Below are 551,739 nucleotides of genomic sequence, written 5' to 3'. Positions count from 1 at the left end.
TCGAGGTCTTTCTGGTTCACTTCACCATTAGCTGACACAAGCTTGAATGTTATTGGGCAATTAAAGGTAATGAAATGCTACGAAGTATTATGAAACTGTCTGAGCTGGGAGTACCACTCCTTCTTCTGATTGGGAAATAAATATTAATGCACACAGCAAAGTACTAGCAGCTGGTACCCAGTTTTCTAACAGCATACACATTGTTTGACTCAGTGTTTTGTCCATTATGTGACTGCCTGTTGGCCTTGAATGGAGCCATTAAACCTGTATTTGACTACTCTCGAATGAATTCACTTGGCTTTAACTAGTCGTGTTTTTTTCACCCCAGTTCATAGAATTGCAGAAATTCTGAGGGATATAGGCCATAGTTTTCACCACCTCCCCATGGCATGTTCATCATCACTCAATTTTAAACGCAAACATGCCCCAGAGCTAGCTGGTTGACAACCACGCCTCTCAGGCTGCCCCGCAGTCACCCACCCATTTCACCCAAGTTACAAATTAGCAGCAGTTTACCTCAGCAGACTGCCATGATAAGTAAACAGTGATATATTCCTCCTGGAGTGAAGTATATTGATTCTTTAGACTGCAAAGCAAGATTATCTTTCAAATAATAGAGATGACCTCATTTCAGCAGAACAGACATGTCCAGGCATGTATGACCTCACTGTTATAGGACAGTATGGACACACCTAAAACTGTCAAATCCCTGACTGACTGAAGCTGTTGTTGTGGTGATTTTCCAGTTGGAGGTGATTGGCACATCAGTTTGTCACCTTTGTACTTCTTTGCATCTGAATTGTGTTTGTCATAAAGCATTTCATGACGGCAGTTAACCTCATTTTAGAAATTTATTAGGTGTATGATGAGGCACTCAATCGATCAGTCAATCAACAGAAAATGGACAGAAATCTTTATTTTCAGCTTTTCTCTATTTCAAATCATTAAAAACTGAATCCCTTTGGGTGTTTCACTGTTTGTTCAGACAAAATAAGCAATTGGATTACATAACCATGGGCTCTGGGAACTTGCAATTGGCATTTGCCCTTATTTTTCTGACATTTTGCAGACTAAACAAGTAATTACAACCAATCCACAAAAGCTGTGAACTCGTTCACAAGTCTCTCATTTTCCAAATGAAAATGAGAGACTTGTGAACATCATTCTCAATAAGTGGACATGATTTGTGGCACGCTTTAGCTGCACATTTATCTTTAAGTATCTTCCTCTGCAGTCATACCAGAACATGATTATGACTGTCTGCGACTGTATCCCCACCCATGCCTTCCTCCTTTCCCTCTGCAACCTCAGGTCATTAAGCTGATGATCTCATTTTCATCTTATGTTGATTGACACCTCAGGGACCCTGAGCTCTGTAGCATATGTCTGTCAGGGAGAAGAGGAGAATGTGGCTGTCAAATGTGGCCCGCCTAATCTCCAGCATCCAGTGCCAACACCCTCCTGGGGGCCTGATTTGTACAAAGTTTGCAACTAAATCCAAGACAATTTGAAATATGTCAATGAGTTGCATCTGTTTTGAGATATATGAAAAACTACAATTTAGAGTGTCATTCATTTTTTTTCATCCTATATGCTGAAATGAAGTGAAATCTAACATAGACAGACATTTTTAGAAATGAGGCCCCTTGAGATCGTTCTACATCTTTGCTGAGTACACACACGCTGCCGCGGTGAGTCTCTGTGCAGACATTCATATACCTTTTTATGTCATCTATTTGGGTTAGGCTCCTCTTACACGGCAAACACACTGCTTCTCTTGTATCGCACCTGCATTTACCCACCTTAACAACTGCCAGCTGTGTGTTACCTTGAACTTTCATCTCTGCTCATTTGGCTCTTCCTGTTTGACAGGAAACAGCGTGTCAGCTGACCAGACAACGCACACCTGCAGCTCTAAATGCACCGCTATCCATGGAAACATGCGCTTGTTTTGACAGCAGCCAGTTATTTGTCCCCCGCCCTTCTGTGTGTGGAGCACTGGTCCATGTGGAGGCTGCTTTCTCTTACTCGCCAAGCCACATGGTTTCCCCACATTTCATCACTCTCCTTCCCTTGTGGGCAGCAGTGCCAACAGCACTCTGTGGCGTGGGAGGGGTCTGAAACTTCAGAACTTGCCGGGTTTAGAGCCGAGGCCTGAATTTCCTCCCTCTCTTGCCCCCAACCCCACCCCATTCCTCCCTCAGTCTTTACAAGCAATCTGAGATGTGTCTCAGTTACTACACAGAGCAGTCTGTACTCCGCTAACATGGTCACAGTCGTCACAGGCCCCTCCAGGGACACGACCCCTGCTCCACTGCCCACAAAAGCCTCAGAGGCCTGGCTCCCCAGACACAAAGCATGACCTTGTGATGTCATACTCAAGCGTGTGCGTATGTATAATCCCAGCGAAAGGGTGGTCGTATGTCACGACGCAGTGTAAACCAACTGTCCCAGTCCACAAAAAGTCTGAAGGCTTACAGCTGACCTCAATTTTAAAGCTGCCTGTCTCTGTTGGGGCTCTTTCCTGTGAAGGTGTCCAGCTGCCTTTTGTAAAAAGCCAAACTATTCAGTTTGAGCGCTCACACCACAGATCCCACAATTCCCTGTCTTGAAGGGACACCTCCTGGACTGAACTCAAACAAATGTTGACAACTATTTAATGTGAGCAGTCTTGTACAGCATTGATGCATCTCTTCCTTGTGGGTGCAGGCTTTTGCTGCTCAGTCATAACACTGATTGCACTTTAAAAAGTCGGTTGTACCTCACACACAGTTTGTGGTTTGGTCTTGCTTGAATCCAAAGCATGTGGGTGAGATTCAACACAGCAAGTACCTGAAAATACAATACGGTGTGGTGATTCAATGCATATGGATGATTTTTGGTTTTGATTCCATTTGGAGCACAAGGTAAAAAAGTGTGTTTTCAGTATTCAGCTCCTGAGGTTTTATTAGCAAAGCTTCACACAACACTTGCTCAACTGGAAATGTTTTGTGGCCGGGTGGTACTGCTAAGTTGTCTTTCAACCCGACCACATAAGAAGTGCCAAGCGGGTGTAGGCACCAAACCCAAGAACTAGCGTCAACATTCAGTTTCATGTCCTGTGCTGTTTTTGTATTTGAAATGTTCCACTACTTAAAAAAAAAACAAAAAAAACAGAAATTCAATTTTTTGTTTGCTCTGTTTTATGGAGTTTTTGTTTTGTTTTGTTTTTTAGGGAAATGTAGAGGTAATTTTATAAAATGTGGAATGGAGTGTTGATGTTACAATAAATTCAATGAACTACATGTGATATTTGAATATTGTATATAACTTTTTAACTGTTGTCATGTGGAGGAAAACTACTAAAGTAACCTTGTCGTGACAGGAAAAGCAAATAAATGTTTCAGACACCAAGAATATACCTGAAACACTTCTCACAAAACTCCCATGAGTACTGTGGGACATCTGTTACCTAGAAACTAAATGAAGTGCGATGTGAACTATGATTAGAGTAGATAAGACCCTGCATAACCCCCAAAGACAGTTCAAGAGTGACCACCACCCTGTTGGTGGGGGTTGTAGACCAACACGCTGCAGAACATTGGCACGGCACGCCCCTCCTGTTGTGCTCCTATCTTCTCCCAGAACACAGCCTCCTTTCACTTCTGTCACTCACTGATTAAAGGCTGGGGGCCCTCTGTGTCTCAGTCTGCCGCACAGCACGTTTACAAGGGTTCTGTTTACCCATTTCCTTCTCGACTCATTACCCGAAAAGGGCTTTATCGGTGAAAAGAAGTGGCCTGCCTGTACCACAGGCAGCTTTGTGACAGTGTAAATATGACCTCACTGTGCAAGCATACAGATTCCCATGCAGCAGCATAATAATCCAATCCATTACAAGAAAATGCATTAGCCTTGTAGGCGAGTTTATTCCCACAGTTATGCTTTGTGTGGTATTTGAGCTTGGAGTATAGCATGTCAAGCACTCTTCAAATTACTTGGTCACTCTTTAATGAGGTGACTTTCTTCCCTCAGTGACACCTTACGCTTTCAAAGAATGCCAAGCATTGTCACAAACATGCAGAAGTGGTATGCAGTTGCGCTGGAGCAGTGAATCAAAAAGTTGACAGTATAATTCTGGTGGTTTGCTCAGGCACCAGAGTTGGGGAGGGGAAACAGACAAACCGAGCAGCAGCAGCAGCAGCAGCAGCCCTGACACATGGCCCACATTCACAGCCGCCTCCCACGTCACTGTGCTCCTCAGAGAAAAAGCCCCTTTTGTTTCCCAGCACGGGGAGGGAGGGAGGTCTCTGGGGTGAACCGCCGCTCAGCTCCACCACTCCACCCGCCGTCAAAAAAAAAAAAAAAAAGAAGAAGGAACCGGACTTCCCACTCCCTCCCTGGCGTCCTCCCTACTCACTCCCCGCTTCAGCACACAAACACAGGCTCATCAGTAGTACCACTACTACGGTTGTGATTGTCTTTTCCTGCCACTTAATTGGGTCAGTCTTCATTGTTGCATTAAAGACGTCTTCAACAATGACCTTGCTGTTAATGTATGTGCACTGCTAATGCCAGTGTGGGAAGACTTATTCAGATCATTTGCATGTAAAGAAAAAAAGTAAAAGTAGCAATATGACAATGTAAAAATACACCATTAAGTATTTTACTTTAAGTTCAATTATCAAAATTAAAGTACTTGTTATGCAGAATTGCTCAGTTAGAGATAATGTTGTTACAGCTGTGTTAAAATGTAATGTTGTAGGTGCTAATTTAAAGTCCTTTATACAATGTTGGACATTTATATCTAGTGTATAACAATGCATTATATTTTATAAGATTTTGTATGTAAAAATTTGTATCTGCAAACTATAGCTGTCAAATAAAAGTAGTGGATAATATTTCCTTCTGAAAACACTTCATGTTCACAGGATTTGTAGTGTATGTAGTTCTCAAAAATGCCCACCCTGTACAGTTAATATCCAGCCACCATCTTCAATTTTGTGAGTAAAGACACTGAAATAAAGTGATTACAAATGACACATTTAAAACTGTGTTTATTTGTATAGAAATATGCTCATGTTTTACATAACTTTGTAGTTACAAATCGTAAAATATTAATGCTATTAGCATCACAAAGTTTCGCTCAAACAAACGGGAGCATAGATCTCAGAGAGAAGCCCGATGTTACTGTGTGAAATGTTAAGCTCTTCAATATACTTTACAGGTTGTGTGTGCGTGCAGCTCAGTTGCTCAGTTAAGAGTGAAAGGGGCTTTGCTAACAGTAGCTCTCAAAGTAGTCTCCATTTCTGTCCATCATGTACCCATGTACTGTTGAAGAATGTCAGAGGAACGGACACTTTCTAAGTGCAGAGAATTTATACAAACCTGCTGTGAATTCTCTCCAAATGTAGTACAATAAAGGTAATCAGGGTTACAGAGAAATGTTAAAGACCCCTGGTCTCTGAGCCAACATTAATATATCACTTATATATTTATCAGTTATCCCCACCTGAATCCGTCCTCCTGACTTGCTTGTTCTCCTGAGACACAGTTGAGATACCACATATTGGGGAATAGCTTCTGACTACACAAAATCCCCAAAAATGGGCCCATAAGCTCCTACTCAATCTCTCCTTGAGAAAAAAGGCAATTGGATCGCTTCCTGCATTAGCTTATCCACTTGCTTTGTCCTTAAGACTATCGGTACTGTTTACTGCACCACCTGGTGATAAACATTCAGTCCCCTAAATTAGCTTCCTCAGAGAGGAAGGCAGTCCAGCTCAGTTCCTCTCAATTTGCTCAATGTCAAGCTCGCCTCCAAGCTGATACACGTCCTTCCTCATGCTACACAGCCCTGCCCACAGAGGTGTGTTGTCCTTCCCGTTGGTTGTCCCTGGTGTCACCTCACCGCAATCTGTGGAGTTCCAGTCCGCCTCCTCGATGGCGGGGTCCGACGGCACATTTCTGGTGATCTCGCCCTCTTTGGTCCGAGGCTGAACGTCCTCCAAGCTTCGTTCATTCAAAGATGAGTCGTCAGTGTCGCACTGAGTGGTGCTCCTGAGAGTCGGGAGGGTCTGGCTAGACTCATAGTTATCTTCGCCTGTGATTCCAGGGCAGCTAAGGCTGTGGAAATTCCGAAGTTTCTGTGGAGGGACAGAAAAGACGAAGCATAAAAATAATGTTCAAACAACAGCCACTCTAAAATTTAGGTGCTCAAGGAGTATATACTTTAATACATATGGCAAATCTTTCGACTGGTAGGGGTCCATATTCTCCATGGTGATGGCATATTTGGTGTGGAAATCAAAAACATTTCCCTCATCACAGACTATGATCAATGTCCCTACTAGGATACAAACATAACTAAAGGCATACAACCGTCTTATGAAAACAATCCGTCTACTGTACTTATACAGTATGTGGGTGAATCAGCGAGGTCAGAGCTGGACACTAGAAAACAACCACGAGACTATAAAAATGTAGCAAGACTTAAAGGGTATAAATTTAGCCTGCATTACATACTGAAGCAACTGGTAGTTGGACCAATGAGGCCATGCGATCTGAGGTCCAGCGGGAACCCAGGCAGCAAGTGGCCAGATACCCAGAGGGCAGGCATCACTCATGTCAGCCTTTTGACTGTGCAGGCCTTTCACTGGCATTGCACAATGAACACATACATATGGGAAACCAAGAAACTTCCTTAGGCAAATCCACATGTGCCAGTGCTGCTGCAGGCAAGTCCTCTGACAGCTGTGCACGCTGGAGTGGGAAGCTTTATGACAGGGGCTTATCCAATCTGTACTACTAATGTGGAGAAGGCAGGACAGCTGCCTCATGCCTGACCGCTACAGTGTTCGGCCAGAAGGACACAGGAGAATAGGGCCTCTGTGAAACCTCCTGTCAGTTGTGTGCTTATGTAATACTAAACAAGCATGGGACTGTTGGGGTTGCAGCTCACAGCCAAGTGTATGAACTATGGCTGCTACTAATCAATGGATTAAAGATTAATCTATACTTTTTTTTAAAAATGCTTTGATGAGTTAAGTCTAAAAAATGTCAGAAAATCAGCACAAATACCCATCTCCAATAACAAAATCCCAAGATGTCGTCTTCAAATTGCTTATTTAGTCTGAACAATAATTAAGAAGCCCAAAAGGATTCAGCTTATAATGAAATGAGATACAGAAAAGCTGCAAATCCTAACATTAGAGAGGGTAAAATCTTCAAATGTTTGGCATTTTTACTTAATACATAACAATTAATCAGTTATGAACATTGTTGCCAATAATCTGCTGTCAGTCAACTATGAAAAAAAACCTTAATACCACAACACAGAATAGTGTCTCCTAATTAATATAGTAGTTTTTTCCCGAATAATTATGGCCCTATCTTTTTATGTTCGTATGTATGTACCAACAAAAATTTGAGATGACTAAGAGTCTCCAGCCATACTATCAACTCTGTGGGGCTCTACAGTGCTTTGAGCTCAATGTTAAAGTCAGCATGCTAACATGCTCACAATGCTAATGTACTAATGTTTAGCAAGTGTAAAGTTTACCATGTTCACCATCTTAGTTTAACGTGTTTGTATTTGTTTTGCAGTTATTTGGTAGTAAACCGAAACATTGGACAAATTTTGACCTAATAGGAAAAGTCATCAAATTCATTAGGATCCATCGTCCATGAAATCCATCTAGTAGATATTGGGATATTTCACTCAAGAAGTAGAGAATTTGACCTGCTAGTGGTACTAGAGAAAAAGTCAGGGGGTCACCAAAGTGGTCAAGACTCCCTGTGGGAACCATAAATGTCTGTACAAAATTTCAGGGAAATCCAACCAATAGTTCCTGAGATATTTCAGTCCAGACCAAAGTGGTGGACCAACAGACCACCATTACCATCCATGAGGCCATTCCACTACAGCGGCTAAAACCTAAAAAAAAAAAAAAGTCTTGCATTTTTACTTTGGGAGAGCTACAGTCCATAAATGTTTGGGATTTTTTTTTTTTTGATGAATTGCTCAAATCACAAAATTGTGACAGCCCACTAATCATTTCAGCTCTGTTAAGACATATTTACACATTCAGGATCTATCACCAATTAAAGTCTCAGTTTTACAAATACAGAGACCAAGATGGTTAGAGCTGTGACTAAGGTTTGAAGAGAAGAAAGGGTGAAACAGAAAGTTATGATACACATTTTAGGCCCACCGGCAGTGAGAAAGGCGAATGTACAGTAGATCAAAAGGGGCCCTGCTGTTTTACTTGGCTCTGGTCTAGCGGGTACATTTGTCAGCACCGGGCCAGTGTCACATAGCCGCCTTGTACATTAGCACTTCAGTCTCAACAGCCAGACTTGTGGCCTAGCCCATGAGACCAAACTGATAAGGTTATGAGTGTCTGGGCTTTAGCAAAACCGCATCATCAACATTAAGTAATCCAAGAATAGCCCTAACTTTGTTACTCTGAGAACAAAACTGTTCTGCAGAGGAAGAGTTTCAGGCAGAGAAAATCTTTTTTGACAGTCTCCTCACACAATTTACTGCACCAATGAGGGTCATAAGTGCTGCCGGTGTCCAGTTTGCCCCCCCCCTCTTCAAATGAAATGGAGAGGAGCGCAGAAAGTCTCCTCATCCATACTGACCTTGACTCTCCGTCAATAAAAGCTGATCAATAGCTCATGAGGCCTGTTTGTGGCAGCCATCCACCCACTGAGCTGAATTTACAGAAATCAATATCTCTTTACCCAACACGCTTCTCCCCTGCACGACGATCTATAACCTCTGCCACAGCTGCTCTACTTCCTGACATTCACGGAGCCGCAGTGAGCCACGCAGAGGGTAGCGGTTTCTCCCTGAGTAAACTACACCGCTGTGGCGTGTGGATGAGAGGACACTTTAGAGACACACTCAGCACTGTGACCAAAAGGTGACTTTGAATACTGGTTGGAGTGACGTGTGTGAAAGCGCAAAAAAAAAAAAAAAGTCCTTGAGTTGAGTGCCAAGCAAGTTTAGCCTATGATCGAAAGGAAACATCTTTTCCACAGAAGTTTCCAGAATATTCACGGCTACAGATTTCTAGTTTTAGACAATTAGTCCAGACTCGAATGCTCCACGTCACAGTAACTTTATAGAGCAGATGAAAACTGAATTCCTGGGAAGTGCTGCAACTAATGATTATTTTAACTCAAGATGGATCTGTTGGACATTTTCCAACCTATCAAATTATCATTCAGTATATAAAATGTCAGAATTGTGAAAAATGCACAATTGCAAACATGCAATCCAAAGATATATATTCAACTTAGAATCATATGAAACAGCAAATTACCACATTTGAGAAGCTGGAATAGACAAATGTTTGGCATTTTTGCTTGTAAATAACTTCAGTTGATTTTTTCTGTTGAGCAACTTATCAGCACTACCCATGGGTTTAGTTGCATAACTTGGCTGAAATGCCTCTAAGTCATTTTCTCCAGGACTTGCCTCCAAACCAGACATTTGGGAGAGTTGTTTTTTAAAAAAACCTATAAAGCAAAGCTGATTATTTAATATGAGGCTTAAAAAATTTCTTGTGGTTACAAAGGCTTCATTCCTTCTACTTGAGCTGACAACCACTGTCACAGCAGCCCCTTCTTAATAGTGGAACAGAGAACAATGCACTGACAGCAGGAAAGATCCAATGCTAACAATCTCAGCACCCTGACGATTCACTGTAAAAACTATTGTTGGTTGTCTCGCCTAAAGTTCGTTTCTCTACGCTGACCTCGTCCCTGTTTGGAGCGTGTGTGGCGTCTGCTTGTCGTGTCACAGCAGCGCTGTTGTTAAGACTTGCTGAACTCTGGTTGACTTTCTCAGAGGGGCCAAGTCCAGCCCCGTGTTTATGATCCAGCCGGTGTACGTGTGAAACATTACTGTGACTGTCTGTGTGCTTGTGGGGCAAAGAGACAAACGCCTACCAGGACATGCAGATAAAACAGATTGTTAAAACACGGTCGAACTTCCTTCTGAGGTGAATCAGCTCAAGCTAGTGGTTTCATAAGATCATTCCTCTTATAAATACAAACTCATCTGATCCACTGACTGACCTCTTAATTCCTGCTTTGATCAAACCGTACTTTGCTTCATGCTCTCCATTTCTGCAAGTGCTAATACACGCCTGCATGGTGGAATGTGACCCAGAACAAGCCTGCATGAATGAACGGTCGCCTTCATTTGAAGACAATGCCTGCAGAAACACTTTGAGGTGTGCTGAGGGAGAACAGACACAATGGCATGACCTCAGTTGGAAGTGTTTGTTTATCCAACACGGAAGGAGCACATTGCTGCAACTACAGAGTATAACTAGCTAATGTTAGTGAGACTGATGGATCTAGCAGAGCTTCTAGCTGACATGACCGTTTCTTGAGGGTCTTGTCTCAAAACATGGACGGTGATCTTTTGGAGCAAATACTAGGGCTGTGACATTTTCAAAACCAATAATTAATATCACCACAAATAGCTTCCGAAATACTGTTGGGCATCAAGTGATGTTGAACAGGACACATACTCTTTATACTGAAAACAAACTGGCAGTATTTAATCAGTATATTGCCCTGATTAAATATGATATAAAGCAGTTTCTTGCTGTGTGATCTGTTTTATGTGACACTTCTAAATACCAACCTGGGTCATCTTGGCCAGATCCAAAGAAGGCCTCTGTTTGTGTGTGTCAGCTGGTCTCCTGCGCTTCACGCCAATCTTCTTATCATTGAGGACGCACGGCTGTGAGCGGCTACGGGCGAGACCTCCCTGTCCGCCGCGGCGCTTAAGCTCTGGAGTGGAGTCGGGGGAGCTGGATGGAGAGGGTCCATGAGGCTCAGGGTGGCAGATTTGTTCATGAGAGAGGTAGAGGGGCTGCGCTGAGGGCTCTGAGGACAGGGGCATGGACGAGGAGGGTGTCAGACCGGTGAAGGTGGAGGGGTAAGGGAGACGCTGGGCGAAGCAGGGCAGCTCCAGGGTGTTGCAGCGAGCGGGCAGGCTGAAGCTGGAGCTGCGTTGCATGGCCGGGAAGCCGAGATAAGCACCGCCGGCGCCGCCACGCTGGACGCTACCTCCACTGTGGCACCTCCTCTTCTCCACTGTTGTCCACACGCGGGAGCCCTGAGGACGCCAGGTAGAGCGGCAACCCCCGAGCTCGTCTGAGCAAGACAGGGACCGGCACTGACGTTTGCTGGGGGGTGCAGTGGAGTGCGAAGAAGCGGCCTCAGTCAGGCTGAGGTCCTGCAACAAGCTGGTGATTGTGCTCGAAGTGGAGCCAACATCCCAACCCCAGTGAGCAGAACTCTTGTGCACCTCAGGCAGGACGTCCCACAGGCTCTCCAGGCTGGTCCCAACTGGCCTCTGCTGTATGGCACAGCTGTGACCCACCTCACACCACCGACTTGTCTCTGCAACAAAAGACCAGATCCATTTTTAATTAAAATATAAAATATGCAAAATAATTTATGAGCTTATTTCCACAACTTTTTGCACACCAAGACCCTAAATTTAGTTTAAAAAAATAAATACGGCCTCATGTTTAATCTATGAAGTTTACATATCAACACTGAATTTGTCATATGTCACATACTGAATGGTTTTTGGAACAGTAATTTCCTTTTCTGTGTTTTTTTGGTTCTGACAAAAAGGTGATCTCTATTCATGAATGAACTTTACATGTATGGGAAACAGGTGAAACAGGGTTTCTATGAGGCAATATGCAATGTAGCCATGTAAGTTGTGTGTGTTGTCTATCATACTACCAGCTGCTGTTCAGGATCAACTAAATCCTTCTTTATATGTGCTTCCATCACTTTTATTAATGGATCAAACTTTGCTCTCCCAACATCAGATAATAAATCTTGTGACTCCGCAGCTCCATTATTAGCTTGTAAAATTCTCCCTGCTGTACTATACTTTATTTCTCATTAGCAGTAAGAGAATCATTACTGCTTGAGGCCTGCATTTTATTTCATAGTGTCAATTTTCCACTAGGGGAAAAAAAAAAAAGCATCAGCAGACTCTGGTTGCTGGTTTGCAAACTCCTTCAAAGGAACAGAACACACTATGAGAATCATTTTAGGCATGAACCTCTGTCAACCAATTGTCATAAATTTACTCTAAACCACAGTCACTTGAAAGAAAAAGTTCTTTAGAAACACAAGCTTTTTGTCTAAGGTTCTACATTTATGAGAGGTTAAGTTTGGCAACCTCAACGTGGACGACATCCACGACACTGCTCCAGTCTGGGTCAGAGCAACAGTCCCAGCATGTGTACTTTGCACTGACACAACTCACTGCTTTGTGTAATTGGCCCTAAAAATAAATCCTGTCCTCAAGGCACTGCTTTAGTGTCACAGTCTGTATGCACAGCTGATTGGGAAAGGGAAGAGAGCTCAATGTCTAACTCAAACAAAGCTTGATAAAGTGTCAATAACCCATCAAGCCTATCCTCTCGTTTTTCTTGAGATCTACTGTGGGGTGAATTACAGAAGGAGAGTTCGGTATCATCAGACCAGCTCTCCATCTGACGTCACGGATCAACTCTTCACCAGCCCCTCAGCTATCATGCCAGGAAAGCACCTGTTGTTGCCACAACACAAACTCTCTGGAAACGTTGAATGGGTCAGCCAACTGAACTGGTCAGTCAACTCTGAGTCATACACTAAATGATGAAGCCACTGCCCACTCCTGGTATGCAGAAGGTCTATTCTTCTCTAAAAAGATAAAATCCCCGAAATACCATCTACAGTAAAGGGGCAGGAGGAAGAACAAAGGGCAGTGTTAACAACACCTACTGGTATTGCTGGGTTCTATGCCAGGACTTTGCCAGTCGTACACACTCAATGCCAAGTTTCTGCAAGGACAAAATACCAATAATCTAACAATACAAAGACTGTAACTCCTAGGCTGTTGATCCTACTGCTAGGTAAATTAAGGATATTGGCCTTTGTAGGCATAACCAAACTTTCAACTTAAGGCCATGTCCACAGCTTTAAAGCATGCAGGAGTGCCATGAGATCCCTGCTAATGATAAGTTACTAACAAGCAGTCATTAACGTACATTCATCTAGACAGAAACACCTGTAAGAGATGTTTGACGTAATGCTGTGTGACCATCAACCAGATGCAGAATAGACTGGCTTGCTGATGAGGACCGTCTTAAGTTAAATAATTACAGATCATGTAAAATTTGTGATGGTAATGACTGACAAGAGATCGAAAGGGGAAATATGGGGTAGGGATGAAAGAAATGACAAAATACTCAGTGAAACCATAGAAAATGTTCAACCCTTAGAAATAATCCTATACCGTATGATTTATATGGAGATAACAATTCATTTAATATCGCCAGTGCTATTAGGCCATAATGGACAATATTGCAAATCAATTAACAGGACTCCTTTATGGCAATATTTTATTTAGAGGATTTTTGCATCAATGTGATGAAGTGCATTGTATTGTTAGGTATCTAAGACTTTTTCCTAACTACAGTTCTAAAGAATTTAAGTATTATTTTGTTATTTATTACTAAAATTTCATTTTATCCATGTTGCCACTACATGTGTCAATGTGTTTATTTATGAGAAAGATGGCAGACTCTTACCCATGAGTCCACAGGAGAAAAGTGCAGTCCCCTGGCTCATGGTCTGTGCCTGGAACTGTGGAAATGCAGGAAAGACTCAACATTAGCCAAAAATAGGTTTGAATACAGTGCACAGCAGGTTCTAGCATTAACAAGTTAATAAATCAACAAATAAAACCAAAACCTACTGGAAAGTCACATTTTTGTATCTATAACTAGCCCCGGGAGTGTATGTCGTAGTACATTATTTGCTGCTGAGAGATGAGAATAATAACCCATCAACAGAGAGAGAGAGAGAGAGAGAGAGAGGGAGAGAGAGAGAGAGGGCTCTGCCATAAATGCCTCTGATTGACGCTCAGCCCCAGAGCATGATGACTTCATTTCACGTGGCTGAGAGGGCAAACTCGCTCCACATTAGTGAGGGAATTTTCTCACTCTGTGCTGGCAGAAAGAACGTTTACACTGCATGGATGCTGATTATAAAACGAGTCAGGGTTGCTCAGCCTAGTGGAACTAAAATACTCCATTGTCATTTGGAGTTAAGTAAATGGAACATGGAGGATTCAAACCCAAAGGACAAACAATCTGGTGATAACAGTTGGCAGCTATTATAATGCAATTATCAGTAACTGTAACAAAAACATCCCTTACTCCAAAACATTAACATCCAAATAGTTCTTTTGACGGGCCTTCCTGAGATTCAGTATGGCAACAAATTTGACTCAGAGGAAGTTCAGTGTCAAATTTAAGCTGCGATTAAAGTTGACAAAATAGGAAAATATAATGTAGAGCCATGAAACTGCTACAGTGGCTGGCAGCAGTTTCCTTATTTAGAGTAGCACCTTGTTGTCTTCCCTCTTGACAAACTCAGTTGAGGCCTGTTGGCAAAACTATATATAAACATTGCAATGACACATTTCACACAAAAAAAGCTTACACAAGTAGAAAATATCCTCTCACCGAGCCCAAATCTGTACTTTTGGATGTTACATCATCGGCACCCTTCTTTTCCAGTGTTTTCTTGTAGATGATCACCATGGCAACACACATCCTTGTCCCAAGCCATTCCAGTGAGGGCAAGTAAAGCTGGAGGCCATCTTGACGGGCATGGTGTGAGCAGGCTGGTTTCTCATAAGCTTAAAAGACAGCAGCCCTCAACTCCTCCAGGAATGTGCTTCACTCCTCGGCCCAATCCTGAGCAGACACACAAAGATGAGCACAGGATTAGACTGCAGTACATTTCTGACATTCTGTCGACCATATAAGCAGAGAACAATCCAGCTGGATTGAGGGGAACAGATCCCCTGGGTAGAGGCGCTTAAATACACTGTCAATGGAGGGCAAATCCAATGCTTTCTTAAAGGAATACTCCACTGAAAATGTACCAAATACTCACCACCTGTTGACTTGAAAGGTCATTCTGAAATATTATGTAGAGAACGGCAGCTGGATTCACATCTGTCACAATGGATTCCAATGGAGACCAAGTGTTGTAGCAAATAAATGTGAGGCTGTGCTTAGACACAGTGGTGCTTTAAGCTGAATTCTAACGTCAGCATGCTAACACGCGGATGTTTACCATGTTCATCATCTTAATTTAGTTTGTTAGCATGCTAACATTTGCTAAATTGTGTTTGCTACTAAGTATAGCTGAGGATGACAGGAATGTCACTGGTTTTGTCACACTATTGCCTCATCATGGTTTGAAGCTTTGCCGCAATAAGGGTATCTAGCGATTTATTGGCAAAGCAAGAAGTTTTTATGAACATTTTGATATGTGCAAAAAATCCCAGGCTCCACTTGGTTCCCTTTCAAAAAATAACTTCCCTCTACATCATTTTTTTCAACGAGTCATTATGGTCTTAATCGCTAAATTTGGGGCCCTCCAAAGAGTGTGCTGGTGGTCATTTTGGAAATGTTAATAACATCTGAAGACTTCTAGTAGCTTTGATGTCCTGACCAAACCAGCTGCGATGAAAACCAACGGGTGACGTCACACCTCGCTACATCCATCTTCATATGCAGTCTATGGTTTTGACAGGGTTGCCATTAGAATCCATTGTAAATGCTGTGAGCTTTTCAGAGCCACCTTTCAAGCCTATGGATGAGAATATGATACTGAAAAAACAGCTAGCCTTACACACCCGGCCTTCAACCTTTTTTTGAACCTCTTGTCACTTTCCACATGAGCAACCTGTTCAACATCTACGAGACTGGAAGACGGAAAGTGGAAATTCAAGGAAGGTCAGTGGTTTGACAAGCTCCTTTAATTCTCAAGTGAGCGAGCAAACATTTCCAGCAAACACTCGCTTTGATTTGCAAGGCGTCTCTTATGTTGCCATATGGGAGACTACAAAGTTGAAATGACTGCGTTTTCACTTCCACATGGTCCCTCCACCGTGTCACCAAAAGTGGAACTCTATACCTTGTTTTGTTCTTGCCTGTCTATGTGGAGGATTATCAGTCATCTGAGAGAGTGAGTTTCCTCAAAGTGTTCCACAGTGGAGTACACAGAGAGGAATATAGCAAAGTCAAAGTTGTGTAATTGAATCCTCAGGGGCTGGCTGGGAATAGCTGACCTTGCGGTTATCAAAACAACCCTCTTCACATTAGTGCTGCACCACGATTGCAGTAAAACAGCTGATTAGCCAAAGATGTAAATCTATATCATAATCACAGAGGATTTTAACTATCAGTTCCACTTGAGGCTATGTCAGGTAGGGAAAGTGTAGTGGACACAAGATGGTCGTATGATGCCTGCAAGGTCAGAGAGTGTCTGTTTGAATGACAGAACAACTGCAGGCAGAAAAAAAAAAGGAAAAATGAAAGAGACGGTGTATGTGAAACAAAAGAGCGCTCTGTGCAGAAGATGAGACACCGTGGGAAACAAAAGAGGCGACATCAGAGGTTGTGGGTGGTGGGGTGGTGGGGTGGAGGGTGTGTGCGTGTGTGAGTGAGTGTGCAAGGGAGGGGACAGCATCACAAGACCCTGAGGGAGCTGACATACTGGAGGTGGTGTTTGCATTCAGCATATGATTTCCATTACTAACACTTTATCACATCAGGAAAACAACTTAAATGCAAGGATGTTTTTAGCAGAGTTCTACAAGAGCAACATGGCTCAGGGACGTCTGGCAGCTTTAACTTGTGGCCTTTGTGAATAGTAAAAGAAAAGATCAAAGCTCGGAGCTGGACTAGGTCAGGCCAGCTTATACTGTGCGTGACCATAACTACACAGATCTGTTCTCTGGAGCAGAGATAACTAGGGACGTGCTGGAGTAGAGGAAACAGTTGTTTATATATTACCCTTAATGGTTCCGTGATGGATGCAGATGGCATTGACACAAAGAAAAAGCCTTGCACAAAGAAATCACACTGGTAAAGATGAAAACAGCACTTTAACATGACACTTAAAGAACAGTAAAGGATGTTTTCCTTCCTTAGATAAATGGAAAAAAAGTCTAACTCTTGCCTGACACTCCGGACTCTGAAACTGTAAACAACTATTTATCATCTTTCTCATGGTCAGGGCATTACGTTTTTTTTTCCCATAAATCTGAGCCGAGTGCTTTAAATGGGCGAGGTTTATAACATAATTATAAACATTCCTCGGCTCCATGACATAAGTTGAACACACAATTAGAAAAGCCTAACCTAGCCCCACAGCCTTTGAAACCTATTCAAACTTGTGACTGTTTGTGAATAGAAAACATTTTGAGAAGTGCTGGCAAAGGGCAGCTTTTTCTTGTGCAGACAAACCTGTAAGAGCATTCCCAAGGCATCGTTGCCAATGCACTCGACTCATACTGCATTGCATTGCTGTGTTCAAAGATGCAGATAAAACTATGATCTGTTAAATGAGGTATGTCGTATTTAGAATTTCTGCCAAAGGGGGTGCCACTCCCTTCTGACGTCAAGGCCAACTCACCTCCATAGTACGGCTGCCATTATCAGGAATCAGTGGTAGTCTTTACACATCTGCAGCTAGATAGCTGTTTATCTGGGCTGAGGCAGCAACCACCGTGACAACTGAGTAGTCTAATCTCTGAGAAGGGGAAGAACAGTGCAGGACGTTCTTCAGACGTGGTTTTCCATCACATGCAAACAGGCTGCTGACTAACTGCAACCAACTCTGCAGTGACAGCGGCCTTCCAAAAAGACAACAATGCCACCAAGGACGAGCTGATCGGACTCCACACTTCCTTTGTGGTTGGAAAAAGCCTTTAAACCCATCGCTACTTTGGGGTGTTAGAAATTGCAAGCTATCACATGGCCTAAATGAGCGCTAGATAGGACAAGAGAGGAAACCACACAGTCGATTGGGTCGAAGCGGAGGCCTGCTTCAGAGTCGGCTCATCTTTCAAAAGTCTCTGCTCTATTTTTTATATGTCTGAACTCAGACATATTGTAAATGACACTTTTCTAAAACTAATAAATTGTGGTTAAGTCGAAAAAGAGTACAGATTGTCAGCTTAGCCACTACAAAAGGCATCTAAACTACGGCCCCCAAAGCTCTGTTTCCCAATTAGAGTAGCTTTTCCATACATTGCTCAGACTGTAATCCCAAGGGTTAGGCCAACATTACAAAAGGATTTGGCAGCTTTGTGTCTGACTGACAATTAGAGCTATTACTAATCCATTTTATAGCACTTGGACAGCTGGTGGAAAACAACACTGTTTGATATCGATGTTGCACCTTGTACAGGCTACCGAGAAGCATCATTTGTTAAGTACTTATAAGACCATATCCATTTACTATTTTTAATGTTATCACAAGATTTTTATCAAAGCTTTCATCTGTGTAAACTGATACAAAACTCAACATAAAAGTTTAAATGTTAAATTGAATTTCCAGACATTCTCCTTTGACATTCCTGCATGCATAACAGTCGGGTCTGTGTCCTGCTCACAACAATCCCAGGATTGTGGCCGTCTCAGTAATCCGAGCATCTGCTGAGCACCTGAGACAGCCCGACTTGAAACCGAACTGAAGGATTTGTGCTGCTCTTTATCACTGTACCACTTGTGAAAGGAATGCTGGGTAAAAGTCATGTTTAGCTGTCCTGTTCCACAGAGAGATTCCCTGGGAGAAAATATGCATGCTCCTAAAAAGCTTGTTTCCCAGAGCTATTGGCTCTGCTGGCCTACTTCTTTGAGTTGCATGGCTTGAGCGGAATCCATATTTGGACTCTCTCGGTATCATAATGGCGGGTGTGTTGACAGCGTGTCATAAAAAAGCAGACAGACATGCGAGGAAAGTGAAGCCGGGCTAATTGAATGACAAAATGGCAAAATAGTTCTGCTTTTTCTGCAGCAATGTGCACCATTTTCACTGTGAAATTTGAGTTTTTTTTAAAAGCTGAAAACCTTCTTTGTTAGTGTTATTAATTAGCAGCCACAAAGGGCAGGTGCCACTGAGTTTCGCCACGCATGACTGACTAAAAAGAAATTTATGAAACACATTGTAGGCTGTGAGCTAGCCCACAGCTGCCTGCATGTTCACAGACATTAGGCTATGTCAAACAGGAGGCACACTCTACATTTAAAGCAGTGAGTGAATAGTCAGAAATGAGCATGGCTGGGAGGCTTCAATTGTAGTTATCAGGCTCAGTTGAGGGCCTGGGGTACAGCCAAGGTCTCACAAGCATGCAGCTGCCCACTTACCATAAACACAAAGGCTCAGCATGGCTATGCATGGCAGCCAAGGAGGCCTACGTTTTAAAGCAGGCCTGCTGTTTAATTATCTCATACATAATCACTTGCACTGTATACATTTGTCCAGAACAAGAGCTTCGTTGAGCTCTGTAATCAAGGCTTCCAACAAACCTGTCCAAGTTGGAGAGAAATGTTGTCCACTTGAATGTTAACCTAACAAAGTCTCTTAATTACAAATGGTTGAAGACACAACATCCCTTCTACTTCCACAGCAGAATAACATTGCATCTTAATGGATCCAAATAAGAATAAGTCACATCCACTGGACACAGCCCTTTTATCTTTCAATGAAAATTAAGAATGGAGGGAGAAGAGGAAAGACTCTTGAGTTTTACATGCAGGAATTCATCCTTCCCCCCACGCTGCACTTCCACTGACCATATATACACACACACACACAAGCATAAAAAAAACATGAGAAAGTCAAGAACTATTTTCTTTTCCAAATAAGTGGTTGAACAATGTCATGACAATGGCATTACAATACACAGGCTATTAGAGAACCTCGAAAACTCGCCTAAATATTTCTTCTGTGATGTGGGAAAGGAAAGAGAAATCATCTGCAAGCTCTGATAGGCGGACTCTTTTATACTTGAGCTAAAACTGTTCAACAGTTTTTCAGATGAGCTTGCCAGCCCTCTAGGTGGATGCCTCTCAGTTTCAGAAGAAAGGCCCCTGAAAACTGAGCTTGTCTAAGTAACCAGCACAAACAGTCCCTTAAACCCCTTTTCCAAAATCCCTCATGAAAGGGAAATGAGTTTGGCAAAGAAATTGGTGTGACGGGAGCTCACAGAATGTTACACGCAGGCTACAGAGCAAACAGGATTTTGAACTCGAGAGAAAGGCCACAAGCTACTCATGATAAAATATGAAATGTACCTGCAAGTAAAGAAAAAAAAATGACATCTGCATCTTGACTTTAAGTATAATATTTTCACCACGTAACTTCATATAATTTATATATGTTGAAGCCACTTATGAACTCTAGTAGTCATAATCATAGCCATGGGACACCGAGGAGTTCAGGTTTAACAAGCTCCCGTGTTTATGATCCCACTGAGCACTTAAATTGCAGAATCTGGTGGATTGTATGTCAGCCAGTCCTGTCTTCATACCTGAGAGGAAGGTTGGCTAGATGGAGATAAGACAACAGCATTCCACTGCAACAGCACAAAACTTTTAACATACAAGACAGAGAGGGTCGGGGAAACAGACAAATGAATGTCCCAAATGACACGGCGTCAGGTATGAAGGCATGCACACGACAGCTGCTAAAAATGTGTTAAAAAGCTGTTATATGCGTGCCTTCAAACCACACACTGACCTATCTTGCCATGTGTGCCATGCATGAGCGAAAATCCAGTTTGAGATCAGACTGTTTGCACTTCAAAGCTGGCCAATTCACATAAAATGCTTTTCATCCATACTTCATGGAACACTTGATCACTCTGTCAACTAATATATCAAAGTTATACAGTTGTTGTCAGATGTCAAACAAGCAAAGTAGATGAATGGATGTTCCTGACATATACCGAGGATCATTTTAAGTCTCTGAATGGGTCTGAACATGTTCCAGATGTTCTTCAGATAAACTTATTGACACCAGGTTTTATTAACCTTTCACATAACCTTGCATCACACTGTCCCTTTATTTATCTATGCAAATGTAAAACAGAGATAATAAAGAGCAGATAAATATCAGTTCAGGCAACATTCATGTAAGAAATAGCACACACAAGACAAAAGGGACATAGCTAAGGCAGTAGACATGAGGCAAAGTTAAGCTAAGCTAACTAATTAAAGCTAAGTTTAGTTTCCACAAAGAAGTTATTGGTCACTTAATTTGACGTATAATAGTATTCACCATTCATGCGAATCACACACTTTCAAAACACCACCAGCATCACACTTCTCACTTTATGACCTAGCTACAGTTCCTCAGCTAGCTAGCACACAAACTATTGTTTACTTTTATTTGACCAAAAAAACACAACTCACAAGCATCACGGTGAGTGCCTCGGATCTTCCTAAAAATGCCGGGCAGTTGGTTAGTTTCGCTTGACCATGCTTCTTTTTTGCAAAAAGGTAGTTTAAGGCGTCGGGCAGGAAGCAAGGCGAGCAGTAAACTTCACGTCCTGCTCCAGACTGCTCCTACAAACTACAACATTACCCCACTGCACTACTGTCCACGCTAATGAGCCTGTGACAACATACACGAGCACGTACTATTTCTGACAGGGGAGGGGGTGTCCGGTAACTTATTTCTGCCACTAAATCTTTCACTTTTACTTGCTTTATTTGTAATACGTGACTCTTTACAACTTTTTATGCAGTGTGACCGCAGTTTTAGCCGTATGAAGCAAAATATGAATCTCTGTAAGACTTTTGTATAACACTTGCCACCCCCGCTCCCACAACTAGTGGTCTGATCCACCCTGCAGTAATGAAAAGTAATCACAGTTTTTGAGCTGTGCATATAGACAAGGCACTTTCACAATATACAGTGGTGTAACATGATAACCTGGCAGTTGTGTGTGACTTAGAGAGAAAAAGAGAGGGATGTGTGTTATATACACACTGCCAGCTACCCTTCACAAAATTAGCTCCAGTAGAATAAGGGTTAGTCCTGAATAAATACATTTATTACAAACAGATGTTTCCTTTTCCAGGAAGTGAATTCTGGCTTTATCATGATCTACATCGCTATGTGATATGCTATTATTGAACTGCCTCGGTTTAGTTGTCTATATATACACACATTGTGCATTGGGTGTATGGACAAAATATTATTATCAATGCAGCCAGTGGGTTCAAACTATTTTACAGCCTTACCACTTAAAATCTATTCACCAAAGAGAGATTTGTCCTTGTAAACTTCAGATTTGTTTTTTCATTTGAATACTTTTTTTGCAAGCCTCCAGACAGAAAAGCATGCATTGGAGATTTTTTGTTCTTCTTTTCGATCCTGTTAATGATTTGCAACTCCTCTAGTTCCTCAGGTTAGGAACCAATGCGATATAATTTCAATACAGATTGTTCATGTAAAATAGCATTGCATTTGCTTAACTTTCCATAAGTTTAGACACTGCATGAATGTACATTGTGCACCACTGGCAACCGCAGTCAAAATGCTTCTGTGTGTGAGTTTGTGAGCTTAGATGCCAAATGATTATAATTTAAACTCTGAAGATTGATATAAACCAATTATATCCATGACAATTACTGCACAAAAGTAACTTGATTTTTTTTTTTCTTACATCCCAGAAGTTGTCCCAGTAAAAAGATCAACAAAAATATCCATTTAAAATTCCTGTCACATAATGTACAGTATGTATACATTTATTTTTAGGGGCCTGAAGTTAACACACTAGGCCTCAGAAGGGTGGGGAGCTGAGGCTCACCCCTGGCAGACACTATTGTTAATCAAGGAGTAACATCTGTTGTGTGCCACTAATCTCCCCCAGACTGTCAGACTGTCCTCCTCGGTTTTAGACTGTCTGTCTTTTGTGTTAAAGGGCACCAAGGATTTGTCTCTTCTACTATGTGGGCTACAGCGTGGGGGTGACCAAGTTGTTTTAACCAAAACCTTTCCAGCAGTCTGAAAAGTGAGTGATTTGGCAAACAGATACAGAATACATGGCACGGCAGACTTTGCATGCTGTTTTGTAGTCCTAAAAGGCAGGATTTACTCTTTATGAGGCAGATTATCAAAACAACTGGAACTACAGGAGTCTTGCAATTCAACAGGTTTGGCAGTGTGTGTTGTGACTGTCAAAACCATAGGGGGCAGTATCTACCAATCATGAGGCGCAATGAAAAGGCTGTAAGACTGAATTGAAGTTCAATAGCTTCTTTATGTTTGAAGAATAATAATAAGCCTTGATTTAGTTGTTTTTGGTTATATCTCTTTGACTTTGTTAATGTAGCCAGCATATGGTTAACAGTAAAAAGGAAGTGAGCTTCCAAATCCCAGTACTGAGACCCCATGCAGAATGCTGTATGCCATCTGTGGTTCACACTGGCCTCTGACAGATGGCTAAAGGATTCCTGTTACAGGAGCTATCCCTTCTCAACTTTAATTAACAGTTAATCCTCCCCATCCCTAACAAAATCCAAAATTTTACAAGATGTTTTCATTCATAATTTTAAAGTAATGTGGTTAAAACATTTGACTCCGGTCACACAGTACCACAAATTAGTTGCAAGGCTGAATAAAGATTACATCTACAGTACTGTACAGTACTTTATTCTATATGCAGTTTTCAAGTTTGTTTGTCATCCCTATAATTCAGAAGATCTCTGTCATAAACCAAATATACAGTCAACTCTTGAAAAGTTTAGTTTGGCCAAGAGGGTGACACTTGAGGAAAAGAAAAACACTGACACCATTTGTCAAAATGCAGAAGTACAGGCATTTACAAATTAACATGCTGCAGCTTGTAGTTGAAATTATCCTCTGATGTGACTCAATGGGATACAGTAACTACAGTCAGCACATAAAAAAAGGAGCATATGGCTTTCATGGAACTCCATCTAAATTTCACTGCCTCTCATCTATCCCACTAATCCTTGCCTATAATGTTTATAGCCAAGTTAATTGAACTGGCACATCTCTGTGGGTTTGGAGATCCCTTCTAAGAAGCTCTAAAGCCATGTTTTTGCCAAAGCCTGCACATTGCTAAAACCTCCACAGCATCTGAGATGCAGCTGTTCTTCTAGTAACGGTTCATGAGTGACTGTATGAGGGAGTTATTTAGAAAAGGGGGCAGCTGAGCTCAGAACAATTTTTTTTTTCCAGTAATAATGATGTCTGTATGAAAAAGTAAACTAATAATCATAAACCTTTCATAAATTAAATACTGCAGGGCTGAAATGTCTGAGTTAGAGGTAAAGTGGTCAATGCTCCTTACTACTACTACTACCTTTGTTTTTTTTTATATATATATGGACACTTACAGAGGTGGAAGACGTATACACATCTGTTTATTGAAAAGTAGCAACACAATGTAAAATGTACAATGTAAACATGGTCCCTTTACAACTCCTGCATTCAAAATTTACTTAAGTACAGAGGTGTACAGAGGTGTTATGTTATGTAAATTATTAAAAATACTAAGTTTATATGCAGTGTACCTACATATTATACTGTTGGAAAATGATTACAGATGCTTTAACATGTAAGCAGCCTATCAATGTTGCAGTGGCTCAAGCCTGAGATAGCCGGAGCAATCCAATACATGACAAAGTCCTGTATTCATAATCATGCAGAATTCAAAAAAGGTTCAAAATGTAGTTTCAAAATTGAAAGTACTCATCATGAAGAAGAATATCCCATATGAATGGTAAATTATTATATTACACGTTATATCATGCTGGGTAGTTTAATCTATACAAGGCATCAAAGTTTAGGGGATGATTATATATTTTTGTGTGTAAAATCAGAATTTGCGATTACTGTAGTTGTCAAATAATTGTAGTGAAATAAAAAAATGAGGAAAAAAAAATCCCTCTGAAATTTAATGGAGAAGAAATACAAAGTAGCATGAAATGTAAATACTCAATAAAAGTACCAACATTGCCTTGCATTAGTAAATTACATCTCTGGCCACTAACAATGTTTACCCAAGATGACCTAAGATATTTCAAGAACTCTTAGTCTGAGGTTTGGCCCACCCACATTCAGTGCAGTAATTGGTTTTCACGGTCTACTGTGAATAACAGATTTATTGAGGAACAGTTGCTCCGGAGTCAGTTGGTTGTAACAGTTTGCTTTGACACAGTGAAAACAAAGACATTCTTACAATTTTACAGCAAGTGTCTGTTTGTTGTAACATTTCAAGTGCAGTGTGAAACATCTGTTTTTGTAACACTTTCTTCTCAGTGCAGTTTTATATCTTTAATCTGTTCAGTCATGTTAGAAGTTAAATATTAATACAATGTATAATTTGTACTATGTTTGTTCGCAGTGCAACAAGCTTGAGATTTACCATTAAATCCACTAATGAACTGGAAAGCACTTACTGAAAACTCCATAAATATTTAACATCTTTTTTCACATTTGACATAATTTTCCCTGATAAGAGCTCTCACGTTGATATATAAATAAATTTAACAAAATAACCTCACAGTACACTGGTTAAAAATGTTTGGAGTGGCTACTACTGAGCGGTTTTCACAGTTTTTGGTGGATCCTCTCCTTGAGAATCGGAGTTTTCATTCTCCATGTACGCCTGCACAGACCTCCACAGCGCTTTGATGTTCCCCTCGCCGAAGCCTGTCGCCCCTCTTCGCTCTATCAGCTCCAGGAAAAAAGTGTCCTCTGCAAAGATGGGCTTGGTGAACACCTGGAGAAGGTATCTAGAAACAGAAAATAACATGGTGAGGACACTTGGTTGGTCTTACATGACTCACATCATTTCCAGGTTAGACTTGTGGAATATGTTGTTGAATGCTAACTTAAACAAATTAGTTTTATCTTTGTTAACATGGGCACGAGACTCTCTCTCCTCTTGCCTCTCACCTTCTTTTTTCACTGGATGCCGTTTGCGATAAGGGATCTTGGTTCAGGTCTGTGTCCAGGAGAATGCCATGCTGCGCCAGCATCTGGGGGTTGTGTCCCGCCTCCTCAATCTCCTGCTGTTTTCCAACCTGTCACAGCACAGAGGATAGGTAAAAGTAATGTTAACCCTGGTAGAACAAATGAAAACCATATATCATATCTTGTTAGCCAGCAGTGAGGGGAGTGTTCAGATCCCAATATTAAAAAAATGCTCAATTACAAGTAACAAGTGCTGGAGTGAAAATGCTACTAAAGTAAAAGTATGTAAGTCTTATTAGCAAAACATGCTTAAAGTCTCAAAGTAAAAATACTTATAATTTATGAAAATGGCCTGTGTGAGTGTATATTATTATATATTACATTATTGGATTATTATTACTACAGTAGTTGGTTGATGTGGAGCTAATTTAAACTATTTTTTTTTCTCTTTTGTTGTTTTACTGTTTCAATTTTAACAATTCGTCATTTTCTATAAACTCAGCATATTTTTTGTATGTAAAATCTTAATCTGTAAATTAGGCTTTAAAGTAGTTGTCAGATAAATAATTTGTTATTACTTTGAAATTATTCACTATAAATTGGGCTTTGTGTATATATATTTAAATGGTGAGGTCACAAATTGAAATGCCAGTGCAGCTCTACAATTTTACTATTTACAGAGAATCCTGATATTATTTTGTGTAATGAGCATTTCATTACACACTACAATATCTTTTATGATTTGTTGAATAAAATGTGGGCCATTTCTTTAATTAGTCGAGTCATGATTGGAGTCTTTGAAATGGCAAAAGAGTCGTTGTGCAGTTATGTAAGAGTCAATCAAACCTCAGTGTAGTAGGCTGGAGGAGGCGAGAAAAACTGGACACCAGCTTCAGTCATGGTATGTGCTGTAGAGACAATGTTTTTTGTGTACAGCCCAATGTGCTGGATCCCAGGGGCCCTGTGCTGCTCCAAGAAGGTGTCAACCTGGTTCCTGCCTGAAACAAGTGCAGGTGCACAATGAGTCAGGAGTTGTAAAATCATAAATTGAGGCAGAAATAAAAGAAAAATGGAGTGGATGCGGTTACCTTGTCTTGGCAGTGACTCTGCAATGACAAACTTGCAGTCGGGCTCTTTTTTGTCCACAAAGGGAAGTGCAATGCCTGCTTTGCTGCATTTCCAATACTCCATAGCGGTAAGACGTAGTCCAATGCCTTCCTGGTTTATGACAAAACCTTCCTCTATATCTTCATTACTACTCACAAGAACAAACAATCAACTTTATTAATGCATTGAAGTTAAACAGAACAGAGAATATGTAAATATATTGAAATGTCAATTTAACAGTTTCTCACCTATCAATGAAAAACCTCTGAAACCCAAAGAGCTGCTCATACCACCTCATGACCTGGTGGGTGGTTTTTCTGGGACAGGCATAAGTTATGTGATCAAAATGAGTGACTGGACAAGAGAGGTCCTCATCTTCCAAGCTGCAGTCCTTTTCAATGACATTAAACCCAGGCAAGAAGCTTCCCTCGTACTTTGACCTGTCAATTAGTGTGTGGCACACATTTCCCACTATGGATTTAAGCACCGAGTAGGTAACAACACCCTTCTCGTCCTGGACAGTCGTGGGAGGAGTGAGGAAGTTGCAGCCCAGATGGCGAAGAGCATTGAATGACCTTTCCACATCCTCCACCTCGAAACACACGTTGTTTACGGTATCCACAGAGTAATGTGGGCTGACATCGTAAAGACACTTCAAAGAATTACCCTGGTTGTATTTCCCCACGTTGACCCGGTGTGGAACAGGTGAATATATGTCAGTGACACCTTCATTCAATCTCACACCACTCTGGTTTGGGCTCTCATTTACGACGAAAATAGCCGCTCCCTTCCTGAAAGCCAGTTGCTTGGACCCGTCGGTTAGTCTGGTAGCAAATAAATTAAACTTGAATTTCGATATAAGGTCGTTAGCTATTTTCTCCACGTTAGAAACGTGGAGCGAAATGTGGTGGAGCCGACTCAAGAAAGCTGCCATGTTTTGGATGTGACGTTTTGACAGGAGGCGTGTCCTAAAATCAAGAAACCCTTACCAAATAACTAATAACTAACAACTCTAACTTATATTTTGTTCACTATGATGTCCATATACAATTCATTTAACTTATAATAATATAAATTTGTGTGTGATATCAAATAAACTTTTGTTCCAACATGTTTCAGTGATGTAAGAAGCTAAGGGTCAATGAATGGTGATTCAAAACCCTACAAAAATCCTACGTAATGTTACAACCCCTTTAAACCCCGTTACTATGTATGTCCTCAAATATTCTCTATAAATTTTAGTATGCACAAAAGAAGTTTGCAAACAAAGTAGGGCTCACATATTTACTATCGTTGTCATATTTTCTGCAAATTAAGTGGCGCATGAGACTAGTTTAGATTAATTTGCTGTTTACAACATTGGTGTAGGTAATGTTTTATTTATAAAATCAAATGATAACATATCCCACAATCACACTGACTTTTTGTATAAGCTCGCATTCTCCTGAATATGGTAAATATTGGAAAATAGGTTAAGTAGTAAGTAGGAAATACGATGTACAGTAAACTTAAATTAACAAAATACACATAATTATTATTATATATTTGATGCGACATGAAATCTCCCAGTGCTTGTGAACCTCTCATAAAATAGTTGTGATATTTCCGATAGTAGTGAAGGCAGCACAGTACTTTCCTTTTATCCAATCGCGTTGAGCGCTGAGCCAGATGATTGGTGACGAAGGCAGCGTTTATTTTGGCCCTGCTACTCATTTGTCTCAGTGTCGCCGCCATTAAACAACACGGAGGCAATGTAAACCATGGAGTATCGCGGATTTATGCCATGATTCGAGGCGCACAGAGGCTTTGCCAAGCTGTGGTTTACTCTGCGAGGGGTTAATGTGTCCACAAAGGTAAACATGTGAGAGACCAAAGGGGTCGAAATAACTCGGATTGGGAAAGGTTTGATAGAGCAGGAGGAGGGGGGACTGGACGAGAAGGGTTTGTTGTGGTTTTTCAGCAGCACTCGAGAAACGAGCGCAGCCGCGAAACGGTAAGAGTTTGACATATTTTTCTTTAAATATTATATTCTTTACGACTTGTCCCGTGGCTGTGTGTTTTGTGAAATGTTTCGTCAACTGTTGAAGCTGGCGATAGCTATGTGTGCTAGCTGGGTTAGCTCAACAGCTACCAAGCTAACACTAAAGACTGAAATATTGTTGTAATACAATAAAGCCACTCATCCTGTGATTCAGGCTGTTGATCACGCTCAGTACTGTTTCTGGTAATAAACAGCCGGCAGATAATTTTTAGTTTTTCAATCACAGCTCAATCTCAGGCTGCCAATGTCATTGAAGATGTCTGCCTAGTTTACAAACTGTTGTCCGCATACTCAGGAGCACCCCATAACATTTCTTCATTTGGTTTGTGTATATAAAAAATACAACACTAGTTTATCATTTGTATTGACCCTCTAGATGATTCACAAATCTTTTGTTTATGGCGTACATCTAGGTGGATCTATCACCACAGTTTGACCAAACAAAGTGATCCACAATGACAGAACAGAAGGAAAAATGGTCCTGTGACTACTGCACCTATGAAAACTGGCCATCTGCAATCAAGTGCACGATGTGCCGTGCACCGAGGTCGAGGGGTCCCATCATTACAGAGGAACCTTACAAGATAGGCACTGATCTGGATCCCAGTCTGGAGTGGGACCCTCCCAGAACTGAGAGTGGCAGCAGCCTCCTCATCTGCCCTGACTCGAGTGCCAGGCCCAGGGTCAGGTCAGCCTGCATGTCCGAGATTGCTAATAAGTGGTCCTGCCAGATGTGCACCTACCTGAACTGGCCCCGGGCCATCCGCTGCACACAGTGTCTGTGTCAGCGTCCGAGGACCTGCAGCCCCACCGAGTCCCCCCAGACTTCAGGCTCCAACGCAGGCTGCCGTCCTGCTCTCCACTCCCCTGTGGACACCTGTGAGGAGTACAATGACAGAAATAGACTCAACACCCACCAGCAGCACTGGACATGCACAGCTTGCACTTACCAGAACTGGCCCAAAACTACAAAGTGTGTGGTGTGTGACCACCCCAAGCCCAACAGCCAGGAAGCCATAGAGCTGGGTGAGTCTGCAGAACCCTCACCTATGATAAATGAGCAGGACAGGGCAAGGTGGAGGAGCGGTTGCAGTGGAGGCCAGGGCCAGAGGAGATCCCCTCCTTTGCCCAAGAGGGAAGACAATGTCAAAATGGACTTCCAGAGGATAGAGCTTGCAGCCGGAGCCATGAGCAGCAAAGATGAGCAAGAGATCGACTTCAAGAAGCTAAAGCAGATAAGAAACAGAATGAGGAAAACAGACTGGCTGTTTCTCAATGCATGTGCTGGTGAGTTCTTTTTATACTTGTCCAACCAGTGCTGAAATGATTAAGGGAAAATTAACCAACAACTGCTTTTCTCTGTTTTATATTATTGTAAATTATATATATTTATCAGGTTTTGGACTGTTTGTCGAACAAAACAAGCAATTTGAAGACATTACCTTGGACTCTGGGAATTTTTGTTGTCATTTTTAACAATTTCTTGGCATATTTTAGATTAAAATATCCGTTATTATTTGAAAAAATAATAAATAGATTACCCAGTAATGAGAATAATAAACAGATACAGCTTTAATTTGCATTCCATAATAATAACAAACAGTCAAAGTATTTATTGGGCTTTGAATGTGTGTGAGAATACTTTTGCCTTCATTTCCCTCCATGGTCCACCTGAATGGTCTTGTTGGCACAAAGAATCCATACTCATTTTTCCTTGTAACAACACTTCTATTGTGTGCCAACTTTTTTTCCCCCTTCAATGATGTAATGCTTACTGATGACAAAGCGAGGCACTCCAGTCAGAGGCGACTGTTTGATTGTTTTTGTTCCAATGACACAATATGTAGTTCCTTGTAAGTTCTTTTTTTTGTTACAGTGCAGATGGTGCTTTACCCCGTGAAGGCCACGGTTGTACAATAGCGTGATCTACTTGGTGTTTTATTAATGAACGACAACATACTCTGTTGTTTAGACTACAAACATTAGAGTACAATAGGAATTTTGCAAGACACGGTGCTCGTCATGCCCCGTGAGAAGGGTTTTATTTCACAAGGTGGTGCTCTCAAGTGGAAACCGTCTGCTGTAGTGAGAAGCAACACATTACGGTGAATGGCAGCATAATAAAGATGTGCAACTAAATGGCTAGTAGCAATTAGATCCAACTCATCACTGAACCCCTAGCTGCCCTTGCTGTGCTACTGAGAGTGTCTTTGAGAAACTGAGAGGGTGTGAGTGCTTCCCAGCTGGTGGGGATGAATGGGCAGTCTGGGCAGCACTGCAAGAGTGGAGCCCGTGGACCAGAGAAGCCCCTGGCTCGCAGTCAACAGACCCTGTAAACAGTGGTGCTTATGTGCTGAGCAGGGGCCCCCAGGAGGCAAAAATAGCCTTGACAAGACATGAACACCAGTCAACAAAAAAAGCAGAAAAAAAAGCATGTAGGCAGCACATGATCGGCATCCTCCTGACCTTTGCACTGATTGCCCTCTCCAGCTTGTTGTTGTGGAATAGAAACATCAGTGAGGTCACATTGAGACAGTCCCACTCCCCTCCCTCCCTCCTCCCCCCGTGATATAGACACTTTTAGGCCTTTAACTGCCTTTTGGCTTAATTCTTAATACTGTCATGCTTTTTTATTCATGCTGTGTCACCTGACTTTTTTTTTCAGTTATGTTGCTGTTGGGTTCTTCAAAGTGTTTTGTTGGCGGAGGAAGTGCCTGAGTCGAACAGCACATTACGGCCAAGCCGAGCACTTCCTCAAGTCTAACATTTGATCTCACTTCGCTCTTCTGTTTCCCCACATTTCAAGTCAGATGTTTTCTCAGCACTCTGTATTTGGGCCAAAATCGGATGATCCCATTGATTCTGCTTTCCCACAAAAGGAAGCAGACTCTGTTTGTGTAATATTGTTCTTTTGTTTCATTGAAAGACTGTAACTGGCAAGTCTTGCTGGTGCAGATAATCAGTCTGTGTAAACATATTTTGCTCTTAGTTTTACAGTGATGTTGTGTATAGTTTGTGATTCTAAAACTATGTGGAGGAGTTCTGGTTTTTTTCGCCTTCAAGCACCAAAATGATCTTGTTGATCAGCTGAATTCTTATCTGATAGGCAAAAAAAAAAAAAGTCAGCCACACATGACCACAACATTCTTCTTAAAATGATAATATCAGTTTGTAGAAATTATGATAAGATATATTATTAAGTCCGCTGATATTAATATACTAGCTTTTATACAGGAACTTGGCCTGTAAAGTTGTTTGGTCACATGGGGCGTCAAGATTACACAATATTAATGTCTTTCTAGATAGTCACTGTGTCGGACTAGATGTTGATGGTGTTGCCATGACTTTGCAGACTGCTCGTTGAACCCTGACCAATCATAGCTAGCGGGCTTTACAACCTACATGGTGTTCAAAGGTGATTGGATAGGAGGGGTCAGAGGCTTCTTGAGTCAGGGATGGTGTCATAGATGTTGTCTAACTAGATGAGAGAAAGTGAAACATTCTGATGTTTGTCTGTCAGGGTGTCATGAGGCATCCTAGTTGCAGAATTGGTCATCCTCTTTTATTACACATTACACAAGACACTTCTTTTTGGTCCAGATGCCCTGTGTCTGTCAGATCGGGCCATTTTTAGGGCTGATATCATAAAGTCTGATCCAAGAATAAGTGGCAGCACAGCCTCGACCAAACAACTTCTTTGGATAAACAAAGAAAGAAAGCGAACTGTTCCATGAATGTAATTCATTTTTGTTATCCACTATCCACAAATTGCTTTAATTATTGTTTTTTAGTTCTGAATAATTCCATATATGTCATGCATTGTACTGTGAGAAGGCAGACTCAACACTATACTTAATGTTGACATTCAAAGGTTGCATACAGTATGTGGAATTGAGATACAGATTGCATCTTAATAACTTTGACCCAAAGCAAGCTAGTTAAATGTTTGTTTTTTTCTCACACTATCTATATTCATACACCTGCAAAACAGGTCATCACATTCTTTATTTTCCATGAGATCTCCAACATGGCCAGTAGATCTTTTTCAGCCACAATCGTTTGGCATCTATTTACGGATCTGTGTTTGCAAAATATCACCCAGCATGTGTAAAAGGAAACCCGGCCGTTTTTTTGGCACGTTCCAGGCCAGGTTACCTCAAGGTAATTTGTAACTGTCCTCTGCATTGCCAGAGAACATCCTCTCACAAGGCAGTGTCTGTTAAAATTAGCCAGCGTACTTCAGCGTTAACTGTGCTGTGTACCTAGCTGCCCGCTCAGTTCACTCATAACAGATGTTGAGACTACTAGCTCCTCTGGAGTGGGGGGGGGGGGGAGGACGCTAATCTGCACAGACTGTCCTCTGTCTGACATAGCTCTCTGATAGCTTGTCATTATGAGCTACATACTGTAGCCCTGTCTGTTGTGCTGTGTAGTAGCCTGACAGTGTGATAACTGTTCTCACACTGGGTTAGCTAGTGGCTACATCTAGAGGTCATCTGAGCTGCGGATTGACGTCAAGGGCAAGAGAGCCTGAATTCTTTTTGCATATATCTCTTTTCTCCTGCTTGAATTTGTTACGAAAATTCCTCCCACATTTGAATATTAATTGGTAGTGACTAGGAACAGTACAGTCAGTTTGATGGATATTTCTGTAGTGCTTTCATTGAACATGGCAAGCTGTCGGTTAAATCTTTGCTCGTATTACAAGCAGGGACGCGGCTGCTCCAAAAGTCAGTCTTGTCCATTTACAAAGCATAGGCCTGTTTTTTAAAAAGGGATTCCCATCGTTCTTTCTACATCAATTTATATTTTGCAGACGTATATGGCCTGGTAGATTAGATCACATGCATTCAGTTGTCAGTTCATATTAGCTCAAACTAATGTCGTCTAATATAACAGCCCTGCAATAAATCCTATCTGCATGAAGGTTTTAAATTAATTAGGCCTACTGAATTCAAAATTCATGGTCATTTTTAGGTTGTAGTTTGTAGTGCTGTTGAAGTGTATTGTGAGGTGTGTTTTTATATTTAATCTAAACATACTTACATAAATGGGGTACCTAATAAGCTGGTAACTGAGTGCATTTGCTTTATGATGACAGCAGTGTTTTGTGTAGAAGCTGCCATTTGAATAGTGACAGCTGCTGAATTTGAATTGTTTGAATATGAGCTGTCCTTGTTCCTTAAACATATATTGAAAACAATGTAGTTGTGTGTGTCTCTCTCCACCCAAAGTTCAGTAGCCTGTGTGTGTGTGTGTGTGTGTGTGTGTGTGTGTGTGTGTGTGTGTGTGTGAATTCCTGGAAAAGCGACCATTTTCTAGTTTCAGTGCCAACATCGGTTTCCTATTTTCTGACCTTCCTTCCTCCCTCCTTTTGTAACTAACATTACACTCCTGCAAGGCCTTCATCTTATGACATACTGTGAGTGCCAATTATTACCATTTCCTAAGTAACTCAACTGATGACATTCATTGCACACTGACATCTCTTATTAAAATAGTAACTAACAATAGACCAAAGTCCAGTAACAAGCAAATAAGAAAAATCTACTAGCTGTCTCGTACACACCAAGCCTTCTCTGTCTGACCCTGCTAAAACTTCTTCTCCTTGCACTCTGAAACTTGCACTGCTTAAAGTTAGATCTCTAGATAAAAAGACTTTCATTGTTTATGACATCATTACTGCTCACAAACCAGATTATATCCTCTTGACAGAAACCTTGCTTGATCAAACTCCTAATAAGGAGCTGAATGAAACATCAACAGCTAACTACAATTTTCTACATTGCACTCAGACTAAAAGGAAGGGCGGGGGGTTGCTGTGGGATATAATAATATTTTTAGCTGTAAATCTGTGTCTTTTGGCAATCAACTAACTTTTGAATATTTAGGTCTAGTTATTGAATATGTATATCCTGCTGTACTCCCTCTTACTGTCGTATCATCCTCCTAAACTGAGAGAGAGTTTTCTGGAAGAATTTGGTGAGCTGTTATCTAAAATCACAATTGATTTTGACAGTATTATCATATTGGGTGCTTTCATTATTCATGTTGATAATAGTAACAACTCTGATACAAAACAATCAGTTTATTAGAATCATCAAAAAGGGTCACACACTTAACCTTGTCTTTTCTAAAGGTCTTGATATTGTAGAAACAGCTGTTCTAGATGTTGCAGCTTCCAACCACTATTGCTAAGTTTTTTTTTATATAATACACTTCCTTGAACAGATAAATATTGATAGATTCATTAACAAACGTTACATTAATGATGTTATGTCCCAGATCATTTGATCATGTTGCTGTCGGAAAGCTGAACGGAAATGGAGGAAAAAAAACAAATGAATCTATAAAAATGCACTTTACTGTTATAAGAAAAAGATGAAATCTGCCAGACAGGCGTACATTTCTCAATTGATTAAAAAATAATCAGAATAATGCCTCATTCTCATTCCCTTCAATTGACAAACTGATTAATCCCACCAGATCTAGCCCTCATTTGCCGTTTTCTTTCAGGAAAAAGTCTCTCATATTAGAGATAATGTATCAATTTCTTGCAGCAATAAATCTGGCCTCCTGTCAGCCTTACACCAATTTACTGCGATGAGCTCAATGTCTACATTCTCACCTGTTAAATCCAGAGGATGTAATTTAGTGCCTAAAGTTTTGCCTCTTGATTCCATCCCCACCAAATTGTTCAAAACTGTCTTTTTCATTGCTTTATAAATAACATAGTAAATATTATTAATAGCTCCCTGCAGACTGGCATTTTTCCAGCTTCTCTCAAGCCTGCTGTCATCTCACCTCTGCTGAAGAAAAACAACCTAGATCCATCCATTTAATTAATAATTACACACCAATCTCCAACCTCCCTTTTCTAAGCAAACACTTGAAATAGTTGTATACAAGCAACTGGATGAATATCTTTCAATTCACAATATATATATAATACATACCAGTCAGGTTTCAGAGCAAAGCATGGCACCAAAACAGCCCTCATAAGAGTAATCAGTGACCTTAAGATCAACAGTGACTCACAGACTATTTCCATTTTAGTATTACTTGATCTCACTGCTGCCTCTGACATTGTTGATCATGACATTTTAATTCAATGGCTTCATGATTCATATGGCTTAGTGGGTCCTGTTCTTAACCGGTTTTCATCCTACTTAAAGGGCAGGAGCTTTTATGTTTCACTTAGTAGTTTTTAAATCCGCAGAAGCAAATATTTTCTCTGGGGTTCCACAGGGGTCAGTCCTCGGGCCACTGCTCTTTAATTTATGCATGCTCCCGCTTGGTATCATCATAAATAAACATAATATATCTTAATGTTTATATGAAGATGACACACAGTTGTACATTTCACTTTCCTCTGGTGATCTCAGTCCTGTTAACAAACTAGTAAACTGTATTGATGATATTAAATACTGAATGTCCAGAAACCTTTTTAAAGCTGAATACAGACCAGACTGAGATACTCAGTCCTAGAATTCAGAGACAGGAAATTTATTCACACTTGGCATCGCTGTCTCCGAAATACAGTGAGCAAGTGAGAAACCTTGGCATTATTTTGGATACTCAGTTTTGAAAATCACATTACCAATATGTTGTGTTGATGTTTTTGGGTTTGTAATTGCTGTGTGGGATATTTAATGTACGTTTGGTGTATGCTTCATGCTTATATTCTTATAATTATATTGCATATGTTATGTTACCCATGTTCTTATGTTTAAGCCTGTATTTTTATATTTTGTTTTTCAATGTAAAGCACACATTGAGCTTACTTGTAATGAAATGTGCTATGTAAATAAAATTGCCAATTGCCATTTTCCTTCTGCCGTAGGTGTGGTGGAGGGAGACCTGGCGGCGATAGAAGCCTACAAGTCATCCGGCGGTGACATCGCCAGGCAGCTCACTGCAGACGAGGTGCAGCTTCTCAGCCGGTCTTCGGCGTTTGACGTAGGCTTTACGCTGGTTCATCTGGCCATTCGCTTTCAGAGGCAGGACATGCTAGCCATCCTGCTCACAGAGGTTAGTGTACTTATAGATTTGTCTTCACCGCCACAATAAACTTTAGCCAGGTTTGATTAAACCCTTTAACACACATCGCATTTATATACACAAACACACTGACAACTCAGCGGCCTCTAAGAAGGCTTGTATGCAGTGATATAAGAAATTATAGGTAATTACTGGTGATTTTGTGACTTCATTTATAGGAGTGCATCGTTGTGCTCGAGTAAGTTGAAAGCCGTTAAAAGTGAAACTGTCATGTTAGATAGGGGGAAGTCAGAAGTGCTTCTGTAATTTGGAGGCTATTCTATATTCTCTTCTCGTCAACCACGTCAGTCTATAATTGTTCTGCGCCATAGTAGACGATAGCAGATGCCTGTAATGCCTATAATTACAGTGGAAGTGCACTTTGAGGATTAGGTGGAGGATTAGCCTGGCTGCAGTCCTGTCAGTGCTTCCTAATGGACGTGATGCCACAGAGCTGATGTGGTTTGCAAGGAGGGCAAGCAATGATTCGGAACAGCACGGAGGGCTGCACAGTGAAGAAAAGCAATGAGATTGGAAGAGAAAAGACGGCACAGATATTGCACATAAAATATTCAGACTTTTGTTACTGTGGTCCTGCTCTCTGGAACGAGCTGCCTGCTGACCTGAGGTCCATCACAACTGTGTCTACATTCAAAAGCAAACTCAAGAACTTTCCTATTCTCCCAGGCTTATAGTTAATTACTGTGTGTGCGCGTGTGCATTTTTCATTGGGACCTTTTCCGCTATAAACACAGAGTTTTATAAATTAAAGATTTTCTTGTATATGAACCACTTTAAAGACTCAGTGGAACAAATGAGTTAATTTTTAAAGATAGGGTCAATTTCCATAACTTAGGTAAATATAAAATATTTATAATAAGATTATGCTTTGATAATTATTCAGATTCATGTCAATGTTTAGCCACCCCTAATATATCTGACCTAATGTTGTGACACCTCTTTATGTCTCTTGTTTTAAGACTGAAAATAATCACTATCATTTTCTAAATTTAACTGAAACAGTAACATTTTTTTATGCTTTACATGTGTCTCAAGTATCTGATCATGCCCATATTGGTTTATTTATCTTCCTGTATTCAATCTGTGTGTTTGTCTCTTAGGTGAACCAGCAGGCAGCTAAGTGCATCCCCTCCATGGTATGTCCCGAGCTGACGGAGCAGATCCGTCGGGAGATTGCCGCCTCACTACATCAACGCAAGGGAGACTTCGCCTGTTACTTCCTCACTGACCTGGTCACCTTCACCCTGCCTGCAGGTACCCCACTATATTGTGCAACTCACATCATTTCGCTTATTGGACTTCTTTGCAAATGTGTAATATAACACCACTGTTTATCCTTACATAAATTAAGCTTCATTAGCCTGTGTTGCCAGAATTTTATTTTCCCCTGTAGCCTCAATAAACACCTCAACAACCAGTCTGAACATTTGTCTTTTTGAGGCTTTTGGATAAAGTTTGACATGGGATATTAAAAGCTACACATACTCTGCCAGGGAATAAAAGGAAAAAAATAATAGTGTGATTTTGGGGATTGCTCTCCTCTCACGTAAATATACAGCATTTCAATGTGTGATGTTTTTCCCCACTCACTGGAGAATTGGAAGAATGATGGCCAGCCTTCTTGTGCAGAGAAACAGCAGCTCAGTGTCCCATCCCTGTGGCATAATGTCTTTACTGATATGACATGCACTTTGCTTTTCAGAGCCACCAGTTGTATTCTGCTGCCACTGCCGCTGGGATGAAAGATTATGCAGGCTTCACTGATAGATTAGAATTTTTTTTTTGTGTTATGCCAAGTATTTCTTTGCAGACAGAATTTGGCCCCAGGCCAGCTGCAGGGCTCTCTCGTTCTCTGTTTCTGTCTCTCTCTCTTTCAGACAAAGCCAGTGCCATTCACTATTGAGCCAGAGAATAGCCACCAGTGTTCTGGCTTTGTGTGTGCACAGTTCAATACACACAGAAACACAACATGCTGTACAGAGCTTGTGTTTACAGTGTGCCATTGACAAAATGTCAGCCAATGAATGGAATTGCGAAGAACATCCCCTCTGTGTGTCATTACTGTAGCGTTTTTGTGGCCCTCGGTGCAGTGTACCATTAGGTTATAATGAGAGTGAAAACAGAATATATTTCACCATGTGTCTCTGCAGATATAGAAGACCTACCGCCTGCTGTCCAGGAGAAGCTGTTTGATGAGGTTTTGGATCGAGATGTGCAAAAAGGTATCCAAGAGTTATTCATGTTCATATCTAATGTCTGCCCGTATCCAGTCACATGTATTCAGTCATGATGGGTTTTGGTTACCTGTGATTCATCCGGCCGTGCTGTCGTCCAGTGTGCGCATCAGCCATCAGCCACAAGAGGAAAGGACTTGTCTGGTCTTGTGCTCTTCTGTCTCCAAACAGCTCACCACTTCCTGCTTCATCTTCTGTCCCCTCTGTAATTAGCCTAATTGAGCTCACTGGTTTCCTTCCTGCACACTTAGCACATGACACATTCACAGGACTGCACTCTGTGTGTCTGTGTGTGTGAGTGTGTGAGTGTGAAAGCTTCTGAACATGCATGTGCATTTTTGTATTGCACTGAAGGTATCAGAGGAGTCTTGTGGCCTATTTAAGCCTTCATAAACTGGGTTAATGGGGAGAGGTGCTCTGGGTTTTTGGTTTTTCCCATAGAAAGAAGCTGAGGAATCAGTAAATATCTGCAGCTAAGGAATCAGTAGAGGTATGTTTTAATGGTATTTCAGGTGGACAGGAAAATGCTGAAAAGCAGGTTCTGCATAGCACAATTCATCTCCATAACTTCTGGCTGCAGCAGTTGCATATTTGAAACTCAACACAGCAGCTAAGCTCCCATGTGGAGTTATGTCTGTCAGGTTTTAAGTCAGTGCAAAATTGTGGTTGTTCTTATAAATCCAGTGTTATTTGTTCACTGGTCAGCTGAGGTAAAAAAAAAAAAAAATGCAATCACCGTCACATTCTCTCACCTAAAAAGTTTAATTTCACTCAAGAAATTATCCCCCTTGTTGCTTTTACTGAGGTTTGGCAAAAACAGATTGGCATGAACATGACTTTATGGAACCTGTTCTCCTATTAGTGCCCTTACCTCCATGCATTTATCTCTCTGTCTGTCTATATACAGAGTTGGAAGAGGAATCTCCTGTCATCAACTGGTCTCTGGAGCTGGGCACACGTCTGGACAGTCGTCTGTACGCCTTGTGGAACCGCACTGCTGGAGACTGTCTGCTGGACTCAGTTCTGCAGGCCACGTGGGGCATCTACGACAAGGACTCTGTCCTCCGCAAGACCCTTCATGACAGCCTGCACGACTGCTCTCATTGGTGAGGCACCCAACCTTACACTCCAGTCCCTATAGTCATTAACATCCAGGAAATCTTTCTGTTTTTTTTAGTACTTGAAATACTGTAATTTGCAATGCAAAATGAAACATATCTTTTTGAAATATAAATTTGACACAATAAGACACGTCTGGCTTTCAGTATTCCTAATTATTATGGAAAACTAACTTGAACTATGAAGCTTGACATCAGACAACAGTTCTGTGTGTCATCAATATGAAAATCAAGTGCAACATTTGCAATCAATCAATTGCAACATTTATGTACATTTTTGAATAAATAAATACCTAAATACTTAAGACCCAAGTCAAAGTTACAAATGTTACATTTAAGTAACTGAACATTGGTTAATGACATACAGTATACAAAACTGAGTACACCCCTACTCATTAAATCATTAAAATGTTAAATGATTCAACATTGTATCATCTTACAATAACTGTAGTATTTTTAGGGTGGAATGTAGGGTATTTGATCTTATTTGTGACCACCGAAACAAAAATGATTATACCTGTGACTTCCAATTAAGACTAATTGCCTGAACAAGGGTAGTAATAATAATAATAATAATAATGATAATAATAATAAATTTATTTGTACAGTACCTTGCATACAAAAAAATGCAGCTCAAAGTGGTTTACAACAAAATAAATAATATGCACCAAGTGCTTCACATCAAAAAAGACATAAAATGAACATAAAAACATAAATGTACATAAGATGGAAATAAAACCCACTTGGTAATATTAATAAACACAAGATAAAATAAAGTGAAAATACAATGCATAGAATGGGTACTTCAGTGGTGGTAATTGAGTCAGTGTTTCACCCTTGTGTACACAATCTGTAAATCAGCACTTAGGCCATATAAAAGAACCTGTGAACACCCCGACTTTCTCACTTTTGGCCAGGGTTGTGTCTAATGCAACATGGCTCCACATGGTGAGGAATTGCTTGAACAAGCAAGAAACCAGATTGTGAGACTTCATAAAGATGGGAGGGGGTACAGGATCATCAGTAGGCTACTGAACAGAAGCCAAAACACAGTTGCAGCAGTGGTTAGGAGGTACAGGAGGATACTACCAATAACAGAAGGCAGTGGCTGTCCTTGAAAAATGACGACATGCACAATTCGCTATTTATGCAACCTTGCATCGAAAAACAGACGGGTAACTGCTTCTGACTTGGCACAAGGATTATCTGTGGAAATTGGTGTTTCAGTGACTGCTCAGACAGTGTGAAGGACATTGCATGAAGTCAACCTCTATGGATGAGGTTCAAAAAGAAATCCATTGCTTACAAAACGGCACAAAACTGCAAGATTAAACTTTGCTTAAGACCATGAAAAGATGCCTGAAGCCTGGCGGCACATTGTTTGGTCAGATGAAACCAAAATAAATTTGTTTGGATCGGATGGGGTTCAGCATGGTTGGCATGGACCTGGCCAGGACTACCACAGTGACTGCATAGTACTGACTGTGACACATGGAGGTGGGAGTGTGCAGATGTGGGGCTGCATGAGTGCAAATGGTGAAGGGGAGATGACCTTTATAGATAGCATTATGAATGCAAGTTTGTATACCCAAATACTGAATGAAATGACTACCAGTCTCAAGAAGGATGACAGGAGAGGGATTTTCCAACATGACGATGATCTCAAACACACTGCAAAAATTGCATAAGAGTATTTAAAGAAGGAAAAAGTGAAATCTATGATCTGCCCAAGTATGTTCCCCGAATTGAACCCAGTAGAACACCTTTAGAGTATCTTAAAGAGGAAGGTAAAGCAACAAAAACCCCTCCAGCAAAGAGAAGCTGAAAACAATGACAGAACATCTCTCCACAGATTTGGGCAAGACTGGTATCATCCCTGCCCAGGAGGATCCAATCTGTCATCAAAAACAAAAGCAGGCATACAAAATAATAAGAAATAAAAGAATGGAGTCTCACTAATGAAGGGTGTGCTTACAATTGTTGCAGTTCGTTCTTAAATACGAACTTTTAACTAGTCAAACATTCTGTTTTTCAAGTGAATTGGCTTAATTTTTCTTGGGTTTTGCCTGAGAGGTTATTCCACTTCATAGACATGTTATAACTAATGGTGTGTTAAAGGTTTTCCTGGTTGTCTGCAGCCAGTGGACTGCTGTTGCCGTCATGTCTCGCTGGCATTTGGCAGTGGTTTTAATAATTTGACTTACAGGCTCGCTGTAGATGCATTACCTCAGGATATTTACATACTTCCCTTAGCACAGTCAAATACAGGATGATTGATTGCTTAATAAAGGTAATGAATGAAAGCGATGTTCTAATGTGTATTGCAGTAGTTATGAGGATTTTGTTCATCCATGACTGTGTGTCTTCTTATTATGAACCACCTAAATTTAGCATTTTTAAAGGTCTTGGATGTGGTTATTCTCAGTCATTTGAGGCTGACAGGAGATACTGTTTCATCAATGTTTGTTCTCTGTGCACTACTTTCAGTCGGAAAAATGTCACCCTGCTATGTAAGCAGGATGACATTTGATACCTAAATTTGATTAAAGTGAACTTTAAAACAAGTGTAACCAAATGTAAAACATGCTTTGATTTTTTTTAATAGGTTTTACACACGCTGGAAGGAGTGGGAGTCGTGGTACTCGCAGAGCTTCGGTTTGCATTTCTCCCTGAGAGAGGAGCAGTGGCAGGAAGACTGGGCGTTCATTTTGTCTCTGGCCAGCCAGGTAATTACGAGGTTCCTCCTGGTTTACTCACATCCTTTAATTCACAACCGAACGAAAGACAGAAAACAGCTCAGTACGGTGGTGTAGATGTTAAGGACAGGGGAATAATACCTGGAAAAAATCAAAAGGATGCATTTTCATAGGCAGAATGGCAGGTTTATGATCATCATATTAGAAATTCAAATGTCATGTAATAGTAGAAGTGACACCAAATTAATTATGGCTATGATCTGTTTTAGAAGATGATTAAACTGCCTGTCACACATTTAATAAATGCAGGAAGTTCACCTCTCATTTATACAAAAAGAGCAAACTGTATTCTGTCTCCTTGTTTTTTTTTTATTCATATTTTTGCTGTTGGAGAAAAATAAGGTAAACAAGAAAATCTTTCTTCTCCTGTGTAAAGGCACCCTGTGGATTTTTCTTGTAAACAAGCGCGCTTCTATTTACATTCAGTGTTTCTCACCAAAACGCATTGTGTATGAATCCTTTAGGCGTAACACACATGTTTGAATGCAATTCCTTCCTCATGAAACATTTATAAAGCAGATATTTCTTTAAATTGCGATAAGTCCACAGCGGAGGTGGTTCATGTCTTGGTTTTCAATTTTGGTGTTTATTTACGTCTCATCACACGACTCTTGAGAGCCGCTGTCTTATAGTGGCCAGGAAGTCAGACAGAACTCCAGTTGCATCAGTCTGTGTCCATGTGTGCACAGTACTGTACTTGACAGCGCCTTTGAGGAACCATGAAATTACATTTTTTTATTGATAAAAACAAATTAAAATACTAAAGCCCTTAGAGGAAGACAGAGAGACAAAAGTCTAAATATTGAAACCAGGATCAACATGCTGATAGACACAAACTCATAAACTCACAAAAAAGATGAAAGCAATTTAATACTCCTACATATGAGCACAGTGTCATCTTAATGCCTTTTGGAGTGTTGCTTATTAACTTTCACACCACAAAAGCTGATTGACCTGGATTGATCCGAATGGGGGAAACACAATTGGATGAGAAGCACAAGGGGGGAAGGTGGTTCGTGTGTGTGTGTGAATGACAGGAAGGACATAAGCAATTATCGTAGATCCCCTCAGATGGAGTTGTAGATGGACTGACAGACAGCTCATCTGCTAGGCTGGCACGCCCGCTGAAGCAGCACTCCTTCCCTAACATGTGACCACGGGATTACAGGCATTTAGCTCCCGAGAGCCACTCCACCGGCAGTATAAACAAACACAGCAAGAGCTACCATGTGATAACCTCGTCTAAAGGCTTTGACAGTGACGGAGAGATGAGATCCAAAAAGATAAGATCAGCCTTTATAATCTCTCTTAAGTATGGATGACTTTGAAGCCCCCCTTTTTAACATGAAATGCCATTGTGGCTGTAGTATATTTAACAGCACAGCAGTTATGTAATCTGCTTTCTGCTTATTCAGATAGTACAACTGAGAGATGAGGAGGAGCGATAGGGTGGCACGCAGACCTACTCAGACCTGCTGTGTTGCAGGTTCACAGTGTGCCGGACACTCTGAGTATCGCAATACGATCGCAGTTCTTGGCAGCGACTACTTCTCACCCTCCGTCACTATTTTTAGTTGTGTTGATATTGAATGTACAATTGGGGAAGTGTATATGATTACATCTACTGTATGACTGTACATGTCTTCTGTTTGTTTCTCCTTTTTCCTCCACACAGCCCGGGGCCAGCCTGGAGCAGACACACATTTTTGTTCTCGCACACATTCTTCGCAGACCGATCATAGTCTACGGAGTGAAATACTACAAAAGTTTCCGTGGGGAAACGTTAGGCTACACTCGTTTTCAAGGTGAGGCAGGATTTGAATAAACTTGAGAGATTTTAAATACTCATTTATATTGTGAAACTGTGCTGATATTTAACGTTTTAGTCAAGCATGGGTTCACCCAAATTACAAAGACTTTCACTTATCTCTTGTGGTATCTAACCATGCAGGGGTTTTTTTTGCTGTTCACAAGCTGGGAACAGTTTTGATAAGAACCCATAGTCCCCTTAAAACTGTTGACAGGCAATGCATTTTAGTAATTTTCCATAAATAGAACCCCATTCACCGCTATTGTATTGGAGTGAATGCAGAAGAGATGGATATCTCAAAACCTGGCCAAATAAAACCAGATGACCTGGCTTTACTGTATTCCACAAGAGGTAACTGAGAAAATGTTTATTTTAGAGGGGATAGATCATGCTTTTTGTGATATATATATATATTTTTTTTAATACTGTGATGATGTCTGATGTCATGTCATGTTAAACATGGTCGAAGTTCCAAAATTTGAGGGAAATGTGTGTAAAAACGCCCCCTGTGGGTCAAAGGTCAGGGCTTCAGCCTGCTCTGAACACTCCATTTGCAATGTTACCTCTACATCCTCCTCGTGATGACATCAGATTGCTCGTGCATGCCCAAAAATTCCCGTCTGCTTCCGTAGTCTTTGTTGCTAAGATTGTTCTATGGGTTGTGAGCATTGTCCACTCATTTTGGATCGGATTCGAACTTGAACATGTTCAGATGTGTTTGAGCGGTTTCCATTTTGAGTAAAGAAGAAGAAAAAGAAGTAAAATCCCACTACTACTGTTTGTTGACAAAGCCTCTGCAGAGATGCAACTTCTGGAAGCTAACCAATCAGAACAGATTATCATTAGGAGGATGGCCTTAAAGAGAAAGCTGCTAAAAAAACCCTGTTTCAGACAGAGGCTGAACTGAGGGGTTACATAAAGGACCAGTGTAAGATAAATAAGGAGTTTTTAAACTGTGAAAGATATACCAGTAAAGCCCCAGAATAAAAAAATATAGACCTGGAAATGTGCATATATGTCCCCTTTAATATGGGATGAACTGACCCCTTAGGTTCACTCAATGAACTGACTATGTATTTCTAAAGGCCCTGAATTTTATCATGGAGTTTGGCTTTGAATTCGAACTCTGCACACCAGCAACAGAGCATGAAATAAGGTCCTTGAGTCTTGCTTAAAGCCATTTTTATAACTTGTGAGGAATGAGCAGGAGTTTTACAGTATATGGAAACTAAGGAGAGGACAGCTGGGGAGTACAGTCACTCAGTAGCGCATCATATCTTTACCTCAGTTAGTCTTTTGTACTGCCTTTCATTTGGATAAAGAAAATAACCTCTGATGATTCATATACATTCAAATCAGTGTGCAGTGTGGTAGGTCATTGAACAGCATTAAATACTAACCAGAGAGAAGTGGAGTCGATGTAGAACTGGTGACATGGCTTCAGCCTACATTGCACACTAATTGTGTGGTGATTGGTAGTGTGTGTTTGACCTGGCAGAAGCCAGAGAGAGAGAGAGGAGGGAGGGTGAAGCAGGGCACCAGGGTGCGCCACAGAGCAGTTCTGTGCCCACAATGGGTCAGTTGTCTCTACTCAGCTGAAACGCAGCCACTTCTGATGTCAGGTCAGATCTGAGACGGTGCTTGGCCCCGAGTGACATTCACACACACAGCGGAATCCGAATATACAGCCGCAGAGCGTCGTGGCGAGCTCCCAGCTGGTCTGACTCGCTTTGTGTGTGTGTGTGTGTTTGTTGTGCTTCCTCAGGTGTGTACCTGCCTCTGTTATGGGAGCAGAGTTTCTGCTGGAAGAGCCCCATCGCTCTGGGCTACACGCGGGGCCACTTCTCTGCCCTAGTGGCCATGGAGAATGACGGCTATGACAATCGCGGTGCGGGTGCCAACCTCAATACTGATGATGATGTCACGGTCACTTTCTTGCCACTGGTGGACAGCGAGAGGAAGCTGCTGCACATTCACTTCCTGTCTGCACAAGAGGTAGGGACTGATACTAACATATGTAAAGCTAGAGCTCTTTTTTTTTTAATAATGAAAACATTTTGAATTTGAAAGGACCAAGAAATCCTGCATACCGTCGATCACTTGTACTCACTTAATTAAGATCGAACACTTCCTGATGAAGGTCTGAGAATTGAAACGTCATTAATAAAGTGAGTACATGTGATTAACAGTGTGCCGAATATCTTGGCCCTTACACAGTCACAATTTATGATCTGAAGCACCTGCTCACAAGATTTTCTGGAGTGTAAGAACTTTGTATGTTACCTGCTAAAACCATTTTAAATTAAAAAATAAAAGTTGAAATAGAATTTTAAAAGCATCATTTACATCGTAAAAATTCCACAGTTTTACCAAATATTTCCTTGCAGCAAAAACCACAACAAAATAAACAAAAATAACTTAAAAGATATGCTCCCTTTTTGGTGAAAATTGGTTTAAAAAAACCCCTTTTGTACAGCTGATGGTGTCAGATTACAATAAAGCGTACTGCTGTGAAGTGGCTGTCTAGGTTTGCGATACAAGAATGCGGCTGCCAGTTGTTTCATGCCTTAAACGTTCCCCCCCGTTTTGTTTCCGTGACGCCTTGTTTGTCTCGCGACTCAGATGGGCAACGAGGAGCAGCAGGAGAAGCTGTTGAGGGAATGGCTGGACTGCTGCGTGACAGAAGGCGGCATGCTGGCAGCAATGCAGAAGAGCTCTCGCCGCCGTAACCACCCCCTGGTCACCCAGATGGTGGAGAAGTGGTTGGACAGATACCGCCAGATCCGCCCATGTGCCTCTCTCTCTGACGGCGAGGAAGAGGAGGACGAAGACGAGTGAGTGAGGGGGGATGTAGAGGGGGGGAGGGGGGGGAGAGAAAAAAAAAGAAAGAACTGGACACTGGCTGCAGCTTGCAGGCTCTGGGAGAGTAACTTACTATCTACATTTCTTTCTTTTTCTTTTTTTTTTTTTCTCCAAAATGTAAATCTTTAACTTGTAATAATGCATGTGTTCTGTGAGCTCTGTGATAGAAAAGATACCAGCACCAACAAACTGAATCCTGATTACTGCTCCTATGAAAGCACATCAAGTCCACTTAGTTTGCCTTCCTATACTCCGATTTTTGTTATCAAAGTAATTATCTCGTATTACTCCACCTGAGAGAAATACTAGTACATATAGGAAAATATACTGTTCGTATTTAAGGAAATCCCGAAACTGCACTAGATGAGAAATTTCTTTTTTTTTTTTTTTCAATTGCCTGACAGAAATTTTGCTTATAACTGAGAGAGGAAGTTAATCCTTGTTTGTTTGTCAAGGTTTAAAGAGCACCTGTTTTCCTGATTGCTGATCCCTCTGCATCCCCTTCTGATGTTGGATTGTATTTATTTGTTTAGGAGAGTTAAGGTGCTGAGGTGATACCTTCTTTTTTTTTTTTTTTTTTTTTTTTTTTTGTTTTGCCCCGTTTTATCTGTGTTCCGTTTGATCCATTCAGTCTTGAAGTATTTCATTTTGCACAGATAATACCTACATTCTGTGAGGGGAGGGAGGGGAAGGGGAGGGGGTGGGGAGGGCCGAAAAAAATGATGTACAAGTTTACTGACATTTTTACGTGTGATTTAGTAGCTCATGTTGATGTTAGAGTGGGTGGTGGTGACGCTGGCGGCGGGGGGCGGGGGGGAAGAGAAAACCAAACACTCTGCCTCTTTCTATGGAGTGCATTAATATTAAATATGACTCACTTGCATCCTCTTTGTTCTCTCGTTATTGTGAATTTAATGTGACTGTTTGTGTTTGTTTCCTCTCACAACAGCTGAAATTACAGTTTGTAAAAAAAAAAAAAATCACTTGGTGACGGAGGGTGAGAATGTTTCTAAGTGTAATTTGTCAGGCTGAAGAGCAAAGTTGTAATTAGAGTTTTTAGAGGAACTGAGCCAAAATCTGATCTTTTAACGTCTTGTGAGCAGCCTATGAATCAAAACATCAACACAGAATTACTCTTCACTGTAACTAATATATTATGTTCAACAGGATCTCTATAGTAGAATGGAGAAACAAAAGCATGAGATGAGGAAATCCAGACAATTTACTAGACAATAAGGGTTGAATTACTACAAATACAGTGAACTTTCTATCATCAATAAATGGTTTAATAGTTTATTTAATTATAGGGTTAGTAAGTATTGTTGGTGTCAATTTTTTTGTCTTTTTCATGAGTCATTGCTCGCCCATGCAGCATTTTAGTATCCACTATGAGAACCTGTTGATACTCTAGCGCCCCCTTGTGACTGAGGATGAAACAATACAAAAGGAAGGTGTCAATCAGAAAAATATAATCCAAACATACTGTGCTAATTATGCAACGTACAAAAAGTCGATCATCATAATCAAACAGTCGGTACAGACAGCTGGTTCTCAGAATCGTATCTTTTATTTGAACTGCACTGAATGCTAAATGTTCACCTTGTACAAGAAACAAATACAAATACTCACACTAAAAACAAAAACATACTGCTGGCTGCCTCGTCTGCTATTGTTGGGACACTAAGTAGGAGTTTCTGCTATTGCTCTTACAGAGTACAGGATGCCCCAAAGAACCTGGCCTTCAATAGAAGAAAATATAAGAAAGAGAGAAGAGATAGGGTGGATCACATAGGACTATGGTTATAGGAACATTTAACTAGGCAATACAAATCTAACAGGACTCTTCAAAACTCTTTAACACCAAAAACGTGGGATGCGCCTTGTATATAAAAATACCACAATGGAGAGGATGAGGGAAGAGAAAATATCCAGACTAACCAGATTAGTCATATCTTTTTTTTTTTTTTCCTCAAAGACAAAATTCTGGGAATAAACAATATCTGCAAAAAAGTGTTTTCCTGAGTCATTAAGAAAAGTTTGCTTTAACCCTTTCCTGTCTTCAAGAGTGTGAACTGTGCTCAAAGAACGGAGGGAGTCGCAGTTTGTCCGCCGCTGCTGCCGCCGCCGCCGCTGAAATAGATGAGATCGGACGTCCGGTGGCTGTCAGTCATCTTCAGAAATGTCAGTTTGTCGGCACAGATGCAGTCACACCGACCTCCTCAAGTTTTTTTTTATGATTATGGAAAATGTTCTCTTCAGTCACACAACTCTTAATAACTAAAAGGAAAAAGTTAAATATTTAGCTGGCGCCTCCCTCTAAGTTCATCAAACTTCAGCTGCAATCAAGTGTATAAAGTTTTGTTTAGTGTTACCTGCTGATTGCCTCAGAAAATAATCTCAACAGTTGATATATTGGAGCAAATTTATGCCCTCTAGTGGTGAAAAACTGTAACTGATAGCTGTCATTTGTATTATTATTGCCAGGAAAGGGTTAAAACCCACTCTAGATTACTATAACTGATGAGCAATCTTTTCTTTTTGTTTGACGAATGATAAATATATATAAGTTGATAATCCATTTTAAGTCATTCACACTGAAGATCAAAAGGAAAAAAAATAATTCTCTTCTGAGGCATAATGAGGGGCCTAAACAACACACATTAGTTACATAAGGAGGGTCGGAGCTGGGTGGAGGAGAGGTGGGGAGGATCAGAGAGGGGAGGGGTCAGGGGCGGGGCGGAGGGGGTAAATAAGGTCCAGTAGCACATGATGCCAAAGTTTTTTTTTCTCTTGTTCTCCCGTTGGTGTGTCGAGATGCAGGCCTACGTCTCCCATGAGCTCTGAGGTGTAAAGGGTCGGGACAGAGTCTCATCGCGTGGCTGGGTAATCCCGGAGTGCTAAAAACACTGGACTCTGTGTCCACAATCATAGGCGTGTCCCGAAGAAAACAAACAAAGAAAAAAAACATCATCATCAAAGAGTAAAGTCGGTACTGAACCCAAAGAGACAGAGAGAGTAAAAACTAAAACGTTAAAAGTACAAATTCCCCGGAACACTTCTTTTGTTCCCAGTTGCCGACTGATTGACAGGCAGCCGCTTGAGTCGTTTCACTGTCTCTTGGTCCCAGTTGGTCAGTTGCTTTGTGATTGGTTGGTTCTGAGTGTCGACGGGTTGGAGATGAGATGTTACCGTTTTTTTGAATCCCTTCTGCTGCTATTGCTCGGTGAGGTGCTCTCTGGTCTCGCCATGTTTGGAGGGCTGGTTGGGCGACGGGGCCTGGGAGGGGTGTGTACCAGAGGGCAGGGTGTGGGCGATGGGCACCCCACCTGGCACCATGCCCTCTAACGCCCCCGGGATGCCACCTGGAGCCACTCCAACCACACCTGGCGGGTATCTGGTGAAGGGGGGGGAAGGGTTAGAGATTAGTGTTGAAGATGGAGAGACTAGCGGAGTGTAAGTGGACTCACGGGTTGATCAGTCTACATTCCCAACAACGCAAAAGAACCAACTACTACTGATACTACTGACTCTTTTCCATCTCGGGAACCTTTTTTAAAAAATGTGGGAATTTTTGCTGCATTTCTGTTACCTGCTTCTGACAAAGCAGTTGATGTGTGAACAAAGTGACAGTTTAGTCTGGAAAAAAAGCAAGATGAAGAGGTAGAGAACAAGTTTGCTGTTTCAAAGCGGTTAGTACTAAAGCAGTAATATATCCAGAAAATACTAGATTCTATCTAGCAATTACAGTGTTTTCTGTCTGCATGTGTCTTTTTTAACACACACACACACAGTCACGTAATGTGAACACCATGTGGAAAAAATTGTATGGCTGCAACTGCTTATTTTCATTTTATGATTGTTTAGTCTATAAAATGTCAGAAAACATTTGTTTACAAGTTCTGAGAGCCCGAGTTGACGTTTCCAAATAGCTTGTTGTGTCTGACCAACAGTTTAAAATCCAAACATATTAAATTTTATAAAGATATAAAAGAGTGAAAAGAAGCAAATGGCTGTTTTTGAGAAGGTAAGAAGCTTCATAAATCAATTTATCAATTAGTAAAACTGTTAATTATCTTTTTCTTTCATTGTTTCACCTCTAAAAAAATTGCATCTTAAGCAAAAATGTTATCTTTTGGATCCTTAATTTGCCAGTGGAAACAAACCTAAAAGGGTCTTTCAGTTCCTGATTTAGTTCCTGATGGAAAAGAGCCATTATATTACAATATTCTAGCAGACTTTCACTGAGGGAAATACATTCAACCAGTGAGGGGGAAAAGTATAAGACGTTAAATCCACCAGAAGTTGCCCAAAACCCCCTAAGAAGGAAACCACGAAGCATGACTCCATCCATGAAACTGCATCTGAATGGCTTCATCTCATGCTTACTGGGATACTCCAAAAACCCAACATTCGCTGCCATCCATCTCTACTCTGTGCTCAGTCAAACAGGTGAGTACTGGGATGATTAAAGAGGGGGACACACATCAGGTGAGCTCAGGTGAGAGGGGTCTCTATCCGGGACCTCCAGACAGAAGGCTGTCGGCCCGGATGGTCGTATTTACCTGCTCCTGATCTAGGCATTAATTTTGTCTTGGGGGATGCCGGTCGTTACGGCCGGAAGAGTTTGGTTCAGCTGGCTGCGTGAGAGAAGCACATGGAGGCGGACATGCTGAGATCAGGAAAGGGCCCACAGTGGGACATAGTGGACAGAGAGTTACCTTTCTATTACTACAGAGGACAGTTAGTGAGTGGGCAGGGCATCAGGATCTATAGCAGAGTGCTGAGTTCATGGATGCATTTACTGTTGCCAAGTTTAATCAAATATATATTTTAAAACAATCAATGTAGAAGAGCAGATCAAGGAAAACTGAATTAACATAGTAAGATGGAAAAATAATTGCAATAAAAACTAATCCTATAAATAATCCACCAAACAGATCTCTCATTTAGTCCAGTTTATGACTTGCTAACCTTTGTTTTCTTTCCAAAGAAATACATTAAAACAAGCAGCTCACAGGGTTATAAATAATCAGTTAATTTACTACTGATAAATTAGGAGAAAATCCTAAAAAAAAAAAAAAGCAGGGCAGCTTTAATCATGAGCAGTCTGCATGTTCAGTCCCTACCTGTAGGCAGCGCCGTTGAGCTCAGGGTGAACGCCTGGTTGATCCATAACTGCCCACGGTGCCGTGGTGACAAAGAACTCCTTGTTGACGCAGTTTCTTAGGCTGTCAGGGATACGGCCTGTCATATGAGCAGAACCCCAACACACACACGCACACACACATACACACACAGAGTTAAAAAGCAGCAGATCACACCAGCATAAATCACACACGCTAAAAGGCCATAACTTGTTACAGGGGGATGAGCGGCCAGACGACGCCAAAGTGTTAATGAGTTCAGACTGACAAACATATCAGGCCTGGATACACAAATGCAAATTAAGACCATTTAACAATCTGGATGTTTTCTGGGAGGCCAGCCCTCAGGCTCTGCTCTGCTGTGCATCAGGAAGCTAATGATGACATCTATTAAGAGGCCCAGATTTAATAAAGGCTGCCCAGGGCCTATTGATGTGGAAATGTGACATCTGGGAAAGAAAGACGTGCAACAGGTCACATAGTAGACTGTGGGGTGGCGTGAGGGCCTTGGTAAAAAAAAAAAAAAGGAGAATTTAATGTTGTGTTTGTCAGGAGCTGTAACAAGAACGGGTTTTAAAATGTGTTTACGTGACTACGTACCGGTGATGGCTCTTCGGATCTCGGTGGCGGCTGCCTCCCTCATCTCCAGAGAGGCCTGCTCACTGTACCAGGCTGTGTGTGGTGTGCAGATCAAGTTGGGAGCGTCTTTCAGTGGGCCCTGAGCAAAACTACACACACACACACACACACACAGGAGGGGAAAAACAGAAAGACAAAATTACAAAAATATATTTCATAAAAGAGGCTGTGAGAAGGCAAAAAAAAAGCATTAGACCATTACAAAATCCTAAACAGGCTTTTAAAAGTTTTAAACTCACAGGATGTGTAAACTATCACAAAGATATTGTGTAATGAAAAGCAATCAAAGTGTGCTTTTAAAAAGACATTACACTGGTTTAGCACAGACAACAGCTGAATACTGACAAGGAATATTCAGAAATGCAGTAACTAAAACCTCCCAGCAACACTTGCTGTCACATCTTATATTTGATGAGTGGCCAAAAGTTGATGCATTAAAATATTACCCAGGGAATTTCTTTTTTTTTTTTCTATCTAGTTTTAGGTGAAAGTATCTAATAAGGCAGACATTAAAACTCCTACTTTTCTTGTGTTTTTTAGGGACAGTAAAGCAGCTCATTAATGTTCTAGTTTTTGCAAAACTTAAAATATTTGTGTTTAATCTGCATGACAATTGTCTGGAAATACGGCTACAGGGAGAAAATGTCAAATCCTGTTATTCACAAATGCCACCATTTTTCTCCTCTTTCTCCACAGCTTCCTTTCTCTCATCTCCTCCTTTCATGTGACACTGAAAAACAAATCTCCCCCCTCCTCCTCCTCCTCCTCTTCGTCTATCCTCGTAACACCTCGCCTGACTGTGTGTATGTGTGTAACGCCTCGACGGCGCCCTGAATCAGTGTCGTGTCGCGTGGGATGCAGGGCCAAAGTTATGAAACACTCCCTTGCTGACATATTGGGTCAGTGGAGCATTAATGCGGTGCAGCCAGCTCTATCGGGCAGAGTTTCAGTCTTCTCAAGCAGCCAGTCAGCTGAGCAGCCGGCCAGAAACAAGTGGCCTCCAAACTCCCTAACTGCCCCTGATGCGTGAACAACACATCAACACCCGTTACCCTCTGAGATGGGAAACATGGTTCTTAGAAAGGTGGAAAACTAGGAGGCGTGTCAGGCTGTTTGCCCTCTGGTGAGAGCAGGAGCGGAAACTGAAGCGGAGTTATTGTAGCTCAAAGCTACAATACAGTGATGGAGCAGCAATATGAGGAAGGAAAACACGCCAAGATTTGGGGGATTTGTTCAGAATTAAATGTGAAAACGGTTTAATCTTTTTTTTTTTTTTATTATTATTTCATTTTTCTAAATGTAGATACTACAGTGCCACCATCAGGATGTCATTGCCACAATTATGGTCTGCAGCATTTGGAATTTTTGAATTAGACTGCACCGTTGTGTTAAGTTTTTGAAATAAATTATGATAATTTATCACAAGATCAGGATTGGAGAAACAAATCTGACAAAAAAAAAAAAATTACAGACGTGTCACATGTAAAATTGTTGTAAAATTGTTTTTCTTTTCTTTATCATGCGTACTCATCTATTAGGAAATAACTAATGCATCATTAATCAATAAATTGATTTGTCAAAACTCTACAGAAACGGGTTGAATTTGCCACAAATTGTAGATCATGACCACATAAATTAGATAAATATTGACTAAATGTTTTTAGTAGAATTTCCATTGTGGCTTGTTGATTGATGTTAGAACAAACAGAATAATGACTTTGTTAATTACAAGGCGCAAAGATGATCTACAGTCATCTTGGTAAAATTATAAACAACAACAAACTAGTGTAGAGTTGAAAGTTTTTCTTAGATTTCAAATAAAAAGATAGAATGGAGTCATTTCTACAAGGTTGTAGTGTACAAATGAATAACTGTCATCAGTTAAGGTCATATTTTAAAGAAAGTTGCGGTGTTGAAACATGTGTGACTGATTCTCAATAGAGCTGAACGGCTAAAAAAAGGAGAGGATAGACTCTCTGTTGAACCTCACAGCATTCACCATCCAGCAGCTTCTTTAACAGTATTTTATTTCCTCTGACAGGAATAAATTAAGCTCTCCTCCTGAATTCCATTACTTGCGGGGCTCTGAAGGAGCCTCTTAGAAGAGCATGAGGTGTCTTTAACTCGTCATATGTCTGCCATTGTTTCTGCCTGCCTGTCTTTCTCTTTAGCTGTTTAAGGTTTTTCTGTCTCTCTTTCTTTGTGCGTGATTTGTTTCTTTCCTTTCTTGCACACCCATCTATTTCCCTGTCTGTATCTGTCTCTCTAAGTGAAGCGTTTATCTGTCTGTTTTTTCTTCCTGTTCAGAAGAATTGTGTGTGTGTGTGTGTGTGTGTGCACTTACGTGAAGGGCTCCGTCTCATGGACGTCCAAGGCGGCTCCACGTATCCTGCCCTCCTTCAACGCCTGGGCCAGGGCCTTCTCATCCACCAGGCCTCCCCGCGCGGTATTGACCAGGAACGCACCCTGACGCATCTGAGACACACAATAAAAACAAATCAACCCAGAAAAACAGAGATTTAGCCAGAATTTTTTAGGGATAAAAGAACAGATGTCTGTGTTTTTATGTGTCCGTCAGCCTGGCATCTGTTTGATCTAAAGCGGGAACATAAATCTGGATTGAATGTCTACATTTAAGGGTCTTAAAAATTAAGAAGAAGAAAAAAAAAAAAAAAATTGGTGACACCTTTGTTGCGTCTGACACCTGAGAGATCTGGGAGACAGACAGCACCTGGGAAAAATACTGTCAGATGTGGGATAGAGAACAGTCTTTATCCAAAACTGAGAGATGAAATGAAGGATGAGGGATGAGCTGAATGATGAGGCAGCACCACCCCTTGCTGCTTGTGGAGAAAAAAAAAAAAAAAAAAACGCACAACAAAAGTGTAAGAGGGAGGAAGAGGGAAAAAAAAAAGCAAATGAATATGCTCAGAAGAAAGTAATCCCTTAATCTTGACAAAAGCTGAAATCCAGGGGCATGAAAAGCCTTTACGCTGGCAGGCAGTCTTTTATTAGGCCTTGGATGATTTGACACACACAGAAACACACAAACATGTGCACACACGTTTTCACTTTAGAAGCTGAAAGCGACTGCCAAGATTTTTTGGTGAGGAAAGAGACGAAAGTGTTCTTTCACAGCGGCACTTAAGAGGCAGCTCAGAATCTTAAGCTTTGTAAAAAGACACAGAGTTAACTAGGTTAGGCTATTACCCTGCGCCCACTTTTTCTGTTTGTCTCTTCGCATTACTCTGCAAATGGAGCGCGGACAGAGGAGGCACATGAGAGACAGAGAACGAGAGAGTGGCGACATGGGGAGATATTGACAGAGAGGAGATGCGTCTGCAGCCGGTGCAGTTCCGCCGCTTCCCTGCAGGTGTCACCCCAGGAAGCGCCTCGGAGTGCAGTTATTGACTCAGAGAACAGCGTTTTCCCCCTTGCAGTACTCTCAGCCCCCTGCTGTGCGGCCTAGTCGATATATTTGCTGTAGCCGTGGGCTGGCGCTAATTGCATTTGACAGAGCAAAAGAATGAATTTGTGTCCAGCTTTGGTGGAGCTTAAGATAAAGAGCAGGGAATATGCAGGCAGGAAGGCTGCTGCTGTTTCCTCTCCACTCTTCCCCCCCCCCCCCTCCTTTCTACCGACTGTAATGCTCTTTAGGACAACCTCCAGGCTGACAGAGTAATAATACACCAGCAGCTCTGCTTGTCTACCTGCTAGATAGCACTGCATTAAGCCCAGGTCAGGTCACAGCTGCTCATTGGGATGTTCGGCTCTGTCGGGATGACGTGTCTGCTGTGTTTGTGTGCGTGCTTGTGTTTAACTGAGTGTACCTGTTTGATGGTGAAGTCGTTGATGAGGTGGTGGTTGTGTTCGTTCAGGTTGCAGTGCAGGGAGACGCAGTCGCTCTGGTAGAGCAGGTCCTGCAGGGTGTAGACGCGCTGGACGCCCAGCGAGCGCTCCAGGCCGTCCTGCAGGTAAGGGTCGTAGAAGATGACGTTGAAGCCGAAAACCTTGGCCCGCACCGCCACCGCCTGGCCCGAACGACCTGAGGAGACAGAGGCGGAAGATGTCCGGTCAAACACAGGAGCAGAGATGATTAGCTATTAGCTAGTGTGGCTTTGTTGTTGACAGAAAGAAACTGATTAATGAAGGATGAGTGGTGGGTTTCATGTTGGAGAACTTAGCAGAGGACAATGTGAGGTAAACTAGGTTCTACTTGAGGCTGTGCGAGAGTGAGTCAGAAACTGAATCTGAGGTGTATGAGCCTCTCTCTCTCTCTCTCTCGCTGCCGTTTGTTGTATAGGCTTTGAGCCGCTGCTCTGTTGTTGGAGATGCCCGTTCCTTCTCGGCAGCGGCCGAGAGAGTGATGAGAGAGTTGGGATGTTGTTGCTGGTGAAAAGAATTGATAAGGTTCTTAACACTCTCAAGGTCCTCTCTTTGTGACGGAGCATTATGCCCTGCTCTTAGGCTCCACAGCCGAGGAGAATCTATCTCTCTTTTTTTTTTTTCCCCCTCCTTCAATCACGGCCAATAGAGACAGCAGTGTAAAGACTCAGTGACAAAAGCCTTGTAATACTTAGTTAGGCTGGTCATGGTGAATACTCTTCAGTGTGAGAAAATGAGTTTCAGTAATCACACAGCTGCAACAAAAGATTATTTTCCATCAGCAATTAATCTGTATCCAATATTCTTTGATTCAATTAGAAATCAACACACCCAAAGTGATTGAGTGATTTTACTTTTTTGGTGTATGTATTGTTCCTCAAATCAGTCCTGTGCTGTTATGTGATTCCCCCAGAAAACCTTTTGATAGCACAAAGAGCACAGGCATGAACTTGTTGCATTCAGATGCTGGTTAGAAGTGCAGGTTGGAAGAAGCGATACCGACAGCAGCAGCAGCAGCAGCAGCAGCAGCAGCAGCAGGGGAATGAGTTTTTCCAGTTGGTTTGAAACACACCAGGTCGCCTTGTGGCTGCGGTGAAATCTGATTTACTGAAGCTGCCGGGATGGGAGGGGGGGTGGAGTCGAAATTGGCATCTCTGCCACTTCTGCAACGATTTTCTGCCCGTGTGATTGTTGGAAAATTGGTGTAAAGTGGTGAGTTTAAAGAGGAGCGGTATCACTTTGATTTTGAGGGACTGAGAATAAAATCAAATATTTACAGTTGATGTTTCTAGGCATCTGAAAATATCTCTATTAATTCCTAATTTGACTGTAGCTGCACTGGAAACACTGGTAAGAGGTTTTGTGTGGATTTCTCTTTAAATATGGAGTTACACAAGAGTCAAAACCAGTTTCTGTCTCCTTTTCTTTCACCCTCCCTTCTCACACCGATCAATTCCACTAACAGACAGCATATACTGTAACCAGAGGGTCTAACACACACATACACACACTCACACACACTCACACACACTCACACACACTCAGGTTGATCTGAGTGTTTCAGTCTTTTGCAGCCCACTCTCGGTAACAGATTTTTGCTTTGTGTAGCTCATTTATCTACAGTCAAAGGGCGAGGACTGCACTAAATTGCGAGGCCAGAACAGAGATTTGTGAGAAAAAAAAAAAAAAAAAAACTCTTTCCATGCCGGCTGTGCTGTGGCAGATGTGGTGGTGAATGGTCAAGGCTGACATGAAGGAAAGAATGCAGAGTCTCTCTCTCTCTCTTTTTTTTTTTTAAAGAATGTTTTCGTGAAACTGTCAATCCAGCATTAATGTGTACAGCAGCCAGTCAATAGATAGTTGGCTAAAATCCTGTTCTATTTAATTGGATTATGTGTCTGTGTGGTGCCTCGCTATCAAACTACCAGAGCTGGGTGATATGTTTGCATTGCATGTAAAGATATATTGCATTTAAAAACAAATATAACAATAAAAAGAAAATACGGTGAGTCATTATATCTGCTATTACATTGTTATTTCATTTCTAAATAATAATCCAACTGACTCCCTGACTGTTCTTTTGGCTACTGGAGAGTTGCTTATCTACACTTCCAGTAGTGTTTCTGGTCTGCTGATGAATATAAGTAAATTATTCACTCTTCCATTAGCTCTGTTTAAGTCTCCATCTCCTGAGGAAAATATCTGGCTGTTAAGCAGCTAAATGCTCCACTATGTTCACCAGCCAGTTGCAAAATTTGTCTGCTGTTTATTGCAGTCGTTTTTCAGAGCTTTTTCACTGAAAACAGCTGCCTGCTGCGTCTGGAAATAACGCTAATGAGAGCGGTGAGACTGAATCAAAACAGTTAAGTTGTGGGCGGGAAAATCAAAACAATGAGCTGAAAGACACTAAAAGGCTCTGTAGAGCTGAGGGGGACTACAGAGGCGGACGACGACTATCTGTGGGTTCATCGCCACGCGCCACCACTTTCACGTTACACATTTGATCCTTTGTTAATAAAAAGATATTAATTATAGCAGCTTTAACTGGTTTTCATCATAAGTAGGAATCATCCTTTAAGCTGACAAATAACGGAGACGGAGAAGATGACTTGTCCAGGGTAAAATTATTCCCAAAATCCCAAATCAATTTGACCAAATCAAGTAAAGCTCTGACAAGAGTACTGTAGATTATTTAAGATCATTCACACTGGAGAGAGATTCAATTTATCCTTCTTTCTGAAGCTAAGAGTGATTGATGGTCCCATTTTTGGGGTGTAAAACTAATCCAGGGAGTGATAACTAAATCAATACTATTACATCTGAAATAAAAAAATGATGAATTAATGTTTAAATGAGCCCAACACTGATTTTAAGAGAGTAGAGGCCCCAAAAGGCTGGCATGGCTGGTGCTTGAAGTTCTCCCTTCTGAGTGTATTGTTGCCCCAGAGCCAGAGGTTTTTTTTCATTCTGTGTGTTTGCAGCCTGCAGAGTTGTGCAGCTGGCTGTATGTGCAGAGTTCTACAAACAAACACCAGGAGGCCCTCGCTCTCCCCAACCTCCCGCTGACAATGGACATTGTTTTGTTTTGAAGACGGCCTGAGCCAGAAAGACCGAGAGACGAAGGCTGGAGGTGGGAGGATTGGGTGAGAAAGAGAGAGATTGAGGGGGGGCATTCTCGCTGCCAGGACCTGCTGTTTGGGCACAGTAAGTCTAGGCAGCTGTCTGGGACCTGCGGGAGGGAGGAGGTTGTGTTTATGTGTGTGTGTGTGTGTGTGTGTGTGTGTGTGTGTGTGTGTGTGTGTGTGGGGAGTGTATGTGGACACAGAGATAAGGTGGCACTCTGGAAAGGCTTGTGAGAAGACAGAGCATCTGTCAGCTCAGTGATGTTGAGACAGGGCAGAATGACGCACAAACACACACAATCAGCAGTAAAACAGGTGCAGAGAGGGAAACACACTGTAACACACAAACAGGCAGAATCCAGTCTACCATGAGGGGCCCGATTATGGCAGGGCAAGACGGCGAGGGACCACAGTGACAGAGAAGGAGAGTCGGAAAAAGAAGAGAGAGAATAATGGAGATATAATGGCGAGCATTAGAGCGGTTGGGGATGAGAGAACAGTGTGGCAGAGAAAAGGAAGCCAGCCTGGAGGGAGGCGAAACAGACAACCTTGAGATAATCTGTGGGACGGGCAGAGGGAGAAAAATAACCTTATCAGGGAAGGGAAACAGAAGGCACAATGAGCAGCAAAAGGATATGAAAACGCAGACGGGAGAGCGAGGAAAGGTAGCAAAAAAACAAACAAACAAAAAAAAACACGATAAAAATAAGAGGAATAGTAAAATCCAGGCGGAGATGGGAACTAAAAACAAACAGCAGTAGATAACTGCGTAGCTAATATTCACCGAAACCGATGAGTCCCAGGGTTTCACCGCGGATGCGGGCGGCGCCGGACGCCACTTCACGGATCTGCTCCACGCTCTGGACCCGCGTGCCCTCCCGGAGAGCCTGGTAAAGCCAGGTGTTTCGCCGGTAGAGGTTGAGGATGTGGCACAAGGTGGAGTCCGCTGTTTCCTCCACAGCTGCCGAGGGAATGTTACACACAGCGATGCCTGGAGAGACGGAGACAAAAGGGCAAAGAAATCAATACCGTGATTTTAATAAGAACGTTCTTCTGAAATCAATTAGAGCTTGACAATATATGACCTAAGATTTACTATCTGATTTACCTTGATAGTGAAAAATGTAACACTAATTACTTATTTTAACATCACTGCATGCATGGCTCACTTATGATATGTTTAACCTGTTTAAATACAGTATGACCAATTAATACTGGGCTGTTGTCTGATTGGTTGGTTGAACTTCTGATTACCTCAGGTTACATCAGGTTATATCAGTAACAGATTCATAACATTCATAATTTGATCAATTCTGTTTATTGTCCAGCCTTGATACTGATACAGTATATCACAACATGGCAAATTTATGCAAAAATTACATGTGAAATCATAAAACTGATGTTCAATGTAGGGAACTGTGATCCACTGTTAAGCATTACATCAGACAAAACTTGCAATGAATATAAACAAAAGCTGTCATAACTAATTTTGTTAGTTTTTAATTACAATTAGCCTAAAATTACTAATTTAGACATCTGCAAACAATATCACAATGTAATCATGATACAAAGCCACTGAAAGCTGATAGACAATATATTCTATATAATCTATCTGCACTTACAAGCACATACATAATGAAACCTCCTGTCAACATCTCCTGCAGCAGCGTGCTCATAATTTTGTCGCCTTCAGGGGAATTCAATCCCCTGACCTCATGGTATTACCTTGCCTATCATCCAACAACACAAGAATATTTTTTTTTTTGGTAACACTTAAACACTTCTGCCTGCCCTCGCTCTCCTCTAATGTCCTCATCCCACTCTGTATCTCTCAGTAACAGCACAGCCGTCTCTGGACAGCAAAAAATAGCCAGAGCCTGCTCAATCAATGGCCCCTTTTCTTCTCCCAGAGAACAGCCGTCATATCAGCACCACCTTCTCCAGGCACGATAGCTTTTGACTCCTGCGTTGCGAGGCAGAGCGCCGTCGGTGAGTGGGTGGCAGTTAGACACAGTATCTCATATTGGCAGGGAAATGGCAGCTTTGTCAACTGTAAGGGCTGTTTGAGCCACCAGCCTGCTGATATAAGCTTAGGTGGTGGTTCAGAGGCAAGACTGGAACTCTACTCTCTGTGTGTGTCTTTCTTTTTCTGTCTCTTTGAACATTCTGGCTCACAGTGGGATGCCCACCATTCATCTGACTCTTTAATTCAGTCTTTGATACCGTTGTGAAAATCTATACCGCAAAAAAACAACAACGAGGAAACGGTAAACAAGAAGCCCCCCTTTAGGCAAAATCACTATCAAGTGTGTGATCTTGTTTGACCTCTAAATTCAGCGCCCCCTCTGCACTTTTTAGACATACCACAACAGAGTGGCGTGATGAATCATCCCCTCAAGTTTCACCCAAATCTCATTGGCGGCGCCCGAGGTATCGCATGTGATTAATAGACAAACAATCAAACAAGCGAAAAAGCAGATGCCAATCCACACTCTTCCCTTGAAGAAATCAATACAACATGGGATGAGGTAAACTTCAAAGCACCGCGAGTCTACTAAGATCTCAGCCGTTCTCTGAAATGAAGAAACAAAATGGAAAACGCACACACAATATAAATTTTTATCCATATGTGACTCACATATGACAGGCATGTTTGTACTCTATATTCTTTCTTATACACAACAGCACTACAGACATATACATTGCGGGATATGATTTAAAAATCGTTATATTTCAGCAGGAGCTGATGACAGAGTCCATACCAAGCTCTCCAGCAGCCTTGATGTCGATGTTGTCATAGCCGCTGCCGATGCGGATGATGATGCGTAGAGCTTTGAACTTTTCCAGGTCCTCTCTGGTCAAAGTGATGGTGTGGTACATCATAGCTCCCACTGCCTCGTTGAGCACCTGCAGACACACACATTCATTATATTTTGAGTGATAACTTCATAATCTGTGAATGAAATAAAACACAAGTGGGTTTTTTTTCTCTTAACAGCAGTATTTCATTCATTCATTCATTTATGTCTTTACTCATTTCATTGTTTAGTCCATTCATTCATGAGGTCCACACAACATGGCTATTATATATAGTCCATCTTAATTCATAAGAACCCATGACAATCACAAGATCACATTCCTTCCAGAGGAGCCATGAAAATCACATGTCTGGCATGACTTTGGACATTCAAGATAACGTTTAAGATTTCACAGTGAGGGGGAACTACAGACATCACATGGTCACCAACAGCAGTGACACAGTGTCCTTTTACAGACCTGCGCTGAAGTGGAACAAGTCATTATATTGTCTCGTAGGAACTGCAGTTCTGCATGGTCATCAAAATTATACTCAGACCCCGTGGGTGTTTATGGACAAAGGATCTAGCTAATTGATTGGACAGAGAGGTCAGAGCAGCCGCTGATCCCAGAATAAACCTTAAGACAGGGTCAGCAATTAGGTTCCACCATGGGCCAGTTTTTTTTCAGGATTTTTCATTGTGGGGCCATTAACCAATGGAACTGCCTTTCCACTGCATGTTTTGTTTTATTTCTTTTAATTCATTCAAGAATAATATAGATTGATAACACTGTTAAGGACTGTATCTTAGGGGGGAAAAATGGCATCAATTCATTTCTGTTCGACTGCCAACCATTTGTGTTCCTGAAGAATAAATCTGTTACGGTTAAATAGACTGAAGTTGTGGAATTCACATATTAAACTTTAATTTCTGGTAGGTTTATTAGACTTATTTTCAGCACTATTCACTGTTCAAATGCTATTACATATCTGTCCATCATGGAAGAGGGATCCCTCTGTTGCACAATTTTTCTCATGTTTTTGTCCTAATAATGTGTTTTTCCTTATTCGATTTGAGCCTTTTCAAATAAGATTTACTCAACTTGATAGGCATGTTTGCACTCTGTGTTTTTATGTCATCGCACATTGGATATATTTGGGTTTTGGAGTGTTGAATGTAAAAAACAAGCTATTTAAAGAAGTCAATTTGAGCTCTCAGATCTCGTGATAATCACCATTTTTTGACATTTTTATATACTATTCACCAAAACAAAATGCTGATAGATCATTTGCTTACGTAAATAATCATTAGTTGCAGCCCTGATCTTGACACCACAATATGCATTGTGGCTACAAATTAGCAAAGCAGCAATAGAAATAGTTTCTCCAAACCAAATGTAGAATTAAGTGCTCTCCCCAAAAATGTACCCGCAAACACAAACAACACATAATTCTGTTTTAAACTGAACTCATATCCAACTAGTTCAATCCATTTAGTTAGAAATAGACATTATACAGATGGATCTATCTTGAACCAATCTAGAGATAAAAAAAAATGTTTACATAGCTCAAGAATTATATGTCAAAATGTGTCATAAATAACCACATGGTGGCGCTGTTGAACCCAGAGCCACTACAATCAAAATCAAATGACTTATTCATTGGCCATGAACTAGCTTCCCTCCAAATATCATTAAAATCTGTTGATACATTTTTGAGATCAAACAAACATGATTTGGTGTAAGAAGTATTTCTAACAAAATGTAAGTTAGTAAAACATTTGCCTCAGGGTCAAAAAAAATTCTGAATTAATTCACCACAGGGACGTCACTGTGAAAACGCTACTCCTCTGTCACTTGAAATGGACAAGGTGACCTGGCCTGTGATTCAGTCTAATGGTGATCTAAAGTATTCTCCCTCCATATCAGCCACAGCCCCTGTCCGCACCTAAATAACAGCTCTGCATTCACCTCCAGCCAAACTGCATTAGCTTTACTGTGATTAGCAGATTAGCTCTGAATTTCCATACTGCTTTTATTAGAGCCATGTCCCGGCCAGGACTTCAAGATACTAGTTCAAGGTTAAAATGCTCACACACACACCCACACACGCGCGCGCACACACACACACCCTCTTCTTCCTCTGGGCCAAGCCTGAAGGTCTAGTGCTGTTTTTGAACTGGAGAGGGAGTCTTTTTTGCATGGGCAATTAAGCTTTTTTTTTTTTTTTTTTTTTTTTTGAGGGGAAATCCACTCTAAATGCAGTTTATTTTAATGGAAACTCTGACCTAATCTATATTCCCTTCTCCACTGTAACCAAAGCCTTGCTGGTTTTAACATTATCATTTGTGATGATGCCTGAGCTTTTCTGATACAGCGACGAGGCCTCCCGTTTTTGGCCGGGCTGAGCGTGAGAGAGAGAGAGTATACTATGGTGAAGGAGTTTTGATTTGGTGATAGACGTACTTTACAGTCTGTATGTGTGTGTGTGTGTGCGTGTGTTTGACTCCGCGGCTTACTGGGGAGGGATTTTATGGCTATGAGGTCATCCCACTAGAGAGCAGGGTGGATGTAGTGGCAATGAGAGCTGGTTGTAACACTGAAAACAGACTCCACCTGGCAAGGGAAGATGTCAAAATGTTGCTTCTTAGCACTATTTAACACTTCTTGAAGGGTGACACGGTCAGTATTAAGCAACACGGCAAAAGCATTAAACACTGCAGAGCGACACCACAAAATACTGTGGAGTATGTTGTCAAGAGAAAGATATGATCTTTTATTGATTGCACCCTTTTGAATCCACTTCAGCAATGAAGCAGTGATGCAAGTAAAAGGGAGGACAGTTTTTAAAAAATGAGATTCTTTGTGAGAATGAGGCTGACATGGCAAATTAAAGCTTAAATTATAAAAAAAAACAATGTTACATGCCAATATGGAGCTGTAATCTTAACTACTGCAGTGCTGAAACACTTAGTTAACTGTATCTTTGATTTGTTGTTTAAGTCATTTTTATGCCAAAAACATTCTCTGCTTACAGCTTTTGAAATGATAATTTGCTGTTTTTTAATGACTGTAAATTGAATATCTTTGGATTTTGGAGTGTTAGTTGGACAAAACAATTAATTTAAAGATGTCAGCTTGATCTCTCGGATCTTGTAATTGTTATCAATTTCTGATATTTTTATAGACTATATAATTACTGTACACATTGCTTACGTAAATGGTCATTAGGTGCAGCCCTGATCTTACTGCCACAATTGGATGAACAGTCAGGCAGTGTTAAATGTGATAGGCCAATCTTGTCTCTATGCCACATGGGCTATCATCCAACCTTTACAAGCTGCATGTGACTATGAGACACGATGACTGCGAGAGAGAGAGACGAGGGATCGTCGACCTTGGACGATGATGTTGGAGCGCAGGTGCTATGTGCAGGATTTGGTCTCCCTAAAGTGGTGCTGTAACTTGATCTTGATCAGTATTCGCCTGTGTGTTTCATCATGCCCCTATCACCCGAGAAATACGGGATTACCGGGTAGAGGACCTGACATAACCTCAGGCCACTTTCATATTCCACCCTTGACCACCCTTTGCGATGACTTTCTGTGTTGTCTGGCGAGGATGGAGGCGAGTGCGGCAGCTGGTGTCTGGCCTGACAACATCATACTGAAACTCTCTGAGTTATCAGCACTGCATCTCCGTATACACGCCGCAGAAAGAAGAGATTGGACATTTTCAATCTACACCGCCCCTCTGGGTATCTAGACTGCAAGTTATTACGGTGAACTGCTGAATATGCTGGAGAGGTGAACATTACAATCATGTTTTTCCTGATAAGGCAGCGTTAAAACAAACAAAAAGCTACCCGCTCCCCCTCTTCTCCTCACCGCCCAAGGTCTTTGATTGAATTGATCTCTATGCAAATGCCTCTTTTTTAATATGTCCCATTTTCATAAAAACAGCGAGAGGAAAGATGTAGCAGCCCTCACTCCGTCTGCAGATGGAGAGATAGCACTTCGGTGATACCCATCTCCATGGCCATATATTGTTTTGCAGCCACGGTGCTGCATAAAAAGCAATAAAGAGCCTCTACAAGCCAATGTAATTACATTGCATCCCCGCCATACAAGACTCACTATTAGAACAATGGCACTGATGTAGGCATCACACTCTGTGCCACAAAGTGATATTAAATCATAATGAAGCCACTATATTTTAACTGGCGAGTGCGTATGGGGCCAATATAACACACTACACATATCAGCACTGTGATAGGAAAAGAGAGACGCAGACATGATTGAGTGGCAGACTCTATTTCTCCATCAACTTTCTGCTGCTCTGATGTTGAGCAGAGTGAAAGTGAAGTGCACTATGTGTGTGTGTGTGTGTGTGTGTGTGTGTGTGTCAACTTGTGTGTGTGTGTGTGTGTGTGTGTTTTCTACCTTCTCGTGGATCTCCTGTGTTGACTGAGCGTCACAGAAGGCGACAGTCGCCAAGTCTTTAAGGATGGGCATCTCCACGGTGCAGTCGCGCCCGTCCAGCAGCGCCACCAGGGGGCGCGGATGCATTGGCCCGTTCATGATTTGGGGCCGAATACCTGAAGAGACAGGTGGAGAGAGAGAAGGGAAGGTTAATTTCGGGGCAAGAGGGTATTTGTTTCATCGACTGTTGACCCTTGACACTCATAGAGGCTGCTTGTGATCTTAGTCATCACTGAGCTTTAAGTTGGATCACCCAAATTACAAAAAGAACTACTTTCGACAGAAGAAATAGTCCCTATGAAAACTGTTTACATATCTTTGGATTATTCTGACACACTCCCGTTGAGTTTGTCAAATGTCAGATTTTCGTTGTACTGCAGTTGCGACACAAGTGGATATCTCAAAACCCTGGCACATAAAACAAAAACAAGCTGCATGGCTAGACACCTCTAACTTTGAGTGATAAAATATATTGTTTTATAATCTTTATCTTGCTGCATTCATGAAACAGTAAAGTTGAGATAATAGTAGAGAGATAATCATGAAGGGCATTAAAAACAGATGACACACAAATAAAATACATAATGAAAACACAAAAATGCCAAAGTTCTACTGAAGAAACACCACATTTACAGAGAATAAAATGACAATACTGAAGTCAAATTATTAGTCTAACAATCACCGTGTGACACTCTCCTGCCAGCTGGAGTCAATTCAACGCTGTTTACTTGAATAATAAAAGACTCAGATGATAACTACCTGCTGTGCGAGCGCGTGTGTGTGCACATGCGTTCGCTTGTGTGTGCACATGTGCTGATTAGGATATAGTAGGAAGCAGGGCTTCTCCGAACTAACAAGCGTTGCTCAATAAATCAATGCACCTACTCAAGACTGGATTAGACCACAGCTTCACTCGCAGAAATCCTCTTCGGTATCATGACTCCCAAACACTTAGATCACATACACAAATCTACACATACACAGATACGTGAATGCAGGCAGACGAGAATATACAACACGCCGTATGCAGGTGCACTCACACAGGCACTCTATCATACCAAGAGGAACATATTCCCTTGTGTGTACATATGACAACTGCACTCTAACGCACACACGCTGTAGTTCTTCTCATTTCTCAGTTCAAAGAAGAGGATCCTACATTTTCATGATATGAGTGGAACCAGCAGCTGTGGAATAGAAGAAGAAGAAGAAAAAAAAAAAAAACTGCACGCTACACCTTTAGAAATGAGTTTTGCTGCTGCCCTGCCTCAAAAGAGCCATGTATCATTGAAGGGGGGGAGAGCATCAGAGAAAACGCTACATGCCTGAAACAAACCCACAACCAACTCACATTCGCACTTCAGCGCACTTGACAAAGTGCGTGTCGCAATTCTGGTTTTGTCTCCGCTCGTCTCTTTCTCATTCCCTCTCGCCGCTTTCCTCACTTTAAGTGAAGAGAGCCGAGCTCCCCGGCGGGCCGACCTTCTCACACATCCCACTGAAGAAGACGTGTCGCGCTGAGAAGACAGACAATTACGAGCTCTGCTTCATACAATGTTAACAAGTGAGAGGCATCAATATTCATGCTGCTGAGCGGCGTGCGGCTCAGAAGCCAGCCAGTGGATGGATAGACCTTAGAAGGAAAGCAACTGTTCCCCGTTGAGTACCAGCACCCCAACACTGCACAGGTCATGATCCTCACTCACAGTCAGCGGCTATGGATTTGTCCAAGCTGACAAAACAGGCCAAAAGTCACTCCAGACAAGACCTACAACAGCAAGATCCCCTGTGGATGTTGCTGTGTGATGTCATGACATCAATTTCTTATCTGGTATTTTCTTGCTCTCCTCTGGTTTGCTGCTAAGATCTGTATCTGGATGCTTAGGTGTGACCTCATTCTGTGCGTGTGTGAGTGAGCGTGCATGCAGGTGTGTGCATCTGTGTGCTCTTATCCTGAAGATTACGATGACGTCAGACTCCGGGATCGAGATAAGGAGCAGGGTGGAGGAAGGGAAAAAGGAGAGTAGAGGAGAGGAGAGGAGAGGTGGGACGTGCTCTGTGGGATTACAGCAGCAGAGGAGGCTGATTAGGGGGGGATAAAGTTGAGATTAGGAGATTTAAGATTGAGAAAGTTTTGTGTGTGTGTGTGTGTGTGTGTGGCCGTAGCACAAACAGGCTAAAACACACAGCAGGAAGACAAACAGGTGGGAGGGGGAGGGAGAAAAAAACAGTGAGACAGAGGAGAGTGAAATTAACACGTAAAACGAGCACGCATGAAAACACACTAAACACTGCCTGTTAGCCTAAAGAGCTCCCGTGAGACTTATCAGAGAAGAAGAAGAAGAGGAGGAAGATGAAAGGAGGAAAAGAGAGCACACATAAACGACAGGAGAGACGCGGAGAAAGCCCAGCTGACAGAAAGTGAGCAGTCCAGCAGCGCAGTCTCTCAGGGCAGGGGGAGGATCGGCGCGGAGGTGTCATCTCCCCGTGCCTTCCGCCTGTTGTCATGGTGATCACTTAACAGGCTTTGGCTGCCAGTTTTAATGCACTTTATTTTTGGCACCGCTGGCATCTGCACCGAGAGTTGAGGTCGGAGGCGCAAACGCCCGTATCCTCCTCGCACTCGCGGTGCAAAGGGCGGAGGAGATGTTTTCTCTCCTGACAGACAGACAGACAGCCGCCCCCCCCTCCTCCTCCTCCTCCTCCTCCTCCTCCTCACCCATCACCACCATCACGTCCCTTCCATGCCCACTTATCACACTCCCTGTTCAAGACGGGTGACATGACGGCTGGAAAGGTGAGGCGTGGCGACTCGGCTGTCTGGGCCACATCTGCAACTGACAGCACGTTGAATATTAATGGAGGCAGCTGGTAAAGACTGGGTGGTGATGACCGAGACCATTACAGCAAACTGATGAGAGCGTGTGAGAGAACTCCTGCATTTAGCACCTGACAGCATCTATAAATATAGTGGTGCTGAAAAGAGTACAGAAATTTAATTATCAGCAATTTTGATAATGAACATGTTTTTAAATAATTAACGAAGGAAAAATGCAAAACAAATGTGAACTGCAGCTTGTCTTTGTTTTAAATCGCTGTAAATTGAATATCTTTGAATATCATTAGGTCGACATGTGGATTTGTGTAAGATGACATTTGACGTAACGCAGCTCAGATCTGCTAAGTTTAAATCTCCAGGTCACGATTTCGCGTGTAAGATCAAAAACTCTTGACTCGGGAGGAAAACAAGGAATCTTGAACACTGTCCATCACTTGTCCGCGCTATATCAACAATGTTTCAGTCCTCACACCTTCATCAGGTAACAGTCATGACAAAAACACCACTGATCTTTACATGATGAGAATAAGTGATGGACGCTGTGAAGGATACTTTGCTTTCTTTACAAATTTAAAGCTGCACTACTCGATTCCTGACCACTAGGGGGCAGAAAAAAAACATTTAACTGACATAAACAGCTCTGAACCGATATTATTATGACTAACATGTTATCCAACAGTTGCCAACATCCAGAGCAACATTAGCACTCATTTGGAGTCATGTTTAAGTCCACCTGATGAATGTTCACTCTCCTTTTAGCTCTGTTTTGGTCTCCTCCTGCTCTTGAGAAAAAATATCTGGCTCTTTAGCTAGCTTTAGTTAGATGTTCGAATTCCCACACCAGCTAGTTGCTACCTTTGTCAGTTGTTGCTGGGCAGATAATGTGCATTGTTGGCTCAGACTTGATCGTAAATGTGCAATAAAACCAGAACAATGAGCTAAAAAGCTCAGTGGAGATGCAGAGTTGAGTGATTGCAGCGCTACGAGCAACCCCTTTCACATCACAGTCATCTGATTAATATAAAAAATATCGATTCCTGCAGGTTTTGCGGCAAGCAGGGCTCTCCTTGCCTCGCAGAAAAGACCTTAACACCTGTAACCTTCTCCCTGCTTCATCTAACCAGTAGTTACTTGTAGCTAACAGATTATAGACAGCAGTGGGTGTGCAGGTGAGAGAATGATGCAGCAGAGGAGAGGAGCGACTGGCAGGCTGCTGTGAACCCTCAGGCAGAAGTTAGACAGGCTGAACTCCATGAATCATCCACTAGGTTTCTCTTTCTCTCTCTGACCTTTCAGTCTCTTCCCCTTTCAATCTCCCTCTCACCGTCTCTTCCTCCGTTACATTTCACCATATCGTCTGTGGTGTGTTGTATTCTCCCGGATCTCTCCCTGTATGATAGCATCTTCTGACAGCTTCTCTTTTCTGCTGATGTCTACCTCTGTATCTCTGTTTGCTCAACATATATCTGCTTCTCCTTCCTTTATCTCGCTTTCCACGTAAATTTCTTCCTCACCTCGGTTATCATTCCTCAGCTGTCTTCCAGTAATCACTGCCCCTCCTTTCTCTGTCGTCCTTTCCTCTCAACTGTCATTCTTTCTCATCCCTTTTTTTTTTGTTTTTTATCATTTTCACTCACTATTTATCAAAATCTCCCCTTTCCCTCTTGTTCTCTCTTTCTTTATCTCTGTCTTGCTAGGAGCCAGAGTATGTATTTGTGTGTGTGTGTCTCTTCCTGTGTGACAGATTGATTCTCACTCTGCTGATTTTGATGGAGAGGAGATAATGTATTCGGGCAGGGGAAGCAGGGAGGTGACAGGCAACAATCCACCTGTGGTAAACTGACAGCATGTACATCAAACCAGTCGCAACCAGAACCTCTGGGTCTGGCACCTGCATAATACCTCCACACCCGGTTCTGATAAGTGACGCATTTATGACAATCCTCTCAGCACCTTTTCCTTTCAGCATGCGTGTGATTCTTGAATAGTCTCTAATATACAATACTCTAGTAATAACGTGCTGAATATGATCATCTAGATTATTAAATATACAGTACAATTATTTTTTTTAACTGTGTTACATAAAACATCTAGAAATCATAGTTAATAAACTGCAATAGCTTGTATAAATATCATAAACATATGATATTGTAAGTCGATTACTAACCTGGCAGGTCTGTTAGATTTTTGGCATTACTGGAGATGATAACATCAGTTGGGAGTGATATTCTTTAGGCCTTTTACTCATTTCACTGACAATTTGCAGGTTAAAAAAAGGGTTAAAACTGGGCTAAATCTGGTTCTTTCAGATATTCAGGTTACATGTAATCATTGTTTCAACAGCATTTAAATGACTATATATTTCAGTGTGATGCAGGTCGTAACTACACGTTGAAATATAATATTTCTAAAAAAGGAAAGCAATATGTCTTTTTTGTATTTTTTCAAATTGTGGTTGAAAAGAGTGAAAAACTTAAATAATAACACTCCCAACCAATGTTATCACCTTAAAGGGGATGTATCATGCACATTTCCTGGTCTGTATTTATATTCTGGGGCTCTACTAGAATATCTTTGCATGATTTATAGTTCAAAAAACTTCTTATTTATCTTATACTGGTCTTTTATGCAGTCCCTCAGTTCAGCCTCTGTCTGAAACAGGCTGTTATAGCTCCTGTCTCTTTAAGGCCTTTCTCTCGATGAACCCACTCTGTTCTGATTGGCTAGCAGACTACGTAAACAAACAGTAGTACTAGGATTTCACTTCTTTTTCTTGTTCTTTACTTGAAATGCAGACTTCTCAAATACATCCATACATGTTCATGGCCGAATCCCATCGGAAATACGCGAGTGGACATTGCCAACAACCCATGGAACAACCTTAGTGACAAAAGTTATGGAACTGACAGTCGTTTGTGGACACGTGCAAACAATCTGAGGAGGATGCAGAGGTAACATTGCAAAAGCAGCGTTCAGGGCAGGCTGAAGCCCTGGCTTTTGACTTGCAGGGGGCATTTTACATACGTTAACCTCATGTTTTGGACCTTTGACCATCCAACAGCAACATATAACAGCATAAAAATAACAGAAAAATCACAAAAGCATGGTACGTCCCCTCTAAGGAAAGGCAAAGTATTCAGCAGAAACTGTTGTTTGAGTTTTAGCTACTGCATCTTTAAATGTGTTTACCTTTTATCTCAGTGATTTTAACTCTATCTGCATGGTTCCAATCTCACAGGTCTTTCAACAAAGCACAGAAATGAATAAATATCAAAAACACATTCGTACTGCATGGAAATAAGCTTTCACCCCCACCGTGACAAACGCTGTCTCAGCTCTCTTGTTTTAACGGTGTTGTAACAGCTCATTCAGGGGGAATAGGCAGAAATAAAACAGGGTGTTCAGCAGGGCTGCCATTGTTCCCTGCAAGCTCCTGTGCTGCCGCCTGGTCTACAGCAGCCGCTGGCCGCCTGACTGAGAACAGCCGGAGATTCAAAACTGAGCCATGTAGCGAGCAGAGACAAGAGCAGGACGTATACTCACATACGGTGCATCAAATGTCAACAAATGTTATCACCGAGGGTAGGGGTGGGGTTTGTGGAGTGTTGGGGGTCATGTCGGAACTACGGGAGGCAAAGTGCTCTTAATTTCACTCCTCCATTAATTAATGCCTCTCATTTCCTTTCGTCTGTGTTCTCGCTTCCTCTGCTTGTTGCTAAACTGTTGCCAGGCCAGTGTGTGTGTGTGTGTGTGTGTGTGTGTGTGTGTGTGTGTGTGTGTGTGTGTGTGTGTGTGTGATTTGGGAAGAGTAAATTTTCACGGAGGGAGGCAGCTGTCGTGGAATAAATGCATGTAACACACATTCACACACATACACCACCCGCTGCTGTATCTTGTTCTGTGTAATGATATACCAGGGTTTGACATTCACTTTTTGAGGAACTAAATTTACCTTTCACTTGTCCAAACACACAAAAGTCACTTGTCCTGGTAGAAATGAAACATTACAGAAGCTAAAGACACGCTAACTTCAGTTTCACTTGGACTCTAATGCTGGTTTTCAACATCTGTGATGTGAAAACCTCACATTTCCACACAGTTAGAGAAGTAAAATGCGTGCGTCCTGGTATTAGTCCAGCTATAAAATATAAGCGCATCATGCAGCGTTTCTCCTGCCAGGCTGCTGACAGCACTGTCAGCTGAAGAGTCAAGCACACTGGGCGGTAGAGGAGGTTGTACAAGTGTCTGGTTCAAAGGTAGTTTGGCCAACTTTGCTATTTTATTATTATATAACTGTTAGTCATTCACATTTACATTGATCAAGGTTAAACATGAAATATAAATGTGATAATATTACAGTGAGTAGGTTCTACTGATAAATGTGTGCCAGACTCACTGACAGTTACAATGACTGGAGGAATTAATGCAGTGTAGCGGTGCTGAGCAAAACTCAGGAGAGACTCAGCAGCCAAACATTTTCTCCGTTTTCTATTTAGGAGCAGCTGAGATTGTCACTAAAATGAGAATAGGTGGTCCACCTTAAAGATCAGTCCACCTTAAGTGAGCCTGGTCAGATTAGGCTAACCCATCATCATACTCTCTGCTCCGGTCACCAGCCTCACCATCACTACACACTCTCTCTCTCTCTGCAAATTCACTACACAACCTACGCACTGAGCTATCCCATTCTGAGTTGGACATATTGTGAGGAAAAAATGCATTCGTTTCAAATCGGTATTAACTTTATTCATTTAACCCTGATATATTCCCACGTTTCTGTCAGATCTAGGGCTGCTACTAATGATTCTCTTCGTTAGCGATTAATCAGCTTTTCTCTTCATCAATTCGTTGATTGGTCTCAAAACATTTTTTAAAAATAATGACAAATCCCTGTCACAAGTTGTCAGAGCTCAAGGTGACGTTTGCTTAATTAGTCTGACCAATAATCCAAAAGTGTTCAATTTACGGATGACATGATGATCAGTGATTATAATTCTCTACTGACCGATTAATCAGTAAATTCAATAATCGTTTCGGCCTAAAATCAGCCACATCTCACCGATCTCTCTGTACTTGACACTAATTATTACACTCCTAACGACATAACAGAACATCTCCCCTTTCTAATATGTTTGTTCTATAGACTTAATATATGTATCATCTTTAGCAACACAAGTACGCCTTTAAATCATACTGGTATGATAGCTATGTTGTAGAAGAATAAAAGTACCAAATGGTAATTTCTAAAGGAACCTTCTCTACTTCCTAAAAGCTTAGAGAGGTTTATCAGGTGGGTTTCATGAAGAAAAAAGGCCTTGAAATTATTCAACAAAATGAGTATCTTGGCAAGTGCTAGCCATTATGTTACTAAAATCTTTTCAAGTCCCTGTAATAAAAGGTGTTGAGCTCAGTTAGCAGTCTAAAAACAGCCCATTTTTCTCAATCAGAACGCACAACAGTCGTCAAAAATGGGAACTGGGTCACAAAGAAAATTATTTTGGAAATCTAGGTCTCCAGTGAAAAGGCTTATAACCACTTGATGTAGATTACTAGCTTTTATGAGATCATACTTCTCTTGCCCAATCTCTCTCTCTCAGTCATCAGTACTTTAATTCTAATCATTCCTGTAGACAAATACTTGTGGAACCCGAACTCAGCCTGGGCTGGAGGCTGCAGTGCCTGAGCCAGCAACACTTAGTCAGAGTCTGGCAGCGGGACGCAGCAGAGTGGCGCACCGGGAGATGAGGCCAGAGTTTCCATTATGTGGTGAAGGGAGCTGGGACTCTCTTCCTACCGCTGGCCTCTGCTGCTGGTGTTATGTTGCCTCCATGAGGGGAAGAGGGACCAGAAAGGAAGAGAGTAACGCAGTTGTGTTGTGGTCACAAAAGGAGGAAAAAGAAAAAAAAACACAGAAGAAAAGAGCGAAGACAAGAGAGAAGAGAAGTCCACTTTAGCGGTAATGGGAGACCAGACAAGCTCTCCATCATACTATCATCATCTGCTACCACTGGTTACCTAGCAACCCCAAGCCGCTGTTTGCAGGTGGCTCCTTCTTGACAACAAGGTTGGGTGGGGGTTGCTGCTGCTGACCGCCAACAGTTGCGGCCATTTACTGTGCCACCCTGAGCAGCACTGTGCTGAAACATAATCCACAGGCCCTCCCTGGCTGACAAAGGCAGCCCATCAAAACAGAAGGAGGCTGTGTGCGGATGGAGGAGCATGCCTATGAAGGGCTAGTGGGGTTATGATATGGCCTGTGCATTGTGTGTAGGGATGAGTTTGGATCTGGTCTCAGATTGACAAAATAGCTGAATTCACTAACAAATTTCTAATAGAATTAAAGAACATTGTACAAAACATTCAAGTGCCAGGTCTCTCATATTTAACCGGCGCTGAACGCCATTTTTTGCAGTCGCTGGCAGTAGATGATATCAGCTATAGCTAATTAACGATAATTCTCCAAGTAACTTGCCCAAAGGCCAAACTACAACTTGGCTTGCTCTCTGAAAAAAAAACATTCACTCTACATATGCAAGTAAATTATGTGATGTTGCAGTTCAGCAGTACAATAAGTGGTGGCTTTTCTCTAGTCATCTCGCTGATTGCGTCATTATGTCAGTGTCAGTAGTCTCAATTTACCAGGTAAACCATCAACATCAGAAATTTCAGCTCATCAACTTAACAGCGCTGAATCGTGGCCTCCAGTATTGAGAAAAAGTAGCCTGAGAAAAAGAGAGTGTGCAAAAGTATGTAGGGCTGCACCAAAAACTACATAGGTTCAATACAGGATTTAAAAGGATTCTGATTCACAAAGCAGATTGGATACTGGATTCAGATTTGATAAAAATGCTTTCAAAGCTCAGTCTGTTTACAAAGTGTGTGTGTGTGTGTGTGCAAACTGTGCTCAGGCACAAGTTGCAAAAGCAAAGTCAGATCTGCACTAAAACATGGACAAAACAGGAATGCACTTGCATGGATGTGGCAACAAATGAATAGAAACCCACACACACAACCTTGGATGACTGCCAGGAGCTTGACTGTGGAGTAACGGAGAAGCTTGGCATAATGCACAGATGTGCAGTTGGGTCAAACAACACTTTGTTTCCCTTGCTGGAGTTTCCTCCCTTCTCATATGGAACTTTGCCAGAGTCTGTACTTCTGGTTTACTGACGCTGAATTACTCATTTACTACTTTCCTCCCTCTCACACACAACCTGCCATAAACACACACACGGACCCTTCATCTGCCTGTGACAGCGCGAGGTCACTGCATGAGTTCTAGTGGGTGAAGAGAGGGGGTGAAGGAGGTGGTGGTGGTGGAGGGGGTGGGTGGGTATAAGCACCCTTTGTTGGCAGCCTTCTCCCTGCCCTTCCCTCCGTTCACTTCCCCAAAAGTAGCACACAAAGGCCACTTGTCCTGCGCTGCCAGTGCCCCACCCCTGTCACCACCCGGCTGCCCGCCACACCAATCCATCCCCTGCCAAGAAAATGAGCGCACGCCTGTTTTAAATGGTACCCTCTGTGTGACTGGGTGGGCCGGGCCCACACCCCACCGTGGGACAAAAGCGGGTGTCAACAGCATCCATGGCACAACCATGCTGGAGCTCCTGTCCCCTCCCCTCTCTCTCTCTCTCTCTCCCTCTCTCTTTTTCCCGCTCTTTTATTCTTCGGTGTTGCCCTGAGCTACGGAGCTGCGCTCGGAGCCCGAAACCACAGAGGAAGCGAAAACATGAAGCAAAGTGCAGCGGCACAGGACGGGCGGACCTCGAAATGACAACACTGTTGGACTACTTGCCTGCCTTTACTGACCGCACAACACACACATGCAACACACCCACACACACACACACACACGCTCTCCTTCTCCCCTCCTCTTATCCACACCCCCCCCTCCCCACCCCTCCATCTCCATCCCTCCCCATCCAGCTACCTCCCTCCCACCTCCCACATGCCAGACTTTATTAGACATCCAGAAAAGAAAACGGGAAACATGCTGCTTGCCTGGAAAATGTTGTCTCCACATTCTTCGGCTTAAAAACTACACATCGCAGCAAAAACAGAAGGCGAGCGGAGAGGGAAAAATAGCAAAAAAACACAAAAAAGGGAAGTGGAAAACCTTCCGCAATAATCCAAGGAGGGTACCCCCCCTCTTCTTCTTCTTCTCCTCCTCCTCCTCCTCCTCCTCCTTCACTCCTTCAACCCCCCCTTCCCCCCTCCCCCGGAGTTGCTCGTCTTGGTCTGGCCCTGTTGGCGAGGGGAAGGGGTTTTTGCAGAGCGCGCTCTAACTAAGCCCCCGGCTGCATCATCTTCAGTCCATGCCTTTGAGGGCTGGGAGAAAAAGCACCATAGACCCGCGGCGTCCTTATGTGCACACACGCACACACGCGCGCACACACACGCACACAGCGATGTGCAGGCTGGTGATCGGATGGTAGCGGGTTGGAGAAGGCGGGGGAAGACGCTTTTGTCCTTTTTTTTTTTAATCTCCCAGGAAGAAAAGGCTGCGGTCTGGGAGCGCGATGGCTGGAAACTCTCTCTGCCGCTTCCTCTGCTGTCAGCTGCGCAACATCTATTCACTGTGCATTTCTCTCTCTCTCTCTCTCTCTATGTCTCTCTCTCTCTCTCTCTCTCTTTAGCTCTTTTCTCCTGCCTTTGTCTTAGCTGATAATAAACCAGGAGGGGCAGAAAAAAGATCTCGCGGCAGGAAAAAAAAAAAAATCTGTCTAAATCAAAAGTGCCAGCTCGAACATGCGGAGCTGAGCTCTCTGGGCTCGCACAATTTACTCCCCGGCTGCGATCACTTCATAGGATCCGCACACATAACACACTCGAGCACAATCCCTCCTCCCTTTTTTCCCTCCTCCTCCTTTTTCTTCTCCCCTTTTTTATGTTTTATTTCTGATCTGGACTCCACTGTGTTTTAAGAACGCCTGCCCCCTTTTTTCCCCCCTCACTCACACTCACACACACACACACACACACACACACACACACACTCTCTCTTGCTTTCGTTTGCTCATACTCTCACCTCCCTCTCCCTCCCGATTATTTGGTTTCCTCTGCTTTTCCACTTTCATCTAGACCTCAACAACCTCCCCCCCCCCCCTCCTCACCTCGAATCACCACACACACACACACACACACACACACACACACACACACACTAAATCACAACCTCACCCCACCCTGGCATTTTTGCGGGTTACCGGGAAGAGACTGGAATAGTGACATACAGACTCACACTCCCCTCCCCACACTCAGAATATCCAATACACACACTGAAACACATATGCACACACACGCACTTTAAACCAGAAGAACAATGCAACATTCAAGTCACTCCAGTAATAACATTACAGCTGTAGAGTTGGCTGTTTTTCGCACCATCAGGGAAGTCATCAGAGCTGAGTGTGTTAAGTTCACAGTTTGGTCCCTGGAGGGAAGAGGAGGGAGGGGAGCGAACTGACAGATCGCTCTGCTGAATGACTGTGAGGACGAGCGGCTGAAAACACCCTGTTTAGAATAACAATGTAACCGGAGCCTCCCTGCAACTCTGCAGCGTTGCCAGAGCACAGCGACGCACATACACATAAATGCACACACACACATGCACACACCTCACCGGCTGCATGACAGGCGCGACCAAAAGACAAAGAGCCCGGCACGGTCACACGCCAAAACCGATTATCACTGACAGTAAAGCGGAAAGGTGGAACGGCCCGAGCAGTTTTTGGCTCAGAGGGTGGGTGGATGTGTCCATCCCAGTGTGAAGCCACTTTTCTTCTTTGTGCAGAATAATTGTGTGTATCTACTTCATGTGTGTGTGTTTTTTGTGTGTGTGTGTGTGTGTGTGTGTGTGTGTTTAGGTGACTATCAGGGCTGTTGTTTCTCAGCAGTGAAAGCCCAACAAGCGGAGACACGGTGTGTCAGCCGAGCCGCCGTCTGTAGCAATGACACATCTGAGGGAGTGTGACCATCAAAGGCAGCAGCCCCCACTTCCTGCCAGCCGGCCAGACACACACACACACACACACACACACACACACTCTTGATGGAGTGTGGGGATACGGCTGCCCCTCTGATCTTTCTCTCTTCAATAACATTAGAGGATGTGTGTGTGGGGGGGGGGGGGGGGGGGGGAGGCTGACTTACAGCAATATGTTAATATGGAACGTGGCAGATCACAGCTTCTCAAAAGACAGAGCCACTCTGCGAGGTTGGGGATATATTAAGAAGAAAAAGAAAGGCAGGGTGTATCGGAGAACACCAGAGCTTTCATGAATGGACACTGATGACTGCCAACTCCACAGGTCAAAAGGCCAAATAGTATTGAGCTCCGACGTAAGCTCTTAAAGATTATATCTGATCACAGCAGCTCGGTCCACAGGTATCATTTTGAAAGTTTTTTTGGGTTTTACTGCAGCCCAAAATCAGTGTTTCCCCTATATTCACTCTGCAGCAGAATTATGAGCACCGCTGCTAAAATTTCACACCATCATTAATATCAATGGGCTACTAATGATTTCCCCTCGCACACTGTGTGAGCATGATAACACCCTACGTTATCGTGGAAATGTCTTGAGTCATTAACCGATGCATCAAATCCCGGAATCCTCCCTCTCTTCATTCTTCAAAGGACACCTATGTGAAAAGTACTGTTAGCATAGCTGCTTTAAGGAACAGGGAAGTGAGCAATATGTGTGTGTAGCGAGTGTGAGAGCAGCGAGAGGCAGAAAAGTGACAGTGACTGCGAGCGGAGCAGAGGAACAGGTTAGCAATAAGTTGTCAATCTGGCAGTAAAGGTACAATACAGGCTGCTGTGTGTCAGTTAATAAATGCTGCAGCTTCTCAAGACAAAGAAAAGTCTCATCTGTTGTTTCTCCAATTACTGGAAAAGTGAAGGGGGTTACCCAGAAGTTAGCGACTGACCTTTAAGGTAGACAAGCTATTCTCAATTTAGTGTCAATCTCAGCCGTTCCTAAACAGAACGGAGAAATGTCTGGCTGCTGAGTCTCTCCCAAGTTTTGCTCCCGCCCCAAAGCACTCAACCTAGGGGAAACACTATTAATGTGTTATTTTGCAATACATCAAGGTAAAATAATTGTAAAATCTTGCAAATTTTGTGAGGTTAGGTTTCATTTGCACCAATTCTTGTGATAGCAAGGCTGCAGATTACTGGGGGGGACTGATAGTGTCCAGAAAGATGCAGGTCTCAGTGGGAGACGTAGTTGGATGGAGGGGATACGTTTTGTGCAGCCACAGGCCTGGTGCAAACAGACAGCATTACGTTCCTGACTCCAGCAGTTGACGGGCATGTCATTACACGTTTGAAGGGGGTGAGTAAACACTAATGAGAACTGATTGGCACAGCAGGTCCTCCCCCCCACCTCCCACCCACCCCCACGCACAAACACACACTTCCTCTTTCAGATGGGGGAGCAGCCAGACTTTGTTCTAAACCAGCGCTGAAGGCTACATCTGTTCGCCCCCCAGCCACTGTTGCTATAAAGCAAAGCCACAACCTCACCTTTGAGCATGTGTATTTGCGCCCGCACAACCTGATGCACAAACCAGTGCACGCATATATACCTGCAATAAGACAAGATTATAGTCTCCACATTTGTTTTCTCCTGTCTTCTTTTTCTCATTGCATCAAGATTCACTGAGCTGTCATCATTTACTGTAAATGACAGTGGTCAAACTTTTCTTATAGCAAAAAATGATATTTGGGTGCTTTAGGGTGCATGAGAGCATAAAATATATTTACACCTACTGTATCTGCTCTTTTTAAGCAAAATATTTTTCTTCACAAAAAAGTAAAAATCTGTAAGAATTAAAAAATTATGAGGCCTGACACTACCACAGATCCAGATTTATAGGCAAAAGAGACAAAGTGAAGTTTTTCTTCTTTCTAAGAATAATTAACATTTTTAATTTCAAATTCAGAGTTAAAGAATCCAGAGTTCACTTCCAACGCCTTCCCGCTGCATGACTCCTTAAAGCCCTGACCTTTAGCACAGTGAGCCACATCAAGAGCAGTGGTCACGCTCTAGAAGACCCAACAAATGGCCCGAGCCTGCTTACAGTCTGTGTGGATTTACCGTTGAGAGGGAGCCCTCTTCTTTAACCAACCTAATTATACTGTAAGCGTCCTTTTCCTGTAAGCACTGACTCTTGGCTGCTGAGAGGAGGCTGGATGTAGAGGTCTGTTAAATCCCGCTAAAGCACTTAAAGGGATTTTAAGAAAGCGAATGGTAGAGCTGGCCAACCTGCCCGCCTGAGGACGAGCCTTCAGCTGACACCACATTATGACCAGAGGTTCAGGGGTCCGTTACAGATGCTGGACTCGGGTCAGCGGGGGGTCCAGCTGTGCCCTAGAGAATACCCCTGTCAGCTTTAACAGACTCAAATCACATTTTCTCATTTACCTTGGTGGTATTTTCCATATATATGCAGATAGTTTTGGTTTGATCTGCTCTGACTTTAAGTTATCTGTCTCGTAAAAGTGTTGACAGACTTTATAGTGAATAGTTTTCATTGGAACTCACTTCTACTGAGAACCAGTAGCTCCTGTATGAGTACTGCTGACACTGTCTTTTGTGGAGTAACCTCCATAGTATTGGGGTGGGGGCAGAAGTTTACAGCTGCAACAACAAAGTCAATTAATCGATCAACAGAAAACTTATCATTATCTATTTTGACAATCGATTAATCGTTTTGAGTCTTTTTTTTTTTTTAATTCTCTGGTTCCAGCTTCTTACATGTGAACACTTTCTTTCTAAGACCAAACAACTAATCGTTTAATTGAAAAAATAATTAATTAATCAATCATTTAAAAAATAATTGCAGCCCTAAAGAAGTAACAGGAGCAGATATCTGCATGACTACATATAAATAGGAGAAAATGAGAAAATGTGTATTTTTTTTGTAATTTGGGTGAAACAACCCTTTAATTTAAAGGCAAAAAACCCCTTCAAACATCCTTATTTTTTTGTTGTTATTAAAACAGACACGCACTTAGATGTTAATAAGACAGCCAACAATTTCTACCCACTCCACACCTCATGCGCAGGGAATGAATGATGCAATGTAATCATAGCCAAAGGTCATGTTTGTTTGCTCAGCAACTTAGTCTGAGAGCTAAAACCTCCGAGGGAACAAACTGCGAGTGTATCCCACCGAAATATCAGGGGAGTTGCTCCTCTTAACATACAGTGTCTGTATAACATAGATACACACAGATAACAGGTTCATCCCCTTTCTCTCCATAAAAAACAGCCATAAATCCTCTGAGATTATTCTTGTCCTTTGTACTCAGTGACACTTCTTTTTGGGATTTGGGAGCAAGATGGCTGATCCTCAGTGGACTGGAGGGACATTCTCTGTATGAGAAGAGGCGGGAAAGAGAGAGGGAGGAAAAGAGAGCGGTAGTAATGTAGTTTTTGGTGACGCCAAGTTAATTTCCCCGTGGTGAATATTTATTTAGGAGGCCCAGGTTTATCCACTGAGACGCACCTGCCGTGGCTGCAGCAGCCAGGATAAATAACCCCCCCCCCACCCCAGCCTCCAGACATGCACGCAGACACACACACACACACACACACAAGAGCCCCCACCCCCTTAACAGCGGTCCAGATAACAACCCTGAGTCAACACTGCCTCTCTGCTTTTGTTTTCTCTGCCTCCCCGCCTCTCTTCCTCTCGCACGATCCATTCCCTGCGGAACCGCAAGGACCAGGGCTGAAAAGATGTAGGGATGAGGGACAGAGAGATAGTGAAAGAGAAAGCGAGAGAGAGAGAGAGAGAGAGAGAGAGAGAGGAGGGCTAAATTATAGCATGGGAATGCAAATGAGTGTATTTTATTTGGGGGGAGCCAAGGAGGGCAGGCAGGCTTTATTTTCTAGGCAGGAACAGCCCCCCTGTGGCCTCTGGATCAGTTGCAGCAACAGCGAGGGGAAGAAAAGCGAACATTCTCACTGCCTTTTTACTTGGGGAGGAATAAAAAAAGAAATATAACAAATACAAAAGCCACAAATGTCTGAGGCTGGTGCAGTCATAAAATAAAATGATATTTTGCTACGCTTTCATGCCACCGCTGCCTCCTCCTCCCATCCCTCTTTCACTCACTCCCTCCTGTGCCTCCTCCTCCTCCCACAACAGAGACACGCTAAAGTTGCTGAAATATGGGCACAAATCAGAGCCTGACCAAACACGCCACTGCCACCGCCTCCACCTCCACCTCCTCCCCCCTTTTTTTGGAAAAACAGATTGAGAGAGTGAACGTGTGCAAGAGGGGAAGGGACGAGGATGGAGGAAGCGGGTTGAGCCAGCTGCAGGTGGTCTCCAGATGTGGTGGCTCTGGGGACGGGCCACTCTGGCGCTGTTAAGGGCGACTCGTAACTCCCTCCTTCTCCCCCCCTTTTTCCTTCCATCGCTCCTCCTCCTCTTTCAGTGACAGGAGCCATCTGGCCTGGCAGAGAGAGAGTGGAGATGCAGCAGAGAGAGTCCCACCCTCCCAAGTGTGGCCCCTGCTTGCACGAGTAAATAAAACGCACACCATACACACACACACAAAATACCTCCTGCTTTTCCCCCCCTGAAGCTGTCACATGGCTATTAACCCATCAAAGCTGTAGCCCAGCTGTGCTCCATTACGATAAATACACCAGGGTCGCGAGGTCTTGTCAACCAGGAGTCAGCCATCAGATACTATAAGGTGTCCACTTACAGCCTTTTAAAGCTCACTTTGCTTAAGAGTTACAGCCATTTTCATCATCAAAAATCCCCCCCCCCTCGTCTCTTCATCTCCCTCACCCTCTGGAAACTCCCACACACCTCTCGCATCCACCTCTCTACACCGCGGCAGATGATATTTCACACTTCCTCCGGTAGCAAAGACCCCTTCCCGATGACTCATCATACCCCCCCTTCCCTCCGAAACTCACTGTAACCGGTCACACGATACGACACCTGGGACACCTGACACCTCCGAGCTACACCGTCGCCGCCCCGCTTCCTGTATGTCATCGGCCGATGCGTTTCACTAAAGCTGAAGTGCAATTACCTTCATGTAACAGGATGTTCTCAAATAAGCGAAAAAGGAATGCAGACCTTAAAAAAAGACGTTTCCTGGAAGACAAATAATTCGACTTGTTTTATTCATAGGAAAATAAAATAGCACTCCCAACTCCAATTGTCAGTCATTACGACTCTGTTAAGAATAGTTTTGGAAAAGGTTAGCCAGTTAAACCCCTGGCTGCTTCCTGCAGGCGCATTTGGTCTTTGTACGGCTTGGGAATACTCTTAAAAGGATTCCTGGGTAATTGTCTATGCTGCAGTAGAAATTGGGAATGGAGGAAAATGGACTGTAATGACTGAAAAGGGTACAGGGTAGTGGTAACATAATGGCCGATGAGTGCGACGCAGGGTCAGCGCTGTGCTGTTCTCTTAGATATTATTGAATGAATAAAACACTCCATGTCCTATTAGCATGTACAACATACAACACAGAGGAGGAGGGGGCTCGCCTCTTGAGTAGTTTTTATTTATTTTATTAATATCTTAGCATGTGCTCTCTGGCATACAGGAGGCTCTTTTAAGTATTTGTCCTTCAAGGAAACTGCATTCAGATAGCTTGTTAGGTAAATAAAAACACTAATGCTAGCAAATGGTGGAGGCAGAAATATTCCAATCATGGCAAAAATGTCCTTAAGATGTAATAAAACAAAAAAAAAAGAGCTCAGCAGCATCAAGAATTTCTCCCCTTTATCCCTGCTGCTCATTTTATATGTTTTCACATGGGACATGTTCTGAGAGTCCCCGCTGTGTTTGTTGGCTGCTGAGCTGAATGAATGGCAACCAGTAGCATTGATTTGCAGTGCGAGCCGCAGATCAAACCGCAGGACAAAAGACTAGGCAGGAGGACAATGGACGAACACAGTGGGCCTCATGTGAGGGGGGGGGTGGGGGGCAACCGGTCGATCGGGACGACCGCAACCGACCACAGGCGCACTCGTTCCAGGGAGGAACAAGCCTCACAACGCACGAAAAGAAAGGTTAGCGAATCAGCTGCTGCAGAGGTAGCCCACTGTGGTGGTCAGAGGAACAAGTTCATCCAGGAGAAAAATATCCACAGGAACAAAGATGACTGTTCCACTTTCTTTTCATCTCCTCTCTTCTTCAATCTTTTTTTTTCTTCATCCTCTCTGTTTTCCCCGTCTCCCTCCACCCGCCCCCTCTTTCGCTGGCCACAGACCATGAAGAAAGTAAATATGTGCGTGAGGTAAAGTAATCGGTTAACCTTTGAAATACCCTGGCAATGAGATCTGCCGCTCTTTACTCTTTTCAGCGGCAAAAAAAAAAAAAAAAAAAAGAAGAAGAGAAAGAAAGAAAGAAAAAAAAAAAAAACACAAGGTTGGCCACCACTTCAGAAGGGATATTCAATATCCATGAGCTTTTTCATTTCACACTGATGAATAATTCAGGGTGACCTGCCCACCACTGAGTGAGAGAGAAAGAGGGGGAGGGAGACAAAAAAAAAAAAAAAAAAGCCAGACTGGGGAGGTGTGCTGAGGTAGTTGTCTGTTTTAGTGGATGCAGCTGTTGCCGTTCGATATGCACAAAACCAATCTCCTCCCCAGCTGCCGCGGAGAGAGGAATAATATACAGCAGAATTGACGACAGATAATTGGGGAGATTATATCAAAGTGCTGCCATTCTTTCGGCGTAAGCAGTGAACACACATCGTACCAATCCTGTAAACAAAACAGCCAAGGGATGGGGAGAATGGTAGAATAAACATGATAATGCAATCTCCCCCGAAATAGCCGGGAGATTCTTCTCACAACTCATAATATGTCTCACACACACACTCACTCAGGCACGTAAACACACAAACACACACACACACACACACTTCTCATCTCCCCGTTAGCGCTTAGCAGTGACCTTTAGGCCTGTGGAGGAGCATGCGGGGACCAGTGTGACGGCAGCTAAATTCCAATCAGCTGGCCTCCAGTCATCACTATGCAATCTGAAATATTTGACTAAAAAATTCATAAGTAGCAGCTCCTTCCTTCAATTTGAATTTAAGATTTTTTTTTTCCAGTGCATTTTGGGGCTGTTTCAAATCTCAAATTCAAAAAAAAAAAAAGTTAAATTATGTTTCAGATCCTTCAGTGTGAATCTAGATTTATGAAATAAAATCATTTTAAGGATCTGCACTTACCAGTTCTTCAGAATTTTTAGGTTCACAAAAGTTGTCCATAGCAAACTAATGGAAACTTGCTTATGATATGACCCACAAATAATTAAAAACCTATATGATTGAATGAAAAGTCAAGACCCACTGACAGTATCAATCAATATTAGACAATAGCAGCTGCTACAGTAGCTGAGAGTAAAATGTCTAGGTCCAGACTTTAGGCCCGATTTTGGACGGGGGAACGGTACTTCTGACCCTGCGCAGAGGTCAGCTGCCACTAACGTGCACACACACAAACTCAAACACTCAAGCTGTCACAAGCAGGGGGAGACCAGCTGTTCCTCATTCGCTCGAAGGCTCCGTTCCCTCCATGGGTTGGCTGGCTTCGCAGAAACCATTAATCCCTCTGTGAACGCAACCGATGGTTTGGAAAGATCAACCATGAGAAAAGAGCAAGGGAGGGGTGAGGGGTGGCGAGTGAGAGGCGATGGGGCTCGACAACACTTTTTTTTTTTTTCTCTTTCACTTGTTTTTTTTTTTTTTTTTTTTTCTGAGAAAAAACTACTGCAGTGGAAAAAAATATTTTCCTGGCCATATTTCCCCAGGGACACAAACAATACAGAGGCTGAGTGGAGATGGAGCAGCAGATAGTTCATGTAATATTTACCAGGTTCTCGGGAAACTGGAGACACATGACAGAAGGACTGTGCACAGATAAGACTGAGAGAATCTAGAGGTGAATAGTGACCATTTAACAGCACCGTCTTTACAGAGGAGGAAGAAAGTTTTTCATAGTTTTGGATTTACGCACATTGCACACAACTCTTCTTTAATTTGAAGAGTGTTTACGCACACATGGTGCAAACATACCCATGGTATTTTTTTGGACAATGCACCAGAACAATGACCCTAAACATACAGACAAGGCGTCCATTAAGTTTTTTTTTTAATGGCCACACAGTGGAGTGACAGACCAAGACAGTCTCATGATCTCATCTTAGCTGATAATTTGTTTCACTTGCTGAAGACCAGACTGAGGGCACAAAAAACCCGCAACAAGGGAACTGAGTGTTTGCTGATATCTGTGGTTCAGAGATTTCAAAACAGTCACTGACAGCAAAACCGAGACCAAATATTAAATATGATGCGAGTTTTTGTTAACTTGTCTGATCATATTCTGTCCTCTAAACCTGGGGGCTATGTAAACGAAGGGCTACGATTCTTACGCTGCTCATCTGCATGCACACACACAATATTAATACAAGAGCAGCGGAGACTGACTATTATACAGTTACATTCCCTGTAATAACGCCCGGCCGATAACATGTGAGCCAAAACCTCCTGTCTGTCTCCACTCATTCATATCAGTGGGATTAGTGAGGATGACACAGACTCCCACTGACACGTGATGCCTGTATAGTAACATCCGCACACACAAACACACACATATCCATGCTAGCAGTCACACACACACACACACACACAGATGGCCAGTAGGATTTCCCCCACTTTAATTCTCAGCCTATTCCCAGGCAGGTAACATAAGCCTTTGGCCCTCTACAATAACCCATTACTGCATCAACAACAACAAGTAAGGAAGGGATCAATATACAGCGCAGTCAGGAAGTATTAAGATAGTGATACATTGTGTGTTGTGTTGGCTCTGTACTCCAGCACATTGGATTTTAGATTAAAAAAATGACTGTTAAAGTGCTGACTTTCAGCTTTTTTATGGGAGCGTTTATATCCATATCAGATGAACTGTGTAGGACCTGTAGCCATTTTTTATATACAATCCAACGATTTTAGGTGACAAAAGATAATTGGGGAAGTTTAAAGTCATCATAATTGACATTTGATAAGAAGTCAATGACTGTCTGAAGTCTATAACCCACTGTCAGAAACACATGATCAGTTGGATTGAGGTCAGATAACTTTTGAGGTCAGATAATGGACTCTCTGGCCATTAAAAACTCCTTAGTTGCATTGTCTTTATGTTCAGGATCATTGTCCTGCCACATTGTTCTAAAATTGGGGGAATATATATATAACAAAGGCCATGAGTCCTACACTGTTCACCCACTATTGAAGTGAAAACACCCTTCGAGCTGAGAGTCAGCATTTAAAACTCTTACTCATGGTTTAATTTCAAATCCTATGTGCTGGAGAAGAGTCAAACCAATGACATTCAGGATACAAACAACATAAAGGGGCAGTTCAAAGGAAGAAAGAGACAGATAAAGGAAACTTAAGGTCTTGTCCTCATGTCCTGCTGTCAGCTCTGTCACATCCAGCTGGCCTCAGATGAACACAAACACTTCCTGCTGCTGAGAGAGGGACATGACATCTGGGGTCTGTGTGTATGTGTGATAGTATAGTGGGGAGGGGGGGGGGGCAGCAGCAGTCATTGTGAATCATCCATATATTAAAAGACACAAAAACTTTGGAGATGTGTCCTAAATTGAAGCACTTTGCCCTCACACAATCAAAACTGCACAGGAAGAAGGACGCTGCCTTGTCTCTGATACACACACACAAAAAATACAGGCGAGTCCAGAAACAAAGTCTAAGGCCACACCGACACACAGGGAATGTTTTCTTTCCGATTAGCCAGTGGAAAACAGGCAGAAGTGCACACTGAAATCAATGTCAGACACCTGAACAAAGCAGTTTAGCCAAGGACAGCTGAGAGCACATTAGGCATGCATCCTCGTGGATGTCCTTCCAAATTCAGGCAGGGAAATTAAAATCCCATTCAGGCCCCCACGGGAGCCATGCACTGGAAGGTTACATAACTGTCAGCCGCAACAGTGATGGCTTCCTGTCAAAGAGAGGGAAAAAAAAAAAAAAAAAAAAAAAAGGATCTGCCATGTTTTGCCTAACCTCTCAGGAAGCAACGAATACAACCTGGGCAGTGTCACCATGAGAACAGACTTATACAGGTGAATATGTCAACTGACATATCCCATATGGCTACAAGGGACTGTTGCCAATTTCTGTTCCCCCTCCATTGTGTAAGCTACAAGCCCCTCCCCCCCCCAAACACATCACCACCATCCCCACACAGCCTTCCTAATTCTCCAGCCTAGAAAAGTACAGCTGAAGATGTTCTGTGGATTATCTCCACAAGGAAACCACGTGCCGGCGTGTGTTGCAACATGCAAATGTCCACCTTAGTTAATCTACTGAGCACGCACACAATGCAGGCTACAAGCCAATTACGTCTCTAGTAGCAAGCAGGGTGGCTATCCCGCTTCACGTGACATTGAAGTTTGGTTTACCCACCTGTGCCGCTCTGTGGGATGCCACTGACAGACAACTCCATGGCCAATGCGAGCGCTGCAAGGAGCTCTCCCTACTTTGGTTGGAAGGGGAACTGTTGCAACTAAGCTCGACTCAACCGTTTAATGCCATTATTAACACTACTTACGGCTTTAGCCAACCAACACAGCGCCCAGCGGAGAGGAGTACACCAGCAGGGCCCTCCCACCTGCACCTTTTTACATTTACACCTTCACGTCTTTGCTTTCAAAACTCTGCTTTGAGAATAAATAAGAATTCAACAACATGGAAATGTGGACGCCTTCGACGACTATGCGCAAATATACACTTTGATGTAAGATGATAAAAAGAAGACTGGTTTGTATTGGAAGAGCTACCAATTTATTCAGTACGTGCAAAAGGAATAGCGTGTCAACCTTTCATCAATATGCATGTTTGAACATAAAACACCATGCATGCAATAAGAGAGGCTCTTCACTAGTGTACAAGAGCCTTTGCACAAAAAAATGAGAAGCAATCTCTTGAGATGTACACTGCTCAGAAAAAGAGAGAGAGAGAGAGAGAGGGAAAGTAAGTAAGAGAAATGTTTTCATTAAGTGCCCAGCAACATCTTATTATTTTCACTCAATTTTCTCCAGCTCCAAACTGCAAATGGGTACTCAAAAAAAAGGGTAATAAGTGCACAAAATAAATGTGCAACACCGCATGCAGGGCTTCACTTTTCCCCTTTCCTTAAATGTGAAGATTATCTATCTCTGATTACCACCGAAACCTACGTTGCCTAGCAACACACAATTAAGAAGTATGCGATCGTCAGCAAGGGCTGCCCATTATCAGATGAAGTTACTGAAGCAACAAATGTCAGCTACATGCAAATTAGTTTGTTGTGCTAAAAGTGTATTTGTGGGAGGGGGGTGGGGGGGGGGGGCAAATGGCTATTGTGACTTTCGAAAACAGTGTATATTTGCATCAAGCTTGAAAAAGGGACTTCCCACCCCTGCTTCCCCCATAGCTCCTTCCCCCCTCCTCTGGATCTCGCACCTCGCTTCTTATTTCCTTGACAACACATGGGAAGCCACTTCATAAAAGTCATTACTCTATAACAAGTGCAGCAGCCCACAGACCCATTAGAGAGGCAGGCAGGATACAGGGTTACTGGCTGAAAGCAAGGTTAAAAGATGTAATTCTTCCCTAAGCTCATCAGCTCTCATCAGCAGGGAAATATATCAACTTGTTAAAAGGAGGAATGAAGTCCTTTATGTACAAAAATAAGCCGCGATGATACCACTCTGGAGAATTCATGGTAAACAGAACATAAAAAGCTGCCACACTACTTGTATTAACCTCGTATGAGACAAACAAGTTCCGCAAAAAAAAAAATCTACATAATTATGTGTTCTGCGAGGTCACTGAAGATGAACAACAAATATATTCACAGGAATATGTGGTTAATATGAAAACAACATTGTAGAAAACAAACAAAAAAAAAGACAAGTTTGGTCTTGTCATAGTTGTTTACAGCAGCACATTTACAAGACCTTCAAAGGTGAAGCACATAATTTCTTTCATGGCTCTCTCTATAAATGTGTAAGTTGATTGTTCATCATCTTCATCTCCCATTTACTGCTTCAACCGCGGGATTTTTGGAAAATTTTGGCAAGCAAGTGAAAACAGCACAGAGAAGAGGACATTTACTTTCAAATAACCTTTTAGTTTGAACAAGTAGAGAGGAAATTTCTGTTCCACGTACCTACTGTCTGATATATAGATATGGCGAACAAACAAATAAATGAACAACTTTACAGCTTTACTGTAATGCAACCAGAATTACAAACAGACAACAGGGTGTCTATAAAAACATTTACCTATTATAGTCTATACAACAATATATCCAATTAGTGTAATTGGATTTGAGGCAGTTAAGCCCCTGATTAAGAGAGAGTACAGTGTAAAATAGAATGACAGCAACTCTGCATCAAGGAAATATATTTTTTATGTACAAGAGACAAGCCGGATGTTTATGTGTGTTTGACATTTACTAACTCAGTCATGTATAAAAATGTTAAACATATACATACCATCCCGTACTTGACAAGGGGTTTTTGTCAAATTGTTTGCAGTGCTCGCCAATGTTTATTACTAAATATCCACCACAACTAGTGAACAAACCAAGAACAAGACAACGTGAAATATCAAGGTGGAGCTCCAAAAACAAACTCAAAACCACACTTCAAAACGACTGACCAATAAACTACAGTAAGTGAAAGAAAAAGACCGAAAAATGTTGACCTCGATAACTGGAGTGCTGCTCATAAGAAATGTTTCAAGTTGGTGATGAGACAGGATTCCCTCCGGCAAATGACACAACTCTGTTGCAATACATGTATAAATAGTTGCGTAATTTAAAAAAAAAAAAAAAAAGACCTCTCAGAGCAAAGCTGCTTAACTTGTCAGATGCATCATACATGCTACTCCTCCATTCAAAAAGACTGTCTGATCTTTTTAACTATGCCAAAAATAAATCTTATATTTCATCTGAATAAAACTGACTACAGAATTAAATCTCACTATGCATTTAATCTATTACAAAACATATTTAGGAAACAAGATTACTATCAATACCTTTAGAACACAAATTGACAGCACTCATTAGAAAGGTTTGAGTGACACAAGGACAGAGAATAAAGGGAGAGGGGTTGAAGAAATGAGTGAGAAAGGTGAGGTTTAACTTTACTTGTGTCAGGTGTGGTGGCCATGGTTGAGACTATGACAGGTGGACCAGTGCGGCGTCCTACCATCTTGGTGTTGTTAAGGTTCTGCGCTTGGAGAGTGGAGGAAGAAGAGACGGGAACAATGGTACTCTCAGGAGCAGCATTGATCCCTTTCCGGAGAAGTTGAGGGCTGTGTAGGGGGCTTGATGCCGCTACTGGCGATGCTGGGGGAAGGTTGGGGGCTCTCTTCATCAGCTCCATGGGGGAGTAGGAACCAGAGAAGGTTTTGGGCGCCGCTCCAGGGGTGCCTGGGGCTGGTGGAGGCTGTTGTCCAAGAGCAGACATGGCAAGGCCGGTGTGGGCATTGTACAAGGAGAAGGGTCTTCCCTGAGTCACAGCATTGCTATATCCTCCAGGGCTGACTGGGAAAGCTCCAGTTGCCAGGGGCCGTGCTCCTGGATAGGTAGTGGTCTCCAAAAGGTGTTGGGATGGTGCGCTGCTGGGTCTTCTTCCAAGAAACTCGCCCATCCTGGGTGACACAGTTTGGATGGTGGTAGGGGGTTGCTGCATCAGGTTGGGGTCCATGCTCAAGCCCTGTGGCTGCATGTAGAGGTCATTGCGATGAGTGAAGCTGTTGGATCGGGTACGTGGTGCTGTCCCACCTGTCTTGCAACCAAGCACCACACGTGACAGGACACGGGCCTGGGCCAAGTTAGGAGCCACAGAGCGGACATCGTGGTCCTCCATCATCCCCAGCATGGCGGAGGAGTCAAAGCCATGTTGCAGCAGGAGCGTGATAGTGCTCTCAGCCAAGCCCTCAGCTCGCAAGAAAGCCAAGAAGGCAGGGTCCACCATCCTTTTGGGGTCTGCAGCACTGGGATGGTGAGGAGGCAGGTTGGAGGTCATTCCAGCTGTGGCAGCCACCATGGCTGAGCTGGGGTCATAGTTTGGGTCATAAGGCAGCCTCTGGGAAGCAACAGCTCCATACGCCCTTGGGAGAGCTCCGTCCATTCCCTGAGAAGCTGGGTCCACCACTGAACTGGTGGCAGCTGGCTGGCGGGGGTCCAGGGACAAGCTGTTGATATTATTATAAGCTTGGCGAGCAGAGAGAGATGGTGGCTCGGTAGCGTAAATAGGAAGAGGGGGCTGAACCCCGTACACGGCAGGACAAGGAGAGCTGCCACCAATACGCTGGACGTCTGGGATCATCTTAGATCCCAGAGTTTCCTTGTACAAACGGCTCAGCTCATGAACGGGAGGGGGAGGAGGTGGCGGAGGAGGCGGGGGAGGAGGGGGAGGGGGAGGAGGCGGAAGGGTAGGTGTAGAAACAGAGGCAAACACAGAAGGTGTGGCCCTGGCTTGTCCTTGATCCCATGTAGGCCTCCCCCCCCCAGCGCTGGGCCCATAATGCGAGGCTGATCTGGTGAGCAGGTGCTGGTTATCCCTATAAAACCTAGACTCTTCAGGTGGCTGACTAGATAGGGGAGCATCAGCCTGGTAATAATCCTGAAGTGGTGCAGAGGCCCGGCCTGCCATCACTTGCCTGAGGTAGAGGTTGCTGCTCAAATCGGGCACAGAGTTCTTCCTCAGTAGCTGCTGCCCATGTTGCTGGATCTGCCTGTACAGGGAGGACTGGGGGACTGGATCCTGTTTCTCACCAAGATCTGGGTGATGGTGAAACCACACTTCACCGTCTCCCCCGCCCAGCGCCAAAGAATTCCTACGTGTCGCAATGACGCCACAGTAGTGACAGCGACTCGCGGCACCGTCGTTCTGGCCTTCAGTCCATTCAGGACCACGCTGGCCCAGAGAGCCACCGAAATGCGACTGCTCACTTGAGTTAGGCATCGGTGAAGACAATAAAGGGGACAGCTATAAAAGTGTAAAATAGACCTGGGTGTTGTGTTTCGACTCTCCAGTTACACTCACCCCCATCAAAGAGGGAGGAGTAAAGAGGAGAGGGGAAAAGGTGAAGCACCCTTTACCTGATCTGCAGTTGAAGAGCCCCCCTCCCCTGCCCTTTAAGTTTGTGCTATCATGTAGCTCCCTGCTGGCAGCCATCTAAATAATTCAGCCCTGGAAACATTAGAAATCCATGGAGAGAGAGGCACAACATGGTAAACACATAGAAAGAATACACACACACACACACACACACACACACATGCAGAGAGAAAAAAAAACACACCTTTAGGACGAGGCTCTACTCCACTCAACAGCAGGGTTCATGCTTGTGCTGGGCATCAGGCTTACTTTCCAAACTAAGACTGAGGTTCAAGAAATCGGGGTAAAAACACATGCCGGACAATGCCGGCAGAATGGAGGAGGGGACGAGACGCACTAATCCAATGGGGTTGATGTACGCCATTGGCAGGGACAGTCCTCTCGTCCACAGTGTTCACCACAAGGGGATTAGCGTCAAACTAAAACCTACTTAAATCCACTGCCCCCTGTGACATCACTTGAACCAGATAGTGTACACAGCCAGCACACTACTGATGCCTCTGGATGTGTTCACAGAGTGTAAAGCTACAGTGTTTACTGTGCTTAGTGGTTATTGCTAACTCTCCACTGGCCTGCAGCCTGCATCCCTCTGGGCGTGAATGGATCCTCCCCTGAGGGATTTGGGAGGTTGGGGACTGCTTGCTGTAACGTGTCCCTGGAGAGAAGAGGAGGGGGGGGGGGTTGTGAAGGCTGGACACAGATGTACTACTGAGGGGTTAACCCAGTAGCTACTAGAGGGAGGCCAGGAGATGCTCCAGTTGAAGCGTGGAGAACGCACAGCCTCCTCTACTGGGGAAGTACAGATTCACATATATGCATACACTCATACAACAGCAAGTCCTCATATTTGAGAAGCTGGAAGCAGCTAATGTTTAGAATTGTTGCTTGATAGATAAAATGAAATAAAATGAAATGAAATAAATAACAAATTGTCAGTATTGTTGTTGATTAATCTCCTGTTAATCAATTAATCAACTTACTGTTTTGTTTCAAATCAGAGTTTGCTTTAGAAAACTTGAATCATCATGAACTGCACCTTTACCAGTTGAGTCTTATTTCCCCTCACGGAGCTTGCACTTTGCAACTACATACACCAGATGTACAACAGAGCAGATGTGGCTTATCTGAGATGTTGCCATCAGAGAGATAACTGCTGGTGTTTACTTGCCGTGACAAGAGCAATGTAAACAAAACAAAAAAAAAAAAACAGCGGCAGGAGGAGAAGAAAAGGGAGCTTTGATAAGTGTGCGATGGGAAAAAAGCTGATAAGGCAGAAGGCTGGCAGCTTTGACTTCACCTTTAAGACAGACAGCGTGGGATAGGACGAGACAGGGGATTTGATTGGACTGCACTGGACTGTGACATCTAGATGGCTACCAGCCTGTTTCTATTCTCTACTTTATTTCTCTTTGAAATAGGCAACAGGGGTTTAAAAGGAGAGCTTGTGCGGCAAGTTGCCAGGGACATCATCTGGATGCTCCTGAAGCTGAGACACAGAGACAGCGTGACAGAGATGGGCTAAATTTATTTAGGAGTGACAGAGACTGCTATAGTACTGTGTCTCTTTATGTTGTCCCACTACCTGTCAAGTCAGAGAGGAAAATGCTATAACCAGCTTGTTTTCATTTTAGAGCTTTAGTGATGCAATCATGATATAATATGATAGAATATAAAAAACAACAGATTGGAATGATTTGGAGAAGATTAAGTAGGTCAAAACCAACAAGGAAAAAAATACAAAAGTTTCATTTTCCCTACGGCCCTTAGCGGTCCAGGATGATGCACATCTGAAGGATGTTTTTTTTTTTTTCGTTAGAGGTAGAGCATACCTAGCAATTTCTTTGCAGTGATTTCTCAGTGCTGTCCTCCCAGGTCTGAGTCCCCCTGCGCTTTTTTGTCAGCTGTAAAACACACCATTAATCACTGTGTTGTATCTCTCTCCAGCTATCGCAGACAATAACTTCTTTTAATAAGCCCCTTCCAGGGCCGTGTGTCACTCAGATCCCCGCTTCCTGACAAAATATTAATAACAATAATAAACATCTCAAGTATGGTCGGGCTAGTGTTGCTAAAACCGCAACACGGATATGGTATATCATATCTCCTGCCATGCAAATTGCTACATTCCCCACAATTCATAAGCAACAGAAACCAGGGTACCAAATTCATCTTGTCTGCATCCTCTGATATGCCTCTCATGAGAGCTGCTCCATAATTAAGTGAGCATGCTATATTACACTCATCATGCAACAGGGACCCTGTACTTGCTAGCATGAATAATACAATACAGGAAAAGAAACCCCAAACTTACACAGTGGATATTTGGTCAACAGCATCAGAACTGATGCCAATACTCGGCTTTCTAGCTCACAGCCAATTGTGCGGCTCTGCGAAAGACCTCTAGGTACAATGTGTTGAACAGACGTCCAGCAACAGTCATGCCTTTGGAGCAATCTGGCCATCTTTCTAGGGCACAGGACGCTAACGGCAGGACTTGGCAGGCAGCACAGGCAGAGATAGCTGCAGAATGATTTAGATAGCTGCGACTCTACAACTGCTGATCCATTAAACTTTCATAGGGACTTCATAAATTAAAACCATGACTGGAAGAACTTGAAAATTCTACTCAATTACTGTGATTGTACAGTATATTAAAGTTTTAACGAGCCTCTGGGCCTTTTCTTGTTCTAACACAAGTACAGAGAGGAAGGAGGGGCGATGAGGAGAGAAAAACACATGGTACCAATTCTGGTCCAATGGCTTTCGGAGGGTTCACATCTGCTGTGTTATCAAAATGCGGTCCTCCGCCTCTTTACCACCTCGCATCTCTGTGGTGTATGGCGCAGCATGTCACACATTTGCATGGGTGGGAGGATCGTGGGGCAGAGCGTGAGCCGCTACTGCGAACCTTATATCATCAGGGCGAGACCTCTGGTAGACTTGGTTGAGGCAACTGATTAGAGTTTTTGTCTTCCATTTTAGCGGTGGGTGGAACGTGGGGCAGAGCATGAGCCGCTACTGCAAACCTTTTATCATCGGGGCGAGACCTCTGGTAGAGTTGGTGAGGCAACTGATTAGAGTTTTTGTCTTCCATTTTAGCGGGTTGGTTTGTTCCCTCTTTGCTTCGTGCGCAGCCCCACGCTCCGCCTGCCTATCATTATCAAGCCAGTGGCCCATACTGCATCACAGATGGGGCAGACAGAAGGGAGAGACGACAGCCCGCTTGCTTTTTGGAGAGACTAAGAGTCTGCAGCTGAGTGAGAGAAGAGGGAGGGAAGAAGAGTGACAGAGAGAGAGAGAGAGAGAGAGAGAGAGAGAGAGAAGAAAGGATGGAACAGAAAATGCAATTTGCCTCCACGTCACTGATGAAAAGACTGTCGTTAAACGAAAGAACACTTTTAGAATATTTTACGACTGTGTTGCAGAGGTTTAGTGGAGAGTAAACGTACCCACACACTGAACTCTAAAAATCTAATACGGCGCTTAAGTACATCCCCTGTGGTGTTAATGGTTTACAAAGGCTGGTATGTCCTCTCTCACTTTTTCTTTTACAGAACCTGGAGACTGTGCTGCCTCTTTTTCATCGAAAAACTAAGTCCAACCTCTAATTCATCACTGTTTAATGTTAACTCAAGTACATAATCCTTATAAAATACTAAAATAAAATACTGTTTAAAATTCTTGCGCTTGAGGATGACCAAGGGTTTGATGTCACCGTTCCTCACATAACAGCTTTCAATGCTATGGATGCATTGCAGTCAGTAATTTATTTCAATTCTAGGCTTGATACCCAGCCTTTATTTTTCACATGAGCACAAATCATTAACTCACCACTCACTTGTGCTAGGCACAAAAAATAAACAAACCCTGCTCAAAGCATAGACAGACGAGACATGGGCAGAACAATGGACACCTGACTATTTAAAGAGAGCTTTATCAAATCTGATAAATTAAAAAAAAAAAAAAAAAACCCACAGTATATAGCTCTCAGTCATCATGCGGCACCAGAATTTTCCTTATCTGTGTAATTAGATTCTCCTTTTCTCTCAGTTCTGACCAAGTAAGCTGGTAAGAATAGCCTAACAGCTGGTTGCATGTTTAGATATTTGTTCAGTCAATCAACATTAAGTCATATTGTTTATCCTCAACGTATCACTCATAAGCAAACATTAGCATCACTAGAAAGAAAACAATCGGCAGCTGAACTACTTTTGTGTTTTGTTCTGCAACTAACACGGCTAAATTATATTTCTAATTATGCAACCATAAAGTGGCATCATGTAACACAACATTAATAAAATGCAGATGTTGATTAAAACATTATCTAACTAGATTAGAGCGGCTCTAATCTAACCCAGAGGGGAAAACGGTACTGCAGTCTACAAGCAACTGTCCTCCCTCCCAGCCACTCGGCCCAGTTGCTGCAGAATGATAAACATTGGTTCAGCTCAAATTAAGCTGAGAACATGAAAGGACCTGAGGCTGGGAGAAACATGGGCCACGGCAGATCACTCCTCATCTCTTCAGATGACAGAAATGAATCTCTTCGCCCCTGAGAGAGACAGAACGAGAGAAAGAGTGAGAGAGAGAGCGAGAGAGAAAGCTCCTCTCTATTCCTAATAACACTGAATTAAAGCTGATGCTTCCCAGCAGCTGCTTTGATTGAGCTAACTAGCAGCTTTTGATAAAAACAGTCGCAACCAGCTCCCTGCCTCCTTATTTGCAGACAGGGCAGATTATGCTAAATACATATCAAGCACTTTAATGGCTTAATCAGCCTTGTCATCTAGCCACCGGGTTTCCTTAGATACTGCATTTCAGATCCAAATGTAAAACATGCATCCCAGAATGGACAATCTGGGCAATGGTTTATTATGAAAAAAAACTACAATTTACACCTTGCATAATGTTGGAAACTGTTTTGGACGGGACGAGAGTTGTTTTTCAGTGTCAGCAAAACAATAGAAACAAAAGGTGAAGGCTCTGTTGGACAATGCAGAAAGAGTGTGGTCTCAGCAGACGTTTTTTTTTAAAAAAGGGAACGCTCCAGATTTTCTCTTCAAAGAGATTGAGAAGAGACGGCGCGAATCACGGCTTCATCTGGTCTGTATCTGTTTGCCAACTGCAGGCCTGGTTGAAGTGTGAACCTGGATTAAGATGAGTTACTTCTGACAGTAGCCAAATGGGCCTTGTGAGGATTTTACCTGCGTGTGAGGGAAAAAAAAAAAAAAAACAGAGCTTTGCTTCATGTGTGTTTTCTCCTTGCGCGGAGACAATCGCCATGGCAGCCTTATCACGCTGCTACATGCAATCAGTGGGACAACTTTGCCTGGTCATTGGCTCATGAACAAATCACAAATCACAAGCTGTTTTTTTTTTTTTTGTTTTTTTTTTTTCTATACGCCCTCACAATGGCCGCCAGAGGACTGATTCACTGATCCTGTATGATGGCCATCTGGAGAGCCAGCGTATGAGAGAGCGCGTGTGTGTGTGTGTGCGTATGTGCGCGTACGTGCGTGTGTGTGTGAGAGAAGGAACGTCAGCAGGTACGCTCTCCATGAAGTAGCTCTGCATGCATCACAGCAACACCTGTTACCGTCTCTCTGTGCGTCTCTTGTGGGCTTTGAGCTCATGCCCAGCAGAGCAGACTAACTGTTGTTCCCTCAGGAATGACTAACTACCTCAGCTGTCTGATTCACACGAATGCAACAGCTGGATGTAGACGGCAGCTCTAATCAGGAAGGATTTCCACCAATGAACGATTCCACCTGTGCTATGAAATATGACTGCTTTTATGATTCTCCTCTAGGGCTGAGCGATTATTCAATATCGTTAATCGACTTTCAGTGGAATCATATTATGATGATATGTTCTAGTTCTGTTGTCCTGATTCTATATAAATTGTGATAACAGAGTCATTTATGTTTTTGTATTGAACATGTGAAGAGTTTTGTAATGTAGTGCACACCAGTGGAGCACAATGACTAGTGTTAAACATTAATTGTGCATACATTTATTATAAGATGATATGGACACATTTCTTCTGTATTTATGGGAATTATGGGGGTTTAATACCCTGATGAGAAGTTTACATTCTACAATTACACATATATTCCACATGTGGGGCTTTTTAAGGCTGAATATAATGTTTTTTAGGCTATAATTTGTCTGTTTTAGGCAAAAGAATATGAATTGAAGTTAAGTTAGAGCTGCAGTGATTAGTCGATTAACCGAATATTTGGAGGTTCCAGCTTCTCAAAAGGTGAAGATTGGCTGTTTTTCCTCATTTATATATGACAGTTAATTGAATATCTCAACATTTTAGACTGTTAGACAAAACAAGCCATTTTAAGACATCGACTAATTGAGAAAATTGGACAGATTAATGGAAAATGAAAATAATAGTTAGTTGCAGCTCTAAATTAAATGAATTTAGTATTCACCACCAGGATTACATACATATAAAACAGCATTATGCCATCGTGATTGAAAGAATTTGCACAAGATATGATTGAAAAGTGAAAAGATTTTTTAAAATGTGGGAAAAGAAATACCCAAAGACTTTTTTTTTTTGTGGCTAGCTTTTGGACTCTATTTTTAAAATCCTTGTTACAGCTTATTGCTGAATAATAAAGTGTGTTTTTTTTAAAAACTCACACTCTGTGGTTAAATTCAAAGCCAAATTTCATCCACAGAGAACAATTAGTTACAATTTTACTGCATTGTATTCTCCTAATGCAAAAGCTTTAAAAAATCACCTTCTTTGGATGAAAAATTGAACGCAATCACTTTTCTACAGCAGTAGAAAGGATAAAAAAAAAAACCCTCAGATTTGGTTTCTTTGGCCTAACTACGGGCTGTCACAGGATGCTCGGCATATGTCCTTCATTTCATGCGCACAACGCTGAGGTGCTTACATCATGCTGCAAAACAAATATGCTGGCACTGGGGGTAATGGTGCGTCTAGCTTCATTTTCCAGCACTGCAGTCATGTCTGCCTCTCCCTGCGCTGGCTCCAGGAGGGCCCAGCAGCTTAACAAGCCTCTCGGGGACACAGACAGCCGAGAGGAAATGATTTTACCTCAGGACACAGTCTGACAGACACACACAAACACACACTTACACACACACACACACACCGGGCAAAGTCAAACAAGTGGGTTTAAAAATGCACATCCACAAGGCTTCAGACACAGTTTATACACCCACACGAAGACTTATATTCCTGGTTGCCTGGGCTGACTTTGCAGCTATGTGTGCAGTAGGGGGCTCCTGTTCTATGTTCAGACCCTTCAGTACAACACCAGCGCTCTCTAATCCACAACCTAAAAGTCTAATAATCACCGCAGTTCATGGTGTAAAATTGTCTGCTTCCAAACAGGCGTGACAGGATAGAGAGCGTTCAATCCCCTCTGGTAATCTAACTTGAGATGTTTATAGAGATTCTTCATAACCATAAGTCACACAGCAGACACTCCTACACAAACAAACAGCGGCTCACAGAGAGGCCACAGTAAAGCAGTAATCTCATTTACATCCGCCAGATGACTGTTTGCTGCTGAGGTCAACATTTATACACTGGTTACTGTGGTATCTGACATGTGCTGTGTGCCAGGAGAAAATTATAGCAATCAATAAGTATTGATCATCAATAGGTCTCAGGGTTGTGCTAATAACAATAAGGATGGTTGGCTGGCTGGACATATTGCTCCTGAGTAATGTCGATAAGGGGAAATAAAAGAACAAAGCAAGAATAGTGAGGATTTATTTTGCAATATCAAGCTAAATGAAGCTTGTTTGTACAGTTACAGTAAGCATGGTTTTGGTCTGGATTAAAACTGAATTTGGTGGAAAAACTGAACATTTTGTAGACGTGAAGGTTACATAAACACTGTTGTTTCAATACCACTTCAGTGACTATATATTGACAGACATTTTATAGACTGTAGTCATTGAAACGCTGTTGAAACAACAGTTATATGTAACTTAGAAGGTCTGAGGCCAGTTTAAACCTACAGTACATATTTAGTTGCCTGCAAATCACCAAATCGGTGCATAACTGGTTTCCTGTTTTCTCAGTCTTTGCAAACAAAATAGCTTTACTGACAAAAAAACACTTTACAATTTAAAAAAGTTGCTTCAAATGGACAACCCTTAAAATCTTTCACAACAACAAGCACAACTACAACAATTATTCCTTTTAATCCTCATAATAATCCCACATTTTATTTCTAAAGTTTATCAGACAACTTACATGTGAAGAGATAACTCTTGATTTGATGCACTGGAGCTCAAAACACAAGCATCAATATCAAGTTTAATTAACTATGAAATCCAACATCATGATTGAAAAAAATTATAAGATCAACTGTGGAGCCCTTCTTGTGTACATAATGGAAAATACACTTGCTGTATTGCGAGAATGAGTGATAGATAAAAAAAGTTTAGGACAGACTCACACATTCTTTTACCTTCACAGATGCGGTCCAGCCGCTGTCTCTTCACTTTGTGTTTGTCAGTCAGGGACATGGCGTCAAACACAGCACGGCGCAGGACGGCACGGCACGGCTTGGCACGTCAGGGGACCTCTCCTCCTCAGCCACAAATACTGACAAGGTTCAGACTCCTAGTGCACTGTCGGCACTATTCCCCGGGGCATACCGCCTCGGCACATACACCTGCGAGAAAGACACACAAGCGCAGAACAACCTGGTTGAACACAATGCTGACACACACATGCACACATATATATTTTATATATATATATACTGTATACACATTATTGATGTACAAGCACAAAAAAACTCTGACACGGGAAGGCATTAAAGAGTCCTTGACTACAAAGTCACTCAGCCTCTCGCTCACAAAGAGCCTGGGAAGCTGCAGGCAATAGATATACAGAAAATCAGTGACTCTCTCACACACACACACACACACACACACACATACAAACACACTGTTGGTGACAAAGTGCCCCATTTGCTCCAAAAGTGACAAAGCTTCCATGCTCTAAAAGCTCCACTTTTCTCCTGTTTTAAGTGTGTTTTCTTTCACTGACAAGCACTCATCTGCAGCTCCATCTAAGTTGTCACTACTCACATTTCTTATTGATCGCAGTGACATTTGAGTTATCTTGACTCAGACAAATGGCAATCTACGTTTTCCCTCCCTCCCTCCCCACCTCTTCCCTCTCCCCTCAAAGCCATTCAAAACAAAGCAAGCATGGCAATACTTATTCATCTGACAAAAGTGGATCTGAGCGAATGAAAAAGAAGCTTAAAAGAACTTGTGAGGGGATGATTTATCATCTGACAAAACTGAGCTCTTGAGCTGATGTGCTGCACCTGAAGGTTGACCGGCTGTCATGTAATGACACATTCAAGCCAATAGAGGGTAGTTAAAATCTACTCAGAGAGGAGCACACTATCTCACTTGTACCTTTATACAATATAGTGTCAATTCATCACATCCCTCTTTCTCCTCTGAGCTCAGGATATTCCGACTGCAAAAATGAATTTCTAACTGTGCAATTTATAACCCCCATCCTTGCTCACCTGCTCTGCCCCTGCATCTCAAGAAACCTTATTTTAACCACATTTATGACTGTACACTTCCTATTTCAGATTTCACCAGTTTTAGAGAAGTTTAAAAATTTGAGCAGGCTAAAAATGTTACTCGACAAAGCCTTCAATTCAGTATCACTCGTAGACACGCAGGCAATTATATGTACAAATGCATCTTTGTTAGAGAGAAAACAGAGCACCGAGCTCTGTATGCATTTCTTCACTGGCAGTGCACAGAGTACAGCAAAGATCAGCATCTCAGTGAATCAGAGTATAATTATTGCAACACAACAGGGATTAAATGTGGCACTGAAAACTCAAATGCCACATCATGCTCGTCCAAAACTAGAGCCAGAGGCGCCTTTCCTCTCAGAAAGTGCTGAGACCACAGAGACGTTTCTTTCTGCCAGAAACCATCAGGACAAAATCATTACTTGAAGTCTTCATCAGTTCATTGTAGTCGGAATATAGAAGAAAAAAAAAAAGGAGGGGAGGCTAGAAGGTTAAGAGTTTAAAGTGGATGTGAGTCGGCCTTATCCTCAGCAGTCAGTGTAATCTGTCAGAATTGGCTGGTTAGGTCTGGAGCTCAGGGCCACAGTGTGGGTATTTGCAAAATGTGACATTATCAGGACATCTTTTCCACATATGGGACCATACAGATCCATCACAGTGGGAAAATACACGAACCAGTTTACAGCACCTTAAGGTAAAACCCTCAAAAACTGTCTGAGTAATATCTGTTGTATGTTAGACATCAGCTGTTCAGTCATTCTTGTCTCAATCCGTGTTGTCCATTTCACTTCATTTAATGACTTTTGACAGTGATGGGGAGTGACGTTGTTGCCTCGGGTGAAAGGTAGGTGGACATGCGCATACTGGGAAGGACATGTCTATGATTGAAAAACATTTTGTACCGTCAACATTCAGAGTACAGCAGGCAGAGCGTGCACCCCACAACCTAAGACCAAAGTTAGACATTCCAGACAAGCATTTAAGGTCTAAGACAAATGTTCATACCGGGCCATCATTGAAGCTTGTTAAATGAGCAGAAATGCTAGAAATGTGGTCTGATATGGGCTATGTTATCAAGACAATTAATTTGCGTCAAGCCAAAATATTTTATCAGACTGCCAAAACCCTGTCGAGCAATGTTTTTACGAGCAGGTCCCTATTTTGTTGGACGCGCACGCGAGTGCGCGAGGGTGATGAAATACACGTTCCTGTTGCCAGGTTCACGTTATTCTGCTGTTTAACAGTTGGTGGCGGTAGCGCGCACAAAAGGCAGAGGAAGGAGAAGACTGCGAGCTAGCAAACACAGATGTAAACAATGAAATAAAATGTCTTTTCAAATGTTTTATGAGAAAGGCAATGCATAGACCTCAAGGATAAACACAACACGTTTTGGTGAGAAACACTGAATATGAAAAATAACTAGTTTGTTTACAAGAAAAACCCCACAGGGCACCTTTAACTGCGTTTTTATAAGAAATCTCTGTATTTACAGTGTTTTCTGTACTCAGAGAAGATTTTTTTTGCATGAGGAGGCCACACACACACAACGGGTCACCTCCAGGGTTTCTTTCCAAGGCAGCAGTCTGGCTCCAGTATGTTGACTGGCTGCTGGAAGGCCTCTCCCCATTTCTTGAATTATTTCAGTTCTTCTTTCCGTCCCTCCTCCTCTCTTTTCATCTGTCCATCTCTCTGTAGTACTGCTGCCTCTGAGGTCTCTCTCACAGAGTCATCAATCACCGGGCTCTCTTCCAGGGCCGACCACTTGTGTGTGTGTGCGTGTGCATGTGTGTGTGGCATAGAGAGTGAGAGTGACAGAGAGGGAGGGAAGTGGGGGAAAAAAAAGAGCACCCACAGAGGCTAACGAGATCCACACAGAGGCCAAACCATCCCCGATTCTTATACCCCTTTTTCTCTCTTTTCCCCCGCTTTTTCTCCTGCACTCGTTTCCTCAGCCAACTACAAGCAGAGTAGTCCCAAACATAAGAAAAAACCTCCCTCTGTGACTTTTTAAAAATACAGCCAAGCATGAACCCCCCATCCTTTTCTTAAAAATGTATGAAACTGGGCACTATTTCTCTGCAAAAGAAAAACTGAAACAATGCCGGCAGTGAAGCCAGTGAAGGGTCTGAAAGAGTATTTAGGCAGGGATTTTGCAATCTCAATCCAAACACAAAGGTCTTATACATGAATCTTAATATTTAAGAGGCATTAAAAGTCAGATGATCGATAAAACTCCCTGTCTGCGGGGCCACAGCTCATTGAAAGAGAAACATTTGTGCGTGAGAGGCCGAGACATTAAATGTAGGAATCCATATCTGTGACGGCCGGCTCTGTCTCCCAAGGACGGCTCCACTGTGAGCACAATCACAGTCCACAAACTCTCCTCAATGTCAGCAACACACAAAGATCACTGTCCGAGTACTGTCCGCTTAGGTGGGGGAAGGGTAGTCGACCAGTGGGGGAATTTGAGTACAAGCACCGTGGATAGAGACAAATACACACAAAGGAGTGGTTTCAGTTAGCGTTTAAATGATTAGCCGACTCGTTACTAGATACATGGGTTAGTGACAGAAAATGCTCGACTCAACAAATTGGTAATTATTATTGTTCAAGGAATATTTTCAACATTTTGGGAAATACTTTAATCTGCTTTCCTGCTGAGAGTTAGAGGAAGAGACTGATGGATTCTAGAGACGCTTAGCTTAAAGGCTAAGGCTTAGCTAAGGCTAGGAGTAACAAAATAGAAGAAATAGTCCAGCGCATGACTGCTCGTAAAACCACAACTTATCGTTTTTACACTTCGCTTTTTGTACATATTTAACAAACAAGATATAGCGTGTTAATTACTACATTGTAGAGCTGCTGGTAGGCAGATATTTTTACTTTTGGCTATCTGTTTCCCCCTGCTTAGTATTTATGCTAAGCTAAGCTAATCAAAGAACATCATCTTGGGCTTTGGAAACTTGTGAGGGACATTTTACTTTGTATTTTGAGCTTTTATTGACTGAACAAATTATTGATTCATCTGAAAAGTAACCTGTAGAATAATCAATTATAAAAATCATCTCTACCCAACACTTAACACATTAAACATTACACAAGCAAACGCAATTAACATTAGCACGAGAGAAAGTGAAAACCTCAAAGTCAAATTGAGTTAATTTGCAACAGCATCTTCTTGTAACACAATGAAATTTAATGATGACACCGCAGTTATTGCAATCCATCTTCCTACTGAGAGACAAAGGGCTAACAGAATCACCTCCGATGTGATTAATTGACTTTGCCGAAATAAGAAAATAATTTGGTTTGGTAAACAGATACGAGCACCGCCCCTGACAGGCTCTCATTAGACAGAAGTGATTACTTACTTTATTAGACACTTGGGGGGGGGGGGGGGGGCTCCTGATCTGAGGCAATCTCGCACTGTTCAAAGAGTCATTACAGTTACAGTTTCACGTCATGTGTTCATACAGATCAGTGTGAGTCTTAAAGGGAAACTCAACCTGGATCCTATTTTCCCATCATTTAAGGTCTACGTGACTAATGGGGACAACATTTTCTTAAAATAGATATAGTATTGAGCGGGAGCGCTTCAACCGGCAGCCACGAAACAGGCTGCAATGTAATCCGAGCGGGCAATAGCACACCGTCAATGTACATCCTCTAAAAGCGCCTGTTTTTGCCATCGACATACTCAGAAAAACGTTTTATTTCTCTGTAGGGATCCTTTTCATAATGTTGTCAGACAGTTATAATAACAATCTGAGCATGTCAGTGGCAAAAACAAGCACTTTCAGAGGAAGTTCATTGACGGGGCGATATTGCCCCAAAGGATTACATCGCAGCCCGTCTGTGACTGCCGGCTGAAGCACTTCTGCTCAATATTGGACCAATTTCAAAAATTGCTGTCTCCATTAGTCACTTAAATCCAAGGTTGAAAAATACCTAAGTTTCCCTTTAAGAAAAGAAAAGAGAAGCTGTTTCCTTTTTTCAGACAGACAGAAATATGTTTGGACAGAAGGTGGATTGTTAAAAAGCCAAACTGGAGACAGAGAAGAGAGCCGGCTATGAGAGCGTCCGTGGATGAGTTTGAGAGATTGAATAATTAAAAAGGTCAGGCTACCTGCCTGCTGCGTGTCGCTTCACACATTCAGACAAGCACATACACACACACACACACACACACACACACACACACACAGTTCTGAGAGAGGCACAATGCACACTGGGGCAAAGACTGAAGAGACAAGTCATTTGGGGGACTGATCATTTTCCCTCGAACACAGTGTAGTTTGTGAACTAATTGGGTGAATCCATAATTAATTTGCTGACATTAAGCCTTGGGGTCCGCTCCAATAAGACTCTACTTTCTAAGGATGTGAAGAAGTGCTAGTGAAGCCTCGGGCTCACTGCTGAAGGGGAGACTCTTGTTCTGACGCTTCAGAGTGCAGGTTCTGACATTTAGGGGAGATACCTAACAGCAATACGTTTCCACACTTGTCAGTTAACTGTCAATACTGTTGGGGGTTAGTTTCATGCAGGCTGAGATTTTTTTTTCTCAATAAAACCTTTAGATAAATCCAGAAAATCCATACTGAACATGTTTCCTATCCACATTAAAACCATAACAAGGCTAGGTTGTATTTCTCACCCGACTGTTGTAATATCCACAAGCAAGAAAAAACATCAATGCATCAGAGCTAAGAGAGAAGGAGGGTTCCCACTGCCTTAGTTTATGGTGCTGATAACGTCTTTTGGACTTAAAAGCAGAGTAACCATTCAGAATATGCAGACATTTGCAGCTGAAGTGCGTTGCAAACTGTAAATCAAAGCATTCAACCATCACAGAATTTTTCTTTAATTTCAAAAACACATAATTTTGTTCTGAAGAAACACAGCAAAGTTATATTTTTTCAGTGCAAACAGTGACACAAGTCAAAGCAGCTGAATTTTCTAATTTCAAATAGGAATCTCTGATGGTTGATGCTTTGACTCACAGCCTCTGTGGTGTTTGGTAAAAATGCGGTTTACATAACAATAACTAGCATTTGCCATTTTTGAAACACTGAATATTTTTCCTTTGAGTTATACCTCGAACCCAGCAGGTTCTGTTTTCAGCCTGTTTCTAACTCAGCAACTTATGTCAAAAAAAAATGTGTTGCAAGGTAACCAGTGTTTAGTTTTTGGTGCAGATACAAGAACTTCTTTGTTAAGAAACCATTTTTGCTATTTTGTCATGAGCTACTGCTCAGTTAGAGAAACAATGCCACATGTATCCCACGACTAATTATCACTATGTTTAATTTCATGCAGATCCAGAAGAAGATTACACATTTCTGATCATTCTCAAATTGAATTTATCGAATTGTGCAGCTTTGTTGGAGGTATACACTCTGTGTGTGCTTTCTAGTTTCTGAGTTAATTTCAATATTTGTCAAGAAATTATGATGAAAAATCTGAACAGTTGTTTAACTAACACTAGAACAATATGAACCGTAGTATAAAAGCTCCAAAGATTAAAACGAGGGAGGATTAGATGGGAATAGTCTTTCAACGTAGATCTGTTTGAATTGTATTATGCAACCATAAATGCTTACTGTACCACAACAATCTTTTTGCAGCCAATATAACCACATTTTCAGTATGTGGCAAAAATACAGAAACCACATGGAAACCACAGGGATTTAATCAATCATCAGATGGAATGAACTCCAAAAATACTTGGACAGTGTAGCATCTTTTTTGGAAAAACAGTGCTTAAACTCATTGTGCTGAGTGATGAAATGATGACTGAGTTTTTCAGTTTAAGTACAGGCAGTCCCAGGCAGGATATTTTTATCTGTATTGGATGGACAGTTAGGAAGATTAAGATTATCTAACTGGTTATTTTTAGTAAGCTGCCAAATTATATCTCATTCTGGGGAGCTTTAGATGAAATCTTTCAATGAGTTGTCAAATGCACTGCAGCTCTGGAGTCTCTGTTTATCTTCGTTTCTTTCCCAGCTGATGCTACAACCTCTTTGAATGTCAATGTCATGTCTCAATGTGAGTTCTGTGGTAATCCTTGCCAAGACTGTTAAAACATGAAGCACTTGCTTTAAGATAGAGTTGGATAACTTCAGCAGTTACTTCTCCTGACTTAATTTCCCACTGGAGTTTGACAGGAAAATTGTGAGGAGAGACAACTGTTAAAGTTATCTGACAGCGTGCAGCAGGAAAAACGCACAGCAATATCCATCCCTCTTACAGCTGATTCCTATCAAAAGCCTCTTCGGAGACTCCGAAATGAGAACCTCCTCAAAGCAAGTAAAACTTCTCTCTGAGATTTTTTACGTTTTCACCCAAAGAGGCACACTTCTCTAGGGAAAAAATACCCCTATTCTCTCAATTTCTCTTAGAAATAACAAACACAAGTCTCAATGACAAGGCTGTTTATACTATTGATATTGCAATCCATTATTACCCCCTTGTTATTTTCTTCAAAAAGCCTCTGTTTTCTTTCCACTAGAGCCCCATTTGAACAATGGAGCCCATTTTTCCCTTTCAGATGCTGGAGTTCCTCCAGAGGTAAATCTGTCAGCACAGGGCCAAAACAAAGAAAGAGAAAACAGGAAGGTGTGGACACCCTGCTGCACCAGCCCGGCTCTACTATTAATATCAACTTACATGCCCATATCCTCAGCACCTCAGGCAGGGGAGAGTGTGATTTCCATGAACTAAGCAAGGCCTGCGACAGCGTAGGCAGGTGACAGCTTGACACAATTATATTTAGCTTGATAATCACGGCAGACTGAATGCTTTCAAAGTGCAGAATTGTTAAACCAGTGCCATCGGTGATGATAATTTAGTCTTGAAATATACAAACAAGGCAGTCCTTGAAATCCAAGATACTGTAGCCCACCTTGTGCTATTTACATCCAATCAATAAACTCTTGTTTCTCAAAGTTCCAGAGGCTGAGGTTATCAGTGCAAGCCACAGCTGAAGCCAAAGCTGAAAACACTTCCCTGTACAGGAAAAACGCCTGCAGCGTGCCAACCTGGTGAGCAGAGGGAAGGCGTGGCCAGCCTTTTGCGAGGGTGAGGTAAGAACTGCACTCGCCACCAGCTTGGTGTCAGCGAGAGGCCAGGCTCCGGCTCAGACAGCCTGCCTGAGTCCAGCCAGCTCAGCTCTGCTCCCTCTGGGTCCTTCCAGGAAGAGCCAGCGTGATTCAGAGCTTCCTGGTCCAGGAGAATGAGGTGCTTCCACTCCCCCCGGAATGTGCCCACGAACACACACACACACACACACACACACACACATGCACACGAACACGCATACATCACTCAGCCCACTCCCTGTGGACGGTGAGACAGCCAACTCCGTGCTGTACTTGGGCTTACATTGGGAGGAGGCCAAGTCAAACAATGTGTTGATAAAGTCCAGAGCAGAGTGGTGAGAGGAACACAGAGAAAGAGCACGAGGGCCGTGCTGCACAACACGAGGACGGCGATTCACACAGCCAGGAACACTTAAAGGATAATTCCAGTTCATTACAACTTTGTTTTTATTCCCATAGTTTTGGCCAGCGTCTCTATCTGTAATAATAACAACATTGTATTCAAGTTAATTGCTGAGATCTCAGAAAGTCAATCAGGGCAACGAACACAGTCAGACATGTTTTAAACAAACGTCCAGGTGAGCCAAACACATTTGGAAGAGAGCATGAAAAAAAAAATGATGCGCCAAACTGTTGTAAACACCGATCACAGTATACGCACTGACTTTTTTTGACCTGCCGTTCTAGTTGTACTTCAAAGTCAGGTGGTTTATATAAACTGGATAAACCGTCGGCCCCTTTATAACCAGTCTGATCCGTCTGATCATTTCTGTCTTTTCGTCCCTTTGGACTTCGTTGTAGCCATGTCGACACGTTCCCAGATCTAAGCAATTACTCTGGCAAGCCCAGTGTCATCATAACTGATATAATGATAGCCAAAACAACAAAAAAAAACCCCCAAAACACTACATTGTAATAAACCAGAATTTTCCTTTTAATGCACGTAGCAGTACAGCATCGGCTATGTGGTTTTTCTGCTCCCTGAGCACAGTTTAACTGGCCGTATTTTAGAGAGCCGGAGCCAATAACTGACTTTACAGGAGAGCTTTTTATCCCGAGCCCCCTCTGATGGGCTCACAACACAGGGTTGGCCTCTCTCTCTCTCTCTCTCTCTTTACCACATCCTATCATCTCAGGCTCTACTAATGCACCATGCTTCAAGGGACCAGGACTGACACACACACACACACATATATATATATACACACACACACGAACAGCTCAGTCAATTAGTCCTGGCCCAACCTTGCAGCTGAGAGATAAATGGTGTGGAGTCTCAGCAGGCTTTTGTGCGAAGCTGTGCTCCTTGTTCGCCGTATGTAGAACAGCTCTCTGGAGGGCAGCTAGCCCCTCCACCGCGAAGAGACGTGGCGAGCGCGAAGCTGAGGAGGGGCTCGAAAGTGCTCAGGCTTGTATTAAAATATGACCGCAAGGACCCCCAATTCCCTAATCAGAGCTGGCCTGAGAAGCCAGAGGAGGAGAAGGAAGAAGAAGAGGTGGGGAGGTTCTGCCGGGGTGTAAAGGTGCGTACAGAATTTCAAGTCAATCCACATACGCCTCATTAACCGTTTGTTTGTGCAGTCGAGCTGTAACACGTCTACTGAAAGAGATCTAATACAGACTGCCAGATGTTTCCTGAGGAAAAAAAAAAAACAAACTTAAATGCGGCCACTCAGATTGCGTCCACACAAAGACGGCTAGAAACGCTGCTTAAATGCGTCCACACTTCCCTTCTCAGGTACTTTTTTAAGTTCTATGTCCACACTAAAACACCTGAACAATAGCAAAAAGGGTAAATCTCATCTTGTTTGTCCTCTTTAGGTTGGCAAAATTTGTAAAGCCAAAGCTCGGTTACTCTACTGAGTCTCAGCTAGTCGCATTTTTGATGCTGCTCTCCATGATATGATGTGTTTCAGTACAGCTGAACTCACAATATTATTGTTTTGATTTGCAAATTTTTCGATTTCAGTCATCACACAACTTAAGCATAAAATAACGAGTGGATTGTTGTCCATAAATGCTACTTTTTAACAGCAGTTCCTGCATTGCATTGTTTAAAGGAATATTTTATGATTTTATGACTGTAATCTTACAAAATAAATATCAGCTTAATGGCAACACCAGTATTGTGTGATTTAGTAATCACAGTGAAAGTTAAGGTTATGACTGCCACACAGCAGGTGTGCGTTATCAGTTTACAGAAGTTCTGTTTTCCCCAACCACACTAAAACGTGAGTCCGCCATTTTCAATTTTTTTTCCAATCGGCATGGCATTTTCAAAAAGCTCAATTTTTACATGTGAAAAAATGGCCGGCTCAATGTGGACGGAAGGTCCAAAACACTGAGAAAAGAATGTCTTTTCAGTTTCACCCTGCTTAGCGTGGATGTGGTGTCAGCAGGGGGGGAGGGTCCGACCGGAAAGCCTCACCTCCATCGGTGTAGTAAATCAAGTGGCTAAGCTGCATTATCTGCAACAACATGACAATCCTTTTAACACCTGACACACCCCGGTAACAAGCGTCTCCCCCCCCCACACGGAGCCTGTTGACATGTTATATATGGCTCCCACTCCTTACTAACTTTTCACGAGATGTCAATCCTATCGGTGCACACACACACACACACACACCTTTAAATCAACCTCCAATGCCAGCAGGGCGGGGCGGATGCAGGTGTTTGTGTTTATGAGTGCAAGAGCCTTTCCATTGACAAGAGGGGAAAACACACACACATACACACACATATACACACACATACACAAACACAATCACACAGCAAGGTGAAAAATTACAGTGGGGGGAAGTGGCCTGGTGGATTAACTGCGGAATAAAAGTGCTGATGGGCAACAAAAGAGAAAAAACAGCTATTCATCACCCTGGCACAGGATCAAACTCACACACTTCTCAAATGCCCTCCTTGAGTTATTGTGCAGCGCGGCTCTGGTGGCAGCTCCACAGATAATGCTGCCCTACCTGAATTGATTAGAGTGCGGATGTATCCTCTCTTTCCAGAGATGGAGCGCATCCCTGCATCTCCTCAATGCCGTAGAAGAAATCTTTTAATATGTATTTAACAACTACACTGAGTTTTTTTCCCCCCTCTTTATGAGTGTTTTTTGGGAGATAATCAAGCATGCAGCCGGGGAGCGGTAATTTTCTCAAACAAATGCGATCTCAGTGCTGTCTCCCGTTTCTGCTGCTGCTGCATTTCTTTGAACCTGAGGGAAACAAATTGGGGGCATCTGTGTGAAACTTAAATCACTTTTTACACTATTAGCTCTCTGCTGCTATTACACTTGATACTCTGGCACACATGTCTAATTTTTTTGTTTTTTTTCTTATTTATGCAGCAACTGGAGTCATACAAAGAGATGGGGAAAAGACTGTAGGAAAAAACAACCAGGTAGAAAGTGCTGTCAGATACATTGCTCCAAAATCACTCACAGCTGTTCAATCAGGTTCAGAGCTGCAAAGATAATTTGATTAATCGAGTAGTTGCCAACTATTTAATTAATTGATTAAGCTTTTTGAGTCATTTTTAAAAGAAGAAATTCCCAAATACTCTATAAGCTTCTCAAATGTGAATATTTTCTGGTTTCTATGACAGTAAACTAAACATCTTTGGGTTGTGGACTGTTGGTCAGAACAAAACAAGACGCTGGAGGACGTCACCTTTGTCTTTGGGAAACAGTGATGGACATTTTTCACCATTTTATGAACCAAACAACTAATCGATTAATCGAGAAAACAACTGACTGATTGATCGATTAGCTGCGGTCCTGATCAGATTCAGATCTGGTGATAGAAGAGCTTCATCATATGATTAAGTCACTGCCATCTTGATCCAAAATTGAGGTTAACTGGGTCCGCTCAGTATTTTCATACACATCACAGAGCATGAAAGGATGTTAGTCGCTCTGTTGTATTATGCAGAACACTTGTATGACAGCATTTGCATTTGTTATGTTTTTTTTCCACTAATTTACTCATATTTTTCCTTTAATTTGTCACCTGTCTTGTACGTCAATTTATCATTTATTCAGTGTCAGAAAACAGTGAAAAATGTGCATCACAAGAGTGAAAAGGGACGTTTTCAAGTTGCTTGTTTCATCTGAACAGTCCAAGCCCCAAATATGTTCATCTTACTATGCTATAAAACACAGAAAAGCAGCAAATCCTCACATTTGAGAAGCTGGAACCACTGAATATTTGGCTTTATTTTTTTTTCTTGATAAATGACAATCTTTGCTCTACAAGCTGCCATCTGTTACAGTTTAGTGTCTTTTTCTCAAACACCAATCAAAGCACCATTTTATCAACAATCTCAACATCAAAAGGAGGCTAATAAAAACCATTAATATGAATATAATGTCATCAGCTTTATCTGCTGTTACTGATGTATAATATCAGTGCTCCGCTAGATAGGCCATTTAAATGCATCAAGTCCGTAGTTGTGTCATATGTAAAGATGTGTGTATGTGTGTATGTGTGTGTGTGTGTGTGTGTGTGTGTGTGTGTGCGCGTGCCCTGGCAGTACATAGCCCTACACAACATGGGGAGGAAATGCCACGAAAAAGGGTGAATCATGGGATTGTATCCACACTGAAGACACACTGACCGCCTCGGGGTTTAGGTCAGTTGTGTTGTCTGAGCGGTAGTGACTGATGCTCCCGACATAGACGCCACACACACAAACATACAAAACCACAATTTCTACACTTTCTTAAAAAAAATCAAGATATTCTCCTCCTGTTTTTGTTTTTTTTTTTGTTTTCCATAATAAAAATAGTTGCTGTCAGAGAGCTTCCCCCCCCTCCATCGGGGCATGAGAAGAGGCGGTGGCCTCCATTTCAACTCGCCGGGTCACGGGGGTCGCCACGCCTTTTAAAGAAGAGAAAAGCCCTTGTCACAACGCTAGGTTTCTCTCCTGCCTGCCACAAAATGTCTCCTGACACAAAGCCCTCGCAGTCGTATCAGTGCACTCCCACTGCACCGCCAACAAATGTGACCTCCTTTTTTCCTCACTGCTAAAATAATAATAATAAAAAAAAACTTTACTCACCTCTACCTTGCCAACTGAAATGAAATAAATAAATGAAAACAATGTGTTCTGCAACTCTGCCAGACCACAAACACGAGTAATTTTTTTTTTTTCTTTTCTTTCTTTGCTAACTTCTGCTTGAGATAGTTTCCATGTTAGAATTAAGGTGACGGCTTCAACTTTATACTGAGTTGTGTTCAAGGCCTGGGGGAAAATGCTTTTCACTGTTTATCTTTGGCTGGTCTGTGCCAAGGTCTATGAAACACTGCAGAAACTTAATGCTGCTGATGCTCAAACCTGCAGGAAAAAGGCAGCACTCTCAAAGTCATGCCAGGTCTTTGAACACTAAGCTATAAATTGTCAAAACCAGAGTTACTGTACCACAATGAGGTTAATTATACCTTTCTGCTTGAACTACACTTGTAATTCCAGATGACTTAATGGAATTTTCAGGGCCAAATGTCTGTAACCACAGATCTGTTTTTCATTTTTATACACTCATAATCAAATAATTCTAGTAATACAGAAACTATTAGTCCATTAATCGATCGACAGAGGATTAATAAACAATGATTTAGGTAAAAGGTTAATCGTTTAAGTAATTTATGAAGCAACAATGCCAAATATTCACTGGTTCCAACTTGTCAAATGTGTGGATTTGCTGCTTTTTTCTGTTTTAAATCATTGTAGATGAAATATCTTTGGGTTTTTATCCGTTGGAGAAAAAAAAAAAAAAGCAAGTTGAGGTCATCACCTTGATCTCTGCAAGCCTCTGTTGGATATACTTGACCTGAATTGGAAAATAACTGACAGACTAATCAATAATGTAAATAATCATTAGTTGCGGCACTAGATTTCAGTCAGTTTTGTGAACGCTATGGGGTATAATATGCTAACAGAACTCATAATGTCTCCTGAGGTGTGACCCCTTCCATCTGCTCCCACAAGAATACAACAATCACAGAACACACACACACACACACACACACACACACACACACCACCCCCACTCACCACACACAGAGGTCTGTCCGGATTAAATCAAGTGCGTGGAGAGCAGGGCCCCATTACCCTGCAGAAGCCACTTCAATAGCTGCTTTACTAGCCAGCGTTTCCCCCAATTATAAAAGCACAAGGCTTAAGTCAGCAGGGAGGTTGGGGGCCCCTTGCAGGGATGACCTTCGTGAACTTGGGGATGGGGGTGAGGGCAAGACGTGACCGCAGGGCCAGGAGGTGAGAGTCCAGTTAAAGGGGTGCGGAGAAAAAAAATGGAGGACTCGTGTATAGATTTGGACGTTGTCGTGTCGTGTTTTTTTTTTTATTGCTAAAGAGAAGAATATAAACCTGAAGTTGCAGGAAATACTGCTGAGAGTAGACACACTTTTAGCCAAATTAACTTCCAAACTAAGTAATGGAAAAAAAAGAAGGTGGAGGAGGGCAGGGAGGAAGAGAGGAGGATGGAGGATTAGGGGGTGGGGACAGTGACTGGAGTGGGTGACACAGGCGGGACAGAGAGGTGTGTGTGTGTGTGTGTGTGTGTGTGTGTGTGTGTGTGTGTGTGTGTGTGTGTGTGTGTGTGGGGAGGGAGGCTACAATCTCTGCGCAGAAAATTAACAATTCCACACCGTGCTGTGTCTGCACAACATTAAATGCATGAAACGCATGAATTATTGCGCGGAGCAAGCTGAATTAACTCTATATATCAAGCTGAGTCCAAATAGTTCAGGGGTGAGGGGCTGTGTGCCTCAGCTGATGAGGTGGAAGGGGATAGCATGGGGAGGAAGAGGGAAAAATAAAGTAACTCAACATTTCTATCTCCTCCCATTAAAGTTAACCACTTCTCTCTCTCCAGAACCATAAAGCTGTCAAACAGACCTCTGATTTATTCTGCCCTTGCCCAGGCTCCTGTCCTAACTATCGCATGCCTCCAATTAATTTTTTTTTGTTGCTCTCCATCCCTTCCCTGTAAATGTAATGAGATTGCAGCACTGAAAACTGCTGACTCCCGTTAATGCACAATTCCTTAATAATTCCGAAAGCTGGCTGCAAAAGCTGAGGGAAGATGCATGCTCGCCCCAATAATAGCGTTTTAAAGGCGCGCCGGTTTTGTCGGAGATGTCATTAACATTATTCATTGCAACGTTTTTCTCACATTTGCACATTACAGACTGACCAAAGCTCAAACATGGGTTGAGTAAACACTGACTGTAATGTATGATAGACTCTTTGTGACGAATACAATCCTCAGATGCGATCGGTTGCTGCGTCCATTTGTCCACCTACTCTTCACACCACTCAGCCGTTCCCTTCAATAGAGACAGAGGTTGATCTCAATTGTAACATTGAGGAAGATGTATGGAAAGACATAGTAACAAATACAGGATGGTCCATTTGGGCTTGATACAGACCAACTTGTGTCGAAGCAGGTACCTTCTTACGCTAATTGTGGGAATGTTCTTTCATTTTTTCCTTTCTGGAAAGAGGTTACTGGTAAATTGGGTGAATGGCTTGAGAAATCCTTACCAGAACCTCCCCATATTTGTCTACTGGGAGATAAATAAGAGTTACTACCAGGAATATCTAAAGCAGAATATGAATTAGCACTGACAGACTTCATCACCGCATCTAGAATTATTATTCACCACTGGAAGAGTCAAACTCGACCAGAATTTACTGACTGGATTAAGCTGATGACTGATAACGCCTCCTTTGAGTTGATGATAGCTAAGTTAAATGACAACAAAGGGAAAATTTTACCAAGCCTGAGATAATTTTTTTAATTATATAAAAGATGGAAATAGATGACTGTGACATGTAAGGGGAGGAAGACTATTATTCTATTTAACACTCTTCATAGTTGAGGATATATGGGATACATTGTACATGTTTCTTTAACATAGTGGTATTGTTTATAGAGGTGTTTGTTCCTTTTTTAATATGACATTTGACTAACCCAAAATTTAAATAAAAAAAAAAAAAGAGACAGAAATTGTTTTGACAAAGATGTGAGCTGCCGTGAAGAGAAGAGGAGGTCCAGAGAAAAGACTTTTCAGTATTTACAACAGCACACGCTCATCAGTCGCGGAGGCGATCAGATAGGAGAAAATGGCTGCAGTAATTGCATTTGGAAGATACAGCATCCTAACATACAAACAAGGTCAACAATGTGGGGCTAATTGAGTCAAGATTTTAATTACCACAATCATATCTTTCAGAAGTGTCCAGAAGACAGAATAAGACACTGCCTATTGGCTGTGTTGATGGTGTGATTGAGTTGTGCGCTGACCGTTACGGGTGGGCTGCAGGTGCACGGTGGGAGGTATTAAATAGACTGTTTTGGTCAAAAGCTGAGCACAGCTGGCAGGTGTTGGTGTGGAGGGACTTTATTACCCTATAAACTATCTAAGACAATTTACTAATACCGTCTTCTGTGGGCAGCAAAAGCCCCGATTCAATTACTGCTGAAACTCAACATGGAGAGCCCTCGGAGACCGGAGAGGCTCGACTCATTGTTCTTCATGTCACCTTCCTAAGCAGAAAGTACAACGGCTAATGTTCTCACACTGCTGGAGCAAAATGAAAGGAAACTGCCAGTTGTTGATGTAACCTAATACATGAGCGTAATACCCGGCAATCTGAAAATTGATATGTTCTCATGGGCAACTAATAACTCTTGTCAGAGGAGAAAGTGGATTCAAGCAAGCTTTGGTGATTGATTGACATGTTTGGGACAATTAGAAGCTCAAGGAAGCGAATGTTTCCTGCTTGTTTTGTTGTCCTTTGTTTGTGTACATGGAGAAGATTCATTAGGCCTCTGCATGGAGGATTTGAGGTCTGCGGAGCGAGAGGGACCCAGCCCAAGTGAAGCATGTCAAATTAGGAGGGAAAAATCAAACCGCTGCTACTGGGACTCATTAGAACCTCAACAAACACAGCATTTTGTTGTGTATGTGTGTGTCTGTCTCTGCGTGCATGTACTAATAAAACAGAGGAGTAGCGTTGGGTTGTGTGGTTTTAAGTTATTTTCATCATAGCAGTTTGTTTTATGAGGCACCGAAGCTGAGAGACTCTGCAAACAACTTTAATGAAAGTGAGGATCCAGCAGCCTCATGGGAACAAAAGTGCTAAGCTGATGTATCAGGTGACTTTAGGAAAATACCCAAGTTTCCCAGCTTATAAAACCAACAAGGACACACGGTGTCAATTGATGCAAAGCACCTCTTTGTGTATGTGATGATTTCTACAACTGAGCAGGGGTTATGGTGAAATGTTGGGCTGATTGAATATTAAATTTCACACACACACACACACACACACAGTATTCAGACCAGTCTGTAAGAAAAAAGTAAAATGTTCTCTTTTGACAGATGTTTAGCACACATTATGCTTGGGGTTCAACTGGTTTAAGACATATTAACGTGGTTGCTAGGCGATCAACAACAAAAAAATGAATGTTGTTTATTAGTTTGCCATTCAAAAATCATGATTGTTGAATTGCTATGTAGCACAGATGTTCAACAATCCACAGCAGAGATAAAGACCCAAGTCATCCAACTACAATTCACCAATCTAATGACTTTCAGTCGGCTTGTACAAAACAGTGCAACAATTAGCCAGTCAATTAACAAAGGATTTTGTTTTCTGCCATCACAGTGCAACACATACAAAGTTATCCTTCATGTGTACACACACTTAATGGCAGCAAACGAACATGTATTTGTGCTACTGGTTCATTGCAATATCCTTGATGATGGTGAATGCAATCTGCAACCTCCTAAATGTGAGATTTTGAATTTTTGAGTAGGTAAAGTGGTTACAAGCCATTTCCGTGGACAGATACAGTCTGAATATGAAATGAATTATACAGAGGTTTCAAACTACCAAACAGACAAAGGAAGGCTTCCAAATACATTAGACATCTCAAGATTTAATGCAACCGTGACTAATCATTGAGCACAGTAGACGGTAAAGAAAACAGAATGGCTGTAAGGAGGAGAAATACTTAAATATCCAGTGGAGAGAGTGAGAGAGTGATTTCTTGCCTCAGCTGGCAACATGCTCTTTACATGGGCCACCAAGAATGGGAGAGCCAGTGAGATATGGGATTTATGTCCCTCCTGCAATGAAAAAGGGGAAGCCCAATATGTCATTGGAGTGGGGAAGACACATCTGTCGCCGCATTCATCCCTGGGTAACCCTTCCTTTTACGGTCCCCTAATTACTAAGTATTTACCCAGTAAATATAAGGTAGATTATAGTATATTACTGAGTAATTACCACTGAAAATAAGTAGGTAAATACAGCTGAAATTCTAAGAAACATACTTCCTAGGAAGGTAAGGGAACCAATTCTTCCAAACACCTCCTCTATTACCCATCAATTCAAGTTACAATTCTAGTTATCCAAGGTTTATGCTGGCAACAGCCCAAGTTTAATTATGTTCCATCAAGAAATTCAGATGGTACTTTCCAATAAATATTTTTTCTTATATAGTTATAGTTCATGACTACACCCATTTATAAAGAGTTTATTAGATTTATCTTATACTTACCTGGTAAAAACCTCCACAGGAACAGTTCTTCTAGTGTCATGGTACATCTTCTTAAATACTGGGTACATTCTTGCAGATGTTTTTACAATTCACTCAGTAAGTAAGCTGAAAGTGTACTGTAAAAGGAAGCCTTGTTTGTTTCCATTGTATTATCATGTTCTTACCATATCCTTTTAATAATTATTCCATTGTCTGTGCTGTTAACAGGAACTTGTACCATATATGTTCCACAACATTACTAGTACTAGTACTGAGTAAGCTGAAACAGAAGAACTGTCAAAGAGAGTCACGCTTAATGACATGATAGTTATATTGTACTAAAAAAAAGTGTGTTTGTGATGTAAGGATCATAAAATAAACATGATAATACAATGTAACAATATGTACCAATGTAACCACTGCTTCAGTTTATTATAAAATAATTACTGAGACTCTATAACTGTAACGACTCAGGAGAATCTTTTTAGGGTCTGGCAGGAGTTTACTACCTATATCCAGTTATTTGTATGAATTGCTGGACTGGAGCATAGCTATCCTCATTATACTTCGGATAATCACAGAGTACTTTTATCCTACTTCCTTACATACCTTATATACAAGAAATTAAAGGAAACTTACACCTCCATTAAAACAAAATGGATAAGTGTACATGCAAAATAAATTGAACCTTGGTTTGGTAACAAATCAGTCCCTTTAAATAATTGGCTTAATACATTAACAATTACAGTTCAACCTGGAATGTACTGTGTCCCCCCTAAATTTAAGGAGTCCTTTCTGAGTCCATGGACTCGTAGAACCAAAATAGTCTTCAATTGAAGGGGAAAAAAAACCAAAAAGTGTCTCTTTTAGTAGGAATCCAAAGGGGTCCTTTGTCTTTAATTGGGAAATTAAATACCAAAAGTTTTCCAGGAGGCTGTGAAGCAGCAGCCGTCAGTTCGTCTCCAATAGCCACAGGGAGCAATACGAAGTCCACCTCAAAGCTAACAGGGGAATATCACATAAGCAGGTGATGTGAGGCCAGTGAGTGCAGAGAGAGAGCAACTGGCTCTCACAGGCTTAGAGCCCTTTTTTAGCTCTATAATAAACAGAACTGTGCTCTAGGTTTAATACACAATACAAACTATAACTCATTGTATATTACATGCAAAACACACATTACTCCCTAATATAAGGAGTAAAACTATGCCATCTAAAGCAACGTATTCCTTTGGCATTTAGCTTAAAACAGCATAAACCATGTGAGTTTACATTCTGGACACAGAGGCAACTTGTACTAACTTAATTTAGCAACTGGCTCTCACAGGCTAACTCTGTCACAGCTACAACCAACTGAACCTGCTTTGGCTTTTCCTCCTACCAGCGTGTTTGTACACAAACTCACCATCGTAAAGCGGTCTGAAAGTAGTACTGTTGTACACTTAAAGACTCTTACATATCGGTTGACAGTGATAATATAATGACGCAAACTGACTAAAATTACAGCTGGGTTACACCAACACAGAGCTTAAATTGTTGTTAGCATGCAAATACATAACTATTATACACTTAATAGAAACTAGGCTCTCAGAGACAACTCCCTACCATAGAAAACAAAAATACAGAACCCTTCAAAATATTGCACTTTGCCTTTGTAGGGCAGCATAATTGAATTCATATTTCAAACGTATTTTGAAGGGTTCTGTGTTAATGGTGGTGTAACCTACAGAAAAGTATATGGGCACTAGAGGGTTAACTCAGAGCCAGACGGTTTTGACCCTTGGCGCATCCCCTCAGCTCACCCAGTGAGAGAGTGCGCCCCTGTTAGCGCCAGATTCCACCGATCGAGAGAGAAAGGGAAGCGTGTGAAACTGCAGAGTTGCAGCGTGATAGCTTTCCAGAGTTGTAAAAAATCCAGTTTGTGAGTATTACAAACTACTGTGCAGTGTTTTTCTGATCAGCCTTTAAATGCAATAATCTGTTACTCCAACCGGACCTGCTGGATCGTATTTTATTGTCTCACCGGCGCTTTAAACAACACACCCACACCAACACAGCCTCTATTGTTTTACACAGGGCTGTTTTCAGTCTGAATGCAGCTGAGGAGTTCCTGTATGCTGCTGAACAACAAGAAAAAGTCGAAAAAGGAAAGCAACAGCTTAATGACAACGGGAATACAGTACATGCATACACGGTGTGTTGTAGCTAGGTATCCCTGGCTAGCGCTGGCTGATGACACACTTGGGCTAGGACACCGCAAGACATCAAACACTGGACATTCTTTTAGATCGAGACCATGCTGCCTTAAATGTTTGGTCAAATTTGATGCAATTCAACTTTACTTACAGCTAATTAGCTTCCCACACGCATTGTACTTTGCCTTGTTCTTTTCTTTACTAAAGTCAAGCCAAACTTCTGAGTATTTACCGCAGTCCATCTTTCACTACTGTGTGACGTTAGCCATGCATGCCTGTATCTACACAAATCGACATGCTGTAGCATTGATGCATGACGTAGACAGGTCCTGACAGCCACATCCTTTGTAGCCTTTGTTTGCGATAATTAAGGGTTATTGTGTTCAGGAACCGATAAGCAGAAGCGAAATTCAATTTTTTGAATGGGTACCCGGTTCTTGGCACTTTGGAGTCGGTCCTAATTTGGAACCGGTTTTCAGTTCCCAAGCCTGCACGCCACAGCCTCGAAACAGCTCCCTTTACCACGCAGCCACCGCCACACAACAACCCCCTCCACCTTAGTAATCATCCGAAAAGCTTAACTCTGCAAACTTCCCCCTTCGCCACCCCACTCCTCTCCCTCTGCTCCTCTCTGTCTCCTCTCTCTGCATGTATAGCTGTGATGTCTCCCCTCAACAGGCAGGGAGGCGTGGCGTTTCCTGTCCCTGTCTCTCTTACTTCCCCCTGCCCCTCCCTCACCTCCCTCTCTCTCTCATTCCTCAGATCATTTCAAAGGGCCCTGGAGATCAAAGCTGGCCCTTCTTTCAAAATGGACAGGAATGGGGATGTATTTAGTTAATCATTTATTTGAAAAAGAAAAAAAAAAAAAAAAAGACCCCACCCCTCCTCTCGCCTCCACTTTCTGTCTTGCAACTCTTCTTTTTTTTTCCCCCAGCTATCCCCATCCTCCTGAGGCACTACCTGCTGCCTCTCAAGGCAGTTTTTAATATGCAGAGAAAATAAGCTGGTCGTCCTCTTCAGGCGATGAATGGGCAAGAAAGGCCTAGGGAATACGGTTCGGCTACACAAGAACACTTGCTTCTGATGGATTAACCCCTCCTGTACCGAGATATGAAGTGGTTCCTGAACACCGCATCTCTGAGAGTGTATGTGAATCTTAAAATGACAGACAAATCAGTAGACTTGATTCAGGTGGTTTGGTGAGCTATGCTTAAAAGGATATACTTACTGATTTTACTGCTTAGCAGCGGAGCACACAATTAATCCATCGTCTTGATCTGCACATCGTCTGAGAGATATTACGACAACAGACAATGTGGTACAGCGCAAATTATATATACTGAGAGATTATAATACATAACACAGCTCACATCCTGTTCTAAATCATGATTAGTGTCAAATACATTCTCTGAGTGTGAGGTGAACGCTGTCTCTCTCTCCCGTCACACACACACACACACACACACACACCTCTCAGCTGACCGACCCCTCCAGCAGGAGGGGTGACCCTGTGAAAGGGCTCCGTCACACTCCCTGCCCAGCAAATGGACTGAGGCCTGGGGCAGCTAATGGCATAATGAGCCCACGGCAGCCTGGAGTGACATTTTTGGCCACAGGCGCAGGGAAGGCCCAGGATGGAGTCACACACACACACACACACACAAACGTACACACACACAAAGGATGACGATGATGTTTCTATAGGCTCCATCATTCTGACACTGCCTCCTAGTTATCCAGTGATGTGTGTGAGCTGAGTGTGAGCTGCCTGCTAATGCCATCTTCAGGCATTAAGTTTTTACAATATTTTTTTTTATGATACCTGAGTATTAGCCATGATAGCAAAAAAACATTTCATGTAACTCTGCTGAGTAGAAAAATGTTTTTCTGTTAAACCTTTCACTGCATTTACTAAAAAAAGCCAAACTTCTCAAATGCACCAGCGTATAGTCTTGTCTAAAGTAAAATAGTTTGACATTTTGGGAAATACACATAGTTGCTTTCTTGCCCAGAGTTAGGCTTGATGAGAAGGTCGGTACCACTCTCTAAGATAAATATGAAGCTATAGCCAGGAGCCGGTCAGCTTAGCTTAACATAAAGACTGGAAACATGTAGGCAACCATACGGTTATGATATGATTAACTAAACTAAAAGTCACTCTTTCTGTCTAACAAAAGTCTGGCACATACAGTAACCTGTTAAATAAATAGCTTTAGAAATGCTGGTTGGCAGATTTTGTTGTTATTGTTCAAATAGAGTCAAGCTAGCTGTTTCCAGTCTTTCTGCTAAGCTAACTGCTAGCTGTAGCCTTATATTGAACAGACAGATATGAGAGTTGTGTCAATCTTCTCATCTAACTCTGCAAGAAAGTGAACAGGCACATGTCCAAACATGTTGAACAATTCCTTTGACACAAAAAAAAGCTGTCAAAGTCTTTTTCATGCATCAAATACAGTAAAAAATTGACATAATAATGAATTAAATCATGCACTAACTGATCAAAGAATAAGTAAGCATGCCTATTAGTCAGATCAAGCATTCAACTTTCATTACTTGACGGTATTTATCAGTCAGAGTTACAGGCATAATTTTGTCAGTACTCAAAAAAAGTACTGAAGTTCAATACCCAGTCTAACCAATCATTTCCAAAAATCCAGGCAGCGAGAGCCTGACATGTAGCCAACAAATGTTGCTTTGCTCAATATGGTCTGTCAAACTGAGACTCGCTTCGCTCTCGACACAGCTGTACAAGAGATGATTGACAAGCGCTCTCCTTCGCTGAGACATCAACATGAACGCTTCCTACACCTGATCAGATGAGCGCACTTCTCCCCCGAGTTGTCAGTGGTGTAAGCTTCCGATTTTCAAACGGGCGAACCAATTTTGTTTTGTGAATAAATTTTTGCGACATGAAATACTCCAGGAAATGCCATTCCAGGACAAAGTCCATTCATTTCAAAAACAACATATTTTAATTTGCTGACCTCTTCTTCTGTTTAATTTACTTCTGTCGCTCTGTGTTTCCAGCAAATCACCACAAACATCTGTATTTATTTCTCACTTCATTATAACCCACATTTATTTGATCAGTACTTTTTCAGATTTTCTAGTTGGCTCAAACGGTTGGTGAGATTTATGCTGGCATCGCTAACTGACGTTTGATAGTGTGTATTCTCTCAAGTACTCTGCAAGACTGTTGCAATCACCATCTTTGGCAATGTGTGAGAATGCATTTAAAAACAAAAGGCTGAAAGTTTTGACAACCTTCCTACATGTCAAGCTTAATCTATCATCTGTGACTGCGTTTTAGTTATAGATGAGAGGGGAGTGGGGGACCATATTGGCTAGCGCAGGTCTCAGAGCCCCTGCAGCCTGTGAAAACAGAGCTGCCATGATGTAGGCTTAAGGTTTCCCTTTCTTCTCTTTTCACTCTCTGACCTAGATGTGTATGTGTGCGTGCACTGGTGTGGATATGAGCTGTATGTGTGTGTGTGTGTGTGTGTGTGAATGTGCGCTGGGTGGTCCTGTCTGATTCGTGGTAGGAGCTGGCTGTGAGCCAATACCTTCTGCCTGATTCACCTGGGACGTTCTACATCTTTGCGAGCTTTGGTTGTTCTGTTCTCTCTGTTGAGGAGAGACGTGAGAACTGGACCCCACACAGGGGAGAGAGAGAAAGAGAGAAAGAGAGAGAGAGAGAGAGAGAGAGAGAGTGAGTGTGTGTAGGAGAGAGAGAGCAAATTAAACACAAAGAGACAAGCGGGAAGAGCCCAGATGAGCCGTAGAGTCTAGTCGGTCAGGCAGAAGTGGGCCAAGCTGGTGTTGTACTCAGGAGATGACACACATACAGGCTACTCCAACTGACTGGAGACAAGCCTTGCAGTCTCTCTCTCTCTCTCTCTGTCTCTTTCACACAAACACACACACATACACACACACACACACACACACACACACACAACACCCCGAGTCCCCTGGGTCCTGGTTTTCCAATGCTGCATGCTGATGTTGTGAAAAATACAGCTCAAACATCAAGCTGACTAAACAAGAAGAAGACGGCTTAATTTCGGCGGGATGGGAGGAGGTAGGGCATGAGGGAGACGCCACGAAATTACATGTCCTTACCTGACAAAGCTAACCTGACAGTCGTTCCACCTCAAGTTCAAAGTGGTGAACTAAACTGCATGTGTGCAGCTGCTCTCCTATGATTCTCCATCAGCTGAGCGAAATGTAGTGACCAATTTTCAGCGATGTTTTCTTTTACATCTAATTGTTTAATTGCGTGTATATAAAAACTGTCCGTTGCAATGTCCCCGAGCCCAAAGTGACATCTTCATATTCCCTTTTTTCCCTCTGACCAAAAGCCCAAAAGTCAAAGATATTCAATCTACAATAATATAAAACAGAAAAAGTAGCAAAGCCTAACATTTAAGAAGTTGGAACCAGTGAATGAAACAATTAACCCCATTGTGTTTGATTAATTTCATGTGGATGAATTGTGTCAGCACAATCAGTAAGCATGAGAAGATAAGGATTTTTTTTTTTTTATTTCAAAGCCCCTGATGTTATTTACTTTCATGTATAATTTGGTATCATCTCATATTTGCTAAAAAAAAAGATCTCTGTCAACACAAAATGCCGATGGGTTTGTTTGTCTTCAAGCCATTAAAGCTCTCTGTGAGAGAGGGAAATATGTGAGGTATTGTGGTCGCTTAGTGCGGGTCATGGGAGCCAGAGGACAATGGCCGCCTCTTAGGCTCAGGTTAATGAAGCCTTTCAGAGGGCGCCCGTTTTGGGCTTCTGCAGGTTAATTACAGAGCAACATACTGACAGGCAGTAATGTTGATTTTATACAAAGCAGACAGGTTAGAAAACTCATGCATAGTTGTTAGCCTGCACATTTCCATGGAAGCAGCTATATTCTCCACACAGGTCATAGTATCTACGTATCTAAACCAGGGCTCATAACCTTTGACAGATTTCATCTCTGCATTTTTGCCTCTGGTCGACTGCTTTGCCCTGGCGGTTGCTATCTCTACGTGTCACCTCGTCTCACTCTGATAAACAGAATGCCGATTTGGGCAAAAGGTGCATTGCTAACTGCACCCTTTGTGTTTGTCCTTATCATTACGGGAGGCCACCAAGCTGACATTTATCCATTTTTCATGAACAGAGCCTTGCATGTGTACCCAAGAACAACAACAAAAAAATAATCTATTTCCCTGAGGTAAATTGCTAAGGAGAAACAATAACAATTAGCAAGATAGGTACCTGAAGCAGCATGAGAGGATTAATTGCAGATGCAATGGAAACTTGAAGTGAAAAGCATAAATTAGCATGTCCACATCACACACTCTGAGGTCATACAGTACATGACAAATGCCAAAAAGTCTGCAAACTGCACAAATTCAAAAACCAATCCCTTAAATACCATTGTCAGATAGTGTTTCCCCTGTATTCATTCTGCAGGGGCGGTGTGCTGCTGCAGAATTACTAGCACCGCTGCTAAAATTTCACATGATCATTAATATCAATGGGCTACTAATGATTTTCACTCGCACACTGTGCAAGCACGATAACACCCTACATTACTGTGGGATAATTTTGAGTCATCCTCCCTCTCCTCATTCTTCAAAGGACATATATGTGAGGGGTACTGTTATAAGAGTAGCGTAGCTGCTTTAAGGAACAGAGCAGTGCGTAACGTGTGTGCATTGTGAGTGTGTGGTTGAACGAGTGCAGAGAGCAAGTGGCAGAAAAGTGATGGTGAATGTGAGCGGAGCAGAGGAAAAGGTTAGCAGTAAATTGTCAATCTGGCAGTAAATGTACAATAAAGGCTACAGTGTGTCAGTTAATAAATGCTGCAGCTTCTCAAGACCAAGAAAAGTCTCATCTGTTGTTTCCCCAATTGCTGGGAAAGTGAAGGGGGTTAGCCCCAAAGTTAGCGACAATAGGTTAGCCTAACCTGACCAGGCTCACTTAAGGTGCACTAACCTTTAAGGTGGACCAGCTATTCTCATTTTAGTATCAATCTCAGCCGCTCCTGAACAGAGAAATATCTGGCTGCTGAGTCTCTCCCGAGGTTTGGTAACCCCACCCCACCCCGCTCCACCGCCGCAAAGCAGTCAACCTCGGGGAAACACTGTCAGATTAGCTAAACCTTTCTCAGAGACATGACATTTGTTTGAGACAACATTAGAATTCTGATTATATTTCTAGATAAACTCCATCTCCCTCATCTAAAGTCCACTTCACAGTCATAAATCTCTCAAAGCTGCAGCATTTTGGCCGCAGTGGGATGCAAAAGTGGTCACATGATGGCTTAAGGTGATACTACACCAAAAATATATCTTATATATCTAACACTCACCCCCTGCAGACATGACAGGTGGCTTTAAAAAGTTTGTAGCTTGCTCAGGGAGGTTACAATGGACTCCCAGTGGAGTATCCATAGATACTTCATAAACCACTTCTGCATAATCCACCTCCCCTCTATCCTCATGTATGCTTGATGCATTCCACACAGCTTGCATTTCAATCTGCATGTACAACCATATCAAACTCACAAGCACTCAGATGCACTGGTGTATGTGTTAGAGCTCCAGCCTTATTCTCTTCCATTGGTCAGGAGAGCTGTATTGTGATAGCTCACTTATTGGCTAGCCCGATAACGCTTCTTTTAAGCATTAGGGGGTCCGGCTTTGTGTGAAAACTAGGACAGAGGCAGGAGAGTGTCCAGAGAGGAACTCAAATGTGAAATACATCAGATGAGGTTGTGGATTCTGTCAGATTTTTAGTAACAGAAGAGACTGAAATGAAACACAATGTGCAGAGGTATAACAGCGTGCTGCATTGGCAATTGCATAATCCACTGCTATCTAACATGTCAAATTTGTTCAATGTACAGTGTGAGCTTGTGAGAGAACCTGGTAAACAAGGCTGCGATACCACAACAACAAGGCAGCGTGGCCGCATTCCCAACAGTCGTACAAACGGGGCATCAGACTCTCCTCCCTCTAACCAATCCCTGGAGATCAGCTCCTGGGTGGTACAGCCAAGGATTGGGCCGTTTGGTCTCCAACAGCACCCGGTCCAGGCCCTAATGGAGCTGACTGATCACATTTCACAGCAGGGCCAATGCAGTCAGCAGAGCAGAACAAGGCAGAGCTGGTGGCCCAGGGCCCAGAGGCCCACTATAAAGCCCATAGCCTGCTGTGCTGTAGGCATCTGGGAGAGCAGGCAGAGCAAGGAGGAACCTTCACTACAGACATCTTTCCAATGTACAACCAAGCTTCAAAAATCTGTTAAAGTAATGATTTTTAAACATAAGTTTCCATTACAGATATGTTCTATAAAAACCTGACGGAGCTGCAATGCTAACATTTAGCATCAAGGAAGCTAGAGGGAATGCTTTTTTCCTTTTCACTGCAGTGGCAGAACTGCTGCAGAATTCATTTTGTATGACATTTGGATGTTAAAGATTTAGAGAGGTAGACTGAAGATGATGATGATTAATGTGGTTTTCTAAGAGTTTTTTTTGTCTTTAATTGAAAGTGTAGAGCGAGAGAGACAGGAAACATGGATAGTATAGCGTGCAACAAAGATCCGCAGCTGGAATCAAACTGGACGTTGTGTGGTTATGTGGTATGCGTCTACATCCGTAGGCTACTGGGGGAGCCCCTTTACAAGTGTTTTTAAACCTCTTTTACCCTGCACTGTGAGAGGATAAAAATATCAATGAAAGTACATTTTTATAGACTCATCTGACACGAGTAGAATTTCCTGAACAAATTAAATGGCTCATAATCACAGCATTTCATAGTTTATTAAAATGATTTTTATTTCCTTGTGAATAAGTAATGATAAATGACAAATTTATTACAGTGCTCTAAAGAAGGCAGAATAAGATGCCCATTAAATATCTCTCCGACTGTGTATTTAACCTTGTGCATGCTGTAGTCTTTCAACGTTCAATTTAGATTTGAGCTGTGAGCATGAAGCTGAAATTTACATTTCTATAATAGAGTGCATACCTGAAGGGGGCAACACACACAAGGACACACACACACACACACACACAGAGAAAATAAGAAAATAGCCAACAGATGCTTGGATGGACTCGCACCTAACATGTACAGTAAACAAACTAACAAAAGTCATCATAAAAAGAAAAAAAAACAACTCATAATGTTTCAGCTCTTTGCATTTCGAAGCAGAATTATAAAGACTGCTGCCAGGCTCTACCTGGAGAGAATTCACGCCTTTCTAACACAAACTTTTACTGCTTTATTTGAAACTAAAAATGCTTTTTTTTTTTTTTTGCTTTTCACTTGTAACAATTCTCATAAAACGCGCTGACAAATTTATTTACAAGCTTTAAAATGCTGATGTACTTTTTTCCTTTTCGACGGGTAGCACAACCAGTACACCTCTCTCTTAAAGTAGACAAACACTGTTACCTGGAGAAAGCATGGAGAGAGATTTCACACTACAGGAGGAAGACAATTTTCTATCAGAGATAAGCAGATTAAGTGTCCCCAGCTGGAAGTTGGCAGTCTAGCTGGTTTGTTTACCTAAGAAAATGGACTCACACACTGAACTTCAAATGAACCACATCTAATGGAGACACATCTGCAGAGAGCTTAAAACAGACACTGTGGGCTGAAAAATAATGGATGTCAATCATCTCAGCTAAATAGGTCCGGTGCACATTAGACTAACGGACGTTATTGTTGCACAGAGAGCTGCAATGACATAAAGAGATATTCTGTAATTCACATACATAACACCTTGTATATATTGCACTTAGGGGGGAAAAAATCTCCTGAGAAACCTGTTTATTCTTGTATGTGTAACTGGGGCATGAAGACAACATTTTGTAAACATGAGCCCAATTAAAACTTGTTTTTGCAATTAACTCTTGTTCTCCAGAGATGCCGTATAAACATTCATGAATTCACACAAGAATATACAGTAGATGTTTTTAGCAGCATTTTTTTTTTTTTTTGTCATCAAACAAGATAAACTGTGATATAACTGTGTACTTCAAGACAGGTGGTGATAAAGTCTGAGGTGTTAGGTGACCTCAGCAACCACCATCTGTCTCAGTCCATAAAGAATGAAAAGCACAGTATATAAATCAGACCGTACTGCAAAACAAGAAAGAGTGGAGAAAGGATAACACTAATGCTTGCTCTTTAATCTTCCATATCATTGTTTGTACATACATATGGCAGACTGTGAACATGGGTGCACATGTAAGTGGCGAGTTGCATCCACGAATCACGACCATCATACAGCGAGTGACAGAATAATGAGAGAATAGTTGGCAGACTAAGCAAAGTCACAGGAACTGTACGCTATTTAGCCAAGTTAATTAGTGATTTCACCCATTTATCTTTAGCCATCTTAACTTCTAGCCTCTGCCTTTTTCCCCTTCTCCCACAAGTCGAATACAATAGGCTGACAATGCCAGAGCAAAGCAAACTTTACAGTGCCAGTATTATATTTTTAGCCTCGCTAGCAGCATGGCTCAATGTTCCAGCATCTGTAAGTGCACCACTTTGGTCCAGACTGAGATATCTCAACATCCTTTGGCTGTATTTTCATGACACTCAGTACAAACATCCACTTTCCTTTTAGGACTTTGGTGATCCTCTGTTTTTTTTCCTATAGCTGCACTATGAGGTTAACATTTGTGGTTCAGAGTACAGACATTGCAGGTCACTAGAGGATCAAACTTAATAACTTGGGTCATCTCTGACTTTCAATCTAGCACCATCAGCAGGTCAAAATTTCAACTTTCTCAGTACTTTATTTTATCATCAAATCCCTGCTAAACCAATGACATTCCCATCAGCCTCTGCTGTACCTCGTGTTTAGTGCTAATTTGCAAATATTAGCATGCTAAGAGACTAAACTAAGACAGCAGGCTGGTGTTAGCATTTAGCTAAAAGCACAGCTGTGCCTAAAAACAGTCTCACAGATCCGCTAACATGGCTGTAGACTCTTGGTATGAGTCATAATCTACAGTTTTATTACAAGTATATGATAAGACAGTTTAATCAGATCTAATCAGATCCATGATTGTTTTGTTTATCTACTTTTGATTTTTTTTGCATTAGGAACACAGACTAGCAATTTCCTGTTAGATGCACAGTTCTCGTCTGCAGTAAGCTGTCAGTTGTAGTCTTTGTGAAGCGTTCAAGTACAAATTTAAACCAAAAGACCAAAGATGCCACGTGAGGTACCACATGAGTTGATCTCTGTTGGCACTAGATCTTTGAGGTCAGTTTGGAGTGTCAGCGCCCTGAGAGAAAATTTAACCTGTCTAAACTCAACTAATCAACAGAATTATTTACTACGGACGTCAGATCTGTACCAAAACAAACCTGCGGTGTAAAAAGCTAGCCTGAGGTAACTGTTAGCAATGAAGCCCCTGAGAACTATGAGTGGGATTAAACTGTCTAAAATATTTTGGTTTTAGCATTATTCAACCACAAGCGATAATGGTTATGAAGAATCTGACATGAGTGGCACGCTGACTCTTCCTCCTGAACATCATTTTAAAAAAATGTCTCGTCTTGGGTAAATACAATAATGCTGTAGATGAGAGTTGAGTGAAAGACCTGTCAAACACTCAAGGGAAGCTTTCTTTTACTAAAAAAGGAGGCTGTCACAACAACAGATCACAAACTGTGAGATAATCAGCAGCATCCGATAATCAAAATCACAACAGATACAAAAACATAATGAACAAAAAGCACAGACTGCGGTTCATGTGCAGGAAGTGTTTTTTTTTCTCTTCACCTGCACAGCAAGCATTTTGTTTGTGTGTTATGCTGTTGGAGCTGAGAGTATGTAAGCTGTATGTAAAAATCAAACTGAGCACAGGAAAGACCAGATGCCAGTTACAACACCAGACGTGCTGCTGGAGTGCATCATGTAGATGTACTGGCAAGATTATTTTTAAATCATGTGGGAAAATATATACTGACATGTACGACATACTGTACTATACTATACTATGCTATACTGTAGGCATCTTCTTGTTGGAGCCCCTTTCACACAATAAAATGTTGAATAATTCATGTTTTTTTTTGTATCAGTATAAGACTTATCTACATGTTTATCTACAAATGTAATGTAACACCAACCTGCTTCTTTACTACTTTCTACTCAACCTTTGCGTTTGCTTTCATTCCACATATTTTATATTTAACAAGGTCATGTGAAAACAGTAAGATTAAACCTGTAAAATAGTGTCAATCTTACAGTCCATGTTTTCTCCAAGAAGATATTGCAATATGAGCGCCGTCTGGTAACTGTGTAACTTTTGAAAGGAGAAATGGTACATTTTTCTTCTTACAAATGTGAAGTTGAATTTATAGGTACACTGCGTCCTCGCCCGACTCAATACACTCAGAGGTTTTGACGTTACAGTCGCACTCGGTCTGGTATGACCGGTAGCTAATGTTAGGTAATGTTAGCAAACTTGAGATAGGCAAGTTTTGTTGTATAACTGACATTCATAAGTAGTTTGCTGATTTATGACTCTTCTCTAATTGTGCCACTGATACACTATGTTTCAGCATTTATCCTGTAGTTGCCACTTGTGGCCACAGTGGCCGGCAAAAGTTACATAGTCTAGCTTTAAAAAACAAATTCATCATTTGGTATAACAGCAGAATTGGCCGATGTCACCATCCAGTTAAACACAACACCAGCTAGTGCTGAAACAATTTATTCAATCGACAGAATCGCCAACAAACGACAAAAACAGTGAATATTTGTGCAGAGCTGGCAGTCAGACAGAACAAGCTATTTGAAGACATCACTGTGGGCTTGCAGAACTTTCGATGGACGTCTTTTGCACTTTTTTTGAACATTTGAAAACAGCCTGAACAGTGATTTAATTAATTGAAAAACTAATACATAGATTAAACAATACTTAAAGTAATCATTAGTGTCAAGTTGATGTTTATGCTAAAACATTCAAGTGGTATTTTGCGAGAGCTAAGACTGTGCAGAAGATATGCACTAATACCTGACATCTGCTACACAACAAGTCCAGGAACATCTTCGCAAATAGACAAGAATGTAAACAAGAAATTATATTATTGCTTTAAAGCCAGTCATGGTTTTGGCCAAGAAGATTATGAGAGAGCTCAGTCGCCAGCTGTCTTTATGTTGTCTTTTTGCCTTCTTAATCGCATACTTTATGTTCCCATCAGAAAATTACATAAAACACTAATTCAGATTTGTATGGTCTTTAGTATTTCATAGCAGGAGATCCTCAAATCTACGACATCCAGTCTTAGTGGGAACAGTAGGAGGCGTTCTTTCTGCAACAGCGAGCAATGACCCGTGATAGTGGAACTGCCACTCTCTGCAGGAAGTCACACATTTCTTTTTCCTCTTTTAGCCTTACCTCCTAGTGATTAGAGGAACATCTGCAAACACAGAAGCTGTGTCCCAATTCAGGGGCCGCATCCTTCGAAGGACGCGGTCTACAAAAGGCGCGTCCTTCGTAGATCGCAAAGGCCAAATCGAGAGTTGTTAAATGAGATGGTCTGGTCTATGGAGGATTTCCTATTTGCGTCACCAGCTGTTCCCGCCCTTACCCTTGCGTCACAAAGTGCCGCTCCTGTCACCTAGCAACCTTGATAGCTGCAGTTGACAGTCGAGACACAGCTAACAGAAATGGAGCCAGAAATTTTTATGTTATTATTGTGGAGGCCCATCCAGGTCTAGCAGCACCACCAGGGACTCTCTGCACCACCAGGGACATTTTGTCAGGCCTAATAATTATAAAATTGAATTGAGACTTTTTAAAGGTCCTGCAGACACCCTTCTTATGTACTTTATTTATGTTGTAAATTGTTGTAAAGACCACTGTAAAATGAAATAAACAATGTTTATTTTTCAACTAATCTCTCGAGTAGAGAAAAGAGCCTCTCTCTCTCTCTCTCTCTCTCTCTGGCTTCTGAGGACAAGAGGACGCAGGTCATTCTGCAATTGGAACAGCAGTGTACTTGCTGACAGCAGCAGCTCATCTTGAACACAACTACCTGACTGTACTGTGACCAAAAAAATCTCAACTCAAAGCTCCAATAACACTTTTTTCCTCACAAAAAAAAATAACCTCTCTGACAGAGAGATACAGTAATTTGAGTTATTCAGCCTTATTCAGGATGACAAATCCAAACTATTTGTAATACATTTACATGTATTGAAATGTGGTATCTGTACACGTAGAGCCCCAGAGGCAGCGCTGTTGTTCTGTCCAATAAAAACACGAAGCTTCACTTTACATTCAGACAAACTAATGTGGCAGCTACAATTGTTAGATTTCTCCTGTGAGACCCAACATTTCTCTTCCAAAAGGAATTACATCATATATCAAAATGCTACACAGACATTAGAGCCGGTGATAAATTACCAAAGAGCAGCGCAGATCGGTTCATCGGATCATGTTTTCCCCGGGATGACGACATGTTGACCGGCCGATAATCTCAGGAGTTGGGCTGCTAGCGGCTGAGTTTAGCAGCTGACATCTGGCCAGCGGCTCCAAAAAACATCAGAGCAGATTTCCAGACAAGCGTTATTTGGATAAACTGGCCACATATTGGGAATCTGAATGGTTACTTTCCTTCCTTAAAACAATATTAACACTTAATTAACATATTAATAGTTGTATAAAGAAAATGACATCAGCTTTAGCTTGGCTCAAAATCTCCCACCACTGCTGCCGCCGGTTGGTGCGAAATGCATTCTGGGATAGGTTGGGCCGCGAAGGATTGGTCCTTTGGCTCCTCCAAATTCGGGGAGAAGAAGGCTGCATTTCTCTGCCGCATTTGAAGGAACTTTCGAAATGGGACAGCCTTGGTTGCGCCGCTGTGACGGCTCTTCAAACGCAGCCTTTTGAAGGATGCGGCCCCCGAATTGAGACACAGCTAAACAGTCCTCTCGGCTTCCCTTTTCATATTTACACAAGCAAACTCCAGGAATCATTACCCAACATGAGCTCATCATTAGCACATTCATAATTCAGTGTAATGGATTATGTAATTGCTCCATTAATCAGGGGAGCCACCCCAGCATACTCTCCTATGCATTAGTTTAATTATGGGAAATGCCTCTGTTAAAATAGATGCTCTGTTTGCAGTAGCAGAGTTTAAAAGTCTCCCATTTGGCACTGTGGGGGACTTCAGCGGGCTGAACTTTAGAAGCGGTTCGGCGATGTAAAGCCTCGAGTCCTTGTGGCACACTAGCAGACAGCTCTTCAATAAAATGTGTCATGGCAGTAGGGCGAAATGAAGAAGTAGGCAAAAGGGCAAATGCCTTTCAGGAAGCTAGTTGTCAAGCTCAGGAGTCACTTAAGTCCCATAATTTATTGACATTTGTAGGCAGCGTCTGCGTGATGAATATTCCACTAATATACGAATCTGGAAGTGTCTGAAACAGATTAAGACACCTAGACATGGGAGTACTTGTCATTTGATTCCAGCAGCTGGCATGACTTGTGAGGACTTAATCCAACAGTGTCATCAGCTATTTGTCAAGGAAAGAGATAGAGGGCTCTACACCTCCTCCTCCTTACTATTGTTGGAAGCTCAGTATGGGGAGTCTGGCTGCAATCTTTTAGTATGAGTGACATTTGACTACCATCACCGAGAGACACTGAGTGTATTTTGGTCTTCTCATCCTTGTTAAAAAGGTCAGTGACAGGCAAAGCCCCCCTATGTGCACATAAGTGCATTGAGTGCTGACAAGAAATAACAGTGTTTGTTGAAAAAAAAAAAAAAAAAAAAGAACTTGTTACATAAGAGAAATCACTCCAGATGTACAGAAATGGCAGCACACTTATCAGTTATTTTCCTTGTTTTCTTTCCTCCCCCAGATTGTACTTAAGGCGATTTCTTTCTTACTTTTGCCTTGTTCCTGCACTTGGAGAGAGAGAGAGAGTGGGAGAGCCTGAAAATTAATATGTATTTTATACTGCTGCATATATAGTCCAACATAAAACCTCAAATCCAAATGGGACCTGAGTGATTGGTCCTTCAGTCACAACCTACACAAAACAAACAACTAAATGGTTTGTGGTTACTGTCAAGATGTTGGCAAAGCTTCACAAGGTTTAGAGCCTGCTGCCAATAACGCAGACCGAGCCAAACAAAAAGACAGAGAGAGAGAGACACGCACAGAATAAAAGATGGCAAGAAATGTTTTTCCATTGTGAGAAATGCCCATGTAATGCTTGAAAAAAAAAAAAAAGAAGAGCTTACGCATTCACCTCGTCGAAGTGACATTTAAATAAGCAGGAGCCATTTTCTTCCTCAATCCCTCCTTCCCTCCCCTTTCTCCCGGTCCCTCTGTGCCACTATAATTTGAAGCTGTCACAAACAAATCCTCCTCACAGACCTTTCCAAATGTCAGGTTCCGTCAAGCAGGATGACGGCCTCCAAAAATCAGACCCTTGGAAACTTTTGTCAGGAAAACAGAGGAGTTTGAGCACGCATGCATATTTATGGGCATTCGCCATTCATTCCTCGAACAGTTGTTGGAGTAGTAAAGGGACAGGCTGAGCTACTGATCTGACAGAGTCACTTGACTCCAAATTTTTTTACGGATATGGCTCAACATTCATACATGTTTATTTTTCTACTCAATCCTTTTGCTTCTAGTTGGAAAAATACTGGTGGAATTGGGGCAGGTCCATAACAGGAATCAGTCCATAACTGATCCTAATGGCTTAAAATGATCTTGGATATACACTACCTAATACTGCCTAAACATGTTGTGCCCTAAATCAAACCAGTTCTGCCACCAGTGCTGGGATGGCTTTGGAAAAACGCTGTTCTGCAATGCACAAACATGTCCTGTATGCCAACTGATTTCTTCACATTAGCTTCATAAATTGTTGTAAAAATCAGTACAGACAGGTGAAGAACTTGCAATTTCTAAAACCAAATGAATGAAAGTCTTACTTCTGATCATTTTAATTAAGTGGCAAAACAAGGTTAACCCAGAAAAATGGATGCTAAAACCCACATAAAAATAAGAACAACAAAAATATGATATCATTTTTTTTTGTTTGCAACTTTCAGCCAACATTCAAGCCTTGTAAACTGAAGGGATACACAGGAGGTAACTGGACAAGATAGAAATGCTGGACAATGATCATAAAGCCTGCAGTTTCCTCAGGGTCAAAAAACATTCATAGGAAAAGAAAAAACTAGTATCTCTTAAAACACATTTCTCTCTCCAATACAGACAGGCGCTGCACAGGAATCTTGGCATAGAAAGTCAGAGACAACAATTCAGTGATTTTGCATTCAAGCTCGACATAATTTTAATAACCTCTGGCACAAAGAAAGTTAACAAGGAACTGTTCTCGAGAGTCATTTTGCTGCCCTGAGTGTGAGGGAATGAGATGAGGGAGAGCAAGAGGAGCTAATCAACTCTTACTCCTCAGTGGCATTTCATGCACTGTCTGCCACTAGTTCACGGTGCTCAAAGGGCACCGAGCATCAATAAGTCAACACGCTGCTGCTGCTGCTGCTGCTGGAGCAGGAGTGGATCCAGACTCCTCAGCCACGAAAAAAAAAAGAGACGCACATCTTATACAGAGTGCAAATTAAATTAAATTAATTTAATCTTGCAGATGAACTGCTGGAGGGATAAAGAGTGTGTTAAGTTAAAATGGTAGAGCGTAAAGAAAAGTTGAATGTAGACAGAAAATCTGACCCCTCGCAACACGATGTGGTATGGATTGAGCTGCTAAATCTGCATTTCTTAAGACATAGCTCCTGAGTACAAAAAAAGCTGTCCTCTCGCTGCACCTTGTATAAGCTGAGCCTATATGCTGAGCCAGGAGAGTGGTGGGCGGGGAGAGGGAGGTAGAGAGGTTAGAAGAGAGACAGGGAAAGAAAAAAAAAAAAAAAAAGCCTCTTTTCTGCCTTTTTCATTTTGAAGAAGTTTATACTGCCATCTTCTTATCTGTGCCATCGCAGCTGCACATCGTGTCACTATGTCCAGAAGGCCAGACTGATTTGGGGCTTTTTTTAGTTTTTTTTTTTCCCCCCTCCTCCCCTTCTCTCCTCCTCATTGCTTGCATCAGGCACAGGATCTGAGGCTTTAATATGGCTGCCAGTGAGGCAACAGCCATTTAATAACAATGCAATAGTTCCTCACAGCAGCAGTCCAGTGTCGCTCATACACCCTGCCGTGTGCAGATGGTACATTGTCTGTGGTTTCCGAAAACGTTCTCCTTTCCGAGATGTTGTGCCTTTCTCCCCCCAAAAACATACACTGGCCTTTTTTTGTCAGCAATATTTAACTTTTCTTCTTGATAGAAACAACATACAATTGTGCTGCAGCCCATACGGTCTTCTTTCGTAACAGGTCAGCTGAAGTGCCCCCCCCTGAGGTGATCTGAGTGTGTGTGTGTGTGTGTGTGTGTGTGTGGTTGGCGGTAAGCCTCTCGCATGAGCCTCTCCGCCTCCCGCAGTGGGGGACATCTGGAGGAGGCGTTACCGTGTACACAGAGAAAAGAAGAAGAGTTCAGGCCTGAAATATCATCCTCCAAGGACATAACTTGCTTTCATTAACATACAAAAGGGGGGAAATATGGCAGTGGAGATTCATTCAAATCAACATGGCTAATGTTGCCATAAGCCAGTCACCTTGCCAAGTTACCCTAAAACTCATTCTCTCTATCAGTGGCCCTTCTCCCCCACTTGCCGCTGAGAGCAATTAGGGCACATTTTGATGAAAATGACCTGTAATTCAGTGTAAGGAAAAAGCTTCCGAACAACCATTTCACAAGGTAGATGTTCATTACGCGCCAGCAGGGAAGAGCCTCTCCTTAATAGAGTGCCAGCCATAAACATCCCTCATCATCACCGGGCCTGCCATTTGATCTCACCTCTGGGGGTTCTGCGCTGGGCATCTTCATTCATTTCTTCTGTGTTTCACTGTCTGTTTACTCAGTAATGGACTCTGCCCAGAGAGTTGTTAAAGGGGAACAAAGTGAAAGTGCCCGACAGTCTGCTGTGGCGGTGATTAACGATTGAATTAGAAAACAACTCCAGGTCACCTTCTTTAACATCGTGATGGATGATCTAATGCGAGAATCTGATAGCCTTTTGTTATAGGTGAGCTAGAGCTTGGATCACAGGTGGAGCAACAGCGACGGTGCATTTACATTATGTATCAACTTTTCCGCGCATCTGCAATCGATAAACGACGCTGCTGTAATTAACAACCAAAAACAATGTAGTGAGAAGCAAACAGAGATGCTTTATGGCTTTGGTAAGCATCTCACTGATGAGTGTGCATGCAACTGTGTCCACCACTGTCTGTAAAGCCTTAGTTAGCGTTGCCCTAGTTCAGCTGCGTATGTGCCATCTCTCCTGTCACAGGCAGTTTACAAGGCCGGGAATGAGGGTTGCCATCTGTCCCACCTCTATGGGGTGCACAGAGGGACGTTTTGCACAGTTCTGGCATGCCTGACTTCCCCTAATGCTGCACAAATGTTTAGAGACATTACATACTAAATTACATGTATTGTTTTGTCTGCCTCACTATGTGTAAAGCGTCCTTGGGTCCCTTGAAAGGCACTATACAAATTAAAGTTATTGTTATTATTATTACATAAGCAATGAGACCTTCACTAGGATGGAGAGGGAATGGAGTTGGATATATGCGGACGAGGAGGAGAGAAAGCAAGTGGGGAAGACGGATTAGAAAGGGTGAGAGAGTAGCCCTAGTCCTTTCTCTTGACTATCGGTGTATTCAGGCCAACAATAGCACCACAGGTCTGCATTAGTGCTGGTGTATTGCTATAGGGTACAGGTAAAGGATAAAATACGGGCCAAGAAGTCCAGTTTGAAGGCCTTTCAAATGACAAGTTGCCACATGGGGTGTACACATTTGAGACAGGATTGTATTACTTTTTCAGAGCTGATATAATGCTTGGTTGAAAAATTTAGCACAGTACTACAGGGTACATGGTATTCTACCTTGTAAGCGAGCTGGAATGTATTGTATTTGATAACTCATAGTGCATTTCTGAACACCTATTCAGTTCATTGCCACAAAAGTAGAAGCAGGAACAGATATTTTGCCAGACTACCCTTATATATATATCATGGCTTCAAAACGCCGCCAACCTTCAGAAATGTTAGCCTATATTGCAACAAAGAAACATTTTGCTTGTCATTCCCATTTCATAATTGGTGCCTCATCATAATGACAAGGCACCAATGCAGTGGTATCACTGAAATAAATGACAAAGCCACTTGTTGCTCTAAACACGGCCTAACAAATGGCCAAAGTTGGAAGACAGTAGGTGTATCAAATTTAAAGTCCCCCTCCACTTAAAAATGGGTTTTGCTTCTTGTTACTTCACTTTGATGTTTGAGCTTCAATGCGCAGAATGATGTATGTTTTCACATTCATCTGCTGAAGGTAGAAAATTTGTTTGTGCTTAACTGAAATCTGATTTTAAGACATGTACATACAAGCATGATGTGTGACATCACAACCAGTTTGGAAGCCAATCACCAATATGCAATTTACACAAGTGTGATGCGGAAACTTGAGACCTCCAGCACACATTTACTCAGTGAAGTAGGAGACATCTTGCATCTAGCAGTTTAACATTTGAAATGTAACATTTTTGCATATTGGATTTTTCATCGAGGGAGTATTTTTCAAGAATTTTTAACAAGGTAATTTAACTTTTTTTTGTGGAAAAACCTAATTAGATGTAATTTATTATTCAAAGCAGAGTATTTTTATATATCTTAAACATGTCTGGAGGGGATCTTTAACATCAGCTCTGCATCATACTTGCAGCTGCATTGAAAGTAATGACAATATGAAAATCTAGAAGAGAGTTCCCTCACTGCATGGAAAGGTGATACTGAGCTCAATGAAATATAGCTTTTGCTGGAAACCAGAAAGAAAAGGAGCAGCAACTTGATGCACTGAGTACTGAGTGCACCACAGTGTCGCAAGTGTATATGCATGTAAAAGGGGGGAGGGTCATCCCCAGCAGAGTACACAGTGAATGTCCTGAGAGAGGTTTAAAATACTACGACATGCTGCAACGGACACCTGGAACAGCATTTATATGCAATTCTCTACTTGCTCCTTTCACAGGGGAACAAGATGAGGTTTCACTGGAAAACTAAAGCAGTCACCGTGACACAGACAGGGCATGCAAACAGAAAACAGAAGAGGGGGTAAATTCCATTCCTACACATATTCACTATCCTGACACAACAGCAACATATAAAGCAAAAGTGGAAAACCAATTTTCAAGCATGCATACGTTTGCTTAGCCCACTAGAGCAGTCATAGTGTGAGAATTTTCACAACTGTGCTAGCTGGTCTGTAACACTGATGATACAGACAAGTGCTCGCTTTCAAGGACCAACACTTGAATGTCTTTTCAAAAGGGGAAGGTGGAAGGAAAAAAAAAACAGTCACATAAACGCGATTTTTACCCTCTTTAATTCTGAAGCCAAAAATAGCTTTTTGTAATAACGTTAGTTAATAACGAACAAAAGAGGCAGAACTATACTGCGTAGGACAGTGCACCAAGCCGGACAGTGAACAGCACACCCCTGCTAGAGTTATCTTGTCGTTCATCTTCAAAATTGCAAGTGTTTTAGTGCATTTTGGATTTAATAACTAGACAAGAAAAACTTTGTACCTCATCACCCAGATACTAACACTGGCAGAGCACCAGCACTTACAAATGACAGTGGCTGTACAACACACACTGCAGCACTTTACAAAACTTCAGTCAATGCTAATTTTAGAAAAATATCCACCTAATGTACCTGTAAGTGTGAACCTGCCACTCTGTCCTTCCGCCACCTGACTACCTTCATCTCTCGGCAGTCATTTGAATTAAATGACTACCTGTCACTTTGTCTCCTGTTGGTACTGACATGAGTGTATGTCACATGGTCAGGTTATATTAAATTTGATCCCTTCCACTTGCAGCTGCTAATTATTTTGTTGTCAGTTTTAGAGTTGAACAACATTTTGATTCAATAGTGAATTGACACTGTGTGTGTTATGGACATATTTGAAATGAGCATTAGACCAGAGAGGTGATTTTTACTTTCTGGCTACAAATATAAGCTTACAGTCACTGAACACTGACCAGCTAGTTCTTTAGAAACTGAGTAATTACCCAGTTGGGCACACAGGTTGTAAAGAGGCAAACCCCCACCTACCACCTTAGAGACCCAGGTTGATCTTGCATTCTAACAAATTTTGGCAATTTTTTCAGATAGGAAACAAGTGGGGAATCATGTCCTTGGTCCTACTGGTTGGTTCGGTGCCCGTACAACAGGATCTGGAGGTAAGGGGTGTTCAGGTGACATCAGACAGCAATCTGTCAGGTGAAAAGATGTAGCTGTCACATGGGCTTACGGCAGACGTCACCCTCCCCAGGCCGTCAGTAGATTTAGCAGCAACGACGACTGCAGTATGGGTGAATTGGCCGTACCAAATTAGGGGGCAGAAATTACTCAATCCGGGAAGGGATTAGCTAAAATTAAAGTCACAAAAGCATGTAGTAATGGTAAGAATTTGAACTGTCATGGTGTAGTCAGGCTGTTCTTTAGGCACTGTTATATCACCTGAGATGAAGCCACAATATAGCAAAACAGGTGAATTTGCATATATTTTAAATTTTAACTTTATGCCTTTACTTCACTTAATAGTAGACTTTTCTCAGGATTATAAACTGCAGGTCAAACTGCTGGAACTTAGTGTAAACAGGATGATTGAACTGTATCTATGTCCACGTGCCCCATGATGTTCTGAAACATTCAGAGCAATTCCATCATTATCTGTATTATATAAAACTGAAATTTCACATTATATTCTATTATTATATTCACATTATATTGGTCCAAATGGAGTTCCCTACCAGCTGTATAAGAACACTTCAGGTGTCCTGAGGTTTCTGTGGAGGCTAATGAAGGTGGTGTAGAAGAAGAAAAATATCCCAAAAGCATAGCGAAGAGCAGCGGGAGTATTAATCCCCAAGGTGAATAATGCCTTGAATATTGTTCAATTCCAGCAAATAAATCTTTTGAATGTTGAAGGGAAATTTTTCTTCGGCATTGTTAGACAAAGGGTGGCAACCTACCTGAAAAAACAACAACTTGATTGACACCTCGGTACAGAAAGTCAGTATATCAGGTTTCTCTGGATGCTTAGAATATTCAACCATGGTTCAGAATGCCAAAAAGATAAAAAAGATATCTTCATGTTACATTCCTCAACTTGGCCAATGCTTTTGGATCTATCTCACATACAATCCTCTGGACAGCCTTTGAGTACTTCTATGTTCCAGTGACCATCACAAAACTGGTCAGAAACTATTTTCAAGATCTGCAGTTTTGCCTCACAATATCAGAGTACACCATGTCTTGGCAATCTCTGGAAATAGGAATAATGGCAGGATGCACCCTCTCCCCACTAGCCTTTACCATTACCAAGGAACTGATTGTCAGAGGATCCAAATGGGTGGTAGAAGGAGAATGCCTGCAGTCCCGACAACGACAACCTCCCATCCGTGCCTATACGGATGACATGACCACTCTGACCACAACCACTGAATGTACAAAGCAACTCCTGGAAAAACTCCATTCCAACATAACATGGACACGGATGACATTTAAGCTCAGCAAGTCCAGGACCATCTCCGTTATCAAAGGAAAGCTCAAAGACCAGAGATACCACGTTGACGGAACACCCATACCAACGGTATCAGACATGACAAGGCACAAATAGACCCACATGGCACAGAGCAACACCTGCCCAGAAGACAAGGCTGTTGGTAAAAGAGATATGGCAGCAGGAGGAGGCAGAATGATGTGCAAAGGCAGTCTCACAGGCATAACAGAGCCAATGGACAAGATGGGAAAACCTTGAAGCTTGCCTGGAAGGATCTTTGGGACATGGAAGGAGGCAGACTTTGCTTCATCATCATCAGAGCCATCTACGATGTTCTTCCCAGTCCCAAGAACGTGAGCCAGTGGCATTAGGAAGACCTATCATGACCCCTTTGCAAAACACCAGCAACCCCATGGCACATACCAGCTGCAAGCCAGCCTCACCCGGAGCAGAGGAAAAGGTTAGCAGTGAGTTGTCAATCTGGCAGTAAATGTACAGTATAGGCTACAGTGTGTCAGTTAATAAATGCTGCAGCTTCTCTAGACAAAGAAAAGTACGTCTGTTGTTTCCCCAACTGCTGGAAAAGTAAAGGGAGTTAGCTGCAAAGTTAGCAACAATAGGTTAGCCCGAGTTTTGCTCAGCACATCTCCCCACCCCCGACCGAGGCCACCACCACCCCAAAGCAGTCAACCTAGGGGAAACACAGAACACCATGGCCTTTGTACTAGCAGGAAAGGTACCAAAGAGGTCAATTACAAAAAAAGAATCAAGCCTACTGGATACAGCCCAGGATTGGAAGATGAAGAACAATCTAGACCAGAAGCTCACCTTCCCACCAGAGATCATTGCAACCAGTCTCAGGCCGGATCTGATCCTGTGGTCAGCTTCACAAAAAGGCCCTGTTCATCATAGAACTAATGGTGCCATGAGAGGATGCATTTGGTGAAGCGTATGAACGCAAAAATCCGAAGTACTCCGATCTAGCAACTTAAGCGTAGCAAAAGGGCTGGAAAAACACAGGTGCTCCTTGTGAAGGTCGGCTGTAGGGGTTTTGTGGCCATGTCAACCACCAGGCTGCTAAAAGGGATGAGAGTCCAAGGACAGGACCTCGGACAGGCTATCAAATCACATTTTTGGGAATTCATAATGTGCATGCTGAAACTGAGCAGTGTATTTTAAATACTAATGGTGTTGCATATCAGCAGAGAGATTTGCTGAAAGTGACTTGTTAAAATGACAATAGGCACAACGGGACAAAATGCTATCAGTGATACCACCCCCCCCTCAAAAAGCCTACAGCCCATCCACTCACTACCTGTGTTGACCTAAATCACTGATTTCATCACTTCCTCATATAGCAGTGACACACCATGTGGTTTTCTCATGCATGTCCAAATGTATCCATGTTAATGCTGTTATATGAAATGTACGCATATCTATGAGGACATTTGTTTTGCACCAAATGTGCCACAAAATGAGACAACACAACATCTTCATTAACTAGACTGATAGGCAGATAGGCGAGGATAAGCTGCAGATACTGTGTGATAAAGTGTTGCGTACAGCAGGCTTCTTAGGCCGACTGTGCAGCGAGGGATCTTGCTGCTGTTACCATGGTGGTCTTTCTCCCTCCTTCATAGCCTGCCCTGCAATTAATGATGCACAGTGATTTTCCTGGAACCACCCCCCATCCTGTGTTTGTGCGTTTGTATGTATTTATGTATGTGAGTGTGTTTGTGCATGCTTGCATGTATGAGAAAAGGCTAATTTTCTCTACTGTGTACCAGAAGGATAACCACTGAATTTGTATTCAATAATGAGACATGGGTCTGGGAATGATGGTGAATTTGTAAGCATGCACCATCTCCCATAATTCCATTTAGTAGTCCTGTAAACACTTATAAATGCAGGCGGTAGTTACGGCAGCCCCCCTGCCCTCAGCTCTCATCAGGCTCGCACATCTCCAAAGAAACCAAGGGCAGGGGAGGAGGAGATATTGCAAATCACATTATGGGACATGAAATTAATCCACCCTCCCCAAACATTTGGCCGTCACACAGTTTAACCTTGAAACTGCTTTTTACTCCCTTGTATGAGGACTTCATAAACCCCCCTCCATCAAATCCAAAAGAACGAGTGTGACATTACAACAATGGCTCTGCCGAGGTAATTATTCAATAGGATCCTTCACCGTGCTGATGATACGTTGTAATTTCATTTCACTTACGTCTGTTTCATAATGTAATACACAATTGAGCAGGGGCACTTACGTCCCAAAAGACCACTTCCTCCTTAAGATAATAAAAGCCTTTTGTGCTTGCCTTTGAGAAATCCTTGGTGGATTATGTGAGTGCGGATTCAGGAGCACATCAATTAATATGCATTAAATGAAAGAGTATTAAGTTGTAAGAAAATAATTAATAACTAATTGCTGTGCCGCTGCATTGCCCAACGACATCATACCTTGGTGCTAACAGGACTGTCTCTGACATTGCCTACAGGGGCCAAAGTACAAGCGTTACTTGACCTTTTACATGGCTGAAAGACAAAGCACTTCCACTTTATTACATGGCCACCTTACTCTCCCCTGATACTAATGTGGAGTGGTACAAGATAAAAGCACAGAGTGACTGTTACATCCAATCCAATATCAGCAGAAAAATTCCTATCTGCTAGCCAACACTGGAACCACATGAGGTACAGCTCTACTGGTTTCAACCAGAATAAAATACATCTGTTTGTGTTAGAGAATACTGTAGATCTCTTATGCAAGCCCTATCGCTGGATCTTGTCCCTTTGTATGGTACAGAGAATAGCGCTGGCACAGGGTTCCACTTTCCCCCCTTACCATGTAAAAGACATCCATGGCTCCAATTATCCTTTACCCCTGTGTGGCTCCAGAAAACACAATCGCTGCCACTGTCAATGAAATTATAGAAATGGTGGAGTAAGCGATGACAAGAGGAAAATCTGATAGCCCCCCCCCACAAACACACACACACACACACTTCCTCTCAGTGATGTGCTGAAAAATGAAGATGCAAAAATGCCTAAGAAGAACAGAGAAGAAAAGAAATAGGAATGACAAATAAATGTTTCTTTGAGATATCTTTCCAATATACCATTTCTAAAGGTTAGAGGAGTTTTGAAGCCATGAGAGAGTGGCTACGGCTGAGTGATGGCACCTTTAGTTGCAGTGAGTAAGGAAGATACTGAGTACTTTCTACTGCAGCGCACCGTTTTAAACTTATTCACTTTGACCGAGAGGGATCCACGGCAAGAATTACTGTCTTGATCAGTTTACAGTTCTACCTCCATGTTTTTTTCAAAAATTACCTCGGCTTTCAGCTAAATCAATCTTGCCTTTGGTTGGAGATAATGAGCATGTTCGCCGGGCTTCAAATGAACACCGTTGCTCCCGGGCTCCTCAGCTCAACACAGTCACATCATGCAGACACTTTTGAGGAAGGCAGAAAAGAGAAGTCTTAGCCTTCAGAGACCAATTAAAAACACATATTCAAATTGACCTAAAAGAAGCACAGTAGGGCATTCATTTACAGTGCTGCCCCATCCCTGTAGCTTTGCTCCCAATCAGAATCATCCCAATTGTTTTCAACTCTGACAAACAAACAATCTCGGCAGAGTGGAAAGACTCTGAAAAAAAAAAAAAAAAAAGAATCCATCTCATCTTTGCAGGATCAAAGACAGTATCGAGAGGTAGTGAGCACACACAGATACACTAATTTTCACACAACATGCGCTCACTCACATTCAAAGGACATAGATTTACCAGCTCAGTAGCACAGTATGCATACATTATATGATCCTTATTAAATACCACGGTGAATATCAATCAAGTTTATTTGTCACATGTAATCATATAAGGCACAATCACAGTGAAATGTAAAATATTAGATCATTATCGTCACCATCTCTGCTTTGAGAAAGACTTGCTTCTGTACAAAGGAAATAACTTCACAGAAGGTAGAGAGGTATTTTCTTTCTCTGTTACCTTCGTAATGCTGTAAATATTGGAATTCACTTGTGTATCAGGATCTCTAAAATGTAAATGTGTAGTTACATAACTGTAATATGCCTTCACCTACTGCTTGTTATGTACACATTTATTTACACTTTTACAAGTGTGCCGAGTTTACATCATAAAAACAAATATAATTAAAACGAATAAATGAAAAAAGGTCAAAGTTAGAAAAACAAGTTAAAAGAAGGTCGTAATACAGATTTAAGTATTAATCCAAGCATCAACTAATATTAATCATGCCCTTAATGAGTTCTCTGAAAGTACTCAGGGACACTTGATTAGGCAAAATTAGGGCTGCAAAAAGTTAAACACTTTGGAAAATATGCCTATTTGTTTTCGTATGGAGAGTTAGATGAGAAGATTGATACCACTCTCGTGTCTGTACAGTTAATATGACCAGCAGTCAAACAACTTTGCCTAGCATAAAGACTGGAAACAGGGGGGAAACAGCTCGCCTTGTAAAGTTCACTTACTAGCACATTGTATCTTGTTTGTTTAGACCGTACATTAAACGATTCTGTTAGCTTTGGACAGGTCAGTTTCACTGTTTCCACTATTTATGCTAAGCTAGGTTAGCCGGCTGTTGGCTGGCAGTAGCTTCATACTTAGCGTGCAGAGCTCATCCAACTCTCAGCATGAAAGCAAACAAACGTGCTTCCCCAAATCTCTATATTTTCCTTTAACTAGTAATTGAGCAATTATTTATCCAAGAAAATGTCAAAAATTTGTGAAAAAATACCCATCACGACTTCCCAAAGCCTCAGATCACAGATCTTCAAATTGCTTGTTTTATCTGACCAACAGTCCAAAACCAAAAAGTATTTATTTTACAGTCAAATAAAACAGGGAATTTGAAGCTGAAACCAGCTATTGTTGACTTTAAAAATGAATCAATTACCAACATTGTAGATTAATTTTCTACCAGTCTAATATTTGAGCACAAAAATCTATTACGAAGAAATACTCAAAATGGAAAAGAGAAGGACAGGCAGCTCTTCTACCCGTGCAGCACAAGTCAGAATTTTATCCATGACATATTTGAGACCGCAGCCCAGCGGGTATGCAGTGACTCCGAAACATGCTCCGTCTCGCTTCCAAAGCACTTCCAGGGAAGCTGCTCCCATAAATCCCTTCTAATGGTCGCTGGCGAGGGAACTTTTTAACACAGAACTTAGCAGCCACTGTTATTCACCCGTAGAGTGAGAGTCTCCGGATGATGGATGGTAATAAATATTGCACGGGGCTAACAGAGGTCCCCTCAGAGACGTTCAATTGCCTTGAGTGATAGGGTGCTGCTCGGCAACACAGGAGAGGATGGCAGAGGGCAGGCTCTTCCAGGGGTCGACTAACTGAGTCTGTTCAATTTCCTCTCTGGAAACACGACAGTCCCCATTCTAAACGATAACACTATGTCACAATGGAAGGTAAGTGGGGGGAAAAAAAGAGGGTTTCTGTGAAATTATGCTGCTATCTCAACTTATGTATGACAAGTTTGTGGGGTATGAATAGGGAATTGATCATCCCAAGGAAAAAAAAAAAAAAGAAAGCCACTGTGGGCCAGTAATGATTGTGAATGTACCTGGCATGTGAGGACGAGGAACACTGTTCAGTGTTATGAGCACTTTCCTGCTGCACTTATGACTGGAGCAGTTTAATGGAGCTTTCTGACAAGGGAGCTCTGTTGTGCTGAGCTGCCCACCATCTTAACTGCTTCCTTGACAATGGCCGACAACAGAGCAGATGTCCGAGCTGCACACATCTGTAGTGGCCTTATATTCCTCCAGGCACACACACACGCCCCCTTTCCTAATTCAATATGTACACATGGGCACCCATGAGACAGACAAAGAGCTGTTTTACCAAGGTCATTCCCTAGTCAGCTTTCAGCCATTGAAAACTAATTCTCTGATTGTAAACTTCACTATAATTTGACTAACGTAAAACAATCAAATTTCTTATTAGTAATTCATACAGGATTCATGTTGGTAACTTTTGCTGTTCAACACCCTGAGGTGTACAGCGCCAGGAGGATAAAAATCATCTTTGTTGACAAGAACAAATGGCTGACACTGATGTTTTTAATGATGAGTGATAAGATGTGAAGATAACTCTTGTTCTTCATTAAGCAAACATGTGTCCTGTTGTCATATTTTCACTGTAATCAGCGAATTAATTAGCCCAATAAATGTGTAAGAATAGAATGTGTAATTAACAAGTTAACACAAGGCAATTAGCAGCTCATTCATAAACTGATGGCACCCAACAGTGGCAGTAAACATAAGATGCATTTTCCTGACCGATTTTTAAGTTCACACAGTCAGCTACGGTGCTAAATCCTAACTGAAAATATCTTCTTTTTTTTTAAAAAAAACTATAAACAAGATAAATATGCCTGAGTGGGAGTGGGAACTACAAAAAGCAGTCCCCTTTTTCCCTTATCCAGTGGTTTTCAAAGTCATGTCCTGGAGCCTCTAGGGGATCATGACAGCGGCATCCCCAGAAACATGAGGGCTGGCTCCGTTTCGCTTGCATGTCACTCACTTAACAACAAGAGACTGCAAAAGCATGACTATTTTGTACACAAGTTTCTACCGTATCTTTATTTACCCACCTACAGATATGTAACAAAACCAAGAACCCTTTTCAGGTGGGATTTCTAGGAGCAATATGTCATCAGATGAAGATGTTTTATCCACTAGTTTTATCATTTTTGGGTCCCTTGGAGGAAAAAAAAAAAAGTTTAGGGAGCCCCTAGTCCTCTCTAAGTATGCATGACAGCTTCTGCAAAGTACAAAAACTCCTCCAGGGAAGCCTTAAAATTGTGCTAAAATACACTCATGTGAAAGGTCAATTGCATGGTGATGCAGCTTGGCCAGCAGATGTGCTCCATTATGACTTAAGTGGGAAAAAAGAGAGGAGGCTGTAGCAGCAGATTACACAGGATGGCGTCTTTCACAACACTATTTTGCTTACAATAACTCAGTCAGCCGGGTCAAGTGTGAGGCATTAGAGGATTTATGAGCAAACAGGCTCACTGGAAAGCACACGATAGATAGACACGCACACACACACACACACACACACACACCTCCAAAACCGCACACACACTCTCTCATAAATGCACTTCCTATTTTCTTTTAACCGACACACACTCCTGTACGGGGTCTCGTGAGCAAAAAAAAAAAAAAAAAAACACAATATAAGCTAGTCTCCGCGTCCCTTGCAATGTAAAAGGTGATGGACACTAATGGCAGCACTGGAGGGAAAACGCGGGCTTCTTCCGTGTCCACATTTGACAGTTAGACCTGGTTTTCCGTGGTCAGAAATAATGTCCCTCTGGTGTTACAACCCACCCGACCATTCCCCCATCTTCATGGCGCAGTAAGGTGGACACACATGGTCAGAGCCGTCAGAGCTGCGGACCCGACGGCAGCCCAGTCGTGGCTAACTCTCATAATGCTTGGAAAAGACTCTCAACTGAATTAAATGTGAAAAGCGGTGCTGTTGTTGCCATCTGTAATGCAGTCTTACCTGGATGAATGATGTCTAATCGCAAGTTGAGAAGCCGACTTTTTAGGCACACGTCGGCGGCGGCGGCAGCATCATCCGCTTCGGGGGGGAGAAATGTTTCTTGTAAAGATTTGGAGTAATTCAGATTCCACCTTATTAATCCTCCGTGCGCAACAAAAGCGGCTCCTTTTTTTTTTTTTTTTTTTTTTTTTGCAGATGAGGAAGAAACGACCGGATTGAGAGGAGTGATAACCTAGCAGAGAGCAGGCTACAATGTGTTGATACGCGTCCTTGTTTATTAAGCCCGAGTGTAGACGCCGAGTAGGTGTCTGTCTAACTGTTTCACTGCTTTATTTTTTTTTTCCCTCTCTCTCCCTATCTCTCCCCTTCTCTCTTTGGCTGTAGTCACACTAACTCTTCTTTTTTTATCAAGGCGGGGTCTTGGGTCGTTTAAACCAATGACATAAACCAAGAAGAAGAAGAAGCCCCCTCCTCCTCCTCCTCCTCCTCCTCCTCCTCCCCCTCCACCTCCACCTCCTCCTCCTCCTTCACCACCACCACACACATACATACACACACACACACACACACACACCTTCTGCTCACATGGTTAGCAAAAAAAAAATGTGGTCAGATGGGAAATCTGAATTTATTCTCAAGCATAAACATATCTCTTTTTTTTGTAGGTGAGAAGATCTCCTTAAAGGGTCAGTTCACCCAAATCACTACATATATCACCCCTTAAGCAACCCCCCATATAGCCACATGCTGATAGTTTTGGTTTTATTTGCTAAGGCTTTAATAGCTATTTGAGATTTCTGCTGGCAACACAATATAGAAGTTGAATGGATTTTTATGTGTGGTGTTGGCACAACACTGAAAAAGGACATCTGAGAAACTATGCAGCAGCAGAAACAATGTGCCACTTTCTCTGCATAATCCACAAATTTCAGTGTTTCGGAACTACTTTTTTTCATTGGAACTACTTTTTTTGATCAAAGGCCTTGCTGTGAGGTCTGTGGATTATCCAGAGTAACTGAGACACTTTGTCTTGGAAGACATGTTGAGTTTTAAAGCCGCACTCATTTATATTTGTATATCAACAGTGAGTCAATTATTATGTGTAATGTGACAGGTGTCGCTCCAACAAATACTCAATTATCACCTGACTCTGGAGATCCCTTCAGCTCTATGGAGCATTTTAGCATATTTTAGCTCTTTTTTTATCAGATAGGTCACAACAGAGATGCACACAAGAAATGGCAAAGGAGAGAGAAAGGTATATGACGTGCACCCAAAGTTATCCACCACAATAGATCCCTGGACATTGACATCACAGTGATGATATTCATTTTAATTATTAGGCCGAATGTCAGCCCAACTCAGCCTTTTCAGTTCACTCTCACCACTCTTGTCAGCATTGTTTCCAGACACAGTAAAGAGCTGTTTTCAGCAAAAAAAAAAAAGCTCTACTGTACACTATCTGCACCAAATGGTGCATAGACAGAGTTAGCTACTAGTTGGTGAACTTGAAAAATAAGTTAATGCTGGTTTAGGAAATCACTGTAATCTCTCTCTAAACTTAGGCACATAAAACCCAAAACTACCGTATCTTCATGGACAGACACCACTAGCGGTAAGTGGAAAAATAGGCCACTTTGTAATTTGGGTGAATTGACTGTCTAACTAATCCAGATGACAACAACTCACATGCAAAAAGTAAACAAAATTTCACTCAGTCACCTCCATTGTACCGTGTGATGGCAGTAGTTTTAGAGAAGGATATCTCAAAACCTTGGCAAATAGAGCCAAAACTGTCAGCATGACTAGATACAAGTGTTAGAAATAATGCTTTTTTGTGTGTGAGATTTGGCTGAACAGACACTTTAATAAGCTTATAATGTCCCCACATAGACTTATGTGTCAGTGGTGCTCAGTAGTCGGTACACTGCAGTGAATTTATAATTTATGATGTTGCTTTAACATAATACTCAGATGTTACAGGGACTTGTACAAGCCTGTGATATTTGTGTTTCACCCCTTTAAATTGTACATATAATTAATAGTTCTCGTCTGAATTGATCACAGATGGTGATACTGCTGACTGAAAGCTCATAAAATAACACAGCCAAGTGAATAAGGTGAGTGTGGGCCTTGTATTTGTATTTGTGTTGGCTGTACTTACATCTTTTATGTTTGGTAAGTTCATGTACAGGGGGCTTTTCTCACAGCATGTGGGATGTATGACTCTCAAATATTAGTGGTTACATTAAAAGTTCCTTTGATTTCTATACAGTGATTATTTCTGCTAGTAACACTGTGGCTTCTGTACTGGCAGACAATTTAATTTAGTAATACTAAATGTAGATTGACTCTGTTTGTACATACTGGGACTCAACCATGCACAATTGATTTGACAAGACTAGCAAAGCACGTGACCCCCAGTGCTTTGTGAATGCATAGGGTCAGGGATGACATCACATGATTGATTTTTACAGTCCTTTTTTTGGAACTTGTTGCACAAAGTACTAGCATTGATCCACATCATGTCATTAATCCATAAAGGGTTTGCCCGGGATGTACATTTGGAGGAGTAGCCCTGCTACAGTTTTCAAGTAATCACAGTGGCTTTTTACATTTTCATTTTCAGGCTCAGCTCTGCACTATGTGTTGTCACTCCGTGAGGTCAAGAAAATGGCAGCAGATTGTGTGAAGCACCAATCAGGGAGTTCAATTATCTATATCCTATTTTCCACTTTTCATTTCTATATTCTGCTTGGCCTGCATATGCTGCAGTATTGATCTGTCCATCAATGGCTGTCCACTCTCCTCAGAACACCGGCTATATGTGGGGGTGTGCAGCGTATAACACAAAAAGACAACCCCTCAATGGAATAATTATGCAGAAAATGAATGTGGCGAAATTGTATTCTTGCATAACACACCAATGATTTTATTGACGTGTGGGACTGATTGTATATTGTTTACAAAAAGCAGAATTGGTGATTCAGACATGATGTTCATATTAGCATTCAAGGAACCCCAATCAAAGAAAAAGATAGCTATTATATAAGTACAATAACAGTCGGATGACATATGAAGCATAAGAGGAGGGCTTCTTATGCATTATTATGCAAAAACGATGCACATGTTGAGAAACACAAAAGCAGCTAACGTAATCTATGTGAAGAAAAAAGCATGAAACTCTTCCACTCCCACTGCTCATATGCTGTCTGAGAATATTGTCTGTTTTATTAAGTCACATCTGAAGTTAAATCAAAGCCAGCAATAATACTTCATCTCACTCTCTTATCATGTTTAATTAAACAATTGACCTTTCAACCTGTTTTACTTTAAACTAGATATCATGGAACTGACGAAAGGCATAAAGATTTTTTTTTTTAAACGATATTGTCAGCAAGATGAAGAAGTGCTGTACTCATTTTTCTTAACATGCAAAACCACAGCTGCATGTGATCTGCAGCCTACACTCAATCCCGTGCTGCATCAACATAAAACATCTCAATGGAGATGAAGAGGAGTCTTGGAGTATTGGAGAGATTTGTGTCGTCCTATTTGAAGAGGAGGTGTGGGTTCAATGTATCACCCCATCAGACCCTCTCATGTTGAACTATGACCCCAATCTCCATACTCACAAATTCACAGGCGGAGTTCACAGCGAGTCTCTGCGGAGAGCTGAGCAACATACTATCCATGCTGTGGTCTCAAGAGACGCACATCTATCAATCTGCAGATGAATTATTGAAGGCACGGCACCCCCACCATGTTTCTTACATGGGCTGGAATTAGTGGCTCTTCCAGAGTACAAGGACCATGTTGCATTAGGATTCAAGGGGCGAATTTGTTCGAATTTTGACGTTTTGCTCATACTGTGTGTGTAATCATTTTTTATATTTGTCAATTCCCCTCTTATACCCCGGTTGCTTTCTTTTGGCACTCTGTTCCCACCTTGCTTATCAAAATTATTTCCCTCCATATTCTCTGCTCAGGCACTATTTTCATTTGCTAGCTCATTCGCTTTCTCGGTAAGTTATTACAATTTAGTTTTTTGGTTGAATTAGTGAAAAATAAGGTTACAGAAAAGGGCACAGAAACATGTTAAATCTTTCATTTTTGAATAAAAAATCAGCATCAGATTGCTTCACTGTTGTCACTGCGTACCCCAGGATTGCCCCATACAATGTCGCAGCAATCGGGGTTGTTGAAGAGGTCAGTGTGCTACAATGACTTCATCTCTCCCCGCTCGGAGACTGAAACATGCCCAACATGCATGAATACTGCACACACACACTCACACACACACACGCACACACACACACAAACGGTCTACTCCTTTTTGCTAATGAGGAGACAGGGCCTCACTGTGCAGGGATAAAGAGGGGCGAGCAGCTCAGACCCCCAATGGGTCCGCTTGAACTTGTGAAATAGGATTGGCACCACACTCAAAATGAGTATGTAGTAACAGCAGACTGAAGCCCCCCAGGAGGCTAAGTTGAATCAATTCTCCTAATGATGTTTGTAATTTAGGAGGCTAATGACATGCACTATGAACTGGAAGATTATGTCTAGGAGATGCCTCGCAGAGTCAAGAGTTAGAAGAAATGCCTCTGAGAGAATCACAAACCTACACAGATTGTGGGAAATAAATATTCATATCATGGAGATAGAGTATATGTTTGGGCTTAAATAAAAGTCCCACAAATGTAGTACATTTAGATGTTTAGCAAACAATATAATCATAAGCAATTTTCAAGTCAAGCTGTAAGTCTGCAGCTCTCTAAATGTTGAAATTACATTTTCAACATTACATGGTATTTTTCTCTCCAGTTGACACCTAGTCATTTCAATCCTAATAAATAAATATTTAAGGTGTGTGTCAATGTAAGGCCTTTCTGCAGCTATTTTAGTCATTTTTGTTTTACAAGGTGAAGTCTGCTTTCAGATGTCTAGTCAATTCAAGCCTTTATTCGAGTCTCAAAACAGCTTCAAGTTCAAATCAAGTCTAAATTCCTGTGACTTACAGCAAAATAGTATTGATTTGGTGTCATATTTTCATACATTTCCAATATGGGAGACATTTCAAAGACAACTTAAAGAGAATGGTCAAAATAGAAGCAGCAGAAGCTAAAATATATTGACTTTTTGCCTTTCATATGGGCCAAGCTCCTAAACAGTGTACTTGTCATCATGCAACCAAACTTTAAAAGATTTGATCTCTAAGCTTCACTCGGGTTACTTTCTCAGACATGACAAAGTTCCCTCTGTGATCCTCAAGTGCCACAGAAGACATTACGCAACAGTGTGAGAAATTGTCCCCATGACTTGTAAATTCACTGACATGTAAAATGGGTCCAGTGTCCCTTTAAGCCTGACTCAAGGCTAAACCACAAATCTGTGATTTTTGTATAGAAGAAATTTAGCTACTGTAACTTATTACGGTAACAGACATTTGTTTTAAAGGTTATGATAAATAAATGCTGTGGGATCTAACAGATGTTTTATCCCCCCTAGATTTGGCCCTGTGTTCTCTAGAGCTGCTAATTTTGTATTTACCCTATGGGTGTACTGAAGCCTGCTTCCTGTGGGATGAGGATGTCTCTTATTGTACAAGATGTTAAGTGCTGTGTGTGTATGCACGTGTTTATGCGTGAGCGGGCGTATATGTGCACACACGTGTCCCTGCATGAATGTGCACAAATCTGTCTGGTGTGTGGCAACAATGCCAAACATTTACACAAGAGCAATCACATAGGAGGCATTGCGGCAGTACGCAGCATGATATGCATACGCAACATGTTGATATGATTACTCCACAGGCTGCTCCCTGTGTTTTGGGCTGGTCATTAACTACGTATTTGAAGACTTTGTCAATAGGTGCCAAGACAACAAGAAGCAACATCGCCCCCTCCGTGCTCAACGCCCCCCCTCTCCCCCCCTCCCATCCACTTGCCTTTCTTTTCTCTCATTAATATGGAAATGAGTCGCTCATTGTTGTTAGTTGGGAAGAAAGCTGTCATGTCTTTGGTGACAGGCTCAATGGAAGTGTTTGGATTGCAGGGCTTGCTGTTTTCCAAGAGCATGTCTTATCTTTGTTTAGGCAGCGAATCAAAAATGTAAACATCACTTCATTAGCATCTGTCAGGAAGCTTAATGCTATGATTTTTAATACATGGCTAAACCCTCTGAATAGGCAAAGAGGCCTCGTTATTCTGTCTCTTCTTTTATCTCCACTTTGTGTTGAAGTTAATTTCTCAAAGGGAAACTTACTTAATCCTCTGCGTTTGCTGGCGAATGCCGTGTTGTGTAGTTCTGCTTTCCCCCTCTGCAAGAACATTACTTACCACATTTGCTTTGTTGTACTTTTCCTGCTGGTTGGTGGTCACTCTTGTGTTTTTTCTCCTTTACAGACCAAAAAAAACCTGATTATTTTTTCTGTCAGATGCATCTCCAAAAAGAATATTTGCTGAAGAAAATTCAGAAAATGAATAAAACATAAATTACATGCACTAATCTTAACCTTTGAGAGAGATCAGAGAGACTTGTATTCTAGCCAATCACTGGTGCTATCAGCATCACACTTCATCCACTTCATCAAGGCTTTCTCCACACCCAGCATTTACTTCAAGTATACCTGCACATTGTGGAGTGATATTATAATTACTGGGACATGACCAAAGCAGCCAAGATTAGGTAGATGCAGCTACTTATCTCAATTAAGTGCTTTGTTTATATCCAGGTTTGCCTGGTGCAGAGGCACATGTATGTCAGACAACAGACAAGTCTTATTTTCTGTCTCTCAAAAGGATTTCAACTCATCATAGGCTCTGTAGGCGTCATCATTGGGCTGTTTTTGCAGCTGAGACCTTTTAGAGTTAATCACTAAGCTGGAGCACCTCTGAGATTGGGTCACATTTGGAAACAAATGCTCTCCCGAAAAAACTGAGAGAGAAGCAGTGACAGAGACATACAGAGTGAGTATGTGATAGATTTAAGTGAGTAAATGTCAGCTGCGCCTCAGGGAGGTATGTGGAATAATAGGTTGTGGTTTGAGCTGCACACTTTTGTGTCAAAGTATCGGTTCAATCTGTGAGTTAATCTCGTACAAAGGGGGCAAAGACAAATGATTACATGCTTCTAGGTGAGTGATACAAGTTTCACAGTTGTTGCTGAGCATATTTAGCATTTTCATGGTGATGTATGTGGAAAATACATTGAAAAAGACTGGAGATGAAAGCAATAATTCACAGAGGTGTCATGACATACAAAAGTAATGATGGCTAACATATGAGGTTGACATGATGAACGTGTTCTTTGCCAAATTTGTTATTTTCTGTATCAGGACACCTGCGAGTGTATTATCACGCTTAATATCGCGGCCACTTAAAGGCAAAACAGAAGCTGTGCTTGAATGCTCAGTTGTTTGTCAGTCTAACCCTCGACTATTAGCAAGTAGCAACTGTAGCATGTACTGTTGCTATGGTTACTTGCAGTTTCATATAGAGTTCTAAAGTGGGAGGAGTTACGGGTTCCAGAAGTTAAATTCCCACATTCACCTTCTACAGAGATAATGCTGCTGACTGGCAGTTGGAGCACTTCCAAGCCTTCCAATCCTCAGTGCAAAAGATGAGCAACTGTGTTGGAAAATATGTGGTTCTTGGATAAAACATTTAAAAAAGTCAAAGGTACAATATGAGGAGGGAAGGAAACTACAACGCCCACGAATCGTTTTGGTAAGAAAAATTGGATCACTGAGTTTAACATTCTGTTGTGTATGCCTCTAACGGTGAGCTGGAGCTAATGATTACGCTTTGTTAACAACTTTAGCGAGCTGTAAATTTCTTCATTCATTTTTTAATTTGTATCTCTGACTGGCTTCTTCTCCATGGCAACACCAACTGAGGCTCATGAGTATCGTAGTATTCAAAGCTATTCGCCATACAAAATTGATGAAAATGTTTTCCCTAGGAACGATTTTAAAATGATCCAAAAATAATAGTCATAACATAATCATAATCCTTTTGTACTGATTCATTAATTTAAGTCCCCTTCCGCTCAAATATGTGTTTTTCCTCTTGCTCCTTCAACTGGATGTTTAAGCTTCACTGTGCAGAGTGATGTTTGAGTATAGTTTGAAACTTGAAGGCTGTTTTCACATTCATCTGCTAAAATTGGAAAGTTTCTCTGTGCTCAGTGAAAATCTTATTTTAAGGGGCAGGGCTATGAGCATGATTTGTGACATCACAACTGGTTTGGAGGCCAATCGTGGTCCAGTATGCAGTAAGCCTCGAGTGCACATACACTGAAAATGGACCTTACATTGAAGTAGGAGACATCTTGTGTCCAACAGTTAAACCTTTGAAATGAAATACATTTGCATAGATTCTGCATTTTTTAATGAAGGACATGCCATTTTCAGGATTATAATGTGGCAATTATACATATCAGACAGACATTATTGTTCCATGCAGAGTATTTTTATATGTCTCAATATATGTCTGGTGTGGATCTTTAAAGTGGCAAAGTGGCACCAGTGGATCCCCCAGTTTGGAACTCCATACCTTTACTTTACTTACTACTTTGTAGTATCCTGAAATACAATTGTACTGGACAGCTGACAACAGAAACAGGCATGCTATATTTCATGGCCATGGTAAAAAGATTGATCATAGGTTTTGTTGCCAAGGCAATCAGAAATCCATGGCTTTGTCACTCTTTAACAAAGAATCGAATACTTGGTTCTCACTGATGAGTTGAAGCTGCCATCCTGTGAAGACAATGAAACTCAGATGTAATTATGTACAAGAGTCTTCTCAGATAGCTTTTTCTCTTTTAAATCACTTCAGACTTTTGTTGCATTCCTAATTGTTTATTCAGAAATTGTTCCAATTGCTGAAGTGCCTTTATGTGAAACGGGGGAGAAGGAGGGGAACAGGATGAATATGTGTAATGTTTGCATTTGTATTCCTCTATCCATCTCCCTTTCTGTCAGAAGCGTTTCATTTACATGTCAGTGATTTATGTTCAGAGATAGGAGAGAGCCTGTTAATGGGATGTTTCTTTTGCTCTCCACATGAACAACAACATGTCAAAATAAAGATAAAAACCAAACCCAAATGCTTGCCAGGGGAAGAAATTAGGTCTTGTGGCAATATTGCAAAAAAAAAAAAAAGCGATTTTCCATCAAACCACTCTACACTCATAAACATCCAAGCATCTTGGATTTGATGTGCATCTTCGCATTTGAAAACACTAGGCTGTAATTGAAACGTATGCTTTTTCAATCCAGAATATTTTACATTGGAGACACACTGAACCATTTTCTCTTCAGATGGAATGGCAATATGAAATACTAAGCTATTTTTGGATATAGCCAATAAAATAAACAGCTACACAAAATACAACATATAGTTTGTTTTCCTCTTCCCAAAAATCTTACTAGCAGAGGTCAGTTTAAGATATCAGGGTCCCAATTTAAGGAACTCTTTCTCTCAATTGGTTAAAATAGCATCTTCTTTAAAGCAGGCGCGTAGCCAGTAGTGGGCCTGGGTGGCACTGGCCCACCCACATTACTCGCTGTCCAAGTTTGATCAAAATAAATTTTGTGACAATAAATATAAAAAAATATGTATATGGAAATAAATAAACATAAATTAGATTTATTGTTGTGTGTTTGTGTGTGTGTTGAATTTGTCTTCTGATTACTGTCATGTACTAAAGACCAATCAGCTGTGTGACCACTGAGTCTAGTTTACATTATTAATTTCTAATTGACATTGTGGGTGTATGTGATGTGCCGTTGTGTGTAGCTTTGTATTTTGTATTTTGTATTTTTTATGGTGTGTTTTTGTGTTGTTTTTTTTTGCTTTGTACTGTTTGTTGTTGTGCTGTTGTATGTTTTGATTGTGGGGGACTATGGATGCAAATTAGCTTCGAGCTAACTCCGGTGCAGTGCATCTTTAATATTTAAAACTGCACACTGTCCCAATCAATAAATTAAATCAAATCAAATTAAAACGAAACTGTTGAAACAAGTCGTAGGAAGTCTCTGGAGCGTGATTGGTTGTTCTGGTTCTGACTCACAGACTTTTCCTGAGCTGCATGCAACCAACTAGCTGGCTGGCTGTTCAGACAATGTAACACTAATGCTACAACAATGGCTGAAGAAATATTTTAATGTGTGATTTTAAAAAAGCAAGAATTGAGGAAGAAGATATGCTACTGCCTCCATCGACTGAGTCCACCAGACACATCAGCCCACAATGAGGTTAGCCCGGCTGCTTGCTCCCAGGTGGTATAGTTCTTTCTCCCGGTCAGCCTGATGTGGGCTCACCCACCAATTTATGTGCAATTCATGAACCACCTTCACAGCCAAATTTGTATGTATTTCCCTGCACAGCCAAGAATGGGAAATCAAGGTGCTTCTCATCAAAGTGGTATGGACAGTTTGACCTACCCAAAATACAATTTCTGCCACTGCTTTAAAGTCCTAAATATGTTAAAATATTTCTGTTTTAAAATGCTTTTATATTATTTTCTTTCTTACAAAAGCCACATATTTCTGACTTTGTGAATATTGTCTTAAATCATTTAGGTAGGGATAATATAAATAAGAACGGAATAAGGAAGAACGAGCCTTTCTTGGGCTTCTTTTCATCTCCCTGCACATTATTTTCCATGTCGTGTTTTATTTGATTTTAACTTGTGCAAATAGCTAAAGCTCAAAAGCCTAATTCAAACTAACACTCTATGCAAACGCCAGAGTTGCCACATGCAGTCAAATATATTTTTGAGGTAGTGTGAGTTTATTTTTTTATAAGCCTAAAGAAACCAGCCAGTGCTTCCCCAGCCTGACAGACTTTGAGGTTGCCATGTTTTTTGAAGTTTTCCTGGAGGTGGAGTGGCATGCCTCGGATGCTTGCGGGTGGCGCTGACAGAATTTGAAGTGGGTCGTCCACTAACCTCAGCCCCCTGGAGTACGGTGGGTCTGGTCCAGAGAGCGGAAGGAAGCGGTGTCCTGCTGAGACACCGAGTCTGGTCTGGAGGTAATGGGCAGAAGGGAAAAAGAGCCTTGCCTGTGGCATGGCACAAAATGAATTACTGCCATCTTTCTGCTCCTCTGCCTCACAGTGAGAGTAGAGTCTGGAGGGCCAGATAACAAGGGCACAGAACCACAAACTAAAGCAAAATGGAGAACTGCCCAAGAAAAAAAAAATAATAAAGCTGTCTGGCAGAGTTAATATCATGTCATTTATGATGATTTGGCTGAACGTTTGATGAGGTCATTCTCATTTCAGTGTTAATGTCAGCCCAGACAGTGGAGCAGGGTGGTGGCAATGACTGGAACATTTTCTTTTATTCCTTAGCTCCCACTCTTCTCCTTTAGAGTATCGGGACATGGTATGAATCTTTTTTTCCAGTGGTGTGTTACAACACTCTTGGACTGGAGTGATAAGACTGTCATATGCTAAAAATGCTCCACAAAGCAGACAGAATGGGATGCAGGATGATCATGATTATGATGAAGCCTAGTCGTGAAAGATGTATGACATACACAGACTGCGTGTCATACATCTTTCTCGTGAAGGGGTCTGGAAGCAGATTTATTTTCCTGCCTTTCATACAAGGATGTTCAAGTAAATAAATGACAAAGCCACCAAGTTAAACAATTATTCTGCTACATTCTCTCTTAATGTGTCAAAGGTCTGGAAAAATAGATGCTGCTTTGTTATCCTCACACTGTAAGTACAGATAATAAATCAGCGACTCCTGCAGCAACCTGTCACCTGCAATTTATAGACCGGACTCAATATTTCATATGCATCAGTGTTTTTTCCCTTTCCGCCATGCATGTGCACAAGGGTTTCTACAGCATCTGTGGGGTGATCCAAGTAATTTCCTATAAACATGATTTAAATTTCCTCAGGGATCAATACTCCACCATCATGAATCTTGTGCTCTTTGATGCTCGTTTGGCCTACACGGGTGTAGTCTCCTGCCCACCGGGTTTGTATGTTGTGGTTACCGTGGTCAGGGGGAGGATGTAAGACGATATGTCCAACCTTAAGAGCATCCTGAAGAGGAAGTACTCACTAATATGGCCGATCGATAAAAGAAGGTTCATCTTGCCTTTGCCAAACTCATGGTTAAGCATTTTCGCTTGTAGACTTTTTAATACATACTGCATCTTCCACTAAATTTAATTTACGTCAGCAAAACTACAGAGAACCAGTGAATCAGCAGAGACCTTTTCATCAAATCCAATCTGAATATGTTTAGATGGGACATGACTAGACCATGTAAAAAAAGAAAGCAGAAAAATGGGTGCATAATTAGGTCAAAGCATTAGGAAACTGTTGAGTTGCATTTTGATTCATCTCGCCTTGCCCCGTTTGAACATGTCACCTGCATGCAAATGATTCTCTTTCTTGTCTACCAGAAAGAGGAGAGAAAAAAAAACTACTTGAATTCATTGATGCCATTGTCTGGTATTAGATACAATCAATCTGGTGAGTGGGTGGGGAAGCAGGATGAGGGCCCCGTGGAGATTAAACAGAAGCCTCACCATGGTTGTTCCAAAAACAAAATAAATCCATTCATCCAATTAGGAGCAGTGGAATATTCCAAAAAACAAGTTGGACGAGAGCTTCTCTACTAATTTACGCTCTGCTTCAGTCTGAATATCCTAATAGACTGGACAAAATTACAGGTCACATCAAAGTCTGCAGGACTTAAAAACAAATAAGCCAGAGTGACTGGGTGGCACAGCATATTTAAAGCAAGCTGAAAATATGCAAAACTGGGTACACAGAATCAGCTGCACATGCATAATGAATTCTTGCAACCTGAACCACAGCTCATATAAGAAAACTGGCAGATCGTTCCCACACTTTGCTACAATTATCCATTTATTCATATCTTTACACCATTATGATACAGTATCTCATCATACAGTATTTTGTCAGCCGATAGATTTTTTCTATTCACTCTTTTGTGCGCAAGACTTAAGATGTGGTCTGCTCTGTTTCTCCCCTCCAACCCTTCTTTCTCCAGTTTAGCCGTTCAACTTTGATTAATACCCAGCACTCCCCATCCTGCCGAGCAACTCCGTTTGATGAATCTGGCCCTGTTTGTTTCCCTGCTCTTCCTGGTGTGTGATGCATGACAGCGCTCCCCCTCAAAATACAGCTTTATTCCACACAGGGGGAAAGGAAGCAGAGCAGGGATAGTTGCCCCCCTCCTCACCCCTCCTCTCCTGTTTTCACAAAGCACCTCAAAACCTTGCGGAAAAGAAAGGAAAGCATGGAGGTGAATGCCTTTTTTTTTTTTTGCAGAGGCAGAAAAGTGGTTTGCAGTGGCTTTCCAACTCAGTGCCAATGTGATGCATGCTGGAAAGTAAACAAAAAAAAAGGCATGTGTACTTTGGAGCTCTGGATAAACTCTTAACCCTGCAGGTGACTTGCGTCTAGTGGCCTTGCACACACATGATGTCGCACAATATTAGATTCTGCACTCTGTCTTCTGTGAGCCATTTGATTTTATTTCACCCGTGGTAGGTGTATCTGCCGCTCACCTTCCTGCCAAGACGGTAATGGAAAGTGCTTTGGGATAAACATCTGTTTATACGGGAAACCCTATTGAGACCTCTCGCTCATCAGCAACAGTTTCATGTTTACTGGTATTTTTAAAATCAGATTAAAATGAATTGATGAAAGTACACAATGATAAGGTGAATAAATACTTTGATAACTGTGAGTCATGTTTATTGAATCCAGGAATAATGACAAATAGAGGAATTGCGAGATGCTAACACTAAAAAAAAAACAACAGAGCTGCAAGGATTAGTTGATTGATTGATTAGTGGATTGACAGAAAATTTATTGCCAACTATTTTGATAATTGATTAATTGTTTTGAGTCATTTTTTTAAGATAAAAATGCCAAAATAAGCTGGTTCCTGTTTATTAAATGTAAATATTTTCTGGTTTCTTTAATCCTCTATGATAGTGAATTGAATATATTTGGGTTGTGGACTGTTGGTTGGGACAACAATACATTTTAGGTTGCAAAATGTTGCGTAATCAACATATTTCACCATTTTCTGACGTTTCATAGACCAAACATCTTGATTAATTGAGAAAATAATTGACAGATCAATAATGAATATCATCGTTAGTTGCAGCCCTAAATCACAGTACATATAAAGTAGTCAAATGTAACCAGACACTCTACTTTCACACCTTTTTGAAACTCGTTCGCCATATGTCAGGAAAAAAAGCTTGATACAATGATAAACATCATACAAATATACAGTATATAACAATGACTGTCCTTCTACCCGGAGAGCTAACCGGAGGGGGGTAGCTGTGTGTGTGAGGATGGGGTCTGGGTGCACAATGAGCCCCCTGATGTCATGCTGGTGCTAATTTGTTCTGAAACAAGAGGGGAAATATTGCTGTGCTGTCACTGCAGTGTCAAGCCTCACACTGCAGGACAGATTTCGCTGACATATCATATCCTCTGGAAAAGTCGCAACACAATGCTATACCCAGCAGGGCTCAGACATAGACGGGGGATAACAGGGAGAACACACTTTATGTACATTCGAGCAACAGTCGCTAACTTTTACTCCCTGACATAAGCTGCCACCAGAATACAATAAGGAAATAAGGCAATTAGAAAAAGCTGTGCTGCGTGTCTCTCCAATCAGCAGCCTCCCCACTCCTCTGTAAAGGAGCCAAACAGAGCCACCCTCCAGAAATCAATGAAGTGCTCCTCATAAAGGGATTGTCAAATTCAAGTCTGTGCAATTTGTTTTGTGATAACTCTGCAGGCTCATGCATGGAATCAATATGAGAGCCTGTGGCAAAAAAAAGGAAAGGAAAGGGAGTTGAATTTGTACTGATTTGAACTCAGTAGCAGGAAAGTACAGAATTTTTAAGCATTTACCTTTGATTGCATGTGTGTTTAAATACGTTTTAAGGTTTATTCCACACTGAGGTGGATGCTAATGTATACTACCAAAGAGAAAAAAGAGGATATGGCATTTGGTAGAGTGTTACAATACTGCCATCCACTCATTTGCCCTGCAGCTTGACCTTCTCAGACAACCAGCCTACTGCTTTTTAAAACACATAAATCACAGAATGGACTTGGACATTTGGCCAGTAATTGTGATTAAAAGCATAACCTGCAGAGCTGGCCTTATAAAAGCTGGAAGAACCACCAACAACAACTTTCCAGGCAGGAGGTCATCATCTAAATCTCCTGCTCCACTTATTTCTCCCTTCTCCGGCTGGAATTAAATAATGACCCCCTTGACTTCTTGCATTCATCTGCTAAAATGTTTGGTCGTAAATACCCTTCCAGATTAGAGAATGAATATGTAGTAGGGAATCTTAAGGTTGCATTTGCATTTTTTATATTATTTATTTCCTTCACAGTAACATCTCACATGTTTTGTGGCAAAGCTGCCTTTTGTGCTTATGTCTCATAAAAACATGAGATTCTTGATTACACATTTACACCTTAATATATGGTTATTGCAAAAAATCTGATTGCCATATACACCAGTTGAGTATTGGTTGGCTCCTCTTCGGAGAGTAAAGCAATTTTTTTTCATGCTTACATGGAATGTCAACTGTGAAGGATATAAGTCAATTAACCCATAGGGCACTGTTTTTGCCACCCCCCTCCCCTCGTCACTCCATTTGAAAAAAAAAAAAAAAAATCTGCAATGAGAAATAGCAGCCAGCCGTCCCCTCTGTGGAAAATCATTACACAATCTGAGAGAGAATAGAATATTCTGTGCCCAGGCCTGCCTCCTGTTATTGCACCATTAATAACTTTTGCTGCTGCCAACGAGACAACACCAGGCTTGGTTGGAGAGGAGCCGGCTAATGCAGTCAGTAAATTAAAACCATCGGTGTTCGTTTTCATAAGACAGACCCGTTGTCAGAGGTTGGGCTTTTTTTTTTTTTTTTTTTTTTTTATCCCTCCCATCCTCCTTCACACTGCTGATTTAAACTTGACTGCAGGAACTTTTCTGTACAGATGTTGAAATTATTCTCACAAAACATTATAAAATGCTTCGTTTTAGAAATTAATTAACATCACGCAAACAATCCAACACACATTTATGTCAGAAATTAAAATGAGATGGAAAACAAAAGCCTCAAGACAGTTAATCTTGCCAATCATCTCTGCATACTCATTAGTATACTTGACTTGATCAAATAACCTTTTAAAAAAGTTTTAATGTTGTAATTAAAAGTAAATGCCACATAAGGCCTACATCCCATTAGCTCAGTATGTTCATACGTGCAATTTAATTATGTAGAATCTCCAGCTTCATTATGATGTATGGTTGTTATAGAAACTACACTTGCTGCAATAAGCTCTCTAGAATGAAATAAGCCTGGCTTATAGAAAATATAACCAATATGAAAATGGCTTAAATGGCCTTCATGAAAATTAGGGCATAGATTCAAGAGGGGAAAGGTTAGATTTGAAAAAAACAAACAAACAAACACAGTATACATTATGTATTTTATCTATCTACTTCCCTTATGTTATGTTAGTGCATCAGAATAAAAGCAAAATAAACATTAGAAGTATAACCAAGCTACATTTTGCAGGGATACCACAACTCCTAATCTGTGAAATTGGATGAATTTAAGTTGCCTACCAAATGGGATTAAATTGTATTGGCTGCAGTTTTCTGAGAGGGGGGCATGTGTGAAAGGAATGGATACGGATGTTACAGTATTAAAGAGGCCCCCATATATTTCACCCAGGAAACACAGTGGAGAGCATCCAGTGGGAGTCAATGGGCTCAGGGAGGCTGAAGTGCCAGCTCAAGAGAGAAGGCTTAACAAAGGCTGTGTGGGAGGGCTGCTGTACAGTGTGTGCTCATGAAGTGGAGCATTGTCTCAAGTTTTCCCCCAACTGCCAACCCACACGTGTAGTCACAAACCTACCACCCTAGATACACCTAATCACCATGAAATGGCCTCCCTCCCCCTGCATGTCAGTAAACTATGTAATTTTGCACATGAAGACAGTAAGACAATGTTAACCTTGCTAAGTGCAAGAGGGCCCAAACTAAAGCACTTAAAAAGATGTTTTAAGAGCACAAAGCATTGATATATTATCAATGATTCTGGCCATTTGAGCCACTGTGAGCAGTCTAAGTAATGGCAGAGTTTGGTAGTTCCAAATTTTGTGAGAAGGTGCTAATTTCTGCCTCTGAGATGTTTGCACTTAACCCAGTACAAGAGATCTGAAAACGAAATCATTTGTGCTACTTAAATTGCATTTTAGAAACTCAACAGCAGTTTATTTTTTCAGAGATGATTTCCCGGTTGGTCTGGATAATCCACAAAATATGCTGTCAACACTTTTCAAAAGGACTATTTCTTTATTAGTAAAGTAGCATAGATTATATTAGCATGGAGGCCAATATCTTAGAGACAGATATATGAAAACTCAAACCCAAACTATCTGCATGGAAAGATAGCATGAGGAGTACATGAGACTAATGAATTTGAGTGAACTGGTCCTTTAATCAATCCAGAAGCCTGGCAAATGAAAAAAAAAGTACCTTGACAAAATGAGGACCACACTTGATGTGTTTTTACAAACCATTCATTTCCAAACACTGAAATGATTCAGGCTTTCATTCTGGGAGTAAGCAGCAGCTAATCCGAGCATCATAATTTGTAACACTCCATGCTTATTAGGTGGTATCTCAGGCATTATGGGCTGAAGTAATTAACTTGAGCCACCCAAGGGTAAAGGTGTTCATGGTACATATGAGGGCTAAGCCAGTCAAACTGGGACTAATAATGAAATCAGATACAGTCCCTGTGGTGGGTCACGTGCTGCTCAGCCTGGTCATGGCTTGCATGAAATGCCCGGCTGTCAATTAAAACACCGCAACAAATAGTGAAATAACCCACCAGTAATTGCCCTGCTTTTTAATGACATAAACTGCACAGGATTGTAAAAAGGATCATTTTGTGTAGTTAATTCCGGGAGCTGAAAAGTGAAAATATATAAATCATATTTTCCTCAGTGTAATTTGAAGATGATTATTCTCACAATTAACTAATGGTATTAAGAGATTCAAATCTCAACAAATGGACTTTGTTCCCCTCTTGTGCTGTGTCAAAAAGAACACCGGCATGGGCATTGACTTCCTAAAATAATGAGTTTCTCTCCTGACTTGATAATTGAAGATATAATGAGAGAGAGAGACAAGAGAGAGATGAAGAGAGAGACAGAAAGTGTGTGTGCGTGTGTGTGAGAGTGCCCCATATTTTTTGTCATAGCCCTGGGGGCTGGGCACATACACCCCCAGCATTGCAACCTACTTTTTACACCCCTCCCTGGAAAAAAAAGGTGTCCTGAGCCCAAATCCAATCTGTTTCTTGTGACACCATTGTCATTTCCATTCCGTGGCAGCTCTGAGAGCAGCTCTGCCACTTCCCTAAATGTGCTGCTCTGCGCTGTTTGTCTTCATGTACTAATGTTGACTGTGAGTACATAAATTACTGCTAACTAAACATGTAGACACGAAGCGAAAAAACAGATAACCGAATCATGAAACAAGGGGCAGCTTAGTCATACGGTAGATGCATTTGAAATTTCCTCATCTTTGAGCAGCGTTAGAAATGATTATTTTATGCTACCACATGTATGCTTTAATAATATAGTTGCTGAAGCTGAATGGTTTTTTATTTAATATGAATGTTTTATCAGCTCAGTTCATATGAGGGACATATAAAAGTAAAATTATTTTGTTTATTTTTTTTTTTTTCCTCCTGTGCCTTTCTTGGGGATGAACCTCCATCACACGTATCGCTTCTGCATCTGCATTGTAAATTAAATTGAACAAGGGCACAGCATTAGGATGCAAATTAAAGACCTTCAAAAAGCATTCAAATAATGATAGGGAGTAGAAAACCAAGGGGCGTTTAGAGAAGTATTGAAGTTTTGCTTGGCTGCTTTTATGAGTCCCTCATAACCATATTCTAGGACTTCTGTCAACATGTTGATAAAATGTATTAGTCTCATTTACAAATGTTGTCTTCTGAGAGAAGGTGTTGTTTCCAAGCAAATATTGACTCATTTGAAATAATTGTTTGTGCCACGAGTTGCTAAATTTAATCCACCAGTACACATCAACCCCTCACACAGCGGATGATTTTCTCACATTTTCTCACAAGATGATACTTCCATTGGTCGAACGTCCTGCGGTGTTCATTTCAGACACGACATAAAAACATATATATCATCTCTCATTACGGCTGATGTTTCTCTTTTGTCTAAATGACGATGCATCTGCCAACTTCTCCATTTGATTTCCTCTCTGGCATTAACTAAGTGTTTTCTCACATGTAGATGTACGGATGGATATCTACATCACACTGTGAAGAAGACATATCAGTTTTATGGATTGTTCGCAGGTGTAATCTTCGCATCTAGTCATTGTGCTTGCGCTCTGAAAGCCATCACCTTTAAATATTAGCTTTGCAGAGTTGAGATAATAGGTTTCATGATGTAATGTTGATATGTAATTAAAAATCCAGAACAAATATGAACCCTAAGCTCATTAGAAACAATAAAGCACTCTCAATGAACAGCATCAAACAGTTACAGGCAGAACAGATTCTTTAGTAGCCTTATAGTCTAAGTCTAAACCGCTTTCTCCCTCAAAGATGGTTGTTTTTGAAAGGAAAATACACATTGCATCATGAGAGATCCAGTGGTAATCCAATTCAAATGAGGTTCAGGGCAGCCGGGCTTTTTCTATGAGTTGTGATTTATTGTTTTCAAAAACCCATTCCATGCTCATCTCTCTGTGTACATGCAGCACCTTTTGTTTACTGCAGCTATCATGTTTCTGTCAATCACGCCGGAGCCATGTTACTTTCTGAAAACACAATAAAGCGGGAAGACAGACAGAGTCAGCGAGAGACTAAACATTTCTCTTCTTTCATCTGTTTTCTGTCTCCATCCATACCTCTCGGCATGACGGTAATTGCTGCCAGCAGGTAACACATTCAATTAAACACCTTATTCTTGGATGCAAGCAAAACATGTTTATTTCTTGATAGCGCAGATAGAATTCGGTGCATTTCAATGTTTTGAAAGGCACCACGGTGCATGTTTTCGAACTGGCGTAAGAGCATTCAAACAAGATCCGAGGCTTCATTCCGCAGGAGCTTTACACTGCCTTAACAGTCAAGAGAAGCAATTAAAAGCTGGCAGAGGGTTAACTAACACCCAGTGGAGCAAAATCGATGAGCGGCATCCTGCTTGAACTAATCACAGTACTGAGGGTGAAGCCAGCCAGCAGACATGAAAAGTATAGGAAGCAATGACAGAGCTAATGGTTTGGAAAATGCTGCTGATGAATGAGGAGAAAAGGTTGTGACTCTGTCTTTACCCTCTGTTATTTACCTTGCTTCTAGGCACCATGATGAGTTGCTCCTGGTGCTTAAGTTTTCGTTTGGATAACATCGATGGAAGGAGATGAATAGATAGATGGGTTTACATATCCTTAAGAATGTCAGCTACTTTTACTTTATAGTTATATTCATCACAACCAATGAAAGACTTTCTTCTTCTTACCAGGTAATGCTAAAGTAAACTGGCAGTTGCTTTTGCAGACATTCAGCTCGGCTGTCATTCAGACAAAATGGCTCCGTACCATTTTCTTTAATCTCTTCTGTGTAAATTACTGCTTAGAGCCTGTGAATCGCTTTTTTTTTTCTTCACTCACCCAACAGAATAGCGCCAGCTATCATTTTGGGAGCAATGAGCAAGCTAATGAAACCTCTTAGCATTAACAAATAGGACCTCAGAAGAATGTTCTATTTGCATCAGGTCATTGTTTGATCTGTAAAAGGAAGCAAAAAGATGAAGGTGCAGGAAAGAGAGAAAAAAAAAGTCTTCGTTTCCTATTGAAGACAGCAGTCTTGGCAAAAGAGTAAACAATGCAGCTCTGCATATAGCTTGGAGACTTCATGGAGCCATTGCCATGGCAACCCCATTTTCTAGTCATATCTTTAATGAAAAGGTAATGAGAGAAACATAACAGTCCCAACTTCATTACCGGAGTAAGATTCAGCAATAAAAACTAAATCAGAGCGTCTGTCATTTGAAGGAGCAGCAGCAGGTCTGCTGTATACAACTGTTCCAAAAACAGACTTTGGTCATTGAGCAAAATTAGACATATGCCTGGTCAGCTGTTGATCAGATGGCAGGGGTCTTGATGTCTCAACATAACTTATCAATCACACACATACAATATATATACAGTATAACTCACAGTAGTAATTGTACTGTAACACAATAAAAATCATATGGAAAACAAACAAGTACCTTTACGTAAGGACTATGCTTAAGTGCTACTTTGTGGTATTCTTACCTTACTTGATCCTATGTTACTTTATACATTCAGTCGACCACATTTCGGAAGGAAATGTTGTACTTTTCATGCCACTGTATCTTTATCTAATGGCTATAGTTACTGATTACTTTGCAGATTCAGATTTTCTATAGCACTGTTAGTAGTTAGTTTGCTCCACTTGACAAACTACAACATTAAAATGCCGCTTACATATCAATTCATCAGTGATAATAATCAAATAGTATTATATACAACACAGCTGTTTAATGGTGGGGAGGTAGCTAACGGTGTGTTTGTCATAGGTTGTTTAGTGAAAACAGCTGTTCGATGCTGCTGGAGAACAAGGTTGATGAGAGCAGCGAGACTGAACCAAAACAGTTGTGGCCTTTAAAATAAAACAGTGAACTAAAAGACGCTGAAATTCTCCATAAAGCTGTGGGGAAGTGCTCCCTTTTTAGTGGGATCGTCTCCACAAGCAGGCCCTTTCACATCATTTGACCCATTGTCAATATAATATATTGTAAGTAGGTGCTTTGAATAAAATTCATTGCTGAAACATTAGTTTTATGTATAAGCATTTTTGGATTAAAGGTACACTCCGTGAAACAAAAACACTTAATAAATCTATTAGTCCAGATCACATTACTCTCTCCAGTAATACAGTGTTGAACGTACATCAAATGCGCGGCTGCTATGCAACAGCTAAAGATGTGCTTTTTCTCAGGGCGCTGTGTGTGTTAGCGCTCTTCACAGTCCCATTACATACATATTTGACAAAGAGGATATTACATACGTGAGTGGATGGGGTAAAAATGAGAATTTCAAATGATCAAATCCTCCGGGGCAGTCTTTGCATTTTTACACCAGGCTGGGGACCGGCTCTTTGCATTTTACACAAGGAGGAGAATCCTACATTCATCTTGTTTGTTTAATTGGATATGACCTCTGGAACGGGTCGCCCTGCAGAAAATGAGATATGGCCCCCCTTTTCCAGCCCCCTAAGGTAAATATGCGTCACATTTGAATCCACGTCTCACTGCAGCAGTTTACCTTGTCGTCATCTCCTCATTATCACAGTAACCTTGTGATCTGGCAAATTTTTCAGCCATAATGATGCATGATATTCTGAAAGTAATTTTAATCTGCACCAGGGAGATCCAGCTGCCAGGTATCAAAGTAGTCTTTGGCTGCCTTCAGCGGTGCACTCAAGCCACACAAAGTCCACCACTAGCCAGCCTTTCTCACCTCCTTCCCCCACAGCCCTCAGACATCTTCCATGCATAATTAGGTAGAGCCCACCGAGAATAGCTGAGATGATTTTTTTTTTCACTAAGATGAGGATTTTAAAGCAGCATTGCTTATGATTATGTTTCTTTAAGTGGGCACTGCTGGAGCCAGGCGCTCAGAAAGGTCCAACTGATCTCTGTTATAAGATCACCCAGATTTGGCAATTTATCAAGCAGTGTTGAGACTTTTTCTCACTCTGCTGCAATTTCATTTTAGCAATCTCCCTTTGAGTACAAGCGAGCCGACTGAAAGGCTCAATGTTGTGATATCAGAGTCGGTTGAATGATAAGTCATGGCCAAAATAAAAAGAATGGTAAGAATCATGCCCTGGGCTGCGTCCCAGATCTGCTATGAATACATTCAAAGATAATTGTGTGGAGTGACTGGACTACTGTGTTTACAAAGGCGAATTAACGCCAAAGCCAAGTCAGTCCAAGAAGGAAGAATGTACAGCAGAGCAGCAGAGGGTCCGTCTGTATGAATACATTCTTTCCTCATTGTCCTCTCAGACAGGAGGATCATTACTGGCTGGACACATGCTCTGGCAGCACCAGCCTTCATTATTATGCAGCAGTCGACACAGGTTTAACAAAGAGAAATTTGTCTAGCATTTGTTTATCTGGACGAGCAGAGTCTGGCGCGGCAATGCTGGCAGCGACAGCAGCAGGCTAAGGTGGATAGACACTCAAGTTAGTTGGCCGGCGCTCACAACCCTGCAGCCCCCCACCCCCCCCACCCCCCCACCTCCTGCCCTCCCTCCCTCACAACGTCCCCTCTCTACCACCATCACCCCTCTTATGCTTCCCACAGGTGCACAGCTTTTTCTACCTCACATATCAAAGGGACACCGGCAGAGTGAAAGACTGAAGTGCAGGGTGGCACATATTTTCATCTTCAATTGTATCCTATATTCAAAAGAAGTTGCTGTATTATTCATTTGGACTTTTATTCACAGGTGAAGTATGTGGATTTTGAAGGCCAACCATTTGTCCAAAACAAAATTCAGTCAGCTCAAGTTTGATTGCAACACCAGCCTAAGGCTAATAATTCTGGTGTTAATATTTCTAAAAACATTGAAGAAACTCTGGATACGTGACCAGAAAATTTGAGTTATTCACTTGTTGCACACAAAGTCACCATGGAAAAGCAACATATGAGACTGAGGAGTAGGTGTAGAAGCTTAGTTATTGACACTGTTTTTCTCCTGCTCACAAGCTTTGTTGCAGGAAGAGGGTGGGGCATTGGGCTCGTCCTTGACCTTCCTGTGAACCAAATACATCAGGAGTCTGTTGCTGAGGAGATTAAAATCATGCAACAATGGGACGCCGCAGGCGCGAAAAGGGCCGGGGCTTCCTAAATACATGCAACACCAATCTAAAGCTGTTTGACAGTTTTGTCTGCACACAGTGGTGGTTTAATCTTACCATGCATGTGAGAAGCAGAATCTATGTCTCTGTTGTGACACATTTCCTTGTTCAGTTTCCTGTCATGGCAACAAAGACGGTCAGTGTTGAGTCAGACTTTTTTTGGCTGGACTGGCCACAGACCAGCCAAGGCTATAACCCTGAATTTCTGTCTGTCACTGACTCACTGAGTGATGAAGTTACATCATGATGCAGTCAGCCCAGTATAGGAGTTTCCCCATAGGCCATCGCTCTTTCAAAATGAACTAGTGCAAACAGTTTCAATTATGTCCTCAGAGGGCGTTTACAGCGGATTGCAGCTCGCTCTCAGACCCGCGGACACAAAGGGATGCGATGGATCCATTTCACCAGCCTGCACAGCGGCTAGCAGATAGTTAGCATGGCTAGCATCGTTAGCATAGCTGTGTGTGGCCCATAGACTGTATAAAAATATATTTGTAGCTGCGGTGTCTCCGGTTTAGCAGCACCATGCTGAGCAGGTGACAGGTGTGTTGCCGTGTTTATGAAAGATGTCAAGCCGCGGATATAAAGTCACACAGCTGACAGGCTGTTAGCCTAGCATGCTAATCCTACGTAAACATATGGATGACACCATATGTTTACAGACATCCGCGGATAGAAACAGATGAAAGCAGAGGGAATTAACACAAAATTAGAATATAATTGAAATTAAAAAAAGTTCTCTTTCAAATCACCCCAAGATAAGAGTGGAAAGTAGGCTATTGTTTTTGCAACTGCATTTTTAACCTTTTTTTTTGTGACTCAAACATAGCTTAACCATGTCATGTAATATGCTACTTTAGTACACTTTAACAACAAATATTACTGGGACCACTACAGAAAATAGCATTTAATATCCAGGAATTCACATTACAGACACTACAACTGACTAGCCCTGTAACAAATTGGCCAGAATTTCACACATTGACCGTACACGTTCCAGCCATATACTAGGTTTTGACCTAGTCTTGTTTCATCCTCCCTTGTAGGATTTATGGGGACTCAGGAGGAGATAAGAGATGTGTGTGCACTGTATGTCTTTGAGGCATCATCACAATCAACCGTGCTATCCCATCATACATCCAAGGAGTGCTGTGAGCTGCACCCTTGTCTTATTACAGACAGCAGGTGCAGATGGTTAAAGGCAGGTGCTCTGTGGAAAAAAAGGAAAAGAAGAAGACAGGAAAAAAAGAACAAGCACCTGGTCCCTCGTTGTAGCAGTCTGGGGCTGCTCTCACTATGATTAGCTTTGTTTCTCCAACAGAGCGCAGCGAGGAACAAGACCTACAACTTCATTAGGGCGGAGCACAGCACCCCTTCTTTTGCCTTTGTCCTACACTTGACTGCACTAAGTTAGAGGAGGACGGGGTGTCTGTGAAGATCAGCCTTTTATTAGGAGCCACAGCTCTGTCAGTGGAGTGGTGCCTCTCCACAAGAAAAGAGCTATAATCTGATGCATGTTAGTTCTACCAAGTCACGATGTGCAAGCACTGAAAAAGCACTCGCCTGATTTCACAAAGACTTACGGAGAAAGTGAAAGAAAGACCCCCAGAGCTGACCTGACAAGCAGCAATAATCTAACTCCTGCAAGAGTTTGGCTGGGATTAATCGTAGCGTTGTGACCCCCTCCTAACTTTGTTGTTTGAGCTTGAATGTGCAGGTAGTGTGCCTGAGAGCTCTGCTCAGGCAAACCTTTAAAATCATTAACTCCTGCCTTCAGCGTCTCCTCTCCATTTTTAGAGGATACTGTGGTGTATCTTCAAGGACGAGCAGAGGAAATGAGTGCTAATAGTGTGTTTGTATTGTCAGTGCTCGTATGCCCACAGATTTGCTTTATTCATGGCCTCACTTCATCTGCCAGCCAACCACTGAATAATTGAAGGAATTATCAGGCCAGGGGATCCAAAGCCCCTCAGAAATGTGTCATGCCCCTGAGCAAAGCCTGCAGGAAAAAAAAAGAGAAAGAGGGGCCTCCTAATTCAGTGCTATGTGTGTACAGCCGCGTAACACAACCCAGCTATGGTCCACCCACATACAAAGACATACACACAAAGTTAAAACACAGAGGTTGATGATGCCACAAATGGCAAGCATTGACTGGCAGAATATCAATAGCTCATAACAGCAGGAGCCCATGCATGTCAGATAAATTTATGATTCTCTCCAAATGCTGCTCTCCTATTTTCTCCTGCATCAGAATGGGTGTTTTTGATGTAGCTAGATTTCACCATGCAGTTTGGCTAGTGTCCCTCATACAAAGAATGTGACTGACGCAACATTAATCTCCAAACAAAGAGACTGGCACAACTACTCCGCACAATTTCAGGGCTATGAGGTGGCAACGTCAGTCTCGATTTCTCACTGCTCCTTCACGAGCTGTTCCACTTTCTCCGAATTCTCATTTAGATCAAACAAAACACTCCAGAAAGGAGGTGAAACGGTACCATTTAAATCCGTGACACACATGCACACAGGGGACCTCCTCATTTTCTAAACAGAGAGTCATGGCAAGAACTTTTTAAATTTGCCATAATAAGGTATGACCTACATGAGAAGGAGTCAAAGCCCAAACCCTAGCTCCCAGCAAGATTCCTGCCTACTAAGTATTCCAAAATGTAATGCAAGAACATTACGGAGGAGAGAGCTTCTCCTCTAAAGGCATAATTCTCTCATGGCTGACATACAAAGCTTCCTGGAGTACAGGTTAGAATACATACCACATCCTTCAAGGTGAAAAGCATGCAATATTTATTTTACTGATGCACTGTTTGGTACATGAAAAAAAAACGTTACCAACACCAGCCAGAGGTTGTAACATAATATAATCTCCCTGACACTGACATATGAAATACATTCCTTAGCTGGCATTCATGAATAATGGCAGCCGTTTGGAGAAGAACAACTCTGAGGTCTATTTTCAAATAGGTTTCAGCTGCAAGCTGCAAAACAACTATCCTGCTGTTTGTGTTGAGTGGAGAGATGTCTGGAAATGCATCTTTCATGAATGTGGGATACTGTAACGTATGTTTTACGAAAAACATATAAACATTACAGGAAGGAAGGAAGGAAGGAAGGAAGGAAGAAAGGATTTTTAGATGATTTGGCAACACACTTGTTGGCAAATAAAGGAATGGACACCTCACATTGCAGCACGATTTCGTCATGTATCCCAGGATGGAAATGTTGTACATGATATTTTTTATTGCAGAGCAAATGTGTCAAAATTCTGTAAGGCACCCTGAGAGTAGAATCTCTGGGTGAAAGTAGTAGTCATTCACTGTGTCCACTATGAATGTGAAAGGTTAGCCTATTCTCTGTGTGGACTGGGGGGCCTTGTTAAGGGTGGCATGCCTGGGGAGAGCTCCTGCCGGCATTTCAGAGGGAGCTGAAACCCTCACCAACAGTCTAGAAATGAACCAACAGTTTATCTAAGACACTTGTATTTGGAGGAAAACCAAGACAGAACGTACCAGAAATGTTGCTGATAACGCCTTTCATTGAACAGGAAAACTGTGTGCACGCACAACTACTGTAATTATGGTTTGTCCAAGCTGAACCAGGAAGTCTGTGAACTGTTCTTAGTTTACAAAGGACCGATTGGGTAATAATTTCACTGTTAGTCTTCGTGCTCTCTTCCAAATACATTTAGCTAATCTGAAAGTTTGAGGTTTTAGTGTTTTCTTGGTCCCAGATCTCAGCCCATACTGTTATTACAGAATTATGCTTTCAGTCTTAACCAGGGGAATTTTAGCAGAGATTTACTGCATGATTTAAGGTTGAGTGCGTTATGTGTTGAAAGCTCACAAATGTATGCTGGATCGAAACCACAGGATGCAATAAATAAAATCTTAAAATCAGTTGTGGAAGCCATTGCAAAGAGGCTTATATGAAGGTTATGTTATCTGTCAGTTTTGTTCTGGTTTGCATTCTGGTGGTAGCATTCTGTATGAGTTGAGATGCGAACAGTCTTTAACGCTCAGGCTGGCAAGCGGAAAGTTACAGTTATCAAAAAAACAAACAAACAAAAAAACAGATGTGTACAGTTCATTTTTCACTCATGTGCTAAAGAACCAAATCTTTATCCTTGGAATCCTTTTCTGGTCTTTTTTAACAAACCGTATGTTGATATAATCCCACATATAAATATCTTCTCAAGCTCAAATTTAGTTTGAAAGTGAAACCTGAACACACAGACTGGCATGTAACACAAAGTGTGACACCCTTCCCCCCTGTTAACTAAAGGACTGTTCATACCAAACCACCCACCCACCCCCCTCTCCCCCCCGACTTCAACCCCATCTGTTCCTCTGGAAGAAATGAGAGGAGAGAGGAAGAGGGGGGGAGGAGGACATGGGGGGGTGTGGGGGTGGGGGTAACTGAGGTGAGGAGAGAATCAGGGTGGGATCTGGAGGCAGCCATAGGGGAAGAGATGGAGGGAGAGGAGAAGGACAGCCGATGATGGTGGTAGTGGAGAGTGAGAGGAGGAACAGAGGGAGGAGGGGAAAAACAAACCCAAAAGCTCGACCACTTCATATTATTCCTTGTTTGGTGCACCAGGTGTGTTTCTGAGACTGAGAGGAGAATGAAAGCGCTGCTCATTTTCAGCTAATTTTGTTGACAGGTGGTAACAGCATCGTGCCATATTTTGCGTGAGTGCATGAAGTTGGGACTTGTGATCAGTGTAAAAAGAGACACTTGAAAGTAAATGAAAAGATGCTGTTGCTGCTGCTGTTGCTGATGTACAAATTAATCAAAAGACTCTAGGTGACAGCAGTAGTCCATGACTTCCCTCAGACTGATTAAAGAGCTGGTTCACTCAAATTACAAAAAACACAGTTCTCTAGTTGTATCTAACCATGCAGGTAGTTTGGGGTTTTTTTTGGCCAGGTTTTGAGATATCTGAGACTTCTACCTCCACTGCAATACAATGGAGATGAATGGAATTCAATTTGCTTTGCTAACAATAACTTGTCGAGCATGGCTAGATACCACTAAAGGTAAGAGAGTTTTCTAAATCTTGGTGAACTGAAATACAAGCCAAGTCACCTAAACAGAGGAATAAAACTTGTAGATCGCCCAAGCATTAGATGTTTATTATCTGTCGCAGCCACCAGCCTCATGTCCAGGCTCCTTTTCATTTTTGCTCTCTCCTTGACAAAGCCTGCCACAGCACGTACGTTTCCTGTCCCTTTCCCAGGCTCGGAGTGGAGGTGGCAGCCGGGTAGTCGCTTCTGTGTGGCCATGCGTGGGACAGCCTCGTCCCTCCCCGCTGTGACCTGCAGCTGCCACTCAGACTGACATCACCAGAAAGACCCTTGTTTTGTCTCCCAAACTCTTCCCTAACCAAAGGTCAAGGTTCAGTTTGCGGTGGGTGGGAGAGATTACTTTGCCAAATATGGAGGCAAATTAGTGGGCTGACTGCGTTTATTGAGAGGATTGCTTGTGGTATGACAAACATATCCTTCTCCACACCCACACTGTTTGTTTATCAGGTATTTAGTCAAAACCTAAATGCTGCATAATGCATGAGGCTACACAATATTTAATTACACTTGCATGATTTAGATTCCTCATTCAAATTAGTCTGTTTGATACATGGACTATTCTCAAGAGAAGACATGTAATTACTGTACTATTTCCATTTGGCATAGAGACTCCTGCTTACATGTGTAACCAAGGAGAGATAAAAAATCAGAGATACTTGTTCTGTCATCTAAAAAACTGCTTTTACTGCAGACTTACACAGTTCTCTGTCACACAAAGAGAGTTTCTTCTTCGCCACGGTATAATGACTGCATGAAAGCTCGGGTTTGTGAATTCCAAATCCTATTTACCTCTCCTCAACATTAAAGATCCTTAGTGAGGAGCACTTTGCTCGAAACTATTTGATGATAAAGCTTTTGAAATATTGATTTGAATGTCGTGAAGGCATCAGTCAGTGTTTTTCTCTTTTAATATGAACTTCTTTATCTAGGGGGAAAGAAGAGGAGCAGAAAGGGAGGGAGAGAGAGAAACATGTGGGGGAACATCTGTGTGTGTGTGTGTGTGTGTGTGTGTGTGTGTGTGAGATTCTTATGAGGGTGAAAACATGTATGCATTTACAAATGTGGATGTATGTTTGTGAGTATGCGTGTAACTCTGTGTGTCTCTTGCTGAATGAGCTGAGAGACTGCTTGATTTTTGAACCACTGTAAACAAGCCAGAGCCTTGTTAACTATGCCACTCAGAGTTAATGTGCAAAACAACTTTCAACTCACAATCTGCTTTTCAGGAAAGTCTGAATTCCACGCTTATTACTGTGGAATAAATGCTGATCCGCACTCTACCTTGGTATGGCAGAGGAATCTCTGGCAGCTCCTACAAATTCCCTTTCAAACATAGTGAAACATAGCACGTAGTGTGTGTATACCCAGGTAAATGTATTTCCATAACCTGTCATTTCAGAAAAACACACACACACACGCACACACACACACACATCACACACCTTTCTCCAATAGGCCTCTGACAACGGGGGACATTTATTGTATGTGGAAAGAAACTTCCTTGTTCTTATTATGCTCTTAAAACACACCTGACATGTTCAAGAATGCACAGAAATGCAGCACAATGTGACACCCATGGCGAGCAACAATAGCACAAAAATACACGTTAGCATTCACATTTGTCCAAAGTACTTCATCTGCTCATTTTTTAAAGTAAATTAAAGCGGATATATGCAGAATCAAATACTGTCTAAATCTATCAACATGAGCCCACATAAGTGTTTTTACCCAAAACATGCAATGACATTGAATATATGACTCAACACTTCTGCTTTGACTGACAGCTGCTCATTATCATTTGACAACCTTAGAAGCTACTGTGATTACTGGATCATTAACTGGCAAGAAAACAAGCAACACTGAGAAAATGATATCACTGAGGGACAGAGAACATAGAAACTGACCATTTTAAGTCTATGCAGCCATCAGGGAACTACTTCTATGTGTTGAGGTTGCCCTCTACTGGCCATTTTTTTTCTCAGTAGCATGCAGGAGTACTGTGACAGAAGAGTTTACTTGCTTGAAGGCATAATATTATGTTCAACATTTACATTTTATTACAGCTGACTTCAGAGTAGGTGTAGATGCTAATCTATGGCCTGTCGAAGGTGGTTTGATGAAGATAAAGTGCTGGTGTGTGTGTGTGTGTTTGTGTATGTGTGTGTATAGACAAGTAAGTACTTTGAAAGGTCTATATGGAAGTATGAGAATGTAAAGAGCTCAAAATACATGAACTGTAATATTTTCTCCTGTCCACAGGATATTATCTTTTATATTTACTGAAGGATTATGTTTTAATACTGTATTGTATAAGTGTTTCTCTTATTTGCTTGTTAGTTATTAAATGTAAAAAAAAAAAAATCAATAGTATATTAAGGAGGCCCTCCACCAATTAAACACATAAATGTTCACTTTACTTCACATAGGGAATACTTCTCAACCAGTGCAAACAGTTGTATAAAGTATTTCTAAATTTTGAGAAAATGACCCCTGATGATGCTGTAATGATGCAGATCAGAGTTATCTTGACATGTGCTTGGAGACTCAGGATTTTTAACCGAGAGTCTGCATTAAAACCAGAGTTATGGAGTTTGAAAAATATGCTCTTGAACCAGGTAGGGGGCATCCAACAAAAAGATGCTATTATGTTGCATAATGGGATGTGAGAGAGTGTTTTTGGACCTGGACTCATGTTAGGGACTCAAAGTCAGTCACTTTCTAAAATATGTCCTTCTCATTCCCCCAGCTTTATGTGAGTGTAATATTTAATTGCTGGAGTAACCCTTAAATCAATTGACTGGTCAAACACTCTTTCATTATTAAAAGGTACTGACATACCAACATGTTATTAGTCTATTTGTACAGCACATTACGATCACAGCTTTGAGGTTACATGTCATTCTTACCCATTCTGTTGTTGCTTTTGTGTCAAACATGATCTTCAAACAATTCATTAAAAAAGTGACATAGCTTGAGGTCAAAAGGGTCAAAATACAAGTCAAGTTGAGATTTACCCGACTGTTGTCATATAATGCATCTGAGACTGTGTTAGACCCTTCTGATGACAAGACACCACGAGATTAAGTGGATTTGAATTCAGTTGGTGGGTCATCATAAGGTGGGGGGGTTAAGGCAATATCTAAGTACAGTGGGATGGGGGATTGGGATGCAGGGAGCTGTTCCATCCTCATGAGTCCTCTCCATGGCAGCTGATCAATACTCTTGAAGTAATGGAATTGTTTATTCCTTTTTCTGATGAAGTTACCACTTCACCTGCTCTATTTCTCCAAGGGCAGACACTGTCAGGCAGACAGAGCATGACAGATTTTCACAGCGCTGTGTGAATACTGCGACATGTACAATGAGTAAAATAGAAGAATCTCAACATCTTCAACACAAGCGTGCAATAAAACTGAAACTATACCTGACATCCTTCCCACAAGGTATGACTCACAGAAAAAAAAAAAAGCCATCATTTCTATCGCAAGGGAGATCCTTGGATTGTTTACTGTGTAAATGTTATCTTTCTGTGAACATATTGAAAGTGATATCATCCTTGACTATTAATTCAACCCGAGAGACGGGACAACAAGGAAAGGCTAGATCTCACAGACAAGAATCATAATGCAACACGCCATCTACATGCAGCGGTTTGTTGAACTTATCCCTTGGCGCGCACACACACAAAGACACATTATTGTATGACACTCAGTTGAAAAGATTCTTGGCGAGATTTATTCTTAAATTTTCCATCCGCACAGCTCTGAGATACACTTGAGGCAGTAGCACTGCAAGTTATTTTCACGTCTTGACAGAGTTTAGGGGATTTTTGTTATATGAATGTGCTGAAGGAGTTTTGTCCCATTCTCCTGTTTCTGAAGTTCCTCCCATGTGGATTGCTGTGCCATGACAGGTTTTTGTATCTCTCTGGGGCTGCTGCGGCTCGGGATCCATCGGCATGACTGATCTCATTTATCCTCGTCGCATCCATAGAGGCCCATGGTGTAAGGAAAAGGGAGCTTCAATAGCAGCACTGTTAGTGCAAAAGCACAGATCAATGAGCTGTGCAGTACGGCAGCCAGGGACTCACATGTGTGAATAACAGTTTGCATTTAGGATTCCTCTGTATGAGGAACTCCAGGGTGCAGGAGATGTATGGTGCTTCATAATGGGATAAACAAACAGATCACAAGCCTCCACTGCACTGCATCATCTTATGTACTGGATTCAATATTAGTCTATCAATAAATTCCTGCTGTGATGTCAACCACACAGCAACATACTGCAGCAACAAACATATGGCATATTAGCTACATGAGCTCATTATGAATTACAGAATGTTTATTAGCTCTCTTGGAGTGATAAAATATGCCAGTAAATATTGTAATATCCCTAAATTGCTACATTTTAAGTGGACTTTTACTGAACCAAGAAGCCATAAATGATGCCTGCTATTTATTCACTGAAATCCCAGACATACCATGAAAATTATAAAGCATCACAGATTTTTAGCTTAAGAAAACAAGTACACATCTTCAGCGGGGAATGATGAACAAGGGCATTTATTTGTATGCTGTCAGTGCCTCCACAGAAAGCGAAGCTCATTCTGTAAATGTGAGAGCAGACTCATCATCTCATGAAATCCATCTCTGTAGCTCCTCTTACCCTGACATTTTGTTCCTTTGCTTGTAATTGATTTCTACTTCAATTTATTAATATAGCCTATGGAGCGCCTGGAGCACAACGCTAGTTATCTGGGGCCCACCAGGAGCTTAATCTCCTAAAATGAGCTGAATTAATAAGAGTGTTCAAGTAACATATTGATTACAGAATCGATGTCTGTTTCTTTGCACCATGCTCAAATGATTAGGATAAAATGGAACAGCATTAAGTAATAAGACTAGCACCTTTTTCAATCATTTTGCTTCAATCTAAATTTCAATAGGCTCGTTTTTTGATTGATAGCGTGTAAATCTTTAACCCAACCATTCATAATAAGAAGGAATTCAAAGACACAGATCGCTAAATAGATGTTTTCCACCACCTCCAGGGTTTTATTGACAAAGCTTATACTGTTTTCTTCCAGATCAGCCCCCCAAAAAGCTTGTTGTTCTGCAAGAGATGAATCACAAGGAGTATCATGGTTTTCTGGTCACATGACTATCTTTCCTGCCTGCAGGCAGCTGTGGATTTGAGATTCTGCAAGGTAATTCAGAGGGAAGTGGTAGTTTTCATACATTCAGTGCAAATGTGCTCTCAGATACTCAAGCCAACGAGAAGCAATGGGACCTCGCAATGGGGCAATGAGTGGATCTGGCAATAATGTTATATTCCTCCCAGCAACATATTGTGCAAATAAGAGAGGAACAAAAAACATATCTGAGGAATATGAATGAATCCCTATTTTTAATCTATGGTGTGCAATATTTCTGATGATATGCTGTGCACATCATTATCTAATGTGTCTCTTTCTATACCATTATGTCAAAAGACCAGATGCTTTCAATCTGCAACCACTCTCAGTCTTCTGAATAAATTTCCATTTTTATACATGCATTTTAGTTACTTTTACATGTTTCATATACAGATACAAGTCCAATGTATCTTACATGAGAAGTCACTCCACACTTCATGATACATAAATTGTGACATATGACATTTCATGGTTTTTTTTTTTTTGTATAAACATCTCATTTTCTTTGTAAGTGTGCCTTATGAAAGCAATTCCGTCTGTGCACAGATAAAGCTTTACATAGAGCAACTCAGCACAACACTGATAGGTATCAGCTATATTACATGTATATCAATAGGTCTCTGTATAAAGAACAAGTAAACATTCAATAAATAAGTTTATTCTCACTCATGCTCTAAATATCTTAATCATAAGAGATCCTTTAGGATTGTTTTCATGCCAGAATGCGTTTGGCACCTCTAAGTGATGGACAGGGAAAGATAGAGCAGCTGTCAGATATATAAATAACACACTTTATTGAAAATTAGCCAACAAAATATTTAAATAGTAGTTTTTGTCTATTAGACCTCAAATAAGAGAGCACAGTAATGTCAGTAAAAACGTAGATGATGTATACACATAACACAAACAGTATTTAGATGTGTACACATCATTAAACATCAGTAGGGTTTAATGAATCTCTGCATGAGCACCCTCAGCGGGTTAGTTTGAGTGCAGTGGGATGAACATTGCAGATGTCGAACCAATGCTGATCCACCTCCTTGTGTGGCAGCAGGCCATTTCGTGGCAGAGAGGGCCGGCGCCAGCGATCGCGGCTGCTCACCACCTGCCAGAATTGCGTGCCCTTGAGAAGAAAGATGGCATTGTGGGTGTAGGAGAAGTAGGCAGAGTCAATGTTGCCATCTGGATGATCTCCACTCACCACTGGAGGGAAAACATCTCGGATGTTTTTTGGGAAGCCTCTTGCCAAGCCGTTGGCCTCCACGTCGAATGCATACACCTGTTTGAACAGATAATTGTTTTCCCTCTTGAGAATTTTCTTACCAGCAGAAACCAACCAGTAGTTCTAAACTATATTAATAGTACTTTGGCCTCAGGTTTTCTGTCTGTCAGTTTATAGCAATTTAACACAATTGTATATTGGAATTATTAGATTATTTAAATTTTGTTTTAGTTGATATCCTGGGGCTTGTAACAGTTACTCTCTTTGCCCAGTTGATAATCCCACCTTGATTTTATCCATTAAATTGTCCCCTCATTGGCCTTCTCTCAGATAATCGTCAAATCTACTGTTGTTTTTAACCTAACAAATCTAACAATCCCTATGTGCTTCCTTTGTACCTCCTCATTTCTCATGTGTTAAAGAGAAGATAAGAATTCTTACAAGAGTGCGTTTGAAGAAGTAGATGTAGGAGTCTCTCCTGTCATATATCGCTGTGTCAATGGGGCCGGAGACCCCTGGGAAACCCTCAGAGATTATTCTTGGATAGCGGTGACCTTCTGGATCCTGTATGAACACCTGGTCATTATCACTGTCATACCTCCAGAACTGGGTACCTGTAAGCAAAAACAACCAAATATCTTTTATCTTTATCTCTTTAGAGCCATATTATAAAAACCTATTGGCCACTCACTCTATTTGCACATTATATACAGTATATGTATATCTACCTTTGAAGAAGTAAACTGCATCTCTTTTTCTGGACCACACATGCACATGCGCATCCACTCCATCGACGGGAATGCCACGCCAGCCGATCCGCAGTGCAACTGGGTCTCCAAAGCGTGTTCTGTTATTTCTGTTCTCATACAGCCAGTACCAGCTGTCTCTGATGAAATATGTGTTAAAGCGGACTACTACCTCCCCATAGGGTGTCTTTTCCTTTCTGATCCAATCAAATACAGTGTTGAATCGACCCTTACATCCCCCTGGAGGTAAAAAAAAAAAAGTGAGGTTTTGTGTCAATCTGTCAGTATATCACTCTGGGTCTGTGTGTATAAATGTCCACTAGATGGTGCTAAAATCATATACCATAGAGGTGCTGAATGGCTTTCCTGTCCATCCAGTCCATCTCAAAGCCAGACACATGGGGCAGATAGCTGGGCTGCATTATAGATCCAGGCCTGTAGATGTGGGGCAGACCCAAGACATGGCCGATCTCATGAACTGCCACCTAATAGAGAATTCAAATGAATGAGCTTTAACTGAATCTATTGTTTTCATTATATCTCCTGAGGATTGCTTTAATCAGGCTGTTGCTTACTTTAAGAAGGCTGATGCCACTGCCCGCATTGGGAGCAGTGAAATGTTCATCGTCATCAAAGTGTATATCACCCAGGAACCAGGCGTGGGCAAATTCCTGACCAGTGCCATCAAACCTCTGATTGCATCCCAGATGCCTTCCTGAGTGGCAGAGATTTAAAAAAGATGCTTATTTTTCTATGTGAATTTGGTAAAAACAACATCTACATGCAGTTCAATACATGTTTTATTTCAAACAAGGTTCAAGTTTAGTACAAAATTAAAACATCCAGAGAGATAAGAGGAAAAAAAACCCTTTATTGTACAAAACCAACATATTCCAGCTCTTAAGAACACTGATGACAGCTATTACTGCTGCAGTGGTGGTTCTTAACATTAAAGCTATTCTTGTAGTCTTAATTCTTCTCCAAGAGAGGCCAAATTCAGTTCAATTTTTTTCTCAAGTATGAATTAAAAAATGATGATTTTTATATTATCTGAATATATCAGATTGTGTGGATGAATAACTTAAATACTGTACTTTAACAGGTGTAGTATTCCTATTAATGTATTGCTATAGAGCTTAATGATATGTGGCCATGTGAGCAGATTTTTTTTTAAAACTAAAACAGGAAATGAACCTTCACAGACAAGTGATGTTATATTCAAATCAAGAGCAATAGTAAAATATAATATTTTCACTCATTTTTTTCAAATAAAAAAATGTTGCAATGAGTTCCCTCAGACCTACCTGTGCCAAAGCCCAGCCTGATATCAATATCTTCCAGTGGGGAGCGTGTGTCCTCCACGAACTCCAGCGGAGACACTTCACTCCACATCCTGAAGGCCAGTCTGAAGATGTACCTCTGCTCCTCAATAGACAACTGATTGCTGTAGCCTTCTCCAATCAGCCTCCACTTCAAAACTTTCTTAGAAAAGGCCCTGTAACCTGTTTCACTCAAATCTCTCCTCCGCCTACTCTTGGATACAAGAGTGGCAAGGTGACGTTTCCTAACAAGTGCTGTTTCGTTCTGTCGTATATTCACACTGACATTTACCATTTGACTGTCCATGTTGATGTCTTGTGAGCTGTTTTTTAAAGTGTGATCTGTGTGAATTACATTGGTGTCATTGGAAATGACTTTGAGAACGCTTTCTGTGTCATTAAAATTGAATAAGTCATCCTCAGAGGAGTTACCAGAATCAAAAGAAGTGTCATTGATTAAATTATTTGCTGTGTTGTTACTGTCAGTCTCATTAAAAGAGTCATTTGGACTGTTTTCAATATCTGAGGCACTACTGTTCTCAGGCACTACAGGAGTGTTTAGGTCAAGCTTCTTGTCAGGGACTCCACACCTTGGTTTGTTCATGGCCAACTTGGTGGCCTCATCAAACACACCTGTGATAGGCAGGCCCGATACCTTCTGAAACTCCTCAAGTGCTGAAATAAACGCTCGGCTTTTAGTTGGACTGTTGTGGTCATATTGATCATCATCTTGAGGAGCATCCCTTGAGTGAGGCAGTGAGGTCCCCTCCTGGATCACTGCATGAAGGTCGTCTAGGAAATCATCATGAAAAGAAGTGTCTGAATCTTCAAACTGGATCTCCTCCCAGTTCACTGGTTTAATGAATCCATATCTAGAGAGAAACAACTAAACAAGACATGGGTTCAATTAAATAATGCATCATAAAATAAGGGCATTTTCAAAATTCTAAATAGATGTTGAAATGTAAAAACACAGTAAACAATTGGGAAAAATATGTAAGATTTTTACCTCTGCTGTGTATTTATCTGTAATGAGCTCAGCTTGATGGGAATTAAGAGTCTGCAAATCAGAATGATCCCGGTTATGGAAAAGTTTCTCTGCATCAGCTGAGCTAATGGTTGTCCAAAAAAGGAAAATTATCCGCTGGATAAAAGTCAGCATCGTGGCGTTGGTTTACTCCAAGTGAGATGATGGCAAGCAAGTAAGAAGTCACACTGCTTTATAGGCAAATCCTGAGTTTCTCCACACCCATTTAAAGGTGTGATTCTCTAGAGATATTACACTTTCCTCAGCTATGTGTGAAAAGTAAACATGTCTTTGCTGTCTACAACTCCTGAATTTGAGTGAATTGTATGGATGTTATACGCGCTTCACTGGTTTTAAATGGACTGTTGCTGACCTGTGTGAAGAAGTGAAAACTTTCACTTTCATGTGAACAATAACAGCGGTTTAGGGCAGTCATGACCTCTGCCAACACCTGCTTTGAATAGGACACACAGAAACTAGAGTGTTTTTAAAGTGAATAACCACTGACCCAACTTTTCATATGACCACACTGATTTAAATTTATTTTCAAAAACAAACTCTACATTGAGTTTCTTGAGCAAGCTTAACAATAAATATAACTATATATATACATATATATATATTCACTTAGTCTTTCATGTCTTTTATGGCACAAAAGCTACTTTTTCTCAGTGCAAAATAACTTACAAAACTGGCAAGAGGAGCAGCACACAGACAAATAAAAATACATGAATACAGAAATACAGACTATACAAAGAAAGAAGATAAAGTGGATGGTGAGGGTGAGGGGTGGTTACTGTAGAGCTTTGGCTATCGCTGCTGCCAGGTGTTCAGCTGTTGGCTTCTCTGCAGCACAGCTGACACACAGGCCCTCTGCTGTCATAGCGTCTTGTGTAGTAGGACCTATGGCTGCAAACTGGAAACAAAAAAAGGTCAAAATGACTGAAAGTGTGATAAAGTAGACTGATCAATTTTTCATGTGGAAGCCATACCTTGATTTGACTCAGCTGTTCACCTGACAGCTTCCGCACCACTTTTAGACAAAACTTCACTCCTGATGGACTGAAGAAAGCTATGCTGGCTGGAGCGCCCTGTGCATACAGTCAGAGATGTAGTTAACACACAAAAATACAAACGTACCCTCTAAAATGTAGTAGGAGTAGAGATTTACCTGCTCTGTGAAGTAGTTCTTTAGATTTTTCTCCAGGTCTGGATGTTCAGTTGTTTGATAGACAGTCAGCGTCTCAAGGGGAACTCCTGGAAACAAAGAAACAGATCCCCGCAGTGATAAAGGTAGTTCAATTACTATTTTATAATTAGTGTAACCCCAGTGGGAGTTTTATCACCTTGAGTTTTTAATCGAGAGGCACAACATGGGGGAATGCTTACCATTTTCCCTTAAAGCCGTGGGCAAGACTTCTCTTTTGATTGAGCCACAGGGGAAAAAAAGTGGGGGGATATTTGTGTCCTCTCCTACGATGAGAATCAGATGTAAGGTCATATTTGTTGTCAGATCAATCAATTAAAAAAAAAATTAAACTGTGAAGAATGTGAGAGTATAAAATAATAGCATACGTTCAATAATAACACGTGATAGCACCTCTGCTGTCCCCGTGTCCTCGCCCAAAGGGTTAAGACCAAGATTTCGTACTGTGCAGGATAAAACACAAAAAACATGGGGATTAATATGATATGTAATGTTGATATCATGTCATGGCAGAGCAAATATTTTTAAAACAAGTAACTTTTAGTTTAGATCAGTTTATTTTAACTTCTTCAATAACAAAATAAGTACATAATAAAAACTGACTACAAAGAGATCCAACTGTTGATGTTTACCATGAAGAATGGTGTAAAACAACATCAGGAAGGTGCAGCACCTGCTCGTTCTCTAAAGACCAAATACATTCACTGTGTGTCACAGCAAACTGTCACTTGTGTACAACCTTTTTCCAAATGACTTGGGGTACTAACATCACTTCACACATTTATGTCAGCACCAGGTGCCTGCCACACTCTCCTACACTTAGCATTAATATAGGAAATGTAAACGTATAATAAGCACAATGTACAAAGATGGAGTTTTTTGTGTGACAATAACTTACCTAATGCAGCAGTTGCCTTCCCAACCACATAGATGGACTTGCTGTTCCATTTGTCTTTCACTGAGCTATTCCACTCTGATTTAATAATTTAGGAAAGAGATTTAACATTTAATCAAACTAGAGGAAATCCATTTATAATCTTAATTAGTGGTTAGGATATCCAGTACACAGAATTTATAGACATTTAGCCAAATACACTTCAGGGGATTAAGACCATTATATCAATGAGATACAGGTGCAACCATTACAATATTTTTGAAGTGTATTCTTTGTATTTTCTTACCTTCCCTTCTGTCTTCTGCTTCTAAGCACATCTTCACAGCTTCCACTGCTCTTGGACTAGTAAATATGAGACCTCCGTGTTTTTCTGGCTGGAAAAGCTGATATAGAAAGTCATAGAAATGACTGAGAACACGCAACATGACATAACTGATGGAAATATTAATCTAATTCTGTAACAAGTGCACTTACTTTATCTGTCAAGGTGTTTAATGAGACGAATTTAAAAGACAGCACAGGAATTAGGGTTGCTTTGTGACCATGTGATTCCAACTCCTGGGGAATAGAAATAATAGACTCAAAATTATCAGTCAAATGAAAAGCATTGGTATATGACTACAGCTATATGTGAACTGAGCACTATTAGATGCAAGTTAGGGGCAAATCGCCTTTACCTTGATGTAAGGATCTGGTCCAGAATCTCCATCTCTTGGCTCTTTGAGAAGCAGTACGTGCATCTTGATACAGACCTTAAAACGCTGAATAAATAAAATTGATAAGAATACAATAGAACGACCCAGAGTGGAATATAAACGCTGCTGTCAAAGTAATGTCAGTGTGAAAAATAGCAAAAACACTGAGGACGGAGGGTGGGAATGCACAGCAAGCTAAAGCTACACCCTAAAACTGTCATATGCAGCCTGCTGATAACGATATGTAGAGTCATGATTATTGGACTGTATCTGAGTAGCAAACAAAAGCAGGAAGGATACACTTTTCCTATTGAAAACCAATGAATGAAGCTAAAACATGTCCTCATGTGTTACTGTTTACATTAGCAAGCCACACTGGGAAGTGACAGCTCAAGTTAGCTGTACTATCTGTCAGCTTAGTAGCACCTGTTCATAATGCCTAATGACAATAAGCGACTTATTTGTCTTATTCGTTATTTACAATGCTGCAAAAGATGGTCAGAAAACAATAAAATATAGCAAAATATTGCAATAAATTCATGTACCTTGAGTTGTCCCTACAGCTGAATGCATGACGACTTCAGATACGGTTAAGAAGGGGAGACATAATGCTGTACATTTGACTAACGTCCCCAAAAAATCGAGTTATATGTAACAAGTCATATATTATTGATAGTTTTAAACACTAAAATATTTCTTTATAGCTCAACTACAGATGTATAACGTCAAAATCTTAGTTTAGGCATAGATTAAATAAATGGTCACCCCTTTTTCCAAATTGGTTTATTCCACTTCCCTAACAGTCAACTAGCCGTCATTGCGGCTCCGATGTTGCTACGAGAAGCTGCGTGTCCATTACATTTAGAGCCGTAATGGCGGCTACAGTGTTCCAGTTTCCTCATCTGGCCTCAACTGTAACCTTTTCCCCGCCCACTCAAGTTGACACGAGTGTTGCATGTTTGCAAGCATGGCTTCATCTGCTAAGAGGCGAGCCGTAGGTTTGGGTGAAAATCCCGAGGAAAGTGACAACAGCTCCGATGAAAACCTGGAGGATGATGACGATTCTGGGGAGGACGATAGCGAGGCATCAGAAGAGGAGATAAATGAGGTAAAACAACAAACTATTCTTTCATTGTTGCATGGCCTCGCTAGCTTGCTAGTTAGCCAGCTAACACAGCTGTCGACAAAAAGGTAACAGCAGATTACTGGAAGCCACATGAGGAATATTTACTGATGCTGTTTGGCACGATTAATAAAAGTAACGTTAGATAACTAGACCAGCTGGGATATGATTTTTAAGAAGTGAAGTTACTGTATAACATGAGTTTACTCCATGATAACTTGATAGTAAGTAGGTTAACTGTGCACAACCAGAATTACTGATTCATTCAAAAAGTACATGATATAACTAGCCAATCAAAAAAGTACTTGTATTTAACTACTTTTCACGCAGGTTTCACCTGTTAACTGCTTTTTGCGTTGTTATTGTTTAACTTTCAGGAGGTAATGGTGGACTTCGAAGCCCACAACATTTCTGGCAATGACTTCAATGGCATCAAGAAACTCTTACAACAGGTTTGGGGACAGCATTTATATTTTTGCATTCATCTGATCCTCCTCATGTTATTTGTTAAGTGCCAGCTGTGCTTCATGCTGATGCTACTTCTGGTTTGTTTGTTTGTTTGTTTGTTTGTGTGCAGCTCTTTCTGAAGGCTCATGTAAATACATCAGAGATGACAGATCTCATCATTCAGCAGAATCATATGGGAAGCGTCATCAGGGTGAGTTACTGAATAGGTTAGTCCACTCATCATTTATGAAAGATGACTTTTCAGCAGTTTCACTTCAATGATATACTCGCTTTTCTTTTACTCCAGCAAGCTGAGGTGCCAGAGGACAGCGATGATGACGATCCAGATGAAGTGTTTGGCTTCATCACTATGCTCAACCTTACAGAGAGAAAGGTAACCCCACTGACACGCATCGAATATCAGCCTCACACACTCACTGGGATATACGAAAATGTATACACGTGTTACCAGTTAGTTTTAAGTATCAGAGCATGTTTGTGTCTGCTGTCGTTGGCAGGGTGTGCAGTGTGTGGAGGAGGTGAAGGAGCTGATCATGGATCAGTGTGAGAAGAACTCGTCTCACAGCGCGATGGAACAGCTGGAGCAGATCCTTAATGACACCAGCAAGCCTGTAGGGTTACTGCTGAGTGAGCGCTTCATCAATGTACCTCCACAGATCGCCCTTCCACTGCACAAACAGCTCCAGTGAGTTTAGCCTGCCTTCTTATGCCCTCCTCACTATTTCTTACAAAAGGAGTCAAGAAATGCACCACCATTCTTTTAAAATAAGGTGTTACGTTCATATAGTCTTGCAAATTTAGCATACAGCATATGCATTTTTTTAAATTCCTGATTTACACGAAGAGAATTACTACCACTGCAGCACTTGACCGCAGTTTTGCACGTGATTATAGTGCATGTGTACACTCTAGTTTTGCCATGTTTTTATGAGTTCTCAGTCAAATATGTCGTGACTCTGCATTAAATAATCAGTCCTTATCAGTTTCATCTCAGTACACCTGAGCCGCAGCATACTGGAAGAAAATTCTAGGATTAAAGATTGCTTGTTTGTGAGGGCAGCAGACAGATTGCATTTTTATTTTTCCATTTTTTGTGGTAGTGAGAGGACATTGTCAGTGTGTTATTGGAAAGCAAAAATGTGTTGCCACTGGGGAACATTTGTTTACACATGTTTTTATCACACCATTGCATCCTGGGAGTGACACTGAATGAACATGTCTTCCTACTACCCTTTGTACCTTGTATGAACTGCTCGTTGTTGTTTGAAGCAATATGTGACCTGACAGTGCTTTGTGAAAGAATAAAAATAAATCTTTTGATAATGTAGTATGCAGAAAAATAAACTGAATGGCATTCTGTTCTCCAGGGAAGAAATTGCTGAAGCTCAGAGGACGAATAAGCCGAGTGGGAGATGCCACTACTGTCTGATGATCAGCAAGACCTGCAAAGAGGCAACCAAGAGTATTCCAGCCAGAGGACCTCCCAAAGAGGAATACATGTTTGTCAATGCAGAGGAGGAATTCTTCTACGAGGTAAAGTCAAGTAAATGTCCCAGATGTTACTGAAATGTTCGATAATAATTCAGGGAGCGCCTTACATATTTGGACAGTTGTATTCATGTCCAAAAAATTTGTGCAGTATTAAGTTTTAATCTGTTCTCCTTACAGCAAGCCATCATGAAGTTCCACTACTCAGTCCAGGATGACGCAGACTCCTGTTTGAGTGGAAGGTGGTCGTTCGACGACGTACCCATGAAGCCTTTCAGGACAGTGATGCTGATCCCAGCAGACAGAATGCCTGCCATTATGGACAAACTGAAAGAATACCTAACTGTGTGAACCTCACAATAAACTATGCACTCACTGAAGACCTTCAAGCTCATGGAAATGGTTCAGTACAATTTAGAAGAAAATGTTCATGTACAGTAATGCCAGTATTGTAAACCTGACATATTGTACTTATGTGGTGAGGGTTTCCTTTTTCAGCAACTTTAGAGATGTTGTTTTTACAAAGTTCTGGTTCACTTAAGACACAATGCAGAGGGAAGTAACCACATACTCTGCTAATTATATGTAACTGTTATATCATGTGAATACGATTAGAAAGACGGCACTTAGTCATGTTGTCTATAAGGACTTTTGTGTATAACAAGATTATGAACCAAGACACTTTAGGATTACAGTTCCTTTTGTATTAATGGCCAAAGCTGATTGGTTGAGCTTGTCATCCAGTCTCCACAGATGGAGAGGGGATGAGTGTGTCATCGCTTTTACTGAATAGTAAAGCTCTGTAAACTGAACTACATACAAATGAAATGTACTATTCTGCAGCTGTAGATTTTCCTTGACATCATTTGCTACAAAGTTCAATTTTCACAAATTTAATCTGGATTGTAGTTATAAAATGAAACATACAGAACTCAATATATTTTTTAAACAAAAGCAGATTATTGAACGCAGGATATTTGTGCTAAAGCGCTGTTCTACTAGACTATTTCTAATCAAGGATTTATGTATATCTCTTGGTACTGGTGGTCAATAAATACATTATACATTTTCATGCTTTGACAAGTTTGCTTTCTTAATCTATTTAGTCTCAAATCCAGATCCTTACATAACACGTTAACCTGACGAGCAACACCAAGAGCTCTGAAAAGGACAGCTTTGCATAAAAAATGAGAAGAAAGTAGGTGACAAATGACTTCTTTAGCAGCATGTATATGTATCAAAGGGCTAAACCATCTCTTTGAATCTGCATCATCTTTGTTTTTAGTATCACACATGTATGTTTTTTCTTCCCTTTCACCTAAGGCAGAAGATAACATCCCCTCTGTTGCTCATTACAGTCTAAAAACCTAACTAGCTGTCAGGATACTAGCAATTTCCAGACACACAGTGTTGATGGGGAGAGCAGGAAAACTGAGGGGGCAAAAAAACACATTTTAGTGTGTCTATACAAGGAGTCTATTTACCTGCTAGACAACATTCTCAGCTCATGAAAACATCAGGACATGGTGGAGTCAACCCTCTTTGCTAATATACATGTGACCATCAAACAACTTTTAAGCAATGTAATAAATTAATATTACAGTCTGGTTTTCATTGACTATACACATTTTACAAACATATCAATGTGGCGATAGATTACAGTGTAGGTTTTCACATTTAGAGTTTCCCTTCATTGAATCACACATCTGTCATAAGTCTGCGGCACTGCTGCACAGCTGCTGTTGGCATCACTGCTGTCAGTCGCAGCTCTTTGTTCTTTACAATTTCTTGATCTGTCTGGATCCAGCATGTCTTGCAGTATGTTTTTGCTTTCACTAGGGGGCAGATTGTAGAAGAAATACAGTGGTGCCATTTGAATGAACCTAAAATGACAACAGACACAAAAAAAACAAGTGATATTATGGTTAATATTTTATAAGTAACTCTACATTAAGTCCCCACTATGCCTGACTAGTGTGGAGATTTCAAGAGGATAAAAAAGATTTAAATAAAAAATTCCCCAAATTACTCAGTTTTACTGTAATAACAAAAACAAACATGTTTTTCTCATCAATATGGTACAAAACAACATAAACCCCCAAGAACTCAAATATAATCTGCTTGTACATATGGCATATCTGACAGTGATGTTGACTTACACTTGAGCGGAAATTTCAGAGACTGTTCTCATGCAGTTGTTCTCTGACAGCGTGTACTCGTGGAAAACAACCCACTCTGGCAGTCCCAGCTTGTGAGACTGGGCCCCGTAGCTGGAGAGGGGGTGCACCTGGGCCATGTGCTTGTGTGTCAGAATGAAGTAATTTCCTGATCCGTCCACATCTCGAGCAATCTACAAACAGGAAAATGCAACAGCGAGACAACACGGTGGAATGTTTTTATAAAAAGGGCGCTGGGAAATTGAAAAGAAGTAAAAACCAGGAAATTGCTTCAAATATCTTTCAGATTCTACATACCTGCATGAAGAACCCGGCCAGGAGAGCTCTTTTGATGTTGTGGGTGTTGGTCTTGGTTCCAAAGGACGGTTCGGAGATGGGGAGCTCAATCCTGTTCAGGGTGTCAGTCAACTCTGATCTAATGGCCTCAGCTGTCTTCAGGGCAGAATGATCTAGGTAGTAGTCCTGGCACCACTTTTCAGCACTGAAATCTGCAGAACATAACACATTGCATACAACGAAGCTTTCTCAAAATCAGACATGCCTTAATTTTTTTTTTTAATTAAAAACAACACTACTAATTAACAATATAACAATTTGGTGTTCAGAAATCAAGCCACTGTATGGAAACTACTTAAACTGCACTCTACATCATGTTCAGCTATGATTAGCTCAATGATAATACAATTTAGCCACTTTTCTGTTGATTTAACTTTTAGTCTCTTACTACAGTTAATTGTGAATGGATGGAAGCATAACGGTCTGCAAAATGGTTTGTTTTAACCTACGATGTCAAGCCAAGATACTTCCTTCCACATCACAAGGACTGCTTATGAAAATCAGGAGACATGATGAAGATTTCAGCTTGTGTTAAATTAGTGCTCCTGCTTTATAGCCTTGTCCAGAATAAACCCCATGTTTCAGTTCTTTTTGTTCATGTTATCAGGCTTTCCTCAAAATGTCTACTACTACACTGTAAACACTCTTTTTTTTTAAAGAGATAATGGGAAACACAAATTTTAAAAATCTCTCATATAAATTTGTTGATGATTCTTCTGTGTTTAAATCCTTGTAAAGTGAAATGTAAAGCATTTTGAAACTGCCTCTGTATGTGCACTGTGCTCTGAGTACCTCGGGATGATGATACAAGGCTCTGTGTAACAAAAAACCTAATTTGTTTTGCTGCCACAGTGAAGAATAGATTGAGAAACTGCAGTATGGATGCATCATGGTCTGTGCGTCACACTGTCTTTCAGCATATTTGAAAATGTTCTCTGTGGCTATAGATTGGTTGTGTTCACTGATGAGTCTTACATTGTTCTCTCTGACTTTGTTTGAAGGCATTGTAGATGTTAATGAGGGTGAAGTGATCGCCTTCAGGGTGCTGGAATTTTCTGTGACACTGGACTGCCTCATGTGTCATACCAGCAGGTGGCTCCAGGAAGCAGCTTGGCGCTAAAAGACAAGAACCAACGAGGTCAACATCACTGAGACAAGCCACTCTTACCAAAGACCATCTGGTTCAGTGTCTGAGAGAAACTGCTTTCTACAGATGAGCTGTCCATATGGTGAATCTAAGAACCAATCAAATGATCTGCACTCAACAAATTACTAACTGAAAATGAACACATGGCACAAACATACCTGATAGCATCGCTGCGATCGTCAACATCTCACTCACGCAATCAAATTCGCAGGATGCTAGCAGAGCTTTGGCCATCTGAGGGTCCAGAGGGATTTCAGACATTATGATCCCTATCTCAGACAAATTGCCATCGTCATCTAAAGCTGCGAGGTAATCCAGCTCCTCCAAGGCCTGCATGAGACCCTCTGGATCTGCACCAAGGAACGAACCAACATTAGAGCATGCGTGATTCATAAATTCGACAAATCAAACAAGAATCCATATGGTGCAAATTGGAAAGGCTATCACAATAATTTGAAAGATGCTTTAAAGACATTCAAAGTCCTATACTTAGTGGCTGTTCATATCCCACATAACTTTTCAACTTCTGCAGGAATATAGAGATATTTCAGCGCCTTTAGCTTGTACTTCCTCTTCATTGTACCAGCCTGACGCTGCCCTAATGACACATGTTGTGTAATCGTTAATGAGCTGGCCTCTTTTAGCCTGTTCTGTTCTGTCCATGTTAGGGTGGGTTAAAACTCAGACAATGGTTAGTAGCAGGGTCCTGTCAGCTCAGCTAAATCATGGTTGACTGACCCCAAACAGCTACACAGAGCAAATATTCATCCATACTAACTCTCGCCAAAAAAACCCCCTCAATATACACCTTTCTGGCTGTGTTTTAGGGTGAGAGAGATGCTGTCAGTGGGCATCACTGACCTAAAAATATAAAATGCTTGTAATCATGTTGCAACAGTAACTTGTCCAATTTCCACCAGCAGGCTACTTCACCTGGTCTGTCAATGAAATCACACTGTCCGAGGCCACCTATCTCCATCCTTTTTAGGAAAAGGACTGTTGATGTAATGTTGGACTCCAAAATCTGTGGGGATCTCTCTGCAGGAAGCTGGCTGTCCTCTGGATATAGGCAGAAGCATTTACCTGAGAAATAAAGTGAACTAAAAATCAGGAAAGCAAAAAGCTGATTCACTTAATTGTGGTTGTGCATGAAGTGATTTGATTAACTGATGTTGGAAAGTCATTATTATAATCAAGATTCCTGGATGTTATACCATATCTGACTTTACCATTGACTTTGAAAACATCAGAAAGGAACCTTTTTCAACTGATAGCAGACGTACCTGTTGGTCCAGAGATCTGCTTGCGTACATCTGCCTGGAATTGACTAATGGTCCTCAGCACCTCTGAGTTGGCTCTTATTCTTGGATTGTACACCTACAAAGTCCAAACCACATGCCATTTAAAATCAGCATATTGCTCATTTAAGGTCGATATGTCCTTTTGGAAATAACTCACCATTTTTTTCTGGACTCCTGTGTCGATGACAAAGTTAACAGACTCTGCCGCCCACCACATATCCTCCCCCTGTTGGGTAGAGAGGAAAACCCTCCTTGACCCCCTGGAGCCTGGTTGCTCGGTCAAGCTAGGCAGCAGCCCTCCCTGGCCCGGGCACAGGACCACAGGCACCATCTGGCCAAGCTCTGCTCCCAGCCTGGTGCACTCTCTCTGGAGGATGCTGAGGGCACAATGAACCTCCTGCAGAAGAGATTACAAGCAAAGTAGGAGAAGTAGGAGTTTGTTAAGCCAGCCTCAGACACCAGATTTAGAACTTCAAGTTTTGGTTGGATGAAACCACTTGTGAAAAATGTATTAACAATCTCTCACCTCAGCTGAGGCAAAGAACACAACAATATCTCCATCCTCTTTGGTACGATGGATCTCCAGCACCAGTCTCAGTGCTGAGTAGAAGTAGTCCTTGTTGCCGCTGTTGCTGTGGACCACCTCAGCAGAACATGAGGCCTCCAGACTGATGAGCGGAACGCCGATGTAGTGGCTCAGCAGCTTATCAGTCATGGGCGGGACGGCGAGGACCACCACTCTGAGCTCAGGCCTCTGCAGCAGGATGTCCTTCAGGAGACCCAACAGTATGTCTGTGCTAACTGTCCTCTCGTGGGCCTGGTCGATAATAATGACCCCGTAGTGTTCCAGAAAAGGGTCCGACATCATCTCTCTCAGCAGCATGTCATCAGTGCAGTACCTGAGTGATAAAAGCCATCAGAGGGGTTAACAGTAGAGGTATGAGAAAGCAAGATTTTTTTCTGAACAGCAGCCACAAGGGGTACCTACAGGACAAAAGCTACTTTTCTCAAATTTTCTTGAGCTTTAAAGAGATGATTGGGCAAACAGATTGACTGGAATTGAACCACAATTAGCCCCTGCTGAGGCCTGATATGTTTACCTCTTGTTTTACTTTTGTGATAAAACCATTGAAAGTTGTATCTAAGACATGCTAAAACATAGTGTAACAGTGGCACAAGTAGAGAGACGTCAAAGTCAGCAAACTGACTCAGTGATGTCTGTTACACAGCAACATCTAACTACAGTTTGCTAACATTAGCCACCACAAGCTATTGGTCATACCAGACCAAGTAAAACCCCTGAGTGTATTGAACTGAGAAGGAGTGTGTTTTTTGCATTTAAATGAAGATTATATTACAGTGTTTCTTCTTTCAAAAGTTACACAGGCTCGCTTTAAGTCAAGACCATACTGGGAAAATGCTGTACATATAACATGTCATGACATCATGAGTATGGATGCAGGCATTGTTTACAAAGTGCAATGTGTGAAAGGTGACATTTAAGGCTGATCAATATCAATTAAATGATAGAATGTGTCAGAAATTTGTGAAAAATGTCTACCACAAGTTCCCAGAGCCTAAGTAGTTGTTATCAAGTATGTTGTTTTGTTTGACTAAAAGTCCAAAACCAACCAAATATATCAAATTTATATTATTTATAAATGACATGAAACAGAGAAAAGCAGCAAATTCCCACATTGAAGGCTGGAACAAGCGTATGTTTTGGCTTTTTGGTCAACTTTTAAATAATGAATTATCAAAATTGTTCCCATCTACTTTTCTTACACCTAATAATTTGTCATTACATTATTGAATGTTCATTATCAGAAATGGTAGAATAGTGAAAATGTACGCAATACACCATACAGACTAAGAACTATAAAGTTACAGGATAAAGGATGTGCAATAAAAACACTTCCTTTGTTATTTAAGAATTCACATTCAATCCTAAATGGTGATATTGTGACTCTGGAACAATAAGATTTCAGTTTTTTGATATCAGGCAATGAGCATAATTGCCTTTGGCTTGAAAGTTGCCCATTTTATCTAGACTGAGGCAGAATCCTCACAGGGAGTTTGTGTGTGACATTCACAACACGCCTCAATGGATGAGTTAGAAGCACAGACAAGGAGAAGATTAAGAGTGACAGCGATAGCTTGTGAATGATATTAAAGTGTCATTCAAGTGTGATGCTGCTGGCTGTGAAACAGATGGACTAAGATCTCGTCAACAGACCTCAGAACAGTGTCGGAGGAGCAGCACGTCTCCAGAGTGATGGTGTAACCCACTTCATGGCCTATGTTGACATCCATTTCATCAGCCACACGTAAGGCCAGGTCTACAGCCTGTTGCCTGTTGGTCTGTGTGCACACTACCATGCCGTGCTGGTACTGGGCAGACAGGCAGAACTCTGCACACCACTGCGGGATCTGAAAGAGAATAATCACTGAATGTTGTTCAACTGTTGTTATATGTTTTGACAGTAAAACATACTTCACACTACCAATCCTCCATAAAACATTAAACAACAGATCATCTTCTTTTCACACCAACTTAGTTTTCAATGGGTGAACATGCTTTCAGGATTGTACCAACAGCTTTTGTTTAAGCACACAGTAAAACAAACAGTGACAGGAGATATCCTATGGTATTATCGCTCATAATGCAAAATTGCTTGGGCAGCATGTGGCGGCTCCAGCGGATCAGGGCTTAGCAGCAGGAGGTCCCCTACCCTGCTGGAGCTTTTGTGCAGCCTAACTGTCAGGCGGGCAGGCTGGGGCTCGGCACACAACAGCATCTGCTGAGCTGGGCAGCTAGTTCACATAATGGTGAACACTCACTGCATGAACCACTAGTTCCATTACATGTCAAAGTAAAAATATTCAATAGAAAAGGCTGTATTGTTGGACATGGCAACACAACTCAAAGAATGTACTTCACATTTAAATCAAATCAAGAGGAGCAGACTTCTCAATTTTCTGTTGACTGAATAGATTAAACTGAGCACATGGCAACAGCAACTACAGCTGCAGCAGGTCACACAAATTGGGTTATGCTTTGGTATTTGGATCCAGTCTGAAGGGAGTCAAAATGTCCCTGAACTGAGAAAATTGAAAAGTGTAGGGAAATGCACTATTATTTAGCTCCTAATAGAAGCATATTTATCTATCTATCTATGCAGCTGCATCCAATTGAATTTCACTGACACAAGTTGAATGTGAAATATTCTTTAATAAACTCTGTCTGAAAGATTTGACACTCCTTCTTTCCTAGTCAAGTATTATTTTTGAACTTGTAGACTCACTTGTGTACTCCTCCCAGTCTTTGCTGTCCCAGACACAACAACCAGTTGGTTGTTTACCAGAGCATCCTCAAATTCGCACCTGACCTTCCAGACCGGCAGAGTCTTCCTCTCTTTTAGTAATTTGTAATAACGTGAGGAAAAGGGCAATCCGTCGAACTGATTTAACTCCAACTCATCTCCAAAGACAAGTGCATCTTCCCCGGGACATTCTTCACTTTCAGGGTAAATGTCTGGCTCCGCTGAATTATTTTCCTCCGACATGACATGTATATTTGTTAATCCCAATGAGAGCGCAAATGGTTTCTACTCCACCAGATACGGGTCCATTCGGGTTTTTTTTTTTATCGTAAATAATCAAAAACCGATTAAGCATGCATGTCCATCCAGTCTATACAACATCATATATTCGCGCCCTTGGACGGAGAAGATGATAAATGTACAAAAGCTCTCTGCTCAGCTTCTTAATTGCTAAAACTATATTTATTAAGCGGTTCAAAGTTTGAAGTTGTTCTGTTTGGGGCTGTCTGACGCGCAGTGCGCACCGGTGCGCAATTTCTCCCCAGCATGGCTTCACACGTGTTTTGATTTGCATAGGGCTTTCACATCCACCACTGAGCATGAGCTTGTCATAATCGCTTGATTATCCCAGTGATAACGTGTAAAGTAGTGACGACGCACAAACTCTGAGTGTTATCAGCAGTGCGAATATCTTCAAATATGATCTTTCTTTTTCCATGTCATGTTTTTTTTTTTTTTTTTAAATATGACACATGATATGGGATACTCATAGTTTATGAAACCAAATGTAGTGGATTTTTTTTTCAAGTTTTAATTGTTGACTTTTTGTTGGATGTGAAGCACATGATAGGATTACTTGCACTCACCTCTCAAACACTCACCAAATTCATTCACTTTTAGCAGGCTGCAGCTTCCCCACAGGGGGAGCTGTTCAGCCGTTCAACCAAAAATTCATTTGTCTTAACCTTACTTGAGGTCAATAAAGCTTGTTTAGGCTCTTAACCATCAGGCAATGTCTCAACTCTACTGTCTGTAGAAATTGTCTCTTGTAGTGAGTAAAAACAGACATTTAACTAATTTCAATCACATCCAAGTACAATTCAAATACTGAGCACTTGAGACAAAGATTATCCTGCCTACATTGCTTGTTTCTTTTATTGTTTTTGGCTTTTGCATCCCAACCCCTTCCCTTTTTGTTTTTAGCCAAATATAATCTGCTCAGAACTGCTCTCCTGGCCTCTCCAGACTAGTCTCTATGTTCAGCACAGAATATGTTCCAAACAGCTGAAAAAAACCTGACATTTTGCAGGTTTCATTTGTAAAACATAAAACCTTGACTTACACAGAAACTGCAGCCATGCCTGCAGGTGGTACAAGCATCAAACATGCAACAGCTCTTCACTTTTCCTGCATATGGATGGCACACATCAGCACATGTACATCTGTTACTTTTCTTGCCCGTAAGTGAAACAGTTTGGACTGGTACAGCTGGTCTGAAACTGCTGGAGTTGCAATTCTTTAATTAGATCTCATCAGTGAAACTGTGTGCCCTTGTTTTTGTATGGACTTGCTTCGATTAATCATCAGCAGAGTTTTTCACACTGGTTTTTTAAAGCATCTTTTTGATCTCCTCCCCCAGCTTTCACAGTCTGCAATGCCATAACTAATTGAAGCAGCATTGTCTGGCAAATTGCTTTTAGACAATGGCTCAGACTGTCGAAATTAACTCGGTGCCAAATGGTTAAACCAATTAGAAAACTCAAACGTCTCTAAAAAAAAAAAGGACTGCTGTTAAATGTTAAATTACACTTATTATTGTATTGAGTGTTCAACCTTCTGGTTGCTATTTGGCTCAAACATGAAAGAAATTTGGCTCAAACATGAAAGAAACGTCAGCTGCTCTTTAAAAAAGGGTATTTTTTGTAGATACTCTGAAGTTGTGTTTTTAAAATTTGATACTGTATGAAATATGTCTTTGTATTCTCAAAAAGTAGGACTTCAGGAGGGAAAGCGCTGTTGTCAGTGTGCGCCTGTAGACTGTGCTTTCAATTTTAACATTCAAAAGAGCTTTTACAAATAATAAAGGTTCCTCTCATATAATATTCTTTTTACACAATGCCAGTCTTGCTGAAAACGTGCAAACGTGAGTACCTTGCATCAAAATCAATAACAAAAATGTTCTTCAGTGTTTGAAAAACAGTTTTACTAATACTGCTCGGGTGTTCAAAATACCATGACCAGACACTGACACTTTAAGTGTTTACTTTACATATGACGTATCAAACATTCATCATAAAAAAGCATTCTCCATGAAGATGTGTTCACCTGTAACACAACATACAAGGAACATATGGACATAACGTACAGTCAGGCGGCCAAACACAAATACTGTCTATTAGTACATGGACATACAGCGTTGAAAAAGCAAAGGAAACAAAGCAATTGAATGTAAAACTAGTGCATTATTAAAAATAGAACGGTATCAAAAGTAACAAAAGTCCAAAGTTCAGTACATGTCAGTTTGAAGCCTACATATTTGTGAACGAGAGCTAAAGGAAATGTTGCTCAGTGTGAATGTACATATGCTGCATTGCAATCCAGTAAAACATCTGCAAAAATAATAAAACACCATTCAATTACCACATCTGATTTATGTAGGATTTTGTAGATTGGTTTTAAAATACTAATCTCAATAGCCAAAGTAAAAAGGTACAAAAAATAGAAAATGAATAACTGCTGCACATAACTACACTGTTTTGCATGATTGGTAGCTCAGCACTGAGTAACCACTAGACTACATTTCAGTGGCAGAAAGAAATCTAGAAATGTGTCCTTGAAAAGGAAATATGTACTTTCCCCTCTCAGAAAAACATGCTTGTTGATCCAGAAACCACACAGTGCCTCCATGAAGCCTTTACAGCCACTGCTGGTAAGAATGTCCTTAGTGATGCCATGATTTAATAACAGAGTTTCACACAGAGTCCTTGGTGCAGAAAGGCATAGAGGGAAATACTCAGAAACACACATGACCTTTAGCAGAGCAATCTTTCAGAGTTTATTCTCTCTGAGGGACGAATGCTCCCTTGATCTCGGCTCATTTTAGATCTATGTTGAGTTCATACCTCAGTACTTGGTTGGATCCCTCCAGTGAGTTTCTTGGGTCTTGTTAATGAAAAGGAAATGGCAAATCAGTGACATTTCACAATTTAACCAGTTGCCTTTCCAAAATATAAATGAAGAAGAAACAGACCCGCATTTCAGTTGTCTGTGAAAGACCAGACCCTCTTCCCCAAATATCCAGACAATGCTTCAGTTGTGTAATCATCATTGCAGTAATATCATGGCAGAGTGTTTGTGTTCTTTTTCTGCCTTGTCAGACAGGCTCAAAGCTGCTACAGTGAGCATTACCCTTTAAAAAAAAAAAACTACAAGTGTTCCCGGAGGTTTTATCTGTTCTCATTTGTCATTGCACAGTACTCTTTTTCATCTCCTCCTATAGTATACAGAACAGAATCATAATGTAAAGGGTTCCCTTCATTAAAACACAATTCATTTCATTTCAACATTTTTGCAAATCACAATTTCACAGATTGGCTTAAAAAAAAAAAAAACTCCTGTCACTCTCCTTGACAAAAATCAGCTGATATGACAAAAAACAAATTGTGGAATTGATGAGAACAACTAATTAAAAATTCTAAGTTGCTACCGTGTAGAAAAAGTGTCTGGCACAGTGCACTGCGTGGCAATAAATACAGAATATAAATACTTTACATGTACCTGAGCTCAGACTCGTAGCACCATTCAGAGACAGAGCACCAAAGGGACACGGCAGATCTCCTGATTCAAAAACTCAGAGAAGCCACCATCTTTTTAAGGTTTTCAGAGTTTTCATAGTGCAAATTTTTAGTGTCTTATCACAACAATGTCCCTTGCGGCCAAAGTCTCAGCTGCTGTACTTGACGTTGGCAATTATGCAAGGCTTTGGTAGTGTTGGAGGTTGCTTGGGACTGGGTCTAAATGGGGGAGAAAAGCAAAAATAATGTCTCAGTGAATGATATTAGAATTGAATTTGTTTTAGAATTAATCTGGTGAATGCTAGAGCTCACCTATCCGGGTGTCGGACAGGGCGCGCAGGTCTGGGTACACCAGGTATTGGTGCAGGGCCACAAACAACAGACGACCCTTGGATTACAGTGTGGCCTCGCACTACAGAGGGACTTCGCCCCAGACGAGAGCTCCTTGGATCAGCAGGAAGGGGCTTCTGAGGAGGACTGGGCTTCTCCAACTCCTGACAAAGAACAGATACATCAAAATAATAACTAAGAATCTCCACCAGGTGGCACTCACACGCAGACAATTACAGCCTATACATGCTGGTTGTGTCCTCGTCTTTTCAGGCATCCCCCATGCAACTTGCAATGAGACGAGCTGTCATGTGGTTTTAATCTTCTCTCGAAGACTGAGGTCATGATAAAGGCCTGCTACCTACTCCCCATCTGGTCTCCATTCACTTCCTCCTTGTCTCCTTGGTTGTAGAGAAGCCCCCTCAAACATCACAGAGAGGAAGGGGCCAAAAAGCCGAACCTCAGACTTTACCCATGGAATTGGGTCTGACAATTCAAAACATCACCCCTTTGTCAAAGTCGATGCACTAATCTAATGTTTTCATTGAAAACTAGAATTCTTTATACTGTCAGTGAAGTCTTTATTGCAGGATATGTCTCCCATTTGCATCCATAAGGTCAAGTATCAGCACTGCAACTACTCCATCATGTTGACAGCCAATACTGTCAAGCAATGTGGTCAGCTCGAGCTCCATCCGAAAACATCAGAACAGTTGTATAGTACACTACTAAAGTGAAATGCATAAAAATGAAAAAAGAGCATGTCAAATAAGGTGATTAATAGGCAAAAAGTTTACTGTAGCGTCAGCTTAGAATAAATTGAACCCAAATCTCACAAGTCTGTCTAAAAACCTGCTGGCTCCATCAGGTTAAGCTTACCATAGGACAATGCTTCCATGCCCCCAGCAGAGAGCTTTCACTGTAGGGAGGGGAAAAAAAGCTTTGTCAACGTCTCGGAGCTGCCAAGCAGCTGCTAAAGATACTGGCGGTGATGTCTGCTGCCAACAGGAATCACATTCAGTTTCACACTTTGACTTTAAATAGGAGCAGCTGAGAGGGAAGATGTACTTCCTCACGTCAAAACACCGCCAAGAGCGGCTGCATTTCACCTGTTGTGCGTGTGTGTGAAACCTAGAAGGTCTGTGAAACTGAATCAAGCTGTTTTTTAAATGGCTCTGCAAATTAAAGCAAATAAGATACTTTTTTTTTTGCAACATATTTTCCATTCATGCTCTATTTTGCTTTACGCTCCTTAGTGTTGTTGTCTTCCATTTTTTGTTTGGTTTGGCTAAGCTGTCCACAAACTGCACATAACAAGTAGCGATTTAGCTAAATCTGGCATATTTACATCACAGTGAAGAATAAATAGTGTAAAAATGCTGATATACATATCACACGCTGTCATCACGTTTATTAGCTCCAAGACAAGTGTTGTATTTTAAAGCCAGACCCCTTCTGTGACCCCTCCATTAATCTGGACAAGACTAGAATGTCATTATCTACTGTACGTAACACACCTCTAATTAGCCCGATACTTGTGTAGCATCGATTTGACCTCAGCCCCCCTGTGGTGTCATTTTCATCCCTAAAGGCTGGACTGTGATATAAATGAACTCAAAGATAGTTTCAGGCTTGAAGTGATTGCTGACCTTCAGTTTGTAATGCAAAGTGTCTTTGTGTGTGTTGCGCATATTTGATTCGGCTATTTTGTCCCTTGTATTTATGTGTTTGTTTGCATGTATGGCTGCCACTAATGATAATTTTCATTATAAAAAGGCTTAAAAATAGTACAATAAAAAAACATCAAAATTTTTTCCAGAGGCCAAGGTGATGTCTTCAAATTGCTTATTTAGTACGACCAACAATCCAAAAAAAATTATATTTAGTTAACAATGGAGCGAGCAAATGCTTTCAGTTTCTGCCTTAAAAAATGAATCAATTCTTTTAAACTAATCGACTCTTTCGCTCATTATCTCTAGCCTGCCTCTCTCTGTCTTTTTCTCTTTTCCCCATTTCTCACTCTCTTTGGGTCTCTTTTTTCTCTCCCTTGCCCACAGGTTACAAGTCATACCGGATTAAAGGCAAATAAGAGTCTTTGAGAATCACTGAGTGAGAGGGATTTAACCCCAGGAACCTCTGGCTCTCTCTTCCCCCAACTTTGACAGCCTGCAATGCCATAACTAAACTCCACGGAATAGTAGTGGCAGCGAGTTTACCACCCTGTGATATTTGGACATACTTGCTCACTCTAGCTGCTGTTTCATCTCTCCTCCTCTTCGAAGCTGGCTCCATTTTCATTATTTATGTGGTGGTTTGTATTGTAGAATTGAAGTCTCGCTTGGATGACGCTAGCTCCCGGGTTAACTTCGTAATTTTATGAGACTGTGCATAACTGTCAACATGCATATACTTTTATAGGACACAAAAGAACCATGAAAACGGTTAACATCACAACACGAGTCTGAAGGTGCAATGACAACATCATTTTCCTGGTTAGGTATTAGAGAGTAAAAGCTCCCCAGGCCCAGTGGAGAAATTACAGTGAGGAACATCATCAAATAAAATGTTTCCAAGTGAGGGAACAGAGAACTCACTCACCATGACCATCCTGCAGGAATTATGGCGTGACGCACTGCGAAACGAAGCGCCCCTGGGTGCAACGTGGATGTGAGGTGGAGGGGCTCGGTGAGGAGGAGGCACCGGGGGTCTCGGTTGCCCAGGGCCAGAGGAGAGGGACAGGGTGAGAGACAGAGGGACAGGGTGGCTGAGGTGAACTGGAGGGCACTGGGGCAGTCTGCGCAGGCTGTGGGAGGGGTAGGGGGCCGGTGGGAGCACCGCCTCTGGCCCCCGGTTAGGAGGCTGTAGAGAGATGAAAGACAGAGCCTGAAGAGTCAGTCAGAAGAGAAACCGTCTGCTTCCTATCAGAAACAGTCATGTTAACCTCCTCCTCCTCCTCCACCAATCTTCCTGATGCTGTCAAAGATGTATAAATCAAACGCTCCCACTGACCTGGTCACTATTCCCCAAGACCTCTTCAAGTAACCTATCAAAGAGAGGGGCCAATCTTTGCCACAAGCCCCCGTTGTGCCTCATTCAAAGGTGGACACAGCTAAAGAGCCCACACACACACACACACACACACACACCACTGAGACAAATCAGACCTAGAAAAGGGCCAAAATATGAGTCTGTCTGGTATTTAGACCTGGCCAGATGTGCACAGCTCAAACACACACACAATGTAACACACACACAAAGGCACGCACGTATGCGCTCATGCGGCGGTTTAACACAGCTCCCAACAACTGGAAAATGACCTCACCTGCACTGTGCTTACATCAAACAGCCTTACATCCTTTCTCTTCTTACCACTGAGACCCAATGAAAACCACATGCTACTAACTGGAAACACCACTCTCATGGTAATGCACAACAGCTTGCCTCATTGGTGTGCCACCCTGCAGCACAAATGTCAATTCTGACACAGCTTCTCCTATTTCAGCACTCCTAACTCAATCGATCACGGGTCACTTCCCATTATAAAGCATGTCAAGGCAGTAATGGGGTAGTTAAGGCACACAGATATGTGGGCACACAAGTCATTAGAGTAAAACTCCTGCTCTGTCTTGCAATTATCACTAACAGGATGACTTTATATCTCCAGTAAGCAATCCCATCGACATTCTTCGTGTGAGAAATGCTCAGACAAATAAATTTCTCTTTTAACAGGCAGCTGTTAATGACAAGAAATGTATTCAAGTGTGGTGAACACATTGTTCACCACAGACTCTATTATCAGAACCTCCTCTGCATGTCCACATAGAGAGGGATGATTTAATTGGATTTGAATGAGCTGCCATTTGTGTGAAAACAACACGTCAATCCCGCTGAGAATGATTTGTGGTATCGCAGCAGCTGCAGCATTCTAGGAAGAATATTACAGCACGGATCAACTACTGGTGATTGGATACTGTACAAAAGTCTTGTCTATCTGCAAAACACTTCTATCTGTATGTTTGTAATGGTCCCTGAAAGATATAGTGACCTTGAAGATGGTGGCGCTGTGTGGTAGAGGTGGAGCCGGCCGAGATGGAGATGCTGTGCTCACTGACTGAGGCTGGTTAGGAGTGGATGGTCCGCTGATTGCAGCGCTTACTGATCTGGAATACAAAGAAGAAATTATATACCTCTAATTATAGACTTTATCATATTAATCAAACATCAGTTACAAAGGTAATATATTTCAAATTATACATCGAAACAAATCATACACAGTAATTGGCTTCACAGTGTGACCAATCGCAAAAATAGTCCCACAGAGCATCTGTTTGATGATTTTTCACAAACACTGCTGCATTTAAAACCAAGCATTTTATGATTTGATTATTATGAAAAAGCACCTGAGCTTCTCAATTGGATTCTTTTTACTCGTCAACAGCAGGCCCAGTAGAGTTTTTCTCTTGATGCAGATGATCAAACCAGCTCCCAGGACAGTGAGGAGAGCCACCAGGATGCCAACTGTCAGGCTCCCACTGTCTGCTCAGAAACACACATGGAGATGATAATAAGTCTCCTCTAGCACTGAACCCGACATAGCCCCAGCCTGCATCTGTCAACATTTCTGCACACTTGTCATTCAGTTTTTACTGCTTTGTTGTCTAAAATTCTCTACAAACTTCCTGGACTTCTGAGGATTCTTTAAAGCTTTTAACACCAGCATTTCCTACCATAAAAACTATGGTTTTCTGCAGTTTGCACCAGTGGTATATTACTGTTGAAATGCTCAATCATTCCATGCCTGAGACCTATAACACAGAATGACCTAAACTACAATAAATCAACCATTTGATGTACTGTTGAGTTACCTGATAACCTGATGGGGCCACTGTCCACACTCCCTCCAAAACCTGCCTTGTCACAGAACGGAGGAGCCCAGTGAGCCTCGCAATGACAGTTCTTGTTATTGTTGCATACCTGCAGTATATTAAAAGGACAATTAACTGTTAGATGATCCTGAAATGCAGTCATCAGCATGCCATTTTCATGCTATGTTTGAGCATTTGCCTAACATGCCACCTCTTTATGCAGCAGAGTTTATGACATTGGATTCACTTGAGTGACAACACCAGGGAGGAAACTTGATTATTCCCATTCTTGATTAATAATCAAATAATTAATCTAAAAAAAATAGCACAAAATGTCACAATCACAATTCCAAGGAACAGTCTGTGACCTAAAGATGTTCAGTTCACAATGATATTAAACAGAGAAAAGAAGCAAACTACAAGCCGCCACTGCTAAGGTCCATATGGCAAAGATGTCTGGTATAAAAACCAGAGCAGACTCTTTGCCTTATACCACATTGTTATAATCTCTCTCTCTCTCTCTCTCTCTCTCTCTCTCTCTCTCTCTCTCTCTCTCTTTCTCTCTCTCTCTCTCTCTCTCTCTCTCTCTTTCTCTCTCTCTCTCTCTCTCTCTCGTCTTCCTGCCATGCAGAGTAGAGGAATGAGGATTCCCCAGCAGGATAATATGGAGCAGGTGAGGGCCTCTTTCCAAGGCAACATCTTGATCTAATCTGTGCATGCAGGAGTACCCTCTCTCCTCGAGGAGCAACATCTTTTTATTTTTGCGAGTCAAAGAGTCTTTATAGATACGTCTTAATTGAAGCTAGACAAACAATATGACCGTATAATGACTGGAGATGTTTCACTTTAAGAGGTAGTAAAAACAGTTTCCTCTCTCTGTAGTCTAGATGAAGCAACAACTTTACCAGCTGAAGCCAAAGCTTCAGGGATCTACTAGTGAATTTCAACGTAATACCCCAAAGCCACATATTTCATCTCAAACGGGACCACCCATGGACGTTTGATGGGTGGCATTTAAGAAAAATCTAATATCCATGCACCCCGGCTCAAAGTCAAACTGTGTGTCACTGCTCCCTGGTTTTGGCAAAGTAAAGTCTGGACTTCAGATTTCAGCACAGTTTTTGGGACAAGGACGACCGCCTGAAAATATGATGAATGGCACTAAAAGCTGAACATAAATGAAGCCATTACATCTAATTGACTGAACCTTTCAGCATCCAGAATGATTGATTGCAAGGCATTGTAATGGCTCCCCTACCCGCTGTATGGTGAGCATTTTGAGCATATTACAGCCAAATTGAGCTTCCGCGAGAGGGAGGAATAGAATTTTAAGTAAACAGCTGAACTGGGTGGGCATTGTTTTAGAGATAGACACCTATCACATTGGTACTTCACAACACTGAAATAGGTTGAAAGCTGCTGTACTCACCCCTCGACCGCTGCACTTGGCTGAGCAATCGTGCACACCGAAAACACTGACGTTCTGACACTGACGATTCAGACACATCTGAAGCAGACAAAGACATTAAAAATTGACAGTGTGAGCTCAAAGAGCATTTCAGTAATATCTGAACCCTTTAATCTTTTAAGGGAAAAGACCAACAGATCCAGCTTGTTATTTCTTTTAATTTGCCACTGACAAACCACTTCAGCTATAAAACAGCATAGCATGAAATATAATTATGTTAACACTGGAATTTTTCAAGAATATATTAAGGATGTTTTTTTGAAAGTTACATGGTGTGGAATTTGGGCTCTTTAGAAGCACCCCACCCAAAAATATCCAAACTGGATGCGAAGATGAGCTTGGCAGCAGTGGGCATGGAGAGAGTAAAGCCAGAACCCTTGACAGATGAGGGTCTGAGGCTGGATCCTCCTTAAGGGTGGAGGTTTATGGAGAAGTAAATTAAGTGTAAATGGAGTAACTGTATCATTGAAGAGATCGATGGCTAATATGATGACCACTGGAAGATGCCAAATAGACTGAACAATGGTGAGTCAGTTGAGTGTCTGGTCTGACGAACGTCTAATGTGCCTTTCTCAGGCTCACCAAGACTGAAGTGACAAGAAGACACACCCTGAACAACCTCTTAGTCATTGCTTTTCACTCCACATCACTTTTTCCACTTCTTTTTCCCAGATTTTGGGCAATATTTTTATATTGCATTTTCACACAGTCTTACAGATGGATTAATTCAGATGTTTATTCAAATTCTTTAGTAAAAGTCGTAATACAACAGAAGTCAGTTGTAAATAAAGGTTCTGCATTCAGAATTGTACTAAAAGTAAAGAGGTACTTTAAGTAATAAATGGAATATATGTCAAGGTATAGGTACTATTACTGGTGGCTTAATGTGTAAGAAGCATTTTAATGCTGTGGTTGGTGGTATTCTTAATCAGTTTCCTGTATATACTGAGAAGTATATACAGGATTTTACATATAAATAGCCAGTAAGTATATCTGTCAGATAACTGTAGTGGAGTAAAAAGGACAATATCTCCCTGGAATATATCGTAGAGTAGAAATACAAAGTCACGTAAAGTGGAAATACTTTGGAAATGTACCGCTACCTCAAAACTGTACTTAAATATGAAATAATGTAAATAGTTATTTTGCACCACTACTAATGAGTTCGCTGCGTTGATTTGTGTGTTGCATTTCTATCTATACTGGCTGTATTTAACCATCACAGGCCCCAGATCTCACCATGTCATTTCCACACTTGGTCCCTGTCAGGACCAGGCCGGGGTCGGGCATGTCATCACCCAAGTAGACATGTGTACCGCGGCACAGTATCCTTCCCCCTTCCTGCAGGGGGATGTTTGTTTCTATGGAAACAGCATTGGTGCCAATTACTGGGCGGTTAGCTCCTCCTTGACACTGGATTTTGCCACATTTAGCGTCTCTGAAAACAGAACAAACAACAGGGAGAGTAAAAATGTGATAATTGAATAACATGTCACTCTTTTCCCAAATGTGTATATATGCAATTATTCTTCCTCTCACTCTCGCTCTCCAATTAGAGAAGCTGCAGAACACGCAGCTTGTTTGTGCTGTTTTCAGACCTCATCCTGAGAGATTTTGTAACTTACTGCATTAGACCAAACGACTATGAAACCTTCAGTTAGGACTGCAAATAAAAGATTATTTCCATTGTTTAACGTGTCAATTATTTCATTTATTAATAGTTTAGTCTATAAAATGTCATGAAATTGTGAAAAAATATTTTTTTGACCAACAGTCAAAAAAATATGCAATTTACAATGATATGAAACAGAGAAATGCAGCAAAATCTCACATTTGAAAAGGTGGAACCAAAGAGTGTTTCATCTTCTTCTGATTTAAAAGAATATTTGATGATCAAAAATATTGTTGATTAATTTTAGGGCTGCAACTAGGGCTTCAATTTAATTGATCGAATAATCTTGATTATTTGATCGATTCATTGTTTGGTCTATAAAATGTCCGAAAATGGTGAAAAATATTGATCACCGTTTCCCAAAGCCCAGGATGCAACCTAAAATGTACTGGGGCTGCAACTAAGGATTATTTTCATTATCGATTAATCTTCAGATAATTCTCTTGATTAATCGATTAGTGTCTTGTTTTTCCGAGCAGCGGTCTATAATCCCAAAATACTAAATTTAATATAATGTAAGACAAGGAAAAGCAGTCAATTTTCATCAAATCAGGCATTTTGCTTGAAAAATGACTTAATTAATCGATTATCAGAATAGTTGCTGCTTAATTTTCTGTCAATTGACTAATCAATGAATCCACTGATCATTGCAGCTCTAATTAATTTTCTGACCATCAGTTAATTGATTAATAAACTGATTGTGTCAGCCAATCAACATCCGTTCCAGTTCCTAGCTTTGAAAGCTGTCATTTAAGACAATAAGACCATACAATTAAATGCATTCATTGGTTTCTATGGGAACAGAAGGTCTTACCGTGCTTCACATTTGGCAAAGGAGCCTTTAGAGTCCTTGCCACAGTTGCCATAGGGGTCTCCTGCCGAGTTGACCCTTTCAAAGCAGATGCCCGGGGCTGGCTTGGCTCCTACAACACACAATGAAACACATTGAAAAGCTGGCGACCATTATTGAGCCTTTTGCAGGCAGCGGGAACCAGCAAAGGAGCTTTCCACATACCTTGGCCCCACAGTGTGATACACTGCTGCTCGTGAGTTTGGCAGATGCCGTTATAACAGTAGCCGTCCACGTTGTGGCAGGCGTGGCCGTCATGCAGGTAGACATTGGAGGGGCAGTGAGGACTTGTACCAGTGCAGAACTCGGGTAGATCACAAGAGTTACTGGATTCACGGCATGGAGTGCCTGCTGGCTTCAGCTATACTCAAATACAGCAAGCAACAGATATAAAGACAAAGACATAATGAAGCGTAGACAAATGTGTGGTTAGCCAACAAGAGCTCTGGAAAGAGATATACCAAATGTTCTTAATGTGTTAAATTTTGAGACTGGAGTTAATCTGTCACGATGTCCTGTATCATACCTGACAGTCCTGGCAGCATTGTCCGTGGGCACAGACAGCATCCCCCTTCAGAGTGCAGGTAGTAGCATTGCAGCAGGGATTCATACACTCCTTCAGATGGAAACAAATAGAAAAAAAGGCAACCAGAGAAAGGGAATGTACAGTGAGTGAAGGGGAACAAAAGTAAAGAAAAATGAACTCTGCACAAAGAGATCGTATTTCACCTCAGAGAAAATGCTCAGACTTTGTTATCGGGGGGGTGCAGCCCTAGCAAGGCTGTGTTTCATACCAACTAAACTAAAAACCTGGCAGAACAGAGGAAATAGCAGTTTCTAGTTCTCTAAAAACAATTATGTTTCCATCTAGGAGACCCTACAAGCTCATTCAGATGTCCGGAACCATGAGCTGGAAGGTGGAGAGAATAGCAAATTGAGGAGGGGAAAAGAGAAAGGACACACTGTAAAAATAAACTCTGGAACAACAAACAAAGTGTTCTCTAGACTAGAGTAATCTGTATCAAACAAAACAAAACAAAAAAAAAATCTGCCAATGGGGTAAGCAAATACCAAGAAATATATGAAAACAAGACCCCAATTTTTCTTCTTCTTGACATGAGGGTGAGGAGCATCAGAAGGTTGTAATACACACAATGATTCATACTGTATGGGCAGGAAGGAATAATCAGTGCAGTGACTAATGCAGCCAGGAATTGAACCCATCTTGAAATGAAGCTCACTGAACTAATTTCAAGAATTTCCTTTAAACAAGTGTCATTTTTCTTGATACTAATGTAGCACTCAAATTCAACTTACTTTAGCCATAGTTTTTGATAGTTTGTGAAGCCTTAAACCAACTCTAACTAAGTTAAAAGAAAGGATATTCACAGTGTTGCGTAGATTTAAAATTAGTCTGATTCCTTAACTAAGCAAAGCTGAAAACAACAGAAAACATCCTAAAATAAAATATGAACTTCTTGGACTGCACTTTTGATGTGCACAGAGAGACAGGCAGTATCTCATCTCAACATACCATCCTTGTAATATTTCCCCACTCACCATGGAGGCCCATCTGTTTCATGTTAGCCTTTATCATGAGCCATGCACTGCACCAATCAGCAACTCTGTGCCTTCTGATGGTGATGGAAGGAAGCATTTACAAAGCTCAGCGGATAGGATGTACGCATGTGTGTCTGTCTGTGCTTGTGCATGTATGATCTCACACAGAGGCAGGCTGACTAGAACCTCGAGGTTTAGCTCTCTCCCACTTGCCATTAAGCCAGAGTCTGAACATACTGTACAACCGAGTGCAGTAAGAGTCGGGAGGAAGTAGATGGATGGAGCTGGCAGGGGACACAGCTGACATGATGGGCCTTCCAGAACTTCTTTCAGCCTGAAGACCATTAAGGGCCTTTCCCATGGTCCCCGGGGCCAAAGGAGGCGGAGGAGTCGTGCTGAAAAGAAGTAGCCTGTGATTGTGAGGAATAGGACCCAGGCTTTTTAATGAGGCTTTTTAATGGTGGAGAGAGGTGCTGTTTGAGCACTCTGATCTGGCTTGGGTTGGCATGACGCTGCTCAGCTCTGTGGAGAGCTTTATTATCGCTGCTGGCTCAGGCCTGCAGGGCTTACAGTATGTCAGTTCTTTGTTTTGAAGGACAAGGCCACTTTTCAGTCTGACCCTGGTTGAGGCCTGAATATGTCAACTAGCACACAAAAAAAGACTAACTGGGTATGAAAGTGTAAACAAAAGACAACGTTCTCTCATGTAGGCTATTATATAATTCAAAATATCCTTCCAAATCGTAATAGATGTCTCCCTCATATTTCATAATGCTGTTCTTGTCAGCACCGCCTCTGCTGATTGTCGGATCATGATTAACTGGTTTATCATCCTGCAGTTGAAGCAGTTAGCAACGTGTGTCACCATTACATATGTGCATGCCGATGCGGATCCATTTAAATAATTTACAAGTTGACAGGGTGAAGCTGTCAGCGATGTTTCCTCTCAGCGAATTGTATCACGATCAGACAAGCATCCTCCCAAACACCTCTTCAGTGCACTGAATAAATAAATTCACACACATATCTCTAAGCTCATTTTCTGAAGACTGTGTTTGCATTACGAGAGCTTTCGAAACCGAACAGTTTGCGTTCACTTTGGGAAATGTTGGTTTGTGCCATGTTTCTGTCAGGAAAGCTACAGAAACTCTCACTAGCACTTATGTATATTTCATTTATCAAATGCAGGCAACATAATTTCCAATTATTTATGGTTAGCAGTTCGGAAAGACATTTCAATTTTGGCAGAAAGGGCATAGCACAAGAATGTTGAAGAATTGTAGGAGGTCTGGAGATAAAAAAACGCTTTGTTTACCATGACCTTTAGCACTCTCACCTCCAGTTCTCCACAGTCACACTCCTCTCCCTCCTCCACATAGCCGTTGCCACATTTCTGCCCACCATAGAGCACTTTGACCTCAGGCATGTTGAACAGACACATCCCCACACCTTTTTCAAAGCTGGCAGTCAGATCCTTCTTGCTGCAGCTGCTAAACACTGTGGGAAACGGATACCTGCGAGTGAAAGAAATATTTTGTGAGTGACACAAACAGAGAGAGAGTAGGGAGACAATTGAGATCCTTCACAAGGGCCCTCTTCAGTCTGATGTAATCAGGGCTAATTGCTGCTAATCACAAAATCAATTAACCACTAGAGCTCAGCAACCTTTCCAAAGCTCTATCAGCATGCAAAGAGCTCAGAGCCCCGGTGACTTCTCCCTCCATGGAGAGAGTGGGAGATCTGATAAGATATATTTTATGAGACAGGGGATCATAAAAACTCAAACCAAAAAGTACTTCCTTTGCAAGACTTGCAACACCCATAAATTTGGGAGAAACAGGGAATGGTGTGTTTTTAATATTGTTTTTGGAGCGGACAGAAGGGGTGGTCTGCTCCATGGGGAAAGCACACAGCCCACGGCTCTGTCTGCCAAAAGCTTTGTTACAGACCTCATGCAGTTTTATTGAGCTTTTCTGTGATAATATAGTGCCTTAGATGACAGCGTATGTGTGAAATGTGCATGAATACGTGCTGATTGTATCTTGTGCTCTCTGTGGCTCTTGATAAAGAAGTGTCTTATGAGGTTTTTAATACCTCCACCCACACAATAAATTCAGCACAACAAGGCCAAAATGGGTGACTCGACATAATATTCACACTTGTCTTTGTGTATAAAGATGTGCATGAAACAAGAAATGGATCCAGGTCAACTTAGATGTCCAAATGTTTCTCTCAAGAGGCTCTTGACTTTCTGAAACGCACATTGTGAAGTGTACCACCTCAAATGTACCTTTACACCTCTACTACCTCTGCCACCCACTCTCCTGTTTGGGCCTGTAGACGGTTGATTTTCTTTCCTTTGCATGAGCCAGTTAGACTTTTCCTGTCACAGCAGTGAGAGTGCTAACTCTGATGAAGTGAGGATAATAAACAGACCAAGTATGCACCCAGCAACAGCAGCCACAACCCACCCAACAGCTGGATGTCAGGAGATGCAGACGCAGTCAGACTGCATGCCCAGTTGGCTCGAAAACCTTTGCCGACATTAATTTTAATGATTTGTTGATGATTTGAAAATGTGTCCGTTTTACATTAACTTAAAATTCAGAACAGCGAGAAAAGTCCAAATAAGCAAACTGTCTACAGAGTTGATCAAATACATTCCATATATCCAGTGTATAATGCATTTTCCAAAATGGCAGCAAGGGAAATTGGTTGGTTAGCTTGTGAAGTGTTTCTGGTCAGGAGAGTGACAGTGTTGAAAAGGCAGCAAACATGTCATGGCTGTAGCACAACTGGCAATATCTATAAATCTTTCAATAAGCATATTTTAAGCCTTAATAATGAAAAGAGAAGCTTGTGTGTATAGGGACCAATTAATATGGAACATGAGCTGATGTGGCATCAAGGGGTAACACAGTCTTATAATGGTCCTTGACAGTCCGATAAACGCTGCTCACAAAGGTGTTTATATGAGCAATACATGAGTTTAAATGAGATGGAGATGAAGACTGAGCCTTGAACTCAGATTCATTGGCTGTACTGAAATATAAACCGTAAAATAACCTCTTTTTCATTCCCGAGAAGGAGGCATTTCTATGTAGCTCAATGTCAACAACTCTTTCAAACTGTGTTTTTGTCTGATTGGGTTTCACATCTAATACGGCTCTAAATATGTCATGACACTGTGAATGTTTTGACATGACCTCATTCTCGACTTGCCTTTGATTTCCATCATGTGTGGAGGCGGCTTACTTCAGCTCCTGCTGTTGACCCCCCCTCCCCCAAACACACAGCCTGCTGCTCTCTAACGTCAATACTATCCGGAGGTTGTGTTAGGTGAAAGTGGGGGTACCTCGAAGCTGATCTCTAGATATTCTAAGTATTAAAGAAAAAGATCAGAGTGGATTTGTAATGAAATGTTGAAAGGAAAGAGAAACAAGGAAAGCTGTAATAACAGCCATAATTGCCCCCCCTCTTTTTCCACTCCTCCTCTCTGAGCTCCTCCAGGGATCCTGCTATGATGAACAGCTGTCAAGATTGCTGTTCAACAGGCAGGCTACTTCCTTAGCAACTGCTGTTGTTGATTTCCTCTTTGCCCCCAAAGTCTGGGCCAAAATTGCCAAGATGCAACCCCCCTTTTGCCGCATTCATTCAATTTCCATGAACTCAGCCCTGCTATTCAGTTTCCAGCCCATGCAATGCATGACAAACACTCACATCCCTGGGTTTTTTTATTTTTTTCTGTAACCCTGAGATACATGAGCAGCTCAGGATCCAGCTGTTCTTTATGAGAGGCAATACAGAAATAATTGGTCTACCCTGCAACAGTCGGGGGGTGGGAAGAGGAATAATGGTTGTGAAAAGGCAGACGCCCAGATGAATTACAGTGGATAGCATTTAGCAGCTGCAGTCCCCAGGGCTAGTAAAGCAGTGCCAGGGCCAGTCACGGTGGGCACATTTGGGGCTCGTGGCAGACTAAGGACACTCTAGGCAATCCCTCATCACATGGAAGTCTGGGCCAGCACCTCAAAAGAAAAGACCCAGTGACTCTGACCTTTGAGCTTTTTCTTGTCCCGTTCTGGCTTTACAAAGGATTAGCTGTGTTAAGCTCTACCTGGTCTCTAAGACCTCTTTTTGTTCTGTTCTGTACTGCTGCATTGTTTTCCACCTGGTTGTGCTCCAGTTCCATTACGGGATCAATTCTTCTCTGTTCTCTGTTCTTTTGTTCATTTCTAACCTACACTCGACACAGTGTTTGACAGTTGGCTCCTAAGCTCCAGAGGTACTGCAGTTGATGGTTGGTAGAGAGTACAAAGCAATCATTGCAACTAAGCTGCAGCAATGGCCAAACAAGGCTTTAATGGATCTGTAGGAGGTCTGTTGATAAGGAATCATTCCCAGATCTATTACAGGCCCCTAAAGCCCCACACTGTGATAACACTACAGAGTGGAAGGCTTTCAAACCCAGATGAATTGTGGCAGGTAACCCATATTTTTGTGGAGATGTAGAAAAGGAGTGATCAGTGTAGACAATAACAATGGATTAAGTGGAATCCCTGAAAGTTCATGAACTAAACTGAACACTTTCCTATTAGCTCTGTTGCTTTTCCTCTGTCTCTACTATTCCGTTGACAGAAATTCTTTTTTTTTTCGAGTTTTATAGTTCCTGCATTTCTTGATGTCACTCAAGTACAATTACAGTAAGTGGATAATTAACAAAATTAAACGCATTAGGAGTGTAGCACATGCACATCCAAAACCAAAAAGATCAAAAGGTTGCTCTATTAGGTTAGTTTTATTGGGAGCTCTCAGTGCATTTTGCCTTCAGTGGCGAACAAAATTACACATTTCTTGTTAAAATGTTGCATGGCCCTGGAAGATTGTGTCTTAGATCACTCTAACGGCAAACTATCACATTAAAATACATAGAACCCTTTAACCCAAATTAGCTGGCCAGGGCTCTCTCCTCCTCCTCTGTCTGTCCCTGTGGTTCAGATCACAGAGGAGAACCGGGAAACCCATCCAGCACATCCTGCACAGCCGGTTTATGTCACTCTGACAAATATTTCAAACTTGCTGAAGTAATTCAAAACCACAGTCGCTTCACTACACATTTAATAACAATTTTACGGCTTCCTTTGTGCATGTAGAGCCTGAGCTCTGGGCGATGACATTAGGTGATATGATCTGTTGTGGCCTTTGGTGCCTGGCAGTCTGGCCTACGTTGTAGATACTGAAGAGCATTTTCACATTGATTTCCCAATGGACCCAATTAAAAAAAGGCATACTGGAGAGTTCCTGTTCTTCAGCCGGGCACAGGTCACATTTCCATGGCTTGTCTTGGACTTTGACTCACTTTCTGTGATTCCTGATTATTTTATGACAGGGGAGATACATCAATCTCGGTCTGACAGTAATCCCAAGCTCCAGTCATCATCTTACTCAGAGTCTGACCCATGAGTGAATGAAACCTGCTGAATAAGACATTCTGGAGTCTGGCTGTCAATCACCATCTTAGCTTTCATGAGTGATTTAGATGGCCAGTGACTGTATTTATTTGCATTTAATTAATATGAACATATAGTCCATATGATATACATATCATATATCATAGAACTGATAACAAAAGTATGACTTTATAACTAATTAAACTATTTTGCATTACAAAGTAAGTAATCTTGAAACCTGCTTCATAACATGATTTTGGAAAATAATTTTGAGAGTTTTCACAATGGCAGTTTATCCAAATCCCGGAGCTGTTTTTACATAAAAAAATGTGGTATTATGAAATGTTTTTTCTGACACTCTTGAAACTGAGAAACTGTTCCCAAGTTCAGTTTTAGCTGAATTGTGGATCAATCAGAGTACAATTTTTACCCTGACAGGAAGACAATTCATGTGCACGCCATGAGGAAGAATTGTGCTTTTTTTTTTTTTTTACTTCACTTTGAAACTAGAACTAGTGGTTGGGCTCACATGCCTCTACCCGGCTCATAATATGCACCAATGGTAGTAGACAGCCACACTTTGTTGATGAAAGAACTATGCAAGCGGACCGGGCAAAAATAGCAAATAAAGTTTTAAAGCTGACCATCAAACCAAAAAACAGTACAATGAAAATGAAGAGAAGGTAACCAAGCACAGAACCTGTTTCAGTCTCAGGGAGAGATGGATTTTTCATGTTTGTGCACATGCATGTGTTCCTGTGTCCATTGAGTAGCCACCAGCAGTTCAGTCGCTCTGTCTGTGTGTTTTAAGGAGATATAATCTCAAAGGATGAGAGACACCAGGCTGTTCTCATTTAGAGTTAATGGAGGGATAGAGAGCTGGATGGAGAGGGGGACGCGACAATTGGCCGTGACCAGTGTGAGCAGGAAACAAGCGGTGCTCTGTGCAGATGTGAGGCTGGCACCGGGACAGCTTGCAGTTTTACCGCCCCCCCGCTACCAACCCCAAACCCTTCACCCCGCATAATAATGATGAACTGGATTTCATTATCTCCTCTGCTCTGTTCCTGGCCCCGCAGCAAAGCCAGGAGAGCATGATGGGCATCTGTCTATACATATCAGAAGAAATTTCTGTACTCTATTTGATTAAAACGAACAAAACATGAATCAAACAACAGAAACAAAACGACAGGACTCCTCACTGACTGAGAGTGGGTGAGTTTTGCCAGTACTTTCACTTATTGAATGCAGGGTGCTGGCAATCAGTGGGGCTTTTGTACCAACTCATTCAAGTCCTGGTCCTGTGAAGAGGCTTTCTGTATAATCACATTGCGCTTTGAAAAGAGCTGTTGCTTGCCTAGAAAAACATGGCAGTCAATGCTATAAACAAATAACTATGTAAATATGTAGCTGCCGGGTGATGAACAACATTCAGGTGATTGCAACAGAGCTAATGTGTGTGGCCACATGGCATTTTAAAGCATGGAACTGCAAGGGGCTTGAGCTAGACCCATGGGAGATGCAGCACTGCCTCAGGCTGAGTATATGGTGCTGACCTGGAATTAACTGAGGAAGTAGACTGTGGTAAGATAGAGTTCCTAAACATCCTTATTTAAATACATTGCTTCCCTAATCCTGGATTAAACAACAGAGTAGCAATATGGAGCAATAAGGAGGTGTAGAGGGGATTATATTGAAACCAAGGACTAGATCATTACTTTCTTTTGTCAGCTGGAATGAAAAAAAAACAGTCTCTGAGGAGAGCAGAACAAAAAAAGAAAATATTCATGTCTTATTTTATCTCTCACTAGTCTATGTTTGGTACAAGCATTTTTTCATATTTAGAAAGGTTCGTCTCTGCTCCGTAGGAACGACTTCAGAGTTAGATATTTTAAGGGACAGGTGATAAGTTCTTGCTACATAAAAACTGTATAGTAGTTTTCAGAGGTAGTTAACTATTTATTTGAAGCTGCAGAGAGATTTCCCTACATTAAAGTTGCATATATGTCAAAGAATAGCATCACTCTAACTGGCTGTGAATGTGGAGGAAAAGGAGAGAGTCAGAAAGAAACGGTGTACAAGAAAGATGGGGAGACAAAACTATTTTATTTCTACTTCACCAGAGTTTCTTGGTTTTTTTTTCAATTTTGCTCATTGTGTTGCCATTTTTGGACAAGTCCTTGACCAGGGATACCCTCAGTCAGGGCTAAATATAAATCTACATCTTACTGCTGTGTTGTTTTATGAGTCTATAATCAAGAATAGCATTACCTTGTTTTTCATGGGTCTGATCCAAACTAAATACGGAGGGATGTTTCCAGCATAAACACCACTCTGGGGCTCCCACAGACCACTAGACCTTGGTTAGAAATGATACCCAGTGTTTCCACCCAGAACATCCCTGTCCCACCACTCGGTCTACTAGACAATTTTAGGCATAGTGAGCAATTTACTTCATCCCTGTCTTGATTACTTATTAGTATTAGTAGTCCTTATTATGCAATAAGGTGTACAGACTTAGTTTTTGTTATTATGATACATTCAAGTTTGACAAACATGCAATTACATACTCACACACTCAGGCTACAGCGAGTTTTTGGTCCCACATGTGTAATGCTTTCTGCAAAAAGCCCTTTTGTTAAGTCTTTTAGAGAGCAACTACATTTGGGATATAAGGGAATAAGTAAAACTGTACTGCTTTGGCCGTGCACTGTGACTGAACCATTGGCTTTCCATTCAGAATGAGTCATATTGCCGCAGGGCATCAGCACAGCTGTCGGATCTGCCATAAACCCAACGGCCCAACAGTTCATCGGCATCATTTGCTTACTGCTCAACAGACATTAAATTAGAAATGGTGAGCATGTGGAATAATATTTACATATGATCACAATCTGTGCTTTTTTTGAGCAACACCCATTGTGTTAAACAAGAGACAAAATTAATGCAAAGTTAATGATGGCTTGATATCATGATAATGCATTTTGGATGGTTTTGGAGTTATTTGTAAAGCTGAACCAAAAGGGGCCTCGCTGGAGAGCACTGGAGAGCACTGGAGAGCACTGAAGCAGCGAATTATAGCGATTGTCCTGGGGCTTATGAAAGCCAAATAACTCCCACAGTCTTGGATATGGCGATAAGAAGTAAGGAGTCAGCAATCTTGTAGATCAATTGACTCTTAATAGTCAAGATAAACACTGTGACTCACCCAGTGGAGGGAGTCATGATGCAGCCTCCTCGATCTACTGTCACCCTGCAGCCACACCCCCTTTCTGGTGTGTCATGGTTCATTCCAAAGTTGTGTCCGAGCTCGTGGGCCAGAGTGACTGCGGCACCCAGGGGGTTGTCAGAATGGTCCTAAAGAAAAGATAATTCACGCAGATATTGAACTTTCCATTTCATTTCACCAATACTTAATCCAAGACTTCTTTACTTTATCAGTCTGGTTTCTATCCAGTATATTTCTAGACTAAATACGATGGTAAAAGCAACATCCTACAGTAAAATGTGTTCAGTTTACAGCTCTATTGCAGCAAACAACTGCTAATTATAAACAGACATTTCTGGTCACATACTCAGAGGAAAATAACAAATAATAAAAATTTTTATGCTAGCCAAATTGTTGTTCCCCACAGGACCCACTGGAGAAACATTACTCAAAACAAGTGAGTGTAATTGCATATTGCCAAGATTAAACAAACAATGCTGTTGGATCTGCGCTTATCAGAGCGTTTCCACTGCTCGACGTTGTGGCACTGAAATGAGTAATGAAACAGCAGAATGCAGGCTGTCACCTTCAGCTTGCTCGACAAACTTTAACCGAGCCAGATGTGCCGCTCTATTCTAACAAATATGAGCCTCTTCTGAGCAAAACTCACAAAAAGGTTGAAAGACAGTAGAAAACTCACAAAGCACGGCTTGAGAATCACCCAGCCGATCAGGCAAACATAACAGAAATTAAAAACTGACATTGTTATAGGATGCACTGGGAAGATTAAGCTACAATGACACACAGAGTGAAAGCTGCTGTTGGCTGAGGTACCAAGGTTTCCTGCAACGTGTGTACAACATGAACACATGAAGAGGCCAGATAAATAATGAAGTTGCTGCGGCTATCAGCTTTTCATGGATACATAGCTGTGCGTCAGGGCACCTTGCCTCTAGAGACTTCCGTCACTGTGCATTATTCAGTAGTGCTATGCAACTTGAGCTTAGACTGATGAACTGCCCTGCTGGGGGCTTTTGAAAGTAACAGTCATCAGCTGACAGCACATGCTGCGCTCCAACTGCAAACCCTGGATTTGTGCTAAAAAAAATAAAAAACCCTGATTCTGTTTACTGGAAAAACTGAGACACCTTCACTGACTGATGAGGTTGAGGAGCTCAAGAGGGCACTGCATGCCACTGTCTGTTCTGTTTCACCACACCAATAAAATCAATGTAACATTCAGTGCTGGTAAATGGAGATTCCAGATGGTTTGAGAATGGATGTTTAAGATTTAACTGCCTAGAAAAATAACAATGAGACCCATAGGGGAAGTCACCTAATGAGCTCAAAGATACTCTGTAAATGAAGGGAGACAACTGCGACAACAGGGTCGTGATTTTCCCAGCAGAAGAGTCGACTGAAGACAAATTCTGTATGTCTGTGATGTGATGTATATGTGTGTATATAGAGCTCTATCATAATGACCGAGTCCTCATTTTGGCCATCTGGGAGGGCAAGAGTGAAGAACCATCTGGGGACTAGCTGTAAACCCTACCACCAGCCAACCAGGCCCCAAATCAAACAGCCACTCAGAGACAGAGAGTATAAAATAATGGCATGACTTGCGTTAATACAACATGACTTGTGCACATAGTCTAGAATTGCAGTTCGGTAATGGGTGAACATTTACGACGTGCCCCTGCGTTTTCGTTCAGGCTCCGATATGTTGTGCGTACACCCTTAAATTTACTCATTTGTTGCGCCTCATTAAGAAGTATCGGTTTCCACACATGTAATCGATACACGCTCTGATTTATCAGCAAGCGGAGGGTACTAAGGATACCCTCCAATTGGCCTTGCTGGAAAAAAAAGACTCAATGATGTGTCTGCCCTGAAGTTAATACAATTTAATATCTACCCTGGAATCCTTAGCTCAACCCTTACACAAGAGACTCAGAGGAGAAATATGAGAGTATTATGTCACATAGAAGGGAGGTAGAGACCAAGGAAAAGAGCGGAGGGCAGGAAGAAGTTCTTTGTCCTTTACTTCAGGATGGATTACAGATATTTCAACATGTGTATATTCTTCAGCACAACGTACCATGACGATTCCTCCTGACTGCTCTGCTGTGCACATACTCATGATGGGTGCCATGCCAATGGTGGTGCCCTGGAAATACACCCCACTAAGTGGGAGAAAACAGAGGACATCACATTATTAATATACAGTATGTGTTCACACTTTAACAGTCATTAAAGGCACGCTGGAGAGTTTTTTGACCACTAGCAGTGCTGTAGAGCAACGTTTTGACGACTGCAGAGGGCAGGTAATACAAATGTACGGTGGACACTTGTAATAGGTTGGTATTTCAAAGCTCATGTTTTTAGAATGTTCTTACATCGACTGGAAGCATCTCATTGCTTTGTTTAACATTCAAATGAGTATTTTGTGAGCGTTATTTTGTCAGCTGTCAGCATTTTGTTAGCACCTCATGAGGCTTTCACAACATGCCAATGGCTATGACTGATTCAAAAAATGTTTTGCAAACGTTTTATGAGGTAGGAAATTTAATTTGTTTTGGTGAAACAAAACTGTCTGTTGGTTATTAAAAATCCACACTGCAGGGTACCTCTGAGGGCAGCTCAAGAAGAACAGGAAATAGCAGTCATACTACAAAAACAGCATATTAAATTTTGCTTGGAATAAATAAGACCCAAAGACTGCTCCAATGACTACTATATAATTTTCTCTAATTTTGCGCTCTCAATAATTTTGGAGTAAAATCACACTTTTCAAACAGTGAATATGTCCTTTTTGAACACAACTATGCGCTACAGTAACAGCTCTACCTGATAAGCTGAGCATTGTCATGAGGCTTCTGAGGCAGCAGCTTGACCTTCCTCCAGTCTAGGAACTCATGCAAGGTGGTGAAAGGGTCCTGGGTGATGGGGCACTTGTCTATATCGCTCCACACCTCCAGGCCCACCAGAGCCACACGAATATTCAGAGCCCTGTAGAACTGATAATGCAGAGAAGGAAGGAGGGGGAGGGAGGGATGTGGTTTTACGTTAATGACTCATCTGTCTCCCCTAAATTTTCTTTTACCAATTTTTTTTTCACAGTACATTACCTATTAAAAGACAAATGCTATAAAGTAATCACTTAAAATGTGGCTCTGAACAAATCCTTAAACATTAATCACTGTATGACTTTCTATATGAATAAATCATCTTTGCCTTCTGTTTTATTAAACCGCCACCCACGGCACGTTTTATTACATCTGCCTTTTCACAACATTTCTCTGCCGAGTTATGGAATTGATCATCCATTCATAATCCAATCAGCTTCTGCTCGCAGGTCGGTTAATTCTCACCAGGCTTGATGTGACCTCTAATAAATCACATTCCAACACTACATTCCCTCGGTTGATTTGATTGTTACCTTGTCCACGTAATTGGCGATCTCAGCCAGCCGCTGCTTGACCTTCTCCATGTCCTTCCCTTGCTTCTGAAACTGAACAACACGACCAGGAAGAATAAAGCAAGGGGAGAGAGAGGTGATCCGTGCTCTTGAATGTTTATTATCACCAAAGACATTATTTGGGACATATTAACATTGTGTCAGCTCTAGAAATTTCTTCACAGGGTGTCCTGGAGTTATGCCACTATCACTTTCATGCTAATTCCACTGCCGCTTCTGCTGCAGCTGCTATCATCAAAGAGCTCCTCAGTGGAGCTTAGGCTAAAGAGATAACCTCAACCACCTTGTCTTATACCCAGCATTTATTCTGTCTCTGTGGCTCTCTGGGATTGGCTAAAGCATGTGACATTGACCTATATGTCTCATCTTACTTTCTTCACACTTTCTTCTTTAAGATCTTAAGCGCACATAAAGGAATAGTCTCATTTGTAAGTCAAGTGGTCAAATGCAGTATGCAGAAGGATGTAGCTGGAACTGGGGAGCAAAATGGATGAGCAAGTGAACACATCAGACGCGACAACAAGGCAATGGTGGAGCCATCTTATCTGTGTCTCAACGGGATGGAAGGGCAGCTAAGCATGTGACCTTTGAGACTCTTTCCTGTGGGATTTGATGGAAGAGGGTAAAGAGGTCAAGACTGTGTGACCTCTGCTTACCTCTCTGTTGTCAGCCACGATGATCAGCTCCACGTACTTGGTTGTAGTCTGGATGTGGCGTTTATGCTGCAATGGGAGAACAAAAGGAAGTGGACAGGGGATAGGTGGGTGTAAAGGAGAAAAAATATAGAGGAAAGGTCAAAAGAGTGCAAGAAAGGGCAGTAAATGGGAGAGGGAATGGAGTGTGGAAATGACAAAGTGATAAACCAAGAGATGGAAAGAGATGAGGAGGAGGAGGAGGAGAGAGTGAGAGAGAGAAGAAGAAGGACATTAGGAGGACGCACTTATCCACAGATTTCTGGAAAGAGCAGCCGAAGTTTAGTAGGTGGGCACTCAATACGGCTTTTCACCTGAACTACACTCCACACAAAAGGCGGCAGAAATGAGAATCAGCACAAAGCAATCAGCTGCACTCCACGTCTGACCCAGTAAGAGCCGCTAAGGTCACACGGACCTCCGATAACACTCCACAGGAACCAGCTTATTAACTACTAAATCAGTTTTTGGGCAGCGCTTCCTGCACTGTTAGCAGTACACAGAATAAAATATTTGCACCCCCCTGCTCTTCCTTCCAAAAACAAAGAGTATGTGAAGTATAGATTTATGTGACATCTCTACAGTGGGGGATGGGTTGGTGAGGATATGAAGATGTCCTAATAGAAGGAAACTGGTTTGCACAAAAATCTTTTAAAATACTAATTTTTTGCATATATAGCTCTTCATATAGGGCACTTAGAGCAGATTTCAAAGAAAAATGTGAGCCAGAATATAGACTTTTTTAAAAAACATAGAAGATCAGCGAAAAAATAATAAACAATAATAAAAAATATTAGCAGAAAAGTGAATAACTAATAAGAAAAGTATTTTAAAAATATTCAAAAATGGAGAAAACTAAAATATCTTCATATTAAAAAAAGAGCAAGTATGGAGATTGATGATTCGGGCTACTTCCAAATGTGTGACGAAGATGGCATCTGGCCATGGAGCAGCTCTTGCCAAGCTGCTCTCGTGTTGTGTGTTTGGGCACCAAGTCAGATTTGAAACGACTTTCACAGCATGTGAAACTAGGTTCTGTTTAATGTGCACATACACACATACACACACAGCAATGCACACAAGCTCACTTCATCCAGTCACACACACGCAGATCCTATACTATCCTGCTGGCTAAGTGTTTTGCCTTCACACCATGGCCATCTTTCAACCTGAGCCTCTTTATCCTTGCTGGCTTGGCAGCCTAGGTCCTCTCTGCTCTTATCTGCCTCTCCATAGATAAGCCAGGATGGGCAAGTGTGCTCTAAATGTACCCTATAGTGATTACCAAGTCTCTTGGAGGCCACTGGAGAGGAGATAGACATATGAACTCTATGTTCAGTGAACTTAATGAAGAACATCCCTGTACTTGAATTGAATGAAACGAGTTAGAGCTATAGATGTGAATTTACAACAGACAATTAAATGTTTCATTGTATTCATAAAACCAAAAATACATTTCTTTCTTTCTGTCAAATGGAAAACATTGATTTCTTTGTAAAGAAAAAAAAAAGACAGAATATTCTTCCTCCACTTCTTCCCTCAGGTCCTGTTCTGAACACCACTGCTGCTTCGATATTGGGGAAATTTAGGTGGCAAAGGAGGCCAATGCTTTTCTACAATTTATATGGTGAAGAAAACGTAGGAAAAAAGATCCACTTTCTAGCCTCACAGCTTTCAGCCACATCTCACAGTCAGTCTGCAAATAGAGTTTGCAGAGGTGTGGAAGAAGATGAATTACACTCTCTTCATACATAGTATGAGTGGTATTAAGTACTGTTTCAAAAGATCAAGAACGAACCTACATCCTCAAACAAACTTCACAATTTAGTTTAGGATGGCTGTTTTCAGTTCTTTAAATCCATATTCGCTATAGTCCACTTCAGAAATGATCCACCCCAATATTATGTTCTGCCCCTAAAAATTCTGTTTCAGTCATGGAAGACATTCTCCAATACACCACTTCATGTTGTGTTCAACTCTAACATCCTGGACAGTCATATTTTTGTCTTGTGACAATGGAGATAAGCAGGAACCCATGTTGTTGACGTGCAGTCCCTGTCAGCATCATATCTCTCTACCTTTCTCTACCCCATCTGACTCTCATCATCCAGGGGCACTCTGCCAGCACGCCTCTTTATCTTAAGACCCTCATGCAGGGCACATCACAGCTTATCAAAGCAGCAGCAGTACACCTCGGTGCCCCCGTGTAACATGCTGAAGTGAGCTTGCTTGCATGCCACAAAGTTCAGCAAATCTGACTTTTTATTCTCACTTATGGGGGTACATTCTTTTTGCTCCTGCAAAGCGACAATTTGTTAAAAGCGCTCATGCTACAAGCGACGATTTTTGAAATCATCCTTCTATGTGTTATCACTTTTTAATCACCTGAGGGATTATCATATTCGACCACCTCCCTTGCACGATCCATCTGTCTTCACTTAGTAGAGATGTTTTCCTTTCTAACTCATCTCGTGACATCTCTTGCTGTCTTAGGAGGGGTATGGACTTAGTATCTTAAACAAATGCAAATCACATTTTGATCAGATAAAACATATTAAAATACCTTGAAAAAACTGTAGGAGAATTAAACCATTTTTTAATGCTGGCATAAATCATCAATATGAGCCTTTTTCTTTGTTATTTTATTCTCCCTCTATTACTGTCAGGGGGATAAATGTGCATTGTGCCGTTGTCAGGATTTGTCAGCTTGTGCTGGATCATTGCAGAACTCTTAACACTGAAGGCAAAGGCTGCTATCTAAGCCAGCTCTATAATCATCAACAGGAATCGAACAGTTCAGTAAAACATCAGAGAAGCCCTATTACTGCATGAATAAATGGAAACTAATAATGTGAAAGGACAGGATGGTCGATGTTTTAGCCAGCACAGCCATATGTTTGGCCTTCTTCCCTAAAACACACTCATTATAACCTTAATGATTAAACAATAAAAATAAAAATCTCGGAAAATGGAAAGTCCCTCACATTTGTGTTGCATCACAATTATAAAATGCTTCGCCTGCTTAACCTCCTTTTGAGTACTTGACCATCAGTTTCATATCTTACACCACCCAAATCTCTGTGTCTGTCTGTTGACCTGATGAATCAGCTATGTTCATCCACTCCTGCCATTCTTCACAAGTCAGATAAAGATCACTGGAGTCTGTGTTTTCCACTTATCAGTGTTGATCATCTTTAAAGCCCTATTCTCTCTGAGAATAGAGACTCCCCTAGACCATGCCCCTTATGATTTATCTTTCTGCTCAGTGGGGATGCAAGGAGCATGAGTGTAGAGTGTGGGATGGAGTATGGTTTCTAAAAAAGCAATCAGTTTAATTCTGGATGGATGGGCCCTGCTAAAGGCATGATGTACTGTACAAATCTGCAGTCTGAACTCGCTTCTGAGCAAATGTTGCCACTTAACAGCCAATGTACTTTGCACAGGCGTTTATCAACCCCCACTCTCTACTCTATACACTCCATATCACTAATGGACACTGTTAGATCAGATGGAAAGAATGAGTGAATAATTCAACAAGTAGTAGCCACTTAAACATATAGAAAGCCACTTACCAATATCTACATTGCAAATTATCTTTTATAGAGAGGGTTAAGGTGAGCAATGTTTTACATTCTGTGCTGTAGGAATCCAAATACAGGCTGTCAAAAGTAACATCAACCATATTTTCCAGATTGACAACAAAGTTTCACCTTGGCTGTTTGGTCCAAGATGTTCTGTCTTCACATCCTTTTCAGAGCAGTGTGGTTAAAACGCTTGTGCAAATGTTTGAATGGCAAACATAAAGAGAAGAACCCAAGTGCTCAGTAATTTTCAAATACAATAAATCAAATGAACTTTAAGGTATTCTTGAGTCTAAAAAAAAACTACTCATTGAAAAGAAACATTCTTCAGACACAATAGTTTGGGCAAATAGAAGAGGCATGCTAAAAGCCTTGAGTCAGTCAGGCGTGGTAATTGAATGTTAAAAATGCCGACCTCACAGGGTCTTCAGGGCGGAAATAATGAAAACAAATTGATGACAGCTGGTTCACTATATAGACAATCCTATGGAAAAAAAACAAAATTGCATCACATAATGAAATGATCACAAACAGAGAGGAATACCTTCATTATCCATCCATCCATTACCTATACCTGCTTATTTTCTGCTGTTGCCAGTCTATCACATGGCTGAGGCCCAGACAACCACTTTCACTCTCACATTAATACCTATGGGAAATTAGGACACCCCCAGTTCACCCAAATTGTATGTCTGTGGACTCTGGGAGGAAGCCCATATGGGGTAAATATGACATCTCCACACAAAAAAGCTCGAGCCGGCCAGCCTATCGATTAAAACTTGCTGTGAGGTGACTAGCTACTGCAGCACCCTGTTGACCCATACCATGTCACAATGACATCAAGACAAAGAGTCAGTGGCTCTGTGACGCTATACTCAGGCATAGTTAGCAGGGATAATGCTTACTATGTTCATTATCTTAGTTTGGTGAGTTAGCATGCTAATATTTGCTAATGAGCATAAACACAAAATACAGCTGAGCCTGATGGGAATGTCATTAGTTTTGTATGTATTTAGATGTAAACCAAAGTCCCAGATATGGTACTTATGAAATCACCAAAGTGCTCACAATTGATCCTGAGGGGGCTTTAATGTCTTTATCAGATTTCATGGCTATCCAGCCAACCGTTTAGATATTTCACTAAAAGCCAAAAATGTCAACCTCATGGTGATGGGAAAGGAAAAACCAGTAGGATTCATCCTCTGGAGACCATGAATTTCTGCAAATAATTTCATGGCAATCCATCCAATAGTTGGAGATATAATAGAAATATTTCAGTCTAGACCAAAGTGGTGGATTTACCAACTGACCGACAGAATGGGTTTCCCATTCCTAGAGCTATGCCGCTAGAAGGGCTCAAAACAACAATGAAACAAAGCAGACCATGCAGTATAAAGGGAACTCCATCAATAGATACAGTCATGAACAATGTTTATATAAAAGAGTTTATTGATTTACTTCTGTGAATTGCTTATATAGTAAACCAAGGTTTAATCAATTTGACCTATTGAAGATCTACTGAGGTTGAAAGTGGTCAGCATTTTTGAACATTAAAGATTTAAAAAAAATGAAAGACCCTTCTCTTTGTTCTACCTCAGGGTGCCAGAAGAACATTTCTTCAGAGCGGAAAACTTTGGTGATTTATTAAACAAAACGAAAGACAGCGGATGCTCTGGTAATCCTTACCCTTGTGCTGAAAGCCCTGAATGGGCCGCCGTCTGCTTGTTCAGTGGGGAAGGATATGTTGAAATCATGGCCACAAGTGCCAGAAGCAAGACTGAGGTGTTCAGTTGTGTAGATCCAGTGAGTCCCGCCGGTGTGATCAGCAGATGGTTCCAGTACATAGGATCTGCCTTCAAGAGATATTAAACCCCTGCAGACAGAGGAAGAGATGCATGGAAAGCTCGTTCAGAGGTTTGACAAGATGACATGTCAATTTTTTAATAAATTGAAAATAATCGGATATGCAGCAAATAAAGAAACTACAACGTTCATTTTTGATTTGTCTGAAATGAAAGTGGTCCTGAATTATGTGCGACATCCAAATATTACCAGAAAAGATTATACATCATTAGTGGTGAGCGCACTCATCAGTTAATATAGTGCGGTGCAATAATGGTGGCTACCACTTGAATTAATAGTGCTTAGTAGTAGTGCCTCTTAGTGTTCCCATTGATGTGTTCCCCGTTTCCTCTTTCTTCACTTTTCTCATATTTAAATTCTGTGATTTAAAGTGACATCCTCATGCACTGAGTCTGGATAAACTGCGAGATTCTCACAAACCTTGCACAATATTCACAACCACATGAACTCATACTAAATCCCCCAAAAGCCCCAGCGCTGCCAACCCAAACCAAGAACAATTTGTCTCGGTGAGCAGGCCAAGTAGTGTGTATCTCTCTGTCAAAAAAAAGTTCTGTGCATCTGTCTTTAAGCCGACAGGTTGCAGAAAAACTGATATAAATAAATAAATAAATACATATAAAGCCCAAAGTCAACAGCAAGGGCTTCACAATCAGGAGAATCACTCCGCATAGGGTGTAGACGTTTGGCTGTTTTAAGAAAACATTCCTGACGGCGTCCAGTGATATTACTGCAATCATTACTCCTGTTTGACATCTGCAAACAGAGCGTTTCCAACACTGAAACTCCTCACTTGTCTAAAGCCTCATAATATGTCAACTTTACTGTATTTCAACAGTATATACAAGGTGTCATCTCAGTTTACTGGTAAAGTGAAATTTATTATTTACTGAGTTCAGTTGACATGCCATTCCTCAAGTTTGAGACTTATGACTTGGACTCAAGTCAGACTTAAAGGGAAACTTCGGTACTTTTCAACCTGGACCCTATTTTCCCATGATTTTGTGTCTAAGTGACTAATGGAGACAACAATTTTTGAAATTGGTCCAGTATTGAGCGAGAGCTCTGCAGCCGGCAGCCGTGTAATGTAATCCTTTGGCGCAATAGCGCCCCATCAATGCACGTCCACTAAAAGTGCTTGTATTTGCCACTGATAGGCTCAGATTTTTATTATAAGTGTCTGACAACATCATGGAAAGGACCATACAGAGAAATAAAACGTTTTTCTTTACCTTTCACTTGATCCGGTCTGTTTGTTACTGCATCTAACCAAGTCTTGCTCAAGGAGAAGTCTCGTTCTGAAATCTAATGTTGAGTTGTTGTCGAAATCAGCTAAATATTCAGCCATGACTTCGAGGATCTTTACATAACGCTAAGCTATGCTTTCTGTACTCCAACACAACATACTCCTCCTAGCTCCTTTCTCCAACTCAGTCATGGCTGAATATTTAGCTGATTTCAACAACAACTAAACTCTTGCAAGATTTCAGAACAAGACTTCTCCTTGAGCAAGACTTGTTTAGACACAATACAGACATACATTGCTGGTGCACTATTGCACCGTCAGATTACAGACCGTTTCGCAGCTGCCGGCTGCAGAGCTTTCGCTCAATACTGGATCAATGTCAAAAATTGTTTTCCACATTAGTCACTTAGACACAAAAAAATGGGAAAACGGGGACCAGGTTGAAAAATCCTGAAGTTTCCCTTTAAATGTTTATAACAATTTATTGCAACCTGAGTGAATTTTGTAGTTTTGTCAATCATTTGAATGGTTTCGATAACATTGTGCCACCAAAATAATTGATTAGAGAGGTTGTAAACAAGGCAACAGTTTAGCCAAAATTATCTAAACCCGTTTATTTAGGTTAGATATTCTGGAAGGTAAAACTTGATCCAGGAAGTTGGTCTGTAAATTGTTGTGGATGTTTATAACAGACAGTCTGGTTAGGATTTTTACTGTTCACCTTCATTCTCTGTGCCAAATAACTTTGGCTAAGATAGGGGTTTGTTTAAAACCTGTGAGATTGTCGGACTGCTCCTGTTTCTTGCCCTATGAGACTTCTTTTCAGCAATGTGGACAGTGAGGCAAAATGAGTTGGACTTGACTGCTGTGAAATTTGATTCATTTGAGACCTAAGAGCAATAACCTTGAAGTCTCATGCTCACTCGGTAAAATCCTGGACCAATAAATATAATTAACACAGAAATAGACAAGCCACACACAGTGACTATGTAATTATTAGGCCTAGGCCTTTAAAGAACTGGTGTCAGCTTCTATATCCAAAAAACTCAATCAACAAAGCTTTTAAAGGAAGATGTTCAAATGTGTCATTTTCATGGTCAGCATTCAGAGATCTGAAAGATTTGCAGCTTGACTTCTAATTTGCCGATGGAGACCTGGGACTGGTCCTAAGGGCTTGAGACCTGACTTGAGACTTGGTCTGACAGAGTTGAAACATGATCTAGACTTGACTTGAACTTTCAAGAAACTTAAAAACAGCTCAGTCATTCTCCTAAGACACCAAAGCAGGGAGAGTTGTTAAAGAGACAGCTTGACTTTGGGCTATGGGCTATCTAACTGTTTCTGTAGTGTATCACTAAGACATTAGACCAGAGGCATTGCCATGATAAAAGTGAAACACATTCTAACACACTTACTTAATCCCAGCACAGGTACTGAGGCTGACGTCTGAGTTGGCATGACCCTCCACCTCACCGTGGTAGTAGCAGTTTGCCTAAGGGAGCACAAACAAAAAGACTTCTAGATTTAAACTCCAAGACAGGAAGAATGGAACCAGTGTGAAAAAAAACATGTGTTCAGGTTTAACCACAGTTCAACAACACCAGTCCCAGCGGATAACTTTGAAATATGAGCAAATTAACTCAGGGGGAATAGTCTTTTGCAGGGTTAGCAGGAGACATTCCCACTCATCACCACAGGCTAATGATGGTTGAAATCTGTGCAGTTTCACATTTCCCAGCACAATCTTTACTTGCTGCTGCGTTCCCAGGCATTACCAGGTACCCGGTTTCATGGACCACCTGTCAAGCTGCAGCAGCAAGTAAAGAAAGTGAATTAAACCCATGTTTATTGAAGCAGACCTGGCAGCGAGAGGGTGGGGAGGAAGTGTCTGGTTTATTGTGAAAACAGTCTTTCTGCTACGACTGGATGGCCTTGCTCAGGTGAGGTCTGACCGACAGCCCCTCTGCCACCCTGTTCTGAAAAACAAGGAAATGTGAGTTTTCCACCCCACTTTGACTGCCGCTAAATATAGAGTGCAGGCAGTAAATTTAAATGTCCAGCCTCCCTCAAGGTGGCTAACGTGCAGTGGTTGCTGATTTTGCATGTTCAGTGTCAGAATGGGTTTCTGGTATTTATGGGGATTCTTGCTTAGTCTTGCATGTCAGCATGCCATCACAGTAATTCTGCAATAAAACTGTGATAATCCAATTAACAATTTCTCACTTCTAATGAGCTAGTTCAAACAGCATTGATTATCTTATTATCTGAATCTAGTAGCCTTCAACACAATTTTAAAAGGCAAGTTATGAATAAGTGAAAATTTAAAGCTGAATGAATCAATATTTTTATATTAAAAAATGATCAAATGTTGTACTACTTGTACTACTTGTAATACTTGTAGGAGCATTTTAATGTCTTTCAGCTCATTATTTTGGTTTATGGCCGGCAACTTTACTGTTAGATTCAGTCTCATGTTCCCATCAGCATAGTTTCCAGCCCCAGCAGGTAGCTGTTGTCAGCAAATAGTACACCACCTGCCCAGCACCAAACAGCTAAAAGACAAAACTAGCTGAAGACCAAACCACAGCTAAAAAAAAAAGAGTGAATATTTGACACAGATCCAAATGAATGCTAATGTTGCTCCTGCTCTTGTTTGCTCGATGTCTAATTAGGCAATTGTTTGCTAACACATTCACAATAATGACTTTCTACTATGATAATATTTCACTGTAAGACAGTCAGTGCTACATTACCAACTTGGACCCAGATCCAAAATGGCAACAATGTCTCCTAGAGAGTATTTTTATATACTATTCCAAAATGTATTTGGCAAAACAGTGTATTGCATTTATGTATTGCATTTACAAAATGCAAAACAGTCACAGTGTAAAACGTAATTTCTGGGAGACGGGGTTGAAATGGATTTGGATATCTGTCCCCAACCCTATCCCCAACAACATAATATCTTATTCAGAGGACATTTGAGATGCGGACCCAAAGCCTTGAAAGCCTCCACCTATTTGGCCACTTTCCATATCTCTACCTAGAGGTGTCTGAAAGAGAACAATCCATTATAGCCAAGTAACAAAGTGCAAAGACAGGACAACCCATTAGATGAAATATGAAATTTTAGCATAGTGGGGAGGAGCAGGGCTGGATTTAGTGCACTGAGTTAATGCTATCACCTCATGTTTCTTTGATGAGATCATGACTGTGATGCATTGATATAAGGGATATGAATAGATTTTCTGTTTCTAAGGTTTCTGCAGAAAGAAATGAGGAAGGAAAGTGCTTACGCATTCATATCTGAAATCAGGAAGATTAATAACTAATACCCAGATTATTGTGGGAGGCAACCTCGGGTGTGAACATTACATTGTTTGTCATAACTAGGTATTTATTATTCCAAGTTAACTCTTTAATATCCATGCTAGTGATTCGTATTCCCAATAGATGGCTTTTGTTACAGCACATGGCACTCATTTATTGTATTATACGTGGACTGGGATTGGGTTTAGTGAGAAAGGGAGAGGACATAAAACAGACAGAGGGAACTGAAGGAGGGTTGACTCACGCTTAAGTCACTCACAGCAGTACCTTGCCTTTGACACACAACTGAACCCTATATCCCTTGCCCAGATCACTATATCAGTCTCCTCCCTGCCGGCAGGACAAATAAATTAACTACGGATCAGGCTCACAAGTTCTGGTTGTTTCCAGTAAAAAGACCCTCCCATGAAGAACTGGCTGTAGTCAGAAGAGAGGAATGAGAGCAGAGATGGATTATGAAGGGTATCCTGTTCTCAAGTTGGTAAGACTTTGTGCAGGTACAGTGGGTTACTGTCAGTAAAATTACACAGCTTCCCATCATTGGTCCACCCATCTAGTGCGGAAATGATTTGCAAAAAACATGTTGACAAACATGTTGCAAAAATCCCAAATGTTTGCTAGTTTCAGCTTCTTAAATGTGGGGATTTGCTGCGTATCTCGGTTTCACATGTGTTTAATTTGAATATTCTGGACTGTTTGTCCTTGGGCTCTTGAAAATTGCATTTTTCCTTATTCTCAAACATTTTATAGAGTCAATGACTAATCAGTTAAATAAATTGTATCCATCCATTCATGCCATACCTTAGCTAGCTAAGCTATGGACTCTCACTGTCTCAGAGCCCACCCTGAGCTGACCCAGTCCAGCTCCTTCATTGTCTTCATGCTCTGGAATTGCAGCAAATTCTGATATGCAGGCCGAGCCCAGTCGGTGATGGTCCAGCTCTACTCTCACAGCCGTCTCAAATGGAAAACATTGTTCATCTTACTGTGTGGGTTGGACATTATTGAATTACATTAATCTCCGCTTTTGTGGATTTCAGCTATAAGTAGGCCAAGCGTTTTGTACACAGACCGCACAAGCTGTCTATTATTATGCTTTCTGGTTATATGAACAGAAATTACACGAGTAATTGCTTTCTAAACTATAGATGATCAAATCCCTGAAATCAGGCAAACAGGTGGAAGCTTTTGAGGCATAGAAACTGTTCTAAGTAGACCGGCTACATCATACAAATTCATCATAGTCTTGCTTTTTCTGAACCTGAGAATAAATATCCTTTCATAAAGGGATATTTATGGAATCATTCAAGATAATTGAAAAAATCCACTGTTTTTCAAAGCAGAACCTTTTTTTCTAGGGGAAAACCCAACTGAGCTTAATGAAGATGAGAAATACTTATTCTGAATATTCAGAATCACAACACTGAAGCAAGTCACAAGAAAACGAAAAAAGACGAAAACTCAAACCCAGAAAAAAGAGCCCCGCAAAAACCGGCAGGTGCAAATATAATATCCATTTAATCACATAAGACTAATAACATAAATGCACAACTCTGAGTTAATTTGTGCAAGGTCTCCGTTCTGAAAAACTATTTGCTAGCCATTTTTTCATCGCCTGCTTAAAATTTCTTTCTGCTTCAATGAGTTTCAGCTACACTGGAAGCTTATTACAGTCAATTGAAGACATGTATAAAAAAGGTATTTTTGCCGATTGAACTCTGTCGTGCTGCCTCTTGTTGCATAGTTGTGATTTTCTCTGAAGCGACTGAAGTATTTGGACAGATATTTGGGGATCTCATTAGTCCCAACTTGATTTGTATGACTCTTTTTTCAACTGGCAGACCATTAAGTTGTTGAAAATATGCTGAATCAAGACGAATACAGGGACGTAACTTTAATACAACCCTAATTCACTTGTTTTGGGCAGTCTGAAGTTTATTTTTGATGCGCTGTGGTGTACTATTAAACCAGGAGGTGGCAGTATAGTCAAAGTGACATTGAACTAATACTCCAGCTAACATTTAGGTGTTGAATATTTCAGTCAGTGTGACTTCTACGGTGCACTTAGTTGTTCACTAATTCAATATTTTCTTGCAGACCTGCGTAACAAACTTTTTTTGGGGGGGGATGTTTTTAAGCTTATCTATTATAAAAGACTTGAGCTGTTCCCTAAAACTGAGTCTGTTCACCGACCTCTGTCCACCTTTTATTTCATCAAATATGAATCTGTTAGCCCACGAAGCAGAAAACAAAAATGGGCCCACTCACCTACACGCGCTTCTTTATACGCAAGACTGCTCAATTCCAGGTGGTTTCAAAAGTGGGTCTAATTACAGCATCATTTTTTTCTTGACGTCATCAGTGACCCTAATAGGAACACAATGAAGCAGAACCTGACAAGAAGAAGAGGTTGATGTTGGTGAATGCTGGCCTTTTCCATAAAAGGCCAGCATTCAGGAGCGCCTCGGTAGCCTACTTGTTAAGTGGCATGCCACATTACCGCAATGTCTGTGCTTCGAATCCGGCAGCGGTTCTTTGTTGCATGTCATACCCCACCTCTCTCTCCCTTTGTTTCCTGTCATCTCTTCACTGTCATTATAATAAAGGAATAAATTTCCCCCCCCTCCCCCCCAAAAAAATATACACAGTAAATAAAATATATATATATATATATACATATAAAGGCCAGCAATCAAAAGAGCTATTGGGTAGGTGATTAAGAAGAGAACATCACAGACTCAAGATCATAAGTTTATTGAGTCAGCTTTAATAAAAAAAAGACAGAAAATTAAAAAGTTGTTAAAAACATACCGTGAAGTTGTGAGAGCCTGTGACTGCACTGCCGTCTTCCAGGTAATGGGTTTCTGTATAGTTACTTGCAAACAGCCCCCTAGAAAGGATAAACAAAGACAACAAACACTCAGAAGTGACCCTAAGGGGCTTCATCCAAAAAAAATCAATCACAGTGTCTTAAGCCGTTCCACCACTGCCAGACCTGCATGGAACATAAACAGCCTGATGTGATTTAAAACTTAACCCTGCTTTAGGAGAGCATAAATTGAACTGAGCAGCTGTAGGCATCAAGAAAGAAAATAGATAAAAAAAGGGGCTGCTGTGACGTATTCAATTAAACTGCTTTCACACCACATGCAGGCACCGTGAACAGGCATTCAATATCAATCCATTCTCATTCCCTGTGATGCAGCAGAACAGTAATTAGCTTACATATTTTACTGACAATACTGCAGCAAATAATAAGCAGATGAACATAATAATATAATCTGACAAAAATGGCAATAGTGAGATTGTGTTGACAGGAAAACTATGAAGAAATCATTTTAAGTTACAGATGGGAATCAATAACCCTATAAAGTGACTCTCTGAGGTTACCCAGTGATCCATTTACAGTTTATGTCTAGAGAGGACAATAAATCAACACAGCAAATCTTTGCTGCAGGCTTTCTTCCTCCCTCTGTAATAATTGGTGAAAGTGCAGAATAAATTCAGGGGTCGATACCATGTGGGACTGTGGAGATTACCACAATACCTGAGTAATAAGGTACCTAACCCTTTTTTCCCTCTAATTTCGACCAAGTGCTCACTTATTTCCATCACAGCGAACTCAGTTTTGTCATTACTGCTTCACAATCAAAGCTTTCGACCAGCCAACCACTGTAAGGCTTTTATAGTGAAGCTGCAGCTTCCTGTACTATCAGTTAACATGATGTTAGCGGGTGGGTGCCAACCAAGCAACGACTACCACTGCTTGAGGCTGAAGCCAATGAGAAAGTACCTCAAAGTGCAGTACCACCTACGGCCACTAGATGCTGGGTCCAATTGACTCCTACTCAAAAAAGCATCAACTTCTCTCTAGAAATACTAAGTCAGTCATTTTTTTCACTGTCATTATGGTCTCAATCATTAAATTCAGGCCCTATAATAAGTGGTGATTTTTGGAAATTATTGCTCTGTATAAGATTTGAAGACTTATAGTAGCTTTGATGTCTGCCGTGTGGGTTTTGATTGACAGCTGTGATTGACAGTTCACTCTCCTGCTGCTCTCCCTGGCTCCGGGACTCGCACTTGTTGGACTATTGTTGAAATATTTTGGTAAGTTTATGTTACTTGATTATGATACCTGCCATGTTAGAACAGTTTAGCTAAAGTAGCTAACAATGGCCCAGTGTGCCTAGTAAGGCAGCGTTCTTCGTCCATTTTATATGCAGTCCATGGTGCAAAATATGCCTTTTTGTAATAAAGATGTGGATCTTTGAACGATTCTTGTGTAAAATTTTAAATATTGCAGGGAGAAATTATAAAAGAAGAAGAAACAGCTACAATGAGCTACCAACACATCACCAAGTTAAGCAATACTTTTTACTGTGTTAGTGTTTTATGGAAAACAACTGACATTGTACCCATATCTGGAGATCTGATGACAGTTGTTTGTGGGTGGCTATGGTACATATGTGGGAATTTGTCATGCATGTTAAATACATTTTTTAAAACTTCAGGTATATCTTCGCTGAGGGACATGTATTTTCAACTGTCTCACTGGCAAAGTTTTTTTCACCAATAAATTGGTAAATATGTTTCCTCCTGGGAGCTTCAGAGCTATGAGGAAGAGATTTCAAAACAGAAGTACTGTATTTGGAATGTGTTTGGAAAATACTAAACATACAGATGAACATCAGAGAGGTAGATTGTGCTACAGGAGTAGCTTGAAAAGTTTCAATGGACATTTTGTTGCTTTTCTTTTGTGCTGTGGCTATGGGTCACAATTAGTGACCCATAACCACAGCACATATTATAGCTGTTACTATTGCGAATTCAAGCACACCACAGCTGCCCACCTTCAAGAAGCAGCTAACCACAAAACTTTTAGAGCCTCTTGTAACCTTTTCTGGTGATTATTTGATTTATGATTGAGTACTGTAAATCACATACTCACTGAGCTGTGCTCTCCTATCACCATGGTGTCAAAAAAAATCTATACTGTCACAGCCCCACTACAATGTTGGCTGCCCCTCTTGTCACCCACAAAGGTTATTGAGGATCCATCCTCTTTCTGGCAGAGGGAAGGACACTCAGCTGGAGGATGAACAGCAGACAGAGAGATCACCATATGAGCTGAGATCCAAAAAAGCAATGTGGAACCCTCCTGGGTAGATTATTACAGCATGAGCATGTGTATTTATGTACATGTTTTGTGAGGAAGAGAGTGTCTGTGGCCTATGTGTGTATGTACATACTGTAAAGCGATACTAATGAACACTACAGGACACCAGCAGATGGTTGGCTGGTGCTAATCCACAGCAGAGGAAGAAACCTCAGCAGGCAGCTGGATTCTCTTACTGACCTCACCGCTGACAACTCAGCTGGGAGTGTCAGCTGTAACAACCCGGGGATGGGGCTTATTTTGTTTGGGAGCTGTCAGCGTGAGACACAATGCTTCCCCGCCCTCTACTCCTCTACAGAGCCAAAGAGCTGGTAATAATCATTGGATCAAAGCGAGGCCAAAGAGTAGAGAGAGCCAAATAAAATGATGTGTTTCTTCAGTCTTAATTAGGTCTGTGCTCTCAGTCGGACACACAACCTCAACATCTGCCCACAACAGACAATTTAGAGTGGTGAGTGAGTGTGTGTGTATGTCTCTGCTCACCGCTAACGCTCCAGGAGTGTGCGGGTATGAAAGAAAATGCTGCAGACACCCATGTGTCATCCACATGTTTCATTTAGTGTTTTTTTGTGACTTTCAGTGGGTGAGCACTGGGGTTTAGTGTCTTGCTCAAGGACATTAAGAGGACATTAAATCTTGTTGCATTACAACAAAGGCATTAGTATGCCACCAGACACATTTCCTACTTTCAAGTTAGCCCTCAGTTTCTATTCATTTTAATCGACTCCCTCAAGTGTTAAAGCATTCTCGAATGTAATGTTGCTTGATTACAATACTTGCCCTGTTAGCACAATTTAGCTTAAGTAGCTAACATTAGCTCAAGTAAGCTAGGGTTCACTTTGATCCGAGGCATGTGGGGCATGTCTCCAGAATGTAAAAGGTGACACCCTGCACTCTTTATTTGGAAAGTCTTGGCTCCAAACAGAAAAAGATGCAAACCAGTCTATGATTTAGATATAAATTCATTCCATTTAAGGTATGTTTAACTGCTCATTGATGCCATGTTCTTCCTCCAGCCGGAGAAAATTAAGTTTACCCTTAGAAGGTAAATGGACTCTTTCTATAAGAGGTGACAGCCTTTTCTAGCACACTTCCAGAGCCTGTCCACACTCCCTTTGGATCAATGACTACTCTGACTGTTTGCTATAACCAAATATTTGTACTGGTGTCTTCATAGTGTTTGATGATGTAATCATACTTTATATCTTGTACATTATTCCACTTGATTTGTATGCTTTTGTTTGGATACTGACTTTTCCCCTCAGTTTTTAAATGTGTTTATTTTATTGAAAGGTGTGGTCAGGATAGAGGCGCATTCCTGTTGGGTTAGACCGAGCAAGTCTCACCTCTCTGTAAGTGAACTTTCTCACTGATAGTTTAATTCAAAACAAAGATTGACTGACCTACAAATTGGGTAAGACAAACTTTTTCTGAACCAGGACTGGAACCAAAAAGTTGCCCTGAGATCCATTCTAGTAGAAAACACCGTCCATGTGCATATCATAATATAATAATTGGAATTCTTGCACTGTAAGCAAGAAAACTCACTAGCTAACACAAAGCATGACAGAGGAAGAAAACTGAAAACAGTTCTTTACTTCTTTGCTCCTTGTACATGTATTCCCCATTATTCCTGCAAACTATACTACTGTAGACCAATTCTTTGACTGGTATCCTATATGCCTACAGTGCCAACCCACTGGATATGTAACTGACTTGAATGACTCATCACTAGCATTCCCAGGCTGGTAACTCACATAGTTAGTAGCTTCATAGCATACTACATAATGGGTGCCAAGATTAGATTGACTCCTGGCAACGGTGGTTAACACTTTTACTTTAATGAGGAAAGCATTATGCAAATGTACACTGCAGAGTTAGGGGGAATTCAAGTTCAAACTCAGGTTTGAACTCAAACAAACAAACCCGGAGTGCAATCGGACTGAGATTATGTTCACTGAAATGAATAAAACTACTGGCTGCCTGAAAGGAAGGAAATCCATAAACCGCCAGATATGAGCTTGCATAATGCAAATTGCACTACACACATACACACACACACATAAGCAAGCATAGAGAGGAACACCAGGAGTACCATTTGCAACACAGAGTGAGCAAAATGTGGATACACATGGACAGAAAAGCTCTCACTGCAGGTCACCCAGCCAATAAAACATTATTTCTTTATTTATTTGATAATACTTGAGGGTGAATCCCTTCTTGCCGAGTGATGAACCATCAGCCAACTACATTCTGTGTCTAATTCCACAAGCTACCCACCCCACATGGCAACGGCAGCTCACTGTTTATCAATCAGTGGGAAGTTAATGAGGCATGGGGAAAGAGAGGGGACAGGGGTTCACACCCCCCGTTTAAAATGCATTACCCACGGGACGGGCCTCCAGCAGGGCTCCGACTGAATGACAGTAAAGTCGGCGTTGGGGAGAGGCATCATGAGTCACCAAGAAGATGCCACGTTCTGGCTGTTAATGCCAAAGAACCTGTCCCAAGTGTAGACAGGCTGACAGCCAAACAGCCACAATAACTGCCAGTGTGAGTCAACAAGAAGGAGATATGGCTGAGATTTGTGCCACTGCCGCATGAACTTGTCTTAAAAACTCTGATGGAAAAATATTTAACTTCTCTGCGTCAGTTAGACAGGTACAATACCCATAATTACAGTTATGTTTACATCTTGTCATGCTGTCTCCAGGCTGAACGAGACAAAATACCTTTTTGAAAGAAAATATATTAAGTGAGGGAAAGAGTTAGATTTGCCTGTCAGTAGATTTGACAACACAGACAGAAAGACAATGAAGTCACTTCAAACTAATCCTGAATGCCAGCAACTAAATGCCACTTCTGTTCATTTTGCATTAAATTATCATATTTTTTTTCTGTTGTATCTCTGTTCGATATTGTCAGCCCCTTCTGTCTGTCTTTGTATAGGGAAATAACAGCAGGATTTATGCTATGTCTTATCTAAATGGAATAGATTCACATACAGAATTAAATGTCACAGCTAACCATTCAAACACATTCTCTATCGTGAATGCTCTAATTGAGAAAATACGGCCACGCTAACCTCTGAAAATTAATGTCTTTGGTGATTTATCAGCAAATTCCATCTTTCTTTTACATGTGGTCCCAATTGTTAGTGTTTATTCTGCTTGTATGTAAGGAGAGTAAATGGAGAGGTGTGTGAGATATATTAATTGCAACGGGCTTGATGAATTGGAGTTAGTCTCTAATCAATCAACAGCAAAAGGGAGGTCTCATTTGTAGGTGAGTGCTGACATGACCTAGAAAAGAAATCCCAAAATGTCGAACATTCTACCTGGCAATCATGCTGGAGGAAGTATTTCTCAGCGTTTTATATGTTAACAAACATCGGTTTTCCATTGATTATGACATACGATGGTACATGTAAGTCCTGCACAAATGGTGATGTGATTATGGCAATAACTACACATCAGAGTATACGGACATGAGGCGAGCTAAGCTGAAGTCATGCACGGGTCATAAAAACACATTCTCAATGGGAGAGAGGAGAGTTCAGACTGCTTGGGACACTTTTGATCAACTCTTGGAGGAAAAACAAAGCGCTGAATTGATTATGTGACTGCGAGCCAAGAAAAGAAACGGAAATCTTATTGTGAGAAAGAAAAGCATTCCCTCAAAACTGTTGTCAGGTGGCTTAAAAATGGAGTCGCAACCATGGGGAAAATTACAGGATAGTAGAGCCAATGCGTATCATAGAATATAAAATAGACCATGTTTAAGTCAGTCGTCACAAATGGATTTTCAACTTCACGCTCTGAAAAAATCTCCCTCTTCTCTTGATAAGGTGTCAAACTAGGCTGTAAGTATACTTGAGCAAAAAAAAAAAAGTACACAATCTGTGACAGTAATAGAAGCGCTTTAAAAAGAACATGAACTTCCTTTTTTGGAGAACACAATCTTAATTGACTTGCTATGACCAGTACATTGACACCACAGTCTTCATTACCATTGTTGGAATACAAGTTGGATCAATGTGCAGTGATTTCCCAGTCACAGGCTCCGATATGTCTCATTAAACTCAGACAACCTAATCAGGGACTTCTGGACAAATCCTAGAGTTAACTATGATAAATGAGAAGCTAGGCATTAGGCCTCTGGAGAGCAAGTAGCTCACTAGTGCTTGTAAGCCCTGTTCCATAACGGAAAATTATTCAGAACAGATGTAAATATAAACATTTAGCGCAGATGAAATCATCAAAGAAATACGTTTCTTGTAAAACTTAATCTAGGAGCTCCAATTAGTACATTACATTTCAATGGAGAGACTTGTGAGGCAATGTGGTAGTAATAATGTCCCCCTGCTTTTATGTGGCAAGTGGCAAGAACCCAGCTTCACTTGGAAAAAGCGGGGAGAAAGTGGGATCATGTGCATGAAAACCCTACAATAGTGCAACCCCCCCCCCCAGGCCAAAAAAACCTTGTCTCTGTCTTAGAAACATTTTTTCCAGGAGCGAGGGAAGAGGGCCAGTCTTCCTGGCTGTGATCTGTCTGACATCAGGTACTGTTGCAGGCCAGTGCCAAGTAGAGCAGAGAAGCAGAATTCCCCCTGCTTACCCTGAGCTCAATGCAACTCCCAGTCTTTCACGAAGCATGTCATGAACAGAGCCGTTAGAGCATGCCAGCCAATGATTTCTGCTCAAGGAGGAGGGAGGAAGGGGGGGAAAAAAAGAGCAAAAAAAAAAAAAAAAGTCAAGGCAGATGGTTTTGACTTTATTTATATAAGCTGCCATGTTCAGTTGGGAGCTAACACGCAGCTCAGTGGCGCCCCTGGCTCAATGATCGACTCTCAGTCCAGCAGCAAAGACATCAAGGCAAAAATACAAAAAAATGTGTTTTGTAGCCCGTGTCAAAACAGCCAGTTGTGTTGAACGTGCAAAAATGAGAGCTTCTCATGTTTATTTTACACAGAGAAAGCAGGTCGGGCTTTATCCTGCTTCAAACTCATCATAACAGCCTCATTATGATTCTTTACACCTGCGTGGCATCCCACAGTGGTTAATTGGTCAGTGAGATGGTCAAACAGAGTAGCCATTTGCAGCAGTGGCACGCAATTATTGCAATGACTGTCACTTAGAGATTGATGTGGTTAAGCCCAAGGAATGCCCTGTGAAATCAATAAAGTGTCATCTCTGTGTAATGTCTCTGTGATGGATGAATCCACGGGATCCCAATTACAGAGACGGGATGATGAATTCCACCCCGACAATGGAGAAGATAATTGGAATTAGGGCTGAAATGCAACACTAATCTTTGATAAAATGCTAAGATAATGATGCAGACTATACTGAGATACACATAAGTCTTTTAATAACTATTAAAAAATAGAGTATGTTTTCATTTCATTTAAAGTGTAAAAACAGAGAAGATGCTCCGATAACCAAAATTATTTAGAAATAAAAAACACTTACATCTGATAGAAGAAGTGAGCCATGTTCACTTCTACAACTATGCAGCTAAAAAGACTAAGTTTGTACATCAAAAAAGACAATGTGATCAGTGGACCAAAAAAATAGAGAAAAAACAGATTTGCTGGTTAGCACCCTCCCATCTCCAGGAATCATCTTGTGGGACATACACACAGGAGGTCTGCCCTCACCAGAATAACAACAGCATTGGTCATTTGTTTAAATGCTTAAAAAGACCAATGTTTATGTTTATCCGTCAAGCAAGCTCTAATCGTTGAGAGAATAATGACTCGGTGCAAGTGGCGTGATACTGATACCACCACAAAAGCTCTTAAGCAGGAGGTCGGAGTGAATGTTGCATGACCACGATCTTTCTCTACTCTTAACAAAGTTGTTTCGGTTGCCAAGGCATTAACCAAACCGCAATCACAAAGCAAGCAGATCAGGAAACACTCTTAGATCACTTTTGGAACAGCCATGTGGGTCGTTTTTTGCAAGGCGCATAGAAATTTACATTTAGGTATGAGGACTTGTTTTGCATCCTGTGTCACATTCGGCACATGTGCTGCTGCCTCACCACATTATGGGAACACTTTGTCTCTCATTGCACCACAATGCAGTGTGGAGTGACACATAGTCCAATCATTCCAGTCTGACAAGCACAATGAAACCTTATTAAAATGATAAAAAGCCATGTTTGTTTGACATTTCATTGGTTGGCTGATTCTACGACTCATTTCTAGACACGGGCTCTTTTGTAAGAATCGCAAAAGCATGACTTCAAACTGTCTTAACACAGGATAACTAAAAGAAAACTTTGACTCAGATAGTAGACTGCTGCCTTTACTCATAATTGTCAGTTCCCTCTTTTGTCTCTTTGCCTGTTGTCATTTGTCGACATTGTAACATCACATCTGGCTCTCATGTGTTTTGCTTACACCACAGAGTCTGTCACCCCAAGGCATGCATGTACACACCAAATGGGACGAATGGTGTCTATGACAACCATCACCCTACAAGTCGCTCGTTCATGGGTTACAGCAGGGCAAGTCTCTCTTACTTCTTCTAAAAAGACATTTATTGTCATTTTATTGCCCATGATATCACCGATCCCCAAGGGTTCGGGGAAAAGTAATCACATGTGACTAATCAAAGACAGTTGATGGGCACAGTTGGAACTCTAAAATGCTCCACTTCAGGTCAAGTGGAATATGAAGCTTACATTCCTTATGCTTGTAATTAAGCAAGTGATTGTGACTAAATTTAAGCTGAAGGAAAACAAATAAAACAGATAAATCCTGGCAGTTTGTCTAAGGTGGATGTTTTTTTTCCCCCTCTTTCTTTTTCGTGGCATGGCCCAGTGACACTGTTATCTGAAACTAATTATTCCGGGTGCCAAAGCAGCAGTTTCTCAAATCGCCTTTGTTGCTGTGGATCACTGGAGGGGAGATCCTTCATCCTGCTTTCTACTCCTATCTGCCCCCGGGGCTTCTGTTCCTCTGTGGCAGAGAGCGTGCCTCTGCTCTGCCTCTTCATCTCCCTCAGGACAAGCTCCGGTTGTGTGTGTGTGTGTGTGTGTGGGGGTGTGTGGGAGAGATGGAAGGAGAGAGTGCGTCCCTGCTCGTATGTAGGAATGACTACATGTGATAGTACCTCGGCATAATTTATGCTTGTCTGCGTGGGTGTGTATGTACGCATGTATGTGTGTGCTTGTACACACACAGGCATAGCTGCCTGTGCTGTTTCCACAATGCAGATTGTGTTTGTGTTCCACACACAGCAGCTCACAGCTTATAATATACCATGCAACACATTCTTTTCTTTCAACACCATCAGCAAACCACAACACTCCCTGGCTGATTTCCAGTCAACTTATTCAACTCTCAGTGCACCCTACATTGGAAAGTCAGTAAGGCATTATAGAACTGTAATGCCTTCCTGGAGTATTTAGCAAATTCTGAAACAAAATTTTAAGTGTTGGTTTACCAGTAGTTCCTTTTTCACTGGAACTAATTTCTACTAAAAACAGTCTTTAAAAAATCTGCTGACAGTGAGGTCTGTGGGTTTTCCAGAGTAACAAGGACACTGTGTCAGGCAAGAGATGCTGAATTTAAATAATTTTTTTATATTACTGTGGGCACCACAAACAAAATCTAACTTACCTCCATTCTATTGAAGCGGAGATTGAAGGATAGATACCTCAGACCCTGGGCAAATAAAACTATCTGCATGGCAAGATAGAAGCAAATGAGAAAATCTATTTTTTGTAGTGTGGGTGAACCAACCCTTTTAGACACATTTTGATATTCATGTCCTCTAGCCTGTAGCAAAATCAGGGAATACTGAAAGCCTACAGATGGAAATTGACTAGATTTATATTCCCTTCTGTGGATACATTCCAAGTGGAAACAATAATCTTTATGTGCAGCTTCAAAACAATTAATTGCATCACAACTTCTCTGTCTGTTTTTCTACATCTTTTTTTAATCATTATGTGGGTTAAGGCTGAGAATGGGAGGAGGGACTGAGGAAGGGGTGAATGCAAAGTCATTTTCAGAACGGGTCATGCTAATGCAACAGCTTTGAGCTTTCCTATTAATTCAAATGCTTTGCAAAGAACTGGCCCAAGGCCCAAAGCTCATGCATCTATATTCATTGCAACCTAGTGCTTGAACTAATGAGCGACTAGGGAACTTCAAACAATCAAGCCTATCATTCTTTTCACAAGGTAAACGTGCACACAAAAAAGCAGCATTTCAATTAATTAAACCTGTCTGTACTTATACGCCCTCCCCCCCTTTTTTTTTCCTGTCCTTCTCCCCGCCTTGCATGCCTTCGGGGAAATCAAACAATTAAGAACTGAATACAAATTTACTCTCCCTCCCTTCATGTCTTTCACTCCTCTGATTGTGTCAGTGAGGGAGATGTCCTCCTTCTTTCTAATAAAAGTGTGATTTTGATGTATTAGGTGGGTTTGGTTGTGCACCCTGACCCAGCGTTCTCTTAGGAGATGATTGACAGCTGAGAATGTGCAGACAACACCGAGAGAGGAGGGCTACAAGATCAGAGTTGGAGGAGACAGAACGAAAACAACTCAATTATTTAAAGAGAAATTAATCTTGCAAGGTTAGAATCCACATGCGTTTGCAGCAGGTGTTGTCTGTACTACGACGAGGAATTAAATGTCCAATTTATTAAGCAACACAATACGTTTATCAACTGCTGTGCATTCATAAATTGCTACCAGCGTTCATTAAAACTGACTTCCGCAGTGAATGCTGACAAAAGACTGTGTTATGTTATGCTTCTTATGCATCATATCACCGTTTCTAAAGTTGGTGATTGATTTCCCAATAGCGTTCTGGTTGCTCGTCGATCATCCGTGGTCCATTGATCCCTGGAAGGAATATTGCTCCTCATGTTCAGCTGATGCACCCAGGACGTGGAACATTATTGGCTTTTTCTGACAGACTGTTTGTAGACATCACATCATACATCAGAGCATGCAGATGGAGCACACAACTGGGGCCCGTTCATTTTACGGCATCGCTGATCTATCGAGCATTAAGACAAGGTGAGCATGGTCGATTTGCACCAACATACAGCACCATCAGTGTATTCATTTTCATTGGTATTTTGAACAAAATCAATCGCCAGACCAGGGTCATAGCCAGGGTTGTAAAAATTCTGTGTCTCCCCAAACTCACAACCACATAAATCCCCTCTCCTACCTGACCAGACACCAAAACAAAAAGCCTCTAAAATTTTAGAATTTTTGGATTTTTCATATTTATCAAAATGAAGGTGTTTGCTGTGCAGTTTCAAAGTTTTATTCAAACTGAATATTTTATTCATCCATTAATATAACAGGAATCAGCCTCCAGTATCAAATACACATCATGACACATTACTAGGATGATAAGGGAATAGTTAATACGTTTATTCAATTTCTCGCCATTGGTTAAATGAGAAGATTGATAACACTTTCATATTTGTCTGTATAATATGAAGCTGTAGCCATCAGCTGGTTAGCTTAGCTTAGCAAAAAGACTTGAAACAAGGGGAAACAGTTAGCCTGACTCTGTCTGAATGTAACAAAATCAGACTGCCAGCATGTCAAAACCTAATTAATTATCATGCTATATCTTGTTTGTTTAATCAAAAAAAAAAAAGTGTAAAAATGACATTTTGTGGTTTTACATGGGGTCATGTGCGGGACTATTTCTTGGCTGGCCGCAGTGACTTCCTGGAGTCTCTGCTGTTTGCCTGGCAACCATGATGTTAACGACACGATTCCAGACTGCTGGCTCTAGCTCTTTATTGAACTGACACACATGAGAGTCGTATCAATCTTCTCATCTATTCTTGGCAAGAAAGTGGATATGAATATTTCCCTAAACGTCAAACTATTCCTTTAAGTCCCTCCAGGTTGCGAAAACCCCCACTTTTTCTGAAAAAATACAGAGGACATGTCCTCATTGTCCTCAATAATAACTATGTTCCGCCATCAGACAACTGGGTCTACTACTACCCAATATGCTTTTTTGTTTTTCAAGAAAGACAACCTCTATAGCTTTTCTCTCGCCTCATGTGTCACCAAATTTTAAAGGGAACTGTGACATGGACTCGGGCTTTGATTCCATGGGGTCCCTGCACCCTGAAGCAGTCCACAGCCTCTTTATCAAACCCTGGCAGTTCCTATTGTTGTTGGCAGCTCACCCCTGTCCCCAGCGCTAGAGGGATTAGGTGAGAGTGAGTGAGGAGGAGTAAGGAGGCCAACCAAAGGAGACCCTGCCATGTTCCATACCCCAACAGGGAGTTATTATAAGTTGCTGACGGCAAGAAAATAAGTGAGAAGGGAGAGAGATGGAGGCAGGTAGACAGAAGAGGAGGGGGACTGCTTTCACACCTCATCTGACAAAGCAAAAACACCAGAAACCTCAACTCCAGTCATCACACATACTTCCCCTGCCTCCGTCTACTCCCTGTGTGTCCATCTCTCAGCACTGTGGGGCCTCAGACTCATAACCTTAATGACGGGTAGGATGGGAAGCCAAACGCATCTGCTTTCTGCATGACATGGAGACACGGGAAGACTCTGTGCTCCAGGTCTCTGACTTTCTCTGCACCATTTCCTTTTATCACTAAGCTAAATTTAGCGATGAAAGAGGCATCCGAACTCTAACTCCTACACAGGTTTCCCATTAAGTCTCGTGTGAATTTGGAGTTTTAAACGAGTCAAAAGCAGGAAGACAAAAGGAAAAACGGGGATGAATTCACCATTGGAGAGCATCAGCAGCAGAGATGCTACCTTTTAGGGCAAGAGGAGGAAACTGCTGCTGGAGGTCTTTTTTGCTGTGCTAGTCAACTAGAGCGGATGCTGTTTTTGCTTTCCATCCAGCTTTCTTTTTTCACAAGGACACTGCTCTGCGTGAGGGCAACAGAAGGAGGAGCAAAAACTCCTGGATCAGCTGAAAGAGACGGGTTTCCTTCAACCCAAATCTGACTGTCTGACTGATGACCACGCGTGGCTTCCTTGCTCAGTCAGTGACCCCACATGCAGGGAGTGCTGGTCATAGGAAGGTCAGTGGACTGTGAGAACACGGAGAACAGGATGGAGGACAAGTAGAGCGAACATTCCCTCCAAGCTGACACTAAGCTCACACTATCTCCAGCAAGTCTATTTGTCTGTCTGTCAGAGGAGGAGAGGATGGAAGCCAGGACTGTGAGCCTGGGCTGATTATCTTTATGGTCAGCAGCCACAGAGGTCAAAAACTTTGGCTGCTTTTGTTTATTCCCTTTGGCACCCCAGAGCCTTGAGAAAATGAGATTTCACTTGAATTTATGGTCAGTGTTTGCTTAAATGGGTGAAAGGGTGAAAACGTGAGCCAGAGAAACAGACAGAAAGACGGACAATCCGAGGGAAAGAACACACAATAGGAAGTTAGAGACAGCCAGCAGATGCTAAAAGTACCTTTCATTGCTCCATAATGATCATAAATCTCTAATAAAGCCACATTTGTGTATTGTAATGTCAAAGGCATTTCTGGCTATTCATATTCAAATTATTCTGTCTTACACTTCTGCTATTGTTTACAGAATGTAAAAAATGTGTCATTCCTTATAGGCAAAAAATCTAGTATATGAAGACATGGTCTGCGTTTATGCTCTTATAGCAGCATTTCAGCAATACATGGGGCCCTGGAGGTAGTTCATTTATTGTGTTTGTTTATTTCCCCCATGTCTACTTACAACAACTATGACATTATTACAAGCATTTTGGGGATAGAGTGGAAGTCAGCACAGCTGAGTTGTCTGTTTAATTTCGAAATCTAAATACTAACAAAGAAAAGCCGTGAATATGAGAAAGCGTACCAGCGAAATTAAAGAGACCAATTCATAAATGTGGAAGTGATTATCCAGTTGTTACTGCAACAAACCAACAGAGGACAATAGGTGCTTTCCATTGTCGTCTCTGTACTGTTGTATTCATTCAAGTGTTTGTTAAAGTCATTTCAGCATTAACTTTTGTACTTTGTAATGGCAGAATAATCTGAATACTGCTTATATATCTGATTGGGCTACGGTTGAGTCAAGAGCAGACATGGATAAAAAAATGAGGTCATGCTCATATTCAAGGAAAATAATCTCGCTAAATACATTCGCAAGATGGATGGAGAGTTGGGAATAAAGGAAATAATATGTGCTTACACTTTATCAGCCGTCTGGAATATGTTGAAAATTCTCACAATAAATGTTCTTGCAGATAGAGCAAGACATTATGCTCCATTAAATATTAGACAGATGTTATGTAAAGGTCTGAAAATGAGACACATGGCCTAGTCTACCTTCAAGAATCCGTTCATAACTTTTAATGCAATATTATCCTAAAAGACCCATAGGCGTCTGTTTAAAATGACAGACTGGCATTTACAGGGAAGATAAAATGGGTTGTTGTTCAGCCTCTGAATTGTTATATTAACACGACACCAGGTTCATAATAATGCAAGAAAGGGCTCTTAAAAGATGACTCACAACAGGACGTGGGCTGTCTGGCTGTCATGTCTCCCAAGATACAAAAATAGTCTGCTTGTTTCTAAAATCCTGAGCGCTAAACAGCAGCACCCAGTAAATCTAAGCTCCTACGGTCTCTGACAGGCCTGTGGCTGCCTAATGGTTAAAAAAGCAGGTTTGAATTCCAACTGTGGAAACAAAAACACATAGCCTCTTCCTCATCAGCTATCAAGGTGCCTGTGAGCAAGGCACCGACCTCCAGCTGCCTGAATAGAAAAAAGTGTAAACAGGTTTGATCACAGTGACTTAAATGTTACCATTTCAATTATAAATGTATGTACATAGAATTGTGTTCCTACAAGTCCATATAGCCACAGTAATAAACTCAATCAAAAAAAAGAGGGCATCTTTATCTGCAGGACCGTAAGCTCTCTGGTGAAGGTGAGTGATGGCTCATCCCCCAGAGAGAAACTGCTGCATACAGTAGGTTGCAGTTGGCTGTGTACTTTGTGGTTTAGGAAGGGAGGCTGAGGAATAGATCTACCAGCTGGAGTCCTGAGACCCCTGCGGTCCGTCTGGAAAAAGGCTCAGAGTGGAGGGGGGTGAAGACCACTATCGCTGCAGAGAAGGTCCTTCTAAACAGTCTAAACAGTTTCGTATTCAGTCTTTACTTTCCTCATTTTGTACTTTACAGCACTAAAGTTTTCCTGTGCGGTTTGTCACAAACCAGACAAAGTGATGACATCTTGAAAAAAGACCTCTCACATCATAAAATGCCACTTCATTTAGAACATAAGAATGAATACTAAATGTAACTATTTAAATGCTATTTGTTAATTAGCCTGAACAGAAATGGCCAAGTGAGGAGAATGGGAGGTGAGAGAAAGAGAGAAAGTGACATGAGGTGAACTGGTTGAGCTGTATTTGGACTTTGAGCTTTGAAGTAAGCTTGGGATGGAAGGCTTCTAGACCAGTAAAAAAAGAACGTATAAGACACAAAACATAACTTTAAAAGGACACCACGCCTGAGCTCTCAGTCTTCTCCATCCAGAAAGAAAGGACACGGCACTCTAAGAGTTTCCCAGTGTTAATACGTGCCTCCTAATTAATTAGGAACATGGAGGGGCGAGTCCACCTTATTAATTACTGCTCTAAGCTTGAAAATAATTGGAGCTTCTGAGAAGGTAATTCAAAAGAGGGAAGCTCCTTCCAAAAAATTCCCTTTTGAAGGAAGTAGTTAAAAGGCGCAGGCTCTGGACAGCTTGTCTTTGAAACTAATGAATCACAGTATATCATGGCCTTGCAGCCGCAAGGGTAACAAGAAAGGTACAAAGGCTAGAGTTAACCTCAGTGCATCCTTCACTGGGAAATAAGGTTTGGTGGTTCTGAATGAATTTTAGAACATGGTGTGTAATGTGTGTGTGTGTGTGTGTGTGTGTGTGTGTTTGTGTGTGTTTGAATTTTGCTGATGAAAGAAAGTTTTTGTGTATGTTTGTCTGCAGAGGAGAGATGATAAATGAGCACAAATCCATGTTTCTGTGTGTGTTCATGCAAGTTTACTGCATCTGTTCACTGTCTGGACTGAGCCATTTCTGCCTCCATCACAATTACCTTTGCTGTGATATACAGTATACTGTATGTCTGCCCATATCTTATTCGCCCATTATCTACCTGTCCATGTGTCTCTCTTTCTCTGGGAATACTTGGCTAATAGGTCAGTGGACAAGCTGATTATGCACTGACAGGGGATACAGATGTGGCCAGTTGGCTGCAGATAAGATAATCAGGAGCAAGGTTGTAATTAGATGTCATCTCCACAGTGATTACACAGGAGCATGGCATGAAGAGCACATACATGTCTCAAGCGGATGGAAACCTCAAATCACTATATTTATCTTTCAGTCCTCTTCCTTTAACATTTTTTAACTTCTTCCTATCCTCCCTCCCTTCTTATTCTGGGATCGTCTTTATCCACATCCTTCTTATTTCAGCTCTACAATGTTAGGATGTAGGGATGATGGGCTAGCAGGTAGCTATGGGAACTGAGTATTTCATGAAGAGGAAGTATTATTTTTATCAATTTAATCATGAGACAATTGGAGTCTAGACTAGAGGAATAGCAGTTATCGGGTTTCAATTATGTGAAAAAATTACTCATAATTTATAAAAAAGTGTTGAAAGTTTAAAACTAAGATTTGAAAGTCTTTAATGCTCAGTACTTTATATTGTTGGTATGTTATGTAAGGGATTTTGGTTTTAACCTAAGAAATATCTGAAACTGAAAAATAGCAACTCACCACCTAAATGTGATTTCATTGGCCAAACTCATAGTCAGTTAATACAAAAATTCATCGTTAAGAAACAAGCATAAAGTGAAGGAAAGATTATGTTAAATCGCTGCATGGTGCACAAAGTGGTTATTACAGACATTAAAATCTGTAATAAACACATTTTCAACTGTTCAACTCGAATAAGCACGGAGGCCCTAATGAGAAAACAGATTTTTCATCCTGTTTTATTTCTGACTTAATGACTTGAGGGAGGATTTGATACATCCCTCGTCTCACTCCTGGCTTGATGTTAAGAGAAAGGATTTGATACACATGGATGTCTGGGGCTTGACGTTCCTTAAACAATCTCTGTGTGGCTCAGCAGCCGAGGACAATAACTCTACAAAGGAGGTCAAAGACATGTCTTTTTTTCCAGCAAGGCTTGGTTATTTGTGCGGCGTCTTTAGCCCTCTGTTTGCTCAGTTCCCCAGGAGAGGCTGCTTCCTGCCCATGTTTTCAGTGAGACACGAGGACGTCTTCACTGAGAGAAGCAACAGGTCACAGGCCGGCAGCAGTCCAGCCTGAGATATGGGGTCAAATAACATCCCTAAAACCCAATACACAAACTGGAACAAATTGCGTCTGGATCCTGTCCAGGCTGAATTTTATTGTTCCACCAAAGTTTGCAGCCAAGCCTGTCACTTAGAAAACATATCTTCTTCCTGCCCTCTGTCCAGGGAAAAGGCCAGATTAAAGTCTGTCTGTCTGCTCTCCTTTGTGTCTGTTTGTCTTACGGCACAAAATACACAAAAAGATCGATGGCCAACCCTCCAGGCCCCTTATACTTAAGGTTAAACAACATGATGAGCAGGGAGAAACCCCAAGTGCAGGCAACCAAGAACATCCTCCACCCAGCTGACGAGTCCCAGGCCTCCTTTCAGTGATCCTGCAGTCCATTAGAAAGGGAAACACGGATGGAGAGCATGCTGCCTGCTCAGCTTGGGACTCATATTGATATGCCTGGAGGCCTCATATCCAAAGCAACAAAGCAGCAAAAGTTGCTAGAACAGCTTTGCCAGGAGTGGTTCCATACCCAAAGGGACAAAGCTCAACAACTGTCCCTATTGTCTTGATGTGCACAAGCTTCAGGGTTTTCCTCCCCCAGTGTAGGCACGAAACTGAAAGAATGAATGCCTCCATTACCATCAAAAAGACCCCAAAAACAGTCTGCTTATATGAAAAGGTAAATGGACTGCATTTACATAGCAATTTTCAACCTGAGCAGGAGAAAGCCTTTTACAAAGCCTCTCATTCACCCATGCACACTCACATACAAGCTGGCCTGCTCATTTGAAGCAATTGGGTTTATAGTCTTGCACTGATATAATAATAAAAGGCCTTAACTTTCAAGTAATAAAGGATAGAGGTGCTATTTCACAAAGCAAATGAGCAACTGTTTAGACTGTCATCTAGTAACTAAATTGATCACAGAAAATGAGATGCCACCAGGGATCTCAGACTAGTGCAATAGATGACCATACTGTACATTTGCTGCCCAGTAATCAGCAACAACATGTTGCAACATCACATCAGGAAATATTGAAATGTGCACATCTAGCAGAGCACAATCTGCACTGACTGGCAATCCCTGTGTTTAAGTTAGTTTGAAGTTTGATATTCACCTACTGTATGTGCATTTTACATAAAGCAACAGACATGATGCTAATTTAAAGTTTCATTTTTACTACTACCTCCATATTGATAATGTAAATTCAAATGGTTCAATCAGGTAGTTTTATATGCCACATTTTTACGGCATGGTAAGAGAAAATTTAGCAGCTGGAAAAAGACTTTATTTTGTTTAGATAAGATCAGTAATCCTTGACAACATCTCCTGACACAGAACTGTATTGTAAGATTTATATTTTTGGCTTTGAACATTGTCATCAGACTACTCATTAATTAAGTGTTGTAAAATCAGCATGCACTTCAGGGGTTTATTCATTGTTGGTTTTCTTGCATAAATGCTTCTCCAACTCTAACCACAGAGGATTACAGTTGCAAATGATTAAAAATACATTGCTTACGAAAATACTGGCAGCTAAAACTAAACATGCTCTTTTCCCCAACTGATTGATGATGATAACACCAAATATGTCCTGCATGCTTATCCGTAGATGCCTTTCTTTATCAAAATGTAATATTTTTTACCAATAAATTAAATTTCTGAGTCGCACAAAAAATGATGATTTGATCTTACTCTCAAAAAAATTGTAATTTAAAGCAACTGAATGATAATTCAGAACTAAGCAGTATTTTTATTTGAAATTTTGGAATCTGAAGAGACAGCAATACATAGGTTCATAAAAATGGCAGCATTTCCACATGGAGAGGGCCTTGATCTCTCAGGCAGCCATGTTTTGAACCATAATTTGGAGCGCCTGTTCACATGGTTGACATGTTGCTCAAGGCAGCCTCCGCCCTTTCCATCCCGACAATCAGACTGCTTCAAGTATGTCCGGGTATGCTGTAGGAGTATTTGAAGCCTCTGTCTCCTGTTTCCACAGTCCTTCATGCCAAGGAGCAGACACACCAAACATACTGGCTTTGTACTATCAAGAAGAGTTTCTATTGTGTTGCTGGCTTTCCAAATGTCATCAGTGCCACTGACACCCCACAGCTCACAATCAGATTAGAGAACATGCTGTAGCACTGATTTCTGACAGGCGAACACCCAAAACAGCATACATCTTTTCAGATACTGATTGTTTTTTTTAACCGTCACTGGGAGGATGCCACAGAGGAATATAATAAACCAGAGTTATGAATGTAACTAAGGTCCTATGAATAATACCTGGATATGCATCGTGTACATGCACAGGAGGTCGGGACATAATACCAACAAAAACACACGTGTAACCTAGGAGACGCAAGCAAACTTAAAAAGGGGCCTGGCACCCAGCAGTCGTCTCCTACAGAATCTTGTTGTCAAGACTCCGAGTGACAATGAACTGGTTGGATCTGGTGCCTGGTCCCCTGGTGGTTCATATGATAAACTGAAAGTGTTGTCTGACTGAACAAGGACATGTTTCCCTTCCAAGAAAGGAAGAAAATGTCTGAGGACTAAGTGTACTGCATGCAGCTCTAGCACATTTATGTGCTGGAGCCTCTACTGAGGACTCCAGGTCTCCCTAACTGCCCTTTGGTTACATGCAGCCCACCAGCCTGAGAGAGAGGAATTCATTACCACTATCTCCCAGTGGGAGGGAAGTGAGCCCAAGGGAGCACGGCAGCACAGATAAGCCTTGTTCTTCCAGGGTGCTAGAGACCAAAGGCACTTGCTTGAGACCCTCACCATCCTTTGGTGCCTCTTGTGGTTGAGGCCCAAACTGTTGACCCAGATCTGCAAAAAAAGTGCAATGAAAGGAGCTCTAGAGGGGTGGCTGCCATTGCTGCTTTCAATTTGCCCAGCAACCGGAGGAATAGGCTGTACATCATCCTTGTGCCTCTCCGAAAACGTGAGTTGGGGCTGACGATGTCATCCACCCTTTGTGGAGAGGGAGAGGCTCTCATTAACACTGAATCCAGGGCAACACTGATGAACACAACTCGCTGACTCGGAACTAAAGAACTGAAAATTCACAGTGAACCCCAAGCTGGGTCATGTCGGCCAAAAGAGTTGTTGTATCACAGATTGCCTGCTCCCGGGTCCTAGCACATATCAACCAATTGTCCAAGTAAGGAAGAATCCACACGTCTCTGATGTGCAGAGGAGAAAGTGCTGCCAAATTGCACCAGGTGAAGATCCGAGGGGTGAGCAAGAGCCCAAATTTCAGCAAACTGTTGGCACAAACAAGTGGATGTTTGTGCCAAATTTGAAGAAATTCCCTCAAGGCGTTCCTGAGATATTGCATTCACGAGATAATGGAATGGACGTGAGGTCACAGTGACCTTGACCTTTGACCTTTGACCACCAAAATCTAATCAGTTCATCCTTGAGTCCAAGTGGACATTTGTGCCAAATTTGAAGAAATTCCCTCGAGGTATTCCAGAGATATCGCGTTCACAAGAATGGTACAGATGGACGAACGGATGGACAATCCAAAAACATAATGCCTCTGGCCATGGCTGTTGCCGGCACAGAGACATAAAAATGTAATCATTTCAAGCTGTTTACTATATTACACTGTATTAGACTTCAGGGGTCATGTGCAACCTGTTCTCATCCCAGGTCATCAAATACCGACGCTTTGTCATGCCCCTCTGGCGTCTCATGCAGACGCACAAGGGACCCTTTGGCATCTGTATGGCTATGCACCAGGCTTTCAACTAAATCCAGTGTAGACCCATCTGCAGCAATATTACACACTCAAAGCAATTGGTGCGGTCTGGTTAGGTTTAGGCACAAAAACCACTTGATTAAGTTTAGGAAAAAATCATGGTTTGGGTTAAAATGATCACTTGAAATGTCATCATGGCAACAGTAAACACCACAACAAAAAACTTCTGAGTTGTGGTAGGAAGCAGGAGGCAAACAGTGGGCTCCTGCAGCAAAGTCCACTTTTTGTCAACTAACTATATAGGTATCCACCCAATCCAACTATCTAGCCATCCACCCAACCCAACTCTCTAGCCATCCACCCAATCCAACTATCTAGCCATCCACCCAATCCAACTATCTAGCCATCCACCCAATTCAACTATCTAGCCATCCACCCAACCCAACTCTCTAGCCATCCACCCAACCCAACTCTCTAGCCATCCACCCAATTCAACTATCTAGCCATCCACCCAACCCACCCTCCCCCATAAGGGAAAATGTCACTTGTGTTTTGTTGCCAGCAATATTTATTGACAGAGGATTGAGAAAACAAAAATAAATCCTGGGTTTAATTAAAATCATTTCATTCTGGTCCATATTTTTTTCCTCCATTACAGATGCCAGTTGTGTTTGAACAACTGGATTTCATCAGCGGCACACAGCCAGTCTGCCAGCAACCTCAGACAAGAACCTTCACTTAATGTCAGCACAGCAGGTTCAGGTCTGGCTCTGCGACGCTGATCTGCACTCACTCAACAATGCACAGCCTCTTCAGATCCACGTCCTATTTGTGATTTATCTTGTCAAACATGCATGGCATAAAGTAGCTTTTATTTTGAATTTTTGAAGTCATATTTTGACTTATCACAGAACAGTGTGAGAATCTACAGATCATGAAAATTCAGCCCTTGCCAGTAACTAAGTCTTTTTCTCCAGACCTGCTTCAAGTGTTGAGAGTAAATTCTGACAGATTGGTATTTGTAATGCACAGAGGTTTGTTTGAGTAAAGTCTTTCCATCATGCTCAAGCTCATTAGAAAGATCTAGATTGCACCTCTCCATCGTTTCTGTTTGTTCCTCTTGGCTCCGGGTATGAGCTCAACTGTGGACTTTACATTTAATGCTATTGGACAACGATGACAGCCATGCTGGATGAGAATCATGTGGTTTGTGCATGGGAATGTAAGGTGTTTTTCCACTGCAGCTGATCACGGGGGAAAACTTAAGTTCCCATTTTGAAATGAAATGTTTTTACTGTAAGAGAATGTAATTCCCTGCTATAAAAGGGGACGGTGAAAATTTGACAATCTGCAAGTCAGCTTTGCAAAATCCCCACCTGTGCAAAGCAGGAATGTTATTCGACAGAAAGACTGAGTGTGATTTCCCATCAAAATATTTTCAAAGTAGGTAAGCCATAAAATTGCGGTCGCTGGTGTTGAAAGCTTTGTCCCACAGTCTGCAGGTGGAATTTACATATATTAAGTCTGGAAAACAAGTGAGATTCATGGCTGAATCTGGCATAAAAACCTATCCGCTCTCTCTCTCCCTTTCCTTCCCTCTTTCTCATTCTCTCTATTACACAGACAGCTCTGCTTGTTCCTGGTTGCTCATGTGTGGCAGAAGAGGTGGATGGAAAACATATTGCTCCATCAATCACGTCCCATTCTTCTCAGCGACACACACAACTTGGAGGCTGTCTGAGACTGAGGCCACATTCAGTCAGCCCTTGTGTAAAAATGCAAAGATGACAAATATTCCCCTGAACAGATCCAGAGCTACGTCTCTGTCAAACTGTACCCATTCCAATAACGTGATCTCTTTCAAATGATGTTCCCCCTCCTTGCCAGTCCCTTGACTGACACTGTGTTGACAGTATCTTAATACACGGAGCGCAGAGTGTGTGCTGTGTTCAAACAAATCCTCCTTCTCCCCTGTGTTATGCCAACAGATCAAATGAAAAGATAGAGGGAGAAGAAGGAGGAAGATGTCGGTTTTCATCAATGTCTGGCTGATGTATTCAGGAATTTCTATCTTTCAAGTCTTTGTTTCAGCACACGAAAAAGACCAAAGCACAGAGAGCATGCCATGCCAGCGCTAGCAGAGCAAGACAGAGAGACTTCCCTTCCTCCCTCCCCATCCCTGGCTGTTATGTGTGACACACAACTTGGCTACAGCCCCAGTTGTAGCCCCTGGGCACCACATATGTCACCCATTTGTACTCCAGAAAGCACTCAGTTCCGATCTAAGGCCAAGTATGAATTGAGGGAACACTTACTCATTTTTCTCCAGAGCCAAGAGCAGCTGCTCACCTTCCGCTTCAATCAGGAGCTTCAGTGATGCAGGGTGACTCTGAAGAGACAACAGACAGGAGAGGAGATGAGATGAGAAGATTAGTTCAGGAGTGAGGCAGACGGGATTTTGATCATTTTGGAAAGATGGCTCTGACTGCTTTTTGAGTGTTGCAGCATTAGTTTGCAAGGTTTAAATTTAAGAAAATAAATCAAGTCGGTGCTGTGGGTGGCAATAAAATGAAAAACAGCAAATAGCACTTAAAATCCTTTATTCCAGTCCTGAGGAAATTTTGACTGAGCCACCCAGAGCTGTGAGAAAACATGAGATGACTGTTTTCAATTGATGAGAGCAGTCGGAAATCCTTATGAAGCTACTTTGTATCTTAGAACAAGGGCTGAGAGGATTAGCTTTATGTTTCTATTCCATTTGACATCAATCCTGCAGAAAGCCATGAGTCTTCGCACCCCTAAGTTAGAACACTGAAGGAGATCGTGTGTCTCTGTTAGAGTCAGATGAAGTGGCACCGAGTCATACATCACATCTGTCAGTCGTGCTGTGCAACCAACGTGGCTGCACGTGCACACAAACCCGCGCACACTCATCCACATGTCAACACATAACTTCTTTCCTTCTCGTGTGCTGCGCTTTCACTCAGGCGCAGAAACACAAAAAAATCCTCTGTCTCACATTCTCCATATCGCTGGGCAACCGCACACACACACAGAGTTCAATCTGGGTCAACCGTGGCAAAGAGCACTGCTCTGGGTTAAGTCATCCATCACCCCCCGTAGAGAAAAATGTCTAGTGGATCATAAGAGGATATTGAAGCAGAACACTTAAGGTTTTAGGCAGTATCATTGCACAAACCATGTGGTACTGAACTTCCCCTTACTTTCTGTTCACACAGCTTTCTATAGGGATGCTTTGACCTCCCTCACACTGCATAATGTTTATGATGACTGCCATTTATAACTTCAGGGAAATATATATAGTACAGTGCATTTTCGGGCTTGTTATTAAAGGAGAAATATATTCAAAATAGCACTTACTTTCACCTTCATTGTGAGTGCTCTTTAATTTGCTGATCTGAGGCTTTCTTTTGTTTTTTGGCTAATGACATCCCATGGAAACCTTGTGGCACCTTGTCTGTTTGGTTAAGCCAGAACAAATTAATTCACACATGAATTAACTCAATCACACAACCTAAAAACTCAAACTGTGTTTTTAAGTCTGCCTGGCAGCCATATATATATATTTTTTATAAAGTCTGGGTTTATAACACCGAACCAAGCCAAGGATCCCAGATTTCAAACATTTCATTGATATTCCAGTGGATCATGTAGTGTTTGCTTCCTTTCTAAAAATGCAGATATTGTACAGCTGTCTGTGCATGAAATGTACTGAACCATATACAGAGAGGCAATGACTGCTATTTCTGCTTCACTGTGTGTGGTCCTGCACACTTTAACTTAGCTGACTCTTAGTTCTGGCATGTGACCAGGATTCATTACATTAATGCATTAATGAATACATTAACGCACAGCTGCCAATGCAGCAAGAATAAAATTCACTCAGTCAGTCATTTGGTGATCCAAGATTTCTACTTCTAATTGTATTAGATTTAAATTCCAATTTACAAATCTAATATGATACATTATTCATGTTATTTTTAGCCTTTAATAATTGATGGATATGAGAATAAACTGTTTAGACTGGTGTTGAGCAAGCCAGTTAGTAATTAAAATAGGTGAAGTCATCTAAATTATTAGCCTATTTTGCTAAAATTCAGAATCTACAATCAGTTGCATTTCACATTGCTGAATTTGGTGCCACTTACATAGACTTAATCTCAGTTTAAACTGGTAAATTTAGTCTAGATTTAATCCAGATTTAAAGTTCTGGATTTACAGTTAAACCCTGATTTTAAAAGAAGTAAGATCTTTATTGGAGTAGCCAAACCAAAGATCAAACTCCATGCTAGTTCCTACAGGCTGCAATATTCATTAGCCAACACAAAACGATCACAAATCAATTCAAAATGCTTCATCGATTTGCAAGCATAAATGTGTTCAGCAAGTTTCATGGCAATCTGCCTGTTGATTATGAGATGAAAAAGAGTTTATCCTAATGCCAGAAGCAAATACAGCAAACATTATGAAAATAAAAAGCAATAAGTATTGTAGTGGCACTAAACAGAAGGGCTCACATAAATAGTAAGGAATCATCTTCTGGGGACCATGAATGTCCAAATCAAAATAAATGGCAATCTGGCCAGTAGTGGTGGATGGACAAACAGATGGAAAGACAGCCTGGTGATCGGACTATCTGACATTGTCATCCTCAGGTCATGCCAATAGCAAAAAAAAAAAAAAAAATCAGTATTTTTATAAAATATAATTCTTCACCTGGAATTTGAGCTGGCTGATTGGTTTCCAGTCTTGTCCGACGAGCTGAAGAGGTACTGTAGTCCCATATTGTTTCTGCTTTGCTCTCGGTCTGTGTTGAACAGTTGTGCTCAAAAGATTCCCTTTGAAAGAAAACATAAATGCCATATGAGAGTACACAAAAAACTTCAAAGTGTTTCTCCTTTATTCTAAATTCTCTCAGCATCTGCAAAACAAGACCATGTCCATCTTTGTGGACACAAACAATGGGAACATTTTCTAAATGGATTTTATACAAACAATTCTGATAATAAATTCCTCTCTGCTATTAAAGTCCCGAGCCTGTTGCTCATTAACAACATCAGAGCATGACCTACCAATACATCTGCCTTGTAATAAAAAGTGTCACTTAAACAAAATCACAGTATTTGTAATTGATGGCTTTACTGTGTCACAGCAGACAAATAATACTCTCTGAATGTTTCGTTTTTCATGACTAACAATTATATGTGTTGCCAAAATGCCATCTCCAATACATCCTCGCCCCTCCTGAACATATGTTCACCTCTTTTTTAAAAGCTGTCAGTAGAATGGAGCCTGTCTCCTTCTGCCATAAAGACATGAATACAACAGCACTAATCAGCACGCTCAGGCATCAAGCAATGAGAATCGTTAGCCTGTGGCGAAACCATAACCACCCCCTCTGCCACTCAAGCTGCATAAATCTCCACAGTTCTTCAGGAACTGAGAGTTTTGAGCAAAGAGGAGCTGGGGTTGCTGCTGCTGCTGTGATAACTCCAAACACAGGGCTAGTGTCCAGGATGCAGTGCAGGGATTAGACGTAGCTTTGGGGCATTGTTCCCAGCATGCTTTTATCTCTACTCTCTCTGTTCTGACAGGGTGTTAACTGAGCCTCCGAATGGCTACAATTCTTGGAGCTCTGCTGTGTTGCCAGTCATTTAAGAATATATTCATCCCTAAATCCAATACTGACATCCCCAAGCGTGCCGCCAGGAGATGAAGTGGTGGAAAAAACGGCCACTGTCCCGAGCAAACCTACCACTTATAACTGAGACAGAAACTGAAATCTCTCTAAAAAAGTACATCACGAACACACAGAGAGGCAGAATGCAACACTGAACTACCGGAGGACCTCGCTAACAGGGTTCCTACAGTAATCAGCTTCCCACAGTGGGGAAGCTATTTTGGAGCTCGGGTCTCTCACTAAAACAGCGGGGGTTGTTAGCACCATTTGTTCTGTGCAAACATCCTAAATGAAATGTTTGCTTGGTTTTTTTGTTTTTTTTTGTTTTCTTCCACTGATGCTCCATCAAGCATTTCCAAACAGCAGGGAAACAGATTTAGTTTGAGGGTGATGTCAGTGGACTTGTGAGAAGTTGTTGGCATAATTTATGGTATGTTTTCAACTCGAAACTTTGTTCCTTCTTAATTTTGAATCACATTTCAAACACTTATAAACACAAAACACGCTGGGATACATTCGTCACAGATTATTATTACCAGCAGACTCAAGGTTCTTCCTTCATGGTTCACATCCCTCCTGTGTCTGTATGCATGACTCACCCAGCTAAATTGCTGAGTCTGCTTATTATCCAGTATTAATAACCCAGGTCAAGCACAGTGCTCCCCAGCTGAGCTTTGTTCTGGTTCTCCTCTGAGGAAACCACCATTCTGGAGTTCATCACAGAGTCGCTCCAGCTGATAGCAGAAAGCCAAAGGTGACCAACTCAGCAGTCCTCATCCAGCTCCAGCCTGATGATGAGAAGCAGGCTCCGCCAAGGACGGGACGACATCACACACACAAAAGCGGGAGACGCATCCTACCCTCATTAGTCCTAGAAAACCGCACCGTCTGGGAGAGGTGGGCATGCTGAGTAAGGGAACACATGACAACCTCTGAGAAAAGTATGGATGGATGAACACAACAGATGAGGGGAAAACAGAAAGAAGTTTTCGACAGAGAAAGGTCAAGTCCACATTGTGGTTAGCCGATTTATGAGGCTAACACACACAGATGGAACGGCCATTGCCTTTTCTGCAGTGTGCTCCACATCAACTTTGAAGACGAGGTTCACAACCATACAGCGTTTGGTTCCCTGACTTCAAAGTCTCCTAGTGAATAACCATTTTGTTAATGTGGTGTGCTATGAGGTTTAATTCCTGCTTATAAATGGCATTATATTAGTGGAAATAGTCTGCAGGCTCATTTCTTTTCCACGTGCTTGGGAGCGAGACATTTGGTAAAGTTGGAGTGTGTAAGTGGCTTTTGTTAGCTAGAATGTTATAAGAGCCACCAGAAGCATTAAGGGAGTGGTAAAAGTGGCACCAGAACCCGAAGCCTTATTTATATGTTCAATAAAGGAGAGTGTAAACAGAGGTCTTAATAAAGCTGAGTTCTGGCCGTGATCAACTCCCTTTATGCTCCAGTGTACACAAGGAGAGCTTGTGCCATTTATATTGCCTCAATAAAGTAAATGCTAGGTGGGGGGATTGTATGTCTGTGTACGTGGAAATGTGACTGTGTGTGTTTGTTCGTGTGTGGGTGAGTGAAATGTGATACAGAACTATCACCGAACAGTAATAAATTTGGCTTTCCCTAGCAGCCTTGTTAAGAAAAAATAACACAATCGATTATGTACTCTACAACCATTGTTTTGCTGTTTTACACACTGGCTGGTTGTATGTGAACAGTGGTGCAGCATGTTCACACAAAGTATTAAATAGGTGATTTGCAGGGTAAAAGGCAATCTAGGCATCTAAACTGGACTAAATCTGATTGAAAACGTTTTTTTAGACCTAGGCCAGCGGTTCCAAACCTGTGCAGTGGGACTTCCCAAGGGGTCACAAAATAAATCTGAGTTGTTGAGATTACTTACAAGATAGGAAAGAAGAAGAAAATACACTGTTGCTACAAAACCATGTTTAGTTTTTCTGACTTTCTTAAAATATTTGCTTCTTTCTTATTAAATTCTGGAGAGTTTGACATATTCAGGTCTTTGGCTGAACTCTTCACAGCTAACAGACATATGCATCTTGTGATGAGGGACCAGGCATTGCTTGGTCGTTAAGGGTCATTAGACGAAAGGTTAGAGCTCTAGGTCAGTGATTGCCTTTTTGGCTTGTGACCCCTTAAAATAAAATCTACTTGCTGGCCTTCATCACGGGTTTCTTATGTCTGTGGGCTATGAGCAGGTCAACAAAGAGTAACTTTCCGCTGTTTTATTTGAATATTTTAAAGGTCTGAAGAGGCTAAATGATCCAGTAATTCACAAGAAAATGTAGATTAGAAGAATATCAAAAAGACTGACTGTAATCTACAGTCATGCTAGCGGCTCTTTGAGTCTTTGAGAGTCCTTAGGCACAGCAGTGCTTTGAATTAAATGCTAACTTGCACACAAAGACAATGCTAATATGTTGTATAATGTTTACCATATTCACACAGTTAGTTTAGTGTGTTAGCATGCTAAAATTTGCAGATTAGCACAAAGCATAAAGTACAGCTGAGGTTGGGTGGAATTAGTTTGCAAGTATTTGGTTATAAACAAAACTATTTGGACAGATTGAAATTTTGACCTGATTATGGTGCTAAATGATGAAGTCAGAGGATAATCAGAGGATAAGTGATTACAATTCATCCAGAGGGGGACATGAATGTCTGTACCACATTGCATGAGAAAAATGTTACGGGGTCTTGAAAGTCCACAGTAATGTAAAACTGGGCTAAATTTGCTTAAAAAATGAAAGATTTCTATATATCTAGGTAATATATAACATTTCAAGTACCATATTTCATTCATTCAACTAAACATGTGGCCAATTTTGACCTCAACATCCAGCTGTCTTTTGACCTGAAACTCACCAAATCAGTATGTACTGGGACAGTTTACAGTTCCTCATGGTATTTTACAGTAAATCATTTTCCTGGTTTTATCAGCTTTCCCAAATTAACTTATTCCACCAACCTACAAGCTGTTGGTCCCAGGGAACATATGACCTTCCAAAATGCTTCTGGGCTCTCAAGACATCCTTTCTTAGTGCCCTTTTACAGTTACAGCCCCTTTCCCCCCCGCCTTCCTCTGTTCCACCAAAACAAATCAACAACTGTTCGGCTTTATTAAACCCCAGAGCCTGCTTTCTTGCAACCAACCACAACACACCCCTTGACAGGCATCCATGAAATAATGTATTCATAACAATCTTTGCTTTTCTAACACAAATGGCATGCTGTTCTTTTCATCTGCTCTCTTGATGAGGCCGTGCCCCCCACATGTGCACAGGTCCTCACTGAGATGGGATACAGGCTACACATACAGTACGTGCACACATCAGTAAAATAGCACTCCTAATCACAGTCACCGTTGTCTGATGACTGGCGGAAAGGCACACAAGGACACACTCCAAAGTCACTTTGACAGCAATTCTCTGTAATCTTGAAAATACGTCAGATTGAAAATGAAAAACATCGCCTTTGGCAGCTTGGAGGAGATTCTTTGACATTCAAAATCTCTCGAATGGTACAACAATAAATGCAGAGGGGACACACTTGAGATGATTCCAGCATTGTTTGACATGGGTGGACAATGTTTAGTTACTATTCAAACCTCAAGAAGGAAATGGGCTTAAAATGAGAGCATGTGGAATTAATTAGGGCAGAGTGATGAGTTTAAATTGGACTGTTTCAAAGCTGAGACAACAAAGACAAAAAAGGTATAAAAAAAAAGAGTTTTTCCAAAGTTCCATATGGAAATGTGTTCTTGATAAAGCAAATCTAATAAAATGATCACAACACATCACTTTTTCTGCATCAAGAGCGTGCATTATGTTTTTTTTTTAATCCATATTTGGTGGATGCCTTTAATCAGAGTACTGACTGGATTGGGAACTCAATCCAGCAAAGTTTCTGAGCCAAAATTCGGTCCTGACATCAGCTCATGGGCGGAAAACTTGGTTAATGTTCATGGCTATTGTTCATTTAATAATGGTTGATTGAAAGGCATATCACGAACTCAGTTTACCCCCAATCAGAGTGGGTAAATTATGATAATTCAAACAGAATGGTGATTGGGAACAGCATGATGAATGATACATTGTGAAAAAGACCCATCAAGCAAACACTCTTTCATAAATGACCTTGGAGACAAAAGCAATGAACTTCGGCGACTTCTCTTATCTCTTTCTGTCCTTCATTATCCTCTCTATGACTATGACAAATTATTGTCATTATTGACTGATCTATCAATTATTGTGTTAATTAATCGTTAAATCTTTCTTTCTATAACATGTCAAAAAATTGTGAAAAATGTCAATCTCAAGTTCCAAGAGCCCAAGGTGACGTCTTTGAATCGCTTGTTTGACCAAATCCCGAACATATTAATTCACAATATTAATGCTGAAACAATAAGTCAGTTAATCATCAACTCTTTTGATCATTTTTTAATCATTTATTGTGGAAAATGCCAAACAATTTGCTTCTTCCCTTTTTTTTTTAAATCATTGTAAAAAAAAAAAAAAGAAAAAAAGAAAGATTAATATCCTTGAGACTGTTGGTCGAACAAAACAAGCAATTTAAAGACACAGCCTTGGGCTCTGGAAACATATGATGAGTATTCATCACTATTCTCTGACATTGCATCTCTAAATGATACAAAACACAGAAGAGCAACAAATTCTCGGAGAACGAGGATGTTCTGTTCATCACCTTATCGACTAATCTTCACCTTGCTCCCTGTAATCTGTTACCTGAGCCCCAACGCAGGGTTCACAGGGATTACAGAGCAGTGAAAAGTGCCTGGTAATCTTGGCTTGACTCCACACTAAACATCTGATGCATTTGGGGGACATTATGTCAACACCCTCAGGGTTGTATTAGGAAATATAGAAACCTGTAGGTGACATCATGGTAATTGGAGTCCACACAAACTGGAAAGAAGGTCTCCTTAAATCAAATCTAATAAAGTAGCTGTGTGTCAAAAGTCAAGGCAATGAGAGTTGTTAATGGTTGGATTTATTGCTGGATGATTTTTTTTTAGAGTATATTTAAGGTCATAATCGAGCCGTTTAACACTGGGCTCCCTCTACTGGTAAATAGCTCTTTGTGTTCCCTCTCTCTCTCTCATTCTGTCTCTGTCTCTCTATCCCCACCTTGTATACTGAACTCATTTACTGTCAGACTAGCTGGATGTCAGCACATAATTACTCAATGGGAAATAGATGGTCCTGCAGCAAAAATTCCCCTTGGCTCAGCAGGCGGTTAATGTTGTCCGAGAAACCGGTGCTGTTACGCCCCTGGCGGGTGACACCGTTAAGCCCCCTTGCTGCGATGACTGCGCTTGCTGCCTGGCATGGAGCCTGTGTGCCTTAGCAACAAAGGTCAAAGTTGGAGAGCTTCTGGAGGAGTGCTGTGCGAAAGTCTGTTAATATGGTCCCTATGATGGATTTCATTTACAGCGCCCTGGTACCCCTTTCTGTCATGGGAAGCACATGTCTGGCAGACATTCAAAAGACAAAAAAAACAAAAAAAACCCTGAAAAAACAAAACCTCAAACCGCAGCAGAAGACAGAGAGAAAAGGAGGCGCAAGCAGCTGCTATATCATCATAGATCCACATGTTATTGTACAGTATGCAGTGGCAACCATGTCATTACCTCAGCGGAGGCAGTGTCTTGAAAGGTCACATAGCTTATGGATTATAACAACAAAGAATCAATGTTTGATGAAACTGAAATAGCTCTGGAACACCAACAAAAAAACATTTGCTTTCTCTGGTTTTGCAAATGTGAGGATTTGCTGATTTTCTTTATATCATTGTTAATAAAAATATATGTTTGGGGTTTTTTGACTGTTGGTCAGACAAAACAAACAGTGTGAAGACATCAGCTTGAGCTCAAAAAATAAAAGCCCTAGCTTTTAACACTCTTGGATTGCTCAGAGTTCAACTTGAAAATTTTGTCTATGTAGATATTTGATGTGCTGCTTGCTCTGCCTCACTTAAAAATACATCACAAGTCCGCCAGGGAAACATGGCAGCAGCAGAACAACTTCGTTTGCGCCAATTTGTTAGAAACTCACCCAGGTAGGAGGTGATCTGTCTTGTTCCTGTTAACACATCTGCCTATGACGAAAAATACTGCAGCTCATTCCTTCTCGTTGCAGAAAAGGGAGGTGAAATCTGGGCGGATGCTGTATGCCAGGCTGGAAGATGGATTATCTGGAGCTGAGACATATTATTCAGTGGTTTAAATCTCAGTGGAAGTCTATGACAGCACCTTCATATGGAAAATAAAATCTAAACCTGGGGAATGTTTCCATTAGTAACTACAGTTGTTTTTACTGTCTACCAAAAGCTGCCAAATTTAGCTCTGGCATTATTATTAAAAATCTTGCAAACAAGATGAATAAATTAACACTGACAATGTGAATAGTGCAATTTGAGTTTCATGTAGAGTAAAGATGTGTGACACAACATGATATCTGCTAAGACATATTTGAGGTTTATCACATTGGATCTCAATCAAAGAAGTTCTTGGAAGTAACAGTTCCTGCAGACCATTCCTTTAAAAAAAAAAGCCTACAGCAGCTTCACATATCTTGGAACTAAAATAACAAAAAAGTAGATGATCTCTATGGGTTAACTGGTGGAAGAAAAATTGATCAACTAAAGGAAAATATAGAATTCTGGAAAACTCTCCATATCTCCATGGCCGGGAGAATCAATCAAAGCTATCCCATCTTTCATCCCTCTTTCTCATTTTAAACAGCTAGACTTAATCATTGTGCCCTTCATACGGAGCTACAAAACTGCACGAATCACCAGAAAACACCTAATTAAGCCAAAAGACAAGGGCGGTTTCAGCCTGCCACACTTTAAAGCTTACTACTGGGCAGCTCACTTAAACATTATAATGTGGTGGAAAAAGGGCCCAGTCAATGATTCAAGTGACTGCTCAGTTTGTCTATCATTAGAGCGGACTCTTTGTAATAAGACCTCTCTTCTTGCCCTTCTTAACGGCCCCACCAAAACAATTACATTACAATAATAGTTTTATTGTCTTATTAAGAATACACTTAAAATCTGGAAGCAAATCAAATTACACATAAAAACACCAAATACCTACATCAATAGTCCAATATGTGAAAATCATGCATTTGTCCCTGGCTTAAATTTGGAATCTTAAGGTTAGGAAAGATATAAGCGCTTTATACCTTGATGGGCACTTTATGTTGTTTGAGCAGCTACAGAGAAAATATAATATCCCGGCCTCGAATTTCTTCAGGTTCTTGCAAATTTGAGATTATGTGAGGAAAAATATATCTAATTTGTGTGTTCCTATAAATTGAAAGCAACTTAGTAAGGGGGCGGTCTCTTACTTATCTCAAACTATACAAAGACATATCAATGTTAACACAAGTGCAAATAAGCAGAATTGAGAGGCTAAGTGGAGAGAAGAGACACACAATGAGACTTGGGAGAAAAGCCTTGAAAGTGTGCATGAATGTTTAATTAACTCTAGACACAAAGTCAAGTTACACAAGATTTTCCCTGGTGTGTCCTCTCTCTGTAAACGATGTAAAGACGGGTCATTGACACATTCTATTTAGACATGTCGGAAACTGTTTACTTATTGGAAGAGTGTATTTGAATGTTTCTCTAAAGCCTTTGGGAAGAACTAGTCGCTGTCCTAAGTGCCACGAGTGTGTTACCTATGGCAAACAACATACTATGCACTACACATCAACATATGATATGTTGATAAGAGAGTTGTTGCATCTCTATGTCTCTCTCGCTCTCTTTCTCTCTCCCCCTCCCTCCTTCTCTCTCTCTCTCAGTCAACCCAACCAGTCAAGGCAGATGGCTGCCCACCTTGAGCCCGGTTTTGCTCGAGGTTTCTTCCCGTTAAAGGGGAGTTTTTCCTTGCCGCTGTCGCCAATTGCTTGTTCATGGAGGAATGATGGGTCTCTGTAAATTAAAGAGTATGGTCTTGACCTGCTCTTGTGATTTGGTGCAATATAAATACAATTGACTTGACATGACTTGATTGTTTGTTTTTTATTGAACTCCTGAGATAAAGGTTTAAAACATAGACTTGAAAGTGCATTAGGTAAAGTTTTTATATTAATAATGGATGAAATGACTACATGTTATGTGAATTACTGCAAGTCACTCGTAGTTATGAACCCATATAAAGTTACAGTACCACCTACCTCTGCAGTTCCCCTCTGCTCTACAAAGCGTTTTAGCATCTACTGTTTTCTTGTAGTTCTGACTCATCACTCTCATCAGCTTTTTCAGCAGCAGGTTTCAGACAAAAAGCTGATAAACCCACTGTACACTACTTGCCCAGTACCAGACAGACGCAGTTAGCGACTAGCTAGTGAACATTGTGGAACATTTAGAAGCTAAAGAGCCAAATATATCCCTAATGAGTTGGTGGAGACTACACCAGAGGTAGGAGAAGAGTGCATATTGGACATAGATTCATCAGAAGGAGACAGAGAAATGACACGATGGCCATAATCACTTTAAAGTCGACTTGTTCTAATTCCCCTGACAAAGTAAATCAACATATTGTCAAATCAGCAACATTAAAGCTCCACTAATCACTTTTCTTTAATTAACAAGTAATGGATCAAATGACAATGTGCGATGCAAAAGGTGTAGTGACAAAGCCACACAGAACTATCACCCAGCTCTGCAGTTCTCCTCCGCTCTTCTGAGCTTTTTATTCACTGTCAGTTCATTCTTTGGATTTTATGACACATTAACTGTATGGTTCAGTCTCACAGCTCTCATCAACACCATTTCCAGTAACCGATGCAGCTGTTTTCAGGAAAGACGCTCTGATGAACCTACTGAATACAACTTTCCCAGAACCAAATGGCAGACAGACAAAATTAACAACTAGCTAACTTCGAGCAAACTAAGGTCTAACGGAGGCTGCTTACAAGATTCATGTTTCCCTCAGGAGTTGGTTAGAGACCAGAGAGGAGTCACAAAGAGAGTGAATATTGGACTTTGTCAGGTGGCCAGAAAAGTAACTCCAAATGAATGCCAGTGTTGCTCCATGTCTACTAGATTTGTTCATAGGCATCTGTTTGCTAACAGTTATTGTGGTCTTCATCCCCTGAATGGCCAGAAAAATGCTCCACTTAAAAGCACTGCAAAACGGCTGACCAGAACAGGCTTGGAACCTTCCCAAGATTTTTTGCGAAACACTGATGGGGTGGAACAACTTACCCAGATAGAATTGACACTGACTTGAGATATCTAAGCCAACTGGGCCCTCTGAACAGACGAGAGAGAAGACGCACAGGGAGAAACGTGCTGAGCTCAACTCTGACCTGTCTGGGTGTGAAAGTCCAATGAGAAAGTCCAGAGCCAGCATCAAGTTTCCGCTGGTGTGTTAAACTTTTGTTGGGGGGGGGGGGGTCAAATGAGTCCAAAGCAGCTTCGAAGAAATTAATGCAACACATGTAGGGTCAGGCTGCTTTTGCACAGTCCAGCTATTTTCCCCCCTCCTCTATTAATATCCCCACTGTGGAAAAGCAACTGGTTGATCAATCTGTCTTGATGCACAACCACACATCAGCCAGCTCTTCTTACCAGCCTCCTGGGTCTCAAATACCATGAACAACTCATCTGGAAGATCTGAATTTATCCATACTGAAAAGATACTAAATGCCTCTGACTTGAGATGGGTCACATTATGGTGATAATATCTCTCTGGGGGAGGACACTGTTTGCTAAAGGAATGTTTTACTACAGTCCAAAAATATATTCTCAGCTCAACTTTCATTTGTCTGAGCGTGCAGCACGCAAGCTGCATGCAGCGCTCGAGGCAAAGAGTCATGTTGGCTGAAGCAGTACAGCAGACTAGTAAATACTGGCTGACACTAAGTGTGTCAACCATTGGAGGAAATCATTCACAAATGATCCCTGGGTAGGACAGAAACATGCACAAGATAGACAAGGAGTGGAAAACTGACAGGAAAGGTCAAGGGACAGTGTCATGAAATATGTATGCAAACATGACATTGCACAGAGCTGATCTGCTCCGTCTTTTTTTTTTTTTAGCAGCCTTGTATTCCTGACAGCAGTCACAAAAGTGCACAGTCTGGAGACAGAGTAGAGACTCATAAAAGGGAGCTCTAATGACTACCACTCATTATCCATTAAACTTGAAGTAAGGCTGCAACTAATTATTTTCATTAATAGAACAATCATTTTGTCTATAAATTGTCCAAAAAATGTGAAAAATGCCACTCACAAGCTCTGATAGCCCAAGGTTGTCCATGTAACATATTAAATGTTCAAATTTTCAATTAGAAATGATATAAAACAGAGAAATTTTGTCACATTTCAGAAGATGAAAAAAACTCTCCATCCATTCCAAAGTTGATCAATCAACTAATGATTTCAGCACTAAAATGAAGTCAGGCGCAACGCGGCATTTCACAGCATTTATTAATTTTTTGCCTCTTAAATTTAACCCTGTCTCTTGTGGGTGTTAACAAGCACTTCACACTGCTCCCTCCATTTATTTAGCTCAATCAGTCTGAATCCCCCCTAAGCAGGTAAATATCCCGTCGATGCAAATCTGTTCAAGCTTTCACAGCCACACACAAAACTGAACTGGTGATGATTTCTGACGAGTCTGAAGTCGAACCCATGGGAAAGACGCATCAAGGCCAACTTGAACTGTTGATGAATAAATGAACAACTTCCTCGTGCTTCAATCCCAGTTTTACACATTTGCCCTTGCTGGTAATTAATTCCCTGGATTCCACAGCGTGTGTCATGACTGGCAGGGTGTTTAGATGTAAAAGTTCTCTGTAGGCACCAACACAGCTCCTCCACTCACCACTGTTTCCAATAATGTGTGTGTGTGTATCCTTGTTTAATCTCACCTAGGGCATGGAGCACTGGTGACTGAGATGTCATGAGCCATAGCCCAAAGGGTTGCAATCTCAGTATGAGATGAACACACACACACAAGTATAGAAACAAACACACTCTGACATTACATTTGAACATTTCCCCGGAGCTGAGGAGCAGCTCTTTTTCATTAGTTGCTGGGTTGTCATAAACATAATAAACATAGAACAATATACAGGTTTAAAAAAAAACAAAACCTACTTGACTGCTGATGTTCAAACTAACAATGTGACTTTTATTTGATGTTTGCCACCAAAGTAACTCTGGATTTCATCCATAATTGAAAAAAATTGGAAGTATGTCTGAAGTGCCTTAAAAAAAACTGTAAGTAAGTATGTTTAAAGCACAGCGAAATGCCTCAAGTGCTACCACTGATTACCAAAGAGAGTTTCAACATCATCAATTATACAGAGTCTCCTCTCCTCTGAGGTACACACTGGCTGGACTGCGAGCTAAAATTTGATGTTCTGCTATTCACAAAGATGTATTTGAGATAATGAGTGAGAGGCATTACTGTAGAAAGCCTCTTTACACTGGAGTTGTTTCATTGTGCACCAAACATGTGTGACAGATCTGTAATTCTAGTGTACTTACAAAAGCTTTCATAAAACATGATGTACCAAAAACAGCCGGAAGAATGTGAAGAACAGAATAAAATAGAGTAGACACAATGCACAATGACAGATGCGCACACGTGAAAATGATGTCATTATTTTATATTTGACATTCATCCAGTGATTAAAAAAATAGAAAACTATTAAATTACTTTTGCACATGGATCCTTAATATAAGAGGAAAAGCAAAAATACATTTGACATCTTGACCTCTTCTTCACCTCTTACCTTCAGCAGATGTGGAGAGCACATTGTCACAGACGGATATAGAGACAGATAAAGCCTGAAGTGCTGTCAAAATAACAAACTTCAGACTCCGGCTCCCAGGGTTCATGATGCCCGGCTGAAGCTTGGACGCACTGGCCGACTGTTTCACTGCAGCGCAAACATCATACAATCACAGTCCGACAACAGCTGATGTGCAAGAGCCCCCACCCCCCCACCACCCCCCAAAAATAAAACGACTTCCTGAAATATGATCAAGTATATGAGCGGAGCTTTAGGAAATCCCGAGGACAGCTGATTCAACTCCGTGCACTCCCTCATTCAGAGATGTCCAAGCCAAAAAAGCTGCCTCGCGTAAAAAAAACAAAAAAAAAACAAAAGTGAGAAATATTGAGGGATATGAAGGGCGAGCGATGAAAACATTGACAAATACACAAGCTGCATCTGTCTCGGTCGCCCACTGGAATGACATCAATTCCAGGGCAATTACTGGCGAGAAGTGTTGTCTTATGAGTGGGGACCATGTGCTTCAATGAAGCGCTCCGCGAGGTCCTAAAGCCTTCAGCGTCCAGTAAACGAGCAGCGTCAAGCCTGTAGAAACAAAGAAAGTATGACTTCTGGTTCTTGCTATCCAAATAAAGTGCCAATTAATGTACTTTATACCAGTGTTCTCAGAGGTGGGGTCCAGGGACCCCTAAGGGTCCTTGAGGGGGTTCAAATAATTTATTTTCATTATTTCCATCCATGAGTAACACAGTAACAGAATGTATGACTATTTTGATTATGGGTTTCATTCCCTTTCTTTTAAATGTAAATCATCTAAAAGCAAAAGTCTTACCAGATGCGGTGCCCTGGGAGAAAATCTTATCAAATGCGGATCTGTGGTCTAATTTATGTGAGTTTAGGGGTCCTTGATGTGAAAAAGTTTGAGAACCACTGATTAATATTATGTTTGAACAATAAAGGGAATGTAAGGATTGCATATAAGCTCAAATAACTTACATGAAATTACAATTGCTGCTGATCTGAGAGTTTACTCATGGAAATAGTAGTTTGACAAAATAATCTTGGTCCATTTTCATTATGAAATATATGGTTAAAGCTCTGGAAAAAGCTTTTAAGTATAGACCTTGCATTGATTATTATGTCAAATCAGATAGATAGATAGATAGATAGATAGATAGATAGATAGATAGATAGATAGATAGATAGATGGCTGAGTTTTGCAGAGAAATTTAACTAACCCTGTATGACTGACTGTTCATGCAGGACATAGAACCGAGCTTGAATTTTATTTTGAAAGCCCATCACCTAATTTCCGGTCTCTCTCTAGTTATCCCTTGCTCAACTTAACTAAGGAGCTTGATAGGCGCACGTACAGTATGCTGTAGCAGCCCACACTGAGTGTAAATTTGAATAATATAGCGTACACAGCCCTCACTGGCAGATGTCATTATGGATACATGTCATTATTCGGTGAGAGTAAGCTGAGGGCAGCATTTATGGGAATAAAAAATGCAGACTTGCAAATCCAGTTGAATCTATTGGCTTCATGCAATGCTTGGTTCCTCACCAAAAATCGGACAGGCTGTTCTCTGTACAGAACACACATCAAGAAATGGTTTTTACTTTGAACACATTAACATTTTAAAACCATTAAATGCATTCAAGAGGCTCTCAAACAGATTAAGACTCAGTTGCCAGCATTGTGATGCACAAAAAGATGGACCTTCACATGGAAATTGCTCATTCAAACACAATGGCTCTGTTCAATGACTGCACGCTCTTCAGTGTGTGCACTCTACTCTGCACCACATGGCCATCCATTTGGAGGGGGACGCAGGCAGAAACTAGGCAGATGTCCACATGCAGACTGGGTTCCTGAGAGCTTTTTCTCCCCTCCTTCCCCAACAGGAGAAAATTAAAGTATAGCTTTTCAAGTACAGTGTGCTCCCAGCATGAAGGCTTATGGTGAAGTCACAGCAGCACATCCTTTTGTTGCCTTACACCATTTGAAATGGGGACTATAGTGCGCGGCGCAGTGTCATGCTGCTCAGAAACCTCCGTTTCTCAAAAAATCTTCTTTCAGGATCAAATGTGAGCGAAAATAAAAGAAGACTTCTCTGCATGCTAAGTTCACTACTACTCAAATTCAGCTATAGGATATTACAAAGAGCTGAACTTTTGCTCTTTCTCAGAACCAGATCTTTGTAGAAAGATGAGGCTGGCAGTAAAATAAGACTTACTGTTATTGTGCTAGGACATGTAGAATAGTATATTCAGTAATAAATCCCAATTTTATGGAAGTTATTCCACATCACCTCTGCTGTTATGTATGTGCAGTTTGGAAAAGAAAAAACAACTTTTCACCAGTTCTTGGACACAAATTTTACAGTCACATTTGAAAGTAAATTAAACAAGTTTTAAAACAGAAATCATACATAAATACATATAATTAAGTTAAAATATAAAATACATAAAGTTGAAGTACAAAGAATTCACGCATGTTTATATATCACGTTGCATAGTGAAGCGGAATAGAAAACACACACAGTAAATATCCGTGTTCAAGCACCAGTCATGGTTCATAATTGCCTCATGCTGCTTAGATTACTCATTTTTAAAAAGAAGGCACCTATTATGAACCATGAGTGCTGTTATTAATAGGCTCCTACCAACCCAACACACCCACACACGCATGTGCACTGACATGAAATAAGGTTTGTAAAAACAGTCAGTAGAAATCATATGTCTTCTCCAAGATGTCGGTGCAAATGTGGATGGATGGAACAGCTGGACTGTGAAAGCACTCAAACTTAAAGGCTAATGAGTAAGATAACAATTAAGACTAATGAAAAGAACAGCTGCTCTGTTGTCTGTTACTCCAAAAATAAATATTCGTGCACGTCTCACTGTTGATTTATGCCCAGCTCCGTCATGTTGCTGAGCAGCACTCTGAGCACATTCACTCTGGATCAAAACACACCAATCTAAATTTGCAATGGCAGGCCCCAGTCCATCATGAGAAAGACAGAGACTCCATTCAAACTGGCACTGTCCATTAACAGGTCATTTCCAGTGAGAAGAGGTCACATTCCTCCATCTTGCAGCTAATAGCTGGCACTGGATGATGGCAGAGCCCACTTCAGGATTCTTGCTGCTTATTGGGGGCATAATGAGAAAGACTGTCCTGGATGGGACTGTGAAGTGATAATGAATGATTCTGTCTTATATCACTGTTTCACATCACATGACATCATGTGAAAGTGGCTGTATGAGGATCTGTATCTGTGCTTTATCTTGCAGTGAGAGGGCACTCTGCATCCCATTACATGAACTAATCTGGAAAGAAGGACAACTGCAATCAAGTGAAACAAGATAACACTATGCACAGCATATATTACAGTTTCAGACGTTATGTGAAAAGCGTATCAGGCAGTATATTTATGAGGCTCAGTGTGTTGTTTGACCAAACCAGAATGTTCAGACAATTGCATACCACAAGGACTGATAGGACAGCTGAGACAAAAAGGTAAGCATCTGCCGTTCTCAGACAAATCTATGGCCACCTTTAAAAACCCAAAAGGCCATTTAACAATATTTATTTTTTTCCAGAACACTCAAAGACCATCTGGATCGAAAAATATAACATCTGCTGCACAATATATAGTATTTTGTAACCCATTTAACCTGTCCCAAATTGCTACTCTGTTTCTTTATCCAAGCAAAGAGACACATATCTCATCCAGCATATTTCATACAAAACAAGCAAAAAGATCACTTTTGCCTGCCATCTTTTGTTGGATTAGGAAATACATTAGAGTCACAACAAGGGAAACAGGCTAAACACTTCTTTATTGTGCATCAGACAGAATATTTTTTACCCAGATAGGCAGATGAATCTTTGTTGAACCCTGAAAACAGCGGCAAGTGATGTTAAACAAACTTCTGGATTTTGAAATATTGCCATGGATTTATCTCTCAGAAAAACAGATGTTAAGCTCTGTTGCTTGTATAATGATGGTACATGAGAGAAACAAAATGGGGCTAAATGACAGCTAGTTGTAACATGACCTACATTAATATATTAATTCATATCAAGCTCACTTCATCAGTCTTTTATGTAATGCTACAGGCTTTTTCATATCAGCATCTTCATCTGCTGTCAGTCATTCAATTGTTGCTCCTTTGAAGAATCTGATCCAACAGTTTCTGTAACAAGAAAACAAATACTCAGATTACTAAAACGCTTGTGAAAGAGTTGTGGCTATAGGTCATCAGTCTAGTCCACAAAAATGCCCTGTGTCTAAATGTTTTGCAATTCCAGACAAACATGGAAAAACAGACACATGCTCTTTCAGCCTCCCAGTCTCTGCCGTCCTCTCACCCACACCGTTCAGGTTTCCAGCACCTCTTTCAGGGCCTGCTGGATCTCTGTCATGCCCCCTTCTGCCCTGTGTTATCTGCCTCAGCAGCAGTGTGGGTGGAGCAGCTGTGTGCGGGCACCCACTCTGTCTGCAGCTTGGCTGAATGGTGGCACTGCACTGTAGCTCTCGCTGCCACTGAAGGGCCTTTTGTTCCACGTAGAACACTGGCCTCATACACTCGGCACAATGAGACCGTTCACAGTTTCTCTCCGTAATGAGAGAAAGGGTGTGGAGGGCAGGGTGAAAGAAAGAGAGCGAGACTACAATTCCTCAGGCAAATCAGACTTAATTCTTTACAGGGTGATAATTATTGACCACACAATTATAATAATGATAAAGGAAACAATTTCACCCACTTCACCGGTTAAAAATGCCTCTGTATATTTTGAAGACCAGATTTTTCCCATCAAACTGCTGTGATAGGTGTGTGAAAATAGCAAATGTTTGGCAGTAGCACCATCTAGTGGAATAATAAACTCATTGTTCTTACTTATGCAGCATACTGTCTTACTGTGTGGCTCCTTTAGAAATAAGCAGAACATTGACCTTTACATTTATTTTCCATTGTTGCTCAGTCATTTCATTGATGTTTTCACCAGAGTTGCATACAAAGAGTGCAGTAGCACAAATGTGAAATCAGGACAACCAATCAAAAGTAAGAACAAGGAGACTCACAATACCATGACAACAGACATAACAGAATACTCCTGCAACCCTACAATTATTATTACTAAACTATCTTGGATGATGTGATCTTAATCAGGCATTTCCATTAAAAATAAAACATTTATAATGCTATTGATTACTGACTGAATGAATATATGAATAAATATAAGGTGGAGAAACAGTGACTAGTTGCTATTTGTTCAATAAAAATTCCTGCTTCCAAAATGACCACAAAATGGGGTTCATCAGAGGCTTATGAAAGGTGATTAAGACCCTAAGTAATCACTGTGAGCCAGAGAATGAATTATGCTCTGCTGTAAGCCCACAAACATGCCATGGCCAATCTGTCTCCTTCAACAAAAAAATAAATCCAGAAACACGCCGTACATCCCATCCACCCACTTGTTTTTGTGTTTCTAAGGTTTTTGTATAAATGTCCTTTAAGTTAAACCTCATACGTCCCACTCAATGCTGCTCTTTTCAATTAACCATAATGGAGTTGGTAGGCGATTTAAAACCATTATTTGTCAAAGCTGCACTGCTGTCCTGTGAATAGAGAAAAAAGCTCCATATTACTGTAGCCCTCCGGTGTTAGCCATTACTGCAAACTGCCTCACCCTTTGCATGGTTTAATTGAGCTTGTAGGAGAAAGGTGTGTTATTACTTGCTCAATCGCCTGCGAGTCATATACACAATTAATGTTCTGTTCAGTGTCTCAGGCAAGTACTTTTTAACAATGGCGAGCTGTTTTAGGATTGTTTCTTTATTCCTTTTTTTACAGGAATTTAGGTGTTTTGGTGCATCATATATTTATAACAACTTCAGCTTAGTCCAGGACTTTATTTAAGCTATGTTTCCATGGCAGCACCATACTATCAAATGGAAATATTCTATGTATTTTGCATAATTTTATACACATTCCCCCAAATTATACCTTACATATTTGATATATTTGTAAACTTTAAGATCTCCACTAAACATATAAAATAAAATTATGTGGTTTTGAACAATGTTTGGCTGCAGGCTGCACCACATGAGTTTATAATGACTTACCCACCAGTGGGTTAGTGAGGTTTAGTGAGTTTCTTTATCTTTTGACAAGAAGACATATTATTACCTTTTTAAAAAGCTCTACTCGCTGTCTGTTGCTCAAACAGACCTCCCTCTTCTTCTCTTCCTCCTTTTTCTTCTTCACATCTGCAGGCGTGCTGTAAATGTGGCAATTATTATTCTGAGTCATTTATCATTGTTATTAGAGTTCATGGTGAAGAGGCGTTGATAGTTCTAGGGTTAATATTCAAAAAATTATAGCAAAAAGTATATATCCGTTATCCAAAAACACCATTAGTCACCTACAATCATTTAAAAAGTTATATAACTCCCCCTTTCATACAATGGTGGGATACATTTTTAAAATAGCAGATGTCTAATTTTGATAAGAAAGCCTTCCTGTCTATTATTTTCTGACACCAGTTCTTCCTAATCATTAGGTGGATCTGCCAGGAGGGAAAATAAACAAGTGAGGCGAGGAAGGAGAAAAAAGATAATTAGAGCAAAAGTCTTGGCGGAAAAACAAGAGCAGCATATTTTGTATCTGGATGTCACTGATACAGGCCCTGCCTTCACATGTGAAAGCGATACAAAAGATAAGGATGAATCTGCCTACAAAGAAAAGGCATCTGACGGTGTGCCAAGGTAGAGATTGAGATGGAACTTACCGCTTGGATCTGAGCTGCATCTCTCTCCCGGTAATGGCTCTATCTTTGGGTTTGAAAAGGTTATCTGGAAAGACGAGCATGTACGCACACATTCACAGACACACACAAACACACACACACACACACACACAGTACACAATACTGATTGAGTTGAAAGCTCAGAGGCATGGCAGTAAATCACTCTGGCTTTTCCTGGTGTTTGAAGAGGCCGAAAAGCCTTCTCTCTTACTGAGGAAGAATAGGATCATATTGCAATCTCCAGTAAGAACAGACAAGATTATTTTAAACCAGGACATGTATTATATCCTCTCTACTAGCACCTCGGGGCATTTTGTGAAGTATAATTTTGTATCACCATCATGCAATCTCCCATAAACATTTATATAAGTAAAGGGTGTCATCTGATTGATGAACACTGATGTTTTTTTTTAAAACTCTATGCTCAAGTCTAAATCTGTCACTTTCCCTGCAGTCATTGACCCACTGGTGTAGCTTCCTGCTACAGCCAGTAGAGGGCAGAGAGAACTACAAAATTCTTTTGTCACCAATCTTGAGGTTCCTGTTATTTACTGTAAATCCTGTGACTCTTAATGGAAATCTCATCAGACAGAACACTGCATACAGAGATTAATGACATTTGAAGGTCACAGAAGCATTTCCACTGAAATGCAATGCTGGCAATCATACTGAAACCTTGTTATTCAATAGAAGCACACTTGCATATATATGCAATAAAGCCATTTGTTTCATATCTTACTTCAAATGCCTTTTATTATATTAAGTCATAGCTTAGCCCCGTGTGCCAAACTACCGTCTTCTCTCTCTTTTGCTCTCTTTTAATGATTTTTCCCATATGGTTAGCCTAAAAATAGTTTAGATGATATATCAGTCAAAAAATGTCCTTTGATTACATTTCAGATATTGGCTTATTACGGGATCCATTCTGCATATAGTGGATTATTTTCTTTTTATTCATTATAAATTTGACTTATTTTTGTTTATCCAACAAATGTTCTGTAAATTAATTCTTGTATAAACAGTTGCACAGAATTTCAATGTGGTGTTTTCCTGCCATTGAATTTATGTGCTGGATCACTGTATCTTTAACTACTGCTAAATTACTACTTGGGTTTCACTGGGGGATTTTAGTGACCTCATTGCTGATTCAGGGGTTTTTTCATCCTCCCAAAACTAAATTAACCTAAATGTATAGTTTATCAGGGCAACATATTAGCTATCAGCAGCATAAATTCAAAAAAATATTGTTATAAGCCTTAAAAAACAACACATATTGGCTGACAACTACTCCCTTGCTCTGTGTTCTGTATCTCTATGTTTGTGATTTTGTTGGGTGGCAAACAGCCACTGCAGCTGCACAGGGACAATGAGTAGTACAGTGGATGAGAGAGGTGAGAGTGGCTGCTGGCACAATACCGCTCAGAGAAGTGGATCGGGCGCTGTGGGCTCTCCTCTGCATGAGAGCAGCATGCGACTGCGGGTCCCTCCTCTCTTGTGCCCTTTGCTCCAGCTCTCGCACTCTGCCCTGGGAACGGTTGATGAAGTCTGGTCTGGATCTCTGCAGTGCTTCCTGCCAAAACCAGAAAAATATTCCTCTCCTTGACAAAACATTTAAGCCCAACCCCCACTTCTAACTCCCTCCACCGCCAGAACATAGCCCAGGACTCCCAAGGCCAGCATGTATATCTAACTGTGCCATTCCCTGTCTCTGGCATTGTAAGCTATATTTTAGTGGTTCCCCGAACAAGTCACAAGATAAACCTGAGGGATCAGATATAATTAACAACATGGGAAAAGAGAAAAAAACAGCAGCTCTACTACTTAGTGTTATTTTTTCAAACTCTTTTTCCAATCCTTGCTTTTTCATGGTGAAATCGTGGACAGTTTTACTTCTTCAGGGCCTGTAAAATATTCAGCTGAAATGATCTGTGAAAGGAGCATCACTCTTTGGTTATACTGGTTGCAACAACATACTGTATGCAGTCTTTGACAAGGGTTCACAAGTAGACAGTGCTTTGTTTTAATGGTACACACAAATCATCAATGGTAAGGCTGGTGATATTCTAATTTTTTTGTTATTGTCAACAAATCCCATTAAAAGACCAAAACCAACAATGTGTTGTCTGTCTGAGTAATTTTCTATTCCTTCAGCCTTTCTATGACTCACAGCCCCAAACCCAAAAGTATTCCAGTGCAACAGTGTAGCTTACTGGTGTGTTTTTAATAGTTTTGGGCAACATTGGAAGTCTATGGCACAATACACAGAAAATACTCATTAGTGGGATCAATTAATTGTTGGTTTTACTCTTACAAAAATATAGAATATCACCAGACTTATCCTTTAACTTGTATATTCTGTTTGTTTAATAATCTTATCTGTAACATTAAACCTCCAAGATTTTGTGATTATTATCAGCTCAAAAATAACCTCTGGACTCACCTGCAGAGAAATAGTTTCAGCTGACCTTTCAGGGTCAAGACTCAATGGAACAAATCCAGCATGAGGCTGGTAGTGGCGCGGGACTCGACTTTGATCAGGATGTGGCTTCGTACATTTCCCCTCGTCTGTCACTACAAAAGCAGAGAAAATCCAATTTTTTGTGTTTCATTTACACCTGGTTTGGCTTCACATGCCTGAGTGCAAAGCACAGTTGCTCAATAGCCCTCTGGGCCTGCCATGACATATTACTCCTTCGTATGAATCAAATAGGCACAGTATGTAAGAGCCAAGGAATTTCACTGCATTGATTCAATCAGAGATGTAGTTCTGAAAACAAAGTGTTGAGCCAGCAACATTTTCAGTTAATTGTAACAGAGATCAATGTTTTATAAGGTGAGAATTTATGATTACGTATGAGAGAGAAGAGAGAAGTAATAATACCAGTATTTCCCTCGGGTGAGGCATCGGAGTCCTTCTCAGAAGTGCCATTTGGTGTTTTCTTCTTACTAAGTTGTCTTTGGAGTTTAATGTTTGCTATGATCGCAGCTGCATTGAGGGCAAGCAGTTCCTCTGGAGACTGATGTGAGTGGGGATCTAGAAACACAAGAGGGCTTTGATGTAACTGACGAGTAAGTAAAACGGTGACTCTGGCTGTCATTCAGCTACTATTTGGCTGCTGCACACCACAGGCAGACTTTAATAACATTTCAAAAATGTCCTGCCTCATTTGGAGATTGACTGTATCAAACGTTGAATTTAAATTATGTTGCCTCAGGCCTCAGTAATTAATTGATGACACTGTTAATGAATATGATTAAAGAATAATTAATAATTTCACACAGAGAAAAGACATCACGAATGGAGAAACACACTCGCTCAGCAGAAAACTCTCTCCACACCTGAATATTCAGCATGACTAAACAATAAGCTTGAGCCTTAAGTGTTTAAGGTTTTTTTTTTTACATAATTAAAAGTTTCTGTCATTGTGAGGACATTGTGCTGTCTTATAACTATTCACTTAAGACCTGAGTCAGACTTAAGTCACAAAATAAGGACTTGAGACTTGACTGCCTTAAGACTTGAAGCAAAAACTTTCAAGTCCAAATATCTGAAATGTTAAACTCAAGGACTAAAAGATAAATTAGATGACAACAGGCAGGCCTTGCATGGTTACACATCACATGTTTAATCATTCAGTCCAGTTCAGTCAAAAAAAACCCAAACTTATTAACACAGCTTTGAAAGAAAATGTTCAAATGCTGTGTCAGCATTCAGAGACCTGAAACACTAACATCCTGATGTCCAATTTACTTATGAAGACTTGTGACTACACTTGGACTTATCCCAAAACACTTTAAAACAGCTCTGCATTCATTCTCTGGAGGGTTATCTTAACCTTAAAGGAATAGTTCTGTCAAATATGAATCTACAGCCAGGAGATGGTTAGTTTAGCTTTGCATAAAGACTGGTCTGTACAGGATCTGCTTCCAGTCTTTATGCTAAGCTAAGCCAACGGTCTCCTAGCAGTAGCCTTATATTCAACAGACACATAGGCCGATATGAGAGGTATCAATCTTCTCATCTAATTCTTGGTAAGAAAGTGAATGATTGTATTCACCAAAATGTTGAACTTTACCTTTAAGGATAATTTAATCTAACACTAACCCAAAGAGTAAATCAAACCTTAACCATAAACCAAGTCTGAACTCTGAAGAGTTAACTTTGTGAGACAGTGAAGTCCCTACCATGTGACTGCGTGTATTGCCCCAACACACACACACACACACACACACACACACACACACACACACACAAACACAAAAGCTGCAATGCAGGGTCTGGAAGCCAAAATTGATTCTAACACATCCTAATACTGTATTTTCACCATGTTTAGCAGTTTGTGACTTCTCTTCCACCCCTGTGCTGCCAGTGAAAAGGAGGTCTGGAATAGATTATACATGCAAAGAGATGCGTGGGAAAATGAAAGAAGGTGAAAATGAGAGAGTGTATGTAGGTGCCGACGGGGCCTCTGTGTCTAGGCGATGTTATTTCACATCTGCACACATATCTGGCATGAGTGTCAATTGCACTCATGGCAACAGATAAAGGAATCATTTCAATACAATCGAATAATGCCTATCAATAAGACATAACATGTGAAAGACAATATCAAAACTGAGAGTTCAGCCCCAGAAGGCTGAAGTGTGTGTAATAACATCAAGCAACAACACACAAATGGCACAAAGGAAGTGTATATTTAGACATCGCTATCCTTTGAAAATGGAGATCAGAGAGAAAGAGAGCCTGTGTGCTGACAAGAAGACTGTCAAGAGTGGGACAGACAAACCTACCCGGAGCCTTGATGAGAGTTGGACTGGGGGACGATCTCCTCACTGCATCCTCTGGCAATCTTTCCTTCTCGCCTCTGTTTGGCTTAAGGCTGTCTGCCACTAGCTGACCTGCATCGTTCACTGCTATTCCAGGCCTGATGAAACCGCCGCGCAAGTTCACAGGGTTGATATTGGTCTCTTGTGGAAGTTCAAAACTCCATTTCCTGGCAGCATTTTGTGTCACACTCTCCTTGCTTGGCTCAGTGTGTCCAAACACATTGCCATAGCAGCTCAGTGGTCTGTTCGGCCTTTCCGATCTCTGTCCAACAGCCCTCGGAGGAAACTCTGAGTGAGTGGGTGCTGCAGCTATAGCGGGGGGGTTGCTTACAATAAGCCTCAGCGTGGATGTGTGTAGTGTTCCACCATTTTTCTCTGAATCAGAAGTGGATGTATTTGGTGCTACGGCAGAGTACGGCCTCTCTGTGGAATCCAGGTGGTGATATGAAGACATTGCATTGTGTTCTGAATGATTTCCTGGACTCCACATGCTGTTTTCCTTGTACACTCCCTCTGTGTAGCTGTGTCTGTACTCTGGGTGCCTCGCCCCAGACCCTACCTTGGCTGGACTATAGCTCTCCCTGTGCTCTGTCACTTTGATAATAGTAGCCTTTCTTCTGTGGACCACCGTGTCCAAAGCATGGCTACTTGGTGGTGTACCTGCTCTTTTTTTGCTTAGGTTAGGGCTGGACATCATTCTTTGTTCTGTCACTTTGACTATGGTGGCCTTCCTCTGCACCGTGACCTGTCTGGAGTTTGGGTCCATGGATTGGTGTGCTAGTGGCGGAGAAGGGGATTCCCTGGACTTAGTTGCTGAGTGGTTGTAGGTAGGGATGTCAGTGACTGGTAGACTGGCAGATCTGCTCACTTTCTTGGAGGAGATGGTGATGGAGGAGAAGCCGGCTTTGCTCTGAGGGATGAGTGTAGTCACAGCAGAGCTTGTCTGTATGTGTGAGGGCTGTGAGCTACTGTTTGTTCTACACAGCGGGGCTGTTGGCCTTACAGGCTGAAGACTGCTTGTCCTATGCAAAGGAGTATGTGACTTGTATGTCTCTGTGCTGTTTGTCCCTTGCGGCAGAATGTGTGATCTGCAGGGCTCAGCAGAAACTGTTTGATGGAGTGGAGTATGCTTGTGGGGCTCTACGCTGGTTGTTTTCATCAGAGAGGACTTCCTATAGGAGTCTGAGCCGGTCCCTGTGGGGAGTTCATTGGACTGACTGCCTCCAGGGAGACTTGACAGCCTGTTGACATTCCAGCCTCTTCTCAGAGCTTGCCAGCCTACAGATCTGTCCACTTCGTTAGCAGCAGAGCCTCGTTTTTCTGGCACCTACAGCGTGTGGATAAAGGAGATTCTATGTGATAAATATCCTTAATTATGCATGGGAACCTCATCCCAACCTCCTGTTGTAGCTAATGTCTCTTGCTCAATGTTTTATCATCCATCAGCACAATAAAACCGTTGCCGTACATTCATCTTGCCAAATTTAAGAGGCTGCTTTCAAGTAGCAAATCCAGAAAATGGAGCATAACCTCATTTAATATGACATGAGATATTGACAATATGACATCTCTCTAATACTACGTTTCAACAGCGGGTCAGCTGTCTTGTCTTTCTTCAGGGCCTTGCTGTTTGTTCTTTAGTCAGATGACTCTCCCCATGCTCGACACAGTGAATGCCCTAGTAGCAGTAGAAGCAGCAGCAGGCAAAGCCAGCACACAGCGTGACTTATCCCTCACAGAATAACAATGAGACTCTATCCTCAATAGAAACTGAGAGGTAAAAAAAAAGCAAAGATTCTTGTCCTTAGGCAAGAGAATTCTGATGGTGTTTATCAAGCTTGGAGAAATGCTGATATGTCCCCGTCCTTTTCAAACCCAACAGGTTTATGATGTGACCTACCTCCCTGACCCCTCAGTTATCAATGTTGCATAAAGCATGCAAGTTAAGTATGAGATTTAGCAATTTGTCCAACAATTGAATCTTGTCAAAGCCAACATTTAAACATATTGACAAAATGGCTCATTTTGAATTGCTTTAGACACAAGCTGCATCAGACACTGACGTCTGTGACGATAATGAACCTTAAAGCAAAGAAGTTGCTTTTGTGTTGACCTTAAGTCATGTCTTTTTATTTCAGTGTGACTGTTCTGCATCCTGATTAGGTCCAGTTTATGTGAACTTTGCCCTTCAATAATTGTTTTGTGATATGTTAAGCCACTCACAGGTTCCACAGAGTAGGCTATCTATTACTCTGTTTCCTTAACTTAAATTCCACAAAATGAAAGGTTTTTCATCGTTGGTGCCTTGGACTGCATCTTACCTGACTGCCCTTTCCTTCACTTTTTAAAGGGATGTCTTGTCAAATACTGTAAGTGTTTATTTATTGACATTTATTGATATTTCTTTATGTAAATGACACTCTCTTCACATAAATGCTGGGTCAGAATGTATAGGAGTACATGTGTCCATGAGGAAAGCAAATATACAAATAAAAAATACAAACTTTCTTCTTTTGTATGTATGAACATAAGAATTTACTTCTTATGGAGGAGTGAATTTAAAGGTTTTTCAACACAGTGTTAATAAATCAGGTCCCTGGTTTGTCCACTAATATGACCCACCAAGCCAACATTACCTTGCCCTAGGAATCAGGAAGGATAATACAAGCTGACATATACTCCCTCAACTGATATGTCATGACTTATTGACATTAGATTCGAAAAAGCCAGGGTCCATTATAATATTATATGTGAAAAACAATCATACCAGAAATATTAATAGTTACCTGTTTAGTAATGGGAGAGCCTTGATCAGGTGGCTGCCACGTCTTCACACCCAAAGTACTCGGACTGGTGTGACTTCTCTCCACTTCTCTATCTATGTATCAAGGCAAAACAAATGATCCACTGTCACAGTCCTCACAAGACATGCTCTCTCTCTCTCTCTCTCTCTCTCTCTCTCTGTTTAAACACACATACACATACAAGTCTGACATCACTCTGACTGAATGGCAATGTTGACACTGTCAATAATTGACATTGGCACAGTAAAGTGAATCTTGCACCACCCCAGAGCCACTTCTCTGCTTCCTCAGGAGACATTGCAACTTGACTGGTCTGCCTCTCAGCCCTGACTGATACTCTATTGCCACCCTGACTGCCTGCCTGGCAGCATTTCCACCTGCTGCTGTTACCATAGCGACGGGCTCTCACTTTGGGATAACCCTTGAAAGCTGTGCAGATAATCCAGAGTGTTTTTCATTTTAAGGGAGAAAACAGGAGACAAGGTGAAAATTGCACCACTTTGCAAATGTGATTACAACTGAAGGACAAAAAATTGTGTATTCAGAGGTGTCAGAAGGGATTCCGGTCCTTCTAAAACCTATCTGCTGTCATCATTAAATGTCTCATTTCTTTCTCTAGAAAGGACTACAGACTGGCTAGTGCCCCCCACCCCCCAAGCACTTCTCTTGTTACCTCCTCTAGCAGCACTTCTGCATGCAAGCCTGTGCTCAAATAACCTTTTTTTTTCTGAATCAGCAGCTGACCTTAATATCTCAGATGAAAATAAAGGAGCATGGCCGTATGGAAAATACCTTCTGAAGTCCCCAACCTCCCAATCTATTGTTCATCCTCATGAGCATTATCTAAATATTAAGTGTGAACAGAGTGAAAAATTGGTCAGCGTGTCCAAACATGAAGGCCCTTGGAGCACAACATCCAATTTTATCATCATTTGCTCATTAACTTGAGGCCATTTTAAGTTTGTTAAATATGACTTTTATACAGGGAGATAAAACTAAGTCTCTGCAATGAGACCTCTAGTCTGATTAAAACTACTTCTGCAAGGGTTGCTGACAACATGCAGAAAGAGAGAAAAAAAGAGGAAAATAATTAGAGGGAGAAAGAGGGGGTATAATTTGCTAGCTGGAGTGTAACCAAATCAATTCTTGTTGGAATAATTGTGGTTGGAATTTCTGATAGTCTCATTTGGTTTCTGATGTCGAATTGTGGATTTAAATGTACTGACGGCTCAGCAAAAGCAACTACCATCAACACGAGACACTTTTGGCCTGCATGGAGATTTTTGTTTCTTGTTATCTTTCTTCAACTCATTTCCGAGATTTCAGCTGTGGCCAATTTGTGTACACCTGCATAATATTATATTTCACTGTGGGGTAACTGGAAATATGAATATTTATGGACAATTTGATTGACCAGCAAGAGATTTATAATTGATCAAAGAGCATTGCTGGAAATGTCAAATGCAAGGCCACAAATGTTTTTTTCTTCAGTTATTCTTTGATACACAATGGTTGAGAAGCAGCAGCATGCTTTTATATGGCCTACAAGGGATTGGTACAAAACAATCTCACCTGTATATAAATAATAATAATAAGATTTCACATTTCATTATGAAACCACTGCCTGGGAATATGGCTTTTAACTGACAGTGTATATGATGTTAATAAGGTTTATGGTGCTTAAAACACCTGCACTTTCTATCAAAGTTTCTTGCCGCCATGGATGGATTGCTTTGATTTCTACAAGCAGCCCGAGCCTCGCCAGGATAATCTATGTATAAACAAGGACAAGGTTGAGGGATCAAACCTCAGATCAAACCCAGAGAGTGTAAGGCTGCCATGTTCAAAGATTAACAGGGCTCTTTCTCCAATCAGTCTGCATCTCTGCTTATCTTTCTGCCTCTCGCTTCTCTCTTTCGCTTCCTATTTTTTTTTGTCAGCTTTTTCGAGCCTAATAATGCCTATTTCCTTTACCTGCAATCCTGCCAGAATATTGTGGCACAACAGTCAGGACAAGTTGTACTTGAAATAGACTTTGTTTTTTTCTTTGTGTGTGTGTGTGTGTGTGTGTATGTGTGCAAAGTGATCATCCAGTCAGTCAGTGTGGAGCGTTTGAAAGAGGACAGGGGCAACACTGCTGCAAGGAGCTGATTAGAGGAAGGTAAACTGTGTGGCAAGTCAGCCCTGAAATAAGCTCTTGTTCTCCCCCTGGCTAACCCCGCCCCTGCAGTTACCCTGTGGCCATATTTGTTCTAGCACTGATCAGACACTAAACATCAATTGAAACAGAACCTCTGTGTGTTTCAGGGAATTGTCTGCTGTGCCACAGAGTTACTTCATGTCTTTAAATTTGGTTTTTATGACTTGCTTTTGGGTATAACTCTTACATAAAGATCACACTGCCATGAGTGTGTATTTGTAAGAATAATGAGGGTAACTTTCTAAAGTTATATTCAGCTGAAAATCCAACTGTTATACAAGTGAATGTAAAGTGATACAGCGTATTGGATGTTAGTACAAACCCTGGTGCCTGCTGGCTCTTGCTTGACTCTTTTGAAATGTTGGAGTGATGGGTTGTTTCAGTTTCACCTGTAAATAAAAGGCTCATTAGAAGACATGATTTTACCAAAAAAAAAGCAACATTTAAATAATATCTTTCAGAAGTGTGTAGGGCTTAAAAACATCAATTAAACTATCCTTTAATTTAAGGTACTTTAACCCTGCGGTGATATTTCAAAACCCCTAGCTATGACTACGACGAGTCACAAGGGAAGTGATGTGCATTGTGCATCAGTGGAGTCAAGTCTGTGGTACAGCACAGCAACCAATCGATTTTGAAGTCATATTATCAGTTCACAGAGTAACACTCCCACTGAATTTGCTGTACATTGACTTGCATCCTCTCAGGGCACAAAGCTCAATCTCTGCCGCCACAGCTCCAATTGAGTCGTAAACCTTTCGAGAATGCGTGGAGTTCATGCAGAGTAAGCTGTTTTCAAAGGCTGCCGGAGCTCTGCCTTCTCTCTGGGTAACTGAGACTTGACTACAAATGGCTCTCTGTGGCACTGTGTGTGTGTATGTGTGTGTGTATGTGTGTGTGTGTGTGTGTGGGTGTGTGTGTTTTAGTCTGCCTTGCCTGGCACCACGCACCATCACCTCCATTACACAGCACTTTACCTTTAGACTTGCTGAGCTTACACTGTCTTAATAACATGTAAGAATCATAATCATACAGCCTGAGAGGATTTCAGTGCCAAATCCATGTTAAATCAGTCCAGAGTCTTTGCAAAGGCCTGTTTTTAAAGGGTGATACACCAAAGAATAGACACAAAAGTTCTACCAGGTTTCTCTGAGAACATAATTCTCTATGTTACAAAATAAATCTCCCATAAGAGTAAAAAGGACTGAAACCATCAAAAATAAACATTTAAGAAAGGTAAAGCACATATCTCTTGTTTGTAGGTTAAAAAATGACAAAGACTCATGTAGCATCAGAAAACTTTCCTAATCCATGCTCAAGAATTTAGTACCAGGTGTTTTGTGTCTTACCTGGCCAGCAGAGTGATCCAAAAACTGGTTTTGGTTGGCAGCATCTGCCACCATCATCACTTTTCTTTGGATTGGAAGCCAACCAATTTTGACTGGAGCAAGATAACTGAGCTGTGCCTGCTCCTTCCTTGGGGTCTGCATGATATGAGCTCTCTCCCAGCTTCCTCTGCGGTCTGGAGGAGAAAAAAACCCAGTTTGGAGGGACTCCTGGCTTCCCAGTGAACTCTCACAGAAGCTAGGACTCCCACATGTAGATGAGCCTCTGCTGAAGGAGGGAATCCCCTGCTGTCTCCAGGCACGTCCGCTTGGTTGCTTGTCGAGACCTGGCATGGATGTTGTCTGATCATTGAAAGCTGGAACCTGATCGTGAACTGGGGCTGCGAGAAGGTCGTTCTGCATCCTCTGCAGGTGCTCCAGCCAGCTGTCCAGCTGGCCTCCCTCAATGGCACTCTGGGGCCGGGGTGCACGTGGGGGGCGAGTAACACGGGGCAAAACCTCCCCCTCTGATATTAAGCTCTCCCAGTAGGACTCATCTCCTGATCTCCTCCAGCTGGGAGCCCTCCGCAGGTGGGCAGCTGGTCTTCGGAGAGTCATCCCTCTGCAGCTCAGGTAACCACTCACTGCACTCAAGTTTCAGCCCACTATAAAAGACCTTCACAGTGGAGGTATTAATGAGAATCCGCCGGCTCAACTGGACTTCTTACCATGAGGCATGCCAGAAATGCACTGCAAGGAATAAGTAGCAACAAGAATGCTAGAGGTCATCTTTGTTACGGATCTGTTATAAGAAATAGGTACCAGGATACAGTGAAGAATTGGAAATAGTTACATATTATAATAGATTATAAGACACACAGCACAGTGCTGCTGAAACCATTACTTACCAAAAATTAAACCTTTAGTGGAGAAATCATCCTTTTATCACTTGCTTTAAACTTTTCTCAGTCCATAGTGATTAGAAAGTAAACACTCTGTGCTAGTGGTTGCTGTCTCCAGTCAGGCATGTAGCAATGTGAGGGATGCTTTGGCGAACAAAAGAGTTACTGAGCACAAGGGCTGATCATCCAATACAGGGAGGGAGATGGAAAGAAACAGAGGGGCGGGCTGTAAGAAAAAAAAACAAACACTTGTTGATGCAACATTTGACGTAACAAGATCTCAGTTTAATCAAAGAACATCATTAACATTCAGCATTTCAATTGTTAAACCATCTAAATGTGTTATTTTGGGATAAACGCAAGTCAGACACACCATATAACGTTTAAAAGAGCGAATCAAACTTCCTGACATTCATGCGGTTTAACAAATGATACGGCATCACTAATGAGCAGACTATCCATGTTATTCCATGACTCACTTAATGCTTCAGAAATCCTCCTTGTTGAATTCCCCCCTGTTTCTTCTCTTCCCTGTGATCTCGTGGTTGGTGGCTGATGATGAGGCATTGCTATCCTCAAGCCTCTATCCAAGCCATGTGACTTTAGCAAGACTGTCTTAAAAATGGGCCAGTGTCCTCTTGGATAAGTAACCGTGACCCACATGATGTCCCACAATGCATGAGTGAAGGTTATTTACAAGGCAGAGAAGTTTGCTTCCAGCTGAAGGCAAGATCCTGCTTTAGTTTTTTTTTTTTTTTTTTAGAGGTAGTTAAACACAGATCTGTACAGATACAACTACTTTCAAAAAAGAATTGGCAGTTGCTTTGATGTTTAATGAATTTCAGTGTTTCTCAGCAGATTAACAGTCTCCACATGTCTTTCAAAGCAACTTCAGCCCTCATCGGTGGAAAAACATTTTCCCAATGTTTTTCAAAGACAGAGATAAGACGGAGATATCTTAAATATCAATTGCTGTGACCTGCTTTAAGACACCTTATCAAGCTGAGAAGCTACATGCAGAGGGAATATGCAATGATGTAAAGCAATTTACATCTTTTTGTCTGCTCTGCCTGGAAGATACCATCATAACAAATCAAAAACTCAACTGATTAAGGACAGATTTAATCAATGTCAGAAAAGGTAGCTTCCTGGATATGAGAAGTTTGATAGCAGCAGCTCCCTCTGCTGGTAATACTTCAACATGACATTTGTGGAGGAGATGAGAGCAAAGGAGGGCATGGGGTCATATATTTGAGAGACTTCTCTAAAAGATGCACTTCTCTAAAACATTTGTTTAAACAAGATAAATAAAGATGAACGCATTTACGCTGGTGCACCAGGTGCATCTCTCTGATGCCTTTTAGCACCTGCAGCTCTGAGGGATAAATCTTATTAGTTCAACACATCGCTGCTCAGAACAACAGGATCGTTTAGGCTCCTATAACTTCACCATTAGGGACACTGAAGGAAGGAAATGAACATGCATGATATGTATTCTAATTCTGTGGTTTAGCCAAGAGGAACAATATCTGTGTGCGTTTGTGTGTGTTTTACCATAAAGCGGAAAATCATCATAGGACACATACTGTATATGAAATAAGGATTTTTATGGCTGTAAAACAAAATGAGACAGCACTTGTCATTAGTGTGGTCTTTTTTATTTATTTATTTAAGTATTTAAGGCAGAAAACTCCACAAATTACAAGTATTGTTTCTCACAGTGCTATTAAAATACAAATACATGGCATCTGTATCCAAATGATAACAAATTCATTCACTACATTCAAAACCCACCTTACTTTTTATTCATGTGCATCCATTTTCTGTCTTTTCCATATCTCTATGTGTGCCTGCCATTGCAATTAGTATAATTAATATAGTTTAGTACTTTATTTCATATCTATCCTCTTATATATTAATCCTATTTCTTTTGGACATCTGTATTTTTATTTGTTTTGTGTGTTGTGATTTCTTTTGCAAGCTTGTAATTTGTTTTATGACTGAATAAAACCACACCAAACAATTAGCCATACATTTTTATTGAAATTGATAGTAGGCTAGGCTTACAATAAAAGTGATAAATGAGAAAGAGGTTAATTTTAAGAGCATACATTGTTCTCTATAAAATATTTATCTTCGCGTATCGGTTATTGTGATGACAAAATGAGAGTCTATGTTTGATGAATCACTACTTTATGTCTAAATACGCTGCTGCAGATGAATGTGGAGACAATTAATATTCCATATAACATTTTTTCACCAGTCATTGAGCAGTTTCCGCCTCAGTATAAACACCAGTGGAAGTTTTGCAGGACGCCTACAGGGTGAAAAAGTTGTGTTCCCTTCCTCCCCCTTGCGGAGCGTCCTGTCACTGTTGGAAAATGGCTGCTCGGAGTAGCTCCCCAAAGCTCAGAGAAAACTGAAAAAAAAAGTACATTTACAATAAGAGGTCGCATCCGGAGCTTTTTTCCAACAGGCGAAACGACAACTCGGGGAAGCCTCGACACTGAGAATGTCTCGCTGGGTGCCCACCAAGAAGGAAAAGTATGGTGTTGGTACGTAAGAAAACTTGCATGCTCCATCGTTAGCTCGTCCTAGCTCTCTGCTCTCAGATTGCACAAGTTTGGGAAGGATTGTGATTAGAAAGCGACCGGCTGTATTGTTTCTCGTGTTGCTGGGATTGATGGGTCAAATTTGCCTATACTGGACGGAATGCCAGTTTCATGTGTGGGGAACTTGCCAGCTAGTTTACATGAAATGCAAAACAAGGAATGTGTGTCTTTTGTGAGGAAGAGGACTGTGTATGTGTGTGTGTGTGTGTGTGCGTGTGTGTGTATGTGTGGATTGGGAATTGTTAGAGGCGCGCCTAGTTGCAGTGCCGTTTCCTGTGTTATGTGTTATGGGGCCTCCGCTACAAAGTAACCAGCTAGTAACAGGCTACGCATGACTTGTAACTATGTGTTTTAGTGGGTTGTTTGTATTGACTTCTGCATCTCCACACACCGGGAAACCTTTTGTTGTTGGTTATTTATTGTCACTTCCTCATAGTGGTTGAAACCAAGCGTCCTGGCCTGAGAACGCTGTCCCGTTTAGCTTCCACTCTTTCCTGAATACCAAAAAAAAAAAGTGTGTTACTAGTGTAACTGTTATATTGATGGGTTCACTTGGAAAAAAAATGCTGCAATGCTAACATATACTCTGTGTGCTACTGTAAAACTGACATGAATGTTAATTAATATTTAGATCATGTTTTAATCCCTTACTTTATTGCCAACTTGTACCATTATTGTCTTCAGGTGCTAATAAGCCTTTTCAGCTCCAAGGACCTTTAAACAAATTACTTGAGGCATTAGATGTATTTAAATAAAAGAAATGACTGTTAACACTGCAGATAATACAAGTTTGTGATTAAGTGGGTTTTTTTTTTAAATTTCTCTTGTAATATCACTTGACTAATTGATGCATTCTCATATAAAGAAACTGGAAACAACCTCATAAACCACCCTGATGTAAGCGTGATAGCCATAAGAGTCATATGAGTTGTTTTAATTCTGATAGACTTGTAATGAGAAGTGTGAAATATGAGTGCAATATAGTCACTGTGTGATACTTGAACACCAGAAATAACAGTGTAATGGAACTTATCCTAATTTTTCTCTGGGAATCCCCTGGAACAGTCAGCAATGTAGCAAATTGCACATGTTTTCCAGAAGAATGTGGTTTCAGGACAGCGGATTGTTGTTTTTTTAATGTGTAGCGTACCCCTCTGAATGCATACCGTGTCGCATTTAGCTGTGTGCATTAGTGGGACTGAAGGCTTGCAGCCGTAAGGGATGCTGATGCTGACTGATGGATGAGTTCAGCAGGTTACACCAAAGCTTTGATTGGCACCTTAAGACTACAGCTTCTAGATGAGCTTTCATCCCAGTCCATGCTATATGAGCCTGTGGTTATTTTGATTCTTTAGCAAATCTGGTTGGCTATATCATTGTGTGCCGTACGGGTGTGTGAGTATACTATTCAGATGCTAATGATAGCCTCGATATATTTTCAATATCCATGAGTTCTTGAAAGTCGAAGTTCTTCAAAAAATCTCGGAGCAAATCTCACAGGGGCTGAATTTGAGAGTGGATGAGTCATTAGGAGAAAGAGAGGCAGCTGCCACATCACTGCTGTAGAGGATTGGTGGGGTGCACAGCCATTGCACTTTTAATACATCATGTGTTGACCAAGTAGCACTAATGAGCACTCTGTGAGACCTCTTATGCTGGCAACGCTCACTGTGGACCTATTTCTGTTTCAGCAAAACTTTTGTCTTACCATTTTACTTTCATAATGGCCCCATGGCTTTATTAGTGAATGGAGGAAAACCGTCTCTTTTAGTCTTTTCATAGCAGTATTAATAATAAATGCGACTGTCTTCTTACATAGAGCACAGCAGTGATAATAAAGGGTTTTGTTATCGCACCATTGGATTCACATCGCTGTATTTTAATGATATGGAGGCAAAGCCATGCACTGTAGCTATAGCTCCAACACAACAACCAGTAGGGCTGGGTATCAGTACTACATACCTTTTTAAGCTGTTGACTGAAATAACCCAGTACCAGTACAAGTAGTATTGAAGCATCTCCAGTCAAACAATACTTGCATTTGATCCTTTTTGTACCCAGATCTAGAAAAAAATGACTATTTGTGCGGTTTTGCTTGCAGCCAATCACCACAAGCGTTCTTTGATTCAATGTGACCTGTGATTGGCCCGCTACCGTAGCAGCTACAACCAAATACAGTCTGTGTTGATAATACTTCATTGTACACAAATATTTCAATAATTTGAACATTTTCATAATGTATTTGTGGAAAAAGTCATTTGGATGGGGAGGAGCGGTGGCATTTTATGCAACTAAATGCTTCCATTCACATGATGGATGTTGAATGAAGTAGAAAAAAAAGGAGGTCAAATGAAGTACTCTATTAATATCAGTATCACTTTAAGGGTACTGGTATTGTAATTTTTTAAATGATACCCAGCCCTAATAACCAGTGTTGGAAATTAAATCTTATTAGATTTGTGTCACAGTAATGACTGAAAAACACCAATCTGTGAGAAAATCATTTCTTTGCTGTGGGAGACCATGTGGTTGGTTGGTTGGTTGTTGTTGTTGTTAGAGTTTAGAAGTATATTAGTTTTATATTAATATTGTGATAAGTCTAGATGTCCTTATCGTAACATCCTAATTAAGACTGTCACTACAGATTGTTTTCATTATCCATTCAACTGTCCCAAGCCCAAGATGGCATCTTCAGATTGCTTGTTTTATCCAACTAATGCTTTAAAATGCAAAGATATTCCATTTACAGAGCAGAGAAGCAAATCCTCACTATTTGGCATTTTTGCTTTCTATATCTCTTCATTTGTTGTTGATTAGCCAGCAGTCGGGAGCAAGTTTGATAATCAATTGTGTCATTTTTAAAGCTAAAACATTTAATGTTTCTAGCCTCACAAATGTGAAGATTTGCTTGTCTTACATTACAAAAAATACAACTTGAAGATGTCACCTTGGGATAAAGGAAACTGTGATGTGCAATGTTGATATTTTCAGACATTTTTTTTTATATTTATGACGACCAAACAACTGATTGATTAATCATGAAAATAATGGGCAGATGAACCAACAATTACAATAATCTTTAGTTACGGCACAAATTTTTCTTTCTAAATAATCTCTTGTGTGTGTGTGTGTATATATATTCTCAAATCACCAACAGTCATCCCTAAAATATTGCTATATTGATGATGTATACATTGTTACTGAGATATTTGGTCCAAAATATTACAATATTTGCTTTGTCAGTTGTAAAGAGAAGTGAAACCTACAGACTCTCTACCTGTCACGACAAGCGACTGCCCTTCCCTGTTCTTATGTGTAACAGGAAGTCACGGCGAAGTATACAAATATGAGTCGCTCTAAGACTCAGTCCCATTGGACAGTGTTTGGTAATTGAGCACCTTGACGTGATTTTTTGGAAACTGATGTTGTCGACGCCTCTGGAATCCTCCCTATCCCACAAGAGGCAACAAACTTTATTGCTTTTACATTGTTTCTGAGGATAAGTGTTACCCTGAGGCATTAGCTCGACTTTGTCCTCCGAACAATGTCTTCGGTTCCATTGGCATATATCAGAATGCTGCCTATCAGCCTGGGTTTAGCTCAGCTGATTTGACAGATTATGTTGGCGTACATATATTGAAAGAACTATCAAATGACTTCAAATGGGAGTGGAGGTGTTTGGCTTTTGGCCTGACTAGTGTTCATATCATAAAAGAAGAGTAAGGCAATCTGTTTGTCAAAGAAATGTTAAAACCAAATCTCTCTTGACCTTGAGCTAATTTCCTAACACTGTTCTTTTTCTTGTCAAATGCCAACCATCCTGGTATAAATCAAAGGAATCAGGAGTTTTGAAGCCTAGTTATTCTCGTGGCATCTCAAAAGCGATTTAACAGGGAATTTTTTATTTTTTTTTTAGCTGTCTCCTTTTTCTGTGATGAATTAACCAGAAATACTTTTTGATGCTAATTTCAAGTGTTGTCTCATTAATTCTGTTTCATCAGGATGTTGCTGTTCCAGAGAGACTTCAGAGGGTTGTGGGTCTAGAGAGTAAACCAGGGAATACTATGCAACAGGACTATTTACTGGATCTACCCGTCGCTGTTGAGACTTCAGCACAAATTGCCCTTGAGAGCATGCGCTGTCATGAGAAATGTTTTCCACTCGTCAGTGCTCTCACTTTGTAATTTAGCTTTAAGTCATTTAACATAATACCAGCTCAGAACACAGCGAATGCTATGATTATTCAAAAAATGGTCAGTGTGACTTCTTTCTTTTTTTTTTTTTTTTTTCCGGCTCGCAGTTGCAGCTTTGGCCAGTAAGGAAATGCTTCTTCCTGTTAGGTCAGATCACAGACTCGCAGCTTATCTGAGAGGACAAACGAACACACACATGCACACGCTGAGCTCTAAAAACTTGAGCTCTGCTGTGGCTATGAATCATATTTTTAAACTGGTGCGTGGTAAGACTGCAATCCAAACAGGACAGACAACCCTAGACGGCTCTCATTTGGAACAGGTTAGCAGCGAGTGACACATCGGGAACAAACAAAATAGAGACGCAGTCATCTCTCGACTGAGGCCATAAGTAATTTGTGAAGCCCCCACCCTACACCCAAGAAACCCATCTCCCATCCACAAGTGCAGTAAGCTAACAAATGTGGTAGCAATTAAAATGCAGTCTCGGTTAGTACATAAATTCTAACCATGTGTTTTAAATTCCCCTCCTCGTATTTTACCCTTCCCTCACAGCTCGGGCTGAGGCTATTTGGTGTGAAATATGGGACAGTGAAATTTGAATCATTCCCTTTTATCAGTTTACTTCTTGTTTTTATACGCAAGAAGTGGTTTTCATTGCATTTCATTCAAAAAAATGCCTCGTCTCACGTCCGCTTAAGGCCCAATAAAATAGGTCGAGAGAAAAAGTGCGGCTCTCGTGCTAGATGTTGCCGCTATTAATTCCGACATAACTGCATTAAACAATGTTAACTAAACATTTGAGTTTTAGAACAAGGCGTCTGATCTCTCTGCCGACTTTCAAACTTTGTCCAAGAAAAAAAAAAGCTGAGTGGACCAAAGTGGAGACGGAGAGCTTTTACTGGAGTGAAATAAAGCAGCTGATTAATAGGAAGGAGCCAGGAGAAGGAAGGAGATCAAGCAGAAGAGGGGTGATTTTTTTTGTGTGTGTTTTTTATCTTGTCAGTAGCGTAATAAACAGTTTCATCTCTATTTGGTCTATGTTAGAGCCAGGTGCTGTTTATGCTCAGCCCGGCCACTTTCGCTCATAAATAAAACTGTACAAACAGAAACTTGCTCCCCTTTCGCTGCAGAGGGAGGTGATCGAATTAAACAATGCACAGAGCCGCAGAGTGATATGTTTTTGGGGTTTTTTTTTGCTTCACACGTCCTTTCGGTGGAGTGACCAATATGTGTGTGTGGTTATGTTTGAGAGCAAGAATGTGTTTTTAATAAGCACCGACTGTGAGAGAAGTGTGCAACTCTCTCGAGCGATCACCTGGAGCTTGAAGGCTAAACTAACACCATTATTTTCAATTCTATGAGTTGCTGCATCGTGGTTTTTTGGATTATTTGTTTTCGTCTGCGTACGGAATGCTGAGCACATCCTCCACCTGGGACCTCATCCTGCTCGAGCCCCCCCCACCCACCCCCACCCCACCACCCTCACAGTTTTATCCAAAACGTCTTCCTCTTTCTGTCCTCTTCCTGCTGAAATTTGTGTTTCTGACTTAATGCATTGTTACATGTCAGGTGCCACTTACATCAAAATTTGAGCTCGCTGAGTGCTAAAGCTTGTGATTTATACCTAGCCTAGGTACGGTAAAGTCCCCCCTCATGTGTCACATTTGGTATTTGTTATGATATGAGTATACAAACCTTTTTTTTTTTTTTTTTTGCACAAAATTATTCAGGGATTCAAATGCATTGATCATTTACTATTCATTGGTATTCATTAGACTTTGTCACTTAGTCAAAACTTTGGCCATCATCCTCCTCTTCTCTCTTTGGAGGTCAGTATGACTTTGTTATTATTCATTCTGAAAGGGAATTATATATTAACTATGGGCCACGCTGCTTGATGAGGCAATTCTAATAGTACAGCTCCCAATGGCTTGCTGTGAGATGGCGGCTAAGACAAATGACAGCTGGCCTATTTAATCAGTGCATAGCTAAGAGGTTCCACACTATTCCCTTCTTGGCTCACCAGCGAGGAAAAGCAGAAACACTTTTACATCTTGTTTTTAAGTGTCGCTGTCATATGAAAGGTCGAGGTGAAAGAAAGAGGCGGTGAAATTAACCCTGGATCTACGCCGGTGAAAATTAGCCTCTTACAACTAATTATAATGTAGTTCAACCAGTATTAATAAGAGTGGTTGCTAGAAACATTTTCACAACAAAAAGTGTAGCTGCTTCAGTGACAAGGAACAAGTAAGTCTGGAATGCCCTAAAATTGAATGTTATGAATCAGATATGAGTCAACACCCTGTGAAATCACCCTTTGTACTGTTTGCGAGGACTTTTTTATTCCTCATCGTTGTTCTCAGCTATTTTTGTTCATACTGTAACTTCAGGAGAGTCTGGTCGCCGCCGACAGATGTGATCATCATGGAATCACCAGTAAAGTTTTTGCTTTTTTTTTTTGCAGCTAAACTATCGAAAGAGTCAAGGTTGTGTAGCAACTTCTTCTGTGGTTTCCTGGACGGTGATGGTAGCAGACAGTGACACGGTTTGATTTTGACAGAGCATCTTTGTAGTGAAAGTTGACGCATGTAGGCGAGAGCTTGCGCGCCTGGACCTTCATGACAATTACAATAGGCTGTGACATTCCTTCTTGGCAGTTTGTCAAAGGCAGCGAGACAAGAAGAAGAAAGCACGCACACACACACACACACACACATAACTACCCGGGTTGATCATGTATGATGTCGCTTTATATGTGAGTGACTGATGTGGGTCGTTCCTGTTGCTCAGCTGCACAGGCGGGAGGCTTCCAGGATCCTCCGTATTGATTGTGGCCATGCCAAGCAGCCTGGGCATTGTCTGAAAAGAGTCCCGCTGTGCTGCTTTTGCCAGCTTGACAGATGGCTAATGGTGTGTAACATGTCAGCGTGAAACAAAGATCACCGACGTAGACATGTGTTATTACATAATTTAGATTCAGCTTGGATGAAAATAATATAGGGGAACCTTTCAACTGTCGTGTCAGATTAGGGCAGGCCAGCCAGTTAACATAGCTGATGAAGTCAGTGGTGAACTTACTGTGGCAAAAATGACTACTGGGACAAATATTTGACTATTAGCATGCATTTGTCAGAAATGAGGCCAGATAGTTTGATGGCGTGATCAGTCAGAGTTGTCAGTAGGTGTGAAAGGAGCTGATCACCATGAAACAATAAATCTCTGCGGAAAGAAAACACCGAAAGCTCTACTCGAACATAATTTTCACGTACAGTTACAAACATTAACAGCTCAACTCAACTCGAAGGGTAAAGCTCACAAGCTGTCATCCTCCCTATTAAGTTTTATTTAAAGTTTTATTTGTCCTGTTCTTGTAAAACTTTTAATATTTATTCAGTTAAGATAACACTCCATAAACCATAAACATTAGGAATTATTTTTTTTTCTTATGAGTGTTTTCTTTTTTTTTTTAAATTATCAGAGGAATTGCTTTGTGGAAGTCTTGAAATAAAAACCAGAGGACAGAATTGGCACTGAAACGAAGACTATGAACTCAGTCTGTATTGCGTATTCTTAACATCCAGCTGACTGCTCTGGCTGAGGCTTTATTCTACCAGAGTGATGAGCTTGCAGCTGAGCTGAGGCTGTGCCAGGCTGCCAGTGGGTGAGCTGACACTGGACGACCTGTCTTGTTTCTGTGGGTCAAGCACGGGCTAAAAGGACTGTCTCCCTGGGAAAACTCACTTCCCCCCAAGTACCTCCAGAAGAGAGAGTGTAGCTGTAAGCAGGTAAGACTCGGGGTGTATGCACAACTTTAAAGACGAGCGCCAACGGCATCAAAGCGCAAGCTGTTATTAAAGTCTCATAAGATGGAGAACGTTCTCTACTGAAAATGGTTACAACATGTTTATTTTGCGTAAGTAAACTTCCCAAGAGTTACGTTTTCCAATCATTATACTGTTTTTTTTTTTTTAGTCTTTTAATCCCAGAGAATGAGATTTATGCATAATAGAAATCAGAGGGCTCAACATCTCTTGAGGCTATTTAGGTTATAAAAATGTCAATGTTAATATTAGCTTCAGTCCATATTAATATTGCATTTGTCCCACGGGGTGTTTTGGGGACTTGTAATGGAGGTGTCAGTCATTGATTGTGGATGCAGACGGGTTAGGGATTGCCACGTGCAGCAAGAGACAGCCTTTCAGAATGGCTGGCATTTGATGAAATGGCCTTTTGTGTGAGTGTGTGTGTGTGTGTATGTGTATGTGTGTGTGCGTGTGTGTGTGTGTGTTTGTTTCTGGCTAAATACTTGATAAAGTCAGAGCCTTGCAGCTCCGATGTCGGTCGGCCCCGGAGGCAGTTTTAGATTTCAGTGAGTGGCAGCTCTACTCTGTCAACCTTTAGGGATTTAGATGAAGTTGTCTCACCGCTGTAGCTGACACATGACAAAAAAAAAAAAAAAAAAAAAAAGACAGATTGTGGAGACATGAAATAAATTCATCATTCTCATTTAGGCATCACATTTTCTACCTGAACTTCAAAATTTGAGCTTTTTTTCCTGTACGTGCGCTGATACGACCGAGTCAATTAAAGTGATGCACTTGTCAAGGATTTCGCAGTAAAAATCAAAGCAGGTCTGCAGAAAGGTTTTACTCCAAAAATCCAATGAATAGCTTGTTAGACCATCACATGGGAAAGTGAACTATAGGGCTGCAACTAACGATTATTTTCATTATGATTAGTAGTGATGGGTATTTTATCTGCTGTCGTAAAGTTAGCCAAATTACATCGAAATGCTGAAGATTTAACTTCAATTTATTTTGCAGCGTGGCGTGCGAAGTAGCATGTTTCAGAAGTAATTGTTAAAAATATCAGCCCTGTTCCTGAAATCGAATGTGTAACAGTCATTTCTGAAACCACAAGCAGTCCCCCTTCTAGCAGCCACGTAACCTATGAGATACTGAAAGTACACACAAGGCTCTGCAGGCATTGCAACAGAAGTAACTAATACTATAAATACATTAGATGCATACAGTTTGGTTTTGCTGCAAATTGCAGGTCACATGGTTTCAGAGAGTTCATGGTTGGTTTGTGCTACTCAAATGAAGTTATGAAATATAACAGCTCATGAGAGTTAGTGAAGGTGTTAATAAGTGCACATATGAGGAAAGTACCATTCCACTCACACTTATGTATTTGCACACTTTTGTCATTTGTAGATTGCAGTGTTGTAGATCAAATGATAATTCATCTGAACTGATTACACCGTTGCTTTGTTTAAAAAGCGAAAGAATTAAGGTGCATTCGCAGTCGTCAGGAGCCGTGTGTGTGTCCAGCCATTAATTTGGAGCTCACGTTCACACTACCATGCTTTGTTACTACAATAAGTCCACTTATCAACCACACATTTCAAAAAGGCCAAAATGATAATGTTGTCAATGGCTGGTACACTATGTGCTCTTTTTTTAAAAAAGTACATGGTCTTCTTTGCAATCACGGAGAGAGCAGAGTGGAAGTTCATTTAGGACGTCGAGGCCAAATGAATTGTTGGATCTTTGTTTTCTCTGCATGACTAAACCAGTCGACCTGGATGGCAAAGAGGTTCAGTGGATTATACTAAAAGTTAATTGCCTTCATCTGTTCCAGCAATTAAACACAGAACATTTCAGAGGTGTGCATGATCTAAAGTAGAGCAGGTATACTTAGCTAATATTAAAAAATATTTTCCTCAGCTAAATTAGAGCCAAGTGCAGAGTTGCAGTCTCTGCCATATCTGCTCGTTTACCAGTTGTCTTTTTGAACGTTCCTCGCTGTGTGAGAACGCCTGCGTCTGGCTATGAAGACAGATTGGCAGTTTGATGCTGGCAGTTAGAGGCACTGGGTGACTGCAGGCAACCTTTCCTAACATTATTACAGATCTTCTGGACCTTCTTCTTTTTCTGTAGGACGTTTCAGAGTGTGGATGCCACGCTGCTCTCTTGTTGCTGACAGTGTGACTTCTGCTTGAGTAAAACACAGTCTAAGTGTTTATAAATAACAGGATGAATAGGTGGTCCGAAGCATTTCCTGTTGCACACTTATGTTTTGCTTTCATGCTGCACTAATATGGTAGATGCAACAGATACACCTGATAAAGGTCACGAACTAGACCACATGCTTGTCAATAAAGTCACTTTTTTTTGGCAAAGCGCCACCAAGGAGGTTTCAAAGTAAACTTGCTGAGTCAATTGAAGTTTCTTCAAATATTTGAAGGTAATTATGCACTCATTAGCATTCCTATCACAAGAGATGTAACACAGGGCAGGAAATAATTAGCTACTTCTTGCTGTGCAAAAGGCTAATCTGTGTAGATTCTGCCAGTTTTGTTCCCCGTGCCGCTTATGGGTGTATAGATGGAATAAATAAAACCCTGTGATCTCTTCCCACTGTTTAACAAAAGATGATTTATCATATTAGTTAATTGATAATATGTAGAAAAAACAATGTAAATCTCTCCTGCACCCGAGTCTTGAGTATCATTTTTGTTTTAAACAATCTGCCTGTTGAATGGATGACTCATAGAGAAAGTGTTTCAAAGGTTGTTATTCCTCAATCTAAACATCATGAGATATGTATGCAAAGTGCACACACAGGTTTGCTTTGCAGAGCCGGCGCGGATGCTCGTGAACCACGGCGACCCACACCAGAGACCGCGGTGGCAGAAACCGTACGAGACGCCTCGCTCGGCGCTCCGTAATGAGCTAGGTTCCGCTCTCTCTCTCTCTCTCTCTCTCTCTCTCTCCCTGTTGTATCGGGAAGATGATTTTCAATTAAAGGAATAACTCTGCTCTGCGGAGGCAATGGAATCTGAGTTATCGGGCCTACGTTAGATTGCACCCCAAGGCCTACGTCGGAGCCGGGGCGCATTGGCAGGAAGTTCTGCCAAAATATATTACTGCTGTTGGCATCTAGATCTGGCACGGAGTAGTTTTCTCCACCTGCTCCTCCTCTTTACCTTACTTCTCTCTACATGCCCCCCAAACCCACCTACTTCCTCTGCCGTACACTACAATAGTTTTATACTGTTCAGTTTCTCTGTTTGTCTGTTTTTTTTCTTTTAATGAGGTATTGTTACTCTTCCTGCAGTCATGAAAAGCATCAGCATTTCCTTCTGGGCTATGGAAAGGCCCCATCTATTGTGATACAGTAATATCTCAAAGTGGCATTTCCTGCTTGATTCCAGTCAGAGGGAGGAAAAGTCTGGTCCTGCCTGTGTGTGAAAGAGAGAGAGAGGGAGCGAGAGACACCTGGGGCTTTCCTCTCTCCCAGCCTAGATGCCGTGGTATTAATTTCAGGTTAATTACAATAGCATTGTCTCCACTTTTCCAACAGCAGATAAAGCTAAGAGGCTGTTGTATATAATTGGTTTAAGAGGAAACAGGGTGATTTTTGTTGGTATTTCACAATCCTTGGTTCACTGTCTGCATTCGCCTCTAAATTAGAACCATCAGGCTTCAGTCTGAACGCCTAAAACTCTCATTAAACCCTATTAGAGAGGGACTTGAAATTAATTATCATGTTTTCCCTGCTTTGTGTGTCACTGACAAAGCTCTTTCTCCATCTGGGTGTTACAAACATGCTGTATAGTTGATTGTCTTCTTTTCACTTGTGTATGCCACTGACAGAGAAAATGTGGTACAATATCTCAACCAAATCCTAGTAGGCCACATTGCTGTGTATTTTAATAACATACTTAAAGGCTTTCATTTCTGTTAGTGTTTTGGAAATGATCTTCATTTCTCAAGAGCAGAAAATAATTAAGGAAAATGGGAATTAATGTAATTTCACAGTCACTGAAATATCTCGAGACTCCCTTAAACAATCGTATAAGCTCTGAATCACATCCTGAGTATTTTCAGCATTGTTAGTATATTGCTGATACCGTTGTTTTCGCCTTTTTTTTGTTTTGTCATCTATTCTGATACAAGGACACCTCAGTATTATTGTGAACAGTGGGAGTTTATTCAGACGATTATCTCCCGCTAATGGGTTTTTGTTCACACTCAGTTTGTGACAATGAATAGGAAGCCCTGACACACTTCCCACCCTTAGAAACTGATATAAGCTCATACGTGACAGTCTCACCCACCTCGTAATAGGTCGGGATTAGTGCGGAAATAAGTAATTGATTAGTCAGTTTTCAACAATTTCGATAATTGTGTGTAAGTCTTTTATCAAGGTAAACTGCTGGTTCCAGCTCATCAAATTGGAAGCTTTCTGTTTTCTATAATTTCTAATAACTACGGGTTTCGGAAAATTTGTCAGACAAAACAAGACATTCGAAGATGACTCCGTGGTCTCTCGGAAATTGTGATGATGTGAATTTTCACAGCATTTTCTGACATTTTATAGTCTAATATATCCTGAAGGAAAGTATAGAAGTCATTTTTTTTGGTAAACAAAAGTAAATATTTTGGGGCATTTCTTGCCTTTATCATAGAGTTGACAGTAGAGAGAAAAGACAACATTTGATTCTGGATTCACATTCAGTGACTTGCTTTTGAACCCTGTTCAGAAACACAGTTTTCTTTTAGTGTGTGTGTGTGAGGAAGTGCAATATGGGTAAACTGGTATGGGATGGTACACTATGGAAATCATTCTGGTCAGAGAATCCTTTGTGGTAGGAGAGTGTGTTTTTAATTCTATACACTGAGTTGAACATCCAGGTATTGCAGGGGGTTGTATGTGTGGTCTGAAATAAAACCATAAGGAAATAAATGGTCTTGAGTTGAACATAAATCCAAATATAAAAAAAGTGACAGTTATTTCTGTTATACAATAGCTATCAGGAACACTGTGTATTGAGATAAGTACCTCTCTTGTTCAGCACATAGGCCTAAATATTAAGAGAATATCATAATATGGAGAATAATAAACATTTCAGCAATACATCAAGAAAGCAATACTATCATTAGTACACAATAATATACACACTCCTCTAGTGAACAGTAATATACAGTTAACAACTACATCGTCCTTAATAACCTACATTAACATGGACAACACTGATAATAACGTAACTTCATCTACAAGCTACTTAAACTGTCAGTTAATTAAGCGAGTATGCTAAACGAAACAATGTAACAGGACAAGGTAGAATATGTCAGTAAGAAGGTCTAATCAGACTGAATTATTCACAAGTGTCACATCTTACATGTATGTCCTTCACGCACACACCAGGGGTTATAGACAGTCCATGTTATTGTCCCTCGACAGGTTTTCACCGTCGTGATGGCAGAAAAGACTGTGCTCGTTAACTACCGCAGAGTCAGGCAGGGCTGTGTGTCAAGGAAGGTGAGAGAGGGAGACAGAGTCTGTAAGTGCGATGTCACCTTATTAAGAGGTTGAACTGGTAGGCTTTCGTACAGTTTGCATTATTGTCAGTGGTGAAGGAGTTACTCGGGAGTCCGCAGACAGTGTGGAGATGCAGTAGAATTGCCGGGTCCTGCTGCCGCTCCTCACCCCCTTTGGGCCAACATTGTTCCTTTTATCCTAACAGTCCTAACAGCACTTGGCAGATCCCGGAAGAATACCTGTCAGCTCCTGCAGCAGAGCTCACCGCAGCCAGCTCCGCCTCACCAGCAGCAGCGCTCCTCAAGAAAACATAGTAAACACCTGCAACAGCACCTCACTCAGCTCACATTTGTCCTACGATCGCGTACACCAGGGTGATGTCAGACAAGGGTACATTGGTTTCGCACTCCAGTAATGTCCTCAAAGGCATCATGGCCTCTAAAGGCTTGTTAATAAACATTTTGCATTTAAAATGGAGCCCAAGTCTCAAAAACATATCGATGTGTCTCTAAATTCGGCAACATTTTCACTGGAAATGATCATCTTCCCTCTAGAAAACTGAATTTAATTCACAGTGTATTGTCAAGAGGTGATGCTACAAAATGAAAGAGCTCTGACTTGAGATACAGTAGATTTATATGGTCAAATGTATTATATAGTCATGTCGTCTCCTGGTCTTTAAGTACATGCAAATCTCTTCAGTCAGTCAGTCTTGGTTAATCAGACAGTCCTGGTGCGCTACAGTTTATGCACAGCAGGGGGAACAAAAAAAGTAAGGTCCTTTTTATTTTGAAAAATGTAAACATCCAACAATGGCTCATTGGTCATAACTATAACTGAAACAGTTTAGTTGTGCTGCAGTGGAAACTATCACTGAAACAGTTTAGTTGTGCTGCAGTGGAAAAGCAAAACAATTTTTCTGTTTCCCGCAAGGATACAGAACACCTGCTGACAGCCGTTCTGTGCTGATTTATGGTCGCTCAGAACCAGTTCTTTCGACATGCTGTCTGACCACGTCAGAAATCAAACGTGATTATACTTGCTCTGAACGGCTTCACTCAAAGGCAGAGTGAAAAACTGACCGTCACAGAGAGCGGAGGGGGACGGGGAGTGATATTGTTTTAAAGCTTGGGTAGGTAATGTATTTTAGAAGCATTTCTTTTGTTATATTTGTTGAAATTCTCTGTACATCTTGACAGCAATCTATAAATCAAATGCTCTGATAATAAAAAAAGAATTGTTGTTGGTGCAGGCCTGTAATAAACCCGTCCAATCATTTCATTCACAGGCTACCTGTGTGTCCACCTACCTACCTCTACCCGAACACTCATTGCACATGACATAGAAAGTTTGGAGGCCGGGCGAGCTGTGGGATACTGATGGATAGGAATAGATGGGACTGCATGAATTGCAGAAGGAGAGATGAAAAACATATCAACAGAAAGCATGAAAAGCAATGTGTGATCATCAGACTATCGCCTGTAGCGCGAGTGAAACTGAACAGAACATAGTCTTATCAACAACGCCGGAGCAAGAGAGACTTTTAATGGAAGTGAACTCCACTCCCAAACTAGTGATAGATTTTTTTATGCATCACTGCAGCTTCAGGTTGGACGCTGAGCCGTCTCTGCGCCCCGTCGCTGCTTGTCACTGTGGGACCCTATTCGGGAGCTCTGAGTCCGACTCTCTGACAGACTGCTGACTGAGGAGGTTTTGGAGGCGGACAATGAAAGAGACACGATATCACTCGAACTCAAGCAGGGGAGAAGGGACACTCATTACTTTTGTGGCGGACTTCAAATAGATGTGTCCGCTGTGTGCTTATTGAACTCCTCCCCATTCAAGTTAAGCATTGTATTAAATTCATACTCCCTCGCTCAGTATTGCTGTTTTATCAGTCCACAATTATTTCTCTTTCCCGCATACATCATCTCTCTCTCATGCCCTGGCTGTTTCGTTCACAGTCTTTGACCTTGCAGAAAACAAGGCAAAACCAATAGGCATGATTGGGATGATATAAGACCTTAACTTATTATTTAACACATCATTATCTGGAGCTAAGTAGGGCTGCAATTTATAATTACTCTCATTATAGATTATTCTGCTGATTATTTTCTCGATGAATTGATAAACAGTTTGTCTATCAACTGATTTGCTTTTTTTTATTTGCTTGTTTTGTCCAACCAACAGTCTAAAACCCAAAGATATTAACAAAATTTTAACATCACATGAGACAAAGAGAAGCAGCAAATCCTCCCAACTGAGAAGCTGTAACGAGCAGGGCTTAAAGTGGGATTTGGCAGGTAGGGGAGCCCTAAGGTCCAATGTAGCGGTGCAGTGGGGGAAAATGACTCACCTCAAAATAACTCCCAAATTGATTTATACTGTGAGCTCCAGTGGCCTTGTTTTCTTTGTGGACAGAATATGTCATTAGCTGACCTTCTTTTAAGCACCCGTTTCTTGCTGTGGTTCTGGGCTGTGCTGCATTAGAATTAAGTAGATAACTTCAACAATACATCATGTACAAAGCCACTGTTTGACATGACTTATGCAAGCTTTACATTTTATCATTATCGCTCATTAATGTTAATAATGTATTTCCTATGTATGTGAGGGCACTTTATGCTCCTGATACTAGCAGCTGGACCAATGTGGCAGAGCTAAACTACCCCCTCCCCCCGCCATGACAATCATCGCCAGTACCGCCGGTCGGGGGCGATAAGTGTGCCCCAGCTATCTCCTTGGCCAGCACTGTTCGAGATGTCAGTCAGTTTGATTTTAAAATCGATTCTTGTTTCAAAATTCTCCCCTGATTACAGCTCGCCCCAAATTGCTCTCAGGGATTAATCACTCACTAATTCGTTGCGTAGGAGAAATGCTTTGAACTCACTGAATTTCAATGGCAAAAAATCGAGTGGCTCGGTTGGTGAGCGGCCATGCTCTTTTTTTGTAACAGAGTGCAAGAACAAAAGTTGAAACTAGTTTAACTTTTGAGGAGGGGCGTCATGGATCAGTTGTCAAATGGCATGGGGCAACCGGTGAGTGACAAGGGTTTTAGGAAAAATCAATCTATATTCCTGCCTAGTTTTTCACTGTGGTTACTTGATTCAAACGTTATCAAGTGCAGTTCTGCGGGGCCTTAGTACTGTTATAGTCCACCTTACTTTCTTACTAGAAGGAGTAGCATTAATTGTTAATTATTCGCATCATGGTTTAGTCCTAAAGTACTCAAAAGCAACACACATAAATCACCAAATATCTTGATTTGAAGACACCATTTGTACAATTTAAAAAATTCCAAACACTTGGTGATCAGATATCAATACACGCTGCTAAACCAGACAACCAATGTCTCAAATCTTTGGACTGAAAGTCCTATCACCGGCCAGATTGAGCTATTGCAGTGATGTGATGTCGTCGTTGGACAGGGCCCTTGATGTCTGCTACCTGCTGCAAGACATTGAAGGATTTTCTGCCTTTTTGGCTCCTCAAAAGCCCAACTCAAGCAGACTTTCACATTGCCTTTTCTTCCTGGAGAATCCTCTTGTCTAGGATTTCCTCACTGGCTCTCTCTGTGGGTTTACAGCCCACAGGGACTTTATACAAAAACAGCAAGAGGCTCAGTCTTTTTCAGTCTTTCCAATGAGCATTTTTGAACGCACATCTTTCCTCTTCTTTTCCCACCCCTCCTTCATCAACATACTGTATTCTCATCTGAGTGTAATGATATGTTATACTCTTCGTGGATTAGTGCAGGTTATTAGTGAGCCCAAAGTGTAGAATTACAATCAGTCCAGTGTTTAGATGAGGCTGCTTATAATTGTGGAGAGGGTGTAGACGTGCGCCAGCTAAGTGGATAGGTCTGTAATCGTTTCCTCTGATGATAATGCTCTCTGAGTTTGCACAGCCTTATGTAAGAGGTTATGTATGGTAATGAGCCCTCGGCAAATGATGCTACTGTTTATCCCGTTTCCAGAAAATCATTTGCATGCCACACTCCAAGGAGAATATGGTCCACTTCCTCATCCTCTTCGTCTTCTTCCTCTGATGGATTTTCTCTCCCTCACTGCTTTCTAATTGACATCAGTTTACTCTTGGGTATGCAAATACAGGTTTATGGGTAATCAGAGCTGTCATTCAATCCCCACGTGACAAGAATCACTTTGGTTCCCGTGTTAAATTGCACCATCATCGCCTCACATGTCAAGGTTGTGTTTGATGGTTGTCATTTAGTCAGCATCTTCCCAGGGTGTCGTTTGTGTTCATTTTGTTATTGCACCACTTTCTCAGTGAGAATACCCCCCCCCCGGTTCCCTTAGCTCTCATTTGTTTGATATGAGACTCATCGGCGGTGATCACAGGGGCGGTTTTTCATTTTTTGATGAAATGCGGTGCTTTATGTCTCCAGTGTTTCCCATACGTTGGCTTTTCTCTCTATACATAGGCTCTAACTGCAGCCTCAGTTTGTGCCTCTCACAGAGCTGCTGGTAGAGTTAGCAAATCTGATAAGAGACAGCTGAGAGGCGACGTCGCGCTAATAACACAAAGATTTATTCCTTTTTCTGTGGCAGTAAAACACAAGACACGACCCGCCAATAACTAACTGTGCTATATTCAGAGCTTTAAAAGATATGCGGGGCTGTTGGACGACGATGGAAGGTTAAATGTTAACATGATAAACATCAGGGCTATGGCTACGTGCTGACACTCCCCCACAGATACACACACACACACACACACCGACACAGATACCACACAGAAACTTTTAATGAATGTGAATGTGCTTCTAGTGACTGTCAAAGCTCCAGCGGACTCTCTGTGTTTCCAGCTGGGACACGGAGAGTCTGACAGCAGCGTCTCATGGCTTTTTATTTTACTTACACTTCTTCTTCGTTGTCACCTACAATTGCCGTCCATCTGACCGTCATCAGTCTGACTCCATACGGAGGCGGAGGGTAGTGGCGCTCTAGTTAGCGGTAAGCCAAAGTAGTTGAATCTATTCTGAGCGGTCCTATGTTTTTAAAAAAAATGCTATATGTTGACATATAGCTATTTATCTTGAGTAGTTATTTGTTTGCAATAAATTGAGTTATTCATGAACCTTTTGTTTGACTAGTTTATTACCGAACCTGCCCGTCACACGTCAGAGTACCCACAACCACAACTAAATTCTCAACTTGTGGGGAAACACTGTTCTCTATCAGAGCTGTTAGTTCGGGCTGCTCCCTCTCAGCACCTGCCATTTAGATAACATGCCGAATCAGCTGGGCCAGTGACCCAGTTCCAAACAAACACACAGATGCAGCAGTTACAGGCCTCTCTGGTTACTCTTAATGATAGTTTAATTGAGCGCACCCTGCTGTATAGTCACTATGCTGCTCTCTGATAGCTGTGCACAGATTAATCCCACCTCCCTTTTGATTGTTTTGTTGTTTTCTCCCCCTGTAGGTACCTTTTGTATCTCGGCTTGGAACCACTGAATTCATTTCCTGGGGTCTTTGTTCCATTGTCAGCCCATGGCTCGCATTCTGGTGGATTCGCTGGGCTTGTTGGATTGTTCAGGGGATCGCAAATACATTGTGGACGTGCGCGTGTATATGCACATACACTTTGATAACAAAATGACACAAGGCTGAATGAAACAGACTACACGTGGAATTTTATGCTCTCCGCTAAACGGTGGTCACTAAGTGGTTGGGTGGCTGACTTATGCTGTACACATGTTGAACATCAGACACTTGACAGATTTTTTTTATGACTGTCAGAGTGGTTATGTAACTGCACGATAGTGTTTGAGGCTGTATTTTGTAGTGTTGTTAAGCAAACATCCTATGAAACATCTCAGTCAGAAAGGTGACCACCTGACCGCTGACCAGTCTTCCTCTTTGTGTTTGGCATATTTGATTATGATTTTTTAGACATTTCATCCTTGCCAGATTACAGTATATACTTTTTACAGTGTTTGTAACTGATGGACCAGCCATGCAGCTTGTACATTTATGTCCTATTTTTGCCTTTTATAAAGTGCCTTATGTTGCCTTGATAACTCGCACGCTTCTCCAACCTCTTATATAGATGACACATACTGTACCGCTATTTGGTATTCTCTGTAATCATAGCTGCCTTTGTAACTGTGATGTGACATAAAGTCACTGCTTTATTCTTTAATATTTTATACCCTGTACAGAATCGGAAATCCAAATACCTGGCGGTTATTTTTTCACTTAATTGATTTAAGTATTTCATCTTTTAAAATTGCTTTCTTTGTCTGACTAGTGGTTAAAAACACAAAGTAGAACTTTATAAAAAATCAGTAGAGTTCACTGACTTTGAGATAATCTGTAACAGGAAAGACAAGATGTCATCTCCTGTGTGGGAGTAGAATACATAAAACGATTTGACTATGGTAAAAAAAAAAACTGGAATACTTTGTTCTGGATAATTGTCCCCCATGACTACTTAAAATCTAAATGGTAACCAAAAAACATTGCTGTGTGCCACCTGATATGTTAATGGAATATAATGAGCTACTCTGACGCCAGGTGATTGTGGGGGAAACGGTCAATTCACTTGATGCACCATCAGCAGGGCTCGAAAAGCTTTTTTAGGCACTTGTCCTTTGGACAAGTAAATTTACCTTCACTTGTCCAGGCACAAAAGTCACTTGTGCAGGTGAAAATGACAATAATTTTCATTTTGTTTGCAAATGCAGAATTCAGATGAACAAACAGTTGAAAGCATCCAAACAGTGTCAACACATAATTTATGAATTTTATTAAAGTGGTTATATGTAACATTTTAACCTCAACAAATCATTTTCAAGACAAATACAAGTGATACCACTGAATGTTCAGATTAGCCTACATATAGGGCTTTAAACGCGGTAACCAACATAAATAAATAAGGTGAGAGATGTAACCTTGTAGTAAAACATTATTTGTTTAGGTTGTTTGCCAATTTCACTGATTGTGTTATTATTTTGCAGTCTACACAAGCAAACTAGCTCTTTCAATCCTTCGCAGGAAGCTTGACATATTATGTTTCTGCAGAAGAGATGTCATAAGACAGGAATATATTTCCTCTATGGCAGAAAAACACGTTATACAAGCCTTGAAAACTCCCAGATGTTAAACTGGACTAACAAAATACTTTTAGGGCTGACTGACGCTAACACTCATTATAAACACTAAGGCTACAAACAACTCATAATGCAACACTCTGTACAGGAATGGGTTTTACAACGGTACTGGTACTTTAGCCATTCAAAAAGAATATCTGATGTTGTGAACATGTAATTGTCGAGCCGTTAGCGGAGTGTGTATGCAAATTAACCTACAGACTAACATGTGTAACCGGTCAAAAATATTCTCCTTGATTAACCGATTAACAGTTAACAGTGGACATCTCTATTTGGCAACCCAAATAAAATTTCCTTAGACCTGCCTGTGTGACTGATTCACAGAGAGCAGGTCACAATTCTCTAGGTTGGTGCTCAGCTAACGTTATTGTTACCTAGTGAATTACACAGCCGTTAACACTAGCTAGCTAACGTCACTTACTTGTCCTCCAAGTTGGGTTGCCCCCAGCAGACGCCGCAGAACATTACCATCCAGCTGTTCACAAATTTACGTTCTCTTTTTGTTTATGACTTTTAACTTGTCCAGCGGAGCAAGTAAGTTTCTCTTCGACCTGCCCTACAAAAAATCCACTCGTCCCAGACAAGTGGACAAGCCTTAATTTTGAGCCCTGATCAGCATGCTGCCTCCAGTGCCTGCGGCGAGGGTCTTTTTTAATTAAGCCGTCATTCACCTCTGGTAACCTCTATTGAAGTAGCCCCGCATGCATGCTGATCAAAAACTCGGAAGACACTCAGCAGCCAGATATTTCTCTGTTCTCTGTTTAAGAGCAGTTTAGACTGACACTAAAATGAGAATAGCCAGTCCACCTCAAAGGTCAGTCCACCTTAAGTGAGCCTGATCAGGTCAGGCTAACCCATTGTCGCTAACTTTGGGGCTAACCCCCTTCACTTTCCCAGCAGTTGGGGAAACAGCTGAGACTTTTCTTGGTCTTGAGAAGCATTTATTAACTGACACACCGCAGCCTGTATTTGACATTTACTGCCAGATTGACAACTAATTGCCTCCTGCCTCCCGCTCAACCACACACTCGCTATGCACACACATTACGCACTGCCCTAATCCTTAAAGGAGCTACTCTTATAACAGTACCTTTCATGTAGATGTCCTTTGAAGAATGAGTAGAGGGAGGATGACTCAAAACAATTGCACGGTAACGTAGGGTGTTATCATGTTCACACAGTGCGCGAGTGAAAATCATCAGTATCCCATTGATATTAATGATTGTGTGCGCTGCTGCGGAATGAATATAGAGGAAACCCTTTGGCAACTTCGTTTGACGTACCAGAACATGTCGGTGATTTACTCTGATATAATTTTGGGGGCACCTGTAATGTGCACTATTGACTCCATTTAGAATTAGCTGGAGGCGAAAATATGATTTGAACCCCTAAGAAAATTGGGAACACTGCAATATTTAATTATCTCTTTTTCTCCGTCTGTAATTCTGAGCCAATCTGTTTTCCATTGGCATTATTGTTGTTTTGGTGTACTCCATTATTATTGGTTTCTTTTCAGTGGGTGGTAGAAATTTGTTGATATTACAGCATCGATGGTGCCAGGCCCAACCATGAGTGTGTCACACTGTGTGGGTGGACATCATGTGGATGTGTGATGTCTCTGCTACACATTGCAGTGACACACAATTAGCGCTACAAGGGAGCCAAGCGCTTTATTGCCTTTTTCTTCCTCCTGTAATATCTCCTCCTCTAATATTGTCCTCTGTCATCTTTTTTTTGCAGCAATCTATAACTACGATGCCCGGGGAGAGGAGGAGCTGTCGCTGCAGATTGGAGACACAGTGCACATACTTGAGACATATGAAGGTGAGAACAGGCTTACTGATGACATGCATGATCGGAGCTGACAAGCCAGTGTTGGACATGATTTTCCTGCCAACACAAATACCTTTAGTGCTATGTCAGATTTTGTTCATCTGTACAATAAGATAATATACAGTATTAGCTATAATGATCATGATGGTATGCTCCTGTAAACCTCACAGCCTTCACTTTGTCTAGTGCTAGTTTTTCATGTGATGGCTAGAGATGCACCGATTTCAGTTTTTTAAAAGTCTCTGCTGATTCCGATTTTGGACGATTCCGATTTTCTCTCTTTCCAAGAACTATAATTGACAACATACACAAACATTTTTGTAACTTTTCTTTAATGGAAAATTCAATTGTACGTTCATAAAAAAAACAAACATTTATATAAAACATAAAACATGAACACTGTATTTGGTTTTCTACATGATGAAGTTCATTGAAACTCAAAGTAAAATACTGATAAAATATTTGTCAGTGGTGCAGATGAACCCTGGTGGGTACCTAAAAGTACTTTCTCACCCTATTTTTTCTCCTATAATATTTTGTAATTTCCTAAATATTATCTTTTTTAGTGTAATCAAAAAGCGCTTCACTCATAGCAAATATCAACTCTCATATCAGTTTAATAGTGATATGTAGCACTCAATGGGTGTTCACTCTGCTCTACTTATTTGGTCATCAGATCTAGATTAATAATATTTATCAAATGTTTTATATTTTATATTTTTCCCTACAGATTGAAACACACAGCAGGATTCATGTCAGTGTGTCAGATAATGAGAAAGAGGGTAAATGACACATAATATAAACAAAAACAGCAGCAGTATTAACAGCAGGGGCACACCTCAGTTGATTTTGAATAAAACATTAATGTCAGACGCTTTCCTTAAAAGGTAAAATCACCCAGTGTGTAAACTCAGTGTTATATATATATAGGCTATTGTGGGCTGGACCGACTCACCATCTGTCCCATATTGAGCAGACCTGGGATGGTCTGAGTGTAGCCCATGTTCAGGCCACCGTCTGAGCCCTGCCTGTTGGTGGTCATGATGAGGGTGTGCCACATGTTGCCGGTAAATAAAACGAATAAATTAGTGTTTAAACCAGTTAAAAACTGCAGCAGACGTTACCAGTCAACGACGAGTCTCTGCTGCAATCATTTAGTTTTAGTGTGTGTGTGTGTGATGTTAAAAATTGACTATATGAGACTGATGGAGGCCAGTCAATGGCCGATGAGCTGCATCGGTGCATCTGTATCCATGACATTTTATATTCACACCGTTGTTATTTTGAACTTTCATGAAATTCATTTGTTAATTTAGCTAATAAAACAACTGACCTTGTGAAAAAGTTCACTTTTGCACATGTTTTATAAGTTTTTATTCTTCATTTGTACTACGTTTGGGCCTTTCTCATAATTCTGTTCTCCATCAGACTGGTACAGAGGGCATAGGCTGAGGAGAAAATCCAAAAAGGTGAGTGGCCAGCAAACAAAGGTTTTATTCAGTCATATTTGTTACTGAGAGATTGCTCTTCACAGCTTCAGTTTTTCAGCTGTTGAACTTCTGTCCTGGTTGATATAAAGTTGTTTATATTGTGACCTCCTTCTCTTCCAGGGCATATTTCCTGCTTGTTATATACACCTGAAAGAGGCCACAGTCGAGGGCAGTGGGTTAGTATTACTCTTTTCCACCTTCACTGAACTTTTGCAGAAGATTATTTAATAATTATTATTCATTGCGACGAATAATGGGATTATAATTACATTTTTTAAGGTGCATTGCGCTAAACACCAAAACAAAAATCAAGTTGTAAACAAATAAACAGTTTGTAGTTAGAAGTTTGTCTTCTCAACTTACTTTCAGTCCTACTCAGAAACTTGTGAGATAAAAAAGCGTAAGTTGAACGTAGATCCTCTGAGGTTGTTTCAGTGGAAAGCTCTCCACTTGATACGGTGTGACATGTGTGTTTGTGGCACTGTTTTTTTGTTTTGATCAGTCTTCTTTGATTTCACTCGCACACCAGAAAAAAAATATAAAGCCGTAACTTCAAAGTCCTTGAATTCAGCTGAAAACCTCGAGGAACAGATATTTTCTCACACATAGAATTGTCACTAGAGGATTTGATCAAGGGTGTGAAGTCAGTTTGAATTTTCACTAATTACAGGCAGAATGCATGTATGTACTATTGACAGTGGAGTGTACAAATATGTGATAATTTTGCTTAAGTGATTCCCCTTCTTTCCTCACACAACATCTCTGATCATATACTTTGTGTCAGTATGGAGAGGAAAAGGTAGAAAGGACACAGAATCGCTGTATCAGATTTGTTCAATGTCACTACAGGCAAAAGGAGACGGTCATTCCCACCGAGCTGCCTCTGGTTCAGGAGGTTACCACCACACTGAGGGAGTGGGCTTCAATATGGAGGGACCTATATGTGGTAAGCCAGCCTGACAGACATACAGACAGACTCTCTCCTTTATAGTTAGATATTTGCTGTTTACTATTTCCTTTCTTTCTAATATAACGTTCATGTTATAACCGCAATATACCATACCTCATTACACATCTTAACCAAGCGGCAACCTCTGGGGCTGAAAAATGAAGACAATGCAGTTCCTTGAATGGCCACTTGAGGCTGGCTCCAAAAACGAGTCAATCCCCATAGACCCCCATGTTAAAATGCCCAAATAGTCAACTAGCCCAACCAGTGGGTGATGTCACAGTGACTACGTCCATATTTTTATACAGTCTATGATCTTAACACATTTTAAGGGATACTTGCCAAATATGTTTAGCATTATGTGTTGAATGCGGTATTGTTTTCACATATTTTTAATTTGAAACACTGTTAACTGTAACACTGTTGGCCTCAAAAACCCCAGTACCTTTCAGGCTCATAAGCTAATTCCACCTGCTCACAACAATCGAGCTTTGTTCATGTACACTATCCTTTACACGCCGCTAATGAGATGGCTGACCTTCCAGATTGAACATGTTCTCTCAACAGTCAATAGCTCAAACACAAGCCCACATGGATGTTGTAAATTTCATCCTCGAATGCGATTGTGTGTCTAAGCCGAACACATGTTCATCCATCTGTTTCTGCTGACAGGGGGACAAACGTGAGATGTTCAACTCTGTCCGTGACATGATCTACAACCTCATCGAATGGCGTTCCCAGATCCTGTCTGGCACCCTCCCGCAGGACGAGCTCACCGAGCTCAAGCAGAAAGTAACCTCCAAGATAGACTACGGAAACAAGTGAGGAGCCGGTCTTTAGAGGCTTTTAGCCTTGTCCTTCTCTCCCTACAGCTTATATCCCTTTATCCTCATATCTATCTGTAAAAAGGACTCTTGTTGGAATAGGTCAGCAGTGTCAGTCAATAGAAAATGACAGGTCATCACTTAGCTTGTGGGGAAAACTGTGGGGATTTAGTTTCAGCAAACCATACTGTATTCCATCATGAAGACAGCTCTTGCAGTGTCTACAGTAGGCCTAGAAAATCGGTTGAAAATGAAAATTGTGAAGCTTCATTCTGCGCCCGTGATGAAACTTTAAACCTTTGGCCAGGTAGAGAAATGACTTTTTCCCCTCTGTAGAAGCAGGGAGTGACGAGGTGATGAAATACAGCCAATGTCTGTTGTCTGCACCGGCTCCCTCTGTAGAGGAAAGTTGAACAAAAAACAGGAACATTTGAAGGAAAACAGTGGAGCTGGAGGAATGTTATATGAAGAGAAAATGAGACAAAGGGAGTGTCTGGTCCTTCTCACAGAAATACAAGCGCACAAGCCCAATATTTACCTTATAATGGTATGTTATTGTATGTGTTCATCTTGGCGGGTCCCAGCATTTGTTAACTCTCCTGCATTTTTTTGCCAGGTACTTGGATCTAGACCTGGTGGTCAGAGACAAAGATGGTAACATTCTGGACCCAGAGCTCACCAGCACCATCAGTCTCTTCAGAGCACACGAGGCGGCTTCTAAACAAATTGAGGACCGGATCCAAGAGGAGAAGGTAAAGATGGGAGAAGAAATAGTGATCCCTACCTCTTAGACCAAATTTACACCTGCCAATAAACTCTAATCTTTATGCAGGTAATACATCAGTGATAAGTAAAGGAACATTAGTGTAAGGTGTGAATGGACATGTACACAGTGTGATCAGAATGTAAATGCTTCTTGAGCTCATCATTCTGGCTCATTGAATCCCAGCCGGAGTCAAACAGCTGCAGTTACAGTGTTTGCAGTAGGGAAAAAAAAACCACTGCAGGGTTATCACTGCTCTTCATACAAGATAATTGGTTGAGATGATATTTGTCTTCAGTTGAGACTGTTTCCTCTGCATATTAGTTATGTCAAAAGAAGTGGTATATTATTTTATTGTTACCTTTATCTGGTTTTATTCACATAATTGATGAAGTTACCCTCGTTTTAGTCATTTTCATGGGTGCATAAACTGAAGATTCCCCATAATAATCCTAAATGTGACCATCCAGTGAGCATTGTGCTGTTTTGCTTCCTAAAAAAGTAACTTGTTTTTTTAAGTAATCTGTCAAGTAACATAAGCACAGGGTTTAAGAATAGCAAACAAAACGGACAAACTGTATTTCAAGGTAAGAAAAATGAACCCCTGCAGTTTAATCTGGAATGGAGTTTTGGCACTGAAACAACTTTAGTGTAGAAGTGGGGAAAAACGGGGCCACTCCTTTGTACAAAAAGATGCTTGATTCTGCATTCAGAAAGTCAGGGACTCCAGCCAGATTTCCTTTCTATTTTACTTGGCGTATCAGTGGCATCCCTCACCTGAATGTCAGCTGGCAGTATGTAGGAGTGCCAGATGCTAAGTGCCCTGCATTTATGTGGTCTCATCTTACGTGACCTTTTCATCCAGGGGTCTTTATTGCATATGCATGGGCAATAAGAAAGTGTCCAGGTCAACGTGATAAATATTAATGATGTGGCCCCAGCATATTTTTTTTAAGGGCGTCCAGGGAATCATGCTGTCAGACCACCTTTTACTGTAGATGCAGTTGATCAAGCGGCTTTTTACTCCAGTGCGAAATACATTATAATAGTTTCTGATAGATTTATAGACATTATTAAATCTTACTTAACTTGTTTAATTTTCAGACAGACTCAGAGGCAGTGGCTGACATTTAATAATCTGCGGTGCACTTGCTAACCCCACCTACCCACAGAATATTTTAAACGTCGACATTTTCCTTGGATCTTCATCTAGAGCTCGTTGTTCAAACCACACAGTTCTGTGGCCTACTTGCATGTGACAGAAAGCTACGGACGAATGACCAATATTGAACGCGATACCTCTGTTTCCCTCCGACAGTCTCAGAAGCAGAATATCGATCTGACCAGGCAAGCAAAGTTTGCTTCCACGCCAGCGTTCGCCCTCTTCGTGACTCTAAAGAATGTGGTGTGCAAGATCGGCGAGGACGCGGAAGTGCTCATGTCACTCTACGACCCGGTGGAATCCAAGTTTATCAGGTAAACCCATGTGTGCATACTGTATACTCTGTCTTTCTTTCTTTCTTTCTTTCTTTCTTTCTTTCTTTTTATATAACTCACTCACTGTTATCCATTGAAAACTAAAAGATCAAAAAGTATACAAATTTGAAGGATGATTTACTCATGCAGTGTGCAGCAGTCAGCAGAACACTAATGTTCTCCTGTATTTAATTGTGCTCACACTGTGGTGATGCTTTTCATGTCTCAAACATCAAAAGCCAGACATATTATCAGGTGCATAAAAGGCGATTACATAGTATCTTGCATTGGTGAAGGTCAAATCTAAACTTATCATCTGTTAATTGTTAATTATCAGAAAGTGCAAACACTGACACAAACTTGTAAACACACACACACACACACACACACACACACAAAGAATGTGACCAGAACTAGCGCTGCCAGCTGTCCAGGGATTTTCTATTGTTTTAGGATTGTGACAGCAAATTATCACAAGTAGAGCAGCTCGGCTGTGGAATGCTTCTTTTGCATCCAGCATCAGTCCAACATTTTGTTTTCCTAACAGACCCAGAGCCTGAATTACCATCAAGGCTTCGGCAGCTTTGAAGAAAACTAGCGTTAATGCAACTCATCTGAATGCCATAACACACTGTAACATAGATTTTTCACCACAAATATGAGAAATTGCACATTATGATATTGCTATTCCTGTCATCTCTCCTTCACAGTGAAAACTACCTGGTGAAATGGTCAAGTTCAGGTCTGGTCAAAGACATAGACCAGCTTCATAATCTGCGAGCCGTCTTCACAGTGAGTGTGTCCTTGTGTGTATGTGTGTCCCTGTGTTTGTGTGTGTGTGTGTGTGTGTGTGTGCGCATACTCGCCTGTGGTAGTCCACTGTTTATTCAGCCATGTTATGAGGCATGTGGGAGCCTGTTTGCAGAGCCTGTATTTGTGAAGCTCTTTCAGAAAGAGCCCAGCTCGCTGTATATATTTACCAAGGCAGTCACCTCTATCTAATGGAAGCCCAAGGGCAGCAGGGTCAATGCGCACCCACAGGGAGCACTTTGCTAGTTTTGTGAGGTATTGCCCACACGAAATTTACTGGTGGATGCAATCACAGATATTTCTGAATCAATTTGTGGTGAAAAGTTCGCCCTTAACACAAACCGTCCTTCATAGAAGAATGCGCTCTTAATCGGACAGTTGTTGTTGTGCGCTCTGGCATTGTAGCTTAAAAAAAAGGCTGTTGTTAGATGTGGGTTTAAATCCAGATGCATCCTCCACTGAATTTTGATCTCAAATTGTACAATCTGATTGTAATAGTTTTGGTTTCTCTACCTTATCTATAAGTCAGCAGTTTTTCACAACCTTTTTTTCCCCTCCCCCAGGACTTGGGCAGTGAAGATTTGAAGAGAGAGAAGATCAGCTTCGTGTGTCAGATTGTCAGAGTGGGGCGAATGGAGCTACGAGACAACAACACTAAGAAGCTGACGTCGGGACTGAGAAGACCCTTCGGAGTGGCAGGTAAAGCAGACTACAGAGAGACTCGATGATAACTCCGTTGTTCCAAAAGGACTGCAAGGCACGAGTTGTAACGTCGTAGTCAGAGGTTACCTTTTTTAAAAACATCTCAGAACTGTGCAGCCCTCGCTACGCTTGAATATCCACTTGTGCTCAAGCCTTGAAAAATGATCCCTTGCCTCACAGTTCAAAGTAAGTATTGCGCCAAAGTCTTTGCCTGGATGAATAAATATATTTTGCTAAAATTTCAGAGATACCCAGCTAAAGTTGAAAGAAGAATTATCTCCTGTTGGCGAGCTGCCAAATTTATCGTAAACTAATTAGATTGGCGTTTTGCCCACAGTTCTCCAGCAGAGAAAATTATGCCCCTCTTTCAGTCTCTCTTTCCCAGTGCCACTTGAAGGGAAGGTAAATGACAGCCTGATTTATGACGGCTTATGTTTAGACATCATCATCGCCGCCGTACACAGGCACAGTGGAGAGCCTCATTTTTTTGCGATTTGCACAGTTATGAAGGGCTTTCTATGGCTGACCTCTGACCTATAGGATAACAGAGCAAAAGAGCTGTCACACAAGCACCAGTCACTGTGAATATTCTCATCCACTTTATCTGAAGCCAGCGCAACTGACAAATTCAAGATTGTGTTTCCTGAGCTCCGGCAGATCAAAGTTCATTTTCGCTCAACTTTGACCTCTGAATTAGCATAATCTGCAAACAGAAGAAAGTGTTCTCTTAATGCATCTTTCTGTAGCTCACACAAATCAGAGTTGGCTCGATTTCACCACCCTTTTCTCCATCCATAACTCCACCTTTGCCTTAATTAGTACTCATTGAAGAAGACCCAACGTTGTCTAGGTCTGCTTTCACCTGCTCCCGCTGGTGTGGACTCACCATGCAGTTATCTCTGTCACAGCCATGCTGCGCTCTGCAGGCTTTGAGAATATTTTAACCCTCTCTCCTTGTTTTCCCACAGTAATGGATGTCACCGACATCATAACGGGCAAAATGGATGATGAGGACAAGCAGCACTTTATCCCATTTCAGCCGTAAGTGCACAAAAAAATCTCATTCATACAGGGAGCATAGAGTTCCTTTAAGCTTTGGATGTTGCATAAACTGATATAGTCCTGCTCCTACACTTATTTTCATTATATTGAGTGTGTACAATATGTCAGAGACACCGTGGTTGTGTTTTTAAAAAATTTTTTTTAAAGACTTGAATCCTTGACACCTGATTAGCAAAGGTTTTAAGACAGTAACGCTCCCCTATTCCCGGCTGACACAATTAAGGCAATCTCATTAACTGCTGCCATTCTCGTAGGACAGCATACAGAGCCAGAGTAACCTTTTCCTTAACGTGATTTCCTGCATAATTAGAAATGCTTCAGATTCAGGCAGTTAGCTGGCAGATCACCTCACTTAACGGTTTTATCTCTGAGCATAAATCATGGAAATTAAAGCCTTCTGCTGTGAAGAGAAGAACAGGATCTACAAGGGGTTATTTATGTCTAGATGTGAATATTTGCCAGTCAATTTTTTAACTGATGAAATTTCGAAGTAGCTGTTCCACAACTTATCATCGTACGTGTGTTCAAGGCCGACAGAGGCAGGAAGTGAAGGAGCCATTTAGGGAGGGTTTGACATAGTGATGTAATTTTGATAGACTCCTGGCATCCAAAGAGAAATGGAAATGGCTTTCAGAAATGAACTAGATAGATCAAAATCTCGAAATAGCTTGTTGTTCTTGTTTTTCCACAGGCTACTTCAGTATAAGGCTGAGACTCAGTCAACTTCCTTCTGGGCACATTGTGTAGAATAATAATAAAGAAATCAACATATGTTTTGTATTTTCATCAAAACTTAAATAGTCCTACAATTTTCATAATTGATTCATTGTTTAAGACATTTATCAAGCACAAATGACAAATATTCACCTGCTTTTCTGTGTTTATATCATTTTAATCCCTAAGGTTTTGGAATGTTAGTAAGAGAAAATCATCAAATTAAAGACCTTCTGGGAAGTTCTGATGGACATTTTTCACTATTTGTTTATCTGTATGTCTGACACTTTTTGGACTTAATGATATCATGAATCTACAGTATAAATAATCAAGACAGTTGATAATGAAAGTAATCATTAAATCCGGCCCTATTTTAACTTTTTTCACTGTGTGTTAAATATCTATATCTGAATGAATGTCCCACTGTGTCCAACTCGGCTTTTTTTTTTTTTTTTTTTTTAAAAAAGAAGATTCAAATCCATTCAAAAAAGTATTATTGCAAATTTGATGGAAAACCTGTCTTACGCCTGCTGACTGACAATGTTTTGTCCCTTGAATGTACAAACCTTTGCTGCCTCTTATTCTGCTGCCTTGCTTGGATTGATTTTTTTTTTTTTTTTAATTCTGAGCTGAAGGCACTGAGGACAGTCTGACCGACAGAGATCCTTGAATGCTTCCTCCATGCTGATATCACCGCTGTCTTCTCTTCCATGCTCTTCCTCTGCTTGTTTAGAGTCCTGTACACTGCAGATGCCATCCCTGCCCACCGCACATATTTCTCTCACAGCTGCCACACATGTGGCGCTTCCTGGATCGCATCTGTTACTTTCTTATGCCTCTGTACGTCACTCGTCTCGATCAATCTGGTACTCTTTACACCTGAAGCCCTGTGGAGTACAGAACACGATATTATGTTTTTTTATTATTGCTTTCTTGCTAAAGCAGAGTGAGAATGCGTGTTTCAGATCGGGTGTATTCTAGAGCGTTGGATATTAAGTTTCACCCTCTGAAAACGTTTAAAAAAACAAGCAGTTCAAGCTTCCTACTGCGGCAGTCGCTCTATGAATGCTGACTCGGCATCATTTCCTAAACAATGATTTCTGTGTGTTTCTTTCATTACCCATCCTGCCTCACTGTTAACTGCTAACAAGTGGCTTTGTGTCTGTCATGGTATTCGCATCACTCTTCGGTGTGTCTCCCCTTTTTTTCTCTCTTTCATCCCTCTCCCCTCCTCACAACCATCACTTGTGGCTCTTCCTGCCCCGCTCCTTCTCTTCCTCCTCCTCCTCCTCCTCCTCCTCCGCCATCTCTTCTTCTCTGTGGTGTTCGCCTGTTGTGTGCATACTGCAGGCTAGCGTTGGATGACGCCATTCGCCACAAGCAGCTGAACATCTCCCGTTTTTCACCCAGGGTGGCAGGGGAGAACGACTTTCTCCAGACAGTCATCAACAAAGTCATCACCGCCAAAGAGGTCAATCACAAGGGCCAAGGTACTGTGCAAGGTTCAGACACAAGAGCCAGAGCCAAGAATGAAACTTACTACACTACTGCCAGATCTGTATCAATAAAATGTGTTTTATTGAGGTTATAAAAAGGTTATACTAAATCAAAACCTTAAAATCTTGACGAAACCAAATATCCAGAAGTGCTAGACGTTGGGATCAGGACATCTCTTCAAATGGTTAAATGACATTGTAGTTGGTGTGCAGGTGTTACCCTTGACATTAAAGGGAGGAAGTGGAAGCCACATACTCATAATGCTAATGCAGTCCTAATCAATGCTTTATTTAAATATGTGAGCATATATTGCTGGCAGGACACTTAAATGCTGTATATGAATTAATTCATATTGCCTTCTTCTGGAAACAGAGGAATGTAATGTGTGCCAAAAGATTAACAGAATTAAAAAAACAAAAAAAAAAAAGTTTGCATCAGAGTTACAAGTGTGCAGCCTTCACCTCCTTTCTTTGATGTCTACTGTACCTTCGAGCCAGCACCTCACTAGAATAAGTATGCACTTTCTCCCAGTTTTTCATCGGTTATGCACGGTACAGGCATAGATTTTTATGCCTCCATGGCCGCAGGAAGCATTATGTTTTCAGTCGTCTGGTCTGTCCATCCCATTCTTGTGAAGGCGATATCTCAAGAACACCTTGAGAGAATTTCTTCAAATTTGGCACAAACGTCCTCTTGGACTTAAAGATGAACTGATTTTTAGTTTCTCTGGCCATTATTCAACACCATAACTCAGGAACAGAAGGGAGATTGTGACCGTATTTCACATTTTGGTCGGATACTGAATTAGTGACACTAATCTCGGGTGCCAACTTTGAAACTGTGGTGATTTTATAGATCTTTTGCAGCTTCTTTTGCAGCATATCTGAGGCATTGTCTACTTTCATGGTCACAATCTCGTGTTCTATCAGAAACAGTTTTATTGGCCAAGCATGTGAACACATAAAAGAAAAAATATACTTAATACCTTTTTATTAAATTCCTTCAAAGTCTTAACTTTTGTAGAGGCATACAATCCTGAGGCTGTATTTCTAATTTTATTTTTATTTGATAGAATTGCACCTATTGTGAAGTGCTTTAAGGTATTTAGAAAAAGTTCTTCATATTCTCTACTAAATATTTTAAAAGTTACAAGGAAGACCCAAATTATAATAAGGTTGTAGGGTAATATTAAACATTTTACCTTACTATGCTCTTTTCTTTCATACTACATTTTAGATCTTTCATACGAGGTACCATTACCCCCTACTTACAGGCAGGGTGTTGAAACTGTCCATCTTACTAATAAGAACATAATTCTTTGTCAAGTGCTCACACTATAAATCACTGCTCATGCTAAAAATAGTTGCCCACATCACCATGACTACAGGATCCCAAGTAATCCAGCTGTTAATTAAGATAGTGAGTATTCTGCAAAGACTAGATCTTATCAGTGATTTGACATCTGTGGTTAGAAGAACAACATAAGCTGTCGAAGGGATTTGCGCTGGGAGGGAGGGAAACATCATGACAGCCTCCGTGGTATTGTTATGCCCTATGAAGATGTACTTGGATAAATGTCAGGACTGCTCCAGCCCACACTGGGAAGAACAGCGGTGCACCGAGAGCAGCCGTTTTGGTCACGCTCGCATATCAAAAGGCTTCCAGCTAGGCTACTGAGAGATATGTCATTCATAACAATATGGGGCCTGTAAAGGGAAAGTGAATAAAGCTTCACAGATCACAAGCATCACCAATTTTAGTAGCATGTGAAGGGGTGCACTATGGGATGACAGCTTCAATTTCAGCTTTTTTTTTTATTATTATTATTTTAAGTCATTTTCAGTCTTGTTCAAACGATGAATGATGTTTATCTATGCTGCTTTGTTTTTGTTTTTTTGTCAGAAAATATGAGCCATGAAAGTTCCCTGTAGGTTATTTATTTCAGAATTATTCAGAGCCAGTTTCCTCCCAATCTTCACAGTCTTAGGTCTTTTCAAGACCAATTATTTAAGTCTGGGGATTAATGCACAATTTAAATATTCTGCCATAAGTGTCACTCATTGAAAACAATATAATATAATAACAAAAAGTGCCCATGTAGGGTACCCGGTGTTGGTTTGTTATAGAGAAACATTCGCTTCTCTTTTTTTTTGCTCCTAGTAACAGTGCTTGAAGTAGCACTTTTATTTGAGCCAAAGTCTGTGTGACATCTTTGGAATTTCAGTACAGATTTGTTCTTTTTTATAACTCTTTTTTTTAAGAGAACGACAATAGTCCTGCAGATATGAAATGTAGCTCGCTCATAAAAACAAGGTAGAATGGTGGATGTCAAACAGGCAACACTCATTTGGGCTCGAGAGATGGATTAAATATTTTGTTCCATGGTTTTTCTTCTGTGTTAGCAATTGGATTTCATCAGGAGATTTTGTAGTTTTTCTCACTCCCACACACCCATTTAACAGAGCACAAGAAAAGCACTCACGCACTTGTTTTCTTTGTTATGTTTTCCTAATCACTTTCCCGAGGGTAGCCTCGATTTAGCATCTTAGCCCTAGAGCTGTTAGATATCACTCTGACAACTGACAGATGAAACGAAGAACACAAAATCTCTTTTTGGCTTTTTCCTAAAGCAGTTTGCTCTCACGCTGTCCTCTCCTAACATTATCTTGGTCCCTCCCTTTTTTGCCTTGAATGCATCACCAGGCCTTTGGGTGACTCTGAAGCTGCTTCCTGGAGACATCCATCAGATAAGGAAGGACTTCCCTCACCTGGTGGACCGATCGACAGCGGTGGCTCGCAAGATGGGCTTTCCTGAGATCATCATGCCAGGTTGAGTGTTTTTAAAAAGTTTCACCTTGGCTGCCAGTCTCTGGAAGTTTCCTTTTTAAATTTGACTTGCTGAACTTTTCATTCATTCAGAACATGATTTAGAATTAAGATCTACTATTTGACTAAATGTGAGTGAGGGGAAAAAGAGCATGTCACACTTTAATTAAGGTTTCATTAATATAATTGTCATGTAATGGACCAAAGGCAGCCATGAACTATGGTGTCAGATATACACCAATACCACCTTGCTGAGTAATGCTGTGATACAGTACTCATATATTTTTAAAAGTATGAACTCTTGAGCTCTACAAAGCCTGTGAGTAGTAAGAATGTCCTCACATCTGACCTACTTGTTTCTGTTTCCTAAAGGCGATGTGCGAAATGACATCTACCTGACTCTGGTTCAGGGGGACTTTGACAAGGGGAGCAAGACTGCACACAAAAACGTCGAGGTCACCATGTCTGTTTACGACGAGGACGGCAAGAAACTAGAGGTACGACTGAGGAATGTTAACTTAACCGCTGAGGTATTTTTCTTGGGTTCTGCTCATTCTCAGCATTCAGGACACAAGTGCTATAGCCAGTCGCTCTCTCAGACAGTCAGTGATTTACCAGGCTTTCTTTAATCTCACACAGCTCAGCACACCGCTTAACTGACCAGGACTCCTATAAAGCAGTGTGATACACAGGCCAGAGTGTACGCCTTTGCCACCTGTCAAAAATGACAGAATGCAACATTTGGCTCACCGCTGTGGTACTCAACCTTTATCATTGTCACAGTCAGTTGCAGAGTCAAGCATGTAGGCAGGAAATATGGAGCAGTATAGTTAGAAAGTTGCAAGTGACAAGAGATGTGAAATCAGCTTTTCCCCTCTGCTATAATTACCTTAGAAGGATGTTTTCTCTCCTGCCTATTTGTTTGTTGACAAGCTATCTCCAGATGGTGCGAATTTATTTGGATGAACTATGTAGCTCTTGGTAAAGACATCAGTTAATTGTGTTTGATTTTGGTGGTGGTCAGTAATTACTGCTTCCCAAGGACTCATAATACTGTAAATGCTCCTTTTTTGAAAAATGTGCGTTAATAAAAAGTACATCTGGGCTCTTCATCAGGTACAGATGCATCAAGAGGCATCAAAGTTTACGTGTGTTCTGCATACTGATGGTAGTGTTCAGTTTTAGGCAACCATAGGATAGTGTTACATCCAGGTTTTGCACCATGTATTGCATTAATCTCACAAACAATTCAACATAAATCATTATGTCACTTGCCAATTTGCAAGTCCTAGAATGTTTAATGGACTTTTTGCTTCTGAGTGCTGTCTACTTTTTAATCGTGTGCCAACCCGTCAGTGTCTAATGTCCTAATAAAGCTTTTGCTTCATCTAGAGTGTCTAGCCAGTGACCCCTTTCTCTGATGTTTAATTATTGTGACCGCTTGCTTGACATTACCTCTTGTTCTGCAGAGGCCACCAGTTAATGGGGGATATGAGTGTTTTAGAGCAGTCGGACAAAGAGGAGTACGTGGGAGGAACTGGGGCAGGGGGTGTGTGTCTGTGGGAGTGTGTGCTCATGTGTCTGTGAATATTCAGTTTTTTGTCGAGACTGTTGATTTAACAGAGTTGGTAGTGTTCTTGTATTTACATTATATTGTGAGGTATACCTAATATTTTGTTGCATGGCTGTTGCATCCATCACATTCTACAGGTATTAAGGACATTATGTCGACACTCAGTAGGCTTCTGTGTGTGAAGTAAGTGGAAGTTCAAGGGAGTGATGATGAAAGAGTGATTTAAAATGATAGATTCCCTGGTTTTGGGAAGGCCTCCCACAAACAGCAAATCAGAAGAGAGTGCTACTACCCACGGCTGCCTCAATTATACACATTAGTCTTTTAGATTTAGAGGCTTCATCAGTGATTTCACCCAGCACACCAAGGAAGTATAAGGATCAGTGGTAAATATACTGTAAATGCAGTTCTAAAGTAGCAGAAAGCAGTGATCTGGGCTTCTGTCAAACGGTACAGTATCTGACAATACAGACAATGCTTAGAAAGCCGGACAAGTAGCCTCATTGTAATTCAGATATCTGGATGTTGCAGTTGCACTGTCATTTGTAAATGCTGTATACAAACAGATCGTTTACATTTATTTAGCTGTCTTACAAACACAAGTGGAAAAACAAAAGATGGAACCCGAAGTTCTCTTTAAATACATTTGTGCATTTGTGCAATTTGATTTATACTGTAGAGCAGACATCAGGTTCAGAACCAGAATACCATATCTCCTTGTCAGTTTGAAGCATCTGCCAGTCAGTTTAATAGAAACTATATTGTATTTACTGTAGTACATATGTATGAATTGGCTGTTGCACTTACAATAGAACAAACAAGATTGACTGATTTGCTCTTTCAGCCAAGTGCCAGTTTTGGCACAGATACCAAAATGAATACTGATGAGTATAAACTAAAAATAGATGAATCAGTGTTCAATATCCGAATGCAAACAGGTGTAAAAATAACTTTGCCTAAAGAAAATCCTTCATGAAATTAACAAAATTTGTTTAAGTTTTGATACTTGGTAGCTAAACACAGATGAGTTGGTTTGGTGCTCAGCCCCACAGTTTACTGTGTGCCTGTCGTCAAGGCTGTCAGAGTCTGTTATAATGATGACAGCAGTTGACAGTGATCAAGTGACATTGATCATATCTAAAAGTGTCATAGCCGTGTTGTGTTTACAGCTGTGGAGCTCCCTTCAACATCTTGTCCTGCAACTTTTCACAGAAAGGCTCTGTCTCATCTCCTCAGTTCTCCAGGGATCAGTGCTAAGTGGTTAAATTCACTCTCTTCCTTCCTGGATTTCAATAGGCTGAAAGGAAGTTTGTGTTTCCGAGATGAGAGACGCTGTCACTTCCTGTCGGTCACTTTAATGTCTCTAGTTTTTTCTGTATGATCTTCGATAAAAGAAAATGTTCTTTTTTTTTTTTTTTTACCCTGAAACCAAACTTTGAGTCATAACTCCTACCACTTGAAAATGATTTACTTTCATCGAGACATTTGTGTAATAGGATAAAGAAGCCTCCATATACAAGGCACTTGAAAATAGGAAAATGTAATTACTCCCATAGATACTTTTTGGTTCTACGCTAGATTTAATTTGTAACTCTTACTTTTTTTCTTGCTTTCTTGATGTTTCTTTCTGCCTCAGCCTTCTTATCCCCTCCATTCTTCTATATCCTTTATCTTACTGTCTTTCTGGTCTCTGTCTGTTTCTGGATTTTGTCATCCTTTCTCTGGCTCCAAAAGGATTTGTATTGTTGTGTAGTGAGAGCCTGGACAGTGACTTCTTATCACCTTGACATCCCCACAACACCCCTCCACAAACCCCTCTCACCTGCGGCCAGACCTCGGCCACTTTCCTCTCTTCGTCTCTCCAAAAGCTGTAGCTGTCATGAATCCTGGCCACTTAGTGAAGGGGCATAGTTGCTAGAGCTAGCACCTGCCCCCCAGATCTGCTCAGCACGGCTGGGGGAGATGGGGCCTGTTATTCCACATAATTGCTGGTTGTCAGAAGCCATTAGTGTTGGAGTATTTCAGCAGCGGCACACAAGCAGGCCAGGGAGTCAGCTGGAGTAGTGGGAGGAAAGATGTTGGCTGGCTGAGCATGGATTGATAGAAAACAAAGCATGCGTGCCATCGACTGTCACTCCATCCCTCGTCCCAAATCCCCCAGGAGGAGCGTAGTATTTTACATACGCACCCTGACCTGTTGTTGAAACTCGGAAGATCCAATAGGAAGACCAATTTACATGGCTGGATCCATCAGCACCAGCTGCTCCTGTCCCCTGCGCCTGGCTTCCTTCCACTCTTCGCTGCATGGGAGCCACTGCCCCTCCTTCTTAAATAATTAATTTCTAATTTATTTCTTATTTCCACAAAGCTGTCATGAGATTGGCAGCCAACAGGCAGGTGCTCATGCATAAAGTGCATCCAGACTTTTTAAAGGCCATTCTGCTAGATTAAGGCTTTCTGCCCCAGAGACTATATTTTATGAAATAAGTGCGAGTCAATTTTCCACATGCTGCGAGTGTGCTAATGTTTTGACAGAGCGATAATAGCTGAACCATCAGGATTTTGCCACTTTGAATGTACTTACAGCTAAGTCAGCATAACCAGATAACCATTCCTATTGTTTGATTACTTGTTTTATGAGGTTTTCTCTCTCTTCATCTAGAACGTGATCTTTCCTGGAGCCGGAGATGAAGGGATCAATGAATACAAGTCTGTCATCTACTACCAAGTGAAGCAGCCACGTTGGTTTGAAACAATAAAGGTGTGTCTCCTTACTAATGTACTTCTACCTCCTTACTTTTTATACCTTTGTTGTCCTGAGTAATATAGTTCTTTAATTCCTAATATATTAATTTGTTTATAACGACATAGGTTTCCATCACTGGTGTGAAGATTGTTGTTGTTGCAGTGATGAATATTAAGGGTTCTATATGTAAGAATTAAGGTGGGGTCGGGGGCTGGGAGTGAGAGATGCTTTGCTGAAACACGGTGACACACACAATCTTTTATGTTATTATGAGAAGTGTAAGTGAGGGGAAAAATACATCACCTGCAATAGTCTTGTGCTGCCTCAGGGAGCATGAGTGCAAGCAACAGGATGTTGACTGCAGTTCACTTAATGGCCACCGGGGTCACTAATGAGAAGGAATTTCTGATTCTTACAAAGAGAACCTTTAAACTGTACAATAGATTAAATGGTTAATGTTGTTTCACATGAACTGTGAAAGAATACAAAGATACTGATCCCTGACACTTAAAAAGACCATACCAGTGCTGCTATCTTGTAGATATTTTTATGTATTTTGTATACCATTTCATGTTTCCATTGTTTCAAATGAATTTCTTTACAAAATCTAGAATTTGGGGTTAATTCTGCTCTTGCCTGTCCCTAAAAACCTGTGTTTTGATTATGTCTTACACTGTCCCTTTCTGTCCATTCTCCCAGGTTGCTATTCCTATTGAAGACGTGAACCGGAGCCACTTGCGGTTCACCTTTCGCCACCGCTCATCGCAGGACTGTGAGTACAAATGTCAGCTCGTGAATAATCAGTTTCTTGCTGATGACCAGCTGCACAATTGGCTGCTAATCTATCCACAGCAAAAGTAATGGAAGATATCCAATCCTAGCAGATGTGTTGCACAGTGATAAATACTTTGAAGCTCAACCTTAGCCACATTAATCAGAGGTATTAGTCTGCCCCAACACAAAGCAGCATTCATGGAGCGGCTTGTCAGAAACTACAGCTGAGATGTGAAAAATGCCTGAGGGGACTCGTTTGTTTATTGTCTACCTCAACGCAGCCAATTTTGCATGTCCTTCTGCTTTTTAACATCCTTTTTAATTTTGGGGGGTGTAGAGGGCAGGGAAGTCAGTCCTGGCAGCCTTACCATCCCATCTGCCTGCCACATGGTGTGGCTATCCTTCCAGCAGGAGGAGTGGTTCAGGGAAGAGGCTTTTGGAGGGGTAGTAGGAGTCATGACAGGTGTATATATATATACTGAACAATCAGTTCATGTGGCACGGAAGGCAAAGCAGAATTGGGAGGTATCAGCGTGGGAAAGTATACTTTTTTTCTGTAGTAATGTAATCTTCTGCTGTCGTCATCCTCTAGTTCCAAAATCCCCCAGCTCAATTTGCTTCTCACCTGCATGCAGGTGGCTTGGAGGAAATGGCCAGGTCTCAGAGCTCAGCGCTGGTTTATAATCCACTTGGAGAGCATTCTTGTCATGCTTGGCACCTTGCTTCTGCGGGGACTAATGCTGTTACGAGGCATGCCTTTGAAACTCTGTGACTTGCTGTTATCGCGCTGTAATGGTTGCTTTAGAAACCGGCTCACCTCAAGTGACTCCGAGACTGCAGAGGCACGCTGATGCTGCCAAACTTTAAGTTGTTACTGACAATTGACAATAGAGAAATATGATGAAAAGGTGTAATGGCTGGATTATATGGATTTATGCATGGTGTATGCCTTGTATTTCCTTGTCGGTGATTGTGTTTACATGCACGCTATCTCATCATAGAGTTTCTGATTGTCTGCCACTGTGCAAGCATGTCTCCTCAGCATCCTGCTACTTTCTGTCATTTCTGCAGTGTTATCTCAGCAGCTGAGGATGAACCCACTTTATTTCTGGCTGCCTGCAAACACTGTAAAAGCTGTTACATTTACCACTGTGCTTGGGTTTGGTGTCTCCCATTTGGTCACCAGTAATAGAGAACAAGAGCACCTACTGATATAATGTTTTTTCTCTTTATCAGTTTGTGTTTTAACTGTCATCTCAGTGTGCACAGTAGATAATTTTATCATAATATTTATTTATTTATAATAATGAGAACATGTTTATATGCAGGTTTCTATCAGAATACTCCAGCTAATATATTTGAGTTTCTGAAAAATGGTCATTTGTTACTGCATATTTTTGAAGAATATGATGTGCAAATGCATAACTTGGATACTCCAAACCCCGACCATACTTAGGATGCTTGTGTGCCTGTCAACACATTCATTACCAGTGCTGTAATCAGTTACTCCATGATATTAAGGCTTGTAAGGGAGAATGCTGATATCACAGTAGCTTAAAATGTACTGTCTACATTCTACTGGCAAAGCACTTTTCCAGGAAAATAGAGAAAAACCTCTCTACATATTCAGAGTTACTGAGTCCTTTTGGGTTTTCTGCCTCTGTCGTCATCCGCCTGTGTCCTTCCAGCTTCCTCCACCGCTCCTAGCTAGTGCTGAACTTTTAGTAGAAACACACAGTGACAGAGCTGCTTATCAAGGCCACTACTGGAGTTCACGTGCTCCATAGCTCAGCCCCCTGGTTCAGAATCAGGCCGGCTCCAACACAGTGCATCAAACTAGCACTCTAACATTGTCAGGCCTCATCAGACTGATGGCTGCTATCACAGATGCCGCCTTGGCTGTAAGAGATCCCCGCCATCTTTGCACTTCTATTTCATCTGTCATTATGCCACTACCTGGTGAGTGGGGTAGAGGCTTTAAAATGTGGCACAGTACACTCAACATAAATCTGGAGTGACAGCCCACCTTAGAGGTGGAAGTCTGCAAAACTTCCACACACACACACACACACACATATGATTTTGATGGGCTCGAAAAAAGTAGATCTGTCCTGAGAGTGAACTTTTTTCCCCCAAAAGCAGAGTTCTGAGCTTTCTGCTCTCTTTTTAGAAGTGAAGTTACTAGTACATTTTTGTCAGCTGGGTGGCATGCGTACAGTGTTTTCCCTCCAGTGGTTCCTCTCAAGCCAGCCCAGCAATTATTCACCGGCGAGGCTGCAGGCAGCAAACCAATGAGGGGATTTATGCAGATAGAATGTACGAGATACTTTGATGAATCACGTCTCCCCGCACATAAATTTGAGCTTGTTGATCCACAATGATGATATATGTGGCCCTATCCAAACGCTTGGTTACAGGACAAAGTCATAACTCTCTAGCTTGTTTATGGAGCGTCTTCCTTCAACACCCTCCCTCCCAAAACACAGTCACACACATGTGTGCGCACATACGTACAAGCGACGGGCATGTCTCCTGCACCTCGGCAGAATTATACAAACTGTTTACAGCTGCAGCCCCGAGATCAAGTGCAAGTGTTTATTCATATGCTAACAGGAAATGGACACACAAGATATCTTAATCCAAATCTTGGATCCATTATTGCTTACTTTTAAAACCGGCAAACAGGATTTTTTGAAAGTCAAATGACGTCATATATTATAATCAAGTCAATTTTAATATGCTATATATATATATTTAGATGCTGCATATATCAGTTTAGCACATGTTATACTGACAGCTCTTCGCCCGCCTCATTTAAGAAAAGAAATAAACAACTCATGCATAGATATAGGTGCAGCATTAATAAAGACATCAAAGGGGAATAGCACATTCTTCTTCACCAACAAATGTCAACTGAGGAGCTGAGACTTCAATCTGGGGCGACCCGTTTTATTAGTCTGTTAGCTTGTTAATGACTCGGCTGTGAAGTCAGCCATGCAGCGTGGTTTACCGCACCGGAGCCTGTCTCTTAACACTCTAAAATGTTGGGTTAGACTTCCTGAAGATGTATACAGTACATATATACTGTAATGTACATATGATTTAGTCTGTTAGTTTGCAAATATGTACAGAAAAGTACACATCTGTGCTGCAAAAATAGGAAAGTATAGCATTTGTAAAGACGCAGTCAGTCTCAAATGTAAACAACAAAAAAACGATCAACATCTCCTCCCGCCTGACTGTTCTCTATTTTCCTCACACGCTTCTTTTATCTCCACCCACAGCAAAAGACAAATCCGAGAAGATATTTGCCTTGTCTTTTGTGAAGCTGATGAGGTACGATGGGACGACCCTGAGGGACGGCGAGCATGATCTCATCGTCTACAAGGTAAACATTTAATATATAACACAGTTGGAAATCAGTCTGCGAGCGCCCGGGTTTTGTTTGTTACCGGCTGCCTACCTGCAGGGCCGGCCCACGCTCCTCATGACACGACCACAACAGAGATGAGTCGTAGGTGAAAAATTGGTCTTATTAGTAGCTGCCATAATAATAGTCTCATTGCTTTCTGTGGAGACTTGTGTAGTTGGTATGCATCAACCCCCACAGTGAAATGAAATTACTTTCCAATTAAAATCCCTTGTATAATGATACCTTTGCATTATGGCGGCCATTTATGTTAATTAAAGTTAATGTGTGAAAAATTCCCTCAATTTGATTTTTTTTTTTTTCCTCTTACTTTTTGCATTACTGTTGTCAGTCAAGTATGCAGTTCGGCAATGAGTTTTGTCAGTAGCGTGACTTACAGTGGTGGTGAGAAAACACCAATAAGAAAAAAAAAAAAAAGAAACCAAGTAATAGAACATGAAACTTCATTACAACAAAAAAACATTGATATGGATTTCAATTATACCGCAGAAATGAATGAGTTCCCTGAAACGCTTCAGCTGTAAATTGTAAATCTGCTGATAAATTGACTGAGTCTTTTTCCTGGAAAAAAACAGGCAGAAGCAAAGAAGCTGGAGGACTCGTCTCTGTACCTGAACCTACCTGCCACCAAGCTGGAGCTAGAAGAGAAGGGCTACTCCACCACTGGGAAAAGCACTCAGAACCTGGGCAACTGTACCATCAGCAAGGACTCCTTTCAGATCTCCACCCTGGTCTGCTCCACTAAGCTTACACAGAACGGTAACAGCTTCCATATATCCTACAACTTGCCCCCCTCTGATGCACTGTCTACTGTTACCAATCACATCTACTTGTAAGAAAAGCTCTCACTCTCAAGCTCTCATAAATACATTTTTCAATATATTTTTTAGCTAAGTAGGCTTTTGATTTTGAAACCTGCTCTGAATTTGAAAGACAGATTATCCATGCACAGTAACCATATATTAGGACTCCTTCCACATCCTTCCGTCTTTACATGTGTCCTCGTGTTGGACACTTGCCCTCGCTCGAGGGTTTTCCTTCAATCTCTGCTCCCTCTAACCTGCTTTCTCTTCCTTGACTCCCATCTGTCAGTCAGTCTCAGTCTGTGATTTCAGTCCATCTCCGCTGAATGGACTACAGCTCTGCTCTGTTTACTGCTGTCAGTCTGGCACAGGGTTTTTTTATTTTTTTTTATTTTATTTATTTCCCAAGGTGCTGAGAAGAGCTACACTTATTAAGCTAAGGAAATCCCAGTCTCTGTGCTGTGGCTTACGGATTAAGGATTTTGGCCTTTTGTATTCCCCCGAAGCCTCTGTACATGTTCATAGATCCCTACAGATATTACTGTAAACCCTCTTGGATGTGTTTGTATTTCCCGATCGTGTGAATAACATTGTGGTTGTCTTAGTGTGGATTGTGGGAAAAGCAGGTTGGAAAAGCAAACGCTCCTAGCTCCAGTTTTACAGTTTCTCTAAACAGGGCCATCATACATGTTCGCTAAGTAAGCTCTCTTCTGCGCTTGATGTATATTGCGTCTTTGTTTTTTTTTTTTTTTTTTACGTATGCAGGACTGAGTCACTATTTTAATGAGAAATTAAATGAAAGCTTCATCATTCCTCTGTTTTTTTGGCCACAGACTGAAAGAGAGTGAGAATGAAGGAGGGACAGCTCCACTGCAGGCTAACTTTGACTGCTATTCAAATTAATTGTTTTACTCGCCCAAAGGAACATGCTGCGTGAATAAGGAGTACATCACGCTCTTATGATTTTATTCATGGTAACACAAAGATCATTTCAAATAGTCAAGGGCAGAGTGAAAAAAAATACTTGGAGTCACCTGTTGAAGCAAATTGATGTATGTGTTGAATTCTTCCTGTGTAGACCACAGACTATGATGTCAACCTGTAAAATGTAGGTTTTTACCTCCTTCAGGTGCTAAATATAGCTTAAAACTTTAAGTCCTCCTTCCAAAAGAATGTGGTCTTAAGTAAAATAATACCAGCAGCTTGTGGACTGTTATATAAACCCAAATCTTTCCCAAATTTTTCATTTTATTAAACGATAATTACACTTTATTACAACATGGATATCATTTTTATAGTTTTATCCATACTTTCTATCAATTATAATAACAGTGCTCACCAAACTAATTGCTTCGACAAGGCAAGAAATGCAAACACTCAGACAATCACACAGGTTTTAAACAAGTCCACAGTTTAACTGGAGTATCTAAACTACTTCCCTTTACTGGTAAAAGTGAGCACATCTTAAATGTCAGTAATAATACGCCATCGCATATGAAACTGTGAGCGCACAAGTACAGCAGGAACTGTAGGTCAAACTAGCACCGGGACTGATTTTTACTGTTCACCTTCATTTCTCTGCCAAATAATTTTGGCTGACCCGGAGGTGCGTTTAAAACCTGTATGATTATCTGGCCGCTTGTGTTTCTCTTGCTCGGAGTTGATAGTTTTATGCCTCTTGCACTTATGGAACCACCTCAGCAACTTTTTGTGTGATTTAAAAAAAAAAAAAAAAAACAACAACACATGGCTGTTGATCTTTTGTACGCTGACATTTTGGAAATTTGCACCATCAGTGGCTTTGAAGAAGAGCAGCAGCTCTCTGTCCGCATTGATCTTCAGTAGTAATCTTCTCTCTACCAGCCGCCATACTAATTCAGAGCCTAATGTCGTCTCGTGGTAAATCTTTGCTGTCTTACAAAGACCTGCATGGGAGAGGAAAAAAGTTGTTTCTCTGCTGGATCTGGCTTCAGTAACATGCACAACAAACTTTCATGAAGCTTCAGTAATGAGGTCACAGCGGACCTCTGAACAGGCCTTTTGTTAGAGCTCTGGGATGAGAGAAGATTTTTGTTGTCAAAGTGCAGCTGCATATATTGTGTGATAGAAGGGGGCGTCGTGTTTTGTTACAGTAATGTTCCCTTTGAGGGTTATTAAGTTTAGTCTGCGGTATAAGTTGTCATTTAAATACAGTCATGTGTTCCTTCCTACTCTTGTTAGTGGGTGGTGATGTCAGCTGATGAGCGGTCTCAGTTACAGAAGCAGAACCAGCCCACACTGATTAGAAACTAGAAAGGGAAGTAATGTTAGTAACTCAGACTTTAGTAGATGTACAGTATATAATATAAAAAAAAGCAGTCAATAAGCAACATCCTCTCTCCCTATTTGTCCACCTTGCTTTCCCGTACTTCCCCTTTTTCCCCTCGTACGAGAGTGATGAGCGGCGGCGGCGTGTGTGTGCTGGGGTGTAGAGCGGCTCCTCTTCTGATATTTACCTGGCACTTTGTGGTGGTAATTTGCAAAGCACCAATAGACGCTTGGGAATCAGACTGCCTCGTCACCGCGCACTGGGTTTGATTAAACAGAGAGGTTTGTGTGTGTGTGTGTGTGTGCATGTGTGCAAGCATGTGTGTCCCCCAAGGATATGTCATCCCACGCTAAAGCTCTGGAAAAAGGTTTGAGTTCTTTTAATAAAACAACGCAGAGCCAATATATCTCCGTCTCAGCCCGAGTCTGCCGCCTTTATTAAAACCTAGAAGCTCTTTCGAACTCCCACCCAAACAACTCGCTCACTCATTCACTCGCTCAGTCAGTTTTGAAACACCTCCTCATCCTCAAAATCGACAAAAAAGCGATCCTGAGAATCAATAAATCACTTGAAGTCATTTATCAAGCTAAAACGTCACATTGGCCGGTTCCATTTTCTTAAAGATCAGCAATGCTTTTACTGTGTTTATTATTGTATATTGAATACATCATCGCCGTGATTCATACTCACTGCTGTCTAACTATTAGGTCACAAAAGGATTGTCCTGTAGACTTACTCAGGCAAAGGGGGGGAAGTAAGGAAAAAAAAAGGCACTGAATGCCCCCTCGCAACAGACTGCTTGCTTCATACACATGACACCTCATCCCTGATCCCCACATCTGAGATGAAACACTCTTTTTAATTAAGCTAGATTTATGCAGGCGGTCTCCCAGCGCTGGGAGCTTGTGTGAAGTGGCTGCTGGCTTTTCCCAGGGTGTTTTGCAGTGTGCTTCACTAAACGGAGGCTGGAGGAGAAGCAGGGATCTAATGACAGCAGTGCTGGGAGAGAGGACCTGGCCTGGTGAAAGATGTATTAACATTCTGTTCCTATCTCGACTGGAAGGAGAAAAAATATTTTATTTAGAGAAAAAAAAAAATGTTTTAAAGGTGGGAATTGAGCTTCATAGTGCATGCGGAGCTGCTCATTCATCACTGTGTGGAGAATAAACTGCACTTTTAACTTCATAACTACATACAAGGCTGTTACTATTAAGAAGAAGCTATGAAGACTACTTAGTGGTTATGTTTGCTTGTAAAAATGAAAAGAATTCTGTTTTTAGACATGATGTAGTACAAACAAAAAATTTTAATGTTAATGTGAAGTCTTTTGCATTTCACTTGTGCAGTGGCAACGTAACTTGTTCTCCCAGAATTAATTATTCCGCCACTTTCCATCTGTTTTGTAGCATCTTTTTAAATTTGTCCGCTTGCAAAGACATCCATCCTTGAGCAGATGTAATTTATAGAAGACACTGATTTCCTTGTTACTCCCAAGTGAACCAGGACCCCCCCCCCCCACCCCACCGCACCCTGGCATGTCCCATGTGCTATAGACAATGTGGCCTCTAACATCAGTGGCCCCTGTGGGACCAAACTGCCTGATGATTTATCCTCATTTCATTCCATTTGTCTCTCTGAGGTGCTAAACTGTCAATTTTTTAAATCTATATCTCCGTGGGGAGGGGCGATCCCTTTTTAGTTTAGACAGGATCTTGTGACCAAACCCTGATAGGATGTCAGGTTTGCAGATGATAGGCATCCATCACTGAGAGAGAATAGGCAAGAGAGAAGGTCCCAGAAAGGCTTGAGCTCCCAGAGGGATGCAGGTGAGTCAGTCAGTGCTCCTCAATCCTTGCAACTATTTTGATAAGGAATAAATTGTCTTTTTTTTTTTTTTTTTTTTAAAGCAAAATACCAAATAGTCCCTAGTTTCAGCTTCTCCAACATGATGATTTGCTGCTTTTCTCTGTTTTATATCATAATAAATTGGGTTTTGGACTGTTAGTAGGACAATTGAAGATGTCACCTTGAGCTCTGAGAATTTTTTTCAATATTTTCTCATGTTTTATAGACCAAATAATCAAGAAAATAATCAGCAGATAAGACTTGACTAATGTTTACGGATCAAATGTACAGTACATAAACCTACTGAGTTAACAGTGTACTCCAGAGATTTAGTATTAGACTTTCATAAAGTTGGGAGTCTAGTCAAATGGTCAAAATGAATGCAGCAGAGGCGCAGATATCCTGACTGTAAGCAGCTAGTAAGGGCCGAGCTCCGAAGCATCTGGATTCTACATTTTCCATAATGCAACTCAATAACATCTTTTCTTAGACGCCCCCCAGTTTGTAACACAGACACAGGCTGTGTAGTGTTTCCCAAAGTGATGTCAATGTCTAAAATCACCTCTTAACACTCTTGTCACTTCCTGGCTCGCACCTATTGAAAACCAAATGTCTAGAAATAATCTGACTGTCTCACACTGGGCTGGTATATACGATGCTTTTTTTAAAGTTCCAAGTTTGATCTTCCGCCAAAGGTGGTCTGAGCAAAGTGCATCCTTGAGCTTAATCACATTATGATTCAACCTCTTAAAACTAAATGTATTTTCCTTTAACCAAGGGGGAGGGGGAGGGGGGCGGCATCTTAAACAAATTTCTGACCCCAAGACATTAACTGCAAATGTTAAACCTTAATTGTCATCTCTCGCCGTCTCTCCATCTCTCCTTACACAGCATGTATTACGACCGGCAGGATGAACTTTACAGCGTTTTCTCTGTGGTAATAACTTTTTTTTTTTTCTTTCCAGTGGACTTACTTGGCCTGCTGAAGTGGCGCTCTAACACCAGCCTGCTGCAACAAAACCTCCGGCAGCTGATGAAGGTGGAGGGCGGCGAGGTTGTCAAGGTGAGAGCGTGAAAGTCACCCCGCACCGTGCTGCGGCTACACGGGCCTGTCGTCTTCTTTCTGATGCTGAGTGTGTTCAAAAGCCGGAGCACAAACTCTTTATCTTAACTCATATTTCTTTTAAATGTTGTATCCTTGAAAAAATGTACTTCATTCCTTGCTTGGATACACATTAACAAAAAAACAAAACAAAAGAGCTCAACAGTTGGTTACATAAACAATCCAGTCACAAACAAGCCTTAATGTTCTTGAAAGCTACAGCATCTTGGTAGTGATTTCGCAACAGATTTCACTGCCTCTCAGTGGGAACAGTTTGTTGTTTTTTTTTTTTGTTTTTGTGAAAGTCTACAGTGAGGAAGGAAGGCACATAGCACCACACAGTGTACAGAGAAAGAGGAGATGACCTGCTGTCAGAAGCACAGGCAGCTCAGTGTGGGGCAGATGAATAAACCGCTCTGAAGAAAGTTTTGCATGGACTGGTTGGGGGGGGGGCCTGGCACATCACAGCGTATCTGAGGAAGTCCTTCACCCAGACAGTTTTGATCAGGACAGATAGATGGATCAACCACAGCGGGACCAGTTTATTAAACCCACATGGGTGTGATTATTATTACCACCACATTAGCACTCAGTCTCTCCATGTGCTCAGAGGCTCACGGTGTGCAATTAGATGACATTTTCATTTTGGAATTTGCAAGCTATCAATAGGGTATAAATTATTATAGGTGTACACAATATATATACAAGATTCAAAGATTAAATCATGGATAAATCTTTTTTTTATTTTTTATCTCCCTAATGTGATGCTGTTTCTGATTGAACAGGACCGCGTGACTCTCTGTCATGCAGTCTGACCTTCATGAGATTGAATTGTTTCGTAGGGCGCACCATGTTTGTTTCTTGTTGAGAACGTGATGGATCTCATCCATCCTGAGATGACAGACCAAGCACAGTATAGAGCGATAGCTCTGTTTCTGACACTTTTACATCTGTTTTCACATTGCCTCAGAATTGGCTGAGTAAATTGAGCATGTTTCCCCAGAGAAGGAGGGGGTATGTACTTAGTGTTTCTTGAGGTAGTGCTGACAGGGAAATTATTACTGTCTTCATAGAACTATATTGGCTTATGTTAGCAGCTGTATGGGGTGCGTAATGGGTAGCAAATAGCGCTGTCAGAGCAGTTTTCCATTTAGTTACAATATATAGAGTCTATTAAACTATTCAAAATGGTTGCAAATATAATATTTGGACATACAGTGCCATGTTATTGTTGAAAAGAATATGTAAATTGCTAAATTGTCCAAATGTGTGAAGAATTTCTTCTTCTATTTATCTCATTGAACATCAGTTTTTGTTATTTTAACATAGTTTTGCTGTATCTTGATACAGCAGCACCATTGGATATATATTCATATCACTATTATGATAATGGTATGAACAGCTCTAATGGTGATGTATTTGGACACCAGATAGTTTCTATTTTCAGCTGTTCCTGCAGGAAATGTTTTCTTTCAACTCTGCCAAAAATAGTGTAAAGTCACTAAGATCCATAGTTTGACTGTTTTCATGCACTTTTGATTGTCTTATTACATCTCACTCTGTGATTGGGATTTTTATGTCTTGCTCTTCTAGAAGTGACAGATAAATGCGTTCGGTCTGAGGTCATTTATCACTTTAATGTCAGCAGCTGGATGTGAAACGTCCTTTCCGAAAGAAGGAAGTGATCTACAATTTGATTCAAAAGAGCAGTGAAAAAAGTTTTCCAGTGAGACTGAGAGTCTTTGTTTTGGTTCTTTATTTCTTTTTTTTGGTTTTTATGTTATTTTTCTTTTGAATGCCATTTTTTTATTGTTGGCCTGCCATAACGTGCTTTGCATCTGTCGTTCTAGTTCCTGCAAGACACTCTGGATGCTCTCTTCAACATCATGATGGAGAACTCCGACAGTGACACTTTTGATACTTTGGTGTTCGATGCCTTGGTAAGCAAAGACGCAAGACGGTAACAGCAGAGCAGAATTCCTCAGTGGGAATGAACACTTAGACGTATATTCACAGCTCAGTCGCAAGTATAATATGTTGTCAGATCTTTCATGTGCTAAAAGCCTTTGTTGATGGGTGTCTCTGCTCTGCTGTGTCGGCCCTTTTTGATTTGACAACAAAAATCTGTTTGCTTTTTTTTTTTGTTTGCACCACAAGTGTGCAACTACTGTCTTCTGTCCTTAGCTGTAGCTCTGAACTAAAAGGATAAACAATACATTTGTTTTCATTCCTTGGGACAACTGTAAACCATCAAAGTATCATAAGAATCCTTTCATAAATATTTCTTAGAGCAGGATTTGGTTTGTGCCTTGAAGAGCAATTTTTGACCACACAAGTTTCAAACAGAATCCATTTGCACTGTTATAAAGGACTAATTCACTTTGCACAAACATGTCTTGTAACAGAATGTGTGTTTTCTAGAAGTATGCAGAGCACACACCTTAACACCCACAAAAATGCTCAGTATGTGTCAGGGTCACACCTTAGAGGAACATCGCAGTGCATAAGTATGTGCAATTAATATTTTAGTTGTGCTGGTTCTGTACTCCAGCAGACTGGATTTATAATAAAACAACAACTATAGGGGTAAAGTGTTGACTTTCAGCTGTAATTCATTTATCTTTGGTCATGAATAGTTAGGATTTCTACAGTTTAAATTAACCGTATTGTTGTCAACTCCCTCAAACAGCAAAGTCAAAACTTCTCATCTTATTTTACAACCTGTGCTGGAGTACAGAGCTAAAACAATAGAATATTTGTCACTGTCCAGATACTTAGACACTGCACTATATATTGCGGCTCACAAACTGTCCCTTGTTGTTCGTAAATAAGAGCTGGGCTTTACAGAGGGAAGTTCAGACACGCTGCATCTCATGTAAAATCACTGCTGCTGCATTGAGCTGCATGAATTTGCACCGGCAGGGTATCGTTTTCATTAATATTCTTCGTCTAACGTTAAAGTTCTAATTTTCCTGCTAGACAGAGCACAAAGAAGATCCTGCAAAAGTCAAAAATAAATTAGCTTGCTGGAATCGTGATTACATAACTTTGTCATGTATTAATCAGGTGTTTGTAGCCAATGAGTTGACCTAGTATCCTATTAGAACGCTATCTTGCATGCCATCATCTAACATCATGGGGTACAATTCAAAAGAAGAGTTTTCTCTGTCAGAGAAAGGAGGTAGAAATCGTGTTGCCGGGTGTCCTAGATTTATCTGCAGGCTAGAGAATTGAGAGAAAATGGTTTTCTGCTCAAATGCAATCTTGTTTAATTTCCCAATCTGTTTCAGCATATTGAGTAAGACAGCCACTTTTCCCTGCTCTCCATTATGAGCCATGCGGTTTACATTTTAATGAATATGTCTTTGTTCTCTGACAGGTGTTCATAATTGGGCTTATTGCCGACCGAAAGTTCCAGCACTTTAACCCTGTTCTGGAGACCTACATTCGGAAGCATTTCAGCGCCACACTGGCATACACGTGAGTTAATTACCTTCTATACATATAGACCAAGCACTTTACATAACAAATTATATCCCGTTTTGTGACGAGTAGATGTGTCTGACTCATGTTTGTCGTGGTCGTGTTTGTAGGAAGCTGACCAAAGTCCTGAAGAACTATGTGGACAATGCCGAGAAGCTGACAGAACAACTGCTGAAGGCCATGAAGGCTCTAGAGTACATCTTCAAGTTCATCGTCCGCTCCAGGGTCCTCTTCAATCAGTACGTCCTGATGCACACATAATACACACATATTGCCATGCCGTGACAGAGGCCTGTGCATGGTTGACAACATGGATAAATATACAGTATATCCAGAGGGCAAAGTTTAGAGAGCACTTTGAAGATGGTGTCTCAGACTTCTGCAGTGGTGGTGGTTGTTGCAGTCTTTTGATTAAAAAAAAGTAGCAATACCACAGCATAACAATACTTCATTACAAGTATTAAAAAGATTACTTCAGTCAACATATAAAGGTATTAGTTGCAAAATTTACTTAAATTATTAAAAGTACTCAGCATGCAAAATGGCTTCTCTCAGTGTTATATTGGTTTATATATACTGTATACAGATATAGAGTGCCTGTAAAAAGTATATACCCTTGGAATTTGTCATTTTTTGTGCTCTTAAAACAATTAAGGATACAGGATTTCATGCGTTTTTTTGACACTGATCAACAGAAAAAGACCCTTTAATGTCAAAGTGCAAACTGATCCCTACAAAGTGATCTAAATATGAAACACATCATCTATTTTACATGTAAAATATTGATCTTAAAAGTAACCAGTAACTATAGCTGTGAAATAAATGCAGTGAAAAGTAAAAATTACAATATTTTCCTCCTGAAATGTAGTGGAGTAGAAGTATAAATTAGCATAAAATGAAGTTACTCAAGTACGCCTCAAAATTGTACTTAAGTACAGTACTTAGTTACATTCCACCACAAGACTTCTGACAACATCCAGCATCACTTGGTGTGGTCAAATATGGTCTGCTGTACTTGTGAAGATTTTTAGCTTGGGTGCGGTTACTAATTCGCACATAATATTTTTACACAGTGTAAAAAGTGCTCAGCTGAAAAGTGACGAGACAAATGTTTTTTTTTTTTTAGTCATTCAAAAATGTCTCACCAAAGCGTAAACAGTCTTTAAAGAGTTAAATACAAGATTGGACAAACACGTTCGTACTCGCACATATACAAGTATGCAGACATACTTTAACCATCTGTACTTTTTAGATACAGACACAATATTTTGATTGTAATATAAATATCTATAAGCACGTTACCTTTATACTAATAGATTTAATTTTGTTACTCCTTAAATAATACTCTGGTTTTAGCGTTATGTCATTCTAAAAATCAATACCGTATGCAGCATTGATTGTGTTCTCCACAGTTTGCTGCTGCTGCTGCTGTAGAATAAAGTTGAATTAGGTAAATGTGAACGGTCTTTGAGTGAGGTAATTTTTATGGACATACATGTATTTATAATAGGCTGCAGGGATGTTAAATAGGTGATAATGTTGTAAAGCCACGGAATGAAGCTGTTGGCGGCTGAGGGGCTGATGTATGATCCTGGTCTAATTGAGTGTGCAGAGTTTGATTGCTTTTCTGTCCGATGTCTAGAGGACGCTCCGTCCTTTACCTCACACACATTAGACCACGGCGACGTCACACATCACTCTCTCTTCCAGTGCCGTCCATGTTCGCAGCGTGTGCCAAGTTGTTTCTTTCAAGGATAACCAATAACAGCCTCCGACCTTAAAGCGGGCCCGTTGTCTGCGTCGAAGCACTTTCTTTGGTCGGCTGCCAGCGTCAGGCCATTGTCGCTGAATCAAATTCAGAGCCTGAAATTCCTCTAAACTCAAAAGTTTGGTTTGTGTGAGCCTTCCTTTGCGTGCAGCTCCGACTAGGAAGGTGCCAAGGCTACATCAGCAGGTGTCCAGCTTTTCATTATGGGTCAGCGGAACATTTCTATGAAATGATAGAGGAGACACTCTAATCACACAATCTACCCCCCCCACCCCCCACCCCTGACTTGAGACTGGTACGGCTGTCTGTAGCTCACTCTGCTCCTCGGTGCTGCAGGTGAGAAACAGCTTTAAGTAATTGTTGTTCTGGGAGCTCTGAGATGGATACCTCTAATCCCATGTTTTCTGTAAGCCCTCAACAGTGACTATCCTGGACCATGTAATACCCGTAGCCCCGTGAGAGATTGTGGCACCACAAAAACCCGCCGCTGTGGAAGAAAGCCAGTGAAATCTGATGCGGTGGGAGCAATCTGAACACTTCACCGCTCTCTGACCTGCCTCCCCTGCTTCAGGCTTCAAATTATTTTAATTTCTCTCGCAAATCCTGATTTTTTTTTTTTTTTTTTTTTTTTTTTAAGCGGTTGACACACTTAATTACTTTGCAGCAAGCACAACGTGGCTCATTTACAGTTAATACCCAGTTTGTGGAGATTTATGGGGCTCTGCAAGTGGGATGAAATGCATTTGCATTTTTTAGTGATTATGGAGGAAACCCTGCTTTATGTTCCCATGCACATGGATATTCAGGGAAGTGTTTTCTGCGATTGTTCAGTCATCATCGGCTTTTAGTCGCTCGCTGGGCAGCATTTGCTCCACAGAACCAAACAAGCAGAAGAGACATTAGCGATACTACATCCCAGACAGAATTGAAAGTAAAGTCACTGAACCCTTACATGACATTTGTTTTCTATTCGTCGTGTAGTATTCTAGGAGAGTCATTAACATAGATCATTAATTTTTCTGATTTTTTTGTTCCCACATGACAGCAGGCAGATGCTTCAGGGTCTTGTCATGTTGTTTTAAATGCTAATCTGGCTGGCAGCGAGAGCGATGTCTGTGGTTCGGATCCAAGAATATTTCCATTGATAACACACGCGGGCTATTCTACTGGCTGCTTTTAATGATTTAACAGGGAAGCATCAAACTCTTGTCATATCCAATGCGGGCGGGGCTGTTTACACAGGGATGAAACAAACAACAGCCTTGTGATCATCTGCCAATGTAATTCTCTACTTCATCTCCTCCCAGGCTCTATGAGAACAAAGGAGAGGCCGACTTCATGGAGTCCTTGAGGAACCTTTTCACATCCTTTAATGACATGATGAACAGTAATTCAGAGAACACTGGCATGGTGAAGGTAGGCTGACTATCGCACAAGTCCAACCGCCGCACACTATCGCTCAGACTCCTTGCCAAGATTTATCTGCTGCTGTGTGAATAGTAAATAACTGCTGCTGTGCGAATAGTAAATAAATCTGCTGTGATGTGCTTTGGATGACACGCTCTGTAATTGGAGATGCATGTGTCTTGTTAGATGTAAACTAGCAGCTTATTAGACATTTTTCTTGAAGTTCCTTCTGCTTGTTGATGATCTTTATGTGCTACAGTCTTTGTTTTCCTCACCTTTGTCAAGTCTCTGTTCAGAGTTTCCTAATATTTTTCCTTCTGTGTGAGGGCTGCACATGAAATTAAATGAGATATATTACAAAGAGAGCATATTTAACTAGTACTTAAAGGATTATTTTGTCATTTTGTGAAATATGTTCATTCACTTCCTCGCCGAGAGTCGAGAAGAACGATATCACTCTCATGTCTGTACGATAAATATGAAGCTGCAGCCAGTTAGCTTAGCTTAGCATGCTGACAAAATCCACCTATCAGCACCTTTAATGCTCGCTAATTATATCACATTATATCTTTTTTTTTACTTAAGCTGACTATAGAAAGTTAGAAAAAGCTTTGTTTTTTCATCAAAGTACAGGTCAAGGTGACATATTTGTAACTGATTAACTATGAGACGGAAATAGAGTTTTTTTTTCTTTTTTTTTGTGCAGTCCTAGCCTTTCAGATTTATCTTGCATCCTTGCATTATGTATGTTTGGCCTTTCTTTGTTTCTCTTGTCTGTCTGTACTTCTATATGTGTTTGTGTTTTTCCTCTCTCTCTGTGTCACTCTGACCTTGACTGTCCTGTGAACTGGGGCTCCTCTGGCCTTCTGCTCTTTAGCTGCTCCTTAAGGTATTTATTTCACTGCCTTGGTCCTTCCGCCTTTAAGCTCTCTCTATTGTGTTTGGATTTCATTAACCTTGACCCCTAACTCGGCCACTATCAACTTAAAACAAACAGATGTTTTTTTGTCATTTTGCACGTATACACTCATATACACGTTTGCACACATGCTCCTGTGCACACATCTATGCTTTATAGATAACATAATCACAAGGTACATGCACCTTGGCACACCTACAGTAGATCCATGTGCACGCTCAACCATAAGAGAAGCTCAGGAGTCAATTAGGAGTCAGTTGCTGTGTAATTGGGTGAGATATTAGCTTTACTGTCAGTAAATTAAAAACTGATCTTGAGGAACGGGCATGAAAGCGAGGAATCCCGGTCCCTTCCATATCCGCCCTCGTGAAAGCACTGTGACAGGTGGAAGCTAACGAGCAGTCCCATCATACCTCGAGTCTGAATCCCGATGAACATCTGGACAATTCCACACACACACACATGCAGGCGACAACTTTGATAAACAGACAAACGCATACACATCTGGTGACTGCGAGGCACACACAGGGAGCCGTACAGCAGCGTGAGACGCAGCTCTACCGAGACTGAGAGTGACACTTCACACAACACGTCCTCGCACAACAGGTGGGAGTTTAGTTGTTGTCGAGAACAAAGTGGAAAAAAGACATTCTGTTAAAATTGCTCCTTCATGGAGTAAACAGATGGAGTCGGCTTTTTATCATAAAGACAAAGGATTGCTAAACCGAATCAAAGTCGAACCGCATCTTTTGAAATCCAGGCTTCAGTCTCCTCGACTCTATTCCGTCTGTAGAGTGAGGTGAAGGTGTTCCGCATGTTAAAACTCTAAAAATATCTAATAAAATGAGAAGATTAAAGCAGGATTTTTATTTAGAGGTCATGACTATATCCTTGTTTGAAAAACAAGGTAAAGACACAGTGTTGCTCTGAATTAAACATCTGCCAGCGTGTGCTCAGATGTTCAGAAGCATGTTCTTCACACAAGATTTCTGAATTTTTCAGTTACATTTACTGAAGTCAGTAACAGTGTATTTCCCCTTTCCAACCCCATGTAAAACATCGGTAATTAGCTGTCACATATATTTAGAAATAATCTAGATACAGTAACAAACAGTGGGTTGTACTTGGTTATGTCCGGTGTGCTACATCTGTATGGGTAATCAACCTCTATGAGACAGACTGGCACTGCTGCTAATTTGCACAGATGCTGTATAAACACTCTAAACCCACCTTGGCCGGCATTTAGCAGCAGTCAGTTAGAGAAGAAAGTGTCATCTCTGTTAATCATTCCCATTATTAATGGATGGCTCTGTAATCAGCTCCCGGGAGCACACACTTGATTACTTTATTATAGTATTGACTTGCAAATGTATATCCTCTCTGGCTTTATCTATCAGCGTATCATCACAGAGAGGATCTTACTCAGTCCCATTTTATTTATTACAAGTCTTAACACCACCCGCTGCCCTCAGGTAGATTGAACAAGATATATTAAGACATAGAGATAGGAAGAGACTTCAAAGGAGCTGAGCTTTATTTATGAACAATAGCCACTGATCGTGTTGGCTTACACCGTATGAGTATGAGGAGGAGTTGAACTGGTATGAAGGTGTGACTTCATCTGATATTGATTGGTTTTAAATAAAAGTATAGCCACATAGTAGCTACATGACATATACTATTTATGCTTCATTTGTTTTAGTTTGTGTTCCACAAAAGGAAAAATGCGTCGACTGCAACAGAATAAAAGACACTCTGTTTTTATTCATATCAAAATCTTAGCAAGAGGACACAGAATCAAGCAACAAGACACATTTACACTTAACTACACACAATTCACAACTCACTTGTTGGTGTAAATGTACTTTTACACTTCATTACATAATATGGGATTGAGTTGCTTACTAAATATTAATCAATGACTAAACTAATTAACTTGGCCTTGTCATGTTTCTTTTGTTCTCCTGGTGAAGGGTGCCGCGCTGAAGTACATTCCCACCATCGTCAATGATGTCAAGCTGGTCTTTGATCCGAAGGAACTAAGGTAATTTTATGTGATACATTATATTTCCATGCTTTGGTGTTGTGACAATGATACCTAGAGTAGACGATTGTAGTCTGAGAGAAAATCATTCGATGTTAGAGATGTTAGAGGAGTTGTCATTGTAGCAGGTCGTACAGCTCTTTCTGAACTATTTCTGTATGTTTTCCTTCCTGTGAATTTCTCAAAAAGAAGGGGTGTTGCTGAAAAGCACCACAGCAGCTCATTAAAGCAAATGTATAGAAAATGTTGAAATTAGTCTACAAGTTCTTTTCGCTGAGGAATGAAAGCAGAAATCTCAGTTGCTTGAGTTTTTTTTGAGCCGTCCGCTTGAATTCAAGTGTCATTTCAGATGGATCCCTAACAAGCTGATGGGATATTGTACTGCTGTAAAGATGGAGAAGCACCATTTATTTATTTCTGGCTCTCTACCTTTGGCTGTTTTTATCCAACAACTCACCATTCACTAGCTGCACTTTGATGGGTATCGGCTAAACATGCTCAGGTTGCCTTGGAAACTCACTAGCTGCTCCACTCAAGTGTTCATTTCAGTAAATGTTGTCTGCTGTGATTGTCATCTATCGTAGCTTACTTATTGCTCGTCCTAATAATAAATTACTAATAATAAATTACTTTTGACATGTATCACATGATCATGTTACTGTAATAAACATAAAACCTTAGTGATCCATCATTATCTGAATTACATTTAGTTTATTTTGAAGATTCTCTATATTACAAAAGAGTTAACTATAATTCCCAAATGGCCTTCATAACCTTTAACCAAAACTTCAGTTTCATGTTTTTTTTGGGGGGGGGCAGTGTTCCAAAACTATTTTTGAGACCTGAGAGGACATTGCATTTGTGACAAATGCCTCTTGGGTGTGCCCTTGATTTTTCTGTCCCATTTGAAAGTCTTTAATCTCTTATGCTAAAAGGACACAGCACAAAAACAAAGAATGGCCTCATTTATGGAGCATTATACTTACAAATATGTGCAGAATATATTCAGTGAAATACTTCTCAGCTGCAAATCAGTCTTTTAAAGGCACACTTTTTTTTTTCATATTCTGGTCTAATGGTTTTATCATCTGTAAATAGTTCATACAAATATAGTCATGCAGGCGTTACACTTATTTTGCCCTGATTGTCTCGTGATATTGATATTGTCTCATGATAAAATATGAGCACACAGACAGTTAAATCAATAGAGAGGACATAATGGGAGATGAAATCAGCAGGCTAATGCTTGTGCTTGTAAAGACTGAATTACTCTTTTATTAATGATGAAATGTGAAGTCTATAAAAAAGTGGGTCTGTTAGGTTATATTAAAATAATTTCATCATTAATTAAAAGCTTTACATGCTGGATCAAAACAGGGTGTGTATTTTTATTTATTATTTTGCAATACTTTCCACAGCTGCTAAGAAATAAAACCTCTTGGCGAAAATGAGCAGAAGGGCAATTTCACAAAGCAAAGGCCATCACTATTTAATGAATGACGCCGTTGTTTTTACCATTAATAAAAAAAGATGAGACGAGATACTGACAGGATCTGTCTACTTCCACTAAATCAAATTTCTTAGAGGCAACCCTGTATCGTTGCATCAGAAACACTCTGTTTTATTTATCTTGTTTTTATGGCAGCACAAAGACTGGCACAAGTAGCAACTACTACATTTAGGTATTTTCCAGACCTCGAAATGTTCTTTGCCTGTTCATTTGCAAGCACTCAGCAAGGAGCCTCTTCCATTCGCCCCACATCCAGCACCTGGGCAGCTGCCATTTCCACAGCAGTTTCTGGGCCACACAGGATTGGAAATCCTCTGCCTCTGGACTCCACTCCACCACTATCACAGCCACAGTGAAGAGGGGGGGCGGGGGGGCGGGGGGTGGAGGCAGTTTCGGTCTGAGGTGAAAGACAGTCTGTCAGCTCATCCGTTCTGTCTACCATCCACCATCTCTCTGTTCAGCTTTCACAGCTACCTGGACTGATTTTTTATTTTTTTTTCTCCTTATACCGTCTCAATTTAATTCACCATTATTAGAGTATGTCCTTCTCAGAGCGTGACACAGATTCAAAATGTTCAAAGTGTTCGTTCTTAATTGAGTCATTCAGGATGAGGCATGAGAAAAATTTCAAGCAGAAACCGTATTTACATTTTTGGATCGACTCTTGACCTACCTCCATCCTCTGTGTGCTGTGCAGCCAAAGGAACCATATGCTATCCATCTGTATGGTGGAATATAGTGAAATACAAAAAAAACTGAAATGTTTGTGGGGTTGTAGAGACAGTTTGGCTATTGAGAAATGTTGATTTAATTGTTGGGTCACATCCTGGTCCTGGTTGACAGTTTCAATATAATTGCATTGACGTTACCTGGTCGTTAGATGACTTTTCATTCCAGTAATGATGAAGATAGATAACATACATAACAAGCGTGACACTAGAAGCTCTGCCATCTATTTTGGAGTTTGAAAAAAAAAAAAAAAATGCACATGGAAAGCTCTTGATTTCAACTTTAATTTTGAAAGCTGCGGTCCTTTTATGAACCATTCATTTAACCATAAACAACCAGCCAGGCTCTTTTTTTTTCCTGTTTGAGCAAAGGTGGCATCAGCTGTTCCCGTTGTTAGCACAAACCTGGCTGAGCGGCCGAGCTGGAGGCGACTAAATTGAAGCCTCGGGGGTGGGGGTGTTTCATCCTCTGCCAGAACCTTTTTTCTCCTCCTTGAGCCTCAACTTGCCAACATAATGAGCATCCGTCCTCTTCATTGAGGAGAAAACTGTCAGCTTTATGTTTGTGCATGAATGCGGTTTTAGCTTTAAGGCCCAGAACTGTTGAATGTTCATAGTTTGATCTTGCTGAGCCACATGTTGGTTGTGCTGATAAATGAAACACTAGTTGAAACATTTTTTTTTGTTGAATAGTGTGCATCGGCATACAAGACTGTATAGAAGTCATCCTTCAAGACGACAGCTTTGTGGAACGGAGAAGCAAGATTAAAGTCTGCTGAAGCCATTGGAGTTGAAACCGCACACACCCACACAGGTGTTTTCACTTATTTGGGCTGACGAGGCTCTTCTCGGCACTGTGTGGGTGTACAGACTGTGCTTGACTGACATTTCTCTGACTCTGCTGTCAGTTTTGTTGAACCTGTTAGACTGTTAGACTTATTTTTAAGTATATGGAGTTTAGTGTCCTTGGCGCAGCTCCATCTTTAAAAAAAAAAAAAAAAGAGGTTTAGGCTGCTAGAATTAGGGATGGACAATGTAGATAAAATATTTGACTATGTTTTATACTGTGTATATATATATATAGTGGTGTAGTACATTCTTAAAATATTCAAAGTAGCTATAATCAATATTTTTCATGATAACAATGTACTGTATGTTGTCAGAGGCGTCGCTCGATCAAACTACAGAGAATTATCATCTGACTGCAGCTCTCAGCTTTACGGAGCTTTATATTGAGTTTCAGCTCATTGTTTAGCTGTCTGACTGCAACTTTGGCTCTCGTAGCATTGTTTTCGGCCGCAGCGGGCTATTATCAGAGAAAAAACTCTAAAAACTGACTGTAAACTGCCTGCTCAGCTCCAAATGGCAAACCAACACACTTAGCAACTAGCTGGTGAACATAGTGGAGCATTTAGCAGCTACAAGGCCCAGATATTTCCCTCAGGAGTTGGTAGAGACTAAAAAAACAGAGCTAAAAGAGAGTGAATATTGGATTTTGCATTCAACCAGGTGGCCAGAAACATGACACCAAATACATGATAACGTTGCTCCATTGCTACTGGAGTGCATGAAAAAGCAACTGTTTGCTAACAAGGTCAACATATCAACTTAAACGGTGATGATATACCGCCTTTACAACTTGTGGCCAAAAAATCAGTAAATGCACATTTAAGAAACCTTTTTATACAGTAAATGGAAATGTTTGATGGTGGATAAACAAGTGAATTATATACAAATTGAGGTACTTGTAAATCCACTATTGCTATGAAGCAGCCCTGTTCTTTGATTTGCAACATTGTCTGTTATTGTCTGATACAACCAGAGAGAGTGAAATCTATATCTGGTAGGAGGATGTTTACAGAGTTCGCCTCATGTCAGTTCCTCTGGGTTGTTTGATAAATCTTTGCTGTCTTACACTATATGTATGTCATATTTTCCAACCCCAACCAGAATATCTGAACCTGAATCTGTACATGTGCAGGTGTGCCGGACCTTTAATTGCGTTTTGGATGATTGCTTGTGGTTTGGAAGCAGTCAACCAACTCAAGACGCCTGATCAGTTTGACCTTTTATCTTTTATTGTCCCCCCTTCTGCCTCCGCAGCAAGCTGTTCACCGAGTTCATCCTAAAGGTTCCTCCGGGTCGCCTGGTGAAACAGAAGCTAGACTGTCTGATTGACATCGTCCACAGTGATCTCTTCACTCATCACGGTGAGAGCACACACACACTTGCACGCATGCACACACACAGTACATGCACCTTCACTCATGGCGCAGTAATATACGCAATCACACACACCACCTGCCTCCCTCAGGCAGCCTTGTGTGAGCCCACAGTAAAGGTCATTGTCGAGGAGTGTGGAAATCCCTCTTGTTATTTACCAGAGTTAAGCATCCAAACTGCTAAAATCACCTGTACTTGTCTGTATCAGAACATTGGTGCTCCCATCTACCCACTCTTTCAATTCTCAGCCCCTACTTTCCTCTATGTTTTGATATTTTGATGTTTTTTCCTTAAGTGTATTTAGCAGTTTTTGTTTCTTTTTCATTCCTCGTCTTCAACAGATATTTTGGGCATTTTGTGCCAGTGTCAGATATGAGAGGCAGGGATTCAGCATTTCATACCCTTCATAAATGTAGAGATGGTTAATGAGAACCTAACTCTCCAGTCTCTGCGGTCAAACTAGCCTATAACAACCTGCCGCGTTGATGGTCCAGGACCAAGCATTTCGCTAGAGGCAGCGGTCGTCTGGGGGCCATGTTAGGTTAGGTCTCGATTTAGAAACAACCACTCGTATACTGTCCTGTGGTGGTAAATTAAATGCAAAGTTAATCCTAACCAAATAAAACAGCAACAGTGATTTAATGTGGCCGGCAGGGACAACATATGCCTCGGAGCAGTCGACAAACATAAAGGAAGTGGACAACAATTATCCACTTGCACGGCTGCTCTGTGCCTCCAGCAGATGTTCAGTTCAGCATGAATGTAAAGAAAACAAATGATGAGATGGAATTTGGACAAGGTGTGATGGGGAGTTTGTCCTATTGAATAATGCCTAGTATTGAACATAACAGTGTAAATGTCTCTGGTTTCTACTTAATGATCCAGTACTTTCATACTTTAGCACCATAAAATTGTCTGATTGGTGGTTCGGCCAGTTTAGTGAGTAACTATTGAAGGGCAGCGCGCAGTGCGTGGTCCTCTGGTCATTACTATCGATCAGTTGGTGTAATTGTGGACAGGCAAGACTCCCTGATGCCTGTGAATGGCCTGCTGATCAGCAGGAGGACTGTTGCTGTGATGTAGATACGGACTATCCCGCTGCTCAGGTCTCAAAAGAGCTCCACGCTCCGGTGCTTTCAACATCTCTAGTAGTCTTTTGAAAAGCGCACGAGTCCTTTCAAACGGCAAAACCAGTGATGGAGAAGGCTTAATTGCCAATTGAAATTACATCAGTACATCTACATCAGTATCAAGCTGAGTTCTACTTTGGAAATGCTTTATAACAGATAATGGTCACTGTGATGAGCAAATGAGTTAGCCAGACAGTTTATAAGGTGGTCTAATCAGCTGTAGTAAGTGCATAATGCTCCTGGGACTCACGTTAGTTGCAAACTCATCCCCAGGTGGTCCCTGAAAGGTTCCCTTGTCAGCCAGTCCGAGAGTGAAATGTACTGGAATGCTTTGAGTAAATCAACACCCAGCAACAAACTTCTACCTAGATGTGTTTTTCTTCCTGCAGGCTGCATAATGATTAAAATATTAAATGTTTCTGTGTAAAAGAATGTCTTAAATTAGTATTTTTCAGTCCCTGATGGGGTTATTTCTGTTTTAAAATGGCAACTTTAGACAATAAAATAACACCCCTTTCTCTGCGGCTTTCATCTGTATGTTTGAAATTGAAATGCTGTGTGATTGGTATGCAGACGCAAATCCCACTGCAGATGAAAACTTAATGAACTCAGAAAACTAAACTGGAAAGTTTTTTTGTTTACTTTTTTATATTTTTTATTTTAGAGGCACAATGTTGTGTCACCTTTCCTGTCGATAATGTAAAAGAGAGAGAGAGAGCGGGATGGGCGCATGAATCACTTGCAAATGATCTCATTGGAAGAGATCAAATATGTCAGCTGCTCTCCTGTACTGTGTTAAAGGGGAAAATCACTGTAGCGTCTACAATCTGTATGTGCTTTAAGTTTGAGGAGAGCACTCATGGTCTAGCTTGATAGTTCCAGTCTGCTTGTCCTCACTCCCACCCTGATATGTGTGTGTTTGTGTGCGTATATATATGTATATATGTATGTACGTATGCTCATATGTCTATTTATGTGTTTGTGTGTTACCACCTTTGTGTGTTTTGAATGTTGAGTAGGCGCAAATGGAATGCATATTGGAGCTCTGTAAAAAGAAGGTATTATACACTCAACACAATGTTAGACACCCTCAGACAGGAGATTTGCTTTTGTGTTAAAGCTCTGGAAGATTACTAAGCACGCACTCACACACATATAAAAACACACATTTTCCCTTTAAGCTTTATCAGGCTCGTAGCTTTGAGTTCTGTTTCGCAGCACCAAAAATATTTCAGCGCAGACATGGTTGTCACTTTGTGTCAGGGCTCTCTATCACAAGACAAGGCGAAACTCTAAACATCCGTAACATTTGTTTTCACGTATTTACCGGCGAAAGCTTTATGTGAATAATAGCTGTACTGTAGAGCAGTCTGTTGACAATACTGCCAACAGCCCCAGGAAGCTATTCACTCATAATTTGTGGAGCTTTTTTAGATGTTTAGACAGATAGCATTTATCCCTATTCCAAAGTCAAAATTTCGCAGTGGCAGGAAATCAGCACAGCTAAAAATGGAGTGTTTGGGTAGAGCCAGGAGGATTAGGGGTTATTGTTAATGGGGCTCTGGGGATGGCAGCACCAATCAATCCCAACACTTTGCTCCAAAGTGAAATATCTCGACAAACCGTTGGATCGATCGGGATAAATCCTAATGATGGTGATTCTGTGAGTTGGATATAGCCTCCAGATTTTGTGAGAATTAATGGCTGAATTTCCATGCGATTAATTTGCAGCGGATGCTTTCATGCTCATCAGAGGATAAACTCTTTTGATCGAAGAAACAACTCGGAGCAAATCGAAGTCATGTTACTACATATTTTCCCCTCAAATTGAAAGACGTTTTTTTTTTCCTGGGGATGTAATGAGCAATACAGCCACAAATGACTCATTTAGGCTATAGAGTCTTAGTCTTGTTTATTAATTCCTTACATTTCCTACTTGTTTTTGATCATTTGGACCCCATGTTGTTTACATACTTTATTCAAGCAGAAGCTTCTGCATAATTATTTGTCCAGGATTATTAAAAACCATTTGAAAGAAGTCCAACAGTTATGTGAGATTTGTTAGATTGCTATGAGGGGATTAATCGTTTAATTGATGCACTAATCAATATCTGAGTCATTAAAAATGAAACTTAAATTCTCCAGAAGTCTGTATTCATTAAATTGCTAATTACTACGTAAAGCATTCATTACCCTTTTATTACCTCATCATTGTCTGTGTGTGCAGCTCTCAGGCTTATGGTTACTACCAGTGATGCAGTGAAATGGAAACAGTTCACCTCAGTCAAAGACGCAGTCCTTTCTTTATCTGTCAGCATGGAATTGCTTCATATTCATGTTCAATTTTACATGTAGTTCTATCAGAAAGGAGTCAGATAATGTAAAAACACTTTGCATTCATGTTCAGTACCTCTGGGTATTGTTTATGAGGGTTCCCATAGTTCATGCTATTCATCATTTTTTTTTATATCCCGCTGTTAATCACATGGCCTTGAGCGGTATTGACAATTGGCGAAGCTTTATGTTTGTATGCTTTGATGAGTAATGGCGTCATTTTTTTTTTGTGCCAGTTGATTGGCTGTAACATTATCTATAAAGCAGAGACATTGTATTGATTTTGAATTGAAATCCATAGCCGGGTGGCCATTTAGAGCAGCAATGTCTCTCCACTTTGTTGTTAGAAAGATTGTTATTCAAAGAGTACTGTTGCTCCTGTAGTCTGCTACTGTATTGGTGATGAGTTCACTCAGTTTATCTGTATTTTGTTCTTGTTCTTTACTTTCTAGTGGACAAGATTTCAACTTCCCAAGGACTCACAACACCGATGAGTGGTCCTTTTTTATTTTCATTTAGGATTTTACATTTAGAAAAAGCATTCCTCATGGTACGGACAGATGTATGGATACTTCTGTACCTGATGAAGAGCTAATTTGGGCTTGAGATGGTTCTGCCTTTTGTAAACATAATATTTTTTTTAAGTTGAGCTCTCTACAGATCGAGATCAAGAAAGATGTGTGTGTGATTGCTTTTAAGATTACATTAATACTGTTAAATGCCTTTATGTTTGTGTGGAAGATTAGGTGTCAGTGCACTGCATGGGGGCATTGAGAGTTATAGGAAGCAGTGGACAGAACCCATCACTCCACTTCTCAGCTCTGTCCAGATACTGTCCAAATACAGCTTTTTATGATTGCTTTCTTTTCCTTAAATCAATAAAAAATATCCCCTTAACCCTCTAACCTATGCTCTTCTAATTGAACCAACCCAACTCCAGTATTTGTCCCAAGGCTTTAAATATAACCCACCCTGGGTGAACACACACATACACAAATGCCACCAAGATTGGAATCTGAAGGTTTAATAAAAAATATGATAATTTTGTGGCAGACCGCTGTAGGTTTTACCCTCCATGAGACTACTCTCATTTTCTGGCTTATCACCGCTGTCCTCCATGTCCAATTGCCAAACTCATTCTCTACCCTCTAAATATGGAAAAACCCTTTTTGATGTTTCTGTCAACATCAGCTGAACTCTTTGGTTTGGTTGCATATTCTGTAGAATTAATCAAAGCTTTGAAGTTGGGATTTTTACCTGTGAGTTTGTCAGAACTAGCAAGAAAGTTGTTGTTTTCCACTGTTTTATTTTGTGGTTTTAGGGGCAAAGAGGGACATAAATTATATAATACATTTTTGGTCCTGGAAAAAATAACTTTATTAACTATATTCATGCTTTTTCTTATCAAAATTACAATGCTTGACATTCACACTTTAAAGCTGACTTGTAAAACTGCAGCCTTTGTTGCCCTGTGGGGCAATAGGAGGTTGGGTACTTTGATTAAGGGTACCACAACAGCAGATGATATTAGAGCATGATCACTATGGCCAATCTGTCCACATTCTCCATGCTGATGTTGAGATCACTGGGTGAGATGTTGGGATGCTACAGTAGATTGTTTTTCCCCCCCTACCTGATATTTCAAGGGACCACTTTGCTTGCTTGTGCTCTGAGCATGTTTATGGCTCTAATTGGCTTTTGTTCTGACAGTTGTGCTGTTGTACTGTTACCAGTCCGAGGGATTTTGGGAGCTTTTGCCACAGTCATTTTAATTTATAAATTCATTGTGTACATTGTTTTAATTTAATCCTCTGAGCTGCGAGGAAGCCATTAACAAGCAGCGTGCGTCTGCATCTAGAGTGTGTCGAGAGCATATGCCGCACTGCCTTGTGGGATCTATCATCTGCTCCATGTGTTGAGCGGCATCGTGAATGTTTATATTCGGTGATGTCCCCGCAGATTGCCGTGAGATCCTCCTGCCGCTGATGACAGACCAACTAAAGTTCCACCTGGAGAAGCGGGAGGAGCCGAAGGCTTGCTGCCAGCTGCTTAGTGACATCCTGGAGGTGCTCTACAGGAAGGATGTGGTAAGGAACACACCTCTACAGCTTTATGTATTTTTATTTCTCTCTGGGATAAACAGCAGGATAACGAGGGGATCCAGGAGTGCCTCCATAAAAGAAGAAACACATTTCGACTGCGGTTACCGTTACTGAATAGCTGCTAATCAGTATGCTGTTCTTAATTTATTTTATTGCCCTGTGTGTCCTGAAAAGAGCACATTTTTACAGCACTCTTAATTTACTAACCTGTAGAGTTGGCTGTGCTCCATAATTCATTGCTCAGGGAGGCAAGAGGCCATCTTCAACACCAGGAATATACTCCAAGAACATGGTAATGAGCTCTTCTTAAGCCCTAGGTATTTTAAAAACCAGTCGTTGAAGTCAATCACAGAGCCAGTTATGTAGCCAGTCACAGCCATTAATATTTTCATCATTGATTAATCTCTTGATAGTTTTTCATTAATTAATTCATTGTTTTTTTTTATAAAACTGTTCAAACAAATCTAAAAAAACGCCCATGACAAGTTTCCAGATTCCAATGTGACATTTCCAAATTGCGTGTCTTGTCCGACCAACAGTCCAAAACCCAAAAAATGTTCAATGTGCACTTACAAAAACAGAGAAAAGCAGCAAATCTTCCATATGAAACACTAAACAGCAAATGTTTGGCAGTTTTCCTTGATAAACGCCTGAAACAATGAATTGATTATCAAAAAAATGCTCGTCAACCCTCCGTCAACAGCTTTTCAACTCGTTTTTATTACGGAAATTAATTTTTCACCGGTGCACACATCCCTCATACTCACATCATCAGTCTCAGACCTCACACACACGCGCACACGATAAACACACACACAGAAACATTCAGGAGCTTCATAAGTGTGTTTCATCCTCTTCCATGCCCAGACTCCTGATGTCCTCCCTCAGGCCCTCTCAGACTACCCTCACCATTGATCACCATGGCCTGGCCTCCCACACTCCACTCTGCTAGGGATTATCCACTATCTCCCACTCGCTCTTGCCTTTCACACTCTTTCTCTCTGCGTCTCTCTCTTGTTTCGCCGCTTCCTCTTTCTCTGCCTCTTTCGTATCCGCGCTGCACGTCAACACAAACGCATCCGCGAGCTTTCAAAGATTTCATTGTGTAAATAAGGCGAGGAAACTGTCGTGGATACCGTCCGTTTTGTGTTTCTAAGTCATCAAAGAATTAATTGTGTATTTCTGAATAGAGAGATTTTTCTTTGTGCTCTGGGTTTGTGTAGGACGTTAATACAAGCCTGGATTTTTCTCTTAAAAACAGTCCGGTAATCATGTGGGTTTTGAAGAAAGATGTGTGTCACGCTTGCTGGATTGGAAGGAAATATCAGAAATTCCCTCCTCAAATCCAGCACTCCTCTGTGTGATTGTGTTAATATTTGTGTGTGCACAGACTTGCATGCATGCATACTTCAACCGCAGAAGGAGCTGCGTAAATTATTGAAAGTTTAGCTTGATGCTGCAGAGCTCGTTCTGCTTAGAAGATTCCTCCCCACAGACAGGTGAAGACTGTAAAAAAAACAAAAAAAAAAAAAACAGCCCTATGTTCACTCAAACTCACTAATAGGCGAGTAAAGGGAAATTGTCCCACTTATGACAAGGGTACAGCTGCCCCCATGGGTGTTTTCCCCTTCGAAAAGCTAAGATTCACAAAGTATAAATCATATTTGTCAGGTCTCTTAGCACACAATGTCCTCAAAGTTTCCTCAGAATTTCAAGCTTGTGAAGTCTCTTTGTAGAATGGAAGAAGTATTAATATTTCACCGACCTATTCATGAGCAAAATCAGATTTTTTTTTCGTTTGTTGTAATTCCACAAAAGCAGTAAGAAAGGAAATGTTTTTTTTTTTTATACTACGTTGTTAGTTAGAAGGATACTTCAAAAACCTGTGAGTAGATTTCAATGTTTGATAGAAAGACCAAGGACTGGGGGAACAAGCAGTCAATTTTCACTGAATATCTGTCACTGTGTGTATTCCTTGAAACTGAAGGAGGAATCCCATCTAAACCACTTGAACATTGTCAGCAAATCCGCCTTTTTTGTAGCAGTTATTGACAATGTATAGAATGTTCTTACCATTATTCCCTGGTGATGTATTTTTCTTTCTTGTGCGGATAATCCAAATTAACATGACAAGCTATGACACTCATCCGTATCACCAAGAGCCTCTCAGAATCAAGGTTTCAGGGTTTTTTCTAGTTTCATCAGTTTGCGCTGACATTTGACATCATTCGCTGACAATCATTTCTAAAGGAGATGGAGCCAGCAATTTATACATTAGTAGTAGCCTCAACAGCACAGAACGCAGTGCAACAAAATGACTCTTTTGCAGCCAACGATAAAACCTCGCTCTCCTCTTTTTGTTTGCCTTTAATGCTTTTAATACAACCTGTGCACAGCATGTGCGGTATGACTCATGTAAATAATGTCTGTTCTGTCAGATGTGTTTATAGTCATTGTGAGAAATGTAGGATATTAATAATTTCATTATAATTTGAGTAGAAGAAGCAGGTTGCGGGGAAATAGACTAAAACGTGTCACTACAAAATAAGTCTTTGAATGTAATGGTCACATGACAACTTTTTGGACTTTTCTTTGAAATGTTTGTCATGTTAGTTGTGCCATCGCCTCCTCCCGTCCTTATGTTTGTGTGTGTTGATATATATGTATGTATTTTTGCAGGGTCCCACCCAGTGGCATGTTCAGATCATCATGGAGAAGCTGCTAAGGACAGTTAACAGGACAGTCATTTCCATGGGCCGCGATTCCCCTCACATCGTAAGTCTGTCTGATTCTCTGCAACTATCAGCGGAGTACCCACAACTTACAATCTTTCCATCACACACACACACACACACACACACACACACACACACACACACACACACACACCAATTTAGAGGCTTCTGTACCACAACCAGCTTAACTCCCACAGGCCCACTGCAACTCCAATTCCATTCCAAAGCCATCATTAAAGGTAAAGTCTACCTTGGCAGAATGCTGTCACGCAACCTCAGTCTAAGAGCAGCTTTGATCTGCTCGTATCCTTCTCCAGCCCAGTTGTTTGTGTGCCGATCTGTGTGTGTATGTGTGTGTGTCTTGCTTTTGCTGTTTTATGTTTTTTTTTATGTGTTTTCCTGTTTGTGTCACTTATTAGAACATTTCTGCCTCTCTATGCTGTAATCTAATCACTGTATCCCCCTCCACCCCCGTTAGCATCCTTCTCCCAATCAGAAACCTCAGCTAGAGCTCGGTTACAATTAATGCTCGTATCAGTCATCATATAAATACGCTGTCTGCCTGATGTGCGTGGCAAAGCCTTCATCTGTTTTCATGAGTCCAAAGGGTCCAATGAATGTCAATGTCTGTATTCTTTGACATATTCTATCGCATCCTGTGATGCCTGTATTCATTAGAGCTGAATGTAGCTCGTGATTTGACTTTGACGGTGAGAGCTGGGTAATAACCGTGTACTTTTTATGCAGATTTATATTGTAAATTCCTCTGAAGGCACTTAAAGGTACTTTTATGGCTCACTTAAATACAGCTAAGTGATGAGTGACCTTTTCTCTGGACATCAGTTATGTATAATGTAAAATCATATGTACAGACTCTTACTGGTTGCCGTAGCATCCTGTCCCGTCCTGTCTCGGCTTATTTATCATATGTGTGCATCCATCCGGGAAACGGCAGGAAACGGAATCACCTGTTTAAATGGAAGCTTATCTGCTTTTATTACCAGTCACTGAGCCACACCAACAAAGAGTGATTTAATAAAGGCAACAGAAGCCAGAGTTATCACACACTAATCGTCCTGTGCGTGTATGTGAGTGTGTGTGTGTGTGTTGTGTGTCATAGTGCTATAATATGTCCGCAGCACTCATCCTTCGTCCCCTGTGTCCTCTCTTACTCTCTATTCTTCTCTTTCTCTCTCTCTCTCACACATCCTCCCTTTCTCTCTAAGTTGCAGTAAAGTGATGTTGTATCGCAGAGATTCTGAAGCTGCTCTAACTCTCTCTCTGTTTCTCGCTCTCTCTCCCTCGCTCTTTCTCTATCTATCTATCTAAAGGTAATCTAGCAATGCATCAAGCTAATTGAATAGATGGCAAGCCCTTTGTTGTGTAACAATCGCCAGCGTGCATTGCACTGCATAATATAAGGCTAATGAAGCTGTGAGTTGAGCTTAGGCCTCCTTGCTGCCCCCTTTTCTCCCAGCCAGCTGCCTAGATGGGGTCTAGGACTCCCACTTACGTACCGTCCCTCTTCAGCTAGAGCCTGGGAAGTCAGATTTGGAGAAGAGATTGTACACTGGAAGATATGTTGCCAGAACTTGAACCAGCTGCCTTTGCCGCTCACCTTTTGCTTCTAACTCTGCTGCCATTTTTCTGTGTTTTTTTTTTTTTTTTTTTCTGCTGTGGGGTTCTTTTGATCATGCATTTCAGATACGGAGCTTGCCTACCTCTTTGTCTAAAAGGCTATCAACACTCATGAAGGCAGTGCACGCAGGTCTCCTCTCTGCTGTATTATACTAAGTGCATCCATTTCAGCATCTCCCCTGTGGTGTAGGTGAAATGGCGTTTCCTGCTTCCAGCAGTGGCTGCTGAATGGCGCTAAAGCAGACCAGACTCCTTTCTGGTTAATGAAACTGCTCTACCCATGACCTCCCGTGGCCCTTATTGAAACCATCTACTTTGTATACATGTGGTGCAGCCGCCCTCTACTACACCTTACCTCACTCCCCCTATAGACAACTTGCTTCTGTTGTCCCTACTGACCCCTACTTTTCATCAGCTGCTGCCTCTAGAGCTAGCGAGCCACTGTACTTGACTGCCTTGACATTTCTAAGTACCTGCATAATATTTAGCATTAGGGTGCAGCGTGTCCTTTTAACGCAGTCGGAGTTAGAGGTCACATTAAAGATTTGTCTATTTGAAAGCACTACGACTGTTTTATTCAAACACTGTGCATGATATAGTACTTGGGACAGAAGCAACATTTGAAGCCGGTCCCTGAATTATTATTTAATGATCAATTGGGTTTGGTGTGAATTTTTAAGAGCTATGAGGCATAGTTAGTGCTGCTAGAAGTGTCGTAGCTTTCTAATCAAAGGACTGTTGTTGCCGCCTCTGGGTACTGCTGCCTACTCTGCAGGCAGATTGCACACTGCTGCTCACACAACACCGCAGCCAACCACCGACCTTGTTCTTCTGAGTGGCAGCCTCTTACATTTAGATTTATGCATTAACGTTCTACTCTGTCTCCTGCCTTTCTCTCTCCCTCCTATTTCCTTTCTCCTCTCTCCTGGCGGTGGTGGACACAGAATGTTGATGAGAACGATCACAGCGACGGCTTGGGGGCGTCAGTCTTGTCGCGTGTTGTCACTGCAGCACTACGCCTGTTAGGGACTTAGACACAGCATCGGCACGCATTTGCATCGTTGGGACAACCTAGCGGGCTGTATCTTTATACTCCGTGTCCACCCTCACACAGGTTGAGTCCTTGTGAATATATTTACGTTAGGATAGTGGCAGAACCATTTTGGCTGTCCCTGCTGAAAGTTCTACCTTTATGCCCTTGAATTACATGTCCTCTGGTTTAAGCTTCTGGATGAGCGCCGCTGATACACACGGATAGGAAGCTGCCCACTGGGAAAAATCAGTGCCTAACAGACCTGAGGATACATTGTTAACATTGCTAGAGAGTTACTGTAGTCTAAATGACCTGATGAACTTTCTCAGATTTCGAGGACGAACCAACAACAGGTTGTGCTCGTCGTTAGCTGCAGTGCTTCCTCGGTTATCCTGCCGATTTTTTCCTGCAGTGTGCAGAATGAATGGAGTGGAAAGCTGCAGGGGGACGGACTGTGTTATTGATTGACAGTATGGGGCTGACCGGCTATAGGGGCTGGAGCTTGTTCTTTGCTGCATGCACCCGCTGACCGAATATATCGCTACACAGCCGTTTCAGTGACGTCTATTCAGATCAGAAACCTCTTTGTATCTTCGGCTCTCTGTATCACTCACTCTCTTTATCTCTCTGTCTTTATCTGTTTCTGTCTAAATATTTCTCTCAGGGTCTCCTTGCTTCCCTTTTTTCTGACTCCCCCCCCCCCCCCCCCTCCCTCTTTCTCTCTCCTGCTGGCCAGACTGCTGCAGAGCTCTTACAGAAAAAGAAGCATAGTGAGATATGGCACTGCATCATAATGCCTCAAACATACACTTATCACTCACTCGCCGCACCTCTCCTCTCCTGCGCTGAAACTTAAACTGAGCATCCTCTCGGGTTTATTGACCCTGCGACAACTCATGTCAGACGTGTGCTCACTGTCAACACTTTGTGAAAACCACCAGCACTCGCATGTTGGCGTTCGTCACCCTCAAACCACAGAAGGCTGCAGTGAAAGGATGTAAGAAAAGGAGATGTGAAGCTGCACTTTGTGTCTTGTTTGTACCTCAGCACTGTGCTGTAAACATCCACCTAAGGGGAATCCCTGTGGAAATGGCCTTGCTATGGGTGAGAGGAGGAGGGGGGGAGGGGGGGCGTTGCCCTCAAGCAGCACCAGTTCCTAGAGCTTCATGCATCCATGTGAGGGTGACTCGGCAGCTGTGGGGCATTTAGTCAGAGCCCTGTCCCCAGTTTAGCTCATGGTTTCACCTCATTGCTGGTCTGTGCCAATATCCGGCAGGTCAACGTATGCGCACAAGCACACAGACGTTCCCGAAAATCCCCCTAGACGACATTAAAGTAAGGATGGGAAGGGCAAGAACTGTGCTTTGGGTGTAAGCTGTGGCTCAGAAGCGTGTTCCAAGGCAGGCTGACTTTGTGCATCAGAAGCCTTTAGCTGCTCATCCCTCTGTTCTATTCTGCTCTCGTCTCGCGCCACACTACTGCATCAAAGAGATCCAGGGCTGATTTTAAGAGTAGTTTCAACTTCATCTCCTGCTTTACATCACATAAAAAGTAGCATTGTTTTTTTTTTTTTTGCATACAGAATTGTCAAACCTTATGCACTAAATAAAATCATAATCTTAATTTGTAAAGGATCTTTTCATCCAAATTCTCCCAAAAAAATCACATCTTCTCAATTACTTATTGTGGTATCTAGCCATTTGGAGAGTTTTTAGATATCAGACAATAAGATTTCTGCCTCCATCCCAATTAATTGGAGGTGAATGTGATTTTGTTGGTGGTGCTCAAAGCAAAACTTAACATTAAAACAATTCAACAATGGTGTGTCTTTCCACTGCCTTTTTGGCACAAAGGCTTTACATGGCCAGATACCACTAGACATAAGCGAGAAAATGTTTTCCAAAATTTGGGTAGACTGACCCTTTATCTGATATTTGCTTGATGATCAGCAAATGATACTCAGTTTACCTCAGACTCTGAGAGCTCTGTAGATGTCTGTTTTTATTTATTTTTTCTTTTTTTTTTAAGAAAAACAGTATAAAATACACAGTATTGCACATAATAAATCAATTGCACTTCTTTAAGGTACAGATAAACATCTAGTTCTCTCTTGATGCTACAGTATAACTACTGAAATAAACCAATCTGGCATGTACAAGAGTGGAGGTGTGAATCACATGTAGCCAACAGAAAGCAGCATGTGGGAGCTTGTGACAGTCAAACCAGTGATATCTTGTAGATTGTTGTGACAGAAGATAAAGATGTTTCTATCATGCCCTTGAAACCACTTTGGCGCATTTCCTCTTTTGGGGCAGTGTTTTTGGCTTTGAGAGTGATTTAGGTTTTATGCTCCTGCAGGCGCTATTAACTTAATGTTTTCTTTTAGATATTGGCTGCTTTCCCACTTATTAAAATGGCATTAGCCCTATTTTATGCTATATAACAAATATTTGTTTATAGTGAATGCAAATATTATTTTGGCTATACATAGTCTTTGAACCCTGTGTGGAGTTAACTACATGAGTTTTTACTGAAGTCCAATAGATGGGAAGAGATGAGCAGGAGCTCGTAATTTAAAAAAAAGGAAAAAAAGAACCAAAAGGTCATCGTTCTCTTTAAAAATTGTTTCTTGAAAAGCTAGAAAATATCCTGCAAAATCCGAGGGTTGTAAAAAGCATGCAAGGCTACACGCCTGCCACCCTGCACTGTAGAAGCCCTGGTTGTGATCAGAGGTGGCACATTCAGTCATTCTGGCTTGGTTTCAGTAGCTAATGTAGTAGCTGATGCAGGATACTGCAGCAATACAATCACAGCTATCTCCTGTTACCCCTCACATGTGCTGAGAACCAACATTGTTTATTATACTTGGTGTCATGGCTGAAACAATAGGAGGATCTTTTTTTGTGTGTGTGTTGAGCCACAACTTTCTATAGTTTTATACTGATGAAGTTTGACTGTATGGGTTCCTTTACTTCAGGGTATTGAGTTTTAATGACTGTATGCACTGTGAGATTAGTAAGAACTTAGTTTGATGCTTGAAAAGGAATCTGAAATAATTTAACCTTTTATGCACTGTAGTTTTTGAAATACACAGCCCCCTTTACTGCAGCTCAATAAATATATTCCACTAAACCTTAAGGTGAATGTATATAGATATATATTTATATAGAAAAAAGTACATTGACGTCTAACTTTGCAAATGTTATTAAGAAAATAAGTGTTATTTATTCATTCTTTACTTCAAAGTCAGTTGATTCAAGGAGACATTTTAGCGATGGATAGAAAGTTGATCATAGAACTCCAATAAACATCTCTGCTTTCTTTGTCCATTAGGTCTCTTCTTCAGATATTATGAAAGTCTTCATTCTGGTATGTTAATAGGTGATCTACACATGTGAGTTAATACTCAAAATAGTTTCTTTTCCATTATTCTGGAGAAAATGTATCCTGAACAGTGTTAATTGTGCTTTGCAGTACGGTGATATGCTGTTGATGTAGACCTCAGGGCATCGTGGTTGAATTGCCAACCTCTCCTGGAGGCTGGGAAGATAGACAAAGTCCCAACTGGTGAATAGAAATGTGACGGTCACTGAACCATTATCATAGAATAGGACCCCGTAGACGTCTGCTAGAAAAATATATGCAAATAGATAGAGGAAAATGAAATTTCGTCTTCTCACCTTGCTGATTTCCAAATATGTTGCCCTGGTGTAATTTCACACCCTGTTTGAAGAAATATGTTCAAAATAACTCTGAATCCATTTTGGTAAGCTTGACATTTTAAATTTTCCATGGAATCCACACTCGTGTCCCACATTACACATCCTGTCATCTCTGAGAAGGGGGTTCCAGTGGTGGAGCTCTCCATAACTACAGGTTACCGGGTCTACAAAAAGCCAAAGAGATGTGACTCGGAAAAAAAAAAACCAAACAAAGAAAACGATGAACCAAAATTTTGACGACAAGATGGACGCATTAAATCCTGTGCATCGGTAGACGAGGAGGAGACAGTCCTGTGTTTTTTCACAGAAACCAAAGTTTCCAGCGAGCGTGCTTCTTGGAGTCAGGTTTGGACTTGCGTTTCGGGGTGGAGGTGAAGGCCTCCTGGGGGAAAGACAAGGGGGCGAAGTGGGCGTCCTCCGTAGGGCAAAGCCTCTTCATTAGCGGCTGCAGCTTGTCCTCCTGCTGCTTGAAGTCTAGCTCCACACTGCAAAGGGACACAGATATTTTTATCATATATTTTATAGTATTATAGTTGGAAGCATTCCTATTTTCTGATCTGCTTCTGCTTGTAGCTGAAGCCCAACCACTACCTTCATGTGTGTCACATCAAAAACCCTTCCAGAAAACCTCAACAAGTGTAATACTTGTCCTTCAAAGGAACACTTTTATTGTAAAACATTTGCAGATTCCATCAGAATGAATGAAATAGTGAGTAATTTCTTTTAAAAAGAGAAGGTCAAGGCAGTAGAATGGTGATTATAGCACGACTATGTTATTGTACTTATGGATTAATACTATGGAAATGTGAATTATTCCTCCCTTATGTTGAGCCAGTCTGCAGTACCTGCTTTTACTTGATAAATCTTACCGTGTATATTTTCCCTTCATCAACACCGAAACCGCTCAGGTTTCTTTTCTCCTTCATGCTTCTTTTAATCTTGACATGTTTTGACTGCCACACTCGCCCGTCTAACCATATTAAGTATCTTCGTCGTGGCCTGTTCTCACTTGACCCCTGCACAGGCATCTGTCACAGCACTGCTCAGCCTGGCAGAGTGACCTACATTTCTCTCTTTTTTTACTTCATCCTTATTTCCCATCCTTTATTTTCGATTGTATCTGGCTGCCCACTTTGGCTGCCGCTGTCGTTTTTGTTATTTGCATTCTTATCGTGATTCATTAAGCTAGAGGGAAGCCCATTAGTATTTTACCCAGTGAGGAGTGCTGGGTCACTGGAGGGGGGTGTTGAACCAAAGATCATTTGCTTTACTAAAACTGAGATCAGAGCATGGGTATTGATGCGAGCCTTTTAGGATTTTAGTTTATATCATGTTGCTTTGATCCCTGCATAATATTAAAACATCAGCAAAAGGTAGCAGGAATAATTTGTTGGATTTTTTTTTATATATACACACAAACAGAGTCTTTTGCTTCTCAGTTTACTCCACATTCCCTTGGGGTGTTAGGGGATTTATCTCTACCAGCCATCATTGTAATCCCACACCCGCGCACATCTGACTACTAGGTTCTGCTAAGTGAAACTCAGATTACAGCCTCAGCTGTGGTAAGTGTAGAGGGACTTTAATCTGCTAAAGCTTCCTCGCACTTTGGACCTTGTCAGTCTTTAACCTCTCTCCCCCATTCTTGCTTTGTCTCTCTTTTTTTTACTTATTCACACTCTTTTTCTGTAAATGTTCCTGCTCAGGAGAAGTGTGCATACAAGGGGGAAAAAAAAAGAAAGAAACTTGTCTATTCGCTGTCCCACGCCCCAACCTCTTGCTTCACCTCATTCATTGCCATGAACACCTCTCACCTTCCCTTTCGCTGCACTTTTAAAACATCTGAGCCTTTATCATCGTCTCCTTCATCCTCTCTCCGTCTCTCCCTGTTTCACATTCTCACCCTGCCTTCCTTTTTGTTCCCTTATCATCCCCGGGTGTGAATGTGCTCTTCCTGACTGTCCTCACTGTCCCTTCACAGTGTCTGTCCTACCAAGGATCACTCTTGTAGCTATGGTAACCAGCTTGCCACCATGTTGGAAAACATCCTTATGCTTGTACAAAAAGAGATATCTTCCCCCAGCAGAGTCATGCAGTAGGACAGCCTTGCTGCTCAGTAATTTCCATATGTTATAATGTAATCAGCTCTTCAGCCTCTGGCAATGCTTAATTGATTTTTATAGCCTCGCACAATAGATAGGAAATTTTTTCCTCCCTTTAAATACCCATTCTTTTGTTGATTATTTTTTTTTACTATCTATTTGCACTGCACATTGTTATTCAAAGAATGTTTTACCATGAGATAGTTAGTTTAATGATCAGCTGCACTTACCCTTTTCTGAATTAATTGGAAGACATGCAAGCTAATGACAAAATTGAACTGATGGGACATAACTGTCATCCATTGTGAACAATGGTACCCAGTAGTGGGGACCTCCCTAATCAACTTCCGTAATCACAGCCACTTAAATCCATCTCCCTGTTTTATCAGCATATTAGCCCATATGAATGCAATGTGAGGAAAATGAGATTACAGGCTTTCCGCGTCAAGACGTATCACGACCCAATGCCTGTGGTCTTGAAATAAGTGGAATGCATTTCAAATCAGCTTTTCTGCACCATCCTGTCTGTCTCATTTTCTTTCAGTCCAGCCTTTTGCTTTGTTTGTCTCTCATGCTTGCTGGCTGACTTTTTTTTTTTCTCATCCCTCCCCTCTCCCCACCTTTCTCAGCAACAGATATTACATCACCTGGCAAGATAGAATGAATTGCAATAATCTTTTCATCCCTTTCTCTCCTATTCTGTTTCAATGTCATGCACATTGTATTAAGCACCGAGTCCCCAAGTTCATTTGAACACACACTGTTAGCTGTTAGTAGGAGATAACACATTCTGAAGAATCAGTGAGACAGAGAGAAAGTTACTGACAGAGGATGAAAGAAAGACACACTGTTTTCAAGATGGTTCAGAATGAGGAAAGTGAGACCAGACAATGACAAGAGACTATAGCAGTTTGTGTATTCTGTTTGAAGTCCATGTCCATAGATTGACTACAGCACTGTATTGATCTGGTACTGTTGTTATGCAAAGGATGGACTTTGAGATGATGCCATGTATTCTTGAATAAATTGATTATACTGAAGAGCGCATGGCTGGCTCCTTACTGGGTTGTGTTGAAATGATTTATGGATCCATATGTCCACTCTGGTGATAAGACCAACCACATTGCAAACTTAAGAGTTCAGCCCCAGGCACAAAGACACAAACATACTCCCAAAAAAATCCTAATAGAGATCACAGACAGTTATTCTTCCTACGTATACTGTGTGTTCCTTCGTGGTTCTGCTTTCTATCCTGTGTTCCTCCACCTCCAGAGAGGTTGTTTTCATGGAGATCTAAGTAATTAGATTGCTATTTAATCCTCCTGCCTGTGTGAATACTACTGCTATATTTGATTCTGTGTCCAATCAACACGATTTACCATGCCAAGCGAGTCTCTTCAAGGAGAACTCATGTCAATTTAACAATCAATTTAACCCTTTTATCAAGTTGAAACCCTGCCAGACCCGGCAAGGTTCGTCACAAAAAAAACCAGACTCCTATTTTGTATTGAGTTTCTGTTTTCTGCACTTCCTCCGCAGATGAAGCGTTTCAATTGATTGTGGCACTTCTAGGAAGCCAAAATGTGGGGTTTTCATATTAATATAATGCCTGTTTGGAGACAGCTGTCATTGTGCGTGCATGATCAGCCCCGACGACCAAGTCAAAGAACAAATCTGACCTGACTTTGTCTGTGATAGTTTTATGTAATATTCAATCAGTTTCTTTTTTCTGGGGGATTTTCAAATAAGAAAAATCTAGATAAGACAGATATGTTGGACATCTCGCTGACACATACGCATAATTGGCTCGTATTCAAACGGGCGCACTTGATGATAGTTTTTATTGCAGTCTGTATTTTACATATTTTAAACCTTCATTGAGAATTCAGGTCATGGTGATATATAAATGAAACACCTTTTTCCAGCACACCAGTAATCAGTATAGGTACCCTCTGAGCTGCCAGGAATATCCTGACAAAAAGAGCCTTAAAATGGAATTGCTCATATGTTTTCAAATTTAGACTTGTTATCACACTGCAGTTTGTCCTCACATATTCGGAGGCACGGTTAGCGAATGTCTCCAGAGTTTTGCGGAGGCTGGCACAGCAGGGCAAGCACAGTTGGTCTTTACTCATGCAGGCACCGCAGAGATATAGGATAGGTAGACCAGAGGGAGCTGGGCCTTCTCTTCCCCAGGGCCAAATCACACAGAGTTAGCATTAAGCATGGTGCTGACTAATTTATAATACCAGGCGAGCTCCCATCTCAGCAGTCTGTCCTATTTCATCCATCCTTTATTCATACACCCAACCCATTGTCCCTTAATCCCCCCATACGGTGTTGTGCTCTTCCAGTGTCCTTCACATCATGTGTCATAACTCACTTCGTCTTGCTGTCATTGAATGGTTGTCGAAGCGTCCATACTTGTTGTCGACCCTGCAGCTACGGGGTGGTGGTGGTGGGGGGTTGCTGTCACGATTTAAACGCACTCTTAGCACTTTACGAGATGATGTACCTCCCTCAAACATCAGAGGGAACACAGCAGTGGCCCTGCTCCTTCGTTTTTAGGAGACGAATGAAGTTTGGCCAGAGGCTTATCAGTTATTGAGAGCAGTAGATGGAAAATGATTTAAATGGCTCTTCAGAGGTGAAATGCTGACTGAGTGGAACAGCAGTGTCCACTAAAAACAGTTTTATTGATCACCTCTCACCCTCCTACTCTTTAAATCTCTTTTCTTTCTCGTCTTTCTCCTGTCCTGTCCTTTTTTGACTGTTGGAATCATCAAGTACCGAACAGAAAAAACAGCCAGACACACATATGCACATACAGCAACACAGGCCTGAATTAGAGCTGTAATGATTACTCGATCAGTCAATCAACAGAAAATTAATCACCAACTAGTTTGTTAATTGATTAATTGTTTTAAGTGATTTTTTAAAGATCCCCTCCAGACATGTTTTAAGATGTGTTAAAATACTCTACTTTGAATAATAATTTGTGTCTGACATGGTTTTTACAGAAAAAAAAGTCTACTCTTTCTCCCTCATTAAAAATTCCAGAATCTATGAATATGCAAATATTGTTCACTTCAATAATTTAACTGCTGGACACAAGATGTCTTCACTGAAAAGTCCATTCTCAGTATATGTGCACTGGAGGCTTCAAGTTCCCACATCTTACATCATACTGGGCCATGATTGGCTTCCAAACTAGTTGTGATGACAGAAATCACGGTTATAGGTACACACTTTAAGCTCTCGACTTAAGGTGAAGAGAAACGTTCTCCCTCTTAACAGATGAATGTGAAAATAGCCTTCTGGTGTCAGACTCAGCACATACATTATTCTGCACAGTGAAGCTCAAAAGTGCAACTCAAGTGACAAGAAGAAAAACACATTTTTTAGTGGAGGAGGACTGTTAAGAAAAAAATACTAAAATTCTCTCATTCCAGCTTCTTAAATGTCAGTGTGTTCTCTTTTCTTTAGTCTTCTGTGATAATAGACTGAATACCTTTAGGTTAAGGACTGTGGGCTTTGGGAAACAGTGATGATGATTTTTCACCGTTTTCGGACATTTTATAGACCAAGCAACTAATAGATTTATGGAGAAAATAATTAACAGATTAATTAACAATGAAAATAGTTGTTAGTTGCAGCCCTAGCCTTTACTAATTATTTTTGTTATATGATTTAAACTACGGATTTTAGCCATGCTAGCATTGTTGCTTCCGAGATGACAATATCATTCTGTAGGTTGGTCCATCGCTTTGGTCAACACTGAAATATCTCAACAACTATTGCAGGGATTGCTGTGAAATTTGCTGCAGAGATTCAAGGTCCCTAGGGAATAAATTCTACTAACTTTCATCTAGTGCCACCATCAGGTCAAAATTTTATATTGTCCAATTCTTTGATTTATGACCACAGACCTGCAAAACTAATAACATTAGTTGTCATTAATGGGATTCAATTACAGCAATGTAAAACGGAAGAAAGCAGCAAATCCTCACATTGTTTTTGTCGCTTTTTTGCTTGATAAGCTACTGAAACTGTTATCAGTTATCAAAATTAATGCAAGTTAATTTTCTGTCGATCAACCAATCGATTAATCAACTACTTGTTACAGCGTCTTTTCTCATTCATAAACACACAAAGAAACCTCAGCAGTAAAGTACATACACATAAGCCGTTATGAACTCCGGACCATTCACACACGCAGCACATAGCAGGAGATTGTCTGCGTCAGACATGTTCTCACCTACTGGAAATACTCCGTTTGGTTTAGCGAGGGATGAAGGCAGGACATGACGCAAAAAGTATGCTACGGTTGTAATTCAGCATTTTTAAGCTTTTAATCAGAAATAAAACAGCTTTTATTGTACGAGAAATCACAGGAAGTCCTCTCTCTCGTTAGCGTTAGCTTCACAGCGGAGCGTTTAGGCCAGCACCAGTCACATGTGTAAAATAGCAGCTGTGGATGAAAGGGGAGTTGACTGCAGGAAGTCAAAGACATATTTAAGTTTATGTTCTGCTTGTTAAGCGTCTGTTTGATAAATTGCTTGTACCGTCTCCCTTACTGCCAGATTTTGTTGCTCTTATAGCAGCGAGAAGTTGGAGGTCGCTCGCTTTGAATTCTCTGGAGAATATATTGACACATGGGCTCAATCGGACATTACACGGACTTTGTGCTACAGCACCGGCAGGGTAAAGTCCATTTAATGTCCCGTTCAACTGATTTGGATATTTGTGTTCACATATGCAGCTTCTCTGGATAATGTCCAGAAAATTTCAGGGTTGCAGTGCATGTGTGAAAAGGGCTATAGTTACACACACACACACACACACACACACAGAGACACACACCGTCATAAGAAGATAACTATTCACCCTGGTAGACTAATGACTTAAGACTCACGTCTGCTGGTTGTCACATAAATTGAACTGAATTTGAAAGTATGCAGAGGCTCAGTTGGCTTGGCAACAGCACACAGTGATGATATTTCGTGATGTTTGGACGGTAATTAATTTCACCTTTCGTGTCCCTGTGCTCACTCATTTTACATAGTGTATCCTCTCTACTTTTCAGCTGTGTGCCCTTTGTCTCTAAATCTAGCTAACCCTACACCTGCTAAGCACCCTTCAGTGAATAAAGGGATGTGAAGGGACAACGGGGGAGCCAGACAAGATGTATAGATTCAGAGAGAGAGAGAGAGAGAGAGAGAGTGGTGTGTAAATGTCACACGTCCCCATGTTCTCATTAACAGCATCCACATTAGTCTTGCATCCCCTATCCCTTCCCCTCCACTCTCCTGTCCCCTTTCCACCTGTTCACTTTCCCTCAAGGAGAAAGGACAGGGCACATTTGGATCATCATGTCTTTGAAGAGAAATGACCACTAACCTGTAAATAATGCATGCGCTGTTCCGGCATGTGTCACAGTTAGCCGTGTCCTGTCCGGTTCGATAGGAGAGTCTGTGGGGAAGATAAGAGTCGTGAATGAGTAATTACAGGACTTGTTAAGCTGCTCCCTCACACCTTCCTTTCTCATCTTGTTTGTCATCCCTCGTTAGCAGGACTGAAGTAAATGAGGGTGATGAGGAGTCACGCTGCCCTCCTGAGTGGCCTGTGTCCGGCAGCCGGAGCAGAAAGAGCACGGTGTCAGCCATTAGCTGTGGTTGACTGATTGGAGGTCAGATAAGGCAAAGTGGTGTGTAGGATGAGTTTATGGGCTGCGCTGAAAGGTAGTTTTATCAAGGACTTATGTCAGGATTGTTAACATAACTTTAGAATTACATAAAGTTCCTTGGGCTGATTATTTTCAGTACCAATTAATCTCTTGATTATTTTTTTTATACAAAAGTGAGAAAATTGAGAATGACAATTTCCTAGAGCCTAATGTAATGTCTTAAAATGGCTTATTTTATCCGAACAAGAGTGCAAAACCCCAAAGCATTCAGTTTACAATTATATAAAATGTGGAAAAGCAGCGAATCCTTTAACCAGTGAAGGTTCGGCATTTTTGCTTAAATGTACTAAATGATTAATTTCTTATCAGAACAGTTCTTGATACATTTCCTCAACTAATCAAGTAATTGACTAATTGTTTAAACACTATTTGTTTTTCCACTGTTAGTCTTAATTTATTCTTTCATTGTTGGTATGAGCAACTCCCAACTTTTCCCTAATATCAAACCTATTTTCTCACACTTGAGATTCCCACCATTGATTAATCCATTCTGTACAGGATAGTTTTATACAGCGTCGATATGAGTTATCTTCAGTATGAACATGTTTATAACCTGGAAAAATTGAGAATCATTGGAAAAAAATAAATGGGTCCTGTAAGCAAATAAAATTTTACAGTTTTGTTTAGGACAGCAGCCCTTCGGCTTTATACTGTGAGTCCCTCTTCATTCCATTGTGATATTGATTCACCAAATTCACATTCAAACCCATCAATATCCTATTATATCATATCCTGTGTGTCCTCATATTGTTCCATCATCAGTTGTCTCTGGGATGAAATATTGTCATAACGGCTCTCAAGGGGCATCTTAAGACCAGGTGTTGACCCTGAATGGAACTATTTGGCTACATGCTTCAAAGGCTCAATGGCTTTTTTTATTGGATTAGCATGTGGAAATGTGCGTATTGATTGACAGTAAGTGTTTCTTCTTGTAATTAATGACATTATTACAATGGACACATTGTAGACTCGCTTCACCCATGACATGGACAAGAAGGAAATCCTTTGCTGGTTGGTTTTTATGGTTATGAACTGCGCTGGTGCACTAACAGAAAGTGATCTCGTAAACCCAGTACAAAATGTCAAGCTTCTTGCAGCTGATATTTTCCCAGGTATCGTCCTACATCAACCACTCTCTTTTGCAATCAGACGGGGTCACACCGAACTACCTAATATAACCAATTTCCTACTGGAGCAGTTTTAGTCAGATGGAGGCATTTGTAGTCATCACAAGCATTATTACTCCTTCCACAATCAATTTCTCAACCTCTTGTGTTAATATCACCTTGGTAGACAGGTATGAACCCGTGTAATTGACTTAGTGAAGAGTACACTGTGGGGTCAATTCAACCAAAATACAAAGGGCATATTCTCACTAACCACAGTGGTACCCAGCCATGGAGATAGTTATAGTTTTATTTGGATAATCTATAGATCCCACTGTGAACAGCTTTATTCAAAGTACTCGCTACCAAACACATTTTTAATGTAATTTTCAATGCACCACAAAGGAAATTCAACTCATCTCCACTGTACTGGGTAGGCAGCAGAAGTTTCAGAGATAGATATCCAAAAACCTTAGCAAGTAAAACAAAAACTATCCTCATCGCTTTTTTGTAAGGTGATTAAACACTGTCATCGGGTTTCTGAAGATTGTATGCAACACTCCTCCTAAAGCCAGTGGATATTTCTCCTAATTAGGGGTCTAAGCAGCGAAGCTGATGGAACCCTATTGTTTTTTTTCTCATTATTATTATTCTTTCTCCACTAAAAGTGTTTGTGCAACAAAAAATGTGAGACCTAGAAACACCAAAATTGGCAGGTGGGTTGCAAATTCCACCCAATACTCAGGCACATAAAATGACACTCATTGACCTTAAGGTGGTGCTATAATAATGAAGTTTATGTTTTCGCAATTATCTCAAACAGCTTAGCCATAAAAGTTAAAATTCTTTTATCATTTTAATCACAAGTGATCTACATCTTTGCTCCACTGGTCTTCTGCTCAAAATGTCAACTTTTTCTCAATTTTCTCAAATCATCCCAAAACTTAGTCAGGATCATCTGCAGACTTCACTGATCTTAAGTTGTTAAAGAAATTCCGATATTTCAGTCTGTTTTGAAATTATACATTTTTAAACCTGTGTCTTTAAGCTCAATTTTACATAAATGCTCAAAATTGAAATCGCCTTAAGCTATTGTAACCAAACTTGGTGGTCTTAGCTTTATGTCGCAGTACTGGGATATTCTGCCACTAGGGGGCACCAAAACTTTTTGTAAAACTTTTTATCTCTCATAATTGACTGCCCATTTTTTCCTGAAATTCTCAATATATGATCCAATGTCATGTCCCAGTCAGCAGGTGTCACTCCTCCTCTCTCAAGCTCTCTCAACCTCTGGGAGTTAAAGGCATAAGGGACCGCTTTTTATTAAAAAAAATGTACAAAATCGCTTTGATATACTGATCACTGGCAAAATATTTCACCATGGTTAAGTGTTACAGATCATTAAGTCATTCAATCTCTTTGACTTCAATGCAGTACTTTACTAACTGTATGCTGAACTAAGTTAATGTTTAGTGTCAACTGCTAGCAGCAAGACCTGTCTTGTCCTGATGGTCTAGTGGTCTAAACAAATTCCCTGTAACTGTAAGGTCACCTATTCAAATCCAGGCACCAAGGTGTTTGCATCGTAGTGTTTCTGCCCATCTGTTGTGAACTCTTGTGGTTCAAAAGTTGTATAATACCTGTATATCACATTATGTGCCTGGACCCCACTTACCGCCACTTGCAGCAATATTTGTGGTTAATATGCAAACTTCCACATTTACTTCTTGTCTCTGATCTTTGCAGTAGCAGAAACACTTTTCTGTTCTTCCTCAGGGATTCTTGTCACGCTGCCCATAAGGTGCGGCACCAATAAAAATTAAACCGCTATCATAAATTTACCCTCCTTATCTACTCCTTTCTGTCCTACATGTTCTGACAGGTATATTAGAGGTGTTGATACCAATATTGTTATTTAAGGCTGTAGCAGAATGAGGTAATGGGGAGAGTCTGAGAAGACGATGGGTGAAGTGATAAGGGGAAGTTTACTGGAAGTTTGCAGCTTGGATTAATTGTAATCCAAAGGGGGTTGCCAGTGGAGAGGAGTTGACAGTGCAGTGCAGTCAGGAAGGTCAAGGCCTCCCTCACTTTCCAAACAGATGAGCCAATTGATAAGCAGCCGATGGGGTGCATGGGCAACTGGATGACGTCCTTGGAACAACTCACCCTTATTCTCCCTATCTCTCACCCTCATGCTGTCTAGATCTCTTTCTCCTTCCATCTCTGGTCCCTCCCCGCCCCTCTTTCACACTGAGTTGATAAGAAAAAATAGGAGAGCAGAGCTCATTTCGGCTGGCCTCCCTTGGGAGAGTGAAGCCAAAAGTGCCATTAACATTATATTTATACACCCCCCCCCTCCTTTGTGCTCCTAGGTGCGCCCTCCCAAAGGTCATTGAGTGGGTGGGAGTCCAAAGACATAAAAACATGCACACATACACAGTGTTAATAGACAGGCTAGCAACAAGTTCCCATGAGTGTGATTAATTGGGTCTGGCTTGCCAACACTGGCTGATGATACAGCAAATTTATTCCAGGGCTTTGTGCTGTTGGATGCAACCAATAATATACTCTAGGACTGCATCGCACCCTTCACACTATGTTATATGCCCTGGGCAGAGCTGAACTCAAGGGATATACATTATGTGTGCGTGTGCTTGCATGCATATAGGAAACATCCAATCAGATTCAGCAGTTTTAATCAGTTCATTTTCAGATTCAGGGTCAATTTTTGATTAATTCAGCAACTGTGTTGTGATGGTTTGCTTTCAGTTGAAATGTTGATACGCTTGTCATTTCATGTAACTCTGGTTCACACATCTGACTGGTTTCTTTTCCATAGAAACACTGACTGAGGCTCGTAGTTTCTATGTTGAGGGTCAATGAACATGACATCTGACACAACGACTAGTCTCTGGTTGAAATAGTTATTTGAGCTTGGCAAATTTGAACTGTGGTTCTACAGTTTGTTTTAGCCAATGAAAGATTCCACCATTTTTTACAAAGTACCAAAGCCTTTTTTCTCATTTCCTATGTCTTTTTTTTTTCTTGGATATTGTTTCACACAAGGCTCGGCACATTAGCCTCAGGATTTTTAATGTTTGACTGAGCAGCGTGTCATGAACATGTGTAGTGATGAATGCTCACAGTGTTGCATTTCCTTCCATGAAAAATGAATGTCATACAGCATAAGCAGTTATATATCAGATGTAATTGTACTCTCAATTCACCTATAGCCCATGGGCACTCCTATTTGTTGTGTCAGTGACATTTATGTAAGGGGAGTATGGAACTAATGTAGTGCGACTAAAGCAGAATTTTTGCTTGGCTTGCTAAAAATCCAACTTTGGAAATTGGAAATATGAAAAAAAAAATATGGAAAAGATGACTGTGCTTATATAGAAAAGCAGAGGTTCAGGTGGGCTCATGTGGATTACAAGAGGCTTATACTGTTCAGTGACTTTCACTAAATGTAGGCCTTTGTAATTAAAGTATAGAACACAATGTAGTTGTTTCTTTATGTATGTGACCAGATGGCCCCATTAAACACTAGTCACTAATTTTTATCTACAAATTAAGCCTCTAATCGGCTCTTCTTTCTCCTTGTCTCTCTCCCTTGCTCTCCTCTCCTCCCCTCTCCTCCCACACCTGCCACTTAAGACACATCTGATAAACCAGGTGCTCGGCACCACATAGAAGATGGCTCCCCATGCCGCACCACATGTCCGCTTACTTTTTCACTTACAGAACACTTCTATGAGTTTGGTGATAAGGAGATTAAGGGTGTAAGATTGAAGGGGGATAACTGCCTTTTCAGATGCTGTAAACTCAGACAGTTGTGAGATCTGTTCCTTGCTCAAGCCTTGTTGAAATGGAGTTTTACCCTATACTTCAGTCAAGTTGATATTGAGAGTTGCTTTCATAGACTTTGAAGCGTTTGTGGTTGTATACTCCTTGCTTATAAGCTTGACAGGCATGTGTATGTGTGTGTGTGTGTGTAAGTCCCACAGGTTTTTGGACTCTAGGTTTGTATGATGTTGATTATATGGATTTTCTCGCTCCGTACCTCGACACAGTGCTGGTCAAAAGAGATAGGAATCTGATTGCTGAGCCCCAGCAATTCACTCAACAAATTGGCCATTTTGTTTGCCTCTTCCCTTTGGATAGACAATCCTCTATTTCAGCAAGCTAGATGCTATCTGCAACCCTTTTGTATATACTCGGTATCCATTGGACAGTAAATGGCTTTTTCACAGGCCATGGCTTTTTCAAAGGCCTTGGACTTACTAGATAAACATCGTGGTGTATAGCTTGGTAAGGCCAATTGTTAAATGTCTGGTTTAATATATTGCTTAAGCAGTAAAATAAGTAAAGTGTCACTCAATAATGTGTTGTCCTCCTTATAATGATATTCATTTTTTCAGCATCATCATAATTCATTTCCCCACACCCACATATTCAAAATGTTTTAGCATAATTATTTCTAAACAAAAATACTGGTTGTACAGGCTTCATTACTGATAATATTGATCTCACACATATGGTTTTTAAGTAGCACATCCACAGTGGCAGTGACTTATATGACAGGTCATCTAACCACTTGGGCCAAATAGAGTGAGATGATTGGTCTGCACATTAGCTCTGCATCTCCACCATATCTGGAGGAAAGTCATCACAGGAGGATATTGTGCTATAATAGCACTCTAGGGCACATCCAGGTGGAAGCCGCATTATTCCAGCTACATGCCACTGTGATCTCTTTTCAACACTCTTTGGGTGGTTCAGTCAAGGCTCTGTCAAGTAGCTGTCACACATGCAAGCTTGTCCCTATGATCGAGAAATAATGTGACACATCAAGAGGGTACTTGCTGAATCATGAATGTGTTCTCTGTCTCTGATGTTTCCTTGGCTTAACCCCATGAGTACCAGGGCCTTTTCTTTTCTCAGTGAGGTATACACATTTTAAATTTGGGAAAAAGAGAGCACTGGTATCTGATCGATTCTCTGTATTATCAGGTACCGTGAGTTGAAGTATTGGGAGAAATAAAGCAGTGTATCCCTAGTATAAAGCACAAGCTATAAGTGAGATGTCTTACCCTTCTCTGTGGGCTTCCCCCTTCTCCAGTTCCTGTATGACCCCCAGAAGCACCTTGATGGTCTCTTGGCTGGAGCTGATGAGGTTTTCCATGGCCTGGAGCTGTGCTTTAACATCCCCGTCCTGATTCATAGGCACTATTTGCTTGCAGGCCTCCTGTGTTGGGTCAGGCTGTGCCCCCCTAGCCTCACCACCTCCGCAGGGTGACAGAGGCTCCTCCATGCCTCGCAGAGGCCGGGCAGATAATTGTCCTGTGTGGCACTGTGCCTGTGTTGTACAGCCTCCGCCGGCACGTGGCAACGTCTCACTCTGCAGCCCGTTGAGCTGAAGGCTTTTCTTCCGCTTGCTCCGCACAGACGGACTGTCCAGGCACTCCACCTGTGTAAGGGAGTTCCAGGCGATGGGGCCCGTAACCTTGGAGGCCCTGTCCGGCAGGGTTCGGGACGAGCCCTCCTCCAGATTGAGCAGCTGCCTCTTGGCCGAGCGATCTGTATCCACCTCCCTGTGTTGTAATCCTGTCCTGGCTTTGGACGGGACACTGCAGAGCTGGTACTCTGCCTGTGCTCCAGCTCCACTTCCTCTCGGTGTGTCTGCAAGGCAGTCTGTGTCTGCAGAGCAACTGAGCAGCAGAGCGTCAGAGCACAGGCCATCAGGTGCAGTGTGCTGCTCCACTGTGGCAATGCACTCATTAGTATGGAGCAGAGCCCTGGTCCTCCGGACTCCACTCCCCCCGCAGGCTCCCTCCTCCTCCTCCTCATCTAAACCCTGCTCAGCAGCCTTGGACTGCTTCACCTCCATGACAAAACCGTTATTCTGACCTTTATAAGTTTCCACGGCCGCCACGTGTTTAAAGGTGTGGCCTTTCTTGCGCTCAAAGGGGAAGGTCTGATAACGTTTCTTCAGGTCAGGGGACGTCTGCACGCCTGTGCTCCTCGTGACATTTGGGATGGATCTGCGGGCAGGGACGGTCATGTACTTGCGGTATGCCACCTTGTATGAGATCGGCTTGCCACCCTTCCCCACTGCCTGCAACTCCGCCTCCCTTTGCTCGTTCTGTGCCTCACAGATATCCTTGAAACGCACTTGCAGGGCTTTATTTCTCTTCCTCACCTGTCGACTGGCTTCCAGGGAATACTTCACCTCCAGTGCCAGTGACGTGGAGGGCAAGGGTGCTGCCTCCGAGTCAGACTCTGAGTTGGTGAGCATGCATTTGCCACCCTCCTTGCTCACCATTTTTCCTGAGAGGCATGGAAAAAGACGTTATATTAATCACCGGTAATGAATGGCTTAGACATAGACCCTTGCCTGACTATTACATCCCACTCGACAGAACACACACGCTCTCTAAGCTTAGGATGAAAGGAGGAACCTGTGTAGTTATTTAATGATTATTAACACAATGAATATTAATGACACTTGTCCATTATGCATTCTAAAAATCATAGCAAATAGATATTTTGAAGGAGCCAATTTTTCAGATATTCACTTCCCTTGATAATTAAGGATAACAGGAATAATTTAGTTTGACATTTAATGAAGTTTCTTTATATTAGAGATATATCTGAAGGTGTAGTGTAGGTGTAGCACGAGGTCTTATGTTTCCATATGCCTGCACAGTGTATTTACTGTACCCTTGAAAGAAAACCCTTGAATCTCTCTTTTATTGCCAGTTTGCTCAGGGCTTTTATATGTTTGCCAATCCTTCTGTGTTTATTTACTGAAAAACTGCAAGGGTTATGGTTTTAGCACGCCCTAAAAATAATCCTAACAGATTTCCATGATGCATTTAATCTTCTTCTCTGTGAAACCAGTGACTCCAATTTAGGCATAATTTTCATTCGTTTATCATTGCCAGTTAAGGCATCTTTCACAACCCGTTCCTTCACCTCCTCCTCTCCCACTTTCTAATTTGATGAGTATTTGCGTATCAGTTTATAAGGGAGCTTTTTCGGTCACTGGACTTACAGTCATACACACTCTCACACACACAAGTACATTTAGTTAACAGTAGCGATATACTGTTGACTATTCTGAAGATAATGCCTGAGATCCGCAGTTTATTTCCACGGTTCATTAGGCTCAGCATGACTTGTCACTGTCTGACCTTTCCATTTAACAGCTTGTAATTAAGTAAAATTAGGATTTTGTGCTGATTTGTGAGTGTATTTGCACTCCTTCAACATGTGCAAGTGTGTCGTCTGTTCATTTTCTGAATTAACAGACAAGAAAAACTCTGGAAAAAAAATGGGACGATACCTGCAAACAGACAAACTTTTGTCAGAGACATCTTTAATAACCCCTTAAGGGGTAACATCCTAAGCAGAGATAATGAATTATCTTATCCCACTACCACAGGTATGGAAGAGACATGATGCTGAATCAGATAGGACAATTATCCATCTCAGCTTATCTGCCATGACTGCTCTCTGTCAACAGGGAATAACTTCCTCTTTTCAAACCTGTCTGTTTACTTACCTGCGAGCTATAGAATGGACATTTTGTCTCACTGCCTTCTCCATCACAGTATTTGCTTGGCTCTGTATTAAATTAAATGATAGCATGCTTAGCCTCCTGCTCTATTGAGAGAGAGAGAGAGAGGCAGCCACCCTTTTTTCCTATCTTAACAGTCTTATCTAAAATCCTTAATAGTCCCTTTTAGACATTCAATATCAATCAATATCAATATCTTTTCTACACAGTTTAAGTGTGAATAAAAGCTGTCACAGTGCCAGTAAAGTATGACCAAGATTATGATGTTTTAAGCGCGCATTATTCACACTTAAGTTCTCCAAAATTAGAGAGCTGCTTTCCCACATTAAACATGAGAAATCAAGACAGTCTTGCAGTGAATATTATGTTCGCCTGGTGCATTATACCTAACTTTCAGTGTTGCTTGTCTTGTATGCCAGATGCCAAATATCTCATGGGCATCGGGACACTATTCTGTGAAACTCTATCCAGTCATGTTTGAACAGAGTCAACATTTTTCATAAATGTAACCTAAGTTTGAAACTTGAAAAGCCATTACAGAGAGTTGAACCGAGCAATGTTACAGATTGACAGTCCTCCCCTGAAACCATCCAAACATTGCTCAGTAATGTCACTGAAAACAGAGAGCTGTGTGTAGCTGAGAGCTACACAGCATGCCCATATAGACAGGTTAGAGTTGGCAGCGTTCTGCTGTGCAGGCAGATGTCTGTTTGATTCTCAACAGACAGGTAATTACAGATGGGACAAAATGGCCAGGGAGTACAGTGCAATGCAATTTCTGTGGAAACTGGTTGAGAAAGCCTACACGGAAGGCATTAGGGAACCACAGAGTAACCGAAGATACAACACTATTAAGATATTCTGCCCAAAGTAACAAGAGTGTCACAGTAAAGGCGATTCTTCAAGACAATACAGTATTTACAAGTTTATCAATAAGGTATCACAAAAGGAAAAAATCTCATTATTGGTTATTATGTTGCCTCACTCCTACAAAACATACTGCCCCAGTATCAGCCCCAGTCAGTGCAGTTATGCGCTCAGAATGACCAGGGACATTTGAAGGAAAAGAAAGCGCACAGTAGTTATTAGTGAAAACACAAAGGAACTGCGTTGGAAATAAAGATTTCCACCTTGTATTGTCTGCATATAATCACTTAATGACTCCTGACCCTCTTGCCATTAGGTTGATTGAGTTGTGAAAGCAGAGGGACGTACAGTGATATTAAGGGGAAGAATCAGGGCTGCATATAGCACAATCCAATACATTAATTTTACAATTATTACTTCGCCTGTGAGTCCATTTTTTTTTTTTTTAATCTCAGCTTCTGACTGTTTGACCATGTGACGTTTTATTCCCAGACTATTATCTATTCACTAGCATGGCTGTGCTCTCCTGCTCCATCAGTGTCAGTGTCGTCTCTACGTTTGTTCAACGGATGACATTTTGAATAAGAGATTAAACTGTTACCTTAGATCACCTCTCCAAAATGAGGTCAGTGTTGACCAGTGTTATGATTACTTCTATGTTACAAGTAAGGCAGAAATTAAACATTATATTCAGTATGTGCAAAAGTATATCTGATGACAATTTGAAATGCCACCCTGTTCTAAATAATCAGATATTAAAAAATTAACTCAGTACAGCAGTGTACTTTCTACTCTCCCTTCCCTACACACAGGCTCCGCAATGCATACAGAGTCATAGTATTGTATCATATCCTCATTTAAATTTTATTTATTAATTTTTTTTTTTTGACATGCCAGCACTGCAGGCTGAATGATTTGTCCCTGGCTCTACATATCTCATTTGTTACCCATTGGGTTCGGGTTCAGGCCAGGACGAATTCAGCCTCACTTGTATTTCAATTCAGGTTGGAACACCACCCCCTGGCCTCTTGCATAAACAGCATGACTCATCATGCAAGGCTGTGACAACTGACCCTTTTTAGGGTGGCCCTGATCCCTTTTTTTTTTAAATTTAGGGGCAAGTTAGTGAAGTGGACTGACCCACTATTATCTACCCAGTAGGACAAACCAAAAACAGACCTCATAGAGTCATCTGCGCATGGCTAAAACACATCAGACATGTTCACATCTGACCTTGTTTTGGCAGCAGAGCTCACACAGCAGTCATGCTTGCACTATGGGTCACTATTTGGGTTTCCGTCTATTTGGTATATCTAGGGACACAAGTGCATTTTGGCTATTTTGAGAGCCTGTTAGCACGACTGGTTATTGGAAAGATTATCTCTGCTAATTCAGCCATTCTTTGAAGCTTTGGAGTGCTACAAGGACAATCCAGATTACCGCAGTAATATAATCCATTATTCTTAAATGGAAATGTTTTTTTGTGCTTGGAGAACGTGCTCATTTAATGCAACGCACCTTGAATTTAAAAATGGGTCCCCATTACTTGAATTATTTTAAACAGCATATGAGTCAGCAGTATTGTGAATGGCAGTTGCCTAATTGAACTTTTCATTGCCGGGGGTAAAATCTTAAAAGGTTGAATTTTCCGTGTCCTGATTCAGCCTGGGGATTGAATGTTTACCGTAAGTTTGTGCCTTACTAATTTTGTTTTATCACTTCTGCTCCACCGAAGGGAAAATTCATTAATATAGTATGCATCACAAAACCATTGAATTGATTAAATGCTGGAAATATGGCTATACATGTCAATTAGCAACAGCAGCCATAACAACTTTTCTTGTTTAAGCATTTAACAGGCAGTTTCATTGAGTTTCTCCATTATCCTCTTCATTTCTTTTACATTACTTAAAATCTTTTCATGATTTTTGCTCAATTTATGTTTTATTAGCAGCTTAGAACAAATAGTACAACAGTAAGCTGTTTACTTATACACTATATGGCCACATATATTTGTGTACTTTAGGTCTGGCCCTGTTTTTCATGGTTTGGGTGAGGCTCCTCACTTCCACTTGAGGGAAATCTTAAAGGACCACTTTGCCAATTTTCAACCTTTTCTCTAGTTATCCGAATTACAGATATAGTGTGAAAAACAACAACAGTTGTTGTTAATGTAACTCTGTGTCTCTGGGGCGCAGCTGCAAAATCTGTCATTTGACGTGTACAGTGATGTAGTTGGGGGCAAATAAGGACTACAGCAGCACTATTCTCTATAGTGGTACCTTCAAAGATGGTCAACTGTGGGTCTCCCAAAACATTTCGCCTACCATGTTATGCTTGCAGCAGGAAAAAACAGACACTAAAATATCATACTACTAAATAGTTAAAAAAAAAAAAATCTGCATATTTGGAAGAAGACCAGTTTCATGATTTGCATCTGAATATCGCACTGTGGAATCAGATAAAACAGAGTGCGGAGGAGGAAGCGATCACGGGAGCTTTAACAGCAGCAGCTGAAAGAGAAATGCTGCATTCAGAGAGGCTTTGCATCATGGAGCAGTGACCAGCGAGGATAGTCTGAAAGTATGAAAACAGACTGAAAAATCTGTGCTTCAACAAACTTTGCAGTGCTTTGGTAAACCTCACTTTGTTTTCTGACAGAATATTATATCAGACTTTAACTCTGAATATTGAACAGCAAACAGAGACTGTGTTACCTGTAACTTATGCGGCTGCATCCAGCTTTAAGCACAATCCAGTCTCGACTCCTCATCATCCAAAACAATAAAAGAAACTGTGTTTGGTTGCAGTTTTTCAACCCTTCATCCACTATTGTTTCCCAAACCATGCTGAAATGGATATAGCAGAGGTTTTTTTGACTGTCCACCGGCACCAGCAGCTCTGGCATCCTTCCGGCTTGTGTAACGTTACAGCTCTCTATTTAGTTTACGTTGATCCAGGTAACTAACTCCATCGTTGCACACTCGTACGACACAACTAGAGTCTATGAGGAAAAACATTTTGTAAATGAAAATAAACTTCAGTGAAGTAAAGTACTCGTACTTTACTGTATTCGTCAGCTGTGTTCCATAAACACACCGTCGGTAACAGATTAGATGGGACATGCAATGCATTCTGGTTGTTGTAGGATTCCCACTTAAAAGCGATATGTGGAATCTACAGCCTTTCTCTCAGTTTTCTCTAGTCATAGGACATCAAAAATAATTACATATTTCTACTACATAGGTGACCTGCTGTTAAATCATCATATTCACAGTCGTGAATTTTCCCTTTAATGCAACAGCATACAATGAGATTTTATACAAAAGTCTGCCTCTAACTTTGTGGCAATAGTTTGCTTTAACATAACAATGCCCCATGCTCAAAGCAAGGTCCATAGAAAATGTTTGATGAGCCCCGACCTCAGTTACATACAACACCTTTGAATGAACTGGAAGGTCAGCTGCGGGCCAGAGCTTGTCACTTAACATCAGTGGCTTATGCTCTTGTGGTTAAATGGGAGCAAATCCTGGCAGCCAGGTTCCAATATATTTTGGAAAGCCTTCCCAGAAGAGTGGATGCGGTTTATAGGAACATATTAATGCCCTTGGATTTGGATGAATAAGATGTTCAGCGATCACATGTGGGAGTAATTTTTGGCAATGTAGTCTACATAGCCTGCAATATTAGGCAATATTTTCCTTCTCAAACTCACAAACAATGGCTCAGCTGTAGTTTTTACAGAAAAAAAAACTCACTGTGAAATGTATGCAGCCTGCATTGCATTTCTGAATTAGACACAAAGTGGGCTTTAAGTCCACCCTTGCGCTACAAGATCAACTGAAAAATTCCCGCTCTCCTATTGCTACAGTGTTTACATTATTACAGCTCAGCATGGTCTCAGATGCTGCCAGAACAAATGAGTGCGCAAGTATCATCACAGACATGGAAGTTCCAAACTGTACTGTAATCCCGCTTTATCTACTCTTGTTTTGTTTTCCTCTTTTCTCTCCTCTGTCAGCTTCCGCTCATAATTACACAGGGCTTAGTAGTGTTTTGAAAAGTCTTTGATCTGTCTCTTAAGAGCACACTGATTATGCAGTAAAAAAAAAAAGATATGCAGGCTCATAGTTTACTTTAGATTCTTCTGGTAAGGTCATTTGACAGTTTGGGGGTTTATTGCTGTGTTTTTTTGTTTTGTTTTCTGTGTGAGTCTGTGCTACAGAATTGTTAGCAAGCTTGTGTTCACCCATGCTCTCAGGGTGTGATGTGAGGGTATATATATAGCTGAATGATTGACTGTACAGGTTAGTGTGAGGGATAACAGCAGTACAGTGCATTAGGCCGACACCAAACGCAGCAAATCCTTTGTCAGTTAATGGTAGCTTAATGCCGTAAGATGGAAGGGCACTGGAAATCACAGGATTTTAAGGGATTGTCTTTCTAGTAATTGTTGCTCTGTCATCATGGACCACTGCACCGTTGCCAAGCACCATTTTAAAGATTTTTCTCAGAATCATCATGTTTTAGTGTCGCGCTAATGACTAAATAACACCAGCAACATATTGTTTGGTCAGAGTGCAGCACAAAACTACAAAAGTAGGAGTGGGCAACAAAGTAAGGTAACGCAATTATATCTCAGTCCATGATAAGTGAAATTTCATCGCCATTGTGATTCTACAGCAGCCTGTTGAAAAACTAGAAATGTGTAAAATGTCAGTATGTTCAGCATACTAAAAGTAGGAGTCAGATAAATTTATAATCAGATAAAGATACTGAATGTCATTATCACCAATCAGCCAAACGTGGCTTGAATTGAAACCGGATCTTGCTCAACTGCTTGACAAACCTGATGGATGGGGCCAAACATGGATTACAAAACCGCCAAAGAGAAAACACCAACCTAACTTGGCCAATTCCTTATGCAGAAGTGGCTGTAAAGATTAAAAATAAAGCACAATAGTTGTTTAGCATTTCACCTCCATTGACGTTGTTTAAAGTGGTCTCATAGTTACTTTGTGTGCTACTTCTGCACCACAGTTGGTCCTTGGTAGCCTGATGAATTTATATGAAGCAGGTGGTCCGTACGTCAGTGAACATATAGGCTAGATGGTGATCAGACCTCAGGAAAGGATGTACGCTGCAGAGGCTGCCTGCTCTAATCAGAATGCATCAGATCACACTCTTCCTTCCTCTGCTCTTCGTCTTTCTACAGAACATTATCTCTTTCTCCTTTCTGTAGCTCATTTTTTTTCATTCTCATCTTCTTATTCTCGTCCCCTTTGTTGCTTCCTCTTTGTGTCCTTCCGTCTCTCTCTGTCCTTTCTAGACACGCTGAGGTTTCAAAGCTGATGGGTAACTAGAGAACTCCCCTGCTGCTCTCAGATACCTCCTAGTCATCCCTAGCAAAGAAAAAAAAGACACACACACACAACCGCACACAAGGATAGAAGAGGAAAGGACTAGAATAAACAGGTGCAAAGAGCAAGAACGTAGAGTTCTCACGGTCTTTGGATGGAACAGAATTGAATGCGAGTAAAATAGACGGGGATAGAGATGGAGAGGGAAGATGAAGACGTGGAGAAGGATCCATGAGCAAGAACAGGCAGAGACCAGGGAGAGAGAGATGGCCAAAGTCATCCTGTCGTGTCGGTAAGATGTATCATTTTGTCAGTTTAACTGAATCTTATGAAAACCATATAGCAGAGAGGAGGGCTGTACAGAATTTGTACAAAAAAACAATTCTGTTACTTAATTTAAAGATTTTTTTATTATCAGCTGTTTTATAAAGACCTTCCTTAAACCTTCACTAAACATGGACATGCCAGTCTTCTGCAGTAACTCTTTGCAGGACTCATAAGTGTTGAGATAATCACTGAGCCGCCTTCCTCAAAAAAAAAAGAGAAGATCCACCAGATGTTTCATCTCATGTTTGCATCCATGCTTATTTTTCTGAACACTACACAAAGCAGAGAGTTAATGGTTTCAATTCACATTTAGCCTACCGACTCGCTTGACAGTTGACCCTGCCCTCTGCCCTCCACCTGCAGTGATCAATAATTTCTATTAGAAAGTGACAATAATGTTCACAATGTTATTTGTGCAAGAACCTCAAGACACAGGCAATTAGTGCTGAAACGATTTGTCTATCCACAGAAGCAATCTTGATAATCAATAAAGCATAATTTATCAAGCAAAACAAAAAACAAAAAAGTTTTCTTGTTACAGACTCTCAAATGTAAGAATTAGCTGCTTTTCTCTGTTTTACATAATTGGAAATTAAATTGGGTTGTTAGTTGGAACAACACAAGTAATTTAAAGTTAGTAAGCAGATTATGATCTATTGAAAATGAAAAGAACTGTTAGATGTAGCTCTTAAAGTCATAAAACAATAGGCGCATAGATATGTAGACTCTTTTTTCCCTTTACCACAGTAAACTCTGCCTCTGGGCCTGTCTGCGACAGACTGGGCCCCTACTGCAAAGCAGTGGGGGACACATGCTTTACACACACTCACACCAGGAGCACACTGGTTACAACACCCTGGTGGGATCAGGTATGAAATGCCTCCTTCTGTAGGCAACAGACATACGAAGTCTCTCACACACACATGCACACACTCCTTCTGCAATTCACGTCGTGACGTTGTTGTGGCGTTCCCAGGGAAAAAAAAATCTGATTCTTAATGAATAATCTTATTAGCACATGAAAGGTAACATCTGGCTTGCTCCAAAAGCAGTCATTCTTTTGTAGGAGAGCAATTTGTTTTCTGGATGAATGAGTACCCCTCCCAGCAAGGAGGGGCCACCTGAGGCGAATGCACACTTCAACACTGGTTTAGAATACGTGCACTTTCCCCTCACTCCTTCCCACCCTCACCCACACATGCCATATTTGCTTGAGAGGCAGGTTGCCTTGCACAAAAAAAAAAAAAAAGTTCAGTCTGCAGTTTTGTGCAGGCCAACACCATTACATCTCTTCTTGCCAGTTCTGTGCACAACATCTGTGTATAAAAGCTTTTTTTTTTTAATATAGGCTAGTTTTGTTCTACTTTTCCATCTTCATGTGCCACCACATTTGGGGTGGCATGCACACACTCGCTCGTATGTGGCAGAGGAGTCAGTCTTCCTCTCGGTTCTCTCTGGAGCATTACTGGCTGAGGTGCAGGCTGATATCACTGATTCCTAAAAATAAAAATTAGCTTTGAAGCTTTGGGCCATCGCACCCATCACTCCTGGACCGCTGTGCCCAGTTCTCACAGAGGCAGCATGAAGGTTAAAGGAAGACACGCAATGATGGATAAATGGGAACATGTAATTTCTTTTTTTTTTTTCTTGAGCGACAACCTGCTTTCATCCCCACCCTATAATTTTGTATAATTGTGTTTACATTACATAAATAAGGCTGTGACAGCAGGTATGCACTTTTCATGTCACTCTTGAGTGTCAGCATGTATTACCCTCCAATTGTATTAAAAAAAAAAATCAATATCCTTTCCTGACTTACTCAGTCTGCTCCCTCTTTCTGCCTTGCTCTCCATCTATTTCCCCTCTCTTAATCTATCTTCATCTCTTTCCCTGGGTCCTTTTTTTTCAGTGTGTGCGGAAAGTGAAATGGAGCAAAGGGGAGTGTTGATGTGAGATAGGGTTGAAGGGGGGAGACAGAGAGTGATGGCTGGAGGTTTGTGGGGATGAGTGGGAGTGACATGCGTTTTGTGTGGCAATTGAAGGACAGTTAAGATGCTCTCTCTTTCTCTTTTTTTTTTCTCTCCATCCCCCTCACACACACACACATCTGCACACACACACACACCCAAGCTCCAATAATCTGTAAGGAGATGGTGAGTTCACCCAGTCCATTAATCTAGATTAGTCTTTAGTTAAGGTCCTTCATCAGATGCAGCCAACTGATGCCCAGCTCTCATTACCTCTGTGCTGCAGGCTGTCTGCCTTCACAACACTGCTGCCTCCATACATGGGACAACAGCTTCATGCAACAATTATTTTTCCTTTTGGTTTAGACGTGAGCGTGTTTTGATGTAATGCTCGTTCAGCTGCAAAACTGAGAGGAAATGCAGCATCATGCAAGCCTTTGTACGCAAGCACTGTTTTGCTATGTATGCCGATCGAGTCAGGTTACATCTGGATCAAAATCTTCTCAGAAACAGAAAACTGACCTGCCAGATCTGATAAATGTCAGCTAGCAGTGGCTGTGGTTTTTTTTTTTCTTCTTCTTCTTCTCATCTTCACATGAGATATAAACATGTTATCATATTTAAACTTTTCCTAAACTGACCAAATGGTCTCTAAAAGTCATCACTAGCGCATTCCACAACCGCTGACTGAAACCTTCCTTAACCACTTCACCCCAGCAGAGGCAACTAAGCATAAAACGAGTCTGAGATTTACCTCCTTTCATCTGCCATACATATTTGATATTTGATCAGCCGATTGAAAGGGACAATCTTCAATGAAAACATTCCCTGGTGGCTTATCCCAGGCTCAGTCCCATAGAGCGAGCAGATCCCTTGGATTTCCCCCTCCAGAGGTTTTTTTAAACAGACTTTCCCCCCCCTTCACTGAGAGGTGATACAGAGGAGAGGACAAGAGCAGAGAGGAGCGACTCACCTCAGACTGTGAATTACTGACGTAAAGGATGCGATAGCCTAGATCTCTGGTTGTGCCCATGCATGCCCGTTTCCTTAGTGGATTAGAGGCGAACTGGAAGAGGAGGCTATGCCATGGCAGAAGTTACAAGGACAGGCAGGCAGCAGCACACAGGCAGAGCAGCAGCGACAGTAGTTGGAATAGTTGTTGCACATTGGCGTCCTCTGATCCAGTGGTGCGAGGTTCCTCTAAGTCCCAGTCAGAGTCAACACTCCCCCTCTTTTCCCTCCTCTTCACCCGCTCTCCTGTTCCCCCTTTTTTCCTTCCTCCGCACGGCGTCGGCAGGGTCTCTCACTCACTCACTCACACACGCATACACACACACTCACACACGCGCAGACACACACACACACGCACACACACACACCCCTTGGCTGAACTCCGGACGCCTCAGCGACAGAGCCCACGCAGACAGAATATCCCCATCGTGCCGCCACAGTTCTCCTCTCCGGCTTTCTCCTCTTTTCTGCGTGTGTGCATTTGAGTGTGTGTACGGGTGTGAGAGAGAGAGACAGAGAGAGAATGAGTGAGAGAGGGTGGGGGTGGATTAAGAGAAGAGGGGGAGGGAGCATTGGAGAGAGAGAGAGAGACAGAGAGAGAGGGGGGGGAGGGAGGAGGGAAGGATGCAGTGGAGAAAGTACAGCTCTAGTTTTGGCTACATCTGGCAGGTTCATGCATCATCCTTTTATCTCTTCATCAGTTAAAACAGTTTTGTCAGTGACCTCACTTCCATGGAGACCATATGCACATCTGAACTTGCTTTTCTACCTCTGTCGGGAGCTGAAGAATTAAATTCACTGCACTTCACAGTGCACTTGTCCTTCCAGCTCTGCAGACCGACGTGCAAAGTGTTTGTTTTGAGAATGACAACAATGGATGTGTGAATGAGTAAGACTTGCCAATCCTTGCATGCACACCTGTGTTTTTTCACTTTGTTTGTGTGTGTGTTTCCTGACATCTCTGTGAGTGATTCTTGTATTGCATTAGCAACCTTTAGAGTTTCATTACAAGTCCATTCACCTTCTGTCATCTCAATTTCCCCGAGCCCTCGCAACTCTTTTCTCTGTGTGGGAAGAAGATTCCATCTGCTTGTCCGAACCTCCTCTCAGCTTTTTATCCATCTGTCACCGGCAAGTTAGTAGTTAACACATTTTGTGCAGGAGAAGCCCTGTTTTTCATACGGGAACGTGCACTTTCCTCTTAGACTTAATTGGATTTGCGGTGTACGATTGTAGTGTTTAATGGACAAAGTGAGGAGGGAGGGAAATAACACACTCGGTGAAACCTTGATCGTGTAAAAATGGAGCTGTGTATGCCTGGTTGGGTGTTTTTGGAGCCATAGCTTACCCTCATTCTCTCACAGGGAAACCCCTCGTTCTGCTCTAAGCCTCAGGTACCATGGTAATGAGCTGCAGCTCTCCAGACAGCAGCTGCCGCCACTGTGAGTGTTCTAGCATATGTGGACTTTTTTATATGCCTTATATTTACTAGCAAATGTCCAGGTAAACAACACACAGCTGCCTATAACACATATAAGACTGGATTCATCGTTCCTCAGTTGAAATGTATTGTTGAAGAGTTGTGCGTAGTATAATTCAATAACTTGCAGCTGAGGGGACTTAATTGGCATTTTGGGTGAAAAGAAGGTCCTTTTTTTTTTTTATGGTTATGTCAGAGAAAAAAAATACAGAATAAATTAAAAATTAAATACAAAACCTAACAATCTCGAATAATAAACAGCATTCATCTTTTTTTAATAAAAGCAAGATTTCTTGTAATAACTGTTTCCTCATTCTGAGCATCCTTCTTCTTAATATGACACTTCTAATTATTACATCTCATTTATGACACCTTTTATTATTATGATGTCTCTCACTAAGTTATTTCCCCAGATTTATTATGAATATATATTATATAATTTAGTATGAAGATTATTTTTCTCTATTGGGTGATTCTTTATCATTGGATTTTTTTTATTGTCATTAACATTTCTTCTCAACATTTCTTTTCGTTAAATGTTGATTGTTGTTATAATGTCTTGTTAATGGTTTCGTAAAGTAGCTATTTTCAACAGGTATTTAACAAATTTATGATACAATATGATTTATTTTTTTATGTGGCTGGGAGCTAGTTGTCAGGCTTCTTGCTGATCAGCTGTGTCCTTTGTACCACAGGACTAATGACTTGCTTGCACTCCATGTCCCTCATGTTCATACAGAGCTTGGAAGAATTGCTTTTGGCCTCTTTGCACCATCCATCTGGAACACACTACAAAGCACTTTAAAAATTACTTCATTGGTAGTTCTTGTTCATTTTAAATCCACAATCTCAAACCTTTTAACTTCTGTTTGTACCCGTTTTTGGTGTTACTTTATTTATTAATTGTATTTATATGTTTGTTTTAATTGTCTTCTTTCTCGTTCGGCGTCATTGTAAATGAGGGCTTCACCCTCAATGATTTTTGAGTTTAAATAGAAGACAAATAAAATAAAATAAATAAATATGTCACATTGGTGGCCTAAAAGGATTCAGCCCTGAATATGAAAACTTTCCAACAAGTTTGTTGGTACGATATAACTCTAATTGTTTATTAGAAGAGTAGATGTTTTCAATTGTTGAGATTTGATGGAAACAAAATGAGCAAAACATATTCCATACACTGTATTATATTTAATTCAACTGATGATAGAAATACTTAATGTGTTGGACCTCTATTTCTGTCTGAATACTAGATATACTGTACTAGATGCCTTGAAAAAATATGAGCTAGTAGTCTCATCTTTTGACAACAAAAATAAATCAGTTTGTCAGAATAATTTGTGCCTTGAAAATTGTAAACAGAACGCACAGCTGAGATTATTGTGACCATGTTAGTCTGATAACTGATGAAATGTAACCACTTCAGTCCCCATGCATATTTGGCAGGTCCATCTGTGAGTCCTTTGGAAGCAAAGGTTCATCTTTACACACATAGATAAACACTGTTCAAGCTCACACATTGTTATTTTAAATTCTAGATGAGATTTTAAGTTTTTATTGATTAAATCACACTGAAGTATATGGAACTGTGTAGAAAATGGTCATCTAGAATTTTCTATTTGATGTAATTGTGTGTGATGTACTGCAGCTTCAGTAAATCACTGGAAGCAAAAAAGAAGAGAATAAATGTAGATTTTTATGAGGTAATTCCGAAACCGCATAAAAGAGTCAAACTCCACTTATGATTTTTATGCTTCTCATGAAAAAGTAGAAGAAATGAAGCAATAGAAAAACGGTTAAGTAACTTCAAAGGGAAATGATAACTTTAACATTGTTTCTTATCTAAGTCTAAATCTAAATACTAAAAAATGTCAGTATCCTCAAGATACTGGTCAAAAACATATATTGTTCAAATACTAATACACAATTCAGTTGCAGCAAGCTGGAAAGCTGATCCAGCTGTGGAAGAAAGTGCCAAAAGATTTTGAGTGAATGAAAGGTTAGACATGACTGACTCACAGCTGAGGCTACAACCACATTAATACCTTTTCGTTTTAAAACGCATAACTTATGCTACGTTTATGCCTAGCGTCCAAACTACTCCGGCATTTTTTGAACCCCTAAAACAGAGGCTTGAAAATGCTGCTGACCCTGTTTTAGTTTAAAAACCCCAGGATTGCGTTTTAGTCTGGATAAGCGGAAACGGAGACTTTTGAAAACAATCACAGAGACATCCACATTCGCTTCCCTATTGGGTCTAAGCAGTCACGATGTGTCCTTCCAGGATTCTTCACGCCCCTGTCACATGACCGCTTTCCAGAAGAAAACAAACATCAGCCTTGACTACCTGTGGTTAATTCAACACAGATAATGAGTTACAGGCATTGCTGACCTTGTTGTCTATGCTAGCAGCTGTTGTGTAGTTAAATTCTGCATTTTATCATGCTACTACTGCCTACAACCGCAGAGTAGACAATCTGCTTCCTGTTTACACTGGCACGCACATGCCCAGTGTATGTGAATGGTCATGTGATATGCATTTCAAGGCATCTTAGTATGGACAGAGATTCTAGTGTGTGGACAAAGTCTGAGTCATTTCACACTTAAACAAGAGAGGGAGGTCAAATTAATTTCTCACTTTCACTGCATCACCGCTCTCCCAGCAGAGCCCTTTATGACCCTTATGAATAACAGAAAGTTTTGTTATTCTTTGTTCACCTCCTTGCCTCATCTTGCCTCTCTACAACATGACATAAAATACGCCTCGTTCTTGACTGACTGCACCTTCAAGGTGTTGAGCACTGCACTCACACTCACAACAAAGTTTTATGAGGCTGGCTTCCTGTTTTGGAGTGACAGTAACACATCTGCTTCACAGCCTTTTTATTGCTCTGCCAGGCAATGACAAGCTGCACATTTGACACAGGAGAAACCAGAATAATGTTTGCAAAGATTTGACCTTGGAACATCTCTGTGCATGGCAAGTGTTGAACTTGATTTGAACCCAGGGTTAATGGCATTTGTCTAATGGGTAGATCACCCCTGGGAGGTGATGTCCACTGTGTGTGGGGTTGGAAAAGGCTTTGCCATATTCTTTTATTGGAATCTGCTCAGTGATCTGCTTGTGTAAGCAAACAGTCTCAGATGAATAAACCGGTGGCAGTGGACAAGTCACTGGAGTGACTTCTCTCTCCTATTGATTTCATTACCTTGAAGCCAAGCCCTCAGGGGACTCCTGTTTGATGTCCTTGTCCCCTGCATGTACAGCAGAGGGGAACCCTCTAAGCCTTCAAGGTATTCAGTGAAGGGCTAAGAAAAAATAGTGAAAGAATTTTTAAATTATTTTTATTCACTGAAATAATAATATTGATTTCTAGATCATCATTGTAAACTTGGACTAGTATGTCTCAGCAAACAGTGGGTTAATATAATGGAATGGGAAATGGACCAATCAGTTTTTCTTCTGATGGTATCTGGGTGAATCCATAGACTGTAAAAATAAATAAATAAATAAATATTGGAGGTGGCCATCATGATGTCGCCCATTGCTTTGTGGACACCTGTTATTAAGCCTTGAGTTTTCATTTTGACCGTCATCATCTTGGATTTTTGGAGCCAGAAGTGATCATATTTGGATGAGATGCTAGCTGCTAGTTTAGCACAGTGCATTTGCTGCCTGTGGTTAACTGTGATAATGCTAATGCTAACAAAATGGGGAAAAAAATCAAAATGTTACAATTAACTTTCATGAACAAAAAATACATTGTGAAATAGCGGCAGCCATGCCTATACTATACTATACACAATATTGTTGCCATGGTAGCGACATGTCAATCACAACGTGGCCACACCCTAAAGCATACCCTGCTTTGTCTATTTTACTCTAAATGGGACCATAATTTACAAAATGAACATCATTCTGTATTGAAGAAGACTAGAAACTAGTGATCGAGACCATGAATTCATTAGGAAACTGTTTACTGAGGTAATAAATCAAGTGAGAAGTAGGGTCATTTTCTCATTGACTTCCATGTAATTGGACTTCTTTTTGGAGCCAGTGGAGTCGCCCCCTGCTGGCCATTAGAGAGAATGCAGGTTTCCTTGCCATAAGCAATTGTTGATTGCTTCATGGGCACAAGTTGTTGGTTGTTAACTGGTCTCATTGTGAGTATTGTCAATCTGTGGGAATTTGTATAGTTATATATGTGATTTGACAATCACAGATTTCTATTCAAGTTGTAAGAATTATACTATAAACCTACAATTTTCATTTCTAGTTTTATTGCCACGGAGATGAAATGGCAATAAATGGCTCAGTTAAGGCCAGTGAACTGGTGGAACAGTGGACTGAGCATAGCTTACAAACAGCTTGTGCCTTTTCCCATTTCACCTCAGGAGGTATTGGCTGGTCAGTATGAGACATCTGATATCTACCTTTAACTTGTTTGTATGGTATTGCTGCCTTTACTTCTGGCAGAGAGATATTATATCTACATTGAAATTCAAATATGTCTAAGCTCAAATATATACAAAAACATTGGATTAGCATTGGATCCATCTTTAGTTATTGAACAGTAGCTAATGATTATTCTATATATTTTACTTTCATTCCAGCTAAACAAATATATGAAAAAGTCATTGTGATTTGCTTGTTTCATTTATTTTCACCAAATAATAAAGGCCTAGTTGTTTACAGTCATATTTAAATATAGTGATGTTATGATAGCCAGCTTGGTGTGACTAGTTTTCCCGGAATCACCTTTGTGTATTATGAAGCCAGTTAGGGCAAAAAACCCTTTGATATGCTGAACTTCCATGTGACAGGACTCTGACTATTATTTTTATTGCTATGTTTGATTTTTTTTTTTGGTCACGTGTTCCTATTCAAGGCTCAGGGTCCAGGGCCACAGTTTGCCACTAATGTACAGCATACACAGTGCTGTGGTCAAAGGAAGAGTCACACTCAGTTTGTTTTCTATCTTTGCTACTCCGCCTGTTGAGATTGTAAATTGATTTATAGCTTGTGTGCTTTGTAATTTACAGAGTTGCTATTATTTATGGCTGCATTATCATCGTCGTCATTATGTACATTTCTGTTGTGTTTGTATTGTTGTACTTGTTTTCAAGTGCATTTTCAATTTGTGATTTAAAAAAACTGAATATGGGATTCCTGGTGGCCTAGTGGTCATAGTCATAATCAAATAAATGCAAAATACCCAAAATACCCCATATTGCCAAAAAAAGTGAGGCAGAAACATAAACATATAGCAAAGGAGAAGATACAAAACACAGTTTTTGAATACATTTTAACATCGCAATACCTGCTTCTGCTTCCTCTACTACAGCATAACATAGTGCAACTCACCGTGACATGCCTCCACTCTACCAGAAAACGCCCCAAAAAATGAAAAAGAGCAGAGGCATCGGTGCACATGTCTGGAACTGCAGTGTCTCCAGTTTAAGTCCATCCCTGTTACTACCAGTATAGTGGCTGATATTAACATCAGAGGTGACGGATTTGTTCCATTAAAAAAAAAACCCTACAAATGTCATCTTAGATGGGAAGCGGCAGTTAAATGCAATGAGATATCAGAGTTACTGGTGCTTGATTAATTACGTAATCTTTTCACATTCTCTTGAATATATTCCTATAAAGGTATTTGATTGATGTTTTATTTTCTTATAAACTTTAGAAGTTCGCTTAACTTTTAAATGGACACATTCCCTCTGTGATTTGAGTAGATTGCTAATTCGACAGCAGTGGCATGTTATTTTGATAAACTGGCTGCATATTGAGAATCTAAATGGTTACTTTCTCGCCTGAAAAAATATTAAAACTTAACAAAGGGATATATTAGCAGTCCTACAGCGATTGTAAATGACCGCTAGCTTATTTTTATTCATGGTCAGTCACTCATGTAGGTGTATTGTTTTGATGTGCGCCCAGGAACCTGTATAGCTAAATATATGTCTGAATTTTCACTTTCCCCCCAGATGTCTGTATAACATGTAAGTTAGCATCATACAATGCAGAAGTGTAAAGTTAGTTACTCATTAACACTGCATGTGTATATGTTTACATTTGTAGTAACTTTTTGAAACTTGTGTAACACAGTGTTACATTTTGTTGCATCTTTGTGCTATTTTTAGCTCAGAGAACGTGTATCCATCAAGCTAGCAGCACTAGACATGAGGGCAGCCGAGCATTTTGCTCTGTGTATAAATGGTCGCTAATTGAGTAATTGAGTTGCACTGTATTGGTCATTGTCAATACATGTGTTCTCTTACATGTCATCTAATGTGTGGTGTATGAAAGTGTCTAAATAATAATGGCACTGTTAAAATTTATGTAATTGTGTACAAGTTATTGTACTCGTCTGATGGAAAGGTTCAATGAGCAGAAATTTTATAATGGGGGGAAAAATAAAACTTCAATTGGGAACAATGGTTGTTAAGTCTGGGACAGTTGAAAGTAGAATCCGGGACAGTTGTGGGACACTGCAGAAAAAGGTTCGTTTCAAGCCCTGCTCCACACTCTTTCCAAGCTCATACTGCTGTCATACCACTAACTGATGTATTATGTGTTAGCATTATCTAGTGGAATAGGAAGATACCTGTTTTTTTCTGCCCTTCCTATTCTGATTTTCCATGTGTTGTTCTCGTTTTGTTGAGAGCATATCTGTTTTGACTCCCACCTAAACTGTTCTTAAGCTGCTGTTCCCAACTTTCATTTTAGTAGCCTCACTGTCGCCACTCAGCTTCATATCAAATCTGCCCTCTGAGAACCTGAGTGCATTCATCCACACAGAGTACATTAGAGTGTTGAGTGTCATATCTGGATGGAACGGAATTACTAGATGGAGGAGAGAGCTGTCAATTTATTGTAGCTTAGATCTCTCAGCAATCGTGAAAAAGAGAGGGAAAGCTTTGTGTGTGCATGCTTGAGGTGTGTGTGTGTGTGTGTGTGTGTGTGTGTGTGTGTGTGTGTGTGTGTGTGTGTGTGTATCTCAGCTGACAGGCTGATATGGAGTGTCTGCTGTGCAGCAGCACTGCCCCAGCAAGTCTCAGAGTGAGGAGCAAAGCTGAAATAGTGCCTAGCAGATACGTCAGCGAGAGTTTGTCCCCATCTGCTGCAGTCTTTTGGTCTTTTCATCAAATGTGTGTACAAAGCTTGCTCGAAGCCTGTCCAAAAAAAAAAAAAAAAAGGCAGCCAGAGTAAAACAAAGCATTAATTTAAAGTTCAGCATGCATGTATCAACCATGCTTGTCATCCAAGTCACATGATGGGAAAATTATGTTAAAATTTGATCTTATTATAGGTTCAAGTAAACAGAAATATCACGTCGGGGTTCATGCAGTTTGTTTGGAGCAATTTTGGTATTACACTTCTAACTCTTTCTAGGAATGTCAAAAATGGTCTCCCTCAGGTCCAGTTACTGCCACGGGCTAATTCAAAGTGTGGACTGTCTCCCACCACAATATTTAAAGCTGGTTTTGACCTTTCGTAACAAATAGTCTGGTCAATCTGGACAGTGTGTTATGGCTTCAAGACATGACAACACATTGTTGACCCACACATTCACCCTCATGCTCCAGTCCATCTGTGTAATCCGTCACATTGACCGGGCAATGATCACTAACATTTAGGCTATTTTCCTCTCCAGCATGCGATGTATTCTTGGCATTAGATGTGAAAGTAAGCGGCCTTGGTCCAATGAAGTTTCCTGTGTAAATTAAGGTGTCCGTTCAAGGAAGTATAATTCTTTGATGTATTAGAGTGTGAAAGTGTTTCCTCAAGCCTGTCTAAGTTGGATGCTGTCTGATTGAATGGCATAACGGGTCACTTTCATGGCTGGCTGCCCAGGTTTTTCGTGGTTATTATTTATCCTTATGTATTCTGAAGTGTTTATCTGGATGTCACAATGCATTACGCCAAAAGCTGCTGAAGAAGAAAATGAAGTGTGAACGGTTTCAGCTGGCCTCTAACAGGTCCTCGTCCTTCACTCGTTTTTCCGTAGGCTGACCCGTCCGCCTGCCACCTCGTTGGCCTGATGTTGGAGCCAAGTGGGCTCGTCGTTGAATCCTGTAGCAGTGGCCAAATACCTAGCATGTGTCAGCTCTGCCTCCCTTTGACAGGCCGGTGTGAAAAGCGCTCGAGTGCTGCTGCCTATCCAATCTCTCTGTTCTTCGCCTGCGCTGTTTGTGTGTGTTTGGCGGTGGTGTGAGGAGAATAAGGAGGTGGACAGATAGATTTACTACTCTAGTACAGAAGCAAAAAGACACAATACACTGTACAGTGACTTTAGAGCAGCTGTATTAAGTTATTTTTCCTTCTATAAAATAACAACAGCATATAATTCAGCCTATAGACATTTTTTAACTTATAATAATTATTATAAATAGATGGAAAACCATCATGACACAATAATTATATTGTTCAGTTTTTCAAATGAATGAAAATGAGTTATTGAGGTTCTGGTTTTTATGTAAATATAAGGAGAATTTTGTCATTTAACACGTAACAGCAGTTTTGAGTCAGGTTTGGCTAGGAAATTGTTATTTAAAGTTGCCCTCCAGACATGTTGAAAGATATATAATATTACTCTGGAATAATAATAGGTGTCTAAAAACCTTAAAATTCCATGTATTCCTTCTTCCTCACTGAAAAATCCAGAATTAATGAAGGCAAATAATGTTCATTTCAAAAGTTTAACTGCTGGATAAAATACGTTTCCTATTTCACTGCAAAGTCCATTCTCAGTGTTTGTGCACTGGAGGCTTCAAGTTTCCACATCACACTTGTGTCGCATACTGGACCACGATTAGCCTCCAAACTAGTTGTGATGTCACAAATCATACTCATGGGGCCCGCCCCTTAAACTCAAAGTTTTAATGAACACAGAGAAACTTTGGCCCTTCAGCAGATGGATATGAAAACAGCCTTCCAGTTTCATCACACATACATCATTCTGCACAGCAAAGCTCAAACACTCAGCTGCAGTCACAATAAGCAAAACACGTTTTTGAGTGGAGAGGGACTTTAAATTGATTGTTATCAAAGAATAACACAACAAACGAAGAGACTCACCCTTAGGCATTTTAAAGGTTGATGACCTGCAGCTACTTTATGCATTTTTATATATTTTTGTATTTATTCCTCCCTTTTTTTTCCTCTGTCAAGGGCTATTGATCTCATTTCCCCTTTTCATTTGAATTGTCTTCAGAAACTCATTTCAGTGGAAATTTCTGAAACTCGGCTTCAACAATGCTTTCTGCTTTCTCTGAAGAAGCAAATTGAAAGCAATACAAATTGAGATCTTATTGTGTGCCGCTAGTTGCCTCTTCCAGTTTATTATTCTTTACAACCAAAGCCTCCATGACTTAGCAGTTCAGGTCACTTTTGTCTGAATAGGAGGAGTGTCTTCATACCTCTTTGATTAAACAGCATAGTGTCCATGTGAGGTTTTTTGTGTGCTTGAGTAATTTCTGTTGTAATGAGCCAGCAAATTCATATATCTGCATCGGGCCTGGAGCTAATAGAGAGGAAGACGGGGGAGAGGGAATCATTTTGGTCATAACCCCCTCTTCCTCATCTTTCTCTCTGCTCCTGTGTCAGTTTTCTCTCCTCAGGAGATGGGCTGAGGCTCAGTCTATGTCTGTCTAGAGACCCAAGCGCCATTTCCCCACCGGCTTAATTAAAGGCTTAAAACAATGCTCTGTTTATGGGGCAACCTTTCACTACTAGAGCAAACATCAATTTTTGCTTCTCTGCTGTCAGGCGCTAAAGTGAGATGAATTATCAGAGAGATGTGAGGTAGAGAGCGGCATGTAATGGATCTGGCCCTGCCCTCTAATCGCCACTTTTTCATTTCTGCTAAGATTCTGCCTCATTTGCCCTCAAGCATAAGATGGATATGGAGGCAGGGTTTTAGAAATGTGCAGCCTCCGGACACTGTGATAGATATCAGTAGTAAGTTTTGGGTTATTGTTGTTTAGCTTGAGAAATTGTTTCAGTAGATAAATGCTTGAGATCGATGACGGCTCAATTGGTGGCTGTTAAATGATTGACTTCTGTGAGCATCTTGAGCTTATTTGTCTCATCCTTCATCTCTAGTGAAATCTTAGTTATCAATCTCATAATTCTGGTTTCTTGATTTACTAATGACCTTTATATTCGGGGTCTGAAATCGCTCCCTTCATTTATTCATTCCATGTTCCCTTCATGGGACAGGATAGTCTGTTGTACTTACAAAATTGCAATTTAGGACAGTTATTAATCATCATCATTTTGCAAAATGTGCCAAATGTAGTGTTTCCTGAATGTTATTGACATGTCTGTCATCTCAGAAGCGAGCCTCACATAGCTGTTAGCGTGGTTCTAGATTTTCTCGTCTTGTTGATTTCTCACTTTAGTGTTTAACAGGTGTACGGTGTCACGTTCTCTGTCTGAAAGCGGGATTTTCATCGCTGATGAAGGAGCTCCTTTTATGTCGGGGATTTAAGCAGTAAAAGGAGTTGTGACACGATTTCTCAACCTTTCAACTTCTGTTCCTTGAGTCTTTTGTTTTGTTTTTTGCCAGGCGTGCAGTTTAAGGAGTATATTCTAGTTCTTCCTTATCGACTACCACTGCTCGGTGTGTCACATACCTCTGTCACTCACACCAAAATCAAAACCGATAGGTCTGCTTGTGACTAGTGAGGGAGAGACTTCTTCCCCCCCCCAAAAAAAACCTCCTTTTCTTAGCCTGCTTTATTTGATTTCCTTCCACCCTGTCTCTCTCGGTAAAAAAAAATAAATAAGAGCGTTGTCATGGTAACGGTACCAGGTTCATCCCAGTGATAAAAGTGGAGAGATGAGCCATGAGAGGACAGGCTGGCCTTTTGAGTTCTTCTGGCTCACTCTGATAGACCTGTTGCGTCAGCTAGATGACAGCGAAGACTATCACACCACGCTGCTCTGCACCCGTCAAGTTAGAGCCGGAGATCTCAGAGTAGCATACCTGAACTTTTCCATTTGCCGTCATGCCCCACATCTCCATTTCTCACATTGCGCCTCAACAGCTGGTGCGGCATGTGGTCCTGTTCCACATTTAGATCTTAATTGTTGCACAGTGAAAGGTCTGAATTTTTTTTTTTTTTTTTTTCCGGGAGAGATTCTCTATCTGTTTCTTCCGCTCTGAAACCATATCAAGCTGGGATTATGGTAGCTAGATCCCTTACCTATATTTAATTTGTCATCAGGCTTTGCCAGCTGATCTCGGCGCCTCAAGTACCAATTACGCTTGTTTGGAAACTTAAGATTCAGTCATGAGCAACACATTACAGGAATAAAATCAATAGTAACGTCGCCGTATGTGTGCCTGTGCTGTTGGCAGTCTTGATCGAACGTTGGGCGTAAGCTTAAGGGGCTTATGCTACTGTATGCAGCAACGGAGCCTTATGGCAAGTCCCACACTGAGGCTTACAGCGTGTTAAGTTTGCTCCGAAGGATCTTTATCAAGGGGATTCATTCACAGCTGAAGAGAGAACGGAAGAACGAATGAATGAACGTGGGATACCCTCCAGCTGATCCAGCCTCTCCAGTGTGCATGGCGAGGGGAGTTGCTGCAACAGGCACCAATGACTTCTAAAGACTGCTGTCTGCTTTGAAGCCCTCGCTCCATTTATTAAAGGCAGAAAGAGTAGGATTTGTCAGTCGCGTTTCGAAAAGACTATATTCAAAGTTGACCCCTCCTCCCCGGCTCAACGACACCCGAAGCGCTACACTGCAGTGCAGCACTATGTCGCTACATTTATCGAGTCCCGCCCCAACACCCTGCACGCTTTCTGTCATTGGCTGGGGGGGGGGCTACACATGCACAGAAACATCCCGAACACAGCAAAATAAGAAAATACAGGCAGAGGGCAGGGTCTCTGCAGATAGAGACACCGCCACACACTTCTAGTAGGTCATAAGTGATTATTGAGAGGGATTATTTTACAAGTCTATACATTATTTTTTTAGGAAAATCCTGATCATTCTGCGTTTAATTAAGCGACTGCCCAATGTGAGGAGAATTGCAGCAACCAGTGCCTGTCCCTCATGACAGCTAGACTCCTGGATCTGGGATATTAGAATTAAAATGAAGAAAGATTAGCTAAACATCATCAAACAAGTCTTGGAATACTTTTGTTCAAACCAGAGAGACCAATGCCACGAAGATCACATGTCATCATAAAGTGATAAAAAATATGTGATTAAGTATGTGATAAAGTATCTGCATCCTTTTGTTCTCTAGTAAGTAGAATAACAAGATACAGAAGTATGAGAGAACTGTCTCTTTATGTACTTTACACACTTGTCTCTTTGGTACTTCCTAATCAGGATCTGTCTAAATGGGGATCTCCATCTTTAATGCTGAAGAAGTGAGGGTAACTGAGGCTTACATGCCCTTACAGATGAAAGAGTCTTGTCCTCTGTGCTCTAGAAGAATGTTTCCATATTAATATAACATGAGTCACGCTGGTTTTTGTAGAGCATTACAGAGAGGGAAGCGAAGCAGTCATCAGCTCTGCGTACCATAAGAAAGAAAAAGTGAAGGAAACATGAATAATAGATGTTAGTGATTGTTTTGTTCTTTGCATGATTATCTTACAGTTAGTGTTGCTATGGCAAGCGTAGTTACCATACATATGATGATAATGATAATTTGTCTGATGCTATAACAGAGTGCTATGCAGAAAGCAAAGCAAACAATGACTGTAAAAAAAACATCAACAGAAAGCAAGGAAAAAATAAAGAGAGTGGGGTCGGTTAAGGTAAGAGCGAGTTTGAGTGTTCAGCATCGTTTCTGCTCTGCTGTGTTTGGTAGGTCGGGCCTAATTACAGCTCAAGGAGAATTTCTCCGGTGATACAGAATGCCTTGTGATGATTAACTAGCATGGAGGGGGGGGTGGGGTTTAGATTAGAAAACATCTTAAAATACGTTTTTAAAAAAAAAATTCCCAATGCTTAGGTCCAGCAGGGGGTCAACTCATGCCTGGCGGGCCGCTGGTCTTGCGACATACTGGCGGAAACCCAAAATACTGTATATGCACACTCTAATTCATTCTATTTTACACATTACATGAATGAAAATAAACCTTACAACTTTACAAAAATGTTGAAGCCATGTCATGCATCTGTCAGAGGTTGTCACATTGGAAATATTCATTTTGGCCTTATTCTTTCTTCCTTTTGATCAGTTTTTCTTCGCCGTTTGTTAATGATGAACGCTACGGGTCATGGAAAACCATCAGTCTCACTCCAGCAATATGATGCTTAGTTCAGTAGTTTTGAGTTGGGAGATAGACAGTCACCTGTACTGCTTGTGCATCTTAACACTTATCACACCTTAGACTTATTAATCTGGATGTGCTTTCATGCATTCTGTGACAAAGCAGTTTTAATTACTTTCTCTTATCTTTGGTGCATTTCCTTTTGATGAGCTAGTTGAGGTAAGACTGTGTGGGAGCAGCAATGAAAGTTTTCCAATAATAGTGTATGCTCTCACTCTTCAAAAGTATTTATGCAAATTCGGATTCTTATTGTTTAGATTTATTTTTAATTAGAGCCACATCTTTTGTTTGCTTAATAACAGCCTAATTAATACACTTACAACATCATCTCTTTGTCATCTATGTCTTTCTACTTTGCTTTTGTTATCGTACCAGTCTTCTGATAGCTGATTATTATGAATCTCTGTAGAAATCCCTTGCTTAATTCATCTATTGCTGTGAATTTCAATCCAGTCACACTAATCATGAAGAAGGGTCCCTCTAAAATATGTCCTCGTTGTGTTCATTCCTCTCCATGATAACTCTCAATATACATTTGCAGTCCCTCTCCCAGTCTTTTCCTCCAGTATGTCTCTACCTTTGTCCAGACACATCACTGGCATGACAGTTGACTGCTAGCGGTAACCTCCCTCCGCCCAGCCACCACACATTTACCTTCCGTTATCTGCTCTTCGCAGCACATGTACAGCGTACTAACCAGAGCCAGGATAGCGCACTGCGAAGTAAAGACAGCACTTTAGGGACCTCACAGGCATTATAATCAGTGGAGACAAAGAGTTGGGGAGTGGAGGTCAGTAGGTTAATGAGATCAGCCACTGAGTGATGGCGTCTACCTTTTCAAACCTGGGAGGTCAGGCCTGCTTCAGTACTCAGATCCAATCATCTTAGCTAGTCAGTATCCATCAAAATCAGAGGCACAGAGTCATTCTATCCTCAGCCTTCAATTTGAACTTGATTGTCTATTGAATGCACTTCTTTCTCTTCTCCAGGGGAGCTTCGTGGCCAGCATGACTGCCACACTGAGGCAGATGGACGACTATCATTACGCTCATCTGATCAGCACCTTTGGCAAGATAAGGAGTGATGTGGTGGTGAGTACACCTTATCAGTGTGGCGATGTCCAGTAGATGAGACACTTCAGGCTACATTGTTGTGTAATACTTAAAACATAGGCCCGTAGTTCAATATCATTGTATTCTGTCTTTTCTAGAAATCAAAAGTTAGATTAGATCTGTTAGGATTTCTTTTTACCCTCTACAATAAAGTATGAAATTGAATTTCTGTTAGTTATTGCTCCCAGGCTGCTACATGTACAGCATGCTCTTGATGATAGTAACTCCTAAGGGAAGCAGATCACTCATTGCAGCCAACAAGTTGTGGAGGAGGGATAAATCTCATTGATGTTATGGATTTCAGCTCTGAATAATTCCTCCCTCAAAGCGGTATTTCTCAAGTATCTGCTGCCAGATTAGTATTACGTTCCTCCATTCTTACCAATGAGAAAGTCCCACTCTTTGCTTTTACCCCAACAAATGACTTTTGAGCATCATAGGAAGGACGTGAATCTGATGTATATTACTGGTAAAGCTTTATAAAGTCCAAGTAGGCGGAGAACTTTCCTTCACTTACAGAACATATTGTTTTTATCTGGTATTACATGAATAAATGGAAATTGATAGAATTACTACTTATTTGTGCTTATTGTTGTTTGACTGAGCATGTGTATACTAACATCCTGCACAGTCTGAAAAGCTGTATTTATTTATCTACGTATCTTTATTGAGGCGTGAATGATATTTTTCAGGTGATTGTGAAAAGAAATAAACACGAATAGAACTCATTGACCTTCATGATTGTACACAGTTTTTGTATGAGGCTGCCTGCCTGGTTCCCATAGCAGGATAAACAATCACTGTGATGAAGTTGGATCTTTTCACAGATTTATTGTTCCTGTTGCTGGCGTGGGCCATATCCACATTTCAGAACTGGCTGCAGCCCAGAGGACTTTGTTGTTTTGCAATGTTTCTCTAAACACGACACCACAAAACCCAGGGATTCATCCAGGAGTGAACATCTGCAGCCAGAAATAGATTTGCATGCATATTAGGTTTTAGGTATAAAGCTGCTACTGATATTAAGAGCAGGCTATTGTGGGTGTGACATTATCATTATCTTAAAGATGGAACGATTCAAGCAAGAAAGAACTTCAAGGGTTAAAGCAAAACCGTGTTGAGAAAAGAAGTAAAATATACCTTTGTGTCCCTTGAAAATATGTGTGTACATATATCTATGTATAGAGAGAGAGAGAGAGAAAGAAAGATAGAGAGAGGATTGAAGAATAAATAGAGGAATAAGTCAAAGAAAAAAAAAAAGATACCAGAGCTTTAACATCAGAAAAAAGTTGATTTGACTTTGTAGCCCTGAGGTATGAAGATAAGACGGGTTTGAAGCGATGTTGCTGCAGAGAAGGTAGATCTGAGAATTCATTCTTATTATAACTGCACCTAGTTATCAAGTTGTTTTGATGTCTTTAATAGTGGATAATTATATGTCCTGCTTATGTTATCTAAATACCGCATGAATCGTTTTCCTGTGAGAAGACAGTTGTAATCTCATTGTACTAAGACATGCGAACATATTGGTCTCACGTTCCATCTGCAAAAGGGAAATATATATAAGTCACCCTGACCTTACAAACTAATCTAAAAGCTGTTTCTGCCTGAAAGCCACAAACTCGTAACAGTTCATTTCAGATTGCTCTTATCTTGGAGGTGGGAAGAATTACAGTTTTTATTTTGAAAACTTTCTCTCTCTCTGTCTTGCAGGATTTCCTAATGGAAACATTCATCATGTTTAAAGATCTCATTGGGAAAAACGTCTACCCCTCGGACTGGGTCATAATGAACATGATGCAAAATAAGTAAGTACAACACCGCTAAGACACACATGCACAAACATACACACACATAAACCATGCTGCTTTAAACTCCCTACAATGTTGTTGCTAAGGAACAGCAGTCAGAAGTGGGTTAGGATATTTTCTAATGTTTTTCTCTCCATGCAAATATCGGCACAAGGCCTCAGCAGTGCAGCAATCAGATGAGCGGTAAGCGCAGCCGCAAACAATCACATGAATTATAGATGCTCAGGTGTATGCTGCCTGCTAATCTCCAAACTTAGTCTCAGCATCTCTCTACTTTGTTGCTTGTTGTGCTGCCGCAGCCTTCTGTTTTATTAATGTGAAACTTGCCTGATTCCATTTTTGTTGAAAATATAAAAAGAGACGGAATGTGCTTTGCAGTTCAGGAGTTTAGTCAACAGCTGTGTTTTTTGTGCACTTGTCAGATGAAGTTAGAAAAAAAAGTTAAAGGATTTCTTTGATTTTTTTAAAAAAAAATTTTTTATCCTTCCATTTGTATCTTTTCAGAAGAGACGTGTACCAGAATATACTGTTGTGCTCTATTGTATAAGGGCATAGTAACAGCTGTCAGATAAAAACCTTAAGTCAGTTTTTTGACAACTGAGAAAGAAAATTCCCTTTTCCCCACCAGCATCCATGCATTATTAAAAATGCTGGATGTTTTTTGCACTGTGGTCAAAGATCACTGTTAAGGTCACAGTGAAATTTACATGCCAGTTTATGGAACATTAACTGGAGTAAACAATGAAAAGTACTAAAACTATAATGACATGGCTTCTCACATAACAACAACAGCAGAGTACCTGAGCTCTGTTGGAGCGCAGCTTTAAAGTGGCCATTTATAGCAGGTGCAAAGCTCATGGAGGCAGCCCCTAGATGATTATGAGCAATTTGACTACCTGCCCACTGTTTCCAAAACCATTCCAACATCATCATCAGCTAGGATATTTATCTAGAGGTTGCACCGCTTCTCAGTTTTAGTTCTATTACTTTCATCTGTCCGTTTAATTACTACAAGCCAAATTCCTTTTGGAATTCACACAGTCCCTCCTAAAAAACATTATCAGCCACCTGGGTCACGATTGCAGAGAACGACTGTGTAACTTGGTGATGATGCTCCCCTGTGCCCTGAAAGTGTGCAAATCACATCTGTTCAGCTGTGGACTGAGATGCAATGTCAGGGAATAAAAACACGCAGTCCTGACCCTCCTCAGCCACACATACACACACACACGGGAGACATCAACAAGGCACGCTCCCACATGCATGCACTGGACTAACAAGCTTGTTCACTCCATATCCACTGTGATCCTGTACTTTATAGAGAAACTTTGGGGATGTGATAAGCATCACTGATCTCCCGGCAGTTCATTCTCAGATCATGCTTTGTAGGGTGTGCAATGTTTTGTTTTTTTGACTCTCAGATTGGAGGCCAATGTGTCATCTCCCGTGCCTCAGCAGAATCTTCCCCAATTGAACCTTTTGTCTACTCGCACTTGTTTGTGACAGCCGAGAGATTAATTCTGCATTCTAGTCAGTGCATTCAGCCATTTGCTGGAGTTAAATCATTGTTCAACTTGATGAAAAATAAGCCTGTCAAAGTCTGACTCATCTCACAGTCTTTATACTTGAGCCCGTTTGAATACTGCAGGTGTCGGCTTTGCGACAAATTAGCAAAACTCTTCCATTTATCGCGATCCGTCAGTGTGTGTTTGATCGGTTGTTTCCCCGCTGCTCCCCACAGAACGAACCCAAGGTGACACATCCATTCATCCCATGAGAGAGCTATAAATGTTTTGCATTTACAATCTAAAAGCATAAGAAACTGTTTGAGTGCATCATGCTCTTCTGCTGTGCACTCTTTGATTCCCAAAGCGCTGGAGACTGATGCCAGTCTGCAAATTTCAAAGTGTCAGGTCTCTGAGGCTGCAACATTAAACTAGGACTACCACTTCATTATAAAGTTCATTTTCGAGTTCATTGTGTATTTTTAAAGCAATGTTAAGAAGAAAAATGCCTCTCAAAAAAACATACTATTGTACAAAATTGGTTAAACTAAAAGGGCTGTGATTGGATGTTGTCTATTTACACATCCAGAAGACATTGAGCGACATAAATCAATATAAGTCATCTGATATTAATTCTCCTTTTAGCTCTGTTTTGGTCTCCACCGCCTCATGAGCAAATATGAGTCTTTAGCTGCCAGGTGTTTGACTGTCTTCACCAGCTAATTTGTAATTTTGTCTGCTGGATAGTCAGTGTACATTGGGTTTATCAGAGATTGTTTGCTGCTAACAGCTGCCCGCTGCTTGAAAAATTAGAGCGTTGAGAGCGAACCATAGCATAAATGTGTCGTAAATCCAAAACAATTGTTAGCCAAAAGAGGCTAAACAGCGCTATAGAGCTGAGAGGAAGTAAAGATTTGGGTTTCTCTACTATAAGCACTATAAGCAACATAGTGGTGAACCCCCACAGTCTGTTTTTGTCAAGTGGTTTGTAACTGATTTTTCTAGTAATGTCAAAACATTTTTAGGACTTTAAAAAATACATTTAAAAGCCTCATGAAGAACATTTGAATATCCCTCAGTCCTTCCCCACAGTGTCTCGTTTCTGGGCAATCCGCACATGCCACATTCAGCACACAGATTTCCACCCACAGCACCAGCAGACGGTTCTTTCATGTCGACACATTATGATAGCACCACTAATGAGACGGGCATCGGCAGTAGCAGCAGTCGTTTCCTCCCACTCCTCCTCCTCCACCCATCGCCTCTTACTTCCTCCAGGTTGTAAACTGATTTATGGGCTCTAATTGCCCCGGGGACAGCAGCATCAGGTTGGTTAGCCACTGACTGCCATTTGCCCAATGCCAACTGGCCATTGCTTAATAGCGACAATTAATTGGCAGCCAAGATGGACTCACACTTGTTCTCCAAAAATTCCAGGGAACAAGTTTGCTTGCTGAGGTCATGGTTGGCTGTGAACTTGATTACATGTTCCCTGACACAAATATTTCAGTGGTCATATGTTTATTTAGTGCACAGAACTTACAAAATTGCACATTATTTTCTTTATACAAACAAGTCAAGACTTCTGTGTATCAGGCTCTGAGGATATCAAACAATTAAAGCTCCTTTTTGAATGTGACAATATTGCAAAAGCTTCTGGAGTGCAGATATGACACTTGATTTGAATTTACTTTTTTTTTTTACTGTATTCACTGTCTATTTTCTCCCAGGGATGGAAAACCTTGTTTCACATTTTTTTCTTTACAAGACAACAGCTGCTGGCTGCTTTGTTCAGTCAGCTAAATGTGCTCTCGTACAGATTTGCATAGTAAACTTTTCAAGAGCTCTGCGCTTTTCAACCTTATAGCCCAAGATGTGCTGAATCACTGCATACTAAGTGCAGCCATCATCATCAATCTGAACAATGTTCATTGGTAATGTTTTTTTTTTTCGTCTAGTCGTGAGGGTAAGCAATTGAACAGCTGTGGATGTTGCAGCAACCAAAAGACTTAATTAACAGACTGAGGTAAAATTATGTTAGATAATGAACTGTAATTAGTGATATTAAACAAATTGATAAAGTGTTGAGTGTTTTTTTTTTCTCCCACTATGGAAGCTTAACAGTTTTAATAACAAAAAGACGTCAACAGCAAAATATTTTTTGATAATCTTTGCTATTAATTTTAGCAAATAAAGTTTTAAAGGTCTTGAAGATAATATCCACACAGTGTGTGGACCTAAACTTATCTTTAAGTCATTGCATTATTTTCTCTCTTTATTTGGCATACAAAAGAATAAATGAATAATTTTTTTCATGCCTAACAGCCTTACTGGGACATGTAATAAAACTCCTAATGCATTAGATTTGAGTTAACATCAGATGGCCTTCTCAAAATCAGTTCATTTCCCCAAATGACACCCAAAGTTTCTTGCAGAGCTGTTAATTATGTGTAAGAATAGTGGATTGAGAGATGAATGGGGAGTTCTCAGAGAGCCCTGCGTGGCAGATGAAAAGATGAAAGCCCAGGCGAGCTGAAGAAGCAGCTCTTTAACTCGGTAACCCGTGCCATCAGTCCCGCACAGACTCATTAGGAGAGGGTTTCTGAAGCTGGATGGCTGCCGTTTGGAGTTCTCTCGATGATTAATCCAGGACCTGAAGGGCAGGTCTGGAAGGAAGGGAGGACTCAGAGAGTGAAAAGACTGCCAGTGATGTTGTGATCCTGTTTGCCCTTGTACAACCCACCACCCACCAAGATAAAAAACAGTGTCTGTAGACATATGGGTATCTGATTTGACATACCCCCTTCTTAAAGAGAAGGCTATTGACAGAGCATTAAACGATAACTCTCTACTCCAGTTGTGGTCACTTTCAGTTTTGTGGCCCTGTGGGTCTCAAAAAACTGAAAGATTATTTAAATTCTTTCAATCTCCCCTTTCAACATACTATCATTGAGACAATCATTGCTGACATAAGGATAAGGAAGATTTTTTTATATATATATAAATACCTGAAATGTTTTGGAAATACAATTTAATTTCCAAAATATCATATCATATCTACATCAACAATTTTACATTTGTTTAAAACCCATGAAAGAATTAGCATTTTCTACAAAATATTAACCTTTTTTTGTTTGTGTCGTAAATATTTATGAAAAGCTTAACCATGAACTTGCAGTAAAATTTTAAACCTGCATTAACTGTGTTGATATGGCAAAATCGGTAGCAAACAGTTGCATATTTACACATCCAGCAGATCCAGAGCAACATTAGCATTAATTTAAAGTTCAATATTCACATTCCTTTTTGCTCTGTTTTGATCTTCATCCACTCCTGAGGGAATTATCTGACTTCAGCAGCTAAATATTACACTATGTTTACCTGTGCAGATGGTGTGCCGTGGCTTTTTAGAGATTTTTTAGCTGAAAATAGCTGACTGTTGCAACTGGAAATGACACTAAAAGCATAGGGAGTGAACCAAAACTGCAAAGCCGTGGGCTGAAAACCAAAACAATGTGCTGAAATATGCTACAAAGCTCTGTAGAGCTGAGGGAAACTACTACATGGTCAAGTGATAACTCTGTGTTGGTTTGTCACTAGTCTCGCGATACCAGACAATCGGAGATCTCCGCCTACAGAAGTCTGGGGATTTCTAAACGCACAGTAGTTGCTTGAACGGTGGTGAGAACAGCCGCTAACAAACCTACAGCCCTTACATTTTGTCAAAGACACACCTTTCCAGAAATTATGCCCCCCCCCCATTCTCCTCCGTAGTGAACTGCTTGTCACCACCCCAATATGAAGGGCCACCTTAAAGACTTTGGATTGGTTCTGCAATGCAAAGGTTTTTTTTAAAACTCTCAACTTGTTCTACACCCCTTTCACATTACATGTAGTAATCGGACCCATTATTATTATAATAAAATGGAATATAGTGGCTTTAAGAAGGAATACTATTTGTTGCTATGCTATGACATTTACCAATAAACCTTCCAAATGATCTGTTTATCTCCTTTTTATGCACATTACCAGAGCTTCTCAAGAATGATGTTTTTTTTGTATTGTGAGCTGAGAAGAAAAGCCTGACCTTCACATGGCTTTCCTGCAACACTGCTTTGTTAATGCGGTGACAGTTATTTACTTTCTCTCTTGTGTCCTCATTCTCGAGCCGTGGTTGGTAATTTTTGCAATCTCGAGATTTATAGATGAACCATGAGAGAGCCATGAAACATGGTTTGTGATGTACTGTTGCATACTGCACTGCATTACCAGGTGCTGCTGTATGTATCGGTATTTGTTTGCCACAATGCCAGTGTAGGTTAGCTTTACATTAATCTTACATTTTCATTGTACTCAGATAGCTCTGATGTAAATGCCAGGCACACAGCCTTCACAGAATGTGCTCGGAGTTTACCACTTGGAGTTTGTGTTCATGTCTGTCAGTATGTGTGTATCTGCTTGTTGATAAGCCTTTGCCCAGACAGGTAATATTGTTTTTCCCATGGACTGCAGTGCATTTGAGTGGCTGTGATCTTACCTTGTCAGTCGGTTTTAAATTGTTCCCCCTTAAGAACGATAACATCCGATGTGCTTTCTCTCTACGTGGTTTTATCAAAGTCATTATTAAGAAACAGCAGGTTGCTTACTGTGTAGAAAAACTATCTTGTGACCTAGACCTACCACATTAGAGCCTTGAGTGGAAGATCATTACAGTAGCTGCGCCACCATGTAAAAATACTCCAGTAAAGGTGAAAGTCCTTCATTCAAAATGTTATTTTATGCTTATACTGTACAGAAGCATCATCAGCAAATTGTACCATAATAAAAACAATTTTACAGAATGCCACCATCAGCCTTTCAGTGTGTATTATTATTCTATTAACATGTAAGCAGCATTTTTTTTTTAAATTAGTGTTCAAGGCTGAGCTAAAGTACTTGTAGGAGCTCCCACACACTGTTACTTTATTCAAACTAAATGTATTCAGTTGCTACATTTTGGTCAAATGAACTTCATCAGACATTTCACACATCAAATGACGATCCAGTCCTAGGGACCAAGTAATCAACAATCTCATAAGAAGCCACACCTGCACATTAGGAGTTTAATTTATAATAGTGCATTGTTATTTATAAGATTACAGCATGTTTTGTATTTAAATTTCTAATCTGCAATGTAACTAATAACTATGGCTCTCAGATGACTGATGCGGAATAAACAAGAAAATAATTCTCTATAAAATGCAGTCGAGTAGTAGAAAATATGGTATAAAGTAGCATAAAATGCAGTAAATTTTAAGTTCCTCAAATTTGTGCAGTAATTTACTTTCCACCCATGTTCTCTAGATGACGCTGACTTCTAAATTTTCTTGTTTGGAAAGACAAGGGAATGACATTTTTTCTGTCAGGTATAAAATTAGGATCCATTACTACACTGAGGCAAACGCCTCACTGGAGACCCAGTGAATATGCTGTAGCTCATTTCTTTCTTCCCTCTCTCAACGTAACTGACATGTTTGCAGTACACTTGATGAATGCTCCTTTCACTTTGGTAATCCAATTACTTCTGTCTTTAGACTAACAGTATGTCAAACCAAATGGCCCCATTTCTTGACTGCATATCTGATGTGTATTTAATTTGGCATTCAAACCAGCAGTGATGCACACTGCAATCAACATTGACTAAAAGGGCACATGTGGCATGAGTGTCAGTTTGCTAATATGCCAAGGCTCTATATAATCATCTCTAATACACTGATTGTGTTATAACTGCTGCCGAGAGTTTGAATCCAATTAAACACTATCACTGTATGAAACATTGCTGTTCGTGCATCAAAAAGTGCCAGAGAGAGTGCAAAAATTCGCTTATAGATGTTTTGGGTACAAAAAGTTCTTCTGTACTTTTCTACAGGCATATCTTTTGTCTTTAAAAGAAATTGTGAAGAAAGACACTGCGTTAAAGGTTTAGACTGTTAGAATCTGTTTTAATTGCTTCGTGATTCATCTGATAACTTTGAATATGCCTCATTATCTTATTCACTGCTAAACATGAACCTCGCCAACACCATGACTCCAGTACAGAAAGTGGGAGTTTTCTTGGCTTACTTGTATTTGGAGTTTTGACTAAAATCAGACTGTGTTGTCTCATTAGTAATCCATTCACCTCGTCACAAACTTTTTGTCTGGATGAAAAGCACCTCTGCTGTCATTGTTACATCTCAGATCTCTGTGTTTATACAGTAGGCTGGCAGTAGCTAGCGCGCTTTAGCTCTGATGCTGGCATCACAATGGCTGGTGCCGCCAAGTCAAAGGGACTGCAGCTTTTTTTTTTCCACAGTATTCACATGACTGACAGGCCTTCACTGATCTGTGGGGTCAGTCAGAAATCATGTCTTTTTCGCTTTCATTGCATATAGGGTCAAATACACATTATGTGCGTGTCAACTCTCTCACACACACACAAACTCATATCGAAAGTGATCTTGTACTTGGCCTCTGTCATCAGTTCGGTCTTGTACAGAGAAATGCAGCAAAGGTCTTCTGAGGGTCTTCTGGTTCTCTCAGTAAGATGAAATGAACTATTCCTGCAGAGCTTTCCTTTATAGTCATTGCATGCTTACAGTGTGTGAATGCCTGTATATCCATATACACTCACCAAGCACTTTATTGGGAACACCTGTGCAATCTAATGCATGTCAGTCAAAACTCATGTATGTTAATGCAGTGTACAAAACATTAGGAACACTTTTTAGTATAATGTACTCCAGTACAACACCACCACCTGCTATGACCTCAATAATAAACAAAACTTAGAATTATCGCCTTTCTGACAGTGTCAATGAGAACTGAAAATTTAAAAGCTTCATAAAAGAAGAATTTATGGCAGAGCTTGGATTGCATTAGATTGCAAAGGTGTTCCTAATAAAGTGCCTGGTGAGTATATATCAATAATATACATTGTTTTATATTACCTAGATTAAAAATAATGCTTTACTGTATGCCATTTATTATATAAATATAATTGAAACTAAAACAATATCTAATTTACCATCATGATTTAAAGAATGTTATTAAGGTGACCAACATTTAATGTCTGCTTACCAGTTTTTGCTTACCAATGTCTGCTTACCAATGTCTGCTTACCAATGTCTACTTACCATGCTGCTGGGTTCTGGGGATGGCAATGTCAGTCAGTCCACCACTTTGAATCCAACTCAGATATCTCAGCAACTATTTGATAGATTACGATTAAATTTTGTTCAGATGTTCATGGTACCAAGAGGATGAAGCCTTCTGACTTCTCCTCTAACACCACCAGCAAGTTGACATTTTTGGTTTTGGGTGATATGTCTTTACAGCTTTTGGATGGATTGCCATGAATTTGGTACATATCTCAATGGTACAGAGAGGATTATGCCTAATGACTTTGGTGACCCCTGACTTTTTTATCTAGCCACACCAGCAGGTCAAAGTTTTCACTTCTCCTGTGAAATATCAGGCATTCATGTTCCCCTGAGGATGATTTGCAGCCACTTTGGTGATCTGTACATTTGCATGCTAACACACTAAACTAAGATCACATGGTAAACATTATACCTACTAACATTGGCATCTTAGCTTTGTCATGGCGAGCATGTTGCTGTGCTAGCGTACCTTAGTGCAGCCTCACAGAGATTGATACCATGTATGATCCGTAAATTACATAATGCCAGTCTTTTGATTAACTAATAGAGGATGTTCAAACTATAGAAATATTTGGTGGATAGAACAAATCTCTTTGACTAGCCAAGTGAGCTAATCTTGAATATATTATTTAGTAAAAATTATAAAAATGTATCAGCACTGGCATTGTCAGCCAGCAGATGTGACCCGACAAACTCAATAAATATGTCAAGTTAATGCTATGTTTTTTTTAGTGTTTTGGCACACCCCACCATTCACCGCTCCAGATTTTTAATTAAAAGGCGTTAATTAAAGGACATAATTGACATCAGCTTTAAGATAAAAGACCAATTTTGTATTTGGCACAAAAATTTTACTTTGGCGCTATCATCCCGGCTCGTTCTTCATTGCTCAAAGTGTACTTTAAATGTTAAAGTGGAGTAAGAAAGTTCTTTTTCTCTGTTTAAATGGACGGGTCTAACAGATGAGAGCAGTATTTTGACTCACTCCAGTGATTCTTTAGCTTCCCTGAGTTGTGCTGCTTGGTGTAAATTCCTACAGTCTAGTCTATCTGAAAAGCCATGATAAACTTTAACAAGACCCAGATATACTGTATTTAAGATGCACAGGAGGAAATTTGTCACACTGGAGTGGGAATTGGGTTGAAAATATGTTGACAGATACATTGATCTAATATTAGATCAGGTGTCTGAAATAAAGGTAATCTAATTTAATAAACTGGTCTGATAATGAAGGTTTTTGACCTTGCCTTATCTCGTAGCACAGGCAGATACGCCAGCTATTCAGCAGGCTAGTATGCAAATACTGGGATCATTATCTGGGATGCTCTCTGAACTCAATTAGCAAGTATGATCTGCTGATAACTTTTCATTAGCATATGCGCTAGGTGTCTGCGGTGCAGATCATCTGCAGGAAGTCAGCTGATGAAAAATATGCAACAAGGGTGCAAAAAGCAAACCCTCTGTTGTGTGTGCCGAAATGTAAATGCACAAGCACACTCATCAATCAGCAGTAATGGGGTGATTTTTCTGACACTGACAGTTTGATGGAGCATATTTATCATAATGATGTCAGATGTATATAGTATCGGAGTAACGCTAATACATAGGAGGTGCTATGCTGCTCTTGCACTGCCTAATTAAAAAGTTAACAGATCTCCAAGTTATGTTTTTGTCTTCCTAAGCAGAAAATAGGGAAGCCCGTGATTTCTGGAGATGATTAGAGCTACCTTGATTTCCCTGCTGAACTTTGGATGAAAAAACAGAAAGCAGCATGAGGGCAGGCTGTTTATAGGCGTTACAAATTTCTAGGGTGTCCCCAGAAATGCACGATGTCTTAGCTGAAGGCATAAAGCAAACACTGAGTCCGTTTGATAAGTCTTTGATTACATTTATAGCAGCAGCTTAAATTTCCCAGTTAACATTTTGCTTGTAGTTGTAATGACGTTATAAAGAACTGCTTTGTCATTGTCTCTCCATCTCCCTCTACATCTAAGCATCTTATTTTCCCTCTGCTGCATAATGACTGGCCGTCACAGATGTTGCAAGGCAGTTGAGCATCTTCCCCCTGGCATTTGGCTTTGTTAATAATGTAAGCTTGAAAGAGCAGTGGCAGTACAGAGTGGCTAGTGAGCTATTAACTGTATATTATACAAACAGTCTTGAATTACACTCATTGTGCGTGATTCCTCTCTGTACAAAGACTTCTCCCTAAAATCAATATGGTAATTAATTTTTAACTGTAGAGTAGTTACATATTTTTATGAATAATTCCTCTTGGACTAAATCAAATACAGACAGTTAGAGTAGAGTGTTTCTTAGTATATCACATTTATATAAGGAACACATTTTTAAAATGTCATACTTTTAAGTCCACAATTAAAAAATCTATTCCAAAGTTGAAGAAATTAGCTCTGAATGCCTTTAATCTTGTTTGAAATGGCCTTTTTGGAGTGTCTTAGTCAGAGCCCACTGTGAGGGAGAGTATATTCTATTTTCATCCGCCTCATTAAGTTTTTCACTTTAATTAATGGCAGGATGTGCTCACAGAGGAACTGTCCTGTCTGTTCGTTAAAGCCCATTATATTTCTGCGCTCAGGCAGATTGCCTGGCTTCAAATAGGCTTTTAGGTAGTGGAGTTTACATTACTGTGTGAGCCGCAACATGAGAGAGAGACTCTAATAAAACATGTTTATGAAAAGCATCTCCCATTAGACGGATACTATACGTAGATCAGTCATGTAGAGAGCAAAGGAGATTTCATTTGCTCGGATCATCAAACAATAGTAGTGGAACCATGAAGAGGTGCGTTTACCGGAAAGAGAGATCAAGAAGAAATGGTTGATTGCAGCTGTATTTTGCCTGTTGAGTCATATTTAGTGAGAAGCTGCGAATAGTATTGATCTTGCTCATATTCCTTACTGTGTGACCCAGCAACGAGAGCTCTGTGCTACCTTGATGTTTGTAGAAATTACAGCTTTTGGTAATTTGAAATGATCAGTCAAGTTGAGTCATGTTGAACCAGTTATATTTTTCACTTATAAATAAACAGGTTTTTCTATGCATGTTTAAGTTCTGTAGGTCAGTCATTGTGCCTATGCTTATCCAGGTAAACACACCATATAGACAAAGCTCATTGGGTTTTTTTGCTTTGTTTTTTTACAGATTATTGACTACGACACCTGGATTTTTTAAAATAAGCAAACTGATTTGCATCTATTTCTGTCTTCCAAGTCAATATTAGTTGTATAGCTCAATATCACAAATCACAGACCTGCCTCAGGGGGTTTTACAATTTGTACAGCAATACAACATCCTCTATACTTAGATCCTCAAAAAAGGAAAAACTCCTCTCATCAAAAAAAACCTTTTAACAGGGAAAAAATGGAAGAAAATTCAGGAAGAGAAACAGAGGAGGGATCCCTCTTACGGGATGGACAAACACACAATAGATGTTGGTTTACAGAATAGACCAGATGGCAAATTACAGAAAAACAAGATGACAAAATTACATATGAACACAACCATAAAGTTGTTGTGTTGGATGATCACCATAGCTTATAGTAAACCAAATATTCAAATTGCAGTGTTTGGGCTGCAGTGATTTTTTTACCTTGATTTTTGTAGTATTGATTTTCTAAAACATTTATAATCAACCTTTTGTTTTTTTCTTTACTTGTAAACAGAAAATAATGAGCCCTAGGTATTGAGCAGTAATATTTCTCAACCCACAGGTGCTGTGGATGGAAACACATTTTAGCATTAGTCCAGTGTTAAGCGTATCAACTATATTGGCATGTTCACAGCTGCAGAAAATTGAGTGAGGTGTACAGAGAGGGAGCCTGTGCTCGTGCAGACAGGATGGTGGTAATAGGCTGTCTGAGTGCACGGGAGATGGGTGTGTTTGGGGGGCAGGGAGGGCTTTCCAACTCTAAAGCCAGAGAGACATAGAAATGGACTTCTAATGGCTTATCCAAAGGTGTTCAATGACAGTTAACCTTTCCAACTAATGATTAAGGTGACTCTTAATATGTATCACACATCGGCCCCAGATAGCATTTAGTCAGCAATGGAGATAAATGTGGTACATGAATATTGTATAGCTTTAAAATACCCCAGATCCCACAGCATTGCCGTCTCAACAGTGCCGGTTATTCTTGTTCAAGGTCAGTTCAACGGGGCGGTGAGGGAAACCCTCAGCTCCCTCTCTACGGCAATAAAATTTAGACCTTCCAGTAAGCTCAGGTGGCATTGACCCTTATTGCCAAGCAACTGAAACATAAAGTAAGAGATTCCAAGATGATATGTGAGATGACTGATTGCCACGATGAGACCGAGCTTCGGTAAGGGTTTAACTTGGGCTATGACAAAGGCAGAAGGATCTCTTTGAGCTCCAGGTGTACCAGATGGCAGCTCACCCGCCAGTGTCGGTTACATGAGCGTTACATCTTAATGCCGTTTTATTGCCTGCTCATGAAACCCTGATGCAATCCGCTCAAGTGGCATCACAGTTGTCCTTGTTTCACCTTGCCATTTTTTTTATCGCACATTCATGTTACCTCGGGCAATCATTCGTCGGAGTTCACAGGGACCAAGATTGAGAACAGAAGCCACAAAAACCTGGGGTGATTTTTTTCTTAAATAAAATAAGCCAGGTTATTGAATATGCTGTGCTGGACTTTTTTTTTCTCCTACGCTCATGATAAGAGTTTTTTTCTTTCTTTGGGTAATTCTTAGAGATTAGTACACACATTGTTGTATGGCTGGTTCCGCCAGGGAGTGAAGTTAAATAGCGAATGGGCCTCTGACTCTGTAAGTAGCAATCATAATTCCCCTCTAAAAGCTTCATGCCACTTAAGTTATTAACATTTAATTCTGCAACATCAGAGTGGATTAACCCATCAGACAGTGTTTTCATTAAGATGCACTCATTGCATCTTTTTTCAGGAGAGCCTCCAGCCCTTCTTTACCTCAGTCTGCCAAAGATGAAGAACAATGATTCAACCTGTATGTCACCTCTTCATATGGGCAAACTTTTATTCTTCATGGAAGTATAAACCACTAATGTCTGGCTACAGATTTAAAACAGTTCACCTCAATGAATGAGTTCATATTGGGTAATTCTGCTCTACTAAATTCAGTGACAACATTGAGTGCCAGTGCAGGAAGTAGTGCCCTTATTTAGCTTGGTGAACGTTGATATGAAATGTGTTTGACTTTTGACATCAAAAACTAGAGTTCTCATTCATAACCGAACTCTTTAACTAACCATAACAAAGTTCTTCTTGTTGCCTAACACTAGCCATACCTAAGAAAATATTTTCTGTTGGTATTTGTTCCTCTTTGTTAAGAAATTATAGTCAACATGAATGAATGTTCCCCATCAACTGGAACCATGAAAAATGATTAAAAAAAAACTGGCCTCTGAAAACAAAAACTTAATAAAAGAAAGAAGGCATGAATAAAAAAGTTTGTCCTCTGTTGTAACAATGATAAACATTGTGTACAGTTGGGTATATGATTGGAACAAAGATATGGCGGTCACTGTATATTGTAGTATTTGTTGTATCATGTAGTGTTTATTTACCTGCCCAGGTACGCCAGATTGAAAGTAAAGTACAAAGTTTCTCTTCTCTTTCTCTAAGAAATAAATGTAATTAAATAAAATAAGAATAAAAAACAGCACTTGTGTCCCAGAGGTGGTGTACTGTATACATTATATATGAAGTAGAAGCAGCAATATGTAATAGTTTGAGCCATTGTGTGGTGTTGATGTAGGTAAATGTAATCCATGAATTGCCTTTTATAGTGTAATTGCAATGCAGTAAAGTTCAGTAATCAAACATCTGTACTGTAACTGAACTGTATGTTTAAACATGGGTTGTTTAGCGTTTCCTCTGTGGGTTGTAACATGACATTTTGCTGTGAGTTCAAGTGTTTTGTACAGTGGTGCTTGCATGATGTGTGAATATGAATCCCTGGGGGCTACTTTATTAACAAGTGAAATGGTTGCAGTAGAGACTGCACACATGTTGCCGGAAAGTGACCTTTAAGGCCATGTAATTAGAAACTATACAAGGTTAATACCTTTGTTTTAAGGTGTAAAAAAAAAAACTTATTTCAGAGACTAGATCTGAACACTTTCCTCTTATCTTTCCAGAGTGTTCCTACGGGCCATTAATCAGTATGCAGCAGTGCTGAACAAGAAATTTCTGGATCAGACCAACTTTGAGCTACAGGTAAGAGCTGAACTGATGTAAGCCTTTAAAACAACCTTTATACCAGTCCTCCACAAGCCAATGTTCTTTCAGTCACGGCAACATTGGATTATCATTTTAAGTACTATTAACAGCAGTTTGGAAAAGGTTTGGATGGTATTTTTGAAATCATCGCTCACTTTAGTTTCACACTGAGGCTGTTTTTAATGTTCCAGATGCAGCATTGTCGGGCCTTCTGAATAGAAAAAATGATCACTGAAGGCAGCTGACAAAAAAATTGTGGAGAGGGAACATCAATTACCCTGTAATGGCTGGCAATTTGATGTGCATTTCTGAATATTTTAACCTGCTCCCCCATAATAGAGCAACTTTTTCTGTTTGCTTGTAATGTCTGGTATATGGAAGAATGTTAATGTAGCCAACAACGAAACTGCTCTGAGCTTTTAAAGCCTTTATGGATTTATTATTTTAACTGTGTTTTGGTGTGACAGATAGCACTTGAAAGTCTCTTTATGGTGTATGAATAAAGCTGTTGTTTCTTCCTTTATTTTAAGCCATAGCTCAACAGTGTAGAGATTATTTATCTGGATGGAATCACACTGTCTTTCATAGCCATTTGTATCATTTTAGCTTAAACAACCATGTATTTTGTCTTATGAGTATTCTCATAGGAAGGTGTGTACTCTATATGCTTTGAAAACTCATCATAAATAGACTTGCACGGACACAGCTATGAAAAACGGTGGCTACAGTAGCACTCCTTTTAGTTGCTGTCATTGTCTGATTGAGAGTGTGCTCTGGAGGCCAGTGGCCTAAATCACCAACCTCTCCCTTCACTGGGAGGGCTTCCAGACACACAAGTATACCCATCTCATCTAAACCTTTTGATATAATGAAACTATAAAGCATTCCAGCCCAAGTCATGCGATGGTGGTACTGAATTATATTGTATAGCTGAGTTTGGATGGTGAGCTAAATACTCTTTTATTCTTTCCCCCACCACACTCTCTGTCAATCTCTCTGTCTTTATCGGGAATAGCTGTGGAACAACTACTTTCACCTGGCTGTAGCCTTCCTTACCCAGGAGTCATTGCAGCTGGAGAACTTCTCAAGCGACAAAAGAGCCAAGATCTTCCAGAGGTGAGTACGAGGCTCCTTCCCCAGCTTGAGCAGGCTTTAGGCTTTATATAATTCATCACAGGGATACCCAACACCCTGTGGTTCCAGTAGAATCTGCACTAGTTGTTCACCTTTTTGAACAAAACAGAGCAGTCTCATAGTAACTAAGGGCTGGTGGACAGCACATCTCGTACTCATATCCCAGGTATCAGGCGAAGCTAGGAATCCTCTTCTGGATATAAGACCTGGTCTTTGGTTTCTCCTCAAAGCATCCCTTTTTTTTCTCCTTCATATTCCCTCAACAGATACAGGGGAGAAATTTTGATATCACCTTGCACAAAGTTTAGACATTTACTGCTTCTGAAACCCCCACCTTTCAGCTATAAGTTCAGAGAGTGGTTTCATTTCCCGTTCATCCTCTGCCTGTATCTATAAAAGGCCATTCATCTACATTAGTATTTCTTATGGAGTCTGGTAATGCAGCCAAACGTGTAAATGCTTTCTGGGCAGAAGTGGTGCATATTGGAGGAGCTTTTGTCACTGGAGCATATATCACACTGGCCCACACTTGACGGCGAGACTCTTCATTGGTCAGTGCTTTATTATCGGCCGTGATACACTCACACCCACACACACACACACACACACACACAGCCGAACACAGTAAACAAGATGTTCCGAGCCACCCTCACCCTGCCTTTCAAGACTTGTCAGCCCTCCCCAAAAAGAAAGAGCTATTTGATTCACATACACGAGAACTGCCATTCCTGGCGTAAGCACGGAAAAAGGGGCTGATCTCTGCCTCGCTATTTCAAGGCTGCTTATTTGACATTCCCAGATATGTCATTCAAACACAACCAGGTGGCTTCCAGAGCAAGCAAAGGGGATATTATTCACTGTTTGTCAATTTCTCTTTCACCCACTCTTCCTACCTCTATCCGCCCACTCTCCCTCTCTGTCTGTGTGTCTGTCTCCGTCTCCCTCCACCTACCACTCACCTTCTCTCTTTTACCTCTCCCTCTCTGTATCCTGTGTCTGTGTGTGTGTGTGTGTGTGCGTGTGCTGGCGCATGAACTCTCAGTCCTGCCTGCAATACCAATTATTGCGCCTTGCTCGCAAGCAGAGAACAGACGTTTAGCTCTCTGTGTCGGCTTTTCTCTTGCGTCACACATCTCCCAGTGCTGCGCGTGAAGTTCTGGTCCATTACTCGTGTCTTTGCGATGCTAATTTCCTTCTCACATATTAGACCACCAGGACAAAGTGATAAAGGCCTGAATAGGAGAATTAGTACATCTTTGTGTGTCCCTTTTGTTGTTGTTTTTATTTTTGTAATTTGGGCCATCATTCCCTTAGTAATAAAAACATTTTACTTCCCAATTAATTCCCTTTATCCGGGAACAAACTTGAAAGAAATCAAGTAACACAAGCAGTCAGGCGATCATACAAGTTTTATACAAACACCCAGGTTAGCCTAATTTATTTGGAAAGTGAACAGTAAAATTGTTACCCAAGCTGTCTGCTGTCAACATCCATTGCAGTTTACGGATTTCTTGGTTCAACTCTCCCGTGCAATATGGGATTATTTCTGACATGTTTTGTGCTTACTTTGGTTTTACTTCCACATAAAGTCGTTACATAATTTGGCTGAACTCTTCGCTTATTTACAACCGGTCTGAACGCTTTCTTTCTTTCTCCTATCACACTTCATCGTGTCACCACGTTTCCCCCGTTTTCAGCAATTAGTTTGATGAGTACAATGAAATCATAACCAATAGAAATGATAACAATTACAAAAATAACATCAGAGTCGTGATGAACAGGAGTCTGGCCAGAGACCGTGCAAACGCAGCTACACATTACAGAGCTGGATAAATGAGCATGCAGCAATCTCATTGTTATGATATGTGCATATGAGTGATGAGGAGAGGGAGTGTCATATTGTCAGGTTTTGTGAATATCTCACACTCCCTTGGCTTCAGGCTTTGATCATCTCATCTGTTCTTACAGGCTTCTTTTTGTCAATCACTTGTATTTTTCTCTCTTTGCTGTATCCTCCTCTCTCTATTTTTTCTCTCCATCTCCTCTGTTTCCATCACTCCATGCCTCCACATCCATTTCCTCCGTCCTCCCCTCAGTCTCGCCCTTTACCCCCTGACCCACTTGCAATACACAGCACAAGCTGCCAAGAGCCCCAGATCCACTCACTGCTCACCGCTGTCCCTCTGTAGACATATTATTCTTAGTTAACCTCTCCAAGAGCTTTTTTGCCCTGTGGTTGACAGGTATATGTTGTAGGCCCTGACAGCCGACAGTCATAGCTGCCTGTCTCGCTGCCTACAGGAGTGTGACAGAACAGCAACCTGTATCTGTCTTGGCTCAGATGAGGACATGACGCCTCTAGAGTAGTCATCTGCACGCCCATACGTGGAGACACACAGCCACACGCTTCCACAGGCACACATGCACATATGTATAGAATAAATTACTAGACAAGCACAAAGGTTGCACAATAAAGTGTGGATGAGAGGCAAAAAGAGAAGATGTAATACATAATGCATTACCGTTTTTACAGCTTTACAGTAATTTGTAGAGGCTGGCATCTATTTATATTTTATCATGTTGTCAATAATTTGCCTTAAGATCAATCCTTGGGCTCTGCATCCCCCCTTCCTTTTGACAGTTAAATATGGTGAAGTGTTTTGACCTGGCCAGGCTGTAAAGTGGTGATGCAGCCTCTTCATTAAGGATTCTTGAAATGCTCCTCTCCTCTGTCAAAATACATTAGCATGTCTTTGTAAAATATTGGCAAAACAATCAATTTGGTTTTAGAATTCCATCAGAGCTACAGGGTGCACTGAAATGTCACCGTGTGAAAGAACGGATATTAATTAGAGGTCAGGAGAGGTGTCATGCTTGCACCTCACACGGTGCATCTTTTTTTTCATCTCTACAATGCGATGCCAAGGTGTCATGGCGTCAGTGTGCTAGGAAGAAGAGACAGAGGTGTCACTGTGCCTCCATCAGTCACTCAGTTTGATAGTCTGGTCTGATTAGGCGTTTGTGAATACTTGCAGTTGCCTGCGGTGCCACCAGCTATAGAGGGCATGAGACTGGAGGGAGGTAAAAGTAATTGATGACTCTGACACCACATCTGATTTTAGATGCCCCTCAAAGTGATATTTGATTTATAGTCAGGCTAGCAGCATTGCTCCAGGGATGGCAGTGTCGATGGTCGTTCAGTCCTGACTGAAATATCTCAACACCTCGATGGATTGCCAACAAATTTTTACTGACATTCGTGGTTCCAAGACAATGAATCCTCAAGACTTTGGTTATCACCTGGCTTTTTCCTCTAGGGCCACCATGAGGTTAGCATGTTGTTTTAAGTTAAATTTCTCAAGAACTGTTTGATGGATTGCCATGAAATTTGGTACACACATTCATCCCCCCCCTTAGGATACATTTTAATCATTTTGGTGATCCCCTGACTGTTTTCTCCAGTGACATTATCAGGTCAAAATTTCAAATTGTCCAACACTTTGGTTTATGACATCACTTGAGAAATTTATCAGATTTTATGCAGTTCTATTTGGAGCCACAAAAATCTACTGTATATGCAAGTTTTTTGACATATGGAGTTGTAGGCTACTGCTCATTACCTATAAACAGACTTTGTTGTGTACAATCAATGGAGTTCCCCTAAAAAAGAGACATAGTTTTGCATATGACATCATTTTAATTCATGCAAAGTTTGCAAGGTAGTTTCAACCAGCACAATGGTGCAGCTTAAATTATGCTATACCAGGCCGGTGGAAATAGGGTAAAAACAGTCAGAAATGACTCTCTCAGGGCTGTTATCTTCATTGTGCCTTCTATATTCTTCATCTTAAAACAATTTCAGGCTTGAACTTACTCTCTTCTCTCACCAAATGTTCAATCTGTTTTGAAAGAACTAAAGCCATTATTTTTGTTTCATTTGATCGGTTTCACAGAGCTGGCCTCACTTTCTGCCCCTCTGCTCACCATGTCCTCGCCTGTTAGTCTCTCCATCATTCACTGTCTTCACTTTCCCTCTCTGTCCTTTGTCCTGTCTTTGACGTGGGTATGTGTGCCGGGCAGGAAGACCGGCTCCGAGCTGCTGTGGAGATTGGTTCATGACCTAGACATGGCATAGCTGATCAGTTTATAAGCCTTCATTCATAAAAAGCTAGACAACGAGTTGGGAAGGGAGCAGTCCTTTCAGGTTTTCTTTGTTTTGTATAAGGGCTCTTGACACACCAAGTCGACCTCAAAGGTCTAGTACCAACAAAGACTATGTGATCAAACGCTTTGTCTCATGTCTTCTGTCTTCTGTGCGTTCAGAACACAGACCGTAGCTGACGGCCAGCTGACTGCCAGCATTCACATATGCTCTTCACAGTGTGTATGATAAGTGTGTATTTGTATTCCAAAGAACATCATGGAAAGACAAAACAAACTAACTTACTATGGTCAGGGCATTGTGAATCTGTCTCATTATATGCTTGTGTAATGGGTGTCAGTCAGGCAAAAATGAGAAAGACTCAAGGAACTACTTTCTATCATTTATTTAGCTTTTTACAGGAAGACAACAGGAAGCACACAGATTGTATATTGTCTCAAGGGTGGTCAGAGCACATACGGGCCTCCATTAAAGGAAAAGTCAAGGGTTATAAAATACATTTGTAACTCCGACACCTGGAATAGTTATTGAAAATATGTCTGATAAAAAAGTAGCAACTGTTGTTTTGGATTGCATCAAATGAAGAAGCACCTTAACCCCATCAAATGTATGCTGGTGCATCCTGTTGCATCCCATTTCTTTAAGCTGCATCCACTGTTTTCTCTCTTTCCCTACAACTGGAATCTTCATATTACAAGCAACAGGGATAATACTGACACCGGCAGCCACGGCACGATCATATCATAATAACAACCTTGTCCGGTCAACATTAGGGGTCCCGGTCTTCATGGATGTTATATTGCGTTAGGCAACTGAAATACACTTGTTAGTGTTTTCATGGTATTCACTGAGTTCACCCATCAGCCCTTCTTTAAATCCACTGAGCCCCAAGTCATGTTAATCTTCTATGCCATGATTTGACTTAAGCTTCTGTAACATTTTTATCCTGTTTATGTTTCAGGTACCAGGACATGAGAAGGCAAATTGGCTTTGAAATCAGGGATATGTGGTACAATCTAGGTAATTTTACCAACTCATTTTGTCAATGTCAAGGATCAGTCATACCAAACAAACAATATACATTATAATAACAGCAACTGACACATGTTTAAAGTGTTATTGAGTAAAGTGTGTTTATGATTATCTGCCAACTAAGTGCTCTCACAGTTATCACAAGTCAACCCAACCATGAACAGCAGCTAAATATAGAAAATGTTAATTGGCTTTATGATCTGTGATGAGAGAATCAACAGTCAAGTCTCAATGGAATATGACTGTAGCACAGGGATCGGGGTGTTAGATTTGGCCACCTGTGCTTCCCTTTAAGTCCACTCATTGTAATCTACACCATCTGATCCTTTAATTGGACTTTTCCACCAGATAAGATCGAGTAATTTACAGGGTTTTTAATGAGTGACTTATTATTTTTTGACTTAAGGTGTTTGGTATGAAGTTATTTACTGCATGATTGTCATGGGTAATTCTGATCAGAGGAGACTTGCTAAACGTGGAGAGCCAGACTTTCTTCATATTTGTCTACTATGTTTGCAGCAGCTACTTTTATGTCTGCAGCACAGTAAGGATTTATGCCCCGTTAGCATCAACATTTTGTATGTTTGTCTAAATAAAAGTCCACAAATTAGCATAGCATACTGTGCATTTATTTGTACATTTTGATTTTTTTTTCCTCACAAGGGCCCCACAAGATAAAATTCATTCCCGAGATGGTGGGTCCTATCCTGGAGATGACACTAGTTCCCGAGATTGAGCTGCGAAAGGCCACCATCCCCATCTTCTTCGACATGATGCAGTGCGAGTTCCACTTCACATGCAGTTTCCAGCGGGTGCGTCCTCTGAAACACGAAATAATAGTAACAGAACAATACATACAGAAAATAGAACAATAGCAGATGAGCGGTAACAAAAGGACTATATGGAAAGCAGTGGGTGGGTGCTGGTGTGGTAAACTGGGCATGTGAGGAGGAGTAAATGTTGCTGAGGGACAGTCCATATGAGAAAAAAAGTTTTACAGCCACAAGCTTACTTGTAATTCAGCAAATCTCATTTTGTTGTGCTGCGATCATCAACAGCCTCGGTAAGTGGAACTTAATGTTATGCCTCGTTACAATGTAAAATGAAGCCTTTCTGCATGAGGAAACCTATTTGGCTACAGCTGTTCTGCCATAAGATGTCGCAGGGAGTTTTTAACTTTGCAATGTTTATGCGGGCTCCCAAAGTACACAATGCTTATCGTACTATTTTAAAGCAGCACTGTGGCTTCCAAATGTGTCCATCGGTCCTTGCAGTCTTGCGAAGACAGTGACAGTTTAACCAACATCCCTCTCGCAGTTCACCTCTGCAAAGAGTGCAGTCTGTTTGGAGTTGGAATGAAGGGAGCCCTGCTAATTAAATCAATGTGTCATTCAGTACCTGGCTCATTGGAGGGAATGACCCCCTTTGTTATTCTTTTCCTGTAGTTAAATGTGATCAGTTTCACATTGGCCTGACCCCTTTTTATACTGTAAGACAGTAATATTCCCTTTTGTGGGAATATTACGTGTGTGTTGTAAATTCTTTGTTTAACAAGAGAGTAGCATAGTAGTATTTGTGCTTGCCTAATACACGAGCACATCGAGAAGTCGGTGGAAATTGGTTTCCTTCAGCACAATAAAGACTGTTTTTAATACAGCTGCTACATCCAGTACAAACATCAGAGATATGAGGTCCATACATCACTGTCAGAAGGTACAGCAACAAGCGAGCAGAAGTAAGGCGGATGTGTCTCATGATGCAGCCTTTTTCTGTGTTCTAACCAAGTTTGTACACATAAAGAAAGGCTGTACCAACAGCGAGTAGTAATAAAAAGCAGCTCACAGCCAGCTGGGCTGCAGAAGAGAGACGATTAAAGTCAAAGCACAGATCCCCTCAGCCAAGCCTTGATGCCCAGAGAGTGAGACAGGGAGATGGCGTTAATGAATTGAAAAATTAGCTACACTGATTATTTACGCCTGCTCTGTCTAATTGCAGTTTGAGAACGAGATCATCACCAAGCTGGATCACGAGGTGGAGGGGGGCCGCGGAGACGAGCAGTACAAAGTTCTCTTTCAGAAAATGTAAGTGCTGATTAATGGGCAGGATTACGCCTGAGCCTCTCACAAGTTAGATAATGCTAATTGCAACATAGCACTCCTCAAAATAATCACAGTGTTCTGATGATCACACGACTTCTCATCACAGCTTGCAACTGTGATATTTGCTTTCAGCACAGTTGGATGCTAACCCTGCTTTAGTGGGCAAAAAAAAAAAAAATGGTTTCTCAAATCCTAAGTGGCAAAAGTTTGACATTTTAAACTGTTGATGAACCTCTCTATACATGCTTCACGTTTTGTTTTCCTCTCTTTTCCCCCCCCGCTTCACATCCACAAACACGTGCACACACACACGAACCATCACCGCACCCCACCACTTCAAACAAACACAAAAAAACACGCAGTTTACTGGAGCACTGCAGGAAGCACAAGTACTTGGCCAAAACTGGCGAGAACTTTGTCACCCTGGTGGTGCGTCTGCTGGAGAGGTTGCTGGACTACAGGACCATCATGCACGACGAGAACAAGGAAAACCGCATGAGCTGCACTGTCAATGTGCTCGTAAGATGGCTTCTTTTCTGAGTTCTTGAATACACACAGACAGATCCACTGTATGAATGTCAAAGTATAAAACTGCTCTAACAGTAGTTCTCAACAATATCTATAATATCAACACTGGCGTTGTTTATTGGTTGTCATTAAAGTGACAATAATGACACGTGACTACCCATAGACAATAAAACAATAACAGTCACCTTCACATGTCACAATGGATTAAGATGTTATCACAGAGCAGCTCACCTGAAACACCTCTTCTCTGTGAAGTGACATTTCATCTGGGGGCACCCAAATGTCAATTTTGACTCATATGACTAACCGCCATTGAAAAGATTAGCGACCTATATGACCTATATTCAGCATTTATCTGAGTCATGCTCACCCTGTGCCAGGTTGTGTAAGTTTTCTGTTTTAGCTGGGATAACAGTGTCACAACCTGCCATTGTGATTCAAATGTCTGCCAACTTACTTGTCTTTTGTAGCTGCGTAGTTAATGTTTGCATGCCGCAAGCCAGAACTTCATTTATCCAGATTTTAGAAAATTAATTTGTCACGATGCCAAAATATTGTTCTTTTAGAGATATTAAAAAAAAGAATCCACAGTCCATTTACTTCTGAAGGTTATGCAATGTAAACATACACTGAAGCTTTGTAAGCAGTATACTGTAATGGCATTGTTGTCAGTGAAAATCTATGAACCCTTTCAAACCCACTTTAATGGCCTGTCTCTTTTTTTCTGTAGAACTTTTACAAGGAGATAGACAGAGAAGAGATGTACATCAGGTAAGACCCATTCATATCCAGCCTTGTGCTTGTCAAGTATGTTCATATTTCTGAACATTCAGTCCTCTCGAGGCATTTATTCACACTGCTAAGGTACATTACATTGAGTACATATGGAGATTTGGTGCTGTGACATTAAGATGAGCTAAATTTGCCTGCCACAGACTAAATGCTGTACATTTGGGGTCCTTTCTTCCTAGCTGTATGTCCCTGGAGATCCATGATGAAATATTAGATTTTGTTAAAATATGTTGGATCTCATCAGAGTTTTTCATCTGTCTGTCAAGCATCATTTGAGGTTAAAAAAAGGCTATCAGTCTAGCAAAGTTAACTCTTTGTTTGTTGTTAAAGTGTCAAATACCCACCCAGATAAATCATTCCTATTTTCCTCCAGGTACCTGTACAAGCTGTGTGACCTCCACAAAGAGTGCGACAACTATACTGAGGCTGCCTACACTCTGCTGCTACACGCCAAACTTCTCAAGGTACACAGACACAACAAACAAGAGAACACAAACAAACAACAAATAAAAGGTACTCATGCAGTCTCTGAAATGACACACATTCCTCTTCAAACAGCGTATTGTACTGTAGATGGAAAAAAACAAAAACTACTGTTAAGCTATGGGGATGGCATCTAACCTCAGACATTAAACAGTGTGTATCTGTGAATGTGAATGTTTACAGGGCTTAGAGAGATAGGTCTGTGTTTATGTATTCCCACTGTGGCATGAGATGGCTGCTGAGAGGGCAGTCTTGCTGAGCAGCAACTAGTTCACCTTGCATAGCCAATGCAAATCATGCTCAGTATCTGATCTTTCCTGCAAAGACATAGTTTAAAGCAGAGTAAAAAAAAGCATTTGCAGCTACCTGAGGTGCTTCAAGATTAAGGTATACCTTTACTGTCCTCCTTGTCAGCTGGAAAAGGAAGAATCCCCTTCTGTAAATCACATGGTTCAGTGAATGGCACCTCTGATTTAAGGTGAAAAAGGGGCAGGTTTGTACTGCACTTTTAGCGCAATGATATCTTGAATTAGATACATAAATATGTATAAGCAATCATGAAGCATTTCTTTTAAGATTACATCTTTTTTTAAAATAAATGCCTACTCTAGGCCTGGAAAGTTTCTGTCTTTATCAAAAATATACCACATCCACATATAGAACTCCTCACATAAAGCACTGCAGTGTCTATTCCCAGTTGGGGTTTGCTATACCCTGAATTTGGAGTTGTTCCTTTCTGCCTTTTATCCAAAATGGTTACACCCAACAACTCATCTGTATTTGCATAAATAGCTGGCTGCTTCAGCCTTTGTACAGGTCCCGACAGGGGAGAGCAGGCTGTGACTGAATCAAATTTTCCTCGCTGAGCAGCCACAGTTGCATTTGCAGGAGTTGTTTTGATTATTATTATTTTAATTCCGCTCATCTCCCAGCAGCTGTGGTATTCCTGATCATTGCTTGCTCTCAAAGAGGGATTCGGTGTTATAATGTGAAATTTAGTTAATTTTGTTTCACCAGAGTCTGGATAAATCTTTTCTTCTCCAATAAGCTGTCCAATATAATCTTTGAAGACACTGTTCTTTTGTATTCACACACAGGCACATGTAAAAGAGCCTGGGGGTGAGTGATGGATATATAATTCTGCATCTGCCAGCAGTGATAGAGTAAAAGTGGCTGCTGTAATAACAATTAGTCCTCCAGTAGAGTACCTGCAGCAGTATAAAATGGTTGATGAATTAACAGCACTTTGTTTACTGTCAGATATGCATCAGCAATGTAGTTCTGTCGATTCAGGGTCACTGGCCATCCATGAATAAACAGAGACCCTTTTTACCATGTAAATGCTGCAGTCCAGCTGTAAAGGAATCAATAACCAGTGCCAAAGCCTCCCAGCATCCCTCTTCATGCCACAGCAACAATGTGCAGAGCAATTACTTTTTTTTTACCCATCTCCAGTGCGGAGTATGCAAATTTCTTGGCTTTGCTATTCAAATGTGGCCCTCACACTATACTTGGTCAGATTTTTTTTCAGAGATCTTAACTCTTCAGGTTACTCACAACACTAGAGAATGGCAATTAAAATCGGCTAGTTATGAATCAGTCCTGGCAGGCCGTACAGGATTATACTCGACACAGAGGCCAATCAGATTGTCCATCTCCCCATTAGACAAGCTGCTCTAGCCTGTCAGAAACCTCATTATTCTCCATGCTGAGTGAAGAAAAGGCATCATGGAGTACAAGGTTAGCACAAAAGGATACCACCGCAGTCTTATTGTTTCTTTTTTTTTAATCATCCTTCCTCGCTTGTCCTGGTTTACAAAATCAAGCAAAAAATTTGTAAATGAATAAGATTATGCTGCTGCATGACTCAACTGTATCTGATGATTATTGTTAACACAAACATAAATGATGCCCCTCCCTGCTTCCCTAGCTTCTCTTCACTTTACTTCACTGGGTTGGCTTCCAGTGGGCTAGCCTACCAGAGCACTTTTTTGGGGTTGTGGGGATTCTCGCGCTTAATGCTGTACAAGCAGATATTAGCCACAGAAAGCTATGTGTACTGCATTGATGCATTTTCTGAGCCATTCAATATGTATCGATGCCTGTTTCATTGCCCGTGCCTCAAGTTTCCATCTCGCCCTGCCAGAGCGCAGGGCAGGTTTAAATAGAATTACACATCAATCTTACCCATTTGCATTGGCTATAACTCAGTGATTGATTTCTTGCCACCTGTTCCCCTTTTGCTCCGTTCTGTATCGCACAGTGTTGACCTCAATGCTTACTTGTTCTCTCCGCAGTGGTCGGACGAGCAATGTGCAGCCCACCTGACCCAGAGAGACGGCTACCAGGCCACCACTCAAGGGCAGCTTAAGGACCAGCTCTACCAGCAGATTATCAATTACTTCGACAAGGGCAAGGTTAGAGACACACACACACACACACGTTCCGCCGCACACAGAAGAGTGGTCTTAATCTTGATAAATCCTGGACTGTGAGGATGCTATTTTTAGATGTTGTCATCTCTGTTAAATACCTCCTCTGGCATCAGGAGGCAGGTTTCGAAGAAGAGCCGCTGAACAGAAGTTCTATGTTCCTTTTTTACAGAACGGGGATTGTAAATAATCCCTTTCTTTTTGCTGATGCTCTTATATCAGACCACACAAACATTAATGTGGTTTTTTTGTGTTGTCCTCTACCTTCCATAAAACCTTTTCTCCTGCTCTTCCCTCCTGCTGTCCCTCTTTCTCTTTTTCCCCTCATACCACTTCAGTGATATATTTGAACGCCATTTCTGTATGACGCCAGCCTATTGTGACGTGATCAGCAGACACATTCATATGCGCCTCAGATTAAGAAAATGTTCTAGTTGCGTAGGATCAGGTTGCTTTGCTATTCTTCTACACAGATAAGACATTTCAGCCAGTAAGCTAAGCCTGGAATCGGTCTGTAGGACTGCAGCCAGAGCTTCTCAGAGATGATGTCCCAAGGCTTTGCATGTATCATCAGTGCCGGGGTGCAGCCGCCACTCTTGGTTCTCCAGCCAACTGTCACTCAGCAGGATATGGCCAGGGAGAAATTGAGAGAGCCTCGGATTAACATGCACACACAAACGGAGTGATCAAGAAGTGTTACAGCGGCTGTATGAATGCATTAAGACTCCAGATAAGGGGATACTATCAAGCAAGGACAGAGTGGCGAAGAGAGTCATCCAGAAAGCAGTCCCAGATGGTGTTGCCACCACCACTCTCACTGATGGCAGGCTGATCTGAGTAGCAGTCTGGACTCAGTCCACCTCCAGTGTGGCCCAGATCAGTTCAGTCCCATCTAGTCTGTCAAGAAGTCACTTAGAAGTGTTTCAACTTGTTTGAGTGGCTCCCATCTATCTGTGACACTACTGCACTGGATGAGTCTCAAGGGGAAATGCATCACTATAATAAATGTGCTTCTCTCAAGGGGTTGGCATTTGAGTTTTAGTGTTTTAGATCAAAGAAAAAAACAAATAATATTGACAAAATAAGAAGAAATTGCCTTTATTTATATGCAAAAAGGCTTAAATTGAACACCATTGCCTGGTAGAGATAATTTGTGTTATTCAGATGACTGAAAAGGAGTGCTTTATCTCAGCTTGAATTTTGATTATTAATTCATTTACTAACTGTCTCTGTTTATGTGCCCAATAGATGTGGGAGGAGGCAATCATTTTGGGAAAGGAACTGGCAGAACAGTACGAGAATGAAATGTTTGACTTTGAACAGCTTAGCGCATCCTTGGTAAGTAATATTGTTTTTTTTGTTGAACCACATTAAAGTTATAAATTGAATCATTTCAGTATACGGAGGATTTCTTCTCTAAAATGAGAAATATTGAGAACGTGACCTGCACTTTTAAGAGTGAGAAAGTAGACCGTGGTTGGTTATTTCTGTTTGTTTAACCGGAAAAGTCTCAATGAGATTAAATCCCTTTTTTTTTTTTGCAATAGCATGAAACCAACAACACAGAACCCGTCACATTTCTAAAATTAAAAATAAAATTGCCAATAATACTCATGTAAAAGGAAAAAGTGTAAATGTTTTCTATGCCACTGAAGCTTATCGTTTTATCCCCCAACAGCGGAAGCAAGCCCAGTTCTATGAGAACATAGTGAAGGTCATCCGGCCCAAACCAGACTACTTTGCCGTAGGTTATTACGGCATGGGGTTCCCCTCCTTCCTACGTGTGAGTACATCCCTGCCATGCAACTCTCTACACTCTGCACATGTTTAATAGCACAGCGTGGGCGAACCACTTGTCAAAACAGATGATCAATAGGTTGCCGGTGCTTACTTGGTTCTTAGCTCCGTCAATACCTGTGTGTTTCATACATCTTGCTTCCATAGGTTTTGGATGTTGTGGTGGGACTCACTTGTTCAACATCATCCCACCAAAACAAACTCATAAGCAGCTGTTCCATGTGTGGTCTGTAGAATAAATGCAGAATAACGTGCTGGACAGATGCCCCTCATTGTGGGAAAAGTAGAATGTGTCTCCTGAAAAAAGGCAGAGAGCCGTGAAAGATGTGAACGCAGTGTGAAAAAGTGAATCTTTTTCTCTCTCATTCACTGTCTAGCTCTCTCTTCCTGCCCCCTCAGCCTTTTTTCTCCTTATCTGAGGTTTGCCTGTTTTAAGCATTTACTGAATAAATTACTCTGTGTGCTGGTCAGACCCAATTTTTGGCTGGACAGCAACAGTGGAGCCAGCCCTGCACACAATAATGTCTGTCCGTCACTGATTGACTGACTGAGTGATGAAGTTAGACCATTGGTTAGCCGGCCACGTTTTGGAGTTTCCCCTTTGGCTGTTGCTCTTTCAAAATGAATTGGCGCAAACAGTTTTCTAGGAAGTCCTCAGGGGGCGTGTACACGGTTCCACTGACTGCAGCTCGTTCCAAATTTATCGCACGCTAAGAGCGCCCTGCAGCTGTGTCTGCAGATGCCCTACCTTGGTCTGCACCTGGACTCCCACAACATGATTGCACGACTGTCGGAGGAGCGTGTGGAGGCGTTGTAGCGGCTGACCTGAACTGCCTTCACCAGGCTGACAGACAGCAGAAATTTACTCAACCAAAATAGTTTGCACGTCAGCTCCATGGGAAGAATTCGACAGTGTTTGTATTTGTTGATTCATTGATACAATTAATAAGTTCAAAACATACATACAGCAGGTTACTTATGTGATTTAAACAGCTGCCTGCTCAGATTACGCTTCAATACACGAGACAGAAACGGATTCCGAGTGTTAAAAAACGTTGGGATTCTTGGATTCAGTGTGGATTGATACTTCTAATAAAATGGAAGAGCATCTGTTCCATGACAAAAAACTCTCTATGTGAATTGGTCACGGCCTTTCTCTCCCACAATCCAACGGGTGCTGGAGACAGAAGACTGTCATGTCCTCACACTGACAGCTGCTCTAATGACTTCCCCTTGTTTTGTGAACGAGCACGATTACAAACACCCCCTGTTGCTGATTGGCTGGAAAAGTGTTGTGTAGCTCGGTCCAAGCCACAGAGCCGGTGTTGTGTATGAACATCAGATTTTTTTCAGCGCACACACAGAACGGACAGCTAGTGGACCGTGAGGAGACTTTTGCTGAATTTGACAAAAAGTTTATTGAACAATTTTTCTCCAGAATCGCTGACTCTACCTTTTTAAAGAGCCCCAAAAAAACACTCAATCTGACAAAACACTCAATACAGAGTGAGTCTTAAAAAAAACAAGAGACATCCGCAGATAGAAACAGATGAAAGAGCAGGGGGATTTAACAGATAATTAGAACAGTTATAATTAGAATTAAAATAAGTTCTCTTTCAAATCAAACATCCAAAGATATGAGTGGAAAGTATTGTTCTTGCAACTGCATTTATAACCTTTTTTTTTACTCAGACGTAGCTTGAAATGCTACTTCAGTACACTTTAACAACAAACATTACTGGGAGCACTACAGAAAATTGCAGATAAACATTTAACATCCAGGAATTCACCTTATAGACACTACCACTGACTATCCCTGTAACAAATTGGCCACAGTTTTGCACATTGACCATACACGGTCCAGCCATATACTAGATTTTGACCTAGTCTTGTGTTTTTTTTAAATCTATGGAGACAAATGACCACAAGAACCAACCAAATCTTGTTTGTCTAGTCTGATCACGCTTCAAATGGTGCTTTTAATTCCATTTCCCTGAACTTCAGCTGAACACCCCTTTTCTCCACACTGTGAGCGTGGTCCGCATCACAAGGTGTCCCACCGCCGCCTGCCAGCACAACAAAATCCTGCACCCAATACAAAGTGAAAAGCCATGGCCACAGTTGCTTTCGGTGACTGCTGAGTCATGGGTTATAATTCCAAAATGTCCTATGTGTGTGTTTAAATACAGTAGTTGGAGCTTAACTCTAAAATGTTTTTGCTAATGGTGGCACTGAACACAAAAGACATTGATTTCTAAAATAACCACCACATGTTGACTACTGATTATTATGAAAATAGACACTTGATTAAACTGAAAAATCACCCCAAGTGTAATTATACCCCCTACCGAGAATACTTGGCCGCTAAAACTGAAGTGATCTATATTTCCTCTCCGAACGTCCTGTCTGGCCTTGTGCCAATCTGATCACAGCTTATCACAAATTAAGTACGTGTTGAACAGCCGTTTGATTTCTTCTCACCGTCCTTATTCCATGTATGAGGTGCTATTGTGTGCATATCAGACCTCTTCGGCTTTCTGTCTGTGAGGGGTGTCTGGTTCCGCCCACAGTTTATATTTGAAAAGAAATTTAATTGATGCAGTAATTTCTCTGTGATGCTGTCTCGGTGAGTTTAATATTAGATTAGAACTTCTTTACACATCTTAGTCATGAGTTGGGGGGGGAGAAAAGCAGTGCTGCCTGCTTATAATATATTCCTTGTTACAGCTGTTTTTAGACTGTTATCACACATGCTACTGAAGGTGTTGCTTTCCTCTCTGAGAGGAATTCCAGCCATTTTTTTTTGTCACACAAGCAACACTCCAGATGGCTCCAAAAGTCCTCAAAGAATAAGATAATGTGAAAGTCCAGTTTCAAGACCAGCGATCCCCCTGACCGTACCCTTTTCATTCTATTATGAATAACAGCCATTTCACCAGGGTCTTTTGCCACTTTCCGATCTCCATGTGCTCCTCCTAACCCCTTTCATCTGGCAGGGCAGAAACTCCATTACAGACAGGGCAAGCTGCACTGGCCTAATCTAACTGGCTATTTAAACAGCCTTTGAGGAGAGCTTTGAGTTCTCTTTTTTCCCCTCCTTTTTATTCTTTCAGCAGCAGCTTGACCTTAACCAGTGTAGGTGCATGCCAGGTTGTCTTTGACAACACAAATCTGCTCTTAATTTACCTGTTTATTTGTTGGTTATGCTACAGTAGATACAAGGTAGTTTACAAGCTGGTCTTGTAGGTTTATTTGTATATCACTTCTCAAAACCAATGTTAAAAAGTGCTTATTTGTGAGGCTTTTTTCACCTCCTTGTATGCCCTCTAGATATATTTTATAATTGAAAGATTTCTGTGTGAGTACATAGGGAAGTATTCATGTTTGAGTTACTAATTAAGATAAATATAGTTAGGAGGGTTTTTGTTTCACACTCCATATTGCTTTGTGTGTTCCAGCATCACAGTGTCCTCAGGGAATAGTCAATTATGTGAGAAAATCAATACTCTGATAAAGACGTTTTGTATCCACCCCCTTAAGAATTGATTTTATGCAAGAGTGCTTAATTCAGCTGCTTATGATTTATTAGTTGTTAATGTGGTTAGACACTAGGGTACTTGCTAATTGTAAAATGCTCTACAACATGTCATTTCCTGAGATCTGCAGACGCAAGGAAGTCTCAGCCTCGGTTATCTTAATTTTTGTGTAGTTCTGTGTGTAATTCCAGTAGCTGTTGGTTGTTTCCATCGGTGGATACTTTCAGAGACTGTTTAAAATTTTCTGTCGCTTGCAAAACAATCATTTTAAAGATAGGCACAGAAAATTTATCTTAAGTCATCATTTCCACCTTGAAAGTCACAACACCTTGTCAAGAAGGTTTAAAGCATGACTGAAAGCTTCTATTATATTTGTTTGCTCTATAAAAAATAAAAAAAACTCTAAGTTGCTTTCAGACACTTTAAGGGTATTCTCAGTTTTTCAAAGACAGATTTCCACTACAATTGTTTCTCTCACTTTATATCCTGTCAGCATATTTCTCCTCCTCTCCCTTGTCTTCCTATCAGTTCTAAACTTTACTTAATCCCTGTATTGAGTTTCCCGAGCACTCAGTTTAAAGAGCAGTTGAGGGTCTGTGAAAGTTGGTTTGAAATATGTATCCTAACACCACATTCAGAAACAACCGGGTATGAGCTGTCATGTTCTATCATTCAAAGTGTTTCTCAGACAGACCAATGAACACACTCCGGGAGATGAATGAACGTTTCTAGCTCATACATTTTTTGGAGAACACTGTGTGCTATTTTTGTTTTGGAATAATACAAGATGACCTTTTTATCAGTCACTGTGTCAGTTAGCTTATTCTTCAGTACATTGAAAGGATGTATTCATACACTTTAGAAACTTTTTCTGGGAAACTGTCACTGCCAAGAGGGTGAGGTATGGATATCCCAATGGTTTTTACTGTAGCCGTCTATACGTCACAAATCTTCCAGTATTTTTACAAGCATGTCTGAGGAGTTTAAATCCTGATTGTCTGTGTTTTCATTTGAACTTGATAACATTACAGCTATATGAACTGTTGCTGCTTTGTCTCATGGCTGTGTGAAATTGCCTTTTTTACCCACCAGCCAAGAAAGAAAAGACCATCTTAACATGAATTATTATCTCAATGACAGTGATTTTCATTGCCAGAACTAGCCAGTCTAGTTTTGAGGGTAATGAAAATGAGAATCGTGACATTGAGATGACTGTACACACCACCAGAATGCTCAACAACATAATGTGAATCTGTTGTCGTCTTATGAATAAGCATACAATGTGCAGCGATGGAAAAAGATTAGGTGTCCCCAATCAGATTTAAATGATTTAGAGAGAAAAAAATAGAAGGCAAATATCACAGCTGTTCGCCAGCTGGAAATTGTAGCATTGTATTGTCAGGCTGGTTTAGCGGATTCTCCTGCGGCTTGAAGGGATGACTCTGGAAATCAGCATGCTTTTGTCAACCTATCTGTCAAAGCAAATTTGAAAATGGCCCCAGGCATATTTCATGGCTGCAATTCCTTTAATTAATTGGGGAATTGAGATGTGTGCTGTGCATGAGCATAGTGCTTGCTGCGTATGCAGTATTGTGCAGCAAAGGTCTATGAAACAAAGAAGAAAACTATGGCTATTCTCCCTGGATAAGATCCTGTCCAATAGTCTAACGTTCATGTTAAGCTAATGAATGAAGCCAGGAATTCACAGTGAGCCGTCTGAGATGTAAATGAATGGTTTCCAGAAGAGATCAAGCTGCTCAGACTTGATGATAGTGTGAAGAGAGCCCATCCTCACCTGCCATGATCCTACAGTCCTGATTTGAAATCGGCAGGAAAAGATGTCTGGACCGTTACTGGTCTGAAGGCAACTCTGTCAGTAGCTGTAGTTAGCAGCAGCTGATTGTGTTAGAGCCCTCAGCAAAGTGGTAGTGGCCATTTTCAGTCTGTCAGATCGCTAAAACAGAAGTCCTCCCCAAGCAAGCTCGCTCTGAACTCAGCTGGGATTGACTCATCACTGAATTGGTGCCAAGAACTTTCTGTCACCCTCATTTTCAAGTATTTAATATGGAGATTATGATAATGTATTTTAACCAAGCCACAGTATCGGGTCAAGTTGATGTACAAAGCAAAGCTGCTCTCATCCATTAGACTTTCTTTTAATATTACAATTTTGTCATTGTCCAATGTCTGTCCTTACTACCATCACTGAATGGATTTCAGCCACTGAATCTAATCTTCTTGTGAAATGGTCTACGAAATGACACCACATGCTTACTGTCAATGCTGCCATATTCGTGTGCCTCATGACCTCACTGTACGTCCAAAATTAGCACCAATTTGCATGATTTTACACATGCCTCCATGTCCAAGGTCTCACTGTTTTCTTTATTGTCTTCCAGAACAAAATGTTCATCTACCGTGGGAAAGAGTACGAGCGCAGGGAGGACTTCGAAGCACGTCTCCTCACACAGTTTCCCAACGCAGAGAAGATGAAGACGACTACAGCACCCAGCGAGGACACAAAGAGTTCCTCCGGACAGTGTATCCTCAGCACAGATCATGGAATCAGTTTTAACAGAAGGGTTTTTTTTAATTGAGTTTTGAATGCATTCATTACACAAAATGAAAAGAGTATTTTTATATGCTGTGATGAAATACTTGCAGAGTAATTGTGTTGCTGACAATGTTTATATCATTATTAATACAAAATAATAACTCTTTGTTCGTTTTTAATTACCATTTTCTGAGAATCATTGATTTGGACAACAGAATTTTGTGAAATGATAAGGCAGATCATATTTTTATTATTTGATTTGCTTGAATGTCAGTGAACAATGCTGAGTTGTGACTCAAGTCTAAGTCATTTTATTTCATTCTTTTGAGCTCACCTGTTCCATTTATTTCCTTAATGTTTCTGCTGAAGACATCCAGTGTTTCACTGTGAAACCCATTCTAGACCTGCCTGCCAAGTTCCAAAACAAGCCTGTCTCTGAACAAATAGTGAGGTAAGCAGGATATCCCTACTCTGCACACATTCATTTCTCTACAATTTCAGAGTGTGTTTTTCAAAGTCAGACAGCGTGCATTTCAATCCACGTAGCCCAATTTACTTTCCCCAGTCAGTTGAAAACAATTTAGCGAGCTTGCAATGACATGCAAAAGTGCATTAGCATTTTTTTAGTGTGTAGTTTGTCTAGGACCACAGTGGGGAAGGTGATTAAATCTTGATGTAAATGTGTGTCTGTGTAGAATAAACAGCGGTTGACCTTCTTGTCGTTCTCGAGGTTATTAACTCGCACCAGCCATCTGCTATTAGTCATTGTGCCAAGTACAACATTGTTTTTCTGACATCATTAATACCTTTGTGTCGTGCCTTCCCCCTTGTTTGCCCAATCTGTACGCCAGCCATGCACTGCATCACTCAGCTGTGCAAATTCACTTTGATATGCCACCCAATGCATCAATGGACATAATTAAAAGAAGACATTTACTCGGAAAAACCTTTAGGCAAATATACCTGGGCACTGATTTTATCACAAGCCTGCAGCATTGGTCACATCCCCCTGCATTGATCCCTACAGCTGCCTGTTGGCTTGTTTGCCAACTGTGTCTGATTGGAATATGTAACTCTGTTAATAGCCTCAATTAGACAGCCGTGTTTAGAGAGTGATAGAGGACTTTTCCACACCACCCGTCTGTCTTTCTGTCTCCCTTCTCTGCCATCTCTGGTCTCTCCATTTCTTTCTCTAGCTCTTACCGTGCTGTCCCCAAATGTCTCTTTCTGTCTGTATCTGTCTATTTTTCTCTCATTTATTCCCTTTCATTTGATGCAAAACATGAACGGTGCATAGCAATGAGACTGAGCTGTTTGAGCCAAAGAGTCAAACAGCAGCAGGCAGAGCACACCCCCCTTCTGACCTTGCTTTGTCCAGACCATGATACTGCATCATCTCTAGCCCGCCAGCTAATGACATGTTAAAGGCTTAATTGGGGTAGCACAGCTGATTTAAAGCTGCTTTATTAATCTGTTTATTAGATCAGAAGCTCTTTTTTTTTTTTTCTTTTTTTTTTTTTTAGGCTAATGCCACGCTCTCGCAGCTAATTTGGAATAGGTCTTATCACGCTCATTAAATAGTGTGTTGACCTTTTTTGCCCCGTTGCCCCTTTCACATTGTACATGAATAACCTGGGCTCATTGATTAGTAACAGCTCTATTCATTATTATGCTGACGACACAGTAATTTACTCATCGGCACCCTCTATTGACAAAGCTTTGTTTAATTTAAAGGCAGATTTTTTGACTTTTCAAAAGGCCCTGATTTACTAAATCCAGATAAAACTAATTACATGCTCTTCACCAGATCCCAAAGGAAAAATCCACTAAGTTTTACTATTGGTACAAGATATTGGGCTCATATTAAAAAAGTTCCATGTTTTAAGTATCTGGGTATCTGGTTAGATGAAAAATTATCTTTTAAAACTCAGGTTGTGGAACTGACAAAGAAGCTTAAATTGGGTTTCGTTTTTTAGAAATAAGCAGGGCCTCTCTTTTAGCAATAGGTTGCAGATTATACAGGCAGCATTTTAATCAGTGTTTGACTATGCAGATGTAATTTACATGCATGCCACTGCCCATACCCTCAAGCCCCTTGATGCTGTGTATTACGGTTTTCTTAGATTTATTACAAGTGACAGTTTTAGAACCTATCATTGTATCCCCTGTGAGAAGGTGGGGTGGACATCACTAACCACTCGAAGGGAGTAACAGTGTCTCATTTGTATTTATGAAGCCATCTTAAATAAGCTACCATTTTATTTATCATCACTTTTAAGACTTCCAAGTATGGGATACCATACCCGTTCACAAGAATGCATTACCTTTGATATCCCTTATATAAATATAGAACCAGGGAGAAACTGCTTTCACCTACTGTGCTCCTCTTAGGTGGGATAAGATTCAGGACTCCAAGTTAGAAATGTTAACCCTATAACATTTTAAGATTCTGTTGGACAATGTTTTATATAATGAATACTCCTGTTTTTCTTAATGTGTCTGTTTTATACCTGTGTAGTTGTACTTATATTAGTCTTAAACTTTGTGTTCTTTTTGTAATTTATAAGTTATTTGTCTTGTGTTTGTGTTGTATTTATGTTTGGTATAAGATTGTTGGTTTTACACTTTTTACACTTCTGTTATATGACCTATTTTGGTTGTGTATTTGCAGGGCAAATAAAGGTTATCTATATATCTATCTTTGTGACCAAGCACAGAAGGGGAAATCTGATTTGGGATATAACATAAAACCTGAGCCCAATATTTTTGTGTAGTTAGTCACAACAGATTTGTTTGCTCTGTTAATTAACAAAACATTAAGTCTGTAGTAGTAAAAGAAAAAACTTGTAGTATCCCGTCTGCACACACTTATTTCTACTACTACAAAGTTAAAAGGGCAGTGGCTTTGAAACAGCACTGATTTGTTCCGTATTTTGTTTATAATTGTTTGCTAATAAAGTCAAACCTTGCTCTTTGAACCATATGGCAAGGTTTTAGGAAGGGGAAATGCTCTATGAGGATAATAGATCTGTGCTCATTTGCCCAGGAGAGTGTCGATGTGGCTTCTGTTGGCAAGAGAGACAGATAGAAAGATGGAAAAAAGAGCAAATAATGTGTCTACGTGGGGGGACCATGAATGTGCCCAGACAGCTGCTCCCACAGACACTATGCAACACCATCATTTTCCTAGTGTGAAAAGTCTATTAACCTGATTTGGCAAAGTTCACCCCCTCTAGTCATGTGCCTCTGTCACATATGCTGCATCCTTTCAACATGTCTGACATGTCAGACTAACAAGGGGGCTTCCAGTGACGTGTGCGACCCAAAAATGAATTTTATTTTCCATGTAGATGAGACCATGCCTTATACAGCTAGTCAAAACCAACATGGTAAATGCCAAAGTTCCTGGCAGAGCAAGTCTTAGGGGGGGGGACCTGTCCTGTGTGTGACCTGAAGCAAAGCAATCAACCTTTGAATCAAGTTGTAGATTTCCCATAACCCTTTTAATTTACTCAGGTGCTGATTTTCTCCCTCCCCAGCTTCTACACAGTAAATGAAGTCCATAAATTCCAGTATTCCAGGCCAGTGAGGAAGGGAGAGAAGGACCCTGACAACGAGTTCGCGGTAATTGTTGTCTTTTTTTTTTCAACTTGACTTAGCTTGTCCCTATTCTCTTAAGGGTTTTATGTATTATTTATTTAAATGAATAATCAATTAAGTCAGTTTGTATTTCTAAAATTAACATGAAGGCTACTTGATATTTAACTATAATGTGGTACAGTTAAGCTCTACAGTACATGTATGTATGTGTTATCAGGGCCCAACAGTAGGTTTGAGAAATGGGTACCAGGAAGTTGCCATCCTACTTTTGTTTCCTAAAGTTGACAAAATACTTTTAATCATTTATATTTGGAGTGATAATGGTCCTGCATATTTATATCCAATATTATCTTAATAGAAAAATATTACCTAGATGGGTTAAACATATTATATAATATGGATTACATTTCTTTATTGTCTCGCAAGCATACACACTCACAGATTAACCACAAACACAGACTCACAGTTATACTCACATCACAAAAAATGTACATTTGCAAGGTGACGTAGTTAGTGGAGTAAATTAAAATAGGTAGAATAATGATCTCCAAGTCTGATTAAATGGTCTGTCATTCGTCTCTGATGTTGAGTTGCATCAAGTAAAGTAAAATTGAAAAGAGGTTTTCATTTTTAATTTAGTTTAGCCTTTTTTTTTTGTTCAGGTTAAGCCATCTCTAACACTCTCTGTCTTGTAATTTAATATATGACACAGCTGGTTTATTGTTTAGTTTATACTCCACACGTACTTTTAGTTGTGTCTAGCAGAGAAAAAAACAGTTGCCAACAAGGACAACCAGACTAATTTAAATGGTTGACAGTCGCCCAAATCTAGCTCGGATTCTAATGAATATATTTTCTGCACAATATCCAGGCTGAAAATGACAGGGGCAACAGTTTAAACCCGTTCACGCTTTTCCTCAATGCGTTTACTTTGGCATCACCTCAGCAGAGCAAGATGATGTATTTAACTCATCTTAGACTTACTCTGTAATGTTGACAGACTGACTGGACTCAGACAGGGGTGATGGATACCTATTGCTGGACATATTTTTTTGTCAAATCTATCAAACATGTCAATATGCTAATATTTCCTCCTAAAAGTGCCACAGTAAGTGAGTAGAAAGTATGCTCTAAAGCTGATGCACTTAATCATTCAATATGATTTTCTTTTCTCTTGACACACCGTTAGAAACTGTTTAAATGTTGAAACCCTCTTGCATGGGAAATCATCATCTCCTTTGGTGTAAAGGCTTAGAGTCATTATTTCAGCCCCTGTGATGTATTAGAAGAGATTCCAGATTATTTGGGTGAGTGGGCCTTAATGAGCTGCCATTCAGACAGGGAGGTAGTTGACACCTCCTTCCCACCAAACCACCTTCATTACATCATCTCACTCTCATCCATGCAACAGCAGTCTTAAAGCTGGTTTAAATGTCATTTGGCACAAAAACAGCTGCAAATTGATCAGTTTAAAGTGCCCTGTCATGTCTTTAGTTTTCTGCACCGTTTTCCTTTTTTCAGAGTTCCAATTTATTTTATTTGTCATTTTGTTTACAGAACATGTGGATTGAGAGGACCACTTACTCAACAGCATACAAACTTCCTGGCATCCTGCGCTGGTTTGAAGTCAAGTCTGTTTCCACAGTGAGTATGAATCCAAAATATCCAGACTTCACAGCACTTGCAGACTTTGTGGGCACCTTTGAGGAAAGTGTGCGAGTGCAGAGGGCTGTCCAAATCCACAATTCATCAAGTCCACAAGGGGCCCTGATGCAGGCATGGGGTGCAGATTTCACCAGTCTTTGCTTGGAAAATTACCCATAATCCTGTAGCAATAGGCTATAAATTGATGATGTAAGGAATACTACTAATTATTATTATCAATAATAAAAAAAACAACAACAATGATGATGATAATTAGATTTTTTTTTTTTCATTTTTGTTTTCACTTTTGTTGTGATTGTGATGTAGTGAGGTATAAACTACACACGGTCCTATAGGCTTAATAATGTAGATTTGTTTGTTATAATCTGCTACAGTCGATGGCCAAATGTTGTCTGTCTACAATGTGAAGGTCATCAGTTGAGGATTCAATGTGAATATAATATTAGCAGTGTTTAGCAGTTCTTTTAAAAGGAAAATCTCCTTGAGCGTTTTGACCTTATTTGTTGAGTGTTAAGCTGCAGAGCTGCACATAACAGAACCATAAAGAACCGTTCAGAAAAACACTTTGAAATGAGTTACAGAGTCAGGAATTTTAATTTATATCTGTGGAAGTACTTGAGGTCTTCATTCCCGTCTCACAGTTCATTTTTATCAACTTGCGGCCCAGAACCCTCACAGACTTGGTGTGATGACAGTGAATATGTCAGGGTACCTACGACTGAAGTCCGCAAGGACTCCGTCCTCAAACCCAGAGGTTGGACATTTGGATTCAGTGTATGAAGAGCCTGTGTTCCAAGCAGGCCTCCTAATCAGTTGAGAATCTGCAGCCTTGCTTAGAGGCAATCGATATGATTTGTCCACTTAAGTGGTATAGACAGCCGTGTGGACACAGGCGTGCCACTCCCCGGACTAACGACAGGGCACGTTCGCTCTCTGCCAGAGGGCCCACATTGATTCACCAAGCACTCGTTAAAACCTGTTTCCACTGAAAATAGCTACACAGCACAAATACAACTAGATGAGAGTTCAGAACTCACTCGCTGTTGATTGATTTGACTACTGTTGATTAGAGGATGGTCTGTCTGCAACAAATTACTTCAGCGTTTACTGCTGCACTTGAAATGGGCACATTTCTCCTCTATCCCACTGAAACTGCATTAAATTTTACTATTTTAGCTCTATTGTTTTCAATTAATTAAGATGCTGGTCCTGTGTCCTCATTTTAGGCTGAGATTTTGTCTGGTGGAAGGAGTAGGGCCGCAACTAACGATTGTTTTCATTATCGATTAATCTGCCAGTCATTTTCTCGATTAATCGATTCGTTGTTTTGTCTATGAAATGTCAGAAAATGGTGAAAATACCAAATGCTAGTCAAAAGTTATGTCTTAAAATGTCATACTTTGTCCAAACAACCCTCCAAAACCCAAAGATATTCAGATAACTATCATGTATGGCAAAGAAAAGCATTAATTGATTATCAAAATAGTTGCAGATTTATTTTCTGTCGATCCACTAATCGAATGATCGACTAATCGTTACAGCTCTAGTGTGGAGTACAGTAATGTAAGTTAGAGCACAAGAGCAGCTTACAGTATCAGTACACCTAAGACACCTGCCTCATCCTTTGTGTCATTAGTTTGTCCCAAACAAATGCACTACTCTGCATAATTAGCCTGGTTAAGTATTCTGCGATCAATTACTGTTTGTTTGTCACTTTGATTAGTCACTTTCATGTCTGTGCTAGTGAAAAGTTTCAGAAAGGGGCGCTTTTCCCAGAGGTTATCTTCAGCCAGAGTGTTTTCCTACATTGTGCTCTCCCCTCATTCATGGCTGCCAAATAGCACCACATAACACCCACACACCAGGCTGCTTGGGCATTTAGCTCACCATAATTGTCCTTCTGGTTGCTACATCCGTAGCACAATTATTTCACTACAAAGACCTGATCCCCCTAACTCCCGAGTCCATGTAGTGAAGTGTTATTCTCCATCGGCACACTAATTCAGAGCAGAGGCCTCTTCCTTCAGGCAGGGTTGGAACATACTGTCAGGAGCAGCTTGCCCTCCAGATGAGCCAGGGAGAGGCCAGGTCCCCCAGGTCAGACTCTCTATTTAAAGCTTAATGACTGGGCTGAGATTCACCAAGCTAAAGCCTTCCATCTGACAATGCTTTTTATCAAGCTGGCCTGAGACATACCGGCACAGATTGGAGATTTGTCTCCCTGGCACAACATCTTAATTTTTTTTGGCAGGGGCCTAAATCTGACATTTACGCAACAATCCACTCATCTTTCTTCTAAATTCTTACTAGCAAGCTGCAAGGAGGTGATTTTTTTTCATCCAAAGTAATGAGATTGCCCCCATGTGGAGTTTCCCAGATTGGGTTAGAATTTGCTTTCACACCGGTAGTGGATCTAATGACAGCATTTCCAAGTATTATATTCATCCTTCTCAGAATTGCCATCATATTTTGTTGACGTGGGAATTAAAATTCCCCTGCACCAACACACTATCCATCTTCATTTGACAGCTGCATGTTCATGTATGGGCACAGTGGAAAATGATTCATTGCTGCTCTATTCTACATGATTTATGTGTGTAGTTAAGGGTTGCTAAGCGCATCTTCAAATAACCTATCCTTAGTCGATGTACACAAAATGTTTCCACTTGATTGTTGGGATTATTACCGGAGACAGTAGTGATGTATGTGCATATATTGTATATACTGAAACAGGTGAATAAGTGCTGCGAATACTTGATGACACCTTCACTTCACAGGAGGAGATCAGTCCGCTGGAGAACGCCATGGAAACGATGCAGCTGGCCAACGAGAAGATCAGCAGCATGGTGCAGAAGCATCTTAACGACCCCAACCTTCCCATCAATCCTCTCTCCATGTTGCTGAACGGGATTGTGGACCCAGCTGTCATGGGAGGTTTTGCCAACTATGAGAAGGTAGTCAACTAGTTTTTTTATTATTTATTCTCTTCCTATATTGTCTTAGCCTTTATACCTTATATATACTTCTATAACTCCATTTTATGCTCAACTTTACTTCCATAGAAACTTTAAATTACAGTTCAAAATTTTGGGAAGGTTTTCAATTTCTTGCTGAGAGTTATATGAGAAGATTGATACCACTCTCATGTCTGTCCGCTAAATAAGAAGGGAAATTCACAGACAGTTAGCTTAGCTTAGCTCAGCTTAGTGTAAAGACGAGGAGTAGGAAACAGCTAGCCTGTACGGAAGCCAAGTACGGCCGTGCTTGCAATCGTTTTTTTTTTTTTAAAGCCGTTATCTCAAGATCACAAGTTAATTGTCTTGTTATAAGCTTGTTTTTCCCGGGATAATGGGATTATCTTGTTATATCTGACAAAACAAAAGGCATATTTCCCGAGTTAACGATTTTTACTTTCTCAAGATCAGGGGATAGTTATGGAGAACTCGAAAATGAGTGTCTGGTTCATTTGACCACACCTGATGTCAGCCTTCAAGATCACTGTCATCACTGTTGGAGGGGATTCATCCCTAATTGTTTATAAAAGTAGTAAAGGGTCTCTATAAGCCTTATTAAAAATGACTAATTATCTCCATATATATTTGTACATCCATGCACTGAGACAGTTTTTGGTAAATAACCTTAATTGAATAAAATATGACAGAAAACATCAAACAGATGACAGTGATGACAGTGGTGAGTTTACATATGTTTTCCCTGTTTCATGATGTCTTGCCCCAAATCCTCACATATAAAAACAATGTCAAAGTTTCCCAGCAGATGTCGCCATTCTGACTACATCATTCGAAACAATGAACTATTTTCAACACAATCGCTTCATATGATTCACTGCTTCAGAATGCTTCGTTCCATCACTAATGCTGGCATGGCACTCCTGAATCTGATCTCTGATAAAACATTATAAGTAATAAGAGGAAACGACCTTTTGTTTTCTCATGATAAAGGGTTGATTATCTTGTTATCTCGAGATAACGAAATAATTAACTTGTGATCTCGAGATAACGGCGTTAAAAAAATGCATGACTCTCTGGAGCCTTGACGTCACTTCGAGGTTGCCAAGCAACCAGCGGAGACCAAGAAATAGTCCGACACATAACACCCTGTAAAATGACAACCTGCCACTTTTACACTTGAGTTTTTGTATGGATTAAACAAACAAAGTATGTCAAATCGAGAGCTTTAGAGTTGCCAGCAGAAGGAATTTTGTTACGTTTGAACAGAGCCAGGCTAGCTGTTTCCTCCTGCTTCCAGTCTTTGTGCTAAGCTTGGGTAGCCATCTGCTGGCTTCAGCTTCATATTTAGCATACATACATGACAGTGGTGTCAATCTTCTCATCTCACTCTCTGAAAGAAAGTAAAAAAAGCTTTTCCAAAATATCAAACTATTCTATTTTATATTCCTGAAAATGAAACATGAACATGTGCTTGTGGTATTTAGTTTTGCACATGTCCTGCACATATTAAAGCTGATAAGGTAATAATATGCTTCAGCAGCAATTTCTAATATATCAAACTATATTCAAAAATAATTCAGATGAACCATATTTTTGTCAGGTTTGATTTCATGCTGTGAAATAATCTTGAATCCAATCATAATCTCATGCATATTTCATATCAGAGAAGCTCTCATACCATCAGCCTTTTATCACTACACTTGTGACTACTCACTCATATATTGTTTTTCTCTTAACATCCTAGGTAATCATGAATCTGGTTTTGTTTGTTGTGACCCAGGCCTTTTTTTTTTCTTTTTAAAACATCAACATAATCTTCTTTGTATCCTGTTTTTCATCATTTCTTCAGTGATCTTACTGGTTTATGTGCTGCACGCTCTATTCACTGCAACACCATAGCGACTCATGTGGAAAAGGAAACTCTTTTTTTACCTTGTGCTTGATGATTAAAAAAAGTGATAGTCTGCTGGTTTCCCAGAATATATCACTACGTGGAATGGATTCATATTGGTCTGTGGAAACGGTGCAGTGTGAGTCAGAGGAGGAGCGACGTGAATTCTTTGCCCTCAGGTCACTCCTTCATCTCAGTGAAATAGTTCAGGTGGTGGAGCAGAGACGGATGTCTTGACTAAATTTTTCTCATCTCATCAGCCTCTCCCGATGCGTTACTCCTTGACTCGTCAATTTTTTTTCTCCCCTGTTTCAACTTTTTCTATATCAAAAAACTTCTCGACATTTCAGATCACTCCTTCCTTCTTCCCCTGTACTTACTCCTCCTCTTCTTCCCTGCATACAAACATACGGTACTCACTCTATAATCTCCTCTCACTCCTCTGCAGGCCTTCTTCAATGACAAGTACATGCAGGAACACCCAGAGGACCTTGAAAAGATAGAGAAACTGAAGGACCTTATTGCCTGGCAGGTGAGAATGGTCAAATGTATTGACTGTATGTGTCGATAAACTGTGCGTGCGATCTTAAAGCATCTGTCTGTCTCACCAAAGATGTCACGGTTCAAGAAAAATTAACCAGCTCATCACAAATGTCATGTCATATCCCATGGTATATTTTTTTCCATAGCACATGTAAAGAGCAGAAGGAGTTATCGCCCGCAGGCAGCCAAAATACTAAGCATGGATTAGATGGTATAGAGGAAATATGAGAATGTGAATTCATGCCACTTGGCCTTTCAACATAATTGAGCTTTCTTAAAGTGTATAAATTACGTTCAGGCTATCCATTTAGCCTTTCAGGTGCTGGAATAGCGGCCTGTGTTTAAATGATTAGAGTCAAGTTATTTATTGGAATCAGCATCAGAAATTATGGAGTTATGGACCCTGCAGACACCAGGCAGTGTGTTTTGTCACCTGAAAGTCATTTATATACACAGTGGATCGTTTAAATGCTGGACAATACTTGTTCTGCTCTATATATTCTGACATTTATGTCTGAAATGTTGTCACTTTACTAAAGCACTGCTACTGCAAAAAAAAAAAAAAAAAAAAAAAAAAAAAAAGTCACTCTGAAAGGTTACAGCTGAAAATATAATATCGTTTGAAGAACTTGTGAGTGCACTGCCAAGAGTGTCCAATGACAGTAACTGAAGTGAGCAGGGGAGAAATGTGTTAGAGTTCAGTGGAGATAATAGCGAGGGAAAGTGCTGAACCAAACATTCTGAAGTTAAGGAGGATGCTCCACTGCGTGAAGAGACAGCGAGAGATCAGCATTGGCGGTTTTGCGAGCTCTGCACCCTCACTGAGCCTGAAGGAAGTGCACACACAGCAGACAAGAAATCGACACACATTGTTGGAATACATCACAACACACAGCTTACTATGAAACTCAACAGATCTTTAGCTCATTTGCAGCTCATCTTTGATTAATAAACTCCCGGCTATCTGTGCTTTCGAGAGGAATAAAGAGAACTTCCTCCCTTTGGGATTTTAGAAAGCTGCACTGTAGGTTTTCTGTTTTGTTTTGCTTTTTTTTATTATTACGCTCTCTCAACTCTTTAGCTCTTAACTACAGTTCATGTTAAAGGTAAAGTCAGTGATTCTAATCCAATACACTTTTTGTCAAATTTAGTGAATATATCCTCACGGTCCACTAGCTGTCCATTCTGTGTGTGCGCTGAAAAAAAAAAAAAAAAATCCTGTGCTTATACGCAGCACTGGCTCTGTAAATTGGCTTGTAAACACAGTGGCTCAGAGCGAGCCACACAACGCTACTTCAGCCAACAGCAGGGGACGTTCATGCTTGTGCACAGGACAGGGAGAAGTCATCAGAGCAGCTGTCCGTGTGAGGACATGACAGTCTTCCGTCTCCAGCACCGGTTGGTGGGGGAGGGCTTGTCATTGGAGAGAGAGAGGCCTCGGCCAATTCTCATAGGAAGCGTGTTCTCACAGTACAGATACGCTTCCATTTTACTAAATGTATCATTCCACACTGAATCTGAGACAGTCTCACGGAGACCCCCATGTCTTTTTAACGCTCCGAGTCTGTTTTTGTTGTGTTTAGTGAAGCATAATCTGAGCAGTCAGCTGTTTAAATCACGCAAATAGCAGTTTGTCCGGCCGCTGTCCTCTCAGCTTCCCAGCTGACTATAGCTGACCCATCACTCTGAATTCCGCCATATTTCTCTTTTGGTCGTTGCCTTGGCAAGGCCTATACATGAATTTGAGGGGTGGAGCTTCTGAAGGAGCACGAAGGGAGGGGTGTATTTGTTTGGGCGTTTAGTTCAAATAACATCAATCTTTATCCAGAATGACTGATTCTACCTTTAATACTTAGGAAGTCATGGTTTCCTGCCTTATGATTCACCTAGGAATCGAGCATAGATACAAGCAGTTTTTTCTTCCTACTTCCTATCACTGGTTGCAAGGAAAAAGGAAGTTAATTGAATTTGCAATAGTTGTTCCCCTCCCCGTTGTTGGAAAATAGGTCATCTTTATGCTCTGCATCTCTGGTGGAACTCCTGAATCTAAAAACTTTTCTCCTTTTTTGTTTGTGAAACCTTTTGTCTTTATAAGGCACAGTGACTCACACAGAAATATGCATGTCTTATATTGGTTTTGACATTGAAGTCATAAAGTTTGATGTCATTCAAGATTTTGCACACATAGCTTAGCAGAAAGTAAAGCTTTTTTTTGCAAAAGTAAGACATTTTTTTATAATTAATATTTTCCATATGAGTTGTGACACCAGTTTTTTCATATTCATTTTTTGAAGATATCCAAATAGCGAGTGGAAATGTTATAAATCACTGATTGAAGTAGAAGTTGACAAAGCAGATGAGGGTAACCTAAAAATAAATGTGTTTCTACTTCATCACTCCTGGAAAGAAGTGAATATAAAAAAAATACATATCTGACAAGGTTGGAGTGTGCAACTGGATTTGGACCTATCAGTTATTTTTATATCCATCTTGAAGCAAAGGCACCAAACAATAACGTGTGTAGGTCGCTCTTTGTTCAGAGCTTTGTGTCAGTGGCAATGTAATACTCAGAATTCCATTTCAGCATCAATTTGAGATTTCAGTTGAATAAGATTGTGTCAGATATCACACTGCAAGTTTGAAATGATCCCCCACCCACAATCCACAGTTCTAATTAGTGAGAACTCTGTTGTACATCCCAGTCATACCAGTATGAGATAAACGAAATGCTTTAGCTTGGCAACTGTGTCAGGTTAAAAATGTCCATCATGGCCTATTGACAAAGTGTTTGAAATCAAGGACACATGTATCTCCAGGCTACAAGACAATACTGAAGTTGTTGTTTGGTGTTGTTTTTTTTATTTTTTTTTATCACAGAGACATGTCAGAAAAAGCAGAAATGTGTTTTCTGAGCCCACGCCAAACATATACACAGGGAACTTTTTAAAGAGATGACTGAGGCAGAGCTGTTGATTTGAAATGGTATCATCTGTCTCCTTGCCAGAACCAGCATGCTTGTTTATCTCACGTCTTGAATCTGTCTAAATGAGACAAATGAAGGCAAGCCCGCTCCAATGAACAAACTAAATGGGAAGAAATGAGCCAGCGTACACTGTTATTCTGAAATACTCATTGTCCGCATTTAGTAGGATAGGAAATGAGCGACTAGAAATCAGGAAATTAGGTATTGTAAAAAAGTTCCAGTTAGTAAGTACAAGGTCTTTTACTGTGATGTCTCTGGTTATAATTAGCAAATATCCCAGACAGATGCCTAAATTAGTACCTAAAACTTCTCACTGCAGCATTATCCACTGTGGCTTAGCGATCAATAAATTGAATCACAGACCTTTTCACCAGGGCATCAATGGCATTTTCACATACATATAAACAGTAAGTCTTTTGATTAAGATTTTTGCTTGGGCTTTTGGTGCCTTCATCTCATATAGAGTAGAGTCTGTCTGCTTACAAGTCTGTCAGACTCACCACCGGCTGTGTACATCTCCAAGACCTTTATGACCTTCATGAAAGGTCTTAATATGTCATCATAGCCTTAATACCAGGCATCTCAAAGGCAATGTGGCTGTCCCATCACCCCAGGGTGTGGCTCAGAAGTCTGCTCACTGTGCATTAGAGAGGGATAGAGTGACAAGGTTCAGCTAAGAACAGTGGGCTCTGAGCGGCACTGCTGATATTAAACAGTATGCTATTTTGTTAAAACTGTTTAATATCAGCAGTGTCTCTGAGAGAGAGAGAGAGAGAGAGAGGGTAATTTGGTGTTAATGGTTAAATTTTAGGACATTTTACAGAAAAAGTGGTGCAATTTTGTACAAATTATAAGGCAGTTGGTTTAGTCGTTAAGTGCACACTCATTTATATTTGGGCTCTTACATAGTCGATCATTTGCAAGAATTCTTAGTTTAAACTCTTTAACAGTTCTTTAACTGACAGAAAATACTTCGTTTGCAATAGTAGTTTTGTACGTCAAACCACATATTAGATATTAGATTATTTCTTAAAAACTCTGTAATGAGCTCATTTCCTAAAAATTAACCTTTAAATACCTGCAAATTACCCCAGGAAATTAGTATAAAATTAAAGGACCTCTAAAATAAAGCGTTGCCAACTTTTTTATGGGTTCATAATGTCCCAATTACTTACTCCACATTTAAAGCTGCATTAAATGGTTTCTGACCACTATGGGACTTAAAGACTTCAAAATGAACTGAAGAACTGAAGAAACCCAAGTCTGAGATGTTAGAAGCTTATCAAGTGTTTATAGATATTTTGTAAGGTCTCTGACACACAAGCGGACTGTCAGCTGTCAGGTGCCATAGGGCAACTCGCCAAGAATTTTTGCACAGAGTCTGGTGGCAGTGTTGGAACTAGTCAGTGGCTCTAATTGTCCCTTTTCGGTGGCCAGCTGATTGAGCATTTTGAATTGATAGCAGAGGCAGCTGGTGAGGGAGAGCTTGGTGTATCAGCACCCTTGGAAAATAATTTTCTATTTACACAACAAGCAGACACAGAACAACATGAGCATCCTGTTGTAGTCTTGTTTCTGGCCACCTGACCGATATCTAATCACTTTTGTTGCTCTGATTTGGTCCACCAACTCTTGAGAAAAATATCTGGTACTTCAGCTTTTGCATGCTCGACTCTAACAGCCAGGGAAGTTAAATTCGGGTGCACTCAGTTTGTCAGACCTGGTTTGCTAGATGTCTACAGTTTTAGATTAAAGAGCTCAACCATAGATTTTGCCTGTGTGTCTTTTTTCATTATGCCTGCAAAAGAACTTGACCTTTTTAATTCACTGTATCAGGCTGTTTATTCTAATATTAGTTTTTATTAAGAGTCCACCTTTTAAAGCTGGCACTGTAACGGTCACTGTGACATGACGCCTCGATAAAAGCTTTTTTAGTTGATGACGACTAAACAGAAACTCTGGCCTTGTCTCACCATCCCTGCTAGCATTTCAGTAGCTCACACCACACAAAAATTTCTATCTGGCACTCCAACTTTATGCTTTTCCCCTATAAAAAGAATAAAAAATTAGCTATTTCCCAATCCATGCTACATACACGCAGTCTATACAGCGTACATAATGTTTTGCAGTGTGCATTGTCACTCTTTTGTAAGTTAAACTTTTAGATATTTCATCTATGCTGGGGTTCTTAAAATCAGCCCCAGGGCTCCAGTGTCTAATTAGCTCATTTTAATATCTCTTACTCATATCCCAATCATAAACCAACCCTCTGCTGGAAAGCAAAAAAGTTGTAATTAAACTATTGAATATCGTGTGTGTGTGTGTGTTAGCAACCTAAGTGTCTCCCACAATTAGCTTATCTCCGTGCAGCCACCAAGCAGAATTCTGTTGCCATGCCGCCACTCAGTCGCACTCAATCATCCTAAGGTCTATAAAAAGATGTGGGTATCCTGGGAGACGTGAATCTTGCCTCAGCTTTTACTCTCACTATTTTTTTTTTCTCCCCATTTCTATCATTTTGTCCTTCTCACTCCTCTCTCTCTCTCTCCCCTTATTCTTACTCCTTACCCCCTTCCCCATCTGTTTTTCTTTTCCTTTGCTTTACCTCCTCTTTCTCAGCCTCCTTCTCCCCTCTCCTCTCCTCTCTTCTCTCTCTTCCAAGAGGTCCCAGCGGTGATGATGAAGGTGCTCAGTATCAGGGGAAATCCTTGCAGGGTGCCTGTAGCCTTCTCTCATTTATCTTCTTGTGCCATAGCTCTGGTTTTGTAGAACACAGCACAGTAACTAACATTCAGTGAGTGAAATACCCTAGATTTTTAGACACTATGATCCAATCTACAGTATCTCTTTTCACGCTGCTCTGCACACTGTGTGCTTCTCTTATATTAGTATGCTGTTTAATGTGTTAGTGCAGTGTATTGCGCATGGCTGAGACCCTATATAGATGTGTATTTCTGCATTAGTTATGTTTTGTTCCCCTGTTAATAAGCCCACCATGTGTTGAAATGTGTGTAAATAAAACATGCACCGAGATTATTACAAAAGGTTGCATCATGAAACTGAATTGGTGTTGTGTGTCAGCTGAGTGAAATAAATTCTCGCTGTTGTCTGCTGTGGAGGGGCAGTTTACCCTGAGTGCAAAGGAAGAAAGGCTTGCAGGCTCTATAGGGAATCAGAGGTTAACACACACACACATACACACACACACACACACACAGTCTTCTCTGTACTTGCCCACCTATGCAAGATACTTCACACATTTCTTTGTACTCAGAGCAGATTCTTTGTTCCATTTGCTCAGGGCTTAGGTGAATTTGTTAGCTGTAAAAGCCCCTGTTTTTTAAGATGAGGCACAAGATGCACTCTGCTGTTTAGTGTTTCCTTGTTTTTCATGTGTGCAAATGCACCACTCTGACAGGGACCGATTAATATAAACGTTTGAATTAAATCCCCTCTAATGTGGTTTATTTTTTTTTGTTTTTTACTTATTCTTAAATGTAAAAAGCAGAAGCTGCTCTCCTTTCACCATTTAACAGTATTTCTCACTTATAGCAGGGAGACAGTCAGGGAATATTTTTTTTCAGTTGCCATGGGAAAGAAAATGGTCTGCTATTACCACAGCTGACTGTACCATCTTTACTGGTTTCTGGTGAGTTATTGTGCAATTCCTCGCTGCCTTACCACTTTCAAAGATGGTATGTTGCACTGCAACAGCAGGCGTTGGAAGAAATAATAATAACTTTACCTGTGATTTCAACCAGCACTGGTGGAAAAATAATCACTCAAACGCTCGGTCCCTAAGGGATGACACTTCCTCCTCTTGCCAGATTTAGTCAGCAGAGCTTGCTGACACTGACTGTGGCACTGGGGTTTCCTAATTACTAGTTTTCAGCAGTTTCAGTCTCTCCCTCCTCCTTGCTCTCTCTGTCTCCCTCTCTATCCTTCTACCTGAGCTGCCTCAGTTATGTGTTTAGATTTTGTTATTCACCGGCTGCCTACAGTGTGAGAAGCAGCAGTGTGCCAGAAAAGATGCATTGCGTATTTATTTGCGTCAGAGGAGGGGGTGGAAAAACATCCACCACATACAGTACCTGCGTATACATGTAGTCTGTCTGTGTCATTGCCATGTTCATGTGTACATGTGTTGATGTCGGTGGTGGGAGTAAGGGGTGGGGATGTCATGGCAACAGCCTTCTCTAGTTGAATCAACTACCACCTGGATAAGGTTGCAGTGATATTCTCTCTCTTGTGCACACACACTTTCTCACTGATGTACAATCACTGGTTATGCTGAGTATGCACAGCCAAGCCGCTGAAGGTCGGGTGTGTGTTTAATTAGATGTATTTGGTGGGACAGTAGCATATCCCTCTGATGAATGAAGAACCGACATGTAGCTAACCTCTCAAGTCTCCAGGGTATATTGGATGAAGGTTTCTTACACCACTGTTTTCTTTTCTCCAGATCCCGCACCTTGCCGAAGGTGTTCGCATCCATGGAGAGAAGGTCACGGAGGCGCTGAGGCCTTTCCATGACCGCATGGAGGCCTGCTTCAAGCAACTGCGGGAGAAGGTGGAGAAACAATATGGGGTAAAGACCCTGGTAAGAGCTTTTATCAATTTGTGACCTTTCTTTTACAGGAAAAGTGCTTTGTAGTGAGCGAGATACATTTTCAGCAGGCTCTAATGGGAGCCATTTCTTTTATTTTGTTTTGCTGACAATTTTAGGAATTTTTTTTTTTTTTTTTTTTTTGATGTGATGTTTCATAACATGTTATTATCATACCTTTTAAGATTTTTTTTTTCAACCTCAGCAGAGATTACTTTGTGTTATCTGAAAATATTCATTCTTCAGTATTTTGAATGGTCGGTGTGTGGGCACAGGACGACATGAGACATTCCAGAGAGAAACAACTTCTGTCATTTCAAATAATTTATAAGAAAAATTATAATTCTTGGTTTGTTATTGGAAACTTGATTTCGAATCGCCTTTTTTCCATATCTATATGTAGAATGTGATTTACTATGCAAAGCTTTTATAATTACAGAAAACTTCTAATAACATCTAAAAAGCACTCTAGTCTTTTCTGACTTTCTCACCAGTTTAGACAGCAGGAAGGTATGGCTGTTAGAATAAGATGCAGATAAAATCGAGACGACCACTAGAACAATAAAACCACGTGGAGGAGGTGTCCATGGTGACATTTAAACTTCTTTTCTTCGTCGTACACCTTCAAAGTAGGTGAAATTGTGCCAGAAATCCCTATTCTGCTAACACACAAACATGGCACACAATATAAAGATATCAGAAAGGAGCTGTGTTCTCTATTTGGATCTATTTTTCTGTGTGACAAAGCGCTGCCAAACTGTTTTAAAACTCAGTGTCTGAACCAGGTATTAAGATGATAAAATCTAGGCAAAGAAACAACATGATTAAACAAATACAAACAAACAACAACAAGGTCATGTTCCACTCAGAACATGTATGTCTGACTTGCGTTTTAGTTTTAGCTGAAGTCAGCTCGTGTGCAGCGGGATGCTGCTGGGGACTACCCTCCCATCTCTCTCCTCCTTTACGGATTTAATTGTTGCTTGGCCATGCTTTTCCCTCAATCTTGCCTGAGGTAATGGGACCCTCGCTCAATTTAAAGGGAGAGGGTGGTGACCTTTCAAACGAGAGAAAAGCCATCACTTTCCAGGGTGTGATAATAAGGTTATCCTATCAGATGTGTGATAGCCCCTTTCTTCGCTTGAAAAGACTCTTTAAATGCAGAGGGGTTCATTGTTAGAGCTACTGTTACCAGATTTTTCTTTCAGCAGGGTCTTTTTATAGAAGCACTGAAAATAATAGTACCACCAGAGTTCTTTATTTTCCCCTCAATTAATGTTGCTGTGTGTGGAGCTCTATATTGTACATAGGCTTAGGGCAAACTGTGGATGACCTTCACTCTTACAGTTTATCTGTCCCTCATAAAATACCAGAGTGCTGAATCATATCCTGACCTGAATATATGTGAGTCTCCTGTAGGATCCCCCCCTTTTGACACATAATAAAATGAGCACTTTTTCAAGTATCATGGTATTGGCAATTCACACTGCTAGAGGACATATACAGTATATATGATGAATAAGGTCTGAAAGCCTTTCCCAAGGACAGAATAGGTTGTGCTGTACTGCTCACCAAAGAAAATATCATTCCTATATTAAATTATTTGTAGAGGTAAAAATGAACTTTGACTATATACTGTGACTATGTTATGATGAATGTAAGCAGCCAAAACCATGGCCCGGAGCTGTTGAAGCCGAAGCAGAAGTGTCTAAAACTTATGCACTACTAAAAATCTCTACATGCTGACTAAAAAATGACTGTATTTATTTTTGAAAGCCCCAAATTCCTTCTCATAGAACAAAATGTTTTTTTTTTTAATTTTATGTCTGAGTAGTTTCAATTTGACCTCTTAATATGTATCTTTGTAGCAATTTTAGACATGCTAATTGCATGGCTCGAAAGATGGAAATGTCAGTCCGCAAGCTTGGTCCAGAAATATATCTGAACTTTTGGATAGAATGCCATAAAATTTGGTACAGGCGTTCATGGTTCCCAGAGAATGGAGCATGATTTTGGCAATCTGGTGCCACCACCAAGTCCCAGTTTGTTTGCATCTGGGTTCAATTGTTAACAAATCGCTCCAAATACTTAACACCGCAAAAGTAGCTAATGTAGGTTATTTAAACAGTTTGACTACAAGGGTAGCAGTGGGGGCAACCATGTGTGAACACTCCCAAGTTAGAATAACAGGAGGTTTCCTTGTTCTTCTTCTGCCAACATTATGTGAATACAAGATACTTTGCGAATGTTAGCATGCTAACAAGCTAAACTCAGATGGTAACACTGGTTATTGGTTAAACATTACTACTGCCTGTAGACTTAGTTGTTTAAAAAATCATTCTTCCATTTAGGAGATATCCAAGCTTAAAGAGAAGTATTTTGAAGGGCGTGTTTGCTTGATTGACAGGAACCTCAGCCTATTATAATGCACTGCCCATCCATCTTCAGCCTCACCGTGGCCTCAATCAATTCAAGTACTTATGAGTGATGTGACAGGGGGCTGCAGTCTATGAATAAAGTATATATGAGAATGTGTACTCTGTGATTGTTTTTCACAGTACTCTGAGCACAAGTACCTGAACCTTAAGTAAAAATTCAAGAGATTTTCAAAGCATCAGAGTGTCTTAAGCTGAACTCTTTTTTTTTTTTTTTTTTTTTTTGAATGTTTCTGTTTTTCTTTCAGCCGGCAGCAGATGAACGGCGGGGGCCTCGTCCTCACTCTATGGTGCGCTCCTTTACCATGCCTTCCTCCCAGAGGCCGCTGTCAGTGGCTTCAGTCACCTCCATTTCCTCTGACAACTCCCCCTCCAGGCCTGGCTCAGATGGGTAACATGTGGTTCACAATTCTTCAGGGCATAAAATGTCATACGTCTTCCTTGGCTTTTAGTTATTATATATGAGCAGTTTAGAAAAAAAAATTGGATTATTGTCTCCATTGTCTCCCTAATGATCCCTGTTGTTAGATAAGTTGGTAGATGCTAGGTGCTTATGGAGGGATACCTCAGCATCTTCTTTGGCGTGAGTCAGTATGTAACACCACATTCAAGGCTTATTTAAGGCTGCATTAAAATTAAGTAAGTATATAAGTGTGAGAGTGCAGTCCAACATTGTCCTGCGTACTACTAAGCCTGTAAATGATTGATAAAGCTCCTTCAGGGTCAGAGACTAGGAAGGAGAAGAACATAGTTTGATTGGCTATTATCATACTATCTTTTATTCAGTTTTGCCCTGGAGCCCCTCCTGCCAAAGAAGCTGCACACCAAGTCTCAGGACAAGCTGGACCGGGATGAGCCCGAGAGGGAGCGCAAAGAGAAAAAGAAAGAGAAGAGGAACAGTAAGCACCAGGAGATCTTTGACAAAGAGATGAAGACTACGGAGATCCCGCTGCAGCCCGCTGAAGCTGTTATACTTTCAGAGACGGTATTGAAAAAGTGACCTCTTTAAGGAAATTGTTCTCTTATGTTTTACTCTTCTTTTCTCCGTCCAATAGTAACTCTGCACTCTTCCTTTCCTTTCATTTATTTAATTAATTGATTAAACTTATTTTCCTGTGACATTCTGTACTCTCCTTTCTTCTCTCTCTCATACTTTATCCTACACAAGTCCAATGGAATTTGTTGTGAACATTCATGATTCACAGAGAGGAAATTAGAGGAGATGTTAAATGCAGAAAAGTGAGACAATGTAATTTGTGCACAAATACAGTATTGCAACAGGTTTCAAGTTTGGTGCTCTCCCTCAGGCAGCATCATGATGCTGCTTGCATCTTGGTGTTATCACTGATATGTTAAGGAAACCTTTTTCCACTGTTTCACGTGGATTCCTGGATATTCATGGTTCCTCAGGATGTTGGTGACCACTGACCACCAGCACATTTATGCTCTCAAAAAGCTAAATCCTCTCTATTTCTGACCTTCCAAGAGCCTCTCTGTTGCATGTCACAGTGAAGTTTTTAAGTTTGTAGACAAAATAACTAACAGCAAGATTACTGAGGAATCTGTTGTGCATATTCATGATCCTCAGAGGATACACACTGTTGAGCAAAGGAAGACCTCTGTTGAATTTGGTGCTTTGTAGTGACTAGCTGAAATCAGATTTTGACTTTTTAAGTCCCCATAGCATCAAGTCTCTAAGAAAAGTTAGGAACATTGTATCTCAAGCATAGTCTTTAGAATTTCAGTCTTTCACTTTGTCTTTATTTATTTTCTTCTACTTCCTCCTCTATATTTCACACGGCTCACATTTCTACCACTCCACAGCTCCCCCCAGTTGTCTTCCAACATTTTGTTTTATCTTCCCCCGTCTCTCTGCTGTGCTCATGTACCTCTTCACCACACTGTGTCCATTACAGCGGGGAGGTGTCACTGTGTTCTGCATGCCCAGTGGGAGTGCTCTCTGACTTTACATCATTAAAGATAAGGGTAGGAATGGGATCCAAAGGAAGCCCCTGGCAGTGGTGGAGCCGTCTGGCTTGTGATTGGGGAGCCTCCTGCCTCAGGGGTCAAGGATAGGGCACCAAGGGGTCCCTGGTAGTTGCCAAGCAGTGGAAGGATATAGTAGTTTCAGCTGAGGTTTTAATCAGGAGCACCAAAATAAAGAAATAGCTTTTTCACTCACTATACAAATTGCAGCTTTCTGTTTTTATGTCCGGGAAAAAAAACATCCCTGAATGAAGTGTGCTGTTATTTTCAGTGTTTCCCTCGTGGCTGAATGTTTGAGTTTGGCCAATTACAAAGTTGTTTGTTAATGTAGTCTACAGTGTGGAATAGCCCTGAGGACATATCTTTTCATATTCAAATTCCAGCCATAATAAAGCTTGGAGAATGCAGTCTTGCATGCAAACAATTATTTGTAACCACAAATAAGATATTGCAACCCAACGAGCACATTTATCTAAATGGTGTCTCCTTCAGGAATACAAATAGCCAACTTAATATGCATGTAGATACACACGCAACAGTCCCGAAGGAGATGTGAAACTAATTTTCTCCTTTAAATGATCTTTTATTGATCTTCTGTTATATTTCATCATAGACTCAACTCATTTGCCACATAGTAAACTCTGTTCTCAGTACTCTTTTTATTGACTTGGTTTTAATTTGGCACTCGGTAATGACTCAATCCCTGAAAGCAGTTTTTGTTTGCTTGTTTGTTCACGACAGATCAGTCCCCTGCGGCCTCAGAGACCGAGGAGTCAAGTTCTCAACCAGCTGGGCGGAGACCGTCGGCTCTCCGTGTCCCCCGGGCCCCCTTCCTCTTCTTCCAACTCCTCTTCCTCACCGGGACCTCCACCCATCACACCCAGGAGCAAACCCTCCTTTAGCCTGCACACTGTTTCCAGTGAGAGCAATCTTATTTTACTCTCACTCCAATTCAAACACTTCAAACACACTCAAAGGATCTTTGGATTGGAGCTTCCACAATCTCTTAAGGCCCTCTCTGCCTCCCTCTGACTTTGTTTTACTTCTTGCATCACTGTTACCACATTCATTGGTACATGTGATGACGCCCAGTTAAATCTAAATCAGAGCACTATGTGTTTTATTAGCTTCACCTCTTTAAATGGCCATGCAAACATAACTGTCAGCACCCCGGATTTACTTCTAAATTTGTCTCTTTGTCACTTTGCTAGCTGCTAACACCAAGATCACACATCACGGGCTCAATGTGTTAACTCGCTCATCCAGGGTCTGCTATGGCTGCTTCAAAAATTTGAATCTTTGCGTCGTGATGTACAGTAGCACTATTTTAAATTCATATGCAACGCTTGTTCTATTAAAAGTAAAACATTTCCCAAACGTGAGATGCAGAGATGCAATTAATTACTCAGCTGTTTCACTGCAGTATCTTTAAGTCACAGGATTCTTGTATAACATCTGCAGTTTGTAGCAACTCAATGCACTATGGATTAAAGGAGCACTCCATCAACTTAGAATTGCCCTTCTATAAAGTTGTAGAACTTGCGAGAGACGTGTGTTTAAAAAAAAAAAAAAAGGAATGGTCACATCAATGTAGCAGAGGCAGATATAACCTGACTTTTAGATGATTGTATTGGCCAAGCTCCAAAAACAGCGGATGCTACGCTTCCTATAGTAAAACTCTAAAATCAGTGCAACTAAAGCTTCTTTTCATTAGATCCTCCCTGTCTCCAAGCCAAGATAACCCTAATGACATCATCAGGGTTGAGCATAAAAGTTCATGCTTGATCTTGAAAATAATAATTTTGTCTTAAGATCCACTTAATAGCTTTTTGGTAGGTTCGCCAGAGCACCAGATTTTATTATACAACTAAGTAGTAACCCCCAAGACTGCTGAACTTATCTTGATGTGAAATCAGTGAAGTTCCCCCTAAGTGTGCGTAGGAGTTTTTCTCTCTTATATTTTTCTTTTACCTATTGTTTTTGTTGTTTTGTTTCTTTAAAACATACAACTAGTCTTAATGATTGAGATTTCCCAGAAAAAGTGCATGTGATGGGTCCCTAGCCATACTGTTTAAGAAACACTTATGTAGTTTGATGATGAATGTGAGCTGATGAGCGCCCTCTTGCACAGATCTGGAGCTGAACGGGATGGGATGCTCTGACAAAGGTGAAACCCCTCCTCCGCTGCCTGTGAAAGGCAGCACGGCTGATTACGGCAACCTGCTAGATAATCAAGACTTGACGAGTCCCTCGACGCCTCCACCACCCCCGCCACATCAAAGGGTAAGTGTTTTAATTAGGGCTGAGAGGAGCTCCTTAATGATGCATGGCACTTATAATGAAACGAGAGGCCACTACACACACTTGACATTCGGGTCAACCTCCACTATCCCTTAACCCTGTTCGAGCTGCGCTAATGTGCGTACATTCATGTCTGTGCATGCGCACGCGTGTTTTACACTGCATTTATGCGTCATTTTTGTAATGTGTGTCACAGAAGAGTGTAGGCATCAGTCAGTTAGCAGCAAGGGCCTACACCCGCCTGTCCACCCCGCTGTTATTTATACTCGTTCCCCTCAGCCGGCCCGGCACTCAGACGTGATTGATTGGATGATTACTTTACCTCTCACATCCATCAGGAGCTCTCCCGCTGTTAATCAGTGGCTCGCCTCTCCACACTGACCGACGTCTATGCTAGCCATCCTCTCGCCTCGCCACTCCGTTAACTAATCTTATTTATCCTCTGTCACGGCGCGTGGACAGGTAGTAAAACGGAGCCTCTGCACACAGTGTGGCAGCAGGCTGACAGTAATGTAGTGAGAGCAGCTGTTCAGAGGCTGAGTGACAGCCACTCTTCATTTACAGTCCTTGATGGAGGCAGAGGTGAGGTCATTCACAAGCATTACTCCTTGTCTGTTGTCTTTGTGGTGAGAGATTTAGGTAGGGCATGCAGGTGGATGAAAAACCTCATGTTAGACATTTTCTATCTGGATTGAATAATTACTTAAGTCAAGATACTAGAATCCTCATTTTCCTTCTACCTGTGATAACAAGATGTTCAGCTAATATTGTCTATAGGCCCCATAGTTCCTTAACTGATCATGATCAAATACAACATGTTTCCCTGCGGTATAACTGATGTAAACAGTATTAGAGGACATGAATAAGTTAAATTCATGTGTCTAGTGTTCAGGCCAGGATCAGGCCAGAACGTGGCCAGTGTGTCACCAAGTTTCGCGTCAGACTTCTAATGAGGGCCAGACAGAAAGACAAGCCAGTCAGAATTGCTTAGTTTGACAATGCTCGCAGCGTTGCTCCATGAAGCCATTGTTGTTGATATTCTTCATTCAAAAGGTCTGTCTCTGGTCCTTCCTGCCCAGTCCACTCTGCACACATATGCAGATTTCAAGTTCTTGGCTGTGTCACAGCAGGAATTTAAGGCACCATGGTCCCCTTATGTGACAGAATAACCATCTGAAAAGACACAAATGTTGTGTTGTATTAAAAAACCCGCCATTTGAAATTGAATTTTGGTGATAGGGCAACCCTTATGTTGACATTTTGACTTGCGATAAAGTTGTCTTTACTTGTCAAAACTGAGATTTCAAGGTGACTGTTTTGTTTGCAGCACGTACCACCTCCCTTGCCTAGCAAGACCCCTCCTCCACCTCCTCCCAAGACCACCAGGAAACAGGCCTCCATCGATTCAGGAATTGTACAGTGAACAAAGACGCTGACAGTAGGACCAAACAACACACTGACAACGCAACAAAAACGACATCAACAGTAACCACTTTCCCCTGAAAAGTGGTTGTTTTTACCCACACATTCCTCGCTCCCTGTCCCAGCTTGACAAGATGAATACCTCACTGCGGCCCGCCCCCTCTTATCATCTTTTTTTTTTTTTTTTTTTTTTTTTTTTTTTTTCCATTTTTGTTTTGCCTTCAGTTTGAAGATGATGCAGTCTGCAACAGGGAGCATGTTGCACAGATGAGTAGTCACTGAATTTGTAGATGCTGTCTATGACAGACCATGCCACTTCAAGACTTGACATGACATGAGATTGTGTTCAGACAGATAAGCTTGGACCAACAGCTTTCCAATATTCACCCACTCTTCAAGTATATGACAGCATATAGCTCATTAAAACATAAATCCTCTCTCTTTTATTCATACTCCCACTATGTACAGAGGTTTGTATATATGATTTTATTTTATTTCGTTTCAGGTTTTTGTATGTGATTTGATCATGACTCTTTTTGTATTAACGTATCATTAGATTAAGTGGCATTTATATGAAACAAAAAAGGGCTTGTAGGTTTTGAATTGACAGGGACTTTAAAGAGTTGGTATGTAAAAGCCTATCGTGGATTTTATTGGTAAAAGTTTGGAGTGCACATACAACTAACTCCTACCACATTATCATTGTTCAGACCTTGTCCTAGATTGCTGTAACCTTGGATTTCAATAATATTGACTGTTCCCAATTCACTACTGACATGACTTCTGAATAAACTTTCAAATGTATGTATTTTTAAAAAAAAAAAAAAAAAAAGAAAAAAGATGTCTGCCTCATTATTTTGTCTACAGCGAGAGGTGCTGAAAATAGATGTGAGTGTTTTGCACAGTTCTGAAATCCAAAACAAACAGGCAATCTGTACGTATTTCCTCGTTTCAACTAAACACCGAGCAACAAAGCTTTCTTGCCTGCTTGATTGACAGCCATCACAACACTGCCACTTCATTATCAACACACACAAGAGCTTTATACGTGTTGGGACATGTTGCGCTACGAAATGACTTCTATATAGGCTAATGCAATATAATTTACATAATGTGTTCGCTCACCAAGTGATCATTTCTGTTTTCAAAGCTGAAACTGGAATGTGTCCCATATTTGACAAACAGTCGAACAGCGTACATGAACCAACAAACCTCAGGTGCCAGCTTTGTCATTCAATCCTGAATTCTTTGATGGAAACTGCTGAAGGTCATACTAAAATTTGTTCAAAACTGCTGCAGTGTAATAACTCACCATGCGAATATATTTGATCAATTTTTTTTTCATGTTTCTTTGTTGCTGTTTGAAAAATTACAGATTGGGCATCATGGGACTCCCATCCCAGACAGACAGCAGGCCAATGAGATTTCCTCAACAACCTCCTATGCTTGATGGATTTAATGTATTTTGACAAATTAGTGATTGGAGTTGAACCCTTAATGATCAGTCTATAATTATCTGTTGTGCAGCAGCTTTAAACTGAATTACACTTTAATTAGTTTGTGCATCACTTTGGGTGTCAGAGGAATAACTTGACTAAAGCCCAGTGACTGTAATCATTTTGGCATAGACAGCATTTTAAGCATACAACTTTTAGGAAATATAGTCTTTAATAATGTAATGTCCTTCTATACTGTATTTTGAAAGTGGTTGTTATACATATATATACTTATGAGTTGTATTATTTGGGATAAAATCTTGTGCTTTTCACCAGTCTTCTTCCTGCACATATTAAGACAATGGTCAGTTGACCTTCTCACACTGTATTTCATAAAGTCTCACAGTTTATCATGATCAGTTGATCATATATTTAATTTTTCCCAGGTTCCAGCTGTGCTCCGGTAGCTCAGAGCTATTTTACAATTGTTCAGTTTAACCTTTAACTAGTTCTGTCATTTCATCACAGCCTACACATTTCGTTAATGTATTTACAGACCCCCCTTGTCTGTACCATAAAACTAGCTTGTGGGGCCTTTTTGAAGTGTTTGCCCCAGGTGGCTCATATTCCTCTGCTCTGCTATTCTGCTGACACTTTGTGAGTGGGTGTCTGCCTGAGGAGAAATCCTCAAACTGTAGCATCTGTTGTTTGAAGGTTCTTTTTTTTAAAAAAAAAAAAAAAAACATCTAAAGAAAGTTGAGGTTTATAAAGCTCTCATCCCAATTAAAAACACTCAATGACATCTTTTTCCCTTGGAGTTTTATTTGGGAAAAGCAATTATAAGAGAGCATTTATAATATCTCATGGGTGGTTTTAACTTATTTGGTAAGGCTATAGAATATCCAATTGGTACACTGATAATACACTCACTATCAAACGCATTAAAAACATGCTGCAGAACCAATGTTCCTAGGGACTCAAATTCATCAGAAAGGTGGTACGGCTTTAAAAAGTAATTCTATAGATTATAAAATGATACTCATCTGTGATACTCTACTTCCCTTCATGCTTCCCGTACCAGTCACCCAAGCTCCCTCTTTCCTCATGTGTAGATAGTCAAATTGTAAAATCCATTATAATCCCGGTGAGACCCCGATCATTGTTGCACACATGGTACCACTGCTGGAAACAAGGTGCGGTACATGCACTATAGGACTTTGATTTGACCATGTAGTATCTGTCTAGATGATAAATTGCTCTCTAAACACAGAATGAAATGGAGTAAGTAATATTCAATAAAAATGCAAGTTATACTATCATACCAATGTTGTTTTCTCTCATGTTTTCCTTCTTTCCTCGTTCCTTTCTTCCAGTTCCTCTCAAGACAAAGCTATCCGCCTCTCTCTAAGGACCATTACCCTTGCTTCAGTGCAGTACCATATAGTGCTTACAATAATAAAAACATGATGGTGTTCATTAAGGCCTTTTGTTCGGTGCTAATGCATGTTCGACCCACTACATAGTAACTTGAATGTCAAACTGTTGGAATTTATGTCTTTGACTGATTCTAAGTAAAAAGCTAAAGCTAGTGCATTAGCTGCTGCATGAGGGAAATGAATAATGGCCACTAATTTAACAACTATTCACAAACACTGATCAGTGGCCACAAGCCAATGTAGAGTCTTTTAGTTTTCGCTGCTAAACAACTGATTAAAATGATTAAAGTATATATTTTCTACATGTTGTGGCTATAAAAAGTATTCACCTTCCCTTTTGACCTTTTGTTGACTATTATGCGATATTGAATCGTATCAGATGTAAGTAGGATTTTATTTTTTGGCACTAACTAAATGGAAAACATTAATGTCAAAATATAACCAAATCTCTATAAAATGATCTCCAATATAGCAAATTGAAACTGAGTACAAATAGAAAAACCCAAAAATAATTGATTGACCTTTTTCACAAGAGACATTTTGACTTGGAACCTGCAAGACAAGTGGTATGTAGGAGAAGATTTATTTTCCAGCAAGACAAGGACCCCAAACAAAAAGCCAAAGCTATACAGGAATGGCTCCAAAGCATAAACTTAATTTGTCTAGCACTTTCCCCTCAGGAAAAAGACTGAGATTCATAAAAACTTCCACCAGCAGACACAGGGACAGTGTCTTCTTTCCAGAAGCTGTTGCCTTATTAAATAGCTGAACTGTGCTGTTATCAAACTGGACTTTACATTGTACATTGCATTCAACCTCCACTGTTACATAATTTAATTACTTATTGCACATGTCACATTTAATTTTTGCACTTGTCACCTCCATATATTTCATTCACTTCATTTAATTGTCCATAGCACAGTCCATATTTCCTTTGTGCAGTCGATATTTCATTTCAAGTTTTATAGCCCATTTTAAAACTATTATTCCATTCTGTAAGCAGATTGTAAACTTTAAATTCAATTTTAGTACTACTTGGTTTATTTCATTATTATTATTACCTTACTCTTGTTCTATTTCTATCATTTTATGTTGCATTTATGGGAGCAAATGCCAAGACACATTCTTTGTTTGCTTGCATAATTGGCTGATAAATAGATTCACATTCTTCTCAGTTTAGTCGCAGTAAAGTAGAGATAAACTGTAAATTATGCTAAAATAACGGGACAAGACAATAAAATATAAACATAGAAAAAACACCATAAAATAGAAAAATTTCTTAAAATCAGGGTACAACAGAGTTTAAAATTATAACTTAACAGAGTTTGACTAGTTTTGTAAAAAAAAAAAAAAAAAAAAAAAAAAAAAAAGAGTGGGGGATAAATTGCAGCATCCAGATGTACAAAGCTGATATAGATCTACAATATATACACAGACTCAAGGCAGCAGTTGCTGCCAAATGTACTATTACTAAATATTGACTTCAGAGTGGTGAATACTTATCAGTTGCTTAGCCTTTTGTATTTGTGCTTAATTTAGATTTTTTTTACAGATTTGTTTTCATGCGGGCATTAAAAAGTTTTTGGGTGATGAGCATCAAAGCTTCATTACATCTACTCTGATTTAAAGTTGTAAAACAATCAAACTTGAAGAAGTCCAGAGGGGAGGTGAAGACTTTTTTTTTTTTTTTTATAGTCACCATTACCTGCTTATTGCATTGCGATGATAAGTTCATTCTCTCCAAACTGTGAGGTGGGAATAAAAAGTTTCACCAATGTCGTAATTCACTTATCAAGAATACCCAGTGCACACTCAATATCTAGCCTCGCAATTGAAAAGGGATAAAGGGTGAAGCATTTCAGCACTGGTAATATTACATAGTTAACTGGCAGCTATTTCAATAGGCTCTGTGATTTGTGCGCAGGCATTATACTTCACCCTCTCTCTCCTCAAAGCATAGGGAAATGCATCACTTAATTGAGAGGATTTCCAGAGGCTTTGTGGGGTGGGGTGGGCGGTTGAGGGGGAGGGTGGGGGGGTGGGAGGCGACTGTGAACTAGCTGCTCTCTCCAGGAGAAATGTATTTACAATGCACTCTATCCCCATCTCATTTGTCATTTCAGCCTGGAATAATGTGTATATTTTCCTTCTCTCTTGACACACTTTAATTTACTGGGAGGCTGCAAATGTGCATGCTTCTCTTTAAATGTCTCCTTCACATAATGAAAGAGGACAATATTTCCATATATCAACAGCTGTGCATAAACTCAATCACAACTGACTGTGGGTTTTATGGCTTTTTTTTTTTTTTTCCAAATGAAGACTCGCTACAAGTACGCAGTAATGGATGTGGTTAGAGGTTGCTATTATACTGTTAATATGGCCAAAACTGTCATAAAATGTATAGATTTTCAGGACTTATGTTAGCTGTTCTGGAGCTGGGGTTATTGTCTGTTGGTTATTGTCTGCTCACAGTCATTTCTGAAGACTAAAGAGTCATGCTCAAGGCTCTGTGAGGCTGTACTCAGGCACAGTGGTGCTTTGAACTGAATGCTAACATGCTAATGTGAAGAAGGTATAATGTTTACTATGTTCATGATCTTAGTTTAGCATGCTAGCATGTTGACAATCAGCTCTAAACACAAAATCCAGCTGAGGCTGATGGGAATGTCATTAGTTTTGCAGGTATTTGGTCATAAACAACGGACAAATTGAAATTTTGATCTGTGTGATGGCCCTTGATGAAAAATTAAAGAATCACTAAAGTGATTGAGTGAGTGAGAACCAGATTTCATGGCAATCCGTCCGATTATTGTTGAGAAATTTCACTCAAAACCCACAAATGTCAACCTTCTGGTGGCACAAGAGAAAGTGGGGGGATCAACAAACACAGTAAGATATATACTTTGAGGATCATGAATGTCTGTACAAAATCTCATGACAATCCATTCAATTGTTGAAATGTTTCAGTCTTGACCAAAGACCAAAGAAAGACTGACATTGCCATCCATAAAGCCATGCAGCTACCATGGCTAAAAATTTCAGGGTGGATAGAGGTCTGGTATGATGAAGGCAGCAGCTGTTTGATGCAAATTTTAAACTTTCTGGTGGCATAAATCACTCACCATGTAAATATAATGTCCTGCATTCCAGTCCAGCTTAAAAAAACATTATATGCCACCCCCTTCTCCTCACCCTCTTATTTGTTGATGCAACAACAACAATCTAAAAGGAAGACAATGCCTAATATTATTATTAGTAATCTAATATAAATTATATTAAGCTTAAAAGTAACATTTCCATCCTAAACCTGAATAGAAATGAAAAAAAATTGCATATACATCACCGGTTATCATCTAAATGTACAGCTGCCTGTAGCTTCTTGTAAACAAACACGTAGCTTCACCAGCAGTCAATAAATGTCAACATGACAGTGGAGTGTTGTGTGTAGCTGTCACTGATAGTGTCATGCAGGAACCATAAGGCCCCTTTCTATCTCATCAGAGTTGTCACTGAATGGTTCAGTAAACTGACTGAATGAATTGTGCTCAATGACAGAGTAAACATCACTTGTGCGGAGAGAACAAGGCTCGTGTTATTTTACTCTTTTGTGTGAGCATCTGCAATGCTCTCTGCAAAAATGAAACTAAACATTGTCATCGGGTCAATTCAACTGCTCGTCTTAGTTTACTAAAGAGTGTTTATTGAATTTCTTTAAAAAAACATAATAGTAGATGAATCACTGAGGACATGACACTGTAGAATGATTTTAATTTTGGTCTCAAAAGCAAGGCGAAGCTCGTAGTAATGGTACAAGTAGTTGCATTTCTCTGCTATGAGAGCTAAATTAGTCTATCAATAGAAAATCATCAGCTTTGATAATCATTTTGAGAATTCATTAATCATATAAATACTTTTTCAAGTAAAAATGCCAAACGTGATGCTCCCAGATTCTCAAATGTGAAATTAGATACTTTTCCTTGTCTTACATTATAATCAATTGATTGATAAATTGATTTGTGTTTTATCTTCTGGTTTTAGACCCTTGATCAGGCAACACAATCAATTTGAATGTTACTGGGTTTGGGGGAATTGTGGTGGGCATTTTCTACTCTAATGATTAATTGATAAATAAAGTAATATTCATCAGACTATTCAACAAGACCCTAAAAGACCAAGGCCCCAAGATTAGATGACCCATCGTAGCTGATATTGCACTTCAGTGGTGCAAATTCATAATAAAATTTGCAATCAACCAAATTATTTAGAACTGGTTATTGGTATGGAGTGAACTTTGGGCTTCAGGGGTTCTGGGCCCGGGGGAAGTCTCCCGCTTTGCCTGGTTGGCAGCCCAGTCTTGCATTTGATGACATCATCCTGGACTTTAGGAAATTCTCCACTGTTTTGTGGTAAAAACATTCTTTAGCTGCAGCCCTACACTAATCCTAAATGTGTTTCAGTAATTAGTGAGTGAAATTTCAAATATGTCTTTTCACTGTTACAGCAAACTGCCCTTTGCACTTGTTTTTAATGTGTGGACAGAGCTTAGAGTAAACACCTGCACCGGTAGTTGTGAGCCAAGCTTTTTGATTGAACACTTTAATGCTGTTTTTCTGTACTGCCTCCAACTTTACGCACTCCAGACAGACACTCCATCACTCTCTTATCAAGAGCGGCTGTCACAAGCGGCTCTTATAAGCACAGTCAACACTACACTACAAACCACAAGAGAACTGTTAGCATTTTTAAATCTGAATCTGTTACTGTGGATGTTACTTTCTGCTGCATTCAGCACTAAATACAAAATGTACATTCTGTACACAAGCTCATTATGTTGAGGGAGAGAGCCAAGTGGTGGTGATCTATATTAGCTGAGGCTATTATGAAGCACTGGGTTTTCCCAGGCAGTCAGTGAGACGTGTTGCTAGGAAACATACCTAGAGATCGGGGGTGGAGAACTGGTTTGATGAGGAAGCAGAGTTCCCTGCTACTTTCAGCCTCACATGGAAATAACTAAAAAAAAAAGTGCCATAGGCATGCTGTCCTAGTAAAAGAATATTGATTTAAACCAGTTAATTAAATCTTTGTAATTTGGTCTTTTTGATCTCATGTCCACATTTTTAACCCCTTCATAAGGATTTCTAGTGTATGTATAGAGCAAACTAAGAGTCTACTGAGAGCAAGAGGCTGTTATCACAACTGTTAAACTGCAAATTATGATTAATTATAATACAAATCCCTGCTTGCATTTGACATATAATCCACTAGCTTTTAGTTGACCTGTTCAGAGCAGAATATGTTTAGTATTATAATAACATTGGGCACAATGCTAAAGCAGTGAGGTAAACAATGAAGAAAATTGTTTTGGTTTTTTTGTATAATTGTAAAGGTATTAAAGGCCCAAAATGGTGCGCGTTCAGACTGCTAGCTTCCAGCCAGTGGTACATTTTTTTTTAAATCACTTTCACTTTAAATCCTAAACCTTCTGTATTTCTCAAATTCTGTGTGATTAAAATCAATACACTGATCAGATTCTGATATATTTACCTCTCAGAAAGCTGCACAGCGTGGTTGATAGATGGATGTTGTAAAGATATTGGTTTATTGAGTAATGCTGAAAGTAAATGTCTAAAGCAATGCTGCCCTCATCTGGGTAATAATGTTAGTGCAGCCTGTCTGCCACATCACACTGCCTAAGTAATTACCAAAGTGAACTAAACCTTTGGCTTGTGTGTACATGAGGTCAAATTAAGTCTTGACACCAGCAGCACCCTACTACATCAAATCATGTCCACCGTGTCTTTACACTAATGAGTGGAAGCAGCAGATATTTGATGGGCAATAGATCTTATTTCAGGACTTCCCCTCTGCCAACGTTCTGTATTTTAAAGACCACAGTAGGAAACAGAGTATATTTAACCTCTCTGCAGCTGATGGTAAGCCCAGCACAGTGTGATTTTGGCTCTAACAGACCAGTAACATCTGATCTCTCCAAGGATGTAATCAGGAGCAGAGGTGTAAATCTGCCCAGAAGAGCAGAGAATTAAGTTAATGCAACCAGCAGCGGTGAAGCAGAAGGCCCGGCCGGTTGTATTTCTCCCTCAATCAGTCAGTGTGCTGTCTGCTGGGCTGGCTCCTTCGCTCCTGGAGATGGACTGTCAGGGCCAAACTGTAATTGGTCAGAAGGGACCACACAGAGAAGAACATATAATTACCAAGAAGCAGGTTCTCCACCTTGGGCCTTGCAGGTAGACAAATACCTTAAGATATTTATGTCCTGACGATATTTGAGACTTCTGAGCCAAACACTCTCAAAGGAAGCTTAATTTAAAAATCTTTCTGTGATTCAATCACTCTGTTACTCTTCTAAAATTGCATTTGTTGAATATAAATAAATCCTTGTACTTTCAAATGGACTTCTTTATACAGGGATCTTTCATTATACACTTAAAGGTGGGTTTAAAATGTTGTAAATGACTTGCTTAACATTCATTTAAATCATAGAAAGTTTAATAAGAAAAGCAAGTTTTTCAAAAAAACCCTTTCAACTCCTGAAATAGAGGTATGAAAACATGCCAAATAGAGATCCTTTTATAAATGTTTCTTGTAGTTGATATACCTTTGCCATTGAGTCTAGAAATAAAGGATGCTCCAAGGCCAGACAGCGACTCTGTCTGACAAGTTTTAGATCACAACACTTCAAGTGTTTTTAATCTCCTACACAGTCAGAGCTGCTGAGGAGTTAAGTTTCTGCAAAGCATTCAACAGGACCAGCTTTTTTTTTTTTTTTTACACATCACCTTGCATAAAGGCTATATTTTAATTAGCACTCAAAGTGTGTTCTGCTTTGTTCCTCCACTTGGGGGGAGACTCAGAGAGGGGACAAGCCCCTGGCTACACTAAGGGATCATTTTGTTTACACAGTCAAAATTAATGACTTTATCTGGGCTCTCTCATGATTTTATTGGCCTTAAGTGCATCTAATAGTCTGGTAATTACTTCAAAGCAATAAACAGTTAACAGATGTCTAACTTACATGGCCACATGGTTAAAGCCAAGGATGTTTGCAGAAAACAAGCCTTGTTAACTCTCAGGGTCTTTGTTGATTCCAGAGGGTGTGAGCTGTAATCCCAGCAGTAAAATGTGCTGACACATACTGAATGGAGAAGTAGCAGAGTGGTTGATTCTCCCATCACCTGCAGCAGGCAGAGGTTTCTCTGCCTGAAGGAGCCGGCGATGGCTCTGCTCTGTCTTCCTGACCCCGCCGTGATTGACTTGATCTCCCAAAGAAAAGCTCCCGTGACCTCAAAAAGCTGGAGGAAACGGGATGAAGACAGACATGGCAGAGCAACAATAGGCACTAACCCGCCTCCTGCACACACACACACACACACACACATACACACATACACAGCATGTTTGAATTATTACTTTACAATGACACGGGGGCTTGAGGTTGCCATGTCTGGCCACATTTGACATCTCTTAACTTAATCTGAGAGGAAAATAGATGCTGAAACTTGTGATTGATGGCTGCTTCAACACAGCCAGTATTTGTTGGTGGAAGACACTTTGTTTTCTGTCATTTCTGTTTATTTGTAATTGATCCCAGTGCGAAAAAAGTGGGGTAAGAATGAATGAAAATGGAAAAAGCAAAATGTGCAGCCTACAGAGATAGATAACATATTAAATTTAAAAGTTATAATGGATCTCAGAAACACAGTATTTATAAATATTAGAGTTACAGTCTGTGGGGGATCATTGTAGGCTTTGCTTGCATTGTTCCAGACTAAGATGTCCAGCCAGCAGTCAGCAGTAATTAGCTGTGCTGGGTGTTAGACACCTAACAGGTTGTGTTGTTTTCATGTGGGGGTTAAATGCCACTTCCCCCCGCGGAGTCCACTGCTTGCCACTGCTGTACAGCCTGTGGTCGGGACAACACCTAGGAGCCAAACAATTACATCAAGGTCATGGAGAGGAGGAATGTTCTGCCGATTAGCGCAGGAGTGCAGCAGCAGCCTGCAGAGCGCACTCCTCACATGGATGACAACAGACGGAGGCAACTTTAATCATAGATCCCCCCAAAAAATGCACCTTTTGGGTTTGCTTGTGAATTTTGATTGTTTAAGTGAGCCCTAAATACACCATAGAAATTGTTTTAAGCCTATTCATGGAGGGAGGAACAAAGTCTTAGACATGTAGTAGCCATAACAGCATATTTGAAATGGTTGATCACATAATACAGTAGTTCACAGCCATGGGCCTACTGAAATAACTTCCAGACGTGTTGTGACATATAACAAAATGTCAGATGATTACTGCGGAATCACTTCTCGGTACTACAGAGGAGGAAGTGTGTAGTGTTGTGTTGTGAGGTGTGTGTGTACCAGTTAAATTAGAAAAAAACCATTAAAAGCATCTTACAGGGCGCCTCAAAGTATCGATGGGCTGCCTTCCACTTTCAATCGAAACTGGGACCATTTACCTGGTGAATTAGAAACCATTAGCCATGTTGCCCCCCCTCTGACTAAATAAATTAAATTACAATTGAAATAAATCTGTTGGGGCAGATTCTTCATTTATGTGCTAAATCTCCAGCCCTTAAGACTCGATTAATGACAGACCACTAATGTATCCCTATCAGTCCAGTCTACCTACTGTAGTTGTACTATTACTTCTAATTTAACTGTAAACTGAAGCAACACGTTTACATTATTCTAATCTTTCACAGTTATCATAAGATACAATAAAGTTTTATCATTTATCAGGGCAATTAAATTCACTTTTTTCAGAAGTTAAAGGGAGATTAAAAAAAACCTGTTGAACGCGATTGATTTCCTCATTTTTAACACTAGTAAAATCTTCAGTGATCAGTGTGACCGAGTGACATAATTAAAACCTGTTTTTATTAAAAACGCATATTCAGCCTGTTTACGTCGAGAGCCTGCTGCTGCTGCTGCTGGGGGTGTTTTATCCACGAGTCACCTGTTGACACTAAACTTGCGGCGCTTGTGAAGTGTTTATTACAAACGAATTTCTTTTAAGACATGGTGGCTTTTTTACAAACACACGCAGCTCGTCGTTGTTTGGGTTTGACACTGTCCTGCAGAAAGTTCAGCGGGTTCAAACATGCAGACAGGAGCTGTCAAATCCTTGTTTATTGTTCATCGCTGCGCTGACGAAGTTTATTTTTAGGCATAAATCTGTCTGATTTGGATCATGGTTTGTTAAAGTCGAAAAAAAATGGGAAATCTGTTCAACCTTTAAATTTTGATCACTATATTTCAACAACAAAGAACAAAGATCAAGAAAAAAAATCAGCCGACATATATTTGAAAACTATAAAGCGGTCAAATATTTATTCTGACTTCTATAATTTATCAGATTTACATAATCAGTTCTTGTCATACAGTTTTACCTCCACTTTGTACTCCACTTAGTTCTTTTCGGGTTTTGTTTTAAAAGAAATCTAAATATAAGGACTTCGCCACAGCCAACATGAGCCTCAGTGCGTAATTACGCACGAGTAATGATAATCTAGTTATAAATCACTAACGTGCCTTAATGAGAATATACTTTAAACGTGACATGGATTTCAGCTTTGGAGTCAAAGGCAATATCGGTGCTCATTGATAGGGAGATTGGGTCAATACAAATGGGCTGCAGCAAGTCAGAAAAGAGGGGTGTGACCATCCTAAAAGTTTTCTTCAATGGGCTACCTGTAGAGGCTCCGGGCGCTGCGCATAAATACTCCTCCCTCTGAGGATGAGTTCAGTCCTGAGGGAGAGACACAGAGACTAAATTAGGTTTTGGGAATCTGGTTAGGGCGGATTATGAACGCTTTTGGACACCAACCATCTAACCAGCAGACCAGTCCTATTCAGCACCACAGCGCTCAGGAGCTCCTGGACATGGCCGTGTACTGCGACAACTACGGTGTTTACCAGCAGAACCTCCACCACCATCACCCTCAGAGGCCGCCGACGCACCCTTCAAGCTACGGCCTAGGCGAGTACACCTCCCCGTCCACGAACCCCTACCTATGGCTGAACGGACCCAGCATCAATTCCTCTCCATATCTCCCGGGGAATAACGGCACGTCCTACATACAGTCTGGATACGGGTCAAACCAGAGGCAGTTCTTACCACCTCCCACAGGGTTTGGTGGAGCAGATCTGGGATGGTTGTCCATATCCAGCCAGCAGGAGCTCTTCAAGATGGTCAGGCCACCTTACTCCTACTCAGCACTGATAGCGATGGCCATACAGAACGCCCAAGACAAAAAGTTGACGCTCAGTCAGATCTATCAGTATGTTGCTGACAACTTCCCTTTCTACAAGAAGAGCAAAGCTGGATGGCAGAATTCAATCCGCCACAATTTGTCACTGAACGACTGCTTCAAAAAAGTGGCACGGGACGAGGATGACCCTGGTGAGTCTTTGGATTATTTTGCCAAAAAGTTCTGAGTAGAGATAAGTGCTGAATATATATTTTTATTGAATCTGGTTCAAGAATCTGTTATAGGATACTGTTTTGATAAAACTGCTCCTGAGACAAGTTGAATCATTGCAACTCATATTGTCAATTTTAACTCTTTAAGGGGGAAATTGGATTTTAAACATAAAAACTTAAGGAGATGGAGGGAAAAAAACTGAGCTGAAAGTTTGTCATCCATATATTTAATCATTCTTATGTTTCTCATCCAGGTAAGGGGAACTACTGGACGCTGGACCCCAACTGTGAGAAGATGTTCGACAACGGCAACTTCAGGCGGAAGAGAAAAAGGAGAGCTGACATAAACGGAGCTGACAGTACCGCTCTCCCCGTCAAGTCAGAGGACGGTGCGCACAAGCTCTCAGACACCGCCAGCCTGCTGAGCTCCTCCCCGCCTAGCCTGCACGGATCCCCGGCCTCCACGGAGCCAAAGTCGTCGCCGTCTCCTTCCGCGGAGCACAGCCCGTGTTTCAGCAGCTTCGTGTCCAGCGTGAACTCGCTGCTGGCGGGCACTGACGGCTCCAGGGGCGCGGAGCGGGACTTCGGCTCCGGGCATCTCGGGGGATTGTCACAGACCAGAGAGGGCATGTCTGGACTGGGCTCCTACTCGCCCACTTTAATCTCTCCTCTGAACTCTGACACCAACAGAATGAACTATTACACATCTGTACAGAGCCTCTCCAACCATTTTAGTGTTAATAACCTCATATACAGCCGGGAAGGAACAGAGGTGTAGACTGTCTTATCTTTGTCTGTGTTGGGCTGGTTGCAGAAAAAAATAATAATTTATCACTCATTGTTAGCCTTCACAATTCTTAAGTAGCCAACTGTTGTTAGGTATTATTCACTGTCTGGTTTGGTAGCCCTCATTGTAAAACTGTCACTGGAACTGAGCTGCTATTTTTCCCCACAATAATCCTAGAAAGCAGTCCGTGTATTAGAAAATGAATATTCCTGACACTGCTCCATTATGCGCAACAAACATGTTCATTTGTAGAAAATATTACAATTGAAAAAAAAAAAAAACTGCCCACAGAGATCCTTGAACTGATACTTTACTTATTTTTTTGATTTGTTTGGGCCGACTCTCTGTATAAAGGAGGAAGACATCTGTACAGAAATTATTTTCATAAGAAGAAACGTGTCATGTATTTTTTAGAACGAATTGTTTTTTGTGTGTTTTATTTAAACTCACGTCGATGTTTGAATAAAAGTCATTTATTTGAACTCCATGATTATGTGTTATTCTTGTCACTATATGTGGATGAATTCATCATTAACAAAAGTTGATCTACTTTACATTATTTTAGGCTGTTTATCTCCTATCTAGTTCTTGGATGTCAGGTCTATTCTTGATTTTCCTACTTAGTTATGGCTCAACTTTATTTGGTTATGTAGTTATTTTATCATCACTGAATGATATCCCTTCTAAGAGGTTATTTGTAGCTGATAAGAGGGTTTTATAAGCCTCCCTTTAGTGCAAGTTTTCGAGTTAAATCGGCCGTTTCAAGAATTGTAGAGGCCCTGCTGTGCTCTCTGTTTCTCAGCAGCCTTCCAAAAAAATCAGATTAACTTCTCAAACGTTTTGGTATTACAAGAAAGTACCAAATAAACCAGTATAAACGCTTTCGAGCCTGTCAGGAAATCTGAAGTCAAGTGGCTGTAAGCTGTAAAGTGTGTAAGACAGAGACATTTTCCGCTTGTCACTTCCAATAGCCCCATTTCAACAAGCAATCAGACCTTTAACTTCCACGAGGTTCAGAAGTTCAGCTTTTTGTCTGGGCTGGATTTGACTCAGACTGTGCCCGTTTGATGTTGACCTGTTTGCTGGATATTCCACCTGTCTCCATCTATTCCCAAAGTCTGGTCACGCAAAACGCTCGCTGTTTCGTGTGTGTCTGTGTGAATCCCGTTAATGGGATTTGTTTTTTTGTTGTTGTTTTTTTGTATTGGGAACCACTGTGGAAGAGCATCCGCTGAACAATTGACGAGTTGAGAGTTCAACGGCATGTAATGTGCTTTTGTTGTGCTTGTGACCCAGGGGGACGCAACAGAAAGCCTGCTATTTGGCGAGAATATTAAATAGCCCATGCAGTGGAAATGTTCAAGTGATTTAACACCCTGCTCCTGTCTTATTTTCAAACAATATGGATACGCACGGCATCCCGCTCTGTGGTCTGGAATAAAAGAGAAATTAATTGACAAGACGTTCGTGTCCCTTGTTGGAACACAATGGAGGCTGGCAATTCAAGAGATCCCCTCCTGGGCTCAAATGAAAATATTGCCATCTGAAGATCTGGGAACAAATTATCTCCCTCAGGCCACATTTTGAGCTATTATCTATGGAGCAGGGCCACGGATCAGACAAAGAGGATTTTTGTCATACAGGAGCAGGTTCTCACAGTAACACGTTTTCTGTTGAAATCCTCATCACATTCAGTGAACAGAGTATAAAGCCTTTCATAATCAGAGGCCTTTTGGCTCTTATGACTGTCATTTCGTCATACATCAACACAGTTTTAACTATGTATAGTTATATTAACTGTAATTCAATTCAAAGAAATGTTAAACTATTATATTAAGATACTACAGAGGACATCCCCTTGCTTTCCAAGTTCGATTCAGCCCTCTCAGTTCTCAGACTCGTAATGCTCCAGTGCCCTGTGCCTGAAGGGCACATTTACCCGGCCCACATGAATATCAGTCAGGCTACTATGTCTCTGCTCTACCTGCTTGAGGGCCCCTGGCTCCAGGGCTATAGGCCCAGGCCCAGCAGAATACCTGAGCATAAGGATGGCCCCGGTCCACATACATGCCTTGTGGGCTAAACCCATAATGATGGGTTTCAGCCTCAAAGGGTCATCCCTCCAAAGGCGAGGTTGTCTCATAATTGAAGGAGCTGGTTCAGAACTAGATTATTTTAATCCTCTTTCTCTACGGGACTAGATACACCAGCAAGTCATCCGATGCCAACTGTGGAGAGCAGGGATGGGTATTTCTTGAAGGGTGCAACGTCTGCTCCACCTGAAGTGAGTTTTACTGAGATAAAACAGATATATAAAGATAACAGATAACTGAATACATAAATGGAGATGTTGATCTGTTTTTATTAAAAAGAGCAATTCAATATGTCACAGTTAAGAGAGCACAACATTGAAGATGAGCTGTCTGCCGTTCGGATCCTGGAGGCTTGTGTACGGCAGCCAGTGAGTGACATGAGCTGGAGTGATGAATCACTGGTGGATAAAGTTGCACTCAGCAAAGTGAGAAACTTAACTCCCATTAGCTGTTAAGCGAGATCTCCTCAACTGATAAATAAGCAACTAGAACGAAGACTTGCAACCCTTCCTTGCTTTTAAAATGTACTGTGCAGGGGTTTTTTTTTTCTTTACCACATGTTGCAGATTTATTTCTGATGATGCAGAGATGTACAGGTAACTTTAAGATGTGCTTTTTATGACTATTTGTTGGTTTGTAAAGCATTCAGGATTTCAAATAAAAAGATGTATCCAGAGCCTAATAATTTTCCACAGCCCATATAACACTACCTTACAGACGAATCTGAGGGGTAATATGAAAAGGGAGGCTGTCCGTTTGACCCCAGTGAAGAACATGATAGCTTGGCAATAGGGGGGCTGAATCCAGTCTGGATCTACCCTGAAATTTCACATCTGTTTGTAGCAGTCAGTGGGCATTATAGGGATAATTTCTTATATTACAGCTCAATCTCTTGAGGAAGTTAAATATTTAAGAGAACAATATGATGACAGCTTCTGGGGAACCCACTGTATGGCTGGAAGGAGGGGGGCCATCGCTCCTCGCTGCACTTTAAAAGGATTGTGTGTGCAAATGATAGCTGAGGATAATGTCTATCAATTGGCATGACCTGATTCGGTTTCATCATACCCCATCCGAGGCCCATAAAGAGACTAACGTATGGGCCGATAACGGCATGGGATCTTCACTCTGAAGAAGCGGCCATATGGATTATTTTATACAGAACAAGAGCCATCTCAGTGCAAACTGCTCGGTTGTTGAGAGCATGTGAAAAATGTGGAGACACCTCTTACCTCACCACTTGTCACCCTCTTCACTTTGTTTTTTTTTCTTTTATTTGTATTTTAGATTCATTTTATTCAAATAAAGATTCAACTTTGGGTGTTATATGTCAAGAACGTTATATACTTACAAATCAAATCCAGTTTTCTTACCAATCGATTTCTTGTTTTTGTTGTACATACAGTATACTTTTCTTTTTCCATTTTAGCAGGGGAAACAGGTTGTAAACCAGAACCAGGAATTATTGGTGAGCACAGGAAGGGCAGCCACTTCAGAGCCCGTAAGGCTTGCCAGCCGAGGAACCTGCTGAAAGAGTCAAAGAGATACAAGGATTAACGGACTAGAACGAGCCCCAGTAAATCCACAGCCAGGACCTGTCTTCACATCACTCTGTCTGGAAAACCTATCCTCAAAACAATGTAACTTATCCCCACCGCTCACTCTATTGCTGGAATATATTTTGACAAAGTCTTTGTTCTCACATTAGGGAACTGTAGGCAGATCATCCTTTATCCGTGACCTTTGTCATAACAAACCATGGCAGTGGTTTTACACACTGCTGAGAGGCCAGAAAAGAAAGTTCACATCAACCAGGCTGAGGTTTCTAACAAGTTATGGGTCATTCTGATTCATGAGAAGCCAACCTTCTGTGATAAAAAGAAAAGCAAACATCTGAAGAAGATACTGTTAATTCTTTATAAAGGTGATTTTCTCTAATAATCTCAATACACTGACTTAGTCATAAGCTCCTCAAAAAATCCTCAGCCATTCATCACTTACATGAAATTCCAAACCATGACCTTATGAGAACAATATCCAAGGGTTCATGGAACATCAATTTCTATGTGCAGTGCAGCAGAACAAATATCTGAGTAACAGCCAATATGTAATCATTTTAGCTCGGTTCAGAGACCACTTTAAGTCTTGCACATGATAATGGTGCATCTGACCTGTTGGCGCACAATAGAACTCACTACAGTGATTGCTGCAATATGTTGGAGCAGTACTGTAAAAAACAAACTGAAAAAAACAAATCAACACTAAATTTTGAAATGAAAGCAACTGCACGAAATGTTCAGGGAAAAATAGCATGTTTTGTGTGCTGCTGGACGCCTCGGAGTGATACCACCCTGCTAGCAACACCTGTGTGCTGTCATTACCTGCTCTTCACAGACAGGAAGTGGTGACAGATGACAGAGGAAGTAGCTACCCAGAGGGAATCCACTTTACCCGGCGCTGCCTGGACTCTTGGTGGCCAGACGGAAGTGAGGAGATTATTCTGTACTCAGGGGGATCCTCAAAATAGCTACCTCCGTGCCACTTGTCACTCATTGTCAGTAGTTCTAAAGGAAGCTATCTCTCAGTGTGAATGTTACGTGGGATGAAGTTCCTGTTGTCAAAAGACGCAGCCCACCTGGAGCACTTTTGTACTCTTAGACACGTCTTGATCATGTCTTCAGACTTGTAACTGCAGCACAGAAGCAAACAAGAAGGTATTTATGAGTTTCACCTGCTCTCATGAAACATTACTCAGCTTCAGTCCTGTGTGATACTGGTGCATCTGCCCTGAGGAATTCATCGGTTGCCCCCCCCTCACCCCCCCAAAACAACACTCCCCCAGCCTCTAATGAGACCCCCTACCTCCTGCCTCTATTATGAGGGATGCATACCAATAGAGAGACAGGAGAGGGGAGACAGACAGAGCCTCAGAGACCTCTGGAGCCCTCCCTGGCCTAAACCATCAAACGCACCCCTCACAGAGAGTCAAATAATGGGCCTGATCAAGATTTAAGCAAGTTTTCCCCATGTAAGCTGCAGATGATCTATGGCTGAAGGCTCTAAATGATAGCCTTTCAAAAGGGACAGGCATGCCCCCTCCAAATGCTCCTTTTGTGTTTGCCACTAATCCTAGCCTGCACTTCAAGGCCCCAGCTCACTTCTGAGGCAGCTGCTATCATCTTAAAGAGGAGGGAAAGAAAGGCTGCACTTTTAAACTGCTTTAATCAAGAAGATGTAATACTACGATAAGCTGATCACCCCCTTAAGTATTTAATTATGCCTCAGTGTGCTATTAATATTATTATAATTCACTCCTTTCATTCTTCTTTGCAGAGACACATTAACATGCAGACATTTCTACGCAGTATAAAAATAAAAACGAGGCATTGTTCCACCTTTTTTAAATACTTGTTTTTTAAAACTGTGGTTTGATGCATTCATCTCCTAGTGGAACACCAGAACTATTTTAGGAATAGAGAGATATCAGGCTTTGCTTATGCAGCAGCAGCAGCCCAGGAAACAGAAAGGAGATGCTTATTTGCCAGACAAGTGTTCAAACAAACATCAGCGCACAGCAAGTGCTATGTGTTGACTCTGGTATTGGAGTCTATCAACCCCAAACAGCTTGTGTGTCAACTATAAACACAAGACATGCACCCTGTCTAGAGAAGCAGGCTTCCAGGCTCACTGCTGCCGGGAAAGCTCCTCTGAGTCGTGTTCAGTCTGCCGTTGTTGCTCGTGCTGTGTTTCGTGATAAAAAAAACAAGCAAGTGGCGTGTCGCTCTAACTCATTTAACGCAGTCTGTTCCCCTTTGTCATGTGATGGCATTCCAGTGCTGTGACATAATCCAGGATACACATGCACACGTGCACCCGTGCAGGTTTTCATATGTGTGTGTGTGTGTGTGTGTGTGTGTGTGTGTATCCATTCCGCACTGATGCTGACAGCACCGCTGAGAGGCCAACATCATCCGCAGAAGTGTGTTGACATGCCCCCACTTGACAAAGAAGCCTTTTTTTTTATTCGTCATGAGGGAAAATATGTTTTTACAAGCCTTGCCTCATTTTGAATCACAAAGGATAGAGTGAGGAGTCACATCTAAATAATGATGTGGTCCACTAATGTTAGGTCTTGTATGGAGAAATGATGCCTTACCTCTGATTAAAAAAAAAACTTGGTGTTAGTTCAGTTAAATGTTTGAAAAACCAATTTAGACTGGTAGTTTTCTCTATATCTCACACTGTCCCTCTCAGCTGTCTTCTGTTACTAACCAGGCTGTGATTTAAAGAGTCTTGTTTTTCAAACCCCTACTGTTCCCAGCATGAAGCACCTTTTTAAACCCTTGTCACTACGACAAGAAACTTGTGAATAGCTTATGAATAAAGGTCCGTGGAGGTGTAATGAAGTTTTCTTTAGATTTCTGTCACACCAGAAAAAGTTGTTTAACTTTTTTCTATAAAACATCTCCATATTCATCCACTCTAAAATCCTAAATGGACTGTGCAAAGAATTGTTTGGAGACACACTTTTTTATTTACTTTAAGCTGCCAAGGTCCAACACGCTGACAGGGACATCAAGATTGATGGGACACTGTCTTAATTAGGTGGGTCAGTCCTTGGCCAGATAGCTTTGTGCAACTGTCAGCGCCCCTCCCTATATAAATTGTGTAATTATCCCTTTCATTACACTCAGCTTTCAGGCTACCTGATAGAATTCAAAGGGAGGTGTCACTATCTCTTATCATTATGCTAATGGGGCTTGTGACCAGCAGTTAAATCACAATAGAGGGGGGTGAACAGCAGCTATCAAGCTAGTCTGCCAGTCTAGCGGACGACCCAAGCCTGAGACTTGTCTGTCTGTCTGCAGGGTGATGGGCCATGACTTGTCCGCAGGCCCACAGGGGATTCAAACCAGGAGGGGACAGCCGCCTTGGGACATGTCCTGGAGGGCAAGTCTCCCTGACCTCCATCTGCATACTGCTCAGATGCCTCTTCAAGACTGATTCGAATATGATTAGACATTAATGACCTTCACAAATGAGCGCACAGAAGATGCTTTGTTTGGGTCTATCTCAGGACCTACTGTATGGGCATGTGTGGTCGGATTGTGTAAATCCCCCTTTTGTCTAGTACCTGCGCTAAGAGGCAGTAGAATTTGCAGTTAGCATTCAGGAGTGCCAAATGTGGAGCCGTAGCACTATAGAAAGAATTTGATAAAGGGGGAGTGACAAGTGGTTAATTTCCATTCTGTTAAATAAGCCAGGCACACTGCCCTCTGCGTACATGTCAACACTGGGAGCTTGTATGGGTCACACACTAATGACTGAGTTTACAGCTTAGTACTTTCCTTGCACTGACTGAACAATAGAAATACTATATAGGTTGCCTCATCCTCTATCAATCCTTTCACTTGTGAGAAAGTTGAAATACTCCAGGAAAACCCATAATCAGATGTTCCTTTATCTCAAATATAGTGAATTTATCAATCCCTCATATGCTGTATTTATTATTCAATAACAGAGAATGCCTGCTGAGAGGCTACAAAACGATGACACATGTTGAACTATGCAGGGGTTGGACTGCTTCTACAATTAGATCAGGCCATCTATCCAATAAATATAATGAGGATGAATCAGAGAGTTGTGCTGTTTTTAATGGTGTGTGATGGTACGAGCGCTGACAGCGTAATAGCCCCGGCTCTATTGACTTTTCTCATTACGTAGCGGCAGAGGCCTTGTCCAACCACTATATTTAACCACCGCAGGGGCAATCATCTCAGGCCCATATTACTGGACAGCCTTTAATGAAGAGCACAATCATCAAGCGTTTAGGTTTAATGAAAAGAGCCACCTGCTAAAGTGCACGGACTGACCACAGAGACAAGTGATCGTTTAAAGATGAATCATGGTAGTCATGGACGCCATGGATGCAATAATCAAATGTGTTTTTAACTGCAGATGCATGAAAGCCCAATGTGTGTGTGTGTGTGTGTCCCACAGTTTTATTTCTAGCAGAAAATCTCAGAGTTTGTCATGAGTCCATCAAATATCTACAGTCAACAAGTATTTCTTGTAAGAAAGTAGGTGGTAAGAGGTATTTCTGAGATAAAGGCGTCATTGTAACAGCATGAAGCCACTCTAGCTCAGGTGTGAACAGAATGATCAGGTGTACGATGTTGTTTCTGATTAAAAGCCAAGCTCATGCCAGAGCCGGAGAAGCTGTCAGGGCAGTCACAAGCGTTTTCGTAAGACAGCGAAAAGCCTGCTCTTACAGACAATGCATCCTTCATTAGACTACTCTGCCAAAGTCCATATCATATAACCCAACATTTTCCAACAAAGCCCAATCTGCTCACTGACACTAAAGCAAGAGGCCATTTAATAGGCTGACATGAAGGAGGAAGTAAATGCCTGATGTAAATGGAAGATCGGATTGTGAGGATAAATTGAAGTGTTGGCACAGGCTTGATAAGCTTTTATGTTTTATCTGATATTTCACATTTGCCTAAAATCAAATTGCCTTTCTCATGTTGTGAAGATGAAAACGTCCCACCGTCTTTCAAGTTGGTCGTGTTCTTGTCTCACTTTTCCTCAGCGACTGTTGGAGAGAAGAGCACCTGCAGGTCAGGTTGGATTCTTATTTACAGTCAACAGCACTTGAAATCCACATGTGGGATGTATCAAGAGTTTTAAATAGTAATCACCTTCCTAGCTTATGGTCACCTTTGCACCAAATGTACAATATATTAGGGAAGTTCTGTTTGGTTACTGGGTCCCAGCACATGTTCAGTTTTCTCAAATATTAAGAACATAAGTTTATTTCATTATCTACTCTCCGTTTTTTATGATTGCATAGATTTATTAAGGGAAAACAATACAGCTTTGGCCAGTATTCCACATCATCTCTGTACTTCCTGAATAGAGCAAGTTCCCATATTTTTTGTGCAATGACTGACTATGCCGGATACATTATGGCAGGCACTATTATGGCATTTTGTTATATGGCTCGCACAGATGCCAAATACTGGCGCTCGGTTCTTAAAGAGTATAACTGCAAAAGACAAATTTATTCTAAGTTACTAAATGGAAAAAGATCCGAGTTTGCTTGCAAAACTGCTCACATGTGACCTTCATCTGTCAGATCTGTCTCACATTTTACATTTTGTAAAACACTTTATATAAAATGGTATTTAAAAAAAATAAATGAGAAAGAATGGTCAGAAATTAATAATAAAGTAAAATACGAAATAGGATTTTTAAAAAGTAAGGTTAAAAAAGGTAACCCCCAAAGTGATGACTCCCATAATTAGGGCTTCAATAACGGTTATTTTGTCTATTCATTGATTAATGTCAAAAAAATAGTGGAAAATACCCATCATAATTTCCTAAAGTGCAAGTTGATGATATAAAATGTCTTGTTTTGTCCGACCAACACTTCAAAACATTAATATAATCAGCTTACTATAACATAAGACAAAGAAAAGCAGCTAATCCGCACAGTTTAGAAGCTGGATCATAATGATTATGATGATGCTACCGTAGGAAAAAGATGTCGGAGTCTATCCATGTTTATTTCATATTTCAACCTATAATAACTATGCTGCAGCACACTGTCACTCCATTAACTCCCCTGCAGTAACAAGTCAGAAAGGATAGAGAGGAAAATGAAGCCCAGTATGAGTCAGCTTGGCCCAGTTTTTTATTCGCTGAAATGAGGTGACCCTACTTCTAAAGTCAAGTGTGAGTACACATCATGATAACTGAGGATTTTGCTGAAGAAAAGGGGCATACAGTACTGATTTGTAAAAAATTAAAAAAGCTTATTTTTTGTGTTGTCAATAGGTCATTATATCATTGTGTTTTCTGTCACTGTTGGTCCACTGAACTCACAGACACGGTCTTGTTTTCCACTGCGTCCGGAGTGCGGACTCTGGCTTTGTCATACACGATGGCCGGCCTTTTGAAGCTGTGCCAGCTTCTGAACTCTCTGAGCTGATTATTTTGACATCTTATGGCAAGTAGAGCTCTCCTCTCAGCGGGTTGCGCTTAAGCACAGTGAAGAAGCATTCCTTTGTTAAGTGTTTGTGTCACACTTAAGGGATTAGAAAGCTTTTGAAAAGCACAAGGAATAATGTTTGGAATCACCTACTGAATAGTTTTACTGCTCAGGTTGTACAGGCAATGAACCTCAAATTTGTATACGAGGTAAAATTAGCAACTTTGCCAGAATAAAGGGAGCAAAGTAGTCCCAGAATCCAAGTTTGGGCACTGTTCCAGGAGCTGGCAGGGGTTCACTGTATGGTAGAGTTTGTGTTACCCATATGATATTTTACCCATTTGACAGTATGTACATTTATGTTCCCATATTTCATAGTTTCTGTCAGGGTAATTTTAAATCCCTTCACCTGTATCTCACATTTAAATCTTCACATATAGGCATGTCTGAGTCTAACCTGGGAAAGGGGTGCTGGGATAAATCACTGCACACATTTCTACCTCGATGGTTCCCATACATCTCCGATTTTATTGTGTCTTAGGATCCTCTGTCTTGGTATGGCTTTGGTATGGTGACAGAGGTTTTTGGTTTCTGGCTGGAGGGAGGAGAGGGAACGAGGGCCTCTGCTGGGCAGGTTGTGGCGCTGATTAATTCAGCATAAATACTGTATATTAAAAAATACATTCAGTAGAGTAAAATATTTAAATTAATGTTTTTTCCACAAAGAAGCTTGAATTTTTATTTCTAGCTTTTCTGATGGTGTTCCTAAACATCCAATAAATCTATTTCATTTTGAGAATGTAATGACAGTCACAGTTTCCAGGGAATCTGAATTTAGAGAGTCAGTTCATTCAAATTATAATTTTTTAAAAATTGAAACAACAACAACAACAAAACATATTTTCTCACTTCCCTAGAGGTATCTTGGCATACTGATAGATTTAGTTTTAATTTGGCCAGCTTATGAAATATCTGTCTGAAATTTTGGCTACAAAGGAGGTGAATGGAATTTTGTTTGTTTGCATAGCAATGAAAAGTGACATTTAAAAAATTTCAAAAGCAACATGGAAAGTGTTCTTGTTTCTGTAAATGATCTAGACTGTTTTCAATTAAAGTACTTTTTACATGAGCTGCAACAACTGATAATTTTCACAATATATTAATCTGTAGATTATGTGCTTGATTAATTAATTAGTCTATTAGTGTGATCTATTAAATGTTAGAATATGATGTAAAATTTCGATCACACTTTCCAACGTGCAACCTCAAATGTGTTGTTTTGTCCCCACCAAAAGTCTACAACCCAAAGATATTTAGTTAACTATCATAGAAGACTAAAGAAACCATATTCACATTTAAGAAGCTGGAATAGGAGAATTTTTGTATTTTTTTCTTTAAAAAAAGATAGATAGTTGCCAAATAATTTCAATCAGTCAATCGACTAATCAATTAATTGACCAATTGTTGCAGCTCTACCTTCTACCCCCAAAAGAATCTCTATAAAAGCCTTAAAAAACTTGGCTGTGTGTTCTGCAGTGACAAATCCTCTTTTTCTGCATATGGACGTTGCTATTTAATATTTTTTTAAATACATTTATTCAGCGCTTTGAGCACCACAAATTCAACTGAATTCAGAACTTTCATTGTCAGATATTTCAAATCTCCTTTAAATAAATCTGAAAATATCTGCATGGAACATGAGTGAACCAACCCTTTAAACATACTGGATTCTAATAAATAGATTGCTGAAAAGATCCTGAGTGAGACAACTCAAAGTGTCAGTCATGATCTCCAGTTTCAGCTGAGGGGAGATGGACATCACTTAGGGATCCCCAGGGGAAGAAATTCCTCCAAGACTTAGTGTTTTTCTCACTGTTCCTCACAAATGAGTTCCCAAGCCATTTCCATTAAGAGACTTGGGACAGGCTTTCTGTGGGCTTCACAAATGTATAACCAGCCAAAGGGCAGAGTTTTGTCGGACAAACCTCTGAAGGTGTAATCCATAGTGTTAAAAGCACAGTCGCTGACCTCTGGTTTGAACTATCTGATGTCTATCTTCCTCACTGTGAACTATAAATGTATCTAAAAGCTCAAATAAATCTGCACCTCTGCTGGAGCTTTAAGTCATATTTTTTTCTATACATGGCTGCTGACAAGCAGAATGTCAAGTTTTGTTATAAATCACCAGAGGAGAAATGAGTGACACTTCTCAAATGTTTACATGCAGCCCCTATTCTTCTGCTCAGGATCTGAGAGGCTGGTTGGCAGTGCAGCATTTCCCCCCTATGTCTTCTCAGAGGTTGTGTTACTGCGTCCATACATCACCCTGACATGGGTGCACTCATTGAAACGGCCTGGCTAGACCCTGTCTCAGGATGATGACATATTTGCCATTCCACTCAGTGAGGTGTGCTAGCATCTTATCACCCTCTAATCACTGTCATAGATCCAGTAGCTCAAACCATACACATCCTCTGTCAAACTTTATTCAAAGGACATATGTAAGATGATTTCTCTTCTTTATGGCTTATTGTGCTTGATAGATGATCTAATTAGTGGCAAGACCCCAACATTTAGGCTCCGACATCGATACTCTCCTGACCCTGCCTGGGAGTCCCCTTCAGCACAACTTCCCCTGCTCCTCCTGGGGGTAATGGTGGGAGGAAGAATGCGGAGGGAGGAAGTAAGTTTCCTTCAGGCAGATTGCTGGATGGAGAGGCTGAGAGACGGACAGATGACAATGGCAAGGAGGCCGGGGCCTGAGTGTCGCCTCAGGGAGACCTACACTCTGCTACGTGTTGGCTCCAGCCGCTACGCTAAGTGCACTGAGCAGAGGTCTTCACAGCGGATTTGGCAAGGTGATCCCTTCACCCACCCCCCATCCATCTCCTTCCAGCCGCTCCCCTCTCTCCTCTTCCTCTCGTCGTTGACACCCAACCAGGAGGTGATGAGATGACACACAGGGTGAAGACAGGACTGGGGTTGTTATCTTTACCATTACTGCTTTTCTATCTTTTTTAGCGTATTTTCTTTGTCATGGCTTTTTACAGGATGTAGTTTATTACAAACTAGGTCATATTTTTGTAGCTTTGTCCATCATTTCTATCAATACTGATAATATTGTAATGACAAAGTGGGAATGCTGCAACATCCCTTTACAGAAAAGTAAGTCAGGGAGAGAAACACATGGACTCAGAAAAAGGTTTTCAACAAATCGCCAAGTTAGCCAAACTTATCCTGTGCAATGAGGGATTATAACCAACATTTCAGATGTGCTCACTTACAGTTAAAAATAAGGTGGCTAAATTGTCTTGTAATTGTGTTTCTTGCCCCATCGAACTTTGCTGTGATGTCACAATGTTCCCAAATCTAAGCTATTACAGTGTTGTCATAACCAACAGAAAATAATACCAAAACTACAAAAGTAAGACCTAAGTTGTAATAAAGCATCTTTTAATGGAAGGAGGTCAGGCTTGGGGTCAGCTGGCTATACAGTCTGACAAATTGTTTCATACACATGCAAACAGGCCTCAAGCACTTCCGATCCCTCCAGCAGTCAGACACCGTGTCTCCACATAGATGGTAAATGACACTGAACATCATCTCCTGTAGAGAGGCTGCATTGTTTCTTATGCAGGATTTAGAAAGCCGCTATCAAATTCAGCTCCATTCAAAGAACCTCTGTTTTATTAAAAGGACAGACAGGTGATTGCAGCTTTCAAGACTTTGCATTGCAGGATGAAATGCCACAGCGACACAGCTCAGGGGAGAGGTGGAAAACTTGGTGATGAATGGAATAGAGGTGTAGAAGTATTGAATTGCAGCAGCATTCCTAAAGGTAAACTTCAAGTATTGAGATGCTGTGGTAATTTGTAGTGTCTTGTGTCATGGTTCCAATCTCTTTTTTATTTTCCATTGCTCAAGGTGTTGATCTTGAGATGAATGACTTGACAGATGAAGTTATACTCTTTATGACAACAGCCTCAAGGCTTTTTCTGCGGTCAGCGTTGTAAATTTCACGCGGGTGTGACAATGATTGACGGCCTTATGACAGAGCTTTGCAAATCCTTTAATCCGTTCATAAAGCTCAACAGGGGGCACTTGATGCACTTTATTCCAGCACCTCTCTCCATCTGGCTTCTGTAAAAGACACTCAGTGCCGTCAGATGCTCTGAGAGCCTTGACAGGAGCTGATGACATGCAGCGTTGAGAGCTTTTATGAGACATGACGTTTCACTGCACAGTATTAATGGAACATAGAAATGCAAGAAAACATTGTTTAACCTTCACATTGCCACAATTTATCATATTTATCTTAACATTTACATTCTTGCTTAGTGTAACTTCTTCGCCCAGAAAAGTTTTTTTTCCAGACAAGGAAATACTGCAGAAGGCAGACTAGAATTTATATATGCTGTCCATGGGTGCAGACTGCTGGAATCTCTGTAGTTTTATGGCCATATGGATTGGAGAACAGCTTGCAGTCTGTGACTGAGTGTCTCAGTTACAGTCGAGTGTCTGTGATCTATGGATTTGTGTCCCGCTCCAGTGACAGTCTGAGCTCCTCCTTCACACAGGAGCTTTTTATCTCATGCAGACACAGATGACCCTGAAAAAACATCTAAGACCTACAAACTCACACATAAAAAAGAATAATTAAATGAGCAGGTTATTAAGCTGTGAGTGTGATTTTATGTTGTTGATGTTATATTATAAGCTTATATGACTTAGACAATAACTGCAGTTATTGCTGTACTACCAGTTTCAGATGGGGATTTGTTTGATTCGGTTATTGAATGCTGCCACCTTGTGCAAAGCAAAGAAATTTATTTTGATTTTGATTTTAAAAATCAAGTAGATGTTTTTGATCATGATAAAATAAAAATAAAAATCTTGTGGGTTTGATAATCAATTAAAAACTATAAAAAACAAGAACTGCAAGCAGGTATAGAGCTTGAACAGGTGGTTTAACAGCCATTTGCTCGTACACTTGGGCAGGCTCAGATGCCTTGCTGAAGATCACACACATAAGATCTGCTCCAAGACCGAAGTGTCCATGTCTAAAACTATTTTCAATAAATCATTTTGGAGTGTTGAAGTGTCTTCAAGGTTAGATATGTTCTCTGCAACAGCCTATACTTTTAACTGAAAGGGCAAAAATTGAATTGTATGTACTACGTTTTTCTTTTTCCCATTCACACATTTGTTATACACCGTAGAAAGAAACACCTAAACCAATCAAAGCATGACATGATTATTTAAGTATATTTATTATCTACAAAGTTCAAAACCATTTTAAAAATGTTGAAGATAATTTCTCTGCAGGAAATCACAGTAAAAGTTTGTTTATGTGTGCTGGAGGATAAGCAATGTCGGCATTTCAGTTAAAACAAGGAAAAGATTCATCTTTTAGGCGTCCTATTTAGACAGAAATGATTCACAAACAGTTCAATGAAAGATAAGAAAGAAGTTCAATAGCTCAAGATCATCCCAGCATAACTCTAATGACACAAACGTGTCTGCATATTCATGAAAACATTTTTCTCTTCCAAAAGGACCTGTAAATATCATTTTTCAAACACTCTCTCTTTTATCTTATCTTTTTTCCCTCTTTGTCTTTTATCATTTTCTTTTATGGACGACCTGTATGAAATATATGGATTTAAATTAATATACAACAGACAAATCTATTAAATTCCCTGCAGAGTTTCTTTCCTACAGCTTTCTAAGATTTACTGATGTTGATGTTAACTGTTTGTTTCTGTATACGGGTCAAATGGTACCAATTCAGTTGAACAGTGTGCTGTGTCAGTAGGTTAACTGTGTGTCCCTACGTGTTGCACCCACTGATATCTATCACACCTGCCAATCAGGGGCACATTAATCAACAATGGTGTCAAGCGGCATGGGGCAGAGAAAGTGCTCGGCCCTCCCTCCATCCATCACTCTGGCTGTAAACTGTCATACGGCATCAGATGTTGATTTTTTTTACCACACAGACAGATTGGTCAGTAAGATTCTGAACAGATTGATGAGTTCAGTTTGTCTCCATCATACTTGTGAGACCAGGCTAGATACCCTCTCTTTCTTTTCCTCTGTCTCTCTGTCCCAGCCAGGTAAAGTGGAGAATTGGCTTCAGGTGATTTGGAGAAGATCTTATCTTATGTTAACAGAGGAATGACACCATAATGGAGCAGCAGGGGTGCAATTACCTTTTAGCCCTTCTCCTCCTCCTCTCCTTCCCTCCGCCTTCACCTCAGCCCTCAGTGACAAATTAAGATTAATGACAGAGATAAGTAAGGAACCTGCCTACCTTCTTTCCAATATCACATGGTCAGGTTGAGTGTGAGGGCATGTCACGAGTGTACAGCTCGTCACTTGGTGTTATTCTCCTGCAATAACTGTTCCTGGTAAACCTTCCCTCTTGAAATGTAAAGTTGAAAATGCAAATTGTCATATACATATACAAATGTCATATACTGTATACAATCATACCAGCACAATGTGCAGTGAAATGCTAAGTTGCCTTCTATGTTTACTGTGCAAAGCATGCAAAAAAGATAAGTATTGAATACAAGGTCACAATATAAAGGAATAAATGTCAAATTTAGACATTTAAATGTCTTTCAATTGTTTTGCAATTATCTGTTAGTTGTATGAACGTATAGCTTGTTCTATTCTGTGTGAATGGAGTGAAAAAACAATAAAAAGTTTTCCTGAAAAACAATAGACAGCATAGAGACTAAAATATGCACAAAAGTCTGAATCTCAACCGTTGCTAAGGTGTGATGTCAAGACAGGGCAGTGGCACTGCCATAAATGTTCATTACATCATACAAAAATGCAACACGGACGCACAAACACACACGCCTTAAGAGACACACCCTTCTTACTGCCACTATGTGGAGGGAGAAGGTCACTCAGTGGTGATAAGGACATCAAATAAAAAGCCTGTGGGGCATGATTGGACTTTTCAGGGTGATAGGCTCAACTCTTCTGAATGTTTCTGTTGTCTTATGGCCTGTGTATATTGCCACATTATTATTTTTTTCATTTATAGCGGTGGAACAATTTGTTTATAGGTAAGCAGCCTTTTGAGGTGTTTGCAAAAGTGTTAAAACAAGTGTTATAGACCCCCCACATATATACACCTATCAGTTGTCCATGAGAAATTAACTCCTGAAGGTAGAGAGAGAGACCAAACCCCCTTCCCCCAAACTCTCTGTGCCCCACCAAAATGGACTCTACGTGGCCAAATGTGTGCCCCCCCTGCCCTGCAGCTGGAGGTGTCTGTTTCACAGGCCTCTGTAATGCGGGACCTGGGAGGATAAGGTTTCACAGGTACAAAAGTTTTTGCTTTAATCCTATCACACAGAGTGAGTGGTCAGGGCTCAGGGCTCCTGCATAATCCCAGGTTTATCCATTCTGGCGAGGCAAACAGACAGAAAGTATGCAGAGAGGAAGAGATTACTGCCCATCTCTGATTTTATTCAATCGATGTTTGCACAGCAAACGGCGAGAGGGATCTCTCAAAATAGCAATTCAGCTATTCCACACCTCAGCGCACACAGGAGGAGATCGGTAATAGATATAGTTAAATATCTCCTCTGGCAGCTGTTAAACAGGTTGATGTTAAGCATTAAGGGATCCAACAAATGCCATTATTCCTTTCCACAAAGAGTCTTTTATTTCTTATCATGGCGTGGGAAATCAAGTGAGAAAAGTAAAGATATGTGCTGCATATATGTGCAAACTGACTGGAAAGAAATATTGTGTGTGTGAGAAAGCAAGTCGAGGAAAGGTTTTAGTGTTTTGTTCCTTCATGTCTTTTAGTTCAGCTGCGCTCTGTCAGAGGTCAGAATGGGTCAGCGGCGAATTTCAGAGGGTGAAAAATATAATAAGAGGGACTCTAATGGCTGACAGATCTGTGCTGTGTTGTGAAAAGCTTATCAGTTTCACAGCAGGCCATTTTGCACCGAAGCCGGATTTAACGTGGCCTCCTCTGGAGAACACAACCTGCCCCAGCATCACACTGGGTCCCAGTCACAGCTGCAGGGTTGCATCAGGATGTGTCATTCTACATTGTGGAAATTTTGGCAAAACTTTGGTGGTTAGAAACTAAATGAGTACATTCAATTTTGATCACTGTAATTCAATGCTTCTAATAGACTAAAAACTGAAATTTATTGGACTAATGAATACAACTTGACTCTGAAGGTTCAACTTGCATGATACTCTTGTACCTCAGAAGGCGTGGTGGATTTCCTACTCAACTGACAGACTTTCTATTGGGCCTGAATTGCTTCTGATTCATTGTCGAGAGCGTGCATTCTCCGAAATTTAATACATATTCACGCTGACAAGCACAAAGCAGATTGCTGCATCCTTCCACAGGTCCCTTGAAGTGTGAGACTTGAAGGAAGAGTGGTTGCTTTGAAGGCAGGTAGAAGGCGTTGCAGGGCTGAGAGGTGCTGGAAAGGGCATGTCCAAACAGACTTGGGCCCTGAGTGATGGGACACGGGAAACGGTAACAGGACACCTCGAGCCCCTGCTCTCATGTCAACACAGTCATGTGAATCACAGCTGTGAGAACGACTAAAGATCCGGGAGACAATAGACGCCAGCTCTGAGTGAGATCTCAGCTTCTACAGAATCAGCATGCTTTGTTTCGATCATTATTTGTCTGCATTGCTTGTTTTTTAAATCCTTTGAAGGGATTGAGCAGATCTGTAATAAATCTTTGTCTCTCATTGAAGCTTTTCCAAACTGATCCCACATGGAAGTGGATACAGTCAAAATGCAATGCATCACTGGAGTTTAAAGGGCTCAACCAAAGCACTGCTTCTATCATGAGCCATGAATTGATGAAGGTAAGTAAAGTAATCCATGCGGTCTATGTTATTCCCACGTCTGGAGTTTTCCAGTTGTGGGAACACTTGTGAGAATCCAAGCGTGTGTGTCCTGTGTCACTGCTCCCTCTTGGAGATTATAAGATCAAGGACAGCTTTGTGTTCTGTCTTTCTTTAGTAAGATCATTTGACAGAAATATCCCATGATTAAAAAAAAAAGAAAAAAGAAAAACACCAACAATTACCAGCCCTCGAATTATTTTTCCAATAATCTAAAAGGAGTGATGAAAGACTGATTACTCTTGCTCAGGTATAGGACTTGAAATTTGGACTGAGACATCTCTTTGTATTTACATCATCTCAGAGATAGAGGGCAGCAGAGATCAATCAATCCTCTTTGTCACTTCCCATCCGGTAATACTTCAGATTTCCTGGATTTTTCTTTTTTCTCTCCTTTTATATGAATTTCAGCTTTAGATTTTTCCCATAAATATATCAACTATTATTATATGGTTTGTGCCTGTTCCTTGGCCTGTGTTCTATTTTTTTAGTAACCCTGAAACATTAAATGACAAGAATACAAATAGCCTATAGGTAAACTGTAATTTGGAGGAATCCATCCTCTGAAATAAAAAGAAGATCCAACCTATCTCATCTGTTTATTATTCACAGAAAACACACAAAAAAGGCCATTGAGTTATTTGTGTAGCTGTTCATTTCTAACACATATTGATGTCTTGCAGTTAAAGATACACTAAAGATGAAGATAAAGATTTTTCTATATGAAAAATAAATTTTTAAACAAGCAACTATTCAATCATTCTACAAAAAAACTATTAAGATTTTTAATGTGATAGCTGGGTATGAAATCAGATGAAAACACTGAGATTATAATGTGATGCTCATGATGTGATGACATTAAATACATCTACTGACATGTTGCGTTTAGTACATGTCAGCACTGAATGCTACAAATCTATTCCCGCTCTCTGTACATTGAACAAGCTGTACATTCATATTTTACAGTACATACCTACAATCTCTTTCTGTAATTTCCCATTGCACTAAGTTACTCCAGGAAGTCTTGATGAGCAATTTGTCAGAGTCACTGAAAACTGACTCCATTGCCACTAATACATCATTATCTCCTTGGGTGCATCTTCAGTAGGCCTCTGCTGTTCTTTCCTCTGTGTGTAGGCTGCATGGTCATACATGTAGATTAAGACGAGGGCGAGTAGAGAGAGCACTGTGTAAGGGATGACCAGGTAGTATCCGACGCTCATCTCTGTAGTCTTGTTCCTCAGGTCCACTGGAGTGTCCTCGGTGAACTTCCCCACCAAATCCTCTGCCATGCTGGTCACGTTGACGTTCAGCACATATATGATGAGGACCAGAACAGACAAACATGCTGCAGGAGAAAGAGTATAGTGCTGTTACAAATGAAAGACTGGCATAAAATTATACCCCAACCACCACTTAAATGTATACAGCGGTGATTTTCATCATTGCAAGTGCAAATATATGTTTCTTTTATTTCCCCCAGATGCTTAGTGCTCTAACATTTGTGTCACTTACTGCTGATTGAGCTGGAGGTGTAGATGCCAATAGGCCCCATGTAGGTTTCATAAGGGTTACTGACGCTGTTGTAGAGGGAGATAAGGATGCTGCCGGCAGAAAACAGCAGACACAGGCACAGCAGGCACACAACCAAAGCATGTAGGACTAGAGGGACAGTTCCTGTTTCTATCAGCTGAGGAAACACTACACATACACAGACAGAGAGAGAGAGAGTATGAGAACATTATGGTTATATAGTTCAGTACAACTTGCTTGCATTACACTATATTATAGTCTGGTGGCTGCCTGAAAATGTGAACCTGTGTGAGAAGGCGTTAGCTTTGTGATAGTCTAGTGATAATGTGCAATATTGTGAATGTACACAGTAAAAACCCTCCAAAACACACAACCCCAGAAAACAACCATAACAGCAAGAGAGGCAGAAACCACCATATTCCTTCATTTAACTCGGGTTGAGACTTCTTTGTGAATAGTTTTCACTGGCGCTACCTTCAGCAGAAGAAGTTGTGCCCTATACAAAAACTGCTGCTGGTGTGTATGTAGATTATCAAGATTAACAGGGACACTGACTCTGGAAAACATACTGCTGTTGAATTATTTAAATCAAAATTGTCAGTGCCATTTGGTGGAGGCACCTCAGAGATGATATCTTCAAAAAAATAAAAACCAAAACATCTACATCAGCATAGTTACAGTAAGGTAGTAAGGAGGTACATTAAGGCAATAAGTTGTCTGTTAATTTGGATGAACTGGCCCTTTCAAGTTACCTTGGAAATCATCATCAGCTCCAAATGAAGGACAAAAGGCTCTGTCCAAATTTCCATCAAAAAGATCCAACCTGATCTCAGCAGTTCCATTGAAGAAGCCGCTTTCACTTCTTGCGCACTCCATGGTCATTGTAACCCATTGTGTTGACATGCTAAACCCCAGTAGCCCAACTGATATGGCCGAAACCAGTGCACTGGACATGAAAAATAAAGTCTTCTTAGTGGAAGGCATTTTTGCTATATTCCTGTTGTTAAATCTAAATACCAGTGTCTCTTCTCCAAAGTGTTGACGACGTCTCAGAAGCAGTTTAGGACCCTGTGGTCCTCTTAAGATTCTGTGTATGAGTTACCTTCAAGGGTGGAGTGAAACGTGGACTGCTGGTCATAAAATTACTTGATTATGACTGTGACCTTTGGTTAGAGAGGAGAAGACATAACTGGTTGTCATGGTAATGACACTAGTTTCCTCAACAGTTTAAATATGATAATTAGCTGTACCACAACAAGAAATCATATCTGTGTTGTGGTGTGAGCTGAATCCATCTAAATAAAGTCATTTTTTAAAAAGACACACTTTATAAATGTAGTTCCCTTTGTCTGCATGTGTCTTGTAGCTGTTCACAGCTTTGGAATCAAAGTCCTGTCCTTGTAATTGTGGGACCATAAAACATGATACAGATTAATTATTTACATGTACCTCTCCCTCTGATCACACATGTATCGTCAATGGAACACTAAAGCCATGATTGGGATTGGTATCATCTCACAAAAATGACATACAGACATTTTTTTTGCCTTAAGGAAGACCTGCAGTTGTTTGAAATATCACTGATAAAATTAAAGAGAGCTCGGAAGGGTAGATGTGGATGTTCACACAACTACTCTGACTTCATTTCAGTGATTTCACATAAAGACATGACGATATGTTTCAAGAATGACACAAACACGTGGTTTGACAAATGCTACTAACGATAATCATGCACCATAAATCAATAAGAGCATAACAGAGAAAAGTGAGATTGATTTATGGCACAAAATTCTTTACAGCTTAACAGAACAAGACTTGATGAGAACACTATTTTTTCATCATAAATGGAGCTGTAAAGCTTCAGGAGCTCCTGATAAAGCAGGTGAGACATGACGATGATCAAGATCTGTTTATGCTTTTGTACAATCTTTAAATACCTCTGGGTGCAATTAAATTGAGCTAAAAGCTTAAAAGTTTTTATTTAAATTCAGCAACAAATATAATATTTTTATTATTATGGTTATAATACAGATTATTATTATTATTATTATTATATTCATTGCAACACATTTTTATGATGCTATATTACATTGTAAAGGTAAATTTGAAATAAGATTGAGGTCTTAAACTATGAAACAATTTCCCTGAAAGTCCTGAAGAACATGGTAAAACACAATTAAGCCTTTGTTTTGCATATATATTATAATCTCACAACCTTTGAGATTGTGAATAATATTTTATATTATTTAGGTTTAGGTCATAAATAAGCACTTTGGGGGCTTTTTTTTTCTCTCCTGCACATTATTTTCCCTAAAAAATCCTCTTATATAGAAGTTATTAAATCCCAAACTCATTATAAGAACACGCTAACCCATTAAAATCACAATTATCAATTAGGTTTTTGTCCAATAAGAACCCAAAGTTTTATTCCAACATGAATGACATAAAATTATGATAAAACCGAACCATTTCTAAACACACTTTGGCACAAACTGGAGATCCTCGTGGCTTCATAATGACTGACACATGTTGTAATAAAGTGTGTGGCCAGACTGTGGCTCCCTTTCTTCGCCAAACAGACAGAGGATCCGTTTGGTCACTGACAGCCAGTTCTGTTATGTTGGAGTAAACACAAACTCCTCCTTCCCAGTGACAGGCGGCAACGCTGAAGCATCGCCTCGCCTTTTCCAAGACAATCTGCGCTCAGGACTACGTGTTTAGGCCATCAAGGTGAGTGTTAAGATCACTTAATTTCACCTAGTCGTCTTTTGCCTCTTGACACTTATTTGGCGATTGGAAAATGTCTGTTTTTCAGTCCTTTTTTTACATTCAAACACAACGCCGTGATACCTGTCCGTTACGCACAGCAGCGCACGGTGAAATTCCACATGTACCGCTTCACTGAAACGCTAATTTCTGGAGGGAATTCAGCTTTAATGAGGCAGTGAATACATTCCTTGTTAAACTCGCCGTGTTTACCGTACATATGGTTCAATTCTGGGAGCTCTCCGTTTGACAACCTGCAGTCAACCCGGTGCGTCAATGTGGGTTAATGGTACAAGCGTATGGAGTTTTGTCCTGATCTCCCCTCTTGGTCTTTATTTTTTTCCTCGCTTATCTATTCAGTTTATCTTTGGCATTCATCACAATCAAGAATCATTCTTTTCTTCATATTCGCTTGTTGACTGCTTCTCTATGTGGGCTGCAGTTAAGCCAGTTTCAACATGTCCGTAAAGAGGCTATATTGGTACTTAAGAAATCGTGGATGGAGCTGCTAAGACTTGTTACTTTATGAGGAGGACTCTTCTCCAGGTTTTTGAGTTATGTCTTGATATTTGGCTCTTGTTTAATGTTGGCTGCAAAAAAAAGAGAAAATCTAATTTTGTCATAATCACTGGACATAATATTAAACCCCATAGGGAAAGTCTCTCCTCAGGGAGGTCAGGGGTCAGGGTCAGGGACAGATCAGCATCCCTGGAGCAGATTTTCTTCAGCAGGGTGCTGAGTAAAGGGAAGGGGAGATTAACCGCTACACTTGAGACCTTTTGTCAAGTCTGACATTTGTCTAATCAGACCATGGAAATGAAAAGTTAAATGAACCAAGACATCATTGAAGTGGTGCTTCACTGCCCATTAACAAGGGAAAGAACTATGACAGCCTAAAAAGACCTCAATTTAGACATAATTCTGAAATAGAAGATTTGTAATCAAAGAATTTTACTTCTGTTGTCATGTTTTGGGTTTTTTTTTAAAGCTTGGTTCTTTCAGGATTTTAGGATGTGCTGTTACTGTATTTCGGGTTGTCTGGCACCAAGGCTGGACAGGCAGTTAAATGAATTAATGTCTAAGAGACCCTGATAAACCTTCTAATAAGTCATGTGACAAATTAGAAAAGAGGGCATATTTTGAATGTCGATTGTTGAAATTGAGTCACTCTTGACAATAAGAAATAAGTCATCGATTCATTACTGGTCTCATCTCATCTTCAGTACTGCTGACAAAAAGGATCTTAAATAATTGGACCGCTAGATCAGCCTTCCACAGTACCATGATCACAAAAATGGGCTATGATCTCTAGTTTTTTTCTAAATAACGATCAATTATGTTTCATTACATTAAAAATGCCGCATTCATGAAAAATGCGACTTCTCTTCAGTTGAACTTGAATAATCGGGTCAAACCTGCCGAGTGAACAGAGGTCAGCTGTCTCTTCCTGAACCCAAGATCAACCTCTTGAAACACAGAGATACATGGTGCTTGTATTTAATGGACTCAGCTACTTGACTTTAGAAGACAATCAACCATCAATTGCACATCTCCCTATTGCTGTATTTTCCTGTTTCATCATGTCTGACTTCATTTAAACCAGTCTTTTACTTTCATATTCACATTGCAGCCACATGATGTATCCTTCACCTCGATTTTAACTTTCTTTACCTTCTCCTTTTTTTTTTTCTTTTATGTGCGTCGACAGTCTGCTCTGACTGTCTCTGTGGTATTTCGTCATGAATTCCATTTCAGTTGTACTGCGAGGACTCCGTGAAGACTGGAATTTGCTGTCGAAGAAGCTAATGAGGATGCAATGAAATAAACAAATAGTCAGTGCTTGCCTCGACAAATGAGATTGTGTAAGGATGCCGGAAGAAATAACATTTGACTGCTGAGTCTTGTTGGCAGATGGATTTGGCTTTCATCTCGGTGATTCCAGTTAAATTCTGTTCCCTCAGGGTAGTTCGTACTTGCTGGAAACAAAAGAAACCTGAACTGACCGCATAATTTTGATCTCAGTCATAATCAACTTGAGCTACACTTGTGTAGACCGGCCTTCCTCTGGTTTGCTACTTTTTTTGGGAAGTCTCAGGAGTGAGAATATTAACTGAATATATTACGTACAATGATGTATTTCAATGGGAAAACTAATTTATCGAAGAAATAAGGGTCAGAAGGGAGGCTGTTTGTACAAGTGGCTAATTCTCTTAATAAAATGGTGCAGTAGCTATTTCCAACCTACATTTAATTGCTGTTTAATAAACTGCCAAGATGTTCTTTTCTAGTTTTTCGGCTATAGTTAGAACTGTAAAATGCCATATTGGAATGCTTGTGAGGTGCGTGTTATTTGAGTGTGGGTGTGCTGTGCGAAACCAACGGATGTGGTGATTAATGAAACCCATAGTGAGGAGGAGAGAAATGAATTGTGCATACCTGGAGTTTCTAACAGCTTGCTGGGTATAAACCTCAAATTACCAGCACATAGTTAATCCCTGCAGCTCGCCCACCCTCTATCTGCAACCTCTCTCTAAAGTGTTGGAAACACTAACTTTGAGCTACCACAGGAAGACTACATGCTGTGTGGTGCTCCCTCTGAGGCTGCAACCACATTAACTACACTCTGCTTTTTCCTCAAATAGGCGGAGAAGGAACTAATTGGAATAAAGTCTCGACAATTAGGAGCAAGCCTGGTCTGACCTAGAACTTGTCAGATATTTGCCGGGAGAAACGGTAGTAGCAAGCCTGTAAGAAAGGCTCATGAATTAGGCATGGGAGTTGTCATAGTAAAATCTTCCTTTTGATATAAACAGCATTTGTATCCCACCTGTTATTTTTCTGCTTGCCTTAGTGGAGGCTTGCTAAAACACATTAGACTGCAGTGTGTTGCAACCGTAGGCTTGTTTGTGCTTGCGGCTAATGCTTCAGAATGCAAACCCTGCAGTCTGCCTTTGGATTTTGGCATCATGCTTAAATGATTTAGTAATGATAAAGCATATTACAAGTCATGCAGAATGAGGAGATAAAAATAAATAAATAAATAGAGTGGGCCAATCCATAGTGATGACCGGGGGTAGTTGTACAGCTTAGATGTGACATTGCGTTAGAATAAAAGTATGAACTGTGATTGAAAACAGTCCCAGATCAACAGCAACTACAGCAAAACCAGAGAAATTAGAAACAGAGCATGTGAGTGGTGTTTTGCTTCCTGCCTGGAGGACTTTGGTAGGAACTGGAAAGCCCCGTATGCTCATAGTGAGGTAGGACTTCAGTGACACAGGGAGGGTGAGTCTCCATCATAGGAGGCCCTATTAAAACACAGTGGCTGCTGCGAGGACAGTCTGCAGCTGTGCAAACCGCTACCTGCAGCCCTCCCTCTCCATCTGATGATCTGCGTTACAAGCATTCACACTCTGCTGTTGCTGTTGCCGTTGCTGCTGGCTTGTGATTGAGATAAGTACAAACTGAAGCTGTGGAGATTTGTGTTTGTTTACTATCAGCTGTGTTTAAGAATCAGCTAGGTCACTGCCGCAGCATTGAAACAGCTGGACAGAGATCAAGGTTCTCCCTTTTCAGATGCGTCAGATCCCACCAGCCATCTGTTCAAAGGAGGCATTGTAAGTTTGTCCTCTGAGATAACACCACGACCAAGCACGAGGCACAAGGAAAAGAGAGAGAGAGAGATCATCTTTTTTAGGAGAGGTTCAAATTAAATCAGTCTGTCATTTGGAAATCAGTGGTACGACCCCAAAAAACTGTCTGTCGGTCTCGCTTAGCACATGTCTTTTCTAATTTTTATTTATTATGTTGTTTTTCTGTGTGCTGCGGATTCAACTTTTCATAATTGTGGTAATATTTAAATTCCGCTGTATCCCTCGTTAGTTGCTGTGGTGAATGTAAATCCAGGAGTTGACAAGGAAATGTTAAGCCAGTGGTTCCCTACTTTTTTGGCTTGTGACCACTCACCACAAGTTATGGCCTTAGCGTGATTTTTTTCTGTTTGAGAAAGTGTCACTTAAAGGATTTTTAGAGCTGAAGAGCAGAGGAAGTATCCAGTGTTTTAGAAATGAGAGAAAATGAAACATAATTTTGTGCAACAGGAAACGTTTCTTCCTTGTCTGTGTATTCATCTTACCTTCGGACCCCTTGGAGTCCCCGATCCACAGGTTGGAAACCATTGGGTCCAGCCCTTCTGTTTTGAATAAGAGAACATAGCAGAGGGAAGTACTGAATGATGTCACTACACCACAGCTGCCCAGTAGTAATATGGGTGTATTCCCTCCTTCAGGCAACACATGGTTTCTCTATTGTATTTCTGTCAGTCACTACATGAGTGCATAACAAAGCATACCACAAAGCTCTTTTTTATGACAAGTTTTCAGAGATTGAGTTGGTGACCTTGCAGTTGCTTTTATGTGTCTCCAAAGAGAGAGAGAGAAAAAAAAAAAAACACATTGCTGGAAACTGACCCGAAAAGATCTGAATGTTTTTGTTTGTGTTTAAGCTCATAGAAATGGAAAACAACAGCTGACTGCCAAAACTTGTTTGTCATAATCATACATTCCCATACTTAACATCAGCTGCTTTAGCGGGGGTGGCATGTTGACAGGATTCAATTTAACATAAGAACTCTTATTGAACTGAGGTATGTTTTTTTATGGCCAAAATATGGAAACCTAATTTGGTGACCTGCTCAGGGAAAACAGGGTGGAGCCCAAAAGAGATTAAGTCCCTGCACTATGTGGCCTGATTTAACTGTAGTGAAAGCAAACATCTCCAGATCCGGCTTGAAACATGTTTCAGTCCTCTTTATTTTATCTGAATGAACGACTGCAAAAACAAATATTAGGTTTTCTGCGGAAAACGAAGGACAAAGCCGAGAACATGGTTAATAACACCCAGGAAGACAAAGGTTTGGCTGATGTGGATTTCCTTGAAGGCTGTTTGTTTGATCTTAGTATGATTCTGAGAAGCCATTTTATATAATTACGCACATAAGATGTCACACCCACACATTCCTAGATAGCTCGATGTATATGATAATGTATATTGTCTCTGGAGGTAAAAGATGATGCAAATAGTGTGAAACTGAAGCTTACTACTATACATGTGAGTATACAGTAGTGGAATTATTGATGTTTCTTTACAGTGTTGAGTATTTATTTTGTTGTGTATTGCTCTAAAACAGTATTGAACTCTTAATATTCATGCTTGCATGCGAACATGTAAAGTGGCTTTTAATTGATTCCAAAAGCAGCGGGCATGTGGCTGTCTCACATGGCGATGGTGCATATAGAAAGAGTGATTATCTTCCCTCATTTCTGCAGCACCATAAACTGTAAAGCCTGGCTGCAGATGCAATCGGTCTTAGCCGGTCTCGTGACTAATGTTATCACCCTCTGCATGTAACGTTGGATAGTTTTTTCTTTGCAATATATCAACAAATGCAATGATGTTTCTTTTGCACCTCATAAAGTGCCACGAAAAGCAGTCGCGGTGGCTCCTGTCTATATTGAAACGTTAAATGTGGGATCATATTTTTTTCTTACATCAAACACATTTGGCTCATTAAGTGTTTTATTGGATGTTTTGGAGTTTACAGGCTCTTAAGCTTTTGGCTGCTGATCGTGTAGAGATGAAATGAAGCTGGGTGTGAGAGTTAAGAGAAAAAAGTGTGAAGTAAAGAGTGAGTGTAAGAAAGAATGGTTTGGCTGTGTCACTACAGAGGTTGTTGACATGGAAGAGTACAGTGCTTAATGAATAATGGATGCTTACTAAAGCAGCCCATTTCTTATTCATTCTTTCAAGGCTGCTACACAGTGAGTTGTGTGTGATCATCATGTCAGCCTTTCAATATTTTCATTGTGCTTTCAGTAACATGATGCGGTTCGAATGCCCTGGAATAACTCCAGTAAACATTGCCACACAAGCAAATGCAAAGCACGATTGGCTAATTCAAGAGGACTGCTTATTTTATTGTATCATCACGTCAAATAAATAAAGAATAGAAATGGTAACACACCACCCATTATTTGTAGATTCTCTGTATAAAGAAAGCAATCAATCCTATTCATTTTTTTATTGTATTCATTCATCTCATCCACTAAGAGGGTCCTTTTAACATCAGTATTCCTGAGACTTGTAATAATTACAAGTGTGCTGATCACATCAAAAAGGCCTGCAGTGACAGCGACAAGCATTAATTCAATGTCTGGCGTCACTTTTTGTGTTGAGCTGAAAAGGATGTGGTGTGGGGAGCCAGGTCAGATCTCTTTCATTAAAAGCACCTTTTAACTTGTGGCTCTTATTGTATTGAAGCCTCTTTTTTTGACTGTGATGAATGTGTCTAAATGAGCGCAGTATGCAGCAACGAGCCCACAGTCACGGGTGAGCTGACATGCCCTGCATGCTGATAGGCATGTTGGGCTCAGGCGAGCAACAGTAAACGCTAATGTATGGGATGATAATCAGGGCTGTCTTGGATGATATAAGTGACCAAGGTTAAAGGCAGTCTGGAACATGCAGTATGTTGGAAATAAAATGAGAGGAAGCACCATTGAACATGTTTCATCTTATTGAATTCCTGTCAAGTGTTTAAGGATGTAATTTCAGTTGCTGTTATGTGATGGTATTGCACAACTATCTCTGTATGTAAAAAGAGCAAGAGGATATGGTTTTAAAAAAAAAACCCCAAAACACCTAGACTTATAGAGATGGAGGGATAAGCAGGAAAATCACGTTTATGAATGTTAGCTCACAGTGATGCAAGCCTTGTCAAATTTTACATGTAGTATTTGGCTTTCTCAGGTTTCTGACAGGCTGCAAACATGAAGGAAGTGATGGTGGTGAAGGCTAACCACTTTGCACCAGACTGAAATATCTCAACAACCGTTGGACAGATTTAATTTTCGTCAGGGGATCATTCGTGGTCCCCTGATGAAAATGATGAATGATGATGAATCCCAATGAATTTAGGGATCTTCTGACTATTCCTCTAGCGCCACCAGTAGGTCTAAGATTTCATTTATCCAGTGAAATATCTCAACATATTAGAAATTGCAAAAAAAAAAAACAAACTCTAATTCTAACTTTGCCATCTAATCTGAGGACCAAAATATCCCATTTTCAATTATGAACCTTTGTCTGTAATTGGCTTCCATGGCAGCTATTTGTCCATTCATTTTGTAGCGGGCTGGTTTTTATGGCTACTGGAGTGACACTGTGATTAATAAGGTATTCTGTTTTTTATAATACTGATCAAACATATTGTCATATGTCAACTCTCCAATAAATTCTCAGCTGAGAAGACCTTGGCGTTTGATTAACATTATTATGCTCTTTAAATAGTTAGATGGCTGCTTCTGCCATGTTTATGGCATCATCACGTAATCCATTTTCCTTTAGAAAATAAATCACCAGTGTGTGAAGTCATTCAATAATGATTTTGAGTATAGAATATAATAGGCCTGGTCCTCTTGGGGAAGATTGGATTGATTCATCTATGTAAGAAAATACATGCTACACCGTGACTTTGTCACGCTGACCTTCAGCTCCACAGATCTAATCCTTGAGTGCTGTGAAACATTTTCACTTTGTAAGAGGGTGTTATGTATGAAAAAAATGTGCAAGGTTTCTATGCTAATCAACAAAACCATGCTGTATGTTGCTAATCATCGCAGCTTTTGGTCAAAAAATATGTCTTCCCACTGGCAAAGCCCACTGTTGACGAAAACACTCTTCCAAACACAGCCAAAGCCTCTATGTGCTTAGCCAGAGACAATGCCGGACTCACACTGTTCACTGACAATGATGGGACATTTGTTTCATAATCACTCTGCTTTGATGTTCACAGTGATGCAACCATGACAAGCTAGTTTGTGTTTTTTTTACAGAAGAGAAAACCAGTAATTTAATGACAATGCCATATATGTTGGACTCATTTTTATTTATTGAACATTAAAGCTAAATCTATCAGTAATACAAAAAAACCATGGGAAAATTCCTCTGTAGTTTAATCATTTGTCATTTTCCTTCAAGGGACTCTGGTGCATAATCACTAGCTTGTTTTCATTCTCCTTCCATTTTACTCTTCACTTTCTTTCACCTAATCATTTCCTGTTTACAGAAAGAGGACATTGTTTACTGCAGATTATTGTGGTCAGCGTTGTCTTGCAGCAGGATACACACTTATTTTTGCCAGGGTGAAAACAAGTTTAATCCAATCTCCTGCTTTGAGGAAATGCAGGTCTTTTTGTACTGGGAAAATCACTAAAACACTGAAACGAGCCTTTTATGAGGAGTTTTACAACCTGTTGATGTGAATCTATGTAGCTCACAGTCTATCATACCAAAGCTCTTATACACAGCAGTATTAATGCATAACTCAGTTTTCACTTCAATTTTAATGAGCTTGCTCTTTGCTGATCGAGTGTAACAAAAGGGACATGTGGTAGACAAACACACACAAAAAATACATACATACAAACTTGGATGTGAAGGAAGTGGGTCTCATTTACTCTGGAGCTGTTAAAATACTTTTTCATTAAGTCTTGGAGGTATAGTGCTAGCTACAGTTGGTGATGATAATTGAGCAACATGTGTTAACAGCCTAGTTTCTCCTTTATCCACCCACTCTTTCCTCTGGGCCTCCCTGTTTCATAGCACCTCGTACCGTGAGACCGCTGTGTTTCGGATAACAAGGAGCAGGGATCACAGGCAGTCATCACAGAACCCTGAGTGTTTTCTCTGCTGCTCTAGAGAACCAAGACGTGGCAGCAAATAAGGGTAGAGATCATGGTAATCATAGTAATGATGTGTCCCAGGGCTGAATATCACACAGTGTTTCTTTTTGGGCCAGCTAGTGAGTGGTTCTTCACAAAATTCTATTTTACAGATTGTTCAGACCCTTTTCCTCCATGCTTTCAGAATCTCTCTGCATCTGGAGTTCACACAGAAGACAAATATACATTATGGGATATGTATTTTTAACGATGGGAGACTGCGTCCCCTGTGGGGCTCCTCCATGTGGTGTGTGTCTTTGAACAATGACTAATTTGTTACCCTGCTAGAGAAATTACACGGGCGCTTTAGAAAACAACCACACTGGATGGCCTCATTTGTGTATTGTTGGTGTTGTTTTTATTTATAAATCATACGCCACTTCCTGCTTTTCTGACATATCTTTGCAGTTCAAGCGCTAATTCAGAGAAGTGAAAAATGTTCAACCTTAAATCATCCGGTTATGGTGTACTACTCTTTAAGTTGATTGGCATTGCTTCATCAAATTAGGTTTCCTAAATTGTATGCTTGGATTGGGCTTTGCACATATGGAATTTGGCAGTAATTAGATCCACGTTTCCTTGTTTACCTTTCACAAGTGCAATCTCTCTGAGCTGTACATATTTAGGCCTTTTATCAAAACTGGTGGGCAGTGGAGTGTGACACATGGCTGACATGAGAGACTGAGAAATACACCCGCTGTTTGCTGTGGAGAGGGGCTCAACGAGGAGACAGGAAAGGATTTGATCATCAGATCTATCCTCCCTGGAGAGGGAAAACGCCTTGCCCTCTGAACACACTAAGACACTCCCTCATTTGCAGTCTTTTATGCCTGTGTGGGATGAACTAGTGTAAGATGAGGAGGCACAGTAGATACTTGGACTGTTGGCTTTATTAGAAGCAGCATACTGGGATTTTGTCCCTGTGTCGGGGTTGCTGTGGTGTTCATTTGAGGCAAATGTTCAGTCTGTCCTGTTGTTTCCTTGGCAGCATTTTCAACTAAATCCAACACGTGGACACAGCGCTCTGAGCCATCAGTGATGCTTGTCCAACTTGGCCTGAACTACAACAGGAAATAAACAAAAGACTCTGTCCTGCTACCAATTCATTACTGTACTATCACATCCAGCAGCTGGGCCACAGCAGGGGACTAGTTAGCCGCTTAGTTAGCCAGAGAGATGCCTTCAGTCTCATGGCAAAAACTCATTAGCGCAGACTAGTTGGAGTCCATTTTTTATCATGTTCAGCTCAAGGTACACAATGTTTCTCATGTGTGGCTGCACCAGTGAGCAGTTGGTCCTTCAGTGCTGTGCACTTTTTGTCCCGCAAACAGCCCGCACTCCTGTGGCTCTGCTTGATTGTTTTCATTAGTCTGCCGGCGGTAGCTTGATACTACTACTCACTACCATGGCTGTCATTTTCCATGAGCTGACCAAAAATATGGGAGAGGTGAAGCAGAGGCTTGTTTTTATAGCTTCCCCACCCTTGTTGTTGCTATCACATCAGTGTGGATTCTGGTATAAAATCCTACATGCTCCAGGCCACACATTTCACCCTGCATTCCTGTGCCTGTAATTGGTTATTGTCGAAATACGTAGGTGGGTAAACTGAGGAGGGGGTGGGTTGGGTGTGGAGGGGAAATGAAGAGAAAGCGGGAAGAGAGAGAGAGGGAGAAAATAGGGGGTGGGTGTATATTTCTGTTCAAACCACTACCACGAGCACAACTGCGAAAGATGAAACACAGGCAGCTATGTGCCAAAATGCATCCCCCCATGATGAAGAGGAATTTTTAACACATCTTTCATTTGCATGTGTCCAATTAAGTGTCCTTCAGATCCTGCTGGGGTGATGGTGGCAGGGGACGATTGCTTTTGGGATCTCTTCTCTTAAGGCACACAGTGTTCGCCACAAACAACGTGTGTGTATCAGCATGGTTACATTTGGGTCCTGAACTAATTTGTTTGGGTTTATTTTTTGGAAAAGGAAAAAAATATATATTGAAAAGAAATTGTCAGATTAACCAATAATAAAAGTAATCATTACTTTATATGCTACTTAAAGATTTTATTACCCTTAAACATTTCTATAATATTTAATATAATACTTTGTTTAACACTTATTTTAGCAGTTTTTTATCCTGCTGCCTCCCAGATAAAACTTTAACTCCCTAAAGTGATCTGCTGCAATACTTTTGTGTGCATGTTCCTAGTTAATATACAGCTCAGCATTTCATGGTATAGGCCCTCATTGCAAAACTTTCCTGCAAGGATTTGTCACATCTCTGTAGATTGTAATCGTAGAAAAACCTTATCTATCTCAAACACACTGGACGTCATTAGAGAATGCTTCCCCTTTGATGACAGCATGCTCGCTCACTGATCTGTCACAAAACTTGCTGAACATTTCCTAGTAGCCTGGAGATCAGCAGGAAATCTGCACTTTGCATTGAAACAGCTGGTGTCCACTGCTGCCATTTTATGCATTTAATATTTTATTTCTAGTGAAGGACATTTGATAATATAGCGCTGAATCAGGGAAAGCAACCTTTAACAGCCTATTTCAGTGCCAGTGTATCTCTTAAGGCCCTTGTCTATGTTTTGTCATTAACGTCAGTATCTTTCCACTTTGTGACATAAAAATAGGTTATTAAACGCAGCGTTCAGATCGTCGTTCTGGAACAGTAGGTGGGTTGATTAGCAGAAGCACACAATGCTTTTGACCTTTGGAAGCTCACCAGATTTGTAATGATTTTCTGTCATCACTCTCCAGTGTGTAATGCCCTGAGAAGAAGTGCCTCTCCTGTTTTCAAAAGCAAAACAATACAAAAAGTGGAGTTTGTTCAACAGATAAAAATTTGTTCATTCATATAAAACAACATTAAAATTTGAAACTTTGAAAACACACATTGGTAGTAATCCAGGGTAGAGCTGCAGCAATTAGTCAATTGATTAGTCGCTTGCAAGAATCAGGAACTATTGTGATACATTACATTATAGTACATTAGTAAGTTGTGTATTTTGGAGTTTTTGACTTGGTCATTCCTTACACTTCTCTTTTTGCTATTTTGGTTTTTGGCAAGACAAACAAATGGTAACACCCTCCAAACTCTTCAACATGTGAAGGATTCCAAAATTCGACAGGCCGGCCATGCTTATCCATGATTAGACAATCACTGTTTGTTTAGCCGACAGTCGATTTGAATCCAGTTTGATTCCTCACATTTTATTTATAGAAGTTCTGTCTATACATTTATAACAGTGATTCCACTCAATAAGGGCATGATGAGATTGTTGGCTTTGAAATCGGCAGTCAATGCGCCTGTAGCTCTGCTGTTTGTAATGGTTTATGCCTCGTCACCAAAGCTGCATCCAATTAAGTTCCTCGGAGCCACCCATATATAAACCACTGTAATTGCTTTAAATTTTTCCACTCTAAATTGATTCCTTTTAATATGACTGGAATTGAATTAGAGCGAGGTGTCTTGTAGAATCACTTTACTGAGGGGAGATTTGTACATGAAGAATAATAAGCTGTGCTTGTTTACTTATTCAGACCAACTGCATCAGTCATCATTGTAGGAGGCAATGAAGAATGTTTTTGTAAGCTCTGTATTAAAACATGATGTTAGCTTTGTGAGATTTCTCTAATCCATGGTGTGAGTCTTTGATATAGTTATGGCAGAGTTTCAGAGAGAAGCTGGAGTGAATTACAGCCTCTCTCTGAGTCACGTCAGCTGATTGGCAGCTACTCTGATGTCATTTGTTTTTGTGGGGCAAGGACAGGTCACGCAGGCTGATCTGTATTCCCTCTCTCTCTCTCTTTCTCTCTTCCTCTCTTTCTTTTAGTTTCTCTTCCCTCCCCTCCACCCCCTCAATCTTCAGATTTCCTGTCTTCACATCTTGTGTATAGTAAATCCCACTGATCCCCTCTCTCTGGTTTGTGTCTTTCTTGTGACTTTCTTCAGTTTCTTCCTTTAAAATAACAATAACATATGTTACTGTGAATGAAAGAATGCTAACAAAACCCAAGATACTAGTAGTATCTACCTCTTAAATCCCATAAAATGAATATTAATGTCTATACCCTACTGCTCATATTTCTGTTTGAAGCCATAAGAAAGGATAGGTACTTGTGTTTTAATAAATTATTATCTTTCCTGAAAATGATAGCTTAGATTTCAGGAGACCGTCATGCCATCTTGTATTTTTTTAAGCGCAGGCTTGAGCTTGCAGCCAAATAAGTTGTGATGATGAAGCACTTCACCTTTGCTGCAAACAACATTGATGCCAATACAACACTTTTAACTGCTTCATGCTTACATTTGGTTTCTGTTTTAAATCCTCTTTGTGGCTGACACAATAGATTGGCTACCATCACAAGATATGAGAAGATGTCTAGACAGTTGGGTGCCATTTTTTTTTATCACAGTTTAGTGCTACTCTGATGCATCCTGCAAAGACATTTTCTGTTAACAAAGGATCCGTTTTTTACCACAGGCCCACATTATAATGGAGTATCTTTTAAAAGTTGTTGCCATTTTAATTTATTTCACAACAGCTAGCTGCTACACTAATAGGTTAATTGGAGTTGGTGAGGTCGTAATCTGACAAATCCGGTCTGATTCCGGGGGATTCTGGGGGATCTTGGGCCTCTCTATGGGCTGCCAGGGCTGCCGCTTGTCTAATCACTCCTGACCCTATTAGAAATGAGTCCCCCTTTGTTACTGTGCAGCACTGTCAGTTCTGGGGGAACAAAAAGTGCCATTGTCTTTCATTACTGTGGCTGCGATAGAAGTAATCTGTAGCTGTAGAGCTGCCTCAGGATTGCTATAATCCAGATTCAGTATTAATGACAGTCTAATCCGCACATTTTTGACCCTCTGGAGAAGCTGACATGGCATCTCTGTTGTTATTTGCTTGTGTAATGTCACTGATTCTAAAAATGAATGGGGTTGCTTACGGCTTATGTCATGAGGGATGCAATATCCTGTTCAAATTGTGTGAGTGCTGCGTAGCCAAGATGCTGCACTTGTCTGATACCAGCGCAGACAATGCAAGGCTGTCATGTCGCTGGATGTGTCAAATATATCCATGAATTCACTTTGAATTCAATCAGCTTCCCCGATGGCCAATAACAATTGTTTTTTTTGTATGTTTTCTACCCATTCCTGAAAATATTCAAGCCTGAGACCAGAGTGGCTGACAAACACAATAATTGCGTGCCTGCGTTGAGCATGCCAAAGGACCATGGGGGTGTGTTTGTTCACCGGAGCACAACATGCAGTGAGGGCAAATGACATGAATGGCAAAATGGTGGTTCTCTACTGTGTGCGCTAGAAGGGGCTCTTTTGCTCTTTGTTTGACACAAAGAGATGCAGAGATAGACGAGTAGATGTGTGTGAAATCCATCACACAGCTGCTAGCTTGGCACAATGATCAGTAACCCCCCCTCCTCCTCTTCATCAGAACCCCTCCTACACTTTCTTATCTCCTCTTCTCAGAGCTGTGCACGTGGGCCTTTTGTTTACAGCTCTTTCCAATGATCTACACCAGTGATCCCACTGACAGGTAGCATGACTCTCTGACAAGCCCCAACCTTTCATCCCTTTAGTGATGGCCAAGACCGATACAAGCTAGGCTAGAGCTAGCACTCACTCTTTAGCAACGGCTAAATCTGGAAGCACAGTTGTCTTGTTGCAGGTGCAATAAGTCAGAGAATTTATTATTTTATGCTTTTAGTGTTTTATTTCTAGTGAAGAACATTTGATAATGTAAACAGAGAAGGAACGTTTAACAGCCTATTTCGGTTCCAGTGTATTTCTCAAGGCCCTTGTCTATGTTTTGTCATAAAAGTCAGTATCTTTCCACTTTGTGACATAAAAATAGGTTATTAAATACAGGTTAAATGATAGCACTACTGTGTGATATAGTATTGACATTTAAAATTAGTGATTGCAGAAGTGGCAAAAAGTTCTTCTCAACTTTACTACCACAAGGCCTAGATCATATCAAGGAGACATGCATCACTGTTTTTCCCATCTGCACTAAAATGTAAAACAGGTGTTTTTTAAAATGTATTCAGGAATTTATAAGAAGCTGTTTTACAGGTGTGAAAATTGCCGGGTTAATGTGGACAAAAGCCCAAATTGGAGAAAAAAGATGCATTTTTAGCTGACTTAGTGTGGATGTGGCCTAAACTTTAGACAGCCATGTAGACAGTAAAAAGATAGTGTAACAGAATATCACCTTAGCTGAGCACAGTGATATTTACTATGGTTCTTGTTTGATTTACAGACAAGGGTGAGAAGAGTGTTTTGGATCAATGGAGGCTAACAACAGAAACACAAAGTGCTTCAGTTTATGTCATCATGATGAACTATGATGTGGTAAATACTGTTGTGAAATGTCGTTAAATGACAGTGTGGTTAACCGGAAGACAGAGGACAACATTTAATTTAAATAATTAAATGTTACATGATGGCTGAATTTTTGCAGTCTTTGTCTCTTAAAGCCCAATACTGCACCAGAAATGAAATGAACTAACAGGAAACAATAAATAATGTACATAACCAGACAAATAAATCAATGCGGTAAAAATAAATCTCACCTGTCAATGTTGCCTGTACTCATTTATCAGTTTCAGGGGCTGAATTTATCACCACAATATCACAGCAGAGCCTTTAAAAATGTAACATTATCTTGAATCAGCAGTCTTGGGTTGTATGAGAAGAAAATCAATGGTGTCGCAGCTCGAGTGTAACTTGCCATCTATCAGTCCGTTGGCTGACTGGAGTAGGTACTGTAGATGATGTGCTGAATGGCCAATTTCCTGTTACCTGTTAAAGATAGAGTACCACAGCAGAGCCTCTCTTTCAGCTCCCTGGATCGTGCTTTCCCTCTGGGTCGCTAACACTGCTAGGAAATAGATTAAAATAACCCGCCATGGTATTTGCATCTGTAATCTCAGCCCCTGGATAGTTTGAGATCCAAGAAATCCTGTTTTGATTGTTTGAAGCGTGACAGACAGTAATGCTGTGCTCTTAAGAATAAGGCTGAATTTTCTCAGGCCTGTTCATCAAATGCACGTCATGTCTACAAAAACAGATGTAATTCCATCATAACTTTCATTTTTAGAAATATCGAAAATGTGGTCAATGCATCTGCCGCCCTGCAAATCTGATCCTTTTGCCCTCCAAGCTGCAGCCAGTGGCCTCCGGTATGTTTTACGTTACATGTCAGACAATTATACAGCAGAATATTTACATGACTGCTTCCTGGAAGGAGGGTAAGGTGGGGGTAGGGGTGGGTGCAAGTTCCCCTCTGTCTGATGACTAGATTACAGTATTTACTTGTGTGCACAGCCCGGCCTGTATATCAGCTGAAGTGATGCCTTTGAAGAGAAAGACACAAAAAGGTTTGAGAACTTTACTTCAGGCGCGGTTGGTCACTGATCCTGAGTGCAGTGGATGTTACACTGTAAATCACCCATATCCTGTTGATTTAAGTTTACAGAGCATTCTTCCTATGAGCTCTTACTTCCTGTCGCGGGATTACTTTCCTTGGGACAGCGTGGGGTTGTCTAGCTGTGGCTGTGGTTGCTGCTGTGATAAATCTAAAATTAATTAGATGTGTGTGGAAGGTAATAAATAAGTCCGTTAGACAAGTTTTGGATTTTTCTCAACTTAAACTTTAGTGAAATCAACTACCAGTCACGTAACTACTGAGTGACCTGAGCAGACCAGACTACACTGATCTCATGCTGAATAATTGTTTATGTCTCAATCCACAATATGAAATGACTGTTAAATGCCGAGACATTCTCATCTCATGGTGAATAAACGTCTGAGGGTCCATGTTTCTGCGGCTGGGGCAATCGCAGGCACCCGTTGCCTTTGCCCCTCTTACTGCAGACTGATTGTCCGACATGAGTGAAACACTTTACAGTTACTTACCATGAGATTAGAATTTCTCGCCTGCAGTGTTAGACTGACTCATAGGTAACGACAACAATAATCAACAGTCAATTCAAATCATACAAATGATGGTAACAGTTACATCAGAATTGGGATGAAATCAGGATTTTATGTGGAATTATCTTACACCTAGGTGGATTGTCTTGCTATGGACCTCCATTTTAATTATAAAGTATTAGGAGATTTTGACTTTCCATTCAATATGTTCCACCTGTGCAACACTTGACATGACAGGATAATGACTGGTCAGCCCCAGCTGTGAATTGAGAGCTAACCAGCTATGCTAACATGGTAACGATCATTGCTTTCTTTACAACCTGCGAAAAATCACCATCCCAAGAGAAGGTTGTTCAGACAGACTAGACATGGAGCCAGATAATACAATCATTAGTTTTAGAAATCCACAGGGTGTTTCTGTGTGTGGGTGTACATATTTCTTACATGTCCAGTGCTGTCAGTCTATCTGCAGCTGTAAATAGAGTTTCAAAGTGGGAGAGTTCCTCTTGTTCTTGTGTTTTTTCCCCGTTCTGTATTATCATTTCAAATTTCTTTTAATGATATCCTCAGTCTTATAGAAACACCAGACTCACCTAGATTGTGTTACAATCCTATGAGTGTGTGTTAAGACCGCCAGTTTTAATTATTTTAGCTTCATCTCTGAGAATAATTTTACTTTTCCGTCAGTTTGACAGCGGATGGCTAATACTACAATACCCATGAGAGCTGCTATTGCTAGAAAGAAGCCACTCAGAGGCAAATTCATAGCATTTCCTTGTAGTTAAGAACAAAAGAAACTGCTGAATTCATCTAAAATTGACCCAGAATTAAAAAGTTTCATTTTTCGGAGCACCATAATCTTCAGCTTCCATCCATCATTTGTAGCACATCTCACGTTTCTTGCTGAAATTTACCTTGGGAGTCGTAGTTAACTTCTCGCTTTAAGTTTTTGTGAACATAGTCTTGTACCTTTTGAACAAGATATTTTCTTATACAGTTGTTTATCTTTTGCACTGATGAAAGTTTTTAAAAATTATCTAAGGAGAAGATGAATAGGACTTGTACTTCCAAAACCAGGGTCACCGGAAATAGCTCCTCCCCCTTTCATGCTCTATTGAGAGCAAACAAAAAAAAAGCTTTAAATTTGCCTCAGTAGTGCTAAGGACCTAAAAATGGCAAACTTCTCTCTCCATATTTCATCTATCTTTTTTTTTTTTGCTTTGTAATGAGCTCATGGTGTGGCCACAGATAGTTCTTATTGTTTAATTTACCACCACTGGTAAGCACTGTCAGCTGTGGTCTGGTATTCCTCAATGTTTATTAAGTATGAGTCATTTTCAAAAACTAATACTTGGCTTATGCGTGTGAGACACACCCACAATAAATGTTCTAGGTCATAGCTCGTAAATATGCAGTTTTAGTGTGCCATTTCCTTCTCTAATCTGGCTTAATATGCCACACAACTGAGCCAGCGTTGAGCAAACGCTGTCATCTGTGTTAATGTAGTCAGAGTTGTCACACATGACGGGAAGGCTATGCACCCAGAGCTGTTCCAAATACGGCTCCAACTCTTTCCCTCGTCTGTGTCCTTTTGTCTTTCTTTCTTATGTCCGTCGGGGTGTTGTCCCCACTCTCTCTGTCTCAACCCTCTCTCTTTCTAGTTCTCACAGTCCAGCTAATTTTATACCCCCAGTGTTTGGCTGTAAACTGCAGTTCCACACACAGGATATGATCTAAACTGTTCCTCTTCCTGCTTGTAGACAGCGAGTCTTCTGAGTCAGCTTCATACAATGACAAAGACGTGGAGCTGAGAGAAATACTTCCCTTGACCGTCAGCCAAAGGTGTTAGATTTAGGGAGACAGTGGGGTTGTTTTCTGTTGTGATATCCATAAAAGTTTGGAGCAGGAATGTATCTTTCAGAGCTTAAAACACTGCAGATCAATGTCTTTTTGTTGATGTATGTGCTAATCATCCAATAGACATCCTGACCTTTCTGTAGCAATGATCTGAAGAGGATAAATAAACCCATTCCGAAATAGAGCATCGCAACATATTTCTTCACAGCTACATTTTTGTTTTGATTTCTCATTCTGGTTCCTACTTTTAGAAATTCTTTGTGAAAGAGGAGGAGGTGTTTATGGCTCTCGCTCACGCCAACGTGCAAAACATCTCCGTTCCCAGACAAGGTTGTGCAGACAGACAAGACATGTAGCCCTGGGCTGTAGCCAGATATACACACAGATAGCTTGAGAAATCCACAGGGCTTTTTTTCCCCCTTTGTGTGGGTGTACATGTTTCTTACATGCCCATTAATGTCAGTCTGTATGTGTGTTTGTGTCTCCTTATGTGTATCAGAAAATGGTTTGTAACTGCCTGCGTGTTGAGATATATTTGTTTCTCCTCCTGTTGTCCTGGAATACCATTGTTTCTTCATCATGAATATTTACCAGGTGGGGTTCATGGAGTTTAAGTGTTGCAGGGAATCCTCGGCTGGGGACTTGTTTAATCCTAACCCCGTTCTGTCTGAGCTGCTCCCAGGCGCCTAGGAGAAGCTTTGGGAAAGGATGTGAGAGGAGGAAGGGAAGAGAGACACCACCACTGAGGGGGGATGTGTATCGGATTGTGGGATGGCAGGCTGAATAATGTCTGTTTTTACATGCTGCAGTTATAATGAACTAAGGATTTTTTTTGCAGGCCTCTGGCCAGCTGTAAGTCATGTCTGGGTCTTTGGACTGCATGAGAACTGAATTGGTAGGTTGTTCAGACTGATCTTCTTTAGTTTTTAGCCAAAATGGTATATAATCTAATGTAAACCTGCAAGTTGGTTCATAAGAAAACGGAGCAAAATGATAAAGTGGTGGCATAAAATGTCCTAAAGAAGCTATGTTCTTAGCCTGGTTAGACCTCTGAATCACTGCCCACATGTCAGATTTGTTCATTGCTTCAAATAAGTCTAGCATTGTGCTAACTGACCACTGTTTCTGTGAGTTGAAGAGAAAGTCGACCAATCAGAGCTTAGTTGACAGGATTAAGAATGTCGTCTTCCTACATAGCTAGTTATGTAGCTACATTCAAGAGAAATAGTAATAAGCTGTGTCAAGTCCATGCACAGAAATAACTTTAAAATCTTTTTTTTTTTTTTTTATCAATGTGAAATACATAAATTTAAATGTTTCTAGCAACCACTATCACAGCTTCTGTTAACTGAAAATAATGTTGGCATCCTGCCAACCTGCCATCCTGGATATATCACTCGCTAGTGATTGGTCAGGGGAAACATGACATTGTCTAACTTAGATATGATGTCAAATGAAAGTAAAATAAAGTACAAAATGTCAAATTTGTCTGATTATCCAACTATGTTTCATTCGTAGACCTTTTACCACAAACACTTCAATATGCAACACCTTAATACTGTTGTTACAGGCTCCAGCAACCAATAACAAAAGGGGTCAAATCATAAGAATACCTGAGACAGTTAGACATTTACTCAGTTAAGCCAAATACATAAAAAGACCAGTCAACACATCTCCTGATAAGCAAGATGCAGTGAAAACTTCAGATGAGGAAGGGAAAAAGGAAAAAAAGGAAATGTTTGAAGAAAAGGAAAGGGGTTGTGCAAGTCTGCTATCATAACAATACATGAGAAATAAGATATAATCTCACACTAACCTCGAGAGCTTTTTTTTTTTTTTTACCAGCTAGAAGTCACTCTGTCTGGCCTTAGCAGCATTTCTTTCCTATATTCTTGATGGATTCTGGACATTTCTTACATTGCAGAGGCTTATTCCATCACTCTATTGATTATTGATCTGAGTGAGCCACAGGTGAGTATTAAATCGTGGTTCTCGTT

General features: G+C 40.9%; 15 protein-coding genes and 4 long non-coding RNA genes across 31 annotated transcripts in view; 7 read left to right on the top strand and 12 right to left on the bottom strand.

Moving 5' to 3' along the window:
- Nucleotides 1–5,019: 5,019 nt before the first annotated feature.
- On the bottom strand, nucleotides 5,020–21,494 carry fam53b (family with sequence similarity 53 member B). Its single transcript, XM_067576390.1, has 5 exons — nucleotides 21,300–21,494; nucleotides 14,547–14,780; nucleotides 13,608–13,662; nucleotides 10,646–11,409; nucleotides 5,020–6,125 (listed from the first exon to the last, which is right to left on the bottom strand). Exons 2-5 carry the CDS (start codon nucleotides 14,634–14,636, stop codon nucleotides 5,763–5,765), a joined length of 1,272 nt encoding a protein of 423 aa, XP_067432491.1. The 5' UTR covers nucleotides 14,637–14,780; nucleotides 21,300–21,494; the 3' UTR covers nucleotides 5,020–5,762.
- Nucleotides 21,495–24,264: 2,770 nt separating this feature from the next.
- On the bottom strand, nucleotides 24,265–27,987 carry hpdl (4-hydroxyphenylpyruvate dioxygenase-like). Its single transcript, XM_067576780.1, has 5 exons — nucleotides 27,195–27,987; nucleotides 26,928–27,094; nucleotides 26,686–26,837; nucleotides 25,822–25,949; nucleotides 24,265–25,658 (listed from the first exon to the last, which is right to left on the bottom strand). The coding sequence occupies exons 1-5, from the start codon at nucleotides 27,878–27,880 to the stop codon at nucleotides 25,460–25,462; spliced, it is 1,332 nt and encodes a 443-aa protein (XP_067432881.1). The 5' UTR covers nucleotides 27,881–27,987; the 3' UTR covers nucleotides 24,265–25,459.
- Nucleotides 27,988–28,633: 646 nt separating this feature from the next.
- zranb1a (zinc finger, RAN-binding domain containing 1a) lies at nucleotides 28,634–47,836 on the top strand. The gene is made up of 10 exons (XM_067576778.1): nucleotides 28,634–28,939; nucleotides 29,401–30,274; nucleotides 36,831–37,018; nucleotides 38,149–38,302; nucleotides 39,199–39,270; nucleotides 40,190–40,388; nucleotides 43,006–43,126; nucleotides 44,832–44,961; nucleotides 46,732–46,961; nucleotides 47,589–47,836. The coding sequence occupies exons 2-10, from the start codon at nucleotides 29,443–29,445 to the stop codon at nucleotides 47,802–47,804; spliced, it is 2,142 nt and encodes a 713-aa protein (XP_067432879.1). The 5' UTR covers nucleotides 28,634–28,939; nucleotides 29,401–29,442; the 3' UTR covers nucleotides 47,805–47,836.
- A 551-nt stretch (nucleotides 47,837–48,387) lies between these two features.
- On the bottom strand, nucleotides 48,388–49,040 carry LOC137172380 (uncharacterized). Its single transcript, XR_010924962.1, has 2 exons — nucleotides 48,947–49,040; nucleotides 48,388–48,905 (listed from the first exon to the last, which is right to left on the bottom strand). It is a non-coding gene; the product is annotated as an uncharacterized lncRNA (long non-coding RNA).
- A 333-nt stretch (nucleotides 49,041–49,373) lies between these two features.
- ctbp2l (C-terminal binding protein 2, like) lies at nucleotides 49,374–155,964 on the bottom strand. Of its 9 annotated transcripts, none has more exons than XM_067576772.1 (11): nucleotides 155,652–155,964; nucleotides 151,415–151,535; nucleotides 104,394–104,612; nucleotides 67,857–68,011; nucleotides 63,381–63,525; nucleotides 61,403–61,609; nucleotides 57,442–57,656; nucleotides 55,956–56,086; nucleotides 53,573–53,700; nucleotides 52,955–53,072; nucleotides 49,374–51,222 (listed from the first exon to the last, which is right to left on the bottom strand). In XM_067576772.1, exons 3-11 carry the CDS (start codon nucleotides 104,461–104,463, stop codon nucleotides 51,042–51,044), a joined length of 1,350 nt encoding a protein of 449 aa, XP_067432873.1. In that variant the 5' UTR covers nucleotides 104,464–104,612; nucleotides 151,415–151,535; nucleotides 155,652–155,964; the 3' UTR covers nucleotides 49,374–51,041. The 9 variants fall into 9 exon arrangements, with proteins under 9 accessions (XP_067432873.1, XP_067432872.1, XP_067432875.1 ...); XM_067576777.1 differs by lacking the exon at nucleotides 151,415–151,535 and adding an exon at nucleotides 52,391–52,465 and having other exon boundaries at nucleotides 51,085–51,222; nucleotides 104,406–104,612; XM_067576771.1 differs by lacking the exon at nucleotides 151,415–151,535.
- Nucleotides 155,965–156,165: 201 nt separating this feature from the next.
- LOC137172379 (uncharacterized) lies at nucleotides 156,166–158,390 on the top strand. Its single transcript, XR_010924961.1, has 3 exons — nucleotides 156,166–156,337; nucleotides 157,719–157,771; nucleotides 158,281–158,390. It is a non-coding gene; the product is annotated as an uncharacterized lncRNA (long non-coding RNA).
- A 4,846-nt stretch (nucleotides 158,391–163,236) lies between these two features.
- Nucleotides 163,237–167,985, top strand: LOC137171856 (uncharacterized). Its single transcript, XR_010924823.1, has 3 exons — nucleotides 163,237–163,381; nucleotides 165,734–165,915; nucleotides 166,533–167,985. It is a non-coding gene; the product is annotated as an uncharacterized lncRNA (long non-coding RNA).
- A 21,888-nt stretch (nucleotides 167,986–189,873) lies between these two features.
- On the bottom strand, nucleotides 189,874–194,694 carry mmp21 (matrix metallopeptidase 21). Its single transcript, XM_067577392.1, has 7 exons — nucleotides 194,312–194,694; nucleotides 193,288–194,188; nucleotides 192,559–192,698; nucleotides 192,327–192,468; nucleotides 191,966–192,223; nucleotides 191,679–191,851; nucleotides 189,874–191,294 (listed from the first exon to the last, which is right to left on the bottom strand). The coding sequence occupies exons 1-7, from the start codon at nucleotides 194,462–194,464 to the stop codon at nucleotides 190,989–190,991; spliced, it is 2,073 nt and encodes a 690-aa protein (XP_067433493.1). The 5' UTR covers nucleotides 194,465–194,694; the 3' UTR covers nucleotides 189,874–190,988.
- A 217-nt stretch (nucleotides 194,695–194,911) lies between these two features.
- Nucleotides 194,912–197,762, bottom strand: uros (uroporphyrinogen III synthase). The gene is made up of 10 exons (XM_067577394.1): nucleotides 197,672–197,762; nucleotides 197,109–197,192; nucleotides 196,906–196,989; nucleotides 196,718–196,814; nucleotides 196,435–196,509; nucleotides 195,905–195,979; nucleotides 195,719–195,802; nucleotides 195,501–195,586; nucleotides 195,322–195,420; nucleotides 194,912–195,245 (listed from the first exon to the last, which is right to left on the bottom strand). Exons 2-10 carry the CDS (start codon nucleotides 197,169–197,171, stop codon nucleotides 195,123–195,125), a joined length of 786 nt encoding a protein of 261 aa, XP_067433495.1. The 5' UTR covers nucleotides 197,172–197,192; nucleotides 197,672–197,762; the 3' UTR covers nucleotides 194,912–195,122.
- A 258-nt stretch (nucleotides 197,763–198,020) lies between these two features.
- On the top strand, nucleotides 198,021–201,274 carry bccip (BRCA2 and CDKN1A interacting protein). Its single transcript, XM_067577393.1, has 7 exons — nucleotides 198,021–198,234; nucleotides 198,627–198,701; nucleotides 198,827–198,907; nucleotides 199,004–199,090; nucleotides 199,215–199,402; nucleotides 200,085–200,250; nucleotides 200,386–201,274. The coding sequence occupies exons 1-7, from the start codon at nucleotides 198,082–198,084 to the stop codon at nucleotides 200,554–200,556; spliced, it is 921 nt and encodes a 306-aa protein (XP_067433494.1). The 5' UTR covers nucleotides 198,021–198,081; the 3' UTR covers nucleotides 200,557–201,274.
- A 499-nt stretch (nucleotides 201,275–201,773) lies between these two features.
- dhx32a (DEAH (Asp-Glu-Ala-His) box polypeptide 32a) lies at nucleotides 201,774–209,376 on the bottom strand. 2 transcript variants are annotated; one of them, XM_067577391.1, is made up of 11 exons: nucleotides 209,356–209,376; nucleotides 207,403–207,596; nucleotides 205,693–206,065; nucleotides 205,324–205,563; nucleotides 205,149–205,242; nucleotides 204,799–204,948; nucleotides 204,024–204,215; nucleotides 203,694–203,834; nucleotides 202,680–202,870; nucleotides 202,365–202,555; nucleotides 201,774–202,088 (listed from the first exon to the last, which is right to left on the bottom strand). In XM_067577391.1, the coding sequence occupies exons 2-11, from the start codon at nucleotides 207,543–207,545 to the stop codon at nucleotides 201,896–201,898; spliced, it is 1,908 nt and encodes a 635-aa protein (XP_067433492.1). In that variant the 5' UTR covers nucleotides 207,546–207,596; nucleotides 209,356–209,376; the 3' UTR covers nucleotides 201,774–201,895. The 2 variants fall into 2 exon arrangements, with proteins under 2 accessions (XP_067433492.1, XP_067433491.1); XM_067577390.1 differs by lacking the exon at nucleotides 209,356–209,376 and adding an exon at nucleotides 208,472–209,103.
- A 1,358-nt stretch (nucleotides 209,377–210,734) lies between these two features.
- On the bottom strand, nucleotides 210,735–288,147 carry adam12 (ADAM metallopeptidase domain 12). The gene is made up of 23 exons (XM_067577389.1): nucleotides 287,602–288,147; nucleotides 274,828–274,949; nucleotides 272,406–272,479; nucleotides 248,691–248,769; nucleotides 243,965–244,041; nucleotides 241,127–241,313; nucleotides 235,824–235,889; nucleotides 235,129–235,200; nucleotides 234,537–234,706; nucleotides 233,788–233,872; nucleotides 231,687–231,835; nucleotides 224,365–224,542; nucleotides 221,995–222,084; nucleotides 221,634–221,829; nucleotides 221,433–221,541; nucleotides 220,186–220,384; nucleotides 218,908–218,985; nucleotides 217,479–217,587; nucleotides 217,014–217,149; nucleotides 216,659–216,773; nucleotides 215,212–215,472; nucleotides 212,596–212,777; nucleotides 210,735–212,502 (listed from the first exon to the last, which is right to left on the bottom strand). The coding sequence occupies exons 1-23, from the start codon at nucleotides 287,705–287,707 to the stop codon at nucleotides 212,433–212,435; spliced, it is 2,910 nt and encodes a 969-aa protein (XP_067433490.1). The 5' UTR covers nucleotides 287,708–288,147; the 3' UTR covers nucleotides 210,735–212,432.
- A 1,882-nt stretch (nucleotides 288,148–290,029) lies between these two features.
- On the bottom strand, nucleotides 290,030–306,201 carry c20h10orf90 (chromosome 20 C10orf90 homolog). The gene is made up of 8 exons (XM_067577119.1): nucleotides 305,608–306,201; nucleotides 299,219–300,581; nucleotides 297,309–297,461; nucleotides 296,868–296,998; nucleotides 295,844–295,997; nucleotides 294,410–294,473; nucleotides 293,809–293,899; nucleotides 290,030–291,810 (listed from the first exon to the last, which is right to left on the bottom strand). Exons 1-8 carry the CDS (start codon nucleotides 306,199–306,201, stop codon nucleotides 291,772–291,774), a joined length of 2,589 nt encoding a protein of 862 aa, XP_067433220.1. The 3' UTR covers nucleotides 290,030–291,771.
- A 2,622-nt stretch (nucleotides 306,202–308,823) lies between these two features.
- Nucleotides 308,824–494,534, top strand: dock1 (dedicator of cytokinesis 1). Of its 2 annotated transcripts, none has more exons than XM_067577059.1 (52): nucleotides 308,824–309,040; nucleotides 331,502–331,585; nucleotides 333,023–333,063; nucleotides 333,205–333,260; nucleotides 333,934–334,030; nucleotides 334,706–334,854; nucleotides 335,474–335,609; nucleotides 336,939–337,096; nucleotides 337,807–337,888; nucleotides 338,470–338,605; nucleotides 339,577–339,649; nucleotides 341,735–341,874; nucleotides 344,585–344,710; nucleotides 345,080–345,204; nucleotides 348,943–349,041; nucleotides 349,726–349,798; nucleotides 353,085–353,188; nucleotides 353,806–353,989; nucleotides 359,152–359,249; nucleotides 361,139–361,228; nucleotides 362,668–362,768; nucleotides 362,882–363,010; nucleotides 365,847–365,955; nucleotides 368,839–368,909; nucleotides 373,251–373,357; nucleotides 378,794–378,921; nucleotides 381,616–381,711; nucleotides 429,919–430,020; nucleotides 431,755–431,849; nucleotides 446,696–446,774; nucleotides 447,793–447,893; nucleotides 453,035–453,093; nucleotides 453,769–453,917; nucleotides 455,101–455,186; nucleotides 455,567–455,723; nucleotides 456,463–456,503; nucleotides 456,898–456,988; nucleotides 459,305–459,424; nucleotides 460,688–460,777; nucleotides 461,118–461,222; nucleotides 467,172–467,313; nucleotides 467,696–467,777; nucleotides 470,866–470,950; nucleotides 472,484–472,570; nucleotides 475,369–475,545; nucleotides 477,903–477,986; nucleotides 485,443–485,580; nucleotides 488,270–488,412; nucleotides 488,808–489,006; nucleotides 490,749–490,926; nucleotides 492,139–492,290; nucleotides 493,636–494,534. In XM_067577059.1, exons 1-52 carry the CDS (start codon nucleotides 308,998–309,000, stop codon nucleotides 493,729–493,731), a joined length of 5,673 nt encoding a protein of 1,890 aa, XP_067433160.1. In that variant the 5' UTR covers nucleotides 308,824–308,997; the 3' UTR covers nucleotides 493,732–494,534. The 2 variants fall into 2 exon arrangements, with proteins under 2 accessions (XP_067433160.1, XP_067433161.1); XM_067577060.1 differs by having other exon boundaries at nucleotides 308,825–309,040; nucleotides 341,795–341,874.
- LOC137172558 (uncharacterized) lies at nucleotides 370,125–372,408 on the bottom strand. Its single transcript, XR_010925004.1, has 3 exons — nucleotides 371,289–372,408; nucleotides 371,093–371,140; nucleotides 370,125–370,816 (listed from the first exon to the last, which is right to left on the bottom strand). It is a non-coding gene; the product is annotated as an uncharacterized lncRNA (long non-coding RNA).
- On the bottom strand, nucleotides 386,117–414,648 carry LOC137172557 (inhibitory synaptic factor 2A). 2 transcript variants are annotated; one of them, XM_067577061.1, is made up of 4 exons: nucleotides 414,095–414,648; nucleotides 402,112–403,348; nucleotides 395,567–395,638; nucleotides 386,117–388,549 (listed from the first exon to the last, which is right to left on the bottom strand). In XM_067577061.1, the coding sequence occupies exons 2-4, from the start codon at nucleotides 403,341–403,343 to the stop codon at nucleotides 388,366–388,368; spliced, it is 1,488 nt and encodes a 495-aa protein (XP_067433162.1). In that variant the 5' UTR covers nucleotides 403,344–403,348; nucleotides 414,095–414,648; the 3' UTR covers nucleotides 386,117–388,365. The 2 variants fall into 2 exon arrangements, with proteins under 2 accessions (XP_067433162.1, XP_067433163.1); XM_067577062.1 differs by lacking the exon at nucleotides 414,095–414,648 and having other exon boundaries at nucleotides 402,112–403,427.
- An 11,743-nt stretch (nucleotides 494,535–506,277) lies between the features above and the next one.
- On the top strand, nucleotides 506,278–508,323 carry foxi1 (forkhead box i1). Its single transcript, XM_067576062.1, has 2 exons — nucleotides 506,278–507,033; nucleotides 507,309–508,323. The coding sequence occupies exons 1-2, from the start codon at nucleotides 506,436–506,438 to the stop codon at nucleotides 507,830–507,832; spliced, it is 1,122 nt and encodes a 373-aa protein (XP_067432163.1). The 5' UTR covers nucleotides 506,278–506,435; the 3' UTR covers nucleotides 507,833–508,323.
- A 19,098-nt stretch (nucleotides 508,324–527,421) lies between these two features.
- On the bottom strand, nucleotides 527,422–529,471 carry LOC137171871 (clarin-3). Its single transcript, XM_067576057.1, has 3 exons — nucleotides 529,125–529,471; nucleotides 528,355–528,540; nucleotides 527,422–528,187 (listed from the first exon to the last, which is right to left on the bottom strand). The coding sequence occupies exons 1-3, from the start codon at nucleotides 529,354–529,356 to the stop codon at nucleotides 527,910–527,912; spliced, it is 696 nt and encodes a 231-aa protein (XP_067432158.1). The 5' UTR covers nucleotides 529,357–529,471; the 3' UTR covers nucleotides 527,422–527,909.
- A 1,525-nt stretch (nucleotides 529,472–530,996) lies between these two features.
- The window catches only part of ptprea (protein tyrosine phosphatase receptor type Ea), a 53,051-nt gene continuing 32,308 nt past the window's right edge, over nucleotides 530,997–551,739 (top strand). For both annotated transcript variants that reach the window (XM_067575704.1, XM_067575703.1), the window contains exon 1: nucleotides 530,997–531,102. The gene's annotated coding sequence lies outside the window, so the exon portion shown is untranslated. The remainder of the gene's footprint in view (nucleotides 531,103–551,739) is intronic.

This window comes from Thunnus thynnus, chromosome 20, assembly GCF_963924715.1.
Source record: "Thunnus thynnus chromosome 20, fThuThy2.1, whole genome shotgun sequence".
Classification (NCBI taxonomy): domain Eukaryota; kingdom Metazoa; phylum Chordata; class Actinopteri; order Scombriformes; family Scombridae; genus Thunnus; species Thunnus thynnus.
This window is presented reverse-complemented; position numbering and strand designations above follow the sequence as displayed.

Excerpts from the sequence above, each read along its gene's own strand:
- mmp21 (XM_067577392.1), bottom strand. The coding sequence starts at position 194,464 with ATGCTGACTTTTATCCAGCGGATAATTTTCCTTTTTTGGACAACCATT. Across the intron at positions 192,699-193,287 it reads CAGGCTGGGCTTTGGCACAG|GAAGGCATCTGGGATGCAAT; the intron begins GTAGGTCTGAGG and ends TCTGCCACTCAG. Across the intron at positions 191,295-191,678 it reads ACTTCTTCAAACGCACTCTT|GTGTATGCATTCGACGTGGA; the intron begins GTAAGAATTCTT and ends CTGTTCAAACAG.
- ctbp2l (XM_067576769.1), bottom strand. The coding sequence starts at position 95,778 with ATGCCTAACTCAAGTGAGCAGTCGCATTTCGGTGGCTCTCTGGGCCAG. Across the intron at positions 63,526-67,856 it reads CACAGGAGATCCACGAGAAG|GTGCTCAACGAGGCAGTGGG; the intron begins GTAGAAAACACA and ends GTGTGTCTGCAG. Across the intron at positions 53,073-53,572 it reads GATCCGAAGAGCCATCACCG|GCCGTATCCCTGACAGCCTA; the intron begins GTACGTAGTCAC and ends CTCATATGACAG.
- fam53b (XM_067576390.1), bottom strand. The coding sequence starts at position 14,636 with ATGTGTGTTGCCATGGTGATCATCTACAAGAAAACACTGGAAAAGAAG. Across the intron at positions 11,410-13,607 it reads TTTCTCCTGTGGACTCATGG|AGACAAGTCGGTGGTGTGAG; the intron begins GTAAGAGTCTGC and ends CTTTTGTTGCAG. Across the intron at positions 6,126-10,645 it reads ATCTGGCCAAGATGACCCAG|AAACTTCGGAATTTCCACAG; the intron begins GTTGGTATTTAG and ends GTCCCTCCACAG.
- LOC137171871 (XM_067576057.1), bottom strand. The coding sequence starts at position 529,356 with ATGCCTTCCACTAAGAAGACTTTATTTTTCATGTCCAGTGCACTGGTT. Across the intron at positions 528,541-529,124 it reads AGCTGATGATGATTTCCAAG|TGTTTCCTCAGCTGATAGAA; the intron begins GTAACTTGAAAG and ends GTGTATGTGTAG. Across the intron at positions 528,188-528,354 it reads CACCTCCAGCTCAATCAGCA|CATGTTTGTCTGTTCTGGTC; the intron begins GTAAGTGACACA and ends TTTCTCCTGCAG.
- dock1 (XM_067577059.1), top strand. The coding sequence starts at position 308,998 with ATGTCTCGCTGGGTGCCCACCAAGAAGGAAAAGTATGGTGTTG. Across the intron at positions 362,769-362,881 it reads AGCGCCACACTGGCATACAC|GAAGCTGACCAAAGTCCTGA; the intron begins GTGAGTTAATTA and ends TCGTGTTTGTAG. Across the intron at positions 488,413-488,807 it reads TCCAGGCCTGGCTCAGATGG|TTTTGCCCTGGAGCCCCTCC; the intron begins GTAACATGTGGT and ends TCTTTTATTCAG.
- foxi1 (XM_067576062.1), top strand. The coding sequence starts at position 506,436 with ATGAACGCTTTTGGACACCAACCATCTAACCAGCAGACCAGTCCTATT. Across the intron at positions 507,034-507,308 it reads ACGGGACGAGGATGACCCTG|GTAAGGGGAACTACTGGACG; the intron begins GTGAGTCTTTGG and ends TTTCTCATCCAG.
- LOC137172557 (XM_067577061.1), bottom strand. The coding sequence starts at position 403,343 with ATGGTGAGCAAGGAGGGTGGCAAATGCATGCTCACCAACTCAGAGTCT. Across the intron at positions 395,639-402,111 it reads GGGGAAGCCCACAGAGAAGG|ACTCTCCTATCGAACCGGAC; the intron begins GTAAGACATCTC and ends TCTTCCCCACAG. Across the intron at positions 388,550-395,566 it reads AGCGCATGCATTATTTACAG|TGTGGAGCTAGACTTCAAGC; the intron begins GTTAGTGGTCAT and ends GTCCCTTTGCAG.
- zranb1a (XM_067576778.1), top strand. The coding sequence starts at position 29,443 with ATGACAGAACAGAAGGAAAAATGGTCCTGTGACTACTGCACCTATGAA. Across the intron at positions 37,019-38,148 it reads TAGCCATCCTGCTCACAGAG|GTGAACCAGCAGGCAGCTAA; the intron begins GTTAGTGTACTT and ends TTTGTCTCTTAG. Across the intron at positions 39,271-40,189 it reads GGATCGAGATGTGCAAAAAG|AGTTGGAAGAGGAATCTCCT; the intron begins GTATCCAAGAGT and ends GTCTATATACAG.
- hpdl (XM_067576780.1), bottom strand. The coding sequence starts at position 27,880 with ATGGCAGCTTTCTTGAGTCGGCTCCACCACATTTCGCTCCACGTTTCT. Across the intron at positions 25,950-26,685 it reads CTCCAGCCTACTACACTGAG|GTTGGAAAACAGCAGGAGAT; the intron begins GTTTGATTGACT and ends GTGCTGTGACAG. Across the intron at positions 25,659-25,821 it reads GCATCCAGTGAAAAAAGAAG|ATACCTTCTCCAGGTGTTCA; the intron begins GTGAGAGGCAAG and ends TTCTGTTTCTAG.
- adam12 (XM_067577389.1), bottom strand. The coding sequence starts at position 287,707 with ATGAACCCTGGGAGCCGGAGTCTGAAGTTTGTTATTTTGACAGCACTT. Across the intron at positions 235,201-235,823 it reads TCGTGGCTGACAACAGAGAG|TTTCAGAAGCAAGGGAAGGA; the intron begins GTAAGCAGAGGT and ends CGTGTTGTTCAG. Across the intron at positions 216,774-217,013 it reads AATCCAATTGAGAAGCTCAG|ATCAGTAAGCGCTGCAATCA; the intron begins GTGCTTTTTCAT and ends TTTGTATTCCAG.
- c20h10orf90 (XM_067577119.1), bottom strand. The coding sequence starts at position 306,201 with ATGACTCTCCGAAGACCAGCTGCCCACCTGCGGAGGGCTCCCAGCTGG. Across the intron at positions 300,582-305,607 it reads TGGATCACTCTGCTGGCCAG|GTGCCAGAAAAACGAGGCTC; the intron begins GTAAGACACAAA and ends CACACGCTGTAG. Across the intron at positions 297,462-299,218 it reads AACTCTCATCAAGGCTCCGG|ATCCCCACTCACATCAGTCT; the intron begins GTAGGTTTGTCT and ends TTGTGTTTCTAG.
- uros (XM_067577394.1), bottom strand. The coding sequence starts at position 197,171 with ATGCACGTACTGCTTCTCAAAGAGCCAAGAGATGGAGATTCTGGACCA. Across the intron at positions 196,990-197,108 it reads GACCAGATCCTTACATCAAG|GAGTTGGAATCACATGGTCA; the intron begins GTAAAGGCGATT and ends TCTATTCCCCAG. Across the intron at positions 195,980-196,434 it reads GAAGGCAACTGCTGCATTAG|TACGAAATCTTGGTCTTAAC; the intron begins GTAAGTTATTGT and ends TATCCTGCACAG.
- dhx32a (XM_067577390.1), bottom strand. The coding sequence starts at position 208,732 with ATGTCGGAGGAAAATAATTCAGCGGAGCCAGACATTTACCCTGAAAGT. Across the intron at positions 206,066-207,402 it reads TCCTCCGACACTGTTCTGAG|GTACTGCACTGATGACATGC; the intron begins GTCTGTTGACGA and ends TTTATCACTCAG. Across the intron at positions 203,835-204,023 it reads GATCGCAGCGATGCTATCAG|CGCCAAGCTGCTTCCTGGAG; the intron begins GTATGTTTGTGC and ends CTTGTCTTTTAG.
- bccip (XM_067577393.1), top strand. The coding sequence starts at position 198,082 with ATGTTTGCAAGCATGGCTTCATCTGCTAAGAGGCGAGCCGTAGGTTTG. Across the intron at positions 198,235-198,626 it reads CAGAAGAGGAGATAAATGAG|GAGGTAATGGTGGACTTCGA; the intron begins GTAAAACAACAA and ends TTTAACTTTCAG. Across the intron at positions 200,251-200,385 it reads AGGAGGAATTCTTCTACGAG|CAAGCCATCATGAAGTTCCA; the intron begins GTAAAGTCAAGT and ends TTCTCCTTACAG.